Source organism: Aulonocara stuartgranti (genome assembly GCF_965226115.1).
Source record: "Aulonocara stuartgranti genome assembly, chromosome: 20".
Lineage (NCBI taxonomy): Eukaryota > Metazoa > Chordata > Actinopteri > Cichliformes > Cichlidae > Aulonocara > Aulonocara stuartgranti.
In genome coordinates, this window is record NC_138956.1 from 26,904,437 (window position 1) to 27,437,500 (window position 533,064).

The following is a 533,064-nucleotide window of genomic DNA, read 5'->3' on the forward strand; positions in this document are numbered from 1 at the left end:
TCCAGCGGTAGTGAACAAAGAAGAACCCACCTGAAAACCAAAGAAGTACTGTCATTTTAATCTTCCCATTCAGTTGCCTGAGCATCATCCAGGGCCAGTACGTCTCTTCTAGTCACATCTGTCATAATATTGCCAATAACAGTTAGCTCATTTTTAAGATCCTGCACCCTGGTGACAGTGATATGAAGCCAAAATGAATCACTCGTTTCATTCTGAAGATTTTCCTGACATCAAATTTGGGTCCAAGCCACACTATGTATTTTATTTACATTCCCAACCTGCAAGGAAAAGTTAAATAGGATTTACATTTTTCAACACAAAGATTACCCAGAATGTTTCAACAAACGTTAATATCTTGAGAATATGTGTAGAAATTAAGTGATATTCAAAGTGCTCTGAGCTCATCAGTGTGTTTGGATAATTGCTACCTCTGAGAGGTTTTATGGATATTTCCTGTGCCTCAGACAGAGTGAGATGCTGCCTACTTTGTAGCATGCTTGTGTTAAGCATTAATGTTTTCCCACCAGACTTTCAGAAGAAAACTCATACCTTTCTGTGCTTAAGCAAAGAGCATAAAAGAAGAAAATAATGTGTACATGACTTACAAATTATTGCTCTGACAGATTAATTGGTATGAGATTTAATTTATACACTCCCAAAACATTTTGGGTGCTTTAGAAAATAGCATGTAGTATGTAAATTGTAGTTTGCAGTAACTCGCCCTAAAATATACAGAAACACAAACAGAAATTTTTTAAATGTGAGTGCAACACATGAGTGAACCAGTCTGCAGCTGCAATAACAACACAGCCACTGAGGTTACTGTATAATTAACTGTGCCAAAGGCTAAATGGTTTTCTAAGACTCGAGCCCAAAACACTGACTATTAAAAACAATACACTGTAATAAATATTCTGGTTTTAAGGTTGGTGATTATTTCCCATATAATAAGCAGCCACAGGGTCTTTTTTAAATAATTTCAATAAATCATGATTGAGTGAAGTTAAATAAGCAATTAGTCACATAAGCCAAGCGACCAGTCAGCAACCCCTGGCAACCTCCAATCACCAAGGAAACATGTCTACTCTCTGACCGGTTGGCAAGTTGGTCAGCTGGTAGCAACCAAACCATATAGTGGGCACACAGCAGCTTTCATTTTTATGGAAATATAATCAGAATCCAACCTGTTGGAAACCTGTTCAGTCCAGTCCCCCACTGCAAAGGCAGATGTCCCAGACAAGCTGCACTTATTGGTGCAGACCGTCTCAGACTGATTGCACTGTCTGTGTTTATGAATTAGACAAAAATCTAAAATCGATTGAAAGCAGTAACCAGATGTTTAGGATGTTGCTCAACCACTCCACAACTACTTGCAATCCGCTGTCAAATGAAAAAACATCTATTTATACTATTACTGCTGTTTGCCATACTGCTTATACTGGTGTATAATCTTGCAATGCCATGTGTGACATATTGATACGGCATTTTTTGTGAGTTTTGACACTTCTACATACATCACCAGTGTGATGCCCCTCCCCAGATTTTTTTAATTTGTCAGAGTGATCAATAAACATGTTTTTCCGGCAATTGTTTTATGGATCAGGCTTTAAAGAGGCCATTTCTGATCTATTTTTAATAATACACACTCATGTTAAGGTCCACATTTGGAGAAGCCCCTATTGTTATTCACATGGACATTATGTAATTTCCCCCTAGTTACTGAATGACAGGGCATATTTTCCTCATGTAGACATTCAAAACTAATTTTACAAATGATGTGTGACAGTGCCAATGCCTCTAATCTACTGTATGTCTTTAATATTAATGATACATCTATAATATAGGTGTTGTAGACACTTGTCTTTGATCGGGGAAAATGATTGGTCATTAAAATGCTGTCATGTTCAGGTAGAATAAGGTAAGATTTGGAAACCAGAAGCAGGTATTTTTCATCTCTTTGGGCAGACTATTGTCAGTGCCTGCAGTTACTTATTGATGTGTGTAAATCCTCCTGATGATTATCTGCAATATTTGCATGTTTTTTGGTCGTTGTTTTTTCACTGTAAGGTGGAACAAGGAATCATTTTGCAACGATCAACAGTATTCATGCAGTTCAGAAACAGAATTTTTCTTGCAGTGGGATGATATGATTTCATAATAGCATGTCAGTGTCAGATGTGATTATCAGGACTGGACAGGCAATGCTATATAGTTGACCATCTGTCTTGTTCCATCATTCTAATCTTTAAATCCTTCTCTTAAATCGTAGCCTGTGAAATTTGTGTGGGAAAGTATGTGTGCCTCCTAAAATGCACTATAACTGATTAGTTCAAGGATGTTTAGCCCTTTATATATGAGAGATCAAGAATGTAAATATCTAGAGTACATCCATCCATCCATTCTCTTCCCTTTATCCAATTCAACATTTTCAGGGGTGGAGCCTATCCCAACAGTCATAAGGCCAGAGATCGCCAGTCTATTGCAGGGCTTACACAGAAAGACAGACAACCATTACCACTCTCATTCACACCTATGGGCAATTTAGAATCACCATTTAACGTGACCCCACTAACTACACATCTCTGGATTGTAGTGGAGATGGTAGAGTCAAACTCAGTACTGAGTGAGGTAACAGTGTTAACCACCACACCACCACCTATCTATCTATCTATCTATCTATCTATCTATCTATCTATCTATCTATCTATCTATCTATCTATCTATCTATCTATCTATCTATCTATCTATCTATCTATCTATCTATCTATCTATCTATCTATCTATCTATCTATCTATCTATTCAATTCAATTCAATTTTATTTATATAGCGCCAAATCACAACATAAGTCGCCTCAAGGCGCTTCATAGATACAGACAAAAACCCAACAATCATATGACCCCCTATGAGCAAGCACTTTGGCAACAGTGGGAAGGAAAAACTCCCTTTTAACAGGAAGAAACCTCCGGCAGAACCAGGCTCAGGGAGGGGCGGCCATCTGCTGCGACCGGTTGGGGTGAGAGAAGGAAGACAGGATAAAAGACATGCTGTGGAAGAGAGACAGAGGTTAATAACAGATATGATTCAATGCAGAGAGGTCTGTTAATACATAGTGAGCGAGAAAGGTGACTGGAAAGGAAAAACTCAATGCATCATGGGAATCCCCCGGCAGCCTATGTCTATTGCAGCATAACTAAGGGAGGATTCAGGGTCACCTGGTCCAGCCCTAACTATATGCTTTAGCAAAAAGGAAAGTTTTAAGCCTAATCTTGAAAGTAGAGATAGTGTCTATCTATCTATCTATCTATCTATCTATCTATCTATCTATCTATCTATCTATCTATCTATCTATCTATAGTACTTTTATTATAAATATGAGGCCACAGACAATAGTGATTAGAAATATAAAAACTGTAATATTAGCTGTAATGTTAACTTCAATGCAGGCAATGCCTCAAAATTTCAATATAAGTAAGTGAGTCTTTAGTAGATGCTGTGAAAAGTTTTAACACTGTGGTGGTGAATGCTGTTTTCTATGCTGTGGTCTGGTGAAGGTGGGCAATAGCTTAGTCCTGAGGGTGGAGTTCTACCCTCTGCATACAGATGTAGAGAGGTGGATGCTGTCAAAATTTGGAGATCTCAGTTCATTAACCATCCATCCTCATCCGCTTTGTCCGGGGCCGGGTCGTGGGGGCAGCAGCCTAAGCAAAGAGGCCCAGACCTCCCTCTCCCCAGCCACCTCCTCCAGCTTATCCGGGGGAATACCAAGGCGTTCCCAGGCCAGCCGAGAGATATAATCTCTCCAGCGTGTCCTGGGTCTGCCCCGGGACCTCCTCCCGGTGGGACATGCCTGGAACACCTCACCCAGGAGGCACCCAGGGGGCATCCTTGTCAGATGCCCGAACCACCTCAGCTGGCTCCTTTCGATGTGGAGCAGCAGCTGCTCTACTCTGAGCCCCTCCCGGATGGCCGAACTTCTCACCCTATCTCTAAGGGAGAGGCCAGCCACCCTTCGGAGGAAGCTCATTTCTGCCGCTTGTATCCGCGATCTCGTTCTTTCGGTCACTACCCACAGCTCGTGGCCATAGGTGAGGGTAGGGACGTAGACCGACCGGTAAATTGGGAGCTTCGCTTTTACACTCAGCTCCCTCTTCACCACGACGGACCGGTGCAGCGTCCGCATTACTGCAGCTGCAGCCCCAATCCGTCTGTCGATCTCCGCCTCCCTTCTCCCATCACTCGTGAACAAGACCCCGAGATACTTGAACTCCTCCACTTGGGGCAGGAACTCATCCCCGACCCGGAGTGGGCACTCCACCCTTTTCCGGCTGAGAACCATGGCCTCAGATTTGGAGGTGCTGATCCTCATTCCCGCTGCTTCACACTCGGCTGCGAACCGTTCCAGTGCGAGCTGGAGGCCCTCACCTGATGAAGCCAACAGAACCACATCATCTGCAAAAATCAGAGATGAGATTCTGAGGCCACCAAAGCGAAAGCCCTCCGCCACTTGGCTGCGCCTAGAAATCCTGTCCATAAAAATTATGAACAGAACCGGTGACAAAGGGCAGCCCTGGCGGAGCCCATCACCCACCGGGAACGAGTCCGACTTATTGCCGGCAATGCGAACCAAGCTCTTGCAACGGTTGTATAGGGATCGAATGGCCCGTAGCCAGTGTTGGGGAGTAACGGAATACATGTACCGCCGTTACGTATTTAGAATACAAAATATGAGTAACTGTATTCCGTTACAGTTACCGTTTAAAAAGGTGGTATTCAGAATACAGTTACTTTGTTGAAATAAATGGATTACACTGCGGTACTTTCCTGTTTCATTTTGTCGCGGGTCAGGACTGTTTGGTTTTGTTTGACAGCTACGTTCTGTTGTTCCAGGCAGCAGCGTTACGGTTGCCATGGTTACAGGGCGACGCTCTCTTTCTCTTTCTGCGACTGTGTGTTTCCTGGGTGAGAGAGCGCCTTTTCGTTGTTGTTGTTGTGCTAAGCTAACAGGCAGAATGCTACAAGCATAGCTCTAAAGAATGTAGCATCACGGGCAGTGTAGTCCGTGTTGCAGGGAGAATGGACTGCCATACACGTTATGGGTCTGTGAGCGCGAGGAGGGAGAAAAAGGAGAGTGGAAAGGTACGAGTTGTCGTCGAGGAAAAACGGGAGCTGGAAGCATGTAAATATAATAATAACCACTGCAGCCAAGAAGAGTGCCTGACGAGCCCAGTTGTAAGTAAGCTATTAATACTCGACTGTACACCGTGTTCGTGTTTTCCTCCGAAAACAATAAGTTCCGTTGGAGCAGCCTTTCAACGCCTCTCTCTGTCTCTGCTAGCAAAGTTGACCCACACAACAAAGTAAAGCTATTTTTCGGCTACGAGCCGACAGGGACCCCGCCGTATTAGTCAGAGGTCCTTTACTACAGTTCGGAGTCGCGGACCTTCAGTAATAGTAATAAATCACACAGCAATAGTACATTCACGTTGTTGTAAAAAGCACGATAATATATTAAGTAATCCAAAGTATTCAGAATACGTTACTCTCATTGAGTAACGTAACGGAATACGTTACAGAATACATTTTGGGGCATGTATTCTGTATTCTGTAACGGAATACATTTTAAAAGTAACCTTCCCAACACTGCCCGTAGCAATGGGCCAGACACCCCATATTCCCGCAACACCTCCCACAGGACACCCCGAGGGACACGGTCGAATGCCTTCTCCAAGTCCACAAAACACATGTAGACTGGTTGGGCAAACTCCCATGCACCCTCAAGTATCCTGGAGAGGATAAAGAGCTGGTCCAGTGTTCCGCGACCAGGACGGAAACCGCATTGTTCCTCCTGTATCCGAGGTTCGACTAACGGACGAACTCTCCTTTCCAGCACCCTGGCATAGACTTTCCCAGGGAGGCTGAGGAGTGTGATCCCCCTGTAGTTGGAACACACCCTCTGGTCCCCTTTCTTAAAGATGGGGACCACCACCCCGGTCTGCCAGTCCACAGGTACTGCCCCTGATCTCCACGCAACATTGCAGAGGCGAGTCAACCAGAACAGCCCTACAACGTCCAGAGCCTTCAGGAACTCGGGGCGGACCTCATCAACACCAGGGGCTCTGCCACCAAGGAGTTGTTTAACTGCCTCAGTGACCTCGCCCCCGGAAATTGGCGGGTCATTCCCCTCATCCCCAGACTCTGCTTCCTCCTCGGAAGACGTGTCAGTGGGATTAAGGAGGTCCTCGAAGTATTCCTTCCACCGCCTGACAATTTTCTCAGTCGACGTCAGCAGCGCTCCGCCAGCACTATACACAGTGCAGGTAGAGCACCGCTTTCCCCTCCTGAGACGTCTGACGGTTTGCCAGAATCTCTTCGAGGCAGTCCGAAAGTCTTTTTCCATGGCCTCTCCGAACTCCTCCCACACCCGAGTTTTTGCTTCAGCCACTGCCCGAGCCGCATTCCACTTGGCCTGTCGATACCTGTCGGTTGCCTCCGGAGTCCCACAGGCTAACCAAGCCCGATAGGACTCCTTCAGCCTAGTGGCTCCCTTCACCTCTGGTGTCCACCATTTGGTTCGGGGGTTACCACCATGGCAGGCACCAACCACCTTGCGGCCGCAGCTCAATGCAGCAGCTTCGGCAATGGAGACGCTGAACATGGTCCATTCGGACTCAATGTCCCCAGTCTCCCTCGGAATGCTGTTGAAGCTCTGCCGGAGGTGTGCGTTGAAGATCTCGCGGACTGGGGCCTCTGCTAGACGTTCCCAGCACACCCTCACTACGCGTTTAGGTGCACCAGGTCTGTCCAGCGTCTTCCCCCGCCACCTGATCCAACTCACCACCAGGTGGTGATCAGTTGACAGCTCAGCCCCTCTCTTTACCCGAGTGTCCAGAACATATGGTCGCAGGTCTGCTGATACGATTACAAAATCGATCATCGACCTACGGCCTAGAGCGTCCTGGTGCCACGTGCACTTATGGACACTCTTATGTTCGAACAGGGTGTTCGTTATGGCCAAACTGTGATTAGCACAGAAGTACAATAACAGAGCACCGCGCGGGTTCAGATCAGGGAGGCCGTTCCTCCCAATCACGCCCCTCCAGGTCTCGCTGTCGTTACCCACGTGAGCATTGAAGTCTCCCAGCAGGACAACAGAGTCTCCAGGTGGAGCACCCTCCAGCACCCCCCCCAGGGACTCTAAGAAGGCTGGGTACTCTGAACTGCCACTCGGCGCATAAGCGCAGATGACAGTCAGGACCCGTTCCCCGACCCTAAGGCGCAGGGAACAAACCCTCTCGTACCCCCAACGTACCGGCAGCAAGCCGAGGGGATATTAGGATACCCACCCCAGCCCGCCGCCTCTCACCAAGGGCAACTCCTGACTGAGACAGAGTCCAGCCCCTCTCCAGGAGACTGGTTCCAGAGCCCAAGCCATGTGTAGAGGTGAGCCCAACTATATCTAGCCGGTACCTCTCAACCTCACGCACTAACTCAGGCTCCTTCCCCACCAGAGAGGTGACATTCCATGTCCCTATTGCCAGTCTTGGCAGCCGGGGGTCAGTCCGCCAGGGCCTCCGCTCCTGGCCGCCACCCGGCACACAATGCACCCGACCCCTATGGCGCCTCCTGCGGGTGGTGGGCCTGCGGGAGGATGGGCCCATGTCTCCTCTTCGGGCTGTGCCCGGCCGGGCCCCATGGACTAAGGCCCGGCCACCAGACGCTCGCCCTCGGGCACCCTCCCCGGGCCTGGCTCCAGGGCGAGGCCCCGGTAACCCTATCCCGGGCAGGGTAAACTGTTCCCTCGGTGTCCTTTTCATAAGGGTCTTATGAATCGCTCTTTGTCTGGTCCCTCACCCAGGGCCAATTTGCCATGGGAGACCCTACCAGGGGGCAAAAGCCCCCAGACAACATAGCCCCTGGGATCCCTGTGACACACAAACCCCTCCACCACGATAAGGTAGCGATTCAAGGAGGAGCTTAACTTCCTGCTAAAGTCCTTCAACCGTCTAGTACAGTTTCTGTAACTGCAGTAGACATAATTTACTGTTGAATCCCATTACACTTTACATTCAGTTTATCTTTGAATATGATAGTAATTTACTGTTTATACTATACTATGAATAGTAATGTTCTATGAATAATGTTTCCATTTTGTTCTTTGTACAATGATTCCACTTTATTTATTACTTTTCAGTGTTTTTTGTGTAGTTTTTAAACAATACAACATTTTTACTATTAGTATTTGTATTTCAAAAAAGTAGAGGCCATTAGAAGGAACTGAAAATGATTTATTGATGTACAGAATTCAGTTTGAAGTATTTTGTGGTTAGACTCCGACGGACCTTCACAGCAGAATGGAATCCCAGCAGTGATAGGAATTAGTGCAGGACTCCCTGGAGTCATGACGTTGGTGCTGGAGATGAAGATGGAGGCTTGAATGGAGTCTGAGTGATGATGGAGATGCGGTGATGGGGAGGAGGTGGGTTGCACAAATGCGTCAGCAAGGGAGAATGACAGATCCAAAGTAAGATTTATGCAGTGTCAAGGCTGATTGGCCAGAAGAAGGTCAGCAGAAAGATGATTGGATTAGACCAATGATGTCACAATCAGCTTGACAGTGTGGGAAAGTGAAAGTCACTTCTGTAGTACGAGAAAAAGGGGTTGGTTCAACATAGACTTACAAAGGCAAAAAAACATCTATCAGTTCAATGCATTCATGTAACACACAACTGCTTTCAGGTGGCATTTTGCAAGATTTGTTCTATGAACCTGGAAAACACACGGACCTTTAGTTAGCTGTTTAAAATGTGGTGGTGATTTAACTTTCTACATGTCTAGAAAAATGAACTCACTCGACAGTATATTGTATTAAATTTCATTTTATTTAACTATTAATTAACTGAAAGTGACGGCTGCTTTTGTTTTAATGTTTCTTTTGTCTGAAAGTGTTGTCTAAATTTGTAATCCATCTTTTGCTGTAGGTGTGTTGTTTTTTTTCTGGGTGCTCTGATCATTACAGGCTTATAAAGGTATTTATAAAGGTAGCAGAAGCTCACTTTACTGAAAAACATGTAGGGGCAGTAAATGAAACTAGATTTAACTGGTTCTGGCTGAGGCAGAAGCAGGAGAAAAAGTGTGTTACTCTTTCACTGAATAATTACTTTCAACGTTTTGCTGACCTTGTACACTCAGCTGACATTCCACATGATGGATTTAACAATCTGAAAAGTACAAATTTAACTGGATTAAACATTTAAGCCTGGAGAGCATCTCAAAATAGTCTCTTAAACACTAACAGATGTGTGTATGTGTACTTCTAGGACTCCTTTTGAGGGGATACAGGTCATTTCAGGATCAAAACAGGACCTAAGCAAGTAAGTGTTTAGGGGGGTAAAGTAAATGTTCTCTCCGCCGCTGATATCTCTGTTTCATCTCTCAAACATTTCATTTGACGATGAATAAGAGCTTCTGTCAGTCTTCAGCCAAACACGTTATACTTTCTCATGATAGCATTTAGTGAAAATCTGATTACTTGATTTAATAAAGCCTCTGGACTGTGTTCAAAATCATCCCTTTATCCACTCATTCACAAATCAACAACAGTTTACTAACAAGCAGTAAATTAAGCTCTCAGTCTGACGGATTACCATCATTTTACTTCTTTGCTGTCAGTTATAAAGTCACACATGATCAGAATACTCACATAAAGTCTGTAGCAAATATGGAGTAATTTGGGACATTTTGAGGAATATTGTGTTTCTGCATAATATTCCATAAAGAGTTTTAGCTTTTATGTTCATAACTTTTTGGACATTTTTTTTATTTTAACTAAGACAATCTAGATGTGATTGATGTGCAGAGGGTTTAACAAAATATTGCATTAACTCTTGAGGAACTGGACCCAGTTCAGTCCACTGTCTTCAGAGACTTAAAATTAATTGGGCACACAAACATAATGTTAAATATAAGAATTGTTTTTCATACTTAGATTCAAATCCTTTGTAGTCAGTGACCATCTGAGGCGTAGAACAGATGGGCACAACCAAATGCTGTGTTTCCTCCTTTGAGATGCTCTGCTTTATTGCAGCCACTTCCAGTTGCTCCTTGTTTGTGGGTCTTTCTGCATTAAGTTTTGTCTTCAGTATCTGAAAAGCATGCTTGGCCGTTGAATGATATTTAATTTATTTGCCTTGAGAAACTTTTGGGCCACTTTTGCACCAAGCTTTGGGCCGTTATCATGGCCAGTGCATTCATTCATTTTTGAGAATGTACCAGATTGTTGATTGTTCTTGAGTAGGTTTATTCTGTTTTGCATTTTGTCAGATTAATGATGATGGTTTCCCTAATGTGCATCAACTGCATCATTGACTTCCAGTGAACTGCTAACAAAAAGTTCAACTCAACATCTTTTGCCTGCCTAGTTTGTCGTGGAATAAAAAGGACTCTGCTACTCATACAATACAATTTTCCTGTTACTTTTGAGCCTCTGAAAATGACTGTTTTCAAAGACAATAATGTCTGTCAAGTTTATAAAATACTTTTGTTAAACTGCTTAAAATAGAGCTGAAAGTCTGCACTTCAATCACATCTTGACTGTGTAAAAACCAATGTGGTGGATACAGTTAGCAAACAATGAATGTATTTCAAGAGTAAGTATGTTTCATCCATGCAGCATGTACTTTTTCTTCAGACTCTCCACAGGGCACTCATCACCATGGCAACCAAGAACCAAAGCTTTGAGAAAAAAGTGTCAGTCCCTGAATTTTAACTTAAACACAGATAATGAAATGTAAATCAGCTGCGTGTGGGGACTATGGTTATTTCACAAAATAATTTATGACACATCAAAATCTGAAGTCTTTAGCCTCAAGCCTCCAAATGTTAACCCTGTTCATGTACATTAACATGAATCAGGTGATACAAGTCAGACCATGTTAATGGAGGAAGTAAAGACCAGCAGAAACAATAACAACATTCACTACAGTCACAGTGAGAGAACATGTTTGTTTCTTTTTATTATTATTATTATTATTATTATTATTATTATTATTATTATTATTATTATTATTATTTATTTTAGCTTTATTATTTATTATTTATAAATTGTTATTGTTTATATGGGTTTTTTCTTGGTTAAAGAGACAAACAACACCAGATACACCTTCCATACATCCATTCAACCAATTTCAGCTCATAGTGGGGCTGGAGCATATCCCAGGTCACTTGGTCTGTCACGGTACTAACACAGAGAGCCAGACAACCATTCACGCTCACATTCACACCTACAGCCAGTTTAGACTCACCAGTTTACCCGACTAACCACATGTCTTTGGACTGTAGGAAAAAGTGCCTGGAGATAACACACACAGTCACGTGGAGGACATTCACAGCTTACAGTGCTGTCTCTTCAGAAAATAATTACACCCTGGACTGTTAAAAATCCTTTGTTCTTTGACTACTTAGACATGATAGAAAACATGATGAATAGCATTAATCCTGTTTTTAAAAATGCTTACAACTTGTGTGAAATGTTTACATCATTATGAGATCTTAGGAGATGCCCTGGGGCCAACTCTAGTTCTTGTGCAGCCCTGCATGCAGAGTCCCACAGAAATGCCTCACTCTGAGCCACCACGATGCTTGATTCAGATAATGAGCTGCTGAAGTCCCACTTGCCTAGAAAGGATTTAATACAGATACTTTGTCAGCTGTGTTATTTGAGGAGACTATAGAACATTTTATGATTTAAACTGAATGTTTTAATGTCCTCACTGTAGGCAGACATGCCTCATAAAGCACATCTGCCATTCCAGTTTCACCTAACATCCAGTCTAATTAGCTTGCATTTGCACACATGACTTAAGTGTACAATTCAGCATTATATGACAAGAAGATTGTCTTGATCATGGCTTCTTTGATTCTTTTGAGTTATAGCTTCTATTTTAAATATAGCCCATCTGCCTTTCTAAGCCACCTCCTATAAACAACATTTATATTCCCCTGACATAAAACTGATTTACTACAAATGTTACTTCACCTTGGTTATGTTTTTATTAATATAATGTACCATGTTAAATTTGGATGCTTAACATATCAGTCAGAAGTAACTAATTACTCTGTATCTCCTTGTAGAATCTTAAAAAAAAAGTAAGTGGCATGGTAATTGTTAATTTTAGGCATGCAGCATTTGATTCAGGATAAGAAAGGATTCTTTGACTAGCATGAAAAACATCTGCTGTTATTTGGAGCATAATGAAAAGTAAGCTGAATAATCTTTTTAGCAGTTCTTATTGTCAGTCAGTGGGAGCATTGTTATGCTTTTTAAATACAGAAGCTTTGCAAGATGAAGAGATGTGGTTTTTGTATGTGTGTATGTGTGTATGAAACCATTGCTGACCCTGCATCTTTGTTCACATCCGCAACTTACCGCATGTCTACACCCCGTCTGTTACTGTGACAGCACCATATGTCTCTGTTTCTGTCCCTCTCTTTTGCTCCCCATTTAATTTCACCCCGCATTCACAACCCCCGTAATGACTCATAACACTACAAGTCAATTTCTAAATGACATACTTTCACCCCGCGTGTTATGAGTCACATCCTGTTTTGATCATATTTAGGAAATCACATTTTTAACATATGGAACACAGAGTAAAATATTTATTTATGCTGCCCTTCTGCACATCCATGTTTCAGACCTGTACTTGCTGAGCTCTATTTGAACAGTTGAATATAATTCTGTTTGGTTTTTGGATGACAGAGCATTGCAGCACTTTTTCCAAAACTGAGGGCAGCTCCTCCGGTCCACATGTCAAAATGCCCCTGAACGAAATGCAGAACTCCAGAGTCTTCTGATAAATATGACAGTCCCTTGTTTGCTGTGAGTGGTTTTGGTGTGACTGTAAAGTGTTCTGAATAAAAGAGCAGTATCAGTGCTGACTATTTTCACCAGAACCTGAAACCAAGAATGGCATCTAATTTTACTGGTGTCGAACTTTGATTTTCACTGTGTTTTTCAAAAACGAGACCTTAACACAAACTGTCAACAAGCTTAGTTGTGCATGCATAATTTGAGTGTTTGCAGGTCATAAGCTGGTGTGCAGTAGCTCCCTGAAGAATGTGCAGCGATTGCAGCCCCTAGTTTATGTGGTATCCCAGAGTAACCTCTCAGATTTACTACTGCAAATCTGAAGGGAATGTACAGACTGTGCAAAAAGACAAGGAAAAAAATGTGCAAACTTTTGGTATTTGTAAAATCTGACACTATATGTCACTTGAGGTTTTTAGTCAGAGGAGTTGGTCCTCACTGAATCCAACACTGGGCTCTTGCTGAATGAAGCTAGGACAGGCACTGATGTTTCTTCATTAGTGACAGTTTTCTTACATCCACGTTTTGGCAAATCCAACACTGAACCAGTTTCACGAAACTTATCAAGCAGTTTGCTAACTGTAGCATGGGAGATGGGTGGTCTCGTAGGGGGTCTTGCATTGAAATCTGCTGCAATGACCCGGTTACTGCGTTCACCAGATATCAACACAATTTTGAACTGCTCCTCATGTGTTAACCTCTTCGACATGTCAATGGCTGTGAAGAAAGAGAAACTTGTAAATAACTCATGAAAGAATAAAGTTACGTTGAAACCAAGCACACCATTGTTTTTCTTGTGACATTACCAATAAGTTTGATGTGTCACATGGCCCTCTTCCTATTGAAAAAACAAAACTTGTATCCAAGATGGCCGACTTCTAAATGGCCACCATGGTCACCACCCATCTTGAGGAGTTTGCCCCCTCACATATACTAATGTGCCACAAACAGGACTTTAATATCACCAAGCATTCACATTTTATTACGGTGTATCCATATAAATGGCCCACCCTGTAGAATCAAAAGCATGATTATGTATTTAGTTATTTCTAATTTCTTGCACTTGCAGAAAAAAAATAAAAACGTCATAAATATATTCTGCTTGAATCTGCACAGAAGATAAAGAGCCCCATTAGAAAATATCTGGTTTCTGATAAAATATCAAAGATACAAAAAAATGCTTTGATGAAGACATTAACTATGACTTGTGTGCAGCTTTTCATTTGGAAAAAATTAAAATCTATGAGCTTAAAATGTCCAGTATGTCCAGTAACCTGGTGATGTGCAAGCTCTTCTCTCAAATACAAGTTTGGTAAAGTGGCCTGATGCAAAGACAGAGTTGCTCATGATATAAATAGAGTGAAGATTTTTCCATAACACATGTCCTTCTGACTGCCTTCATAGGGATCTTTAGAAATGATCCCCTCTTAATTATGTAACAGTGCAGTGATAAGGCTTCCAGCTGTCAGACAGAATATAACTTATCTCCCATATATGGATTTACTTTCCACTACAAGCTGCTATACAATTAACTTCTTAGTGGAGCAGTTGTGGTCCTAATCTCTCTACTCACTCATCAAGCTACAGCTTATCTTGATTTGCTTTTTACTGAACATATCTTTTTTCACGTTTGCTCAGGCAAACGTGACCCCAACAGAAGACATGAATAATGTGAAGGAGAATAAAGGGCATGGATGAGAGAAACCTCTCACACAGGAGGCAATTTACTGGAATCACTATCTGAGATAACAGACACAGTTGATAGTTTTATGAATTTTAATGCAAAATGATTAAATAATCTCATGCATCATTACAGCGGTTGCATGCTAATGTCTTAATTATTCTAACATTAACACAGTACACAGAACACCTGTTTTCTTGGTTTATTTGATTAATCTATCCAGTGTGTTTTTGTCATATTAGGATCTTAGGATCTTATATTTTTGGCCAAAGTGCTAACCCAAAAAAACCTCTGCATTCAGTCAAAACAGCCAAATTTAATCATGTTTTAGAGCATTTTTGTATGTGCTGAGTAAAGTCAAGAGTGGAACAGTGTTTAAAACAGTGAAAAGTGGGGGGCTCAACCCGGGGTAGCGGTCATGTCCGGTTAGGGGCTCTGTTGGCTCTCAAGTGACTGTTTCCTCGCGGCTGTGTGCAGCGGGGCTAGGGGAGGGTCTGTGCTGACGGACGTGGGTTACTGACCTGGTAGCCTGGCTGGCCCTGGGTGGGTCCGGGATGGGCGTGAGGTTCTGGGGGCGCTCCGTCTCTGGGCTGGGACCCGGACCGGGCCTCGGGGGCTTGGGTCCTGGTTGGTGTGTTGCCGGGGTTGTGGGCGGGTGGGTGCATGGGGGCCCAGCCCTGGAGCAGGGTGCCGCCGGTGCGTCGAGCCACCTGGGGGGCTCTTCAACTGGTGGGGGAGATTGTCACATCTTGCAGGAGCTTTCCTCTCCTCAGGAGCTCCCTCTGCAGGAGGGGGAGATACAGGAGAGGTGGAGGAAGATCTCAGCCTGGGTGTTTATTGTCTTATGTAGTCTGGAAGATGAGTGGATGGTGGGGTGGGTGCAGTTTTCTCTGTGGTGGGGTTGGGTGGACTGTACCGGGCTCTGTGGGGCCGGGCGGCGCTGCTGCACTGGGCCCGGTCTGGATGGGCCTGGGCCCCCTTTCCCTGGCGGGTCGCGGAGTATGGGGGTGCCTACTGGGGTCAGCGGGGGAGCTGGCCCCAGGGAGGGGTCACTTGCCCCTCCCTTCCTTCCCTCCCCATCTCCAGCTGCCTCCCTCTTCCCGCTCCACCACAACCACCCACACATGCAGGGCCTTGGAGTAGGGGTATGTCACCAGGGTGCAGAGGAGGCTACCCCCCCCTCTGTCCCCTTCTGGCTGCCTCTGCCTCAATTTTATCCCACAACTTAGACATTCACATTACTCACACTCTCATTACACATACATATAGGATCTTGGGGGTGGGCACGATACACGGAGTCCAAAGTACCATCAGGGTGTACACCCCACCCCTGGCATCGTTGCCCACCTCTCAATTTTAAATACACGTAGACATTGAGGGCTAGCAGGAGGGACCATGCGCTTACCTGCTGCTCTCTGGCAGGTAGCTCCATGCCCTCCTGGGTTTTAATTGCACCTTAGAACACATATGCATCAACACTACAATGAACGGGTGGAGGGAGGTTTGGAGTCTTCTCTCACCCCCGTTCTCTGCGACCTGCTGGAGCGGGGGGGGGGCTAGGACTAGGAGGAGGAGTTGGCCGTCCGACTGCGGTCTGGAGTGTGGAGCCTTCCTGCTGCTGCGGAGTCGGGGCGGTCTGCCTCCCCCCACCGCAGGGAAAAGGGAAACACCACCTGGGTCTGGGTGCAGTTCCCCCCTCCAGGGGCGGGGGCACCTAGACCCGGTTTGTAGAGTACGCTTGGGGAGTGTGATCGTGTGTACAACGTCTCTTTATGTCTGTCTCCACGTTGGTTGAGTGTGGAGTAAGTGCATATGAGAGCATGAGGGTGGGAATGGATGTTTGTATCTGTGTGTGCCTGTATGTCTGTGTCTATATGTCAGGTTGGGTGTCAGGCGCCACCTCTCTGGGGACATCTCAGGCCCTCCAAGGTTTGGAGGCCTATCTCCCCCTACCACCACTTCCCCTGCCAGTGGCGGACCCCCTCAGACATCGGTGCGTTGGTGGTTCTTTGTGTCCGGGGATGGGCGTCCAGGTACACACCGGCTCACTCCTTGGCGGCCGCTTATCGGGGCCTGGAGCCTGGGGCTCGCTCAGGCCACTTCGGAGGTGGGGTGCCCCCGGCCTCTCGGCCTGGGGCTCGGTCACTCAGGCGCAGCTGGCTGCCGGCGGAGCTCACGGGCGCGTCACTGCAACTCCCCCTGGCTTCTGCTCCGCGGCTGCTGAGTGAGCCCTCATCTGGGACTCTCCTCAGCTCTTTCCGGGACAGTGGCGCAGCTGCCCCTCTGTTGGTCTTCCTTGGTCTCTTGTGTTCTGGGGGCCTCTGGATGTCTGGAGTTTTGATCTCCTCCACACCTGCTTCATGCCCTGGAGGACGGGGCTGTGGCCCCCCCACACCCTCTAGCAGATTATTACATGAAGGAACCTTTTAAAAAAACAAAAAACAAGCGCGTCCATGCTCACAGGTGTACACACGGGTGATCACACCCACAAACTACACCCTTTTTGGCTCCTACCTCAAAGCACACTGTGTTCTGTTGATCTTATGTGCTGCACAATAATGTTTAACATTTAGTATTTACTGTCATATTCCCATATATCATTGTGATGTTGTTTATTCTATTACTCTTGTTCTCTTCTGCTTGCTTTCTTTTTTCTTTCTCAGCAGGTGATCCAGGTGATTGATATATGCATTTTTTTTTTCTCTGCCCGTTCTGTTGGTTTTTGTCTTTTGCCCTTCTCCCCCGTCCCTCTTCTCAGCTGTTTCTCTTTCCCTCTTTCTTTCTCCCCTTCTTTCCCCCAGTCAAGTCTGTCCCGTATTCAGTAAGTGAAAATAAAATAAACAATAAAAGGTGAATCAAATGGACCATTACGGCAAGGCTGGGATGGTCAGTTTGGTAAAGTAAATCCGTTGGGCATCTTTCTTTGCCTTTAGACAACAATTCTGATGGCAAAAGAGCCAAACGGGACAGGCCAAAAAAAAAAAAAAAAAAAAAAAGTGTGAACTGAAGCCACTGTCTGTTTCTTTCACACTGCATTTTTATCTGAATTTTTTCTTTGGTATTTCTTCTCTATTCCAGCAACATGCAGTTGGGATTTGACAGGACTGCACAGGAGCAGTGGTTGAAAACACCTTTCTGTAGAGAAGGCTGTGCAGAAGGAAATTGACACCGCCCAAAAAAATCATCCACTGCCCTCTGCCACCCCTGGAGACCATCACCAGATCCTCCTGTGTCTGGAAAACCAGGGCCATCACAGGTGACCCCCTGTACTCCACCCACCACCTGTTTAACCTGCTGCCCTCTGATCCTTGCCTCAGGTCAATCAGGTCCCACACCAATAGACTCACAAACAGCTTTTTCCCCAGGGCCATTCAGACTGTCAACAAACACCATCCCCTGACACCCCACCCCTGCCCACCCACCTCACTAATCTGAACCATGGTCTGTTACCTTCATCACTCTGGCCATTCACACATGAATCCAATTCAGACCAATTCTTTTCTTTCCACTTCCTCCGAGCACTTTGCAACTATTTTGTTCTCCAGTGTGTGCATTTCTCTTATTTTTGTATACATCCCTCTTGATTGTACATATTTCTCCCATTTGCTATTTATTCCTGCTGTCTACTATTTATATTTTATTCTGGCACAGTTGGTGTGGAGCGCTCACAATTTGTACATGCACAATGACAATAAAGGGCTATTCTATTCTATTCTATTTTACTCTACAATTGCAGTATCACGAATTATGTATAACCTGACTTTGATTTGTTTACCAGACAACTCCACATGGTCATCATGTTGTTCATTCAGGCAGACAACAAAGCCAAGCTCCAACATGTCAGCTGGTTTCAGCTAAGCTATCATTAGGTGATAGCTTAGCTGATATCCTCCAATATAAATCTCACTTAGAAGACACAAATGAGAAGCTTTAGGCGGCATGCATTCTACACCATAGCTCCTCCTTTCATGCTATTTCTGACTGCGTGGGCACAATAACGTAAGTACGTCAGTACTGGAGGAGAAGTATAGTAGTTACTAAATTGAATCTCTTAAAGTTTCCACTAAGGACTTTAGGTCTGTGCCACCTACTAGAAGTCACAAGGCATCAGCTGCAACTGTAATGAATGAAATCTGTTTTACTCAGTCACACACAATTTCTATTCCACAATATTACAAAGACCAGAACAACACAGGAACAGCTGGCACTAAAGTAAATTAAACTACTGAAGAACATTGCCATATGAGTTAAATAAGACTGTATGGGCCCCTCCTTGTGTTGCTGATCATGCAGCTGCTTGGTAAGCTGAAATAGTTTTTTTCTAGATAAATGCCATACTTTATTTGGGCCACCTATAGAGCAATAACAGTATAATCAATAGTATAGTAATAATGATGGAATATTTATTGATCAGGACATACATTTCACTGTGTCCTTGCAGCCAGGTTTGCCTTTATTGCACAGCTGTTGCTCCCCCCATGTGTGTGTTTAAAGTAGTCTGCTTTAAAAATTCATACATAAAACAGCTTGTAAAATGCAGAACAAGGCTGAAGGTGTTTTCTACCAAAGGGTGTTTAATAAGGAAATTTACTTTTTTTTCTGTAATAAAAGAAGCACTTACCAATATTAAAAGCACCAATGGTAAACTGTAGCCGAGGGATGAATTCTATCAAGGTATCTAGGTGTATCTAGGTTTACAAGGTTACTTATCTAGTAAGAAAACATGGAAAGTGTGAAGGCTACTGTCTAAGAAAGTCTATTAAATGTTTTCTGTCTGGTGATTGTAAAAGCCACAGTATAATATTTGCAATATTTATATACTTCAGATTTGCAAGCATCAACATTTGCCAAAGAAACATAAAAGATTATTGAGGTTTATTGAGGTTTAAGTTCTCAGCTTTCCTTTTTGTTCCTCATATTTTATCTGTATTTCTATGTTACTGTTCTTACTTTTATGAAGTGTTAGATGTCTCACAGTATTATTGTATGTGGTACAACAGCAGAATGGGTCTGATGATGATTTGGAGGAATCTAGGAAATAGTTTTTCTGTTTTCATGTTCGGTGAAAGTCTGACTTGTAGCCATCAGGTCTGTCCCTCTTCCACCCTTCTTCTCATCCAACCGTTTTATTCCTGCCTAGCCTCAATCTCTCACTCACTCTCCCTCTCCCCGTCTTGGCTTCTTCCGCTGTCACTCCTCGTCTCACTCTCTGTCAGCACATCTGTCCTTCATTGACTCCATTTCCACACATCACTCAGGCGTTTTAGCTCTTTTTGTGACTGCTTCTATTGATCTGCATCTCCTTCTTGTTCCCTGCCTCTCAGTTCTCTCACTCTCCAGCAAATTCTTCAAATTCTATTTGCTCTCTGTTGGGTTGTTATAGCCATCTTATTATGTCTCATCTCTTCATTTTTTTCAGAACGTGTCAGGGGTTTCTTACGCATCAAGAAATGCAAAATCAAGCCGTCTCTCTTGTTCTCTCTTATACGGCCTAAACTTATACTCAACAACAGATGTAAAGCCACTGTCGCGTGCACACACACACACACACACATACTTCACGTTGAACTTTCACTCTGTTGTATCCAACATACATAATGCTCCTTTGCTGCTTATATAATGCACATTACATAACAAATTGCACATTTTTACATACAGCATTGTGCAAAAGTCTTAATGCACCCCTTGTGTTTTAATATTGGTTCCAAGGAGCCAGATTTTGAAATAGTTTTATGGTCATCTTGAGCAACTTCTCCTAGACATTTGGGAAACTGGCTGCTTTTCACCCATTTTCATCCAATTCTTGTACCTGATTATTTTGAGAGGGATGGGTTATTTTTGGTTATTTATCCACTTAATACTGATCTGTGAATCACTGCTGCATAAAAAAAGAACCTCTTTAACAATTAAACAAATAAAGTTAAGGGAAAATGAGGGGAAATTCCAAGAACACAAATGTAATGCTGAAATATTGTCTTGTATTTATTTTTATTTTCATCTTTGCAGCTATATGTTTAACTATAAAACATGATTTATTATTCAGCAATCAGCCAGACACTGTATTGAATCCCTTCAGCACTGATTGGCTAACAGAAAGATCTTGACCCTCATGGGGGCCGGTTTGTTTGACTTCCTTTTCCCATATTTTTCTCACCTTTAGTGAGAAATGGTCTGTTTTTCTCTGACTGTTTTGATTTACCTTTAGGGATCTAGGAAAGCTTTCTTCATGTTAGTCTACTCAACAAAATCCCATATAAGCAATCCAAGATCGAGTATCATAACAGGGGTTATCACCTTTCTTTGTTAACACTGGCTTTCTGGGTCTGTGCATGCGTCTGTAAATGGGGACTGACAAGTTTGACACTTACTGGGGATTTATACTTCAGAGGGAAATTGTAACCACAAACCTATCTGATACCCTATGCTGTAACTTCCAGTCTAACCAACCATACACCTCTCCAGAAATGTAACTGCATGTTGGGTCGATACTGTCCACAACTACTTTGTTCAGTATCGTCAGTTCCTGCTATGCTAAAAAATGAACCTAATCTAATTCATCACTGCAGTTTTTGAATTGATCACAACAAAGGCATGCACCGCATATAAAACACTTTGGCAGGACCACAATGTTATTAATACATACAAATATTTCATAGGGGTAAACAAATTCGTCTCAAAAATTTTTCCATTTCTTTTTGTACATTCTCTTATTTCTATTCTGAGAAATTGTTTCAGCATTTCTCTCCAGGAGTTTTCTGACTTTTATGCTATTATTATTTTTTTCTTATATTTATTGTTTTTCTCCTATATTGACTCTTATATTGATTGTTATTAGCGACTGGTATTCTCTCACTGATTAATTATAAAACTGCGGCGAAAACCTGGAAATGCAAAGAAGAGGTCAATCACAAATGCATTGACCCAAAGGGTAGTGTAACCTGACATGCATTTCTAGGGAGATGCATGTCATGTTGCACCATAAGCTACTTTGTAGGGTTTGAAAGGGGTTTGTTATAATGACATATTTATAGATGTAGATTTCCTGCTGAGGCATAAATCCCCAGTAAGAGTCAATAGAAGAAGCAAAGAAGGGGGAGTATGTTGAACCAGGACCATATTGAGAAATGCAAAGTTTTTAAAACCAGTCCAACTTTTCTGCTATTTGAAATCAAGGTGCAAGTCCACTGGACAAAGAGGAAAATAGTACACATGGGAAAATCTAAAAACAGTGAGCACAAGGTGTCCATGCTCGTTAATTACATTCTGTAATAATATCTGAAACAGTAGTTTAGAACCTCAATCAGTGAACTTATATACTGTGTTTCTGACACAAAACATGCTTAATAGTGATTACATTTATTACCTGTGAAATGCTATTAAGTGAAGATTTCAAAAATATGATGTTCTGATTCCAGAACACATATTTGACACACAGTCCACGTTTGATTTCAAGTTACAGATGAAGAGACAAAAAAGAGACAGTAGAAATATCAGTGTGATTTATCCGTACTTAATGCCTTTTAATTCTTTTGTATGTAAAAGTTGAACTCAGAACTTTGTTCAACTTTTCAAAAGTATGTTTAAGAAAATGTCAATTCTTGTCGATGCTTTCTCAGGAGCCAAACGATTATGGAGTAATAAGTCTGATAAAAAAAAAAAATTGCGAGGGTCACGAAAGAGCACGTTGTAGTTTAGCCTACACAAAGCAGAGGTAATACTTGGAAATGCATCCAAAGATTTAAAAATGGATTTTCTTTCGGCCTGTCAACTTTCACAGTCGCTGAGATTCTTCACTAAGACTGTTTTTCCTTGTTTGTTTTTTTACTTAAACCCTTGGCCAGTAGGTACATGTTCAGGCATGATGATACACATAATACATGTATACTGATGTCTTAAACCACTGATATTACGTGGCTCAAGAGTTGGGAGTTCGCCTTGTAATCGGAAGGTTGCCGGTTCGAGCCACAGCTTGGACAGTCTCGGTCGTTGTGTCCTTGGGCAAGACACTTCACCTGTTGCCTACTGGTGGTGGTCAGAGGGCCTGGTGGCGCCAGTGTCCGGCAGCCTCGCCTCTGTCAGTGCACCCCAGGGTGGCTGTGGCTACAATGTAGCTGCCATCACCAGTGTGTGAATGGGTGGATGACTGGATGTGTAAAGCGCTTTGGGGTCCTTAGGGACTAGTAAAGCGCTATATAAATACAGCACATTTACGATTTACATTGCTTAGATTGGATCTGTCATATCTGTCAGTTTTCCCTTCAAACTATGAAACTACATGTATGAATACACTGGATTTGTTCTGGATAACATTTTTTTTTATTATTTATTTACTTGTTTTTTAAATGTATGTATAATTACAGAAAGTGCTACTCCCAAACTGCCACTAACTCTGTCTTTGTTTGTTTGTGTTTGCTTCTGAAATTTTACGTATTAACTTGTTGCACTGCCCATTTCATTTCTCCATGTACTGCACTGTCAACTTGAAATCAGTTTGATAAATACTGACCTAGAACTTCAAAGCAGCAGTTGTCTATCATGATTTACTGTCTGGGTGTGTCGAAACAGCTCACTGAAGTGGTGAGAGAAAAACATCTCAGAGATAGTTTTTATTATTAAATCTTATGGGATAGTATTGATGCAGTTTAACATGCAGTTTAAATACAGCGCATGAGAAAGTGCAAAGCTATTGCCAACATCTAGCCCTTGTAAATAAAACATTTATCACAATCCTTCTGTCAAATCTGAATCCACCTCTGCTGTACATCATCGCAGGTCAGTGCTTATGAAAACAAAATCACAAGTTATGCTGACAGCAAAAGTGTTAGTGTAGACATCAGACACTGGACTCTGAAGCTTGTCATTCGTGCAGAAGCATGAAATAAAAAAAAATAAAAAAGCATTAACAGTTCGACTTCAGAACTACTTTTTGACTGCTCTGGTAATTTGCAAGAGCAAGCTAATCCTATGTGTGCTCATTTAGCTATGATGCAAAAGTGTTCTGAGCAGTACAAAACTCTTCTTTTCCTTCATCTTTGGTAAGTGTTGAAAGATCAAACTGACTCCTAAAACTAAGTTACAGATATTAAAATAAAAGCTGTGCAAGCACAAAGTAGAAGAGCAGTAATTATGTGGAATAAGGGGTGAGGAGTAAAGTGACATACAAATGCACAAATCATTTGTATGTCACAAATGATACTAGGGCTGATGAACACATCAGCCCTAGTAAAGAAAGCCCAGCAGCGCCTCCATTTCTTGAGGGTTCTGAGATAGAACAGGCTGTGCTGGTGCACGCCATCCTTGGTTGCACAACAGCTGACAAGAAGAGACTACAGAGGGTCATCAGAACTGCAGAGAAGGTGATCGGCTGTCCACTCCCCTCCCTGGACTTAATTGCCAGCTCAAGATGTCTCTCCAGAGCCAGGGCAATTATAAAGGACCACCTCCATCCTAACCACCACCTCTTCAACATCCTGCCCTCTGGAAAAAGGCTCAGATCCATCAGGTGCAAAACCAACAGACTAAAGAACAACTTCTTCCCGTGGGCTGTCAGAACTCTTAATGCAAACTAAGAGTGTGTAAAGACTTCCCCAACACATCCACCCTGACACTGCTGTTGATCATCTATGTGCAATATCTCAGTCTTTCCATGTTCTGTGCAATATTTTTGGCTCATGTGCAATTATTTTGGTCCCAGTCTGTTTCAATGTTTCCTACACATACAGTACACCATGTATATAGTTCCACTCACATATGTATACATATACACTGCTTTTTATTTTATTCTATTTATTTTATTTTTTATTTTTCCCCCCCTCGTTGTGTATTGGTTTTTCTTCTTCTTACTTTAGCACCTTTGTGGTCCAGCTACCTAATTTCGCTGTGCAAGAAACTGCACAATGACAATAAAAAGCTCTAAGTCTCTCAAAGTCTAACAAATCACTCTCCAATCATGTTAGCAGCATGACACTTTGTAAGCTACTTTCTAGTCAGTACAGCTACTGCAGAAGTAAATAGTAAAACAGCTGGTCTGTTGGGCCATATTTTTTAAGGTCTTTTTAAAAAAGCTGTTAAATGCTAAAGACAAATCCAGGGCTGCCACATATAATTAGAATGGACAAAGATTGTGTCTTCTCAACAAATCAGAAAGTGATGTCCTGCAGATTTCTTTATAATTTATTGAGTAGCTCAAACAACTGGAAGTACTTCCAGGCAGCAGCACACACACACACACACACACACACACACACACAAAAGAACTTGCTTGACATCATTATCCATCTAACTGTGAATCAGTTTTACTTAAAGAAGCTACTTTTAGATTCTCCCTTATTCACAAAGTGTCGCCACAGCGGGTAGCTCCATGTGTTTGATTTGGCAGAATTTTTATGCCGAACGTCCTTCCTAACACAAAACCCCAAAAGATTTGTGTCTCGTCACAGGATCAAACCAGAGAGCTTTTGCCTATTAGGCAAATGTGTAAATCACAATACTTTCGCAGTAGTCATTAATCAGACGTGTCCAAATGCCAGACAAGATTGTGCTTGGTGACGTTCATAATTACTGCAGTTTCAATTTAAATTTAATTTGCTTCCACATCCCATTCCCACAACAATGCAAATAATAATTACAATTAAACACAATTATTATTCACCTTTCAAAATAAAGTTACAAAGAATTATGTATCGTTTAACCACAGTTTAATCACATTGTTTAATTAAAATCCAATAAAATAAAAACTTATCATATATAACAATAATATGAGTTTAAATACAGCGCATGAGAAAGTGCAAAGCTATTGCCAACATCTAGCCCTTGTAAATAAAACATTTATCACAATCCTTCTGTCAAATCTGAATCCACCTCTGCTGTACATCATCGCAGGTCAGTGCTTATGAAAACAAAATCACAAGTTATGCTGACAGCAAAAGTGTTAGTGTAGACATCAGACACTGGACTCTGAAGCTTGTCATTCGTGCAGAAGCATGAAATAAAAAAAAAATAAAAAAGCATTAACAGTTCGACTTCAGAACTACTTTTTGACTGCTCTGGTAATTTGCAAGAGCAAGCTAATCCTATGTGTGCTCATTTAGCTATGATGCAAAAGTGTTCTGAGCAGTACAAAACTCTTCTTTTCCTTCATCTTTGGTAAGTGTTGAAAGATCAAACTGACTCCTAAAGCTAAGTTACAGATATTAAAATAAAAGCTGTGCAAGCACAAAGTAGAAGAGCAGTAATTATGTGGAATAAGGGGTGAGGAGTAAAGTGACATACAAATGCACAAATCATTTGTATGTCACAAATGATACTAGGGCTGATGAACACATCAGCCCTAGTAAAGAAAGCCCAGCAGCGCCTCCATTTCTTGAGGGTTCTGAGATAGAACAGGCTGCAAACTGAACTCCTAGTGTCCTTCTACCGTGCCACTATCGAGAGTGTGCTGGTGCACGCCATCCTTGGTTGCACAACAGCTGACAAGAAGAGACTACAGAGGGTCATCAGAACTGCAGAGAAGGTGATCGGCTGTCCACTCCCCTCCCTGGACTTAATTGCCAGCTCAAGATGTCTCTCCAGAGCCAGGGCAATTATAAAGGACCACCTCCATCCTAACCACCACCTCTTCAACATCCTGCCCTCTGGAAAAAGGCTCAGATCCATCAGGTGCAAAACCAACAGACTAAAGAACAACTTCTTCCCGTGGGCTGTCAGAACTCTTAATGCAAACTAAGAGTGTGTAAAGACTTCCCCAACACATCCACCCTGACACTGCTGTTGATCATCTATGTGCAATATCTCAGTCTTTCCATGTTCTGTGCAATATTTTTGGCTCATGTGCAATTATTTTGGTCCCAGTCTGTTTCAATGTTTCCTACACATGCAGTACACCATGTATATAGTTCCACTCACATATGTATACATATACACTGCTTTTTATTTTATTCTATTTATTTTATTTTTTATTTTTTCCCCCCTCGTTGTGTATTGGTTTTTCTTCTTCTTACTTTAGCACCTTTGTGGTCCAGCTACCCAATTTCGCTGTGCAAGAAACTGCACAATGACAATAAAAAGCTCTAAGTCTCTCAAAGTCTAACAAATCACTCTCCAATCATGTTAGCAGCATGACACTTTGTAAGCTACTTTCTAGTCAGTACAGCTACTGCAGAAGTAAATAGTAAAACAGCTGGTCTGTTGGGCCATATTTTTTAAGGTCTTTTTAAAAAAGCTGTTAAATGCTAAAGACAAATCCAGGGCTGCCACATATAATTAGAATGGACAAAGATTGTGTCTTCTCAACAAATCAGAAAGTGATGTCCTGCAGATTTCTTTATAATTTATTGAGTAGCTCAAACAACTGGAAGTACTTCCAGGCAGCAGCACACACACACACACACACACACACACACACACAAAAGAACTTGCTTGACATCATTATCCATCTAACTGTGAATCAGTTTTACTTAAAGAAGCTACTTTTAGATTCTCCCTTATTCACAAAGTGTCGCCACAGCGGGTAGCTCCATGTGTTTGATTTGGCAGAATTTTTATGCCGAACGTCCTTCCTAACACAAAACCCCAAAAGATTTGTGTCTCGTCACAGGATCAAACCAGAGAGCTTTTGCCTATTAGGCAAATGTGTAAATCACAATACTTTCGCAGTAGTCATTAATCAGACGTGTCCAAATGCCAGACAAGATTGTGCTTGGTGACGTTCATAATTACTGCAGTTTCAATTTAAATTTTATTTGCTTCCACATCCCATTCCCACAACAATGCAAATAATAATTACAATTAAACACAATTATTATTCACCTTTCAAAATAAAGTTACAAAGAATTATGTATCGTTTAACCACAGTTTAATCACATTGTTTAATTAAAATCCAATAAAATAAAAACTTATCATATATAACAATAATATGAGTTTAAATACAGCGCATGAGAAAGTGCAAAGCTATTGCCAACATCTAGCCCTTGTAAATAAAACATTTATCACAATCCTTCTGTCAAATCTGAATCCACCTCTGCTGTACATCATCGCAGGTCAGTGCTTATGAAAACAAAATCACAAGTTATGCTGACAGCAAAAGTGTTAGTGTAGACATCAGACACTGGACTCTGAAGCTTGTCATTCGTGCAGAAGCATGAAATAAAAAAAAAATAAAAAAGCATTAACAGTTCGACTTCAGAACTACTTTTTGACTGCTCTGGTAATTTGCAAGAGCAAGCTAATCCTATGTGTGCTCATTTAGCTATGATGCAAAAGTGTTCTGAGCAGTACAAAACTCTTCTTTTCCTTCATCTTTGGTAAGTGTTGAAAGATCAAACTGACTCCTAAAGCTAAGTTACAGATATTAAAATAAAAGCTGTGCAAGCACAAAGTAGAAGAGCAGTAATTATGTGGAATAAGGGGTGAGGAGTAAAGTGACATACAAATGCACAAATCATTTGTATGTCACAAATGATACTAGGGCTGAGGAACACATCAGCCCTAGTAAAGAAAGCCCAGCAGCGCCTCCATTTCTTGAGGGTTCTGAGATAGAACAGGCTGCAAACTGAACTCCTAGTGTCCTTCTACCGTGCCACTATCGAGAGTGTGCTGGTGCACGCCATCCTTGGTTGCACAACAGCTGACAAGAAGAGACTACAGAGGGTCATCAGAACTGCAGAGAAGGTGATCGGCTGTCCACTCCCCTCCCTGGACTTAATTGCCAGCTCAAGATGTCTCTCCAGAGCCAGGGCAATTATAAAGGACCACCTCCATCCTAACCACCACCTCTTCAACATCCTGCCCTCTGGAAAAAGGCTCAGATCCATCAGGTGCAAAACCAACAGACTAAAGAACAACTTCTTCCCGTGGGCTGTCAGAACTCTTAATGCAAACTAAGAGTGTGTAAAGACTTCCCCAACACATCCACCCTGACACTGCTGTTGATCATCTATGTGCAATATCTCAGTCTTTCCATGTTCTGTGCAATATTTTTGGCTCATGTGCAATTATTTTGGTCCCAGTCTGTTTCAATGTTTCCTACACATGCAGTACACCATGTATATAGTTCCACTCACATATGTATACATATACACTGCTTTTTATTTTATTCTATTTATTTTATTTTTTATTTTTTCCCCCCTCGTTGTGTATTGGTTTTTCTTCTTCTTACTTTAGCACCTTTGTGGTCCAGCTACCCAATTTCGCTGTGCAAGAAACTGCACAATGACAATAAAAAGCTCTAAGTCTCTCAAAGTCTAACAAATCACTCTCCAATCATGTTAGCAGCATGACACTTTGTAAGCTACTTTCTAGTCAGTACAGCTACTGCAGAAGTAAATAGTAAAACAGCTGGTCTGTTGGGCCATATTTTTTAAGGTCTTTTTAAAAAAGCTGTTAAATGCTAAAGACAAATCCAGGGCTGCCACATATAATTAGAATGGACAAAGATTGTGTCTTCTCAACAAATCAGAAAGTGATGTCCTGCAGATTTCTTTATAATTTATTGAGTAGCTCAAACAACTGGAAGTACTTCCAGGCAGCAGCACACACACACACACACACACACACACACACACACACACACACACAAAAGAACTTGCTTGACATCATTATCCATCTAACTGTGAATCAGTTTTACTTAAAGAAGCTACTTTTAGATTCTCCCTTATTCACAAAGTGTCGCCACAGCGGGTAGCTCCATGTGTTTGATTTGGCAGAATTTTTATGCCGAACGTCCTTCCTAACACAAAACCCCAAAAGATTTGTGTCTCGTCACAGGATCAAACCAGAGAGCTTTTGCCTATTAGGCAAATGTGTAAATCACAATACTTTCGCAGTAGTCATTAATCAGACGTGTCCAAATGCCAGACAAGATTGTGCTTGGTGACGTTCATAATTACTGCAGTTTCAATTTAAATTTTATTTGCTTCCACATCCCATTCCCACAACAATGCAAATAATAATTACAATTAAACACAATTATTATTCACCTTTCAAAATAAAGTTACAAAGAATTATGTATCGTTTAACCACAGTTTAATCACATTGTTTAATTAAAATCCAATAAAATAAAAACTTATCATATATAACAATAATATGAGATTAAAATATTATTAAACATAATAATAAATCAGACAAGACAGAAATAAAACACTGATAAATGTGCATGCTTTTTCTTTTTTAAAAGATGCATTTTAAAAAGCAATTTAAACAACGTTATGCAAACCTCAGATCCAGAATGAGGGAAATCCAAAACAGTTAAGCCCCAAATACAAAAGCAGGAGATCTGAGACTATGCTTTGTCTCATTAGTGCCGCATAACTTGATAACTTGTGTTGAGCCAAAAAGTCCTAAACATCCTATATAATTTCTAAATCTATCTAAACAGTCAGAACAGTGAAGATATGACTGTGTGTTTTCTGAGCTCATTTTTTCAGCCAACTGCTGGAAATCTTAATTTATTATTATAATATTTGCAGATGTTTTTCAGATAATTTGCAGGTCATCCAGCACTTCCTGTCAGAAAAGTAAATAATTAAATTAATATTGGAAAAAAATAATAATAATTTTAAAAAAATTACCACAAGTTCCCGATGGGTCACAAACTGATGTGCTACCTTAACAGAGGTAGGTACTCTGGAACAGAGTGATCAGCTGTGCTCAGATCAAGAAGAATTCAAATCAAACCATAGCAGTTGTAACTGCTTGTTAATGGAAAAATCTAATCATATATTGGCATCTAAGTCAATTTAGACAGGTTGACATGGTGAAGATGGGTTACTGAGGTTCAAACTGAGAATCAAAATGGTGAAAAAAAATGTGATTTAAGTGACTTTAAATGTGCACCGATATTCTGAGTAATTCAGAAATTGGTGTTCTAATGGGACTTTCACACACATCAGTCTGTAGGGTTTACAGAGAATGGTCAGAGTGAGTGAGCGTTCACTGGAGCATTCTGTTGTCGATACCAAAGGTCAGATGAGAATGGCTAGACTGTTTCAAGCTGATAACAGTAACTCAAACAGCGACTCATTATAACCAAAATATACAAAAGAGCATCTCTGAATGGATAAGTCAAACGCTAAACTAGATGGGCAGAAGACCACACCAGGTGTAACTCGAGTCAGAGAAAGAAAACTGATGCTACAGTTTACACAGCCTCACAAAATTTGGAGAGGGAGAATATGGACTGAAATCGCAGAGGAGACTTCCGGTTTGGCGGGTCGTGTGATGGCTGTGTAGGATAGTTGCTCCCGACATTTTTTCTACCCCAATTTACCTAACTCGAAACATAAAAAGTTTGGATTTATCTTTGTGGGGTACTATACCAAGGAATAGAAATGCCCAGAAAATCCAAGAAAAAGGATGTAGGAGAACGTACTGAAGCGGAAGAAGATGCTTCGTCGCAAGCTAGCAGCAATATGGAAGAAGACCAGCAACCCGATGCTAACGCCACAGCGAAGGACCACCCAGCTACGATGGACATGATATTAAAAGAATTACGTGCTTTTAGAAAAGACACAAATGATCAGTTTAATGCTATAAGGGAGAAGGTCGTCGGCATTGGTATAAGACTCGACGAAGCAGAGGGACGCATAGACGTAATGGAGATTCGAATCCAGGCCTCGGAGGAGCTGCTAATTGAAATGGCAAATTTTCAGTTGCGATGCGAATCTAAGCTACTGGAATTAGAGGGACGGTCACGTCGCAAGAATCTTAGAATATATGGCGTGAGGGAAGGGGAAGAGGACAAATTTCCATCCGTTGTCAATTTTGTAGAGGTTCTATTTGAAAAGACAATGAGTCTCTCCCGCCCCACGGTGTTGGGAATTGAAAGAGCACATCGAGCCGGTGGCAAAAAACCCCCGGAAGGAGCCCCTCCACGCTCAATTGTAGTTAAACTCGCAAGTTATCGTAACAAAGAAGACATTATTAAGAAGGCCTGGCAGGCTAAGGGCTTCAACTTTATGGATTCTAGGATATATGTGGACAATGACTATGCCCCGGAGATACAAAGAAGAAGAAAGGAATATGCGACAGGTTAAATTTTGAATGCATCCAAGAAATCCGTGATAAGGAGGGGAGGCTTGTGTTAGTCAAAGGGTACCTGGAGGGTATACTGATTACTCTTATAAATGTATATGCTCCCCCAGGATCAGAGATAAAATTTTTCAAAAAGGTTTTTGAATTGATTGTTGGAGAGGCACAAGGTACTCTGATTTTGGGAGGAGATTGGAATGTTCGCCTCAACCCGTCCTTGGACTCATCAAACCCACACGCTCCGGGATTGAATAAAACAACCAAAAACATCAAATTAATCTTAAAGGACGTAGGGCTCATAGATGTATGGAGAGAACTAAACCCCAACAAGAAGGATTATACCTTTTTTTCTCACCCTCATTCATTTTATTCTAGATTGGATTATTTTTTTATGTACCAAAAAGATTTTAGCAGGGTGATCAATTGCAGGATAGGAGTGATGGATTTATCAGACCATGCCCCATTGTACCTGGAAGTAGTGCTTGGATACGAAAGAAGAGTTACATCCTGGAGATTAAATACAAGTATTCTAAGCACGATGAAAGAACAAATTAGTCAAGATATAATAGATTATATAGCGGAAAATAATAATGAAGAAGTTTCCCCAAGTATTCTATGGGACGCCCTAAAAGCAGTGATAAGAGGAAAACTCATAGGTTACAGCGCTAATTTAAAAAAGAAGAGAAATGAGCATTTAAGAAAACTCCAGACACAACTACAATATCTTGAAGATGCCCATAAAATAAGCGCAGTTACAAACTTACAATTAGAAATACAAAAGAAGAAAAACGAAATCGATGAAATTTTTTCAAGTGAAATACAAAAAAATATGGTTTTTTTAAAACAAAGATACTATGAGGTAGGAGGCAAATCTGCTAAATTACTGGCTTATAAATTAAAAAAACAACAATTAGAAAATACAATATATAAAATAAAGGACCCTCAAACAAATAACATTGTGTATAAACTTGAAGATATACAGTCAGCCTTCCTAAAATTCTACAAAGAACTATATACACAACCTAGAGTGGATATTAAAGGTATGATATCTTTTTTAGATTCATTCGACTTACCAAAGTTGAATGAAAAACAGAATATAACCCTAATCAAGGACATATCTGAATTTGAAATTAAAAAAGCTATTACAAAATTGAAACCGAATAAATGCCCAGGCCCAGATGGATTCCCATCAGACTGGTATAAAGAAATGAAAGAGGTACTGATTCCTTTGATGAGAACATCATTCAACTATATTTTAAAGACGGGAGTAATTCCCCCATCTTGGAATGAGGCTTCTATCTCTATAATAGCTAAAGAAGGAAAGGACAGGCTTGACTGTGGAAATTACCGCCCCATTAGTGTTCTTAACCAGGACTTTAAGATATTTACATACATTCTTGCCAAAAGAATTGAAAATATTCTTGTTCAGATAATTAGTTTGGATCAGACTGGTTTTATTAAGCAGAGACAAACGCAAGATAATGTTCGCCGAACACTACACGTTATTGATTATGTTAGGAAAAATAAAATTCAGATGGTCCTTATGAGCTTAGATGCAGAAAAGGCCTTCGATCGGGTTAATTGGGAATTTTTATACAAAGTCATGGATAAATTCGGATTCCATCAATCGTTTATCAGGATTATACAAGCATTATATAAATCACCAAAGGCAAGAATCAAAGTTAACGGGGCGCTTTCAAATGTTTTTAACCTACAGAGAGGGACACGTCAGGGTTGTCCTCTAAGCCCCTCACTCTTTGCTCTCTTCATAGAGGCCCTGAGTCAAAGTGTAATACAAAGCAATACTATTACTGGAGTCAAGATTAGGGGTCGAGAGCATAAGATTTCCTTGTTTGCTGACGATATTTTGATTTATTTGACAAATCCAAACACTACTTTCCCCAAGCTATTGTCACTTCTGGAGATCTTTAGTTCAATATCAGGTTATAAACTAAATATATCGAAGACTCAGATATTAACTTTTAACTATGAGCCCAATTATGAAATTAAGGCTAAAGCCAATTTGAAATGGGAAACGGAGCAGATGAAGTATCTTGGAGTAAATATTACTAAAGATCTGTCTAAGATATACAATGCAAACTTTAATCCTTTAAGTTATAAAATAAATGAGGATATTAAAAGATGGAATTTATTACCATTTTTAAATTTTGAATCACGTATAGATACAGTTAAAATGAATATCTTGCCCAGGATGCTCTACCTATTCCAAACACTCCCTGTAGAAATAACTGACAAACAATTTCGGGAATGGGACAAAATAATCTCTAGGTTTATATGGCAGGGGAAAAAACCACGGATTAAGTACCAAACTATTCAGTTGGCTAAAGACAAAGGAGGGTTGGGGTTCCCATGTTTGAAAGACTATTATATTTCTGCTCAATTGAGGACATTAGTGTGTTGGTGTAATGTAGATTATCAAGCGAGATGGAAAGAACTAGAAACAGTGACCTTAAAAGATTCTCCAATTCAGGCAATTCTAGGGGATGTGACACTTATTAAAAAACAAATTCATCAAGGAAACCAATGGATTAACCTACCTTTAAAACTCTGGTTACAATTTCTTAATAAGAATGATTGGATTGAAGAGGTTAGGATTTTAAGATGGTGCGCTTTTGACAGTGATTTTTTACCTAATGAATTAGACGTAAGATATAAAAAATGGTCTGGACAAGGTTTAACGGCATATTGTATGTTTTACGATAAGGGAATTCTTAGGGACTCCCAATCAATAAAAGATCAATACCAGTTAAGTAAAACGGACTTTTTTAGGTTCTTACAAATTAGGCATCATCTATATAATTTTATACCTAAGAGAACAGATCTTTTTTCTTTACCTGTTCTGAGTATATTTGTCAAGGCTTATCAGGCTGACACAGGCCTTAAGGTGATTTCAAGATTGTACAAGGGTATACAAGAGGTTAAGAAGTGGAATACTACCTACATCAAAAAAAAATGGGAAAATGAAACAAATATAGCAATATCAGATAACATTTGGTATGAGCAGTGCGCTTTTCAGTGGAGAATTTCTAGTTCTAATACATGGAGATGTTACGGTTGGAAGAGTATCTGTAGGTTTTTTATTACCCCTGCACAAAGTAAACATTATTTTAATCACTCTAATTGCTGGAGAAATTGTGGGGCCCAAGGAGTAAAACATTTTCATCTGTTCTGGTCTTGCCCAAGGATCAACATTTTTTGGGTATTGATCCACTCTGAGTTGCAGATTATTTTTGGTATGCAGCTTCCCTTTAATTGGGATGAACTTTTGTTTGGATATTTATACTCAGTAAATGTAGATAAAATGTCTAAGCAGTTGTATGGTATCCTGAGTTTGGCTGCCCGTAAAATTATTACCAAGAAATGGCTTAGTGTGAAAATTCCATCACTGGGTGATTGGCATGAGACTGTACATGGGATGTTTAAAATGGAAAGAATTACCTTCATTAAAAGACTCCAGTTTGATATATTTAGTGAAATTTGGGGTAAATGGAAACACTACATCCGGTTAAGGAGACCCGATCTTGTTTGAATCTCTGTAACTATATATGCCACATTTCTGAATCGTTATGTGTTTATATGTATATGTTAGTATGTATGAGACTACAAGTGAACACATATGTAAGTAGGTATGTGTATGTATGCTTAAGAATATGGGTGTGTGAGTGAATATGTGTGTGCGAGTACATACACACTAGAGGGTACACCCGTCTGTTTTTCTTATTTTTATTTATTTATTTTTTTTTTATTTACGTCTGTTCTTGATTATATGTTTATTTTGGATTATTTGTGTTTATATAGGTTGTTTAATAAAAAGAGAATAACAAAAAAAAAAGAAATCGCAGAGGAATGTTTCCAACGCCTTGTTAAATCTGTAACACAGAATTAAGTCAGTTCTGAAAGCCAAAGAGGGTCGTGGTACTAGCAAGCTGTACCTAATAAAGTTCTCCTTCAGTTTCATGAGGAAAGCAGAAAGCAATCTCATCTTTCTCCTTCACACATCACACTACTGAATATGAAAGTGTAAAAGTTGTTTACAGTGAAATGGAGCATTCATGCTGTTGCTGTCGCTCTCTAAACAAATTACTACCATTGATCACATCACCACAGGGTAGCTGTGTGGGGAAATTGATTCTGCATTGTATAAAAGGTGACATGCTACAACCTTTGTGAGGCTGACAATGACAACCGCCCAATAGCTGTCTGATGTTTTTTAGGATATGGAAATGTGATGCAATAAGAAAAGCATTAAAAAATTTTGAGGACTTCAGAGATGGAAAAGGAGAGTGGGGACAAAAGGAAAACTGATGGTTTTTGCTTACATCTCTACAAGTAATTTGGATTTCTATAATAACTGTTAACACAGATTTATTTATAAAGGGACTTGTTTAAAAAAGAAATCTCCTCACTTTTCACTGACACCTTTTTACGATGTGTATAATTTAAATAACAAAATAGTGAAGCCATCACATTCACTGTGACTGAAATGAGGCAGTAATAATTATTAATAATAATAATGATAAAAAATACAGTAATGGTGTAACACTGTAAAGGGAAATAACAAAAGAAGCTTGGAGTCCTACAACATTCCTAATGTTTATCTTTTTTTTAAATGACAATCATATATTTCTTTTAAAAAATAACATAAAATGGGACACATGTAGGTCACACGATTGCAGGTGGGCCATTTCTACCAAAAGCTTTGCCAGCACTGAGGCCTGCGCTCGATCCAAGGGCATATACTTTGTGAAATTTCCCTTCCCCCTTACTTCAAAGGACATTACTTTAGAAAATAAGTTTTTGCTTAGCTTTTGTATATACCTGATTTCAAAACATGCTTGGTGTCCTTTGTCAACCTTATACTGGGAAAATAGGTTTAATTCAGAAAACCTGTTCTTAGATAAAGTGAAGAATTTCTTTTATTCTCTGTGCTTCCCTCAGGTTTTCACAAGCATTTCATGACAATTACACCTGAAAACGCTAGAATATGCTTTTAAGATTTTTTTAAGAGTACACAGACTTCTGTGAAGACTAACTGTTGGCTCCATTTACAAAGTCACTGGCTTTTAATGAAGCAAAAGCCACTGCCCACACTTGTTTTAATGCACTTTATGTCCTCGCTCCTTAATTCAGAAATGCTTACAAGGTGTGAGCCACACAAACCTCACAAATCACCTAGCACTGGTCTATTCATTGCAATATATGTCATTTAAAAGCACAGTAACCCTACCCTTGGGTTTCATGCTCCTAGCTTCTGATATTCCCTTTTCTGTTGGAGGTGTACTTGTAATCAAGCAACGGATCTTGTGAAGTCTTTTGCTTGTGATCTAAATTTACTTTACTATCTAAAGCCTAGGAAGTGAGTTTAAGTTTATTAAATGTGCAAGATACTTTATGGCAGAAAATGTATTACCAGGAGTAGATATTTAAAAAGAGCAAGTAAAGAAAAATAATGTATTACATATTATTCATCCATCCATCTTCATCCGCTTTGTCCGGGGCCGGGTCGCGGGGGCAGCAGCCTAAGCAAAGAGGCCCAGACCTCCCTCTCCCCAGCCACCTCCTCCAGCTTATCCGGGGGAATACCAAGGCGTTCCCAGGCCAGCCGAGAGATATAATCTCTCCAGCGTGTCCTGGGTCTGCCCCGGGGCCTCCTCCCGGTGGGACATGCCTGGAACACCTCACCCAGGAGGCGCCCAGGGGGCATCCTTGTCAGATGCCCGAACCACCTCAGCTGGCTCCTTTCGATGTGGAGCAGCAGCTGCTCTACTCTGAGCCCCTCCCGGATGGCCGAACTTCTCACCCTATCTCTAAGGGAGAGGCCAGCCACCCTTCGGAGGAAGCTCATTTCTGCCGCTTGTATCCGCGATCTCGTTCTTTCGGTCACTACCCACAGCTCGTGGCCATAGGTGAGGGTAGGGACGTAGATCGACCGGTAAATTGAGAGCTTCGCTTTTACACTCAGCTCCCTCTTCACCACGACGGACCGATGCAGCGTCCGCATTACTGCAGCTGCAGCCCCAATCCGTCTGTCGATCTCTGGCTCCCTTCTCCCATCACTCGCGAACAAGACCCCGAGATACTTGAACTCCTCCACTTGTGGCAGGAACTCATCCCCGACCCGGAGTGGGCACTCCACCCTTTTCCGGCTGAGAACCATGGCCTCAGATTTGGAGGTGCTGATCCTCATTCCCGCTGCTTCACACTCGGCTGCGAACCGTTCCAGTGCGAGCTGGAGGCCCTCACCCGATGAAGCCAACAGAACCACATCATCTGCAAAAATCAGAGATGAGATTCTGAGGCCACCAAAGCGAAAGCCCTCCGCCACTTGGCTGCGCCTAGAAATCCTGTCCATAAAAATTATGAACAGAACCGGAGACAAAGGGCAGCCCTGGCGAAGCCCATCACCCACCGGGAACGAGTCCGACTTATTGCCGGCAATGCGAACCAAGCTCTTGCAACGGTTGTATAGGGATCGAATGGCCCGTAGCAATGGGCCAGACACCCCATATTCCCGCAACACCTCCCACAGGACACCCCGAGGGACACGGTCGAATGCCTTCTCCAAGTCCACAAAACACATGTAGACTGGTTGGGCAAACTCCCATGCACCCTCAAGTATCCTGGAGAGGATAAAGAGCTGGTCCAGTGTTCCGCGACCAGGACGAAAACCGCATTGTTCCTCCTGTATCCGAGGTTCGACTAACGGACGAACTCTCCTTTCCAGCACCCTGGCATAGACTTTCCCAGGGAGGCTGAGGAGTGTGATCCCCCTGTAGTTGGAACACACCCTCCAGTCCCCCTTCTTAAAGATGGGGACCACCACCCCGGTCTGCCAGTCCACAGGTACTGCCCCTGATCTCCACGCAACATTGCAGAGGCGTGTCAACCAGGACAGCCCTACAACGTCCAGAGCCTTCAGGAACTCGGGGCGGACCTCATCAACACCAGGAGCTCTGCCACCAAGGAGTTGTTTAACTGCCTCAGTGACCTCGCCCCCGGAAATTGGCGGGTCATTCCCCTCATCCCCAGACTCTGCTTCCTCCTCGGAAGACGTGTCAGTGGGATTAAGGAGGTCCTCGAAGTATTCCTTCCACCGCCTGACAATTTTCTCAGTCGACGTCAGCAGCGCTCCGCCAGCACTATACACAGTGCAGGTAGAGCACCGCTTTCCCCTCCTGAGACGTCTGACGGTTTGCCAGAATCTCTTCGAGGCAGTCCGAAAGTCTTTTTCCATGGCCTCTCCGAACTCCTCCCACACCCGAGTTTTTGCTTCAGCCACTGCCCGAGCCGCATTCCGCTTGGCCTGTCGATACCTGTCGGCTGCCTCCGGAGTCCCACAGGCTAACCAAGCCCGATAGGACTCCTTCTTCAGCCTGGTGGCTCCCTTCACCTCTGGTGTCCACCATTTGGTTCTGGGATTACCACCACGGCAGGCACCCACCACCTTGCGGCCGCAGCTCAATGCAGCAGCTTCGGCAATGGAGACTCTGAACATGGTCCATTCGGACTCAATGTCCCCAGTCTCCCTCGGAATGCTGTCGAAGCTCTGCCGGAGGTGTGCGTTGAAGATCTCGCGGACTGGGGCCTCTGCTAGACGTTCCCAGCACACCCTCACTACGCGTTTAGGTGCACCAGGTCTGTCCAGCGTCCTCCCCCGCCACCTGATCCAACTCACCACCAGGTGGTGATCAGTTGACAGCTCAGCCCCTCTCTTTACCCGAGTGTCCAGAACATATGGTCGCAGGTCTGCTGATACGATTACAAAATCGATCATCGACCTACGGCCTAGAGCGTCCTGGTGCCACGTGCACTTATGGACACTCTTATGTTCGAACAGGGTGTTCGTTATGGCCAAACTGTGGTTAGCACAGAAGTCCAATAACAGATCACCGCTCGGGTTCAGATCAGGGAGGCCGTTCCTCCCAATCACGCCCCTCCAGGTCTTGCTGTCGTTACCCACGTGAGCATTGAAGTCTCCCAGCAGGACAACAGAGTCTCCAGGTGGAGCACCCTCCAGCACCCCCCCCCCCAGGGACTCTAAGAAGGCTGGGTACTCTGAACTGCCACTCGGCGCATAAGCGCAGATGACAGTCAGGACCCGTTCCCCGACCCTAAGGCGCAGGGAACAAACCCTCTCGTCCACCGGGAAAAACCCCAACGTACCGGCAGCAAGCCGAGGGGATATTAGGATACCCACCCCAGCCCGCCGCCTCTCACCAGGGGCAACTCCAGACTGAGACAGAGTCCAGCCCCTCTCCAGGAGACTGGTTCCAGAGCCCAAGCCATGTGTAGAGGTGAGCCCGACTATATCTAGCCGGTACCTCTCAACCTCACGCACTAACTCAGGTTCCTTCCCCACCAGAGAGGTGACATTCCATGTCCCTATTGCCAGTCTTGGCAGCCGGGGGTCAGTCCGCCAGGGCCTCCGCTCCTGGCCGCCACCCGGCACACAATGCACCCGACCCCTATGGCGCCTCCTGCGGGTGGTGGGCCTGCGGGAGGATGGGCCCATGTCTCCTCTTCGGGCTGTGCCCGGCCGGACCCCATGGACTAAGGCCCGGCCACCAGACGCTCGCCCTCGGGCACCCTCCCCGGGCCTGGCTCCAGGGCGGGGCCCCGGTAACCCTATCCCGGGCAGGGTAAACTGTTCCCTCGGTGTCCTTTTCATAAGGGTCTTTACATATTATTCATTACTTTAAAAAAAAGAATGCATTAAACAAATTAGTCACTGGAGAAAGTAACTAATTTCACTGCTTTTTATTTTTGTATTACTTTGTCACATAACTATAGATGCATAGTCCTAATTACTATTTAACAGCATAAATATTGGGCTACAGTCCCACACACAACATTAATCCTAATCCTAATGAGGACACACACTCAGGATCTTTCTCCTAGTCTTAAGTGTGAACACAAAGATGACAGCAGACAGTGTTTCTATCTGTCGACTGTGCAGATAAAAGAAGAATATTTGTAATACAAGTAACTACATAATTGTAACTGTTACCTTCCTCTGATACTTTTAGCAGAGCTATAATAAAATGTTATATGATCACAGTAACAAGCTGCTTTATGAGGGTGAATTTCACCAAAGAAAATTTGTAAAAAAAAATAAAAAATAAAAATTAAATAAAAATGACAGACAGAAAGGTTTTTTTTTATTGAGGTTTTTATTTTAGTTTAATTTAGCATTTGTAAATGTGAATATCAGCTGGTTTAACTGTGATATCACTGAGTCATGAGGAGAGCTTATTAGCGGACCATGTCGCAGAAAACTTGGCAAGGGGCCCATTTAAAACAGCCAGTTAGTTTGTGAAATAAGGTGTGAAATATATTACTAGTAATGATGCTTAATTTAGTGTAAATAATGAAGGGTTCTGTTCGTGCAGAAGTGTTTGTGCAACTACAGTTTAAGGAATATTGACTTTACTAATTGTTATACTCGCATCATTCGTCCACCCATCCATTTTCTTCACTGCTCATCCAGTTCAGGGTCACTGAGGCACTGGAAACTGTGTCAGCTGATGTTGAGCGAGATGCGTGGCATACCTTGGATAAGTCACCAGTCCCTTACAGGGCTAACACAGAGTGACAGACAACCATTCACGCTCACAGTCTAACAGCCAATTTAGAATCAATAAAGAATCTTGTATATATGTCTCCTACATGTACTGTGGGAGAACCCGCAAAATTCACAGACAATGCAAACAGCACGCAGTCATAATATAGTAATACAATGCCATCTAGTGGAGGACAGAGGACAGTTTTATTTTTATCTGTTTCTTGTAAACTCTATGTACTTGATATAAATGATAAAAACCTATGTAAGTGCACTATGCCTTAAGGCAGTAAAACATAGTTACTAATTGGAGGCCTGTGAGAATTCAAAAGGAAAAAAAAAGTTTTGAGTTTGTGGGTTTTGCTTTTGTATTTGTTTCCTGGTAAGTGTGAAACCACTCAAATAATCATCAGGTATAACTAGCCTATTAAGAAACAACATGTTTGTGTGGTGGGCTCATGGACAATCAGGGGAGAGGTCAGTGGAGTTATCGGAGGAAAAACTTCAAACTTCCATGGACCTTAAGTAGGGTCTTTCTTCAGTATTAGGGGGAGACATAATTGGCCCTAAAAGCCTGATTCAGCACAGAAGATTAATCATTTGGACCAGCCAACAGCAACTGAGTCTGGCTGCAAGAAAAGAAGGAGAAGAAAGAAATTTACAATGACACAAAAGGACTGCACAACAACATAAAACAACAACAATAGATGATTATGACTAAGGCTTTCCTTTACAAGTTGAAGGGAAAGACTAGGAACATCAAACCTGTAAACCTATGGAAAAAAACGGATTTAAAAAAAGAGCGGTACAAGGGTCTGATATGGATCTTACTTTAAAGGGCTCTTACCTACATCGACAGCTATAGGCCTTTTCCACTAGCACCCAGTTGACTTGGCTAGGATTTTATAGTTTTCCATTGTGTGGTAGTACCTTGTACTTCTTCATTACCAACTCGGCTGATCAGAGTTAATCAAAAATGTGATCTCAAGAGACTGCATACCACCAATTATCTGGAAAGTGGTGTCACTCAATGAGCCATGAGAGCGACCAAACCCGAGTCAAGTCGAGTAGGTATGAGTAAAAAAAGAGCCGTAATTATCTCTTTTTCCCCAGTACCGGCACGTCAGATTAAAAAGGCTGAGATGTTGAGTCCTAAACTCTGGCCTTTTTCTTAACATTACACTGAACAAAATGACAATTTAGCAAATCCAATAGTTGCAAATTCGGATTGTCAAAAGTGCTTACAGTAGTTCAAAAACAATGAATTATGTGTACAGATTTGACAGTACAAACTCAATTTCAATCAACCAAAAACAGAGTAATAAAAAAATTCAAGATAGGAAACTTTGTTTTTCAGAACTTTATTCTTTAAATTAATTTATAAAATCTCATTTACCTTTTGCTTCATTTCATTTCTCTTTATATATTCACCAATTAACAATTTTTGGCTATTTTCCCATTCCACCCCATGTAAGCCCACATATTGATCACAAGGTCCATACCCCTTCAAATACATTGTGCGATGATCCTCAGTGCCAAGGTAGGTGGGGTGGGGTGTGGGTATGGGTATGGGCCTTGTACAGAGCATGCCAAGAGGAAGGTTAGGGAAATGGGTAGAGGCTGCCTAACTACACCAAGACTGCTAATATCAGTAAGATAACCACACAGAGGTAAAGGGGAGCATTCACTTCCACAATGACTTGAGTGTTTCAAGTGTGGGATAAACCAATCATGTTAAAATGGCTCAGTGTTCCATGACATTTGTTTTCCCAACATCAGTAAGCCCCACATTAGATATTGATCTGTCAGTTTCTCATTAAAACAGTGCCCACAAACTTAGCAGCAGCCCTGCAGACTGTTTAGCCCTTTGTAGTGACCTACACAAGTTATCAGTCCACTGTTTCAAGTGACACATCCGATGGTGTGTGAGTAGGTATCTATGTTGATGGGAGTGGGGGGGGGTGTTCTCTCTAGGCTTCTTAAAAAGGCCAACATCTACAGACACGAAGCTAAACTTTAGCAAAATCACAGATTTATGTTACATTAACTGTACATCCAGGCAAGCCACATAATTTTGTTTTCTCCTCCGGTAAGATATTTGTTCTTCATTTGGCAATATGATCACTCAACATGGCTCAATACATCTGAAAGTTGTCTTTGTTGCTGGTATGATTTGAATTGAATAACTGAAATATAGCTATGATAAATATCTAGAAAGTCTTCTTTGATGGAAACAGAAAAATTGCACACCTCCCATAAGGGCACTCAAGACTTCTTTTTTTTTTTTGATACCCAAATTAGCACAAGAACATCTTTCAAAGAACCGCTAAAACTACATCTAATTGGTATCAAAAGATCCCTTCTTTAATATGATAAAGACACAAAAGACAATTTTCAGTTTTGAAGGGAAGGAATGAAAAGAATGAAATCAGATGTCACTTTCTGAAACCAATGTGTTAAGGTAATATCTCTACGCAAACAAAATATATACCAAACCTGTTTCCAAGCAAAACATCTACAATGTTTACAGATGTACAATGTGTTCATTGCTGCATATTTATGTTAATATACATGGTAGGTATGTTCTGTATTCAACACATACTCCATACTCTTAGGTGTAATTTTAATTCACCATCAGAGAAGTGAACTTCATTTTCCAGCCTGTTAACCACATGTTAATTTTAAACCTACAGGCTGGTTAAAGACAAAACAGGGTGAGAACAACAACATCAAAAGCTTAAATACACTAGGATAAGACAGCTGAATGAGTTTAAGGCATTTAGAGGTTACTCCTGACAGAACATAAAGGCTACAACAGCCTAAGCAGTCTGTCAAAATAACCCAGACTCAGACTTTTTTGTTTAATGCAATGTGATTTAAAATTAGCCCTTGGTGACGATCAACTGTGATATAAAATATTACAATTAAGATTACAATGAAAATTAAAGTCTAATTACTAAACACTAAATGTATGGTCCTCAGTTTCAAATGTAAGCAGAATATATCTACCCCTTAAAATATGCAGTTTAATTCATCACTTTAGTTTATTAGCATAACTACCTCCCATTCTGCCCCCATACATCAAACAGATGCAGATTTAGTGTTTAAAAATGTGTTGTCAAAACTAACTAGCAAGAAATAAATCAAAAACTCCAGCCTGCAGCCACTGTGCTGTGCAGAAAGCTCTGTGAAATATAGTGCAAAAAGCAATGTGGTAAATAGTTCATCAGCAAAACTGCAATAAGTGTTTAACTGCTATGTACTCATCATAATACTGAACCGCATTAAAGTTTGCATGTGTAACATTTTTGATGTCTTTGCTGGCCTCTACCACTTGACAGGCTCAGCTGATTGTAAAAGGGTGGTGCTTTCTAGTGTACTTAAACATAAATTAGAAATGAAAGATGCAATAAACAAACAATCTTTAGATCTTAGGGCTAGTTTAAAACCACAATGTCATACTGGGTGTATAAGCTGAAGCCATTTGAGGTAGACAGAAACCATGTTAGAGTATGTACTTTCATACTGCCTAAAACCTATCCTATCAATAGTCTGACAAACTGTTCAATTGAATCATAATCCCTAGATTTCTGGCCCAGTGTGAGACTCCTATGGTCCCACCCAAGACTAATAGGGAACCACTGATCTAGTGCAGGGGCACTACAACATCATGATCCATGAAGGCTTGAGAAGTGTAATGAAAAGGAGTGGGGGGCTTGGAACTGACACAACTACCAGAAAGAAATCAATGCCGCTTGTCTTCAATGTCTCAAGTCAACAGCAGCATTTAACCTCAGTCCTACAACCAGAAACAATTGAGGATTAATTTACAAGGCATAATCTTTTAAATAGAATCTATGGCATTCGACCATTGTCTCAGTGTGTCCCCTTGAGATATCCCCACCCCATACCCACATATATAGGTTTATAGCCCAAAATTCCTAATGCCAGGCCTCATGCCCATTTAACAGTCTCACGTTGTTCTAGAGAATAGAGATCAAAAATATATACTATTGACTTATTGACTTCCAGTGTATGTTTTCTCTTTTTTCCTATATTTTTTTCAAGTTAAAAAGACCCCTTTATCACAATGCAAGCTCAGAGGTCTTTTCTACACTCACTCACGCATACATGTTCACTCATTCAGTCACACACACACACACACACACACACACATATATATATATACTGTATATTTATATATATATATATATATATATATATATTTATATATATTAGAAGATTTTTTTAGCTGAGAAATTAGGCAAAGTAGATTATGTTCATTTGGACAGAATTCATTCAAAATGAGAAGGAATTAAACTTTCTCCAGTTTCCCTTTTTGATGAGGACAAGATTTGAGGGATTTGGGAAGCGCTACAACATCACATGACTACTCAAGAGCAGGTAGCAAGGTAAAAGGAAGAAGAAATAGATAAAAGGCCTGATCTTGTACAAGGCAGAGAGATGGGCAGACGATATGGCTCTCTGTGGCATGTGCATCCAATGGCCCTACAACAGTAAGAGAAAATGTACATAGTTTAAAAGAGGGTTAGGAAAAATAAAACTAAGACCAAAAAAATAAATAAAGCACTGGACCGAGATGAAGAACATGAATGATTTAAATGGAAAGAAAGCTAAAGCAATCGTGCAAGAATATGTTGCAAGTTAAAGGAGGGGAGTGGAAGGGAAAAAGAATATTCTGTCTGCCTGATTCATCGGTACACCAGGTGAGATATGGTGCCAGTTTTGAAGTTGAGCTGATGGTTGGGCACAAAGTTGTGCTGAGGATTCTTTCGCGTGCACATATCTTTTGCATACAAGCCCATGCACGAGTCACATGACACTTTCGAACAGTTCACACAGGTGTGTGATGCACCTGGCTTGTTGCAAAACCCGCATCGCGATCCCCCCATGCTTATTCGCTCACTGCTGCCTCCCTTTGGTGTTGTCAAGGCAACAGACTTGCTGGGAAACAGCTTAGTGGACATGAGGGGCTTCTCCACCATCTGAGGGTGAGGGTGGGGATGAGAATGTGAGTGGGTCAGTGTGAGGGGGTGTGGATGGAGATGGGAGTGAGTATGAGTATTAGAGTAGACAGAGAGCTTTTCCTTGACAGGAATGTATCCATCAAGAGGTCGTGGAGATTTTAGATGGTAGTCCTGCAGGCCACAGCAAGGGGAGGGGTCCACATCATGACAGGCAGAACAGAGGATCATGTCACACCTCTGGCAGGAGGCCATTGTGGTGCAGCCCAGCCCGCAACCCTGGCACTTCACACTACCATGACCTTTGTGCAGCCACCCATCCCTTCCATCTCGAGGCTCTCTGGATAGAGGTCGAGACGGGGTCTGCCTTCCTCCTGTGCCAGCCCCACCCCTCTCTGTGTACAAGTCAATCTCATCTAAAGAGGATGGATGGTAGGATGTGTAGGGATCCGCTGGGGGAGGTGACTGAATTGGGAAGAAATCTGCAACAGGGCTATAGGAAGGTGGAGCAACCACAGAGGAAAGAGATATTGAGGTGCTGGGCCTGATGATCTCATCTTTCATATCCTCCTCTGCATCCACAAATAGAGGCTCCTTCCTCAGACTCAATGAAGCCTTCAAGACAGGCTTGCTAACCGCTGCATGCCAGTGACCAGCCCCATCTGTAACATCCACAGACTTAGATGGTCGGCTACCTCGCCTAAGGTGGTGGGCATGAGGCTTTTCTATATCCAATGGCCGCACGGACAGCCGAGCCATATCTGCCCCAAGGCTGTCACGTCTGCGGAGCGCTTCAGCACAGCCAGCTGCATCATCTCTGCAACCTCTGCGGAGCTCCAGGGCCTCCAGTTCTGACGCTGAACCACGGGCCAGAGCCACTACCTCTCCCAGAAGACGACACTCTGCCTGGGCCAGGAAGAGTTCAAATGCCAACTGCCGCAGATGATTTGCACCTCCTGGATGCTCCTGCAAATGGAACTGCGAATCATGGTCACAGGTGTAGCCAATGGTGCGCATTAAAGTTCGGAGTTCAGCATCAGAAATGGCAGACTGCAGATGGTACACATATGGGCCAGTGAAGGTCTTAAAGAGAGAAATGAGAATCAGCATAAGTGTCAGTTGTTTAAAACAGGCTGACATGAAGCCAAAAATAAAGACAAAAACATATAGAAATGCACATCTTTATATGAAAAAACAGATGATTAGCACAAATTACAACAACCTCAATGTAAAGCTGCAATGGCCACCTCTCTAATAACAAATACTTATTTTAGATATAGTTCTAGATAGAATTAGCTGATAGATTCAAGGGAAAAACAAACAAAGTGCTTTAGAAAACCACCAGAAGTGGGGACAACTATTTTTTTCCTTTTTGGGTGGCAGAAGGCTGTCTAACATGTACAGAAATTTCCCATAGACAATCAGTTAACTTGATATCTTGTGAGGGTGAACGCCATAAGATCATTCATAACGGTTTCGGCTCTGTGTGCAAGGACATTTCCCTCTCCTATTAGGTTAGAAATGTTTCACACCAAACAACTTCGTATTGAGTTGCAGTGCTTTCCCTCTAAGAAGACAAGTAGAGCTAAAGAATGCCAGCAACATAAATCCCCAAAGCAAAACAGAGGGGTCAAGAGTTACAGCTTTCCTTTTAATTTGTCACTTATTCACCGAGCAGAAGCAATCATAATAACAGGTCCTCTTTGCATGTGTGTTCACTAAAATTACAAATCTATACAAATTTTAAAAGTTTCAGAAAAATGTTCTTACTTTTAGATATTAATTTACTAAAAAACATGTCAAGCAGTTTATGAAACAGGGGATAACCACTCATGTACTTTCAGATATGCTGGTGGGATCAAACTTTTGTTTGTATACACACTTTATGATGTTAGGATTAGACAACAAGTAATTAAGGTACAACAACACAAATCTCTTAAGATTATGCAGATATCAGATATCTGCATAAAGCCTGAGAATGTGTACACAAACATAAAAGTTTCGCTTCCATAATAAAGGTCAGGAAAGATATTCATATATATTGCCTGCAAAAGACAGTCTGAAAGATATGCAAATTCACAAAAGTATTTCGGTGTACACACGCACTGCCCTGATTAATTGCCAAAGCTCAGTATCTCAAAGCTCAAGACTGGACAATAATGATTCATTCTGTTATAACAAGTGTATTAATAGTGAAATTTTGGCTATTAGAGTAAACTAATCTAAGCAAAGTATATTAAATATCCCATCAATAAAATAAAGTCACCTTTATACATCTGAATTCCTTCTTCCAAGGGAAGAGCAGGAGGTTGGTGCAGATGGTTTCCAGGGTATGGAAGGCTCTCTCCAGGCCCTTCAGGTTAACTCCTCTCTGGGAGCGGAGGGAGTTCTCCACTACCTCATAGAAACGCACCATGCGAAATCGCTGTGCCGGATCTGGCTGATAGGCTCCTAGCAGAGCTGTGGCTGTGGAAAGTAAGGCCTCACTGTCCTTGTGTTTGCTTCTTTCCCCTTCTTGCGTACTTCCAGTCCCCCTGTTATCCCCTCCTTCCTCCAGGCGCTTCTCCAGTGCTGTCACATACCTCCGGAACAGGTCCTCTTTTAACTTGGCATCCATTATTAGCAGCAGACTATTAGTCAGCTGTTATACTTTTCTGAGAGAGCCTCACACCTTTTAGCATGCCCAACCACAAAATGCCACATTCAGACACCATTTTTGGTTACCATTTTTTAAACCGTATACACTAATTGTTAATGTTGCGGAGAGATGGCAGAGGAGTCAGTCTTTGCATCCACTCAGTAGCACATCCTCTAAGCAAGAGGTGCAGTTTTCTAGTGCTTTCAGTTGGTGTAGCAAGGCTGTAGCCCATAAGGATGCCTTGGTATGAGCATCTCTGGTTTTGGCTCAAAACCTGACTTGTTTCCCAAAAAACAGGCTTCTGGCATGCAAGATAACGTCAGGGGGAGGTTTTCCTTGGCACACAGACTTGCATCTATTCCATTGCTTGGTTTCAGCATTGGTAGAGTTCAAGGTCACTCATCAAGACGACAGATTCATGATCTTGGGGTTGTTGTCAGCCATGTCCAAGCTGAAATGACACAAGCAATATCTGTTAAGATAAAAATATCATTTTCGGTTCTAGCCAAATGAAAATGCAATTTAACTGTGGTTAAGCATGTTTTGAAATATCTAGAGGTTCAGATAAGAGGGAAGATACACTAATCCAGGACCATCTCTGTAGAGATGTGAAGATGGATTCGTTTGGGTGGGTGGGTAGGTGGGTTTTTTGTCTGTCACATAGTAAAAGGGCTTTTTTTTTTATTTTGTTTGTTTTACAATGTACATAACCAAGAAAAAGGCCAGTGGAATTATAGCTTAAATAAGCAAGAGAGGAACTCATTACTGATGTATACATCCCTCTCACACGTTTGCGCCAGTGTAAGCGTTTCAGCTATTGGTACTACATGCGTGTAAACCAGAGTGGCGCTAACCCTAGCCCTAGCTTAGCTTCCAACTCAAAACTCATAAACAAACACATCGTGAAAATAGTACGAGGCTTGAACAACAGGAGAGCAAACATTTTGCTCTCAGATTCTTGCAAGCTGGCTGGCTGGCTATACCTGTTACCTGAAAATCTCTGCGAACATCCGCTCAACGAGCTAGCAACCAATGAGCCTTAGCCAGACTCATGCTTTACAACTGCGTATCTACTACAACAAATTTAGTCCACCGTGACCAATGGCAATATAAAGTAATACTCTTAGAGCGTATACATTAATTCTCCATGAATCTCAAACCCGATGCTGCCACTGCTATGGCCCCCCTACTGAATATAAGCTAAACAGTGAACGCCCATTTCAGCGTAGCTGGTTAGCTAACAATTGCTTTCGGCTAGCAGGGCGTTCCATCGCTACACAGACATTATTCGCCAGTTTAAAATAAAATATCAAGACACAGCGAGTTTTTAAGGTGACCTTCTTTTGGGACCAAGCGTTAATGCGCTCCCACTAGGGGATCAAGACGTTTTTTCAAACAGAAATACCACCATTCGCAAATCTTACCTTTAACAAGTGCTAATCATGGCTAGCTACGCCTCCTCAGCTGTTGGAAATTCCCAGTATAACAACACGCATGCGCTCAATCCTGACAGTTCATCAGCATCAGGAGCCCACGTGCTAGGGAAGACGGGATACAGACCCCCAACTACATCATCCACAGTCTTCATTCATTTTTGTTTTTGTTTTGCTTGGGGGAAAAAAATATAGGCTCGCGTGCGCGCAGAGACAGATTTCCCGGGTTCATAATGATTTGCCGAAGGTATGCATTTAGTGGTGTGGATTTCCTGCTTTTTCGTTGTATTAGTGCCTGAATAATTTTGATTTATTTGTATAACTATATATTGTAATATTTTCAATGTCTCTGGGGGGTTTCAAAATCTAGTGGGAGGGGTGTGTCACAAATTTAGTAAATATGTCGTACAATTATGTGTTACGATGTTTACTTTCGCCGGTAACCCCGCCCCCTCGCGCTTAAAAAAGAACAAGAACCCGATGACGTCGTCACGGGGACGGTTGGTGCTGGTGGTTGAACCGACTCAGTGAAGAAAAGAAATGGCGATGCTCGGAGGCTTTAGCGCAGCACCTCACAAGAAGAACGCCTCGGACGGGAGCAACGACGTGTCCGAATTCGTCTGTCCAGTTTGCCTCGAAATATTCGACAGTCCCGTGACAACACAGTGTGGACATACGTGAGTATTTTTGCCGTTTATTTTCGGTCGCCCTCCCCCTAACCCGCGTCTGCCACCAACGATACAGTGAAAAGAGGCAAAAACAATGGAGGAAAGGGCTTCACTTTAAATGTGTCGTCACACCAGAGTTGCAAAATATCGGCCTCGCGAGTGTCTTCTCGTGCTACGACCCCGTTTTTTCTGTTTTTCTCTCTCGAATATGTGACAAAAACAGTTCCAGCTTGCTAAATCAGTTTCAGTTTTGTTTACATCAAAAAGGAGGCCTCACTTGGGAGTTGTAGTTTGGATGTGTATTGCTCTAACTCTTGAAACCACTTTAAAGAACTACAAGTCCCTGGCTATTCTCGAGGTGGGGGACTTTCCATATGAGTTACAGGAAGGTCCAGTCACTAGCATAATAAAGGTTTGTTTTAGTGACAGTATTTGTTCTTTGTTTTTTCTCATGGCAAGCCATGCGTTAATGCAAACAGAGTTGTTGCATGTTTTTGTTTTGGTTTGTTTGTTTTTATTTTTATTTTTATTTATATATATATATATATATATATATATATTATTTTTTTTTTTTTTTTTTTTTTTTTTTTTAAAGCCTAAGGTAACCAGAGCTCAAATTAAAACTGACAATTTAGTTGATTTCTCTTGTGTAGCAATCACATTCTTTCACCCATCTCTTGACAGGTTTTGCCACAGTTGTTTGCAGGAATGTCTGCGTCCACAGAAGCCCGTTTGTGCTGTATGTCGAGGTGCTCCGGGCCACTGGACTAAAGCTGCTCAACTCGAGGCACTTATTCAATCTTCTGTGGCAGCTTGTAAGGGTTGTGGCACACAGGTAAGTTTCACTACAGACCAAAAGCTAAAATATCACTGAACTGACTCCCATTTATGAAGCAATCACAGAGGGTGAAGATCCAATAACTGCACATGCATAATCTTAATGTTTTGCTGTGTCTAAATTTCTGTCTTTATATTTAGATAATAGCAACAATTTTATGATGATGGTCATATACTGGAAGTTACTGATATGTGTCACTCCTCCCCCAATTAGGTTGGGCTTTCTAAGATGAGAAGCCACACAGCTGCCTGTTCAAAATACCAGGAGTACATTGAGGAGGGAGTCAGGACAACTGCCCAGAGTCAGCCTGCCATCGTCAGGTGGGGAAAGAAGCAGAACAATTATTTGCTATTCCCTACATAATAAAGCAAAATGGTTTACACTGTAGAGTCAGACTTTGCATGCAATTACTGCTGCTTGTTGGGTTGTATAAATTAAAGGTCACCTTTGGACCAACACTAATCCAAAGTGAAAAAGGAAAAGAGTGTAGCCCTGTCAGTCGTTTCAGTGAGAGGGCTTCATTAATGCAGCAGAAAGTACTGTACATAGGAAATAGAGTTCTGTTGGCCCAATCAAAGATATTCAATGATATGATTTATGGTAGATTTCACTGTAACTTAAGTGCCAAATGTAAACAGTTGACCTGTTCATTGTGACAAATGATGGAATATCTTCTCGTGATATAAAATTCCCTATGTTTATAGTATTATAAACTCTTGGCAGTACATTGTTGTTTGATAAGACTCCAAAGTCGTGACTCTATTACTGCCTTGTTTCACTGGCATGCCTAACATGTCAGTCAAATAAGAAAAGCTCTCTTGCGGTTTTACTTTATGTAGTGTATACATTTTGCACTTAAGGTAAAAAAATAAAATAAATAGAAGTTTTAGCACAAACGGGATTTCAAATTGAACCCAATCTTGGTTGCAAGAAAAATAGTATTATAAAGTATGATCAAGCATATGCTAAGCATTCTGTATTTTACCTGTCGTAATTTCTGATTGTAATTTTTCCAGAGTGTATAGAAAACAGTACAACATTCATCTTTAGAAAACATAAAACACTATTATTGTCAAGTTGTATGAAGTGGATGTGGTTTTTATCATATATGGATGTTAAGTATTTATGACAACTGTGCTTCCTGGAGAAAGTTCCGAGAAGATGGTTTGAGAAGCCGTCGCTTGTAATGAGGTTATTATGACTAATCAGGAAGTAGCCTTTTGGGGGGGGGGGCAACCCAAACAGCAGCCTTTAAAACTAAGAATCCACACATTGTGGCATGTTGTTCCAACACTGTTTAAAGTAAGAAACCGATCCCAGTATTTATTTATTTTGTTATTTAACCCTCCAGACCTTTGTGCCATGAAACAGATTCCTATTATTAAAAAGAAAAAGGAATAACTGTCACTTTTAAGTCTTTCTCAAGCTCTTTCAGCTGGTGCAAAGTTGATGTGACAAGAGATAAAGATTGGCCACTAACTGTGGTAAATGTCCACTTATTTCTTCATAAGCTGATGCCTGTTACATTTCAAGTGTAATCATGTAGTTGAGAACCAAACCTTGTGACATTTTATTATTTCTGTTTCATTGCCACAGTTCAGTGCCAAATCGCTACACCTTCACCTGCCCCTACTGCAACTGCCAGAACCTCGACCAGGATGGCCTGGTTGAACATTGCACAACCCAACATGCTCGAGATGCACGCCAAGTGGTAAAAAAAACAAAACCTATTCTGTCATAATTCTGAGTTTCCACACACTTACTGGCTTCAGCTGGGTTAATAATGTGTTTCAAAGATCGTTTTATTACCTTCATGTTTTCTTTAGGTGTGCCCCATCTGTGCCTCGATGCCTTGGGGGGATCCTAACTACAGGAGTGCTGACTTTTTCCAGCACCTGAAGATCAGACACACTTTCTCCTATGATACATTTGTTGTAAGTAAAGCACTCTCTGTTTATTTGTTGTTGGGTTTTTTTTATGTTAATAAGAATTTAAGTGATTTTTTTTTTTTCTTTTCTTCCCCTTCTCATGCTTATGACCTCCCAGGATTATTCCACAGATGAGCACACAATGATTCAGGAGGCTTTACAGCGCTCCCTTATGGACCACTGAAGTGTGAAAACAATCCACCGGTGGAGGGAATCCAGTGAAATGAAGGGATGATGGTCTTGAAAAGACAAAAACACACAGTGTCATCATTCATCTAGAATGGGGATGGTGGTACTGACTTATGGGTAATTATTTTTCATAGGGAACTGGTATCGTAACTATGAATATATAGGTTTATTATTCTGAAAATAAATTGCGCAATATGGTTAAAAAAACAAAAACATAGTGTACTGTTTGATTTAGGAGTAATACTGTGTTTCTGGTGTGATAATCACTTATCTTCCCCTCCCCCCAGCTGAGTCTGTAGACTGGATAGTTTGTTAGGTATCTGCTAAACTATGTTTAAGCTGTTTGTTTATCAATGACAAAGTGTCATCTAGCAACAAAACATCCAAACTTGCGATTTAAAAATTCTGCAGTCAATACTTGATCTTATGAGAGGGTCTAACCACTAGGTGGCTACCTATTGCCAGCAGACAACAAACTTCACTCCATGAAGTCTTCAAGTAACAGAAAAATATATTATACTAATTCTACTCGCATGTTAATGCAAAAGGGTAAAGGGACTTTTATTTCTTTTTCTTTTTTTGACCACAGTTCTTCAGCAGATGGGGGGGGGGGGGGAACTGTCTTTTCAGTGCTGTCTTTGATTGAAGCGCGTGTGTTTGTGTATTAGAGTGTGGCTGGGTGTGTTCATTCTGTTTTGACAGATCTACTGGTAAGAATAAACAATGAGGGTCAAACACAGCTAGAGATGGCATTTTTGCTTTTTTGTGATGTTTCTCCCTTATGTCTTTGTGCCTGCTGGTAGATCTTGTTTTCAACCTTCCAGAACTCATAGGGCTAACACAGTAGTTCATTCAGTGAATCTACAGATGCAAGTATTTAAAAAAAAAAAAAAAAAAAAAAATATCTGTGTGTTTGGGTTCATTTGGTCACTTTCATGTGAGAGTTTATTTGCATGTGTCTAAACCACAAGAGGGCAGTAGAGTTCTACATTTCTGTGACAACATCACAACAGCTGGTTCTTGCAGGACATAATTGAAGACAGATTTCATTCTATAAGTGTGCTTTACCCAGTGCTTTGTTCTCCACTTATTACTTTTGTTTTAATACAAAAAATCACCGGTATTTCAATATTTAGGCTTTTGGTGGGGTTATTTGTCATTGTTAAAACAAAATAACCACATTTTCGGTTTGTGCAGTTGATGAAGTGACATAACAAAAGACTTTAAATGTAACTTATTGATGTGTGTTTCTCATGCCCAGTGTCTTAGATGGTCTATACTAAAAACACTCCAGTTTCTTGTGGCTATCACTTTCTCCTTTACTTCAACAGCTTTGAAACATAAAGATCCATGGTCATTTATATGTATGCTTCCAAAAAGACGGCATGTGCAGTTAGGAAAACGAACAAAAAATCAGTACAACTTTGCTTGATCTTCTTTTTACTGGATGTCTTTGGGGGGAGTTTTTGTTTTTTGTTTTTTGGGGTGGGGGGTCTTTCTTTGCAATTGTGTTCTTTTTACATTAATGATTCTTTCAACTTAGTTGTAAGATTACCCACGTAGAACAGGCTCGTTTGTCTTCTGCCAACAGGTAAATAACAAAAATCTTAACACAGCAGATTAAGTAGCTCTAGAGCAGAACCTCAATGCCTTCTCACCTAGTCTTTGGTTCCACTTTGAACTAGATATTTTCTTTCTTTCTGTCTTGTGCAATGTGTAATAATTTTGTATGTTTTTTCTAATGTTTAATGAACTTTTTGTTTTTTTTGTTTGTTTGTTTTTTCTCTTTCTCAATATATCTCTCATTCTCTTCTGTCAGCCCTACTGTCAGCAGGTGCTAAATCCTGATGAATTAAAGCTCTTTAATTATTTAAACCCTGGCCCCAGAAATCAGGTGCAGTGATTTATACCTGTGTGTATGAGACATGCGGGGGAAGAAACAACACTCGGTGCTGATGGATGACCACTGTGTGTGTGTTTGTGTGTGAGCGGGAGGATTTAAACAGAAAGCACTGTTCACAGCACTGCGAAAACCGGACGTGCCCAGTTGTCATAATCTGGCTATGAGCAAAAGCTGTGGATGAAGGAAGGCAAGCTTTCTGCAAGCCTTTCTTTGTACATTTGAAGTCAAGCCAGGGTCGTGTTATAACGACAAAGATCTCGCAGCGTGGTTTTACATGTATGTGTAACTTCATGATGAAACTCGGGGCTCTTCAGTGTACATTGTCCTCGGAGAGAGAAAACCCTCTCATCTCTCCTCCCTTTTTTTTTTTTTTTTTTTCTTTCATCTGTAATTACTGTAGCTAAATGATATTACGGCTTTACACCTAGCTCTACTGAGAATCTCATCCACCAAACTTCTTGATGTCACCCCCCGTTCTTATCCTTTCTTCTCGTTACGTTTCCCCCAATCAGGTTTTTGCTCCTGGCAGATAGAGGAGTGATGTTAGCTGTGAGAGAACTAACGAGATACTCGAGTGCTTCTGGGCAGGAAGGAAGTCGAGCTGAAAAACATGGCAGGGAGAAGTCTTTCTTGTCTGTTTGGTGGCGCAGCTTAAAAGGGAGAGGGGGGCCAAGGTGGGGAATAGGAAAAAGGGAAGAGAAGTGAACACATTGAATAAAAATTTCATAAAGTTCAGTGTGTGGTTTCTTTGATGCGAGCAGTGGATGGTGCGTACAGTCTGCAGGCTCTGTAGAGGCAGCAATTAATGGTACATGTGCCCAAAGGCAAACTGTGAGAGGTGTGGGGACGGTGGCTCGTTTTGTGTGTCGTACCATCACTATACCCGAGACATCTCTTTGCTGTCTTTTGTTTTCATTCACTGTATTGTAAACCTTCTCTTTCACCTGAACACTGATTAAAAAGAATCGCTCCTGAACTTGTATGAAGTCCATATTGTTCATGCCTGGTAGCTGTCTAAATTGTTTTCCCCACACCAGTGACACTTGAACACGGCAAATTCAGCCATCAGTTTTGTGACATCAGTGAAATTGCACTCTTTGCAGACTTTCACGTCATCGTGAAACTGATCTGTAGAAAAAGGGGCGAAGCAAGACTTCATCTGTTTGCTTTTTAGCACGATTTAATGTTTTAACAGACTCAGAACGATGGGTTTCATCCAACCCTAAAACTGTGTGTTTTGCCCAAAAACTTTTGTTCAGAGAAAAAGAAGTGGTAGGTAAGGTTCATCACCTTGTTCTTTTGGTGGAAGATATAGCGTATAGAGTGACTACATATGTAGCGGTCACCTTTAAAAAATAGTTTTCTAACATTACATGTAATGTATTTCTGGGTGACAACAGACAGGAACTCCTGGAAAGTTCTATCTTGGTCTGTTTCCCTCTCGGTTTTGCTGAGGCAGGTATCTCTGATGAGGTGCGGGGCATGTGAGGAGAGCACTGGGAGTTTGTTCACCGAAATATTCCTCAAAGTCAGGAGAAACAGGAAGAGTGGGAATCCTGCCACCCGGGTGCTGCAGCTCAGCAGGTCGGTCCTCTCAAATGTTTGAACAGAAAGTGCCAGTGGGCTTCCCCGACATCAATACTGGTTCTACACAAACTCATCTTCCGCTTTTAAACTCTTAACAACCGACCCCCTACCCCAACCAGACACGCGCGCACACACACTTCTTGTCTTGCTAGCCTAAGAGCATCGAGTCTTAACTTTGATTTAATAACGCCTGCAACCAACTTGGCCCTGTATCAGCTTAAGTGAAACTTGCATATCTTGTCTGTGCGCATGTTCTATTTTTGCACCCTGACTTTTGCCAGTGTTATGACAGAGGTACTTAGAATTGTAAGAACAACATAGTTTATCTTTATTATTGTCTCTTAAAGACTGGGAAATGTATGGGAAATGTAATTCAATATACCACAAGGAAAGAACAGTTTTTGCATGTATTTTGTTTATTCAAGCAAACGTTTTGTAATTTTTTCTAAAGCTACTGTATGTCCTTCCCCAAATGTGGCTGCAAAAGCATCGTGGAAAAAAGCCCTTACATTAGTTTTAGGAGACCCTGTAAAAGCTTGGAAAGTTCTGAAAAATCACTGTTTCTGCAGAAATATTCTCCTGGAAGTGAAAATGAATATGAAGCATGTTGATATAACTATCAGGAGAATTGCTAATCATTGCTTCCTCATTTATTTATTTATTTGAAATTCACACAGCCGCTGTACTAATATTTGAAAGTTAAGTCCTCTACGGTGTTTTTAAAAAATAAAATAAAAAAGCGGCAGGGTGGGCGAAATCCCTGGTGTGTATGTGCGCATTGATGTCACAGTGGAGTATCAGGCCAAGTGAGGCGATCTGATCTAAATCTTACCCCCCCTCACTTTACCATTTTAGACCAACTAAGATGAGTGGAAGAGAGTGAGGCCCAAGGCTATTATTCTCCCATTAATTTTTCCATTTGAAATCAAACCTCAGCGGGCATGCAAGAGGGAATCGGGGGGGGGGGGGGGGAGGACTACAGTGGGGATAACCTTATCAGGATTGGGGGAGTGTGTGAGGGGGACAAATGTTAGTTGTAGCAGTATTAATGTCCAATAGGGGAGGCAATTTCACTTTCAAAGCAATGCTTGTTATTAAAGTGTCTGCCCACTTCTTCTTTCATGGTCCAGAATGGCCCGTGGGAAAACTGCATGACATTAAAACATTGTTTTTTAGCTCTATGGTTATGAAAACCCACAGAAACATAACTTTGATTATTTTGATTGGGTGTTTTTTGTTGTTGTTGTTGTTGTTGTTTGTTTTAAATCAGATAGTTTAATCTGTCCATCTAACTGTCACTGCTACAAAAAGAGACACATCTGTACAGTCCAGTAAATCCTCTCAATTCAATTAGGATTTCTCAGTTCTCTTCCATTTTCTTTTACATCATTAATTTCATACAGCACATTTTGTATCTTTACAATGCCTCATCACATGCCTACATCCTGGGGAGACCTGGTAACCTCCAGTCCTCCATCCTACCTACCCACACAAGCGCATACACACCTCCTCGACCTCACACTTCCTCTTCAAGCCTCTTTCAGTTCCACTCACTTACCCCCCCCCCCCCCCCCCCCCCCCCCCCTCTTTCTTTATAAAAGCGCCAGTGCTTGCTAATCTGTCAATCAGATGTTGTCCTGTTGTGGCGATGATGGGGGTCCGTGACGGTGTTCCACACACCTCCTGCAGCTCGCAGCTCGGCGAGTAGCTCGATGATTAACCAGGCAGGTACTGAGTCAAACTGCTGACAGCATAAACACACTGACAGCTGATTTGAAAGACAATGCTCCCACTCCCTCCACTTAACTTGTCATGGCAGTCAAAGCACCTTCTCACTAAACTTGTGGCATATTAGGCAAAGATGGAGGGAAACACTGATTTATAGCATCACACTCATAAATGGTCACACATAAACAAAACAAAAAAAGAAATACTTATAAGCATTTCCAAATATTCATAAGTGCTTATGTTTGCACAAAAAATCTGATCAATTATTGAAATTATAAAGAACAACTAGTGAATAGTTGATAACTGTAAAAAGAAAAATGCAGCTACCAGGGAAAGATTTTCACATTTCCTATTGTAACTGTATCTTCAAAAGTGAAGGCCAGAAACAGCAGCACAGCATTTCCTTGTCTCTCCTGGATTAATAGTCCAACACTTCCCAATTATTAACCATGTCTGTTTTGTACCATTCATATTCAAAGCTATTTGCCTCCCTACACTTCCTGTGCTTTGTATTCTGAGTCTTTACAGGAGGGAATGGACGATCCAGGCAGATCTGTCACTCAAACCGCAGCCCCCGACCACCAGTCGCTGCCCAACAAACTGTCGTCCATATACCTCCATCGGCTCCGGTACCTCCTCGGCTCAATGAGTAACTAACCTGCAGGTAGTGAATCAAACTGCTGACAAGCACATGAAGGGGACCAGAGGGGTGGGGAGAAGGAGACTGTGTAGGTGGATTGATAGAAAGATGAAAAGGGAGGGGAGGATAGAGATGACAATGGCATTATTTCATAGCCCACCTTGGTGACGTAGCCTTTAACTTTGCATAAAAAGATGAGTCCCTTTCCTGTTGGTCCAGCCACACTTTTTCCCGTTTTCGCCTCATTTCCCCCCTCTCGCTTCTCTAAGTGGCAAGCTTTGATGGGCTGTCCCTGTCTCTCATCTTGTCTTCTTAGACAGATGAGTGCTGTCAGTGCTGTCATCACTGCCCAGCTAAACATTAATGACTCTCTTGCCTGACAAGTGTTGGCGGGGCAGAGAAGAGGTGAAAGGGGGACGCCTCTGGACAAAACAAGGAATGAAAAGGAGAAGTGATGGCTTTATCTGCTTGACAGATTCTCTTTTGTCTCTCTGAACTTGTGTATATGTATGTGTGCCATCAGCAGATTCTTGGCTTGACATGACGGTTTTATTGCCCTGTTTTTCTTCCCCTCTGAGGAGATGAACCTCTTTGTATTCCCATTGCCCCTCATCCTTCCTACTGGCATTGCTGACATTCCTTTCAAGCATCTGTGTGTATGTGTGAGTGTATGTGTACATATATATATCTACACACGCAGGCTTGTGGTGTCTGTGCCAGTCGTAGTTTGGAGGGCCGTGTTTGTTTCCTTCATATCCTCGTGTGCTTTCTTGAAGAGAGCATCCTGAACTTTGATGTTGGCACCAGTGATAGTGATGACGGCAGGTCACAGTGAAAACTCAGAGGGACAGTAAGAGGAGAAAAGAATGGCCAGAGCAGACGAGGTGGAAGTTAAATGGAGGGAAGGTCTCTACCAGTAAAATGATCTGTGCAGTTTGGATGTTGGGACAACTTCATGCCACGTCATGCTTTCTCCAAAGAGATATAGTATGGATATATTTTACTTCTGTCCTTCCGCTCAGTTCTTCCTTCCTTCTGTGGTCACTATTTCCACTCTTACTTCTCTCTGTGTCTCACACTCTTCGTGTTGTCACTCAGGCCTATCACCTCTTTTTCCTGCTTTCTTTTGAATTATTAACTCTCTAGCTCACCGGGGTGAATGGGTACTGCTGACTAGACACAGCACAGAACCGGCTTCTCAAGCACCCACATTACATTGCTGGTGCCCTCACCCCTATGCACATTCACACACAACAAAATGCATGCATACACAACTAGCTGTTTATTAATATGACTAGCTGATAGTTGAAAAGAGAGATAAACACACGTGTATGTGTTTCTTCCCTGCATTCCTTTACTGTAGAGCTGTAGGCCTCCTGTGGAGCAGCCGCCCACTCGCCCTCCTTACTTCTCCCCAGGCAGCCTCTATCTCTTCTGGGTTCCCGGAGCAATGATTAACCCGGTTCTGATCAATGCTTCTGCTGACTCTGATACATCACTGGTGCCTTGCAGCTGCCATGTAAAGGAAGCGTCAAGTCTGTGCTGCTCATGACAGAGTATATCCACTCCATCACTTAGATCAGGACATGCAATCAGACACACAAATGCACACACACACTGCACTTTTTAGTCGTTCTGGTTATGTTTCACGTATGCAGTATATTTTATCTTGGTGTTTGGTTTAAGGGACTAGTGTGGGTTATTTGAGATGACACAAATGAAACCACGTTTAAAACTAGAGGAACTTTGGCCAGTGTTTATAGCTGAAAGGTAAAATCTGTTCATTATTTCAGGCCTTTAAATGGGAGTGAGTTTCTCTGCTAAACTTTGGCGTCGGGATGTTATTTTACTAAAATACTTTTTTGTGTGTGTGTAAGCATTTTATGAGGACGAACATAAAGAGCGCTTAACAAAGTGAGATAAACATAGAAACAGAGAAGAGAATAAAAAGAAGAACGAAGAGAGGGACCGTCGCTCATCACCCAGCGGTCCTTTACCTCGACAGCAGGGGGAAGACCTGATTTCCTGAAGATGACAGGAAACACAATAGCAGAGTGTTCTGTCAGCACATCCTTCTCAGAGAGCCAGGTTAATGATTCTGCAGCCACAGCTGAGCTGGAGAGAGGGCTGAACGGTGGGAGGAACGGGGAAGAGAAAGAGGTGGAGGGAGCTGGCACTCAGCTACACTTAGGCCCTCATTACAGCTGTATTAGGAATGATAGTGTGTTTTTGTCATTTTAATTACCTTTAATCTGATGTCTTCATACTCGGGCCGTTCATTAATGAGGCAGAACAAAAACTACATGTCACACGTGTTTAGCTTGTATCCGTGCTATCAGTCACACAGTTAACATGGGAAAAATGTTCAGTGACTTCATGAAGAGTGCTGCTGCTCAGCAGAAAGTTGAAATCATTGGTGAAAAACAATTATGGCACTTTTCCCCTTTATTCTCTATTGCATTTTATATATACATATATATACTCTGTATTAGATCAATTAGCATTAGACTCTGTGTTAAAAACTAAAATGATTTTTGGAAATCACTTCTCTTAAATACAGTGTTTTATTATTTAACATAATAAAAAATAAACTTAATGGAAAAGTTGCTCTACAACAGGGTTGACAAACATAAGGTCTGGGGACCAGAACTGACCCGAAAAAGATTTAAATCAAGCCCACTGGACAGCTGGAATATGGCTTTTTTTTTTTTTTTTTTAACTTTTTTCATAACAGCTAGAAGAATACCGTCAAATTTTTATACACATGCATGCATGAGCCTTAAATTTGAGTATTTTTTTAATGCTTTGTATCTGATTAGAGTTGTAATTGAAGTTTTGTTGTTTTTGATCAATTAATTGGTTTACAGTAAACAGAAATGGGAATATGTCCAAATTAACGAATACTACTGTTATAGTATATGCTAATGGGCCTGCAGTGGTCGGGGGTGAGGGGTGCCTACACCCCTCATCTCAATACCGCGACTCAGTTAAAGTATTAACCAACTGCTGCTTAACAATATTGCTGACTGGTGTACGGAAACAGGAGGGATCAAAGTTATCATGTAGAGGAGAAAGGTGCCTTTCACCAGGCCTATACAGCCTGTCCACTCCATCTTACCAGCCCATTCAGAGTGGCTACCAAGAGCATCCTCCCACTCTTCACCTTCCTCATTCTACTCTCATTTTTTATTCCTCATCCTTTATTTTTACACTTCCTCTTCCCGCTTCTCCACACTCATCACTCCTTTGTGAACATAGTATTAAATAATTATTTATTTCCATCAGAAAATCATCTGCATTTCCCTCCCTTCGCATGCTGTCCATCCATCTCTCCATCTGTCACCTGGTGGAGTAATCACATCCACATTTGATAAGGCTGGTCAGGTGGGTCATAAAAAGTTTATGCTTGTGATGCTGGAGTCTCATTTATTATCCCTGCTAATGTAGCAGTTGGGAGTGGGAGGAGGGGGTGGACAGAAAGAGTGGTTGAGAGAGCCACCGCATTAAGGGATCATTACTCCTCTATAGGCTCTGTCCATAGCTTTCAATGCTAGATAGGTACTCTTTATGCTTTATGGCCTTGATGAATCCAGTACCCTCTGTATTTAAGTGTTCAATAGCCACTAGGAGTTCGAGACGCTTACCTCACAGGAGGTAGTTACCATTCTGTAACCACAACATCACTGCCTTAAGCCCTAATGCTTGTGTGTATTTCCCCTACATTTACTTCAGCATTAACTGCACTGGCTTTTAATTCACATTGGTCAGTTAGAAGAATGATTCATTGCAGTGGACACCACTGATGGTGACTAAACAGACACTGACTTCATGAAAAGTTCTATAGTCAGTTCATTTTTAAGCCGGTTTTTGTGTGATACCACAACTTTACAAGGCTTAACATCAAACCGGCTGCATTTCCTGGGGGGCATGAAGTGTATTAAATAATATGAGAGGTGATGTTTGTTTCTTATTGTGATCAAATCCAATGAAAAATGCAAAAACTAGCAATAAAACGATCTTAAGAAAAAAGATTATTTGTGTATCCGAATTTCATCACACATCCTCCAGCTGCTGTAAATACTCAGCAACAAAACAATTACACGTTTTCTCCTTTTTCCAAAAAATCCACAATGCATTTTTTGGGGGGAAATGAAAGAAAATAGAATACAAAATGTCTGACCATCTTTTACAGACAATTAAACATCCGTGCTTTTCACAAGCTCTTGGATTTTACTGGTGCATTTGGCAAAGTTACAAAAAGAAATATGAGGGTACAAAGATATCCACAAGGAAACTCACATTCACGCTTTAAAGATGAAGTTTCTGTCACAGAGACAAGATGGACAAACACATTGTTTGCTGACAATAGGAAAAACAACAAAATCTTGTCATCCTTTTCTCATGTTAAGATTGAGATGATTCTAGATTTTAAAAAATAAAGATCAAGCAAAAGAGATAAAAGTGTATGGTTTGTTTATTTAAAAAATAAGGTGCAGATGGGACGGCGAGGGTGTGCAGGTATGTATGAGTTTGTTAGTATTGGGGGGCTGAGGCTACCCAGAGGTATAGATAGTGATAGATTGGCTTGGGAGAACTGCGATGCAGATCCACTCATCAAGATTGATGTTCTGCCATTCTGCTTTAAGTGCAATTAAATTGGCCCCTGTGTTAAAAAGCCCAGCCGATAACGTGGCTGAAGCTGAGATTACGCTACATTTCCCTTGCGCTTTCCTCCACCTGCATTCCTGCCACAGCCACTAAAACATTTGCTTTACATTTTCAGCCCCCGCTGGACAGAAATTTTCATCGGGGAACATCCTGACCCGTTCATCAGCACTGATTTACAACTTTATATACAGCCTGTGTTTTTGTTTTTTTCCATATAGCCCGCAAAGTAGTTTTTCAATCAATGCCCCCTAAAAGTTTTTAATCATTTTCTGGTTGTTGCCTTACCACAGAATTGATCAATTGTACATTAGTGCATGTTTAATGTGTAATAATGTACGCTCATTACTGAGGGGAAGGAAGTTTAATGTCTTCATGAACAATTCTAACATAACTCATCTCTCGCAGTCAAGTTGACAAGCCCGTCTATTTAGCCGTAAAGCAATATTCTGAACTAAGGACAAGGTCACTGCTTGTTTTCACTTCTGCAGCAGTGAACACTGACTACTCTCAGATACACTTTTGATCAAAACTGTGTACTCTGGAAAATCGCTCTTACTTGTCCAACAGCATGCGCGCTCAATGATGTTCTCATTTTTCCGCTAAATGGGAATATTTGCAATAATTCAAATTGAATGTCGATCACGGCCCAATCCATCTCTCTTTCCGTCCCAGCCTCCATTCTGCCACAGGCCTCACCCACCTCTGTCAGTGTCAAGTTGTTAACCCCATGTCAACAGTGGCGCAGGGCGTATTTGGACCCGGTTGATGGATGGGTCTTGGTGGACTTGTCCCACACAAACATATTCTCAGCGTCAGCTGAGAGAGGTGTAGCGCGCGTGTGTGTCAAACCCTCCACCCACACACACACATACACACGTCCTTCCCTGAATCAAGTCTCCGAACTCAGGCAGTATGGTGCCCCTCTCTGTCACCTACTGACACCCAGCATCTCCAGTTTAGACCCAGATGGGAGGAGCACTGACCCCACTGTCACAAACAAGGGAAAAGATTTTTTTCTCCTCCAAATGCTAAACTTGACCCATGTCCTTTGCATTACTACATTTTGCTTGTGAGGGTTTGACATCCTGTCCCCTTAACAAACCACTAAAATGAACATTGCCAGTCCTCCCCAAGGAAAACATGTAATAATCAAGGGGAGGACCATTACAAATTAGCACGATTATTTCTTTTGTCATCATAATAAGCATTTCTCAGATCACTTATTGCAGTTGCGATCCTTTTTTATGTGTAAATGTGTAGGTTTTTGCAGAAAATATAGTTTAAGATAAACTTCTATTGACACTTTAAGTTTTACTGATTTGTAAATGGTGTTAGAGAATTAAAAACAAAATTGTAGAAGCAGTCATCGTAAAACAAAAATTACATAATAAAAATAAGCTCAGAGAAACTCTTTAGCACATGTTTGTGTTTTTTTTTTAATCTAAAACATAAGCCTGCTATCAAATTGATATATCTCTTTCATGCAAACAAAACAGAATAAGCAGCTGCAACAGTACAACACCCTGTGCTACTGAACACATGGTTTGGGGCAGAGATGGCATCGGGACATGACTGATCACTCATCAATATCACGAGTTCATCCAGCAACATTAGTCATCTGCGCTGCATCCTGTCACTCCACACAGCTGCTTGCCGTCTCTCCCCTCCACCTCTCATTTTTCTCTTTCTGCCCAACTTTCTCTGTTCTTTTTATACCCCTCACCAAATGTGCCCAGCTTCTAAAGCATTCCTGTCATGGTTTTATGGAGGCTGAGGTTGAAAATAGGGTAAATAAAAAGGAGGAGAGCAGAGTGCTGCGGCTCGTACGTAGGCGGGCGAGTTCAGATACGTGTCATTTGTTCTCTTTTTGCTTTTTGGAGTGGGGGGTTGTCATAATGTGTTGCGTTGTCTACTATGACTGGGAGGGTCAGATTAACCAGGATTCTCTCTTTGCTTTGGTCCCCTCACAGGGCACAATGAGAGAGGCGATCCATCACTTCTGTCCCTAGCAGAGTGGGGGTCAGTGGGGGTGGAGGCCATAAGGCTGGCTCTGGCTCTGGCTGGCTGATGGAGGGTTGTGGGGAACAGGATGGGCCTGGTTAAACTTTAACCAGCTCTCATCCTACACGCTGAAGACTGCATTAAGACACCATTCTCTCCTGTGGGAGACTCTGATGTTTCGTCAGCCTGGGATCCATGACCCCCCGCCCACTGGGACCCCATCTCGCCCACTCATGGCCTGGCGCCCACCTGCTTCCATATGGATCACCAAACTTTTGGCCAAAGTGTGGGAAGTAAAGAAGAAACATGGCTCTGGGGTCCCGTCTTGATGTATATAGAGCAATTGGCTATATTAACCTAGCCCTCTGCACGCGCCATACAGCCCTCTGATATACTAACCATGACTTCATATTCAAAACAGTGTTGCCTCCTTGGCTGTGGCACTGTCACAACCAGTGTCAACACATTTTCACAGTGGATCAATAGCAGTAGTCAGGGGTTAGTCCTGCGGACACCGTGGTTACACTATGAAAAATGATGGGTGGCCTTTTGATAGTCATTTAATACACAGTTGCACACTTTGATGGAGTTTGGCAAAAGCTTCTCCCTGGCGAGTTAACAATGCGTACTGAAAATCATATTTCCATGGCGGCCCATTCAATCTTATCCCCCTGTTCCAGGAAAAATTGCAGTGACAAATGGGATGTGAGCGCACTCTGGGTGGCTGTGGGTCACATCAGGTGCAGAGCAGGTTGGAGGTGTTATAACCCAATGTGTTCCTGTTCACTGGTCCAATCATCTTCATTGATTGAGCCAATGATTGAAAGGGTCCTACCCTTATTTTATGAACAGGAGGAGTTGAAGGTTGAAGTGGATAAAGCATGAAGGAAAATGGTGACTACAGAATACAGGAGTATAATCTCCTCACTTACTGTTTTAGGCGTTTGCCTCCACATTACCATTTTTGTCACTTGTTTTTAAGTGTCATAGACATATCAATGTAGAAGTGGATTAGCCTGTATTTGTGCATTATGACCATGATAGTGTGAGTCATGTGGCAGCCTGATTAAATTAGTTCTGATGATGTGACCTGGCACTCCATGCATAGTTAATAATGCAGTAATTTCTGCCCAGTTGACAGGGAGAGAGTGAGGCAGTGACACTCTGAGGCAAAGGGACAGGGGCATGACATTTGGAAAGTGGTTGAGTGAGAGGGGGAGTAGACATTTTGAAGAAAAACATGAGGGGCAAAGAAGGTGTAAGGTGCTGCTGGATGGAAGATAGCAGAAGTGAGAGGCTTTAAGTGAGAAGGAGGGGAGCTGGGGAACTGTCCATTTGTACAAACCTAAGAATCTGTCATATGTCGGTTTGTGTTTTCTTCACTGCAACGCTGAGGTGGTTTTGACAGCCCAGACTTTCTCTCCTCCATCCATGCTGCAAATGACATTATGGAAATTGTGTTTGCAGCATTGCCTAGGCCAGGGACTCCTGGGAAACTGGCTAGGTCACAGAGGTCAGGTAGACAGGCGGGAAGAGCTTGAGAAACAGGAGCAGGTAAATAGTAAGAGGAAGAAAGCAGGTCAGAATGAACATGAGATGGACAAAATGTATAACATTAAAAAACTGAAGAAAAAAAAATCCAGATAATCAGAGAAAATACAGTTTTTAAAAACAGGTCAAACCACTATAAAGATTTTTTTAAAAGCAATTTCACAAAAAAATGTGCAGAGACCCAATTTTTTTCTTAACCAAACACTAATTCACCTGGGCTGAGATGTACAGGAATTACTCCTTCCAGCATATATACACAGCTGTGTCTAAGATTTGCTACTCTTAGTCTCTCCGGGCATGCTCAGCCCTTAAATATTTCAGTAGCAGAAATGAACTACTCTCTCAGGGGGTCAATCCTGTGCCTGATTGCCCTGGTCTGGCGTTTATTTCCTGGGTGCATCCGGGTCGACCTGGGCCAGACTATGGGCTCCACTTTGCGGGTCTATAGATCCCCAGCATTCACTAACAAGGACCAAGGGAGCAGCAGGACCAAAGCTCCTCTGTAAAGCACAATTACAAGGTAAAGGCAGGATTTTGTGCTGTTATATGTGTGATTTTCCCTTTTACAGCTCACAATCAATCTTTAATGAGCCACTGAATATTAACTGGATTTGAAGGAGCAGAGTGTCAACTCCCATGAGTGTAAGCTTGAGGCACAAGGTTTAGCGACAGTGAGGATGGAGGGGGGGCGGGGAGTGTTTGCAAGTTGGGGGTAGAATGTTTAACATGGGGTTTATATGCAAAAAGTGGATTTAGTCAATTATAATTACAATCATTCACCACAGGGAGGACAACCAGGGTAATTGTAGTCCTAGCACCCCCTTTGAAGCCACTACAGTAACAGTGCATTACAATGGTGCAAGAAGGATGGGGACAAAATATCGGCAGTACAGATTTTAGACATTTTAGAATTTAAACATCAGTAAAATCACAGATCTGTAACTTCAGTTGCTGATTAATAACATTAACTACAACAGAGCCTCTTGTCTGGTCCCTCATACAGGCCTCTTCAAGCCCAAAGCAGAGCCTAGGCCCTGAAGCAGGCCCAAGGTAACTCTCAAGACTTTAACCCCCTGCCAAGCAATCCTTTTGTCACTGCACTGCCTGCCACTGATTAATGGATGTAGTCTTGTGATCAGAAGACTGGGATGTGGCTGAGGTCCTGATCTTTCTGTGTCTGGGAGCTAAGATAGGTCTAGCGGACTGAGACAGATTAGGCCTTGATGCTGACCCCTATAGAGAGACCTCTGGGGTGGAGGAGCATGCCAGGGGGCCTGGGGATAATAGGACCCCTCTCTCACCTTTTAAAAGAGAACATGTTTATAGCTACTTAGAGGAAATTGATTTGATTGTGCCAGAAACGTATGTGTGAACACCTCTTGGCACTTTTATTGGCTATTTGTCTTTTAAGTCACAGCTGGAGAAATTTATGCCCACATAGGGGTTTAGGAGAGTGGGTGGATTGGCTGTGTGCTTGTGTGTTTAAGAAAGTAAATATTAAAATGTGTGAGCACATACATGGATGTGTACATGTGGGTGCCATACATGAAAGCAGGTCACAATAAGCGATGCACTTTAACTCTGTGTCCATCATTAAGCATCAACCCCAGTTACTAAAAGCACATAATGGAGGCACTGGTGGAAATAAAACAACAAGATTTGTTGGAACACATTAATTCTCTGAATTGATGTCTACAGACGACTACTTTTCCCTGCTCATGTTTTCATGCTCCTGTCGCTACTATTAAATGACAAATGTTGGAATACTGCCGTTCAGTTTATGGGAATGTTTTAGGATTTTTCAAGCGCTGACTCATTCAGTACATTCAATCTGCAACTTCCTTTGTCATAACAGACACGTGGCACCCTTTTTGTTTACTATACAGGGACACATACCCACTCCTGTCATCTCATCTCATTGTGTCAGTGCTCACCCCTACATATATTAGATTTTTTAAACTTTCCACTTACTTCTGTTTTACATGTAACTCATGAAATTTTTCCAAGTGGAAATATTGCAAACTCTGTTTTTATTAAGAGTGGCATGGATAGTGTTTGTTAGATGAATAATTCTCACATGTGAATGTGAACATAAATGTCTGTCTCTATGCATCAGCCTTGTGGGTGTTCAGCAGCCTGGTCAGCGTGCTTCTTGTTTAATGTAAGTTAGGGTCAGATCCACAGACCAATTACATCCTTTCAGGATGATTATATCTAGCTAAATAACTTCCTGTGTAGTTATTTATTGTGATTTTGCTCAGTTGTTTATTAAGGTTATTCAACTACTGCCATCAATACAAATTAGAAAAAGAGGTCAAACGGCCAGCAGAGGTACAATAATCCAGAGCGTTCTCACTCCCGAGGCGTAACATGTCGACGTTTTGTCACGTCCCGCGGCGTTCCTGAGGAACGCGAAAGGAGACCTTCGGCGTTCTTATGGTACGCGGCGGGTTATGGCTGGGATCCAGTGCAATGACGCTCCCGCGGTAGTAGACGTTCCAGCCCTGTATTCCGGGCCTAAACCTAACCTTATCCCTAGCCCTGACCATAACCTTATTCCTGACCTTAACCAGGACTTTAATGATGTTAAATAGCGTGTTTCTAAGCGATTTGAAGAAAAAGAGCGAACATGTGTAGGTTCAGTCCAGACGGTTCTCATATTTCCTCTTTTTCCGAGGTCGTCATTTAGGAACGTGGTGGGTAGCCGAAAACGTAATATGGTGACGATTTGTCACCTAGCGTAAAATGTTACGCTTTGGGAGTGATCAGCTCTGAATGTAAAATAATAATAACATGCACCAAGGATCTCTGTCATCAGAGCACATTGCATTTTTTTGTGAGTGATGTCATAGTAAAGTGAAAGAGCTTGTGTGGCGAGATGGTGGGATGATGGATTGAAAGAGTGCAGATGACGAGCGTGCACTCTAGGGGCAAAACACAGAAACAGAGTGGTTGCTTAAAACAGCCTAATCTATGCAAATGAAAGAATTGTATCTAATGGTAATTGAATTACTTTGATACATGCATTCACAGCTAAAGTTGTAACACGCTGATGTACAGTCCATCCACCTCAGCTGCATTAAGACAAATCAAATTCATCTGCCAAATGTTTCTTTCTCTGCTGCCATCCATCAGCCTCATTGCATCACTGCTGACAAACCCAGTATGTGTTTGTTGCAGGCTGCTTGTGTGTCCTTGCACGTGTCTGTGTGGATTTAGCGTTCACATTTGACATAATACTCATTTTAAATGTTTCCACACAAAGCCCAGATTTCAACTCACTGCACACATGAAAAGTAGTCTAACAAAAAGAGACGGAGAGCAACAAACAAACATTTGTGCTCTAATGTCTTTCATCTACTTTTATATGGATCTGTTTAGTTGCTATTTATTTGTATGCAGTATTGGCTCTATTATGTTACAGTTAAAAAGGGCTACGAGCTTGTGTTTATGTTAATGATGACATGTGTTTGTAAGTATGCCTTCACACTGCGGCTCAAATCTATTTAAGCCATAGTGTATGTTAACGTTAATGTTAGTGTGTGTGTGTGTGTGTGTGTGTGTGTGTGTGTGAGAGAGAGAGAGAGAGAGAGAGAGAGAGAGAGAGAGAGAGAGAGAGAGAAAGACAGAGAGAGAAAGACAGAGAGAGTTATTTCGCCATCCCCAGGGGGACAGGGCTTCTGCTCCTCTCTCTTAGGTAATGGAAGCAATGTGTCCATAATCCCAGCGAATGGCTAATAAAAGAGAGTAGCGCCTTGGGCCTGTTCCCTCAGCAATATTATGGCTGGGTATTAAACTGAGTGCTTGTGTAATACTGTCAAGTCACTGTTTTCTCAAACACATTTCATGTGCACTTCATTTATTCATTCTGTTCTTGCTTATCTCCTTATTTGCAAATGAAATCAGAAGTGTTCTTTATGGCTGGATATTGTTTTCATCGATGTGAAAGCTGTTTGTAAAATCTTAGATGTGTGACTCATCAAATCGCTGGCGCTGAATCCTTCGAGTCACCCGAGGCACTTGTGAACGCCGCCTTAATGGAATCCAAACGCTGGTTGAATACTAATAAGCCATGACACCTAACCCACAGCCCTCCACCCGATACCCCTGTGCTCTCTTTAAACACTCTTTAATGGCTGTGTTAGTGTTATACAAGATGCTCATTAGACTCTTTAATTGGTTTGGTTCGTCTTGACAGCATCGTTGATTGGCTGAGCCGGACTACGAAGTTAGTGTGGTGGTTTGTGGGGGTCAGTAGTAGGGTGCTGTTGACTAATTTGGTCATAGTGGACCCAGAGTCCAGGCAGAGGTGGTGATTAGGATGGGCGTTGGCTAGGGAGGTCTCCTTGTGGCAACATGAGGTCATGATGTCCTGTGACTTACTTGCGAGGTTTAGGAACATCATAGACAGGATGAACTCTCTGTGTGTAGTAAACAGCAGACAGCTGAGTTTTTAAATGAACAACCCGTGGTTTGTATTGATTGTAGCAGTCTGTGGGGATGATGTCACGTTGCCTGGATCTGTTATCATGGCTGTTATTGGTGTTTGCAGAGGTGCGGTTTTGATGATTTCTGACATCAGTGGTTTATAGATCAAAATTAAAAGGTAAGTCCAGCTTTATGTATTACAGTCTGTTGTGTTACAAGAAAATACTCTAGCATGCATGGAAAAAGGTTAGATGAAAGCCATGTTAAGGAACTGAATGTAATGTAGGATTTTGGCAAAAGACTACAAGTTCCGTTTCTTTGTTGATTTTCTTAACAACTTATCTAACAGAGACACACAGTGTGGTTGAAAGCTAACCCTGCTGTCTTAGAGCAAGAGACAGGGTAGAATCTGCACAGATTTCCAGCACAGCTAGTACAGAAAAACAGATAATTCTCACTCACATATACAATTAAAATGACCAGTTAACCAAACTTTGGGAGGAACCCATACAGGCACAGGAAGAACGGGATGTTGGAAAAGCCCCAGACCAATGCGTCAACAGATACAACAAAGCTCCTGCATGGGATGTAACATCGACAATTAGAAGAAGAGGCTGACATGAAGAAATTCTACCACTGACTAGAAGAGGCCAACTTAAAAGACAGTACAGAGGCTCTCCTCACAGACTCTGAGCACCTAAGACTGCAACTTGGTAGACTAAATTAGCTATGGTAGACTTCTCCCCCCATAAAGGCAAGAGTCAACAGGACCCAAGAAGAAGACTGTGCAAAGGTGCCCCGGAGACTACCCAACACACAGTAGCAGGATGTAAGATGCAAGCTGGGACTGATTACACTGACATGCACAGCCAAGAAGCTAAGATAGTGTATAGGATCATCTGTGCAACATATAGACTAGAAATCACCAAGTTTTTATGGTAGACACCCCCAGTGGGGTTTAAAACAATAGGGCGCCAGACAGACAAGCAGCTGCTTGCCAATCAACCAGACATAGTTGTGGTTGACAAGGAGCAGAAGACCACAGTTGTGTTTGGTGTGGCAATCCCAACACACAACAACATCAGGAAGGTGGAGCACGAGACACCAGAGAAGTTCCAGGGGCTGAAGGAACAACTGCAGCAGATGTGGAAGTGTAAAGTGGTCCCAGTGGTAACGGGAGCATTAGGAGCTGTAATCACCAAACTGAAAAAGTGGCTCCTCCAGACTCCAGGCACATCATGAAAGGTCTCTGTCAAGAAGAGTGCAGTCCGTCCTAGGAACTACACAAAACCCTCAACATCCGAGGCCTCTGGTAGAGGACCTTAGCTTGAAGAACACACAAGAACACAAATACTGTGTAAAATTCTCAATCAGCAAAGGGTTTGTGCTATTCAGGTATTCTTGCCCTTGTGGCTATTAAATCATCTGTGCTGCTGATCCTGTCCTTTGTACAGACCGGGAAAACATATGGACAGAGGCAAAATTAACATTTTTACAGAAAGCATTTTTCTTGAGTGGTTGATTTAACGATATCTGCACTTTTCAAGCTGTAACCAGTCAAAGAGTGGGCTATTAAAAAAAAGACCTATTACCAAACTGAGTACCTACGGTACAGACACAATCCAGATACTGTATTACTTTCTGTGGCTATCTGAGACACGATCCTCTTTTTACTATTCATCTTTGATCAAACTATAAAAGGAGTGAATGAAGGAGTGGGGTCCAGTCATCCCTCTGCCCATTCACTGAACTGTCCCAGCCTGTAATTATGATTGATTTGGGTCTGGGGCATATATTGCTTGGTGAGCCTATTCTTGCCATACTTCATCACCGGGCATGGCTAAATGCTTTAGAAGAATTGATTTGCTTGAATTACAACATGGAATCAGACCTCTCACCTGTCTGCAGGGTGCTCTGAGTGAGCCTGCATGTGTGTGTAAGTAAGTGAATGTGTGTCAGAGAGAGAAGGTAAAGACAGATCTCACCTCCACATATCATAACACTCGGCTACCCCCCCCCCCCCCCCCCCCCACCTCTTTTTGCCCACTCTCCGCTCCCACCATCATCTCCATCCCATCGATTTGCCCCATAAAAGGTGTTTAATTCAATCAAGGGGAAAGTGAGTGCCTGTTTTTCTGGATCCTTGTCGATAGCGGTATAATCAATTAGAGTGAACCTATACCTACCTTTCTGTCTCACACATTCACTTTCTAAATCAGTTTCTAAAAACTAGTCTAGGCTGTCTGTTTACTGGCTACTACAGATATACCAAAACATAAGAAACCCAGAAACCCACTAATGAAAATAATGAAATTCAACCTAAAAATAATGATAAAAATTCTTAATAAAATGTGAGTTAACTTAAAGTTTACATTCAGGTTTCTTTTTCATGAAATATTTCTTTTAATTAAAAAATATGCAGATTCTAATAATTAAAACAGATAACTCCTTATGGTTTCAAATTTGCAGTTTGACTCCACATCAATTATTCACCAGTATGCATAGAAGGCCTGCAGGAACATGATAGGTCAATCTTACTACCTGCACCCAAATGAAAACCAGTAAGCTCAAAGTAACAAGTATGTTGGACATATGTTGGACTACATATTAATTTTTAAATGACTTCCAGGCTGATGAATCATGTTTATACAGTTATGTGAAAAAGGACTCTAGGCAGTCCTCTGAAAAACTAAGTACAATCTTACTGCTTCTCTAGTAATTAAGGGTAAGTAGCAGCCAGGTGCTGCTAATCAAATGCACTTGATAAACTGATCATTAGCAAGTGTCAGCACCTTTATAGCAGAAGTTCGGGCAATTAGATTCAAGTGTGTCTGCTCCAGCACAGTTGCACTATTAACACAATGCAAGTGTGCTGCACAGTGTTAACACAGTCATTATCTGGACTGGACTGAAAATTTTACCTCAAGTTTAGTACAATTCTCAGAAATACTGCAAAAAAAAACCCTCAGACGCTACAGGCCTCAGTTAGCATGTTAAATGTTAAAATTCATAAAATTACAATTAGAAAAAGACTGAACAAGCATGAGTTTTTTGGAATGATAGACAGAAAAAAGCTTAATTTCTTCATATCTCACACCAACTGTCAAGCATGGCGCTGGAGGGGTGATGATTTCAGCTTGCTTTGCAGCCACAGGACCTGGGCACCTTGCAGTCATTAAGTTGGCATGAACTCTTCTGTATACTAAAGTATTATATAGTTAAATGTGAGACCATACTGTATTATTGTAGGGTCTTTACCTTACAATGTTAAGTGCTTTGAGGCAACTGCTGTTGTGATCTGGTGCTATACAAACAGCACTGAATTGAACTGAAATGTTAAAGCTAACATTTGACTGTTGCTAAAACCCAAATTGGCCGAAACTGAGTTATGTAACACCACAATGATCAAAGTGTCAAAGTCCTGACCTCAACCCTGTTGAAGTGCTGTGGTAGGACCTTAGCTCTCGTCAGAAGTCATTTTCATGTGGGAAAAGGTCAAGAGAGACTGATAAAATCACACAGAAAATAATGACTTCAGGCTAATGCTGCTAAATATGGTTCTACATGCTACTGAATCCTGGGATGTACTTTTGTACATGTAGTTTTTCACTTCACAGAGTCCCATGAAATGCTTCTTTAACGTGACATGTTCATTTAAATTATTAATTATTAATTTCTGGCTTTCTTTCACAGTGTGTCTTTTGTCCTATCTGTCATTCCCCAAACAGCATGGTTTTGCCGTCTTCCTGTTAAAAGGGAGTTTTTCTTTCCCATTGTTGCCAATTACTTGCTCATAGGAGGTCATCGGGTTTTGGAGGTTTTCTCTATTATTGTAGGGTCCTTACCTCACAGTGTAAAGCGCCTTGAACCGACTGCTGTTGTTGGCACTATATAAATAAAATAAAATTGAACTGATTTAATTTATTTAACTTAAGTCACATCAATGTCAGAAGATTAATTGACAGGCACTGAGCTATATTTCTCTTGATTAACCAATTTGGTTTTATCCTTTTGTCATACATAAGCAATATGTCCAGCCTGAATAGAAGAACAACCAAAAAACAAAAAAAACAACTATCTGGCTAACAAAGAAGCCAGACTTCTTTGCTAAGCTTTAGACACAAAGACAGCCAACATATAACCACCAAAACTATTAACAATTTCATTGTGTCAAAATTGGTGGAATTCTGGATTTTTAAATGACATTTCATTAAGGCTAAATATTCATAACTATGACAATAAATAACTCCTCCAAATCTCCTAATTCACACAGCTGGTATACTGATAACAGTACTACCATTTCCATTTCCCTTGAGGAAGGCATCTCTTGCAACATCTATTCTCTGAGCTCCATGGATCAAGTATTTCTACACATAACACACACACTTCTGCTGGTCTGTTGCAATACTGTATGTTGCAGGTCCATGGGTACCAACAGTGAATTTAACACACTCGAGCGAGGAAATACACAACACCTAACCACTAGACAATAAAGGGAATGAAGAAATAAAAGGTCCGATTCATCAAAATCACCAAAGACTCTACCACCCAGTAAATTAAACAATATTTCATAATCACTCTGACAATGAGACAAGAGACAGCAATTTGGGCTGAGAGCTTCTTCGCAGTGGAGGAGGACACACAAATACACACACACATACGCACATAATTATCAGAGCGGACATGCTCTAGAGGCCCCAGACACTCCCCTCGTACCTTCCCAATCAACTGTCCAACAACAGACACCCACCCAGCCTTCATTTATCTTGTCTGTGAGCGTATGTGTGTGTATCAAGCTAATTACCACCATGAACCATCCCACACAGAGACCTAACCCAGACATTGTGGCGCTGTCCAGGGACATGGGAGGTGGGTAATTAGCCTTCCATTATTACAACACACACACACACAAACACACACAGAAACAGACACACACTGAACATTGAGTAGAGAGGTAGTAGGAGCGTTGGGAGGTTGTGTTTTAGGACTTGTTTTGGTTCTAAGGACACTGTAGGAGGTCATAGTTGACAATCTGTAAACTGGTGAACAGCTGGGCTCTGGAATGGAGTTTCAGTTATAAGACTTGCCCATTCAACCCACCCGAGATCACGCTGAAAGAAGAAATATTGCACATTTTTTGAAAAGCTGATATTCAGTGTGTTATCTATTCTTGTATATTTTTTATTACATCCTTTTAAAATGAATTTCTCTTCAAAACTGGGCAAAAACGTTATTGCAAAATTAAGTTTTAAAACGGTTACATCAAATATAAAGATTCCAAAATGTTTTTAACTATTAGATTCTCCATTTAGATTACAAATATTTCACACTGTGAGGACGGTAACCTCAGCGAGTCTCCACACTAAAATCTTTTCTAGTCATTTAAAGGCAAAAGAAAGAAAAAAAAAAGAAAGATGTATAAGTCAATATACTATTAAATCAGCAGTGTGCATACTCCATAATTTTCTCCTTGTCACATACTGTTAGTTTTGGATTGGTTGCAGCAATAATTGTGTTTATACTATAATTGTCATAATTGTGTCCAATTACATGGTTATTGTTCTTCTGTCTGAATGGAGAGTAGATAGAGAAGGATGCAGAAAATGAGACATTAGTCATCGGCAACAGCCAACAACAACACGTACAGAACTCTGCTCTCCAAGAAAAATCCACTTTGCCAAAGCTAACGCCACCTGGGGGCCATGCACGGAGCACAGGGAAAAGGTGCAGGTGGGCTGAAGGTGTAAAAACTCTCATAATTCCAAGCTGGCCCAAAAAGCACTCCATTCCAGCACTGGTCCAGCTGTTGTCTGGGGGTGTATAATTGTGTCAAAACCTTCTATTCCCCTCCAAGAGTGCCCCTCTAAAGCAGTTAGACATCCCCCTCCCCCAAATGGTCCTGGGCATCATCATTTTCCAGCAACCATCCATCTTCGGCCTGCAATTAATTCTCTTCATTTCCAAGCACAGGCCATAAATCCTGGCACACTTAATTAATTTCACGGCCAACGCGGGGCTCCCGTAAAGCGGGGATTGTTCTCGCAAAAGCCCATATTAATTATGCTATTTTACAGCCATCTCATTGAAGGCTGTGTTTCATCTTTCATAATTACATTTTCAACAACAACAGGGGCAACAAAAGGAGTCTAATTATGGATTTGGCGGCACACTCCCTTGTAATAAGTCAATGTTAGCATCAAGCTCACATCGTGGTGCTAAGGCGCTACGACGTATGGCGTAGAGTAGGCCTGCAGAATTACTGCGAGCCTCCATGTTTTATTATGGCTAGAGTAACAATGATTTTAGCTGAGAGGACGATCATAACACTGAGCATATTGAAAGTATTTGGAGGCCTGCTGGCGCAAATCGTGTTGATGAAGTTAGAGGAGATTATTGTCATATTGAGGCTCTGCTGATCATTACTCTTGCTCTCTGCAGTGGAGCTCGTCAGCTGCTCTCCTGATGTTCAAAAAGGGGTCTAAAAGGGGCTTATGGGCCACAGAGAAATGCCACATACCGGTCAAATTAAAAGGCTAAAAATACACTGCCAGCGCCATTTGTTCATAAGATTGTGTTTGCTTATTTAAATGGTGTGACACCAGAAAAAAGATCAACAGTGTGATTTTCATCCGCAGGCCTAACCTCACGGTCCCTGCTGTTGCACCTTTCCTCTGGTCTGTGCTACAGGTCACCACCCAGTCGGGATGGGTGATGGCGCTTGTGTTAACAGCCACCTACACACTTCGTTCAGCCTTCCACCCACACGCTGCTGGAGCTGAGCAGTAATAATATACTCGAACACATTCCCTTAACACAGGACCTGCCATAAGTATGCCATGATGCATGGGCTGTCACGGCTGCCTGGTTGGTGGTGAAGTTAAAACTGCACTTGTTAAGTCAAGATGATAGGGCATCACCTCTGACAGGCTTTTATTCTTCACCATTAAGCGGCTGAAACTACTTATCAGTTTATCCTTTAGTTAAACAATAAAAAACTGCTAATATTATAATCATTTATAAAATCACAATCATTCAATTTCAGCTTCTCCTACATCACGATTTAGCTTTTGGATTACTGGTCAGACAAAACTAGCAATGTGAAGCCACTACATTAAAGAACAGGCTCATAATCTATCATGTTTGTATTAAATCTTTAGTTAAGTAGCACTGACGCAGGTTTTTAACTTAAGTAAGGACAGACTGGGGAAGAAAAAAAAGTTTTTTTTCAGTATTTTCACATTTTAGAGACAGAAATATTTAAGCTGAAAGTAAACAGAATTTTTTCATGAATAAAAATAATCATTTATTTCAGGCCAACGTGACACCCAATTCTTATTAAACACATACAGAATAGTAACAAATGTACAGTGAACATACATCAAAAATATAACTAAACATGCAGTGGCATCTTGTTCACTCCACTCTTTTTCTAGAAATGAAAAAAGGATACAAAAAGTCACACAGATCATTGTTTAGAGTTTGAGAACCCCACCGTGTGTCTGTGCACTTATCAAAAGAAAGACAAAAACACTGAATTTGTGATAGGGACGCTGGTAATAAAGGCTGCCTGGCTGACCTGAGGGTGCAGCTATGTCACCTCTGATCAGTGGTGTTACAGTCCACTGCCAGATAGTCCTTTCACTTCCTATTTGGCTCCTCACACTGAGAGTCTGTGTGCAAAGGCAAGAGCCATAAGTCCTTTGACAGCGACCTTGAGTGTGTGTGTGTGTGCTCATCCATGTGCAACAATTACCAGCATCGTTGCCTGTGTGTTTGTGTGTCTGTCTATGTGTGTGCGTGATATCCCCCTCACCCCCTTTCTTTTCCAAGGCCATTGGTGATCAGTGGAGGTTAAAAGTTACAAATCACCCCACCCCCCCCTTCTCTTCACTCCACCCCACCTCCTCCTCCTTCTCTAGTCTTCTCCACCTGTCCTCATGCTCACCCAGAAAGGGCCTCTTGGGGCCTGAGGTCTCATTCATATTTGGAACCAGGGCTCCTGTTGAGGGTCTGCAGCGGATGAGAGGCAGTGGAGGGCAATTACTCCTCTGCTTTAATTGGCATTATCATTTTAGCAGGCTGACAGAGATGGATCACCCAGCAGGACGCAGCGAGGCAAGGGAGAGGGTGTTGGCCTGGTGGACATGATAGGAGAGAGGATAAGAGGAGAAAATAGTGTAGGTGGAGAACAAGAGCAGAAAATGAAGGGTAGAAGCAAGGAAATAAATCTGATGCCAATGCCAGCTGAACTACTTGAACAAATCACCCCCATTACACTAGAAAGCTCTGTAAAGGAATTGTGTGGGCCAGTAGCTCTCTGTGTCTGTGTGAGGATGAGCTAGTCTTCGTAAATGTGTGGCTGATTTTTATGCCCGTGTGTGTAGGGTGAAAGAGCATGGGAGGGGGGAGGAGGTGTATTAGTGTAACCCAGCGTGAAGCCTGGCGCAGGCCTAACGAGCAGCATTGCTGTGGCTTCATAACTCAGCTCCTGTAAAGCTGTCAGTAGAATTAAGAGGCACCCATTATAGGTGCCCATATGAGTGCCTCAATGCAAAATACCAGTCTTCTCCCTGCGGAGCCAGCGGCGGCATATAATTTTAGATACTTAGTGAATCATCTTCAAAGACAGAGTCGAGCTTTATCTGCTCCGTTGTTACAGATTCTGCATTAAGCACACATTATTATGCAGTTTCATTTGAGCTTTTCCAACCTCGTCTTTGTTGTTTTTTTCTTTCATAACAGATTCGCAGGTCTGCCATCTCAGAATATCCCAAGATCCCAACAATCCCCAGAGGCTGAACCAGACAACATGCCACAGAAACACAGTGATGGATCGATGAAAAATTATTATGAAGCTGTCCAACCTGAATTATTGTTCTGTCTGTTGATAATCCCTTATGTGTCTCTTCTGGCATCCAACAAAATCTGTCAGTCTGACTGAAAAAAACAAAAACAAGGGACGGTTCATGGGAGATGATGAAGTGAGTGGAACGGAGGATGTGGGCCCCTCACTTCCCGCCTCTTTTAGGGAAGGAATATACTTGAAGGGAACGATGCTGCTCGCTCGCTCTCACTCTCTTTCTCTCTCTCTACCCTGATATGAAAAATGAAAACTATAAGGGAGACAATAATAAAAATAGCAGTATGAGTGGACAGGCCAGAGCAGTCCATTACTCACAGCTACTTTGGGCTGCGTGGTAAAAATGTGCTGCTCACTGCAAAAGCATGCATCACCGCCGGCCCAAAACAAATGGGCTGTCTCCAACGTATTTACCTCCAATTGTTCAAGCATTTGTAGGGAGAGCTACGGCCTGTCCAGACAACTCAGGCCTGTCCGACTGCAGGACAACAGAGTGGGTTATTGGGAGATATGATGAGAGTGCCATGCAAGAAATGTATATAAAAGATCAGGGTCGCGGGGGGCGCTGGAGCCTATCCCAGCTGTCATAGGGCGAGAGGCGGGGTACACCCTGGACAGGTCGCCAGTCTGTCGCAGGGCCAACACACAGGGACAGACAACCATTCACACTCACATTCACTCGCACGTTCACACCTAATGGGAATTTGGATTATCCAATTAACCTATCCCCACAAGCTGCATGTCTTTGGACGGTGGGAGGAAGCCGGAGTACCCGGAGAGAACCCACGCAAACACGGGGAGAACATGCAAACTCCACACAGAAAGACCCCGGCCTGATGTTGGAATTGAACTCAGGACCTTCTTGCTGTGCGGCAACAGTGCTAACCACCGTGCCACCGTGCTGCAAAACGATCTAATGATACTTAAACTAAATAAACTTGTTAGTCTTTTTTGCTGAGCTCTTCCATTACTACTTGTAAGTCATTTATTTCAGCCAAAATATCAGATGTTTGCTTCTGCTAGGTTTATTGCTAGTGTAAGTAGATTCCTGGTTATCAAAATCTTGTGATCGAAATGAGGGAAGTAAATGATGCAAATGCGATCGTTGCTGGAAAAAGCTTGGGCCTTATCCAGATCTACAAGTGGTTATTAACTCTTCCAACTAAAACATGTAAAACAGTAAATGTGTCCTTCAGTCACTGGGAATTAGGGGAAGAGAATGACAGTGAACATGTTTTGAAATCTGTCAACATGATGATATTACTTCCTATATACATTTGTCTAAACAGCAAGATTATTGACCTGGAAAGACAAGCAGATCCTTCTCAGAGTTGCTGTTATTTTGTCTTTTTATCATTGCAGAGGAGTATTAGTCTCATGGCTACAGATCTGTTTGTTTTCTCTCTGAAGCCACTGATGATTTTGGAAAGTGAGACGAGAAAAAGGAGGGGAGGGGGCATAAACAGAGCAAAGGAGACAGAAGGGACGAGGGAGTAGGATTCACATAAACTACAAATTCAACCCCCGACCCCCACCCCCCTACACTATTGACTGAAGTTTGAGTGTCCCTGGGAGGCTTTGACTGGAGCCAGTCAATGGTGGATAATAATTTCATTTGGCCGGTTGTTTTAGACACTTATCTTTCTATTCTTGATCATTTTGGATTTAAAGGGGCAATCAGAACAACACAGGACCCCCGCAGAGCTTGGGGCTGGGATCTGAGCCAGCTTCAGCGTGCAGCTTTACAGCTCGGCATTTCCCATATCCTGGTGTGATACAGCTGTGCTTAATGACAGAGCCCCACTTTTAAACAGCTCTCCCGATTAAGATGGCTCTCCACGTCGCTACTGTTTATCTCCAGTGCAGTCGTTAGCTGGGATGGGCCCGCTAATGATGAGTAGTTTACAATATGGCACTCTGGCATAATCGGCCTCCTGTCATCGTTCCATGACAGAAAGGATCCTAGCAAGCTCAAGCCTATAGCTTTTTTACAGAAGGCAGCAGATTTAGAGAGCGTCACAGTGATAAACAGGAATGAGTAAACCTATTTTCACTTCATGATGATCTGTCCTTAAGTATGTCAAGGCACTGCCTGATGATAAGTAAGTCAAATAATGTGCTGGAAGGCAACCCGGCAGTCACTGAAAAACCCCTTTACTGTTTCTAACCCATTCCAGGGAAATCTGAGATTGAGATGTATGTAACAGCTGAATTATTATTACCACACAACATCAGCTCTAACTGCTGTTGGTTTGATGTGTGGGTGTGTGTTTTGCGAAACAAGGTAAAACTTCCAAAATGTAATAAAACTAATAAAGCTAAAACGAGTCATGAAAGGGGAACTGGAGAGCACGGAGGTACAGAGAGAAAAAGTGAAAAGTAGAAGAGAGGGGGAGAGGCAGAGGAAGAGAGAGAGAGAGAGCTGGTTATTTAATTTATATGGGGAGTGGGAGAGAGTGGCAGTGATACATGGGTTTGTTAGTCAATTGATAAAGGAGAGGAAATTTCTAAAAAACATTCATCACCAAGAGATATGGCCACCATACATCACCTATTTGCAAACAACAAGGACTAATATTTATCCCTGTGAGGGACAGAATGACCCTCACACACACACACACACACACACACACGCATACACACACGCATACACACCATATCGTCATGACCTAATTAAGCCTAAAGAATAGACGTTAATTGGAAAAAGAAAACTGTACTCTACAAAACAACAAAAACATCTTATCCCTTTATTGCAAACATGAACGCCTTTATGCTGTTGTTGTGTGGTTTTTTGCTTCTTTTTTTTTCAGATATACAATGCCCCACGTACGAGCTTTTAGCTGTGCAGCAGTCGTAGTAATGGGGTGTTTGGCAGAAGAGGGCCAGATAAGGAAAGTGAAGAAGAATCTGGTGGGCCTACATGGTTAGTTGGATGTACTTAGTATAGCCTATATGTCAGGAAAAGACAGTACAGAGTACCTCTGCACATGCATCATGCATATAAGCTAAAAACAGTACACCCTTGTGCTGTAACACACACACATACACGCATACTTTCTCCCTGTAATGTATTAGATGCTGAATCCTTCTGATACATCGCTGCAGGCGGAATCTTTCATCTTTCCCTCTTTCCTCATTCAGTCGACTTCGTGTGCAGAGACTTTTAAATTGTCAAGGCTGAAATTTAATTATTGAATCCCTCGTGATCGATCATTAGTTAAAACACTCGATCTACAAACCCTGCAAGCCCCCCCCCCATACACCCACTCTTCATCACTACCCCTCCAAACCACCCATTAAGATCAAGACAGCACTTTACAGATAGGGGGAGGGGAGGAACACTTTTCATTCACAAAAAACAATAAACACATTTTCAATTCCACACAAGCAGTTTCCATTTAATTCAAAAAAACAAACAAACAAATAAATAAATGTGTAAATAAACATTGCTGCTGTGTGGGATGAGTGTTGGGTGTAAGTGTGGGCGTGTGTATGTGTGTGTGTGTTAGCGATGTATTGGGGGCGTCTTTGTTGCAACTCATAGTCCAGATGGATGACTTGTACAGGGGAGTGTATTTATTTTGCGGTGAGGGGACATCAGGAGATTTGTTATTCCCTGGCGTTGCCGAGTTTTTCACATTGCTCCACATCCCGGGGACCATATTTCATCCCCACACCCACAATCCCCAAACAGATTTATTTACAGGCTCTCTTCCTGTACATATACACCCCCCCCCCCCCCCCCCCCCCCAACACATGCATACTTACTGCTACACACACACACACATACTCTTGCATATATGCTACAAACACCAAACCTACTCAAGCACTGGAAACCACAAACACACCTTATCTGATATCAAATGTATGAGCACACACGATACACTTTTTCTTTTTTTTTCTTCTTTTGTTTTTTTATTTTTTACAGCAGTATTCTTACTGTGAGCTTTGAATCAGGCTGTTTAACAATATTGCCATTTTACCATTCAGCATAGGTCCACAGTCTCTTCATGATGGGGGTGTAATTGCTCCCATATATTCAACAAAGTGAGGGATCTTTCTCCACCTGAGGAAGAGACAGAATAAGCAACCAGATAAGATGCATCTTGGGAAGATTAGTTATAAATACAAAAGAATTATTATAATAAATATGCCTAATAAACTAGGCCAGAAACTAGCTTAGTAAATGCATCGACTTCATAAGAGGTTCTCTAAAGTAAAGTTTAGCATTGTAGCAACCAGCTTGTGCATCTAATTCTAATGTGGCAGCGTAGTGCTCATTATTAATTATGCCTATTAAAGTGAATCTCCACCAGCACAGCCAGACTTAAGTACCAGAGTAAAGGTTCACTGGCTTTGTAGGGGAATCCCAATGCTCAAAATCAGTGGGAATTCTGCACCTTTACAACTCTAGAGGCCAGTATCTGCTGCTACTGATTTACATCTGGAGTCTCAAAATGCAGGTAAAAACCCATACTGTAAATTAGCAGCAACTTTTTTTTTTCCATCCTTGCCTTTGGTCGTCTAAAAACAAGTAGCCATTGGGGCTGGGGGCTGACAGCTTCCCTTAAAGAGAAAAAGAGAAAACGAGACAGAGAAAAAGGGAGAAAGCAATGACAATGAAAGATTAAGAGAAATGAAGAGGTAAGAAACAAAGAGCACAAGCAGAGAATATAAGGCTCAAACGGAAACCATTCCTCACCCCCCCTGCAAAAGGGAACCCAATGCTTCTGTCTCTTAATAAAGGGGGTTTGTTGGGGTGGAGGGGGGCGGATATGGTGAAATGCCAGGCACTCTGCGTACAAATGAATAACCTGGGGATATGTGAAAGCCAGAGTGTGTCTATGTATGTGTGTGTGTGTGTGTGTGTGTGTGTGTGTGTGTGTGTGTGTGTGTGTGTGTGTGTGTGTGTCAGTGCAGGAAGGTGGAGGATGTTAGGGGTTCCTCGGCCCTGGGTCTCTCCCTATCTCTGTGAGTAATGATTCAGACTGCCAGTGTGATGGTGTAGTCCCATCTATAACCACTTCCACACAACGACACATATAAAACAAACACACATACACACGCATGCATGCATGCATGCACGCACGCACGCACACAAAAAAGAACATTAGTCAGACAGGAAACGGGGCAGGTGGATGGACACAGCAGCAGGCTGGGTCCATCCATTCAGTCCTGAAACAGACATGCTGTAAACACACAGAGAGAGTTTTAGGTGAAAGCAGACACTGACCCACCGGCAGCCGCGCTGACAGCTTCGCTAGGCTAACGCGTGAACATTATATTATTTTTTTACATATACACTACATGCACACACAGTTTGTTTCTTTCACTGCTCAGCCAACACATCCTGATAAGAACCTAAGAACAGCTGAGCTGATTAGGAACTATCTACATGGATGTAACTGTACTTTAACGCAAAAATAAAAGTGCAGTGCTGAGAGCCTAAATATTATCCTTTAATATCTGGTCAGCACAAAAAAAAGTTAGACGTCACTGTAGAGATCCTTTCCTAACATGTCTCCACTCTAAGTGATTATGGAGAACAGCCACAGTCATTTTTTTTTAACCTAATCATATATTCTGAAGTACAGCTTAATGTAAGTCCAGCTCTCTTCTTGCTTCCCCAGACAGTCTTTTCTTGCTGAGAGTCAAAGGAAGCATACAGCATAGGGGAAGTTTGCTTTGTTTAATTCAGACAACCGAAGCCTGAACTCGTTTTGACAGAGAGGCAGGTGTAAGATATGAATGGCAAAATGCACATTTTATCATTCCTATCTAAAATCGAATGCATTAAGACTGTATCTCCCATCTTAGCCAGGAGAGAAACATATAATGTTTCAGTTTACATAAAGCATAATCTTATTTAGAAGCTGCTGAATATGAAAATAAAGACAAGAAATATATGCTTTTTTAGCATCCGACTAGATAAAGATGTTAGTGTGGGCTGTCTTTCTGCAAACAGTTCAGCCAGTAAATAAAACAACCATTACATTACGTGATGGAAGCGAACGTGGCTGTCCTGCGGGTTTAGAGTAGGTGGGGTGTGGTCCAGTGGTCAGGGAAATGGCCGGATGACCTGAAGTGTGCTGAGTCATGTCCCAGGTGAGGGATAGAGCTGCCTCCACTGGGCTCCAGGACATGCACTTAACCTGCAGTAATTACTGGAAACAACACTGAGAACATGGCAACATGGAAGTCGTGGAAGTGGCTCTAAGATTTCAAATTACTCTGAGCCTCCTGAGGAATGCTGCGGGGAGACCTAGCAGGACTGTAATGTGGATACTTGAGCTGGTTTTCTTAACATGCCTGGGCTATATCAGACAAGAGTTCATGACTCTCAAACAAAGAACAATAAGGAGCTTTTTTCAATTCTCATTTTTATGCATAAAATCTCTAAATCAAAGCCATTTATAACATTGTGACTTCCATTAGCAGTGAACACAACTGTATGAATAGTGGCCTTGAAAACTAAACAGACAAAAACGATCAATGCTGATTGGAACTGCAGTAAAAAGGAGGAGGAGACGACTGAATCAGTAAACAAAAAGTAAAACAGATATGGATGGGGATACAGGAGAGTAGAAGAAGTAGGTAAAAGAAATAAGAGCAGAACGAGTGGGGGGAAAGAGGAAAAGTGGAAGAGAGACAGAAAGAGAGAAGGACCCTGTGAATGAGACCCAAATGGCTGCTAAAAATCATTAATCTTGTGAGGATCTGTGTCAGCGAACGGCGGCGACACAAAGAGCACTCGGAGCAGCAAGGAGAGCAGCTCAGTGACCCGAGCCCAATTGGCTGAGAAAGGCCCACCAGGCTTTAATAGACTTTTGCTGATCCAACACTTGTTTGCTGGGAGCCACAAAGAGGCGATTGCAGGGGCTGACGGGGGCTTGCAGGCCCGGGGGCTCCCCTTCTGGTCCATGATAAATGACCCAGGGTGGGCAGGGCCAGGGCCAGAGGAGAGGGGTGAGAGAGCTGAGAGGTAAGGAGGTCACCCGGCCAGGGAGGGTGGACAGAGAAGGAGAGAAGAAGACTAAAAGGGTATACGAAGGAGTATAAAGTATAGATGTTTGATAAGAGCAGCGTCTTTCGACAATGTGACTGAACATTACTACAAACAGGGACAGTGCTGTGCAAGAACATCCTGATGGGAGGTGAGAGAGAAAAAACAGAACAGATGAATGGTTGGGTTAGAGGAGGAGTCTGTGGCACTGAGAAAAATAAAAATGCCAGTTCGGCTCTAATCCCTAAAACTGCCTGGTGTGGCGCCCACCCACCTCCAGATCAATCATGCCCACACACTCAAACATGGCCAAAACAATATGACCAAGGGTCTGCTAGCTCCTGTGTGCAGCTTTCATGTGCAGACAATCAGAACAAACTAAGTCTGCTCATAAACATTTATGCTTTACACACTTGACAGGAAGATAAAGTCTTCTAAGATATTATAAAGAGACGTTTGAGGGCTATTAAATCTCTCTCTTTACTCTTAGCTTAATAACATGCCGGTGTTGTGTATAAGTCTCTGCTACATGACGCATATTTTCCAGAATATATGAAGTGGAGGTTTAATGTAAGTCAGTGATAAGCTCTGACAGCTCCATATGCAGACAATTAGAAAAGGCTAAAGAAGCCAGTGGATGTTCCTCAGCACTGACATGTTAAAGTCTGACATTCAGGAACAACACAAAAGTTTAAAAAAAAGAAAAAAAAGAAACTGCTTCTAGGTGCTTGTACAGCTAGAAGCATACATCAATTAATTCTAAGAAAAATATTTAACTTTTTACTCAGAATTACTGTAATTATGTTTTCAGTACATGCGGGTATCTTTAGAATTACAGTAGCCAGTTATTGGCTAAGAAAATACAGATGTAAATTGCAGTTATGACCTGAGAATATGGTCTTTAATTATGTCCTGCCTGCACTATGATATTTGGTTCTTGTGGTGTCGCCTACATTCTGTGGTCACACAGCCACCAGTTTATGACAAAACCCAATATCATGCATATGCCTCAGCAATAAGCCAACTGGAAGGAAGCCAAACTATTGTACATAGCATTGCAATTTACATTAATGAAATGACCACAGCAAAAGGCAGATTTATTGTTCTTTTTCTTCTGGGATTAAGCCAGTACAGTGCGCACTGACATTTATTTGTCGTTATATTTACTACATGTCAATCAGAGACATCTAATCTCAGAAAAGGCCTACAATTATGTCTTGGCCTCCCCATCATATTTTTATATCCTCTCTGTTGCTCTGCCATATCCAAAAAAGCAAAGCAAATAACTTCAGTTTTGAAGTTGGAGCTGTCTGCATGGGGTTAGTGCCAAAAAGAGACTGCATGTCACTGATGATACACGTCAGACTATTAGCAATGAGTAAATGCGCCACCAGAGGCGCCCTGTCACAAGAAATAAACCTTAATTTCCCTCGCAAACACAACTACCCTTTTAACGTGCAAATAGCGAGAGTGCAAGCGTTGTGATAATACTCCTGAAGAATGGTGGACTTTTAAAGACAACATTTGATGTCCACCGTTAAATCGATACTATTTCATATTAATGAGACTGCATGAATTTGCACTTATCTCACCTCTTGCCGTTTCCCCGAAAGTCTCTTCAGTCAATTATCCCTGATGGGAATGTTACTCTTCTTCAGAGGCTGGCCTCTGCCTGTTTACATAGACGACACGTCTTAATAATACATGTTTTTACGGAGATAATCGATCAGTCTGGAGTAAACAAGAATGCCTGAGTAACTCTCACCTTGTAAACGGAAGATGTAGATTACTGATTCAAAAAGGACGACTGAGTGTATAATCGAACTTAAATTTTAGAGACGGATTTGCTGGTGTTATTACTATTTTATGCCGAAACCCATCACGTTAATGATGGGAACACCTGTTTATACTGCGATTCCGCCTGTTAAATACATTATGCACTTTTAGTGATGAAGTGCATTTCAAATGTTTCAGCTATAAAATATTGACAATTAATCATGAATCAGTTAATTCGTTGCACAAAAACGAACATGCATTCTTGTCAAACTCACAGCGACTCTTTTTCTGATATTGATTCTGCAAAACTACAAAAATACAACTTCAATTAAACGCGGGGTGATTGTTGCATTGACAAAAAGCTACTAAGTTTGTTTTACATTTGCGTATATTACATCTGAAAAAACATTTTAAATCAGTTACTGCGCAATGAAGGCGTGTTTCAGAGGATGGAGCCGGGTCTGCCCGTCTGCTCTGCGTCTCTTTTCTTCCTCCTGCATCAAAACGCATCAAAGCAGCACTTCCGAAAGCACCGTCTCCCCATCTCCATCCCTCACCCTCCCCGTCGCGGGCCTTCCAGCTCGGCTACCTCCCTTTTTTCTGTAACATTTCCAGCAACTTTCGAGAAAACCGTTAAAGTTTACGCGCGCCAGATAGCAAAAATATTCTGAAATAGAACCAAATATTTACCTTAGAGTTAAACAGAGAAGCTGATTCTGTTTCTAAAAGAAGGGGGGAAAGGTGTTCCTTGTAATCACTCTGTCTTTCCATACAGATCGGGTTTGAGTTGAGATCCAACGGGTTTTGGCAGTGCAGCTTGGCCACCGGAGCGCAGATGCGCATGCATGGATAGGTCCTGAAGTAGAATAGAAATCCATATTTGTGAGGCGAATCATGTATCTTCCTATGGACAGACCACGGGCCTCCTGTGTGAAACCAGCGGGCCTGCTGCAGGTGTGAGATGTGAGCTGTGGGAAGCTGTGCAGCCTCTGCAGCCTCCATGCGTCAACTGTTAAATGTAACATTTTAAAGGTGATTTTATTTCTGTTATTCATTCCTAAAATCCGTAGGATGGGACTCTCATTAGGGGAGAATAAGCAAGCATCAACACTTTTTTTTCGCTGTCCATAAGCACACGGATCACTTAATAGATCATTAACCACCGATATGCTGCTGACATGGACGGTTTTTTACATCTCGTCTCTCCATTACAGCCCGTTATTACCGAAGGGGGAAAGCCGCCGCCAGGCCTGCCTGGATCTATTAGACGGTGGACTCGGGTTATATTTGAGAGCATTACAACCTAATGGGGCTGCCGCCGGGTCGGCCTCGCTGGAAAGAAGTTTTAAGTCGGCTGTGCTCGGCATGGCACGACTCGCTCAGGGCGCTGTTCAAGTTGGAGCTCAGGATTTAGAAGCTCGCCTGCAGGTGCAGGGAATTAACAGAGCACGATTGTAACTGGAATACTACCTGTATGTTTTTATATCCTGTGCTCGGGAAAGGGAATGCCTAGAATTTGAAGTTGACTACAGCAGTATGTGGTTATCAGGCGCTTTGAGCCTGAAAATAAAAAGTGGGTAGCGTGTGAGTTGGCTTGAGATGTTATAAAGATTCCGGATAATTGTGCATTATCGCTCGATAAAAGCTAAAAAAAAAAAAAAAGAAGAAGAAAAAAAAGGAATAAACGGGATCCAGAGTCGCGGTAAAGTGCACTGCAAAGTGCATTTTTCTTGGATCAATACATCCCGTTATTAGAATGTGCCTTTTGTCCAAAATAATAAAGACATAAGCCTGTGGTGACTGATAATAATAATAATAATAATAATAATAATAATAATAATAATAATAATAATTCGCGTGTTTGGCTAAAAGCTTCATCTTTTATCATCAGTTCTTCTGGGGACTATATCAATTTAACTTTTAGCCTTAAGTCCAATACTATTTTCAAAGACATAATAAAACAAACATAAACTACATCACATCGAGTTATTATGGGTTGTTAAATATGAGGGTGATTTATGACAGAAGTTTGAGTCACAGTTCATCTATTGATACACTGCTACAGCTCAAAACTGATTAAGAATTTAAACTAAACAAATAAGCCCTTCATTATCGGATCTCATCTTTGGCAGCCTCCTCTTACATTGAGTCTGATCAATACGCTATGGTCGCGGCTGTGCTCAACCGTGGATATGAGGTGGAAACGAAATGATAATCCAATCGATCCTACAAACGGACTCATTTACAAGCAGTTTCTTTTTGCAGGGAAGCGAGACATTTGCTCACACTCCCTTTTCCCCCTTCTTTCTTTCTCTGTTTTTAGCAGACAATTAAAATAAAGACCAGATCAATGACGCTTGCATACTTCCAGGGAAGATCTGACCCTATTTTGGCCAAACTACCTGTTAGAAAGTGAGTGTTAAAAATACACGCGTGACAGCGAGCTTGTCGGAGACTCGTGTGACAGAAATGAATTGCTGTCAGTCACAATTGCATGATGTGACCTTTGAAAGCAGCAATTAGCGCGGAGATGACGATCCAAACGCAAATTAAAGGGGAATGTATAGCAGAAGCGTCATCCACAGCTTCGTCGGTTCGTGCGTTGCCCACGCAGGGGCAGCCTTGAGCCTGTTTTCTGGCGAATCCGCTGTTTTGATACTGCCAGGAGTAAGACAAACGGTGCGAGCCAAAAGCAGCCTGATGTGTGAGTAACAGAGTCTGAACAAAGTGAACTTTGCTTTTACCGGACAAAAATATATTTAATCCACGAATTTCATTATATAGAATACTGCAGTGGTCTGTTTTTTATTTGTTTAAACAATAAATTGGGATTTAAAAAATCCATAAATTAAAGTGGACCAGTATTGTCGCCAGTGAGAAGCAGATCTACATGTAAACCTTGAGACTTTATTGTGGTTCTTCGCTACAGTGAACATTAAAATGACGTATTTGTAGCTACAGCCTTAATATAGTTATTATACATTAAAGCGCCTGTGTGTGAAATTGTGTGTGGCAGAAAAATAGTCACGATTTAACTTTTAAGGTCGCTTAGAAACTGTGTTCTGACCTTGTGTTATCACCATGCTGCGTAATACAGGCTTGTATGTGACTGGTTATCTTTTGGGTTTTTGAAAGTTATAGACATGCAGCAAATAAACATAAACAAGACAACATAAGAAAATGATTCTTCTTGATCTCATTTTCAAGACAAATGAAGTTGTGTCTTGAACTATAATGCAGGAGCAGTGCCTGTAGTAAGTCCAATTTGTATTGTGCATCTGGAAACATCTGGAACAACTGTTAGGACTACCTCAGAAATCTGCCTGAAATTCAACGTTTGGTGTCATTCTAAGAGTGTTGGACCATAAAGTGGCAGTTCTTTCACGTTTCTCTCATTTCAGACACGACTGAATACGAGGAGCAGCGCTTTACATCGAAGGCATTTCACTCCGCCACTTTCCACCGTTCTTCTACTTTTAGGGAAGTCGGTCAGCTGACTGTAGCTGTCAAGACTGGAGCGCCCTCCTCTCCTTCGTCCCTCTCCTCTTTCTCTTCCTCTATTTGAGCGCAAAGTCCTGTTCCCATTGGAGAACCGAGTGCTACCGAGCTCGACGTCACCAGGCGATATTAGTATAAAGCGCAAGGCTGGCTTCAAGCGCAGTCTGCTGGATACCAGAGAGTGGAGAGAGTGAGAGAGGCGAGCCTTTAAATCTCTGCGGTGCAGAGCTGGAAAAGCTGCTTCTCAGCGAAAATCAGACGCCCTATTTACACCGCTTACTCGCTCCTTTTATTTTCCTGGGGAAAAAAGGGACTTACAACCAAGAAATTGCAACGAGGACTGGTGCCCGTCTCAGCGAATTAACGTGGTATTTCTTTTGTTATTATTATTTATGTTTTTTCTTGTAAATGCACTTCTGCTGAAGGGACTCGGGTTTTACTTTTGCACTGAGACGCGCAGCTTTCTACCTCCCGCCTGGTCTCTCTGCCAGATTATCCCAGCAGAAGTAGGCTATATGACGCAAACCGTGTGCAGTGCATTAGTCTGAAAGTTTTCCTCCACGACTTTTTTTTTCTTTTTTTCCTTTTTTTCCACCAACCACGCGCTGTTTCATGCTACAGCAAGTCAGTGCACAGCGGTGGAGGAGCCAAAAGAACTATTGCATGAAACAAGAAAGGAGAGAAGAGACGCTGATTAATAAGTCAGTTTTTGCGACGCTCGCCAACACTTTTGCATATCTGCAAAAGAGTCGCGACAACAACATGAGCGCAGAGCTGAGCATGGGGCCGGAGCTGCCCAGCAGCCCTCTGGCTCTGGAATATGTGAACGATTTTGACCTGATGAAGTTTGACGTGAAGAAGGAAGGCCTGGCCGGGCTGGATCGCAACGGGGTGCGCCAGTGTAACCGTCTCCAACCCCAAGGCTCTGTGTCTTCCACCCCTATCAGTACACCCTGCAGCTCGGTGCCCTCGTCGCCCAGCTTCAGCCCCACGGAGCAGAAAAGCCACCTGGAGGAGCTGTACTGGATGCCGAACAACGGGTACCACCAGCAGATAGACCCGCAGACGCTAAGCCTGACCCCGGAGGACGCAGTGGAGGCCCTGATTGGAGCGACAGCTCACGGCCACCCTCCGCCTCCGCATGTCCAACAGCAGCTGCAGCAGCAAGGCGCTTTCGAGGGCTACAGGGGCCCGCATCACCACCACAGCCATCACGGCCACAGCCAGCAGCATCATCACCCCTATGCGGGGGGCATCCCGCACCACGCCGAGGAACTTTCTGGGCACCCGGGCGGACACAGCCACCCACATAGCCAGCATCATCATCACCACAGCCAAGACCCCGACAGCCCATCTCCGGTGTCCCCAGAGTCCCACCAGCCGCTGCACCATCACCGCCACCATCATCACCACCATCCGCACGGCCACCTGAGCCAGTCAGCGGCGCACCACAGCTCCGGGGGCGGACTCAACGTGGAGGACCGTTTCTCCGACGACCAGCTCGTATCCATGTCGGTGAGGGAGCTCAACAGACACCTACGGGGCTTCAGCAAGGACGAGGTGATCCGCCTCAAGCAGAAGAGGAGGACCCTGAAGAACCGGGGCTACGCTCAGTCCTGCCGGTTCAAGCGGGTGCAGCAGAAGCACGTGCTGGAGAACGAGAAGACGCAGCTGATGAACCAGGTGGAGCAGCTGAAGGCGGAGATCACCCGGCTGGCGAGGGAGAGGGACGCCTACAAACTCAAGTGTGAGAAACTGACGGGGTCGGGGGCCAATAACGGGTTCCGCGAGGCTGGCTCAACCAGTGACAACCCTTCATCACCAGAGTTTTTCATGTGAGTTGCCATAGCCTTTTTCTTGTGAACCCTCCAACTTACTCAACAAACAACCCCCACCCCCACTCCACCACCCCCCGACACCTTTACTTTCTGACTGACTTTGCTGATGCGCAAACGATAATAATCCACACCTCCCATACTGTTTGATTATATTAATAACGGTAACAATTATATTCATATTAGACGAGTAATCCATCAGATAGTATTCTCATATATAATCATCTCACCATCCACGTGTCAACTGAGATACAAAGAGCAATGTAGAGTGTCCGATCAGTCGCAGCATCTTTGTAGATTAGTTGCTTGTAGTGAAGAGACTTTTGTTTTTCTTCTTCAAAGAAGAGGAGCGACTGATGAACTTTTTTTGTTTGTTCGTTTGTCTCTCACTTGAGGCTCCAGCTTTTAAATCACCTGTAAGTAACGTGGGACGGCGTAAGGCAGTTGTATTTTTGCTGACATTCTTATGAACCAACAAGCAGGCCCGATCTCACAGCCTGCAACTCACCAGACTCACATTCGACAAGTGGACCCGAAATCTGAAGAAAAAATTAACAAATGAATCTTAAAAAAAAAAACATAAAAAAAACGGGACACCACTTTATGCAAATTTATCTTCCGTCTACTAACCCGTCACGGGAGGGGACATTTTATGCAACATCTCATTGATTTATTGCCTGCTTGGTTATATTCGAATATATATTGAAAACAAAACAAAAAAATCTGCATTAAATATTAATCCTGCATGCTGGACATGTACGGTAATAATTTCTATTTTGTACCTTCATCTTCTCGTGTATATTAAGAGCATGTTGTTGATCTGCGCTTTTTTGGGGGGTGGGGGTGGGGGGTTAGAGAAATGCAGCGGGGACAGAACAGCAGGACTGGCGGTGCAGTATCATGGTGTGGGCTTCTTTTTCTTTTTTGGGGGGGGGGGGGGGCTTGTAAATATTATGCAACCGCGAAAACTGCACAACAAGATTGAGGAGGCTGGTTTGTACTTCTTTCTGTGTGTTGTGTTTTTATTTCATTTGTTATGATTTTTTTTTTTATCGTGTTGGGTATTGTTTGAAAGAGGAGTGCATTTGTTTTCCCAGTTGCATTTAAATACAGCAAAACTGTGTCAAGTGCACTTTTTTGGATAATGATTTGCGAGTTTTTCATTTTGAATTTTGTGCAGACCCCCCTCCAGGAAAGACATACTATGATGTAATACTGCAATAATATTAAAGGCAGGCCTCAGTGCGAACTTTTAAGAGTAGTATTTAGGACGCATGTTGTGTGAGGCAGAGGAGACAAGCATGTGACCACGACATTATTCAAACCAGATTACGCAGAGTTTATACTCCATTGGACCGAAGGCTGGATACCGCGTGTATTAACACTCTGCTATTTTCACACTCGGTGTAGCTTTTATGGCACATATTCAGTGGGGCGAGGTGTTATCTGCATTTCTAAACAAATTAGAACCAAACAAGTCCAAATATTTCTCATCATAATTGGCAGCCACCTGTAGCCCCCCCAACTCCATTCGACCAGATGTTGATCATTTATATTTTACGCAATATTTAGAAAATTCGCAGTTACGATTTAGATAACACGAATGTTTTTGATAGAAAGTTTGAATATTAATGTTCTATGTTTTTCCTGATTTTTTTCTGCCGGTCAGTAAAAAAAGGGGATCCAGGTTGTGCAAAGTCTCAAAATGAAAACAATGTGTATGTTATGTAATACTTTTTTTCTTTGTTTTATTATTATTTGATGATTCTGGTTCTGCTGGCCAGATGCATAGTTAAAAGTTTTTATTTTAATGATTTAAATTAAACTGTCAGATCATATCGATTAAAGCATGGTGCTTGCATTGAAACTGTTGTTGAAAAGTCATGCATTTAACAATCTTTGGTTTGTTACTGATTCAACTGTGTTGAAATCGAACTGAAACTGCAGCAGCGGGTTGTTGTTTTGTTTTCACAAATTTCATGTACTTGGCGATGATGGGGATCAACTTTCAATCCTGTTTATATAAATAATAGTAACACTTAAATTTGAACTGTTCCATTCAGGCTGGTTTCTGTTTTGTCTCTTTTTGTTGTTTTTTGGAAGAAATTGTTTCCTATTTTGCTTATTAAAGTCATTGAAATGGCAATAATTACCTCTCAGACTTTATTATTTTTTTCGTTTTCACATTTAAGGATCTGTGACAAAATCATTCTGTCATATAAACAACAGCATACTAGCGGTAATTAAAGCTGCCACGCAGTGTAACGACAGTAACAATATGAATCTTTAAAAAGTTTGCTAATGCCCTGAAAAACATTTAAAATTATTTTTTCCCTTTAAGAGCTAATTTGCACTAATCAAGCAGTTTCCGTTTCATTTGCACTTTGCCTTCATTTTTATTTTCAGACTTAAAAACAAAGTGCAAACTTTGGATTAAAGCCCACTGGCCTGCAGTGATTAGATCACCGGGTATGGTAGTTTATGTGCCGCTGCAGGGAGATTCCTATACACGCTGCTCTGCTGGCATGCTGACTTCTGCAGAAACCCCGCGCCGTAAAAGGAGATCTTTGACCTTGCAATATACCGGAGAAGAGATGAAAACCTCAAATTTACATTAAGTGTTACAATAATTTTCATTCTCACCGTGCATGGCTTTGAATACACTTAAAGGCTAAATCTAACTGGTTCTTACAAAATTAGAATCTTAAAAAAAGTCCGACCCTGTCGCCTAACGCGCGGAGCAAGGCCTCAGTTTCAAAATAATCCCGTGTGCGCCCGCGGGTGTGATATTTTTACGGTTAACGGTAATGGAATCTATTATTGCCATGTGTCAACACACTTGCTATACCTCGGAAGTCTGTCTTCACTTCTGATTATTGCTGCATGCAAACACTTGAGCAAAGTATACAATTCTGGTATTTTGTTGATTTGCCTTAAAACAAACTAAATAAATGAAAACACACTCTTGATTTTTAGGCGCAGTATATATACACATCAAAAGCACCGTCACTCTTCAATGTGCATGTCCTGACAGTACGATGATAGAAGCAGAGAAGAAGAAGGGAGTAAGTGTTGATCTGGTCCCGGTCTAGAGTTTCTGGTGTCAGAACATTATCTGCCCCATGTCTGCACATTCTCAAGGACAAAACCGCTAGGAAGGAATCAACCAATGAGACTCAAGGAAGGCAAGTCTAGTTTACATTCTCCCCTCTCTCTCCCTCTCTCTCTTTGGACAGCCACCAGCAGCCTGGGGCCATGAGTGCAACTGGGGTCAACCAGGAGAAAGAGGCCTTTAATATGTGATTTTAATTGAACATAACAAAAACAACTGAATAGGCTTATCTTTATCCCGATTCTTTTCTTCAGATTTTTCATAAACGTCACTTCATGAGTGAATCAGATCTAAACAGGTTATGTAAAGAATCATATTATGACTTCAGCACTCAAAATGTGCATGAAACTCAGCTGGATGCATGGAAAAGAAAAGGGGAAAGAGTCTGGAAGCGCTCGCTGAGACACACAGAGGGAAATAATCCAGCATTAATATCAAATACATGACGAAGTTTACCAATTTCATCGCAGAGGCTTAAATTCTATTTCCGCCACATGTATGATAAACCTCTGAAAAGCAACGCATCAACATTGGACAGCATAAAAAAAGCTGATCCTAAAAAATATTACGGCAATCTGATTTATGTCTAAAAAAATCTGAAAACCTGAGTACATTATTACACTATTTTTTGCTCACATGATTCCTGACTGCATTTTATGTGCATTATTAACAAGCTGCAGCGATAACATCTCAAAGGGAACTTTTTGTCATATTCTTGCCTACAGAGAGTGATTTAAAATTTTGCGAAGAAGAGCGTCTTTCATTGGGGACTGTGTGTATTTCACAGAAATGTGTGATGATAAATTGGGGAAAGGATAAAAAAATATGAGCGAAAAAGGCAGAGGTTGAAACTACGAGAGCGCATCAGCATCAACCTCAGCTCAGCGGAAGAGCCAAGGACACAGGGACCTGGCGTACTGTAATGATTTTAGTCTCCAATCACACATTCATGCCCCCCCACAGAGATCCTATCTGCATTCAGCCCGCTCTGCCAGCCTCCACCTTCAGCTCCTTGTATCTGCAGCGGCAGCATCAAGCAGTCCGGGACAGCAGCCTCAATCATGGCATGCTTCTGTTCATCGCCCGGACCTCATGACATTTTTATGCTCCAGTCAGCTTCAGCAGGTCAGCTCCTTTTATAAGCTCTCCAAGCATTAGCCTCAACCCAGCTGCACGCATTTTAGAGCCTCTGAAGAGTGTGTGCTCACTGCTGCTTCCTCTATGCAGACTTGAACTCAAACCATGAACTCATTTGCATCTTTCATCATTTAGGAAAAAAAAGAGGGGATCTTTTTTTTGTGCTAATTTTACCACACGCTGCTCAACTGAGAGAACCACATTTAGTTATTTTTAATTACCACCAGCATAGCTTGAGCTTTGTATGTATTATCATGTTCATTAATTTAAACGTGGAATAAATCCCATTCAGATATATTGCTCACACACAGAGACACACATGTGCACAAGCAGTCTAGCCCACTTCCACACTAGCAGTCCATTCACTGTAATTGGAAGTTACTTTGCTGCTACTCTAAATCACAGTGATTTCCTGGGAAATTACAGCAGGCTATTTTCAAGGGACACACACACACACACACACACACACACACACACACACACACACACACACACACACACACACACACACACACACAAAAGAGCATTAACCAGTTACTGAGACTGTTTTTGGATGTGTTAGTATTTACCTACCAATACAAACACATTGAGAATAGAAGATGAAATAAATATGTTGTTTCATCTCTCTATTTTCTGCTTTCCTCTTTAGGGTTGAGTGCTGTCAGATTCTTCTTGGCACTGGAAATGTTTGCTTTCTTCCCAAATATGCTGAGGGGATCTCCCAGTTACATTAGTACACTGGACGCGAGTCAGTGGCAATCAGTCTTCAGCATCTTCTCCTCATCTCTCCCTCATCTCCCTCGTCATCCTTCCCTTCATCTACTCCCCCTTCAGTCCTCGGACGAGGCCAGCCAAGTCTGGAGTTCAGATAGCGACAGCGTCACAGCATCTGTTATTCATCTTCAGCATGTTACGCATCATGCACGCAAACACAAAAACACACACGGATGCACATTCTTAAATAATAACATACACACACATTACATCATTCCTCTGGTAGATATCACACAGATTGGTGCAGGTAGTATAAATATATTTCCTTATGTCATGTGATCCGGCACATGCACACACAGACACATAGACAGACACTTGACACAAAATATAGGCTTTCCAAATGCTTCCACATTCACACTGTGCTGTTATTACACCAACTTAAATGATAATACGTCAAAAGGCTTAACTTTCACCTGACTGTAGATGGGAAAGAGCTACTTTTTTCCCACTGACCTCGTCAACCACACTCTCTCGTTGTGATGAATTTGTGCCTTCATGGTCACAACCAGTCAATGGTCTGTATGATGGATACCTATAGCCATGGCCGCAGTGAGTCGATGAAAGTGACCCATGTGTACATCTCTGCTTCCGGGATGTGAAACCCAATTCCGGGTGGGATTGATCCATGTCTGGCCACTGCGGGGATAAGGCCAGAGGGAGAAGATAAGAGCAGACACAGAGCAGTCAATGATACGTTTGACCATCAACCTCTACTGCAAACAGGATGCTGTAGTAACTTTTAAAGGTATACAGACCGCATGTCACCAGGTCATGTAAAAGGAACTTGCTGCTGTTTAAGTGCTGTGGCTGAAAAGCACTGGTGGAGGAAGCATTCAAGCTTCTCCACGTAAGCCGTACATGCCACTTATTTGAGCATATTAGTAAAAAACAAAACACATAAGTATAAAACTTGTATGGATTCCTAATGCTATAACTCTTGTACTTGTTTTGTGCTTAAATACTGATTATTCACAATATTGATTACTGAGTTTTAAACCAGTGATTAGACAAAGTAAGCTATTTAAAAACATCATCTTGGGCCCCAGGAAGCTGATTTCTACCAATCAATAGAACAAGCAAAAGAAAAAATCAAAAACAATCCTTTGAGAAATGGGTAGCAGTCAGCTAATTCTACAGAGAACACGCTCTGTGTCTGTGTGTTGTGCATGTCGACTGTATCATCTCCACCTTATGTACTGCGCTCTGGCCTGTTGTCGCCCCAAGATGTGAGGTAAATAATTGAATGGATCCATTAATAAATAAAGTGCAGGGGGTGGTGGGGAGGGGGGATGAGGGCGAGAAGCGAGACGGGAGAGACAGGTCACTCATTTTTACAATCACTGTTCGGGGGAGTGACATGGCTGCACACGCGCTGCCACTTCTCCCTCTCTCTCTGTGCTCTCTTTCTCTCTAGCAGGTGTCTGGACGTAGCGAATACTAGCGATACTGAACTGTGACCCAAAAGCTGTGAGCAGGATGTAGCATTTCAGCACATTTCCTCTCCGATCCACCAGGACAAGCCTACTTCCTGTAAAACAGGTGGAGGGAGGTAACATGGAGCCGCCCCCACAGATCAAACCAAGCCTATTTGAGCCCAGCCAACCTATTTTCCAGTATGCACCGGTAAATTCCAGCTGGTACTGGTTATTTATATATGTTATAAAACACTATTTAATGTAAAAACCTGCCAAGGGAGCAGCAACTGGAAAGGTGAATATGAAGCTGTGGTTTTGAGCCATATAGAATTTTAAGGGTATAATTATCAGCTACTGAGAGGCTGTAGTAGTTTGTTGAAAGTGTATGTTTCCTGTTACAGTAGCTGCCTTTTTTGGCAATATTTCTATCGTAACCTAGTCCTGCTCTGTAAGTATACCACCATTGTGCCACAGTTTTGTGTTTGTTACTACCTCTGCTTGTCTGTTGTGTGGGAAATAAAGATGTTTACAAAGATGCAAACCAGAGCAAACTGTCCAAGCTCTGCAGAAACCAGTCATTAAAAATAACATCACATTTCATACTTGCCCAGTAAGTTTTTTTTTCTGTCTTTACTAATTCCACACTAATGCCTTCTACTTTCTCTCTAACCCATTCACCTCATTCTCGCATTTGCTTTCTTGCTTTTACCCTTGTTTTCTCTTTCGCTTGGCCTTCTTTTTTATTTTACAGCCTGATCTCTATTTAGATTTCCTCGTTTGGAGTTGCCACAACGCTCCCCGCTGCCAACATCTGTAAGTGGTTTGCAGGCAAGAGACACTATGGAAAAACATCAAAAAACTAAAAAAAAAAGGGCATAATGGGTCTCCTCTACTAGGGTTAGAGAGAATGGAGGCTGTGAGAAGGATACAAACTGCACTGGGATCATGCACAGAAGAAGGCGGCCGGCTGTGCTCTGTCTTGCTGAGGGTATGTATGAAGACAGCTGTGGAGCGACATGTCTGAATCACTGTGAAGCACTATGTAATATTCTGCACAGTGCCGGCAATAAATGCATACCTGCTCATAGAGTACTGTAGCTTATACTGGGTGGAAGTTCTTGGGACCCCACAGTTGAGGTTTTACTGCGGATTGACCTCAATCACGTGTCAGGTTTTAGGCAGATTGGACTTAAGCTGCAGCACTTTTAAAGAGATTATGTTATTGTAAGCGATTAGGGGAAGTAGATACATTGAAGGGAGCTAATGAGGGGTTTCTCCCCTCCCCAGCTGCCAGCCTAATTCAGTGCTCACTGTCCTGTTGATAATACACACTACAATAGTATTACTGTGGCATTAGAGGCTTTACAATGTTGTGGCACTGAGAGCTACTCTGTTGACAGTGTGGTAAGTGTTCAGAGCGTTGTTTATCGCATTGCTATAACAGTCTATAGTGTTTTTCATGAGCATGTGGCTGCTCTTTATACATATGTGTTTGGGGGGAGGGGGCGGGGGGAGGCTTTGTGTGTACAGTAGGGTCTCATTAGGTAATGAGGATGATTACGCTGCATTAGGTGGTGGAGAAGAGAGGCAACAGCCACAGGGTGGGAGGGGAGAAGGAACATGTGTCTGTGATTTGCGGCATAAGCACATACCATTTAATTGACACAAGCTCTCTGTGTCTGCTGTGTCCTCTCCATGTCTGCTTGGTCCTCTCTGTCCTTGACTCGGAGGGCAGAGAGACAGATGTGGTGTGAAAGGGGCGGAGTAGGGGAATTCAGTGAATGTGGAAAGGTACCGGGCTGAAAGTCGGCTGCAGTTAGAGGTAGAGTGGAATATTGGATGTGTCTCACTGCTCTGTAGGGCAATCTGCTGCAACTATGAAAGGCAACTTCAGAAGTCCCTGTGATATTGCGTAATTAATGCTATATAACTCCTCTAAAGGAAGAAGCAGAGAGACTACCAGAGTATTTCCCCAATACTAAGGGGGCATTTGGCTGAATGTGTGAAGACAGGCTTCCCTCACTACTCCCCTTCTATAAGTAGGCAGGTATTTTTACCCTGGATAAAGTGCTGACCCAGTCTCAGGTAATTACACCCCTATTGGGCTTTGGCACAGACAAGTCAGGGCGGTGCTGAGTGCACCTTACACCCCGGCGACGGGTAAACCACACTTATCTCACTATTTACAAGCAAGTATAGAGCCTTGCTCCACATGAGAGACAGAGAGGAGGGCATACCTTGGCAAAGACAGGAAACCTTTCCCCTGGAAGCAGTCGACTGACATCCCATCCCCCATTAAACAACACAAAAAGGGACACAAAAGCAATGAAACTATATTCCATATTTATGCAGAGGGTGTAATCAGAGTAACAACAGAAGAAACACGTATATTGCCTAACTGAGGGATCCTGGCAATATTGTGCCAGTGTGTGGCACATTTCCTGGCAAAGATTCAATCCAGTAATCCCTAAGAGGGTTAGGCATGCTCTAATCACTTCTAACATAATAAAGCCGAATGTTCATGAATGATGGATATCTTTCTTGGAAGCAGCAGAACAACAAAAGGAAAAAAACAATGCTTCTATTAACGTGTCAGGGTGTGATGATATCTCTAAATGTCACGAGGAGCATGATACTGGCTGTTTTTTTAGACGGAGCTGTTAATAACATCAAGTATGAAGGAAGTTCAGGTCTGCAGCCTGGCACAATGCCAACAGAACCTGGAGGCATTTGGACCAAATTCAGGCTCATCTTTATGCTGAACTACAAATAATAATCCTTAATAACCAGGGTTGTAATTAAATATGAAAACTATAATAGGGTGCGCACTGATATATTTTTGTCCTTGTTTTGGCACATTAACAGGTTGCAACTTGCTCATTTGATAAGTTGGCTTTGTACAGACAGTTGCAGAGACCTAAAAGAATCAGAAAGGTTAAGCTTACATTCACAAGCTTCTACAGTTTCCAGGTAAATCTGCATTATATAACAACTCTGAACTTCTTTCTTTGTTTTGCAGTCATGCATTCTCAAAACAAGGCAACCTTTGCAGTCAACTTGTAAATTGATAAAATGGGGAAAAAAACATTTAAAACACCGGCATCAGGATGAGAAAGATTCGTTTTTTTCTTATGCCTCAAAGGTTATGGTCTTAATCAGACTACGTAAAACTTTCAAGCAACTGTTTTACACTAGCATAAAAGCTAAACTAAAATGATGACGGTACAAAAAGACTAAGCAGCACAGGATAAAGTAATTATGTTGGATGATTCACTGATGGCAAACATACCTTGTCTTGTCTGAAACATTGTTCAGAAGATCATATTCGTAAATTCTTAACCTTTATTTTATGCATAGCAATCAACATACCTCCAAGAGAAGATCTGCATCAGAACCAGTGAACATGTGCTCTTCAGAGTGTCTTTGAATAAAACGGGGGATCTTTACAAGACACTTTTCTCTAGTATCTTTAATATATCTTCTCTCCAATTAAATGCAAGTTCTATGGAAACTATGTGCTGTGTGCTGCTAGGCAAGGAAGAGACTAAGGGAAATGGCTGTGGTCAGACCATAGTCCTTGAAAGAGGAGGGAAGTGCCAAGCAAGGAGAAGAAGACGGAGAGGAAGAAAAGAAAAACGAAAAAGAGCTTTCTGAATTTGAATGATTTACCTATAAATGCACACATATGGGCATGCTCATGCACACACAAAACGCACGCACAGAGACATGCACATGCACAAACACATGCATGCACTCTGGCAGCTGAGGTGCTGTGTGTAATAATACACTGATGGGAATGTGCCACTGCATGTTAATTCTCCCTTCACGCTTGCGTTGAGGAACACAGAGCCTCTAATTGATGCTAAAACAAACTGCTGACCCAAACTCAGGATGAAGGTCTGTCACTGATGCACACAGAGAAACACACACTCCTGCCTGCACAAACTATGAAGTGTACTATTTGCACCCCAATTTCACAAAAACTGAACATGCACAACTCCAATGGAACAAATCTGAGGTTTCCTAAACTGTCACACACTTTTGCGTTCTATAAGAGGCTTATAGGTTCAGAGCTTGAAAGTCATCCACCACATGAACAAGAATAAGATGCCTAGGTGGCAATCTGCAATGTCCTTGGATTTCTGGAGGCACATCTGGGAGTCCGTGTGCACGCTTGCATTAGGAGTACCTTCTGGAGGGTGGTTGGGGGGCCTTGAGAAAGTAAACTCTACTCATCCTTTTCACATTCAAATACAGTCATACACACATACACACATGACGCCCCTAAAGGAAGCTCCAGAGAGGCACAACGAAGCCTTTGTGCGGGCCAGATTTCTCATGTCTCCCCGCTCCAGCACACAGATAGATCATCTCAGTATAGCCCTCTGTCTGAAGGGCAAGTGCATGCACGCCTCAGAGACAGAAAGAGGGAGGGAGAAAGACAGTGGAAGAGTGCGAAAAAAAGTTACAACCCAAATCACTTCTTTCCTTTCTCTTTTAATACTTTCCCCCCTTGTCTCTTGTCTCCCACATCTTTCCCCCTCTTTCTCCCACTCCCTCCATACCCTCCCTCTCTCTCCGCAGAGGAATCCAGTCTCTCCACTGGGATTGGAGCTCTTTGAAGGTGATCCAGAACTGTACTGCTTGCTGCCTCTGCTCTCCTCCCTCTCTGCCCTACCTCCCTCACCCTCCACCCTCCGCTGCCACCCCTCAGCCCTCAGGGGGCCTGGATCCTGCTCAACCAAGAGCAGCCGTGCTCCAAATCCAGGCCCGGGCTTAGCACTCCTGCCGCAGGCCTTGCTCGCTGTCCCGCTGCACCACAGAGAAACAGAGAGGTGGGAGGCCTGAGGAAACAGGACCATGGGTGGGTGGGAGAAGGGGGAAAGTAGGCGTTGGGAGAAGCAAGGCACGTGTGTTTGGTCACATTCACATTTGGCATTTTGGAGAAAGAGATTAGGAAGGAGATGTAATTGCAACTCTCCCTCCTTCCCAAATATCTCTCTTTTTTCCTCTTCTCCTTCACATAACTGTTTATTTTCCTTTTCATTTCATCCTTACGCTCCCTCCCTTTTTCCATCCCACTTCCCCTGTTCCCTCCATCCCAAGGGCAAGCTCTTCACACACTCGTCAGACTGGTTTCTTTGGCACACCTCGCGCACACAAACACACACTTTTGGGTGCCAACATACGCTCAGACACATAGCTCTTCACTTTAACAGAGGGTCCGTTACTCAATTTCTCAGAACTGAGAAGGAAAAGACAGAGAATGACAAACAGACAGAAAAAAAGAAAAAGAAAAGGGAGGCCGATAAAGAGAGGGAGTGAACTGGAGGGATGTGCATTCCTTTGGCTTGCCTGGCTTGGGAGCACAGGAGACGTGTTGCTGGCTGTTCAGTTTATTATCCCCAAGCCATATGGGTTGGCAAGCTTTTGGGGTGTGGTGGGATTCATGTGTGTTTGTGTGTGAGCAGGGTAAGGCAGCAAGTGTGATTATACCTACAGTATGTCTTTTATCACCTGCAGTATGCATCTGTGTGTAGTCTAGGCCACAATAACCTAAGGAACCACATTTTCAGATTAGAGCTTTCACTAAAACATTGAGAGTTTCCAGCACATTTCAGCCTACATAACAATACACCACACATGCACACATGAGTAAATTTACACAAGCTGATTATTTCAGTCATTTGTGGTTTAAATTGTAACTTAATGATAATCACATGATGGTATGGTATCATGCAGTGTGTTTTAATACTGCTTCCTTTAAGATTCAAGTATATTTAGATTTATTGCAACTGGAATCGCTGTAAAATGTTAGGAGAAATTGGGTCATCGTCCTTTCTCGCAATTAGCTAGTCTGCTTGGTTTAGGTGAAAGTTCTGCCTGGATGGAGCTTACACATGCTCACTGTGAATCCACCGTACAACTACCTACACTATCCTCACATGCATGCAATCAGACATTACATGGACTTCAGAGCTGGCTTCAAGATTGAAGCTGATTTGTAAAACTAATTCCTACAAAGAGCAGTTTAGGGATTCATTTTACTGATCATCTTTGTTTACTTTAAACGTCTAGGTGGGTTGAAGCATTTAAGAGATCAGTATGATCAACTGACTGCCCGTGCTGAAGTTCTAGCTTTGACTTTCTGTGCTTTGGATACAATCTGGAAATCCATCAGCTAGTTTGTTGACTCGGTTCGATTTCAGAAAACACAACCCCTCTTTCACTCTTCATATGGACTCTTTGCCTTCATGCAACCAGAGCCTACTCAAACATAACCGGTCAACAGATCTCAAACTACAAGCAGACTACAAAGGAAAGCTTCCCTTAGATATAAAAAAGTTCACTGTCATTTTCTTTGCTGTTCTGTTTTTGTAGCCATTTGACTGAAAATGACCAGTCTTGTTTTGCAGCAGGTCATGGTTAGTCAAAACACAAATACACTGTGTTGCCTATGGCTGCTTCAGAAGAAAAGGCAATTGAGGCTTATATCAATTATTTCAATATCTCACTGATGTTTCAAGTACAATATCATGTACATTTAAAACCAGAACACTAACAATAAAAAATCATGGTTTGACATCTGCAAATTTGACTGCACATAGAAGGAATGGCTAAGACCAGAGTAGGCTAGAGTGAACCAGTGCAACGTCACAAGAGTCAGCAGCATGTGTGTGTGTGTGTGTGTGTTTGTGTGTGTGTATACGTGTGTGAAGAAGGCACAAGCTATCTATAGCCTGTGTATCCCTGGGGATTTGAGTCTTAAACTCCATATTCATGACACATCACTGTGGGGATTAGAAGGGCATCATCAGATAGAGGGGCTTACGTCAGCGGACACACACACACACGCTCACACTCAGAAAATAACAGACACACTCTCAGCATCAGTCTCACCCAGGAAAGCACAGCATATACACTGTCCAGGAAGCTCTTTACTTATTTCTGAAGGAAGTGCCTTTCTTTCACACGTGCACATTATAAACCATTGATAAAACAGAGAGGACTCTTCTCTACATCTACAGCTCGCTGCGTATGGCAGAGTCACCAGAATGACTAACCCAAATAGTTCGCTGATAACTTGAGCAGCGATTATTTGCCTATTTGAAACTAAAAGCATCCAGTGTCCGACTAGCGATGCCAATTTAAACACTCTGAGTTGGACCGGGGAGTGCAAATTGTTGAGAAGAGAACAAACTAAAATGTGTGAGAGGAGACGGAGGTGGGGCCGTGCAGGGGAGTTGATTAAGGCCAAACCACGTGGAAGTCGATCTGCAGGGGAGGCGGAGAGGGAGGGGGCGTTAGCGCAGGCAGCACGGGTCTGTGTTGTGATTGTTTGTTCGTGGCGGTGTGTGCATCCATGTGTGTGTGTTCTTATCTCTTCTGGTCCACAGCAGCAGGAGCATCAGAGGAAGCGTGGCCTTTCCTTCCTGTGCCTTTCACACTGTCACAACACACATGAGCCATAAAACTCTGTGGCTCCATCCAACATATAGAGAGGAAGACAGCAAGAGAGGCAGACGGGTTAGCCAGCGAGTGTAGAACATGTGTGCAGGATTTATGGTGTGCAGCACATGTCATTTAATTGACACAATGGCCCTTTTCTGTTTCTGAGAAGAAATACAGAGACATTTGAGGGCAGGATTTAAGAAAGAGCTGAGGTGAATGAGGAGGAAAAGTGGCAGTTGCAGCAGTAGAGGGTACTGGGGCAGTGGATGTTCAGTATGGGCTGGTTCACTCCACAGGGGAGCTGAGGAAGGACACCTCTCTACCCTATATTCTGCACCTGGCATTCGACTCTGGCAGCCAGCCATTCGCCCATTCCCCCATTTCACCCTGTGCTACTACCCATCCATTTCTCAGCAAACATCTAAGTCATCCTTCTCAGTCAGTTACACAGTGGTGGATAGCACTATCACTCACTGACTGCAATGCACACTGAAGCCAGGGAGGCTGAAAAATCAAATAACTGAGCTGATATTTGCATGTTTAAATGATCATTTCATGGTAATTATCCCATGTTTGACCTAATTATGTATTATTTATTACTCTTTGAATGAATAACATCATCATCATCGAGAGAAACAGTGTGGTTGCTTGTACCTGACTGCAGTGTATGGTAATTCAACATGCATTTGTAGTCAGTCTGAACTGGTGAGGATGTTTTTCCTAACAGATTTTTGTTGGAAAAAATGATCTAAAGGATGAAAAGGTTGTCTCACCTCCAATTATGACATTCACCTTTTTTGCACTAATCTAATGTCGAGCTACACACAGGAAAGGCTTGCAAATTACATATAACGTCTCCCCCAATCACACCAATACGTTTGATTTTAAAAGGCCTACACTTTGTAATCTACTGTCTTTAAACTATCAAATCAACAGCTCCAGGCTTAAAAGTGGGCAGGCCTGAAGCCTGAAGATGGCTCTTCTGTGTAGAACAACAGCTGTGCCCTGAATTAACATAACCCTGAGAAGGGACACGAAAATAAATAAGTGCAGAAACCACTGTGTAGAAACTTCTCCAACTGTCTGTTGAGGCAAAGTCCATCTGTTAACTCCATATCTATTTAGGTCTTGCATCAACCATAAATTGCAAAAAGTAGTACTTCTGAGTCACAAGTTCACAAAATCGGTGATGTTCTGTGCAGTTAGTTTGGTACAACGCTCACAGGTGAGGCTTGGCACTGACTATGGGTTCTTAAAAGATGTTTTATTGTATGCTTTCATTTGAAACACAGCAATGAAAAGAAAGTCAACTTTAAGTCTAAATGTCACAAAATCTTTATATCTGTATTGTTATCGCGTTCATTGAAAGGAGGCCATGTAAGAACATCCAACAAAGTTGTATTCACACATCCATAATGTGAAAGCAATGGTGTGTTAGTGGAGCACCAATGAATCCCATGAGAGTGAAGAAATACTGCTCTGACCCATGTGAAATGTACTCACTTTATTAAACTTTAGTATACCTCGCTAATACTAGGTTGGAACCAACTTCTGGCTTCAGAACTGAATCTTCATGATTCAACAAGGTGCTGGAAAGATTGATGCAACAGGCATTATACAGTTGCTGAAGATTTTCCTGCAACACGTCCATTATGTGTATCTCCTGTTCCACCAAATCCCAAAGGTGCTCTACTGGATTAAGTAGAGGGAACTCCTTCTCATGTTCAAGACACCAGTTTGAGATCATCTGAGCTCTGTGACATGCTGTCCAAAAGTCAACAAAAGATGGGCAACTGTGATCATAATGTAATGGACACCACACCACCAACGCCCGCCTGAAACATTGTTACAAGGTAGGGTGGATCCATGCTTTCAAGTTGTTCACACCCTACCACCCAAATGTCACAGCAAGAATCAAGACTAATCAGATCAAACAATGTTTTTCCAGGCTTCTGTTGCCCCATTTTGGTGAGCCTGTGGAAACTGTAGACTCAGTTTCCTGTTCTTAGACGACAGCAGTGGAAGCCAGTGTGGCTTTCTGGTGCGTTCACAGACGCTCTTCTGCATACCTTGGCTGTAATGACTGGTTCTTTGGGTTCCTGTTGCCTTTCTATTAACTAGAAGCAATCTGGCCGTTCTCCTCTGATCTCTGGAATCAACAAGTTCATTTCCCCATGAGAAGTGCCCCTAACTGGATATTTTTTTCTTTTTCAGATCATTCTCCGTAAACAGTAAAATGGTTGTGTGGGAAAATCCCAGCAGATCTCTGAAATATACACACCAGCCCATCTGACATCATCTGACAGGTTGGGTCGCCTTGGCTACATACCTAAATGGATTGCTGCCATATGATTGGCCGATCAGACATCTGTATTAGTGAGCAGCTGAACACGTGGACCTAATAAAGTGGCAAGTGAATGTACAGTCATTGTTTTTACTGAATATGCTTCCATAAGAAAATCCCAGCACAGAACATATAAAACAGTGGGAAATGAGGGCAAAATGTGTACTCAGGTGGTGTTTTGCTGTGCGCGCACACACACACACACACACACAAACACTCTCTTTCCATAGAGTAGTGAGGTGGGAATGGTGCCAAACCAACACTTCATTTCAATTTCAAATCCGAGGCCTGACTTTGACCTTTCAGCACAAAACTAGTTATAGACTCACTCTCGGCTTCTTTCTCTCCTCCCACCCGTTATGCTGCTTTTTCAACACACACACGCTTCTTTCCTTCATCTTGCTCACAATTTTAATCTGTAACTCCTTCTCCTTCTCTCCTTTTCTTTTTTATATTCGCTCATGATTTCTCACCTCATCTTCTGACTACTTCCCATGTCTCCTCATGAGTAACCGTAAGTGACTATTGTAGCTCATCCCCACTTGCTTCCTGCTTCCTGTGGCCTTTGAGCAGCACTTCCTGTCCTCTGTCTGTGAGCTTTCTGGAATGCCACCTTTCATCATTATGAAACACTGACACATCTATCAATGAAAAATGCGAGTGCATTTCTCTCTGGTGTTAAACTGTCGACAATGTTGATTGTTTGAAAAGAAAAAAGAAACAAGGTGGGAGGGAAAGTAAGAGAAGCAAGAAAACAGGGTGTGTGGAGAGGAATGAGTACACAACCAGTAAGGACATGTTTTATAAATATATGGAGCCAAGGTCGAATTTATCATTTGACTTTATAGGAAACAATTAGGAAAAGTTTATTTCAGGAAGCGAAAGTGACATAACCAGTGACATAATACCATCAGTAGTATTACAGAATGGGATTTACAATGATTTCTCACTTCGTCTACCAAATGTTAAGTTTTTTGATCACCAAATGGCAGTTACACAACACTAGTTACAGGGAGGGAGAGTGTTGCTCTAAGCCAGAGGAAGGGCGTGAGTGTAAAATAACACTAGAAACTACACTAAAAGAAGAAATGAGATGGAGAGAAAGAGTAGGAGGAAAGTGGGAGATGGAGAGGGGGTACCCAGGCGGGTGTTCCAGAAACCTGTCAAGGTATTTCCTTCTCCAAACACAAACTTTGCGCAACTGCACAGTACAGACAAGCAGATACACACACACACACACACACATATAATCCAACGTTTTATGTTAAAAATACCCAACAGTGGTCAACAGCACAACTTTGATTTAAAGCATTCTTTGATTGGGTAGGTCTCAGGCCAACTCCCGATTTCCTGTGCGGCACTGTATGTCGTCTACAGCTGTATGAACATGCACACGCACACACATACACCAGCTTAATGAGGCATTCAGTACCCCCACGGGCTCCATACTTTGTGAGTCTCTTCTCCAGTCTCCAAGTGATTCAATATCTCGTTCCTGCTCCACATACATTTTGGTCAATGTCTCGTCACTCCCAATTCTACCACACTTATGCCTGCATGCGTTCACATAAATATGTACACACCTACGCAAACACAGACACACACACACACCATGTCCCACTGCTCTCCTTCTATGCCAGCTGTAGTCCGCCCAATCTGTTTACATAGCCTGCTGAACCTAGAAGAGAGGAGAGGGAGAGAGAGAGTGTGTTGGATGGGCAGACCATAGCTGTTTGTCTGAAGGGGCTTTCCTGTTCTCACAGGAAATGACAGAGAAAAAAAAGAGGGAGAAACCAGGAACAGGGGAGGAAAATGCAAGATGAAAATAAATGAGACAACAAAGTGAACAACATGAACAGCAGAAGAGCGACAGTAGCAAAGAAAAGGTCGTGAACGCTCATGGAAACATCTGTCCTGCTGTTCAGATAAGCCAAAAGACAGCGAGTGCAGGACTGGAATCCAGATCTCCTCTCCTCCTCTCCCCACTGCTGGGCAGATCACAGATTAGACTGTTATGCAAACCTGCAACAACAGTGTTGCTTTTTGATTTTTGACTTTGCCACCTGTACTTGCTGACTCACAAGCTAAACCTCAGTGCGGCTTGTGGTTTATTCACGGCAAACACATCGCACATTTCCACAAAGGATATCTAATTAACACGTAGCTTTAAAAGGATGCAGACGATTTACCTATAGTGTGCCTCCTTCTATAAGCGTCACATCTGTGGGGACTGAGTTGATGTGTGGGGCGTTGCTTGTGCCTTCTGGCCATGTACGGGGGTTAACACTGTGTCTGTCTTGACCAGCTGTCCAGACCCGATGACTCCACGTGCATGTTTGATGATGGTGGTGATGGCTGAGGGGAGTAAACAGCCACCAATCACTAAATATTGATTTAAAGCTGCTAATTACTCCTCTGTATCTCCAGGTAAAGAAAGTAAGAAAAACAACTTTTCCAAGTCATTCAAGCCCACTTGGTCTCTCTCATTTTGTTAAATTTGTCCCCTATCATTCAGATTTTCCACAGTTTATGTTAGGCTGGCCTCTTATTTGTACTTTCCACCAAATAAATGACAAAAAAATGACACGTAATTCAGTCATTATGTGGGATGAAACATTATGAAACACATGGGTTAAATGATGTCCAGTCATTTTTGCACATTTAGTTCCTGCTGATGACAAGGCATCAGAGCACACTTTACATTTTTGCAACAGTTTTTATCTTGCATATATATTAGGTTAAAAATGCTCAGTTTACTTGATGGATAAAGATTAAACTAATTTGGCATGAGGTACAGAAAATATGAAATAGACACTAAAATAAAAGAGTAACGTTTTATTTTATTACCCATCCATTTCATAGCGGCTGGAGAGTATCCCAGCTGACATACAGCAAAAGGTGAGGTACAACCCGGCAGGTCACCAGTCCATCATTAATTAAGGTAATGATGTTTTATATCAGCTGTGTGCTACAAAACATTTGCTTAGTTCGAGTCTGTGTATCTTAGATCCCAGATGAAGTGCAAAGTGTCTGCATGAATCACACAGAGTGCTTTTCTCCTCTCAGAACAGTGAAATCCCTTCTTCCCACACTTTTCCAATGATGCACGTTGTGAGGGGGATGCCCATCCAACAATTTTTGCAACTTCTGAAAGCCAACAAACAACAGTTATTCATATGAAAGTGAGAAAATAAGGACACTTTTTTTCCAAAACGCTCTGTTTAAGTCCTCTGTAGATTATCTTTGTGAGCTGTACTTCAGAGTGGGAGAATGTCACAAAAGAGTGTTTTCTGTTTTTCCCATTCTTTAAAATTAAACTCTTTTTTTTTTTAGAAATACTACTCCTATCAGACAATGTTCATATAACAAATAAACCCGTTTATTTCAAGCATTTCGTGATCATATGTATTTTTGGGTCACAACAGCATGTGTACAGATATTTAAAGATGATGTCAGTTCAGAAAGCACTCTGGTTTGGGTACTGTGATAAAGGTCACTTACAAGTTTGAAAACTGCATCCAATTAAAGATTTTTGACCACTCCACTTCTTTCTCTGCCTCTACCTCTCTGTTCTGTCTGTAGTCATTTCCTTTGTGGTGTTGTGAAGGAGCTGTCCACCTCTTACTGGAAGGCACACCTCCTACTCCCATGTCCTCCCTCCTCCTACAGCCCCTGCTGCATTCCTTTATCTTTAACCATTATAACATTTTCTTCCCCACATCTGGCAGTTTTTCTGTTGTCCTGCTTCTGCTCCCTGTATGTTTAGCAAAGGCAAAAGGCTCTGAGAAGCTTGTTTGTGTCTGTGGTTGTTCTGTTCTTGAGCTCGCTGAGTAACGAGTGTAAACGTACACAGCACGAACATGCGGGAATCAGGCAAAACCAGTGAGAGTTGGTGAGAGACAGAGAGACAGGGATGCGACATGTAATTGTGCTCTAATGAAAGATAAACAGTGCAGTCTGAGGGAGTGTGTCTGGGCAGGGCCCTCGGCTGGCCTAAAGGCTCTGCTCTCCTAGGCTCTTAATTAATGTCTGAGGAGGTCAGTCAGCCTCTTATAACCTGTCACCAAATACTCTAAGTAGCGTAAATGTGTTTTTGTTTGTGTGTTTGCGTGTTTCGCTGCAAGTCTGTATGTTTATGTGTGCGAAATGCGTCAGAGAAAAATATAGAGAATGCCCACTTTGCGGGAACTAACTGCTCCAAATGTTCTCTCAACTGCTCTCATTCCACCCTGCACGATGATCAACCTAACTGCAGGTGTCCACCTGTCTTTTTTATTGTTTTTTCTTCTTTTGCGCCTGGTGGTGGTCACATTCACTTGGAGCACTGTCTCTTTTTATAACCACATACTTTTTGTTTCTCTCAGTCCCGGCAGGAAAAGCTCAGCTGTCGTATACCCTGTTTCAGGGGCCAGTTTGTTTCCTGGCATGTCTTTTACTGGACCTTCCACTGATAATCAAGATACACTGTATCTGGTTATTATAAAAAATGAAACAGCTTAAAAATGCAAAAGTTATCATTTTGATCTGTAATTTTGTTGTGCCAAAGTTGATCTGAAGCAGGTGTGCGTCCACACACTGTGTGCATGTGGGAACGTCACTTGTGGCCAAGCAAGGTTTAACTAAAAGAAGGGTATTCCCAGCCAAAAGTCTGGCCACAAAACCCAGACTAAGTAACCTCAGAGTCTGGGTGGCTGGTCTGAACCTCGCCGTCAAAGTCCTAATCAGCCTGCACATTACACACTATTATGGTTAGAGCGTGGGGAGGGAGAAGGTGAGAGTGGTAAAAAACATAAACACAAGAAAGTGAGACACTTCAGTTGCTATAACTGTTGCAACGTTATTGTTGGGTTTTTTCTCGCCATTCGGTTTTTGCATAAAATCCAAACTGAAAGAAATACATGGAGAGAAAAAGACAGTGACAGCTGTTTGCCTTTTTGACTTCGCTTTTCTCACTACCATTTATGTTGTTCGCTTTCCCTACGAACAGACAGGTGAGAGTGGAAGAGCTAACCAGGAGGCCCTGACCCTTGACCTCTCCCCTCTAACTCAGTTCATCAGTTGGTCTGACCTGACCTCAGCCCTAACAGTGACTCAGGGTCACTGCCAGTTGTTAAAGGCACACAACAAGCCTGGGAAAAAAGAAAAAGGAAAGAATCACAACTTTAACTTAAGAAAAATTACCAATACATGAATGTAAATTGGGAGAAAAAAGTATTTAAACATGATGTAATGAGTAATATCAAAGACATTTATTTAAATTAAACCCAAAAGTACACTTATCCCTCTGTTAGATTTTAAAACACCAAAAAATTGGGGGATGTGACACAAGCAGAAATATTTCTAATTCATTTCTAATTTTTCAGATAAGAAATCAGAAGCCATTTGGGATAGCAAACAAAAAAAATGCATATTTTTATCATTCTATATTGTTCTGTAAAATCCCAATCTGAAAAGTATGCTGTATACACTGGGGTCAAACAGTTTTTATAGCATAAAAATACAACAGCACACTCGGATTTACTGTTCTAGGCCCTGATGTATTAAAACATTTAAAGTTATAAAAAACTTGAGTACTCGAGTACATGTGCTTAGACACTTGCCAGGAGAGGACGAGAGGCGAGGTAAACAAGCTTCCATAGCCCGTGAGCTGAAAAAGTGTGCAAACTGCCTCCTCTACATCTCTAATTGCATGTTTTCTCCCCACATACCTGTAATTACACTCTGCCTACCACTCATCTTTCGCTCTCTGAGGCAACACTCGTGCTAAACCATAATGAAGCCAGGCTCTAATGATTTACAACTGCTTAGCATTAGCACATACACTAACAGCTTCAGACATTACCAGCGACAGTAAAATTACATCTTTATCAAACCAATCCAAATTACATGAGATTAAGAAAAATATAGATTTAAAGAGTGGCAATTTAGCCAATCCTTTTTGTCTTCCATTTAAATGTGTTTAGCTCGACGATTTTGAATATATGAAGAGCTCAACAGTATTGGGCAATTGAGTTATACGCCTGCACAGGTATAACTTAAAAAGGCCCACTTCAAGTTCTGTTCACCTCAGACTGACAAATATGAAATGGAAAAGTGTTTGTCCTTTGATTTATTTACATTTGTCCTGACTGACTGACTGCATGTGCCTCCCAAGGACAGAACTTTCAGGAGAGAAAGTGTGCATATGTGGAGTCATTTGCATAAGTAGGCCATTGGTTCCTAATGGAGGCGTTTTGTTCAGGCGTTAACAAGGTGTCTCGCTGGGGCTCTCGTTCATTCGCTCCTTCCTGTCGTCCGCTGACTCTGACGTCCAGGCAATCAGCGCTGCATTTGGGCTCTCTCTTTGTGTGATTTACGAGCTCCCAGATTCATTTAAAAGCCATTGTTCTCCTCTGACGGATACCATGGCCCCCTCCGCTTCCACACTCTTGCTCAGGGACCGCACGCACACGCACACACACACACATTTTTACACGGCCGCCGCTTACTTTATCTCTCACTCACTCACCCACTTGCTCAATCACTCAACACATACACACACTGTGCCCATCTATCATGAAGCGATGCAGGAGGAGATTGTTATCCCGGTAACCGTATTAACCCACAGATCTCCAGCACTGGCTGATCCAGCAGTGTATTAAGGCGCAGGACAGAGAGCGGTAGACGAAGGGAAGAGAAGAGAAGAGGCTAAAGAAAAGAAAATCAATAGCTAAATTTATTATCATTCACATTCATCCTCAAACAACACTTCTGTCCGCAAAGCACAGAAGATAGGAAAGATGGCAAAACATCTCCAGCCTCGTCCCCTCTCTCGTTTGCTGAAGATTGTCTGTCAGCGAGGCGTCTGTAAATGCATCAAGACACACCTGCGCTTGATTAAGTGTGTTTAGACTGCAGATGGAAGGATGGGGGCAGGGTGTGTTTGGGGGCAATTTAGAGAGCAGAGGTTTTATGAGAGTAATCATCTCCAATAAGGCCTTCCTGGGAATCATAAGCCCCCGCCCTGCACACACACTGTGCCTAATGTGCGCCACACACACAAGCAGAAAGGCACACTTTTGCACCTCCGAACCCTCTCACACCCGCACACAGAGATCCCTTATGCCTCTCTGTTCATTTTGAGCTTTAATAAGAGCCAACTACATTTTAATCTCATTCCTCATAAGTGGACAACTTGTATTTAATTCTCCGAGATGAGAACAAGTTGGCCTCCCACAAAGCAGGCTGTATTGAGTTACAGCCTCTGCTCTGCGTTTATGTGGGAGATTAACTTCTCCCTCCGAGTTCATATTTTGATCTGGGCCAGGCTGTGGCAGAAGGGACGTTGTTGGAGGGAAAAAAAGTACAGAGAGAGAAAGAAGAGGCCAGGCTTGGAAAAGACATAATGTTGTTACATTGTTTAATGACATTAACGTATGTGCACGCCAGTGAGTACACATCTACTGGAAGTAGACAGCATTAAGACCCCTTACAGCCATTAGGTTTCTTAACGTGCAAAGTAAAAGATGTTGTCCAACAGTTATGCATTTCATGCTCGCACAAACCTCCATCCTCAAGTGGATGAACTTGAGGATGTTCATCCACTGTTCATGAAGTGGATGAACAGGCAGTCGCTAGAAGATGATTTTGAATTCCGGCTTTGAGATTTACTCTGTCAAGCGGCACCGCCTAAAGTAAATTATAATAAGCTTTGAAAGTAAAGAGTATTAAATTGCCAGTGCTATGTTCTATTGATAATATGACTGATCATTTTATTTTGGGGTTCTACTGCATTCAGTGTGGAGTTTGCATGTCCTGCTTGTGCCTGTGTGGGTTCACTCCAGGTACTCTGGCTTCCATCCACAGTCCAAAGACATGCACATTAGGTTAACTGGTGTTTCTGAATTAGCCTTAGGTATGAATGAGAACATAACTTATTGTCTGTCTCTCTGGGTTAGCTCTATAATAAACTAGTGACCAGTCCACGGTGTACCCTGCCTCTCACCCTGTAACAGCTGAGATAAGCTCCAGCCCAATCAAAACACTGAACTGAATAAGCAGAAGAATGCATGGCTAGATAGCTGGCTGGCTGGATGGATGGATGGACGGACGGATAGATGGATGGATAGATGGTTAGTCTACTAAAGCAGTTTCATGTGCTTTAATGCCTAAAAGAAAATCACATTAATGTCTAATACTCTAAACTGCTGCTGTAAATCTCCTTTCTCTTTAAGCTCCAAAAAGCCCAGACTGCGCTGACTGGGCTGGCAAAACCAAGTGTTGGCTTTGTAATGTAACTGCTGCTGGCTACCTGGGGCTTCAGCACCTCGGGAGTCTTGTGTTCATCGTGTGCAGTCATGCACTGCTTCTGACTGAGATATTTTTGAGACAATAGCAAACTGAGAGCCCACTCTTCATTCGTTTGATGATGTACACACTAGCCAGTAGGTGCTTCTAGAAAGATGATTCTGTTCATCTGGACAAACAAAATCAACTTTCTCGCATCTCCTTACCTAGATGACTGAGCATGCAACAAGAAAAAACACAGCATAATATGAGCACTTGAATTTCCTCCAAATAGGCCTATTTAGCATTCAAGGTAATCGGGAACTAAATCCGGTTCCTTTTTTTTTTTTTTTTGTTAAGGGGGCTATTAGCTATAAATTAATACTTCATTCTTATCTTTAGTCTGACTGATAACAATTTCCTCACACTGCTCTCTCCATAATCACTAAATCTTTTATCAAGAAATTCTGCTTACTCTGAACAGCACCGGCTCCACTGCTCAAAATGATCTTTCATGAGAACAGTGGTGCAAACTATGTTTTTATGTTTTCCACTGGAAAAAAAAAAAAGAGGTTGCGTGTCACTCCAGCAGCTGTAACAGTGTGTGTCAGCTGAAGTGTGTCGGGAAGACTGCAAAGATCCCGTAAGCACAGGGCACAGTGGCACTGGGTTTAGGGTAAGTGGGATGTTGACAGCTTTTTGGACAGCTCGCGCTCTGCTCCGACAGGCCAAGAGTTATTATCCAACCTGAGAAAGCCCAGTGGCAATGCTCAAACCTTCAAACGTTCTCAGTTTCAACTGTGTGTGTGTGTGTGTTTGAAGGCAGGCTGAGGAGGGCAGAGAGTCATCCAGTAGATTTACTGTGTCAGTAAGCAGCTGTGTTTGTCAGTGCAGGCCCGAGGCTTTTCAGTGTCATCCAGTCGGTGTGATTATACACCGTACGCTCCTCCCATTTTCTGCCCTTCTCATCCACCTCTTTTTACAAAGGCCCACTGAAAGCCCGGGTCAGCTTACCTGGAGCACAATATCGGTAAGAGAACGAATTTCCAAAAGAAATGTGTTAACACTGAAACAAAAACAGGTATGCACAATAATTATATTCATATTTATATCTCATTCCCACACACAAACACATATGGATGGTCAGATGGATGGATGCATGCACATGGCAATCCATGAGTAGCTATTGTTTAAAACCGTGACCTCAAACAGCCCTTACTGTGAAGTAGATTGGCCAGAAATGATGTTGAGATTTGTAATTTTTGAAAAGAGATCCTGCACTGGCCTGAGAAAACGTATAAGCTGTGCTCCATTAGGAGAGTCTGTGACGTCTAAACCGGCCTGTATGACTTTTCAGCAAGAGCACTTGCTGTTGCTTTTACTGCAGGTGTTCAAAGTTGATTTGGTTTGAAAGGATTACAGGGTGGAGGAATTCCAGTAAGTACAGTTTTCTTTTTTGTGTCTGGCTTTGTGTGCATGCCTGCATGTGTGCATGTGTGCATCTGAAAGAGAAAGAGGGACATCATTAGACTGCTTATTTCATGATGGAATAAGACGGTGTTCCCACCTCATCTGTCACTCTTCACCTCATCCTGTCTCAAACTAAAACATTCATCCCTTTCTTGCAGCAGAAACCCATCAAACCTTCTCGGTGCTCCCTGAAACTGCTTCTAACTTCTCGCTCAGCTTCTTTTATTTGTGCTATGTTAAATACAGCTAAAACTTTTATAGTAATGTTTTGTGCATCATTTGGGGGAGTTATGTCACTGTGACCGTGGAAGAGTATCAGCCACAGTATCAGTCTGAGTGGTTTAAACTATCTGTGTAGAGCAGCTGTGGTGTGGGTAGCTGGGTTGTGTAAGTTTATTCTACTGTGGGCAATCATTCTGAGTCACTCTGCAATCAGCCACCAGCTTCTGTAAACAATGTTTACATGCATGAAAAAGATGTTAAACATCACTGAGCACACCAGCAAGTCAAAATATCTAATAAATAAATATGCATAAAATTCATTTAAATGAACGACTTCATGCTCACCTTTCATAACTTTTTTATAAGCTTTCATAAAACCGGATTTTAAAAAAATAAAATGACTCTTCAGACTTCATAGCATACATACATTGCTGATATACAGCGGAAGCATTTGAGTTAAGTGCTACATATTTCCCTTGAGAGTTGATAGAGACTGAAAAACAGAGCTAAAAGTGAATCAATATGGGATATATGACTAGAAATAAACTGTAGTGGTTTCATAACTGCTGGATTTATGAATAGTCAACTTTTTTCCTAATAAGATCGGCTCAAAAGGTGCTTAAGTTTAAGTAAATATTTTCATACCTTGTACCCAAACAAATTTCAAAAGGTCTGTGTGTAACGTGCTGTCTTTAAACTACAAACAACACGATCTAATAATCACACCTTCCAGTGCACGCTGTGATCAGCATTACTCTTACAGATTTATAAAAACGCTAAACCGCCCTGAAAATGTTTTTTTCAGAAAAAAACATACCCCTTAGTCAAAATACGAGACAAACAGTTCAAATACTGTGTTTAAAATTTCACTAAAAGCCATGTGTCCCTCTCAGTTCACCCTGCCCTGGGCTAATGGTTAAGTAAACAGCCTGGTGTCTGGCCTGCTGTGGGAACAATCTGGGACTATGTGTGTCGCTCTGCACACCTCTGCACTAATGCTGGTCAGAGTGTCGCGGCTCGCAGGCTGCATGACTCCATTGTGGGCTGATAGACACAGACAGGCAGGCAGAGATAGACAGTAAGGGAGAGGAGAGAGTTCACCAGAGCTCACCACTATGAGAGTCATTAACCGTTTCTTACTCAGCTTCCTATTTAACCGAGTCAAGGAACTGACAGCAAGTTCTCACCTCCTGAAGTTCCTCCTTCACTTTTGGAATGGCAAATTTGTCTTCCCTTGTATTTTGTTTAATACTAAATGCAAAATTTACATGCAATTGGAGCACGATCAGAGCCGGCTGACCTGCCTGATTCTCAGCAGATAAAAAAGGAAAGCTGTAGGCCTTAGTTACTACATAAAAAGTGAGTCTATTTTTAATTAAACAAGAAGTCCAATAATTAGTTTGATTAATAGTAAGCTATTTCTGTTATAAGAACAGATTGATTTGCACACCAAAAAATACCATATATGGATTTCATTAGCTGTGTAACGGTTCAAACACAAGGTCTTCCTGAGACTTCTGGTAAATTCAGCAAGTAGCTTTTAATCTGAAGCAGTAACCACAGGAAAGGTTTCGCAGTAGCTTTTGCAAGCTAATAGGCAGCAGCTATGGCAAGAGATAATGAGATCAGTGTGTAAAGATCAATTAGCTTTTCTTACAGAAGCAACACAAGCTCTGGAAGTTGAACTCAGTGAACAGCGAGAGTTTTAATTTGGATAACAATGCGTTAGTAATTTCTCTCTAATTTTCTGACCATACTGGTTCAGGAAGATGACTCAGTTGAGGGTGGAGTCGGTTGCTCTTAAGCAACCGACTCCACCATATTATATTATTATTATATATAGTTATTATATTTATACTAAAAACTAAAAGAATTACAGCTGATATGTATAATAACAGTAGAGTGCTTTTACAAAAACGAATTAAATTGAAATAAAAATATAGAGGAAAAAGTCCTTAGCTTTAGTCTTTGTTAGCACAGCCTAACCCCAACAAGATATAGGGTGTCTACATGACTCTGAGTAAACTGCCCTCTCAAAGTGTCTCCTCCTAACAAGGAACTCCCACATCGCAGTGATTGCAAAGACTAAAATGAATGCCGAAACTAAAAAGAACCAACAAATCCACTTTGGGAAGGAATGAAACGAAACTCATTTTAAAGCAGAAACTCAAAATGAAATAGAAATTAAAAACTCATCAGAAAACACAAAACTCTAATAATAACTGTGGTGCTGCAAAACCAGAATACTGCACATCAGTAGCGGCTATCCCCTGCTACTGACGTGCAACAGAAATGCATATGATTACAGTCTGGCCCAGCTAAAGTGTGCTATACTGGTCTAGTGGAAGAGGTCTATAATAGTCCTGTTAGTTCCCAGCAGTTAAATATAAGGAGTGTCTGCACTAATAACCACCTACACTGAATATAGACCTTCAGACATTGGAAGATGTTTATCTATTTTTCAGTGTTTGCCTACTTGAACGGTCATTTATCGAGTTGACGTTACCTCTGTGAAGTTAGTTTGTTTGGATTTAACTTTCACTGCTTTCTGAGACACAGGGAGTGAAAGACAGAAAGAGAGCGAGAGGGAGAAGTAGGCCATGACTCTGAATGGTGGCAGTGTCATGTCTTTGATGTCAGTTTGTGTCCAGATCTCACACGCCTGATTGGACAGCTCCAAACAAACCGGCAGGAGCCCAGTTCAACACTTCGAGCACGCAATGACAGAGAAAACCTCAAAGGGACAAGCGGGTGGGTGGGATCTGAAGTCATTTTAAGAAAGTCTGGACTGAAAATGTTGACTTTTAACCCTTTTAAAGAAAATCCAGTTTCTTCAAAACCTAACTAGACTGCTAATTTCTTCTTTTCAGCTGCAGAAAAATCAAACACGATGCATTATTTTTAATATATTTGTTTATTCTCCAAACATTTAGCTCAAAGACAGACAAAAGACACACTATTTCCCCATAAACACGTGCAAATATGTGACTTCAATATGTTGTTAAAGTCGGGGAAAAAAACAAACTCAGTGAAATTACCTCTTGAGACTTCATGTTTAAATTTGTGCACACAAACATACGATGCGGGCCTCTCCAGGCATGTTTACAAATGTGGCTCCCCAGTGACTGGGCTAACTGGGGTAAAGAGACCTCAAAAAACAGCGGTCTACAGGGATATTCCACAGAACAAACATATGTATGCACGTACACACCAATGTGGATACACACTTGGAAGATACCCCATGCACACATGCATGGTGAACACCCACTGAACCAAGCAGAACCCACCTAATGAAGAACATTTTTAAAATCTTTTATATACCTACGAGATAGGCCAATGAAGGTCTTCCATTTACAAAATAAAAAACAAACAAATGGAAAACTGCTGCTTTATGTGAGACTGCAAGCTTTTGCAAATCAGTTCTTGTATATATCATCAGGTTTTTGATTAAACATATCTTACCAACTACTGGATGTTTTCCAGTATTTATCATATCATTGATAAAAGGATTGCCTCTGTGTTTTTTTACTCTCAGATTTGTCAGAGCTCTCCTTTCTTGTGTCCTCAAGATGTTCTTAAGGAACTGAAGAATGTCCGTGATCCTAGCAGAGAAATAATTTAAGGAACTATAGCAGAGCTGACACAACAAAGTACAAGCATTGCTTTCGTTATAAGCATTGGACCCCACCTGTCCCCAATGGCAGCTGGATAGACTCGAGCTCTGCAGCAACTGTGACTTCAAATTCAACCCTAAAGTGTAAATTCACAACTATCCCTCTGACCTTCAGATATAAACCAGTGGCGAGTGATTCTTACCTATGATGCCTCTTTAGCTCAATGGGATAAGTCATCATTTGTGCTGGTAATGAGAAGGCCGTGACCTTATGTGGCGTATGACCTACTACATGTTTTACAGTAGCATGTGTAACTTAAATTTTAGACATCTGCATAAATTTTACGTTGGAAATAGAGCACACGGAGATAACCACTCACACCTACAGCCAACGTAGCGAGAATGGAGAGAACCCATACATGCAAATCCCACACAGAAAGGTCCCCTGAGGCACAATCGCTGCGCCAAAACTTCTCCATGGTACAAATTTGTAGCCTCAATCTGTGGCTCAATTAAGTCGAGTCAATCAAAAGACAGATGAAGGAGAAAAGGAAAACATCTTGCCAGAATTCACTGTTTAGCAATGATATCTGGAATTCTGAAGGGGAGGTTGATCGGTAGTTCAGCAGGCAGCTTCGGCATAAATCTGCCAGCAGGGTAGGGTTTGAACTTCTCCCTCAAGCTGATTTTAATTCTTTACAGAACTAGTTTTTGTCTTGGTTCTTGTGTACAAATGAGTGGAACATTTGTTAATGCTTTCCAGCAGAGACTGCCTGAAAATATGCATCAGTATCGCACTGTGTGAATTATTATTGTGTCATGCCTCTCTCATTAAGCTTTTCACCACACCTTCAAGTGTGGTTACAAGAACTACTCGTTGCAAGCATGCTCTGGCCATAAATGGTATTGCGCACTGATAAATTATGCGATTTAGAAGTTTTGGGAATTATTTCAATCATGGCAATTTATTATCCTCATATCATATACTGATATCATCCTAACGTGACCGAAAGACAGTAATATCACACCAGTGAAACAGCAAAGACAGTTTTCCTCTTGGTGACATCAACAAGATAAAAGCACAGAAATGCAAAACTGTGGATTTCTTTCGTCTATCATGTGACTCTAGCGGCTAAGCTAGCCACATCGCAAATATACTGTACACACACACACACACACACACACACACACACACACACACACACACACACACAGGGTTATACAACCCAAAATCAATACTTCATGTGCCCTGTGTCTTTTTGTGCTGAGAAGACATCTTGCGAGAAGACAAGATGTATAAATGGCAAAGTTACCTTTGTAGTGTTGATTGAAATCACTGCTGGGGCGGATGTTTCTATACGATACAGGCATGTGCTCTTACTGCTGCGTCTGTGTGCATGCATGTAATTGACATGAGCACACCCACAGGTACACGTGGGAGCAGTGTGCCAGCTACATACATGCTAGTTAGGGAGAGTGCTTAGGCAGCACAGCGCAGCACATTCTCTGTGTCAGTTGTCCTGATGAAATAAGGTTTATAGAGGGGTGTGGTACAACAAGGTAAGGCCCAGAACAATGATTGTTTGTTTGTTGTTGTTTTATTGGCAGTGATAATTGCTCCCCCTCCTCTTAAGGATGCTTCCTTACCGCCATGCCGCCACACACATGCACACACTTACGCGGCCACAGGAATGCGTCCACACTCCGTGCCGCCGGCACATGTATCCCTGTTCTTGTTTTAGAAAAATTTCAACATGTGCAATTCTGGAGATCTGATCTAAAACAAACTCTAAAAGACATGCAACAGAATGAGCTGTCCCTAAACTGAGTTTTCTAATTTTTGGAAAATCAAAACTGAAAACAGTGTTTCTGCACTGTCATGTTACACAAAACCTTCAACTTTCCCTTTTGTTTTCATGTAAACTATGAGAGAAAGCAACCGATGGCTTTTTTTCCTTATTACTCCATACTCTAGACTTCAAGTGAATGTACATCAATTTTAAAACAATTAAAAAGTATGTTGTGTCGGTGTACTGGAATATAGTTCAAGATTATTTTGAGGACTGGCAGCCATTAAGTCAGTATATGATTGAGTGCTGAACAGTAAAACACCCAAATCCAATGATTTTGTTTTCTAATGTCTCTGCTCAGAGTATGGGACTTTTACTGATCAGCTCTTAGCTCTGCTTGTTTGATTTCTTTTTACTTTAACCCCTTTTTTTAGCCCTTCCTGGTACAATCCTCAAGGGATTTGCATCTCCTCCCAGAATCAAACTGGTGATCTTTTCATTGTTAGGTGAGTGTTTAAAGCATTCCGCTATGGAAACACAAGTTCTCAACTATGATGGATAAAAGGGAAAAGTTGAAATTGAAAAGAAACGCTCCCGTGGTTTCTTTCTGCTGTATGACATGAACTGTGGCTGAGTGAAATCCATGGTAGTGCATTCCTTTCTTGTTGCACTTTGTGAACCCTGATGAATGAAGCCTTAATTCACATGAATTCTCCCGTGCTGAAAATCACATCATGATCTCTATTAATCGCTTTCTGTGACACACGTGCAGAGAGGCTGTTTTTCTGTGAGGCGTAGGTAAAGACAGGCAGGCTCCAGAGCATAATTGAACATGTAGCTACACCACCACAGGGAGTTGGCAGCGCCCGGGGAGAAGACTTGGCTCCCCCAGAGAGGCCTGGAGCATAACCAGACCAAGCTGTGCCAGGCACTGAAACAAACACACAGTGCCCCATCTCCTTTAACCACCACCCCTTTCTCTGCTATCCCACTCCTTTAAACACCCCTCTGCTGATTTCCTCTCCTTTCATGCATAACTTTTTAGCTCTTGCTTGTTTCTTAAATCCTGGACTTGAAATCTTGTTTTGTCATTTAAAAAAGTGTTCGGGGTCAACACTCAATTCAGTTAGTTAAAGGAATTTTCAAATGTTTCCCAAGAAAATTTCCTCAGGCCTTCTGCCAGGTCCAAGTCACTTAGTTGGGAGTGAGAACCATGTTCTATCTTGTCTGATCAGCAGTGCTGTCAAACCTTCTCTTTCACTGCCACATAACACTGTTTGCTGTCATAAAGTGGTAGAGACAAAAAATTAAATAAAGACTTAAAAACATTTGTCTAGTCTGGCAATATAGTTTACACTTGGCCTTATGTATATAAATACACTCATACATGTTCACATGTTGTATAAACCAAACAACCCCCACACACACATTCACACACGTACCCGCATGTACGTACACACATACACAAAAGCAGCAGCAACAGATATGCAAGGATACATTTACACAGAAAGCACTGGCAGGGTTTTTCTGTCAAGCTTTGGTCAGTGGGGGAAAAGGAGGTTTAGTCTAATTTGGGATACAGTGTCTAACCATAACAGCATCATATCTACACCAGAAACCTCTAGGTTTCTAGGAATTTAGAGTTCATGACTGGATTTTAAAGGCAGACGCACATTGTGACCATGTCATCATCCACGAGTGGCTTTCCCAATGCCAGACGACTCTGCGTTAAGACATTTTCAATATATATGAAGATGTTTGTATGATTTTGTGCAGCCCATATGTAATTGATGTATAGTGAGGCCGTGTGGTATGCCAGCAACAGCTATATATTTACACTTCCTTTCCCCAGTACAGTGTGCTCGTTCTCTGGCTTGCTTTGAAGAGCTACATAAGTGGGCATAGACCCAGCCTAGCCCGGCCCTGACCACACTAGAGGCCATGGGTCGAAATGGAAAGCGTGTATAAATATATGTGCACATATGGGAGTGACGTTTTGAGGATCATATCTGAATGTGTGATGAAATGAGCAGCACCTACTGGCACTGTTGCTGTCAGTGGAAAGAACTGAGAACAAAGAGCTGTCAGTTTGAACACATAACACTGCGAGGCCAGGACAGGACATGGCATGCACCGCGCTCAACTGTGCCACCTGAACACTCCCCGACACACAAGTTAAGTCAACACCTGCTGTGTAAACGCTAAATGTTGTCCCTCCTTACATCTCAGCTTTCCCTCTTTGTTTTGATTGGTCTAGTATTTCTCCCTCTATTCTGCAAGGCTGTTTAATGAGGCCCAGTTTGTAATTGGGCCAGTCGTGTTATTTTAGGGTTGGAGCACAAAGTAATTACCCATCCGCGGCTGTACTGTACTCTCAGAAAGACAAAGAGAAGGAGAGAGCAAAAGAGGGAGAGCAAAATAGATTAACGGGAAAAGAGAGAACACGAAATACTTTGTAACTCAAAACTATAATATTACTACATTCTTGAGAGTTTAACTTTTGTCCTTTGCAGCTGAATTGCGCTCATATGGGAAGTTCTCGAGCAGCTCAAACATATCGAAGTTGTGAAACTGCCCTTGACTTCTCCATCAGCTGCATCCTGTTGATGAACTCCAAAATCAACGTGACTATGACTTGGGCTCGCTTGAGCTCAAAATAACATAAAGAAGGGGAAAACTAGAAATGTAACTCTGAACATTGGATTGATTCAGCACATTGAAAGCATTACACAGTGGAAAAGCTATTGTACACGTGCACTCACTCAGATCATGACTAGGCTAAAGTCGTTATCTGAGAATGAAGCTCAGCATGAAGAAAGGGCTTTAAGACATTAAGTGTTGTTTCAAAAGGACATTTTTTGCACCTTGAGAAGTACAATTATAGTTTTATTGGAGTCGTGATAGTGAATATATCCGGTTAAAAGCTTCACAAGGTAGAAACAATCTTCAACATTATATTAGGATTACTGCATCTATAATTTATTAATTATTAGGTCTTTTTTAGCTAACTTCCATAACATTTTCCATAACATATACATGTCTGAGATGCTTTATGTGAGCTAATATCATTTAGAAATCTTTGGATAATAATCTCTTAAAAGAGCACACTAGCAACCAGAACTGCAATAAATAAGAATAAATAAATCTAAATTAATGCAGAAGAATATGAATTATTTTCTATTCTATTCTATTTTAATGGAAATTACAACAAATCTGTCAAATTCTTACTACAAAATCTTTTGGTTCAACAAATAAAGAAAAACATGTATTAAAACATGTCTTAGATATGGATACTCAGACTCTTCTAGTGTGTCTGTGGGCTTTATGCTAGCCTATATACTTGCAGCAGTGGTAACTTTGAATAATAAGAGAGCCACTGAGGTAATGATTTACCATGCCAACCCTTCCAGTCCCTCTGGTGATGAGAGGTGATGTCATCACAGATATTAGTGCAGCACACACGCAGACACTTGCAAGTCTTTTACAAGTAGTCGTACAGGCTGCAGTGTATATGAGCGTGTCAAGGAGACTAATCCTTCAACTGATAAGATTAAACTGTGCCAAACATGTGGTCACAAAGATGTGAGCACACATATATATATAGATACAGACACGCTTGCAAAGCATGTGTTCAAAAAGCATAAACACGGTTGCTGTAAATGTTCCTGTTCAGCTATTAAAAATTAAGTACCATTTTTAGATGGAGCATTTTCCAATAACCATACAAAAACCCGGTGCAGTTGGCGTTTACAGTTTAATTTAACATTAACATTTAATCTCCTAGTTAAACAATAAATGTAATATTTCACATTATATTAAATTTTCTTTTCCTACAGTTGTGTTTCATATGCATTCTACCATGAAACCAATCACTCTCTAACCTGCAACCTGCATATTAAGTGGCCATTTATCGGAACTGGAGGAAGGGAAGACGCATCTGCTGCCTCAATTCGTTTTCTTTTTCAGTTCTTCCTCATTCTGACCTGACTCACTTTGAGACGAAGGGACAGTTAACGCATGTTACAACATCGAAACTTGATGCTGGTGGCCCTCACCTCATAGTTTCAGTGGAAAATTTTAGAGAAATTAACTCAGCACTTTTGTTTCAGCCTGCTCTCAAAGGACACAAGAGGGTAAGCAGTCACGTTGTCAGAACCAGAACAGGGGAAAAAAAGCGTGTGAACTAATGGAAAGAATGACCAAGCATTAATAGCGACATGAGTGAAGGGGCAAAGAGGAAAAGAAAGCTGTAGGACAGGTCAGGAGATGGACCAGATTATAAATAAACAGCAGGAAGAGGATGGCTTGGCGCAATCTGGACCCAACCAGATCTAAAAGCTTTTTTTTTTGTTTGTTTTTTGTTTTTTTAATTGCTATACTCACATAAAATTAAATACACCACCACTGTTAGTCCACAACATGAGCAGCATGTAGCCTACATGATTAGAAAGAATTCTGCTGATGCGAACTATGCAGTGTAAAGTAAACAAATGGGAATACGAGCACATTAGAAATAGCACAAACAAAGGAGAAGAAATACTACACGGAGACAACCCTGCTGTGATATTAACACCTCCTTTGTTCTTGCGGCTTCTACAAGATAGAAGTGTCAGCTAGAGATCCTTTCATATTGCAGAAAAGAAGAATAAGAGATGTACAATACAATACAATGCAATATTTACAAAATCTCCGTCCACGGCTGTCTAATTTATAGTAATATTGTACTTCGCATGTCCAGTGGCACAGGAGCCCCATCAATAACCACTGATTCAAGGTGTGCAACTGAGATTAGTGATCAACTCAGTGTGTGATCAAACGGGGAATATTGTGAGTCATGGTGCGGAATAATGGCCAGAAAAGTCTCCTAGCAGAACATTATAGTGACACAGACCTATGACCTTTTGTATTTTCTTTACCATTTTTTGGTATTAGATGAATGGATGATTTCTTTTTTATAATAAGCTAATGAATTTCCTGTTTTTTCATGAATACATTTTAACTGCCAAAACCCTAATTATTTCATTCTTGGCTGAATATTTATGCCACATTTTAAAGAGCAAATCCCTCCCTGGGACATTTACTAATCACTGCATTTTATTAAATGCTTATCCAATTAGGGGTCACAGGGGTTAGGGAAAGGCTGCCATAAGGCAAGAGGTAGTGTACACTCAGGATAGGTCACGGGTCTATCGCAGGGTAACAAAGAGAGACAGACAACTATTCATGCTCGTATGGAGGGGCCCCACAGTTGGAGCCAATAGCCTTCTTGCTATGAAGCGACAGTGCTAATCACCATCATCATCATTATCACCATCATTACATCAGATCATAAAAAGTGTCAGCACAAAGGCAGATGTATACAGATGGCCATTTTAACGTGAGAGTCTATTGGGACTGACTGGGTTTTAGAGCCGGCCTCAAGTGGCCATTTGTAGAATTGCAATGGCACCGTTGCCTTGGCTTCAACAGTCACCCCTGGAGATTGCCTCTTGCTTAAGATCAGTCTGCTGAGATAATATTTTGACGTGAAAATTTGAAGATTTTTAGGCAGAAACTCAAGAAGTTTTAAGATAATTTGTCTTCTCTTTTTACAGGACATAAACCGCATTTCTTTGCATGCACACACACATTAACATGCACACACGGTTCCTGGTAAAGAAAGAAGAGAAGAGTAGATGAGGAAGGCCTTCTTTCAGTTCCCTCAAATAAACAAGGTTTTTATAATGTGCATGTGTGTGCGTGCGTGTGTTAGTGTACAAGTTAGTCTGCGAGGGGTTATTAGGGTGGGGGTTCGTGAATGATGATGACTGTGGTTTTTCAAGGAATTTTAGACTGTGCCTGGCCGCAAATAAACGCGAATGCACATATATCTCTGAGAGGGAGACAGATAAAAGGCAGACAGACACAGAGCGAGAGAGAAGACACAGGGAGATGTACTGTGATTCACGGTTCCTCCTCCTAAACCGAAGCCTCACCCGCAGCTGATGTTGCAAGCCCTTGTCATAGCCGTGTGAGGATGACAGAGGATGGAAGTGGCAACCAGCTCCAGATTCAACCAGCCAGACCTGGTTCCAAACTGTGACCTCATGACTGCCTGCAAAGTCAAAAAAGTCAAGTAAACAGACAAGTTGTCTTAGAGAGCCCTGATCCTCTTAATGGGCGATAATGAGGGGGGTCAAAATGTTTTACTAGCAGGCTCCAGGCACGAACGACTCAGTGGCTCCATAACTTTGAGGGCTTCAGCTTACTCCTTTCTTACTGTCATTCACTCACCTCCTTCTCTTTTGGCTTATAAATACATTAATTACATCAGACCCATGATCTAGCCTCCCTGAACTCACAGCTGGAAAATATATAAACAGAAATGTAGTTTCGCTGTTTCAAAGAAAGCGGTAATGAATTACACTCCCTGTTCTGTGGACAAAGGAAAAAATAATGTTTTTCTAACAGATTTGGCAAATCCATTTAGAATCTTTCACTTTTTTGTTTGTAATGTATCATCATGGGATATAACATATCCAGTTGTCCTCCAAAATTCTGTATATTTTCAAGTTATCGGCTCTCATACAGTTGGAATAAATAAAAACAGAGCAGGAGCAGCTTGTATTTTTTAAAAATCAGTACCGTTACTATAACAGTCTAACAGATGAGAAAAAACAGGGACACTGGTGAAAGGTGAAAAAAGGAATCTCAAAAAGAGCAAAATAATAGCCAATGTAATTAAGATGTTATAAGAAAGAAGAAACATGAGTAAAACTGAATTTAAGGTCCATTCCTGTTATTTTAACCAGAACTGCTCTTTGCTGTAAACTGAAAAGCGCTGCCTTTTTCGTGAGCAAATGAAAAAGTCCATTAAAAAGAATGGCAGCGTGACAATAGAAAGCAGAGAAATTGAAATGGTACAATGTGATAGAGCAGATCTACATTTATGAAGGCACTCTGTAGCCGTGCACCTTTGCCTGTTGGCATTTGCATTTGTATGAGCCCAGACACGAGGAGACGCAGCGAGTCTCGAAGTCTCCGCTTTAATCCAAGTGAGAGTCAAGTGGACAAGAAGTGGGGATGCTGTTGCCGCAAGTTCCCCAATGGAGGACTTTTGAGCTTAAGAACACGGGAAACAGAGACGATGCAGACAGGAAATGCAGGCAGACGGAGGGTATGCAAAGTGTGTTTAAAGGAGACAGGACCCTATGTGGCAATAACAAAGTTAGGGGTCAGTGACACAACTGATGAGAGGCCATATGGATGATGTGTGCAATGAAGGCTAAAAAAAGCTCTTGAATGGCCAGTGGACACTTACACACATGTTGTGGGCTCTTTAGCAGCTGGGTTAAGGTTAAATTAAAAGAATTAAAAGTGCACTTATTCACACTGATTAGCTGGACCATGCAGAAGTGAAAGAAGACTAACAGATTCTGCTATCAGTGATGAAAAGTAATAAAGTAAACTTAACCTGGGGAGGTAGCCTCTGATTTAGCTTCTGATTTAAATCCAGACTGGGAAGCCCTAGTGTTTAATCCAGGTGCCCATATTGGTTTTAAATGCATTTCCAAGATGTCCAAACACCTCAGGGGATTTCTTAAGCATTCAAAATAAATTCGAATGGTCACGCCATGGCCAGTGTGTCGTGAGATTAGCACATCCTTGAGGAGGCAACGTGTGTGTCTGTGTGTGTGGGTAAACTTGGTCATCTCTGCACTGGCTGCCATTTAGTAGAACAGAATTAGGCGTGAGGACGTCTGTCCGGTACCAAAAAATGACATCAGCCAGTTGGCAGAGGAGGTGTCAGAGCAGGTGCTATATGGGAACGAGGGAGGGATGGAGACATGCGGGGAGGGGGTGGAAATGGGGAAGGACAGGGAGAGGATAGAGGGAGGATGGAGGTGTGGGACAGCAGAGCAGAGGGTGGTGCAGGAGGATGGGGCAAGAGCCAAGAAGAGTGTCCAAGTGAAGCTATTTATAGCTCTCCATCATGGGCCATTCTACCAGGCCCTGATCACCACCAGTATTATCCCTTTATTTCCCCTCTGCTCATATTCAGCTCATAACCAAGAGGAGGCAGGAATACATTTACCTCTGAATCATGTCACGTCTCTCTATTCTTAGGCAGGAGTGCTTAATATTTTTGGCAGTTATGTCAAAAAATATGAAAGATAGTAGTTTTGTCATGATGCTTTTCGTGTGAAACGCTGCATGCTTCAAGGAGTTCGTTTTAGGCTATATTGTAATACCCATACACACTTTTAAGCAGGAGTGAGTGTATTTCTTAAGCACTATACCCCAAACAAACACGTGAAGGTACTTTAAAAGTGTCAGATTCATACTATTTTATTGTATACATGTCTTCTACTAGGGATCGTATGGAAATATTGTACCGTACCACATTTATTTGACAACTTTGCAGATTTTAGATATGACATATAAAATGACTATTGCAGGTAATTCATGAATTAACTGAGCAGAAAAGTAGAAATTAAATTTTACAGCAATCGAGAATAAAACTACATGGAGTGTGATAGACTTACATAGCACTTGCACATGCATAATGCTAAAGTAATGCGCAGTAAACACCACTGCAACCATCCTAGCTCTTTCTGTCAACTGTTTTGTTTTTAACAGAAACCCTACAGACAGTTGAGAAACAAAAGGAAAGGATGAGCCACTAATTAACCCAACTGTACTATTTGCAGTGTAAACGCAGTCTTTTGACCTGTGCTTGACATTAGGTGACCCAGCTACAAGAGATCCATTACTGTCCGTTGCTTCAGCAAGGTTATCATGGGAATAGTCAAAGCATCCATATCACAGGGCATCAAATGCCGCTGTTTTTTTTTTCAGGAGCCACTCAAAACACAAAGATATGCACAAGATGTCCCTTGGTGTTACGGCCAAAGTCTGTATAAGGAAGGAGAATGAGTGATGGTGGTGTAAATCACAATCATGTCAACCAAGGCAATGTGGTTTGTGTCCTGTTTTGGAAGCTTAGCATTTCACAATTTGTTTTGCTTTTAATTTTTTTAACTTGGTGTTTACAACTAATTTTACTTGCAGTTTAGATTCACTATTTTTAGGAAGATATTGTGGTTTTGGTTAACATATGTTGCTTTAAAAGATTATCCCAGTGGTGTAAAGGGGGGCCAAAACCAGCTTCTATACAGTACTGGTTTGGACAGACACAGCAAAAGACATCCTGTGAGTATTTGTGAGACACTTTGACAAAACTGCAAAATCTGACGCTTAGGGAGAAAAAGCAGTTGGCAAGCAAGTGGATCATAATGAAAGAGTAAGTTATGTAACCGATTAAAAACAGAACTGCTTCTCGATTTTTAGTGCACGTTGTTCCTTGTTAAACTTAATGCTTACATTATCCACAAGGCAGTTTAAATTCTGGCTTTAATCAGAGATACATGGATACTATGCTAGTAGCAGCTATTTTAGCTATGAGCCACTATCTAGTAGCAGAAATGAAAAGCATGCTACAGAGATCTATTCTTCATGTAGACAAAAGGCCATTTTGTTAGGTACACCTGTTCAGTTGTACATTAACACAAATATCTAGTCAGCAGATCACATTGCAGCAACTCAGTGGATTCAGGCATAAATCCGGAGAGTAACCGTGCTCAAGACAACCTGCTGAAGTTCAAATCGGGCATGAGAATGGCAAAAAAAAGAAGATTTAAGTGACTTTGAATGTGCCATGGTTGTTGATGCCAGACGGGCTCGTCTGAGTAATTCAGAAACTGCTGATCTACTGGGATTTTCTCACCTCGCCATCCCTTGAATTTACAGGGAATGGTCATAAAAAGAGAAAAAAAATATCCAGTGAGTTGCAGTTCTCTGGAGAAAATACCTGGCTGCTGTCAGGAGCAGAATGGGAAGTTAAAAGAAACTCAAATAACCAAGTTAGAGCAAAGTTATGCAGAAGAGCATCTCTGAACTCACGACACATCAAACCTTGAAGCAGATGGGCTCCAACAGCAAAAGACCACACTAGGTGCCACTCCTGTCAGCTAAGAGCAGCAAACTGAGGCTACAAGCGCACCAAAAATAGAAAACTGGAAAACTGACGCCAGGTCTGACAGTCAGACAGCAGGGTCAGAATTTAGAGCAAACAGCGTGAGGGCAAGGATCCATTCTGTCTTTAATAAACAGTTACTGGTTACTGTATGGTGGTGGTGATGGTATAATGACTTGGGGAATATTTTCTTGGTAGACTGTGGGCTTCTTAGCATTATTTACACACCACAGCCTACCTGAGTATTATTGCGGGCCATGTCCATCTAATTATGACCGCAGCGTACAGATGTTCCAACAGGCTAATGCACCAGATCTCAATCTAATAGAGCACCTTTGGGATCTCAATGAACAGGATATTCACATCATGGATATGCAGCTGACAAATCTGCAAAACTGTGTGATACTATGATGACAACATGGAACAAAATTTCTGAGCAATGTTTCCAGCACCTTGCTGAATCTATGTATAAAGAAGTCTGTCAGGTCTGAAGGCAAAAGGGGGGTTCAAGCTGACTTCCCACCAAATATCTTCACTGTATGTTTGCTCAAGTAACGCAAGTACAAACAGACTTTAAAATCTGGCAAGTTTACCTTCAAATTAGAAAACTAAAATGTTAAAAGTACAGCTTTGTGCATGGCAACATCAGTATGTCTACAACTGGTGTGGACAACAGAACCCAAAAAGTTGGCCTCATAACCAGAAAAAATACATCCAAAAAATCTTGAAAAGCATTCCCATAAATCACACGGTGACAGATTAGCTGGAGTTAAACAAAGTTACTGTGCATGGATCTGCAACTAGACCTTATCCAGGCCCACTCCTACAGCGGCCTGCAGCACTAAGCCATTGTGATGAGTTGTAATGTCTCTGGGCCACGTGTAACACTATAATAGTGTCTTTGTCTTCCACTTATCTGGCTGCAGCTCAGACTGTGGAGCAGTGTTTCAACAGCTACTGTCTAACTATCAGACCTAAGGACACAATCTAGCTCTCTGTGTGAAGGCTTAATGTCAACCAGTCTGCATTGACAAAATAATCATCTGAGTTGAGACAGATAAGTAGATTTTTTTTATTTATGTTTTTTTGCACGCCCACACTGACGCCTTTATAGGAAGCTGGAGCTGGCAGAGGTTAGGCACTTTTCTTCCTCTGCATGCCACAAGCAGACATGCAAATCTATCTCCAGTAAACACATACTGTAAACACTACTAAGCATTATAATATAGGAGTACATGCTAAAACACTTTTCTCAGTTTTCTTGAATAAATGCACACACATGTAGCACAGATGACCAGACGCTGTAGTGTATGGTGCAAGCTCCAACTTAGGAAATGTCCTTGGCTTTTCGCTTGTTTTCACGGTGAATCCCAGAGTCCACCCACACAGGCAAGCCCTGCAGAGACCTTCTGTTCCTCAACACAGGACACAAACATGCACAAAACACACACGCACGCACACACACGTATATTTAGAGAGAGACAGCCACCCAGAGAAAACAACAATAGAGAATTGAGGAAAGATTTTATTGTGACTCTGTGAAGCATTTCTATTTGTCATTTTGTGGTTTGCTCCAACTTGGACATTTATTATAGACTTGTTGACTAAATAATGTGCAGATGGTGACATCTGGAAGGAGAGATTTCATTGTTCAAAAAGTGCACACATTACATCTGAATCTTTACGCACCCTTTCGCTAACTTTTGCTTGACTTAGTCGATGCTCCGTGGACAAGAATGAGTTAAATTAGGCTTAACAGCACACATTGACACCAGCAAACAGCATAAACAGTTGGGCCTGTGTGTTTTATGGAGCCAGCAGAGAGTGGAGTACATATGGATGCCTCACATTATGGCACATATCACTATAATGTGTGTGGTAATGGCCGTGAAACCACATGTCACTGTGGATGGAAGAGAGACTCCAGAACAGAGGCAAGGCCCAGAGCCAGAACGGTATTGCAATTCACCTTCAATCGCTCTCCATCTCTGTTTTGCTCTGTCTGTTTATGTCATCTCTCTTTTTTTCTTCCTGATCTCTAGCCCTTACTTTCCGATTCCACTCCAGGTCTCTCACCACTTTTCAAATATCTCATGTTTCCTTCTCGTGCTCTGTCAGTGTCTTTCTCATTTTTCCAGACTTCTCTTCTTTAACCTGAGGGTTACTGCCTCTGAAAGAATGTCCTGCACAGGCCAAAGCAATATTGTGGTTATTCTTTGAAAGAGTCAATTTCATGCTACTCTATAATATCAAATCAAGGTTAAACCAATGACAATCCCGGGAGCAAGACTTCTGCTTATATTTTTGATTGCTTTAAGCATCAACTGGGTGTTTTTTTGTTTTGTTTTAGGAGTACTTAAAATGCACTTTAATGGCCCGTTTTCATTTCGCTGCCGTATGTGAAGCAGCCTGTGAACGTAGACGTCATTGAAAAAAAAACTTGGCTCAGGTTCAGTCAGCATGGTGGTTTAATGCGAATAGCTTCAGACTATAAAGGTGATCCGCTCTTATCACATCCTCTCCTTCTGTCCATTTTACTCCCTCTTATCCCCCAGCAGTGACGCTGGCAGCACTGCATGTGCCCCACCTTTGCCATTTTTCAGTATGACACTGCATGAGAGTGAGAGTGTGACTTTAAAGCATGCAGGCAGGCTTTGCTCTAATGTTTGTCTCCAAGTGGAAGTCGCCTGGCAAAGTCCAGAGAGGCTATTGACAGTGGACTTTGGAGGGTGGAGAGATGAAGGCACGCTGCGCCAACACGCTGAAACACACGCACACGTCCCAACTCACACTTGGATCATAGGCTGGTACAGCCCCAGGCTATTGCAGGGTAATAAAACGATCCAGTGAAAATGCAGGAGGAAATGACAGGGAGAAATCTGTTAGTGTCCTACAGCTGCTGCTCTAATCAGATGCACGTTGTGTTTAACGTGGGCCTTGTTTGACTGAAATTCATCCACTGAACACAGGTTTCAGGTATACATGTGCTGTTGTCAATAAAAAGAACCACAGCGCTTGGATGTATTTTTCAGTAAATTGTGTCAAACAAGCCTGTTGTAGGTTAACGACCCTTGGGTGGGCTCTTGCTGATTCCCCACCTTCTGCCACTGTGGTTTTACCTCTCTGGAAACTCTGGCTCTACTGCTGGCACAAAATGGCTACCAGATGCAACACGCTGGCATAGGTGAAAGTCGGCCACAGAAAAACCTCTTTATAATAGTTTCTTCAAAGCTTTTAAAAATCCAGCTACATCAATAAAGATCTTTTGTTTATCCCTTTTTAAAGATATTCACACCGATTTAGATGCGTAACACTTTTACACACAACCACTGCACTCAGTGGTTTTAAGATTCACGAGGACGTCCGATATCGTTCAGTCTGTGCTAACCTCGTACCTACACCACAACCCCTCATTTAGCCGTCAACGTATGCAAACGTATCATGGAAAATCACTAAGACATAAAGAGGCATATACATCAATACACAATCTCAAGTACGCACACACATGCACGCACACACACAGACTACTTATCTTGAGATCATCTGCCCAGAGAGAGAGATGTTATTATAGGACCCTCCCAGACATGATGTCAGTCAGCTCCTAAGAGCTGTCTTTAAACCTGACACAAGCTCAGGCTTGTGACGTAGGACTTTTTCATTATCTACTGTATATAGAACTGTGCTATAAATTTATATGAAAGTCTTTTGTTTTTCAAATTAGGGTCAGTCTCTTCTGCTGTCTGTTAATGCTCGAATAGCAGGCTTAAGTAAGACGTTTTCTGCTTTTTGTTTTGTGTTTTTTTCTAGCAGAAAAATACATATTCTCAAGAAGTAGCTAAAGCAAGAGCCTTCTCATAGAGCAATGGAGATGTATAATTATGGGTTGTGTGTGCGTGTGTGTGTGTGTGTGTGTGTGTGTGTGTGTGTGTGTGTGTGTGTGTGTGTGTGCGAGAGAGAGAGAGAGAGAGAGAGAGAGAAAGAGCATGTGTGCAAGTGCGGTTTGGGGAAGAGGACTGGGGGGAAAGAGAGAAAAAAAATGTTGTAATTTTTACAGTGAATTCCAGCTTGATAACCAGAACCAGCTGGCTTTGTCTCTTAAACACACACACCAATCCTGAGCAATTGTTCTTGCTTTGACATTTAAATAAAAACCTATTAAGTAAGTTCAGCAGTTATTCAAAAATAATACTAAGAGACATGCAACTAAAACAGCTAGCGCTGCATGCCCGCTTGCAATAGTGATTAATGATTGTAATCATTACAATAATAAACTTGTTTACCATTTTTGTAACTCTGTGTCTGACTATGAAGACAAAAAAAGAAGCCTACGTGCAAATTTCCTGCAACCATTTATTGGTTGGGTTACAATATTAATAAAATCATTTCAAATTTAACATCATTATGATTCACTTTGTGGAAAAGTTTAAAAGATAACTAATGACCAGTCCCGCTGCCTGCTTTTTACTGGTCGCTTCAGAAGTTGCGTTCACTTCTTGTGTGTATATCTGAATCGTTCCATCATCTCAAAGGAGCAAAGTTACCAGACAACACATGCAAAAACAACATCACCTATCAGTGACACGAGATAAAGCAGAGATGAGTGATCCGTGTTTACACTCAATGCAAATGAAGGATAAACTGCTGGAATATCTACCACATTCCTTTATCAGTATTACAGTAGTTTTCAGCCCTGTGCACTTCAACCTCCAACATGCACAGAGACTGCTCGGCAGTTGACATCTCTACTAAGCTGCCTCCTTGACCCCAGCTGCCCCGGGCAACCCCTTGTTGTTGCAGTGTTTAAAAAGATGTGAGGTGTATAGCCTCCCACCAGGACAACTCTGCGAGCGAACACAGATTAAAGGCTGCTCATCTCCGAATGCGAGCCCTTAAGGATACACACAGCACAGCAGAGCAATTGCATGTGTGTGTGTGTGTGTGTGTCAGTGTGCTTGCGTGTGTCAGTCAACACATGAGCTCACAGTTTTTGCGATTTAACTTCTGTGCATATGTGTGTGTTTGTAGAAGATGCCGCATGTGTGTGTGTGTGTGTGTGTCTGTGTATATTCCTACTTCAATCTTACATCTCCAATGTGTAAAGCCTTTAATTTTGAATGGAGACAAATGCTGCGCAGGGCCATACTGAGGCAATGAAAAGAACCATTTCTCTCTACCTACAGATCAATGGGTTCCCATTCAATTAGAAAGTCTGAAACCATTAGCACCCAGCTAATGACTCCATTCTGGGGAGCTGGGGAGCTTTGGCCTCAGGGTAGGATGGTGGCGTGTGGGGGAGCCAGAACAGCATCCAGACTGGGTGGGGGATTTCTTTAACTGCATGCATTATGAGCACATTACACTTCTTTAGTGTCTTATAGGGCAAGTAGTACACTTTCCAGATAGCATATTGCAGCAGGGTGTTGACTACTTTGTCCTCTGGTCTTGTTTCAAAATTGCTAAAGCCTTGCACCTATTATTATTACTTTGGAAGGGTTTCCACATTCTCACCTCCATTATTCTCTCTGTTTGGCTTTTAAAATAAATAAATAGTTGCATGTATAAATAGCTTTGTATAACTCATAGTGCAGCATTTACCAGCTCACCTATTTGCAATCCAATTCCACAAAGCTCTCAGATGAGTGAGGGGTTAACCTGCAGGTCCGCCTACTATTGCTGTAATGATGACAGCTATTCATTAGAGTCTGATGGAGCTGATGGAGGCAGTACTCCTCCACACCCAGTATTGCTATGCCATTTTCAGCACAGTCCTGTCACAACCATTAATTCAGCCCATCTCGTCAAATATATTATCAACTGGTCTAGAAAGAAACTTACAAGAAGAAAGTAGGCATGCAGCCAGGCAGACAGAAAAATGGTTGCATATAATAAGGTTTACAGGTAGGAACCATGTGGCTACAGGCAGAGGTAGGATGCCATGGTCAGAGTCCATATCCTGTGTCTTAATGATGTGTGTTGTGGCCTCAGGGGAATGGCAGCTTTAATGGGGAGGCAGTCTGCCACTGGTAAACACATGCTGTAGCGCAATGAAAACACTGCCGGCGAGGAATTAGGTCATTTGTGATAAGCATAAGAGCAGCATCGCCTTGAAATCATTTTTGGCTGCGTGCGTGTGTTTGTGTGTTATGTGGAAACACTCCCCCATTAAACATTTGTTTAGCTTGACATTAGTTTACTTCAAAAGTCTGCTAACCTAGACAAGTCGAACTCAAACTCTTTTTCTGTTTATTGCAGAGTAACTTGAAATCGCTTCAGTCTCGGAACTAATTCATCACAAACAGGCTGTTACATTCAGTGTGTGTGTGTGTGGGGGGGGGGGGGGGGGGGGGGGGGGGCTTCCCACACTCAGGCCCCCACTTACTCATGCTGCCGATTTAGACCCCGAGTCCAATGTAGAGCTATCATGGATATAATGATATTACATTTCACCGAGACATTTGTACGCAGTGAATGAGCCATGACACCAGCCACATGAGGTAAGGAGTTGGCCCAGTATGGAGGTTGCTGAGGTTAAACGGAAAAGCAGGGGATGTGTCATTACTCTGAAAAAAAATAATAAAAAAAAAACACTGGTCATGATTCAGCTCACTCTGTAGTAAAGATCAAGTGTTAACATAATCACTTCTCCAGATTTTAAAGAAACTTGTCATTATTAGAAGCAGAGTGTTTGATGGGCGGTACATGTGTAGGTAAAGGGTAACAAACAAGAGGAGCAGAGGAGGAGGGAGGAGAGGAGAGTCCCATTCAGCCCTCCAATTGTTTCAAGTTTGATTGCTTTGGTCTGGCCGCTCCAGTACAGGAAGAGCCGGGAAAGTAATCGGCCTTATTCGTGCTCGACAAGCAGGGCCTGTTTTACTCTCCTCCTGGGATGCCCAGTGTGGTGGTGTAGTAATGGGAGATGGGTGAGAGGCGTTGGAGGGGATCACAAGGGACAGTGAGGGAGGGGGAGAGGTTAGGTGTGGAAGGATGCGATGCAGGATAGAGGGGAGGGTGCATGGTTCTCTCCCTAAGAAGTGCTAACTTGGACAGTGGGAGGAATTTTCTGTGGTTTATCCAACGAGAGCTGCTCCATCTGTATAAACTGAAGCCTGCCAAAATGTAGGCTCTCTCTCTCTCTCTCCACACACACACACACACACACACACACACACACACACACACACACTAAAGGCTGCCAGAATGTCGACTCCCTCTGTCCAAAGAGGAGCAGAGAAACTTAACTCCCTCATTACTTGCTCAGATAAAAAAAAGCAGTAAAAATCTCCTTTACAATTTACATTTCATTCACGGAAGATGCTAGCCTCAACATCAAGAGCAATTTTTTGGGCTTCAGTAGCTTACCCAAGGACACTTCGACATATAAGCACAACCCACTCTAACTCTGAGGAGCAGATGTTATAAGAAACACAAATGAGCACACGCAGAGCAGAACTCACACACATGCAAGTGCTCGTACGCAGGCAAGCATGCACACACGCACGCAATCGGTTGAGAAGGTGAGTCGTGAGGCTCTCCTGGCAACAGAGTACTTAAAAGAATTGTTTTCGCCCCTTCTGCCGAGCTGCTCTAATGACAGTGGTGTGGAGACAGAGGTTATGTAAGTGTGAGCTGCAATCGCACTCCACGCCATTTAGACGTGACTCAGCTGGCCTGGTGCCTGTTGCGTGAGTGTGTAAGGACAGAAGGCGAGGAAGACAAAGTGAACGTGTGCTAAATGAGAAAGACTGGACAGTCAAATTTAGAGAGAAGAAAGGGGAAAAAAAAGTTTAACGAAAGGTTGAGTGCAGATGCATGTAACTCATTTCAGTTGTCTTTTTTATTTTGTTGGTTGCTAATGCAATAAGATGACAAGGTGACATAACATTAAATATGTTTTTACTTACTTATTAACAGTTTTGCATGGTTGTTTGAGTTAATTCCACTAGAATTTCAAATTCAAATGTCTGTGTTTGAGTGTGCATGTGTATTATAGTATGACACACAGTGGCCTCTTAGTTTCCCAGTAGGGCTTGTGGTAGAGGACTGACATCTTTCCACAGGATATGAGAACTGTGTGATCATCCATCAGCGCTTCAAGCAAAGTGGAAAAACATACGCTCTACAGCGCCTCCTTTTGTGCCTCGGTCTGAATGACTCTCTCTTTCTCTCTCCGAAGATGGCTCGTGTCTCTTTAAAACTTTGCTCTTCTCTTGCCAAAGGGGCAGGGTTGTACTCTGTGAGTCACTGGGCTGTCCCTGGCACAGGCAGACACACTCACATAAATGTACACACATACACATACACACATATACACATACACACACTTGAACCTCTCCATGTTTATGAGTGGAGCTGGCCCTATGCCCAGCTTTAGGGCTGCACGGCCCCAGCAGTGTATTGCTTAACCCTTCAGGAGCTCATATTGTTCCCATTTAACCCCAAAAGTGGGGAAAAGAGGGGCATCAGCTTGTCAACACTTAACTGTTCAGGTCAAGCACCCTTACAGTATGTTATCCAAATATCTGCAAGAAAATGCCACATACAATAATCCTAATAAAGGTCAGAACTGACAAGCTACATTTCAAGGAAGCTGGTCCTTTAACAGTTACTTCAGATGGTTGTTTAACTCTTAAGGAGGTCTCTCCAAGCAATGCTACTGCAAAACTCAACAAAGGAGGAGATTTTTTATTACTGGTGTTTAAAATCACAGTTTGCTCTTCAATCTGTTGTGGCTTCACATAACCCTTAGCAAGGTTTCATTCCTCTAGTTTTTGTGGGAGGATGTGCTTAACTGCTGGCCTTGAAAGTTCATTTCCGATACCCACTAACACCAGTGACATTTGATCCTAGAACCTGGTGTATTGTGTCCACGGCATTGTACTAGTATTTCAATCGTTATTTGTTTTTAATTTGTAATTTATACCCTTTTCACACACACATACATTCATTTACCCATGCAGATCTCCGCTTTGTGACCATGCAGGGTAGCAGACAGTCAATATTTGTACTATGCCAGTGCATGCAGTGGTAGCATGCTTTGAGCAAGTGAGCAAATAGTAAAAACCTGCAATCTGAGCATGTGTACACACAGGGACACACATTTGGCACATTTTCATAGTAAGGACTGAACAGCAGAATGGGACATAGCACGTAAGGCCATGGGGAGTTGGTACGAAGTGTTAAGTATGACAGGTGTAGTGACAGATAATTTGACCTCATCGACATCAGCTGTGGGATCTCACTATAAAAGACAGACCCCCTCTCTTCTCTGCTCTGTGTAAGATGGATCCCCATGGTGCTATCTCTGCTCCAATAACCATGTCAGCTCAGAGGCAGAGCTATTGCCCTCCCACCTTTACCAGAGGGTAACCTCTGGAGTAATCCCTGGAGGGTACCGACTAATAAGAGTATATGGATATGATCCTATAGAAAAGACAGTCCAGCACAGAATTAAACGGCAGTCAAATGTATGTTAAACACTGGATGCTTATATGTGGTGGTACTAATGCAGTGTGAATAGATGTAAAACATATGGGGTTTGTAACACTGTTTTAACTGCAAGGATTGGCAACACCTGAACATACAGCGGTCAGGTCAAAGAAACACAAGACACACAAGAGGGCACATATACAGTCACACACACACACATACACAGAGAGTAGTGAGGAGGGTTGCTGAGGAGTGTTCTGTAACTCTAGTGTGTGTTAATGACTCTCCCAGGCGCACTGGAGAATACGTTAAAAACTCTGGTTGTGATTTACTGTGGAGTGAAGCAGGCTGGGACATGACCCAGAGATTCACACAAGCATGCGCACACACACATATACACAGCGCTCAGCAAGGTATTATTTAAATTTTTTAAAAAATGAAAGGAGAATGGGGCTAAAATAAGCAAATAAATATGTTTTTATGCGAGCCAAATAACAAAGCTGCACTTTCTACACTAAATAAATAATTCAGCCAATTAAGTCATTATCAGTCCTTGCATTTGCATGTCCATTGTAGTTTTACGAGCAACTCTATTGTATTGTTTTTGAATCAAACACTATAAAGTATATTCCAAATCTCTTTATACGGGCCATTGACTGGCATTACAGTCACACATCAATCACGGGCCAAGTCACTAAGCACCCATTAAATTGTAACAGCGTTTGTGTATACAGCTTTGCTCTGACCAAAAACAAAAACATATGTCCTCATTTACCCGCCGCAATCTCATCACGGCCATACAAACAAGTCATTTTTAATCCACCAATTACAGATGAGAAAAAGGAAGAAGCGATCAGCTAGACGATCCATCACAAGTTTGTGGCCAACGATTGCTGTAAAGTGCATCACCACAATGTTGCACTGGACGATTTGCGGTCTTCCAATTGACTTCTGATGAACTGAAAGCAAAAGAAGGAGCACAAAGATCGACGGGTCTATAACCGCTGTAAAACAATAAGAAGACAATAACAAGGTTTTGTTTCATAATAAGTTTGTAGATTTTTTCTTCGCCCAAAGCTAGACACTTGCCCTTGGGTGGCTCTTTCATCGCTGGCATGCACGGGCCTTAACCTAAGTGACCTGTATTTACCTTGGATTTACTGAACATCTACAATACAGTGGTGTGAACTGTATGACAGGATATACAGCAACGTGGATTGTGACATGGGTTAAGTTCACCTCTGGTCAGGTTAAGAAAAGATTGGTAGAAGACTGATGAGGTTTGTTTTGGAGAAATCTACCCCCCCTCCCCTCTCTTGGAAAAGGTTTGCTAAGTCCTTTTCCCACAGAGCACGGCTCCATGCCCTACTTCTGTCCTCTACCAAGAATAACATGTACCTGGACAACACTGACCATTTAGACAGCTGCAGAAAAGTGGAGTTAGAGGGGCCTTGAAGTGAAGGAGGAGGTACAAGAAAGAGAAATGAAGGACTGAAGGTAATAATGTGGCACGCAACGAGTAAAAGAAAGAGGGAGAAAGAAGAATCAGGAGAGAGAGAAGACGAGTAGGAGGTTCCCACAAAGTTATGGTGAATGAAAGAGACAGAGAGATATGCCCCGATCCTTTTAAAAGTTAGTTGAATCTCTGGAGTTTTAATTGAATTTGAAATGAGATGGGAGCTAGAAAGTTAGCAGAAGCTGTGGAAGGCTTAGCAATGGAGATGAAGAGCCCCGCTGAATGACAGGGGAGAAGACAGAGAGGAGAGGACTCCATAACAGTCGCATACAGAAGAGCCCTGTGTGGGGGGAAAAGATTCGGCCACGCGCAGGTAAATTGATCTCACGGGAGAGTGAGTAATAGTGAAGTAAAAGCTTCGAAGGAAGGTATGGCTTGGAAACAGGAAAACTGAACAAAGCACAGAGACAAGGAGAAATGAGAGAGTCATAACAGCTACAGGCAGGGGAAAAAGAAAGAGATGAGCAGTGAAGTTGGAGAGAAGTGGACTGAGGCAGAGCTTTCAAATGAACAGAAAGAGAGGTTTGGGGTGGGCGTAGGCTGAGGTTGTAAGCCGTGGGGCTCTCTCCAGAGCAAACAGAGGCCAACAGAGGGGTGGTTGTCTGGGTCAGGGTGGGCCAGAGGAGGGGACACAAACACCAGGATGTAAAATGTGACAGATCTATTTTAGGGCTTCAGCCTAGGAGCCCTCCTCTGCTCTGAGCCAGGTGTCAGGGGTAGGGGCCAAGGGCAGGACAGCAGAATCTAAAGAATTATTTTAAGTGGATTAGCTTAACCGGAGAAGGTCGTCTAATTTAATTTTTAAGAGCTGTGTGCAATTCAACCGCAATTCCACCAGACGAGTCAAGCGAGGAAAAGGAGCTTTGGGATTTCCTGCGAATTACTGCTCACGGACTGAATGGAAAATGTCACAATATATAAGAAACGTAAGTCACTGTGGAGATAACTTAAAGCAAGCGGCTAAAAGGAGAAAACAAATGAACACATTCTAATGCACATATGCACGTTTCTGTTTCTCTTTTTTCTTCTGCTCTTTCACATAATCGTTTCTTCCGTTGTCCAAGAGCCCGCTTCATAACATCACAATGTTTGTGATATTATTTTCCTGGTTTCTCAATATTCCGGTATTTTACAGTGCTCGGCTGGTTTTTCTACAGAAAAACCGATCACACGAACACACTTCCTCTTCCTCTGTTCGTCTTAAAATGACCAACAGCAACAGGGAAGCTTGAGGATACATACTGTGTGGGTGGTTTATTTCCCAGTATCTCTCGTAAGTCATCCGCTGTGATTCCAGTGGGGTGGTAAGAAATACCTTTTTACAATTTGCCAGCATCACACTTCCTCCATACATGCTCCTATTTCACCAGTCCCTCACAGTCTCTCACCTATGCACCACCCCGCCACCTTACATTTGCTACCCCACTCTCAATCCTCACGCGCATCTTTGAAGCAAGCCCATTCTCCAATTGTGCAGCCACCCACCACCTGCTTCCTCCAACCTCACCCCACCCCCAACCTGATCTCTAGTCCGGGCCTATCAGGATCCAGGCAGAGCAGCTGATTATGCAGGCAGCTGTCAGCCCTTTCAGGTGAGGCCCCCCAGGCGACAGTTTAACTGCTTCAGACTGAGGCTGTGCCACTGAGCCTGACAGTAGCACGAACAACACAGAGAAAAGAATGCTAATGGATCAAATCAGATGAGTGCTGAGATGAGAGGAGGGAGCGCGGAGAAGAGGAGGGTGCTGGCAGGAACTCCTGATCAGCTGTCATTCAGGCGAGGCCTCGTGTGCGCGGTAACGTGTATTTGTTGTGCATGTTTGAGCGAGAAGCACTGGCCGCCCAGGATTACGCCCCCAGTTACTGACATGTTTCCCTCCACAGAGCCTTGAAGTTCAAAAGATGAAGGAAGGGTGTGAGCAGAGGGAGGGAGGGGCTGGCAAAGGCGATAGATGGATAGATGTGGGAGGCTATATACAGTACACTGCTCTGTTCCTTTCTTCTTCCATCTAAGATGCCTTTCCCACCTTCCATCTACCCAGCATAACTCCACCTCTGTCTTTGACTGTCTGTCTGCCTTGGAGCCATACCTCATCTGCAGAAAAGGCAACATATCAAAACTTAACGGCATTTCCTTTTCTGAATAATGCTGAGTTCAATATTATTTTGTTTTGAACTTCACTCGTGCGCTTACTTCTTCCTCCTCCAGGGCAACCCCTTTATGAGGAGAGACGAGAAGCTTTAGCACCATCACTTACGGGCAGTCAAACAGCCTCATGTGTGGTGGGAGCTCGCGATTGAAACATACCACACCGAAGACTTCAGTTCCCCTTCTTTCCAATCTCTGAATGTCTGATTCCATTCGCCTGCGCAGGACTAGAGACAGAAAGTTAAAGCCTACATGTGCATGTGTTCATGCCATGAATGAATAATGCACTCTGACAGCAGAGACAGATGGATATATGATCACCAGCTAAAGAGGATTGCTGTGACACTGAACCAGGAAGTGCTTGTCAAGTCATGTTACAACTCCCTGCAATGAACTCACTGTAGATGTCTTTCAGTGTTGGCAGAATCGTCACCCGTAATCAGAGTGCTGCAGGAAAGTTTAACATTTCAGCTAAGCACAAAATTACCTAAAATAGCAAACTGACATCTTCCTGAAAATCAAGCTGAATGTCTTCAAACACAAGCAGCTTGACGTGGCTCCCTCTACTCCACTGCTCAGTCTCCCCTTTAAACCCATCCTCACCCAATTCCTGGCAGATGGCTTTAATTAATATAGACGTGATAACAAGATTCCCGGTGATTAATACATAGAGGAGTTATGGATTTCATTCTAGGGATTCCAGATAACATGATTAACAGCATTTGGAGTTGGGGCATCTGGCAACTGATTTGAAATGAAGGAGGGCATAAGCAATTGTAAGATGTGCGTGTGTGTGTGTGTGCGTGTGTGTCTGCATTGTGCACGCCATATTTTGTTAGGTATTTAAGTGTGCATCTGTCATTCAGAAAGATGGATACTATAAGAATGCTGGGGGCCTTTTTATCCTCTTGTTATTGTGTAGCCAGCTGTCCTTAGTGCAATAACAACACACAATAGAAAGACAATGTATTGAAATGCATTGTTTGCACATATTAAACATTAAAGCAACTTTCATTTATACCACGAAAAAAAAGCCAGCTGATGGATTAAAGAGGTTTCTTCTGAAATAAAACCTGACTTGTGTGTCAAACAGAAAAATTCAAGATTTTATAGGATATGGTTGTAGTTTTAAGAGACTGCATAAAAATTGTAGCTGATAGAGGAAATCGATAAAAAAATAATAGTAAAGACACTGGTTTCTGAAGTGAGAACGACTTTCCGCTAAAGCCAAATCATAAAGTATGTGAGAGTGATGCAAACAAGTACATCTGGGACAACTCCCAGGTCCTCTTTCTATATTCACCACTAGAACTTTCTTTTCATTTGATTAGACAATTCCTGAAGACACAACTCAAAATACAAAGAAAAAGCACCAAATACAGTGGATAAGGGCATTTTAGGGAAGTTGAGAAGCTATTTTAATGGTTCCTCTTTGAAGAAAGTGTTCCCTCCTTCAAATTTGTGGTTAATTTTGTTTTTGCTCACATTCAGTTCTCCTGTATTTTTGCCTGTATGGAGACACTAAGTCTGACAAACTAAAGCCATATGGAGCACTGCAGAGTCTTCTGACCTAACCTTTTATCAGCTGTTTACGTCGATGGTTACTTGGATATCTTTGTTGGCATTTCGAAATGTGTCATCACAAAGGAGACTAGCTCAAACAAACAACAGAGTACACAACTGATCTGCCTTCTGGGGTTAACGGTTAAGGGTTATCGTGTCAATCTCTAGCTTGTTCGAACTTCATGGCGTGCGTCTCCACGTATCAGTCACACTCCAGAGGATCTGTCCAGCTTACACACAGATACACACTGAAACAAAATAAGATGAACCCTACAGATATACTCAAAAGGAGGCCTGAGGGGAGAGTTGTGCTTGGAAGGCTATTCAAGCCCATTTGTATGCATGCATCTCAAGTTTAATTTTGTGACAACTAATAATCATAATGACAACAATGCATTACTCCAGCGATGACAATTTCATTATAGTGTAAACTTCAGAATCTCCTTTTTGTGCAGTGAGAAGTGAAAATCAGACTTGTGAGAGAAACTAAGACTAAACAGATAACAGTTTTTGTTGGAGATACCTCACAATAATGTTTAATTAATGTTCCAAGGATATCCCTGTCAGATATCAGTGAACAGAGCTAAAGTAAGAGATGACAGAGACATTCAGATAATAAGGGGGAAAAAACCTTTAAAAAGTCAATAATCTTTCTAAGATGTGTGAAGTTCTGATTATTTTTGTTTGTTTGTATTATTCTGCACTTACAGGCAGCTGAATATGACAAATAAAAGAGGTCACCTCCTGTCATGGGGATTTAATACAGCTACTTTTTCTTATCTTACTTTCTTTCATTAAACACTTAACTAAGTTGTTAAAATGACTCATATCATACAGTAGTACCCTACATCACACTCTGATAGTATGAATAGTGAAAGTCACAGAGGAACAAATGTTCTAGAGTAACATGTGCTGACTATGAATTTGATTATTTATTTTCCAAGTCATGCTTTCTTTACATGATTAGGAAATCACTACGAACTTACATGAAGTCTAAAGCAAATTGTTTATTGCTTCCACCCCGATCTGATAAGAGATAAATCTAAATAATTAAAGTAATGGTTTATTTATTGAGGGAGAAGTTTAAGCTGAAGCCCAGTTTCTAATAATATCGGTTGAGCAACATGCTCTGTGATTCATTGCTCAAAATTTAACTCAGCAGCAACTTTTAATTAAAAGCACAACAACATAAAATTCAAAATACAAACTTTTACAATTCTTCTGTTTATTTATTCTGTTCATTTACGTCAGAAGGGCTCCACCATAATCCGTTTTGCTGTAGTTTAGTATTAAAGCAGAAAACCTTAAAATAAATCCAGTTTACCATTTAGTTGCTACATCCCCTCGCAATTAGTTGCCCTCATAATTTTCCCTGCCTTGCCTTCGCCTTCATAGTTTCTCTTTTGCAGTCAAGCAGACACAGTAAAGAGATTGGGAGAGAGTCATCTGACAAAGAAAGGGTAAAAGTTGGCACTGAAAGTGAATCAAGGGAGCAAAAGCAAACAGAGGAAGGAAGGAGTGGGAAGGGGGAGAAATGGAGGATGGAACTTGGCGGGGGAAGGAAAGGGAATGAGAGAAGAGACGAGGGGGTGAAACTGTAAGCAGAGTGCGGATGAACTCCAATGAAAACAGAGGGTCAAATGTACCATTTTTATGCAGAATGGGGATAGACTCATTACCACTTCTTCAGAGCAATAGGGCACTCTGTCCACGACCTCAACTTGTACAAAGCCAGAACAAGACCATAGAACAAAGGCAGAAGGAGATCGACTGGCATTCAAAGATCAATCAAAGAAACATATTGAGAACTGCCTGCAAGGTACTTACAGAAGGACAAAAAGAACAGTGACCTATTTTTGCATTTCTCCCTACATAGACATAAATACACCACACAAACCTCACATACGCAAAGATTATCTAACACACTGCCCACAAATGCATCAGTCCACATCCAGGGTCACGTTGACTGCAGCCGCTGGGACAGAAGTGCAAGACAACCATCCCTGCTTCCTGTTTTTCTGGAAATGAAACTATGTCAAAGGCATTAATGTTGGAAGAGCGAAACACAAGCTTTTAAAAACGGATCCCTAAAGCTCATGCAAATCTAAACCTGTGTGCACATAAAAACACAGAAACTTTTAAAAACCCACAATCCACAGTTAAAACAAGAGGCAGGACACAACATGGTTCTGCAAGACGCCGTGCGTTTAATTAGAGATCTGATCACTGGCAGTAAAAACAACCAAAACAGGCAAATAGTGATTTTATCTCTAAATTTTCACTCTTTCAAACCTGCTACTGGTTGCTACTGCAGTTTAGCAACAGCCTGCCATCCCCCGCTTTAGCATCTTGTCAAGGCAGCACTGGCGCTGTAACAGAGAAGGTTTGGAAGAAAACATATATAGTTGTGGAAACGGCACTCCTGGGCGCCAAGCTTGTGTCTGAAGATAGATGTTACACCTCTGAGGGGGAAAAAATGGTGAGACAGCTAAATCATTGCAAGACATATGTCAAAGGAAGGGAGTTGAAAGAGAGCTTACAAAAATATATTCACAGAAAATGATAAATAGAGATTCATTCATATGTTCATTCATTCTGCAAAGTAAAAATACATGCTTACATGCTGTTGCTATCAAACAGATATTAAATGGACTGGTGCCTTTCTATTCTATTTAAGCATTCAAACTGCTTTCTTACGACAAGCGTCATTCATACACATATTCACAGATCCATGCAAGAGCTATTTTCTGGGCCTAATGTTATTATTTAACATTTACCTTCTCAAACTACAATGGATGGGGCAGCTCAATATCTTCTGATTACCAAGTTTATCCTGTAACAGTGAGCAAAATATACTTTTTTAATAATGTCATCTTGGACTCTGTAAACAGGTCTGGACAATTTCAGACAAGAGAAAGTGGGAAAGCCATTTTGCACAGCTGAAGTATAAAATGCATTTGATGTATGTCTGTTTGAGAGGGTAAATGAGTAAGTCAAACAGTTGCTGAACTCTAACCCTAAACTTTATTTATGCCTCAGGTGCAGTCAGATGTGCAGAGAAGAAAGGTGTGTTGCTATGGACATCTGTTTTTTGTCCAAACTTTTACTCAACTCTCACACGCAGAGTCAAAGATATTCTTGCAAGAATTTCCGCTGGCAAAAAAACGGACATGTACAATGTTGTTGGAGCTATTCTACTTAATATCTACTTCTGTATGCACTCTTCATGTCAGGCAGAAGTGTTAAGTTGGATGTTATTTCTACTGATGTTTCCCATAAGCCCTCACATGAACATTTCCAGCCACCATTCAATTCTAAGACCCCCATGGGGCTCACTCTGTTTTGGCCCCTAGTAGCCCTTAGCTCGCTGACCCCTACACGTTTCTCTTGCCCTATAGGCAGTGAGGGATTGTACAGGAGGCAGGGTCTGAAGATTAGGGGGGGGGGGGGGGGGGGGATAGAGAGGAGCACTTATTCAGGAAAAGCATTAAAGAGGCAGGTATTGATTTGGGATTTTAAATGTTTTTCACAGTGATATATCCAATTAGCCCCTGAACCCTTCATGGGTGTATAGCGGGCTCCCCTGAGGCTGAAGAGAGATCCAATATTACACTTCACCTCATGGTTCCCTGAAATGATAAAAAATAGTACCTGTAAAAGTCCATAATTCTTATTCCACTTATTATTCATTGCAGGATTATGGTTGCGAAACTAAACTCTTTTTCCATGCGGGTCCACCAAAGTTCTTTTTTGACTTGCATCTGTTTTTATCATGTCCTCTCTCTGCCGTGTGTGTGACATGCCGACTTGTTCAGGCAGTGTGGACAGCTCCTGGATATTGGTAAGCTTTAATTCTCTCTGCACATCCACATCTTCCTCCTCCTCCTCTTCTTCTTACTCCTCCACCTCCTCCGTCCCCCGCTCAATCGATGGTAAGTTATTTAGCAGATAAAAGAGTTGGATCAATCCACCAGCACATATCAGAGTGCCAGCAACTTGTGTATATTATCTGATACGTGTGCATGTGCGTGTGCACGCCAACAGAAATAGAAAGTGTCAATGGCATAAGCATATGTGTCCATACCCGGATATCTGAGCATGTGTGTGCCTAAAAATACAGTCCCTTTCCGTGTGTGTGTGTGTGTGTGTGTGTGTGTGTGTGTGTGTGTGTGTGTGTGTGTGTGTGTGTGCATGCTTTCTAGTGTGTACATACCCACATGTTACTGCCACTATGTCAGAACCACAGAGATACAGAGAGGAGAAGACGAGAACGTGTCCTTGGCTGTTGAACGACAGTCACCTTTTATTCTTTGTACATGATGTGCAGACTACTTGCTGGGGTGTTCTTCCTATTATAAATATTTAATTTAATTCAATTTGTCATTACGCACATGAATTGAGGACACTGAATTGAATAAGTGAAAATGGCTAAGACATGTGTAAGAATACGCCTCCCACTTACAGACAGGCAAAGTGCTGCTTATAATAGAAAAGGAATGTGAGAGGGGGAGACAAGAGTTTGTTTTGAGCAAAGTGAAGAGCATAAATTCAAGCCAAAGTGGGACGGAAACATGGAATGATCCTAAAGACGGCGTGAGGGATAAGATGTTAATTTGAATGTTACGAAAGCAAGACAAAAAAATGTTGTTTTATGCCAAAGAAGAAATTGCTTTCAATACCAAGATAACTCAAAGCAAATGTATGAGGCTAGATCAGAGGACGAGCAGAGGGTTTTTTATTATAGCCAAAGAGGAGACAAAAGTCTTTAAGGGCTTGTGAGGGCAAGACAATGTTAATAAGGTCATGGGGGAACAGCTGTAAATGTCAAAGGTCACCACGAGACGCACAGACCAGCACCACATATACAAATGTGCTCAAGCACACAAAAACCCTAGATTTACTTCAAGAGGCTGGCTTGTTTCCAGCGCTAACAAAGCATTTATTAAAAAGAAGACTTGTTAAAAAGTTACCACGTGCGTGTATCTGTGTCCTAATTGCCTAAAACAAAAGCAAAAATAGAATACCTGAAGCAAGCACATCTACACACACACACAAACCATCTTTATACACACAGTAGACATCCACAATACACCTGCATAATAGTACGAGTGTAATTACACTTCTTGCACCAGTGCACGCTCACACTCACAGAGATGTGTACACCACACACAGCCAAACACTTGAAATTAAGAGTGAGTCACTGCGTTGCAAAGCAGAGCCTGGGGAGCTGGGGATTTCCACACAGAGAAAAACAGGTGACATCTGCCCAGCTCCCATACAAATCTATGTACAGTACACCTACGTACAGCTGCTCTGAGTGCAGTAAAACCTGCAAATGTGGGACAGGTAAAAAGATCCTTTATTCTTGTGAGAGAGAAACAGAGGAGAGCTTGGGAAAAACCAGGGTGAACAAAGTCAGAGGCCGCGCGAGCAGTCAAAGGGTTCTTGCCGCAAACTAAATTGTGAAACACACATGCTTATGTGATTTTACACACACACACACACACACACACACACACACACACACACACACACATTTACACGGTTCCCACCCCTGAAGATTCACCCAAGTGCTTACCCATATACACAGTTGAAATGGCCATGCATGGCCTGTTTTCACCTCAAATAAAGTTCACAGAGACCGTACACAAATCAATAAACAACCTTCTAGCTTAGCACCAAACATAACTTGGCCCCTCTTTCTCCACCACTGCTTGGGTTTTAAACACAGCACGCTTCGCTCTTCCTTTAAAGTGAAGTCAAGTCCCCTCTGCCAGTCAGTTGTTTTTTTTTTCCTGTTTTCAAGTAAATTAGGAGGCAGATATACTGCAGGAATGCCAGGCTGTACACCACCATAATTGGCAACATTTGGAAGTCTGACTGATGACTTACATGGGAAATCCCCACATCTAAACCCTGGTCAGATGTGCTGGTAAGATTTCATCATTGTTTAGTGTATTCTTTGCAAATTAACCACCTTGAACTAAAGCTGCAGGAATGATATCAAGCAGATGTGAAGATCATAGGCAGCATAAAAATTAGGTTATGGTGAGGTGAAGTGAGCCAGATATATTTTAATGATTCAGCACAAGCTACAGCTGAGCTAATCTTAACTGTGGTCTACTGGGTTATGTTTAAATGCTCATATACAATTAAAACAAATGGTGCCTTTTAGACAATTCAAAAACTTTTTAATGAGAACTTTAAGCCCTTAAATGGAGCAGAGATATGGAAATCCTGCATTAACTAAATACCTGCAATAATTTAATGTCTGTGATTTAACATAGGAATGTTAGTTTGCTTTTTTATTATCAGCATGTTTTAATAGATGTTACACAACACTACTACAACTTCCTGTAATTAAATGAAACAATTTCAGTAAAACATCAGTAGCCAGTCAGCAGGATAGTCTTTGTCTTTGTGTTTAATGATGACAAGTGTGATATTTGTTTCTTCACATTTGTCAGTGTGTGTGGTAAATTGTGTCTTTTGTTCTGTCTCTCTTCCATCACCCCTAACCAGTCACAACAGATGGCTATCCCTCCTGGCACGATCTGATATCGTCGTGTTGGTGTTGTTCCCAGACCAACATAGTAAAAGTTGTTCCAGGATCAACATTGCAAGTGACCAATCAGAATGTTGTGACGTCATACTTTTGCGACTTTGGGAAAAAACGCTGTAAAACTAAAAACTGTACTTAAGCTGCGAGAAACCGCCTCTGTCCGCCGATCAACGGACCCTAACCCTTTAATAAACGCTACGCAGAATTGCTATTGTCCTTGCAAAATTGGAATTTCGTAAATGCACGAATGGTTTGGCGCGTCAAAGAATAACGTCACAACAATGTGATTGGTCACTTGCAATGTTGATCCTGGAACAACATTTACTACGATATCAGATCATCCATCCCTCCTGAGCCTGGCCAGAGGTTTCTTCCTGTTAATAGGAAGTTTTTTCTTCCCACTGTGACCAGATCCTCGCTGAAAAAGCACTATATGATTGGTAGATGGGTCTCCACCATAAAATATAAAGCGCCTTGAGGGGACCGATGCTGTGATTTAGTGCTATATGAACAACATTTAATTGAAAATTGCAATGAATTGGAAGGCAATTATAGCTGTTTGGCTATACACAGACTCTGTCTGTCTAGATGCCTAAAACTCCTCTCATGTCTTTCCACCTACCTGTGTACCGGTTTTCCTTTCACTCTGTTTGTCCATTCAGACACTTGTGGCCAGGCAGGAGCACAAAGGCTGAGCATCGATTTGTGCCTCTGTGGTTGGCAGAGAGATGTGCAGTGTGGGAACAGCTATTGGGGAGTCTTTGACACAGGCCAATATTATTCATCCAGGACAATATCCTAAAATGGCTAATTATACGGACCAATTAGAGGGCTAATTAGACAATTATCTAAGCAGACAATTTATTGGCTGAAGAAAATCGATACAGGGGAGAGATAGCGGCAGAGATTGGGATTTGCTTTATATTACCTCACCTGCACAAGTGAACTTCACACAAAGAGACAAAGAGACACTGTGTAGGTTATAATCCGATCTCTGTATCACTTAGGCCATGAGCCCAAAATCAAAATAGATCCATTTCTAACTGTTCCTGTTTTCTGGGGAGATGTTGGGTTGTAATTTGAATGTTTCCTCTGGGCATGTGTGGGTAGAAGCATTCAGGTGACCGGTGACCGTAGATTTGTTAAAAGAGTGAAAGAGTGAGAGCTGCCGTTCCCACAGGACAGGCAATGTGAGTTAGGTCCCACTGTAGATCTTATCTGATCATCGTGTCATCACGATAGACCTCTCCTTTAAGTGCCCTCCTCCTTTCTCTGTTTACTCTCCAACTCTCACTCTCTTTACTCTACAGCAGAATCACACAAAGGGTTCATCTTTCTATGTCGGTTATGTCCCTGACTCAAGCGTAGCGCTACACACCCACACAGACACACAAAGCTCATCTTCACTGTGCACAACACTGGCATCCAGTCAAAGTGGCGTTAAATTGTATTAAAATAGTGCAGTGCTCGTCGCAAATTTACATGGGAATTAGGGAGAGTAGAAGTAATTACTCCGGGCCAGTGCCGCTAATTGAATAAAGGTGCAGCCTTTTCTCTTCTCTCTCCTCCTCTGCTCTTTCATTCTATATGTACAACGCTTCTCTTCAATGTCAGTGTGCCACTGCGTTGCCCTCGTCAAGGGCCCACATCATAAGCAAAAGAAATCAGTGGAGGGTGCTTTGCATGCACCTGTGTTTCTGTGGGCATTTGTGGATATTTGTTTTCCCGAGTTGTCTATGTATTGTGTGAAGCAAAAATGTGAACGTGAGTGATCAACACCGTGCATACATGTATGCATTCCCAAGCCTTTTGGGAAATTAGAAGGATAAAATCTATGCATGTCAAGATGTAGCTGTTCTGTTAGGTGCGCAGCGTTATTCCCGTGGGAGACAAATCAGAAGCCGAGTGAACAATACGAGCAGATATGCAGACATGACCAGAGCACAAACAGACAGCCTAGGGCTGTGTTTGTAGTAGGAGTCCAAGTAGGCCTTTTAGGTGTGGCAAATATGAGTGTAACTGTCACACACACACACACACACACACACACACACACACACACACACTATTTTCCCATTAGAACATTTGCATTGGCAAAGTGTATCCTGGCTCATTCTCAGGTTTGATTAATTCTGTAAAGACAGTTAATGTTGCAATAAAAAAACGCCACTGTATTAACAGATCCCTGCAACATCATCACCACTGTTTCAATATCTGTTTGTGCATTCCTGTGGAAAACATTTCAAAAAATATTTCAGTGTCTTTTTTTTTATATTTCAAAACATTCTACAAAGAGAGACATAAATCTTATTTCTTTCTGTGGGTCTGTGTGAAGAGGAGAAGTTGGCTGCTCTCAGGAATATCAACCTGTGGCTGTCAGCCTTATCAGATCTAACCCACTCAGGAAGAACTAAACACACTCTCCCTCTGAGCCACTCTTTCTCACACATACGCTCAAAAAGGCATACATGAAAACACACTTGCTACACACACACACACACACACACACTTGACTGTTTATTTACAAACTCAAAATCCATGCTTGAGACAATGCTAACAATAAACTCATATTTGACCATTTGAGTTGATTTTTCACATTATTGTTATTCGGCATGACAGAAATGGCACAAATGGATGTGCTCAAAGTGAATGACAATGTTTTAATATTTAGTATTTTCGTACAAATATGGATATAATATATAAAGAAACATTAAAAAGTACATAAAAGTTATGTTTTTTTGCAGCTATTATCCTTGGAAAGGATTTAAAAAAATAGCTAGACAGCGTGTGGTTAAGTTCTCAGCCAATAAATAGGTCAACACTTATCCTCTCATGAAACTACAGCTTTTCATTTACACTGTGCAGTCTGTAAGGATTAAATGATAAGATGTGACACGTTAATGAGTAAGCTTTAGAGGTGGTGCTGGTGGGTGCATTTTGCTTCGTGGGACAGAACTACTCTTACTGTTCAGTTTTGTTACTGCTGCTGGCTTCAAACTTAACACATAAGAGAAAATCTTCCAAAATGTTAAAATCTGTTAAAGACAGATACATTAGACATTTGCCTTCTAAAAATATGTCGTTTACCAATATGCAATACACTGCTAAGCCTCCTAGAATTAGGCCAATCACACAAACAAACAAAAAAACACACATTTAATCTATAAAGATTTTGCAAACATAACAAATAATAACAAATCTGTCGGAAAGAGTAGAAAATCAAGGGATTTACAATCACATAAAAGAAAAAAATAAAAGAACAAAATGGTGCTAGGTCATGTTCATCTGTGCACGCCACTGTGTGGGCATGTGCCTCTTCCCTGGTGGCAATATTATGAGTGAAAATACCTGGTGATGCACGACAGCCAGGCTCAGAGGTCAAATACTTCAGAGCTTGCTTTCATTGATTTATTGCCCCAGGTAGAGAGGATGTATCCAAGTGTGTGTGTGTGTGTTAGTGTGTGAGAGAGCGAGAGAGAGCTAGAGAAAGAGACAGACATAAAGTGTGTGTGTCTGCATCTACATCCAAATGTCTCTCTGTGTTAGCATGTCTGTCTGCACCCAATGCTTGTGCCTCAAACAGAGCTTCAGGCCAGCCTCCGTTTTGTGGCTAGGGGCAGAGCCTCTACTTTTAGGTGTTAACAAGAGGGATACTGAATGAAAGAACAAAAGATGTGCCTGAGGCTAAAGTTGAAATGCCTTTGAGACACAGAGGACATCTCCATGGGGGTAAGGCGTAGCGAGGGAATACAAGTAAGCAACAGAGACACCATGAGAGCACTAAAGATGATATAACAAGTGACATGCAGAAATTGGACACCTTTAAAACAAGGCCAGATTTGTCTCATTTCCTTCTCACGCACATTAAAAAAAGAATAAGCCATGTCTTGAATGCACTTTACAGTAAACAGATTCCCCAGAGTTTCCCCATTTAACTAACCCTGAAACTGAGAGAGAGTAAGAAACAAGAAATGGAAAACGAAAAACACAAACGGTCACTGACAGTCACTGACAGTCACTGACGTGGATTTGTCGAACACAACTGTGCGTTTATGTTTGCGGTTTAATGGCTTTAAAGTCTCTGTGTTCAGCAATCACCTTGTCTGTACCATTAGTCCAAGATAATCCAGCTCACTCAAGAAGCAGTGAAGAAGACCTGTTCAGAAATGTTTGTGATGTAGATCCAGATGCAGGACTTTTGAGCACCCACATACGCACACAGCTGTGATCTTTGCACATATCAATAAGCCCTTGAAATGAAGAACCGCAAACAAAAATATTAGTCTGGTACATAATGTTTACATTCCCCTGCTCATTTTTCAGGGCCCTATGAAACTCCTCCTTTTCTCGTATGCCATCTATCTGTTTAGAATGAAGCCAGATATTTTTCGCTGAAATGTGAAAGTAAACACTGCTGTGGAAGTCCCTCCATTTCCTGCTGACTTCCTGTCATGGGGATTTATGCACATACAAACACACACATACACATACACACACACGGCGTACAAGGAGGGGAGTGCTCTTTCACCATTTCCCAGCAAAGCCAAGCCTGTCAGCACTAGTTTTTCTACACTGACCTGTCATAACCGCAACACAAACAGGTGGATCAGGGGTGAAGCTCAAGTCAAAAGAAAAATGCAGAAATATCTAACTCTGAAATGCCTGCAACTGTGGATAAGGTGGTTAAGAAAACTGATGCATGGATGGTTGACTGCAACAAATAAACCCTAAAGTGGTGAGAATTCAATTCAAAGCTATAACGATAAACATGCTTAGAGTTTCATTTAGCCTCTCATTTCCCATCACTGCTCTTATGCCAAACCTCAAGCAGATTGTACATCTTTTACTCATTAAAGAAATTCCCTCAAACTTCTGCCAGCTTTTAAATTAATCGCAGGTCCTCAGTTATCAGTTTGTGTATTCTCACCATAAATCCAGTAAATTCATTATTGTAATAACAACCAAAGCTAAACGTAAAGCTAGCTGGCTGTATCCTGTGACACTTTACAGAGGAAAGGTACCTAACACCTAAGCATTTGACAACAGCAGACACTGGAAATAAATAACCCAAATTCACAATTATTAACCGGGACTAAAGACCAGACCTAATGAAACATTGGTGCATTTTTGTCCCTTTTCTCTCATTTGCAGATTTACTTATACTGACTATTCAGTATTAGAGAAACCGTGGAACAATGATGAACACAAAAGGGCTTCTGATAACAACAGGAGAGTAAGCTGTGTGATATGCTTTGAATTATGATTTGATCAGAGGGGACATGAAATATTCATCTGTGGTCTCCTGCAGGGATGGCATACTGTTAAAAAGGCATTGATTTGACAAGCCAAACAAACGCTGATGAGGCCTGATAATCAATGGCAGCATTGATGATAGTGTGTGGTGGCCCTGGGCTCCGAGCTATTGGATGGGCTCACTGTGAATAATGAATGAGGAGATTCCTGATTGATCAGTGAGGTTGTCTCTCTTTCAGACACTCAGCTGGTATTTCAATGGGGCCTCCAGCAGCGGAGACAACATGCCAACAACAAGCCAACACCAACCTTCCTGAAGACTAGTCGCTTCACTGCTTCCCAACCAGATGAAGGACAAGATGTGAATCGATGAGTTCACTCATGATGGGGGGGAGAAAAAATGGTTTTTGAACATATAAATGAGAAGAGAATTATGTAAAAACGCTGTCAGTAAAAGTACAAGACAATAGGAACACGGCCTACAAGAAGAACAGTGAGAAAACCTTCAGGTCCTTGGTGAGTTTGTCCTTGAGAACAAAATGTCTGGACTGTTTGTCTGGTACCCAAGGGTGTACATACATAAACACACACACACCCAAACACAGGCATAAAAACACCCACACACAAGTGACAGCAGTGGCAGGGTGTGCTGCGTTTTGTCATTTGCCTGGCTTCCCCACACCAGTGCTGAATGTCAACTCTTTTATTCTTTTGTACTTGGAAGAGGTGGGGGAATGATGAGGGGAACAAAAACACCAAACTACAAAAAAGGTCCCCAACAATGCCGCTATCTTCGCAGCATCTACCGCCGCTGTCTCCTTCTCCTCACCCTCCTCTTCTTCTCTCTCTCTCCCTTTATGCCCCCCCTTTCACATTCACACTCCCGCATAGAATATCACTTAGCTCTGCCCTTGAATCCTCCTCCGTAAGTGCACACGCTGAGCTGCACTGTGAAAAGACTTGAAGAAACAAAGTGGGTAGGATGTCTCCGCAGCAGTGACGCTGACCGAATGTAGTTCATTGTTGTCTCAAGGTAACCGGCAGCAAGTTTCATGATATTCTCCGACATGCTTTTGTGTAACAGTTTGCGGGTTGTAATGAAGATGAAGATACTAATACTGCTACATCGCTGACAGTGCTAGGTTGGCCCTTCATTATTTTCCTGCACATAGCTTTCTGCTTCTCCAGTGTTCCACCTCTCTCTCTTTGTGAACTCTGGGTTTCTCTCCCACTGTGAGTATTTATTCTGATGATGAGAATGATTATGCAAATGAGAGAAAAGTGCATCAATCTGTCTAGCCAATGAGAAACACCTCCATGATTGGCCTCAACTAATCATCCAATTCATTTGAGGGTTTTTTTCTAACCTCTACTTTTTTTCTTCTCCTCACACTGAAATGTGTCTTTCTCACATGCCACATCCCTCTCTAAGCTCTACTGCTTTTCTTTTTTATGTCAATATATTCTCCTATACTCATCACCTGAACATACATCCCCATTTACCTCGCCAGCATCACTGCATATGAATGCAGATACAGACATATTGATCCACACAAGAGAAATCATAGGGATAATAACTGAACCTCTACTCCACACCTAACCAGGTCCAGAGGACTGAGGAACTATTTCGTTCCACTGAACTATGTTCACATCTTGTAACAGTGTCCTGAGAGAGGGTTTCTTGCTGTGGTACATGCATGTTTGCTTGTCCTCATCGACAGGGTTTGTGGATGCGACTCACTGCTCATGACAGTGTTTAACTAATCAGGTTATGATTTCTGGAAGAAGACATTATTCAAAGGCCTGTTGAGCATTACGAAGCAAGCAACACTTATTATACAGAGGCAGATATCTTCAAAACTGCACAGCTTGCACCAAAACAATCTAGATGGTTGGACAGCGCTATGGGAAGAATGTCTAGCATCGTGACACATTTCCCAAACAATTCTAGTTTTCTTTTCAGTGTCTGAGCTCCAAAGGTGCTCTTCTCAATGAGCTAACATTGCTTTGGATACACGCCAAACCACACTTCACCATATGGGGATATCATTGCAGACGAAGAGCCTAAAAGCAAACCAGTCGCAACTGTATACAAGTCAGGATCACAATATGTCACCGTGAGATGATGTGGGATAATGTGTTGCCCTGGTCCATCATATGCCCAGGAGTTAACAGCTTTTGGCAAAATCCCAGTTTCCTCCTCTCTGCTCCCAGGAACCAACCTTTTCAGAATTCTGGATTTCTGCCAAATGAATCCTCCCTCCATGGACTTGTGAAAAAAAAAACTAAGCAGTCTTTGCTGTAACAAAGAGCACAAGAGAGCAGCGGAGAGTGAGAATAGCTAATACCAATGTTTGTTCCTCTCAATTACAGTTTTAAATGGAAATCGATGTTGCAGAGGGAATGAGCAGAGCCCTTAACATTGGGGTGATAATCACATTAAGACGGGGCTTAAATCAACACCAGACCTTAGCCTCTGGAGGGAGAAGAACAACACAGAAAGAGTGGAGACTATTCAATTTTCTTTCTCTCTCTCTCTCGTAATCTATCTATCACTCCCATACAACAGTTGTCTCCAACTCCCAAACCGCTGTCTGGTTGCCAGGATACCACCCATAAGTTTCACCATAGTAACATCTGGAATAAAGGTGGGTGGGAAGGCTGCCAGGACAGGCCTGGAGTTTCACTGTGGCCATAAAAACAACAAAAATAAATCTTATTTTCAACTGCTCTTTCCAGCATGACACAACAACATGGACACCAATGCACGCACACACAGTGTCTCATATATCTTGACCAACTCAAACTAAGTTAATTGTTTCTCAGGTCCAATAATAGACAAACAGTAAGGAGTTGTTATTTCCCTGCTTTTACTTTAGAACAAACCAAGCAATGAAAACAGAGCAAAAATGGTGCAGATTAAGTAAGGCATTTCATATAGTTCCAGCAGCTGAGTCTATTACTGTGTGGGTACTGACAAAGTAGCTTTCTCTGGATGCATGGTAATGTTTGCACTCAGCTAAAGAGGTGCGATGGTGGGAGCGTCACTAACAAGCCAGTTAGGTACTACTATTCTGTCAAGTCAAAACTGCAGCGCATCAAAAAAGTTCTGCCAGGTTCAGTTTCAGTGTATTCTGTCAGCAAGTTTGGGGATCATAATTACAGTTTTATTTTATTATAGTAATAATACAACAAGGCACCATGAAGCGGATTTTCTGATTATTGCCAACATTCATACTCTACAGCAGTCTTCACTTATCTCCCATTGTAGATATATGAAGGTGACAGATACAGTCTGCACCTTCATACCTGTTCACTCATTTGAGTAACACATACTGTCACACTGTGATTATGCTTGCCAGAACTCATTAAATGTCAAACATCTATGTAAATGTGCTGTGATCTACAGACTGCCAGGTCGAGCAGACATTTTCAGAAAACCCTGGACTTGAAGATCATGACAAATTGGACAATGATGGAAATGTTAACAGCAGACAGGTTGGCTCTTAAACTGAAAGGACCAAAAAAAACCATTCCTCTGCTCAGTCAATCACTTACAACCTAATAAAAACATCAGAAACAGTCATACAGGCCAGAGCCATCACTATGTAAACCAAAAGGCAGGAAAAGAAACACTCCCACCAGCAAGTAGCTCCTACCAGCATTCATTAAATTAAGCTAACTAAGCTTCTCGATATGTAAACAAATATTGGTATTTGGGTACACTGTTTGTTTACCCATAACAAAAAGGTAAAAATATGAAAAAATAATCTTTTTGTGCTCAGGACAGGCTCAGTCCATTACTACACACCTCTGGCAAAGTTGAATATTCCCTTCATTCAATGCATTTCCAATGCAATCCGTGGATCTAGCATGAGATCTGGTTTCAATCTGATATGTATTTGTCAGAATATGATACAAAATATCCAATTTTGCTTTTTCTCTGAGTGGCCATGATTCATATTGACTCCAATAGTTAATAACAAGAAAGATATTAAAAAAAACAAGTCACATAATAAATCTTTTCAAAACTTCTTCTATAGTGCTGTTAACAAATATTCACAAAAACAAATATAGAGACAAAATAAACCAATTGCCTCATATAATGACTGAAAAACACATTTCATCCAAGAGTTTAATTCTGCATTTCTGTAACTTTCAAGACAATCTGCCCTGAAGGTCAGTCTTCTCTAAATAAGCATTATGTTACCTCTTTGTTAAAATCAAAGTGAAGTTGTCTTCCTTTCCTCTCTCCTGAAGTTGGCTCACCATGAAGTACGGTCTCATTTGGCAGTTCTCGCCTACTACTCAAGGACACTGAGTTTTCACGTGTTCTTTTTCCAATATATATTCCAGAAGCTCTTAACCATTGCAGTCAGCTTTTCCTGTATTTTACTACATAGTTGAGTCAGTGCCATCTGTTTTTTACCAAGGAAAAAACTGACTTATAGTTGATAGGTTATTTCACCTGCTTGTCAGACAGTTAGTCTTTCCTAACATCCCTATTTTTCACCTCTTGGTGACACTCAGCGAAACCTCAATGTTCCGCTTTTGCACCTTTGCTACATGACCTCACCGTCCTCCTCTTTCTGTGTCTCTAATTCACGTTGTCACAATCCCAACTTCTCTTTGCCCATCCAGTGTAGCAGAATACAATACCATGACACTGGAAGGCAGAAAACACACACACACACAAATACACATGTCCCCCTCCTGTGCACATCCTCTATGGTTGCAGGGTGAAGATATGCAAAGCGTCACCATCATCAAAACAAAAACTGCAAGGGAATATAGGGCAATTGAGTAAATTAAAATGCATCCCTAGAGACATGTCTTTCTTTCTTATCTGCTTGCTCTCTTCCCCTGTTGTTCCCACTGAAGAAAATGGCCTTTTTTGCTCTTTAGTTTAAATTGTTCTGGACAGATGCTTGACAAACATCTGTAGTTGTTTTAGGACTTGAAAATTAAAAACAGTTTTTTACTGACTCTAACAAATATTTTGACAGGATATCAGTTCAACTGAGGACACGCAACGTATAAACCACGCATGTAATAAAACTGGATGAAAAAGCACACTAAGAGTGTTCAAGACCAAGAACATGGGACAATCTTACCACAATTAAACTTAATTTGCACAGCACATGTGAGTGAAAAAAGGAAATATAAAATTAAATGAATCACGGTAACACAAACAACTGGAAGTGACATGCATTTTCTAGTCACAGCTCTCCAAAATACTTTGCTGGCTCACAATACTGATAAGTAATACTTTGCTCTGGTGTATATACATCGTAAATTCCTTCATTAAATTAAATAAATCCTGATGTAGCACAAGATATTTAAAAAATATATATAAATAACAAGCATATAAAGGTTAGCTAGCTACAGCAACTATGTCACAACAATCCTGTCATGAATACTGTCATTATTTAAAAAAAAAAGGTTAGTTGCTTGACACACAAGTAAATAATGTGTTACATCAGTCATCTTAGTTCTCTGGTTGTTCCTGCTCATTGGGCCATTTCAAAACAATATGAAGTCCATGACTGCACAGTGAGAAACTATTTACAAGTGGAAAACAATGAAGACAAGGTCAGACACTGGAATATTCAGAGGAATCACTAAAAAAAAACAAGAGCTACATCTCAGACTGTATACGCCTCATTTAGCATGTTAAATGCAAAGGTTTATGACAGTATAATTAGTAAAAGACTGAACAAGTAGGGCTTGTTTGGAAGGGTTGCCAGGAGAAATTCACTCTGAACAAACCACAAGACTTCTGGAACAATGTCCTTAGACAGATGAGACCAAACGGAGATGTTTGGCCATAATGAACATCAACATATTGTATCAGCACAAACACCTCATACCAGCTGTAAAGCATGGTGGTGCGTTGACTATGAACTCTTCTGTATAACAAAGTATTCTAGAGTCAAATGTGAGGTCATCTAACATCTAAAGCTTGGCTGAAACTGAGTCATGTAACAGGGCGAAGAGCCAAAGCACAGCAGCAAATATACAACAAAATGGCTGAAAAAGAAGAGTCAAGGTGTTGCAATGATCCAGTCAAACCTGGACCTCAACCTGAGTCAAATGCTATCATAGGAACCTTAAGAGAACTGTATGTAGATTAACTGAAGCAACACTGTAAAGAAGAGTAGGACAACATGAAGTCATACAGAAAATGATTGCTTTAGGTTATTGGTGGCATAGGCAGTTCGACAAGTCATTAAATCATTCACTTTTCACAAAGCTTTTATTGCTTTACAAGTGAATAAAAACGTGCTGACAATATGACCTAATAAACAGTCTCCTCCTACATTTTTACCACAGAGGATCACTATTAGTTAAAAGGTTGTTTGCATCCATACAAATGTTAAATAATCAAAATAGCAAGATTTGGGTTTTCTTACAAAAACAAAGTCAGAATGATTATGTTGGCCACAGGTAACTAAAACTGCGAAATGATGAGTCCTACTTACCTTAGCATTAACCCCTGATTTGCTAGCTAGCCATATGTACAAATATTGACAACCGCCAGTGCTACCACAGTGTCTACACTGTATCAATTTCAAAATCCTACATTTTTTCTCAAGTTATCACATTCACGAGATTTTCAGAAAACTTGACCTCTGACCTTTGACTTTGAGGTCGAGGTCACTGAGATTCAAACTCAGATTCTTAATAGATAGATCTATTGTATCAATTTGAAACCCCTACGTCACATCGTTCTCAAGTTAACACATCGACAAACGTAAGTATCCATGCCACCCACTGTCTGCCTGCCCAGCGTGGTGATGGCAACTACAGTGGGGACCAAATAATGTGTAAGGACATAAGAAAAGTGGCACTATGTACATACTGTCCATATGTACATAGCGCTGCAGAACTGTTTACACTGAGTAGGAGATGCTCTGTATCTCATTGTACAACTGTATAGTGACAATAAAGGCATTCTATTCTATTCTATTCTATTCTACTAAAATGCCCTCAGAGGTGGCTTTTTATGATTTATATGTCATGTCATTTGTTGGCTTTTTGGTTCATTAGACTTTACGTCAACAGAAACAGATAAGGCAGTCCTGTAAACTAACTGTTTCACAAATTGCATTGAGATGGGGTTGAATGGCAGGGATAGCTCAGTAGGTAGAGTGGTGGCCCCATGATCGGAAGGTTGGGGGTTCGACTCCACTGAACGGCTACCCTGAGGTACCCCTGAGCAAGGTACCGTCCCTACACACTGCTCCCCGGGCGCTGCACTCGTGGCTGCCCACTGCTTCACTGGGTGAATGGGTTAAATGCAGAGGAACTATTTCCCTATGGGGACTAAGACGCACACTTTACTTTACTTTATGGACAAATGAGTGCACGTCATGTAGGCACATTAAAACCAGAGAGATGGGCATACTGAGGAATGGATGACGGCAAACAAAACAGATGAAGTGCGGTGAAAAAAGGCGACGGTAAGAGGCGTTTGTCCAACCAATGTCCAGACAGACAGTAGTCAATAAATCAATGAAGGGGTCAAACATGCAGGTGGTTAGAGTAGCTATTGAGAGCTACCCTTCATGCGATCAGCTTGATTAGCATCAGGCTAAAAGAACAGCACTCTCCATGTTTTCTCTGCCTACCTCTGTTCTAACCAAAAAAAAAACACCCTGTAAAGCACGAACAACACAAAACATTTCTGAAATTGAGCATTTGTTGAAATACATTAAAATAAATGTTGCATTAAAAAAATACTCAACAGAGATTTCAAATGTGTTTTACCGTGGTTGGGTGTGAATAAAGATAGGATTCCCCAAGACACTAGAGATGTTTTTGAAGTAAATCGCTACTGTAAATGTTTTCGTTTCAGCTATAATAGTGCCTTGATTCATCTTCACTGGGGAGAAAGAACAACCAACCACCCGCATGTTCTGCTTTAATCCATACTACTTAATCTTTGTGGAAAAGGCTCCTCTTATCGTGTCTCCCGCATGTAAGTCTGTTTTTATCTTCTCTCTTCCTTAGACAAACCCGCATACACATATGTGAGCTCATGAAAACACTCACACGTACAGATACGCAAAGACACACACAGTATGTAAAGCAAGCGCATGTAATTACCTCAGTACAATGGCGCTACAAAATGCCAGACAGCGTTTGCATCAGCGTGTATGTGTTTAGAGTTTTGTAATTAGCAGAATACATTTAAATACATTTGGCTGAAACACTCCTGGGAGAGTTCCTGTGTGCTGTGTCTGCCTCAATCTCTTGCTCCCTTTATTCTCCCTGCTTGCATCTCACAATCCCTGCAGTACTAATTTTCTTTTAAATTTACCGATCAAACTCTTGCCTTCATGCACAGGTTTTTTTGTTCTCTTTCTTCATGTTGTACCTCACCAGCAACCACTCGATCAATGGTTCCAATGACCCTGCTGTGTAATTTGCATAATGGTATGACCACTATGGCAGAAAAGCAACCACCACATTGTACAGGACAGGCTCTGAACCCACTACCACAGGACAACTTAACTTGCCCGAGGACAAAATAATCAAATTCTGGACGTTCATGAGGTCTAAAACACGATATCTGTGTAAAAGTCCACTTGCACTCTTCTGTCCTCCAAACCCAATTAATCAAAACACAAGCACAAATTTATTTACTCGTGTCAAAGTAGCACATTAGATCATCACTGGACACACTTATCTAATAAGGAGTTGCACTGAACTCTCCCCCCGAGCCCCTTCCTGCTCATCAAACCAGTCTTAATTATTCAGCAGGCAGCCACGTGTCTTTCATCTCTCTGTTAATTGCTACAGACGACTTTTCCTTGAACCACAGTGCTCAGTGAAAGCCACCACTTGTATTGTATCATACCACCAGAGGTTAAATTAAAATATGAGTGATTAGACTTAGAGCTTACAGTTTAATCACAGTGGATCCTAAAACCTGAATTCATAAAGCTCCAGCTTTGGGTTTAAACGTTGCAGAAAGCCGTGACAACACTTTAAGTTTGTATCCCAAAAATCTTGTTCACCAATCCCAGCACACCCCATACAGTTAATGACTGTGACTATTAGAACTGAGTAGTAGATAATATCCTATAATCGATTAAGCAACACCGGTAAATGTTATACCTCTCTGCAATCCCTACTTGTCTTGCAGTAGCAAGTCAATGGGTCTTACATGGCCTTGTCAGGTCTGGACAAAGGTATGCCTGGGGTGGCTTGCTGCACAAATAGTCTTCTCTCACTTGTATTTGCCACAAAAATGTTAACTTCCATTTAAAGCTGCTTCTAGTAAAAGCTGGGTCTCATCATGCATGTCTCTCAAGCCACCTTGTAAACTTAACAATTAAGCTCGAGCAGCATCCAGCAGCTCCTGCACTTCTACTGCATAGAGGGTATAACACGGAATAACTCACTGCTGTATGACTAATAATAAGAAAAAGTTAGACGAACAAGACATCTAAAGATCCCTGATGAACATTTTTGCTTTGAGGTAGCCTGTGATGTTTCCAAGATATTCTTAAAGGCCAAATGATTAAAAAAATAGATACTATAATCAGTACATAAAATACCAATTAGTTACAACCTTGGTATACTCTACAGAAAGAAAGACAATGTGATTTTTTTCTGTTGCGTGATAAATTAGAGTTTAATCAGAGTATATAAGGCAGAAAAAGAATGTTTGAACAAGGGTCAAAAGAGAATCCCCCAGTTAGATTAATCCATCTGTGGTTTTCTTAAGCTAACACTCAATGGCCACGTTGCTTGGTACACTTGTTCAACTCCTTGTTAACGCAAATATCTAAATAGCAATCAGATGCATTTAGGCATGTTGACATGGTCTAGTTGACCTGCTGAAGTTCAAAGTGTGAATCAGAATGTGAAAGAGGGGTGAGTGACTTCGAAAATGGCATCATTGTTGGTGCCAGATGGATTGGTCTCAGTATTTCAGAAACTGATGATCTACTGGAATTTCGCCACAGGTTTACAGAAGATGGTCTAAAAAAGTTATTTAGGCTAAAGTGCTTTGTTGATGTCAGAACCGCCAGAATCCTCTTTACAACCAAGGTATGCAGAAGAGCATCTCCAAATGCACAACACATTGAACCTTAAAGCAGATGGGCTACAGCAGCAGGAGTCTACACTAGGTGCCACATTTGTCAGCTAAGAAAAGGAAACTTAGGATACAATTCACACACGCTCACCAAGACTGGATAATAAAAAATTAGGAAAAATGTTGTGTAGTCCAAAGAGTCGTGATTTCTGCTTTAACATTCGGATGGTAGGCTCAGAATTTGGTGTAAATAATATGAAAATGTGGATCCATCCTCCCTTGTATTAAAAGTTCAGGCTGGTGCTGGTGGTATAATGGTGTTGGGATTATTTTTGACAACTCTGGGCTCCTTCCAATGAATGAAGCATCCTTTAAACTCGCAAGCCTACCTGATTGTTATTATTATTTGCTCTGTCCATCCCTTTATCACCACAGTGTACCCATCTACTGATGGTTATTTCCAGCAGGATAACACACCCTGTCACAAAGCTCAAATCATCTCAAACTGGTTTCTTGAACACAACAAAATTCATCTCTGTCTATTGGAGCACCTTTGGGATATTGTGGAGATTCACATCATGGATGTGCAGTAAACAAATCTGCAGAAACAGTGTGATGCTATAATGTCAACCTGGACCAAAATTTAAGGAATGTTTCCAGCACGCTGTTAAACTTTAAGGCAGCATTTGGGGTCAAACCTATTGAAGTGTCCAGTGAGTTTATGTTTGTTTGCCTCCCTGTATTTTTTTAAATTTATATATTAAAATGACTACAGATAAATCTAATCTCTGACATAAACAAACAAGAACAACCTTAAGACATTCATTTAGAGTTAAGAGTTAAAGAGGCTTAGGGTTAGTCCTACAGTTAGGTAAGTTTTGTCATATCTTTTTAAAAGATATGATGTGTAAAAATGAGCAGAAAGGGAAGAAGGAAAACCATAGCTTGCTTTGTATTTAGCAAATAAATTCACTCAGCTCCATAATCAGCAGACAGACATACTGGCGCAAGAGCACACAGAGCAAAAGTGGGAGTGATGGGGTGAAAAGCGATGGATAAAGAGAGAGAACTGGTGGGGAGCCTTGGCAACTTTAAGAGGCTGAATGGGTTATACCTTTGGTCTAAGATACACAGTTTAAAAGAAGGCAGATATATGAAACATGACTGCCCTGGAGGAATGCGGGAGAAGAAGGCATAAAAGGAAACAAAAAAACTAAATCAAAAGTGTGTTAATTCAAAAAAGTCAGAGACACAAGAAGAGAAAGAAGGGAAGAAATAATAAGGAAAGCAAAAGATTGTAAAACAGAAGTGTAGGGAAAGGAGAACTGCAGAGAGTTACTGCTGTACGAGAGAATCATGACAAGAATCTATCATGTTTTTCCACCACTTCACTCCTGAGACCATGCATTTTAGTGGACGTTTGCAGCATCACACGCTTGCACACGTGGACACACACACACACACAGCTACTGCAACATACATCAGTGCCGTGGAAACAGCGCATGATAAATTCTGAACACAATACATTTTGTCGAAAAGATTTAACATCTAATTCAGGTCTGACAGCTCTCTCCATCTCATAGCCAGACCGGTAACATTGATCTCCACAGCACACGAAGGCGGCCTTGGATTTCCCAGATGATCTCAAACACACATTCACAGAGAAAGAAGACTAGTACACAAACCCAGCAGCTTTGGACCGCTTCATAGATCTACACAGCCAGCCAGCACTTTTAAGTACAGAGTCAGGACAGGAATTCCAACTTTAAACTGTCATGACTGTGCTATATCTTAGCAAAGCAAACAAATTACTTAATTACATTTTGGACAACAGGTTTATCAGTTTGCACTGAGTTGCTTAATTCGCTCCATCCTGGCAATTCCTCTCTTAACTACTTAAAGACCCCCTTTTGCTCCCAAGAGACTCTTCTGGTCTCCTTTCCCTGGTAGACCATTTGGAAGAGATGAGAGGAGCAATCAGTGTAATGTTGGTGCGTATTTGTGTTGACATCTGTTGTATTCAGAAGTGTTTTGGGGGGGGGGGGACAGCACACAACACACAAAAGAGGAGTGTGCAGGTACACTACTCATGTGTTTCATGAACAAAAACACATGAATAGCGACATGAAGCTGAGTGTGACTGCTAGTGATGTGTGTTTGGTGTAGTGGTTCAGAGTCCTTGATGAAATGAGCCAGAAATGTGAACTTTGACCACCGATTCTGATACAGAGACAGACTGAGTTCCAGTTGTGAGTATAAGGGAAATGGGGATGCAACTGTCTCTGGGGTCCATATGCATGCAGAATCTGTTGTCACTTCGCTTTTTCAAGCTAATGTGTTAGATTATGAGTTGGCTGGATGCCCTGTTGACAGTTCAGCTAGAGTTTCAGGAGGAATTACAGGGAGCACACTAGAGTCTTAGCTCCCTAGACTCACAGCTCTGGGACTGGAGCCCAGTGGTGCAGAGGCCACGGCAAACAGTGACATCATTAACCGAACACTGAGTGGCACAGGCTAAAGAAGTGTGCGCAAGTGTGCATATATGTGCGTTTACATGTTAGCTAAGAAAATCAAGTACATACACAAAAATATGTAGTTGTTGTAAGAACAACAAAATATCAAACCTTACTCCTCAATATTGCTTATATCTCATAAAATTTTATTTCCATAAAAAGATATTTGCACATGAATATGCAGAACATGCAAAGGGTCAAAAAGCTGTCTAGTTTCTGTTTATAGTTGCAGATCTGTTGACAAATCATGTTCTAGCAGGCTTTGGTTTGGTTTGCTGAAATGCAAATCTTGAAGCCATTGGCAACCGTCTGGCAACAACTGGGCTTTTACTGGCTTTTTAAGGAGTATCTCAATTCATGCAAATGATACAAACAGTGATGTTCCAGGTATGAACATTGGGATCCCTGAAAAACTGGCTGTTAGGGCCAAGGGCTAAATCTGCCAAAAGGTTTCTAGAGACCGTTGCTACCAAAGACTTGTTTTCCAGAAAGTGGAAAACTCTGAATGAGTGACTCAGTTGGTGCAAGACGAGTAAGAAAGGGAGTTGTTGCAAACATATAAAACCACATCAACGAAAAAAGGTTAAAAAATGATGTCAGTAATATATTCCCATTTTCTTAGGTTAACCCCAAGTCACTAGTCATTTACATAAATGTAGAAAAAAAAGTAAATGTAATTTGAAAACCAATTTCTAATAGCAGCCGTTGAAGTCAAAACAGGCTGGTACAACCAGTTCAGACCTCCAATATAAGGAATACTAATGGGCATAAGCATCTAAAAATTTAATCTACAACCAGTCCAAATGATAGGTGTGCAGTACATGCAAGCATGTGTGTAGATGTAGACAAATACACAAAAATACACACATGCACACACAGACACTACTTCTCAGGTCTTGGGGGGCCATGTCAGAACATATTAGTGACAGCACCCCACACTCAACTCCAGCAAGGTAACACCAGCCCAATTTGTTTCCCTAATAGATGGTATATTATTCACCCAGTCACTCATTCACCCACGCACAAATACACACACGCTAGGTTTATTATTATACAAGAATACCCTTGAACAGGCCTCAAGTTCATCTGCTGGGGGTGCAGAGAGAGCCTGGCTGATATTAGGAGAGAGGTCACATTGTACTGTAAACACGCTTTGTCTGCTTATTCATTTATTTACTACACTCTACCATCACACCACTCAGCTTGTCAGCAATAGGAGGCTGGAGGTACTCTAGGGTTGATGGGGTGGACTGGGTGTGAGCAGTGTTTGTGTTGGCAGTTTGGAAACACTTTTGGTGATGGATAACTCACGGCTGACTTCATTTATCAGGGAAAAATATTCATTACCAAAGTCAATTACTTTGTTTGAATACCAGTTTATATTTCAGATCCGTAAAGGTTCAAAAGCAAAATATTTTTCGATTCACCCACCAAAGCACATTTTTACCGTAGTGTCCCTGCGTTGACTGTAGCAGCCCTGTCCCTGCTATCGACCCCCTGCTGTTTAATATTCATAAAGTCTATTTCAGCAGCTTCAGTCGCAGTTGTGCTGCGACGCACCCGCCCTCTCTCTAAATCCATTCTCATTGATCACCATTGGCTTTCCCAAATGCGCATCGATCGCGTTCAAACTCATGCTCAAGGTCCCCTCAAAACACATTCACTTCACAATTCACTTACAAATGAAGTCCTTCCCCCCTCTGGCATTTCATCCAACAGATTATTTTTTATTTTTTTACCGTTGTGCAATTACAGTTCTCGCTGAAACCAATAAAAGTCGAGTCCAGACGTGATATGAGATGTGTCACTCTTTGATATTAGTTTTACCATGAGAACTCAGAGATGAACTTGCTAAGAATGGTCAGAAGATAGATCTTTTGTTTGCTTTATCTCGTCTTAGTATTCTCATATTTATGATGTCTATTTTTCAGATCTGCGCTTGAAGTAAGACTAACAGTGTGCATTTTACCGAGCTGCAATACTTATCTCTATTACGACATGTCTGTGTTCTACATTGTGGAGTTTGTGCACATGTGTATGTAAGTAAGACAACAGTGGTGTGTTTGTGTGGATGTGTGCATGTGTGTGTGTGTGTGTACTAAAGGTTATGACACCGAGCTGTCTCTAGGCAGGCATAAAGTGATTTAAAGCAGAGCTTTAAAATGATCTGGAGACTGTAGAGAGATCCAGTCTGAGTACAGTAGCAGACAGTAGAAACAAAAAGACATATTTTTTCCCTTTTTAATTTTCTTCTCTTCATCCCTACTCTGCCTCTTTAGGGAGCCTGTGGCCACTGGTCTGCACGGCTAATCATACCATTGTTTTAATTATCACTTCTCAGTTAGCCCCAAGGAAAGATATACACAACATCATATATGTGCACACACACACACTCAGTTTCTCTTTTTCTTATTCACTGACTGCATCCTCCTTGGCTGTTAAAAAACCTCAGATTTATTTTGTGTGGGGGAGAAACGATTCCCTTTACTAAACTTGAACACACACTTACGTCTTACCTTACTGAGCAAGCTATGTACACCTGAACCCAGCATTATGAAAAAACACACACACACACACACACACACACATGCATGCACCCTCCCCACACACACACACAAAAGACACTGACTGCATTATTCATTCGCCCAAATTGGGAACACCAGTTGTGTGCTCACACACAATAAACAGAGATGAATTCATCAGAAATCTCCCAAGCACAGAAAATATGAAAAATTTAATCATTCCACAGAATAAAAATTCATAAGGAAATGTACAAAATCAATATTTTATGCTACTTACTGTACCTATTCTTTATTACAAACCTATTCAGGAACATGCATTAAAAATTAAAGCTGGCAGAAAAGACAGGAGGGAGGAGAAACGATGGGTAGAAAGGGAGAGGGAGGAGGGTACTGCAAGGGACCTGCGAGTTCAAAAGCAATACAGTTTCATTCATGTTTAAAGGCACTTTTTGTTTCTCTATGAGCCACTGAAGCAGTTTTGAAACAGGCAGAAAAGCTTTGATAGATTGAGGGTTCTAAGCAGCCAAGGTGCTGTCAACATAAATAGCGATATAAAAAAGTGGGAGAAATGTTTTCAACTGGAGTTTTCAAGGTTATGGCCCATGGCAATGATTTGAAGGCACTACTTGCTCCACTGCACCACTGGTTATGCATGGACAGTTGTGTGTCTGTCTACAGCGTGTTAACAGACACGGTCAAATGTGCGTGTACACACAGCAGTACTGTATATTTTTCTGAAACCTTTGTTTAATGCATTAGCACTTCCAGTGAAACATTCAGGCACACTTAATACACACTCTCTGCTCTGCAGTCTTTCTTTACTCTTACATTGCACTCCACTTCTGCCCTTAACCATCTTAAGCATCTTTATTTTACTTCTTATTGTGTAATATTGGCTTATTAAATTCTTTATCCTTTACTGCCATTATTCATATTCACATTCATTACTCAGAATCTTTATTTTGGTTTGGTTTATAGATGATCTGTACGGTCATGTAATTAGAACTTACATGTCCACACAGATCAATAGAGATGAGCTACACTGTAAGAGTATTTCAAAGGATTAGCATTGCCATATGGTATAAGCACTGCTTCATTGTGACAACTGCCCAGTCCTAGATATTGAAACCCTTGGACTTGTAGATTTTATGATGGCAATTCTTTTGACTTGTTAAATTGACTTGTGCAACTGGCTTGAAGTTGGCCTCTGGTGTTGTTCCCCACATCCACACTAAAATCTTAAAGAAGGCTTTTGGGATCCTGCTGATTTTGTACAGTTCTAAGCATTGCAGAATCCATGTGCTACAAAGGCTTTCTTGGAAATCCAGGTGATGTACAGGTTGGTCAGTCTGGTCTTACAGTCTCGAGTGACTGTTCTACTAATAGTTGGTGTTTTGCTGCTCTGGTGTTCCTGCGAATTCCCGTCTAGGCCCCGATTATGTATACACACACATGTGGCCTTTCATCTTAGTCACTATGATACCTAACAGTAGCTACCATGAAGTGGAAAGGCAAGGATGAGACCTGTACCTTCTGGGGATCCTTGCATGTCTGTCATTGTGAATGTTACTGGATCCTGTTTAGGGAGGTTACTGTATTCTGCTCTTTGACCAACTAGCTACTGAGCATTGTTGTTCTTTGTTGCATCCTTCTCCCTTATGCCAGTATTAATCTGTCTCCAGCCTTGGTGGGGCAGTTGTCATATTGTTCCCCTGCTACTGAGTGGACACCTTGGATGGTTCATTGGAGAACATCTGGTTTATTCTCCTAGCTTCTAACTCTCTGGTATACCTCTGCAAGTGGCTGGCCAAGGATTTGAGTCTTTGCTTGGCAGTTTCTAAGTCTTCATGTATGGACATCTTATTGTACTTCTTAGGCATCTTCTTTATCACACCTTTCTGCAGTTCTAATAGTTGGCTAACGTTCCTCCGTGCTGTCTTAAACTTTCTTTCCTCTCTAGCCTCTAGTTTCTTCTTCATGGAGGGTACTGCTCCTTGTGGTTGTTTAACTTACAGCCAAGCATCTCAAGGATCACTGCTGCTGTAGTGTAGATCAGCTGGTTGGTATCAGTAATGGTTGCAGCAGGGATTGTCTGTAATGCTGCATTCACATCTTCTAGGAGACTAATTGGCTAAGGTTGGCCCATGTTTCTATCTTAGCCATGGTCTTCTTTTTAAAGTTAGATACTCTGGCATTAAACTTATACCTACAGAACCACATGGAGTAGTCCAGGTAAGAGTCTTTTGTTCTACTAAAGCAGCTCTGAACTATAAGTCCAGAGGTAGTCATGTAGGTTCCGAAGCAGGGTCTTCATGGATCAGGCTTGTTCAAGCACTTCCCATATCCACCCAGTAACACTGGGATCTGGCAGGTTCTGAGTGTTTATTGTGTTCCTCGAGCAGCTTTTCCAGTGGTTTGCCACAATGTTTAGACGTATTGTGTCAAAGTAATTTCCATGTGAATGTCAGATGCTAAAATCTTTAAGCAGAGGGTTGCATTGTCATGAAATGATCACTAAACCTGTCAGTGGTTTTCATTTTGTGGCAGTTATTTCTGTGCTATTTTAAGACTTGCTATGTGGTGATACTGGATGTTCAGTCCATTTGCTCTCCTGCCTCTTAATCATCACATTTGTCAAACAGAAAAAAGGTTTTAAATTATACACACAAATGACTTTTCGTTTGCCAGCAAAGCAAAATGATCTTATCCAACACCTCACCTGATGACAGGCTCTCTCTTCAACTAAACTGCCAAGTTTAGAGTTTTATGCTTTCTTAATGTGGGCTGTATATTTGTGAAGTAAGAAGAAACTAAATTTAACTATTTAACAGGCATTTTAAACATCACTTAAGTAACTGCCCTGATGTTTATAACATATAAAATAAGTAAATCTTGAAAGAATGCTGTTATTTGGATTCATAATTTTTTTTGTTTTAGTAAAACCTGAACATCAGTTATATTTTTACATCTCTGCCTCTTTTCTTGTTATTTTGTTTCTTTAATTTGATATTATATTATGTTTTATATGCAAAAGTTTCCATCACATATGCTAAAAGTATATTTGAACTAATGATGTGAACTAATGATGGTGTTAAAGGTCATTTTATCTTCAGTGGAAAAGTCTGATTGAGTTATTGATTGCTACTTTGCTTGGTTTAACTGTTTATTTGATCTCTTGATCGCTACAAAGTAAGGTTTTACCACGTCAGCATTTATGTAGCATTCAGGTTTTTCTATTTTCTTTTTGGAAAACTTCTTAATATCTGTGGCAGCACTGAGATCAATCTAATCATAACACAAAAAAACATCACAATAACAGACATTGGTGGTGATGTGTTAAGTGTATGCAATCAAAGCACCATATAGCAAAAGTGGCGCACACCTCATATAATCTAAATTTCTTTAACAGTTTAAGATATCCAGGCACAAAAATCTATTAACCTATGACACCATACTTTTATTGACCTGCAAATATTTACAACTGAGTTTTTTCATATTAACCAGAGACAGCATGAAAATACAAGAATGATCAAAAGTTTAACTGGTATAATTTTCAAGCATGAATCAAAACCAAATTAAGCAGCTCAATAGTGTAGTGGGTTGCACATTTGCCTACATGTTAAAGGTTCCGGGTTTGACACCAGAAGAAGACAAATATCCCTTTGGTGTTGGATCAGGAAGGGCACTCACCATTAAGAAAAAAAAAAAGCACTGCCAAATCAAACATGCAAAGCTGCTGTGGCGACGCCATGTGAATACAGAAACAGCTGAAAGTACTTTCTTTGGGGGGGGGGGTTCCCACTCAAAAACAAATTAAATGAAAGTCACCATACTCTCATGAAAGTTTTTACTTTAGGTTAATGTTTGTAGAAGCACAAACAAGTGTGCAGCTGGGATTGTGGCTGTTGGTTTCCCAGTGCTAGTGTTTTACATGATTGTTCAGTGTTGGTTACATGGGGAACAACAACTTTAACAATGGACACACACACACACACACAGAAAGAGACAGAGATGAATACTTGTTTTAAAAAACCAGAAGCAGAGATAAATCCTGTCTCTTAGTGGGCTTTAATGGAAGAAAGATGTTTTGTTCCACAGAGATCTTTTCCAGACTGTTAACTCATAACGATGACTGTCTCTCCGAGTGGATAAAGCTCAGTCTGGATTCATCATAGATCAATAAACCATTAATAATGACACATGATATGAATAAGGAATAATTAAACTAGAAGACAAATGTTACTGGTCAGCATCTTTGTTTTTCTGTCTTATTGATGGGCAAACTTGGCATGAAGACAGTTTTATTAAGCAGTCCAGTGGTAAGTGTTAACAGGAAAAAGTTTAGATGACCAAAAATCAAAGTGTTCCTGTCCCTCAGACACAGACATTCAGACCTGTGCCCCTCCTCTTGTCCCTGTAGTACCCTCATCTCTTCCTCCTCTCCTCCCCTCTTTGTCTCCCTCTCTCCCAGTGGAAGTGTAGTACCGGGCCTAGGGCCCCTGCCTCTAATTGCTAGTGAATGGAGTGTTTTCATGGGGTGTTAGGCAAGGCCCTCCCCTGGATTAGCATGCTTACATACACACGCAGACACACACACAACATGTAGTCAGATACACAAATGGATTAGTGTGTTCACTCATGGGGAGAGGAGGTTGATTTGAGCCGACAGCAGCAGCCCTTTGGAGAAAGCCCCGGCAAGCCTGGTGGATTTTCAAGCATTTACACACATGCACACACACGTGTGCACACACACACAAAAATAGAGAAAAGACACATCAAAGTTGCACTCACTCATGTGAACACACACACATGCACGTATACGCAATCCCTGCTCCCCAGTGGAGGCCTGATGCTGTAGAAGACATATGGGGTGAATCATGTGTTAACGGGGAGTACTGATTAACACATCTGGAGGGAGCCGGTGGGGAGTGAGGGGCAAGGGAGGGGTTGAGGGTGAAATAAGGGGGAGACTGATAAAACAGGAGGAAATAGAACAAAAGTAGTAGTAGAAGGTTTCTTTGAGCCTGATCAACCCTAACAGAGACAGAAAACCAAACAAGAAACAGCAAACCTGGAAAGTATAAACTCTGGGTGGAATCAGGGACTCTCCACTTAACTCCCCCAGGCGCCGTCATTTGTGTCATGTCAGAGGCAGTCAGCTGTGCCACAGCACCATGTTCCCCATATGCCCATCAGTCAGTCTGTCTGCCCCAAACACAAAAAAACATGAACAAAACTCAGCTAAACACAGTTATGTCCCTTCTGTGTGTCACAGAGCTCAGTTTGTCAGATTTTGTGGCTTTTGACATACATCTGATGTGGTTCTCATTTTTTAACATGAATCTACTACTTTTCATTTTTCTTCAAAATCAAATATTAACTAGCATTAAACAAAAATATAAAAGCCTTTGCTTTGTCACAGATAAATGAAACACCATCCATCCATCCATCCATCCATCTTCATCCACTTTATCCGAAACCGGGTCGCAGGGGCAGCAGCCTAAGCAAAGAGGCCCAGACCTCCCTCTCCCCAGCCACCTCCTCCAGCTTATCCGGGGGAACACCAAGGCGTTCCCAGGCCAGCCAAGAGATATAATCTCTCCAGCGTGTCCTGGGTCTGCCCCGGGGCCTCCTCCCGGTGGGACATGCCTGGAACACCTCACCCAGGAGGCGCCCAGGGGGCATCCTTGTCAGATGCCCGAACCACCTCAGCTGGCTCCTTTCGATGTGGAGCAGCAGCTGCTCTACTCTGAGCCCCTCCCGGATGGCCGAACTTCTCACCCTATCTCTAAGGGAGAGGCCAGCCACCCTTCGGAGGAAGCTCATTTCTGCCGCTTGTATCCGCGATCTCGTTCTTTCGGTCACTACCCACAGCTCGTGGCCATAGGTGAGGGTAGGGACGTAGATCGACCGGTAAATTGAGAGCTTCGCTTTTGCACTCAGCTCCCTCTTCACCACGACGGACCGGTACAGCGTCTGCATTACTGCAGCTGCAGCCCCAATCCGTCTGTCGATCTCCGGCTGACCCCGAGATACTTGAACTCCTCCACCTGGGGCAGGAACTCATCCCTGACCCGGAGTGGGCACTCCACCCTTTTCCGGCTGAGAACCATGGCCTCAGATTTGGAGGTGCTGATCCTCATTCCCGCTGCTTCACACTCGGCTGCGAACCGTTCCAGTGCGAGCTGGAGGCCATCACCCGATGAAGCCAACAGAACCACATCATCCGCAAAAATCAGAGATGAGATTCTGAGGCCACCAAAGCGAAAGCCCTCCGCCACTTGGCTGCGCCTAGAAATCCTGTCCATAAAAATTATGAACAGAACCGGAGACAAAGGGCAGCCCTGGCGGAGCCCATCACCCACCGGGAACGAGTCCGACTTATTGCCGGCAATGCGAACCAAGCTCTTACAACGGTTGTATAGGGATCGAATGGTCCGTAGCAATGGGCCAGACACCCCATACTCCCGCAACACCTCCCACAGGACACCCCGAGGGACACAGTCGAATGCCTTCTCCAAGTCCACAAAACACATGTAGACTGGTTGGGCAGTCAGTCAGTCCAATTATATTAAACTACTAGCTAAAAGAATTCATGCAAAGATCTTTTTCCCAAAACCAGAACAAATTTCTGGAGTAGAAAATGAATTAAAACTAAATTCAAGCAAGACTAAACTTAATTCTAATACTTTACTGTGCATTGGAAAACTAGAGTGTTCACAACTTCTCACCCTTGACCTTCCTCTATCTTTGTTGTGGCAGCGAAATAGTCATGACCTACTGTAGGGTTGGGCAGACGGTTATGTGCTGCTCCATGCTGATTCCTATCTATTAATTTTCCATGACTACAAATTCTTTGAAAACACTGCATTTGCACAGTGAAACCTAAATGAGGGACCCCCATTGAATTGTATTATGTTTCTGTGTGACTGCAAAGGGCAAATAATCTTATACCAACCATTATCTCTGCTTTGTGTCTGCATCCATCTGTGGTTTCATGACTATCTTTGTAGCATAGCTGTGTTTAAAGCTCTGTGATGCAATTTAAACAGTGACATACCTGTGTTCATTGCAGCTTTATAAAAGAATAAAGCAATCACAATGGCACTGAGCCAAGTGCCAACATGCAAATTTAGCACTGCCAACATACACAAAAACATATGCGATGTGTTTATTAGCACCTGTTTAGAGCAATACATTCACATTGTTGTGGATGATGCCATTGTTATATTACACATAAATAAGGTGTGCAGACACAGCTGTCACCATGTGAAAAAAAACCCATAAAAATACCTCAATTTCAAATGAGACTGAGATCTACAGCTGTGTTTTAAACCATTAAACCTATTAAATCAAATATAGCTTTGAAAGATACTTCTTTTTCTTTTTTTTTCTTCTTGTTCATATTCTAATAAAGTGGTACATTGGTTAGCACGGCACTTCACAGCAAAGCGATCCTGAGTTTAAATCCAGTCTGAGGCCTTTCTGTGTGGATGATCTGTCTGCGTCTGCATGGGTTCTCTGGCTTCCTCCCACAATCCAAAGACATACTTGGGTTAATTGGTCATGGTCTAAATTGGCCATAGAGGTAAATGTGAGCTCGAATGGTTGTCACTGTGTTAGCTCTCTGATAGGTTGGCGACCTGTCCACGGTGTACTCCGCTTCTCGCCTAATATGTATTGGTGGGTTATATGTATTGTGCACTTTTAACTTACATTGTGTATTCAGAGCCCAACAATGTTCACTGGCAATCATTTTCTGATGTGTTCCGGGGTCATGTATTGATTTCCAAAAAAGAAACGTGTCTGTTTTTAATGCAGGACTGGCTGAAGATCACTGCTATTCAATATAGCTATTTGACTTTGTCTCTGGGTTTCACAGATTTATCTAGATTCTTTCAGTCTTTTTAGTGTGCATATGTTAAAATGCCCAAAGTCTTCACAATCTTTCACTGATAAAAATATTTTCTTAAATTGCTAATCTACACTCATAGTCTTTCTTTTTATACACAGTCATGTTATTAACCAAATTAGCCAAACACATCTTTTCCAAAAACATGCTGCTGGCACCAAAATCAAAGTTCTCAGTTAGAATATCTGTAAGCCTGCACTGTCTTTGTGCTATTTTTAATGAAATATACAGGTGAACCTATTTACAAACCACTTAAACAGCTGTAATAAACTTGTTTTTTTCACAGGTTTAGTATAAATATTTTATGAGCGCAGGCTCAGTCTGTGAGTTAATCTTTCATATGAATAAACACTCAGAAATTCTCATACAAACCCAAGAAACATCACTTCTGATGACAGCGTGAAGGTTGCCAACATCTGCAGTACGTCTAGTTGTTTTAACTTAAACATCCCTTCCAACATAACAGATGCAGCCTGTTGCGTACAGAGTGTCTCAGATGATTTTTCTCAGTTTGTGTTGATGTGTACCAGAGTTAGTGAGAAGCCAAACTCTATAAACAGATATCTCCTTATGAATACGCACTTACTGCATTTGGGAGTCCAGTTCCTAAAATGCTGATTGTATTTTCTCAGGGTTTTTTATTGTAATTTTATTTCTTTAAAAACATAATTTCATTTGTGTTTCATTCCATGTCAGAAAGAAAGACATATTTATAAATATTGAGGTGGTATCAAAACAAACGTGACATTTAAAAATAATTTATTTGAAATTGAGAAAACTATACGGTGCATGTTTAATCAACATAATATGTTATATGTTATAAATGTAAATGTATTCACGCTTAGGTTCATTAGAAAACTTGAGTGTTCTCAAAGGTTTTTTGTATGATGATGTACTGTGTGCACATTTAGCTCCATAGGTTTGCTGTGCTGTGTTATTCACAATTGTGTAGGTCAAAACAACTGTTGACATGACTGTGGCTTGATTGTAGATGCAAAACATGTATTTAAACCTGTGTGGTAAAGCGCTGCCATTTTTACATACCTGTTTGTACTGTGCAAAGCTGCTGCAGAAAGGCATGTCACCAAAACTGTCCAGTTAACGAGTTAACTCATTTAACAGTCGGACTTTTTGTTTACAACTCTTGATTATTTTCAAATAAATCAGCGTGAAAATCTGAACCATAGGAACCAAACCAAATTTAGTTACACTCTACTTCACCTGACTAATCTTTCAAGTAAGCAACAGTCAAAACTCATTTCAACAACCTCTTCTGGAGGCAACCACTTCCAGCATCTTGCCATAGATGTCAAACCAAAATAAAATCTGTAATATTTTCAGCAGTATCTGATCCTATATCTCTAAAACACATTCTAATCTAAATTTTAATCTACAGCATTGCACAAAAGTAGTTGAGCCCCCATTACTTCTTTATATTTTGTTTCCAATGAGCCAGTCTTTATTGTAATTTTTAAAATTCTCTTCTCAACTCTTTTTGAAGGGCTTTCAATTTTTTTCTTGGGACACTGGCTGCTTTTTCACTCAGTTGCAATCCTGTTCTTGTACCTGACCATTTTCTGAGGTATATATTTTTTGTTTATTTGTTTGTTTAACCACTTGACTCTAACCTGTGAATCATTCATACACAAAAAAACAGTGAACACCAGGAATAAACTGTATTTTTAGATACTTACTGGCATCTATTTTTTTTATAGAGGCAGCAAAAAATTGTATTTTTGCACCAATGAGGTAATTTCCAAAGAGCTATTAGCTGAAAACTTGGCATACCTCAGCATGCTGTGCAGTGCTTCCTTAAAAAATACTAAGGTAACTGGACAAGTGGAGGACAAAAGAAGATGTGACAGGCCTAAAAAATTATACACACATAAAGATACGAGGGGGGACTTGAGACATTTGCACAGTGCTATATTGGAGCATGTATTCCTCTCCCGCATTCCTCTAATGTGCTTCTGACAGATATTCAGTGGTTTATATCACCCTCACGTCTGCCGCAGCACTGATTTAGACACAGCTATCATCCCTTCTCCCACCCAACCAAGCCAGTCAATACACCTACATTATTCAAACTCCTCCCCACTTAATTAGATATTTAATTGACTACCTGTAGACAGATGACTGACCCGCCTGCTGGCATAAATTAATGCAAATGACACGCCGCATGACCTGCCCTGAGGTAGATCTAGTGGTACAATCTGGTAAGGACAGAGTTCAACTAGAGGCTGCAGGGATCGAGTCTAGTCACTGATCACTGGGCTGTGACCTGATCGGTGAATATTACACTTTTCTCTTATATTCAAGCAGGGTTATGAGTCATAGATAGAGATCGTGGGTTAAGTTTACCTGGTTATTACCTGAAAATATCTGTAAACCGAGTCAAAATTAGACAGTACACGTGTATCAGTCTACATTAAAGTAAATGTGCGCAGGGAGCAAGCAGGCTAAAGAAAGCCACTAGTTGATTCTATGCCTCCAACCTCATGACTCCCTGTGCTGCTCCCCATGAAGAAAGCAATAAGGCACACGAAATCCCATCGCAGGTGTCTGGGCCCACTGTATGGTAATAGGGAAGGATCAGACGCTCTTCTCACATAATGGGGTTTGACAAAGTGAAAATTAACACAACCCCACTCCTGCTGTTGCTGTTAGAGGGGGTGGTTGATATGGCTTTGTCTCAGACTACACTACACTACACACACACACACACACACACACACACAAACACACCTTCCGACAGATACCACACCAGCCGTCGTTCTCATTCTCACCCAGACATATACGTTGTAGGCTCCCCTCCGCATCCCTTCCTCGCACTCCCCCTCCTCCAGCACCGCTACCCCTATCTAGGTGTTTGTGTCCTCGGCATAAACATCCCTACATCCCTCCTCCTTCCCTCTTTTTCTTCTTCTCCAGCGACTCTGTTTGCTTCAATGGACTTTCATGACAACTCATTCCGTAAGGGTCCTTTTTTCTCTCCCTCTCCCTCTCTTTCTCCTTCACTCTCCCCAGGTGAAATATTGATGGATTTTTTATGAATAGCTATGAAAAATTCATTCAAATTCCAAAATGAAAAAGCGTAAACATTCCGCATCTGCCTATGCCTCCCGCATTCATTATCCTTCACAACATCCCCCCGTCCTCCCTCCCAACTCTCCTTCGTTTTCCCCACTCGTACCCCTTCTTCTCCTCTTCATCCTCACTCAGCGCCCCTCCTCACCCTCCGTCTACCTGAAAAAGACATGCTCTGTCTCTTTTTCCGCCACTTGGCCTAATTGCTTAATTTGACCTGCTCTCTCATCAATTAAAAGTCTGTCAGTGGTAGACAGATGGAGGATGGATCAGAGGGCCAGTCGATGGACAGATCAATGACAGAACAGCTCAATAAGTAAATGGAGATGGCCAGTGATGGAAAAAGGAAATGAAGGAGGGAAAGAAGTAGAAGAAGAAGAGAACAAATTGAACAGGCTGTTGTGGCAAAGACGGTGCAGCACCAATGTGCCTCACTTGGATGCTCTGACTCACTTTTCTCACTATCTCTGTCTAACCCCAAACCTCAAAACCCAACCCCGTTCATTCTGTTGTTTACTGTAATACAGATATATGAATGTAAAGCTGACCCAATAGAGCGTGTACACATATCAAGTTACAAATACAAGAGCAAAAAGATAATAAATGAGAAGAATAAAGCCATTAGGTCTTTAAATCATAACAAAGGAAACTGAGAAGTCATATGAGCAGAAACTGAGAAGAGACAAAATTGAGGTGAGGAGGAGACTGGAGGGGCTCAGAGCTGAAACAGTAAAGACGGACCTCGCGTATGATTAGACGCACCGAGAAAATGCAACTCCAAAAAAAACAAAACAAGCGCACTTCAATCAGCTGCAGCAGGTCTGCTTTTCTCGACTCATTCACACAATCACAAACATTCATTTGCATGCAATGCATTTATGGAAACAAACAGTAGAGGATGGAGCAAATATAATGCTCAATCACACTTTTCCTTATAAACACATAAAGACTCACTCACAAGAAAACCTCAAGTCACATCTCTGTAAACAAATGTGACTTTGGTGAAACACGGCTTCACATGAATATACACAGATATTAGCATGAGCATGCACACACACACACACACACACACACACACACACACACACACACACACACACACACACACAACCACAATTATTTTGTTATTTTCCCCTTCAACACCTTGTTTTAATTAGCTTTCTCATGAGACTGCTACTAAGACCAATTAGGGAAGATTATCAAAGAAGGTCTAGAGTAGGGTGCATGCCCACTATGACTCTTGTCCCCAGGGATAGGCCAGGATGAAAGAGACCAGCACCACAGACACACATACACTTGCATGCACACAGAGAGCCAAACAGAAACGTGCACTACTCTTAAAGCAAAAATATGAAATCCACACAGGTCTGTGCAAGACGGAGTCATCTTGTGCCTTTTCAAGAATCAGTCCTCCATAACAGAGATCATTCTGTATTGACCAGCTGGAGATGGATCACTGAAGAGATACACAATGGGGTGCTTTCACTCTTTTCCCTCAAGGGGAACTAAAACCAGTCTGTTGATCCAACCACTAATGGAGACACTTCAGAAAATTGAGAGAGACTCAGAATTAGGCTATAAAAACACACATTAGGTGTTTAGGATGAACACAGGAATGAAAGGAATTATATCTGAGATCCCAACACATGCACTCTCTTACCTTATGACAAATCAATGGGGGATCTTTTGGAGTTATGTTCTGCTGGGCGATACTGATGTATGATCAAGAGCATTAACCCCAAGAAAAGTGCACCTGTATAATTGCTAAGGTGCCACCATTTATCTCTCTCTCCCTCAGCCTTTGTTTCTCCTCCAAATCAGGAGAAATATCTACCCAACTGCAGCCTCAACACTGTGTTTATTTTTATCTTTGTGTGACACGTCAATTAGAGATGGCACGATACCACTTTTTTATGTCCGATACCGATATCATAAATTTGGATATCTGCCGATACCGATATGAATCCGATATAGTGTTTTTTAATCAACAAAACTGTTTTTTAAATATCTTGCTGCATTTTGTATAAGTTCATACTCAAGTTTAAAACAACAACTACACTAAAGCTATTCTGTTATACCTGTATGCAAAAAAAAATATTTCATAGTTCAGCAATACTGATCAATCTAATAAACTTAGACCTACACCATCCTCCCTATTCTGGTATTTTAAAGAGTACTTAGCATAAATATTAAGCAACCTAACTAATAGGGTTCCAACTCCCAGCAACAACAAAAATAAATAAATAAAAAATAGGGAACCACCCCTCACGCTCCACCTCATGATGCTTAATCGCCGTAATCAACCTTAATTTGATGCAGTGTGAAAAAAAATGCACAGAAATCAATTATTTTTCAAGAAATATTAAATAGATTCAACATCTTTCTTCAACAAAATTGCAGACTGCACAGATGGTACCTTCCCAAAGGAAAAAGTACTATAGCTTACTAGGGTATATATATTAGACTTAATAGTTACTATATACAATAATGGACTTCTATTCATTTTGCATCAAATTAAAACTTTGGGTGTCAGATAATTATTTATTAAAAGCTAGACATTTTAAATGAGAATAAGAAAGAAAAGTATGTCTTTGTGCCCCCTTTTCCCTGTTAATGCCCTATCGGCCCCCCTGGCTAAACTTTGCTAGATCCGCCCCTGCACAGTTACCAGCCGTCAGCTACGTAGAAAAAGATCCTCGAGTAGAAAGTAATATTAAATACATTCTAACAACAGCTTATCAAGCTTAAACGTGCTGCTGTTGTTCAGCCGCTGGTTTCCTCTTTCTGGTGCAAAGTGGGCCAAAAGCAAACTAGAGACACGACTGGCGACAGAAAAGCCGATCAGCTGATCGTTAAGCAGTTTCATGATTGAAGTAGCAGCAAGAAGAGGCAGTCGTTTGTTAAGCTTAACGCAGGAATGCTTTACAAACATTCAGAGATGGACTTACACAATTGCTTTACTTCTCTCGGGATAACTTTGTCGGAGATGAAATGGCGGGTTGCTAGCGAAGCTCCAAATGCTATCCAGACCACCTACAGGTCCCGAATGCCACAGCCGCTCTATCACGTGATGCATACTGCTCCACGTGCTAACGTTCTGAGGTGAGTTACGGCGTGTTGCAAGTTTTGTGAGGTGCTTTCGTGATATTTAATGGATCGGATTACATTTTTTATTTTTCTCCGATATCCGATCCAGTAATTTAGGTCAGTATCGGACCGATACCGATACGTAATATCGGATCGGTCCATCTCTAACGTCAATACAAAACAGTGTGTGAGTGTGTGTGTGTTGTCACAAGTTAGTCCATAACCTGATGGTAAGTTAATAGCACTCAGAGGTATTAGGTGTAACAGTGATTAGATTGGGAGAGGCTGATAGCGCATACTGGCTAGACCCCTAAGGGGCATCTAGAAGAGTCAGAGATCAGAGGTCAATCACCAAGGGATCAATGTCACTCAAAAGAGCCGTGTTACATTCAGAGTCATACTATACAGCACACATAGTGAAGGTGTAAATAGAAATTTTTATAGGTTGATGCTTAAGAAAAAGGATCCCTGACCAACTCGCTAACCCTCCCAGCCACAGAGCACCATGTGAAGCAGGATGTACAAAGCAAAGTGTGGAGTGGAGAGACATCCAAAGGGAAAGTGACTTCCCTGGGACTTCATTAAGCTAATCTGGCTACCGATACTAACCAAGTTTAAAAGAGGAGGTGAGGAGAAAGCTCAGAAATGAGATGAACACTTATTAGATCAGACCGAGGGAATTGTCTTTAGACGCTCATAGCTCGATTCACGCACACACACACACACACACACACACATGCACGCACACACACACACGCACACACACACACACACGCACACACACACACACATGCACACACACACACACACGCACACACATGCACGCACACACACACACGCACACACACACACACACGCACACACACACACACATGCACACACACACACACACAGTTAAACAGACTGAGACAAAGAGATACACATAACATGGAATTGTCAAAAAAGAAGCACAAGCATAATATGCATGTATTCAAAACATTGCCACACATGCATGCTTAAAGGACACATAGACTTAATAAAAGTCATATTCACAACATTACATGTAAAAACATTGAATCACAACTTTCCTAAAGATTGCTCACATTACCACCAAGTGGTGGTGGAGGATATTGGCAGTTATTAGCTGAAACTAGTCGGTGTCTTCCACGCATACTATGGGCGACTGTGTCAATCTGCTAACAACCAAAGCAATAATCAGGATGTTTTTAATGCTGCAACCTCTTTATGATTTCACCCAGCATCCCAGCAACCTCCAAGAACCAGAGAATATATATTTTTCCCTAGCAACCCGAGGTTGCCTGGGGGTCAATAACTGGTCTCTAGACGTGTGTGACTGAGGCCTAAGGTCAAAAGAGGTAAGAATTACACTGTTTTAAATCACAGGAGCTTCTGTTTTTCTTACGATTTTACACACAAGACAAAAAGACGATATTAAGGAGAGGTAACCCCACCTTTAGTTAAAACTGCTAGTAAGTAGTCACCTCATGTATCAGCCTTTCAATTTATGGTCTTGCAATGGTCTCTGTTTGCGCACAAATTTCTATATGTGCAGAAAACCCACTGCAAAGTTGCTCCCGTGCAGACCTACAAAATCCCAAATGTATGTTATCGGACGCGGGTGTTGCTCTACGTCACTGAATGCTGATTAATCGCTGAAAGGTCAGAAAAGGGAAGGGAGCAATATTCAAGTTTACCAGGAATGGAAGAAGCACAAAGAAACTATCAAAGATCAAAAATTACAGCATGAAACCCAGAGGCAGTAGCTGCAGTTCACAATTTTCATTGTTTTAACACTCAGTATAACTTCACCACCTTGTAAGTTTAGCCCTGATGAACCTACAACAAATCAGCACAAATAAGAGTACCCCACATATCAGTTGTACCACATACTTTGTACGCTGCCTCCTTTGACAACAGATGCTCTCTGCAGGTAAACCGGCTGTCCACAGACTGCCAGCTCACTGCGAGCGCGCTACTCCCACAGAAGCATAATTCCAGTTTAAGAGAAGCGCTTGTTTTCTCCATGTTATGCCGATAAGATGTTGAGAAGTAAAAAGTTAATAGTCAGTTTCAACAAATCATCTCCAACATGTATTAATGAAATTAAATGATGTTATCAACGGGCAACTGCAAACAGAGGTGCTGAAGCAGTCTTCTCAGTACATTCTGCATCCCAGCAATGCACATATTCTGTCCTTATTATCAAATCCTGACTAAGGATAATGATGTTAAACTCCTAGTTTCAGTAAGAGCCAGCTTGGATCCTCTGTCCCCACAGAAATGAATTTCATGCACATCACATCAAGCCAGGTTTGTTATTTCACCAGACAAAGGAGAATGCAAGCGGTAGATTCATTTCATCCCATGTCAGTATGAGTTGTAGGTCCAGTACCAGACCTGCTGCTACCAAGAAAGTGAGGTAAGGCAATTTGAGAAGATTGCTGGCTGGCAAAAGGCTCCTACTGACAACCATTTTCTAATGGTCCTGGGTTCTGACAGTAGTGCATTTAATAAAACAGCCCTGTAACTGTGGGTCAACTGTAGCCAGGGTAAGAAGAGCAGAAACTGGCATGATTTTCTGATAAAGCAATTGGAGGCTTTGAGTAACATAAGCCTTTAGTTACTGATGATAATGAGGTTTAATAGAAGCAGGCCCCACACATAAAGTGGGCTCATGAAAGTTTTGTTATGAAAGGCACACAAATGAGTAAAGATGAGCTGCTGAGAGTCATTAGAGGACAAATTCTGTGAGAAATACAACCGTATACTTACAGACAACAAGAGCAAAGAGCAATGAAGGAGGGGGAACAGGATAGAAAGAGAGGGACAGAGGGTAGACGAAGTAAGGCAGGGAGTGCCATGTCGTTCTTAATCTAGTTTGTCTGTCGTAATCGTGTCAATGTCACTCTCAATCAGGCAGCCACAACTAGGGCTATACAACTTCAGCTTGATTGGCCCGAACCTTGTCTTTAAAATGACCTCTACGGGGAAGGTGTGTGTGTAGGTGTGTGTGTGTGTCTGTGTGTGTGTAGACAGAGACACAGAGTAGGAAAAAGAAAAAAACAGAAGAGGGGGTAAGATGAAGGGAGGAGATTCTTCTAGAGACAATATGAAAAAGGAGAGAGTGAACACAAATTAACTTTAAACCTGTTACTCCCCCACCTATCTGTCAATTTCACTTTGGTCTCTTTCTTTGTTCTGATTTTTTACAGTGACAGTATTGATTGTCCTTATTACACAAGAGAATACACATATATCTGTGTGGCTGAGTTGTGCAGAGGTGCTTGGGTAAAGTTCAGTTATTTTTCCTGCCAACATTGCAGGGTTGTGTTTATAGATAGATAGATAGATAGATAGATAGATAGATAGATAGATAGATAGATAGATAGATAGATAGATAGATAGATAGATATGTGCCATGTTGCTTTTTATATTAACTTAGCATGTGATAATATACAGCAGCGACATTCACAGCCGTTAACCACAACAGGGTGGATTTAGCTAAATTTGCACATGTCAGCAGATCCACTTCCCTAAAACTGTGTATAAACAACCACAATCTGTGATCATGAATTACAGTCATGCTCAGTAAATATAGATTATTATATCATTTATAAAAAACAAAAAAATACATCTTTAAAAATACATTTACAAACTAGTTTTAACTTATTTTTTTTGATGTGTGACAGGCTGGGAATCTGTCCACGGTGTACCCCGCCACTTGGGGCAGCCTGCAAGACACCAGGCACCTGTGACTCTGATAAGGCAAAGCAGTAGAAAATGGGTGGATGGCTGGTATATTTGTTATTATAACACACAGCATTATCCCACTAATCACTGCAGGGCATGCAGTTTTGTCAGTCTTGTATTCTTTCTGATTCTTATTTAAACCTCTGTTTCAGCCACGATTTAAAATCATATTTACTGCAACTCACTAACGCCGCTGTGGCGTCAAGTTGATTTTATTGTACTTGAATCTGTGTTTGAACATATTATATCAGGCCAGGGCAACTTAGTGAGAATATGTTTTCCATTTACTGCTGGTTCTGTGGATCTTTTGTGTTCTAAGACTCACTTTAGAGTCCAAATAACGTAGTGTGGATTTTGATTGAGTAAATGTTATTGGACTGACATCAGTACTTACTCTTAAATTTCAATTAGTCTGTTGTTTTGTACATGGCAGTGCATGTCCTGATGCTTGATTTAGATTGCTTAACATGGAAGGGGGGATTTTACCAGGCAAGACTGAAACACAGACAGTCACAACACAACAATAAGAAGGCAGTCACACAGTACAACTACACTGTAATGGGGAACTGAACAAGTTATTACAAATGCGGGTCGACAGTGAGCTAGCACCGCAAATTTTTACAATCGCTGCTTGGCAATCATATGAAAAACTATTTTTGCATAGTGTATGTTGAAACTGCAAAAAATACCACCTTCATTTATTATTCTGAAAGTTAAATCACAGTGGCAGAATAGAGTATGATCATGGATGGCCATGTTTCCACTCTTCAAGGAAACATCTCCATTGGCTAAAGCATTACACAGGGCCTAGAGAGCCAATAACAAAGCAGAGCACTGGAGAAAGACAAAGATACAGGCTTACTGCCAGTGAGAAGCAGTAAGACAAAAACTTTTTAGGCATAGGCCCAATTTGGCAACTAACTAACCAGGCCACTGGTCCAACTGAACCTCCAACTGGCCCTTTGCCACTGGGCAATCCTTATTATTGAACTCTGCAACAGTGCTGTCTGTTGTGGCCTACTGCTGCATAACATATGGTCCTAGGGTTTTCATCTCTCCAGGGATGAAACACCCACACAAACACATGCACAAACTCATTCACACACTATGGAGGAAAAGAGAGAGGGGAGAAGGGGAAAGAGGGAGAGAGAGAAAGAGAGGGAGACAGAAATGCAGACAGAAACACCAAAATAGCAACAAAACACACACGCACATGTTGGTCTTCAGAAGAAACATTAAACAAAAACCAAAACAAGCCACTCCAAGTGGCACACTGGATGAATAAAACATGTTTTTGGGGGGGAAGCCTTCCTGGGCAAGTCCCACTCCTCAGATATATTTTCCACCAAGAAATAATCCCATGTGGCAAGAGCAACAGGGTGCATGTGACGGATGACCAGCTGAGCTTTGCTTTGGTAAGTAAAGCTGTTTGTTGGAGCTTTGCCTTGACTGTTTCTAAGGGTGAAGAAGCAAATACTGGACATTTTATTATCCTAAATTCTGCTCCTTTGTGAAGTCCCCCTGATTACAGTTCATTTAAATATCATGCAGAATGTATTCATCTGCAGTAAAATGACAAAAATCAATTCACACAAGTGTATGCAATGGAGCAAACCTCAAAGCATGCACAAAAACCAACAAAAGTCAGACACTATGTGTGTTAGAAACACAAACACGCATATGGCCATATCCACACTCAGTTCCACTGCTCTAAATCCCGGCACCGCCGGGCTAATGCACAGATCCATACTGCTCTGGGTGAATTAACGTTAGTAATAAGATATCATGGCTCTGATTGATCCTCTGCTTCCATGTCCGCACCATAAAATGACCCAAGCACAGTCGCAGCAAGCCATTACTCTAATACTGCATTGATTCCACTCTGAAGTTAGGCTACAGAAGGGGGCATGAAGTGGAGTGGGCATGGGACTGAAGGAACAATAACTGTAGATTCAAACTAGAGGTGAGAGAAAGACCTTGGCTCAAACTGCATGAGAATTTTTGAGTCTGGTCGTCTTTACTGTAGCCAATACTACTCCATTGAAGCAACGATTAGCTACAGGACTGATTATATTATAAATATGAACGTTGTGATCGTTTTGTCACGTTTCATTTTATAATACAATAATTTTCACACCTCTAAAACTTCATTCATTTGTTTAAATAAAATCTACACACTTACACACAATACAGCATGGTGGTCAAAATGATACACAGTGGCCTTATAATTTATTAAGTGACAAATTGCTAATGATGGGATTAATCTGTAGGATTAAATAAAAAATCCAAAATGTAAACCATAAGAGTAACAATAAAGTAAAGGTCATAAATTGTCTTCTTACCAACTGGAAAAAGATGTGCAATATCCTGCGAGGAAATGTGAGTCAGCACCACAGATTTCTAATGCTGCAAAACAACACCATATTACTAACTTCAGACAGTTATCATCACTGAATTATGAAATTCTGAAAGGAAGAACAGACATATAGAGAGCTCTGACACCATCTAGCATGTGAGCACATGTTGAAATAGCAAGCTACATCAGACGCACCTTCACTATTCACTGGGTCTTGGCTATGATCCCCATCCACCTCCGTTTTAAAATGCCTAGCTTTACACCAGAGATAGATGCAAATCACACATGTTTATTAAGTATATGGCTTATAAGTATGAAAACACATAAATTTCACAAGTACTTTCCTGCTGTCAATTGAACTTAAATACAATTAAACTTAAATACAGAATGCATTCACCCAAATAAATATATATATATGTTTGTCAAAGTTCCAGAAAAGCAAGTTGTTAAAATCATCTTGGAGAACTTGCTACAGTTGTCTGGATTTGCATCATCTCCATTGCTTCTATCTTGCATGAAATCCCAGATTAGCTAACGACTCTGAGATCAGATCTTTGGAGACCAAACCATCTGTTGCAGACTACATGTTCTTTTTTTCACTTAAGAAAGATACTGTATTAAAATTCTTGCTGTATAATTTGGGGTTGTTTCCATTGAGAATTTTGCACAGTTGAGAAAAGAAAGTATCAGTCCTCTCCTGCTCTGCATCATCTGTAATGCATATTAACATACATAAGCATTGTGAAGCCACTCTCATTGACAGTTAGGCACAAAAGTTAACACACCGTGATACGTTTATCGGGGGCTTCAGCTAAAGATGCCAGATTGTGCAATGCTGACGAAAAAGACACAGACGGTATCCTCAGCTTTGCCTCTTCTGCTGTGAAGGCTTCTATATTTCTTCAAATATCGAAGTGGCCCAATATTTGTAATTTTTGTAATTTTGTAAAGTAAAATAAATAGATGTGGCTGAAGTGCAGACTTTCAGCTTTAACTCAAGGAATTTTACAGAAAATCTGCATTAACTGATTAACAATTAAAGCTGTTTTTACACATAGCCCCTCAAGACAAACTAACATAATTTTAAATAAAAGGATGTTTTGGACTAGGATTTAAAAAAAAAACACAACTTTGCAGTCAATGAACCGTCTGAAGTCTAGAAATCATGGATGTCGCCCAGTGTTTGTTTCTTCCTTTGAGATTTTTTGCCAGACCTTCACCTCTTTAGCAGCGAGTATAGCCAAACTATACACAATCCTGCTACTTTCATCAGCAGTCACATCATCAGTGAACACATTTTTTTACATTTTTAACAAAACAATTCAACCTTCTATTCACTACATCCATCCTTTAGAGATCACTAGAATGTTCTCTACAATCTGAGAAAATAAATCATTTTTAAATTGTGATGTTATATAAAAAAGTATTTCCAGCTATTGAGCAATTAGTTAAGTAACCCATTAATCTTTAAAGTACTTATAACCATATTAAATTTGTATGACTGTTGTGAGCCTGAGGGTTTTTTTTTTTTTTTTTAAACAAACAGCTAAGATTGAGACTAGAGATTGGTGCTGGTGCCCATGTTGGCGGCGTGTTTGATTAACAATCTACAGCTATGATCTGTCTATCAAGCACTAATGAGCTCCCTTAACTGCCAGTTTATACCAAATACAACAACATGGAGCCAAAATGAAAGACACACAGACCCATATTATATTGTCCAAGCAGCCTCGGGGTGAAGGATTCACCCAATACCGATACACGCCAACCTGCATGATCACAAAGCAGAAGTCATTGAAACCATGTGAGGTTATTTAGGGGGAAAAGATTATTCCAGGAAACTGGTAGTCACAGTCGGAGTTTTGGTCTGAGTTTGAAAACCTGTGATTGATTTGAAAACTACCAGAGGGCCAGTCACAATCACGCCAGTACCCAGCGGACGACGACACTCTTAAGACTGTCTGGACACAGACCAAACTGCCAAATGCAAATGCGCACACATAAATAGACATACACACACTGATGCACACGCAGAATCATCCAAACACATTCCCATCTGCCTGAATTACATGCTGGACAAAGTCCCACGGTCATTAAAACCAGACTGCATTGAAGACACAGTCACCACGCAAGCACACACACACACACACACACACACACACACACACACACACACACACACACACACACACACACACACAGACACATGTGCACAAGTACCTATTGCTTAAAGGCAAAATGCCTGTTTCCACTGTATAGTCTGTCTGTCTGTTCACATGGAACACAGACTTATCAGACAAGTCAACTCGCTGTTGTAAGTATACAGGAAAAACAAAGCAATTGGCAGATGTGACAGACAGAGATACAGACAGACACAAACACAGACAGACACGTTCACATGGCAGCAGACATGAAGTGAGTAATACAAAATAATATCAAACAGGTGAAAGACTAAATCAAAACTGGTGGGAACTGTGCTGTATAAGCAACTTATAGTCGAACAGACTAAAGTATAATATGAAGCATACACACATACAAATTCATAAATATGGCAGAGCTTCTTTGATACTAACCCAGGTGTAATCTCTCACCCATCCCTCTCGCTTGCTCTCTCTCTCTCTCACACACACACACACACACACACACACACACACACACACACACACACACACACACACGGAAAGACATTTCTGCCTATACTTACAGACAATAGCATGCAGAACAAAAGGCATCACCATGTTCACATTAGTGAGCCAACAGGACTATTTTTATATTTTACTGAGTCACAAAGAGTCTTCTCCCAGCAGCATGTCACTATTCTCATATCAAAGCTGTGTTTATAGCCGACAAAGCTTTGAAAGTGGGCCATGGCTCATAAAATGCCTTTATGTCCCTCGCCGGTACACTAAAAAAACCCAGAAACAATGCATTTTAAGTCTGCAATTGGAGTAGTGTGTGTTACTGATCTTATTATACGTGTTTAAAGAGTGTGAGTATCCAGTGTGTGTTCATGTTTGTGCGGGCGCCTATGTGTTTGCACACATGCGTCTGTGATTGTGTGTGCGGGTACACCCCACTTCCCCCACAGTTGTGTGTTTAAGTGCGTGTAGGTGTTGTTGATTTAATTCCCTCCACTGATATTGTTCTTTTCCGATCTTTTTCATGGCTCACAGAATGTGCAGCCTTAACACTCAGCTAACAACCCTGGCTTCCTGAATCGCATGTAACCTAATCACTAACACCATCTGTTAATTATGTTAATACAAAAATGCCTTGGCTGCTATTCACATCCATTCTCTGAATTAGCACCCCACTTCCCCACCGAGCACCCTCTCTCCGTGCCTGCTCCTCATTCTCTTGTCCAATCCTTTCCATCATCTCAGGCTCCCATTTTTCTTTATTTCAAATCTTGTCTGTCTTATCCTTTCTAATTCTATCTCCTGACTTCCCTTGTGTGTTTTTATCATCCTTGCTAATCCTTCATATCCTTGCTTTTCTCTGTCATCTATTTCCTTATTCACACCATCAACCTCCCGCCAAATGCCTCCATAGCTCTCCCTTTTTCCAAGTCTTCCTTGTACCACTTTGTAAAAAATCTCAAACTCCTAAATCCTCTTCCTCACAATCCCATCCTTTACACCTCTCTGGTATCCCCTTAGTGGCTTTTGTTGCTCCCTTCAGTGAGTCAGAGGCTAAGCTGGCTGGAAATCCCCAGAGGCTCCGTCTGAATCCAACTTATTTTGAGTGATATCGATCCACCCTTCCTCTTAATTGTTATTCACTATGCTAATCTGTATTTGTAAATCTAAGTTTTTATTGATCCATAGGAAGCATAATAAACTTTGTATTGCATTCATGCACAGAATAAGCATTATTGTAATTCGGGGAAAACATCATTTAATAGTCGTATACAGCACTGGTCATTAGATTAACACAATCGAACGGCTGGCCCAGCAACGCATAATCAGAGGTATAAGTAGGCCTGATGGTACTGTGACTATCCCCAGAGAGACCCTGTTCAAGCCTGGGGATGAAGTGGGAAGTTTACCCTGGAGAAGAAATGTATGCAAAGGAACAAAGCCCAGAGTTAACCATCTGCTTGACTTGATTAAAGCAAAAGAAAAGTGGACAGGAAATGTCTATACCAAACCGATTTGTGCCTGGGTGATAATAGTTTCAGGTTATCAGATAATAAGGGTTGCAATCTCAGGGTCAACTAGTCAATTTTCTTTTGTCAGATCAAATTCTTATTAAACAAACAGTTACCTGTGTTACTTTCATAAAGCAATGTCCTGAAACAGCTTTATTAGGAAGACGGGTCTACCCGGCTTTGACTGTAAATTTGCCCAAACCCAAAATGTGATTGCTAGTTTAATTAGTGTTTACATTTACAACATTTACTGAGTATCGACTCCAAACTAACTGACACCGTGTCAAAGAAGGCTCCGTGTTGTTCGACAGATGGCCAAAAAGTCAGGTGTAAACTTTTTTAATTTGAATCGCACAGTTCAACTGCGAAACAAGCTACCTCATCTTGAACAAGTAAGCTAACTTGCTTGTTAGAGTGTTTTGCCAACTTTCCTGTTGAACGATGAATTGGCCTGTTTAATCAGAATTGGCATATTTAAACATGTTTGGTCTAAAAATAGTTTAATGATGACATTGGAAGCTCCAGTATCTGTCAGTAGCTGCAGTGATTCACAGACACAGGCTTAGAGAGTAGTCAGTGACTCCCTGGCAACCTCTAGTCTCTAGGGAAAAATGTGTACTCCCTGACCAGTTGGCGAGTGGCTGCTGGAAGTGGCTATCACTGAGTGAAAACAGTCACAAAGAGAGTAATTCACCAAAAAGACTCCTTGTGATCATTTTTGGTTGCTAGTACGATTGTTAGCTCACATATACCTCTTTGTGACCACGTATGCTTAGAAACTACAAACAACATCCAGCAACTACTTGCCAAAAACTCAACGAACACACTTTTTTCCCTAGTGACAGGAGGTTACCAGGAGGCCTCTGTGACTTGATCAATCAATTTTCAGCTAGCTGGTTAAATTTAATCCATACACAGTGTCAGCTTTTTGTCTAGATATACTGCACATACCAACCCAGTGTTTCTCATTTCTCTAGAAATAATGGGCTGGTATCAGCATCAGTCAACAACTATTTAACTGCTTGAAGAGCAGGTACACTTACTTTGGGTTTCTTCAGTTTCTTTTGGTTTGAAGTATTACCCCAGTATTTTTCTTCTGATGTGTCAATAGCAAACGTCTGAGCCTGCTGCTCTGTGCAAATAAATTGCCAGATGTTCCAGTAATAAAAACTGTGGACACTGTTTGGACTACGGCAACTAAATTCAACATATCATTGGCAATCTTAAATGCATGGTTGGAACTGTCATTTGTAAACAGTTTACACACAATTTTATCAATGCACAGCAGCAGAAGTAAAAACAAAGCATAATTAAAGCCAGCGGAAAAGTAATATGTCTCAAGAAGTGGTGTTATAAATGCTATCTTCTGAGGACCGTAAATGTGTTTCCATGGTAATCCATCTGAATAAGTTGACACTGCATTAATTTACATATTGTGGCTACAACACAAGTTTAGTTTCAAAAATCAGTACCAGCTTATTTTAAGTGTACTACTTAGAATGTACTGTAAGAGGTGAGATCGGCTAAAATATTCATAAGACTTAAAAGTCAATGATTTTCACACCAGCAACTTGATCATAGCAAAACATACAAATATCACCAGGGTTATTCAGTCTCTCCAGTTCTCAGTATTAAACTCAACATATACACACCAAAAACATACATGAAGAAAGACTGCTTTCACACACCCACACATACAAGCAGCCCTCCCAAACTAGCAACCACACATGCAAACACTCACCGCAGCACACCCCGATGCCCTGGCCTCCCACAGCTGGTTGAGTGAGGCCACAGTTTGGGTAAAGCGCTGAGTTCCTTACACTTGGTCGTGAGTGTTATTTATTCTGAGTGCTATGTAGCGAGAGATTCGTGACAGGAGGTCAGAGCAGGACCACAGAGCAGAACAAGGGTACTGACATGGCAGAAAAGGCCTAAAGATACTTCTGCTGTCTTATTCTCATTTATAGATGTTTTCTGTGTGTACTCACGCACACACAGAAAACTTACACACGCACACTTTGTCCGCCATGCCCTTTACTTTGAACACCGCAGTGTTTCTCTGTGAAGTGAGAGCATGTCCTTCGCTGCACCACTGCTGAACGTATCCTGAAGGCGAGGAAGTTGGGCACATTAGTGTTATCATTGAAAAGCGGTTCAACATGGGAGTCTGATCCCTGTACTGCTCCCTCAGGAGTGAGGTGAAAGGAGGCCGGGTCAAGAAGGGGTTGACTCCTAAAAACAGCTGCCAGCCTGTTGGATGCCGATGCCGCAGTGCCCCCATGGGCTTGACAAAGTGGGCAGGAAACTGGCAGAGAGAGGGCCAAGGTTAGTGCCCACATAAGGAGAATCTAGTGTCGCCTTCACCACTGGGCCTCCATCTGTTTGTCCCTCAGTCTGAATTAAATCATTGATCTCAACTTAAACTAAATAAATAAAAGTACATGCAGAAAGTAAAAGAACAGATAAATCTTCTAATTATCCAATCAATGAATCCACCAATTAGCTTTTCTGTTACACTGTTGGACTTCTAATGATAGAAAATTAATGAGAAAGGGTCAAAGTACATAATTTACCTCTTCTTTTTGCTTCTTAATTCCTTTTTCATGATAGATTTTTTTTTAAAGACCCCCCACCCATATTTTTCCATTACAGGTATATTATTGAAAGGTAATCATGACTAACAGTGTTTCAAGGAGCTTTACTTAGTCATTTACACAGCTCATGCAAGAGTATCCAAGAGCTTTAGTCAGCTCGGTTTTCATATATGCATTGCACTGCCCAAAATATGTAAACAGACATTTACAGTAGTTATAAAATCAGTTCCCTTTTAAGGCAAATAAAACACAATTTTCCAATTTTGAGATTTTTGGTGTTTTCAACTGGACACCTTTTCTGCTTCGGGCAAAAAAAACCTCCAACAAGTATTTAAAGACAATGCATCAAGGTTTTCAGATACACTATTGGCAATTAAGTTTTTGGGTTTTTTTTAATAACTGCAAAAAAATAATAAAATTAGTTAACAACAGCACTTTCGAATCCCAGACAATTATGCTTGGAAGCACAACAATAACCTTATGAGCCAAACTTTACTGCAACGTATGCATTAAATTGCAAGTTCTCTTATACATACAGAAATACTGCGAGCAATATGGATGTGGAATATTCTGTTATTCCTCTGCAGCAGAAGGATATATGATATGTTGTGGCTCATGCAGTCTTGGAAACAGTAGTTACCCTCGTTAGAAGTGAGCATATGTTACAGGTGGTGTGGAAAGCAGTAGAAAGTTGGCATGGCGGAGTGTGTGGAATCTGCTGCCAGGGTGAGAGCATTGGTGCCAAGGTGAAACCTGAGTGGGCCATACAGCTGAGCTGAGCTCTTCAGCTCTACATACATAATGCAGACCCGTGGAGTATGACTGACAGATCACATGTGCACACGATGGAAAAAATATATATAAATGAAAAACAAACAAAACAGGACAGATTTTGGCACGCACAATCTGAGTCACTCATAATTACAGTATATAACCGGAACAGCAAAAAAAACCAGATTCACACAGATTTACTGTAATCTGCCATCTCGTGAGAAAAATATCTATTAGGTTATAAATATCTTTGAGTGTGTTCAGAGAGTGGGCTAATGTGGACCATACTTATGTGTGTGAGTGTGTGTGATGTGGTTATATGACAGCTGTATTCTCTCGTGTGCGGTGGTGGTGGAGTTTGCGTGTGGATGTGTGTGTGTAGGTTTTCGTGCCTGTAAGATAAATGGCAACCAGACATTGGGTTAAGAGGCAGGGCGGCCCAGATGGACTACTGTTAGTTCCCATTTTTTTGTCAACACATAACACATAACCTTACAGATAAGACACATAATCCTTCACAAGGGAACGCATTTTGTTTGCCACACAACCCAGTCTACCTTTAATTCATTCACCTTAACAGCCAGTGGTAATTTATTGCACTGTGACGTGTTTTTAGCAAATACAAACTAACTGGAAATCAACCCTCTTTCTGTCTGCTTCAGTTACAATTCCTATTGGGGGCTTTTTAGCCTTTTATGTGCCCCACAAACCTCACTTTCCCAATCCTCTGAACACTTTCCTTCCATCATTTTCATCCTGCTTCCCCTCATCTGTTGCCCTGGCTTTTACTGGAAGGGTAATTTTCCTGCTCTCTGTACCTCTTAAGACTGGCTGTCGGGTGAGGTAGTGTGTAGATGTGGGTGGTAGGGGGTATTGGAGATTTTTTTAAAGGGTGAGCTGAGGGGTGTCTTCTGTCTACCACATCCTCCTTCCTGATCCAGGAAAACATACACAATTCCAGGACTCCAGCCCACCCCCCCCAGCCTGCCAGCCCCATCATCAGCCAGGGACTTTCCAGAAGTGCCCTGCCCAGCCTAAGAGAGCAGTAGTCAGCCACGGTCAGGCTTCTTTGCCTTGTGTGGGGCTCACAGCATCATACCGTGAAATAGCAAGTAAGTTAAGTCATATGGCCATGAAATTAAGTCTTTAATCATTTCTTTGAAAGAAAGTTCAAATGAAAGCACACCGGAGACTAAAAGAAGTTTTTTTTTAAAGTAGTAAATAACTAATGAGTCAACAAGTGAATAATCAGTAAATACACCACCTCGAAACAATTTACTGGATCAAAAGGGTTGTGTTACCATTTGAACTGGAGCACTAATAAGACTCTGTTAAAGGTGGGTGGGATTTAGCAGGTGTGATCACAGACTGATACATCTGTGTGTGAAACACTGGGACCTTTCTTAATAAATGCCCACCCTAAAAACATTATTCGAAAAAGTCGAGATTACATCTGACCTTTTCCTATATTTTGGGGTGATTTCACTCTTATTCTGAGTGAATAAGAGTGAAATCAAAAATCAAATCCCTATTACAAGTGGTAAAATATCTCCACTTAATAAATACATATGAATTAAAAGGATCACATAAAATTTCCTTTTATTTAATATAAAGAATTTCCTCAATTTGTGTATGTTTCTCTTATAATACTCAATTTGATTCACGTCAGGAATAAACACTGCAGGTCACGCACAACAGAAATTCTTCTCACCAAAATTCACACTAAAAAGCCATTTGACAGCATTCAATACACACAAAGGCGTTACCACCTTTAAGGCTTTAAAACATTTTTATGGACCACACATCAGCCACCCAGTGATGTTTAGTACCTGATGCAAGAAACAGTGACATGGGAAAGTACCTTTTTCTTAAGGGAGCTATGACTAAAATGAAGTTGGCCACAATGTAAACACATGTCAGAACGATGACTGACCATTTCCCTTTATAACTCTCTGTCCACTCATCCTGGTAGTGCTAATTCTTGTCCTTGCTACTCCCAGAAAGTAAGCGAGATTAGCTTGTCTGAATATAGCACAATAAGCTCAAACATAAGCCACAGACCATGGGCTTCCCGCTCAGGAGCAGGTGAAAGGGGCACCTCGAGTTTCCCGGCCCGGGTGAGGGGGCCTGACACCAGGGAAGATGTGCAGTCAGCCTGCCTCGCTTTGCCCTTGATAAGCAGAGATGTGGGGAGGTTTTGTTTACAAAAACAGCCAAGAACATTCAGCCCCCAGGCAACACTTGCGCCTCACTTTTATCTAAGAAAGTTCACAACACTTACTGGTAGACACCTGACAATCGCTCAAAATAAATACATGCACAATACCTAAGACAGCACAGCAAGAACAAGAATGAATTGACCACTCTTATGTTCAGTGCATGGCACTGGACAAAGGGATCGTGGGGAGAAAACGGCCACGTAGAGGAGGACTGTGCTGAACGTATGATTACAGCACTTCCAGTAGTGTGTGACAGGACAGCGGGGAGGTCAGCATGATAGCAGCATCCTGGAAGGACCCAACCAACATACCACAATGAAGGACATGAGCTGTAAACAGCAGACACCCACACTGGTATATAAGCTATCCGTGGGCTCTTGTCGCACACTTTCTCTTGAGCATCCCCCCTCGTTTCTTTCACACCGTCTCACACACAAACACACACAAGCCACATTATACAATTGACTATGAAAGGACATCAGGCTCATAACTCTGTTCCCCTGGGGCAGAAGAGACCCAGTCACTGTCAGGCGAAAAACAAAACAAAGAGATGGAAAAATAGAGCAAAATAAACGCAGGAGAGCAGACAGCCGCTGTGTGATTAGAATAAACGGGGGAGAGATGAAGGGAAGCTAGGACAGAGGCTACTACCTCTCCTTTAATATAGCTGGGAAATCTTCCCCCCTTTTTCCATGACTGAGGGGACGATGGGTTTGGGTGATTTTCTAATATTCTGCGGCCTGAGGTTATTGTGTTCCTGTGCTGTATGTGGTTATATGTGCTTTATGTGTGTATGTGCCTGTGTGGCATCTGGACAGAAAGTATACAGTCCCAGGTAATGGCAAAGATATATTGTAAGAGCAGAAACAGATAAGGAGGTGCTGATCTGGATTGAAACTGAGTTTTGGAGGTCCATCAGAGAGCACTGAAATGGTTGGGTTTTAATGTCCAGCTCAGCACAAGTCTTCAAGATTCTTTTAAAAGAGACAATAAAAGATTCCTTTAATCCAAAAATTATCCCTTATTTACAAGGGCTCAACACAGTGGGTAGCTCGGTATGTTTGACAGATTTTTGACAGAGTTTTACATTCGGTGCCCTTCTTGGTGCAAACCCATGTCTTCTTCCAGAGTCAAGCTGGTGATCTTTTCACTTATCAGGTAAATATTTAAATCACAATACTATGGAGCCACCAGTTGGGCTGTATTATATGAATATACTATAATATACAAAACCTCTGTCTGTGGAACACAGGCACATCTCAGTCCCTTGAAGTTTCGTATCTATATCAGTTATTATGACATCATCATGTAGAAACCATCTGGCAATGGACTAAAATAATTAAAGTTTATGCACCTATAAGACCTTATAAAAGCATCTTGTCCTTCTGATTTCATGTCAACAACATTTAATTTATAAGGGTAAAAGTTTAATTAGGCTTGATATATTATGACACAATCACGCTGCCTAGCAACCATCTAGCAATGGGATAAAGTTACCCATTTTTAGCATATATACAACATCTTCCTCCCTTGTTTTTTTTTTTACTTTTCTCAGTGTGATTAAGTATGTCATATTGCCCACAGCATAAGCGGGCCAAATAATACTGTTGTATGGGAATATACTACTACACAGCAATTAAATTTCAGACTCTAGCCTCCTTTAATATGAACTGAAACTGGGACACTGTTTTATTCTTTTATTTATTGTACTTTATGTTCATTGTCATTTGCCCTGACATGACTGAAAATATTACTAAAATTAAATTACTCATGAGATTTGCATGTTTCAGTTTCAAAGACTGCAAACTTGAACAGTAAAAAATACTTTCTGAACCAGCAGTGCACTTTGCAGCACAGATATCAGCTTTTGGATTGCTTTCTTCCTTCACAATATTACAACATTTAGTCTGACCCAAAACAAAAGGTCTCAGTTGTATTCATCTGCCGACGTCAGGTCAAACCACAGCTCCTGTGTGCGCTTGCCTGTTTGTGTGTTCAGGAATGATGTGTAGCATCTGAAAAACCCAGCATTATGAGGCGAAACCCACATAGCAGAAGCATAAACACTCGCACACATGTACACATGGTTATACGTGTTTGTGTATATTATGGACATGCACCAGAAGGCCAATAAAAAGACCACAGCAAAAAGAGTGAAGTCTGTGATCTCTGAGAATCAAATGGCTCAAGTGCAGAGTGTGTGGTTCAATAAGTGAAGTAACCATGAGTGTGTGTATGTGTGGATCTTATTGCACTCTTGTGGATTTTTCACACACACAGACACACAAATAGTGTGAAACCATATGGTCAGATGATGAACATAATGAGAAACACTTCTGAGGGGGTCTGAAAGACAGAAGGGGAACAAATTAGTTCAAGTTAGACGTGGAGGCGAAGATGTGTATCAGTCTGGGAGAGAAAGGAGTTTGCCAAATGAGTGCAAAGTAAACACATAAACTGCGTCCCTAAAGAGGATGCAATTTCTCACACTTACTTCTCTTACTCCATATGTGAAAAACATGACTCTGCACTTGCTGTCAGCCTAAGATTAATTTCAAAAGCCTGATGTCACACATAAGGAAGAATCAGACTCAGCACAATAGTGTACAGAGAATACTGCCGCTGAGATGAGAAAACCTTCAGGAAAAACACTTACAAACGAGCAGACACATTTCTCCTGAAACTGTGCGATAAACTGTGCAAAACAGATGTTACAATTTAATCATCTGTCCTCTGAATCACTTCAGGGTCACTGTGTCATTGGAGGCTCATAACAAGACAACAACGTAACATGCAAGTAAATCAACTTTTACAGTCATTATGTTTCATCCCTGACTATAAACCTAAAAATACACTTGCTTGTCCTTACCACTACTTTGCAAAGTGCATTACATACAATTTACAGTGTAACGCAATGTAACAAATAATATTTCCTGCCCACACGTCTCTAGCATGGCCTGGAGCTATATGAATGTGCTCTCAGCTGCGCTGGATGTTTTGTCTGGGCGCTGAAAAATAAAGTTTGTTTATGGAAAATGCCACAGCAGAGGGGAAATTTCAAGTGGTGTAACATGTTTTGCCCACATTCAGTGGTAAGTGAAAAGACCCCCGTCAACACACACACACACACACACACACACACACACACACACACACACACACACACACACACACACACACACACTCCCTCCTAGTTTCTCCACCTTTCCCAACTGCTTCTTTTTCTCTCTCTTAAACACAAACATGTACACGCACATTATCTGCAGAGAATTACAACATAGCTACCACAATCCTTGCACTCCTTTACTGGAATGTGGACTCGGAAAGACCCCAAACTGGGACTGGGTGGACCAAATCATGCCTCACTATGTTTAGGCTGACTAGCGATACACAGTAAATATCTCTGTATTTTTCTACGAAAGCAACATATGACATGTATTAGGCAATTTTGTGAATGTAATGCTTAGCATGGATCAATAAAATGCCAAAACAAATTTCATAGGTCATATATAAAAGTAGTTTATTCCTCAGACAGGTGCTGTGGAAATTTTCAGGATATAGTAAAACCATTTAGACATAAACTATATCGACAAATTGGGCCACACGTCTTCATTTTTGAATTTCAGGTGTTTAAATTCCTATTGCCATTGGTGCCTAAAATCAAGCACCTACCCATGTGGTCTGTCTTTACAAACATTTGTGAAAGAATGCAGAGAAGACCTCTCTGCATTCAAACTCGGTACTGTAATAGGATGCAATCAATCTGTTAAATTTATTCCCTTCTAGCTATTCCAGTCAACTGTAAGTGGTATTATTGAAAAGTGGAAGTGTTTAGGAACAAAGTGACTCAACCATGATGTTATGGAGCAGGATTAGTAGGTGGTGAGGCACAAAGTCACCAACACTTTGCGTTATAAGTGCAGAGTTCCAAACTTCAACTGGCTTTAACATCAGCACTGTGTGCCAGGAGCTGGATGGCATGGGTTTCTACAGCTAACCAGCTCCTGCAGGTGTAAGGTAGCCTAGTACCTTTGTCTATGTAGTGTAGTTTAGTTTCTTTCTAGGTTGAATGAGGTTATAAACCAGAGTCGTGTGTTAGCGACAGTGAATGGCAGTAGGAATAATCCTACGCAGAAAGGAGCACTGACTGGCACAGAAGCTAGAGCCATGTCCTGTTGTAGACACAGTCAGCAACCACAACAGACAAATACCTACAAGAAATCAGTTTAAGTGTGCTCTATAATTCTTCCACTTTACCTTCTCTCTGCACTCTACCTGCATTCTTTCCAAGGACAGTGAATTACTGTCTCAGAATCAGAATCACCAGAATCAGAATACTTTATTAATCCCTGAGGAAATTATGTAAAAGTGTTCAGTGTTTCCACCCGGTCTCCCAGATTCCACTGCCAAAGACAGTCATTGTACCACATACAATCAAGGAAGCTATTTGTCTGCTGTTGCCTCAATGGAATCGTTATTGTGTGTTAAAAATATTCTAAAAAGCAGACCAGCAACTCCCATTTTTTGCAAGGTTTTTTAAAAATCACTATTTCCCTCAACAGATTCTGGCTGTTTTAAAAATGAGCAAACTCTTTATTAGTGTATTGTTTTAACAGTTCTCCTAACTTTGTCAACTGAATGTTCACAGTCCGACTGTCTTTCACTTGTAGGAGCAAGGCTGGGATTGTGTGTGAGGGGAAATCTGCAAGCACTGGATAAACTGAATATACAATATCGGTAATGCAACAAAAAAATTACATCAATATAAATCACACTGTGTTAAACTCAGTCTCGTTTCAAAATATCTAGATATGCATTTTTTAAATTAATATCACAAGGTCTTACCATAATCACAGTGAAAGTAACAAAAAATGTGCTGGCTATGGCCAAGCCCCTGCTAAGTGAAACCCAGATGTGATTGCTTTAAGCCGTGATCACATGGAACAACTTCCCAGCCTGCAGAGAACGCCAACTCAGCTGGACGCTGTAGCACCTATTGACTCACACCGATGACATCACCATGACTATTCTGGTCACATTCAACCAGACAACAAAGCTCAGAGAACGAGAAAGAAAGCGAGTTAGCAGTTTGACTTGTAGAGAAACTCAGAAAGGTGAGAGAGAACAGTCATGGCGATGGAGCTGAGGGCATCAGATGACCATTAGATCATTGCCTGCGGATCCACTGGGACAAGGCCCACAGCCCGGTCAGCAGATCCTACACCTGTGTGAGTGAAATGTATTGCTGAGTAGCATAACACATGACTCAGTCATGGTGCCTGAGAATTAACTCCACTGGCATGGGGAACTGTGGCCTTTCTGGAGAATGAGCAATTCCAAAGACAAGAGAAAAACGGAAAAAGAGTTGTGACAAGTTGTGCTGAGTGTGTTCGTATGAGTAAACCTCTATAGTACACTATGTAATCAAGACAGAATAGTGTGTGTGTGTGTGTGTGTGTGTGTGTGTGTGTGTGTGTGTGTGTGTGTGTTATATGAAGATCATAACCAGAACTAAGTGCTGCTGAGTCAGATGTATCTGTTCATTTCCTCAGTAAAACCTGTAAGCACCACTGATGTGGTCACAACTGGCTAGTACAGACAAAAACCAAGTTCAAACCATACCAAACAGACCAGGAAAAACACAGGGACCGGCAGCTGCCTCCCGCCAACTCAGACCGGCATGCATGAGTCTGTTGGTCCAATCAAAACTCCCACTTAGGGGAAGACAGTGGCTTTCCAGGCAGAGCCACAGCCCAGTCCAGGAAGCAGCTTTCTGCACTTGGATTCGGATTTGAGGGTTAACAGGAATGTATGGTTAATCTTACTGTATGACTGAATATAGACAAGCACACAGTCGTACTACAGACTGGCTGATCAGAGTCGACACACACCCTCATGTCAGTACATTTTATTTTACATAACAATGAGATGAGGCTAAGGCTGACAATATAAACACACTGTGAGTAAAAGGTGAGTGGTCCCAATGTTACACGACTGATGCCAGTGATTCACCCTCCAGTGTTTCATCCTTTCATCGAAGTGGTGATCCACATTAGTACTCAGAAGCAAAGATGCATTCATATGCTTCTAATTTTGACTCAATGAGTTTCATCAAGACGATCTTTTTGAAACTACACCCACACATATTAACCCCCACACTGACATACACAGACACAGATGCACACATAGAGCGAAACATTAAGTGTTTGATCTCTACACTGTGCTTACATCTGTGGAGTTTTTTTATTGCTTCCAAGAATCAGCTGTACACCCACGACTGAAGTGTCTGAAGGCACCTGCAGCCTCTTTTGCGTTTTCACCGTTTTGCTCCTGGTCAAAAAGCCACTACAACCACATCTATCTCTTTAATAACAGCTCTGAATTATTCAACATTATTCACAGTTTAGGATCATACTTACAAACCCAAAAACACAGAGCTCCAAATTATTTTGTACTGGACAATATCTGCCATTGTCTTAACATTTGCCAGAAAAGGAAATAAGTTTTTATTTAGCATTTTTAATTTATCAACCAAGCTGTGGCTGTGCTTTCATTTTAGTACAGTGCCAGTATGACACCTTGATTATGAACAGTCAGCAGACAAAATAAAAAGTGGGAATTTTAAAATATACATCAAGAAAATAAACCCTTGTTATAATTACTTTAAGGCAGAACTGGACTTTAGTATATAAATAAAATAAAAGGAGAAGAATAAAAAAATAAGCATCCTAAGATGATGTGCCCAGCTTTATGTGTAAATGAGCCATATTCTTTTTGCTGCTGTCTGCATTGAGAATGAGAGTCACCAACACAAGAGCAGAAGCAGTATAGAGTGAAGTAATGGAGGTAGTAAGATGCAGTCTTTGATGTTGGCGCGTCTTTGTCCATATCTTCCTCTGGTGCATCCTGTCACATGCCCTCACTTTATCCATCCCCTCATTTGTGATTAGGGAGTAAATCCCTGCATCTCATATCCTAGTTGTCCCACCCTTCTTCCCTTTTCTTCCTACTGCTCTGCCCTTAACTCTCTCTAATTGCCTATTTTACCCTCTAGCTTGCCCCTGTCCCAAAGAATGCTAGATCCAGCAGCTCTCTGTAGACTGCTGGGAATCCGTGTGGACAGGATACGAAAGCTCATAATGTATCCGCCACAGGTCCCCAATGTGTTAAGGCTAGTGGGCCACAGTTCCTCAATGGCAGAATATCCCTGGGACATCAGACACCTCCAAACTGAAAAGATTAATCACAGAGGAGCAGGGAGGCTGAAGAGAGGTAGCCACTTAGGAATTTACTTTGCATAGAATTGCACTTGGGTGATGACGATTGCTTGCAAGGAACAAGGTTAAGACAAGAAGCTGAAGAATGTACATGGCGGGCCATTTATATGGACACACCGTAATAACATGGGAATGGTTGGTGATATTAAAGTCCTGTTTGTGGCACATTAGTATATGTGAGGGGGCAAACTCCTGAAGATCAGTGGTGACCATGGTGGCCATTCAGAAGTCGGGCATCTTGGATACAACTTTTGTTTTTTCAATAGGAAGAGGGCCATGTGACACATTAAACTTATTGGTAATGTCACAAGAAAAACAATGGTGTGCTTGATTTTAACGTAACTTTATTCTTTCATGAGTTATTTACAAGTTTCTCTTTCTTCACAGCCATTGACATGTCGAAGAGGTTAACACATGAGGAGCAGTTCAAAATTGTGTTGATATCTGGTGAACGCAGTAACCGGGTCATTGCAGCAGATTTCAATGCAAGACACCTTACGAGACCACCCATCTCCCATGCTACAGTTAGCAAACTGCTTGATAAGTTTCGTGAAACTGGTTCAGTGTTGGATTTGCCAAAACGTGGATGTAAGAAAACTGTCACTAATGAAGAAACATCAGTGGCTGTCCTAGCTTCATTCAGCAAGAGCCCACATCGTAGCACTCGCCGCATGTCACTGGAGAGTGGCATTAGTCGAACTTCCCTTCGGTGGATATTAGCTACTCACAAATGGCACCCTTACAAACTCCAGCTACTGCAGCATCTCAACGAGGATGACCCAGATCGGCGCACAGAATTTGCAGAATGGGCAAAACAAAAATTTGAACAGGACCTTCAGTGCACGCAGAAGATTTTGTTCAGTGATGAGGCAAACTTTTATGTGAATGGTGAAGTTAACAAACAAAACCACCGCTATTGGTCTGACACTAACCCACACTGGATGGATCCCTCCAAGACTGTTGAAACAACAAAAGTGATGGTTCGGTGTGGTATATGGAGGTACAACGATAGTGGGTCAATTCTTCATCAATGGAAACCTCAAGGCCACTGGATATTTGAAATTGCTACATGATGATGTGTTTCCCTCTTTATGCACTGAAGCTGGCACGTTCCCTGAGTTTTTCCAGCAAGATGGTGCACCACCACATTATGGGTGCCAGGTCCGAGCATTCCTAGATGAACAGTTTCCTGGAAAGTGGATTGGTCGTCGTGGGCCAGTTGAATGGCCCCCAAGGTCTCCCGATCTGACCCCCTTAGACTTTTATCTTTGGGGTCATCTGAAGGCAATTGTCTATGGTGTGAAGATACGAGATGTGCAGCACCTGAAACTACGGATACTGGATGCCTGTGCTGGCATTTCTCCTGCGGTGTTGCTATCAGTGTGTGAAGAGTGGGAGAAGAGGGTTGCATTGACAATCCAACACAACTGGCAGCACATTGAACACATTTTATAAGTGGTCAGAAACTTGTAAATAACATGAAAGAATAAAGTTACGTTGAAACCAAGCACACCATTGTTTTTCTTGTGACATTACCAATAAGTTTGATGTGTCATATGGCCCTCTTCCTATTGAAAAAGTCAAAAGTTGTATCCAGGATGCCCGACTTCTAAATGGCCACCATGGTCACCACCCATCTTGAGAAGTTTGCCCCCTCACATATACTAATGTGCCACAAACAGGACTTTAATATCACCAACCATTCCCATGTTATTACGGTGTATCCATATAAATGGCCCACCCTGTAGAACAGCGGTCCCCAACCTTTTTTGCGCCACGGACCGGTTTATGCCCAACAATATTGTCACGGACCGGCCTTTAAGGTGTCGTGGATAAATACAACAAAATAAAACTAGTACCGGTACCGAAAAAAAGAAAATTTATTCATAGCACACATGAAAAGACCCAGGAAAACCGAGTAAACGATAAAAACGATAACAAAATAATGCTGAAAACCGATAAAAACCCTGAAAACTATACATTTCACACCTGAGCCTCAACTCTCGCAGCCCGGTACCAAACGACTCACGGACCGGTACCGGTCTGAGGCCCGGGGGTTGGGGACCGCTGCTGTAGAACATTGCCAAAAGTCTGAAAATTACGGTGGCCCCTAGAGACAAAGCACATACAAACTCCAAAACACTTGCAAACTCCAAAACACATGCAAATTCCAAAACACATGCAAACTCCAAAACACATGCAAACTCCAAAACACTTGCAAACTAAAAAACACATGCAAACTCCAAAACACGTACAAACTCCAAAACACTTGCAAAATCCAAAACACTTGCAAACTCCAAAACACATGTAAATTCCAAAACATGCCTTAAAGGCCGCATTTTAAGGCCGATTACGTCACAGCGACAAGAGAAGGCTGTCCCAATTCAAAGGCTGCTCTACATGCGGCCCTCAAATGCGTCCTTAATTTCCCTGAATTTTAAGGATGGGTCGGTGTAGCCTTCATGGCCCAACATATCCCAGACTTCATAGTGCGGTGGTGGTGTGGATAATTTTGCCGAAAAAAAAACGGTGGAAGCGGAGCGGAGGAAGAGTAAACTTTCAGAAGTAAGTACTGAATATTATGTCACTTATTTATGCGCAAATAATTTTTTAATGAAGAACATTAAACCATTATTGTTGGCCACATGTCGGGAAAGTTATGTGACATTAGCGATGTCTGTACTTTCAGAATTAACTTGGTTTTAAAGCCTTTACTTTAAAAAATATATATATAGTCGACCTTAATCTTACAGAGATTGTGATGATTTTGTGGATAATTAAAGTCAGTCATATATCCACAAACACAACAAGCTGAAAGTCAGTGATGCTGCTCGGTTTGCAGTCCTGAATATCACGGCACAAGCAGGATTCACTGCAATGTTAATGTTAGCTATGTTATATTGCTGCCTCTGTTCGGTGGTGTCGAGCCAAACGGACTTTAACGTGTGTTTGAACGAGCTGACGGTTCACTCGTTAAGCTGAAAGAAAGATGCTTTAATCGCAGGAGTCACACATGTGTCCACTGTACCATCTGGGAACTCTTCTTGTTTCGTAATAACACAAACACTAAATCCTCCTTCTTTTGTGCTGTTTTGTAGCAGTGTATACACCTGAGACTTTCACCTGTCTGTCTGTCCTGCACTCGCTCTCTGTTTCTTTCTCTCTGATTGTGTAATAAAAGTATGAACATGTGGTTATAAGTCACACTTGTGTTTGAATCCTTCAGCTTATCACACATTTGATTTCCATGTGTGACAACTGCAAGTGTCCAGAGTGAGGACAGACTGAGGGACCCACTGCTGCACATCATCTGTGAGGCTTTGCACCCCTGATGATCCACCGGGACAAACTCAACAGTGTGTGAGGAAGAGGAGGAGGAAGAGCCAGCAGCAGCTGACAGATGGAGAGAATAGACAGACTGTTCCCTGTTTGTGAAGGACTGCTAGAAAAGTTGAAAATAACTAATTGTCTGTCCTGAATCAGTCTTATTAGGTAATGTTCAAATCATTTTATCATTCCAGTGTTTTCAGTGTGGGAGAAAGTACTCAGGGCCTTCAAGTTACACACTATGAAAGGCAGCAACAAGTGTAATATTCAGAAACCTAAAGTATGTATCAGCAGCAGAATGGAGCTAAAAATTAATGTTTGTTTCATTTCTATGAAGCTTTGAGTATTTTGGATTAGTAGCACTGCTGTGTTTGTTGCATCATATTGCTGTAATTGTTTATAAGCTTTATATATTCTGAGGTAAGTTGATCTATAGTGTTACATCATATTCTATAAGGATGTTATGCATTTGTATACTTTCTGCCCAGTTTGACCCATTTAGCAGAAGTCAGCCTGTTTAAAGCTCTGATATCTATTCTGTATGACTTAAAGCAGTTATGACATGGTCTGATTTTCTCACCCAATAAAGGAATATTTCATATATCAGTCTACTCTTCATTTTATCAGAAACAGTTATCACAGCTTGTACATTTTCTTTTTATAAATATATGTAAGCAATGAGCCAAATTTAGTAATGCCAACATACTGAAGGAACAACATATATATATATGATACACCTATATATGCACTGTCAAAGATACTTGTCTTTGAGTGAAGATTTAAGGTGATAAGACATATAAATAACTGCAACTTGAAGTGTTTTGGAGTTTGTACATGTTTTGGAGTTTGCATGTGTTTTTTAGTTTGCAAGTGTTTTGGATTTTGCAAGTGTTTTGGAGTTTGTACGTGTTTTGGAGTTTATACGTGCTTTGTCTCTAGGGGCCACCGTAGAAAATAAAATATTTTTTCTTTGTTTCTATGGTACTAAAAGTATAAAAAATTACCATATAGATATTTTTACAGGAGATACTGACTAAGGCACCATGTGCAATGGCAGTGGCAAGTACAGGTGCATCAGTAACCCAAAGACCAAAATGTAAAAACTTGTGCAAGCGCCTCAAAGACAGGCATCAAAATCTGTTACAAAGAATTCAGGCTGACATGTTTTCTGCTCCTAATCATATATTGACATGTTCATTTTGGAACATAATACCACAGTTGTTCTATGTATTGTCAGCTTCATGCGTTGCTGGCAAACTCCACACGCATCACCCACAAAGCCTATTATCATCTTAACATGACCATAAATTGAATGAATTTGTTCTGCCCCTTTTGTGAGAACATTTGGACTTGAAGTACAGTGAAACGGTGGGCTTTAATGTGGGAGAGCAGCCACATGTTTTATCTTTTTATTCAGCAAAAGTTTAAATAGATTCATGCTGAATTATTTTTTTTAAAAGACCACAACCCAGGGCTGATATGTGCCAGTGGAACAGGCCAACACAGGTGATGGCCAGTTACAGATGCCTTACAGCAAAGCCAACTGTTATTGCTAGTGTGTAAGCATTTAAAGAAATTCCATTATACTGCTAAAAAACAGACAACCAAGCTACTTAGGTGCTTGTAAATGAACTAACTGTGAATAAAGGCTGGTTAAATAGGCTGGGAGCATCCAGGCGCTATCTGCAACAGGTGCAGATGGTGAGAGAGCAGTTATGGGGTGTGTGATCTGCTTGCTGGGCAAAAACAGACCTGCTGTTTGCCCTCCCCTCAGGCCTCTTTGTGTGTCTCTTACCCTCTCCCTCTCTCATTTTATCACCCTCCCCCCCTCATCTTAGCAACAGTAGCAACAGCCTGTGTGTTGTCTGTACATTTCTCTATGTGTTTGTTTGTTTGTCTGTGTTTACTTCGCAACAGCTGGATGTGGTTTGTTGTCTTAAACCAGACTATGGGAATCGTCATTGCTGTGAAGACGCACACAGACAGAGAGCATAAAAGAGAGGTGTTGGCACCGTATTTTGCACTTTAGCAAACAGGGAGCATAAGGTGAACATGAGCACACATACTGTTCTGTTATCAACAGCAGTGCAAATTCTGTTCTCTGGTCCCCCAGGACAGGAACCTGTGCCGGCAAAAAGCAGAACATCAGAACCAGAAGTGTTCTGCTTTTATAGGTCTGTGTGTGACTGTGGTAGAGCGACAGAGAGAGAAAAAGAGGGAGAGGGAGAAAGAGAGACAGCACAGCATACTGTGATCCTTAATAAGTGCACTCAGTGTATGATACAAATTCCTACAAGGTGGAGATAAATACACAGCTGTCCCCGCCCTCCCTCCACATCCTTCGTTCTTTCTTTCTCCTGTCCTCCTACACATCCTGGCTCTTTCATGTGCAAAGCAGATGGAGTCAATTGACATGCTAATGAGACAAGGGCTGCTTCACAGCAGTCCTGGAGCCACAACACCACACGCGCACGTTTATATACAGTGACTTGGATATCGGCGTGCACTTTTGAGGGGTTCCCCCCCCACCGCACACACACAAACATACACGCACACAAAGACGCATGACTACCTGACTACTTATCCGCACAAAAACAAGCAGGCGTATGCGTCATTAAAAAAAAAATGTATATCACTTTTGAATAAATTGAGATACAACAGTCTTTGTTGGTGGGCTTGGACCCCACTGAAGCGTGTGTCTTTGTGAGGGGTAAGGTCTGTGTAATCACAGCAACCTGCAAATTTTACTCTGTGTGCAGAATGACTGTGATTAGTATGAAATTAATATAAAACAAATCTGGAAACAAAACAAGAAACATTTGATGCTAAAGTGGACATCACGAGAACCATGACTCTTCCCAGTTGGCTTTTTACAGTGCTGGGGCTGCAGGGAGAGCACAAGAGAGCAAGGATAGGAGAGAGATACATGTGTGGTGATGATCAGACAAGTAAACTTCCAGCATACAGTACTGTTGTGTGGTTGTAATCTCCTACACATCTCCTTCCCTTTAAAGATAACTATGTTTATTTACCTCTAACGTGTATGTATGTATGTGTGTGTGGTGGTGTCGTTATCATCCTGTAATTGCAGTAGCCACCCAAGGACTCCTTGTAACTGACAGTAGTTTGCACTACCGCCTAATGTCAAAAGGTTCTTGGGGTTGAATCACTGGATGGCTGGGGCCTTTCTTTGTGGGGTTTTCATGTTCTCACTGTTTCTTAAAACTCTGGCTCTGTCCAAATACATGCATGTTAGAATAATTGGTCATTCTAAATCGACTGTAGGTGTGAATGCTGGTATGGCTTTCTCTCTCAGCCAATACTAATAGGAGATTTTTTGGAGCACTTACACAGGATTTATACTTCTGTTTTAAATATACACGTCGTAACTGCAAACCACCTCGAAGCCCTACCATATAACCTGTGCTGTAACCTGACATGTACGTTTGTGGAAATTTAACTGTACGATGGCATCAACACAGCCCTAAATGTTTGTTTATGGCCACCTAAGTAGTGTTTGATTCCTTCTGCGCATTTCCAGCTACTTTTTAGCAACAGTTTTAGGATGGATCAGTGAGCCAAGATCATCTGCCCAATACAAGGACTCACATAGGTCAGCAAATTCCTGGCAGGAGATTGCAGAAACTAGCAGAATGGACATGAGGAGGAATTTACAGAAGAAGTGGAAAATTTTAAGGGACCAGGATGCTTGCCTATTTAAAAATGACCACAACAAAGGGCAGGTACCCAGAAGGGGAAAAAATTCCCAGCATTTTATTTGCAAAACGTGTCCCAGCAAAACGTGTCATGGCTAGCACCGTGTATAAAACACTGGGACATTACCACAAGCTAATTAACAAATAAAAGAACACGCAAATGCACGAATGCTGGTAACTGTGTCAGCACAGATACACCACAGAAGTCTAAATCAGACATTACTTTCTGCAATGCTTGATCATTACCGTTGCACTTTGATAAGGCAAATAGTAACTCAATCTATCGCTTACTAATGTGGCAACATAGTAAGAGTCTCCAGCAACAGTAATGCTAAGAGAAAACCAGAGGTCTGATCTTTGTATTTTATCACTTGCACGACAATTAGCACTGTGTGTGAATATATAAGTATATAATGTAGTACTGACTCTGTGTCTTCAGTAGAACATGTTATACCAATGTTACTGGGTCAATGCACTGAGTAGCACTTGAAGCCAGATTAACAGGTGACATTTATGAGGGTGGGAGTGTGCACGCTAGACTGGCAGAGGCGGGAACTGAATGATTTAGAGCAGACAGGAGTCAACTGCTCCCACTACTCCCCACCAGAAAGGGCAGGCTTTATAGCCAGATCCTGATATATGCCTTTGCACGCAGCAACTCTTATTTAGGAGCCCCCTGTTGAACCCCCACCCCTTGCCCAGTCTTCACCAGCTCACTGTTTATGAACTTATTAAAAGACTGATTTAGTTGTTATTCACAGGTTAGTTACATTTTATTGGAAATCTAATGAACTAACTATATCTGCCCTGTTCCCACATTCTCTCATTGATATGTTGTTTTTAGACTGGTAGTCTGTTTATTCACACAGTAATCTGATTTTGATTTGAAATTCGATAGTGAAAGGCATGTCTCAGTTGGAATTAAGTAAATGACTATGACTAATATTTTCTCAACATAAAATCACACCAGAACCAAAAGATAATTAGTTTACAATAACATGATATGTAAAAGAAAAGAAACTTTAAAGAAAGGCAGCACCTGTGAATAATAATTTTTTTGTTGATCAATATACTTAATCATTTTTATCAGCTGTTAGTAAAATTGCATCACCATATAAATCAATTAAAATACAAATTTTCTTTTTTGAAAAAACACTCATGTGAACTAATAGCAGGAAACTGAGACTATAATTCACATGGATTCACCAACATTGGACAACAGAAGATTGGAAAAAGCTTTCTCTAATCTGATGACTCTCGATTTCTGTTGCGACATAAAAATAATAGGGATGTAAACATGAAAGCAAGGATCCATCCCGCTACAACAGGCTACGGTTGGACTTGGACTTTATTTTCTCTGCACATTCTGGGTCCCTTAGTACCAGCTAAGCATCACTTAAACGCCACAGCCTTCTTAAGTATTGCTGACCATGTCCATCCGTTCATGATCACAGTATACCCATCTTCTGATGGCTGCTTCCAACAGGAAAATGCAATAATATCAAAGAGCTCAAATAATCTCAAACTCTTTTCTTCAGTATGAATTCCCTGTACTCAAATGGCCTAAACAGTCACCAGATCTGATCCAATAGAGCATCTTTGGGATCTGGTGGAAAGAAAGAATCACTTCATGGATTTGCAGCACTTGTGTGATGCTGTAGTGACAATATGGACCAAAATGTCTGAGGAATATTTCCAGCTTACTGAATCTATGCAAGAGATTGGCCATTGAGTGTTTATGAACTAACAAGATGTGGGCAGCACAGTGGTGTGGTGGCAGTGCTATTGCCCTACAGCAAGAAGATCCTGTGTCTGTGTGGGTTCTCTCACACTCCACAGACATGCATGTTAACTAAACTGCCTGTAAGTGTAAATGCGAATGGTTGTCTGTCTCTCTGTGTCAGCCCTGTGACGAAATGGAGAAGTGGAAAAAAACAGATGGATGGAAAATGTGTGATTTACTTCCTTCTTTTCTATATGTCACGGTTCTGGGTCCGTGGGACCCAGTATTTTGAGTTTATTATGTTTTGGTGCAATTTTGCATCAGGGATTGTTTTCTTGTTCTCTTGTTGTGTTAATGATGATGATGATGATTATGATGTCTATTATTAGAGTTCCATGTTTCTGTTTATCTGGGTTTAAGATGTGGGTTTAGTTTCATATGTCATTTCCTGTCTGTCTCTCGATGTCGAGCCTGCATGTGATGTTTTATTGTGAAGGTCTGCGTCTCATGTGAGTGTGTTCAGTTTTACCTCTGTCTCGTCTTACTGATTGTTCCCAGCTGTGTCCACCACCTGTGTGTAATTCCCGTGTTTCTCTGTGTGTATTTAAGTCGTGTCCTCCGTCATTGTAGTTGCTGGTCCGTCTGTGTAACCACCGTGTCTCGCTCGTGTGTTCACCCTGCTGTCTATCATCGTCTGCCTCTGCTCGCCCTGCTTCATGTTCATGTTCTGGTTTCTGCGCTATAGTTTAGTTGTTTCCCAGTATAATTTAGTTCGAGCTCCATTTGCTGTTTGTCCTTATTTTGTGCTCAATAAACCACCCGCTTTTTATTTGTTTTTGTTTCTAATGTCTCTGTAAAGCACTTTGAATCACCTTGTTGTTGAATTGTGCTATACAAATAAACTTGCCTTGCCTCACTTCAATGTCTTTCTTAATATTTCTTACACACTTTAATCTGCATCTTTAAAAATTCATTCAACATACTGGTGGCACCAGGTAGTGATTGCTGGGCTCTTGCTGTTAGGAGAGACTATCTTTATTTATTTATTTTATTTTTTTAATCCCACAGGACATAGGAGAGGCCTAATGTGTTGCATACTCTCTCAACAACCGCACAGACATCAAAGGTATTTTACTTCAGCCCTCCATGCTTCTGATGTTTTTCTTTTTTAGCCAATATCTGTAGTTGTACCATCGTCTTCACCAATTCCAGTGTCACACCTGTTTCCAATTCTTTACACCCATTGGTCTCTTTGAACTAATTCATTTCATACACTTTCCCTGCTAAATCAAAAAGATCCTAGAATGACTAAAGCCAAATGAATCATAGTGCATGTTTGTGTGTGTGCGTGTCCGTGTGCGTGTGTGTGTGTGTGTGTGTGTGTGTGTGTGTGTGTGTGTGTGTGTGTGTGTGTGTGGAGGGAGGGAGGGATGGTGTGTGTAGCTAGTGATTGGATGAGCCAGATGACAATACAGAAAGGCGTAGGTGGAGGGCAGAGGAGTGTTAATTTATGACTAACACTTAGACATAGGATCAATTGCCAGTAAATGTCTATAGGCTCAGAGCGGAGAAGACTTTAAAGCAGGGAATGCTTCAGGCATAAATGGCTTAGAGATACTTCGAATAATCCCATCCTCTGCCATTATAGACAATGCATTTATATTTTTGGTTTTCATTTCCCTTTTATATTGCGGCATCTTAGTTTTACAGTTTATGACATGCCCCCAAATAACTGCGCTGCTTGTTTAAATTGAAAGGTTATTAAAACAACTGTAATGTGAAATGAGCTTTGGAAAAGTATAAGATAAAAAATGTTTATTATCAACCTGTCTCACTCCCAGTGCTGTTCTTAAAAACTAAGTGGATATCAGCTGTTTTCTGAGTCATCTTTTTTTGCTATGATCAAACAGACCCCGGTGTGCAGATTGTTGACTCTGAACAAAACCTTTGGGAATGTGGATTTGAAACATTATCCAGCACTGGACCGGGCAATGAGCACATTATCCAGGCTTTCTATCAGCACTCATTAGCTTCATCATCAATTTAATCCATGCCTTGGACACCACACAAAGGTGGAAAAAAATGACAAGAGTAAAACATTAAAAAAGAATATTAAAGAGCAACACATCTTTGTCCAGGAAATGAACACTTCTCTCTAACTCATCTGTAGATAAAACTACTCCCTCCAACTGACTCACACACACACACACGCAGCAAGAGACAAGCACTGCAGTTATACTTAACAACTGGGGTACTTTAAGAGTTGGCAGCAGTTTGCAGGGGTAGCAATTGCATTACGGGTACTTACTGTAATAATACTGCATTGTATGGTAATAGTCATTGTAAAAATTGGTAATCTCTCAGGTCTACCATAACACATCAGATAATTTGAATAGCAAGTCTAAGAGTATATTTACTGCACTGATTTCCATTATGGGCTAAAACATTGTAGCACTATAAACATTTCATTATTTAAAACATACCAGTACATACAGCCTAGTCTCTCTTTTTTTTAAAGGCTACTCCCATTGAAATTTTTAACTATACACCTAAACTAAGCTAATTTGAAACTCATCTAATGATTTAAAAACTAGGCCTTTCTTGTAGCTGGCAGATGCAACTGACTGTTTTTTAACATGGTATGTCCCACATTTTCACTAAATCAGTGATTAAGGATATCTTTATTATCTCCAAACGCCAATTTGTCCTGAAATCACAGCAATCAGACAACAAAATCAGCGAAACACAAAACAAAATTATTTTAAAGACCTGTAGCAGCGGGGACAGATGAGTTTTTGAGTCCGTCTGTCCTGTACTGATACTGTGTCTACAGCAGGATGGAAGCAACTTGAACTCTTCTGAGGAGGGGAGGCTCGGATCAGCCAGGATAGACTGGGCCTCCTAACCTTATACAGGTGAGGAAGGTCAGAGTTACACCTACAATTTTTGTATGTTTGACCCACACTGTGACTACACTTCTCTTGTTATTCCTTAGGGTCAATGACCCAAAACCAGCATACAAAAAAAAGTAAGAACAGATTCAATAAAACAGGAATTAAAATGATCATAAAAGTGCTGTCAACATGAAAACCACGAAGCTTGTGGTAGAAATACACACACTGGTGAGCTTTTCTACGGACAAAATCCACCTGAAGCTCAAAGGTCAGTTTGTTATCGATTATAGAGCCAAGGTATTTAAACTGCTGCACAAACTCAACAGCCTGGTCCTTTATCACCACAGGCTGTGGGATTCTTTGTAAAATCCATGTCTGTCTCTCTAGTTTTTGATGCATTCATGTCCAAAAAGAACAGCTTGCACTACTCTGTGAAAAATAATACCTGTACAAAGGAGACTACAATGGTTAGTTACTTGATAAACCTATGATATACACTGTACTGCATGTTTAAAAGAGAAAAATAATTGCGCTATATCAGCCATCCTATGGTTAATGGTTTAGCTTATGGTACTGCTTTTGTGATGTGACTGCTCAGCAGCTCATATAAAGACTTGAAGGATTTTGTGGGACAATAAGAGCTGCTGGCAAGCACACTGTTTCCGTTTGTACTTGTGCTCTGTGTTGAATGCCCTAAACCCAGTAGAGTACACTATATCACAAAGTGTCAGCAACAGTGTTGGATGCTCACATGTATCATTCATCACCGGTGAATGAACCAAGGCCACCGAGAGAAAACCAGTTAACTTAGGGCATCTGTTAACACAGTTTACATTTTCAGCGAGCTCACATTTGAAGTCCTGTTATGGTCACCTGTGCAATCACACAGCTTCCCAGGCAGCAGTGGCACAACTTCTCTCAGGCTGCAAAATTTCCCTGAGCTGAATAAGCTCAGCATCTCCCTGGGAAAGAGCTTTTTTTTCTGTCCCCTGGGCTCTGTGAGAGCTCAGAGATTTCCAAACCATACAAACTAGAGGGTAAATGTAGGCAGTCATGGTCACATGTGTGTATGAATGTGTGTCTGAGTGTTTACATGCCTCCCAGAGGGGTGGAGGTCTGTGTTTTGACAGTATTAGGTGTACAGACTTTGATCTCCCCTCTTTAACGCTCTCTCAGAGTCATGCATTCAAATGAAAATATCGCAGCGAGACAACAAGAGATAATAAAGAATAACCTGTGAGTTTCCAAAAATGAAGAACCCTGCCCTTAGCATAAATAATCTCTCTTAGATATGTGTGTCACATGTAACTAATGCATGCTACTGTAAACAATCACACAATAGGCTCATAAAACTTCAAGCAAGAGGCAGATGGAGTGCAGATTAAGCAAATATTTAAAATATGTGTCTGAGTTTGTGTTAACTTTGGCAACTTTTATGCAGATATAATCTCAGTCTCTTGTATATGTATGTCTGTTTCAACTGCATTTTAGTGCTTTTTGTTAGCTAAAGTCAAAAGGTTTATTAGTTATCAGTTAAACAAATATCAAATGTTTATCATGCTTTTTGTTTTTCTTAATATTTTAAGGAAATAACTGTTGACATTTTTTTTTGCAGATACCATGGTTAGAGTTGTTCTTGTTTTTGCCGAGATGAATGAAAAGGCACCTCTAACACTGTCTAATGTCCAACTGCAGATGCAACAGATTGGCTCACTTTAGTAAATCCAGCTCATTTTTCAAAATCTATTTGTCTCTGTCGTCATCTCTGGGTTTTGGACCTAGGGTTTTCAGTTTTACTTTACTTACTGATTCCCCTTTGTGTTTCAGTTCTGTTTCTCCTCCTGTCTTGTCACTGTCTTTTCTCATCCTTATTAAAACTAACTTTTAAGGCACATTACATATGTGGGTGGTCTCTGGCCACATAGAATAAATGTGATTTGGTGGAACAGCGAAGTCCATCCCAGCCACTGTAATCAGCATGGTGGGACGCAGTAGCAGCTTTTAGAACCTGCCGCCCACACATATATATTTTTAATGGATTAATTCAAAGTTAATGAGAATACGTCAATTTGATGGAAGACATAATTACACTCTAATAAATATATATTTATGAGTACTACATTCTTTTTCATATTAAATAACCTTAAAGACTCATATTGTTGTGTATATGTTGTTATTAATGTAATGTGTGAAGTACAGAAAGAACGTGATACATTTTCTTGTATTGCGCAGCATGTCATAGCACTTACCACATCACTGAGATTAGCATTATGGTGATTTAAAGTGAGAGTCAACCAATAGGACCCCTCCTATGATCTTGACCAATAGGGTCATGGTCATCACCATCTAATAGGAAAGAAGTGGTGGTATGAAACTTGTTTGGCAAGGCATCATTTACTATTTCATTGTTCAGTAAGTTCTTCCTTCATTATTTTATGTAAAATGTATTAACATTGAGAATCTCCAGTTAACAACAATAGTCTAAATTGAATATTGTTTAGTACATCAGGAGTGAGAATTTGGTGAAATTGTAAGTAGTTTACATGAAGGTTATGCTGTGAAAAAGGAAAAGTGGCCTTAGAACTTCTTAGGACTTATTAGGTGATCACTAAAATAAAACTAACACTAAAATGTGACCCACAGTAAACTGTGGACAGACTACTCACCAACACAGAGGGTCATCATTCCTTTGCCTGACTGAGGTAAAAACAGGTTTATGTATTAACACTGATTAATATCATTTGGTTGACAGAATAAATAAAAACCATATACCAGAGTAAGGCTGCTTTTATACGTTTTATTTATTTTGGACTTCTGCTGCTAAACCAAAGAGCTGCTAAACTTTGTTTCATGGTTCCTGCAAAAATGACAATAAAGATCTTATTTTATCGTTTTAATGAACAACTATATGAATACTATGCACTAGCCTATCAGCAAACACGTTCTCAAAGCTTTCAAGAACTCTGGTGGAAATCAAATTCACTGTTCCTGTAAAGCAATTTGTTTAACAATGGCTTTACTTAGCTCCAACATTACACCAAGAACTGCTGGAGATATAGATATTTTTTTATTTGAAAAAAGATTTAGCTTATTTAATTTTCATTTAGAGCTCGTCAACAAAGTAGTACGGTGTGCACTGAAGTTTTGCAGAGAAAATGAGCACTGGTGTGAACAGAAAACTGATACGATAGCGAGCACCGTGAACACGATCACAGGACTGAAAACATCAGTCAGCCTTGCCCTTCAGGCCACCTCTGACCTAGGCTCTTTAGGGGTCAGGAGTCTTAGTAGATACTTAAACCTTTCTGCAGGATTTTGACCTGTCCTTCCCTTCTGGTCTGCCATTCCCCAGCCTCACTTCACCCTCCCCACTCCATACTATGCAGCCCACCAATAATCCTCAGCCAATCAATAGTAACTGTTCTCTCGATAATTCATAACATTAACATACACTCAATGGCCTAGCGGATGGATGGGGAAGACATAGGAGGGCCATCATTCCAGTATCGATCCCCCTTAGAGGGAGTCGATATGTTGGGAGGTGATGGAGTTATAGCCTCCTGCCTGTTGGAGGTAGAGCCACAGCAGAGCCATAGCCTCAAATAAACAGACAACACATTGTGACTGCTATCTTCACATGCTCACAGACATGAAGACAGATAACTGAGACAAGCTTTCACTGTGTAGGATGTAGACATGTATGCGTGGACATAGAGTGGTGTGTCTGAGTGTCACAAACAGAGATAAGAAGAAAGCCATTTAATTACCCCCCAGAGCAGGGACCTGCTTTTTCTTTTTTTATCACCACTACGTCTCTGCTGTTTCACTGATCTGACTCCCTCCTCCTCCGGTCTCCACATCTTTCCATCTTTTTTTTTGCCTTTACTCAGTTCTGCCGCTCCACAGGGCCTCTGTCCCCTTAGAGTTCTTAAATATCACTTTCCCCTTTTGATTTCATGTCCCTATTGCTCCATGCCTTCCCATCTCTCTCACACACTACATATCCCCCTGCGCCTGTTTTTACCTACCCTCCTCTCAGAGAATAAGCTAGCAGCAAAATCTCAAATCACTTTTCCCCAGCTGTAGCAAAGTAATCTCAAAGTAACTCAGAATATATGAATAAAACATTTGAGTGATGCTTGCTGCTGATGACAGTTGTGTGAGCTTTCTTAATATTAATATACTTTGATTATTACACAGAAAGACTATTTAAAAAAATCGCAAAAACATACTTTACAGTCACTGAGGTCCGTCTCAAATTAGAGCAAGTGGTGGAAACATCTTCACACATTTTCTGTCATTTTCACTGAAAGGATCTGACAGAATTTTGTTAGTTTTTATCTATAATTGGCTTGGTCTCATAAAATTTCACACCAGTTATAACACAATAATATAAGTAAATTATTATCCTGTGTATAATGAAACAATAGTAAATAATTTTTAGACAGTCATATTAATAAAATAACTAATTTAGGTAATTCAATTATATGTATGTCTGTAACCCACCAAGCTAAGCAGAATCATATACACCAGAACTGTGTCAGGCCCACAGTTTTCCTCCTGTCGCTGAGCCTTTGACCCAAAGTGGCTGTGCCAGCTCTTTCATTCCACTCAGACAAATAGCAGAGCCAGTAGACTTGCCACTCTTCCCTCCTCTGTTTCCATCTCCCTTGTGGGACATAAAGCACCCTTCACCCATTTCCTCCAGCTTCCCATCCTCACTTCTACACTTTCCCCAAAGCCCCACAAAGGCTCTACGCACAGCACCCTGAAATATAGACCAGCGTAATGGCCCACTAAATTAACTCCTTGTAAGCGTGGTTTAAAAATGGGTGTAATTAGCATATAATAGGTGAGGGAGAGGAGGTAAAGGGCCAGGCCTGCCCTGGGGGCGTCGAGGCTGGGGCTGCGGCCCTCTCTCGTCTCTTTCTCTAATAGCACCGCAAAGTTCAGCCTTATAAACATGTCAGTGAGACGCGTGATTAAACGGTACGGTCATTAGATAATGGATCCTGTACCTGTGGGCTGCCTGTCACTCCCTGTCAGGCCAGCTCAGCGCTACCTTGGCTCAGTTTGTCGCTTTCAAACACACACAGAAGCACACATGACTTCACTTTATCTTCTCTTATTCGGTTAACCGCCCCCCACCATCAAAAAAAAGAAAGAAAGGTGGATGCGGGTTAGAGTAAGTGAGAGTGAGAAGAAAGAACAGCAGCACCCTGACTGATGTAGTTCCAATAATTGTAGGGCCCGGCTTCCTCATCCAAGTGCCTTTTACTTATTTAAACTGTTTGCTTTAAGCGCCACTGAAGCCAATTAGGGAAGGCATAATTCAATGGGGCAGGGAATGAAGTAGGTAGGAAGGCTGGGGGAACAAGGAGGAGAGAGAAAAGAAGACAGGACGCTGCTTTTCAGCTGGCCCTTAATCATTTTGCTGCCTCGTCCTCTCACTTGCTCTTTTACCCAGACAACCAGATTAACAAAGCCTTTTGCATCTTGATTCTGATCATCCTGGAGTTGTGCACCTTATTTACAAAACACGGGTAACAGCCTGAAGCACAGTTTCCCTGTCAACTCAGCTTGACAAAGGGTGTGTTTCTCTCCTTTATGTACATGTATAAGGTGGGCAATTATGAGCAGATGGACTATTATGCTTTTGCTAAATGTATTAAGATGTAGATTGCACACAACATAGCATGAGGTATTTAGGTCAGGTAGCAGTGTGTGGAAATTATCACAAGAGAATAATTAGACAAAAATAACAATGCAGGTGTTTAAGAAAGTGCAAAGGGACAAACTAACTTCAAATGCTATTTTAAGAAATATTATGACATTAACTACATATGAACTGATATGGCAGTGAACTACTTTCAGCCCCTCTGCAGTATCCTTTTCATTTAATCAGGTCTTCTACTCTGATCTCCCTCTCTCTTCATTTTTGAAAGAGACTTGGCTGTGAACTCCTAAGCTTTTTTTTTTCTTGTTAAAGCACTTAAAGACCTGCTGCAGAAACTACAGGGCTTTACAAATGGCAATAAAAATGATGGTATTTTCACATGTTAATGAGCTGTCAGTTATACATTTAGAAATGCAAAGGCTTATATCCTTACTGAGTGAACTCAAAAGTTACGATGAACATTTCAGAGTGAACATCTATTACAAACTCAATTTTCTTTATATAGCTCCAAAACACCACAACAGTTACCTCAATGTGATGTATATTGTAAGTTAAAAACGCTGCAAAAATAGAGAGAAACCCCAAACAATCAGATGACTCCTTATGAGCAGGCACTTGGGGAGAGTGGGAAAGAAAAACTCTTTAAACAGGAAGAAACCTCCTGGAGAACCAGGCTCAGGGAAGGCCAGCAATCTGAGCGGCTGGAGGTAGAAGGAGGGAGACAGGACAAAAGACACACTGTGGAAGAGAGACAGAGATTTATAATAACTAATGATTAAATGATTAATGATTCAAAACAAACACTCAGTGCATCATGGCAAGTCCCCAGCAGCCTAGGCATATTGCAGTCTAACTAAGGGAGGTTTGAAGGTGATCCAGCCCTTTATCTAAAAAGAAAGTTTTAAGTGTAATAAAGGAAAAAAACACAAGCAAACACAGTTTGAGTTCACCCAGTTTACAAACGTCTAGATAAAGTTGTTACAATGCATTAGTGAGGTGTAGGTGAGACAGAGAGTGAGAAACACTTCTAATAATTCTCTTGCATACTTTACCCACTTCATAGCGATCCACTTCAGACACTTATCTATTCTTTGGTGCCTTTAGATTAATAAGCACCAGAGCTGGTGGAGGAACGTGGGCTGGCCCACACCTTCAGTCATTCTAACAGCTGTTTAATAAATGTGATTGCAAATGGAACTTGTCACTTGCACTGGGGAGAGCTGGCCAGTCAATACCTTAGCTGGCAGGTGCCTGGGGTCACATATAAGTCAGCAAGTGATGGATATGTATCCAATAATTGATGTAGGGCAGCTGTTATTGTCAGTTTGGCTCCTGCCTATATTGCTTATTAAAAGCTGTTGGCCTTAAGTACCAGCCAGCCAATTACTGAGGAAGCGAGGTGACTGTTTAGGAGCCTAGACCCTTAGGCTCTCTGTAGAGAAAAGAAATGAACGACGCTATTGTTTTAGTGCATGCGTTTTTCTCTGTACGTGTGCATACATGTGTGTGTGTGTGTGTGTTTCATTTGAAATCCTAAGCGGTTATTTTTTCAGTGAACTTCCTCTATTTTTTTGTGAGTCCCTGCTTCATTGTTCTACCAAAGTGGTTTCCTCAAACGTACACTTACCGCAATGTAGCGCACATTAATCTGATGTGTGAACTGCTGCCTCTCATCAGGTCAGAACAGAGCCAATCTCCCTCTCTATTGTTGTCGTTGACCTTGCAGGTTATGGTAAACCTGAGAAAAGTAGAACGGAGCAAACACCACTGCTCTGTGCTGACCTTGCCTTGCACGGCTTAGTAATTAATGAATTGGGAAGTTTCAGCATTTCCTCTATCTTGCTCCAAGGATAACTCATCCAAAGATAAACTTGTTTATACTTTTGTATTCAAAGCAGAGTGGGAATATCCACAGTGGGTGCCCTTTGTGGGCGACAGTGTCAAAGCAGCACAGGCCAGCCCCAGGTGCACCTATGCTACCACAGCCAGCTTACCACAGCAGTGCATCTCCTTAACACAATCTCCCCATTGAATGCTCAGGAGGGAGAAAGCAGAATGAGCTGTAATAACGCTTATTGCCGCAGGCTATAACCCTAAGACTGTGGGGAGAGAGGAAGGGGAAACTTTGGATGTGACCGTGGCGTGTAGTAATTGTAAAACTCAGAAAGAGCTGCTGAAGCAGAATTCTGACATGTAGCGCTGCTTTTCAGTTCTGATCAAAGGGCCCACCAGAGCAGCAGCTGATAACCCAATCAATTCACTCCTTTTGTTTTTCGCTGAATGATGCACGTTTAGCACTAACCTCCAGGCAAAGTGTGAGGGAAAGAAAAGGAGGTGAGTGGGGGAAGAAGGGAGGAAAAAGGAGTGGTGAGGAATGAAGGTACAAAAACAGAGAAGAGGAGAAGAAGAGGAGACTGAGGTAAGAGGAAGAAGATGTAGAAATCTGCATTTGAATTCCAGTAAATGCCCCCCCAAAAAAGAACATGGAAGAGAGGGGGTAAAAAATTAAATAATCTTAGATTGTTGGTGAGTTTGATGGATCTATAGAATAGTATTAAGAGGTGCTGCGGGGGATGTGACGCACATAGGAGCCGATTAGAATATGAAATGTTTTACCAGTGAATGGACTAAAAAGGCAGGGAGATTGAGGGGAGATTAAAAGATTACCTGTCTAGTGCTGTCTTCCTTCAGGAGCCAAGCGACTCTGTAGCAGACAGAGAGGCCAATGCATACCGAAGACAATCAGTAGGAGACGGAGAAGTAAAGTAAAAGATTTTTATGTAGGCAAGAAAAAGAAAATTTGGATGATATTGTACAGGCAGGTGGTCTGACAAGGATGGGACGGCAGACTCAGAGACACTAATCATTGCAGTTTGCAATAAAAAAACACTCTTCTTTGACACCAATCAATCAGACAATCAATCGGTCTCTATTTAGCAGGCATCATGTCCATATAGACAGGCTGGCAGAGAAAGGGGAGAGAGAGAGTTAAAAGACAAACAGCCAGCTTCTGGGACATATAGACTTATTGGATGCTGGTAGAAATAAATCAAACAGCAATACGAAGACGCATCCCAAAGCACCTGGTGGTGTGAACCATTTTAAGAGTAGACTGCTGCCAAATTTGGATTGAGCAGTCTTTGCAAGCCATTTTTTTCAGCTCTTGTTTGGAATTCTCTGGGCAGCTTTTTGTAATGGAAACATTCCCAAAAACATATTTTAATATTGGATGTAATTTTAAAAGTGGTTTTATATTAAATTGTCACCATGTAAATTGTGAAAGGAACCACTGATGTATGATATATACAAAAATAAATTATAATAAAAAAGTGTCTTATTTCGGGCTTTCAAAAACTAAAAAAGTGAAATTTCCATTTTAGAAAGAATGATTATAAACAGTATGTATAACCAAAAAGTAAATATGATCCCAAGATTAGATAATTTAATTATTTCTAAACAGCTAAAAGGTTTCCCTTTAGTATGGATCATTTTTCTATAATCCAGTAAGTTTAGAGTCAGGTAGAAACAAGGTCTTAGTATTATTATTATTATTATTATTATCTGTCCAGGTAAAGGTGTCATTGAGATTAAAATCTCTTTTTAAGGGAGACCTCACCAAGAGGACAGCAGAAGTTGCAACAAATGCAGCACATCATAAAATATAGCAAGTAAAGAAACAAGTACAACTCACACTCAGTACAGACAACACACACATGTTATAATACACTACTGTAGTTTGATTCCACACTTTGAGTCCAGTCAGTTGCATGAATACAAAAAAAGGAAGTGTGTGTGTCCACATCCCTCCACTTTCCAGAAAAGCCTCCTGCATTTTTCTATATTCCTATATTATCTTGCATAGTGCTGGCTTGCCCTGACGGATGGGGATTAAAAGACGCTAATGTACGTGTGGGGGCGACTGACCTTCCATGGAGATTGACTTTACACCAGTGGGAAAGGAAGCCAGTAATTCAGCAGGCTGCTGTGGCACTCATCCCAACGCATCACTCCCTCTGACACTGTCAGCCCAGACAGGAGCACATTAATCACAAACACAGGCCCCAACTCTGTGCTGTAGGTACAGCAGAGTCCCATCCATTTATCCATTTAGCACCGACTTTATGGAGACAACCCATACAGAAATGATGAGATGAAAGCAAAGACTAACAACTTCACACGAACATGTTAATCAAGACACAATGCTTAATACACAGTTCATTAAAAGTAAGACACAGTCTCTTTTTAAAAAAAAAAAAAATTTAATCCATTTACTACATTTACACTACATTTTAATCAAAACAATTTGCTTTCAGTGTGTTTTAATTGGAAACAAGGGGTTGCATCTGTTAGTTTGTGATGTTTTGTTTTTAATCTGTGTGCAGAGACCAGTCTTTTGTTTGTATTTTCTGGCAGCCAGGCTCAGTAAGGGAAGAGAAACATCTGTGATAAATTTCACCTCGCACCAAATGAGCTCTGGCACAGCAGAGGGCCCATGACAAACTTCCTGCATGTGCTAATGCGAGGATGGATTTTCAAGCCAGTCAATGGCAAGCTGGCGCGCACTTACGCACATTCTGACACCCAAACGCATATGGGCACATGCACATGGATGTGCTTATTGTGAGAGATCTGCAATAAGGCTGTATCAAAGGAGTGAGAAAAATACACTCTGACATAAAGAGAAAAATAAACAGAAAAAGTCAAACGGATGCTCTGAGCAGTGTTAGGAGGATTATCAGCAGTGGAGTGGTTTCATGGTGGTAAAGCTGATAGAACTCATTCTGTTGGATTGACCTGTAAACAGTCCCACAGAGACTGGAGTCCCTTTATGGACTGACCCTCAGCATTTGGACATACACAGGCCAGAGGCTAGTGAGGGCCAAGGGGGCATTAACCCTCCCTCAGGTCAGGGCTCTGACACACCACAGCCTGCCAAAAGTCACTTCCAAGCCCAAGTGTGGCCCACTCCACTCAATACCCTTTTAATTGCATTGGGATGGTTTGCGACCTATCGATTAATAGATGTATTTATGTCATCCCGGACTCGGAGGCTACATTGTATTTCTGTGTGGCATATTCATTTATTTACCTATCTGTCCCGCCCCTCATGCATCATCCATATATCTATCCATCTCTCCTCCGAGAGCACTTCAATTCAAGGGCTCCCATAATTACTGCAGCCCTATAATTGAGTGCTTTGATTTAGGATTTTTCTGTTCCCTCTCCCTTGCCACTGCCATCACTCGCTCCACGCCTCTCCCAATGAAAAGACAGAGGGATGAGATATGGAAATAGAAAAATGGGAGATGGAGAGTAGAAGATACCCCCACCCTTACAGACACACACACTCTCCCCCTCTGTCTTATCAGAATCTGCTGTTTCTGTCATCCATAAGGGGAGGGGTAAGTTGATAATTACTGAAGGAGATTCATGCAAATCGATGCCAAATTAAAGCATTATAAAGGCTTTTATCAGCTTTTCTTTCCCAAATTGAAGACGATAAAAACCCATTTGAGAGGCGGGAGAAATAGCCCCAGTCCCTTCATTTAAAAAAAGAGAGAATTGTAATTATGTTAACACCAATAGAATCCAAAAGCCCCTTTCTTAACGCACTTACTCATTCATAATTAATTAATTTCTCACAAAACTGGGCACGAAGAACAATGCCGGCCAGCATCTCCTCTACCTCTCCCCCTTCTCTATTTTCAGGAGAATGAGACGGAGTGCAGGAGATATTGTTGAATACTGTGACAGAGGGCTCATTTCCATACCTAGCCTTACATTAGGATTCTCTGTTTCCTTAGCTTAGCTCGATCTGCCTTGGGGCAGCAATAAAAAGTGGCTCTGTTTAGAAACAAAGGTGGGTGGACAAGGACGAGGTGGTGCTTCTGGAGCTATGTGAGGCCTACAGAGACAAAGAGAGCAAGACAGAGAGAAAGGAAAACTGCAAAAAGCAGACAGACAAAATTAGTCAAAATGTCCTTGAACACAGATATTTCCTCACACCGATGGAACACAGAGAAAAGATGAATGTTATTTTTTCCATTTACACAGCCAGCAGTCCTTAACTTGACGTTTGTTATCAAAACAAGGAGTTCCCCGCGCGTGCACGCCATGGCCAGTTTGTCCGTACCCCGTCTGTACTTCAAGGTTGTAAGTTTAAAGAGAAACAGTGAGTTAGAGGAAGAGATAGCAACGACACAGACATAACAGAGAGCGCCACTGAGAGAACGACTGCTTGGCAGACAGTGGCCTTAGGGCTGTCTCGTCTGATCTATTAGACACTCAACACTTCAGTTAGAGTACGCTCATCGGCAACTACTCCGCTTCTGCTCACCTCCCCCACCTGAACACTGTGACGGGACCAAACACACACGTGGAGGTGTCAGCTGGATGAGAAGACAGGGTGGGGTCCTGCGTAGTGACAGATAACCTGTCACTCTGCAGGGTCTTTACACTTAACACATGGTCGGCACATATACATACGTCAACCTTTGCACAAGGCTGATGTGTCTGAGGTCTTAACTACTGAACCCCGTCACACACACACCAAACACACGATTTGTAAACTGTTCACAAGTAAGCATAAAAAAATACACAGTAAAATTATATGAAATTGTAAAGTGTATGCATTTATCAAGCAGTTCTTATAATACTTTAACTCAGTCAGACCCACACACGCATACACAACAGCAGAAGTTGGCCAAGCAGCTTCTGCTATTTTTGCTGTTTATGACCTGTAGCCTAAGACTGGAGGGGTCAACAGCATCAGCCAGAAGTCACTACAGTGCTAATCCGGGCTAATGTGCTGTCGACAGGCCAATTACAAAGAACTCCTGTTGAGAGGGGAGAGCGGAAAAAAAACGAAGGGTGACAAACAAGGGTAGGAGCAAAAACGGTGGAGCAGAAGGGGCCCAAAGAACAAAAAAATAAGAAAGAGTACAGGAGAGCACATGAGAGAAAGGTGAGAGAAAAAAGCAATACAACAAACATTTAAAATACAAGCAAGAGGAGTTTCTTTGTGTGTGTGTGTGTCTGTGCATGTGTGCTTTAGCTTGCTGGGTCAAGAGACAGAGGAAGACTCGGTGAGGCAGCGCAGAGCTGCAGGGAGCCTCATTACACCCAGCAGGAGCCTCACACAGCCTCATCACTTCAGGCTGTATTGGGAACAACGACTGCTTACTACTGCACACACACACAAACACACACACACCACAGTACCAGATGCTATAAGCACAGAGAGGCTGACCATCTCCCAGCTGAGCATCAGTTATGCAAACAGCTTTATGACTGACAAAGACATTTTCCTAAATTATAACTCCTGGTTATCTGGATGAACCTTCGTCACAGATTACGATAAATATATAAAAGATACAGGAGCACATGACTGTACCACGCTGAGCTCTAAACGGGATTCAGACGGCTTCAGACGCAAGAGGTTACGTCAATAAAGAGCCAAACGTTTTTGTGAAGTAGCTGGAGGGGTTTTATTGTTGTTGTTGTTGTTTTGTTATTTTCTGCTCAGAATGATGAGAAAGAATCAACATCATTCACTCACATCAAGTCTGTTAAATACAGATTAGCATAAAAGAAGGAAAAAATGGGAAACAGGCAATTTGGCTCTATCCAGTGGTCATAAAATCAACCTCCAAACACCTCTTAAGCTGACAAACCAACACATCTTTAAAGTGAATTCCATTTGAAGTCAGAATTTCTCATTTTCTGGAATTTGAAACTGGGATTCCCTGTCACGTCGGACTCCCAGCTCCGAAAGTCAGAGCATTCCCACCATCTTTGATTGTTAAGTATGAGTTGGTGGGAATGCACATAAACATTAGTAAAACTCTAAAACTTGTAATCTCCTGTGATAGATAATAAGCCATAGGCAGAGGACTGACCATGCTCTGTCCTTGAACGTGCTACAGTGGTGATTTCTGAGTGCAAAAGATTAAGCATTGCGCTTTATTTCTAGTGATGGAGGAATGACTCTACCTCGCTAAGGAGCAAATACCTACGCAAACGGACACAAACACAGTACCCATATCCTGCATCAAAACATCACAGTGCATTTTTGCAAGGGGTGTATCTAGTGGACTATTTCTTGGCCAGGTACAGCGACTTTACAGGGTTATAAATTACTTCCTAGCAGCGCCAGAGTGACAGCGAGCATCCAGCAAGTTATTGTCTTCAGCCTGAATGATGATTTTCAAAGTCAGCTAGTAGTCATTATGTAATTACTATCTAATAATCATATGCACTGGCCAGGAAAACAAAAATTTCTGACAGAGTAATAGAGGACCGACTAAAAAAAAAACTTGGTCAGATTACAGTTTAACATTTGGCTGACTATTAGGGGTAGTGCTACTAAAATTGCCTCCCGTAAAACCCCATCTTTACACTTTAACATGGTGGTAAAACAGGCTTTCATATTTTCCAAAATATTGTATGTTTAAAGTGAAAATTATGTGAATCAGAGTGCATGACCCTCACGTTTTTGCAACATACTACACGTTGACCAAGGTCAGATAATGGTAAATGAAATCTGCATGTACAGTATTAACAATGCTCTCTAATCACACTGACTACACAACTCAATCCTACTTAATAAACAGCCCAAATGACACATAAAACCCAATGCATTTCAACAAACTCAAACATGCCTACAAGAGTAGACACTCATGCACACACGCACACAAAACTCAAAACAAAGCTCATCAGCCCACCAACAACAACTCTCTTCAGGGCCACAAATCCAGGAACATAAATCAGGACTGGCAGGAAAATGAGGCTTGAGGAAATGAAGCGAATGAAAGGCAGAGGAGGCAGGATGGGAAAGAGGGGAAGACAGTGTAAAAAAGAAAGATAGCAGCGAGAAAACGGGCAAGAAACACAAAAAGGAAGTAGAACAAAGCATCAGGAAGGAATGAAGAGGTGAAAGGATGGAGCAGTGAAACTGAGGTAAGGGCAGGGAGGAGCAAGTGAGCATCTGAGTGAGAGAAAGAATTAAATAAAAATGCAATAAAGCAGCCGGTGTGAAATCAATCTGCTTAGAGTTTTGTTTAATAAAAATTCATGAAGGGCTGGTGGCCGAGAGCTCATGAGAAATATTGGTGGCAATGTGGGGGACGGCGGTGTGGGGATTGGTGGGTAGGGGGTAAAAGTAGAGGGGTGGGTCGCTCATGTCTCCGCCGATCATGTGCACGAGTGTGGGGGGGGGAAGCGGTGTTTGCTTTTGGCTGTTTATCAGTGTGTTTGTTTTGACATCAGTGTGAGTTACAGGGCTGCAGTGAGTCCATGAGAGAGGGGACAAAGAAGAAATGGATTGAAGGTCTTCATAACAACAGCATTCCTACAGTGCAGAGAAGAAAAGAACTGGGCTGTAAGTCACGGTGTCTGTGCGTGTTCGTACATCAGCACACATCTTTGTCTCGGTCGCGCGCTCTCTCATCAAGGCCTCAGAGAGTGAGGTATGGCAGGGTTATAGTAACGTGGCGTAAATCTCTATCAGAGTCCATCTGCTGGCTGACCCTAGGATGGTAACGCTGAGGCTCAAGCTGTAGTTTTCCATTCATCACAAACAACTCAATAGGCATGCTGCCAATAAAACGTTTATATTGGAAGCTAATCGTATTTATTCAATCTTCTACATAAACACACATAATTTTCCGAAGCCCAACGTGCCGTTTTCAAATTTCTCGTTTTGTTTTGCATTGAATGACAAACTAACGAAGAAAGTCCTCAACTTCCACAGGATTCGATCATTTAATCTTATCTTTGTATAACAATGCAACCCTTTTTGTCATTCTTAGATCGCGTAAACACCTAATGGGTCAGTGCTAGTCAATTTTGTCACCACTGAACTGCGGCTGCAGCTAAGAATGTATTTATTAGTGAATAAACTGCAGATTGCATTTCTGATTCATACAGTAACGTCTTGGTCTAAACTTTGTCCCACAAGAGCTAAAGATGTACAATGTTCAAAAAGCTCAAGATGACATAAACAAATAGCTTATTTTACTTAGTCAACAGGTCAAAACTGTTTTTACAAAGGAAAGCAGCCAACTGTTACATCTGAGAAGATCTGACCAGCAAGCGTTTTGAACTTTTGCTAAAGAAAATTGGAAAAACAATTCTTCAGATTATCCCCAATCAGTTAATTTAAGATTTATTTTGGTTAAAGTGAGGCCAGCAGGATCAAGGATCAGGATGTTTTACATATTTTTACTAAGGGTGTTTCCTATAGTCATATTATTATCACAACGCATTATACCGATAGCAAGTATACATATTTTCCAACATGTATTTTTACATATGTAGACCCAATTTATACTGTGAAAATTTAGCCAGTGGCTGTGACTTTAAAAAAAATTGATTGAGACTTCTTTTCCCAGAAATCCAGAATAAATAGTTATGAAATAACTTAATAGCGCTGCGAAGTGTGCCAGAGGTCATGAGGGAAGAATATTTCTGAAAAGCACTATAGACAGGATCCAGCTGCAGGGAAGCTCTTGATGGCCCTGTCCTCTAAAGGCCTTTATCAACGAACCAAACACACACAGAGTTAATGCTGTGTTTCATACCTTCCAGCATCACTTTATGATTGAGCTAAAACTACTGTGTAACTACTGCTACTGTGTACTGTAATCTAAACTGCTTTTAATAATAAATGTCAAAATCACTGCTATCTAATCTAATTTAAGATATATTTTTCTGCATCATTTATGAGCAGGGGCTGAAACAGGCAGTCGGGTCATAGGTCACGCTACATTTTTGATTTAGTATCCGCAGTCAGAGAGACAAAAGGGTCAGGGCCAAGACAATTGAGATAAGAAATCTTTATCTTGGTCCCCTTCCTTCCTTCCCTTTTTCCTTCTTTCTTTCTCTTTTCAAGCACGGAAGATAAAAGCCAGAGGTTACAACGTAACAGCCATTTCTCAAACTTCCTGTTCTAAACCAGGGCTTTTCAGCAAGGCATCCCAAATACCATGCTTTAAACATACCAGCTCCATTAAAGATTATGCTAAACTGCAGGTTTCTCTCGTTATTTTTTTAATAATTTTTTGCTCATTTAGCAGTACAGACAACCTGAGCTGTTGACACTCCTAACTCTGCACGGTGAATCATATTACTTACAACGTGATGGTAATCAGATGCCTAAGATAGCATCAAACTACCTCCAAAGAGAAAGTCAAAGCTTTGTAGTGCATAATGAAGTCAAGCTAAATGACGCAACCTTTGTCTTAGAGAGAAGCTCAAGGTCAAAAGCAGGAGCTGACTAAAGAGATTTCAGTTCTGGAAACAACACCAAGGTTTTCTCTCTGTTATTTGATTTTCAGGGCAAATGTGAAAAAAAAAACCCTAAAACACACACATGACCCCACCAACCCTGAAAATGAAAAGTGTCAAAAAGAATTGGAGAGAGAACTCACAAACAAACACTAAAGCTTATCTCTAAAACATAGTTACTTAATGCCTAATAAGCTTTGGACAATTTAAAAAAAAAAACAGCTTTGGAAAGTAGTGAAAGGAGGAAAAAACAAAATACGCAGTGCATATGTTGGGACCTGATCCAAGGTTGCTGGGGCTGAAGTCGAGCACTTCCATCCACCTCTCCACATCCATGTCACAATTTTCCACTAGACTTCTACAGTGTTAGCACGGTTCCTGTGTCTGTCTAAAGCCACGACCGCACACAATTCATTCAAGGTAGGAAAACACATTTTAACGTGTTGCAGAGTCTTAACTAACAAAAAGAAGAATTAGGAGCGTATAACATGTGCGTAGAGTGTTTGTCTCTAATCACACAGTGCTTTGTTACTGCCTGGTCCTTTCACATTATATGCACTAGACTCTGTGTGCTGGATGTGCGTGTCGGCTTTATTAGCTTTATTAGCTTAGGTGCTTCTCGTCCTCTTTTCTCCTTACATTGCCTTTGCCACACACACAAACACACGTGCGAATCTCTGCCCAGTCTCTTGTTACTGCCTGGCCCATTCCTGCAGCCTGCACACTCCTTCCTTCCTGCCCTATTGTCAGAAAAGGTTGGGGGAATCCCTGCACTCGGATATGAGGCCCGTTGGATCCTCATGATCTCTAATGTCCTCACCTCTCCTGACCCTGTCCAACATTCATACAGCTAAGAAGCCTGCAGGTGAAGGATAGGACACGCTTTCCTGCCCCCTTTAGACAATAAATTCAGTGGTGCGTGCACACGCGCATATGCACGATCACACGCAGATACTCAATAGATGTGAGGCAAAGAAGAAAGAAGACTCGGGACAAACTACAGTTGAGAAAAAAGAAGGTGAAAACACCAAAACATAGCATAAACATAAAAAGACAGGAAAGACAAAATTAAGGTGTAGAAAAATAATAAATGAAGAGGGTTGACAAGGCCTAATGAGGGCAAGAGCTTGCTCCTAGACAGCAGTAATGAATAACACTCAATAGTTTTAATTGGTGCAATTGCTGTTCAATTAAGAAAATCACTAGCAGAGCTACATGAGAGTGGAGCGGAGCATCACAGTAACATTTAACTGTACACATTGCTGCACGTTTACTCTCACTAGTCCCCTTTTCTTCATTGCATCCTTTACTTCAGTAGACCTGCCTGTCAGTGCACTGTTCCCTTCTTTTTGTTTCACTCTCAACCAACCCAAAACTCTCACTTTCCTCATCATTAACCAACTCTTGGTCCTCCCCATCTAATTCCACAGCTGTTCAGGCGAGAGTGGAGACCACTGGTAGCAAAGGCAGGAGGCTAATTGCCTCAAACTGTAATGTGTAGAGGTTTGATATTGAACAGGACGTTTCCTCTTCTCCTGCTGCTTCTGAACTCCACCTCAGACAGCGATCAAAGCCACATGTTCTTCCAATCATAATATCAAAAGTGAAAGGATGGATGAAAACAATGCAACGATTATTTTAGCTTTAATTGTTTCACTTAAAAGATTCTCACAAACACAGCTCTGGATTAAACTCATTTTGTCAAGCCTAACTTTAAGAGCATAAGGAAAAAGGGAAAAAAAGACCCCCTCCTTCCACCTGTGCAATTAAAGTGAAAGCCAATTAAAATGAACGTAATAGTCCCTGCTGGGTGAGTTGTTAAACAAGATGGGGTTATTGTCCTTGGAGGAAATGGTCCAGAACTCAAGACATCTTTGCTTCTTAGTTCCATACACCTGCCCCTCCTGCTTTGTGTTTCTGCTGTGAAAACTCTGCTGCTCTCTTTTTAAAAAAACAAAAAAGAAAGACAAATATTTCTAAATCCTGCACGTGTGAAACTAACAAGATCCAGAAAAATAAACTAGTTTTAGAAGCTGAATCACCTCAAATACAAGCCAAATGCACCCATGTGTGAGTGTCATTGAGATTACAGGAAGGCCCATCCCAGCTTCCTCTGCTGCCCAGTTCCATTTCTGCAACCAGCTCCTGCTTAATGACCCTTATGTAAGCAGGAATTATGGGAAACACATCTGCAATGCAAGACCTGCTTTATTGTAGAGGCCTGAAGGTGACAGAGAACAGAAGAAGGATATAACAATAACAAGCAAAAAGCGAGCAAAAACAAACAAACAAAAAAACTCTTCATCATAGATAGAGCGCTACGGCTGTTTTGCAGCAAGCATGGCACGGCTGTGGCAGATGAGTCTTTCCTGGCTACGTGTGACACTCTGCGAGCATGTGTGAATACATCACTTCCATGCTTTAATGTCTCAATCTCAGGAGATTAAGGGCCTAATCAAGCCAGCGTCTGCCCTAATGGGAGGAAATTGAAAGATAGATATGGTACTTTACACAGCTGATTAACCAGCAGGCTGTGTGTGTGTGTGTGTGGGGGGGGGGGGGGGGGGGGGGGGGGGGGTGCATGTGTATGTGTGGTTAACATTGCAAGAGTATTTGCTTGGTAAGCTCATCAAGCTTTGTATTTTTGCCATGCACACAACAAAATAATAAGCTCTTCTTTGACCGTGCACATGAATATAGACATCTGCACATATTGTCAGAAAGTGTTAAATGGTAGTTAGATATGTAGATTTGCAAAAAACTGTTTCTGCAAGCTTGTTTGAAGAGCTGTACATACAGAGTAGGTAAATTAAGATATATCTATGCAGCATTGCAATACACAATACAATGTTGCATAAAAGAGTGCATAAGTGTTTATTTTTCAGTGCAATGAGACAGTGAAAGAAAATGTTTTCCAAGATCATTTTAAGAAGTGCTTATAAAAACAACCTTTTGGATCATTAAAGTAAAGAAGACATGAAAACATTAGGTAATATATCCTCTTCTGATTTTTTTTCCACAGTTAAGGTTATGGATATCAAAATTAATTAACTATAAAATTATGTGGAGGGTTTTTTTTTACATTAACACATTACAAAAGGCATGTTCATGGTTAAGCATTCAGAACTTATCCACTTACAGCAGGGTTGGTAGTTCAGTCTCTGCTCCTTCCTGCCAGGGTGTTCAGTATAGCCCAGTTGAAGACTTCCTGTTCTGTGTGCTGATCATTTATATAATGATAATAATAATAATAATACACTTCAAAAAACAGACAAACAAAAGCATTCTCAGACTATAGCTGATTGTTTCGAAACTACATTTGCATATGCAGCCCCATTTTTGCTCTCCACAAGTACTGCTCATGTAAGGGCAGCCAAATCATACTGCATGACTGATAGAACTGGGACTACAAATAGACCCATGGAACAACTGCAAAAATGTTCTCTTCACTGTAAAAATTCTGCAAATTCATACAGTATTACAGAGATCCCCTCGACCTCTAGGTTGGGGGATGGGCAATGAGATACCAATGACATCCTTATCCAATGGAAATAAAAAGAAATATTAACATTGCATAATCAAGCAATCTTGATAGATATCAGTAGATTAAGTGTGGCCCCTGAATGAGGTGTTGTGTCATTAAAAGTAGCTTATCAATGCTCTCTGGTGGACAAACTATATGAGACACTGTGACTATAAACCAAGGTTGTCATTTGTCGTCTTCAATTTCTTCTAACTCATAGCTTACAGTCTCTCGTAGTCGTTTTTTTATTAAATATAACATGTTGAGGAAGTTTTCTGTCCAAGATTACTGTCACAGACTTTTCTAAGTGAATTCAACAGTTTACTTCATAGCACGGCATATACAATCACATCTGGAAGCTCTCTTGCAACATGAATTTAATGTTGATTGATGGGAATGAACTCCAAAATTGTGTCATGATAGAGCGATAACTGCTGTGTCAATAACAAGTGTTTGATAGATTGCTAATAAGTGCTACTGAGCCAGTAACAAGTGAGCACTGGCTGCGTTCGTGTCTCCGCAGGGACCTGTCAACCCATCAGCCTTATCGGCTGGGTGAGAGGTCCGCATGGCGTCGCTGAATATCTCTTCACCTCGCACGCAAGCACAGTGGTGTCACAATGTATCTGCTCACCAGGGAATGGTGAGGGGGCTGCAATCTTTATGAGGCGAAAGAAGGAAACATATGGAAAGAGGACAAGCGACGAAAGTGTGTAAGTGTGCATATGTCAGGGTGTTGGGGAGGGCGAGTGAGAAAGTTGCAGATTGCGCACATAGGTGTGGGACAGTGCAAGAAGAAAGTGTTTGTGTCAATAGGTTCTGGAAATGTGGTGAGCAGAGCAGGATAGCAGGGGAACAAGTGAAAGAAATAAAAAGCTGCTGTGAGTGTATGACTGTGTTTGTGTCGATGTGACTGTGTGGAAGAGACACACAGAGAGCAGCGGCCTATGCAGTGTGGTGGAACTTCTCTCATCTCAGCGCATTTGGTTTGCTCCCATTCTTCATTAACTCCATTAACAGATGAGCAGCGGCGATTAGCGGAGCTACCCGCTGATTCAGCTCTCACACCCTCCCCCATCTCTCTTCTCTAACCCTCTGTCGTTCTGTCGCTACCTCGATCCAACACTCCTCCTCCTCTGCCTCACATCTGAGGGGCTGTTAAGTCACAAGTTGAAGTGCGCAGTACATCCGTGTATAAACAAATATGCAAATTAAAAAAAAAAAAACCTTGCACAATCACATTCTAAGACGTTTCATAATTTGCTACTTAAGCCACAAAAATGTAAACACCCCAAAGTGCACAGAGGGCCATAAAGCCAGTCTATCCCTCCCCCGCAGTGGCTTTTTATTCAGCTAACAGTTTTTACTGCTCTGTGCCATCTTAAAGCCCTCTACTCCTCCAGTGGGTAGTGCCAAGGGGGCAGTCTGCCTACCACACACTGTGCCATTAGCCACGGCTGGCTCTTTAGCCAAGAGGAAAAGGGAAAAAAGGCAGTGACTGCCAAAAGGTACTTTAGACGAGGGAAAGGGGACAGTAGAAATAAACAGAGAGAGAGAGAGAGAGATGGGTAATGGAGACTTTCCTTTAATTCCCCCTGCATCTGTTCTATAATAGTCCCAATTAGAAGTTTAATTAGTCACATTCCTCTGTTATCCCACCTCTCTGCCTACTACCCTCTATCACTGTACCTTTACTCACAAGTAGCTAAAAAAAATGAGGCCGTATTATGCTGTTATTGACCTTCTTTCCTCTCCCAGCAGCAATTTGATTCTTCCTAATGAGTCTTTCAGGTGCCCGGATGTACAGATGTGTCAGATAAGAAGACAAACGTCTCTGGCAGAAAAATGGCAGCATTTGTCCACCCGAGACTCACAAACGACCAGGGCTTCAGTTCTGACTTTTGATAGGTAATAAATCATACAACAAAGAGGCTGCCACTCAGAAAACTCTCTTTCGCTTCCTTCTGAGATCTAAGAGGTCGGTTTTGGCGCTTTGGAAGCAACAACAATAACAACCAGAGCAACAAAAAGATTTTAGAATACATGAACGCAGGTTTCTTGAGGGTTTGGTGGAAGCTGCTTACATGGATCAGGGCCTGCACAGTTACACATGACACTTTTTTTTCTCCTCTCCATCTTCATCGCTTGCGTTCTGGTTCTGCATCATGAAATTAATGACCTGCCAGTTGACTAAACTGAGGCTGTTTTTTGTTGTTGTTGTGCATGTTTTGGCTTTGTGTCTGTATAACTGTGCACAAGGGTGGGTATATGTGTGTGTGTGCGTGTGCAAACGCTCATTTACATATGCCTTTTGTTGTCGTCTGCATGTGTGTGCATGTCTATAGAGTGCACGTTTTTGTGTTAACGAGAGCCTGTGCTCTAAACATGGCAGTGGCCTTAGGATCCCAGGATAGAGCTCTTTTTGCCCTTCTGACACAAGGCGCTTCCTATAAATTATTGACACTCCCACATCTTCTCATTTCTCTCCCATCTATCTCCCCTCCCACACACACACACACTGAACCCCACCGCCACCACAACACACAAATACTTAAAAGAAATCGAGCCATGTTTCCTTCTGCAGAGCCATGTGTGAAGCAGAAAAACAGTAGGGAGGAAAGGAGGAGGCCTGCTGATCGCACCCTTTCCCGTTACTCGTGTCTGTCTTGTTGCTCTTTCTGCGCGTCACACCTGTAACTCTGAACACCTAACAGGGAAAGCTCATAACAAACGTACTCCCGACAAATTAATTTCACCCCTCTCCAAACCTCCATCACTCTTCACACTGAAGACGAGGAGCCTTGGCATCTGGCTGTGTGTCAAAATAATTTCATTTAATATGTTACATCATTAAATAGCTTCTTTTCACTGGGAACCCTTCGCTGCTGTATTTTAAGGCTCTGAAATCTCTCGCTACGTTTTATAAACTGCGCTATGAGTTCTCTTTGTGCCGTCGTCCACGACAAAAGCAATCGCTCTCTGCCTTCCTCCTCTTTGTCTCACTCTGACTGTCTTGTCTCGGGCTATTTCCAGGCACAGGCAATCTAACCTTTTCTTTTCACACAACTTCACATTATTAGGATCCTAAATACAACAAAAGACCCAAACAATAGAGGGAGAGATGCATTGGACAGTGTTAGGGAATGGAGCAGGCTTCCATTCTTCCAGTGACTCTTGCCTGTCTCTTACATGAATAAGAGGCATGGCTAAACGTGCTGCATAATTTGTACTTTTAATGGCAGAGCCTTCCATTCCTGTGACATGACTTAATCAATAACCCGGCCTGTCGCAGTCTCAGCCCAGACTCGGCTGGCATTTTATTAATTTTGAACAGGCACACTAACTAGGCGTCTGCTAGCAAGAGGCATTTCACACGGGATAATAGGCACCCTGGATTGATAGGTTCATTCCATGTACGCTCAAACCCTCATCCCTCTCTTTTTCCCCTCTCTATCTATCTACCCCCTTTATCTCTCTCTTTCTCTCCGTCTCCCCATTCTTTCCCTCTTTCTGTCAAAGAGTGATTTAGGGAGGACTCTGCACGTCTGCGTGTGTGTCAGCTGAGGGAGGAGGGAGAGATGGATAAATAGGAAGGGAAGAAGGGATAAATAAGAAGTGAAAAGAAAGATCGAGACACAGGTTGTGACAGACAGCCTTTGTCTAAATAATAGAGAGTCATGACCTATGAGTGTCCGAAGTATCGATACATCTGTCTCGCTGTTTGATCAGAAACACACACACTGAGACATACATCTCAGGGGTCAAGATGGAATAAAATGCACTTCACATTCAGATGCATGCGTTCACGGACATATGTGAAAAATGTACACATAGAACACATTAGCCAGACAGACATCCACATCTGTTACCATCTGACTCCAATCCATTCAACTGTGTGAACGCCCAGAATGACATCACTTAAAAAGAGCAAAGCACAAACAGGAAGGTGCACCAAAGAGCCAAACATGCAACAACAGAGATAAAAAAAAAAAAACTGGGAAAGCAGACTTTAGATATTTGAATAAAAGAATCATGTCATAATACCTGATAATCAAATAGGTAAGTGGTGTGGAGCTAGATCAGAGGCACAAAGCTGAACATCTGAAAAAAACAAAAGTGACGAGTGTGTACGAAGGCTTAAACTGAACCAGTTCACCAGTGAGACTTCTTGTTCATCGGATGGAAATGTGGCCTAATTTGTCCAGAATGAGTGATGAAAAGGATTCCCCTTGTATTACTGAAAACAAAAAACTAAATATGGCTCAAAATGTATGTAGTACCTGTTTGTTAGGGGTGCAACGATATTCGTATCGATATTGAACCGTTCGATACAGTGCTTTCGGTTCGGTACGCATATGTATCGAACAATACAAAATTTGTAATTTATTTTATCAACTTTCCTTCTGACGATGCTGTCTGTGTTGAGCGCTCAGTGAATCTGCGTTCGACTACTCCGCCTAGGCTCGACAGTGCAGCCTAGGCGGAGTAGTCGAGCACAGATTCACTGAGCGCTCAACACAGACAGCATCGTCAGAAGGAAGAGCGCAGGGCAAGCTAGCGAGACAGAAGTTAAGCTCTCCTTGCAACATGGACCTCCCCCACCCTCATTCAGATCTGGCGTTTGGAATTATTTTGGTTTTCATGTGACGTATGACCCTGAAGGTAAGCGAGTCATGGACTAAAGTAAAACAGTATGTTGGATGTGCCATGCAATGCTCAATTACATGGTTGGGAACTAGTGTGTTAGTTAGCTCGTTAACGTGTTGGCCGTCTAGCCCCACGCACGGGGCGATCGGCGGTAGCTCGTTAACGGAGATTTGCCGTGTTGTGGCGTTAAGGTCATTTCAACGAGATTAACCTGAAAGCACTAGTGGGAACACAACGAATATGACTGCACATTTACGCCGACATCATCCTAGTGCAAAGACAAGTGGAAGCAGAAAAAAAACAAGCAAGCATGCTACTAACTTTAGCCGAGTCATTTAGACAGCTGTTAGCACATGATTCTCCTTATGCTGCTGAGAATATAGCCCAGAAGAAGCAGATAGTATAGCTTTTATTTTGGAAAGAGACATTTCTCTGTAATAAACTCTCTTTTCCAAAGATGAGTGATTCCTCAATCAGATACAGGGCTCGCAATATCGCTAGCCCAACGTCGCTAGCGATTTTTTTCAGTCGGGCTACCAAAATCTATCTCTGCCCTGCCCGTCGGGCTATTGTAGGAAGGAAAAATATATGTCAATGCTTTTGCATTCTTTCAGAAATGTAGCTGGGTAATTATGTCACTGGCATCGGTGAGCCACTGTCAATATGTGACATATTGCAATCGCGTTTGAATTTGCGCTTGTTTTTTTGCTTTCACTTTGCAATCGCGCGAACTGTGTATAGAGAGCGACAGCACTGATCTGTGAGTGATGATAATTTGTGCACCAATTCCTCTGACATCGTCTTATCAATCGTTAGCTTACTATGCAAACATGACAAGTGAAATCTCACGCAGCAAGCTTAAACATGTGAGAGGTTGATCGCGCAGAGAATCGCTGAGCTTATGTGAGTGCGTGTGTAAAAGCAGCAGGATTTATATTTGACTACGATGACCTGGATGACTGAGAACCTTCACAGACAGATATATATTTTAGTTCTGCTGAGCCAAATAAGACAGGTCAGGGTGAAGAAGTGACAGCCAAAGAAAAGCTTACCACAAAACGGAGAAGTTATGACAAATCAGACTATCAGGCAAAAAGAAAGTGCAGCTTTATGGTTTCATGGACAAAAGAATTTCTGTGGCTGCAATATGACGAGCTAAATAACCAGGGCTGCACATAAGTGGTCCGCAGGTGCGCATTCGCTGTCAAAATAAAAAACACGCACAAGGGTTAGGGTTAAATTTAAAAACTGTACTTTTGAGTTAAAATATATATTTATAATTTTAATAAATGACAAATTAAAAAGGCATGAACATTTTTTTTGTATCGAAAAAATATCGAACCGTGACACCAAAGTATCGAACCGAACCGAACCGTGAATTTTGTGTATCGTTGCACCCCTACTGTTTGTATACATTTGTTTTATTCTGTTTTGTTTTACTGACTACAGGCAGCTCAATTCATGAGCCCAACATTAACATGAATAAACATTTTACTTGTTAATGAACTTTTAATATTTATTTACATTATTTGTAATATCCAGCAGTTACAAAGCAAGATTTAGGTTTTTAGCAAGGTAAGTTCAGGTATTTAACACTGGGCCAGTGTTACGAAGGTAGGTCACTTCTTACTGAGGTACACTATATGGACAAAAGTATTGGTTACTGGTACTGGAAAGTAAAAGTATTGTTATTATTTTATTTCTATGGCTTTTTCAAAAGAAACAAGATGAAATCTTAAATCGATAAAATAAAACAATAAAATTTAAATTAAAAACAAACAAATACAATAAATTTGACCAAAAACAAACTAAAACAAAAAGACACCACAAAATAAAAAACCTGATGGACTCATACTGAACTTGAATCAAAAGCAAAGGTAAAAAAAAAAAAAAAAAGAAGCAAACAAAGTATTAAGATATGAGTGAAAATAATGTATAGAAACTGCAGTACGAAAATCAAGTGGAAGGTTATTCCAGAGTCTAGGGGTTGCAACTATCAAAGCTCGATCACCTCTATGATTGCCTATACTGCAGCTTTGGGCCACACTTCTTAATCTTTGAATTCAGGTGTTTTCAGTTTCAATGCCACGGGTGTATAAAAATAAAGCAGCTAGCCATGCAGTCTCCCTTTACAGAAAGGTTTGAAAGCATGGGTCGTTCTAAAGACCTCACTGACTTTGGACATGGTACTGTAATAGGATGCCACCGTTACATCAAGTGACTTCCTGAAATTTCTTCCCTCCTGGATATTCCATGAACTGTACGTGGCATTATTGCAAAGTCAAAGAGTTCAAGAACCACAGCAACTCAGCCACGAAGTTGCAGACTATGCAAAAATTACAGAGCTAGGTTGCAGGTGAGGCATACAGTGTGTAAAAGTTGCCAACGCTCTGCTGACTCAGTAACTGCAGAGTTAAGAACCTCCTCAGAAATTAACATCAGCACAAAGAGTGTGCGCTAGGAGCTTCATGACCTGAGCTTCAATGGCTAAGCAGCTTCTGTAGGTGTAAAGTGTATGTGGCTCAGTACTTTTATCCATATAGATGGATGGTAACTAATGCTGAACAGCTGCTCTGCACCAGACCGGGATGTGTTTGCAATAAGAAGTCAAGATATGCAAAACCTACACCTACTCGCCAATCAGTTGTCTGGAAAAGAGCATTACCAGTTTTGGAAAATCCTGTGGACCTGTAAATATAAGACGTCTTTGACCTTATATAAAATTTGCGAATCAGCCTACTAGTTGGTTTGAATTCTGTTTATCTTTCTTCTTTACTTCTTTTCAGAACATTTAACTTAAAGAGATGCCGTCTCTTGTTTACCCCACCAGTGCCACAAAGAATACGGCTAAAATGTCTCAGGCACCACAGGAATACATCAGACACATTCATTTATAAATGGATGTGCAAGTTATAAGAGAATGCACACTTGTAATTATAGTCAGGGCTTCCTCTGCATTAATGGCAGGGTTGTGATGCTGATAAGTCTATTAACTGACACAGGCATCCCATTTTTGCCAGCATTCCTTGCTGGCTTGAAATAGACTATATTTATTCAGCATTGTTCCAGTATTACTAACCACTTAAAGTGATTTACATTGCAAGCCACAGTCAAGCATTAATAAGCCATTTTTTCATCCAACACATACTGCATTTATCGCACACACAGCTGCATTAGCTGCAGCAAATATATTTCTTTTAGCTTGAATTGTATGTTTAAGTTCTTCATATTCTCTAATATTGTAGTTTTCACTTTATTTGTAAAGCATGTTGTCCTGCTGCCAGCAGACTCATCCAATGTATGTGATTGGTCAAATAATACCAACTTAACTTACACACAGGCCTAGAGGCCTATCATTAACCTTCTGGCAACTACCGACTACAAGAAAAAAATATGTATTCCAGTTGCAACTGGTTGCTAGAGTCGCTGTTAAATTGATTGCCAAGCCCCATAGATGCAGGTCAGTGACATCCAATAGTTGTGAGAAATAATTGTGTATTCTCCAGATGACTGGTGAGTGATAGCTTAGTGTGAAATTGGTCAAAAAGAAGCACACAGTACTTCACTTAAAACCTCCCTGCAAATGCTTTGGTCTGCAGCAATGAATTACTGGAGTAGTAAAACTGAAGAGTGTGAGCTTGCCACTAAATCAAACATATTTCAAAAAGTGTAACGTGTACTTTTACAGGCAAACATCCTCCATTTCCTGTTTGTGCTGCACCTTTTCCAATTTTCATGACAGCTTGGACAGTAAAAGGGAGGCATCTGCAACCACCACTGGCAACCACAACAATCTGTTAGCAACCAGAGCAATTACAAGGAGGTTTTTGGTGCATTGCAGCAACTGGTTTAAACCCAGCAATACCCAGCAACCTCTTCCAATCATTTGCCAAATGACATTTTGCTTAGAGACCAGAGGTTTCCAGGGGTTACTGATCGGCCTCTAGGCCTGTGTGAGTTCTCATGAATTTGATAACCACCTCTGTGTGAACCTATCAATCCAGGCTGAATATCTCTATAAAAGCCAGATAAGGAAAAGATCTCAAACTTTCTACACATTACATGTTCCTGGTGAACCTCATCATTTTATCACATGAACCCCAGACAGCGTCAAAGAATGACACAGGATAGCCCCTGTCAGATGTGTTCTTCACTTATTAGAAATAAGTGGTGCATTTTTAGTGTTCAAGAGGCAAGACACATGAGATTCACTCACTCGCTGTAAATTCTCTGGACAAAAACTTGCTCGATTCACAAAAACTTGGGCTCAGAGGGACATTATGGAGATGTCATAGTAGCAAGCTGGCAGAGTAAAGTCTGTTTAACGTCCAAGCAGACTGATTCAGACATTTGTGTTGTCACATACAGCTCCTTTGGGTAATGTCGAGATAAGTTAAAGTCTTCACTAAACCCGAGGGAAATAGCTGACTCTTTAGCTGCTAAATTCTCAACTGTTTTCAGCAGTTAGTCACTTGCAGGATCCGTATGCCATTTAGTGCTGAGCAGGAGGTGTTCAGTGGTGTTTCAGAGCTTTTTAGTGAAACTAGCTATATGCTGTGCCCATGAGAAAAGTGACAGTGAACGAAAGACTATCAACAGAAACTCAGCACAGGAGCTTCCACTTTAGGTTCTAATTCTCTGTAGTTTATCACTCAAAGTGACCCTGTTTATATTTTTGTTTGATACACTGGCATCATAGAAATGTTGATTACAGCCAAATTTGACATTTTTTAGCACCCATGCAGAAAATAAACCTTGCATGAACCACAAAGCCATTTGACCAGAATCTTAATCATCCATCTGGTTTTTTTTAAGACTCACAAACACAAACTTGTCTTTAATATTGTGGAGCAGATGTTTGACAGATAACTCTACCCTCATTTCCCGCTAAATGTCACTTGATTCCCCTTATCTCTTCATGTGGCCTTGAGGATCATCAAATTCAGAATAAGCACAACATGTCTCCCCTGTGTTGTTGACACTGTGTTTATCTCTGACCAAATACAGCACAAGAGTGCTTGCAATGAGGGTGGAAAGTTCTGGCATCATCATGTTTAACCAGTTTGGATCTCTCTTTGCCGTGCATTTGTACTCGGAGAGCTGAAAACAGAGGACTAAACATTTAGCCCCTGACACGGACAGTCCTGTGACTCATCATGCTGATAGGCCCAGGGACAGAGAGAAAGACGGACAGATGGAAAACAGCAAGAAGGCTGGCGAGGGAGGGAGTGATGGTGGGTCCAAAAGATACTGTAGGTTTTAGTAGGAGGGAGTAAGAAGGATCATGTGCTTCCCGGAGGCCAGAGAAAGAAGGAATGTATCTAAAGATGAGTCATTATTGTTGACAGACTCCTCTTTCTCCTCTTTCTATCAACACCACACAATGGAAGGCTTATCATACTTAACAATAACCACACATAATCAGTCAATAAGCCTTACCTCTTACCTCCACGCGCATATTACTGGAAGCATTACAGGCTGTACCCTGCTGCTCTTTTACGCTTGTGTAACTTACACCTGAGGAGAAGTCTTGGAAAGATGACCATTATGAAAGTGCATTAGTTCACTACCAGAATTCCTATCATTCCTCTGCTCATCTGAGATGTTTGGGACCTTTGTGCTCTGGTATGTATCACACAAACACCCACAAACTTGCCAGTACCCACAACTGCACACAAAATGGACATCTGGACTCGGGTTGTTTTGTGCTGGAACAAGTTACATGCAGCTTGTTCTCCTGAGTCTCCGCCCTCTTTGGAATACGGCGTCCTGAGTTTGACAAAGCACTTTTTTTAGTTTCTGCACTTTTTTTGGTTTAACAGAACAGTCTGTTTTTGTTACTAGTGGAGGTTTGAAGCTTTCTGTCGTACTGACATCTATCTACCTCATTAAAAGATTATTTAAAGTGGTAATCTACCCCAGCAGGGCAGATTGCCTCAGTCCTAATTCTGTAGCATAGAGCTCATTGATATGGTTAAAAATATTATCACAATTTGTTTTCTAGGTAATCAATATTTATAATTGTTGCAATATGTATTCCATACTATTAATAAGGCAGGAAATACATTCAACCAATTTACAACACTTCAGTATCTTTATTTACAAGAAAACTCTTTTGCCACATATTTTGGCTCGAGCACAGTGCTCCTATCAGCTGTATTTACTTCTATGTGTCACATAATAACACATGAAAATTCAAACTGGAGGTAATTTTGGATGTTCCCTTATTTCCCAAGGTGTCGCTCCAATGGATGGGTTTGTATGTTTGATTTTGCACAGATTTTACATCCGATCCTCTTCTTGACACCAAACGTTTATTATCCGAGCAGCACTAGATTACACTAGCTTGTGACCCCCTGAGGCTAGGTTTGGCTCTCCTCATGAATTTATTTGAGTTTTGTCAGAAAAAAAGACTCACTTAGACTCATTTATATTGGCCGGTACTAGCGATCTATTGGTCTTGGTATTTGCAACGAGTGATGAATGAAATTTTAAAAAGTAAAGACGAGACGTTGAGTAAAGAAAAATCCTAAAATGGTAGGGCAGCAAATATTACACTATTTTTTATGTTTATTCAGGTTTTTCCCACATCTCAAATGTTGTGTGAACTATCACCGCCACAATTTTTTCTATCTGTGTGCTTTATCCTCGTTTTCAGCCCAAATGTGTGTCATTCAGAAATCTCTGAAGACTAGCAGGATGATCATGTAGATGATCATGTACTTGGAGAAAGAATTCAAAGACTAAACTGCAGTACTGAATAAGTTTGAAAATCAACAGGTTAATAAAAGTAAAAAAGTAAAGGTCATATTTTAGCTTGCAGCCCTGCTTTTGAGAACTCTTTGTATTTCTACTGTAATGAGGTAGAAAAATAAATCTCAGGGGATAGTAAAAAAAACTGAAGGCATTACCACAAAGATAAATATGTTTCTTTGTCATTTGCATGAACCTTTCAGATTACCCATTTCATTTTGAGGTCTATATTCACAATAAATGCTTTGGCTTGTGTCTTCATTACTGCCTAAAGTTTTGAAGCATATGAACCCTGCTGTCGTCTCCCAGCAGCACTGAGACTTTGTGTCTTTATTTAAGCTCCATCTGGCCTTTGCTAAAAAAATCACAACCCTCCTGTTCACACTGGGCTCTTCCTCCCTTCACTGGCCCAAACCTTTTGATCTGTCCCTAAGCAAAACTTTCCCTCTCCATCTCCTTCTCTCCCACCATCAATATTTCATAAGCGTACAGTGACAAATTTATTTGAATGCCGCCTCAGACGCAGACGCAAAGATGGATGGGCCGATCGGCGTGGTGGTGGGCTTGTGAGCGGCATGGTAGCGAGCAGCTTTACCGCATACATTAGTCACACGTTCGCAGACTGCTGGTGAAAAGGTGGGGGCCTAGCAGAGGTGGTATATGGAGCTTTGGGGGAGTGAGGGGAGGGGGCATTGTATGTGAAATGCATGCATGTCTATAGGAATGTGTTAGTGAGAGAGACAGAAAGAGAGGGAGAGAGGAGGGGTTACTCCGAGAATTGAAGGAGTAAATTTATCATAGTTATGGCTTTCTCAGGCATCCATTTTCCTATGGTCTGTTGACAGCCAGTAGTGTCTGCATACCAGCCCCCCTCTTCCCCCACCACCCCGTGTGATTGACAGCACTGGGCTTCAGCTTAGCAGGCCTGGTTACACACTCCAGCACTGGACACAAACACACAGAAGAGAGAGATTTTCACTTACTCCTATAATTCGGGAATCAAACTGATTCCTTCACTTTAAGCACTTGTTCTGAAGAACCTGTTTGAAGGAAGAAAATTTGTATGGCTGTTGGCAGTCTTTACATGTAAAATGTATTCCTATAGTTATGAATTCAATGTCGTTGTAAAAGGTAATAATATCAACAGGCACCAGATGCGGTTGTTTAAACCCAGTGATGAGGTTAAGCAGATGTTCTGCATCAACCAGCTGGTCCACGTGCTCAAAGTTGTTTTGTGATTGTGGCAGCACAGGAGTCTCACAGCCAGAGGGTCCTGGGTTTGAATCCACCTGCTTTGTGGAATTTGCATGTTCTCCCTATGCTTGCGTGGGTTCTTTCTGGGTCCTCTGGCTTTCTCTCACAGTCCAAAAACATGCAGGGGTTTAGGTTAACAGGCAATTTTAAATTGGGTGTAGGTGCTGCATTAGCCCTGGGATAAACTGGTAAGCTGTCCGGGCCTTTTAACAGCTGGGATAGCCTCCAGTCCTCCATGCAACCCTTAACTGGATACATGGAAGAAAATGGCAACATAAGTGAATGACCACGGCAGACCCAGTGACATCAACATGCTTTGCAGCATTCTTTATTAGCACGCAAGGTTGCTGTTAACAATGCACACAGAGCCGCAGCTCTCCCGCTGCCAGCTCAACATTACCACAACAACCCCAACCACACGACCCAGCACAATATTTAAGTCGGCGGTGCCGTGCAGGGAAGGCAGAGGCACCTGCACGGCATCCACAATCACGCCCCGCCACAGTGTCCCATACCCAAGAAAGCTGTCAAAGGTTCATTACTGCATCTTCAAGCCAAAGAGTAGAAGACCTCCATCTACTTGGCAAACAATAAACGGCAACATTTAACCAATATCTTTCTTTAAAAATGTTTTAATGACTCCTAATTTACACTTTTTAGTTTTGCAGGATATAAATCTAAAAGGTGAAATTGTTGACATGTCAAACCTACAGCATCTTTACTGGTGCACTGCCATGAATTTATGCTGGCTCCTGTGCTGGGACATGTACACACGTCACGCCTACAGCACCAGGCCTCTGTCTTAGTATAAGAGGTTTTAATGATCATTTTTGTCTCACTGTGTGTTCACACTCAAACAATTTTTTGCACAGAACAAGTACAAGCATGTGAGGCCTACTGCTGTAACTATAAATTTTTACACAGGATTTCAGGTTATTAGGTTAGTCTCTCTATCTTGAATATTTTTTCAAAAGCTACATGAAAAGTCTCAGGTTTCACTAAGAACAACAAATATCAACATCATGGTAGCAACAGGGGAAAACCACAGGATAAAAAACACCCGACAGGGTTCATCTTCAAAGCAACTGCCATTTATCCGATTTTATTCTCTATATTTTCAACCGATCTGCCGTCCATCCGGTAAAGAAAGCTTAAGCCCTCAATCTGACTTCTCAAATATCACAGAAATGAGAAACCTGTTCTCTCCTGCTGTTTGGAGGGCATCAAATTCTTGATCATGAATACATGCAAGGTGTTGGGCTTTATACATGTTCACAAGCACGTAACAAATCTCACAGAAAGGTGCTTTTTAAATAATGAATGCATCTAAAGTGAGACAAAAACTGAAACTCACTGAGTGTAGAAGTTTAAGTCTTTTCCACCCCTGAACTTTATTCAGTTGGTAAAATTCAGGCACTTAAACTTTCACAGTTCACAGTAAACAGTTCTGGTTTCTTGTAAATATAGTGTTTGTCACAATGTTGAAGGAGTAGTTGAACCTTTTAGGCCCACATCGTTAGCCTGGCTATGCCCTATGGTCACAAAACCCACCAGCATCTGTAAGGCTCACTTATTAACTGCCCACAGCCTGTGAGCATAGGTGCTTTGAAGTGGGTTAAATGCTCAGTTATTTCTAAACATGTGCAATGGGATGTGATGGTGCAGAGAAATACCAGGCTCTTAGGATAGATTAGGGCTGAACGTGGCAAAAACTGTAGTCCCAGCATCAGTGGACAGTTCACAGTGGCAGAGGGAAGGCAGCTAATTGTTATAATAATTACCAAGACTACATGGAGAAGATAGAGAAAAGAATCTGATTATACCCAAAGAGAAGAGAGGGAGAGAGAGAGAGATTATCTGTCTGTGAGTAGACTGTCATTAACCTCACTTTCCCACCTTCACACACTCTCCATCTTCCGCTGTCTCTTGTCCAGTGGAGTGCCAATCTATATCCCATTGTTCCCCTCATCTCTCCTGAACCGCACTAATTGAAGGCAATCTGAACATGCTTCCAGCAGACTCTTATCTCACCTCTCCCTCATGCCGAACACGCACCCACACAGACGCATCAGAACTTTCTACGTAAATACACACACACACACACACACACACGTGTGCAACATTCTCAAGAATATATGCAAGCCTTTATATATATAGCAAAGTGCTGATTTAGTGTACAAGCTCTAGACATGCATTTTCAAATATGTCAGTTTGCCAAAATTATAATAATAATAATATCAGTGCCTGGGGTCTCATAGGGGCTAGTTAATACATTACCATAAAGGCACAATAAAGGTTTGGTGTGATCACAATAGTGGTAATGTTATCACAGTTTGAGACTAACAACTGATGCCTGACGTCTGAGTGAGCAGAAAAACATGCTTTGAATATACAGACGTATGATTCAGAGTCATGATGAGTGAAATCTAGTGAACTATGGGGAAGGGGTGACTCATGCCAAGTCACGCACAGTTCGTCTGTTATAAAGGACTGCACAACAAGTATAACCCAGTTCTCTGGCAACTTGATATCCATAAACATAACATGTGGCACGAATACCCACAAACACAACCTTTTCTTTATCATCACACCAAGTGTTTCATGGCCAAAGACATGGCAACACTAGATTACATACAAGCGGTATAACTGAGGAGAGAAATAAAAAGATGAATGCACAATAAATAACTTTCACTTCAACTATAGTGAAGTTGCTACAAGTTGGATTAAAAACAACCTGGCTTTAAAAGGGACGGTAACAGGGTTTGTTGGCTACCTGGGATGAGCAGTTGACTTATATGCTGTAACCATAATGCAGAGGCCTCGGCTGAAATCCATCCTGAGGTCGTTTATTGTGTTTTTGTCTTTTTCACTTGACTCTTCCTATCCAAATAGTAAAGCTATTTTTGCCTACCCACAAGGGGTCGCCACAGCTGGTTGCGCCACATCTTTGATTTGAGTTTTACGCTGGATGCACTTCCTGACCCATCCAAAAGGGAATCCACTGTCCTATCCAAATAAAGACTAAAAAGCTATCTGCTTTAAGAAAAAATGCGATAGGATAGGATATTAAAACTTATCACAGAGAGTACTGAAAAGATAAGAAAAGTTGTGCGTGCCTGATTTTAAAAAGAATACACAAAAAAAACTTTCTGCCCTTTAAGCCAGTGCCAATTATTAATAAAACAAGGTGTTGATTTAATAAGAACTCCAATGAGGGTAATACAGAAACTGAAAACTGAAAATGAGCCAAATGTATCACCTTGACTGTCTACATTTTTAAATAATCCTATGATCCCAAAAGGTTATTTCCCAGTGAAGTCATTAAAACATGTGCTTGCAACTCCATGATAAAAACACACAATAGAAACACTGTTTATACTAAGAAATCTCCTGTATATATCACAGCTAAAGAGAACATCTTATCCAGCTCTCTAAATAATGTGATTTTATTTATGTAAAAGGATAATTCACTCATAAAAACATCAAAAGTCAATTAAATGAACTGCAGTTCTTCAAATACAGCTGCAGACATTATGTGATTTTATGAACCTCCAGTTATTGTTTACTTGGTAAATTTCCGGAGAAGCACTTGAAGGAGGTGCTCAACATATATACACAAAGGCCACAATCATGCCCAAACAATCACATAACCCAACAGATCACTCGCATATTCTTCTTAAATATATCATTTGGAGAAAGAAAGAATGATACATAGAGAGCAGCAAGAAGCAGACAAAGAAAGAGGTAGTCTGTTTGCCTTAGTGTAATTAGAGCACACGGAAACAACCAGTGTGCTGGTAAATGAACTAAATGATGAGACACAAACACACACACACAGGCACACACAGTGGTTGCACCACTGAGGATAGATCGCCCTCTACTGACGGACCAGAAAGGGTCGGTGTCTATGCAAGCAAGTCTTTTCCAGACCCCAAAGTACAAACAGAATGAAGCTTAAGAGAAATAGACAACAAATGTTTTTTTTAAAAAACTACTTTGTAAGTGCAATCAGTGTGACAATAATGTTTTAAATCTTACTCACTGAGAAATAAATAGACTTCTCTTCTGTAAACATCATAGGCATGAAAATACACTTGGCTTAAAATTGTGCAACTCAACTTCAAAAGTCTGGATTTTAGTTTTAGCACCTAAGACCAAAATGTCACCTAGTTTTGTTTAATATGTCTCCACTTATTATAGCTAAACTATAAAATAACAATAAAAAAGGAGTGGACCTCTAAAGGAATAGTCAGAACTTCTGGCAAACTAACAGTGGCAAATAGGATTTGAATAAATTCATGACTTTTCCCATGTATTCCAAAGTGATTCAATATTTTCTCCAGTCATCACCTTGTTAAGTACCTATTTGTCATGCTTAAAGTGGCTGCGTCACTTATTTTTACTGTCAAATAGCCTGACTGTGAGACAAAGCAGGGAGAGCCAAGAGGCACAGACTGCTAACTGTTGACTGTGAGAGTAAGACTGAAAGGATGGACATATGTGTTCTTCCTGGACTTACTGTTGCATCCCCTCACACCTCTGCTTGTCATGATGAGGTGATAGTGTGACTGTTCTGGCACCAGAAGATGCAGAGAGCCCTGGGAATATCGTGTGGTGCTGGAACAGTTGCGTCAGATCTCAAGAGGAAAAGCATACCGAGAAATTCAAGGGCAAGATGTGTGGGTGAGAAACAGACCTCATGTAAAGCGTTAAAACTGGCACATGGTCCTTTAGCATAAGGACATACTATAAGTGAGTGTGCGTGTGTGTGTGTGTGTGTGTGTGTGTGTGTGTGTGTGTGTGTGTGTGTGTGTGTTTGTTTCTGCCCTACTGGGGATAGTGCCAGCACTGGTAAAGATCCAACAGCAGTGCCCTGGAGAGTGTGTGTGTGTGCAAGTGTGTGTGCAGACATGCATGTGTCACGTTTGAGCCCGTTCGCATGTGCACATCGGTATGAGGCGTCATCGCGGGTTCTCTGCTAGTCTGAGAAAATCACACGTCGTGCTCGCTTCCAACCCCCTGGCAGGGACAAGACCTGCTGACAGCACCTCATTGTTATTTCTTCATGTTTGTCAAACGTGGCATCTCAATGCACACGCACAAATACACACAGATGTTGTCAGCAGTTCCCATCTTTTCAGACACCTCTCACTCCCGAGTGAGACGGAGTTTGTCAACTCGTTGCAGACGACCCGCGTGGAATACGCACACTCTGTTTCACAGTCCCATCTCAAAACCATCAACTTCCTTTCCAATTAATTTCCTAAAACGACTCTTTACTCCACTGAACTTTTTTTTTTATTATTTGTTTGAGAGTGAGGGTTTTCTAGCAGCATTAGCAAAATCTCAAACTCAACAGCCTTAAAATAAGGAGTGTTTTGGATCACAGCAGGAGCTCTTTTAGCACAAAAGCTTCACAGGTACATGCACCTCAACACATACGCAAACTCAAGGAACGAAGGTGTACCGTCAGTCCACCTGCATTCGCACAGACCTCCTGTTCCTCCCGCCTGCAGCGGGCTGGCCTACTGCTTGTGTCTCAGTCTGCAAGCAGCCCCCTTTTCCAGCTCAGCAGCTGAGAAAGTGCCAATCCCACAGTTTAAGGGCCCCACTGGCCCTGCCAGCATGATAGATAGTTTAGAAATGAGGACGCGTGTTTAAAAGAGAGAAGAAGAGGGGGAAGAGAGGGAGGGAGAGGAAAAAAAAGGCACGCAGCAGCAGCTGTCAGCCAACACAGAACCCAAGCTTCCATGACCAGGCTCTTAACAGAGAGAGAGAAAAATAAAACCAAGGGTCTTCTGAGAGGTGAAGTCTAAGCTCAGAGCTAGAGAAAAGGAGGGAACTCAAACAGATAAGAAGATAAAGACATGCAAATGCAAACTACTAAACAAACTACTAAATAGATTAGATTAGTGAGCACATAAAAGAGATTGGAGCTCTTGAAGTTCTCTAGAACCAGTACATCTGCATGCACCCAGCAGCCTGACTGCTACACTTTAAAATAGACTGAGCTACAGCAACAGTTAACCCAACACTCATTTTTGAAGATTCAATCTTGTCACTTTCAATTGACCTGTTATCATTTAAATGATAATGTTAATATTTTTATGACATAAAAGTGTTTACATGACATATGTGTTGACTGTACTGCATTCATGAACTCAGACTGAAATCAGCGCTTGGCATGATTAATTTAACATCTGCAGTATGTGGATATTTGCTGGTTGTTTGAGATGTCAGCTCTGCCTGGGTAATCCTGACAGACTGTCAGTTTGACTCTTAATGTTCACAGCTCTGGCACCTTCAACCCCTCCCAGCAGCTATCATGCAAACACATGCACAGATTCAACAGGTGGGGCCAATTTTTGTCATGGTTGATCCATGCTAGTTGACACAGTAATGCAGTACTTTAATACATACATATGCAACTGCTAATCATCAATATTGATTAATGTTTCGGCGTGTGAAATGGTAAAAAGGTGATGTTTTTAAATCTCTTGTTCTGTCTGTCGTCCAAAGTCCAAAATGCAACAATAATCATATTTTCATGTGACAAAAGGTGCTATTTGACCACAATGAAGAAAAAGAAAAAAACCCAAGAAAATTACCTAAATATTACCCAAGTAAAGGAACTGTTTATTTATCAAATATATATTTTCCTCAATGGACTGAGTCAGCCGCAACAAATACAAAATTCTTTCCACATAATAACTCCCTGTGCATCATGAGCGCTGCTTTCTGTTGGTGATCACTGCAAATGTAGTAAAATGCAGTCGATTTTGGCTCCATTTGCAGATATGTATATAAGCCATCTTTTTCCCCATTGCTCTGAGAGTGCCCTGCCTAACACTTATTAAACAGATCATAGGAACATCTCCATTCATCATTGCCACCTCGTTTATGCATCAATGCCTGTGTGTGTGTCTGTGCGCACAGTCCCGAGAGGCTTGCTGTCGGTTCAGAAGAGGGGGTGATGTGGGAAGATTAATATTGGTGTGACGGCAGAACCATGCCAGGGAGGAAGGGTCACTCATTACCCATCTGACCAGCCATCTCTAACCTAAACACATAAAGGAAAGCACACGCACGAAAACACAGACTGCAATAAGAAGCTTCTGTAAACTCTTCCCAGTCTTAATTCACCACTCCCTTTCCCCGAATTTGTTAACTTTGTCCACACTCCCCCTCATCCTCCTTTTCCTGTTTGTCTTTTTTTTTGCCTCACAGATTTTATCATGCCCGATTAAATATATCGCATTAATCTAGTTGGTAGGGGAAATGCCCAGTGTATAAAATGAATTGACTGTCTCAGACCCGTCGTTATGGTCAGAGTGTGGAGGATGTATGGACAGAGAGAAGATGGGATGTGGTGGAGACAGGAGAGGGGTCAAATACTGCAATTACCACCCAATTGATTTCCATTGGTTGACAGAGAGAATAAGTGTTACTCCGTCAATGTTCACTCAACCTTGCAGTGAATCCTCTACTGAGAGAAAGGGAGAATCCTTTCAGTCCATTCATTCATTCTGTCATTAATTAGTAAGCTCATTTAATTTTGTGCAAATGTTTATTCACTCATTGAAGCAGTTGATGATCTAATATAAACTGTAATAACTTTAAAAATGGTCATATTTCTTCTTTAGCAATATTCAAAATCACCTCTCAATTCAGCCTAAAACCACAGACAGAAAATGTCCAGCCGAACATATAATTTCGTGCTATTTGTTAAATCCATAAATGCGTTTAAATAATAATGCTTATATGCTGATCAGTGTTCTAGCAAGAAAATTACACTAGCATTGGAAATGGGGTAAAATGATCTCACCCTATTGGCAGTGGCAAAATGCAATTTTGGGACAGAGAGGAAAAAGGGAGGAGTAGGAGTGGACGGCTCCTGTGCTATCAAGTGAGGATCATCCTCTTTCTGAGGTTTTACAGAAGGTGCACATACAGACTCATATGAAGTGAGTATATGTGTGAGCGGCTCCCATCCCGTAGCTTGTTAAAAGACAGCGAGAGAGAAACTCAGAAACGTACACGAGTCCTCCTTTCTTGGCTCATATATTCTCCTATCCCATATCTCTTTTTCTCTTCTCTCTGTCTTTTCTCATTTTGTCTTTTCATTCTCTCATCTGTCTCCCTCTCTTCTCTTCTTTCCTCCCCACCACACACACACACACACACACACACACACACACACACACACACACACACACACACACACACACACACACACACACACACACCCACCTCTGGTCTCCTCTCTTTAGGGCCAGACTGTGGTTTGTCGATAGAATCAGTGGAAAACTGTTTGGAAACCCAAACCTCAGTGAAATTATTTGATTACAACCTCTCATTACTTGCTGGTTTGGATGCATTAAAAACTTGCTGAGAAGTAATGATTTCCATTTAGTGTTTCAGTTGTATTTGCTGCGGTTTCTTTCCAAGGACAGCACATAGCAGTTGCTTAATTTCTCAGTTGTTTTGACATTTTTTAAATGATGGAAGAACACAGATAGAACTGAACGGATGAAAGAAGAAGAAAAAGACAACTGCAGTTCTGCTGAACAAAAATGGAAAACTTGGGTAATTTACCAAACCTAAATTCTCCCACTCACCACTGGAGGATATTTCTCATCCTATAGGGGGAAAGTAGGTGTTACGTCTGCAGCAGTTGACTAATTAGCCAAAAGTCACAGAAATATGACCCTCCAGTACAACAGGAGATAGACAAGGACTAATTAAGGCTACCTTGTCTCTCACCGGCAATTAAAAAAACAACAAAGCTCTGCAAATTTTCCCCCCAAATTGCTCTGTCTCTTTGTCTTTTCCACTCAAACTATCTCGACCTAATTTATCCTTTTCAATTATCTCCTGAAAAATGTCCTCCTTCAAACCGCAGTGTCACAGCGGAGATGACTGTAATGCGAAAGAGTCACATGAAAGGACTGAGCAAGAGCTGTTAAAAGAGCAGCCGATGAGGGGACGCTGATGACTTAGTTCATCTGGTGGCGGCGAGGGGATATTTATGGAAGGTTGTGTTTGAACACGTGCATATACAGCAACATTTGTGTGCTGAATTAAATGCATTTGGATATATGTGTGTGTGTGTGTGTGTGTGTGTGTGTGTGTGTGTGTGTGTGTGTGTGTGTGTGTGTGTTTGGGGGGTAAGCGCATGCAAGTGTGCATATGAGCGCATGTGATTGGGTTGTTTGGCAGGTAGAAGGCTGTGAGTGCAGCCTGTCACAGCCCAGCCCTGATTACTCTGCACCATTCATCAAAGTGTCACCTCCCTGACAGCCGCTAATAAATATACTGCCACAGACCCCCACTCGCACCTGGGAGCGCACCACACTCACACACACTGTAAGTACACACTATACCACCCTCACCCCCCCGAGACGCGCACACACTCATTCCGCCACCCCCAGCAGCCCGATGCGGCACCAAAACGCAGCTCGAGCAGCAACACATCCTAGAGCTCATTTGCTAATTGCTGCGTTTCCCGTGAATTCTGCTTCTGTCTTGTTCAATGTCAACAAGAGAAGATTTAAATAAATTATTGAATTAAATAAATAATCAGAGGGGAAACATGTAGCAATACTTCCTTACGTGTCTTTTTGCACGGTGCTTTTCATTGTCATGCTATGACATGACATATCTTCACCCATTTATATTTGTGAGCACACATATAAATACAAAAAAAAAAAAAACTCGTCAAACAACAATAACAAACTTCTTTCTAGCTAGACTTAATCATGTGAAATGAAAGCATATTTGTCTCTATCCACACATTCCCAAGTATGACAACACTGTTTTTGCCCTCATATTTCTCTATCTATGTACCTTTTTTTTAAGCTACCAAACATCTGAAGCACTTTTGCAGCACACGGTAATGTAATGTTTTAGGAGGCCGCAAAAATTTCCCATAGACTGCTACCTCAAAAATGTGCATTTGCATGTAATTGCTAGTTTGCGTTCCTTTATTTTACTTCATTTGTAGTCGGTGTGGAACACACACCCATGTGGTCATCTCTCTTCTGTTTGTCTATGATTAGGCACTATGTGCCTGCTGCAATGATCTGCTCTCTTACTGTAAGTGCAGCCGGTCTGACTCCCGTCTTAGCTCCAGCAGATGCTCCCCGGCTCCCCCTGTTGGGAGACGGATGAAGCGTGTGACTCAACAGAGCTGTGCTAGTGTGCGCGTGTGTGTGTGTTACACAATGCGTGGGACTATGGTGATATGGTGGCGGAAGCGTGGATACTGGTGTATCCTGCGCTGGAAGGTGTCCTTGCCAAGCTTGTATTTGTGTGCGTGTGTTCGTGTAAGTCTGTGGGCAAGTGTGCATGGACACGTGGCTGTGGGCATGCTGCGCTGGCAGATGGCATTACTGCAATGCCGGGCCACCCTGGCTAACAGGGGGCGGACAGGGAGAAGGTGGGAAAGGAGGAGGAAATCGGATGTGAGTCAAAGACGGTGTGTGTGAGGTCTGTTGTAAAAATGAAAGGGGAGGAGGTGAGGAAAGGGGTGAACAGCTGAGTTATTATAAGGAAGATAGGACTGGTAACATCATGAATGAATGGGCGAGAAAGACAAGCAGGCAACGGGTAGAAAGTGTCCAGCAAAGGAATTTTACCTCATCTTTTACATTTTACAACAATATTTAAAACAAAACTTTAATGTTAAGCAGCATTATTCAATTCTTATTGTATTATACACCAATTTTGCTTACTAAAGCCCAATTCAGTGGTGGTCAGTTGCCAGCTGCGCTCCAGTTTGTACCGTGTGCATATATGCGTTTGAGGGTTGGCGTGAGCTGCATGCCTGCTGGGCAGCAGGGCTGGGCCAGGTGTGGAGTGGGAGCAGTGGGAAGACTGGGAACAGTGGGCCTGTTAATTAGAGAGGGGTGATTAATGGGACAGCAGAGAAGAAGCACTGTGTTAGGGAGGAGATATGAAGGAAGGAGGAAAGGTTTAGGCGAGCAGGCAGGTGGGGGTGTGGAGTTAAACTGTTCGAGAGAGAGGATTGTGTCATGTACGAATTAAGAAAATTAGGGGAAAAAATATGTATAAGCCCAAAAGTCAGTGCAATAAATGCAGTCCAGCACGTGTTACCTGCTTGAGATTGTGTCAGTGCAGATGCAAGTGAGCTGGTGTGCGTCTTTCATGACATCTGCCTCGGGAGTGTGTGCGTTATTGAGATGTAAGAAGTGGCGTTGTGACAAACACTCCTCGGGGGATGTGGCGTGTAAACACCAATCATTTGGCAGATGCGCTGTGAGCAAATTGGCAGTGTATTCCCCGCGGCCAAGCCACACGCCATTATCAGGATTGAGACTAATCGTGTGCCGTCTCCCATATGAGGAACAATTAATTCACACTGAATCAAACTGAAAGAGCCGAGAAGAAAAAGTAGAGATGATCGGGCAGCAGAAATGGCTCCTGATGAAGAAGGAAGAAGTTTTTAGCGAATGAGAAAGGAAACATCTTGCTTGTAGTTTGAAGTTTTTTTGCGGAGATCAAAACTTTAAAAAATAAATATTGCTTTTAGCTTTGAGCTCAGAGCGGGTCCAAATTTTCAATTCTCTTTTAAGTCATACAAACTCTGGACAAATGCTCTCAGAGAAGAGAATAAATGACAAATGAGGAAGGTGGGATGTAGATCTGGAGGGTAAAAGCAGAAGAAAATTGACTCGAGAGAGTGCTCTGAGAAGCAGTCCAACATTTATAAATGTATTTCCACCAAGGTTTGACAGCACGATAGTTTTACACTATCTGTATTTCTAGAAAGATGACACTTACAAGGAGTCATTAATATGAGGTTTCCCCATTCTCACCTCAGTCCAGTCTTGAAGCATTGTAGTCGAGGGCCTGCACAGCCAGACGCCGAGCCATTATTTCCTGTCTGATTGCTCTGCGGCCAGCGCGATTAAGGAGAAGACTAAAAGGTAATTTTTCACTATGATGGACAGAAGGAGAAAGAAAAGTAGAGCTGGTCTCGGTTTAATCTCCTGCAGACGGAGCAAGTGAGGGAGGGACAGAAGCAAGAGAAGAAGGAAGAGGAAGCCATCACTTGGAGGGATACAGCACCTTAATTAATCGCCCAGCCTGATGGTCTTTTGGATAAGATAAGTGGCATTATAAGAAAGAAGGTCATATAAAAAATAGAGACACAGCTGACAAGCCAAGGGAAGCAGTAAAAGCACACATTTACACACGCGTACACACTGTAAAGATCAGTAATTTAACCTTATTATTAAAGTGAAAATAAGGTTACCCCTTTCGCAGGACAGTTTGTCTTTCTCTGTAAAAAAGACAGACAGACAAATGAGAGAAAATTAAGACGCTGTGAGAAAAATACCAGCAAGGGACAACAGAAAAACGCTTCTCTGAGCCAGCGAGAGACAGAAAGAGTCAGGGCAAAAGAGATGTTTTCTAAGCTCTTACAATTCATCACTTTGTCACAGGAAAGCCAGGTTGTGTATGTAATTCTGAGTGGTGATCACCACTTTACAGAGATGTAGAGGGGGGAAAAGTAACACTTCCCACTGCGCAAGAGCAGTGTGTTTGTCAATTTGAGGAAAGATTTATTTCAGATATGATAAACTGCAAGAGAAGATCTGCTCAGCTGAAAAGAAAGATGACAAGCAGCTCATCATGTCAGTCAAAAGAAATCTAAAGTGCTGCTGTGCATTGGCAGGTTTCACACTGATTGTGGTTTTACATCGAGGTATATGAAGACATCATCATTGTGTGTATTTATTCTGACGCTGTGTGAGGGGAAGAAGTTGTTGGATGGCACCAGAAAGTTTTAAACAGGATGTTTTAGAAGCAGTAATGTAGTCAGGACAGGTAGGGAAGAAAAAGACATTTAATAAAAAGTCTTAGAAAAAAAATCCAACAAAATAAAAACAGCAAGAATGAAAATTAAAGCTGAATCCCTAGACTTTGTCTTTTGAGCCTTGGCCCCACCTGCCTATCACCTGCCCTGGTTCTACTTATTCTATCGATTATATATACTGTATGATGCCCATATTAAGCAAGGCCAAAGTTTTTTCTTCTCTTTTCCCTGTGTTTGATCAACCTTTGCGTACAACTCTGCCTGTGAGCACAGCAGCACCACCTACGTGGTGTGAGAGTGAATGAATAATGATATTGTACAGTTTGAGGTTCTCGAAAAGCGCTATATAAATGCAATCCATTATTATTATTACGTTCTGTTTACAGTTTTTGTTTGCAAGAGTCAGCCAATCAGAGTGGTTAGTCAATCAACAGTGGCTACCAGGGATGAACTTTGCGGTCGCATGCAGGCAGTGTGGGGTGTAACATATTCCAAAGTAACATCTTACTATAATCACATTAAATCTTTCAGTAGTGCAGTAACGGGACGTTGTTACTGTACTAAATTCAGTAATTACAATTCAGTTACAATAATGCTGAACTTGACTCTTAATAAATAAGGCATTAAATAAATGAATGTATTAAATAATAATACATTTTATTGCATACACCTGTTCAATTGTTCATTAAGACAAATACCTGATCAGCCATGGTAAAAACATGGTCAAGACTTTGAACCTCCTGAAGTTCGAACCAAGCACCAGAATTGGGATAACGGTGATTTAAGTGACTTTGAATGTTCATGGTTGTTGGTGACAGACAGGCTGGTCTGAGTATTTTAGACACTACTGATCTACTGGGATTTTTTCAGAGAATGGTCCAAAAGAGAGAAAGTATCCAATGAGCATCATTTCTGTGGAACAAAATGCTTTGTTGATGTTAGAGATCTGATAAGGAAGGCAAAAGTAGCTCAAATAACAACTCGTTACAACCAAAGTATGCAGAAGAGCATCTATGAACACACAATATGCCAAACCATCAAGAAGATGGGTAACAGCACCATAAGACCACAGACCACACTGATGCCACTCCTGTCAACGAAAAACAAGAAACTGAGGCTCACCAAAATTGGACAAAATAGGATTGAAAAGAAATTAGCTGATCTTTTGGGTCTCAATTCCTGCCACAATACTTGGATGCAAGGATATCTCCAAGTCATAAAGCTCTAATCATCTCAAGCTGGTTTAGTGAACATGACATTGAGTGCAATGTACTTAAATGATCTCCACAGTCACCAGAACTTAACCTGACAGAGCATCTGTTGTATGTGGTGAAATACAAGGCACACATCATTAACATGCAGCCAACAAATCCCCAAAAACTATATGATGCTAAAATGTCAGTATGGATCAAAATATCTGAGAAATGTTTTCAAACATCTGTTTAAATCTATGTAACAAAGAATGAAGGCAGTTCTGAAGACGAAAGAGGTCAAATCCTCTTCTGCCTTCAGAATAAGGTGGTCAGTGAATGTACAGGGTGGGCCATTTATATGGATACACCGTAATAACATGGGAATGGTTGGTGATATTAAAGTCCTGTCTGTGGCACATTAGTATTTGTGAGGGGGCAAACTCCTCAAGATGGGTGGTGACCATGGTGGCCATTTAGAAGTCGGCCATCTTGGATACAACTTTTGTTTTTTCAATAGGAAGAGGGCCATGTGACACATCAAACTTATTGGTAATGTCACAAGAAAAACAATGGTGTGCTTGGTTTCAACGTAACTTTATTCTTTCATGAGTTATTTACAAGTTTCTGACGACTTATAAAATGTGTTCAATGTGCTGCCAGTTGTGTTGGATTGTCAATGCAACCCTCTTCTCCCACTCTTCACACACTGATAGCAACACCGCAGGAGAAATGCCAGCACAGGCATCCAGTATCCGTAGTTTCAGGTGCTGCACATCTCGTATCTTCACACCATAGACAATTGCCTTCAGATGACCCCAAAGATAAAAGTCTAAGGGGGTCAGATCGGGAGACCTTGGGGGCCATTCAACTGGCCCACGACGACCAATCCACTTTCCAGGAAACTGTTCATCTAGGAATGCTCGGACCTGGCACCCATAATGTGGTGGTGCACCATCTTGCTGGAAAAACTCAGGGAACGTGTCAGCTTCAGTGTATAAAGAGGGAAACACATCATCATGTAGCAATTTCAAATATCCAGTGGCCTTGAGGTTTCCATTGATGAAGAATTGACCCACTATCGTTGTACCCCATATACCACACCAAACCATCACTTTTGTTGTTCCAACAGTCTTGGAGGGATCCATCAAATGTGGGTTAGTGTCAGACCAATAGACCACAATTTTGAACTGCTCCTCGCGTGTTAACCTCTTCGACATGTCAATGGCTGTGAAGAAAGAGAAACTTGTAAATAACTCATGAAAGAACAAAGTTACGTTGAAACCAAGCACACCATTGTTTTTCTTGTGACATTACCAATAAGTTTGATGTGTCACATGGCCCTCTTCCTATTGAAAAAACAAAAGTTGTATCCAAGATGGCCGACTTCCAAATGGCCACCATGGTCACCACCCATCTTGAGGAGTTTGCCCCCTCACATATACTAATGTGCCACAAACAGGACTTTAATATCACCAACCATTCCCATGTTATTACGGTGTATCCATATAAATGGCCCACCCTGTACATTTAATGAATGTCAATGGCTACAGAAAATAACAAAATAAATAGAAAATTACCTGGACAATAATCACAAATATTACTAATGATATAATAAACACACACACACACACACACACACACACACACACACACACACATATATATATATATATATATATATATATATATATAAATACATATATATATACAAGTATTATAAATAGAGGAAAGTGAAAAGTCAGTCAGTCTCGTTCTCAAGTTAGCACTTTCACAAAGTTGGGTGTCCACACTGCTAGCCCACCCGGCACGGTGACAATACCCCATCAGCCTTTCACGGCTGAGGGGTAAAAGTGAAAATATCTACTATGATATCCCAAAAGCTAATGCTGTGTTTTTGCAGGTCTCGCTTTTTAACAGAAAAAAATAGAAACTGTTAATTCCATAATGGTCATTTTTCTTTTTACTAAAATTTAAATTGGCCTCTTTTTATTGATTAAAAATTGTGGTGCTTCAGGCAGAAATTTTTCTTGGAGTAGGAAAACTGGAAAAAGTTTGAGAACCACTCTTCTAATGCAACCTGAAATTGTACTGTTTTTGTGGAAGAATGAAAAATATTTTAAAAGGCCACAAAATCTCCCATTTGAGAAGCTGTAATGAATATTTATCTAATTTGATTTGATTTGTTTTATCAGTTGACTAATCAGCTGCTTGATCTCATAAATGAACTCTGCATATGCTGTCGTGCAATCCTTACTTATTAGTGGCTTAAAGCTGATCTACTTCTCGGTGTAGTAAGTTGAATCCATTGAGTTATTTTTTTAAATGAGTTTGTGATTGATCACAAGCATGATCATCAGTATGTGTTGTTCTCAGCATTCCCTATGGATGAAATCAACTTTGTTTTGTTAGTACATTAATATCTTTCATCACCAACAGATACCAACACCTTTCCTCTCAGTGCTGTCCTGGCAACTTAACGGGAGAAAGAGGTTTATCAGCTTGTTACGTCAATCTCCATACCCCCTGCTTTGAGGTTTTTTAGCCTGTATGTGTGTGTGTGTGTGTGTGGTAGTAGTAGTGCATGTGTGCGTTTGTTTGAGCAACTGTGCGTATCAGCATACTCGTGAACAGAGTCAGTCGGCTCGCTCGCAGTCCCAGTTTCGCTCCCATTGAGTGATTGTGAGCGTTCGTTTCCTGCAGAGCAAACATGTTAGTTCGTCTGTTCTCACAGTGGGCAAACAGTGAAGGGGGCTCATGAGTGATGTTAATGGAGAGAAGATGGAGCGGGCTAAAGGGTAGATTGCGGAGGTGCAACGGAATATGATAGAGGGAATAGGGGTTTATAATCTAATGTGGAGCAAGAGTTGCGTCAGTATTTAATGCAAGTGATCACTCGCGTGTGTGTGTGTCTGTGTGTGTGTATAGGTGTGTGTAAGGGGCCACAGGGCAACCTTGGAGAGACTTCACTAATTGCGACCACTGGGTTTTACCTGAGGGTCTACTCTGGCTAATATCATTAGCTAATCTGCTGTGTGTTGTCCCCTTTGCCCTCTTCATCAGAGCAACCCACTCTAGTAACACAGCCAGCAGCATCCACATCCTTCCCCCCATCCCCCCCGCCTTACACCCCATGCCTACTTCCCAGAGCCCAGTGCAGACTGCTGAGTCCGGGCTTGTGCTGCTAGAAGGGCCCTGCATCTGGGCTCCACTGACAAAGAAGATTAATACCTCAGACACACACAGACACACAAGCGAGGGCATACTCACACACATTTCGCGCCCACGCAGCAAGGTACCCTCGTAGATCGTCACCAAATGCACACAAACACTCCAACCTCAATCTGAACTCAAAACAAAAGAGGGGTTCGGCCCAGGGTTCTCCTAACTTCCCACCACCCATACTCTCTCCTTCATCCCACCTACCTTTCTCCAGGCTGCGGACCACTCCACACTCCAAGACTATCTCCAAATTTCCCCCTCCTTAGCACCCGCTACCCCTAGACCCCACTTTAAATAGAGTCTCCGGGCCACAGAACAACAACTTTCTGCTGATGCGACTACTCCTTCATCCTTCCCATCTTTCCCCTCTTCCTCCCACTCTTATCACACACCTATGGATATGAATATTAGCTTTGAGCTTTGTTGCAAACATTATACCCATGTGGCTTTCAGCATGCTCCCGATGCCATCGGGGGCATCCATTTCCATTCAAAACCAACAACATCCAGATTGTTCAGTGAATGAAAAGAGTAGCACAACTAGTGAAAATAACTGGAAGCTCCAAAAATAATTAAGACATTTTATAAAATAAAGAAATCTGTGATCACAGTAGGATAAATAACTAGATTTTTTTTAATGCCAATTTTAAAGCACTGATGTTGTATTAGAATAAAAAGGAAGGTTATGTTACTTACTGATATGAATATCTCGTTTAAATCCGAAGCTTCTGTTGTTTTATGTTTTGCTTCTATCCACTTCCCTCTTCATCCTGTTTTGCCTTCCTCTGATAACGAGTGTTCTCCTTTGCTCAGGTAAAGTTTCATTGTGCCGTCTCATTGTCTTTTTACATGAGCAATGTAAAAACATAAATCAGTGCTGTTGTCTTCCTGTTTTGGTTGTGCAATCGAGCCCTACTTTTCTGAGGTTTGGTAGCTGGTGGCAGATAAACCTGCATAGGTTAAAAAATAAAATAAAAAAACTTCTAAACAAGAAATCCAAACATTGATGGTGTCACTATTCTATTAACAGTCACTGTTTAATGCTAGGTTGAAGCAAAAGGAAAAAATTAGCATGTCAACTCTTAAATTCCCGCAATGTGGAGATGATGATCTCAGGGAGTAGTAAATGTGAAACTACTGACACCTATGTTAGCTAGAAAAGGTCAAAAAGGCAAAAGGGAAGTGGCGAAGTCTTAAGGAAACAGAGGAGAGGGTTATTTCCAGATGTGAATTATTTCTATACCTCATCTCTGTTCAAAGTGGAAACTCCCTGGCAATCCCCTGCCTCCTGCCAAATGTGTGGTTTGACCCATAAGAGAGTGGAGAGACGGGTGTCAAGGGGGCTAGAGGTGTTGACATAACCTTCTTCACCCACATTCACCTGTGGCAGCCTGCGGGACTCAAGCACCACACCTGCCACTGGAGTCCAGGTGTATATGTATATGTATACAGTATGTGCGACTTGGAGTTGTAGGAGGAGGAATAAAGAAAATGGGATCGAGAGAGAAAAGGAAAAAAAGAGCTAAGTGAGTGGAAAAATATTTGACCGTAACATCAGAGCTAAGGATCAGATAAAAGAGTAATCACTTAGACAAGGACGACTCTGGCACATCGCTGCACGCTTAAACGCTTCCCGGTGTCAGCACATTGGCTGCTTGTCAAAGCACAGAAAGAGAGCAACAGAGAGACTGAGATGGAAACACCGACCGAATCTACCACTGAAGCCAAAACTGTTTGGGGAAAAACACGGACAGGAAAAGGGTGAAGCGTCTCTCCTGGTGACGGTGTAAGCGCTCACTCAGCCACAGAAGGTGGTTTAAGGGGTGAGCGAAATTGAAACAACCAGCAGACACTTCCAACAGAAATTCAAACTCCTGGAGAGGAACAACAAGAAGGCTTTTAGATTAATTAAAAATGAAAAGAACTCCAAAGAGAGACGAGCTGTTTAAAGCACATGAAGCGAGGTGCTAAAAACCACATCCACCCTGGCCTGTGTATTAGGGAAGTTACAAAAAAATAACACTGCACTGTATTCCTCTTAAAATAGCTCTGACACTTTAACACAGAAAAAGCTTCATCTTCGTCTCTTTGTCACACTGTTTGTTTCTTCTTAAAATTTTGTCAGATCATCAAAAATCCTACCTTATAAATTTACATCCTTAACAACAGAGCTTTGATTTAGTGTACGAAACAATGAAACCGTAAAGTAGAAAAACAACCCGCCTGATGTTTTGCGAGTTATCAATAAGGGATTCAGTCTTTCCCTATATGTGTATCATAGTGTGATGCACTATACGATTCATGCACCAGAGAGAGGTGACACGAAAATAGCAACAAAAGTGGGTTTTAACTGATTTGATATCTGGCTTTATAGCATCCGTGAAAATATATCAAACTGTCTTTTAGACCGCGCGTGTGGGTGAGGCGGTGAAAGCAGAGGTAATATTATTCGAACAAAAATAATAAACCACTTTTACCATGTAATTTTACCATGAGCTATATTTCAATATCAGAATAAAAGGGGAACATTTGTGAACATTATAAAAATGAATAACTACAGTATGTGTCATGATCAAAGTTGTAATGTTATTTGGGATATATTGTTGGTGTATTCTTCCAGTCTCTGCACCCTGTCGGACCGGCTTTCCATGTCCTTATAAATAATTCATTTTTTAATCTGATTTACCAGAGCGATTCTCAGTGTGTTAGTCACATATTCAATAATGGCGTACCGTGAATAATCTGGCTGTGTATTTCTGTGATTTTCCCCCGTTTTCAGCGTAGGGGTGGGGAGGTCTGTCGGAGTCTGAAAGTAACTGGAAGAGGAGAGGAGAGGATCAGGTGCATCATCAGTCAACATCCCTACAAGATGACAATGAACAGATGCATGCCGTTTTTCTCCACATCCATGTTTAGGATTACTTGTCTCTCTCATCTGGAGCTTGAACATCAGTGCTGTCGCTCCTAACGCTTTCTCGTCGCCACACATCTGGAGGGCCTGGGATGGCTTTTTCAATGATTAAACAATTTCTCATCTGACAGTGAGAGGTAGGAAATTATCAAGTAAAAAAAATGAGGTTGTGTTTAAATACTATAAAACTTCTGCATGTATAGAGTGTTTTTTAAGGATCTGCATAAAAGCAGAAAATAAACACATTAACAATACAAATCAAAATCTGAAACACACATGAGACATTTTCATTCATTTCTGGTTCTGGAATTTTTTCCAGTGTTTCGTCACAAAAGCAAAACCATGGCAAACAAGACAAATGATTTATAGTGGAATAAATTGTATTGGGGAAATGGCTTCAACAATGTAAGACAAACACATGCTAAAAATCTTCTTTTTTTTTTGTGCTTCTTGAAGCAGCGCAAACTTAAAGAGTGTGACACAAACATTTTGCCCAGGGTGCTGTATCCTTCACCAACACTGTCTGGCCGCAAACATTCAAATGCAGTTAACCAAAACCTCGAAACACTGCAGAAACTGATTTTAATAAGTTTCCATATTGTAGCTATGTCTTTCAAAAAATATGTATCTAATTTACAATCATGCCAGGATTATATTTTTTTCAGCCACAGACAAGTGAGTCCCACAACAATAGAGCTGGAGGTCAATGAAAGGGTTCATACTGTGTCAGTACAAATGAAAGACAGTGCACGAGATGCCACAAAGCTGGAAAAATACGCAAAAAGAAATACTGCGTTGAAACAATGGGGCCGCAATGTTGTGCTTCTATAAGGACAGCTTAATCATAGAGCATTTCCCCTAAAGGCCGCATGATTGAATTACTGAGTTTATAGGTTTGAAGAGATACACACACACACACACACACACTTACTTGTTTTAGTACTTCACTGTACTGAAACTGAGAAGACACATCTCAAACGTCGTGAATTAGTGCGTTAGTGTATGTGCACAAAAAAAAAGAAAGGGCAAAAAGTACATAATTAAGGACAGAATTAGCGAGTCCTTCCAATTCGGAAAATGCATAAACAAGACTAACAGTATATCTTTCAAATACCCAATTAGAGCACTCACTCTTTGTTCACTCAGCAAGTTTTATTCATATTCAGTGGTATTAGGTAACTAAATATGAAGCTGCGGACCAACTCCTGGAAAAGCCGTCATCTATTAACTCTTTTCTCACACAATAATTTGTAACTTAGAAGCTTAACCTCTGACCGTTCGCGGACATACACAGGGACACAGGGTTAATCATAAATATGTCTTGTGGAAGGATGTGGTGTGACAGGACTGGACAGCCAGTCCTTTCACATCTGCATGCACACCAACATTCTGAACATACAGCTCCAACTGTAAGCAGCGTGAAGCCTCAACAGTTGGCTTGACAAACCTAGAGCACCCCCTAGTGTCACTTTTCCATAATCCACAATCTCAACAAAATGCGTTTTTGATGACGGTGTTCATAACAACCATCAAATTCTGCGAGCCAAAGTGCAGCAACATAAGGATTAAGCATAAGCATTATTATAATAAGACATTTATTTTCTAAAAACTAAGAACAAAATTAATTATAAAAGAAAAACTACTCAGATCGCCACTGTCTGAGAGCAGAGCTGTGACTGGCCCACACAATATCATTTTAGATATGTGAATGAACAAACCTTTAAACTCATTTTCCCTGTATTTAATCCTAAGAGGTCAGATTGGAATGATTTTTAACATGCACTTTAACACAGCCCAACTTCTTTTTGGGCAGTAACATTTGAATAAATGAGTAGTTTTACAACACCCAAGTTGAAGCCTGACCTAAGATCTTTCTCTCAGGCTAGAAGGCAAAGATCCCACTTAGATTTTGGAGGGCTGAGTGCGATCTGAGACCTGGCTCGGCATCCAAAGAAAATCCTTGGCTAAAGCCTAATGTGCGTTTCCATCCAGACTCGTCTAAATGTTAGTGATTAAAAAGGGAGATATGAGAGCCGAGGCGTTTCTGCAATCTTGCACATCCTAATTTGGTACTAGGGGAGTTAACGCACCTGCCAGCTTCCTGCTGACGAGGGTGATTTCTCAACTGTTGTTGTTCGTGCCGTCAGTTTAAGGAAAGGTGAAGACAGTGAGATAGGGAGAGAAGTCTAGGCTGGGCAAGACAGAGCAAACACACACGCACACACAAACGGATCTCTGGCTGCTGCCAATGAGAGCCAATCCTAACATGTGAAAATGTTGACTGCTTGATGATTGATGGTAGTTATTTGTGGCTTTCTAACCCTCCTCCTTTGCCTCCACTCCCCTCCTCTTCCTCCTCTTTCTTCGTCCTCCCCCTCCTCATCATCCCCTCTCCTCCTCCTCATCTTTGCAACCCCCCCCCCCCCCCCAATTCCGAAAATGTGAAGATGATTAATAATATGTAATGTTGCATAAACAGCCTTCTGTCCATCACTCCTGCATTGTCTGACATTTTTTTAAAACCAGAACAGAGTTAATACTTTGTGTACTCTCTGTGTTAACCATATGTAGGTAAAATATAAACTTGCAACAAACATCCCTGAAGATATTAATAATAATCCATCAGAGTGTTATAAACATTTTTGTTCAGAAAATAAAACTTCTAGAAGCCTTCTGTGAGAAAATTTTGATTTTTCTCATTATGTACATCGATATTTAGATGTGCAAAAGACATAAAGACATGGAAATGAAAACAAATCAATGAGCAACAGAGCTGTTCTATTACTGCCACACTGCCATCTCTCCATCCATCATTGGCTAACACTGTGCATTGAAGTCAGCGTGTGTCTGAAGGAGGAAGAGGAGGAGGATAAGGAGGGAGGAAGACGAGAGGACATCGGAGGCCACAGTGCAAGCTCCTCATCCATCATCCTGTAAGACCAAACTTTAGAAGCAAAGGAAAAGGGCGAGGGGAGAGGATGAGAAGAGATGTTTTCTCAGAATGATTCTTTGCTTCCTTCCACTTTTCCTCAAGTAATCAATGAGGCAAAACCATGCCCTCGATGTTCCAACAGCACAGGAATTCCTCCGTTTCTGTGACTCACCCTCTACAACTAACAGTCGCTGCCCCTTCTGGCCGGCCCGCTACAACGTCCTTCCTCTGGCTGGTCTACAGACAAACGGGGGAAGGGTCACAGAGAGAGAGAGAGCGAGCGAAGGAGGAGGGAGGGAGAGAGGGGGAGACAAGACAGGACAGGGCCTTTAGTCTAGAGATCATTACCTTTACATTATTAATGTATGGCCAAACCACAAAGGACATTCGCAGACAATGAGGAACAGAGTGACTGCTTCTCTGCTCTTTACACCAGAACCCATAGAGAAGGTAGATTTTAAGATTAAAGTAGGTCGTGTGCCACCCTAAATGACTTCAAAAGGCCACTCATAAACAAGTTATTCAGTGAATTTCTTTGCTACAAAATTAATTTCTTCCAAATTTTATAATCAGGGCTGACTATCAAACTTCTTCTAAACCAGAATCTGTGCATATCTTTAAATGTATATATCCAAAGGGAAATACGCTTAAGAAAACAACAATTAAAATCAAAGAATTTTTTTCCCCAAATGCAAATAAATGCATGAAAAAAACCCGCCTGTGTGTTTTTGTATGTATATGCAAGGCATAAACGCAGGTTTGGCAGACAATTTGGTGAAGCAGTGAGCATAATTAAGGAGTGTGCTGTGTGTTTCATTAAATGCTCAATATATCTTGTGTTTTCTGGATCATTTAAGCCCCATTACAGAACAGTGGCACTGCTTTAATTTCTAAAGTGCCTTTGAAAGGCATCACCTCAGGCGCTTATTTCTGCTCCGTCACACACACGTATGCACGTGCACACTTCTATATGTATACATCATGTGCACACACTTTTGCTAGCGTGCAAGAAATGGCCCTGCCCACACACCTGCATTTTTACTCACACATACAACAATTTAAAGAAAAAAATCAGACCCTTCTTATAGTTTAAAACTTTATTTGTCTCCTCTCTGCTCATTATCTGCAACCGTCCCACTGTGTATCATGCTGCATAACAGATGACAGCAGCCTTGCAGTGGCTGAGGCCACTGTCTTGGCTGCCAGAAGCATTTGACTTGCCAGCTTGGCCGGAGGATGAACTCCCGGACTAACTGCTGCCAAGGTCAGATTCTCCCCGAGTGTGTTTGTGTGAACACAGGAATACTTGTCCATTTAGCTCGAGGTGTTAATGCTGATGAAGTTTGGTTTGGTTACTGTATATGCACCGTTGTTAACATTACAGGAGAGAGAAAAAAATCCTTTTGCGCTACTGCAAATTTGAGCTCGAGTCGCTGCACGTGAAGGTATGTGAGAAGTGTCTGCTGAGCCAGCTGCAGATTGAAGGGAGGTGGAGGTAAGAGGAGTGTTGTTCAGAGCAATTGATACATTGTGAATAGAGTGGGCTTCCTGTCCGTGTTTTGTGGCTAAGGTGCTAAATGCTTCAGGAAACCAGATACACTTGCACATCCTCTAAACAGACAGAGGTCCAGGGTGGAAAGTTGGAGGGGTAAATGGAGTAAGAGCAAAAGTAGAGAAGGAGCCAGTCACTCTGAGGTTTCACTGTAGCCCTCCTGCTTCTTCTGTTAGCGCAAGATTATTCAAACTGTTGGCACTACAGCAGCCGCGATGGCAGCTTGAAGTCAAAGAAGGGTTCATTTCTCGGCGAATGCCTTTGTTGTTTGTTCTCCTTCTCCTCTCTAATGAGATGGAATGTGGCTAAATTAGCAGCTGAGAGGCAAAGCTTCATTTACAAGACAATCAAATGATCCTTTACAAAACACACTCAATATGCATTAGATGTCGGCTTTGTGAATATAGGATGGCCTCTTTATGCACTCAAATGAGGAGGGGGGGAGTATTTGGATGGTGCGCGGTGGTGAAAAATGCCAAACTGAAATCATCCATCACCATGCAATATAAAGGCCTGCAGCGCTCTGAGTGGGTGAGAGGAGTGAGATGTTTGTAGTGGCCCACTGGGTTTCCCCTCTGTGAAGGAGGGAATGCGTAAATGAACGTGTGAATGTTAAAAAATGTTCTTTTTATTAGACGAATTGCATCATTAAATCACATTATAAAAACAAAAAATGCACCATTAATTTCCTTCCCAAACAGCCGTAAGTACACGTCTCTCTGTCCCAGTGCCCATCTCTGTGTACCCCCATGGGGCGTCAATCTCAAAGCTATTTCATTCCATTATACTGATCAGTCCAGTAGGGCAGATCTATGAACACATGTTCGGGAATAGAGTTAGAAGTGAAGACAAAAGGGGGGAAAAATCAACTTTTTTAACTAATTGTGTGTAGGCTTCTTCCTCTGAAACAGACATGCCAGCAAACAGGTAGTATCTCCTTTCCACTTTTTGCCCTTCCTCCATCAGGACATGAAAGGTGGCATGAATAATAGATGAGGGAGGTGATGAGATCAATCAGAGGCTATCAGTCCAGGAGATAGGAGTGGACAGAGTAGGATGTAGATCTGCTGCGGACTAGAACAGCAGGGCTGCTGTCAGTGATAGCAGGAAGAGGCACAGATAAGCTCTGATCTGTAAAACACCAGGATGTCTTGACTAGAGAGTCCAAATATATGTGCAGAGCGGAATGAGAAACATCTCATCACGAGCCGGCATCCACACCCATCCCCGCATGCATTGACCTCCTGCACCTCTGCATCTCACATCTGTGACAATGCCACCGCTGCATGACAAATGCAAACAAAAGGTTCACCTATTCATCACTGTAGAGAGGAGGGTGGGGCTAATTATACAGCTGTGAAAATTATGACATTCTGCTGTTTGTTTGTCCTCTAAGAGATTACAATGCTGAGGATGAAGGTGTAGAGGGGAAAAAATAGCCCTACAGCTTCTCCTCCTTCATGAAGGAGGAGAGACACACAAAAAAGACAGACTCGCTAACACACACACACAAAATACAGTTTGCATCCGTACCACCTTGTCTTCGCTTGCGGGCGTGATTAATCCAGTGCAGCGTGAGAAGATTTTGACCCTAAACAGAAAAGTCCTGTTGAGGCTGCAAGAGGCACTGATTTATGTTGGTACCACTCCATCCACATTAATTATCCCCATGCAGGTGCAGGCCCAAATTCTTCATCCCCCCAGCTGTACCCGTATGCTGGGATGCACTGAAATACACATACACACACACACATATGAAGACTCAAATAAATAAATAAGGCAAGCGCATGCAGCCTGCCCTCATTGTGGTGCCAGGCTGTACTTATGGTGTCTGGGTGGCACAGAGAACACTGGCCGTCACAGCCGTGAAGGATTGTGCACCCAGATTTAGCACAAACGCAAATAACAAACCAACTGCAAACACGAATAGACGCACACAGAGTTTGTCCTGAAACGTGGTTTTCCTGACTCCACTTCTTCTCTGAGAAGCTTACCATGCTCCAAGAAGGCTCCACTGCAAGCTTTAAAGCGCTAAAACTGACCTTTAGCAAGTCCAATTTCCAAAGCAACAAAGTTTGTTTGAATTTATCAGTTGTGTAACTATATTCTATTGTATGGTCATGATTCTAATAGTGTGCATGGTCCAAATGGTGCTCTATAATACTACTTAGTTACAGTTATTACAGTACTCAAATTATGGAAATAATAGTGCAGCTTCAGAAACATACTAGTCACCTCTGCCACCTATTTCAGCATTATCCACTACAACGCATCTGTGATCCTCCACTCCTTTATTTCTTTCCCTTATATTGGTTTTGTTCTGAAGTTATTGTCCCAGGTGTCACCAGGCTCGCAGTTACACCTGCATTTGTGTCTGCATGTGTGTCTGTGTGGTACTAGCAGCTCTACCACTGTGCTTCCCACCACTGTGTTAACAGAGCTAGTGGTGTGTGATGTGTCACTGAGAGCTCAACTCATTATGGCCTACATTAGCACCCTACCTCGCCCTGATTACTCCCCTGCTGAGCTCAAATCCACAGTACAAATGTGTTTGCGTGTGTGTGAAATCAAGACGAGGCAAAGGAAGCGAAAACGGAACACAGGGAGAAAGAGAGAGAGACCTTTTTTCACTTTAGGATGAACACTGTCTCTTCATCCCTGTGACAGCTTCCTCATTTTTCTAATACAAATGGCTGCCAGTGCTGGTCGGCATGCATCAGGAGCTTGGGAGTGGGCCCCATCACTGCTGCTCTGTCGCTCTCATTTATTACCCAGTTTGTTTGCACTCTTATCCGCGGCCTTGCCCTGCCGGCCCATCCATCAACACGCAGACACACTCAGGCACACATGTATACATGTCTACCCACCGACTGTCAGCACATAGTATTCCTGGGTAAGAAAAACACAGACGTATATGTGTACGTAATGCTTTCACATTTACATAAGCTTTTATATACTTATCGCCACACCAATGTGATTGTAAGGGAATATTACACCACACACTTACATGGCTAGATCAAATGGCGAATTCTCCCACATTTCTTTTTCCAGTAATACCACTTCATCACTGCCATCTGTTCTTTAGCTCGTTTTCTTTCCCCGCTCTCATTTTCAATACGTAAAGACTGTCTCCCAATCACAAATTCCCAAGAGAATAAGTTATGTGAAAGAGCATGGCGCTGGTCAAATCCTCTTTTATCAATATCAGTCAATACACATAATCTTACAGATTCATCAATCAATAGCTTCAAGAAAGCCCAGACACAGATCACGCTATCCCTCGGGGGATCTTTGAACATGTTTGCACAGAGGACAAGTGTGTAAATCCAACCAATCACAACAGCAACACCTTTATAATGACTGGGAGAGTGGTGGGGGCTATCTTTGTGGAAACAGAGATTTGAAGATGGCAACCCTCGTGCAAAGAAAGTGACAAGTGCGATTTAAGCATTGTTTTTTTTTAAATATGTAAAATTTACAGCTTTAAAATACTAAATAATTTTTAATCAAGCATATTTAAGGACCTTTTAAGTTTCTTCTTTCATACAATTAATCAGAAAAACATTGTCTGTGAAATTGGGAACATTTTATAAAATATTATCTTAATCTGTATATTTTTGCTCAGTTATTTGTGAAAATAAGATGCACTAAAAAACCTCTGACCAAATAAGAAACATAGTGAAGGCTTCGAAAAGTTTTATCCATTCTGAATCCATTATTTAAATCAGAAATTTAGTGTGGTCCCTCCAAACCTGATTTAATCTAATTTGTTGACTTTTAAAAGTTTCCAGAGTAAATTTTGAAATGCTAACAACCAGACAATCCAGCTAAAATTTGTAGGCCTTGAGGAGATTAAGTCCACTTCACACTTCTAGCTATAACCTCAAAGTTGAACAGCTTCACATACAGCGTCAAAGAAATATGTTTGCAAAGGTGCTCAATATATTGCATAGTGTAAATACAGACAACGTATAATGTTCCACACTTTAATTTCCAGTGTACTGAAAATACCTAAAGTCATGATCGATCACATGACCTCCCATTGATTACAAAGCTGAGAGACGTTTATTTGGGGCACAAATAGTACACCCATACTTTATGTTAAAAAAATGTAAATAATTTTAAATAATTAAAATCGGCTTAATTTTGGCCTGTCATGAAGTTAAATTATTAAATGATTACTAAGATAAAACCTGTTGTTAGTCATTTTAACCATCAACCCAATGCATGAAGTTGCTCCCGCCTTTCACATATAAGTTGCTTGCGATGTTTGTGCTGTAGAGCCCCAGTGTATTTCACAGACTGTAGATTATTGGGTCATTTAAACACTTTGTATGAGCTATAGCTCAAATAGAAAACCCCTAAAAGAGGGAGGACTAGATCATCTGATGCGTTATTAAACAAGTATTACAAATTAAATTTTACCGAAAACCTTAAATGCACCTCCTGTTCAGGGCACTAGACAGCACTGAGACCAAAGCATAGATTTCTCATACTGTCTCAAGGTCACACCACTGCACAAAAACCCATCACCTTCCTGTTAAGTGCTACTTCACTAAAGCCATATTTTTCTTTTCCAGGGACGGATTAGCCAGAGACAATCAATAACATTAATTATGTCTAGTGGAGGTCTTACCTAAATAGACAGTTCAAGTGGGAAATGTTAAAAAAAAATAAAGGTTGATTCTTTACACTGAGTATATAAAAGATTCACAGTACAAATCCTTATAAAACTTTGTGGTTTACATAACCCATTTATAACAGTGAAGTATTCGTCTTTCATATGCAAATTAAGCACAAGGGGGACTTGATGAAAAATACTGATATGCTTCATCATTAAGATATTCTCACATTCAAACCAATCACTGTGTGACCACACATACACAGTCCCCCCCTCACAGACACACACATACAGAGCATGTTTTGGGGGCCAACTGCCAGCAAATGAAGGATCTCCTTCCCAATTCACTTGTTATTGTGCTGTCTGGGTGACAAGTATACCTATAGAGTGAGTATTTATTTCCGGAATGTTTTGTTCCGTTTTCCTGCAATGATGAATGTTTCTTTTATAAATCCATCGCCAGGCCTTTTAAACCATAAACAATATTTCTCGAGCCCAGATTCCTTGTGCAGCAGTCTTGGGGAACCTTGAGATTTCCAGGCTCTGATTTAATGGCTCGTAATTCTTGAAAGGCAATCCTTCTTCACCCTCTGACGCGCAGATGCACCATCGTTCGGGCAGCCCACCATGCTTGCCCTGTGCTCCTCTCCAGATCCCCAGGCCAGGCCAACGCCAGATAAAACTATTCAGCTGGAAACAGCACCAGGTCCCTTCCATCAGTGGCACTGGATGATCTGCTGGGGGCTGACAGGGCAGGGCTTCCCGGTAAGGTTTTTTTGCAGACTGTGTGAGGAATGCTGCTTGTGAATCTGAGACGTCTACTGTGTGCTAACGGATCGGTGAGAACAGGAAGATGAGTAGTACGGCACATGGCTAATTAAACAATATTATAAAAGGTGTCTTTTAACCCCTTGAAATCCTACTAGTGGTAACCCTTGAAGCCCTTCTCACAAACGTAGGATTTCTATCATATTCCAGACCCGATCATAGGAAAAATAGTCAGCTGTCGGAAGTCAATGAGGGTGCCTGTCGATGCAGCTAGCCTCGGAAAAATCTGGAAACTATTCTAATGGTCATTAAATCACGTCTTTATTAATATACCCTGAGGTGTCAAAACCTATCATTAAAGGTACAGAGGAGGTCGTGAAACATTGTCTTTAAGGCAGGACAGAGTTCAGACTAATAGGCTTTGCTAACCGTGTGCTTATGATGACTGAAGAAACCTCTAAATTAGAATCCAAGCTCAGACGCTCTAAATAATGGACTCCTGTTTACACTAGGACACAGTGATTGCCTATATTTAGCCAATAAACACTGAAATACTTTGTGCACCAAACAGATAATGTTGAAAATGGGCAGACGACACATGACTGAGGAAACAAAAACGTGTACTTGATTAATTCAAAAGCAATGTTGAAATTAAGTTTTAAGAATTGATTGAGCAAGTACTGCACAATAAAAGGACACCAGTGGATCAAAGGGGACCGGCGCATATGCTGCAGGCCCGGATGCGCTGTCTACACTGGCTGTCTCTCACCTTTTACCCATCCCTGTTGCTTGTCATGTGTTTCTATGGTGGATTAAGAGTTTTCATGTGCTATGCGCTGAGGTGTTTTTTTTCTGTTCAAACTGATCTCCCTGTTGGAGCTCAGTCTGGGGGGAGTTCTTTTTTCTCCTTGTCCTTCCTGATGTTGTGCATTTTTCCATTGTTCGGTTCCAGGTCGCTGCTCGTGCAGCTGACCGGCCAGCTACCTAGCCTGACCTGTCTCCCCAATGTGATGTTTGTGTATTGTATGTATGGTCGACAAGGTCAGTCTCTTAATTGCCCCTTGGGGATAAATAAAGTCTTCTGAATCTGAAACCAGGGTGGATTAAATATTAGACTGTTCGGAAGGGAAGTTGGGCAATCAGAGGGCACAAAACGGAAAAAATCATTAAAGCTTTCTTTCGCATCTGGATATAACATGAGACAATTAAGCACCAACATACAGAGAGAATATAATTTGGTGCTTCATGCTGTTTAACAAGCTTATAGCAATAATAACTAAACAAGGATCCTTGATAATGCCTGCAGACATGCAGCTCAGCTCGTCTCCACAAGTCTGTGCAGTATTTAAAAACAATAATCAATTGGTGGTTTTTAATGGCATAGGCTGTTAAAACATTAGTGAATTTCACATGACACTGAACTTTACCTTACCACTTCTCTAGACGCCTTTCATCGTGGTGGCACGTGGCAGAGGTTACGCTGATTTGAAAATATGCAATAAAAGCACCCCAGCAAGTCAACTAAGTACAAGAGGAAAAACAACAGCAAGTTAAAAAAGCAATCATTAAGCTGGTATCACTAATTGTGTTCCTTCCTCTCCTTGTGTATAATCTCTGGTTCCTTGCTTTGCCTTCATTAACAATGGATGAATTAATTAGAAACCTTCACAGGATTTCTGCACAGTGAACCCAGGAGATAAAAACATCCTATTCCTCAGACCTGCTCCTTTCCTTCTTTCTTCTTTTCCGCACTCTCTCCTCCCTCTGCTCTTAATTGTATTGTTTGCTTGTTGTGTCGATAGCAGGATTAATTTCACTATAGATCAGGATTATTGACCTTCTCGTCAATGTTATTTCATTTCTGTAAGGTGCTAATTATAGAGAACAGGGAGAAGCAAATTGCACTGTAACTTGCCTCACTTGCTTTCCAATAAAACAGAAAGAAAACAACATTAATTTCCTCTTAGCTGCTTTCCTTGGCGAGGTAAATTCAAACATTATCGCCCTATCTATGACAAATAGAGGGGACGCTGTTAGCGACTGTTTTACTTGATTGGTCAACTTTATATTCACAGCACTGTTGATTACTCTGACCTATTCCTCTCAGACAAATGCCATTCTTGTCACACTGCTCCCTTCTTGGTTCCCTCACTTCATTTCAGAGAAGGGGAGGGCACAGTTCATAAACAATTAACCGGCTGGATAAGTGATACACTCAAGCGCTAACAGACCTGAAAAACATTGTGTTAAATTCTGGTAATTGACTGGAGGGAGGTGAGCACCAGGCCACCGAGACTGAGCAGGCAGTATCTTAGAGCTGGTGCTTTGGGGGGGGGGGGGGGGACACTTTTGAACCATCATAATCTCATGAAAGGTGACAAAGGACCACACTTTTTTCAAAGGGAACGTGAAAGGCAACAGTATAAATGTCTTTAAATAGGCAATTACAGCCAACAAATCAAAAAAAGATCTCCAAGTCCAGTAATTTGCCACCATTATGGTCGTTTTGTGATTGAATCTACTTCCAAAGGTCTACCCAAGTACAATGAGCCCTAAGACCCTCTTATCCACCCTTTTCTTCCCCTCTCCACCCCTCCCTTCTCCAGCAGTCCTCTAATGAACTGAAAGGTCAGAGCACTAATAAAACTATTAGCAGAAATGAATCTCTCAGATGTGTTAATGCACTTTTAATTCCTGTTAGCAAATTTCATCCCCCAGCAGTTTGCTGCCCGCTAATGAGAAATAAAACGCCCCGCTCTAGGGAAGGGGGATGGGGGAATGGGTCGATGCTCCGGCTACTCCATAGCAGACTCCATACGCACACACACAAGTCATATACACTAACACTGCACCTTACAACACCCTGGATGTGCTGGATGTTATTCACGGACCGAGGCCTGTTTTCAGCCCTGTGATTCCGCAGGGTTAATTAAAGAGCACATCTCCATCTGTTCTCATTCAGCCTCAGCTCAGTCTCTTCCCATCAAGCACGCAAGACAGTCTCACACACACACACCCAAACACACACAACTGAATCGCGTTTTGACTCTGCTGGCGCTCTTCGGCACAAAGACAAGAAACTTGACAGTACGGTGTTCACAGGGACACAGGTAAACATGCTGGGTCTTAAAGACATGATCTGAGCTCTCAGCCTTTCCTGACCTGACTAATGAGGTACAGACAGAAGATGTGACCCTGATGTCAACCGCTAACAGAGCTGGAGAATATACAGCCATTGTAGACAAGATGTTCCCTGTGTTTGTGTCAATGTGTCTGTCAGCTCAGCTGCCACGTGTGACCTTTCCCAGGAAATCAAGTGGGCTTTTTTTAACAACTTTTTTCCACTTACAAGGTGCATATGCTAGTGGAAGAAATCAATTTGAGCAACTAAGTCCATTAGTAAATAATTAATGTATCACTACAACTGGAAGCAGACAAAATGTGTTAGGAAGTTGGATTTACTGAGTCAGAATGAATGAAATATATATCTGAAATATGACTACAGCACTGTACAACAGTCTTGAACCACACTCTGTCAATATTCTGTGTGACCACCTTTATTCTTCAGCAAAACTATAGTAGCAAAACTTGGTTGCACTTTCTTGTTTCTCTTGTAATAGTTTTCATGAATAGTTCTCCAGGCTTCACAAGAGTCACAAGACAAAACCTGAACTTTTTATAAGTCCCATTACACGTGGCATAAAACCATCAAAACATTTCATAAAAAGAACATCATACCAGTAGAATTAATTGAATCATAAATTCTGCTCTCTACCAAAAAATCCTGCAGGAGAATGTCGGGCCATCAGTTGAGCACACCTAGATTATGCAGCAGGACAATGAAAGACACATATGAATCTTTTCAGAATGAAATCAGCATTTAAAAACTGCATTTTATATCAACTTGATTGATCTTTGTCTAATATTAAAATATCACTGATGATCTAAAACATGTAAGTGTAACGAATATGCAAAAACTAAGAAATCAGGAAGGGGGCAAATACTTTTTCACTGCATTTGACAACAAGTAAAGTGCTTTTGGTCCCATCCCTGGCTGCTGGGGTGGCACAGTTGTTTTTTTAATTGCATAGATAAAATGAAACACATAAATTTGCAAAACAGACAATTAATTCACAAAGTGATAATTATCCTGTAACAGAGGTCAAAAACTGACCTTTCAATTTGACTGGCTGACAACTTGATTTGGTTTGTTGAAAAACTTAAAATTAAATATATCTTTTTTTTCACAACCACAGAGGGGTAACTGATAAAACTGAGAGCACAAAAATGAAACGAAGAGCCCAGGGGGGAGGGGCAGAGAATTCTATTATCAAACTAAGCCTTTTAATCAATAAAGAGATAAAAGATATTTTAATCAAAGACATATTTCCTTGTTTGTATAATGCTTCTGCCGCCAACGTGCACATAATCTTTAAATGCTGAAAAGGATGCATAATGCTCTCCCAGAGAGCCACTCATCCATATAAACACAAAATAGGAGCAGTCAGCAGAAATACACACCAGCCCGGCCCGGCTCACAGACACTCCATAGACGCCAAATTACATTAGGATGGGCATATTAAGGGGAATTGCATCCTGTAAACTAGAATATTATTTCTACACACAAACATGCTGTGTATCCATACACACGCACACAAATAATTTTTCAACATCATACTCTCCCGTCCTGTGCTCACTATTAAGTAACAGATCCATATTGTTATATGTGTGTGCCTGAACATACACACGTAAACCATAAACACAAAGCATGGTGCTATTAGTGTGAGGGCTGTTTGTCGGACATGCAGGCATCCGCTGGCCGTGGCTAAAGCGTTTCAATGAGATTAGAGGGGTAACCGGAACCCTTCCAGGCCCACTGAACTGAGCTCACACCAGGATAACAAGTCCAGAGGTGGTGAGCAGGCTGGATCAGGTTCCAGGAGCTAATGGGTCAAATACCAACTGACACTTAATTGCGTGATAAAGTGTGCACATTTAGTTTTGTGTGTGTGTGTGTGTGTGTGTGTGTGGGAAGGGGGGTGTTTTCCTGTTTAATTCTCCTTTAGATTCCTGTATATGAATACTATTCTTGGTACAAACAATCTGTCTGTGTGTGAGTGTGTGTGGTCAAGAACAGTACACTCCTTGCAGTGCATCAGAGTTTGCACTTCTCCACTGGGGAAGCAAACAGCAGCTCCAGTAATGGTGATTCATGCTTTCCGTCAGGCCCCCTGACAGGCTGGGTTCGATCCCCTGCTCAGCGCGCTGTAGCGGCAGTAACAGCAGCCGAGCCAAGCGCAGGACCACGGACATCATCATAACTGCTGAGGGTGTGCTGGGCTGCTGACATATTGATCGACCCTCAGTTAGAAGATTTGATAGATTGACCCGAGACTCTTGACTTTAAACAGTAAATCGAGGAGGACAAATCAAAAAGTCTGAGAAAACAACTGAGGGAAAAGGTTAAAAGTAACAGATATAATTCAATTCATGCGTTTAAGAATGCAACTGCAAATTAACCTTTAGCCTGTTAAAAAAAGAAGAAGAAAGAAACTATATTGGTTTATAAGAGCCCAAAGTCACCTTGACACAATTTCTAACTGCTTACTGATGACCAGTCAAAAAGTTTTCAAAAAGTACTTATACAAGCAGATAAATAAAACACTCTAAATCAGACTTCATGACTACACTACAATAATCTGCATATAGAACCACACCAGCAGTCTGCAGGCCCAATAACATATCAGACAGCCAGGCAAAGCTTAAGCCCTTTCCTCCTGTGGGTCCTGTGGGGCTCAGGGGCCAGGAAGGACCAGAGAGGCTACGAACTCACACTAACGATGGAGGAAACCGTGTCCAGTCGGCTGGAGCCTGAGATGGAACAGAAGACCCTGCACCATTGTTCTGCCAACACACTGACAGTCGGTGATTTAGGACCAGGGCTGCCCAGGAGCGTTAGGGGAGGGACAGGAGCAAGGGAGGTCAGAGAGAGGCTCCACAGGCACCCTTCAACAATCTTACCCGAATGCCTCCATCCATGAGATGGCAGAATTAATCATGGCTGACCTAGTGCGAGGCTTGGACCTGGCTCCTCTCCACCACCCCTATCCCCTCCATCGACCCCCTCTTCTCCCTGGACAAACATGACAAATCTTGTGTTTATTTACTTAAAAAGACCAGGAGAAAAAGCAAAAGGGGGGCAGATAAAAAACTGTATAAAATCAATACAGAGTTAGTAGTTCCTGCCCTGCTGCTGCTCTTTCTTGTCTGAGCAGCAGAAGAAACCTAAGCTCGGGATAATAAGGACTCCAGGAGGAAAGGGACGCAGGTGCCTTCAGCTACCTCCACATAACTGGAGGGAAATGTGTTAAAAAAAAAATTTAAAAAAAAGCCAGCAGAGAATGAGAGCCTGGTACAAAATCCACCTAAAAATTACTTTACTACAAACATACCTAATTACCACCAAATAGGAATTTTAAAAAGCACTATTTAATTTCTCTGGATCATCTTAAAAAATATGTAAGACAAGGCCTATGGTGTGCGCAATGTGTGTGCATAGTCAGGCATGTTGTGGTACAGCTAGTTTCTAAGTTTGAGTGCAGGCAGCAGAGGATTGAATCCACAGAGCCTCTGCTCTCGCCACATGACAGGGAGAAAACAGATAAGGCTTGCTCTCAGGGGAGAGGGAGGGTGGCCATCAAGCTAAACCCCTAAAAAGAAATAGCAGCAGTGAGTTGTCAAGGTTTCTGTCATATCCTACATCACGTCAGCCGCCCATTCCATCCCATCTCCTGGCAAACCATGCAGACTGCTACGGCCAAGGATGAAAGTGCTTGAAAATGGGAGTCATTGTAAACCATTTTCTGCCCTGGAGCCCCACCACCAACACCGCCCCCTCACCCTCACCATCCCCTCCATCTCCACCCCTCTTCTTCCCGACTGCTCTTGAAGACAAATGGGTCCAGGGCAATGACAGAGTGCCTGATCCACAAATCACCAGCGGCCGGTCTGCTCGTCCACTGCTTCCTCTTCCCCCACTGCCTCCTCCCTGCACCCAGCCTCACCCCCTCCCCGTTCCCAGCCCCTCCATTAGTCATGTGCACACGGGCAGCAGCCAGCAGCCATAATTAGACAAGGACAAATAGCCAGCCGCGGACACGGACGAGTCCGGCCGCTAAATAAGGGCCTGTTTCCATACTGAAAGGTGGGCGGCAAGTAGGGCCAAGGAGAGGACTGGGGTGTCAGAGAGGGAAGCAGAAAGGAGCTGGTACTGTCCAATACACCCTGTGACCATCTTGCCCTGGCCTGGCAACTCATTTATTTTCCTACAGGCCTATGAGTTGAACCTACACAGCTAACCACATACCCCAAAACTAAACCCCCGCTCCAACGCCACTGCACACCTCAACTCCATTTACAATTCAAACTGAGTTGTATTCATGGTCTTGGTTACTCTTCTCAAATGATGGTTAGTTTGGAAGGCTATCCTATAAACAGATTCATTTCATGACTGTTAAACTTTTTTCAAAGTGTTGAAAGTGTAAAATTCAAGATCAAATTGTTTTCTATACAAAACCCGAACACACCGATTCATCTGTCAAGGCAAGGGCAAGACATAAACCTCATACAACTCTCCATCACATTCCTGTCAATGCACCACCACTACGTCACTTGTTTTTGTGGGTGGTCAAACCAACTCTAAATAAATAAATTGAGTAAGTAAAGCAATGCTGGAGCAATAAAGCGCAATAAAGAGGTTTCAGGGTACATTAGTTGTAACATTAGAAGGGTGGAATTAGCAAAAATGAGAACTCACAGAATCTGATTACACACGGCCGAAGAAACCGGCAGTCAACAAAATATAAATTACAGCCATATGAGCGTAGGGCAGGCTGAATCCACAGAGGAGTATCAGTAACAATTGCTTTGGCCAGGTCAGAGCTGCAACACACTTACTGGGCAGAAGGGGGTCGACAAAAAATGACCGCCACGCATACACACACACATGCGCACACGTACACATGCACACAGCATGCTCCACCAGAGCAAACCTTATTGATCTACCTCCTAATTTCCTAATTAGTTTTTATTGGATTTCATAATCGTCATCAGGACACATCAAAAGAAACTCAAAACCCCAGCAAGATTTTCTGCCCTCCTCAACATAATTTTTTTAAGCTGTGAAAATGAAGCCATGTATTCAATTCCAAGTCCCCAGCTGTGAGAGCGATCCTGTTTTTTTTTCCCCCCACTTTGCTACCAGAACTCCTTGGACAGCAAACACTGCACAAACACACATTTTCTCCCATGTGTAGTAACCGATGTTTAGCATTGCACATTTTCTGCATGATCTGCTGCTATTTGTCACACTGCGCTCCTCTGGTTGCCTCTCACTTGTAGGATTTGTTAAACATAGAGCTGAAAGAGGAGAAGAAAAATGTGTTCCTCACTAACACTGATAGTGGTCACTGTTCATTCAGCAGCTTGGCTTTCTTAAGTCTTTTACAGCTCATGTAACCTCACAAAACTTTTGTCATACCCCCTGGTGACTCTAAATTATTATTGGAATTTATCCCCATCACAGGAAATTTCTTTCTGCATTATAAATAACGTGAATACCACAGCTGCATGTACAAGAAAATACTAAAAGACTTCATTTTGAGCAGTGAACAGAGCAGCTGGCCAATAGTTTCTACACATTTTAATGTGCCAGACGTTATACTGAGTAGAGAAAGCAAACGGGGTTCAGAACATAAAAACATGTGGTCCTCATTCACATTTGGAACACTTGGATTCACTAGTGTCTGCTTATGAAGAACTAAACAGACACAAAGGCTTCCATGGGCTTCAACTTAACTGCATCTTTGCTACCCTATCCTCTCCAGATGATCCTTGGTCTGCAAAAATTGAAGACCAAGAGCATGAAAAAGAGGGAGTAAGAAACTATGTTCCATATAGCGCTGTTCTCTCTATTTGCAACACCCCTCTAATGCCAAAGTGTGCCAAAGTAAGAAACTGTAATAATACTAAAAACCCTCCTTTTCCAGGCTTTGCTGCACTTGCTAAATGTTCACACCCAGATGTTAAACAGCCACAACAACTGATTTTTTCTTTTTTTTTCCTCTTTGTTATGGCCCCATTTTGAGACAAAACCTCTGGCATGATGACACAGCTGCTTTGAAATGAGGGTGATGAAGATAAAGACAAGAAGAGAATGAAAGATGTTGCAGGATTGTCATTGTTATTGACAGCAGAGCACCAATAAGAGCTGATGAGGCAAACCTAAAAAGTAATCTTTGTGAAGTATATAAAGCTTTGTGTGTTGGCTCTTTTTGTGTTTGATTAAAAACAAGTCTGCTATTACTCAATGATCCCAGAATGACAAATTATTTTTTAATATTCACGATACTTTGAAACACATATTAGGGTTAGCTATTTTTTAAATCTGTGTAAATTAAACAGTTTAAACAGGGATAAATGATTTACAGTCCATAGAAAGGGCTAAGTTGAATAGTCCAGGTTGTGTTGAAATGTATCCTGTCGGATCATTCTTAAGATCTTGATGTACACTTGTAGGTAATTAAAATTAATCATTAAAAATAAAGACGTGTGTCTCATCAGATAGAGTTAAACCAGGTATCAAAGCCAGCGACATCCTGCTGGCTACATCTACCTTCTACATAGCGTTTGGTGAGGTCAAGAGAGACGTTCTCTCCCTTCTTCTGTCTAGTTGTCTCAAATAATCGACACCTTCACTCCACTCTGTACTACAATTTCTTACTGAATAGGTGAGCCCCGTCTGAAGAGCCTCTTAGTGACCCCACCGCTTCTATCACATCATCCTTTGCTCACACTGAGGTGTATAACGGGGGCACAAGAGAGCAGAACGAGCTTAAATCCCAGTGAAGATGTTTTTGGCCTTGATCACCAAGCCCATCGATCCCTGGCTGATTCCCACTCAGATACGTCTTATTTTATTAGTGGCTTCGGCCTTCTGCCGCCCCATTCCGCTGTGATCAATACCAGCTTGGGGATGGCCCTTATTTTTCACTTTTAGTGCCTTAACGCTGTTTAACCGTGTCACCTGATAAACGACAGGCCTTCCCCAAACACTGATTTCCTATTGATTTCTCCCTCATTCAGCCATCCCTTCCTTCGTCACTCTCCTATTGTTTTTATCTTCAGTTATCTTCTCCCCCCAACCTCCATACCTTTAGTTGAAACGGGTCAGCTAACCACCTTTAGACTATTTCAGCCACAGAAACCCATTTTGTTAAGAGTTAGCTGAGGTTCAAGAGGGTGGATCATCTCCTTTAGAGAGCTTGTAAAAGCGTACATCATTATATCATTATGTAAGATCACAGTAATTTCAAACCATTTCTATGTGGTGCTGAAAGGTAGGTTTGTGTTTCTCATTTTACATCATTACCCACCAAACGGCCCACACACAAACAGTGGTAGAGGTCTATCTGTGTGCATGCAAGCATTAACCATGCAGGATACAGTGAGCACCATGCAACAGATGCTAAGACAACCTGGAGGGAGACAGCTCCATCCATCATCCACTGAAGTCCTGATGATCGAAGCAGGGCTTGGACGATGGAGGAGAAATCTCTGGGAGTTCCAGTAGGGCAACATAAAATCCACTTACTGGGTTTCTATTGGCTATAACTCTATAAACAGATTACATGTGTGTACAGCAGAAGGTGAAATTAATTCAGAAACAGATGAACAGCACTGATGAACAAACAAGATAAAATGAAATAAACTGCACCTGAATACTGGAGGAGACATATCATAAAAATGGAGGACTGACCCACAATCTGGCTGTCCAACCTCTATTGCCCTCTCTCTTCTCACACTGTACATTATTTATGCAAAATTAAACCTGCTCCTATTCCTGCTTAGTCTGGCTTATCCACTCAGTTACCTCTTTATTGATCTCTCATCTAAGGCACTTCTGTAAATCCAGTCCACTCCTTCCAGCCTTGCTGCCATTAATGCCATTAAATATGGGTCTCTTATCACCAGATACTTTGAAGATATCTATCTTGTTGTCTCCAGATTATAATTCTGGGTTCATTTTCTAATTCAAAGGATAATAAAATAATCTTATCTTAGTAAAACTATGTTTATTTAAAGTTTGTGTCCTGTAAAAACACATTCTTGTGATTACCTGAGTTGTTTACTACTTTACACATTTACAAACTGTTCCTTATAACAAAAGAGAAATAAGCTGAGGTTGATTGGACTTACAAACATAATGACTTTTGAAAATTACAAAATTCATGTTACTCAAATACAGGGTTGGATATGTGATCACAGATTTTGGATACACAATCATTAGATACACAAACAGGATGAATGATCTCTTTATTATTCAAGGTGATATTTAAAATGCAATAAACAGTGCAAGCAGAACACCACCAATTTGGTAACATCATGAACTTAAAATAACTGTGTAGCAGTTGGATGCCAACCACACCGTGCACAGCTTTGAAGCGAAGGTGAAAACAGGTAGGAGGCGCAAAGTGGCATTTTGGTGCAAAATGTGTCTTGGACTTTAACCAGAAGCTAATCCCCATCTCACATTAATCTGCAGGTGCTTTGGTGATTTCTAACAAAATAAATCCATCCACTTTCTTCAGCTTATCCAATTCAAGGTCCCAGAGCCACTTGAGTCTCTCCCAGCTGCCCACAGGGCAAGAGGCAGGGTAGACCCTGTCCAGGTCGCTAGCCTGTCACAGGGCCAACACAGAGAGACAGACAACCGGTCACACTCACACTTATGGCCAATTCAGGATAACCTAAACCCACAAACTGCATGTTTTTGGACTGTGGGAGGAAGTTGGAGTACCTTGTAGAAAACCCACAAAGACACAGGGAAAACATGCAAACTCCACATAGAAAGGCCCCGGCCAGGTAATGGATTACAATTCAGGACCTTCTAGCTGGGAAAAAACAGTGCCACAAACGATTATTTTGATAGTCGACTAGTCACCGATTATTTTTGCGATTAGTCGACTAATCAGATCATCCATTGAACACAAAAACGTACAGCTTATTGCACCAGCAGCATCTGCTCTTATATAACTATCATTAGCTTACAGCTTTAAGTGTTTAAGGTATGTGCTAACTAAAAATAAAGACAAGATGATAGTTTATTAAATTTTAATGAAGTTTGCAGATTGTTTCGGTGAAGTTTAATAAACTCAGCTGTCTGCTCCTTGCTATCTAAAATATAACAGGACACCGGAGTATATTCTGGAGCATCTCACACTTCTGATAATCAGCTGTCTGCTTGATGTTTATTCAGCTGTGTAAAAACTATAACTTTAATCTCAGCCAAACCGATTTACTCAGGAACAAATAAAATACTGAAAAAAGCCAAACGATAACATTTTTAAGTTATCTAAGTGACTTATATATGTTTAACCTGAGTAGCGAAAAATGGCGGTGGGTTTGAAAACTATTTGCCGGGAGTCCGGTGTTCTCACGGGCTCTAGTGAGCCTTGCCCCCGGCTAGCTAACAAGCTAGTGGGTAACAGACGTCTCCGAAAACGTCGGAGCGCTTTTGAAAATATGTGTTCTTGATAAACTGAGCAGATATTTGAAGTTTACACAGCTACATTCTCGCCTGAAAATATGTTAAACGTTTATTTTGTGACCCAGAAAGAATAATAAGAGTAACATTAAAACTAACTAGCTCAGCCATGGGTTTCCATGGCTGAGCAGCTCCTGTAATGTGCCGCTGTCCCAGTACTTTTGTTGATGCAGAGTATAGTGTTAAATCTGCATCCTCTGATTTGAGAAGTGCAGTGCCATAATTAACTACTACCCACTGTGTTTTATCTCACAGTGGACAGTCATGTGCAAATACCACATAAATCAGACCAGATGATGCTGAAAAACTTTCTGATGAGTTGTTGTTGTGTCGCTTTGTACTTTTCAGGCAATTTCCAAGGAGATGCTTCTTATCGTTTGTTGAACTATCACGATGCCTCATACTCAACTTCTTGAGCCAAAAAAAACAGGTGTGCTTGAAAACATCCAGAGGATGCGTGTGCTCGGGAAATACTGCTTTGGGTGTGTCATGAAGTTTGTGCCTTTAAATTAGGGCTCTACTTGCTTTGGAATTGAATATGCATAACATAAAATTAACAATTTAATTTGAACCTTGGCTGTTACCATTACAAGCTAAAGAAATGTTCAAAGTCAAATGTTGCACTGTAAAAAAAAGTGGTCCCATTTCACATCCATGCATGAAGTTTGAATAAGTAAGCTTACAGCATCTGTTAAGGTGTCTGCTAACATCACCTGGCATCTTTCATTAGTTCCCCCCACCTTTTCACAGAAGGTTAAGTGATAAACTGGCATTTATAGCATGGCCTGCCAAGTAACACGGGTTAGAGAGCACACTGAGAAACTGACCGTGAAGTAATAACAAGCGAGCGTAGGCAAGAGATTTTCTATTAACACAAGGGGAGATGAGTTAAAAGGGTTGCTGGCTATGTGAAGACCAGTTTCTTCAACAAAACTGCCCCGCTTTAACAGCCTCCCCCCACCCCTACAGTACCACTGTGCAAACTTATCAGACTACAGCCATGAAGGAGCTTGAGCACCAGCTAGTGGTAAAGCCGTTTCACTGCCAAGACAGTCCTCACCAAACACATTAATCATGACCAGGGGAGTGTAAAATTCAATCGGCTCCTTCCATCCATTTCATGTGAAGCAGACTGAAGGCCGGCCTTGTAGTGCCTGAGAAAGGAAGGATGAAAAAAGGAGGAAAAAAGAAAAAGGAGCTCCCTGCACTTCATCAGAACCCCTACTTCATAACAAATGGAGTGTCTCTCTGGCGGAGGAGTGCCATCAGAAACACGCGTTCTCTCTATCCATTTAATTCCGGCAGTGGAGGAAGGGTCAGGGAGGGAGCAGTGGGTGCGTGTTCTGCTCTCCGCTCGCCGCTTCGCCAGTCACACAGTAAACTACCTTTTAGGAATTGTTTCTCAATAAGAAATGATCAGTCCATTTATCTGCACCAGGCGGGCCTGTCTCCTCACCCAGACCTCCAATATTTTTCGTTTGACCTGATCAGGGCTATAAACTAGACCGAGACACTTTCAATTTGTCACCCGAGGAGGCCTCTGCAAGTCCCACGCTACTGATTGCATCCTCCCTCCCAAATGTAAAAATTCCTCCTGTGCTTGAAGGCTTCTTTTTTTCGCCCATGCATACAGCTGCTTGGAAATAAAGCCTCTGATGCTATAAAAAATATTCAGAGAGATAATCGCATACATATATCCCAGAACATGTTATTTCTTCTAATGAATATGGTCAGATAAAATAGGTGCTAGTAGTTTAACAGATTATTCTTCAAGATTTTGCACGTGATTGCAAAAATTCCTATCTCTCTGCACAAGTACACTAATTACCATCTTATGTTGCACTCTTTTTAAATGCACCAACTATAGAAGCGTTCCCTTTTTTAAATAGCCTTATTATCAAGGTAATGACAGCAATGAGCATCAACCTCTAAGCGGATTAAACTTTTTAACTGTGTAAGTATCATGAAATTGTTAATGTTTAAGAACATTTACTGAGAAAAATCTTAACAGACTCAAATAACAAACAAGAATGTATTTCCCAATTTTTGGTCAAGCCACACAGTAAATAGGTAAAATAGTAACATCATCACATTTCTAATCATAAACCTAATCTTAGTACACTGCGAACCCCTCTGACAAACAAAATCTTGCAAAAGCTGTAAAAAAGCACTCATTACCAATTAAGTGGGGAAATATTAACCACAATGTTTTCTTTCAAAACACGTCTAAACTTTGAACAGGGGGTAATTACAAGTCACACATGGCTTGCTTTCCCATCAAGCGCTTTAAAACAGTTAAACATTCTTTGAATTGGATGGAACATGTCAATGATTTTTTGACAGTGCTGAAATATGGCGAGGAACGCTCAACCACATACGCACAACCTGTTCAAAACTGCTGCCTCGTCCGAGTCACATGCATGCTATTAATCACTGATACCTCCGGCTGTCAGCTAACATGTATGTGGTTATACAACACTAATGGGCAACTGAGTGGAACTGAAAAACACGTGTAGTAATGTAGCCTTTCATCTCTTACTTGTTTTTGTCCTCCACGAAGATGTCAGGTTGAGAAATTCATCATTCCCGTCAGCTGACAGTGAGACAGAAACACCATAGCTTAATGCGCCGTACCACCGAAGATCCTTAAAACAAAGAGCACACCAAATGCATAAGATGCATCAGCAGTGCCTTTGTGACAATGCGACTGAGCAAACTATGTTATAGGTGCATTGCATTGCAGTGCATTTAGTGTTTTAAAAGACACTCAAATGACCACATAACCTGGCATCACTAGATAACAACAGAAATGGCTATGAAAGAGCACAGGTGGGTTAACAGAGGCAAGAAAAACAAATAAAAGCAATCTGAATTTTAAAAAATGAATAACAGGAGGTAATGGAAATCATACAGTTGCAGTAATTTATGGAAATATTTGGTCGAATGGTCAACTAAGGGCTAAAATTCTGGCCTTTCTTCCAGCTTCTAACAATGATTAATAAATCATATTGATCATATTAAATCCCTCTTATACTAGGGAATTTAACCTTACAATGTAAAGTGGCTTGAAATGACTGTTGTTGTGCACTGGCGTTATATAACTAAGGTAAAATTGATCCATTTATAGACTGAGAAAGTATTCGCTTTAAAAAGACATGTGCAGTGTAAATGCTGGCCATCTCTGTGGAGACTGAGACATCATATGCATTATTTGAAATTCTCATTTAAAATATTGTCTTATTGTGATTATCTACACCATGGAAAGATATGTGTCTGCACCAACCCCCCCTCTTTATTTAGGCTGGCTACTGGCTGCTACAGCAAGTATGTAAGCTTTCTTCCTTGCTTTCATTTCTACTGTAAACTCCAACTCTTTCTCAGCATGCTTCATTTTGTTATCAAACCACAACCACCTGCATTAACTAATAATAAATGTGCAGCACAGGTTAGCCTCAAGACTTTAAGCAAAAAATCAGGCTTTCAACCCCAACCGAACTCACAGAAAGGTAAAAAAGAAAAGAAACTTTTACTCCTCAGGCCTGTAATTTTGGGACTCTTGTTATTGTTTGTTTAATTAGGACTCCTTCATAAAGTTTGCCCTGGCACAAGCTACCGCCTGAAAGTTAACATTATCGTCTCATCTTAAATCCGTCAGTTAACATCAGCAGCATCAGACTAAAAGCATCACTTTATGTAAGCATTGCCATAAATCTAGCCAGCTACATTACTAGCTAACAGCTTAAAGGCAAAATAGTTCAATGAGCAATAAAGCGTCCATGCTGTACACAACATCTTAACTTTATACCTTGTCTGTGTTGGGGCACAGTCTGGGGAAGCACTCAGTAGATATTCAGTAGATAATTGATGCAGTGAGTTTGGTAGAAATGCACGTAAAGATGGCGCCTGCTGCTCAGCCTGCATGTCAGGTGTGTGCCGTACACTGAAGCACCTGTAAAACGCTCACCTGCCATTCAGCTAGCCTTTGTATGCGAGACCTGGCTACCTTAAACCCATATCCCTCTTGTTCCAAGTAGCTTTCAAAAGACATACAATTATTGGTGTTAGAAGTTTGTTCTTCAAATAATTCACATTATTTGAACCCCTGGACCTTTCCACCCTCACTAGGAACTCCAAAGAGTTTTGTTATTTTTGTTTGATTGGTTTGTTGTTTGTGTGTATTGTAAAATTTTGTATGCAACACATATATCAAAAAATAAGGTTGCGACATGCTGTTTGGATTGTTTTGTAGTATCTAGTAACATGTGGCCCAAAGAGCATTTGCTGCACACTCCTAGAAGTTGGAGGAAAGCTTAAAGAAAAAAAGAGCATTTAAAAAATAAATAAATAAACCAAACAGAAAAGTCTCAGTTAAACAAAACTTACATCTGTGCCAAATGCGCTTAAATATACTCGTGCAGTGTCTACATTTCCGATTGTGTACACAGATTACTGCAGCTAGGGCCCAGGCGCTCATCAGACCGCACCTCCAAATGATCCACAAAGCAAGTTGTCACAGCAAAAGCAGCCGCTTACAGCACACGCACGTACCACAAGCGGAACAAATACACATACAGACACTGATAAATGCCTCTGCACTTACTGATGAGCTTCTGAATAATTGTGCCTCGGCGGCACTGTTTGCGGTGCAATGGTGACACCCCCCGGCGGACACATGTACTGCAAGAACACCAGTTAACCTTCTAAAGCCTGAAACATTAAATAATTTATAAAATTCAAATTTTCTGAAAATAGTATTTATTGAAACTTCTGTTGAAATTTAAAAGTCTATATAAAGACATTAATTTACATATATGCTACATCAGGCTATTTTGGGGGTAATTTATTCCTTATAAATTTAATGTGACATTTATTTTGGTTTTTCGGGAAGGGACAAAAAAAATAAAAAACCCAATATGCTGATGATGTAAAAGTCTCAAAAAAAATTATATATCAAATATAATGCACTTGGCTTTAAAGAGTTAAGTGAGCACAGCAAATGACACTCAGCACTTAAGTGTATGACAGTAAGGCTTTATTTGATGATGGGAGGAAGAGATGGCAGGTGGCAGGTTGTATCTCAGAGGTAAGCTGTTACACGGGTCTACAGATTACTGCTTTGGCTGCATACATACTCAGTGTCTGCACAAAATAAGAGAGAACAAGTCACCTCAAATATTTTCATCTGCAACAAGTCTACGAGGTGATCTTAAATGTACAGGTCTACATCAGAGCACAACTTAGCATGCAGAGATACTTTTAATCGTAGTCATCTAATTTGAATTTGTTTGCCTACCTACTGTTTGGTGTTTTGTTTGCATCTACAGTTATAACCTAAAAAAAGAAGAAGAAAAAACAGGCATGTAGATGTAAAATTTGGTGGCAGGAGTAACTGTACTGGTTTGATGCCAGCAGAGTATAATATCAAAACCTTTATTATACAGCTCACGGAAGCTTTCAGGGCCAAACACCTCTGAAGGAAAACAAAAAGACAAACTCATGAATCCATACATGTGGAATGTAAAAACCCTTTTACTAAACAGCTGCTTAGACAATACTCATGGACACAAAAACAAACAAATGAACTTGTTAAAACTATGAAACCATAAGAAGAAGTCAGATGTTTGCTACAGTGTCTTTTGAGGCTTTGGATGCACTTTACATCATCACAGGAACAAATGGCACTTCATTTGTTTTAGTTTCACAGCTTTTTGTTTACAATGTTTGGGTGTAATTTTCCCCCCCCTTACATCTACAATTACATTTCAAAATGAAATGCAAAACACACTGTCAAAATAAACTGGCACAAAGTGGTGACAAGGCCACTATGTCTGAGCTATACTGTAGTCGAGCGGTAAGAGTGTAAAACAAGGATCCAAAAGTAATGCTATCCCTTCACAGTATCATTATTGGAGGATCTCAGGTTGACTGAACAAAATCATGAGTTTTGGTATGCTGTAGATGTGTTGGAAATATATACCACTACATTCTGTATGAAGGAAAAGAAATTTATAAGACATCGAAATTAAATCTGAGGTTAAGTAAACTAATTTAAACATAAAAGGCACCCAGTTTGTGGGGAAAGCAAAATAACTACAAACAAACAAAAACCATGCTCTTAAAGGACACGCCCTCACAGACCAGGGTCTATCATCCATCGGCAACAGGAAACAAAATATAGCACTTTTAAAAAAAAAATGCAGCCTGGGACCAGGTGTGGACAGGCCTGTGGCACCGAAGCCCTTCCCTGGACCTGAGCCTGCTATGATTATATATATATACACACACACATATATATGAATGAACTACATGACCGTCCCAGAATGGACACTGGGTCAGGCACAGCCTAGACTCATTTCACATTCATTAGCATTTACTCTCATAGACTGAATATACACTACAGCACAGCCAAAACCGAGACACACTCAAATGGAGCAAGTTTAAATGTTTACATCAACATTTAAATTATACCGCTGAATCCCAGTGTAGCATGGCGACATAGTGTAGATGGGGTTGTGCAGGTGGACAATAAATATACATATATATATTACATCTTTATATACAGTGAAATGGAGAAGGGGCACAGTGGTAAATTATTCTTCCTCTTTTATCGTGGTGAAGTGATGAGGAGATTTAGAGGACCCTGGATCTCTTGCTGGCCAGCGAGCCATGCTAAAAGACACAAAAAAATAAAAATAATAATAATAAAACAAAATCAAAAAATACAGAAGCTGTGAGCTTGTTCACAGACTGTCTCCATACAACCCCAAATTCCAAATAAGTTGTTAAACTATGTAAAATGTAAATAAAAACAAAATGCAGTGATTTTCACATCTTTCTTCAAATCAGATGGAACGTAGAAATAAAAATAAAACGTTTTTTTCTTAAGAAAAAAAAAGGGTTGTTTTGAATGTCATAGCACCAACATGTCTGAGAAAAGTTAGAAAGAGCCCACATTTACCACTGCGTGGCATCCCCGCTGCTTTTAACAGTATGTAACCATCTATGAGCTGAGGAGACCAGCTGATGGACTTTGGATGGATTGTTGAGTAATACGATTGTCATAGGGGAGTCATATGATTGTTGGGTTGTAGGATCTATCTTACAATATAAACTGCCTGTTGTTGTGATTTGGCGCTGTACAAATAAAATTGAATAGAACTGAATTGAATAGAAGTCAATTAGATGAGAGACTAAATGTTTCTCCCACTGAAAATGCTACGTCAAGATTAACAGTTGTGTTCTACAGAATCGTTTGTTCTATGGATGATGATGAATCAAATTATTTGCAATTTTATGTTGAAGACCATTATTCTGAAACTCTACAATCTGTAGGCGCAGTCCCAGTTCACTTAATTACTTGCAAAATATTCCACCAGCCATTTCTTTTCAATACCCCCTTACTTTTCCAGCTTTTTGTTACGCCATCCCAGTTTTTTGAGACACGTTACTGCCAACAAATTCAAAATGAGCCACTGTTTAAACATTTGATACTTCCTATGTTCTCTTGTGAATAAAATATGGGTTTGCGAGATTTGCGCATCATTTTTATTTACATTTTTACACAGCATCGCAACTCTTTTGGAACTGAGATTAAAAACAAAACACAACAATTATTGCACAATATATATTTGAGATTAATAACAAATAATAAGCTGGTCAGCTTTAATTGTTTGACATACCTTGGCTTGCTTGTAAAAGTGAGGGGCCAACTCAACCAGCCAAGACGACTCAACAGCAGTCACGTCACGCATGTAGTATTTTGATGTCTGCACCACTTCATTGAAGACAACCCTGAAAGAATGCAACACAGAAATGTTTACAGCATGTTTCTCTCAAACATGTCCAAATAAAAGATGCTTTTAGAAACAGTTAGGCATTTCAGTTCTCTGCAAAGCCTTAAGATCATTACTGACACTTCAGCAGCTCAAAGAATGAACACTGACCACTTTGGAGGTTTCTCTCCGTACAGCACAGAGTTTGGGTGGATGTGAAGCTCACGATCGTCTCGTAAAGTCCTGGCAAAGGAAAAAGAATGACGGAGTGCACCAAGTGGTTTTTGTAAAAAACAAAACAAAACATGAAAACTGTTAAAACCCCTCAGGTGGGAAAACTGAGACATCTAATAAAGTGACAGACGTTTGTCCTTACCGGTAGGAACCAGAATGGTGAATGCGAGCTGCATTAGCAAAAAATCCAGAGACAATGCACTTCAAGATCACATCTGGATCACCTGTGCGAGACACACATCAAGAAGATTACGGTGAAACAGCTTAAAAACAGGAGACTTCGTGCCTAACAAGTCAGAATGTGTCTTGGACTGAATGTGTGTACTCGGCTGGTACAAGCCCAGAAAGAAAACGCATACCTTCACTGGATGTTCGCGGCACTTTAAACTTGTTCATGAGGCGCCGGAGCTGCTCTCGTACAGTCACAGCTCGCAGCAGACCCTTGTAGTTGAGAAAATGCTCCTGACACCACTGGGAGCTCTTCTGGTGCTGCCGGAAAGAAGTAAAAACACAAGGTCAGAGTTGACTTTACTCCAGGCTTTGGCAAAGTTCGTGGTCACAGTCTGAGGAATGTGCATACGTGCGCTCACAACTATACCTTAATGAATGCTTCATACACATTCAGCATGGTGAGGTGGTCTCCTTCTGCAACTGCAAACTTCCTGTGCTCGCGGGCCTGCAGGCAGAGATAACAAAAATAAATAAATAAATAGGATAATTATTTTGCTGACTTAGCATTTCTGCTAAAAATACAACATGCTCCGTCTGAGGGCCGGTTTCCACTTACAGCAGCTTTCTTCTGATTGGGTGGCACGACAAATATATTCTGAATCTGCATCATTGCTGCTATGGTAACAATCTCTTTGGAGCACCCAAAGTTTCCCGACTCTAGGAGCATCTTAGCAAACATGGGGCTGAGGGGAAACTCTGCCATCCGCACACCCATGGGATCAGTCAAACGGCCGTAATGATCCAAACCTGCCAAGAGACACAAAATTAGCGACGAGTCTGCATTTTGCACGAGGACATTTTACCTCGAAGAAGCTTGTGAGTGCAGGATTTTGAAAGCTAGTCCTATAGTTGAAGGACAAACTTTGCTTTTCCACTATTTCACATAATTTTTAAGGACCTTGTTTCTTACCTCCCAGAGCGTAGAGAAGCTCCAGTGCCTGAACCATAGTCTGAGCTGGAGGAGGCTAATAAATCATAATAAAAATAAAGGCAATTTTAAGCACAATATTTACTCTAAACGACACAATGGAGTGGTAATTAGCACTCTTAGGAGGCCATGACATCTTTAAAAACACAAACTGCATTCATTTTATAGTTGCTATGCACATTTCTCTTTCTAATAAAAATATAAACTACGATTCCTTTCACAGTGGCTGAACACATCACAGCTACTCTGTGGATTCAAAGCGAGCCACTCACAGAGAGAAAGCTGAACCGCAGCACGTTGTCAATGCCCAACGCTTTGAGCTGCAGGATGACAGGGGCCAAATTGGAGCGCTGCATCTCTGGCACAGTGGAAGCCGGCAGTTTCTCAAAGTCCTCCTCTGACAAAGGAACAGCAGCGATAAAGTGGACAGGGAGACATGCAGACAAGAAAAGACAGGGAAAGGGAGTTATAATGAACAAAAATGTAAATAAAAATATGTTCATTGCGTGTATCATATGGCTGGAGGTTCACACATACCCGTGTACAGTCGAAAGCATTTCCCAGGTCGGTTGCGTCCAGCTCTCCCCGCCCTCTGACTGGCTGAAGCCTTGGAGATGGGCGTGACCACCAGCGATTCAATGGCAGTGCAAGGATTATAGGCTCGCAGCTTCACAAACGCACAGTCAATGACAAATACAATTCCATTTATAGTGATGGAGGTCTCAGCTATATTAGTGGCCACCACAACCTGGAAGAAAAATTAAATGATATTGTGTTAATAAAGGTTTATTTGCTTGTGCTGGCTCATACGTCACCAGTCTGTACCATTTCTATCATTACAAGAAATTCATCATAACAGTAAAAGATTGTTAATATATGCCAAAAATGGCAGTTATTTCATCCATTAACTAAAAATGTTGATATGATTATCCAGCCTGACTTGCATCTTGGATTGTCCATATAAACACACAAAAACAAGATTTTTACCTTGCGAACAGAAGAGGGCACCCGCTCAAAGACCTTCATCTGATCGGCGTAAGGAAGACCAGAATACATGGGCAAAATTCTCAGGTGCTTCTTCATGCCGTACCGTGACAGAGTCCTGGCCTGATCCTGCAGCAGGGACACCACCTTCTCCACCTCCTCCTAAGGTGAAAAAGAAAACAATCGAAACCATTAAGAAACCTGGTATATGGGATGATTTGGTTTTTACTGTTTTCACACTGATGTCGAATAAAAGCTAGGTCAGTAAATGATATGGCTGCTAACCTGCCCAGTGAGAAAAGCCAGGACATCTCCATCATCCTCAGTCTCGTGAATCTTGAGCACAGTCTCCACCGTAGCTTTCACATAATCTGGGACAGGACTGAAAGCAAACCAAACATACCTCAGGAAAAACAACAACAACAACAAAAAGGAATATGCAAAAATAACAGACTATTTGCTCAGTTTGGATTCTGTGTGTTGCCTACCTGACGGTGTAGAAGATATCCACCGGGTAAGAGCGTCCCTCTACTGTCAGAATTCCACAGGTGTCTTTGCTCGGATCGCCGGACTCATTCAGGTTGAAGAAGTCATGGAATTTCTTCACATAATATTCGTATTTCAATTAATAAAATGGACATTAATAAAGCATTTAACCACTAGTTGATTTGTCTCACGTTTGAATGGAGGCATTATAATTGCATTAACATTAAAGAAGCCAACTACACTGCTTCCACAGCTGGCAGGCTTGGCAAAGATTTAACACATTAAACATTTAAAACTGAATTTAATGTGTGATTCACTTTAACCAAACCAAAGAAACAGTTGGTGCCCTCACTCTGACATTTGAGAAAGTTCACAACTTCCAGTGCCGTTTAGCTGAAAAACATGGCACGTGTAGATAAAAGCCTTTTTAAACTGAACGTACAGAACACATCTGATATGACATTTCAGCTGACTCGGGTAATGCTTAGCACAATCGTGGCCTGATTGTGTCTTTCTATCATCAGGGTATCGCAGATGTCAGTACAACGTGATCTGACCTGACATCAGCTTTCCCTCTGTCGGTCTTTTGTTTATCTTTTCTGTCTAATCAAGCAAATCTGCTCATCTTAATGATTCAGTCACCTTGGCATCAAGAGTGGCAGAGGCCACAATCAGCCTCAGGTCTCGTCGCTTCTTCTGAATCTGCCGAAAAATCGGAGAGAAACGGATGAAAGTCAGAGGAATGAGCCACAACTTTCTCTCCTACTTAAACAGCTGTAAATTAATGAGTGACATTAACGTAAAATTTAGATTCGTTTCAGCGGGCATTACCTTCTTTAGCAGACCAATCGCTATGTCTGTATAGAGGGTCCTCTCATGCGCCTCGTCTAGCATCAACACACTTTGGGTGAGGGTACAATGAAGAACATTAGTTGCAAAAAAGTAAACATTAATTAATACTTTATAACAAAAACAACTTTACATGTAAGAGTTAGGATTTTTAGCAGATATCTCAGTGTGAAGATCACAGGCCAGCATCATGACAACTCTGTGTCCTGGTTTTGTACATGCGGCCTCCCTAGTAACGTATTTGCCATGCAGAGAAAAGGGACTGCTTAATGGCTCTATTGCAATCATGTACCTGTACTTTTTCAGAAGTGGATCAGACATCATCTCTCGCACCAGCATGCCATCTGTTAGAAACTGAAGCACACAGGTGCAGTTAAGCACTGAAGGACATTTACAGAGAGATTCAATGAAATTTCTGCCCATGGGTTACAAAGATCCAGTGATCACAGCCACACACTTTCCTGAAAACAAGGTTTCTTATCTTTAGATTATGAGATATTTTCCCCCAAATAATGACATATTAGTGTTAGGACTTCCCCCCAAATATCAGTATTGCTGAGGCTGATCCCCAATTAGCCTCTTAAAATATTGAGAAACATTCACAATTCACATCCGATGATAAGTCTGAGTTGTTTTTCTCAAATACGACCTCTAAAACATTTTTTCCCCCCCACACAAACAGAACTGGGCTTTCCTACAACCACACATGTAAAACGCTTATCGCTGAGGCCACAAACACAACTGACAAGCAAATACCTTGATCCTCGTAGCGTGGGGATCAGAACAGTCATCGAATCTAATAGTGTAGCCCACCTCATGGCCCAGCAGGGCCCCTCTCTCCTCTGCCACACGGTTAGCTACCTATCAGCAGGAAACAAAGAGGGGCGAAAATACAGAGTTTAAGGAATGTGTGTGACCTTCGGTGTGAGCTGAACTGCTGTGAAGGGAATGACATTGGCAAACAGCGAAGGAGCCGCGCAATAAGAGGAGATCAGTGGGGTTCTTACAGAGATAGCAGCCACACGTCGAGGCTGTGTCACTCCAATCACCTTCCCCTCCGCTGCCCAGCCAGCCTCCAGCAGGTACTGATGAAAATCACATGAAAAAAGAGAAGGTAGATCCAAAAAAGGAGGGAAGTACAAAGCATGAAAAGTGGACTGTGCATAAATTACATTCTAGCTGATGTGGTCCAAACACTTGCTTTCAAAAGAGGCTCCAAAAAGCACCAAAAAACAAGGTCATGTTAAACCGCTGTGGGAGTTAATCCACATGAAAAGGTGTGAGTCACTGCAGCATGACTTTGAAGGTACCCCACCACCCCCCCTTTTTTTTCCCTGACTGCTATCATAAATGCAAGAAAACGGTTTTTTGTCATTCATCTTTTATGCCATAAATGTTGCATGGAGTAAATCACACTAACCTGAGGTATCTGTGTCGTCTTCCCACATCCAGTCTCACCAACTATGATTACAGTCTGGAAGCTCTCAACCAAGTACAATATGTTGTTTCTGTGCTGGAGGGGCAGCAGTAACGAGAAGCACTTAATGAACAATTAAACAACAAGCACAGGGGATCACAAAATAACCCTGTAACATTAGAGCAGGTGCAAAAGCGGTTTAAAAACCTTAAAAACGGGGAGTTTCTGTCGCTGCTTCTCTATGGAGAGTGCGGTGTGGGGGTTGAAGATGATGGGGGAGCCGGTGGTCTCTGAGTTCAGCTCCCGCTCCTCTGAGATCCCCGGTGCCTCAGAGCCTGAAGCAGAGCAGATGGTGAAGGAGGAGAAGATAAGATATTTTATTTAAACGCAGGCAGGCTGAGGAAAAAGGGACTTAGGAGGATTTGATTTGGTGCAATGAACATGTCATGGCAGAGCGATAAAAGAAAGGTTTCGGCGCACACAAACTCCATCATGTGTGTTATTGTACCCTGCTCCACAGTGCGTGTGTCTGTTTTCCTCTGGAAGGTTATAGTTTGATTCCGCGCAGTTAAACCGAGCTGATCTGCGCCGGCTGCAGAAATCACGCAGCTGCCGTGAACGCCGCTGCAGCCGCACCGAGACTCGCTGGTCGACGTTAGCAGCTCACGCTAACAAATACAAACCCAAACAAACCACCAACAAGCTAATCTATCCTCTTTTATTCCTACTTACCCGGCTTCCAAAATTTCATCGTGGAGAGGGGAGCCGCCATCTTGGCTTCTACGTCACATATCCCCCCCTTTGCATAGCCGGGGGATGACGTCACAAGCTCTGTTTCCTTCGTTTTTATGAACGATGTCAGCTCGTTCAAAAACAGGTGCAAGGGGAAGTTTACGCTGACTTTTCAAGCTGTTAATTACATACGTCATAAATACTACATTTCAATATATACGCACACTGGACATTTTATTAGGTACATCTCGGTAGCACCAATTTGGAGCCCTTTTGGCTTCTGACCCGCCTTCATGGCACGGGTTCAACAAGATGGGAAGGGTTGTTTAAAAACTTTGTGCTTTTTATGCTGATGCCACCATTGTTAACTTGGAAATCTAGTGTCACTTTGTGTCATTGTGAAGTCATATAATATTGTATTGAGATATTGTTTTAAAAGCTCAAACAAAGAAAGTGCTCATGTAAAGTTCGGAGATGATCCAATAGAAACTAAAGTTTTTTCCTAGCCATATGATTGGAGCAGAACTGATGATGCAGACAGCATGTTAACACAGAATTCATGCAGCGTGTGATTTTGTGAAACTTTATGGTATCATTGTGACATCGTAGGGCGTGTGATATAAAGCTCAGTTGTTCAGTTTACTTTTTGAAATTTTTTAGCTTTAGTTTAGTTTTTATTAGTTTCAGTGTTAGTTCTAGTCTTTTTATTTATTAATGTATGTCCGGGGTGGGGAACTCAAGGCCTCAAGGGCATATTTGCACCGCACAAGACACTAAATAATGTGAATTGCACAACACTGGTCATTATATTCTTCATTTCCAGTTAATACTTGTACAGCTGCTGTTATTGTGTATATATATATATATTTATATTTCTTCATACATTCTTATATAGTTCTATACTGTGTACTGTGTATTTTGTTGTGCAGTTATTTTATTTTTTAACTTTAATTTATATATTTTATCTTATTCCTTCCTAGTTAAATTTACCCTTTTTAATTTTCATATTTATTTCCTATCTTATTCATAGCCTTTTCTTTTTAGGTCACGAGCAGTTGTCTAAGAAATTCACTGCATATCGTACTGTGTATGACTGTGTACATGACAAATAAAATTTGAATTTGAAATCAACACTGTGGCATAGCAACATTTGCACTGTCTGGGAATGATCAAGGAAAAGCTGCTGGTGACCTTTTACCACTCCACAATAGACCGTGTGTTAACATGGTGCCTCACAGTGTGAGATGCTGACTGCTCAGTAGCTCTACAGAAGGTCACCCCCAGACCGGCCCAAAAATTAATAAATCAAAAAAAAAAAAATCACTGGCGGCCTCTTTAACATTAAACACACGCTACCGTTACACAGAGCCCAAACATTGTAAAAGACTGCTCCCACCCTGCCTACCTGCTGTTCGACCTCCTGCAGACACCGCAGGTAAATAAAAATTTGTGGCCATTACCTCTCGCAACTATACATACAAAACAGTCACAGTAAAACACTCACAAATATTCTTCCAATGACAGTTTCAGTTTTCATTCAATCACTTTTTAAATTTAGATTCAATAAACAAGAGACCACCTCTTTGAAAATGGAGGCCAAATAAAGCCCATGTTTAATGATTCCCAAAATTTTGATCAGAAAATACAAACCTTTCAAACACCAGCTGCATATCTAATATAACAGTACCATTGCATTAACTTTGCATGAACTGCTTTTTTTTTTTTTGAAGTTCTTCATGATAAAATACTGAAAAATGTTTAATCAAACAAGGCATAAATACAAATAAATCTGCATAATACAAGCTGGATTTAAGAAAGGGGACAATGCAGACATTTTTCAGACAAGTTTAAATTAATTTCAACACAAGAACTAAGACTTTCTCATACGTAGCTTCCAGATCAAAGACATTAAATTAAAATAATTCTAACAGATCAGGTTTGACTTAAATCTGTTAATTGCATATGACCACAACATGCAAGTTTCCTCACTTTTTCCACTGAGGAACATGTATGGAGAGATAAATTTGATAGTTATCTGTTCCTGCAGCACATTGACACTAGTGACACTGAGATAGGATATTAGCCAATACACGCTCTTACAACCAGCATTTATTTCAATATTAAAAGTTAGACTCCAGCTACAATTTTCACATTCGTTAAATTTGACAGCAGATCTTTAGAAATACTAAGAAATTGAAGGTTTATATCCACTTGAGGGGGGGGATGGAGTTCTATTTCACAAGAAAACATAACTCCAGCCTTCAAAATACAGACATACATATACTGTAGCTGGTAACCATAACAGTAAGCTGTAATATGCTGTACTTTAAGGCAGCTAAGATCTTAAAAAAAAAAAAAGAAAGAGACAAATATACATAAGGTAGATTGGGGGATTAACAGTGAAGCCACAGATTGAATCTTTTACTAGTACTTCTGTTCATCCGGTATGGTGGATTTTTGTCCCTGAAATAAAAGGAGACATTTAACATTCAACCGTGGACTGATTGAACCCTCTCGACTAAATGATGACACGCTGTTTTTACTGTCCTGCACCTGTCACCTGACTGGCCAGCCCGTGAGCAATAACCCGCGAGAACAGTGGCCATGCTCGCTATTCGTTTCCGCTTCACCCCGAAATCGATGTTCATGTCGCTCATCAAGCTACTGTTTATAAAAATTTATACCGATTCAACCAAATGGTTTCCTGTGCCTTTAGTGTTTTAACAGACAAGTGTTGAAGGAAATGAATGAATCAAATATGCCTTCAATAGAAACTCAAAGAAAAAAAAAAAAAAAAAAATAAGACAGTATTTGAACATTTTCATTGCGGTGTTCTTCCTGGATCTTCCAAAGACAATTCCCATGATGCACTGCACACTGAGAAGCCATACTTTATGTAGTAGCACTGATAATCCCATACCACTGAGTTCTTGTATCTTGACAATTTACTTTAGCAGAAATGTTCAATGTTTTTAGTGTCTTACAGATTCCTCCTCAGTCAAAATGTAGAGCTGTGTAAAAGATTATCCACACCACCTGATCAAGAGAGAGAGAAAAAGATGTGATTACACTGACAATCAAAGCGTGGGCCTCAGACCTGACAAATTTCAAACTGAGCTGAAGAAAACCATCAGATAGCCTTAAAAACACTGATGTAATACAGAACTTTTGGTACCTTCACACTGTATCATATTCATCTCTCACAAGAACATGTATTTATGTTGTAAGGTAGACCCTACAATAATACAGAGAAAAACCCAGCAATCACATGACCCCCTATGAGCAAGCACTTTGGCAACAAACCAAAATTTTCTGGTAATGGTTCTCAGCACATATGCTCTCTTTTTTTCCAAAACAAACTTCCTGCTGGGCTGTGAAGCTTAATACACAGAATTAAAACATAACCATCACAAATTTGGATTGAATTTTAACAGAAACTTGCTATTTGTAAACACGTTTGGATTTACTGCATATCTGGGGGAATATCACAATGAAGTTGGATGAGAATCTTTGTTTCCATATTGAAACTATTATATATGTGATGCAGTCACCTGATTTGGACCATTTGAAAGAATGTCATGTGCTTGGCATATGAGAAACTATAAATAGCACATCATTGCCCTGCCTGCAAAACTGTGGTTTCTACACACACGTATGAATCTGCTGTCAGATGTCGGACAGGCAAATATTTTAGAGAATTCAAACAACCATCAACATCAAGCTACACTCCTGAGTGTCTGTACTCAGAGCCACAGTGCCAGATATTTAATCTAAAAAGGACCTAGTTCAATGAGGTGGTATTTTTTCTTTGTTTGTTTGGGGTTTTTGCTCTTCAAAAACAGAAAAAATACTACTATAGAACCAAGTCCACCAGAGCTTATATTATTTTTTTTACATGCTGTAGTGCCATTTGTGGGAGCATTTCAAGTTGCTATACATCAATACAACTGTTATAGCCCATATTTTAATAATATGTATGCATTAAATCCATAGTAATTACATAAATTGCAAAAAAGTGCAATAAACTACAAAAAAAATTGAAAATCGCTTTTGTTTTGTTTACATATATTTCTACTTGGAGAAATTTAAGAGGTTTATCCCTCAAAACTTTAAATACAATAAAGTTGCAAAAAATAGTTTCCCACCACAGGAAATTTATTTTGAGTGTCTTCATAGTTTTATTTTGGAGATACAGCAATTTTTATATACTGCAGGAAAAACAAAAAACAATCCTATGATGCAAATTTGCAAAGAAAACAGCATGTGCATCATTTCACTGTGGGAAGTGTTACGAACAGCTGATAGGAACGGCAAAGCGTGTTTCTGGAATATTATGTTTTTGTTCCTGCAAGCGCTTTTTATGCAATTTTTGCAAAGCTATATGTGGAACGAAACCGTGACCGAGGACAAGCTGATGGCATCAGATGTAAGTACAACTCCTCCGGTTTCATATGCAAAACAAATTATTGCGCTAGCTTACACGGTTCAGGTTCTACAGGGATTTAACAATAGTTACGCAAAACGGAGCGTGCTGCTCTGACCGGCTTTAAAGGGTTAACAATGACTTTAAAAAAATAATATAAAATAGTGTGCAACACCACTGAAGTTTTTTTTTTTTTTTTAAACTCTCTTTTCAACCAACGGCAGTCACTCTCCAAATATCTTCTGCTTAGCTTTCCGAGCTTCCCTCGGGTCCTCTTAATCAGCGGTCTCCAACCTTTTTTGCGCCACGGACCGGTTTATGCCCGACAATATTTTCACGGACCGGCCTTTAAGGTGTCGCGGATAAATGAGGGAGGGGCTAATAATCGGCTCAGTCATTTTTAATGATTGTTGAAAGCCCAGATCGTAATCGTGATTAAAATTCAATTAATTGAGCAGCCCTAATTTTTATTATATTTATCATATCACTGTTTATAGCAAGATGACAAAGAACATCAAACTATTCACTAATGAATACATATTTATTGCTCGTCTTTGCAAGCTACATATTAATCATATAAGATAAAGTCATTAACTGCAGGCACTGTTAGTGTAATTGCTTGATGAACACTTATTTACAATAATGCATTTCAACAAATTCCAGCGACACCAAAGTGCCACTGCACTAAAGATTTAATCTTTCATCCTATTTGTAACAGTTTTGCATTTTAGTGTTACGTTCATTGGGAATGGAAGAAACACAAAAAAATTTTCAAAGATCAATAAAAACGGCACGAAAAGCCCAGACAGTGGATGCTTTTCATTGCTTTTAACACTCCGTTTCACTTCAGCTCTTTGTATGTTTGAATTTCATGAATTTCTGTGGCTGGCTGACGGATCAACAGCAGCACATACTTTGTACACTGCCTCCACTGACACAGCTCTCTAGAGGTAAATGGGCCATCCTTGAACTGCTAACATACTACAAATGTGCTACCCTTGCTTAACCCAATGTGACATCTAACATGAATTTACATGCATGTACACCAGGAACCAAAATAGCCTATTTTGAAAGTCTAAGAAGTTTTGTTATACTTCAACAGTTTATACATTTTGAAAGACATTACTAAACCCACCAGAAACAGGGCAAAAGATGTCATGAAGCCTTCTTTGGTGAGTTCCCACGTGCCCCCATACTCTTCCTCATCGATCTGCTGAAAGCTGCTGAAGTATACATACAGGACGCCAGCATTGATAATGCAGAATCTAAAAAGCGCACACAAACACACAAAGATGTTAGCTTTTCAGTGTTTCCTTTGGTACAACAGGATATGTAAAGGGTCAGTGAAAGATGTAAGGTTTAGACAAGCTGTACACAATACTTACATGGCTATTCCCAGAAACCCTTTTAGTGGTGCTACACCCCACATCACACCAAGGACAATTGCAATAATTTGTCGGAGCCAATAAATCACATCTAAGAACTCGTCCTGTGGAATAAAACAAACATTTTATTTAACAGGTCCTAAAACAGCAAAACAGCCCAAGACCATCACACCACCACCACCATGTTTGACTGTTGGTATGATGTTTATAAGAAATGCCCTGTCAGTTTTATGCCAGTTGTAACAGATTTTGTGGGGAAAAAGAAAAAAAAAAATCAACTTTTGTCTAATCAGTTCAGAGAATATTTTCCCACAAGTCATGAAGATCATCACGATGCTTTTTGGCAGATGTGAGACAAGCCTTTGTGTTCTTTTTAATCAGCAGCTCTCCAATAGATGCAATTTTTGACCAGTCTTTTGTTGCGGAATCATGAACATTGTGCTTAACTGAGGCAAGCGAGGCCAGAAGCTCTTTAGATGTTGTTCTGGGTTCTTTTGTGTCCACCTGGATGAGTCGACAAAGCACTCTTGGAATAGTTGTGTCCAGCACTCCTGGGAAAGCTCACCACTGGGCCACCACAGGTTCTCTCCATTTGTGGATAACGGCTCTCACTGTGGTCCACTGGCATCCCGAAGCCTTATAAATGGCTTTGTAAACCTTTCCAGACTGTCAAGATTCTTATTAGGTATGTAGCCGGGGGGGGGGGGGGGGGGGGGGGATTATTTTTTCCACTTTAATAAATGAACTCATCTTTTAAAACCTGCATTTTGTATTTACTCGGGTTACCTTTGTCTATACAGCACTGTATGTTGACATACTCAGCTACATGTTCTGCATCCAGTACTGAGTATACCACTAAAATAAATACATTTTAGTGGTATAAATAAATTCTCTTATAGGGGCATGTCAGTGATATTATCGACCAACCAATATATCAGTCAGACTTTGAAAGGCTTGCAATATTTATTAGGCAATGAAATTCGTTATGAATAACCACAAACAAGAGCAATATCTGAAAGTAGGGCTAAATCACCAAGACGATTAACTCTACTCCCTTTAGATCTGACAGCTAGCCCAGATTAATCCTTCGCAGCCATACCTCCATGACTGCCACATTACACGCTTTCACAACTTTGAGGCGACTAACAACAAGAGCACTAACATAACAAAAAAGGACAAACTGACTGACCTTCTCTTCCCAAACAGCGTTACTGTTGAAGGCTTTGCTCCATGTGGACTGCTTTACACCTCCATTCACTAGATGACTTTCTTCTTTCCGCTTTGAAATGCTCGTCATTCTTTGCGCTTTCTTTCAGCGACACACGTGGAAAAGTTACACTCCAAGCTCGGTGACACCTACAGGTAGATTTCACTATTCTTCTCCGACCGGAGGCAGAAAGTGCTGGGAAATATTTGAAGGTATTAAGAAAATCTACGCTTCGCTGAGCTGACAGGTTTCAGAAGCTAACCGTAAAAGGGAGTCTGAGCATGCGTAATATCGTTTGAACCCAGCCAGCGACGGCCAATCAGAGAGTGCGACGTTTCTGCGCCGCTATTCCTCAGAATCGCTATAAATTCCACAGCGACCTCTGATGGTGAAACTCAGAAACTGACACATATATTGGCATCTATTATATTTAGTCAGCTTCTCCATTTCTATTACAGTTAAATCTGCCATCTATATTGATAAGCTATCCAGAACTGTATATGTAATTATCTTATTATTACCTTTTGTTTATCCAAGTAAAAGTCTCACTGATTAGACGTTGGAGCACAAGAAGTATTAACTAACTTAAGCTATTATTCTGGGCTGATTCTTTCAACCATTTATTTATTATCTCCTTTGGTTTTTGAGATCTGGTTTTAGTGACTTGGTTTAGTCATTTTTATTTTCAAAGTAAATCAGAAAAGAAATCTAAATGGTAAATGGCCTGTATTTGTATAGCACTTTACTTAGTCCCTAAGGACCCCAAAGCGCTTTACACTACATTCAGTCATTCACACACTGGTGATGGCAAGCTCCATTGTAGCCACAGCTGCCTTGGGGCGCACTGACAGAGGCGAGGCTGCTGGACACTGGCGCCACCGGGCCCTCTGACCACCACCAGTAGGCAACAGGTGAAGTGTCGGAGCTGGGCGACCAGCAACCTTCCGATTACAAGATGAACTGCCAACTCTTGAGTCACGATCACCCCAGAGAGATTATAGTCCTCGTCTGACCTGGGAAAGCCTTGGAAGCCACCAGGAGGAATGGAAAATTGTAGCTGGAATACCCTGTGTAGGATACTTCAGATACGCAGAAGAAAATGGGTGGATGGATCTTTGAAACTGCAGAAGTACCCCCAGAGTACAAATACGCCTCCTTGAAAATCACTGTTGTAATGTTGACAAAAAGTCAAAAAATTCAGAGTATATAAATTACTGGCATGCAGCTATGAAGACCAAAAAGGTGTATTTTTATGTAAGCTGCATAAAAAAGGTTCCATGGTTATTTTCTTTAACCCTATGATTATTCAGAGATCTCCACATCAGAGACTTCCACAAATAGCACATGTTAGCTCATGGAGCGGCACCTAATGACTAATCAACTGATCTGTTGATCTCAATAAGCCAACCTTTCATTTGGTCTGTGAGACCGCTGCTTTTTCTTGTTTGCTGAAGAACTGTGGCAGCTCTGAAGTATATTGCAAAACTAAGGGATAGTAATAAGGACAGTGTTCTGCATGTCTTGTGGTGAGAAAACATCAAAAGCGCTTCAGTGGATGTGAGCATGTATAAAAACAGAGAAAGGTGTTTCCCTGCATGCTGTGTCAGGACTTCTCCAAGGTATCAAAATAATTACAAGAGGGGGTTTTTGGTCTTTTTTTTTTCATGTGAAATCCTGGATTTTTTTCTTCTCTAGCACCAGCTTGTTATATAAATAATACATCATAAAAAATGGTCATTAAATAAAAAGTTTGGGATCTATAGTTATATATAGCCTATGCAGAGATTTCCTAAAATAGCATTTACCACAAGCAAGCTGCAAGATTTATATGTTTTGATTAAAAAATGAAATCACAGAAATAATGTGTGACTTAACGAGCTTGCAAAGAAAAGCATCTGGACTTCTTTAGTTCTCCTGTGCATAAAGAAGTCCAGACGCTTTTCTTTGCAAGCTCCTTTGACTACGATGACCTGGATGACTGAGAACCTTCACAGACGTGTGACTTAACTGTAATAACTGATGTAATATGAGTTTTTTAGCTGACAAATTGATGAATGGATGCTTGCTTACTTCTCTCACTGGCTGCTCTGACAGTCATAGAGGTACTTCTCTATACTGTCCAGCAGAGGGCTTCATTTGTTTTGATTGAGCTTCACCCCATTGAGTTCAAGTCATATCTCATAGCAACCCCAACGTATACCATGATAACTACAGTAATCGTGATTGTTTAACCTAAACTGACTTATTCGATTAATAAATTAATCAGTGTAAAATAGTTTATTCCTCTTCTTGTTCTTTTGGCTGCTCCTTTTGCCTGCATTTCACCCTATCTCTACCGTCCTTAGGCAACACCCACACATCTTTGTGGTCTTACTCTTTTCTTCGAGCCTGGAACTCCACATCCTGCATCCTATATCCACTCTTTCTAATCAGGAAATGTCCAAGCCTTCTCCAACTTTGTCTCCGAACAGCTCAACCTGAGCTGTCCCTCTGACATATTCATCATGTCCAACCCCATTCCCTTCTCACCCCCACCTCCATCTCTTCTTCCTGCCTTGTTGTCAGTGCCACTATCTTCAAACCTACACCAAAGCAGGTCTCACTAACATACTATAAACCTTCTCTTTCACTCTTGCTGCAAACCTTCTGTCACAAATCACCCCTAGTCTTGTCTCCACCCACTCCACCCTGCCTGCACTCTCTTCTTCACCTCTCCTGTGCACTGTGTATTAGTTTGGGTGGTTGTATTTAAACTCCTTCACTTTCACTACCTCTGATCCTTGCATCATTACTGTTACACCCACCTTTATCTCATTAGCACAAGTATTCTATCTTGTTTGAATTTCATTCCTCTTTTTTCCAGAGCATACCTCCACCTCTCCAGGCTCTCCTCCACCTGCTCCTTACTCTCGCTACAGATCACAATGTTGTCTGTGAACATTATAGCAGTGTCTCACTGTCCCCATACGTGTGCTGCACCATCCTCACGTATTTCTCAGCCAGTTCTGACTCCCTCATTCAGTACCACAGCCCCTCTCTCAGCACCCTATCTTATGTTTTGTCTACATCCACAAAGGTGGTGCAGCTCCTTCTGACTTTCTCTGTACTTCCCCATCAGCACTCTCAAAGCAAGCATTGTACCTGTGGAGCTCTTTCTCAGAATGAAACCATACTGCTGCTCACTGATCACCTTCTTAACCTAGCTTCAGCAACTCTTTACCATTTCTTCATGTTGTGGCTCATCAGCTCTGTAGTTACTACAGCTCTGCACATCACCCTTATTCTTGAAAATCTGTCTCATCACACGTCTTCTCATGCACTCCGGCATCCTCTCACACTCCAAGATTGTGTTAAACAATGTGGTCAACAAGTGCACTGCCCTCTCTCCTAAACATCTCCTCTATACGTATGTCAGCTGAACAACTAATGTAGTCACTGCAAATAAAGCAGTTTGGCAAAATAATTGATTAATGTGTCTGACTAGTGACTCCAATATATTATTAATGGGTCTCTAATGTTAGCTACAGTTTATTTGTTGCACTATTGAAAACCATTAAGAGAATTTCACTTTGACTCTTTTAAGTTGACCCACTGAGCAGTGACTCATTCAGAAAGATGTGGGGGATGTGACATCGTGTTTAATTTGAAGCTTACTGAACATACATATAACAAACAGGGCCCAATGGAAAATCAGTAACACTAGAATACTATATGATGTGTTTTATCTGCTTTATCAGCTACAAATGAGTTTACACGAATGTCTTTAAAGTGATGCTCCCATGCAGCTGCTTTTTGCCGACTGGCTTTGCACTGTGGTCCATTTTGTGAGCATTTCTGACTTTGCTGGGTTTTGGTTGTCTTTCTACTTTAGTCAGTTTAGGGATTTGTGATGCGAGTTCACCAACGTGCATGGAAAGCTCTCAGGTTTAACAAAATACCCGTTACAATGCAACAGGCAGCAAAACTAAATTCTTTTAAAGTTGCCTCAAGTGCTGGGCCAGCTGAGGATGTGGTTTATGTTGCAGTTGAATTGTAACACCAATGTAGAGGATATGCTGGTCTCTGTCCTTTTATATAACAAATGTTTTCAATCCCTTGCACCAACCTCCAAACCTATGGGAACAGAGCCTTCAGTATGCTTTGCAGCACCTCATCACTTCACCAAAGCCTTTAATTTCTAGCCTTTCTGTTAATTTATATACTTTTGTTTATTTGGACTCTTTTTTTTTAAAGCTATAAAGAGTTATTATTATTAAACTTTATTGTTAAAGTCAAAGCTGGTGGCAAAGTCAAAGTCATTATTATTATAGTCATTGTTGTGAACAAAGGAAGACTATACAGCAGCCTGACGAAAAGAAATTAGCTTTTACCTCACCTGTACTTAATAAACTGTCATTTGAGTGGTCACCCGGCAAATTTAAATATTTGTCCACTCAGCTTCAAAGCTCGCCACTCTCACAGCACAGATAACTGCCCGCTCAGTGAAATCCATAAATTGCAGGCTATGTAAACTGAGATTTGCGTAATTACAGCTAGAAGGTCACGTGGACTAAAACACGTCTAACTGTAGTGGGTGTTTAATATGTTTGAATGGAGCTTTAAGAGCAGATTCATATTTATTGTGCGTCTTTATTAACCTTTTGCCACGCACCCGTTTGGCTCTATCTCTTTAAGAGCGGCTAGCCCACCTGGGAGGGGAGAGGAGAGGGGGGGGTGGACAGGTGTGATGTGTTGTAACCGTTACCGTGCACGGTTAACGGTGCTGTGACCCTTTCAAAACCTCAAACACGGACCCCCCACCTGTGTAGATAGGATGGGATGGGGTGATGGTGTTGCTGGGTGAGGAAGGGGGCGTAGGGGGTCAAAGTCAGTACGGGATACGTGAGTCACTTCATACTCTGTGCTCGGCGGAGCTCGAGCTCTCACGCCAATTCCACCGTCAGTGACGTCGGCGTCACGTGTCTGCCTCTTCCCTCGGTACGTCCGTCGTATTTTCCTCCCCTTTCACTGCCTGCTGTAACACAGAGCCACTCGAAATAAACAAGCGCAAAAAAATAAGAGAGGGGCCGTTGTTGTTGTGAGAGGGAGGGGGGACCGGTCCGGCTCCAGTCACGTTTATTATTATCAGCGGCCGATTGTCAGAGGGGTCCTTACACCTATAAGTTACCATCAGAGAAGCCCAAAGCCGACCCCGTCCGTGTCTGGCTCCACTGAACCCGCACCAGTGTAAACTTTTTAATACCTGCGATGCATACGCTGAGCTCCGACAAAGCGAGGTGAGTGTGCTTCACTGATACGCATTTACTCAAGTGTTCACCTTTCCTAAACTTGTGCGCGAGCTGTCTTACCTTTACGGGCTTGTGGCTCAGCGGCGCTGGCCAGCTGCATGTCGCCTGCTTAAAATGGCGACAGCCAACCTGGGGGGGTGGTAGAGAGAGTAGTTTTTTTAAAAGCTTGGAGGGGGGCACGGCTTACCTTTTTTCCTCTCTCTCCGGTATGAATTGGTCGTAGTGTTCAAACCTATAATGCAGACAAGCCCTTTAAGTTGGGGCTCACTCCGCCTAACTTGAGCGGAAGATGAACACGCATCATTTTTCGGAAATATCTGACGCTGCTGCGCTCAGGGACCGAAACATTGCAGCGCAGACTCTTATTGTACCTCCCATTTTCGCGGAATATCGCCGATTAATCACCAAATTAGCGCCAATTAGATGTTGTCAGGGTGCACTGTAGCCCCCACCCGCTTACCCGGAAAAAATCCTGTAATATGTCCTGTAAACAATGCGCTGAATTTCCAAAATTTCTTCCAATCCGTCAATCCGTGCTATGAATGAAGTTTGGGAGTCATTTTTAAAAGTCCCAGTCACTTCCATCATATATCTACCATCTATTTAAATTTTTTTTTAAATTTAGCTTGAAAAATCTGTGTGTGGACCTTGGTTTTAAATGAAAATCACACCTTTTTCTTTTCTTCCACCAGCTGAGTTTGTTGTTGTTGTTCTCTAGCAGCCACTTGTCTTATTTGTTATTTCACTGTTGTCATGAGTGAGTTTGACTGCAGGGATTAGAGCAAAGATTTCCCACACCGCTAATTTGTGTCTGATGTCCACGTGAGTCCCAGGCACGGACACTTAGCTTAATCCAGCTCACCTTTTTACACTTTTAGAAACGGGCCAGGTTTTCCACACTGCTGCTCAGATCACACGTGGATCAGCTGTGAGGGGAGCTGTAGGTGATGATTAGTATTGTTATTGTTGTTACTATCTTGCTGTATTTCTTTGTGCTGGTGTGCTGATGGCTGTAGATTTCAGTCAATAGTACACTCTACCCCCCTCCTCTTCTGCCATCATCATCACTACCACCTCCACCTCCTGGGCCCTGTTTCCCTCCCTCCTTTCTCCTCCCTTTCTCTTCCTCAGATTTAGGTTAGTAGCTGACACAGGTTGAGTGGCTTTGTGTGGAAGGATTAATCAGTACGTCGCTTATTTAAAATCCATGGTGCCTTTGCATATTTTAGACAACTTTTTAAATGCTTTACTGGCAACCCTTGTTAAGTATTAAATGTTGTGCTGATGATTTAATAAAGCTGAACAATTCTTGGAGGGTGTCAGTCTGTAGGTAATGACTTCCCATCACATCTGTGCCTGCAGACCCATGTAAGACAGTTTATTTACAGATCTCTACCAAGTATGGCCACACAAAAAAAATCAAAAACAGGAGTCATCTGCTACTGAAGAGCCTTTTCACGTTGTTGGGGAAGAGCAGAGTAAGCCACTCGCACAGCCACAGCATTCAGGTCTGGGTCAGCAGCGGCAGCAGCCTCTTGGCTCTGCTTGGCTGGTTAACAGCTTGTGATGTCAGCCATTTTAGGTTGGACAGCACAGAGGCATGGTGCTCCGCCATTTTTCTCTCCCTCCCCTCTCAGCAACCCAATTTTAACGCATGCACCGGCAGCGGCCACAGCAATGCGGCCGTGCACAACCCACACAGCCACACGCTCCCTTGACCTGAGACTCAGGATCACATGAAAATGACACTGCGCTGTCACTGAGGCTCAGAGGCGCTCTGATTGTTGCCTGCATTGTGTGCGAGCCGAAGAGGGAGTGGAAAGAAGTTGGGCTGCAGAGAACCTGTGAGCATTTCTAGTGGTGGGTTGTTCGAGAGCAGGGGTGTATGAGCGAACAAGACCCTGAAAATGATTGATGAGAGAAGGTTAGCAGCTTAAGTCGTTTTTTGTTTGTTTGTTTTGAGGCAGAACAAAACAGCGTAGGATTTTTATTTTTTTTTTGAGGGTGGGCTTGGGGAAAACGCACAGGGGCGAGAGGTTGTCATCTCCTGAAAGGATAGCATCTGGCAGATAGGCCAGGCCTGTTTATGCGCTCATGGCTGCATTGCCTACAGTGACTACAGGAGCCCTGCGTGACTTTAGGGCCCTGTAGGCTGAAACACAGGAGCCCCCAGAGCAGTAGCCCGGGCAGATGCCTGAACCAAGACTCACAGACACTGAGTTAACAGGAAGAGACGCCATCAGCTTTGGAGAGTAGTGTGCCTTGGCGACGGCGACCACACCTACCAGGGAGACATGAACACTGCGTGAGGGAGGCACTGAAATAGGAGCAGGGCAGGGACTCTCCAAATACCACTGACAGGGGCGTGTGGAACAAACAAGCCCCACTAGAGCCAGAGACTGGATGGCATAGGAGACGTGTGCGTGTTTACCCACATGCGTGTACTTCAGAGAAATGAGCTGGTAGGAGAGAGAAAGAGGGGGTAGGAGGTGGTTGCCATGGGGACAGTAACACACCAGTGGCGCTGCCGACCTGTCTCCCTGGGCCAAACTTGCTCTGAGAGGAGGAAGTGGAGGGAGGGGAAGCAGAGGGTGCAGAGGCTGTTGGAGAAAGGGAGGGGGAGTGAGGGTGAAGAAGACGAGGAAGAGCGAGGAAACTAGGAGAAAGCTGCCTGTGCTGTACACCTTTTCGTCATCCTACTGGGAGAACATTTGTTACACGCACACATCAGTGTTACACCTGCATTCTCAGCGAGGTGACGAGATGACTAGTTTAGTTTGTGTGAAGCTATACAAAGGTGTGCGTGCGAGAGAGAGCTATTATTGGTCTGTGCTCAGAGGATCCATCCCCAGCCTAGAGGAGAGTCAGGCCACCGGATGAAAGGAGGTCACGCCTTGCTGAGCCAATGATGACATTAAGAATAATACAGGTTATGAACCGTGAGGTCAAAAATAATGTCTTTGTGTGTCACTGGGAGAGCTCTCTGACTCTCACACACAGGAAAAATTGCAGCCTGACTACCTCGATAAACAAGCCTCACACAGAGGCATTTAGCCAGCCTCCCCCACACGCCACACATACACACACTCACCAAGAGCTCACACGCACCCCACTCCTACCCCCCACCCCCTTTACTCTCAATCTCACAGGAAACCAACACATGCAAATGCTGACACACACATATAACAGACACGAACCCACGGTCCCCTGCATGGTCAGTCAACGCATGTGCGGCATTCAAATGAAAAGTTTTCAGCTGATGCGTGAGTCAACAGAGAGCTCATCTGATCCTGGCATGAGCTGCCCATTTCGACTCGCCAATTATAGCTCGGGCTTGTGCTGTTTTGATGCTCACCTGTGTGCGGCTGTATGTGTGTGTGAAAGAGAGTGAGAGAGGCCTCTGCGTCTCTGCTGGTTGCTTTCGCATTCGCTGAGGCCCAGGGCTTATCTGGAGTTGTGTTCGCACAGATGTGGTTTTTGATTTTTCACAGGCCCATCACAGTGTGATGTGTAAAGTTGGTAGTTGCTGTCTGTCAGTCAGTGTTTGCAGCTTTTGATCAGTCGTGGAAATAGGATTACATACTTAGCAGCTCTGACATTGTGTTTTGCTGGGTGTCTTAGTGTTAGTGATTATTTTGCACATGCCTGCTGACTGCCCGGGTGTGCACGCCACATGCAGGCGCTGAAGCAGGACTCCAGGTTATGTCCGCTGGCTGAATGTTCTGGGCTTTTGCAGTGCAGCAGGGAGGGAGGAGAGGGAAGGACTGTGATTATAGTTTGGAGCTAGAAGGGGGCTTTGAAGCGCGGGGGAAGGCAGGGTTGGGCAGGCTAGTTGGAGGGGGGTATCGGGTAGGAAAATTCCTCACTGAAACACCTCAGTGCTTCCTCAACGATAGTTAACAACTCTCCTCACCCCATACCGACTCGCCCATCCCCCACCGTCCTTTCCCATTCGCTGTCCCTCTCCTCTCGCCTGCCATCCGCACCCAGCAGAACCACGTGATTGATGGTTGAGACTGCCCACCCATAAGCCTTTGTGTCGGTCATGTGACCAGCCAGCCTTGGCAGAGTGGTGCCCCCTGATGCAGAACCCAATGGCAGGGGGAGTCGAAGGGGTGCACAACAGCCCAAGTTGGTGCACGCGGGGTGGGGGACAAGGGGCATCACGTTCCTTCCACAGTAGCAAACTTAATTTGCCTGTTAACCCCTCACATTCAGATCCAAAGAGAGGGGAGCAGTCTTACTGTTCAAAAAAATAAAATACAATAAACAAAGAAGATACTATTTGTTTTGAGTCCAGCAATGTTTTCAGAGACTGCTCAGAAAACATTTTACTATTAGCAGTACTAAGGCAGACAGCAGATGATGGGAACTTTAACTTGCTTTTGCCGCCTCTGTCTGGGTTGTCATAGGCTTCTGAGTGCAGGAGAGTCAACTCTGCATACCTGTGCTCGGTCACAGTTGGAGCCCTCGTCCTGCAATAGTTAACTGGGTTTTGAATTAGTGTACTGTGATCTTTTCTATGGCAAATCGAAGATCTGCTAATGTGTCTGTGGGCACTTTAGAAAGAGGACATTCATCATTAGCGGATTTGTCGAATGGAGACATCGAGCTTGCTGCTCACCTTGTCATAAGTGAACAGCCTCGTGCACAATGAGGCTAAGCATCTGAAGGTATACCACCCCCTCACCCCCCAGCCAAGTTTAATATGAGCATGGAGTTGTTCTGCTTGCATGCACGAAAGGGTTTAAGCTTTTGAGCGCTGAAATGTGAAAACTGGATGTGTTTGTGAAGTATCTGGGGTGGACTGGGTGAGATTTTAAGCATTTTCCTGTTGTGTTTCTCTAAGCCGCTGAACTTTGTTGAGCTTTTGCTGCTCTGCGCATGAGGTGTCATGTCAGGGCAGAGTGACTGGGAGAGTAATTGCCCTAGAGCTGTCCTCTAGTACTGCATCACTACCTCTCTGTGCAAAGGAAGGAAGGAGAGGGAAAAGACGAAGCTTTTTTTTTCTTAATGGAGACAAAGAATCTAAGAGGTGTTGTGAAGGTTTTAAGATTTGAATTCTTATATAGGTGTGATTCCTGTCTGTACAGTGTGTACCATTGTTAGGATGGAGCCATTTTTCCGCAGAACATCTGTTCATCTGAACTGCTCAACTGCCCAGATGTTACGTGCACTATATTGCTGTAGGAATTTAAATAAAGATATTCAGTTAAACTACAGAGGCCCTGTATTAAAAAAAAAAAACCCAGAATGTGCCCTCTCTGTTGGGGGTGTGTCTGAAAGAGGGGAAGTGAGACCGAGTTGTGTGGGGGGAGGGGAAAGAAGGGGGTAGGACAGGAGCTCTCTCTACAAGCCATCAGTGAAGATGCAGAGTGAGCTTGTGTGTAGGCCTTCATAAGAGAGACAGCCCTGGGTTTCTCTGATCAGAGGTTTTGAGCAGCAAGATCTGTGGATTTTAAAGCGCTCGAGCTCAATCTTTCCACGAGGTGTCCTTTATTACCTGTGCTGTTGACATTTTACCTGGAAACGGTGTCAGCAATGATGTGTTTTCCTCTGCTGAGATGGACCTGGGTTTTGCTGCGCTGAGTAAGATATTTCATTTGCTCTCAGTCGCCCAACTCATTTGCACTTAAAATGTAAATTTTCTCTCTTTTGTGTGTTTGTAACTCACCAAACCACTTGACTAAACTGTTGGCTGGTGATTGACAAACTAATCAGTGTTTCACTCTCTTTTTGCAGGATTTCCCGAAAAACTCAAGTGATAACCACAAGTGGACCCACGGACAAGACCCGCCACCCCCCTTCCCCCATGCCTGGTCTATAGTCAACGAGAAACCCATATTCTTTTTCACACCTCACTCTCAGCCATTTGACCACTCCTCCCACCCCCAGCCCCATTTTTTTTTTCACACCATGGCCAGCAAAAGGAAGTCGTCCACTCCCTGTATGATACCTAGCAAGATTATTCGCCCCTTAGAGGAGGTTGAGCAGGACTCTCCTGCTCTCCGTCAGCCAAGGGTTTCTGGCAGTGACACACAGAGCCCCTTAGACCCTGGAGAGTCTTCCAAACCAGAGGCGGGGGATGCAGTCAAAGATGGTGCAGGCAGTTACACATGTAAGCCTTGTAATTTCGAAACGCATGACCTTAACTTATTTTTGGATCACGTCTACTCCGGGCACCCAGACTTCCGTGCTGACCCCAGCTTCTTTTGTGTCAGCTGTGGGGTTTCAGCACCCAAGTTTGAGGGCCTAGCATTGCACAACGCCAGGGTTCACCCCAGCACATTGAACACCACTCTGCGGCTGAGAAAGAGAGACAGGAGGCTGGTGGTGGAGCAACATCTGGTGGCTGGGCCAGAGAGCGGGAAGGACAGTGAGATTTCTATCACTAAAACCCCAATTATGCGGATGCTGAAGGGCAGATCGGAGCCTAAACGGATTGTGGTGTCTCACCCAGTCTCCGATGAGGCGTCCTCAGACCCACACACTATCTCTGCATCTAGAGAGACTGAGAGAAAAGAAACTGCCTCAGTAACAGTCGCCCATGTTCCTACGATTGTCCACAATGGAACAACTAAGGTCACACTTCCTTCAGCAATCCAGATAGTGAATGGCTCAGGAGCATTACCCATGTTAAAGACACCAATCACACAGGTAAATGTCAGTTTTTATTTCTCCTGGGTTTTTCTTTAGATGAAACATGTTTTTTAAAAAAAAAATAATTTTTTTATTGGAGTCACTTGTTCTGATTCTTGAATGTTTTTTTTTTCCAGGTGGTTTCAGTAGTTCAAAACAGAAACCTTCATCATTCTGCGCCAGTCACCGCCTCCTCAAATATTTCCTCCAGTTCCTCAACTTCCTCCTCAGAAAATCTCCCAAAGGTAATTCTTTCTATCCAAATCTTATGAATTTTAAAATGTAAAATCAGTGGCTGATATTCAACCTTTCTCTCTCAGGTAATGATTCCTTTGAGCAGCATCCCTACCTACAGTGCCTCCATGGATTCCTCTTCCTTCCTGAAGACCTCCTTCAGCAAATTTCCGTACCCCACGAAAGCTGAGCTCTGCTACCTGACTGTGGTCACAAAGTTCCCAGAAGAGCAGATCAAGATCTGGTTCACAGCCCAGAGACTGAAGCAAGGCATCAGCTGGTCTCCTGAAGAGATAGAGGAGGCCAGGAGGAAGATGTTCAACACCATAATTCAAACGGCACCTTCCAACTCTCACAACCAGCCACAGAGTCACCACAGCCCAGCCCAGCAAACCATCACAGTCCTGCCTGCATCGCTTGGGGCCACAGGGATCCCTCACATCCTGCAGGGGTCTCTCGTCGGCCAAGGAGGGGTAATCGTCACACAGCCGGTCATGGCAAACGGTATCCAGGTTAACAGTACTCCTGTTGCCCTAGCTGTCACACCTAAGCCCCAGGCAGCAGCGCGGCCTATGATGCAGGCCCGACCTGCAGCGGCCCTGGTGGCAGACAAAGGCGTGAGCATGGTGGTGGGGTCAGTGGGAAGCAGCACAGGAACGAATATCATTAGCAGCTGTAATAGTAGTAGGAGTGGGGGAGGGGGCACTAGCAGTGCTCTTAGCAGCAGTCAAACTAGCGTGATCAACCTCAGCTTGGGAAGCAGTAGTCATAGTAATGCTAAGGCGAGCAGTGTCAATGGTAAAGACAGCAGCGGTAATGTTGACTCCAGCGATAAGGGCAACGGTGATGCAACTGGGCATGTAAATGCCAAGAACACAGATGTCAGCAATGCCAACAACACCAGCGTGCTGCAGAGTGACAACAAAGTAACCACAGAAAGCAAAAACATCACAGACATCAAAACCGTCAATGGCAACAGTTTACCGAAGAGCAAAGATGCTAATGGGAGCAGCAGCAAAAATAGTGAGACAAGCGCAGATGACGTCGACCCCTCTGCCAGTGACTCCCCACCCATGAAGATGGAGGAGGCTTCTTCCCCTGCCTCCAAGTCTTCTTCCCCATCCCCTGCATCTGCTTCGAGCAGCACGCTGGGATCCAGGACGCCCGTCAACCCCTTCCTGGATCCCAGCTTTTACAAAGGCAAAAAGTCTCAGGAGCAGCTCAATGCCCTAAAGGACAGTTTTCAGGTGTGCCAGTTTCCCGACCAGGAGGAGGTGGACCGGCTCATTGCGTTGACGGGGCTCACAGTGCGAGAAGTTCGCAAGTGGTTTAGTGACCGGCGCTACCACTTTCGCAACCTGAAAGGTACACGTGCCGGCTCAGGACCGCAGACTAAACCCGCCACCACACCCGGAACGGGCAGCAGTCCGAGTACGCCAGGAACAAGCGCCGCTGGCAGTGCCAACCCCATCGATCTGTCAGAAAGTAGCAACAACTCTGGTGCGAAAACTCCCCAACACAGCGCTGCACCCCTGAGCCCATCTGCATCATCACAGACACCCACCTCTCCCACCACACCTTCCCGCCGACTCCCCAGGCCACCGTCACCTGATTTCACAGCCATCCGCTACAAGGAGAGAGAACCCCACCAGGTGAGGCCTTACTACGCAAGCTTCCTGTGTAATATAAGTGTAATAAGCTTAGCAGGTGGCCAGGTTTCCTCACTGTTTTTTGTCGTGATTACTCAGTTCTGTGGATTTCCACATCAAAGTCTGTTTATAAATGCAGGGGAGATCAGCTTTCTATTTGTAAGAGTTTACTTTTGTGGCTCCAGATGGAGCTGCACAAAATTAGATAAATAGTGTGTCTCCGGGGGTGTAGACTTCATCTACATTAGCTGCTACTACCACAACAATCTTGAATGTGCAAGTGAAATGTAAACAGTAAAGTTCAAACCTAAAAGAGGATATGTTTTATTTTCTTTCCATGCACAGCTTATAAGATGAATAAGTGAATTAGTTTTTGGTCTTGGAAGGCTTGAAAAATTGTAAAATGAGGTATTCAGAGTTTTGTTTTGTTTTTTAAACTACAAAGATGATGTCTTTAAATATCTCACTCTGTCTGAACTGTTACAGATGCTAGTTTTATTTTTAACTTGAATAACAAAATCATTAATCAAATATCTCACACATGCCAGTTCTTTGTCTTCATTGAAAAAAAGACGATACTAATAATTAACTTGCGTTTATTATGTTAGGTTAAAGCCCTAGAGGGCAGCTTTTCCCAGAACTCAGACCCATCAGGCGAGGAAGTGGATAGACTGCGGTCTGAGACCAAGATGACCAGAAGAGAAATCCACGGCTGGTTTGCTGAGAGGAGGAAGAGAGTGGCAGCTGAGAAAAAGAAAGAGGAGGCTGAGCGGGCAATGCGAGAGGAGGAGGAGGGTGAGGATATCGGGGTTGATGGAGAAGAGAGGCAGAGAGATGAAAGTTCAGGGGAACCAAAAGTCAACCCTATTAAAATAAATCTGAAGATGCTGAAGGTGACAGAGGCCAATGGGAAAACTGAGAGCGAAGGGCTGGATAGTACGGCCGCATCCTCCCTGGGTCCTGCCTCATCTGCCACCCCCAAAACATCGCAGACCTCCACGCCAACACCCAAACCAGCTCACTCCCCCAAACCCACAGGCGTCCGAGGTAAGAAGACAGCGGACCAGCTGCATCTGCTGAAACAAGTTTACGCTCGGACCCAGTGGCCCAGCGCCACTCAGTACGATGAACTCATCTCAAGCACTGGGCTGCCCAGGCCTGAAGTGGTGCGCTGGTTCGGAGATTGCCGTTATGTGCAGAAGAATGGGCAGCTGAAGTGGCTGGAGTCGTACCAGAACATGGCTCTGGAGGAAGACCTACAGAAGGGGAACGTGCACGTCCTCCAGGCTCACCTTGACGTCCACGGAAGGCTGGAAGACTCACAGGTATCAACAGCACCAAACATTTTTTTTATAGCTCAGTAGCTGAGAAACACAGGAACCTGAGAATCAAACGATTTCTCTGTACTATTGCTTTTATAAAAGCTGACAGCATACCCTCTAATTATACAGGCATGTCACTCCTGAAAGTCACACTAGGCTTTTAGAGTTCCACTTTCAAAATGCTTCTGTTGCATTAGATAGATATTTTGGGGATTTTAGGTGTAAATAACTGAAACCTCATATGTGATAGAAAAACCCTGACTCACTTCCTGTTATATCAATGTTAGGGGCATTCGCTATTTTAGCAAATCATCTCCTCTGGTTGGTGTGTGTGGTTTACTCATGATTAAAGTGTTATTTTCCCATCAATTCTTTCAGTGTTGACCTGCGAAGGCAAAAGTATTGCTTTATATATTTTAATTTACATGTTTTTCTGGCAACACACTTCAAACAAAATTAACCCCACTCATTTTTCTATACACTCCTGTATATAATCCAGGAAGTGGATATGGGATTATGTGCTTGATTGGAGATGTTGTGAGGTCATAAGGAAGGTTTTGGGTTGCAAACAGTGAAAATGTTGGATGCATTCAAGGGTCTGTTGGAATTTGATTGGTAGAACTGGGGTCATACCTCAGGAGGGTTCGAGCTTGTGCTTTTTAGAAGAAAAAAACATGTTGGCTAATTGATGCTTTTGTTTATTTGTTTCGTGGTCATTTTACTTTTACATGAAGTAAAATGCATTTATTCCAAACCAAGAAAAGGAAATGCAGGATACAACGGTATCATGTGATGTAATTCTGGATACAGTTCACCAACAAAGCAGTGTGTAGATTATATCTTATTTTATAAGTAAATATATGTAAATGTCTCTGAAGCCACTCTGACACATGCATTCCTTTCTATTAATCTGTCAGTGTGTCACCTAGTAGCATTTGCAAATCGATTTCAATCCACGTACGTTTTAGTGAACAACTAATCCAGCCTGTTTCTAAATTGCAATAAAAATTTATTTATTCATTCATTTTTTTAATGCATTCTTCATGTCCTGTCTGGACAGGAGTGAGACCTCTCGATCTCTCTCAGAACTCGTTCTTGGTGTCAGGAGGAACTAAAACAAAGTCATAGCTACAAGTGCACCAATTTTTTATTTTTTATTTTTTTATTTTTGCACATGTGGCTAAAATTTGATCGTGTTGCTCTCTCCATCTCTGTAAGTAGCTTTAAAGAGCTTTGACAAAAAAGTGAAAGAGATGAAAAAAATGGCATTGTGTGAACAGAAGCAAGCAGTGCTACTTGAAGAGTTTCATTATTACAACATAACATTTTTGTTCAAATTTACACTTGTGTTCACGAGTCACGTAAACTGAGCTGCAGGCTCCTGTGAACATCAGGATCTTTGATGAACATTTTCAAATTGCAAAAAATCTTCAAATTTGATCCTTTTTTTTTTTTTTTGGCCTTAATATAATTGTTGCCATTTAGCATCAGCATCTGTCTTCAGATTTTCATTGATTCCTAAATAAATATGAACTAAATATGTACATGTATATGCAACTATGATATAAAAATGATATTAAAACTTTAGAGTTCATTGAAAATCAAATAAGACGTTTTAGACTAGTGTAAGATGTAATATTATTGCAATATATTGAGGGTATTTTCAATAACATGTCATTAAAGGAAAACTGTCTAAATTCTAAAAAGAACTGGGTTGCAAACAGGTATGAGTATGAAAAGGTGAAATGTGTCATCTAAGTGTCCACTTTGCACCTCAAATAACCGTGAACCTTCCTCTTGATTCCCCTTCTGTATGCACAGTTGCAGGAACTTGCTCAGAGTAGCAGTTTGACAACAGACTTGGTGCGACACTGGTTTACCACTAAGGCGTCTTTGCAACAAACTGCCGCCGCCAGTGCCGCTGCTCATACAACAGGAACGCGACCGGTTGCACCGGGTGTGGCTGCAGAGCCACCTACAACAGGATCCTCCCCTCCGGAGTCGCAGGCAGGAGGTGGGATGGAGGAGAAAACGGAGGCATCGGTGTGCAGTGTCGCATCAGAAGCAGAGGACGCAAACGCTGACGAGACTGTGAATGCTACTAAAGGTAATCTTCATCAGCGTGAGCGTAAGCTCTCCCTGCAGGGTCTGACCAAATATCCTGATTTGAGCAATTAAACACCTAAAGAAAAGCTGCAGAACTTCTAAAAGCAGAAGCAGAAGGTGTTTCATTATGAAAATATTATTTGCGCCTCCGTAACAATTAATTTTATTCGTGGCAGGGTTTAGGTGTTAAAAGGTGATAATTAAACACCTAAATGTTTATGATCGTCACTCAGGTGATACAGAAGCGCTAAGATAGAATATACAAACACACACATTCATCATAATTATGAGTAATGAGGCATGCTGTGGCAGGTTTGTGTTTCAAACCAGTGCGTGTGTAACTCCAGCACACTGTGTAGCAATGAAGGAAATTCAGACGTGTTTTCTGGAGCGTGTTGTCAGGGTGACAGATTTTTAATTTCTTTTTCCGCTTTTTTTTTTTTTTATTCTTTCTTCTTCTTTTTTTAATTGCAACAGGAACTGATTGAAGAGGCCTTTTTGTGCGAGGATGGAGTTGACATCGCAGGTGGTCTTTGTTCCGGGAGCCTGACTAAAAGACGGCAGATGCGTTTGTAACAAGATCACTGGAAGGAAATGGATCTTGGAGCCACCTCCACCCACCCCTCCTTACTCCCCCCCCACCCATCTCTCCCTCTCTCTGTCTCTCCTTACCGCTTACACCCCTCGAGGTGGGCATGACACCCCACATCCCCCAAACCGCCTACATGAGATGGACGCTATAGCAGCCCCCCCGCCCCCGCCAAAATCCACCCACCCAGCCGCCCACTCCCTTCTCTCCTTCTCCAGTTTTGTCTAGATCTCCACTACAACTCTCCACTATTCTCCCCTCCGCCATTTTCCCTTCAGGAGAAAGTAGACACTGAGGTGCAGGAGTGGAGGTGGCAGTGTAGGCGTTCAGGCTGACAGCGTTTTGCTGCCATGTTTTTTCCAACTGCCTGCTGTGATGGGGGTAAAGGAAGGGGTGGGAAGGAAAAAAAGAGAGGGGTGGATGTGTGGAAGCAGAAGAAGAGGGAGAAAAAAGTGTGTTTGAGACTGCAAACTTGGCAGATGTTGATCAGGTGGGGGTTGGGTTTGGACTCTTATCGACTAAGCTGAGACACGATTCAGTGAAGCGTTGAGACTGTTCATTGTTTGTTTTTTTTGGGGTACGAAAAACTGCAGTTTTGCTGCAGGGTGCTTGCCTAGGCCTTAATCGTAAATCAAATCAACCTTATTTTCCCATTGTGCTGTCTTCATGCTGCTTTTTTTTTTCCTGCATCACAAACTCTGACTTCATGCTTGCAGTTTATTTTAGAAATGTGCTAGCTGCCCTGTTCACAGCAACAAATGTGAAAAGCAGCACTGACGCTCATTCAACCCGAGGTTATTTTGGAACATGTTTTTGTTCACACTTTTCGTATCTGTACATACTTTTCATTTAACATGAAATTGCTCAGCGTGGGACGACATCGGGGATTGTTTCATCCAAAGAGGGCAAGCACCCTTTAGGGTCTAAAACAAACAAACAAACAAACAAAAAAGTGACACAGTATATTAGACTACATGACATACGGTTTGTGTTGTAGCATCAAGTGCTTCTTTACCTATCGGATATGTACGTATATTTGTTTTTATGAGACTTTGTTATGAAATAAATCACACTGTAAACAAACTGTGAACTACCAGAGTTCCATAGGCTTGATGTATAATTTTTACAGATGGCATTTCAGAATAAAAGCAATGTCAGAAAGCTGTGGCTCAGTGTGTCTGTTCATAAGTAAAGTTTTCTACATGGCTGACAGCACTGAGGCAAATTAAGAGGACTAAACCTCAAATAAGAACACTGAGGCCTTATGATGAAAGATTTACCTCATAAGTAATTTTAAGTCCCTGTCGAGCTAGCTTTGTTGCAAACACTCAGCCACTTTTTTTAGGTACTGTTGTAATTGCTCATTAACACAAATCTTTAATCAGTCAATGTAAACATGGTCAAGATGACATGCTTGGGTTCAAACTGACTTTAAGTGACTTTAAAAGTAGTGTGTTGTATGGGCTAGTTTAGGGGTGTCCAACTCCAGTCCTCAAGAGCTACTGTCCTGCAGCTTTTAGATGCATCCCTACTCCAACACAGTTGAATCAAATGGTTGGATTACCTCTTCAGCATGCCATCACGTTTGGCAAAGGCCCGATAAACAATCCATTTATTTGATTCAGGTGTGTCTTAGTAGGGATGCATCTAAAAGCTCCAGGACCGTAGCTCTTGAGGACTGGAGTTGCCCATATGGAAAAGAAATAGTAAAAACTTATATGTGATTACTCCTGAAAGTGGCCACTTTCAGGAGTAAATCATATAAGGATTACATGATTTACTCCTGAAAGTGGCCACTTTCTCATTACTTTCATACATTGTTTTAGTAAGTATCCAAAACATACAACTTTCATTATATAATTTTTCAAGGGATCTTATATGTGTTTTCACTCTTGTATGCTTTTCATACAAGTTTCACACAAGACAGATACAAACTTTATAAGATTTATATATATCTTTTCCATATGGGTGGACACCCGCTGGCTAGTCTGAGTATATGAAAAACTGCTGATTTACTGTGATTTTTTTTTCTTTCTCCGTACAACCATGTCTAGGGTCAGAAAAAGAATATCCAGAGCAGCAGTTGGGTGAAAATGCCTTTTGGTGCCAGAGGAGAATGGTTCGACTGCTTTGAGTGGGAGGCAACAGCCACAAAAGTAACCACTTGTTACAACGAGGGTATGGGGAAGAGCATCTTTGGGCGGCAGAAGACCACACTGGGTGCCAATCCTCTGAGCTAAGATTAGGAAACTGGGGCTACAATACGCACATGACTCCATCCTCCCTTTTATCAAAGGTTCAGGTTGGGAGTGATGATGTAATGAATGGTGTGAGGGATGTAGTCTTGTCACACTTTGGGTCCGTTATTACCGAGTTCAGTGCCACAGCCCAAGTATTGCTGCGGTCTATCCCAGATCTTCCAATGGCTTCTGATGGCTGATAATGCGCCATATCACAAAGCTTCTTGAACATGACAATGACTTCAGTGTACTGAAATCAGGCGCCAGCTCTCAACCCAATAATTTTCCCACAAAGAATTACACCAGTTTAGCAAGAACGCAAGTCTAACTCAATACGAGTAATAATGGATTGGATTTATATAGCGCTTTTCAAGGCACCCAAAGCGCTTTACAATACCACTATTCATTCACTCTCACATTTACACACTGGTGGAGGCAAGCTACAGTTGTAGCCACAGCTGCCCTGGGGCAGACTGACAGAAGCGAGGCTGCCATATCGCCCCTCTGGCCAACACCAGTAGGCAAGTAGGGTAAAGTGTCTTGCCCAAGGACACAACGACCAGAACAGAGAGCCCAGGGATCGAATCGGCGACCTTCCGGTTACAGATGCGATTCCCAACCCCCTGAGCCACGGTCGCCCCCCTGGTGTATCTACCACAACGTGGCCTTTTGCCCTGTTTTCCAATAATGTACTTATGTTTCTTTTACAGTAGAATTGCCTTCAGATCGTTGGGTTTAAGGTATTGATAATAAACTTTCAGCACAGCAACACTTTGGTCACTTTCAGGCTGCTGTTCACACATTCTCATATTGAAACTACAGTACAGATTTCCTGTGGCGTAGTGTAGTTAGTGACACCTGTTGCAGTTACATTTTGGTCTTGGAACTGAAAAGAATTAACCTCACTGAGTCACACCAGCACATTTAAAAAAAGAAAGGCTAACAAAGATGTATAAGTAATAAGTATTTTATTTACTTTTCAGGCTTGAATATGTTTCATATGAAAGGCAAAATTAAGATGAATACTCTTCCTCTCCATATTTAGGCACATTACAGAAAGGCGGTTGTAAATGGAGCTGTCACTAACTAAACAGACAAGACTGGAGAAAAACAAAAATGCAAAACTCAAATTACAGTTAAGGGCTCTGTGCACCCACACAGGTGTTCTCGGTTATTCTGGCAGATTAGAGCTCATTACAGGTTGGCGGGAGTACGTTTTGTCTCGACAGAAGTGAACAGTACAGTCGGGGGCATGTCAGTCAAACGTGGTCTGCAGAGGCTCACACGGTGCAGAGAAGCAAAGTGACAGCACCTGTGTGGGTGTACCATGGCTGTGCAGGTGATTTATGCCCAGCGGGGCAGGTGAAAGACGTGGCTTCAATGTGATGTGTACACAGATCGAGGCACATAGACATTAGCAGACAGTTCAGCAATGAGAGCAATGCAGCATTGGAGGGTGAGCTCTTATCCATCGGAGAAATAAATGTTACACGGAGGAGCTTTGGGATTAGTATGGGGGTGCAAATGCAACATTTGTCTTTTTCTTTGAGACCTCAAGTATTCACTCCTGACCCTGCCTTTACCTCTAATCATAGCATATGGCTTAGGTGTGCCCCAGTGACTGAACACTGAGCAAGAATATTGAGCTTACATCATATAGTCACCACGTACAAGCAAAGAAAACACTGTTTCGAGTACAAACCTAGAAAGATAACACCATAAGTGCTCCTTCTGGGTTCAATGAAGGCGCAGATTACCTTTGTCATCCATGACTAAGCTACAGAAAAAAACAAAGAAAAATTCAAGCTTTAACTCTGCCTGTTCATGTCAATCTTGCTCTTACCCCAGAATCACAGGAAAGAACATCTCCCTGAACTTAATGCACAAGGGAGGTCCTGATCCACCAGCTGGACAAACGTTCACAATAATGAAATGTAGCATTCTGCATTCGCTTCGATCCATCAGTCAGTGTTTTGCACAAAGCCTCCATTTCTTTCCCTCTTGTTTTGTTTGCACATTTCATTACAAATAAAACCAAGGGCAGTGGCAATTTAATTACCTCTTAGGCAGTGTAATCCTCACTGGATTCTGGAAGCAGCATGTAGCTATGACAAAGCTGCCCAAAAATACCACAACAGCACAAACACGAACGGTCCTTTATGTCGCTGTGGCCCAGTGATGGGTACCAGATGGCACGATTACTTTATTCCCAACACTGGCAACTCAACCCTTCTCACTCAACCACTGCTGGTCAATACAGATTTCCTTTTTAACTAAAAAACAAAACAAAACAAGAAACAAAGAATATCTAAAACTGTTTGGTTACAGTAAAACACTTTCTTAGAACCATTTGAATACATATTTGTTGTAATCAAAACACACTTTCTTTAATATGAACTGTCCCCGATCTGTGGCCATTACGCCAAGAGATAATGTGAACAAATTAAAATGCTCAGAATAAAGTGGCCAGACATAGTTTTACGACGTGAAATCTGAGTTCAAAGGAGTATCCACTGCTTCATAAATCCTGGCAACAAAGGGCTGCATAGTTAAAAGGGTAACTATTACAATCATCATAATTACAGTAATCATGGCGCACTGACAAATTTAAAACATTTACAGTGTTCCCTGTAAATTAATCTAATTAGATTATTTTTATAGTAGTTTGAGGCACACATTCATGTCCCTCATATGAAGTCTGACTGCGACTGTAAATAATAACCACTGCTGAGGGGAGTGAACAGGATAATGTTTTGGCTGTAACCCACAGCCCTGTGACTCGTCCCTCTGAGTGACAGGACATCTGTAAATATGGCCTGTAACACATTGGTAGTACAAGTAAGAAGTGGAAGGAAAAAAAAAATAAAAAGCACATTTCTCACAATAAGACCTTTTTTTTTTTTGGCTTAACGTTTATCCCTGGTCCTGCTTCATCACACAGTGAGGTGTTGGATTCCCAGGACATGTCTCAATGTGTCACACTGGCTTGTAAATGCGTGTGAAACGCAGCAAACACGGAATGATGTGCACTTTTTGTTTTTCCTGGAATGTAGGTTAGAAATAAGTGTGTATATGTGCAGGCATAACATATGATCTGCTCTCTCACTGCTCCAAACACAAACAGGAAAAAAAAAAAAAACATAAAATAAAAATTTAATATCACTCCAAGTTTAGGGTAGGAGATATGCTGGAGGCACACTATTTCCTCTGCAAAAAACCCCCGAAAAAACCCCCCAAAACAAAAGAAGAGAATTTTTTTTAAAGCAGTGAGAGCCCTCATGTTTTACACATGTACATAAAAAAAGAAATCACATTATGAATGTTTAAAGGTTTAAATAATCGTAATAATTAAAAACATAGAGACAGGAGCTCTTTGAGAGCAGGTGAGCTGGTGCTGTTCTCTGGCCAACAGCACAGCAGGAATAAATATATATGTGTATATATACATATACATATATATATATATTCATATTCGCCAAATAGAGAAGAGCAAAGAAACTTAACTGGAAACAGTTTCAAACTGATACCTTCTATAACTGTCCCCTTTCTTCATCTTAGCCTTCAAACTAAGCAGCTGTGCACACTGAAAACACGAGAGATTACAAACAGTCAGGCCAGAGCTGGAACTTTTTCAGTCTTGCTTTTTGTTCTACTGTGAATGTCGTTTCTTCTTCTTGCCCACAGCGGTCAGCTTCCTCTTAGTGACCCCCCCTCGCCCCTCTAATGTCCGAGTATGCTCCCTTCACCTTCTCGTCTGGCAAGTGGTGAAGAGAGGCTGGGCAGCAGGCAGGGAGGGGCAGAGACAGAAAGACAGTGTGGGAGAGAGAGAGAGAGAGAGAGGGGGGGGGGGGGGTTGGGCGAATGGAGGGAGAGAGAGCTGCCTGAAATGTAGGCCAAAGCGGTGGTGGGCGTTTCCATGGAAACTGTTCACAGCAGTCAGTGACATCATCGGTACGGGGGAGAGGCGACTGGGTGGTGGGGATGGGGAGGAGGAAGGGGGGGTTGCAACAGAAATGCGTCCTGATTGGCTTGGACTTAGACACGGTTCTCCACTCTGGTCCTCCGCGGGATCCTGAAGTGAAGACAAAGACAGGATAATGTCTGTAATCTTCTACACGTCCAAAACACTCTGGACAGGCATCTAACACCACAAAGAGAGACACACCACACACACACACACACACCTTCTGTTTTGCGCGTCCATGTCCAGCAGTGTCTCCTGGGACACCCTGAAGTCATCTATGGGGGACTGGTAGCGGGATTCAAAAGAGCCTTCCCTCCCTCTGTAGGCCATGGCCTGGGCTGGAGACTGAGGCAAAGGAGACATGCTGGAGGACGTTGAGGAGACTGAGCTCAGCTCCCCAAAACGCTCCCGCACTGACTGAGCTGTTGCCGACACTGATGAGGCCCCGACTGCAGCGAATGGGCTGAGAACCTCACCGTTTTCATCCTGAAATAAAAAACAAAACAAAGGAGTAAACACTAGTGGTTCTCTGTATAATCAAAGATGAGCTTAAAGTCTTGCATTTATAATTTTGTCAGGTCATTCAAGAACATAAGATGAACTATAAAGGCAAAAGTAAATGGGAAGAAAAGCTGGGGAGGGATTAAGAAATAATTTGAGGGAGGCAGCTACAGACAAAGAACATACAAGCACTTAACTCAGACAAGCAGAAGTGTTTTTTAAAAGGACTCATTTTTCCAAATCTGTGCTTTATATTGATGCTCGAGATAAAAGCAGTAGAGTCCCCTGCAACAATGTCCACTAATAGCAAATTCTGGGACCGCTAATGAAGCATTAGCTTTAAACAAAAATAATTGCGTTCACCTTTCGTACACAGAAACATCAGTCCACTGTACTGAGAGGCCCAAGGGAGATATTTTTTCATACATGGAAGCCTTTTATGGCCCATTTGGGTGTTTTGCACCATTCACTATCTGACGAATCTCATTGCAGACCTGCCGGCTAATGTGTGACTATACATTTGGTGGTTTGTTTTTGTTTTTTTGTTTGTGGCTGCTCGTATTTCAATTGTGCGATCCCACCCGAAGCTCAGTCAGCCTGGGGTGGTGGGCTGAGTTAAACGAAGGGTTATGTTTGTATACACACGGTGTGATGGGGTCGGGGCTCATGGTTTAAGTGTTAAAATAGTGATGCATTTCTTCTTCTTTTAATGTCACTGCCCTTACATTTTTGCACCAGCTAGTAGCTAATTGTTTTTCATACAAATCATGTAATTCAGAAACATGTACAGTATACTATCACTACTAAGACATGAGGTACACTCACCCCTGCTTTTAAAGTAAGAATCAAAAAAAGAGGCTGTCCTGTGGTATTATTAACATACAGGAAATTAAACACGATGGAAATTAAAACCTAGGTTAGATGCAAAAAGTAAAAGCACTCTCATGTTTGTTCAGTAACTGTACAGCTACATGTTCACCTAGCTTTACATAAAGTCATGAAACAGGGTAGGAGTACGTTTACCTCGATCCAAAGGTAACGAAATCTGTGTAAAGCTCATTTGACTATTTGTTCTTCCATAAAAAAAATTTAAATTTTTTAAAAAGCAGAAAATAAATAAAATAAAAAAATCAAGATCTGGCTTTCACAGCACTCATTACTAATTTGTCAGCAATATGTCTGCTTGGCCTTCTTCAAGTTGTGTCTGCATGTTTTTGAGTGGTTTGTTGACAGTACAAACATTGTGGAGCTCACCCTTCCTCTGGTTATGTCCATGTGGACTAACAGAGAAGCTAACTCCAGGTCCTCGTTGTAGCTGTTCGTCAGAGGTACTGACCGGTAACCTATAAAGACAGAAGCAAAAGATTTATTTATTTATTTTTTATTAGTGGTCTGCAAAAAGATCCATCCATCCATTTTTTGCCAATTGGGGAGGCAGTCACACACACACCACCTCCTCCAGGTCTTCTGGGGAGATACCCTAACTAGTCAGATATGTGAAACTCCTCAGCTGGCTCCTTTGAATATGAAAGAGTAGCGGCCTTCTCTATGGAAGATATCTGCCACACTACAGGGAGTGCAGAATTATTAGGCAAGTTGTATTTTTGAGGAATAATTTTATTATTGAACAACAACCATGTTCTCAATGAACCCAAAAATCTCATTAATATCAAAGCTGAATGTTTTTGGAAGTAGTTTTTAGTTTTAGCTATTTTAGGGGGATATCTGTGTGTGCAGGTGACTATTACTGTGCATAATTATTAGGCAACTTAACAAAAAACAAATATATACCCATTTCAATTATTTATTTTTACCAGTGAAACCAATATAACATCTCCACATTCACAAATATACATTTCTGACATTCAAAAACAAAACAAAAACAAATCAGCGACCAATATAGCCACCTTTCTTTGCAAGGACACTCAAAAGCCTGCCATCCATGGATTCTGTCAGTGTTTTGATCTGTTCACCATCAACATTGCGTGCAGCAGCAACCACAGCCTCCCAGACACTGTTCAGAGAGGTGTACTGTTTTCCCTCCTTGTAAATCTCACATTTGATGATGGACCACAGGTTCTCAATGGGGTTCAGATCAGGTGAACAAGGTGGCCATGTCATTAGTTTTTCTTCTTTTATACCCTTTCTTGCCAGCCACGCTGTGGAGTACTTGGACGCGTGTGATGGAGCATTGTCCTGCATGAAGATCATGTTTTTCTTGAAGGATGCAGACTTCTTCCTGTACCACTGCTTGAAGAAGGTGTCTTCCAGAAACTGGCAGTAGGACTGGGAGTTGAGCTTGACTCCATCCTCAACCCGAAAAGGCCCCACAAGCTCATCTTTGATGATACCAGCCCAAACCAGTACTCTACCTCCACCTTGCTGGCGTCCGAGTCGGACTGGAGCTCTCTGCCCTTTACCAATCCAGCCACGGGCCCATCCATCTGGCCCATCAAGACTCACTCTCATTTCATCAGTCCATAAAACCTTAGGAAAACCAGTCTTGAGATATTTCTTGGCCCAGTCTTGACGTTTCAGCTTGTGTGTCTTGTTCAGTGGTGGTCGTCTTTCAGCCTTTCTTACCTTGGCCATGTCTCTGAGTATTGCACACCTTGTGCTTTTGGGCACTCCAGTGATGTTGCAGCTCTGAAATATGGCCAAACTGGTGGCAAGTGGCATCTTGGCGGCTGCACGCTTGACTTTTCTCAGTTCATGGGCAGTTATTTTGCGCCTTGGTTTTTCCACACGCTTCTTGCGACCCTGTTGACTATTTTGAATGAAACGCTTGATTGTTCGATGATCACGCTTCAGAAGCTTTGCAATTTTGAGACTGCTGCATCCCTCTGCAAGATATCTCACTATTTTTGACTTTTCTGAGCCTGTCAAGTCCTTCTTTTGACCCATTTTGCCAAAGGAAAGGACGTTGCCTAATAATTATCAGGGCTCTAGAGTGCGACCAATTTGGTCGCAAATGCGACCAAATTTTTCAGTGGTGCGGCTAAAAAAAATTAATTTGGTTGCACCTGTGCGACCAACTGTTCGGGTAGCAAAAAAAAAAAAAAAAAAAAAATATCTGCAACCTTCCCTGTGGTCAACAACAGACACACATTATGCCCCTATCGTGGACTAAACCAATCAGAGATAGTAAGGGGCGGGACCTCTCTGATTGGCCGTGGTCCAGTTGAAAGTGCAGGTGGATAGATGGAGGTGAGTAGCTTGAATAAAGCGATATCAATTAATTAAATCCTGAATCGACTTTTAAATATAACTGTGTTTTGTCATAAACGCCAGATTCTCAGATTAAAGCTCACAAAACCATTTCAACAACAACCAAACAGCAGATGAGAGCAGGTACACGCACTCCACACACAGACGTAAACACAGAATGGACCGACGCATCAGAATCAACTTTGTCTTTCTCGGCTTTCTCACCTGACGGCCCGTAGACGGACACGCTGTCGGAGCTTAGCGATCCTGATGCGTCCGGTCCGCGCTGTGTTTACGTCTTTTTGCGCTGAACCAAAATTCACCGAGCCAGCAGCAAAAGAAGCAGCAAACTGCGCTTCACATTTGGTCAGTGTCATCATGAATTTTGCTGTTTTGCTTCCACGACTATTAAAATCACACTTCATGCACAGCTAGCTCTCTCTCTATCTCTCTCTGTACTTCAAGAACAGTTTCCCGTCTCCAATCTCTGTTTTCTGTTTTATTCATTCGCTTATTGCCCACCAGTCTACCGTTGTTTACAGCGCTGTCGGCTGCTGTCTTTTTCTTTTCTTTTTTTCACTTAAATGACCTCGGACAAGAAAGCCTATTTTTTCTGTTGTTCAATACTGAAGAAATTTAAACTTTATATGCAGAACATTGTAGAATATTTTTAAGGTTATCTGCTATAAAAAGCCAGACCAGGAAAATCTCCTTCATGTTTTTCTGTGTTTTATTCTCAGTTTCACACAAAGGCATCTGCTGTGATGTTCACAATTCTGATGAAGTCAGTACTGATAAATGATCAGAATTATAATATTTCTGACTGTCTGAGGCTAAGTTGAATCGAATCGGGACTTTGAAAACCGGAATTGAAGGGATTATAGAAATCAGTGATGATACCCAGCCCTAGTGAGCAGCCTAGGCACGACAGAAGTGGATGTAGCTGTAATAGGAAAAGAACTATTGCTAACTTTTCTGTTAAGGCCTGATCCTTCTGAAATTCATAGCCAGTGCTCTGACACGGTGTCATCAATCTTTGAATGCTGAAAAAGCACAGTGTATCCAGAAAAACACATTATATTATATCAATTATTATAAAATTTGTGTGCGCCTAACTTTTGTGCCGGCACGCCTAACTTTTTAAAGTTAGGCGTGCCGGCACGCCCATGGCAAAAAGTTAGTCTAGAGCCCGGATTATGCACACCTGATATAGGGTGTTGATGTCATTAGACCACACCCCTTCTGATTACAGAGATGCACATCACCTAATATGCTTAATTGGTAGTAGGCTTTCGAGTCTATACAGCTTGGAGTAAGACAACATGCATGAAGAGGATGATGTGGACAAAATACTCATTTGCCTAATAATTCTGCACTCCCTGTATAGAAGAAGCTAATTTCCAGTGCTTGCATTGGTCACTACCAAAGCTCATGCCTGTAAGTGAGCAGATAAATGTAGATCGACTGGTAAAACTCACTTTTACACTCAATCCCCCGCTCTACTCACCCCTCACCTCAAACAAGACCCCGAGATACTTAAAGTCAGCAACAAAACATGTAAAAACTATTTACAGACATGTTGAAGGCGTACCTGTCTTTAGCCCGTGAATGGGGAACGTAGCCTGAGCCAGGAAGTTTTGGTCGTTGAACATGTCGATCTCATACACCACAAAACGCAGAAAGGCAAAAGCAGAGTTGCACACGGTGAACTGGAATGTCTTTCTCGGCCAAGTGGGATTGAGACCATTATCAGCTACAGAAGAAAAGAAATATTGAAAATGTAAAGGGTGTATTCTCAATTCTCTAACATTTGTGCAATTATATTTCCCTTGTAACAGCAGTATAAAGACTTCTGTAATTAGCTGCTAGATAAAGGTTGCACCTCTACATTACACGGAAATAAAACCCTTTCCAGGACAAAAAAAAAAAAAAAGAGAGTATGTCATTAACAGAAAATTATTTTTCCTTGGCTCGCTGCCCTTTCTGTAGAACCAGAGAGCAGTGAGGAAAAAACAGCAGAAGGAAATGCCAAATGTGTTAAAATTTTGAGTTTATGTTTATGTATTTATATTTAAAAGATAAATATGAGCTGGGCTTACATCAGAATCTGCCATCTAAAGTAACAGAAGTTATCTGATGACCTAGTTTTGAATAAGTGCCAAATTCAAAGGGGTGATGAACTTCACTGATAAAATGATTGACATTTAAAAAGTGTGTGTACAACCAGTACAGGCAAATAAGTATAAATGGGAACAAATGCTGCTAGAGCCCACAGTACAATATGCCGATATACCACTTTTTAGTAATATACTGAAAAAAAAGTCGTTATAAGTATAGATTACATTTCTTAAATTTGTACTAAAGTAAATCCTGTCCTTACTCACTGATGGGAATTTTAGAGAATAAAGTATAGGTTGCAGTAAAATTTCCCAGTATCCACATCAAAGTATGTAGCAAACAAAATCTATGCATTAAACCATCAAAACATTAAAAAAAAAAAAAAGTGTTTCTTCTGTCATAACGACCTGATGAGAGCTGTGCGAGTTTCAATGTTTTCCCTTTGTATTCCCACACATGGCACAGTTGTTTGTATAACTTCCTGTTTTTCCTCAGACCATACAGGAAATTACACGAGGAAAATATATCCAGTAAACAGCAACTGCTTTTTTTTTTTCTTCCTCCCCAGTTTTGGCAGGGCCTGTCTTTACTGGCAGAGGAACTCGTGTTTAAATAAGAGCAGCTTCACCTTCAGAGTCTGTTTTTTGCTTGGCGCTGTCGTACTCCGCTCCGCACACCTCGATCTCAATCAGAGGGCAAACGATGCCACGTCCATGCTTGGGCAGATGCCGGGAGCCCAAGACCTTCAGAGGACAAAAAGCGATTACGTCTTTGGAATTTTTGTTTACATTAACATGTTGCTACACACAAACACACAATGCTTTTCCATCAGTGACATCTTATAATGTGTTTTTCTGCTCAATTGCTAACTGAGTGTTTGAACTACAGGTTGAACTCCTCCTTTAAACATGTGTAATTAAAAGCATGACTATGAGCAGTGTTTGCAGTACACCATTGGAAGCAGTCAGTGAGTCTCACAGTGAAGAAACAACAATGAGCTTCCTGACTTGATTTCTAAACAAGTTCATGAATGTTTATTCATAATTTATGAAAAGTGAGTTACCTTTAATCAAAAAATATTATTACATCTGCAACTAAAGGGGAATGTATTTATATGTAAATTGCAGCAATTGGTTGCTAGGTTTTGTAAAGTACCTCGGTTACCTCTCCGAGCTGTGTTACAATCACTGCTGCTGCTCCAGTGGGCAACTACAATCACACTGTTAACAAAACACCACCTGTCAGTTTCAGCTTGTCTGTCTCCATAACCACCACCCGCTTCATTTATCCCAAAGAGATGAAGGGCAGACTCGTTTCTGCACATCTGCATCACACCCGAAAGCAGAAAAATCCAGTCCTCAGTCTACTGTACCTCAATCTCTAGACTGACTTGCTCCACACCCCGTAGTGTTTGTCTGTCAAAGGGATCAAAGTTGTCGTCCCTCATGATGGGCGGCTGAAGGACGTAGCCACTTCTTCCGTTCAGCATGAACAGGGCCTGGTTCATCTGCATGGGCTTGTCTGCAGGGAGGGAAAGAGGAAGGAATAGAAGGAAAAAAATGTAAAAAACACGTAAACAAATGAAATGTACTGTCTGTCTTCCAGCTTTGCTCTCAGAAGGGAAGAGAAGATACCTCCTGTCTGGAAGTTAAGTGCTACCAGCTGAGATCCGCAGAGCCACATGGGGAGCGGGTCATAGTTAGAAGAGTCTAATCTCTGGCCTCTGGGGTAGATCCTGGACAGCTGCAGCCGATTGTACTGCAGGAACTTCTTCCCCTTGATTTTGTTGACGTATTTCTCTGCCTTGGTTTCAGGGAAGGATGACATATCCCGGAAACAGGCTCGCTCTGTGCCAATCTCTAAAAAAAAAAAAGCGACGACAAAAGAGAAATGTGACCCCATCTGCATTTGGTGTTTTTCTTTTTATTATGTGTGCAGGTGAGTGAGTGCACATAGTTCTTACTTTCTTCATCAAATGGCACAGGCCTACAGTAGATGACAAGGTCAGATAATTCCAGTGCAATCTTCTTCCTCCTTTCCATCATCTTCCCCTCTTCTATCTGGCCACAGACATGGCACAAGTATAAATATAGTAGTACCAACAGTGAGGCACATCACTGCTCAGCTTAAACCCAAAGTGTGAGTGCATTTCATGTGAAGCATATTATTTCTGTATATTTACCTTGGCCTCTGAGGTCAAGGTGACCTCACGGATCTTGAACACCCATTCCTTGAGCTCTTCTTGCGTGTTTGCAGCGATGTCGAGCGGTATGCCTATCCGCACAGGGGTATTCTGTGTCAGGGTGAAAACATAAGGCCTGCTGCCTTTCCCTTCGGTACGAACATCTGAAGAGAAAAAAAAAGAAAAAAGTTAGAAAAAGGGAACCAATAAATGGAAGTAATGACGGTTTTAAAAAAGTAAATAAATGAGGCTGGTGCTGAAATCATGGACATACTAGACTAACAGACCATAAGCAAAGGAAGAAAACATGGTGGAGAAGAACCACCTGAGAAGAGCCCAAGATGACAAATCCATAGCAATTATTGTAAACCATCTGTATCATCCAGTATTAGACAATAAGTGATAACATTCAGCAAGGAGTTATTTTTAAAGAATGAAAGGATTATATAAAACCAAATAATCCCTTTTAGAATATAGTTGGGTTTTTTTTTAATTAAAACATTCATGTTTTTGTAAATGAATGCAATTACTTTCTGAGCATTTTTAGCTCATCTTTCATACTACCACTAGATGGTGCCAACGAGCCACCCAGATGGACAAACGGACTCAGGTTAACAATGCAAGGCAGCATGTGCCAGACCTAATAGGGGTGTACTGACAAGGCTGCAGGATGTCAATAACATATCAAATGCAAATCGGAGAGAAAAGCAACAGTAATAATAAAAACAGAGAAGACTTATTAAACTAAGAGGCTGATAATGGAGAAAAATAACAATAAAGAGAGTGATGACTAGGGCCGGGGTGACGTGTCGACGTAATCGATTACGCCGACGCGTCGTCACTTTCAAAACAGACATGGCGGCAGTGAGTAGCGGCAACACGAGTGAGGCAGCCGCAGTCGACTTAAATCATTCCACCCGAACACGCAGTTCTACAGTATGGGGATATTTTAACAGAAAAGGAAGCACGACGGCTATGCACTTTGCACATTTCATTTCTTGTTAAATGCTATCTCTAATATAAGATTGTACTACTACAACTTTATTTTGCAATTTTTTTATTAAAAGGTGTTGAAATGAAGAAATTTGTGTTTTCATTGAGATACATAAATTAGTAAATGTGAAATTGCTATACAAGTCAAATAATGCGGAAATAATCGATAATCAAATCCAATCAAAACAGAATCGGATTGAAAAATTAATCGGTAGATTCATCGATTAGGAAAATAATCATTTTGCCCAGCCCTAGTGATGACTGTGTCCTACAATTAAATTTATTTTTAAAAGCAGTTAGTAGGGGTTTACTGCTCTCAAGGTGACTTGCTACAGGAAGCGAAGGTGCTACTTACTAATCTGACAGGCAGACACATCAAGACTTCCTCTCAGCATATCTCCAAGAGGACTGTTTTCTGTCATCTCCTGTTGACAGAAAACAGAGCACATATGTATCTTTGTAAATGAAGACATGAATGACCTCACTGTGGTGGGAGAAGGTGTACTCATTTCTCTTTAAATAAATACAAAAAAATGTGCTTGAGTAAGCATCTCGTTTTAAGGGTTTGATCCTCACAGTTCTATCAGGCTCGGCTGCTGACGGACTGATCTCCTCCACGTAGTTTGCCGGAAACCACATCTGCTTCTTTCCTCCACAGTCACCCTTCCACCTGAAAGAAGAAGAGGCGGGAGGGGTAAAGAGACAAGGGATGTGGTTTGTAAATATTTAGAAGCCTTTCATATTTAGAAAATGATCCCAGGACAGCTAAGAGAATTTTAAATGTGTCATTCACAAATTTACCGTAGTTCTCTAATGCTAAGCACGTATTTGCAGTCTAAATTAATAATTAAGAGCTACTTCCTGAATGGATTTGATGCCACTCACTTACCATCCCCCTTCCTGTTTTTCCACATTAGAGATGATAGCATTCTTAGTGAAGGAAAGCTCATCGTCTCTCTGGGCTTTATACTCATACATGGCTCGCACCGTGCACTGAAAGACAGCACACAAGGTTACGTCATGTTTACATGTCCAAGTGTTGATGTTGCAGATCTCAGCTAACTGTCGATTTCTCCATCCTGCACTCTTACCTTAAATGTTGGCATTTGATTAGCCTCCACATAAAAGCCTGGATTCCTTCCCTCATACAGTGACCCGTAGTCTGGCTCCTATTGGGCAATACATTATGAGTTTGTTTTTCTTTTTGCTAGGCTGGTGGTGATTTCACCACAGAATGAAACTAGCATAATGCCATGAAACAATACAGCATTTTTCACTGGCCAGACGTTTCCTTTGTAGACTGTATAATGTGGTACTTACAGCAGTGCCTATCTTCTCCAGTGTGTCCTCGTTGATGGGATAGCGTAGTTTCATTTTACGGTACAAAGGGTGCTTCTCATAGTAGCTAATAAGATCTACAAGGCTGTCAAACTCTGAGGTGCCCAGCACCACGGTCTGACCCTCCTGCTGCACACGACAGTGCTTTATTTTACCCTCGGCTCTGTGAAGAAACCCAAAGAGAGAACTCTGCTAAATAACAATGATACAAGGCATTTATGTGCATGTACACTCAATATGCTGATCATCTAAGATTTAAACTGGCAACTAAGTTACCTGAATGAAATGGCAAAGGAGTTGGGCTCTGCCCTTTTCCTGACTAGAAAAGCCCCATCGCGAGGAACCCTCATCAACATGTTCTCTGCATGGCTCCTGGAGAGGTTGGCGTGGTACCACCTGCGACAAACAAAAACAAAAATATGATGCACATCACGTAATAAATTCAGCACTTTCTCAGTAATCTTTGAAAATGCATATGTGTACTCACTCTTTGCTCTCGTGAGCATTGGTCTGAGGTACCGGCTCAGTCAGCTTCATCTCAAATTCGTTACAGCGCAGCGCCACCTGCTGGTAGTGGGTAATCAGAGCAAAGAGCGTGTCAAATACCAGGTTGTCAGTCAGGTAGAACTTTGGGCTGCCTGCCTCCTGACGAGAGTGGATGCGACAGTGCTGCACCCGCCCCGAGCGCCTGTTGCAGAGATGGGAGGCATGGAGAGAGAGAGAGAGAGAGAGAGAGAGATAGAGAGAGATACAATGAAAGGTCAGTTTTTCTTCCAGTTTGATAAACAAGTTAAGAACACGTGAACTCTTGTTCATCTTTAACAAACTGCCTTGTGATACCATCTCTACATTGTTCCCATAGCTTGCAGGTAAATAACAGAGACTGATCTGTCCTGCCCTCCTTTCACAAAGAGCTCATAATATCAGACAGATCACACGCCACACTGTGACTGATCTGCCAGTGCAACACTTAAATTTGGTTATATTTTAGTGGCACGTGCTAGTTTTCTACATACAAGTTAAAGTTTCCTATACTTAAAAGTGATTTCCCCTAAATTACCGTTTCCACCCTGAAATCCAATAGATGTTTTTTTAAATACAAAATATGTGTACTTACCAGAAAGACAAGGTGTAGTCTCCGACAAAAGTCTCGCTCTCCCGAACTAGGAAGGAGCCATCAGGAGCTCCAGTCTCCAGGCAGTACTCAGACAGCAGCCTCTCGGCTATCTGCCGTCCATCCCGCCCAGCACCAAGCTTTCCATGAAACCATTTCTCTGTCACATGTTGATCCATACCATAGGACACCTGGGAAGATTCAAGATGTGTTCACTTTATGTGTATCTACATACTTTATCTCTAAATAAGAGCCTCCCACAGACCTCTAAATATTAAAATTGCATCAAATTCCGAACAATGCGAACAAATGTTCACGCTCAAAAATTATTTCTGTACTTCAGCAGCAGGTCAGACCTACTAACCTCTCTGTGCTCCTCCTCATCATCGTTTCCCGGGTTACTGGAGGTCTCTTCTGAGTAGTAGATCTTACTGCTGGTCAGAACAAAAAAATGAGGGTACCACTCCTGGGATGAAGGGAGAGAAATGAGACAGATTGTTAGTTCAAATAGCTGGATCAAATATTTACAAGATCCATGTGTTACAGTGCAAAGTGGCACAAGATGATACAGAATAAGAACTTGATATCCCAAGGAAAAAATGCTGATAAAGCATGTCTGAGTTATAATTGTAAGTGTAAGAGATGATAAAGGAAGACTGCAACATAATTTGTCTTAACTTGATTTTTCATGTTTTTACTGATAAACACCACATAAAGCATATGTGATACAGAAGCTAGTTTTTCTTTTCTGACCATTTCTGCCCAAAAATTCTTTCTCGTGCAGGATTCAGAAACTATTTATACACTGAACATGCTTACATGGTTAATGGGATCTTCCAGGTACAGGATGCCATTTTTAATGGAGTTGCTGATATCATTCTCTGAGTAGGGAGTGGTGGTGGACACCTCCTCATAGGCACTGCCTTCTGCGAGCTTCTTATGCTGCATCAGATAAGAGGAGAAGGACAGACAGAGTAAGGTTACTAATCCCCACCCCCCAAAAATCAAAAGATTTCTCATGACTCCAAGAGGCTCTGACCTTGATGAGGATCTTCCTCTTGAGCTGATTGGGTGAGGGCAGCCCATCTGCTGCGATATCCACTGCCTTGGTTAGAAGCATGTCTCCAAACACCTTCTTAAAGTGAGTGGCCATATTCCTCTGCTGCACAATACTACAGTGGTCCTCTATGGACAGGATGATGGGATATCTGTAAAAGGGACCACCGATTCAACCTCAGAGGAGTGGCAAATCCAAGGAAACCCCTTGTTTAACTTTGTTCTGATGTGACTTTTATTTTCTCACAGTGATGTCACTGTGGCCTGCCTACAGTGTTTCTACATTAGTGTGTGCCCGTCATCTCTTTATCTTCACCATCTCTTAGCTTGTTAATCACCACATCCCCACTGACAGTCATAAAAAGAGAAGAAAACAAAACAAAACAAGAATAGCGCGTTGTCATGCACACTCACTCAGATGTGACAAAGGCGTGCTCTTTGATGGTGGTCAAGACATCAGAAAACTTGATTTTGGTTGTAAGGGTGTGCCCATGGTAGATGACTGGCATTCCCTCAGGGCCATCCCAGCAGTCCACTGAAGAAAAAAAAAAAAAACATAGACACATGCATGTAACATCATTTTATCTTTTATCCTTTAAGGATAAAGAAAATCAACAGATGTGTGTGAGTGACGAGACAATTGCAGGATCTGTATGTTTCAAGGCAAACAAGATCTACAACAAACAAGTCTTATTTATAGAAACCTGCCTGACAAGGGTTTGCTGAAAAGCAATATCGGGAACGGTTGCATAAGTATTTGCATGTGAGGACCTGGTTAAGGGTGTATTAGCTGGGCTTAAAAGTCGAGCTGTGAAGGATAAGAAAGTGGGTAAAAGTTAATTAGTTGGTTAAAAGTCAAGCAGTGGTGATTTACTACTCGTGGGTAAACCGTACACCTTCCAGTGTGTGTGTGTGTGTGTGTGTGTGTGTGTGTGTGTGTGTGTGTGTGTGTGTGTGTGTGTGTGTGTGTTCCTACATTCAATACAGCGACAGCCCATCCTCAGACAGCGTGCGTATGCCTCCAAGGACGATTCACTGGAAAACTGGTCTCCTGTCAGGTAGCTAAAAATAAGCACACATTGTCAAGTACGTACACAAAACACACAGCCACACAGGATTAACATGTCAGGGAGTGTCTTAACACACGAACACACTTTTTATGGTGATTACATAAATAAATCAATACAGTCATATCAAAAGGGCTCGTTCTCCTCTGTTGACCGGATAAATACTTCTTACTCATTCAGTCAGTCAATTCAAGCCTAATCAAAGCAACATGGGAAACTTTCATTCCGTTGCTCCAATGAGCATTGTTTCACATTTAGTACAGAATTACTTGCGCCGACTTTCACACACTTTTCAATGGGAGGAAAAATACATTTTCCTGCAAAATAAACGCCTGATCTCATTCGGGAAAGAGATTGTTAAATAATACACTTTTATCTGATGTGTGAAGCCAGTTCAAAAGACCTCTTTTTGGGCAGAGGTTTCAAGAACTCCAGCATTCCCAGGGCCCAATTAAAGCAGGCAAACCAGACACATGCATAAATGCCCTTCATGCTTACGTGTTGTGCGAAGAGGAGATCCAGTAGTGAGACAGGGGGTTGTTCATATTCTCAGGACACACTTGGTCCAGGGAGGAATCCCAGATGGTGTTCTCTTTGGAGAACAGGTATGTGAGGAACTACACAAGAGAGAATGAGGAGCAGTGAAAAGTGGGAAGAATTGCAGACCCTAGCAATATACCGACGTGGCACTGAAATGATAATGATCAGATTCTTAAAAACATCTGACCTAAATACTCAGGAATCAGGGCACCGTTGCTTAAGGCATTTAAGAAGTGGCTCAACACCTGTTTGTATGCACAGGCATGCACTAGAGCCCCCAAGGAGAGGCGAACTGCCAAGTTCTGATCCAGCCTTTGGACTGTGAGAACTGTTGAGTTTGTGTTTCCACCAAAATTATTGTTATTTTTATGTTACTGGTGAAAAGGTCTATCTTGGTTTCAATATAATTCTAAATTCCAAGATATAAAGTAAAAAAACAAAACAAATACAAAACCTAAACATTTCACTGCACGATCCCATCTATCCTGTAAGCAGGTACACCTTGCAAATATACATTTTTCTGGCACATTTCCTAATGCTTAAACAACACAAATGCTCTAAACCAACGGTCTCCAACCTTTTTTGCGCCACGGACCGGTTTATGCCCGACAATATTTTCACGGACCGGCCTTTAAGGTGTCGCGGATAAATACAACAAAATAAAAGTAGTACCGGTACCGAAAACAAAGAAGATTTATTCATAACACACGTGAAAAGACCCAGGAAAACCGAGTTAACGATAAAAACGATAACAAAAAACCCTGAAAACTATACATTTCACACCTGAGCCTCTACTCTCGCGGCCCGGTACCAAACGACTCACGGACCGGTACCGGTCCGAGGCCCGGGGGTTGGGGACCGCTGCTCTAAACCACAGGGCAGTCAACTTGTACACATGCTAACAAGTAGGAAAAGTACAAGATAAAGTACTAAGATAAATGTTTCATGTCAAAATAATATGAATGCTTCTAAAAAAAAACACTGACCATGCACAACTGCCAACATGAATAAATTACAAAAACTAAGAAAAACTGAGATGGAACATCTGGGGAACATGTGGGGTTCAAAATGTCATAATTATTGTCATAATTGCTTAATCCAGATTCTTAGATTTAACTTGTGTATTAAACACATAATGACATTGGATTCCATAATCAGCAAATAAAAACATCACATTAGAGTAGGATTTGTACATATCAGATTCCCATTAAACTTCAACTATAATAATTTCCATGTAGTGATAATATTTAAAATAAAGTATCTATTTTTTTTAACTATTCATGGGCTTTTCTTTGCACATAATCAAGGCCTGGGCACCAGTGACCTAACATCCTCTGGCACGAAGACACAGCATCACCTCCTGCAGGCTCGCTTGTCCCACTTTCCTCTTTTATTCATGATTTACGGTGACCACAAAAATCATCCTTCGCTTTCTGCAGAACTGTCATGCCGCACTACACTCAACCTTTTATATCTGTGTAGGAGGAGGTGCTTCAGGGCCAAGATCATGGCCAGTCATGTTAATTTCTGAGCATCTCCCTCCCACACTAACAACACAGGGGGGAAATCGGAAAACATAACCTATGAAAACATGGTACATTTTTCCGTTAGTGAGCGAAGACCCAGAAAAAAAACACAAGAACACAAGTGAGAAAAGGGGGGAAAAGAAAGAGTGAGGCATCGAGGTGCGCATACCTCGTCTTGCTGGAAATAAGGCTGCTCCACTTCCCTCAGGGGGTCTTTCAGGTAGCCGAACATAAACTCTTGCACTTTGTTGTTATCTGTGGCCCACATCTCCTGCAACAGCAAACACAAACATGCATTAGAGCATGGAAAGAAAACAAATCGGCAATAAAGTATGTAAATGTCCAACAACCGAGAGAATACCTTTTGAGACTCCAAGAGGAAGCTCTTGAAGTCCTCCAGGGAAATCCTCTGTTCTGGTCTATCAATGAACCTGATAGAAAAAGTACTGGTTAATTTCAGCAAACAACCGTGATGCAAGAGAAAACATCACTGTATGTGTGTGCGTTTTGTATGCCTACCTTTGAAGAAATGGGATTTCCATCTAAAAGATAGTAAAGAGACAAAAAACATTTAAAGTAATTAATCAAAGCGCTGCACTTTCAGTGTTAGACATCCTGTGAGGTGGGGGAGGGCACTGAGGTTATCCATTTTATCTGACCCCTGCTTGCCTGCCTTCTTATCTGTGTGTGTGTGTGTGTGTTTGTGTGTCCTAATGGCTTCCACCAGAGAGGTTTGGTGGGTTTTTAGCTGGTGCATATTGATCTTGAAGCCATTTGAGGACGGACAGATGGGAGATGAAGTGAGCCTTGGCAGAGCATCAGATGGGGTGCTAGGGGGATGAAAGCACAGGGACTATCTGTGGATACATAAAAAGACTGCACTTACGTTTTTCTGGGCATCAAACATGAGACTACGATAAAGCTGCGCAAACTGGCTGAAGGACACGTCTCCATTCCTCATCTCCGAGTCCTATAAAAGAAGCAGAGAATCAGAAAGAAAACTGAAATGACTGTTAACGGCAAATCATAAATCTTTAGCCTCAAACAACATCATCGTGAAAGGGAAGTTGGCGGGGAGATGGAGTGGGAAGGAGGTTTGTGATAAGAAAAGTAAGCAGCAAGAGGTTACCGGAAGTTTCTCTCGGAGGAACCTCATGTTGGGCACCCTGTAGTTGACCTGGCTCAGCATGCTCTTCAGATCCTTACAGGATATCCTAAACACGTTTTGTTGAAAAATAAAACAAACACGGATAAGCATGTGCAACATGTGCAAACACTTCTACTTGTAGATACTATTGTGAGGCAGAAATGCCATTTTGAGTTTACAGATGGGCTGAAACCTTGTAAACAGACACCCTGCATGTTCTGTTGAGTGGTTTGGGCTTCACTTCTGCTACACAGCTTGGAATTTTGGCCAGAAACGACAATACACGGCGCACACACAGTAACAAAGGCCTGTCAGGGATGTAACAGACAAACATCTCTGTACATCTCCTCTCCATTCTCTGCAGTCTGTTTCCTGCTGCAGGAAGAGTTGTTGGTGTGCGGCTGAGGGGTTAGTTCCCTTACTACACCTCAACTGAGCTCTCTCAAAGACACCTACCAGCCAGTTGCAGCAAGTCTATGTGCTCTTAGATGAAAGGGCACACAACTGGTGTAGCAAACAATTGAGTTACATCTTATAACATCCATTTCTTGTGAGGGCGATCTGATTAACTCTGCAGCTGATATCCTTTGACCGAGTTTAGTTACCTGTCTTCTCTGTTGCGATCGACTGCGTAGAACTGCTTACGTAACCACCTTAAAATTAAGGAAAAGAAAGAAAGACTTAAGCGATTTCTTGCATACAGAAAACAGATAATGCCGTCTATTTACACAAACTTTGAGTTCAGATTTACCGCTCGATCTGAAGAGGTGTTGGAGACTTCAATGTGTCAGTCACAAGCGAGGTTAACCCTTGCACCCACATGGTCATCTCTTCATCAGATGTTGCTGTAGCAAAAACAGCTGACCTAAATAACTCAATTCTGTCACAGGCTAAAAATACAAGAAGCCTAGCAACAAACAAAATGTGAAGATTTGATTTATCAATGGTACTAATGATCTTATTGAGGTACAATGGTAACAGGCTACTTCTTGTCAATGTGTAAGCAGTCCTTCTCTGAGCATACCTGCCAGGCTGAGTGATTTAAGGCGAAACTCTGTGCCGTACAGAATAACAAAGCAGTGGGCCTGATCGAGCCGTGCTGCAGAGTCCTCCACATAGCGATCAAAGTCCCGAGATTTCTGTCCAGAACGGATCTCCTTGATTTCTCGAATATCAACTGTAGATACAGACAGATATGTAATAGTTAGCAAAACACAAAGCTGCAGGTTCCCAACACATGACACGGTAATATTCTGGTGTGAATATGGTGCGCAAAACTTATATGCAATGATATGTTAATAATCAAAATAACAGTATCTGGCACAAAACTGCAGACTTAGCTCCAAGCTCTCCTTGTTTTCTAATTCCATTTCATGTAGGAAACATGAAACACTTCAGTACTAACCCTAACAGTCTAACATACAAAAAATAAAAACATTGTGCAAGTACCTGCAGCCCCTCTGACCACATAAAACAATGAAGCTGAGGCGGTGACCCAAACCACATTCAAGTATAGATCAAAAACCACCAATTAGTAAGCAATGGGGAGAGGGCAGTTTTTTTGTTGTTGTTTGGGTTGTTTTTTTTAGAAGCTACTGGTCAGGTCTAAATGATTGAGATTTCAAATATAAATATACATGACAAATATATCACAGTATGTACCTACCTGTGCTCGTAAGTGCAGGCTGTTAAGTGTGCGTGTTTAAACATTTAAACAATATATGATCGGAACTATGATCATGCTAACGTTTTCACACAACGGCTTCACGGTTTATCTGTAGACATGACAAATGAGGGAAAAAAAAAAAAAAAAAGACCAGATATAATTTTATCTCAACTCCATAAACAATCATTGAGAAACTTTACAAGTGTGTGGGCTGCAAAGTAGCACAGCGGGTTCCTATCAGTGTTACATTAACTGCAGTTCAAGACCTACAGCAGGGACTCTCTTACTAAGCACACACACACACACACACAGACACACACTTCTTTCAGCTCCTGCTCCTCTTCCTGCCCCTGAACCACACATCCTGTGCCTTTGTCGCCTACACACCACATCTGTGCTTGCGTATAGGTGAGCATGTGCATGTTCTTTTCTCAAGCATAAAAATGTCTTCTCACAGAATTTCACCAAACTGTGCTCTAATCATATATCATATCTCCGTTTACTTAACCCGCCACACGGGCCAGCAGACTTCCGTTTAGACTGAAGCACTTCTGACAGGCTGATCTGTTAGACAACACTTTTAGTCATTTGTGTCAAAATATTTGGAGCTTGCCTCAGACAGATGCAGGAAAGAAAGAGATAGCCAGAGGTGTAACCTTACCAAAAGAGATGAGAGGAGGTATCCTGCAAAACACTACCACACTTCCTTCTGTGCTGTGCCCTGTCTTCCAACATTTTTCATACCCAAGCAAAAGTATTGTCAGTAAAAATATGACAGCCTGATGTTTAAACTTTGGCCAATGTAAAGTTTATCCCCTTCCCCCAATTTCCTTTTTGTTTGTTGTTGTTGTTGTTTTACTTTAAATAAGCCAATGTTATGATATTGTGAAAAAGCAAACGATCAAAAAGAACATTTCTGTTTTTCATCTAAAATGTCAAACTTCTACTGTTTCACACACAATGTCAGGATGTTCTTCTTTTCCATTTTTATACAACTGAAAATACTGTGAACCAAAAATAAAATATAGGAAGAAGGCCCAACTTTCTGACATTTCACATACATTTACTAAGAAAATTAAAAGAAAGAATATCACAAATAAAACAAATCAAAAGTAACTGTCAGCTTTAGTGTTGCTATAAAGCCTAAAATATTGGATTGGATGGGTAAAGACATAAGCATGATTATTACTGAACTGCATTCAACCAGCGACTCAAAATCTTGAGATTAAGAATCGCTTCTGTGACAGTGTCCTTTTCCCAGGTAGCCCATATTTTTCAACTCTGCATGGGTTCAAATTGCACACCTTCTTGCAGTGTTTACAACTGAACCACGGTGGTGTCAAAAGTCAATACGTTCACAATTCGCTTAGAATTTCATGGCAACTGAAAACGTCACACTCGGCCACGCAGACTTAAGAGTTTTGACTGATAATCATGTTCACAATGTCAGCAAAGGACCATTGAGCAATTATTTTGCTAAATATTCTAAGTGAGAAAATATAAAGATGACTATAGAATAAATAAAAACATATGGGTATGCAATATGAACTTGACACTGTAGGATCTTTCTTGCATATGGGGCACATCCACAAATTACCTGGACTGCATATTTTATATTTTTAACCTTAAATAGCCAGAAATAAATCTGTGAGGTAAGCCCCAGATTCATCTTTTTAACTATTAAGCAGATCAATCGTGTTTATATGCACCATCCATTCTAAAGCAAGAAAAAAAACCCTGAACATTTCCAAGTGACTATGCGGCCTATGTTGTGACAATGTTTCACTGCACACTTCCACATCAGCTGATCCATGTGAGCTTCACTGACAGCATATGGGATCAACTTCAGCAGAAGACTTTTCCTCTGACAAACATCTGACAAGCCGCTAAAAGGGTTCAGTTCCCCTTTCCAACAATCTCTAAATGGAACGAGTCTGCTGTTGAGTTCTGCTTGTTTTCCAGCAACAGCCTGCTCTTTACAACGTTTTCATACAGACAATCAATCTGAAAGCAGTTTCTGATTAAGTAACAGCGTTGCTGCCTGAGGGCTAATGTCTCAGTATTTTGTTGAAAATGTTCTTACATATAAACTACGGCCAGATCCAAACGAGTAACACAAACACACACAAAAAAAGGTGGGTCAGTTAGAAATGACATCACGTCTGAGGTGTTACAGTGTATGCACGTCCTTTGCGGGAGGTATGGAAAAAGCACATCAGAAGGACGACAGTTTTCACACGTGTGTGCAAGTTAATTCCACCCGCTGGTTATGTAACTTAACATAAACAACCCAAAGACTTCTTCATTCTCAAAAAAGGATTTCCAGGCTACAGGTGAGAACATTTATTGGTACTGCTGCTGAAAAGGAACTCCTCCAATGTCGTGGTGCGTGTTAAAACAGTATGTGGTTTGAATTATTGTCAAAACTGCTCACCGACGTATCATAACAACAACGACGACAACACAGTTCTAAATCCTGTCTACACCTGAACACGCCTCACATTCCTGCACCATTCAAATTAAAAGGTTGTCAATGAATCCTTTCATTGTAGATGAATCTGCCAATTATTGCCCCAATGACAGTGTAAAATCTCAGGGCAGCAGTGGAAAATACCCATCCTAGTTTCCCCAGAGTCCAAATTTCAATATCTAATTTTGTCACGATCAGAGTCCACAGCCCAAAGATATTGAGTTAGCAGTCATATTAAGCAAACAACAATGTTTACAGTAGAAAAATCTATAAACATATTTGAGGAATTTTTGTTAAAAGACATAAATTTTTAAAAGACATAAAAAAGACATTTTTTTTTATTTTTTTTTTATTCCTATTTATTCTATTTATCCCCTTCGTATATTTTATTTATATTGTCTCTGTATTTATATATATGTGTGTGTGTATAACTCTGTAACTTCTGTCGGTGCTGTGCTTTTTTGGAAATCGAATTTCCCAGAGGAACCCACCCGAGGGATTAATAAAGTTCTATCTTATCTTATCTCTCTTATCTTATCTTACTATCAAAATAGATGTGGCTTCTTTTCTTGTGCTCATCTAGAATTACAGCTCTTATTCAAATGCCATGAATTTGACCGTTTCTGCATTTATGTGAACTGCCCCTCTGTGACTGAGCAGATCAATGCAACAGTAGATGTAGAAAGTAACTCGTGTCATTACAATGCAACAGTTCAGTGATATCCAGTAGAGTGCAAAACAAATCTGTGAAAAATATCCCTAAAAGACCAAAAAACTCGAGTTATCCATGTATTCAGTGCACTGTATTGTCAGTGAGTATTATCACAATTTTTCAACTTTTGAATAGTCTGTAAATTCACTCAGTTAGCTCTCCGATTCTCTTGCAGTCTGCCATCGTCGCTTTCCGAGCTGCTTCTTCCTCAACGCAAGCCGGTTAACAACATTCATTTTAACCTCTTTTATTTGCTCAATGTCAACATGAAGAGTCAAGAAATTGTGGCTCTAGCTAAGGAATCCATTTAGATTGGCAGGATGCGCAAGAAGTTTAATTCGCATAGCCATTTTAGCGTTGCTGTAAGCTTTGGAGAAAAACTAAAGGACAGACGCTTGTCAGTTTTTAAAGGTTAAAAAGAATGAAACAATAAAAAATAAAATCACATACTCTGATAATATAGGCTTAGGGGTCAGAGTACTGACTGAGGCCTCACAGGGTTAAATAAAAAAAATTGATTCTGTTGCTAGTGTATTGATAACACCATAGGAGGAAGCGGATGTGGTATACTGCAGCATCGATTTTATCCCAAACCTAGGAGCAGTTGCAGCACGGCATCATTATGTAGTGTTTATAAAGGGGAAAAAAGTCTCATATTCAAACTCACGATGTGTCAGTCATTACTTAGCAAGTTTATATGCATTTGTCCTGGAATTAATATTACACTGCAGCTTGCATTTCTACAAGACTTTGCCCACGAGTTGAATTTCATGCTTACTGCTGACCATTTATCCTTGCGTGGTTCACACTACATGTGAGAAGTGTTTAATAAAATATGTAATGTTTATATTTAATTTTATCAGTGTCTGAGCTGTGATGTGAGATAGATATATATATAGAGACACACACACATTTACATATTCTAAACCAAAAATCTGGGGGGGCTTTTCTGTAATGTTTGCAATAAACTGTTCATTATTGTCCATAATATACATAAAAACTTAATGTCCAACTATACACTTACAGATTTAGAGAAGATTTTCTCAACATTCAACTGAGCAAAAGTGGAAAGGATGTAGAACTTCTAATGAACACCACACCAGGCTTATCAAGATGCAACAAATTTACCCACAGTGGTTTTCTTCAACCAGAGATAAACTGGATGACAGAAACATTTCTACAGTATGTTATTAAATATAACCTGCTAAACAGTGCAGCTAGCCTGTGACGCTGTGTTTGAAGATGAGCAATTTAATGTTGCCCAACGCCACGGCAAAAAGGAAGGACATTAAAGATTTTTCATATCAGGACATAATAAATTACTATTTAGTCTTTACCAGGTCTTACAATTAGGTAAATAGAACTTCAGATGAATAACAAAATAAATAAACCACAATTCAGTAAGAAACTGTGAAATTAACTACATCACATGATTCAAATGCATATAGAGCTGCCTATAGCAGCAATAGCTTGTAGTAATTATTTTCTGTATGCCTTCATGAGTTTCCCATATTGTTGTGGAGGTATTTCGTCCCACGCTTCTTTACAGCGTTGCAGGCATTCATTTATGCACAGCTCTCTTAAGGTCCCACCACAGCATATCACTCAGGCTGATGTCTGGACTTTGCCTTGTCCACTATTCTGTTGTAGATTTGCTGCTTTGTTGCATGACCCAGTTTCAGCCTAGCTTTAGCTGTAGACAGATGGCTTCACTCTAGAATACTTATGGTTCATGGTTGACTCAATGACTGCAAGGTGCCCAGCTCCTGTGGCTGCAAAACAAACCCAACCCATCACCTCTCCACCACCATGCTTGACAACTGGTATGGGGTGTTTGTGCTGACATGCTGTGTTTAGTTTTCACTAGTGGTGGTGCTTTGCATTATTACCAAACATCTCCAGTTTGGTCTTACCTGTTCAAATAACATTGCCTCGGAAGTCTTGTGATTTGCTCACATGCATTTTTGCCTAAGCGGTGCTGTCATGTTCTTTTTATTAAGAAGAGGCTTCCAAACAAGCCATACTTGTTCCATCTTGTTCTTTTTTTACTGTCACAAACTTTAACACTTAAAATGCTAACTGAGGCCTGTACAGTCCGAGATGTTGCTTTTAGGTTTTTTGCAGTTTTCTGAGGATTGCAAGGTCTGCAATGAATTTGTTAGGAGATCCACACTTAAAGACTGATGGACTTTAATTTTTTTGGAAATGGCCTCATATACTTCCCTGATGTCTTTTCTCTTTGCCACTGTGTTAACACACCTGAATTCCCCAGAGCAGTAAATTCCTGAAACATCTGCTTTTGCAGAGATGCTCACACTCACTGATGATCAATTTCAGACTCACGAACAGCTAAGGCCACCACCACCATGTCTTCCATACATACACCTGCCCACCACCCCACTAATGTGAGCCATTGTCTACGTAGCACCTCATCTTTCAGGCTACTTACATACAGACTATATATACGGACCAAGTCCTTTGCAATTTGCCCTTTTAATGAGTGACTTCATCTTGCTTTGTTATTTATTACTGTTGTCCTATTGTCTATTTATATTTCCTTCACAGTTTCGATGTACATGTACAATGACAATAAAGACGTACTCTCTTCTATTCCAAATAAGTGCATCTGATTGGCAGCATTAGTCTTTCACACACTGCTTCTGCATTTTGGCTTCATTTTTGTTAAATAATGTGCTTTTATGCCTTTTTTTGCCAATTGTATTTCAGTTTCTTCAACCAGAGCTTGTAAACATAACAGGGTATGACTATGAGGTTACAAGAACTAAGTTGTTTTGGGGTTTTTTCAAACCAGGACACAAAACTCAAATAAATGGTTGAGAGTATAAAAGTATTCATTCATAAAACTCTAGAAGCGGCTCAGAGTTCATCAAAGCTTGCCAGCGAACTCACTTTCCATCTCCGTAGCTCTCTGATATTAAAATGAGTTGATGGTGCCTAATGACTCAAACATGATTTCGATTCATGTACATGTCACCTGGTATCTGTCACACACTAAACGAGGGGGTTAGAAAATGATTCGCATGATACTGCTGAGTTTTACTGAGGATGCTGTGCAGGACGTGTTGCAGCAGTCTCTTTGAAAACAAACTGTACACTCATGTAGTGACTAACAGAACTGGAGCAAACTTTTTCACTTAAAAAGACAGACTGTGAAGCCCAGGTATCCAAGCTGCATATTTATGACACGCTCAGAAGGCACGTCTGTCTACTGACAATCATTCTGCAAGACCACATCCTGCTATGTCAAGCCGCACATACATCATAGTGTGCTGTAGAGTAATATACAAGTGTGCGAGCCACAAATGAGTGCAGCCAATTATCTGATTGGAAACACGGGGCAAAAACTGAAAGGCAAATCACGTGGAGTGGTGAAAAAAAATGCACAAAATACACTTTAAGAGAGGATGGAACAAATGGGTCCACTTCTCAGCACTTTATATTTAGAAGCATACGAGACTGCCGTTTCCACAGTTAATGGACATCATTCTTTCATTGCCATTGATAGGGGGTAAATACACGGGGCCAAATCGTTCCTGAACGATTACACACTTCCAGTAAAAACCCTGGTATTCTATTTCTGAACATTAATGAGCAGCTCAGGCCAATTTCACCTCTCCAGGAGTATCAAATGGCAGCTATGAGCTCATGGGCGTATGAAACCCTTCACTAAGAAGATGATACTGATTTTACCAAAAAAAAAAAAAAAAACATCAAAACAAAAAACAAAAAAAGAAAAGAACACCACTAAGCCTACCCTCCTTTGTGTATGTGTGTGTGTGCTCTTTTTGTTGCATCCGGAGCAGAGTGCAGCTGTGCACAAGGCATCCTGCTACCCAAGAGACAGATGACATTACGACTCACTAAAGGCCTGTGCGTCCTCAGTTAGACACGCTGCTTTGTTGAAGATTAACCTGAATGCCAGCTTCCTGGTACTATACAGAATATTCCTATTAAAAAGGAACAAAAGAGCGCAAGGAAGCAGTGTTTCTTCTCTGCGTCGACCCTACAACTATTTGTACCTGACACGTGATTTAATTTCTTCTTCCTCTGATATTCATACCTGCTTTTTCCAAGAGAAATAAATATATTATATTGCAAGAAAATAATCCCAAACAACTGAACATTTAAGCAACCTGTGGTTCAGTAAAGAAGCACTTTAAACACTGATATTACGACACACAGGCGGGGTTGTATGTTTTCTTTCTATCATACAACTTTAGCTATCAGATTGATTTATGCGCTTAAAAAGCAGCCGGTTCAGTTTTACTTCTACCGTACTGATCCCAGTTTCTCCAAACTGTCTTTAGTGTAAAAACCTTGTAAAACCAACCAACCTCTTAAACTACTCATGTATTTGCTCAGTAACTTTAATTTTTAATCCTGGCAGTACAACTTACATTTTTCACAACACAAAGGTTTTGGCATCTTTAAAGGTTAATCAGTTGCCTTGGGTTCCAATGTAGACATCAACTAAAATATCTTACACCAATAGCGACTAGTTACTTGATGCTTAAAGCACTTTTAGCTGTAATGTATAAAAAATAAAATAAAATCCCACATCTACAATATCACTGCACTACCAGTCTCTTATTGATCAGTGGAATCAGTGGAGATTTCACTGCGTCTTTGCTGTATGAATTCAATTATTTGGGGCTTTTAGATGTGACATCACATCCTAACTGACAACACTATCCAACTGTTCACAATACCATCATGTCGGCCCATCGTGCAAGTCTTTTGTGAGGCATTCAAGCATCTTAAAAAAAACGCTGCACCCATCATATTTCTGACTGTATGCCAACCAACCAGTTCTGGCACATATACCTTACAAATTTACCAGTCATCAGGAGCGCTGATATTTGTATGAGCATGTTTGCACTGACAGAATACTCACTCTCGCCCTCTATTTTATCCGTGCCCCGAGTCCAGATAATAGTCCTGGTCTCCAGCTTTACTTGAAATGTCCTTCTCTCTGGCCGCTGGGACTTCTTAGAATAAAATAGTGTCAGTACTGTCCCCAGCTCCAGGTCTCGGTACAGGTTGTTCATCTCTGTGGCGTTGTCCATCCACGGCACAGGTCCATTGGAAAAGAAGCCAGAGGTCCCAGCCATGTTCACTTCCCCTGTTTGTTATCCGTTTCCTCTCAGAACAATCTGCTCAGTACAGGCTTAGACAGGGATACCTACAGGAGGAGAAGAAGGGAGGGGAAGCCCGTGAAACAACAATTCCTCTGGGACTTCATGTGTGTCAGTGCTGCATGCACATTATAAGGCACCAAAGAGTTTGATGCTGTCAAGAGCCATGCTTTAAACGATATTGCATGAAGTGTAAATGTTTCTATCATCCAATCTTTATAAATAAATGCACACTGTAAGACACTGCTACCCATATGTTGAGATACATGTCAAATATGAACGTAGGCAGTAATAATGCTTTATAATGACCATTTATAAAATTATATTTCTAAAAACTCTTCTTTAATGTTCAGCCCCGAAACCACAAATGACTCATGTCATGTCATACACACACAAATATATATATATATATATATATATATATATAGATATAGATATTTTACGTTGTACGTCTTGATTACAAACATTCAACTTCTCAGATCATCTTATCTTCCGTACTTACAAGCTAAACAAAAAATGTGGGCAAAGAATATATTTCAAAACATACCTTTGACCTTATTAACTTAAGGGTACAAGTACTGAGAGCAACGATTAGGCTACAACCTTTCAATCCCATCAGAGTGCATTATGTATCATTAAGAGTGGTGTGAATAAATGAGAGCTGCATCAGAAACCCATCGTGCAACGAGAAATCATGTTGATGTAGATAAATACAACAGAAAGGAGAAACGGGGTTTAATGTTATTTAGACTGCTTTTTCAATTAAAAAAAGAAAAAGACCAACAGGCCTGTAACTCCCTACAGGAAAAAAAGTTTCCTGTTAAAACAGTTTTAGGAATACAACTGGTGGCGAATGGCAGAAGAGTGGGGTTAACGCTGTAACAAGAACCGTCTGGCTATTTTCACGGCGTGGAAACGGGGCCGGTGTGTGCTAGCATTTCGCTGGGCGAAAACAACAAACATACCCTGCTAGACCCGTAAAAAAAAACAGGGGGCTGAGGTAGCAGTAGCTGTTCTATTCATTCCTACTCCTCCTTTTCCTTTTCCGTGCGAAGAAAAATTAACTGGGAAAACAACACGTCGGAGAGGGGCTGCCGTGCTGGAACTACCTACCGCCGCAATCTCGGCCCGACCGCACATCTCCAACGGCTGGCTGCTCCTCTCTCCTCGCGTCTTTTCTCCTTCTTTTTTTTCCCACCCACACTCAGGTTTTCCGTGATTAAATCATCGCCGGGCTCTCATAAGGCGCTGCGGTCCGGACAACAACAATTCCCGTTTCCTCTTCTCGCCTCTGGCCGTCCATAGAGAGAGAGAGGCAGACAGACACCGAAGCCCGTGGTAAGACTACGCAAGTTTGTCTGCTCTCGGATCAAGCCAGCGCAGGCCCTCTCTGGCACGTCAAGCGACCCGGAGTCTGTCACGAGGCTTCCGTCGCGGCTTTTCACAATAAAAGAAGTAATCGCGTCGCGTAAAGAGGTTGAGAATGTAGTTTAAAAAAAGATTAATTTCGTGTAACGCGCCCGTTTCTTAATTAGGGCGACCTGATGTCCCTCTTTATGTGGGACAGCGAGTTTAATTTATTCGTTTTTTGTTTTTGTTTTTTGTTTTATTCCTTGCCCCACTGTCCTACATCTTGAGACAATGTTACACATTTTGACTGGTTCATGCACATTTCTGGCTTTTGCAAAAACTTTTTAATATAGTCAGAAAAAGGTTATCCTAATGCCAGTTCAATCCACTTTTATTTATATAGTGCCAGATCACAAAAACAGTTACCTCAAGGTGCTTTGTATTGTAAAGTAATGACTACATTAATATAGCGAAAACCTCAACAATAACTCGACCTCCTTATGAGCTAGCATTTCGCACAAACTGTGTTTAGTCTGCATTTATTTTATAGCGATCTGGTCGCCCTATTCACAACAGCTGTATGAAAAACAGATACATAACACTTCACATATCTTTCACACATTTAACATATGCATGTTTATTATCATTATCAATGTTTATTATCAAAGTAGTTGTGCTTTATTTCAAATAAACAGAGGCATCACCATGAGTGTTGGCGAGCGTGTGTACTTTTGGTGTTCTGTTTATGCAGTTGCTTTATCATCTGTGGTGACGGTGAAGCATGTTGTAATACTGGTTTTAAATAGGAAGCAACATCCACAGTTGAATGAGGAAGCAGAAAAAACTGCCGCTCCTTGAGGTTCCTTGAAGGAAATGGTGACCCTGTCATATTTTCAAGATATGACAGGGCTCATAGGGGAGAGCCTCTGATTGTTGGGGAGCGTTTCTAATGTTGTAGGGCCTTTACTCTCCTATACAAAACAACATGAGGTGGCTGATGTTGTGAATTGGTGCAACATAATTAAAATTAAAAAACAAGTAGTTGTCACTTGAAGATGGCTCCTAAATGGAGTCCGATTCCATACACTCTTATGGTAAAATGTTCAGCGTCACAACACAAAAAGTATATTTACAAAATAACGTTTGCAAAATACAATTTGGACAGTTTCTGTCTGTTTGGACAGTTTCAGCCCTCATAACAAACTTCAGTAGGGCAATTTATTTTTTTTAGTTAAAATCCAAAATTCCAAAGCCAAGGTTGATGTCATAGTGGTTATGTCCATCTTTGTATACAGTCTATAGTTTTAAACAGGTATTTATCACTTGTATGTTAAGTTTACATCCAAGCCATTTATTACTGATACCATCTAATTATATGCTTGTAATTTTTCTTACTGCATCATTTTGAAACATTCTTTCTTCTTGTTGTTTACCTTGGATTTCTTTGTATGTAGATGTGGAGAAGCAGAGACATCAGACAGTTTGTTTCTCTGATAGTCACACTTATTAGTGGGAAAAAGTGACTAAATAAAACCAATAACTACACTTTAAGGTCACTTACATTTCAGGTAGATAACTTAATCAGACTGATTTATGTCCTTCAAAGAAACCACTGACGCCTGTTTCCCTAATTATTCTTCAGTGTACAGTATTATCAACACCCCGATATTTTTTGTATTTGCTCAACAGAATTGTGACATTAAATTTCTCCCGCTGCCTTTAATGTCCATGTTTTATAAACCCAAGGACTAAGGGTTGTTGTTTTGACCTGATTTGCCATCTCTAAAAGTCAGTCAGTAGCCCTGTATTACAATATTCAGCTAAAATATGTGTATATGGCTGCTAATTGCTGCGAGGTAAAGCATCGTTACCTGATTTGCGTTCTAAATCCAACATCTGCAAAACTCTTTTTGAGGGCAAACGTTTTGACAAAGACATGCACTTAATTTGTAGTCAATCATGGCACTTCCGGTTTGACCCTGCTGTTCTGACTGCAAATAACGGCACAACGAGCAGTTGAAGCGGAATGGTATCGGCCTCTTAAAGACCCAGACCTTTCCTGAACACAGAGCTTACTGTGTCTCCTAAACATAGCCTTAAATAAACTTTTATTTTTTTTTAGTTATTTTTTCCATTATAATTGTACATTTTAAAACATAAGTTGTTGACTGATTCCTGTTGATTCCCTCCACATCAGGAATCAGACAATGATTACACAGACATGTGTAATCAGACAATGAGCTTATTTTTAATGCCCACTTGAAAACTAATCAAAGCTGGCAACAAAAAGACGAAAAAGACAAGTCTGATGTTTTATTCTGAAACCTACAAAGCTCAAAACAAGCATTCAACTAACCAGGATTGCGATTGTGTGGTACAAGATCATATAGCAAGAAATATTAATGACAAAAGTTAGAATATCCATTCACATTTGCAAATGAATTCAAAGACACGTTCTGCTTTATCAGAGCAATACAAAAACAGCACGTTACAATGACAGACTTTTGAGATCTTATTTGGCAAAAATCCACCCCCCTTTTGTCAGGAGGAGCTATCCTGTATTTATTTTTTATTTTTTTTAGCTCTGGCATACAGTACATACACTGCCTTTCAGCTGCTTCAAGTAACCAAGATCCATATTACACAGAGTTCATCGTAAAACTGAGGAAACGAACACGCAAAAGTTGCATTTGAGCAATGAAAAGCCTTCTGTTATAATGCTTACAGCACACATTTTAAAAAATACTGAATCAGTCACTAAAAGAACAAAACAAAACAAAAAACAGACAAAAGTATATGTACATCCCTGAAAGAAACAGCAAACTCAGAGAGGTGATGGAAAAAAGGACGACATTCTGTGCGCTAATAGTTGTGCGAGCATAGTGCTGGGGGTTTTCTGATCTTCACACTGTCACCAGTCTGTCATTTCATTTCATCTTTCACACTAAAATTACACAAATGAAAAGTCATCACATCACCTCTCTCTCGTGTTGCGTCTCACAGTCTCCCATACAAACATTTGTTTAATTCATTATTCTATGACAATATAGATTTATTTCTCAATAAATCTGATGGCTTACAAATTTCAATACATTTGATCTCACAAAAGATAATACTAATGCGTCCGTCGCTGCTGGGTCACAGGCAGATAGCTGCAGCTACATACGCAATACTGTAGTTTTGTAAGAGAGAGATGCCCTTCGGCAGCTTGGTCAAATGGTTAAGGAGTTATTTTCCTATACATAGCTAATCCTTATGTACAGCACAATTATTCACCTGCGATCGGCTCTCGAGCAGAGGCTTACCTTCCTCCTTCACTGCCCTGCAGCAGCAACACAGTGGAAACATTTTGACATCTCCTGCAAACCATTTTCATATCAAAGGCATGGGTATAAAAGGTAAAACATTAAATAGGTTTAAAACTCATAGTCTTTATCGGCCATGTCGATCGCCCAGGCGAACTTCTCTCTCTGGGTTTTGTTGTAGATTTTCTCAATGGGAATACCGAACTTCTTGCACCTGGGATTGGAGGAAAGACAAGACAGAATGAAAAAAGAAATACTGTGTGAAATGCAACAGTGGCAGTTCGACAAATAGGTTGATAAAAGAGTGGTTTTGTTTCAGCTGATGGCTGCTGTCAGGTCTTGCGAGCTTCCGTTAACTGCAGTTTTCTTACGCTTCTGTATAATTACGGTTTCAGATCCCCTCGCTCTCTCTTTTGCTTTTTGAGTGTTTCATTTGACAAAAACAATAAAACACAATATGAACGATTTCAAGATTAAGAGATTTGACTTAATTTTTCATATATTCTCTACATATTGTTATAACTTGGCCACAAAAAGCATGCAGTGAAAGTCTGCTGTCACGTCAATACTATACTGGATTTTATTTTTTGTTACAGTACTGGTAAATTTGCAGCAGTTTGTTGGATATCAGTAGGACATCACATCGTCTTTGGCTTGGAGACTGACTGGGCCGTTTGTCCTTGGTTTGCAGGCAATCTAAACAATGTGGCATGAAAGTGTCCATGTGACTCACTGAACAGGAAAGTCTAAGAAGAATATTAGAGAGCAAATCAGCTGCAAACAGAAAATTAGTTTCTGTTTTCTAAGAAAGGTTTTATGCACACATTCACAGAACACTGAACTACTGGTGATGGTAAAAAAATGATTCACTCTGGTTACACGGCCCTCGTGTAGGCTTCTTTTTCTACCACAAACTTATCAGTAGAAACACCTTATACCAACTGTCAAGCACGGTGGTGGAGGGGTGATGATTTGGGCTTGTTTTGACCTGGGAACTCAAGTATTCTTGAGGGAGATGTCAGGCCATCTGTCCAACAGCTAAAGCTCAGCACAAGTATGGGCAATCGCAATTCCAAGCACAGCAGCAAATCTACAAAAAATAAGAGTCGAGGTGTTGCAACAGGCCAGTCAAAGTCCAGACCTCGACCCGAATGAAATGTGGTAGGCCCTTAAGAGAGCTGTGCAGATGCCCACAAACCTCAATGAACTAAAGCAAAACTAAAGCTGTAAAGAAATGTGTGACAAAGTTTCTTCACAACAATGTGAACGAGTCTTACAGAGAACAATTACTTTAAGTTATTGCTGCTAAAAGCGGTTGTTGGGGTCGAGTTTTTGAAAGCTTTCTTTTTCACATCATTGTGATCTGAGACGTCTGGAACAAAGGTACTTAATTGACACACAAGATTTTACAAGCCTGCTGCCTGTGGCAGGACATAAAACATATTTATCCATCCTTTTTTAAATCTGTTTATTCAATTCAGGGTCGCAGGGAGGCTGGAGTCTATCTGTGTTGGGGTGAAAGGTACACAGTGGACAGTTTGACAGTCAATCGTTATGCTCTCATATTATTTCTAATACATAAAAACAAACACACAGCTTCTGATTTTGTAGTTTTTACATAAAAAACAATTACGGTTTATAATTGAAGGTTAAACCTTAACATGTGGATCCAATACTCTAACAAACTAACAATCACACTTCACACAGCTTTATGTGACTGTTGAGGGCAAAGTTAAAAGCATAAAATGTGGCAAGAATGGAGTAGAAGAAGAATAAAGACAGAATGAAACACTTTTGATTAGACAGCTTTGACAAAGATTACTTAATAAATATTACGATGTATATTAAGTATTTATACTTCTTCTGCAGCGCGGTACTGTTTATGTTATGGTCTCAAGGGTCTTGTGTATTATTTGGACCCTCAGTTAACATTAGTGAAAGTCAGTTTCTGTTTAATTGCTGCTGCTGCTTTTAATGTTTAAAGTTTTTGATCTTTGTGCTCAACTTCTGAGTCCTTGCTTCAGATTTATCATTTTGTTGACAGTTAATTTTGAAATTTGTAGATAAAGACTCAATAAAGACTTTCCTGGTTAAGTCATCCAAAAGCTAAAGCTGTTACTGAGATATAATAAAATGAGAGAAACCATGATTAACTAGCTAAAATTTTAATTTCCTAGCCGTTAAGCCAGTGTACCTTCACCATACCATTACTCACAAATACCATAGTTTACACCATGTTCCCATGCACCACCCTTTATTAGGATCCCCATCCCTTACGCCCTACAACCAAGAAAATCACGGAGGATTCCTGTATCCATTGTGCTTGAGGAGGAGGTTCTCCATAAATAGCTGTGGGGCATCGGTTAAGGAGGGCGGACCGCCATGTTCCCCCTCTCTATGGCCAAGTCCCTCCATTCACCCACAGACAGCACCTCATTGCCTTCCCACATGGAGGAAGGAGGGCTGTTTTGCAACGCTCCCTAGCTTTCAGAAACAAACCCCATTGTTCCTCACGCTCACACGCTTTTCTTCCTCTTATTTTCCTTTTGCAGCAGTTAGCTTTTTTGCTTGAGCTGCTCCTTTTCCTACAATGCAAAAGCATTTCCTGCCTTTCTGTCACCAAGGGTAGGTATGGACTGCACATACCCACCCACCCAGAGGCTGCCTGCCTATTTATCAGTAGGGGGGTTGCTCATAAAGTCATAGTATAAAACAACAAACAAACAAACAAAAAAAAAAGATGCTCTGATTAAATAATAATTAACAGCTAATAAACGCAGATACAGAATGTCTTCTGTGCACAATAAATACCATGCCACAGAGATGCGTGGATCCAGGTAATTAAGCTTGGAGGTTCCCAGAGCAATTTGTTTGTTCTCCTCTCTGTCTGTGGCTTGCACCTGGAGTTTCATCAGCTGCTCCTCTATCCTCTGTACAGCTTTACGCTTCATCTCCACAGCCCTTACAAAGAAAAACAAACACAGGGCAGAGAGAAGGAAGAAGACAGATACACAAGATGCAAAGGAAAACAAAGACGGGGGTGTACGAAGGCGGGGAGACAGAGAGAGACGAGGAATTATAACGACAGACTTTAAATGCCCTGGACACCATTTAAACTTCGTTGCTGAGGAGCAAAGATGTTTAAGTAATTAAGTAATTGATCAAACTCTCTTGTACTCATTAGCGGTGCTAATGTTTTCTTACTTTTTGCTCTTGTCATCATGGGAAGCCTTGTGATCAGCTTTGGCAGCCTTCAGCTGCTTCCTGGCTGCTGATAGTTGATTTTGTTTCTCATCGATCTACAATCACAACAAATGCACACAGAGTGAAGTCTAAAAGCCGCACCACCAAAAGAGTGGATAGCTTTACCTTTAATGGGTACAAAAAAAAATGCCTGTTTACTGAGAACAAATTCTAATGGAGGAATAACAAAACCAGAAACAATCGTAACACAGACGTTTACCTTGTTCTGAAGATTTTGCATGGACTTCTCAAATGTTTTGGGCGGAGCTCTCTGGTGGTTGCAAAGAATGGCCACGGCCCGGTTGGCTCGGTTGTACGATAGGATCTTTGCTGGGATGCTGTCATCAGCTGTTGATCCAAAAACAACATAAGAGGAAAAGTTTAGAATGATTTAAATTTAAAATGACCCAAACTTTGCTGTGTAAAGGGTTTAGCCAATTTGCTAAATTGCTGCTAACCTGCTGTTACTATAATTCTATCACATAATGTAATAAAGTAGTTATTTTTGAATGGAAAGGCCCAAAAAGGCATTAAGTGTACAATGCTCATGTGAACAGTTATTATTAGTCATTCCTTCTTCCTTTTTCACCTTTCCTCTGCGCTGTTGCTCTCCCAGGTTTAATGAACAGACACGCGTATAATGACATCTGTCTGTACAGTACAAGTAGACTGGTATACAGCTTAAAAGTACAGGCTTAAAGTTACCTGTGTGAGAGGAGCAGGAGTCAGTACTTTTGTTTACATGGTGGAAACAATACTTTAATACCTGCACTGTCATGAATATAAACTCCAGAGTCCAGGTGTCACAAACAGTGACTGTAGAAAACAAAATCACTTCTACAGTCACTGGTCACAACACAGCACAGAAGCCACCAGTTACAGCTTCACATACACTCCCAGGTCACTTTATTATGCAAACTTGTTCAGCTGCTTGCAAATATCTAATAAGCCATGGCAGCAGCTCAGTACATTTAGGAATGCAGACACGGTCAAGTTCAAAGTGAGCGTCAGAACGAGAAAGAAAAGTGATTTAAATGTCTTTGAACCTGGCGTGCTGGTTGGTGCCAGGCTGGTCTGAGTATCTGAGAAACAGCTGATTTGCTGGGATTTTCCCATACAACTATCTCTAATGGTACAGAGAACTGTATAAAAAAGAAAAAATATCCAGTGAGCAGCACTTCTCTAGGAAAAAATGCCTTGTTCATGTCAGAAATCAGAGAAGAATAATCTGAATGCTTCGAGCTGACAGGAAGGAAACAGTAAAAGTTAAAGAACCAATTGTTATACCCAAGGTATGCAGAAGAGCACCTCTAAAAGCACAACACATTTAACACTGAAGAAGACGGGCTACAGCAGCAGAAGATGACACCGGTGCCACATCAGTCAGCAAAGAACACGAACATGAGTCTACAATTTGCACGAGCTCACCCAAACTGCACAACAGAAGATTGGCTCATCTGATGAGATTTGAGTTCATTCTGTAGAGTCAGAATTTGATGTACATGAAAACACTGATTCATCCTGTCTTATAATAGTTCAGACTGCTGCTGCTGGTGTAATGTTGTGGGATATGCTTTCTTGGCAGACTTCGGGCCCCTTAATACCAGCTGAGCCTGCCTGAGTATTGTTGCTGAATCCATCTAACCCCGCTCCTGTCAGGATAAAACACCATGTCACAAAGCTCAGATCATCTCAGTCTGGTTTCTTGAACATAACAAGAAGTTCACTGTACTCAAACAACCTCCACAGTCACCAGATCTCAAACCAATAGAGAAACTTTGGAATGAGGTAGAATGGGAGATTTGAGTTATGGATGTGTGGCTGACAAATCTGCAACAACTGATGCCGTCATATGAATGTGGACCAAAATCTCTGAGGAATGTTTCCAGCACCTTGTTGAATCTATATCATGAAGAATTAAGGCAGTTGTGAAGGCCAAACCTGAGAGTAGCAAAGAGTACCTAATGAATTGAGACTAGCACTAACTTATTTAATGATGACAATGAGTTGCTATAAGACTACATGAAACCATTTTCACTCACAACAGGTCAGCTCCTTGAGCTGCTGTTGCAGGGTGATGGAGGCGTTATAGGTACGGAAAACTTTGGCTGTAAGTCCATCCATCAGCTCCTGTAGGTGCTTATTTAGAATAGATGTCTGCAGGAAACACAGAAAAGAAGAGGGAACAACAGTTAAGGAGGGCAGGTGAATCAGAATTATACAAAGTAGTTAAAGTAAACATTTAACGTGAAGGCAGGTATTCTTGTGTGTTTCTCACATTCAGTCTGTCAAAGAGGTCGTCTTCAGGCTGTTTGTTTTCCAGGAACAACTGGAGGTTTTTAAAGACCTGACAGGAAACAAGAACGAAGATGTACTCAGCCTCAAATCAGTCACTTACATTTAACTCTTAAAACTGTGGCCATGGATGCACTGACACATTGTTACCAGCAGAGGGTGTGGGTTTATTTGTGCCCATGATGACAAGTGCAGGTGGTTTATAGACTGCAGGTTAGTGTGCTTTGTGTGAGTGCTTTTTAACTGGTACTTCAGAGGAAATGCAGCCAAATAGACAGGACCCAGACGTGCTGAAGAATTTGCAATTAAAAACGCGTGTGTGTGTGTGTGTGTGTGTGTGTGTGTGTGTGTGTGTCGTTTGTACACTCTGTTAATGGCAGGAAACAGACCACCCTGTGAGGCAGAGCTGACGGAAAACTATTTCTTTCTGATCACCTGCCTGTACAAACATCCTCCATAGATTAGAACATTTTTATCTCATCAACACTAAATTCCACATCTGTCATTACACAACCAATATCTGCCACAGCACCTCTTTCTTCCCTCATTAACTCCTCCCCTTCTCATTTCCTTCCTTACCCTCTTCTCCACGGGTATTTTGTTGTAGTAGCGGATGGAGTCTTTTCCTAAAAAGTCAAACTCCACAACGTACTCCTGGTCGTCCAGCTTGGGGTACAGTTTGATGTGTTCCACTCGCAGCGAGCAGCAGCCAACGGTGTCCGCCGTCTCGCCTTCCTCCTTTTCGTTACCTGCCCTCAGAGCCAGCTATGAGAAAAACACCAAACATCACAAACATAAGCAAAACTTCAGAGCAGAACATTTGGTCAGGATTTATGTAGGCCCTGTGATGAACTGCTGAGCTGTTCGGCATGTAACCCGCCCCCGGCCCAGTGACAGTTGGGATAAACTCCATGTCACCCATGTGACTCTGAACAGCATGACTTGTTAAGAAATCTTAGACTTAGTTTACCAGTGGAACTAAAGAAGGACCTATGATTTGTGTGACAGTAAATGTCATTTGCTGACACAGACTGGGTAATGTGTTAGAAATTAAAGGATACCACATTGTTTGATGGAAATTAACATTTTCAGCCTACAGAGGGCTGAATTTAAAGACATCCCAAAAACCACAAAGATGCTGGTCTTCTATGGCAAATGCCAATCAGGCTCCACAGTTTCATGCAGTGAGCACAGAGCCCAGCTCACCCTGCCCCTTGCACAAAGGAGCAGATACTGGTCCTACTGATGGGTTAAGGACTTTCTACGGTCAGCAAACCTTCTGGTAATGACACGTATTGATGTGCCATCCTGGAGGAGCTGGACTACCTGTGAAACCTCTGTAGGGTGCAGGTGTTGCCTCATGCTACCAGTAGTGACACTGACCCCAGCCAAAGAGGGAGGAAGAAGAGGGGAAGCCGTCTAAGATAAGATTTAATTGCTGGGATTTTTATAGATGGAGATGATATGACGTATGATAGGGAACTAGCCAAAGAAGCAATGTTGAAAAAGTGAAAAGTAGATTGAAGTTGGAAGGAAATTCATTCTAATTTGGTGGGGTTTATATCTCAAGCACAGACATCAGGACTGCCTCTGCACGTGGGCCCACGGCCCTGGATGTCTGGAGTGAGAGATGAGACGAGGAGTCAGCAATGGCCTTATGGTGGCCTGGAATATGTTCAGCTCGGAATAGGAACTGGTGAGTGACTGACAGCTGTGGAGGACAACACATTAAAGGGATGATGGACGAAAATGAGAACGTAGTGCTTGGAGGCATAGGGAATGCACGAGATGTGAAAATTCAGCTGAATTATCTACAATAGTTCACGTCACTTTACAGCGATTTCCCTTTTCAACCTACTACTTCCACTAGTTCTACTTCTACTACTTAAATCAAAGCTGCTGTACGTTCTTGTCTATAATCTACTTTATCTATTTTATCACTTGGTGCAGTCACCATAATTTTATTGTATTCTTATTTACCTTGTCTATGAAGTACAGCGCCACAGCTCTCTGTCTGATCCTCATCTCTTTTGACTTCCAGTCCTCTCTGTACTGAGCACGGATGCGATCCACACACTTCTTTAAACGCCGGGCAGTTTCATATTTCTGCCAGTCCTTCTCCCCCTGCACACACACACACACACACACACACGTACGTCCCATCATTGGGAAAATGGTAGAAAAAAAAGGTTACTGGGGGAAAAGGCGGCGAAAGCGCAGGTACCTTGATCCTGGAGCTCGGGTTTAACATGATGTACTTGATGGAGCCCTGGATGTTCTCTGTCCAAGATGCTAACCAGGTTACTTTGTTGTCATGTCGAACCTCCTTCCATTTTGTCCCTGGGGGAGGTTTGGGGTGCTTGGAGTCCCTACATAAAAAGAGCCAGAGTTACCAAACAGGTGCAAAACATGCTGGCACATTTCCACTGATCTATGTTTGGAGCTGTTCCCACGGTGGAGCTTTGTGCTGATTTAAAAGCGTTCCTCAGAGGTACCAAAAATTAAATAACTGATCTTTTTTCTGCAGTGTAAACACCACAGCTATGAGACAATAGTGCAAAGAGAACATAAAATCCCACCTTCCAGTATGCGGGGGTGAACATGTCCTCCCTGGCTTGTGTTATTGTTTGCACGGATACAGTTTACACTGACAGGAAGACCACCTTTGACATGGTGCCAGAAGCGCATGTGTGTGTCAGTGATACATCTGCCATACTGTATATGCGACAGGCAGCACGTACAATCTTTTACCCAGTGTTTTTTCTTTGATGGCAACTGACCGCTACAATTTAGCTTTCCCATAAACTCTCCCACACATCCCGCCTCCAAAGCAAAAACAACATCATTTCCACAGTCTGTAAATAAATACGGTAATCACAAAATCAAAAGACAGAAGCACAGATTAACAGAAAACAAGGCAGACAGGTGGTAAAACAAGGTGATCGGTGTGGGGTAAATGCCTGTGACCTCCTGACCAAACACTTCATCAATACTCAAAGCCTCATCAGTTGCTGCTTATTATATCCTTTCACATGCACACATCCTCTTATTTTATCCCTTTAACAACAACAGTCTCATCATCTTTCACATGTCCTCACCTAAAATGGTTTTACAGGGCCACCTTGTGGTAAATCTCATAACCAAACACGATAACAACAACTTGTGTCCAGATTTTATGTTTCTGCTATGCTTCGCCTCTGAAACAGGAACGGTTAAAGATGAGGGCAGCTGAGGTGGCGATAACGGTGACAAAGAGATTTCCTACTTGCTACAGTTAATAATGATGTCTTCGGGTCTGATGCGCCGCTTCAGCATGCCCATCTTTGGATGGTCCCCCCGTCCTCGGAAAAGGCCCGGCGGCTCGATGCGGAAATTTCCGATCCTCTCCTTGTGGTTGTCCATGATGCAGAAACCATACTCCTGAAGGAGCCGTTCATTTTCCTCTTTGATTTTCTACAAGATGTATGAAGATATATTGAGAAATCCCAGAGTTCTCGAGGTTGGAAGAGTGCACCTAACTGCAATACCTGTTTCTCCTCTTTAGACATCTGTTTCCGAGCTTCTGACTGGGCCTTGAAGTACTCGCTCATCTCACTGAAGTCACATTTATTCAGGTCAGTAATCACAGACTTCTCCTCTGATGTCATTTCCTAAAATAAAACAGAAGACATGTGAAGCCCCATTTAAATACTTGGAAATTCACACTATCTGCAGAGCCATGTCCATTTTCCTCACCTTCCTCCAGTCTTTAAAGAAGTTCTTCCTAAAGATGTCCTTCGTGGTATACTCATGATCCAACATTTTGGCAAAAAATGTTGCAACCTCTTCAGCAGGAGCACTCAGCTTCATAGGCTTACCTACAAATACAGGAAATTACATTATTTTAATAAAAGATAATAATAAGTACACAAAAATAAGTTTTCTTTAATACAAACTGACTCACCACCATAGTAAAATTTAACTTTGCCTGGCAAGGGTTCGTATGGAGGCGCAAACACTGGACCTTTATGTTCCAGGAAGCGCCATTTGGAGCCGTCGGTATATCTTTCCTCCTCCCACCTAATCATGACAAACAACAACACAACACAACCGATGAGAGAGAAAAAACTGCACTTTATCTAAATAAGTGGTTTGTAATTTCCTGAGGAAAAGATCAATTTGTGTCTATAATTAACTCACCATTTCCACTTCTCTTCTTCTTCTTTTTTCACTTTCTTCCCGTCTGTTCCTTTTTTGTCTTTTATCTTCTTTTTGTGCTTTATACCCTAAAAAATGGATTCAATTAAATAGATCTACAAGGAGATACACAGCAGATGCCCCAACCCGGAAAATATTTTTGTCATTACAGTGTATTAACATGTAATAAACCTCATCTTCCTCGTCTTCGTCGTACTCATGTTTCCTCTTTTTGGCCTTTTTGTCGTGTTCCAACTTGACTTTTTTGGGCTTGTATTCATATCTGTAGAAAATTACACCACTACATGAACAACCAAAGCTGAACTGCAACTACAAGCGTATTGGATTCATTTGAATGACACCTACTCTTCATCATCATACTCTTGTCTGGAGCTCTTGTTGTGTTGGGGTGAGGGGTAGAAGCCATTGTCTTCCTCAGGTTCACTCTTAATGCCAGCAGGGCTCCTGTCTCTAATTGGCACGTCAAAGACATTGAACAGCATTTTAGTAAATGACAACAAAGCAATAACTGCTCTTTAGTATAATTATTTTAAAAGCAAATAACGGCTGATTCATGAGTACTTTTACTGCATGATAACTGCAAAGGTCTTTAGCCATCTGTCATTTCTTGTTATTTTGCTAGAAAAACAGGAAATGGGTGCAGTGATGGACTGAAACGTGCAGGCACAAATGACACTGCAGACTATAAGTCAAAAACAGAGTTTGTGCAATTCTAAAATGAAAGTCAATATTTGGTATGACCACATTTATAAAGTCTCTTAGGCAAGCCTGTAATTTCTTTAAATCTTCAGGAATCGTTCTCCAGGCTTCTAGAAGGACATTCAAAGCTCTTCGTTGGATGTTGGCTAATCCATGACTGACCGTGTTTCTTTCTGCATTTTCTATTTTTTTTCTTTCAACTATATTAGTAGTGTGTTTTGGAATAAATAGCAAGCTGAAAAATAAAGGATTTGCCAGACACTTTTCAAATGATATTCCAGGTTCAATCAAAATCTGTCACGTTACTGTGTTCATAATTTTATCAATTTTGGCAAGTGCCATTTTTATGCTTGAATCATGCATACATCAGTGTTAAGTGTCTTAAAAAAACAAACAAAAAAAACATTCCTCTGAAAATGGTCAGGTACAAGGACTGGACTGAAAATAAGTAAAAACACAAAACAAAAACAAAAAAATCAGCCAATGTTCAAAGTAAAACTTTGAAAAACCTTCGGATATAATGGAGAACTGTTGTTCAAGAGCATTTTACCACTAGAAGTAATAGATAAAGAAATGAAATGTGCTTCAGGACTTGTGCAGAGTCTGTAGCTGCAACAAAGCGATCATGTTTACCTCACATATCCATTTTCCTTCTCCCTTTTAGGCTTCTCTAAATGAGATGATTGAATCTGAGAAATGAGAAAATATAGAAAACCATGTTAAAACGTATGCCACACCTTTGCCAACTTTAAAAACTAATTTTAAACTTTAGCATATAGTCAGAGTTAACTGAAAACCAGAGGGGCTCTGGTTGCTTGTCAGTGTTTGTTTCTAATGAGGCCAATCTCTCTGGAGGATTTTAGAAACGTTAAAAAAAACAGGACCAAAAACAATTTGTCACAAAAAATAACGACTCACAATCTTTACTCCAAACACATATAAAGCTTTTCATTTAAAAGCATACCGACGACCCATAAACAAACCTTCTCTTCTCTCCTCTTGTCTTTGTCCCTGTCTTTGTGTTTTTGTCTGTGTTTGTCTGAGCTGCTGTCGCTGTGCTTCAGTCGCTCTTTGTCTTTGTCTCTGTGTTTCTTCTCAGAGTGCTCCTTATGCTCACTAGAACACAGAAGACACAAAAGGCAGAGATCAAGCGTAAAAGGTCAGACGAGGTCTGGATGTGCAGACACAGAAGATGCCATCACAAAAAAAACCAAAAAAACAACCACCGGCAACGTACGCTTATCGTTTTTAATCACACAAAGACAGAGACGCGGGCTGTCAACAATAACGGACAAAGTAATGACAGCTACTTATGACACACAAAAAGAAACCATAACAAATCCACAATGGTTCCAAGATTGAAAGATTTCATTAAGAAACTTAATTTGACGTTGCTGTATTTATTTTAGTTAAATCAGCAGTCACTTATTGAGTCTTTCATATTACTGTGTTTGATACTGACAAAATGAAATTTGGATTTTGTCAGGATCCTCCTCATTTAAAATGTTCCCATAACACCGCAAAAGTGAATACATACCATTACAAAGACTTAACTCTGAAAACCGATTATTTCAAGAGAGTAAGGGAACAGCCAAACATAAAGGCAGGTGTGAATGATGTTTAGCAGATCACCAAATAACTGAGACAAAGAAACAGACATCTTACCTGTTGCTGTGCTTGAATTTCTCTCGCTCCTTGTCTTTTTTGTGATCTTTGTGTCTGTGTTCCTTGTCTTTGTGCTTGTCTTTATGTTTGTGTGTGTCTACAGTACAAGGGAGAAATCAACTTGTTGAGAAGCATTTAAAGATATCAGAACAAAAACTTTTTAAATGATTCTTTCACAATTAGCTGTTTGCAATTTGCATGATTTGTCAGGATGTGTCACCTCCAAGGCAACATTCACTTACCAACACTTTATTAGGTACACTTATTCAATTGCTTGTTAATGCAAATATCCAATCAGCCATTCACATGAAAGCATTTATTATGTATTCAGGCAGCATCAAAAAGGTGAGGAAAGGTGAAGTGATTTTTGATGTGGTGTGGTTGATGGTGCCAGATATCCCAGACATTTCAGAAACTGCTGATTTACTGGGATCTTCCCATACAACCATCTCTAGGTTTACAGAGAATGGTCCAAAAATATTTACAGAGAGCGGCAGTTATCTGGGAGAAATCGTCTTGTTGATGCCACAGATCAGAGTAGAATGGCCAAAGTGCCTATAGGAAAGGAACAGTAAGTCAAATAACCAATTGTTACAACCAAAATGTGCAGAAGAGCATCTCTCAGCAGCAGAAGACCACACTGGGTGCCACTCCTGTCAGCTAAGAACAGGCTAAAATTTGCACAGGCTCACCACAATCACCAGATCACAAGTCAAAAGAGCACACTATGGGATGCATGGCTGGATGGATATGCAACTTACAAATCTCCAGCATCTATGATGCCATCATGTCGACATGGGCCAAACTCTCTGAGGAACGTTTCCAGCACGTCGTTGAATCTATACCACTAGAAATTAAAGTAGCTCTGAAGGCAGGCCACAGCCTGCGCAAAGTGTACCTAATAAAGCGGCAGCCTTGGTAAAGCTGCAACAAATCTACTGAGAAGTGACATCTTAAGGACGAACTGTGCAACAAACGTCCGTTCCCTTACTTCTGGTTCCAAATCTCGGAGAAACACTTTGTCAACAAACATGCAAACACACAAAACAAAAATCTCTTAATGCATGCAGAGATAATTGCAATGAGACAATAAGAGACACAAATCTCCAAAAGAAGAACTTGGCTGGTGAGGACTGGGGGGGGGGCTAAGTATGTTTCATACCCACCCAGCAAAACATCATTCCTCCACGGGTATTTTCCACATAGATCAATTTTGTTTTCATACACTCCTGCTGCCAGCCAAACGACTAGCCCGTAATGATTCTGCATGTTCTCCTAATATTAAAATGCTTCCTGCTGAGTAAAATCCCCCCAAAGGTAGACCTGAAACAGTCTGATCATCACCTTGTGACTCTCTGTTGTCATGGCAGTTTAATAACCACATAATCAGCTTTTGTAATATATACCACATTTTAATAAGAAACTAATTTCCCTCAGACAGCTTTGCTTTGCATCAAATAAAGCATTTAAACAAAAAAGGCTGCTCCCAACTTAAGTGTAATTTAAGTATAATTTGTGCCAAAAAAAATAAAAAAATGTGGATGTTTTTAATAATGCCGTGCAACTTTTTTCAGTGTGTGAGAGGGCTTGAAGTTTGGTGTGAGTATTCCTCGTTAACAGTGCAGATAAATATCTCTTAAAGAAGGATGGAGGCAGAGCACAGGTGGTGGTGAGATAGGGGCAGGGAGAGGCGATAAGCTCCCAGCTCTCGCCTCCATATCACGGCAGACAGTTGGCTCTGTGCTCGGCGCCCTGCCTGCTTCATACAGAAAAAGAAAATGGCGCAGAGACTAAGTCCTCAGCCCCAATTCGGCCACTTTCGGCTCCAAAATTCGCTGCGATTCCACGCACGTATCGCCAGTCTAAAGCATGCAAAATTTACACGACGCCAGGCCCTTTCGGAATACCCCGTCAGATTAAAAAAACGAGACTGGCAAGGGTGCATTTCAGACCCTCTTTTTGAACAATAGCCGCAAGAGAGTGGAGGAGAAGGGACTTAGTCTCTGGGACGCCATTTCTGTCCTTTAAAAAAACTAACAGTAGACAGATTCCAGCTGGAAATCAAGAGTCAGAATGAACAAGAAAATCCTCATTAGAGGTCCTACCGCTTCCTTTAGATCCGGAATTGACCTGAAAATTGTGAAAAAAATGTTTTTAATATTTCAATTTTAAAAACGCCGGTAAGCTCGCTTATTCAAGTTTCAATAGGAATATACGCTGAGCCTAGGAATGTGCGTATTTCTGCACAACAAAGACCCGAGAGAGCACAAAAATGTAAAAGTTTTCTCCTAAAATAAACAGAGCAGCCTAACTTGCAGCGACAGCTAACGTTAATTTGCGCTCATTTCATATCCTGATGGTTAATACTTGTGTTATGTCTGTTATTGCTGAGAGAATTGATCCAAAACTGTACAGAAGACACTAATTATCGGCCAAAAGCTACCTGGGAGTCTCCGCGTCCGTGGTCTCCGCTCATGGTCAAGTTGTTTTTGTTTGTTACGCAGGTAAAGTTAAGAGTAGACAGCTGTTAAAGGATGCAGCCGCACAGGATGCGAGGCTCGGGGAACCCTCACTGACAGCCTGGAATGGAGTCCCGATGTTTACCGACTGCGCATGCGCAACCCAACCTGGAAGAAGGCTGTGCATGGTCCTTACCTGAACCGCTATCATAACACCATTTTTACCGGGTTGGTGAGGACACTGGACATAAAAGATCGGAAAACTGGAAATTGTGTTGGAGCCCAAAGATTTTGAACTTTTAGCTGTTTCACAAGTTTTTACAGCTTTTCCTGTTGGGCTTCAATTTGATAAATATGTGTGTAAACTTACGGAAAAAAGTTATGTTAGCTCAGTGTGAACATTTGTTGTTATTTTATAGCATATTTCTATAGTACATATTGGAAAAACCAAACCAAAACAACAACAAAAAACCCCACACTTTGTTATGTTAAGTCCAAAATTGATGTCATGTCCAGTGGCCACATTGAAGTCTTTTGATCCTCGGGCCCCATGTTTGACATCTATGAACAAACATTGAAAATGTGACGTCATTCAGGGGTAAAAGCGCAAAGGATTCTGGGAACGAGTGGCAAGTGGTACTAGCGCACGCAGGCTTTCACATGAAAACAGTCACACAGCGATAAAAAGAAACACAAAAAATGGCAAGAATTTGTTGTATTATTAACTGCAATAGCCGGTCGCATGACAGCCACGGGAAGCCGACGGTAAAGAGATCGGTTTTTATCGGATTACGTCGTGGAAGAGAAATTGTTTAACCCTTGTATGGTGTTCGGGTCTGTGAGACCCGTTTTCAGTTTTTTTCAAAAGAAAAATTAAACAATTAATTATTTTTTCAACCTGAAATTCATTGGCTTTGGCTTATTTTCTGTGAAGAACATAAATCTGGACTAATTTTCAATGACCTCATACTGTACCTCCCCCCACGCATTTACATTACATACAAGGTGTTCGGGTCCACTGGACCCAGGTCTAATAAAAGTGTTGAAAGTGCAGGTCCTGTGTTCCCACACTCTGTCCTCCTCCTTTCTGGTGCTGCTGATAGTGTTTTCTTCCCCTCCTGCTCCCGCACAAAGTTGCAACATTGTTGAAAATTCAACTATCAACACCGTCTGCTCTGACATTCCCACACATTTTACCCTCTTTCTTGAGGGATCCAAATTTTATTTTCTCATACCCTGTCCCACCTGCAAATTAGGGGCATAATACTATAAATAAGACTTTGCCAGTGTGGTTCTTTATCACAACTGATCAAGATGGCAAAAGATTATCTGCTGCGAGGGCCATCCAATTGATTTTGGAAAAGAGAGAGGCTTCGGATGATGATGTTGACAAAGAGGTTTCAGAATATTTCACATTTCTGAAAATTCAGAGTCTGACAGTGACTTTGAAGAAGAGGACGAGGTTGATCACCATTTAGTAACAAAACGAAGACGAGCACCCCATCTGCAGCCAGCTCCAGGACCAGAACAAGCCCACCAGACAGCAAGTGAAGAAATATGGATGTCAATAACTGGTGAAATTGAATGGTCTTCTTGCCCAAGAAATGAGCCACCCTGCAGAGCTGTTACTGTGATAAGCCAGGGCCAACACGGCTGACAGTTACTCATGTGCAGGACATCAAGTCTTCATTTGAGCTTTTCATCCCAGATCCCATCCAGAAAATTATTCTGGATTGCAGTAATCTAGAAGGAAGGTGTTTTTTTGGAGAGAGGTGGAAGGAGATGGACCAAATTCATCTAAGAACCCCAAAGGCCTACTTTGGGGTTCTTATCCTTGCAGGAGTTTTCAGGTCCAAAGGGGAATCCACCGAATCCCTGTGGGATTCAGAAACCGGCACGAACCTTTCCGTGCATCAATGTCTCTGGAAAACTTCCACAAAATTTCCAGGATTATCTGTTTTTAACCGAGACGACAGACCAGCTCGACGGCAGAGAGACAAGCTAGCTGCCATCAGGACAGTGTGGGATAAGTGTGTGCATCACCTCTCCCTGTTTTACAAACCTGGGCCTAATGTCACCATTGATGAGCAGCTGATCCCATTTAGTTGTGAAACATATTGCTTCACGTGTAAATGTGTTGTGTCTTTCCACTCACTCCACTTGATTATAACTGATTTATTTTTTTTATAACATTTTATAAAAAGAAACAAAAAACGAGAAGCACATTAATTCATAAATGTGATCTAACAAAGGTAAAGGGAAAAAAATAACCATGTTTGCTGTTCATATGGCTTGTAATTGGGATGAAGTAAACATCTGTTGAGTAATTTAACATAAAATTGTTTGATAGAGTTAATTTGGAAAGCCAAAACTCTGGCGGGTCCACCAGACCCATGAACACTGGCTGAGTAACAAAACTATGAACACCACACAAGGGTTAAGCCATGTTTCCGAAGTAACAAAGAGCCGACGGATGGCCTGGATTGCAGAGCAAATATAACGTTTCAGAACACTCCAGCTCACATGTTAGTCTGCTCCAAGCATTTCCACAAAGGTACGTCTTCTGTTGTAGTTGTGATTGTGTAATTTATCTTAATATAATTGTTGATGTAGGTTACAAAGAAGTCTTATATTGATTTGAACTGAATTTGTTGCGCTATGCTGCTTTGTTCACTGTGGCTTTGCGGGCTAATGTTTGTTGTGTTTTGTAGGAAAACCAGCCTACAAAATGCTGGAATGCGATCCACCCTCTGTCAACCGGGGTCATACCGATTGGAAAGCTGCTACCACAGCGGGATTTGATCGGTTAAGACAGAGAGCGATATCAAAACAGCCACGAAGCGTCCCGCATATATGTGCCCAAGTGTTGTATTGAAGCAATCAAGTGATGAATAACGATTTTCCAGTATGTTGTTTTGCAATAGTTTTGTTTTTGTTTTTTTACCGAAGCAGCTAATAAAGCATAATGGAATACAATTTTGCCTCTTTCTTGTAAGATTCTATAATAGAATGAAACAATAATGCCAGTTATAAATAAAAACAATAAATTGAATGAATTACGAAACACTCATTTTATTTATATTAGATCTGAAAATGTTGTGTAATACTACAACCTGAAAAGATGTTGGCCTGTACAGGAGATAAAGGGGAAAAAAACAGCAGCTGTTAAATGGAATAGTCCAAATCACAAAAGTAAACTGGACCTGGGCTTGTTGCAGGGATCTGAAGTTACTAAACATATTGTGAGTGTATGCACTCACACTTAGGACCATATAATAATAAATAGGTGCGTGATGAAAGTTGGGCACCACGCTAACGTCCTTACTCCACTCTGTATGCTCGTATGGGTCTGACCATTTCACTCCTTTGATTTTTTTCCTCGTCCTTTTTTTGCCATTTCGTCAAGTCTGTCTTTGTTTGGACCTGCCGTGTTCTCCGTCGTTTTGTACATAACTGTTTTTGGGGCGAATAAAATGCAAGTAGGGATTAAAACCGCAGAATTAATGATTACCGATGCTGGAAATACTAGCGCTTGATGCAGTGTTTTTTTAAAATTTCTGCCACAGGTACCCACAAAACAATGCGCGAAAGTTACGTGGTCTGTCAATCTCTATATAGTTTTACTGGTCTGGCCCGCTTAAACTCAAAGTCTGACATTCCTGTTTAAAGCAACTAAAGAGTGAATTAAGGGCAACACACAGATCAAATGACTCATTTCCACAGAAAAAAAGCGGTAGAAAATTTTATTTGTTTTACATTATACCGTCATGACAAGCTGCACCATCTATCTTCACATGATTAATCCAGCATTTCATATAAAAAGCACATTCACACAAACTGTATGCACACCTAACTACAATCTCACGTGGACACGACAATAGCATGATTCCTTTTAAAACAATCTGTACACAGGTCTCTTCCTCTAGTAAAAATTTATAATCCTGCTCAGAGAAACCATTATCAAGTGATTCACAGCGGGGAAACAAAAACATTTACAGTACATTTCACAGGTAAACACAACTGTAGTCGTGCCTACTTAGACTTCCTTCTCTTGGCCTGCGTGGGGCTCGCTCCAGCTTCTGTCAAAGAGAAGACATGCATTTGTGTCGGGGAAATGGTAGCAGGCACAGCTTGGATATAGTGATTGATACGGTGTCTTTTTTAATTACCTTTCACAGCAGCACTGGTTGCAGGCCTGGCCGATCTCTTCCTAAGGCTGCTGTCTGCTACTGGCTCCTCCTCCACCTCTTTCTCAGCCCGGGAGCTGCGCCTGCTTGGCCCTTTGGGCTTCTCCACAGCAGCTCTGGGAGAACAAGATAGAAAAGGGGAAAAAATGGAAAAGAAAAGGAGACAACACAAGAAAGTGTTACCAAACAGACAACGGTGTGAGTTAACTCTGCTCTAGTCAGAGAAAGATATAATACCAATCAGGACTCTGCTGTTTTTCCTCGTCTACCACAGATACTGTCCATCTTCATCCCGACAGCATCCACTACGCTGACATGATCACTGCTTGTGTCTTTTCAGCACAAACGTGTTAAAATACATACCTTGAGACTAAGTTGATGGGCGCCTTTCTTTTCTTTGCCCATCTGTGATAGAAGTGGAAAAACAGCGGTAAACTATACACTGTGCTGAACAAAACATGGCTTCACTTCCCCCCACCACAACACGACAATCCCCAGGAAAAGAAACATGGCCATAAAGGTCAGTGGGAGAGCTGCAACTTGTTCTGTGATGGGCTGCTCATTGTTCAACCTTTTGACATGCATTAATATAATTATATTGTTGCATGCTTATCATACGTACCCATTGCTGGGGCCATATGGCTCATTGATTTCACCATGTATCCCTCCGTGGCCAAGCAAATGAACTCCCTGAGTTTCAGTGAAGCTTGAAATGTCTAAGCATTTCTTCTTCAAAAGCATCAATCTTAAGATTAGGCCAGCTTTTTCAAAGATCAGCAGTAAGGGACACCTTAAAAACCCTAGCCCGTGACACATTACACAGCAATTAACAAACCATAACAAAGAACATGATCTTACCCCTGTTCAGAACCGGTCGAAGCCTCTTCACCTGAACAAAACAAAAACAGGAATTATTCACGTGCAATTTAAATTCCAATTGCTTATATTCTATTTTAGAGAGAAGTATTTTAACAGCTCAAAAACAAGGATGACAACACTAACCGGTCTTCTCGGTAGCAGTAGGTTCCTGTGACTGTGGAGCTTCTTGTTGAATAGGTGCTGGGAGGTGAAAGAATAAAACAGTTCAATTGACATATCTAAATAAATAACACATTAAAATACACACCACTAACTGTTCACATATGGGCACATATGATATAGCTATGTAATTGTATATAGGGAGCTAAGCAGTGGATTCTTCCCACTATGGGAATCAGTTGCCAGAATATTTGCACAGAGAAACAGCCTTTTTCTATCGAAAAAGACATAAACATTAAACAATACTTCATACATAAGCTAGCATTATACACGTTTTTTGTAACATACAATAAGTGGACCTAAGCACAAGACTGACATGTAGTGCATTAAGGTGCTCATCAGCTTCAAAAATTAATGTAGCTCACGGCTGCACGTTTACCTGCTGTGGTCTGAGTGGTTTCAGCAGCTGCTCCAGCTGTTGGGATGGAGGGCTCCACAGCTGTTGCAGGGTCAGACTGGCCTGCTGGAACTCCGCTTGGGTTAGCAGCTGGAGAGGATGTGGTCTGGGAACCCTCGCGAACAGGTCCAGGTGTGGCAAGGGTTGGAATAATGGACGGTACTGGACTTTGCACAAGAGGAACTGTGGAGAGCACAGCTGAAGAAGAAACACCAGTGGGAGTACCAACTACAGCCACAACAGGAGCTTGAGATGTTACAGCTTGCATTGGGGTTGAGACTGAAGCTGGTGCATGTGCTTGAGTCTGGCTTATAATCTGAGTAGGAGCAGTGACTTGACCAGGAACTGGGACTGGAGATGAAACTGCAGATATAGCAAGGGTGTTTTGGGAAACAGCAGTAGTATGGGGGGCTTGTGCTTCAATCTGAATGGCTGGACTAGCAGGAGGATGAAAGACCTGTGGTGGCACAGCCCCTGTGTGCCCCTGTGCAGGCCTTTCCACAGGACTTTGCTGGGAGTCCGCTGTAACAGAAACAGCTACAGCAACCTGTGCAGGCTTACTTCTTAACTGGGCAGTTGGAGATGAAGAAACAGGGCTTTTCCGGACGGTGTTAACAGCCCCAGGACTAGAGCAGGGAAGAGGAGAAGCCAGAGGTGGCTGAAAGGGAGATGCTGAAGGGTTGGGATGAGGAGATGGCTGTGGAACTGGGTGAGATTTTGGAGTAGAAATAGCCTCACCGGGGCTTTCTGTTTTGTTAGCTGCTGGGTTACTTTGAAGACCTAGGGGAGGTGCTGGGGCCGGTGATGACATACTAGTGGCAATCTGAAGCTGTCCAACAGCATTTCTAGTGGGCTGACTGCTGGTCATGTTAGTCCCTGAGGACTGGGTAGAGCTTGGAGCAGCAGAAAGCTGGATATTTGCATTTGACACTTGGATAGACCCCACCATGGTGACTGACTGAGATACCACTGTAGTATTGGGAGCCACAGATGAACTTGGGACCTGGAAAATTGGGTTGATAAATACAGGGGTGGTTGTGATGAACTGAGGAGGTCGGGATGCTGAGCTCTGCTGCCGGATGTCCTGAGGTCTAATGTTCCTGTGAGGGACAGCCACCATAGTTGAAACCATAGATGTGGGCGGCTGTGAAGCAGGGGCAGAAGTGATAGGGTTTGAGGCCACAAACACAGTGATCTGGTTGGGGGAAATGGTGCTAGAAGAGGCAGGGATCTGTATGACTGAGTGTACACTTGTCACAGTTTTAGGACTAGGGCTTGGTTTAGTAGCCGAACCAATTGGGTTTACAGCAGAGCTAGAGTTCGAACTACTACTAACTGTGGACGCAGAACTAATCTGACTGGAAGCAATTGTACTGGGGTTTACACTTGTGGTGGCATTAGTGTTGGTACTGACTGTGTGTGTAGGTGTTGCATTTACATTTGAACTAGGAATGACACCAAGACTGGAAACTGGGTTTTGATTAAGGCTGGGAGTGCTATTGGAGTTCATGCTATTGGGAGGATGTGAACCAGGAACTGAAACAGGCAGTAAGTTAGGACTGCTGGTAGGGACTGGGACAGCAGGTTTGAGTTTAGCTTCGGTTTCTGCAGTATTAGCAACAGACACTGCCACATCTGTGCTTTGGGAATTACTGTGAAGTGGTCTTTCTGGATCAAAAGCAGACTTAGGACTGTCCTTTCCCATTACATCCCTAACAGTACTACTCTGTACGGTTCTCAGGGACATATTTGGAACACCTGTGTTATCCAGTAACTGGTTTAGGGAAGTCGGGGCTGCTCTGATAGCAGGTGAGACCTCGGACTCCTGTACAGGCGCTGAATGCGTCAGCTGCCTATCAACAGTGCAAGCCTGCAGTTCCAAGTCAGTTTTAGGCTGCTGAGGTGCAGGCAGACGAGGGCTAGTCATTCTGGGTGCTGATAACTCCCTTAAAGGCTGTGGCTGTGACTGAGACTGTGGTATCTGTCGCTGCTCTGCTGTTATCATTCCCTGACTATCCCTGACTCCATCAGCAGGGTTACCTTGAATTCCATGAAGGTTGCTCTGGGTCTGCTGCGCCTCCATGGAACCGGTCACTTGTGAAGCCATAGATACTGGACTTGGAGGTACTGAGGTAGGGCTTAGCATCATTGTTTGCCCCTGAGGACTGACCAACTGCTGCTGGTGTGGAGGGCCAGTGACAGCCATTTTTGCCCCTTTCTGTCTTCCTGGACTCGGGGTGGCTGACTTACGACTAGAGGCTGGGCTTGACCTCCTACTATTGCTGGGACTTGCCCTCTTACCCTGCACTCCAGCTGGTTTGTCCTGTTTAGCACCTACCATCCCAGTACCAGAACCAGCAGAAAATGCCTGCTGATTGTTGTTAGTGTTATTTCCACCAGCACTGCCATTGTTGTTTCCTGGTAAAGTTAGGTTAGGAGGTGCCTGTCCAATGGCTTTCAGAGTTGTTGGATTAAGACCTTGCTGATCAAATCCCCTGTTTAGGTTTGGCTGCCTTGGAGGCAAAGGAATGTTAATTTTGGGAGGAAAAAGCCCTGCAATAGAGGCATTTAGCCTCTCGGGTGAAAGGTTAATTTCTGAGGGTTCAGTACTGGGTGGACGATTGGTTGGGGTGAGGGGATGGTGGTATGGTCTGGGGCTGGCTCTGTTGGGGGTTTTAGGTCTTGAACTCTGTGAGGTTGTGGGGACATTGGGGAAATGAAGACCAGGCATGGGACCTCCTTGTTGAGGTTGAGTGGGTAACTGCTGCTGAGGACTAGCTCCAGTATGCTGGGGCATTTGCGCTGAACCAGGGACTTGCTTCATCATGTGAGTGTTGGAGGCCTGATTGCCCACAATCTGTTGAGTGCCATTTCCTGGTTGTCCCCCCATTTCTGGGCCACCAGGTCTGTCCTGCTTTGAGTGGGCACCTGAAGGGGCTTCTTCAGATCCAGTTCCTTGGGGAGCCTGTCCTGCATCAGAATGGGACATTCGTCGTGCAGCCCCTGCAAGCTAAAAAGTAGAGAGGAAAAACAAAGGCAAATTGTTCATATTACATCTTTGCACTCCAAACTTAAATGCTAAAAAAAAAAAATAGATGAGAATTTCAGCACTATGTTAATGTATGTCCCAACAGGGCCCTCACCTGTGGGTTCACTATCAGGGGCATTCCTCTGGCTTTGTCAGGTGATGGTGGCACCCCTCCAGGTCCTTGAAGGCTGATCATCACAGGCATGTTGCCTTGCTGTGAGACAGGATGTCTTTGCACCTCAGTTTGATTGCCCATTCCTCGGGGAGGTAGCTGCCCTCCTGGAGGGATGGGCATACGATTCTTCGCCTGCTCCTGCTGCATCTTCAGCATCATCATCATCTGCTGTTGTTGCTAGAAAGAAACATGAGGCTCACTGCTAAGTATGAACTGACATATTGTTATGCTAATACCAAAAATTATCACCAATGTACATAACTTTATTACCTGCTGTTGCAGGTGTGGTTGCTGTTGTGGTTGCTGCTGTAGCTGATGAGGGTGCATTTGGGGCTGGCCTTGACCTGTAGTCTGCTGTCCTGTCATTCCCTGCTGTCCTTGTGCATTCTGGAGACCTTGTATCTGTTGCATGTGTTGCATCTGCTGCTGCTGCAACTGTTGCTGCTGCTGCAACTGTTGCTGCTGTTGCTGTAACTGTTGCTGCTGCTGCAACTGTTGCTGCTGTTGCTGTATTTGCTGTTGCATTTGCTGCTGCTGATGCTGCATTTGTTGTTGCTGCATCTGCTGTTGTTGTATGTGCTGCATCTGTTGTTGTTGTTGCTGTGATGGTGGTTGTTGTTGCTGCTGCTGCATCTGCTGTTGTTGTTGCTGTGATGGTGGTTGTTGTTGCTGCTGCTGCTGTTGTTGTTGCTGCGATGGTGGTTGTTGTTGTTGCTGCTGCATAAATTGCATGGGTACTTGCTGCAATACTCTTTGATCTCCAGGCTGGCCAGGAAAGCCTAAGTAAAAGCATAAAAAGATTCACAAACAAACAAACATATATACATACATATATATATACATATATATACATACATATACATACATACATATACATACATACACATATATATATATATATATACATACATATACATACATACATATATACATACATACATACATATATATATACATACATACATACATACACACACACACACACACACACACATATACATATATATATATATATATATATATATATATATATATATATATATATATATATATACATACATATACATATACATACATATACATATATATATACATACATATACATATATATATATATATATATATATATATATATATATATATATATATATATTTTTTTTTTTTAAAGATGCAGTAAAAAAGTTTACTGCAAATAAATAAAGTTAGGGTATTTACCCTGGACTGAATGCAACTTAAATGTGCACAAAATAACTAGAAATGTATGTTGCTATTTACCTCCAGGCCTGTTAGCAAATTCAGGGTGTTTCTGGCCTGCGTTGTCTAAGCCCATACCATGTTCACCACCAAGATTTGGCAGTTCAGCATCCTCCATGCCAGCAGCCACTTCAAGACTACTAAGAAGAGAAAGAAATTGTTGAACAATTAGACAATTAACCAATGAGTGATGAAAATAAATTGCATCCCATGGCAAAAACTGTTACAAGTACAAATTATTACCCAAGTCCCTCTACTTGCTGTTGACCTTCTCCCTCTTTGGGCTTCTTCTTGCGTGCTGGCTTCTTCTTTTTGGGTTTGGCTGGATTTCCCCCACCTGCTCCTTGTTTTCCTCCTGGTCCAAATTGGCTGGCTGAAATATCACTCTGCAGCAGATTGACCAGCAGTGGGCTAGTCAGTGTAACATCTTTGCTAACAGGAAAGCCACCTGGCTGTCCACAAGGTCCTGCAATCTGCATCTGACCTGGAAACTGTGAGTTGAAATTCATGCCATGACCTGGAAAGTGCCCATTTCCCATCTGCATGTGCTGGGGGCCTCCCATCATGCTTTGCTGTTGCTGTGCCTGCATATCAGGAACCATTTGTTGTACTCCCAAATCTCCTGTCCCACTGTTTGGATCCCCCATGGCATGTGGATGTTGCTGAGCTGCCTGTTGTTGTTGTTGCTGCTGCTGCTGTTGCATCATGGCTTGTTGTTGCTTCTGCTGCTGTTGTAACTGCTGCTGTTGCAACTGTTGTTGAATGAGAGGGTGCCCTGAAGGCAGTCTCATCTGTTGCCCATGCATGCCCATAACTTGATTAGGATTTCCAGCAACAGGAACCTGCTGAGACTGTTGCTGATTCATCTGCTGGTGCTGCTGTTGCTGTTGCAGCTGCTGTTGCAGCTGGTGTTGTTGCATTTGCTGCTGCTGAAGTTGAGCCATTTGTTGTTGTTGCTGTGGAGTCATCTGCTGTGGGCCAACCTGACCCTGGAACTGAGCCATGTTACCTGGTACATTTGGAGAAGGGCCACGCATCATCTGCCCAGGCATAACCCCGGCTGGCATCTTGCCCCCGAAAGCCTGCTTGTTGCCTTGCATCTGGTTGGCAACCATTTGTTCCATCATTGAGTTTTGTTGCTGCTGTTGTTGTTGCTGCTGCTGCTGCAGGAGCATGGCCTGGTGCCCTTGGCCTCCAACCATCTGACCCTGCCCATGCATCACCCCCTGGCCTTGCTGAGGCATCATCTGCTTGGGTGGGGTCATCCCTCCTCTCTGCCCTTGATTGATGGGCCTTGAGAGGACAGTCTGACCTGCACCCTGGCCTTGAACCATCTGGCTGGGGGAGGAGGACACAGGCTGGGCCTGATGCTGGAGGCCCATCATCTGGGTCTGGAGGCCAGGCTGTTGCTGGCCCATACTAGGCCCAGCAGTTGTACCAGGTGCTGAACCTGCCATGCTACTTTGAACACCCATAACATTAGGTGGAGCATGGGGTGGTCCCTGCATTGAGTTTGGTGTAGAGGATGATGGTTGAGCTCCTAATGCAAAATGGGTTGGGGAGGGACATAAAGACAATAACTTAATGGATTTCATGTGAGGTAATCAGCTATTATGCCTTCTGCTAACTGCACACAGAGCCATGCTTTGTTAAATTAGATTATAAAGTGTCCAGAGATAAGTTACTATTAGTCTACTATAAGTCACCTACTATTATGTGAAAGGTGTAGTTAATTTGTTTGACATGAAGTTCACACAAAAACTACCATATCTTTCATCTGAATTGCTGGAGAAGTGAAACATGTCCAAAGGAAGAGTCGATTAAATTTTGGTGTGAATTCTCATCACTTTCTTTAAAGCCCCAGTTGCCGATTCGGTCTGCGACGAATCGGCAACCACTGATTACTAGGGAAAATGTGTTATCGCTTATGCCAACCACCTAGGTTGCTGAGTTGCTACGGGCTTGCTGATGGGTCTCTAGGCCTGCTTGACAAAATGGAGCACTGGCTTTTTGCAGAGTTAAGATCGTGCTCTTATTCAATGTGTCAGTCTTATGCATGTTGCACTGACACTGACAAATACATTCTCATCTTTATCAGAAACGGCACAGGTGGATCCATAGCATAAATAATTTAAAATACATTACTCTAATATTTTAATGAAAAACTTGATAAAAAAAAAAGCCAAATTGTGACTTGGTCTTAACAAGGGTAAACAGAATACATTACTCTTAACAAAAAGGAAAATAGATTAAGCTACTTACTGATGCCATTTTTTTAATGAACCCTTTTATTTTAGTACAAATGGCACTGTATGGCCTGCCGACCGCTATTAAGTTTGTCAAAATCAAAGTTAAGGCCTATAATGAATTTATTGCTATTTATTATACATTATTGCATTATTATACATTATTAACTATTTTAAGCTGTTTCTCAGTGATCTAATAATGCTAAACTACAAACTCTGCAACTATACGCTCTAACAATACAAATATATTTATTAAATGTAAAAAATTCTGATTGTCTTAACAGTTTAATGGCCAAAAGAAAATAAATAACTATATAAAAGACGCCCATGTATTAGAAAAGCAGATAACTGTGTTGCACCTAAGACATAAATCCCACATGTGTGCAGTGTTGTAGACATTTTACCTGTGTGAGCCATTGCTTGGCTGCTCTGTAGCTGCTGGCCGGGGCCTCCAACAGGGGTTCCTGGAGTGCTAGCACTCACCTGACCTTGAACAAAGTTTGGGGTTGGAAAGCCTATGGGTCGCTTTGGCATACCTGCATATATAAAACATTTTGATATTTTAGACATCTTAGAACCAAATACGTAATGTTTTTCTGATAACCAAAAACGTGTTTTTAGTGTGACAATAAATAATTATGAAGCATCTCACCTGGGTGAACTTGGGCCCCAGGCTGTCCATGCTGGGGCATTCCCATGAATGCCTGTTGCATGTTACCCTGTTGACTGAGGGCTGCCCTTCCTGGTGAACCTATACCCTGGGGGAAGCCCTGTGGAGTTGTAGGTCTCTGAGCCATCATAGGTGGTGTCCCTGGTGAACCCTGCTGAAAAGGAGATGAGGACGAACCAGGGGATTTGGCAGTGAGGTTACCCTGTGGTCCAGTAGTTGGTGGTAGGGGTGGAGGGGGTCTTGGTGGCCCTGCAACACCAGTGGCAGGCTGTTGACCTTTAGGCTGGGGAGCAGCAAACTGACCCATTCCAGCCTGTTGTTGTTGTTGCTGTAATTGTCCCTGTCCCATCGCACCGAATACCTGCCCAGCCTGCTGGCTGCCAACTGGGTAGGGGGGCGGAGGATGACTGGGGGTCTGAACTGTAGCAAGGGAAGGCGGGCGTTGAACCATCTGTGCTTGGGGTGGGGGCTTTCTCCAGGCAGGGCCTCCTTGGGCTGTGGGTGGTTGGAGGACACCAGGAGGCAACTGATTCCAGCCAGAGGGCGCAGCCATCTGGCCTGATTGGTTGAATGGAGGTCTAGGTCCAAGTTGGGAGAGCTGAGCCTGTTGCTGCTGGTGATGCTGATGTTGTAGCTGCTGCAGTGCAGCAGGATTGAGCGGTCTCCCAGCCTGTAGAGCCTGCATGTGATGTGCAGCTTGAGGAGGCATGGGGCCTGAGCCATGGGGACCAGCCTGTTGGTGCTGAAGCTGTTGCTGCTGTTGGACTGACATCATTGGATCCATCGCATCTGTGAGTCAGGAAGGTGCAATTTTTCCTGATACAGTACAGTATAAAATGCAACATATCCTAAAATGCAACATGTAGAGAAATAAGAAACCTGAACCTGTTTGTGAAGGTGGTCTCTGAAGTCGAGGGTGGATCTGTCCACTACTACTTGGTAACATAGTCTGACCTACCATGCCAGGCCCTGGAGGAACCATTGATGGATTAGCCATTCGAACCCCTCCTAGAGGAAATATAAGCATATTTATTCATTATGAAATACAAAAATAAAAATAATACAAAAATGTGTAAATACTTCTTTGAAAACAAAACAAATTCACAATTACTAACAAGACCACATTAGGGATAACAAGAACCAAAAACGAAGTATCCAATACAAATTGTAATTTATTCAAAAAACTAGTAAAAGAAATATTAAACAAATTTTCAAGAACTTCCTATGGCTACTCTGTGTGTTAATTTGAGTAAAGTAATACCTGGACCAGGCTGACCAGGAAAACCAGCATCCATTCTTATCTGACCAGGTGCACCCATTGGTCCATTCACCCTGACTTCTTGTCCTCGATTTGGTCCCATAGCCACATTGATGGCACCTTCCCCTGAACATCAATGGACAGAAACAATAAGTAACTTAATCTGTACAGAAAGTCCTGTTTGCATGCTTTATATTGAAGTGCCATCGACAAAAATGGTCTCATGCATCCTGCTTTGACGTGCAGTGAACCGTGAGGACTGTGCCGTTACCTTCTATCTGGACAGAGAGAATCCCCAGGTCTCTGAGCTGCTGCTGGTTGTTCTGGGCCAACAGACGGAGACGCTCAGCAGCATCCCGAGGAATGTTGAAGGTAACCCGCACACTGTTCCACGGCTCCACATGCTGTGGTTGAAGCCGCTCAGGGCCTAGAGGAGCAATAATTAATGAGGTGGTCTTGCAATTACAGTGCACAGAAGGGAATTTTTTTTCTGGTTATTGGGGGGGAAAGACCAGGACACAAATGGTAACATGTCTGCATTTGCAATCCTTGTAAAACTTGTTTTACAAGACAGAATCAAAGTCAGTGTACCATAGATCGTTAAAGATTCATCACATTAGAATGCCATTTTATATTGTCAAGTGTCAACAGACCCCTAAGAGTCAACATTACAATCAGAAACATGGAAAGATCCAAGTGGATTCTGCTCAAGACTGATATAAATGCAGACATCAGTAGAAACAACTTTCAGTAGCACTTGAAAGTTTGCATTTGCTCATCTATTAATGAGCAGCTTTTTAAAATGCAAATTGTCAAACACAAATAACTTTTTCAAAATAAAAGCATTAAAGGAAATAGAACTAACCCATATCAAGCACGTTTGGTATCCCTCTGAGGATTGTCTCAAGTTTCTGAATGAAGTCTTCATCATCCATATTTCCTTGAAAGGCAACAAAGACTGTAAAATCTTCTCCCTCCCCACTTTTTCCTTCCCCGCCATCGTGGTTCTCAAGTTTCTCTTCTGTTACTGTGCTTTCATGGCAACTGTCAGCATCCTCTCCTGCATCATCCCCAACACCAGAGTCCCTGTCGGATTCATTATCAGCCTCTAGGTATTCCGTCCTCTGGGATGTCTCAGGTGGGGTGCGGTGGTGTGCCATCCTCCCTTCTTAGTAGGAGTGGCGTATGAGCTGTTTTATGCTGCAATCACACATTAGACATAGATTAAGAGTATAATAGGGTAGGCCTGACACAAAGTTTATGTTAAGCCACATGATGCCTGATAGACAGTATACAGCCAATTATTTTATTTTACATTTTACCTATTTTAACTGATATGCGACCTCTGTTGAAACCCAAACCAAACTAACTACACTGGTTCAGAAAAAAGATTAAATACATAAATAATCCCAAATTCATTTTATAATCCAAAATGTCTCAGTTGAAAAAATAAAATAAACTGGACAGCATCAGTGTTTGTGACAAATAACTGAAAATGTGAGTTATAATTGAATTTTTTTAAATATGTATTATATATTAGTATAATATATATGCTTGATGGCTCAGCTGTAGGTGGTAGGCACCAATCTTAAAGGGAAACAAGGTAAGGACACAAAGTTCTATGAAAAAGAGTTGCGTGACCCCTCATTTGTTTATATTTTCTTTGGAAACACTACACAAAAAGGCCCTGGCCTGATGGTAGATTTAAACTCAGGCCCTTCTTGCTGTGAGGTAACAAATGCTAACCGCTGTCACATTGAGCAGTTTCTGAGTGGAGTTTACATGTTCTCCCCACATCTGTGTGAGTTCTTTCTGGGTACTCTGGCTTCCCCCTACAGTCCAAAGACATGCAGTTAGGTTTGGTTAACTAGTAATATGGTAATTCTAAATTGTCCATAGTGTGAATTTGAGTGTGAATGATTGTCTGTCTCTCTGTCTGTCCTGCGACAGACTGGCAACCTATCCAAGGCGTACTCAGTCTGTAGCCCTATCGCAGGTTGGGATAGGCTCCAGAACCCCCAACAACCCTGCTAAGTGGACGAAAATAGAAGGATGGAGCTACACTTGCTTTTATTTTTTTTAAGTGGTCTCCAGCAATAGTTCTCCAGGCTTTCTGAAGGTCTTTCAAAGATTTTCACTGGTCTTTGGCTTTTTCATTCACTGTCCATGACCATTTCAGAAGAATGTGGTTTTATTTGTGAAGTCAATTAACACTGACCTATGAATCATTCAAACATAAAAAGGCACCTAACTAAAGGAATGACCCGTGTTGTGTCTACACATAACAAACAGCAAAGAACCTGTCTAAAATGTATCTTAAGGCACTTTGTTGCAAGCAGCCTGTTGCAAAAACATAATTTGTTCCCAGGAGACATCTTGTTTTGTTTGAGGTGAAACAAAAAAACTGTCCTTAAAAATCTGGGGTACAACAGAAGTGACAGGGCTAAACTGAACTACATATTGCAAAAAAACAGTACCATTCTTAAGGAAAGGGAAAAGAGGAAAAAAGGCAGTGGTATGCCAAATTACGCCTGAAATGGACCAAAAATTAGAGTGATGAACTTACAGATTGATGAACCGAAATTTGAAAGTTCTGCAGGGCTCTAGAGTGCAACCAATTTGGTCGCACATGCGACCTAATTTCTTAATGGTGTGACTAAAAAAAAATTGGGTTAGGCTAGGTTGCACCAGTGCGACCAACCATTCGAGTAAATAAAAAAAAGTCTCTGCATGGTCAGCAACAGACACACATTATGCCCATATCGTGGTCTAAACCAATCAGAGATAGTCAAGGGTGCAGGACCTCTCTGATTGGCCGTGGTCCAGATATTCCTGTAGGCCTACGTGTGTGTGTGTACATTTGAAAGTGCAGGTGGATAGAAAGGGGTAAGTAGCCTAGGCCCGATAGAAGTGGATGTAGCTGTGGGTAATGAGAAAAGATGAAAAGAACGCTTGATAACTTCTTCGTTAAGTTAAGGCCCGATCCGTCCGAAATTCATAGCCAGTGTTCTGACACGGACCCATCATCCTCTCAGGTTATGTCTAATACTGGTCTGGAGACGGCATCAGATAATGAGCCACATACGATCAACTCCGGGCCAGAGCCTACTGAAAGTAAAAGGGGGAAAGTGTATACATTTCGAAGAGAGTGGCTTGACCAGTTTCCCTGATAAGATACAGTAAAGCTAACAACATGATGCACTGCAATGGAGGATAGTCCATAAGCTATCAAGCTGTTCTTTTGTGCTGATCCACCTAAAAAAAAAAAAGTTAGACGCACCAGTGCAACCTGGCAAAAGGCTAGTCTACAGCCCTGTTCTGTGTCAAATGGCAGATAATGTATGGGAGAAGTCAGGAGAGAAAAAAGTATCTACAACCATCTGTCAAACACGGTGGACCACTCTGTCTTGGTTTAGGGCTGCATTGAGGAAAAGCACCGTCAGATTTTGATCCACTATACAATAGCATGGTGGCATGGTTGTTAGCTCTGTTCCATAGACCTATTCCTAAAGGCTACTTAAGGAAATTACTTGCCTAAAAGAAAGCTTGCCTAAGAGTTCAGGCTGTGTTGAAGAATAAACGTGGTCATATCAGATGTTGACTTTCAAGCTTTTTAGAATTGTACAAACTCTGCTTTCACCTCATATACTGTATTTTTCCACATGTTTAACTAAATCTCTGCACCATTTCTCAAGCAAACTGAACAGAAATGAGTAGTGGCTCAAGACAATAGCACAGTACAGCAAAGACCTATAAATTCCCGTCAAGTATGTAAATGGCCATCATTGCAAATCATACGTTAACACACCTGTAATACAATGACGTCACTTTGACCGGTGATGGTGAAGTTATTATCGAAGACATGTCAAATAACAGAAGATTGTTCTGTAAGAGGTACAGTTATTTGAAGTATAGGTTAATTTCCATCACTGCCAATTAAAGTGTTACAACACATAAATTTACTGCCATGAACCGTAACTTGCTTTACATCAACGGCCCAGCCGTGGCACAGGCCTTAGCGCAAACATACCGTAAGCTAACGTAAAGCGATCAAAATCCGCAGGGCGACCACAGATTGCCCATATCCTATGCTGCTATGCATTTTCTTGGCCTCTTGAGCACATTTAATAGCCGAAAGTAACACGGCTTTCACCACACTGTGAAAGACGTCAAAATTAACGTCAAGGCTGTTCCCCCTGGCTTCTCCATAGGCTCCAGTTAGCGATCGTTAGCTACGTTAGCTGGTTAGCACAGAAGGTAATTCAGCATGAATGCATTGAAACGCAATGCATTAGCTTTCCAATTCCCTAAGTTTAGCTAACAACATATGATAAGTAAAATAGGCGTAAGAAAAGCAAAAACCTTACCACATATATTCATCTGAAAATAAGTTGAAGCAGTCGGCATCTGCTTGCTAGATTAGCTAACAAAACATGAATCAAATACAGTGTAAATTTACAGCAAGTTACAACTTCCGGCGATGATTTCCAAAATAAAAACAGAGGAAGTAACAACGTTTTTTTGTAATAAAGGTAACTGAAGTAAATAAAAATAATTTACATCATTCTAAAATTGTAATAATAATAATAAATATTATTATTTTATAATTCGGTTTTGTAAAATACCAGCTGAATAATTTTAAATGGGCATTTTCTGTCAAATAGAGTAGTGGGGTTGTCACTACTTGTTACTACCACATTAGAAAGCACTATGGAATTCTGTCAGTATCACACATTTGCACTTGTATCTTGTAATTTTAATTGGTGCGACTATTTTTTGTTTTGTTTTGGTATTAAAAGATCCCATAATATTAGTAATTAAAAATAGACACTTATTAAAAAGCTCAAAGCAGTAGCTTTGCTTTGAAACAGTTTTTCACAAGCCGTGGTGGTAGAAAAGTTAAAATGTTTAACAAGAGGTCAGTTGGGGATGGTTGTCTCACTGGTCTTAGGGTTGGTTCTCACAGGTATGACAAATCTTTTTGTTTGTTGGTTGGCAGAATGGTTTGTGTTAAGTCATGCACAAATAGCCAGACCAATTTGTTGTCTGAAAAAAATAATCTCACAAATATTGTACCAGTCCAGGGGTGTACATTTGTCATAATTGACCTGGGTAAGTTACAGGGTTGCTAGATCTTTAGAACTTTAAAATACATCTCTTTCCTTACATGTATAACTGAGCATCCATCCAGACTTTCATTCTTCTTCTGACATGTTTACACTGACTTGTTTACTATTGCGTAGATTACCTGTGGTAAAAATCCTGCACAAAAAGATTTTAAAAAGATTCTGGCTGTTTTAATGATATCAGTGATACAAAACTTCAGAATACACTCATGAATGTGGAATCTGTTCTCATTTGTTTTTGTGGCTTTAATAAAGGTTACATTGTCAAAACACTGCAAATTCCTAATTTTAACTGCTCATATGTAGAATAAGTCACAATAATTATCACTGCTTCAAATTCACAGTTTAAATACACAGAACACTAGGTGGTGTTCAAACTTATTGATGGCTCTATCTGAAAGGCAGAAAACCCCCTCACAACATTACACATTCTTTTTTTAATCACAATTTTTATTGAAACCCAATTAATAACTATAGGTACAACCAAACCTGCTATGGGGTTGGTTGTCACAAAGTGTCAGTGCTGGTGATGGTTAATTACGTTTTGTTGCAATTAATTGCAAAAATGAGAAGGACACACATTTTGATTGAACAAAGGAATGGTTACTGAAGGAGTACTGAAAGAGCAGTTTGTGCAAGAGAAAAGCATGTGACAACCAACCCTGGTCTACCAGGGTCTACCTTATTCCTTCAGTTTTTGGTCAAATACAGTACAGTACAGTACAAAAGCCTTGACCCACCCCTCATTTCTTTATACTTTGCTTGGAAAATGTTTGCTTTCATGCATCCATATAACTCTTTGCCACTGATTTTCAGTTCAGGTCTTGCATAATTTGACATCCCTCAGCATTTTCTCCCCATTTCCCTTCTCAATGATTCCTTGATGACACCCTTCCACTAAGATCATTTGCGATCAGGCTTCAGTAGATGTATTAACTGCAGGGATTTTTTTTCTTTTTCCACCCATCCATCCATTCACTTCCGCTCATCCTTTTCAGGGTCGCGGGGGGCGCTGGAGCCTATCCCAGCTGTCATAGGGCGAGAGGCGGGGTACACCCTGGACAGGTTGCCAGTCTGTCGCAGGGCTAACACACAGGGACACAAAATTTTATGCCAATTAAACTTCTATATTTTGCATTTTTCATAGTCATGTAAAGATACAATTAAAAATCCTTTGCTAAGGTTTTTGTTGTTTGAATGATTGAGAGGTCAGTGTCAAATGGTTTAACTGACAAAAACAGATTCCTCAGTTAAACAGATAGGAATGAAAATGAGTGGTAACGTCCAGAGAAACACTTTGAAAAGTCTCCAAAAAGCCTGGAGAGCTACTGCTCAAGACCAATTTGTAAAAATTACAAGAAAATCTGCTGGAAATAGGTGGTGGCTCAAATGTTTTGCTCAGTGTATGAAGACTCAAAAAACAGATAAACAATCATTACTGTTTAGGATGTGTGCAAGCTTTTTATTTGTTGGGTCTGAACAGTGCCGATCTTTGTTAAAATCAGCAACAAATGCAAACATAAAAAAACAAACAAACAAAAAACCAGACAGGTGCAACATCAGACTGTGCAAATGTGTGCCTTAAGGCATGGCACTCTACAGTACAGGAAACAAGTATCAACAGTCATATTGCACTGGTGAGGGAGAAAACAAGGTGAAAACCCCAATTTGATTAGTCAGCACTGGCCGTTCTGGACGCAAAGATCAAACCCATTTTGTGTACAAGTGCAATGCTTTACAAAAGTTGCTGGCTTCTCAAATATTCTGGCTAATATAACAACAAAAGTAGGCAAAAAGTAAACAGAACATCCCTTCCTAAATATGTGCCGAGTGAATGTATTGCTCCAACAGTAAAAATAATGTGTACAGCACAACAAATGTTCATATAAAAATAGTCATTACATTCATTCCATCTCTAAAGAATTTGATCAATCCAAATTTACGAACAAGTGCACCCAGCTCTAGAAAAAAAAAAGCCTTCACAGGTTCAAAGTGAGAACAAAATGATGCAACAACTCAAATTTCTTAAATTATGTATTTAAATACGTTCACTCTACTGATATTTAAAACCCTTTAAACTTAATCAAATCCACTTGATGAAGGAAATCGATTGAGATAGGACGGTCTCATCACATTTGTGTACAACATATAATGCTAGTCTTAAAAATGGTCCAGAGAGCCACTGATTGTTTGCAACAGTTAAAGCTGCAGCAGCTGTACCAAACAACATCAAATCACAGTTACACACCATATAACGAACAGGAAAGTAAAAGCTTTAGCCTCTGTGTTTCAGTTCAGGACAGCCTTGTTCATGCGTGACAATACACGTCTTAATCACTTTCACCACTCCACTTGATCTCACGCGCAATCTGGTTTAATGGTGAAATGTAGTGCAAAGGATGAAAAGCAATCCGATGGCTCATATGCACTTTGCACCATGCATGTGTCGTTTAAATGGTGTGGCATCATTTCTTTCATTAATTTATATAAAACCGCTCACTCAGGTCTCAACTAGCTGCTACTCCCAATAATTTCTAACCTTTAAAAATTACTGTTTTCATCACCGACCTCGAGTGTGTTGGATAATAATTAATGAGCACACCTAACATTTCTTTACCCTGCTGTGCATAATGCAGGCTGCAGACTGATGCCACTAAGGGTAAAGGTACTGAACACACATTTTCAACACTATGTACACCGTGACTGGACGTTATGTGAGGATGTGGCAGAGTGACTGATATGCAAGATGGTGACCAGTTTAGTATTCTTGTGAGCAAAACAAATTAGTATCAGAGGATCCCTTTCAGAATCTTTTGCCTATCTACTTTTATCTGATCAGCAGCCTTCTTACTCCCTCTTTAGGCATCATACAGAGTAAGTCTTACTATCTTGGCATTATATGTTTGTAAAATTGGACGGATGCACTAAGGCATATTGGACATAGTAAGGGCAGAGGCATCTGCACTACGGGGGTCCTTCACTCCAATGATGAGGTCATTAGTTCTCCGTGTGCCCTCCACCAATGACAAAATATCTCTTTTCTGAACTTTGTGACCTTTAGCTTCCAGCCCCTCCACATCCTCTTCTAAAAACTTGGCTGCAAGAGAGAAAGAGAAAGTGTGAGACAGAAGACGGTACTAACATAATGTTGAGCTAATAAACACAGTAGCTGTGGGATCACAATTAGGTTAAACTCTAATTCTACAAGGACCTAGTATATCATGTTTGTAACCAAGCACGTGTTTTTTGGCTTTTGACTTATGAATGGATTCAAGGGCAAGATTAAGACAAGTGAGAAGTTAGCAGAGGCTCTGATTGAGCCAATGATCATCACTCTGCTGCTCATATACCAGTCAATAAGCTCTGGTAGGTGAGAGATGGACTATTGCCCCTGATCCATGGGCGACCGTGGCTCAGGGGGTTGGGAACCGTATCTGTAACCGGAAGGTCGCCGGTTCGATCCCTGGGCTCTCTGTCCTGGTCGTTGTGTCCTTGGGCAAGACACTTTACCCTACCACCTACTGGTGTTGGCCAGGAGGCTGGCACAATATGGCAGCCTCGCTTCTGTCAGTCTGCCCCAGGGCAGCTGTGGCTACAACCGTAGCTGCCTCCACCAGTGTGTGAATGAATAGTGGCATTGTAAAGCCCTTTGGGTGCCTTGAAAAGTGCTATATAAATCCAATCCATTATTAATTCAACCAAGATGATAATTCGTGATTCTACATTAGGATCCCTTTGAATTAATACCAATAGATTCAGGCTACCTAGATTAGCTGGTCACATTTTTCTTTTGTTCTTTAGTGAACTGATTGGAGCCAAATGCTGTAGATTGGTTAGATCTATCTAGAAGCTTTCAGTTAGTAGTTTGTCCCTCTTGCTATAAAAATGGAGCCAGAGGACAAGAATTAAAGTGTATAAACCAGATAATTTTTTTTTGTAACACAGTATTCATCCTCACAATTTTCCCAGGCAATAATAGATATCAAACTGCCAAGCTTCATTCTTTTTTAAGAGCCCGTGCACCAAGTTGCTAGATTACGTGGACATGTTAACTGTGGGTTCATTATTAGCCAGATCAATGGCTGGCTTCAGTTAGCAGCCATCAGAAGGTGTGTACACTTTGGTCATAACAGTTACCAACAATACTCAGTTAAGCTGTGACATTTAAATGAGGCTTAATTCTTACTAAGTGGCCCAAAGTGTGGCAAGAAAATATCATCCCCATCATTACACCACCAGCAACAGCCTGAACTGTTGAGGAAAGTCAGGCTGGATCCATGTCTTCATGTTGCCAAAGTATGAATCTAAATGCTGCAGCGCAAATCAAGACCCATCAGAGCAGGCAATGCTTTTCTTCTGTAGTCCAATATCGGTTAGTCTATGTATAACTAATGAATTGGCTACTGATTCTATATTATTATTCATAAACAAAATTCTCATGGAATTTCCACATATGACCTTAAGATTTAGGGGGTGGGTGTGGCTCAGGTCGTCCACTGATTGGAAGGTTGGTGGTTTGATCATCGGCCAAGTTGCTCTCGATGGATCAGTCTGAGTATGAGGGTGTGTGCGAATGTAAGACATAGTGCTTTAAGGTATAGAATGGAAGCGCTGTGTGAATGTGTGTGACTGAAAGAATTAGGCTTGTAGTAAAAACCACTTTGAGTGCTCAGTCAGAGAAGTGCTATACAAAGTACCACTCCAGTCCATTTATGCTACATCCTACTAAAACTACAGAAGACTGATCTTTTAATCAAGACACTTCGCTGTTCCATGGAAACACTAAACCTCAGCATCTGCTTCCCATTACAGCAGAAGTACCTGCTGCTTTTCCTGCTCCTCCTCTACTTTGCATAGTGTACACAGAAAACACAACCTAAAGACAACGTAAGCAGAGGTGTATGGCGTTATTTTTGTGCCACTATTCTGAGTGCACGTAAAAAAAAAGTTTGCAGGTGCAAGTGTTGTATTTTGAGGAGAAATTTATTTTGAGCAAAGAAAAGCTGAATTAGAGCGAACAAAATTCATTGCTGTGTGCAAAAAATGTATTTCAGTGTTTGCTATTATCCACACACACACACACACAGTAGCAGCCCCTCTCGCTCAGTTTTTGCATTTGCACTTGCTCGCAATGTTTTGCTCGCGCTCTCAACATTTCTGCCCGTGCGCGCTCAGCTCTTTCTGTACACCGTTATATTTGTGCCACAAAACCAGCCAATCACAGACTTGGATGCAAAAAAATCTGATTGGCTGTTCTGGTCTCCAATCAGCTCGAAATGACGAAATGCAATATCCCAAAATCCATTTCGTCCAAAACTCAAACGAGGCAGTGGCGGAGTTTGAAATATTACTCTTACTGGGTCACAAAATAAACTTTTAAGATATTTTCATGCGAGAATGGTGCTGTGTAAACTTCAAATACCTGCTCGATTTATCAAGGCATCACATATTTGCACAAGTGCTCTCAAAATATAAGTTTATTTTTTTGCATCCAAGTCTGTGATTGGCTGGTTTTGTGGCACAAATATAACGGAAAGAATTGAGCGCGCACAGGCAGAAATGTTGAGAGCGCGAGCAACACAATGTGAGCAAGCGCAAATGCAAAAACTGAGCGAGAGGGGCTGCTATTGTGTGTGTGTGGATAATAGCAAACACAGAAATACATTTTTTGCAAGCAGCAATGAATTTTGTTCACTCAAATTCAGCTTTTCTTCACTCAAAATAAATTTCTCCTCAAAATGCAACACTTGCACCTGCAAACTTTTTTTTACGTGTGCTCAAATTTTTTTTGCGTGCGCTCAGAAGAGTGGAACAAAAATAACGCCATAGAGGTGCAAGGGTACTACAGGACTCTCTGCATGGTGTATACTGCATGTCATAGCAGTAATGGTGAGCCAACACTGTTATGCTTGGATCAAACCTGATAAAAGAGGTTATCAGTAAGAAAAACTCACAGTCCACTAGGAGGGTGTTGGGCTGCAGCTGTGGGTGGAGTCTTCCATATGCTAAACTGTCACTCATGTTTTTACGTGAAGACAAAACATTCATCAGCACCTACGAAGGATCAGAATAACATCAAAGTAAACTTCTGTCAACGTGTATTTCCACATTTATAAGAATAACTATGAATGTTACAAATTCCTCCAGAAATCAAGCAACCTGTGTTATGCCGCTGAGAGCCTTCTCTCCATTGGATGATCCAACAGCCACATATGTGCCACATAACCCCACGGCTGGCCTCACTGCTGTGGGCATCAAGAAGGACATGGGTCTTTTCCCAGGGTGGAGGTTGTTATGCTACAGCCAACCAAAAGAAAACAAAATCCATAAGAAATGCTGCAAATGTGTTAAGAACAAATCCGTTAACACTGAAAGAAAAAAGTCGTAGTTACTGGGTTGGGTGATGAGCTCTGTGTTTTATTAGTCCATGAGAAGTCCAGAATCTGGCTATTCAAAAGGATTCCTGAAGGAGTCACAATCCCACTGCCAAAGGGCTTGTTTAGCGAGCTAAAACAAGCAGAAGTGAGGAAAAAAAGTCTTAACTTGTATTATTCATGAATTTTAATCAACGCTTAAACATCTTTGGGATTGTTTAAATCCCCTACAGTCCTTTTAAAGGGTTGCATACCTCATTACAGACACAATGAGGTCGTCTGGGCCCATGACCATGACTTGGGCCGCTGCTGCACCATCCTCCAAGGTAAAGGTTGTTGTGTAATGCTGGACAGGGAATGCCTGAGAGTCACTGATCATCTCGCGAAGTTGGGAAGCCTGGGATTTACTTGAAGGTTGCAAAAGAAAGGGCAGGGTTCAAATAAAATATCTTACTTAATTAGGCTGTATTTATAAAATATAAAAGGCAGTGGGAGCTGATATCTACCTCAGCATCTTATCAACAATCTCTGGAACGGTGGAGTCATACATGGGATCTCCCAGCTTACTAGCCAGGCCCAGAGATATTTTCACAGCCTGGAAGATTAACGCATAATTAACATATTTTTTTTAATCCTGTCAATTAATTTACTTTACACACATTTAATAGGCTTTGTAAATTGTGCTAAACTGTTTTGCATTACCTCTGCAATCCAGTGGTAGGTAGTGGTCCTCGGCATCTGGCTGGTGATGTTGTACCCTTCAAGGATGTTGAGTGCAGTGATCAAAGCAACGCCTGCATGTGGGGCTGGGGCTGCCATCACGTGGTGTCCTTCAGAAACACCAACAGATCATTAGACAGAATAGATATACATCGGAAATGTGTTCGCCAAGGGCACCAACTCTCATTTCTGCCATGGACTTCTTCACTCTATACACCTGATCTGATCAAAAAACAGGCCAAAGTCTGGTCAGGGGCTGGATTTTATCTAGCTGCAAAACAGAGCCTGAAGCCCGGAGGCGGTGCAGTTCATTTACAGATCGGTTAAATAACAATATGCTGAAAGGCTGTTACGGATTTCGGTCTGATGATACCAAAAACATGTTGCCCAACCCAGCTTTAACCCTTTAACCTTGTCAACTTCAAATGTAACTGGCTGTTACTAAATAAATACTGGAAGGACAAGCTGTGTTCACAGAACTGCTTCAGATCAGTGCTGTGTTCTTGAAAATAGCTGAACTGGTATTTACCCTGATAGGTGATTTCTGCTGGCTTCTGTATGATTGAGCTGTAGTTTCGAATGTCATCCTCTGTGAGCACTCCGCCTCTCGCTTTCACCTATTAAAAAATGAAAGGATAAACTGAAATTTAGAGGCGAGTATTCTTTATCCTGTGTGTTACTGTTACTAACTGGACATTTTAAGAGTCAGGAACATTTCATTTACCTTACTCTTATGCTTATTTAGTAGGGCTGTGCGATATGAAGAAATATATTGGATGACGAAATGAAAACATCTATCTTTTGAAATTATACGCTATCGTTGTTTCATGTTGTCGCAAAATACACTGTTAATACCAGCATAGCCCGTGAAGATGAGGCAGAACCAGATAGCTCCAAACAGAGAGATCAGTCAAAACAAATCGAGGACATTATTCCTAAACAAGAGGCTACCTCTGTAGCATGGACATGGTTTGGTTATGAAAAGTCTGACACGGACCAGAAAACTATGCAAATTATGCCACAAACCGATCCCAACACGGACTCAAACACGACAAACCTCGTCAACCACCTATGCAAGAATCACATGAAAGAGAATGGAGAGAGTTTACGGATAAGAAACAAAAAAGAGGCATCAGGTGCTCAAAATAAACCCTAGACTCAAACGTTAGAACAGGCTTTCCTCTGCAGCACGCCATGTAATAAATACTCACAAAGAAAATGGTAGCTGTTACAACTTATGTCTAAAAATATATCACTTCATGCATCGGTCAAAACACTCGACTCCAGGTACATGACGCCCAGCTGAAAACACTTCACATAAGTCGATTTGCCAGAGATTCACAGAATTTACAGAAAAAGCACTATTATATATATATATATATATATATATATATATATATATATATATATATATATATATATCGTTATTGGGATGAGAAATATCTTATATTTGGTAATATCGCACAGCCCTATTATTTAGAATCTCAGGATTAATTTAAGATTGTGTAATTTATGATTTTGTTTACAGAAAAAAGTAAAAAAAACAAACAAACATTTGAAGACTGAAAATATCAGGTCTGGTATAACCTGCTGTGATGCCTGCTACCCCACATGTTAAAAAAACAAACAAAAAAAACCCCCAACAACTTATGCTTAATTAGAGAACTCATATTCAAATTTCATTGCAATGAATTATTTTATTAAGCTAGTGCTGCTTGGAATATCATTAAATCTACACCAGTCACTGTCACAATAATTGCGTGTAATGATTTTCTGTTGTGAGATCTGTAATTTTTAGCCCAGTCTCAGAGCAAAATGTGAAACAATCACAAAAAAGCAATTTCTGTCATCATCCATCTTTGTTGACCTGAATCATGACATCACTTATATTGTTCAGACAAAGTGGGGATGGATCACCTTGGCAACCAAGAAATCTGCGCTGTAAAAGAAGTAGCAACTGTTGCATCTTATTTTTGTTAAACCTAATCCACTAGTTTTTAATCCCCAGCTCTAAACAAGTTCTTTAAAATGTCTAATCCAGTTCATGTTGATTTTGTGTAGATTTACACACACCAAAAAGTACTCTTTTACACAATGTTCATTATTTTACTGAAATGTAATGCAGTATTTTACTCACACAGTTACTCACCGGAGAAAGTAATTTGTTACACTACTTGTTGCATTGCTTTCTAGTTATTATTAATGAGGACACACCTATTACTACCTACCAGATGCTTGCAAAGAGCAAATGCTGTGGTTTGCATTTTGCTCTTCTCAGAAAAAAACGTGCAGTAAAGATAAAAGTCGTCTCAACATCTCCACTCCTCAAAGAGTGGAGACCGCTCCATCATTTCCCTTCTGACAAACTGAAATCAGCTGATTGCAGCGCAAGTGTACAGGAAGAAAAAGGCATATATTTTTTGTAATTACTTACAGTTATTAGCGCAGCGATACCTGTAAGTAATTACTGGACTAACTGTACAAATAACTGTAATGTTATTACTGAACCTAGACCTTTACTGAAAACTGTTACACCCAACAGTGATGGACACGTTTCAGGACATATGAGGCAAGACTAATGAAAAATTATGTTCAGGGGCCTAAAAGTAATAGAAATTATTGCCCAGGAACAGGAAGAAGTAGATTAGAGGTCATGGCTATCTCATGAACTGCTATGAATATTGAATACTGCACTAAATATTTTTGTATTTATGTAAGCTTTTTCTTATATGTTTTAATTTTGTAGACATGAAAGTACTTCCAAAAAGAAGCAATACTTCTAGTTTATAAAATGTGTTTATTTTAATCTGAAGATAGGTAGTTGAGAGTCACAGTGAAGTTGAATTTCTCTGAAGCCTTATTTCCCCGAGTCGTACAGGGAACAAGAGGGCAAGTATAACAGTGACTTAGCATAGGAGAGGGAAAACGACTCGCCACTGAGACTATGCAGGATTCATGACCACTTACATAATCACATCTGTAGCTTGGTGAAAAAAATGTTTATCCTTACTGCAGATGCCATTTTCTGAGCCACATTTCCACTATAGAACTCTGATATCCCTTTAACAGCGACAGCATCGAGAACAGCTGCTAAATCGAGGCGTCTGGTGAACTGTCCGGTGAGGGGAACCTGGTCTTTGGGTAGGAATAAATCCCGAAATGCAGCCGACATGTTTTGGCTCTTAACATTTGCCAAAGCTTCAGCTGTGGAGAGAACAAAAGGGAGGCGGATGAGATAAAAAAAAAAAACACCCCCACTGATTTCACACCAAGCAATTTGTTCTATATATTACCCTATACTTACCAAAGTCATGAGTAACGTTAAATCCATTTCTGGCCACATCTGCTGCCATGGCAACGACATCTTTCCAGGGGATCCTGTTGAAATCAAAGGTCATACAAGTCTGCCTTCTTTTACAAATATGATATGTTTCATACAGACACTCCTCATTTTCAAAGAGTATATTTTGCCAAATTGAGAAGCCACATTTTCTCCCTAAACGGATCAAACAGGTTAGCTCTTAACAGCCGAGGCCTCTGGATCAGGATAATTACACAGCATTAGAGTAACTGCGGCTTAACAATCTGACAAAAATAAGCTACTGGCTTTTCTTTAAACACAGCTGGTGTACATTCACAATGAGTCACTGCTTAAGTTCTGAACAATGAGAGAAGCACAGTCATTGTCAACAGCTCAAAATATCAGTTTTTGCTATTCTTGCCTTAAAAGAACAATGAAAGAAAATGATTTGTTTCATTGAGGAGTGTCACAAACAAAGTGAATTAAACAATAACCAAGAAGAAAGGAATGCAGATAATCCAGAAAGCCGCAACTATTTATGGCATAAGAAGAAAGGACTGCATGATATGCTGTTTACCTGCCATAGAGCTGGTGTGCCTGATGCAGCCCACTGAGCATGCCAGGAACCCCTACCAGCAAGCCATTCTGAAATGCCAATGCAAAGTAAACAGTGCATAAATAATCAAAAGAGTGACAAGGCTCTCTGAGCAACCCCATATAGGTATAATAAAGAGTCCTCCAGAGTAATTCCTTACATTATCTTGAAGGTCTGTCAGCAGCATCTTCTCGTCGATTGCCGATGGTGCTGTCTCTCTGAAGTCAATGACCCTTGTCTCATTCTTACGGATGTCGTGCACCAACATAACGCCTCCACTGATCATCAAAAGAGCAAAAAGTGGTCTTCAAATTCATACTTAATGGTGGTTCTGCTTAGCAGAGATTGATCTGTTCCTATAACTCACCCTCCAATACCAGACGTGTGAGGGTGCACAATTCCCAAACAGAGAGCAGCGGTGATGGCGGCGTCAACGCTGGAGCCCTGCTTTTCAAGAACGTCAAAGCCCAGAGATGTACACTGAGCCACATCTGTCACCACTGCTCCTTGGTTAAAGACCTTGCAGTAGACAAAGCAGAAAGGGAGAGAGGCAGTTAAAAAACATTCAGAATGACAGAGGCTTGCATGTAAGGAGGCTAAGAAGCATGTGGAGTCACCCATAATCCTATAATAACCCATACTTATTTGAGTGAAGCAACAGCATTGCAACACGACTACAGAAAAATGACATGCAACCCTACCTGTGGATCTCCAAAGTAGATCTGCATGATGAGAGCCACAGTGACTCCTGTAGCAAAGGTGAGACAGGCCGTGATGATGACTGTCAAGCCATCTCGCTGGCAGGCACATTCTTCTGTAAAAGGGTCTCTGTTGGTCTCCTGCAGCGACACAGCATCATGGCTAGCTAGGTCTGAAGCCGAGGAGGGGAGGCGCTGGAGGCGAGCCGACTTCAGAAACAGATCTGGGTCTGAGACACAGCACCACCATACCAAATGCTATTAGTCAGCAAATCACAAAAAAAGCTCCCTTGTAACCATGACTGTGTGTGAGATAAACGATTTTCTTTGATAACTTCTGTCTGACCTGTATCTTGCTCACTCAGGACGTTGTCATCATCCTTGCGGGATTTCAGGGTATTTTCCCCAGACACGTCATCTTCTGGCAACCTGGGGAAGCTGGTGATGCTCATGTAGTCCACTGGAGAGTAAGCGCTCCCCAAGGTTGTCTCTGGATTGGCATCTTTATCCACCACGCTTCCACTCGGGTATCCGGCCACAATTTCTGGAGCAGCGTTGTGCATGACTTCTACGTACTGTATCTTTATCTTTGAGGACCTAATGCAGGATATCCATATTCACTGTCCCACTTGTTCCTTGTCTGGGATAGTAAGCCACACACATGCTACTATTATCCACACTAAAACACAAATAAATCACTAAAATATACCTTTATGGACCGCTAGTGTTGCTGTGGCGCTGGAGAATGACCTCATCTGCTTTATCTTTAATGTCCCAATAAATCACAGTTTTCTTACCGTGATCTGTAAATCTCTAGTGTGACATTGGCACCCTTACAAAAAGATCACAGCAGCCTCATTTGTCCTCCTTAGGGGAATGTTATTAATAGGCCAAGACGCGGATGTGTAGCTCCAGTGATGGTGCATTTTCTACAACCTGCAAAGACGAGAAACCACGCAGAATAACTAGTTTTTGAGGATGAATTTCCTTAAAGACGCACATGTTCATAACCATGCTTATTATGTATCTAAACCCTCGCGAAATATGGCTTAATCTAAATATTTTCATGCTTGCCTATAACACACACAGACACATAAACTATTACTATTGCAGAATAACAGCGTTATTGCCGGTTAAACACGGACCTTCCTCCCTCCGCGGCGCCTCCACCACCGCGATGCCACAAGCTAGCACATCTCCTTTTTTAAATTCAGCTACAAAGCGCTCGGAGCTCGGCTAACGTCACTTACCGTCGTTGTAAGGTACCTCCAGTCAAATAATACCAGTGATACTAAAATAAAAAGTCGTTCCCGACTGGGTTGTTTTGGATTTTTAAAAGCAGCAGGTGAGCTGAGGTGAACGCAGCTCCGTCGCCAAAGCTGAATCACCACCGCGCAGCTCTGGGAAGCTAGCTTCGTGTTACAGCCCACACCAAAGCCCCACAGCTCAGGATAACCGGCTGGACTTGTTCGGGATAAGGGTGTTTTAAATATACATGTGAGTGCGAACTAATAACCGAGGGAAGCTAATAATTTAAATAAATTATACTGTAAATAAACATTATTAAACAATTATTAAATTATTCGTCGACAGTCCCCCTACCAATATTAAACTTACTTAGATAGCGTTGGGGCCTCGAACAGCTGAAGACCATTAATCCAGTTCTGTTTTCACAAGGGTCGACCATAGCACACCGTCCACCTCCACCCTGTGTGTTTGTGAGCTGGACAAACAGGTCACAGCAGGTGCACAAAAACCTGTTCTACTCACAAAACTTCGGTCCCTCCCATGAAGCCTTATTCTATTCTTGTTCCTCCGTCTGTGAAATAGGAGGCAAGAGACATGAAATTACTTCAGTGATAGAGTTGCAATAGTGGCCTGCTTATGCCATCTCTTAAGGGGAAATTCCTCTGTTTATTTCTTTCAAAGCAAAGCGTCTGGGGCTAGATTGACTGTGATTGGGGGGGGGGGGATCTTATGCTTCATATTAAAAACAACAACAATAAGCCTGATTAAAAGAAAAGTAGTCCAATTAAGGGCTAAAATAATCCATATTTAATACATATGTTAAAACAAGGACACTAAGGATATGAATCAGTGTTGAAATTGTGTAAAAAAAAACATTTATAACGCAGTTTATGGATGAGGTATGTGTTATATGTTTCTACTTTTGTACTGTGCATTACAAAATTGATATTTACATATAATGATTTATTTTAAAAAGCAATACTTTTGCATAAGTGTAGTTAAATAGTTATAGATCAATGTGTAAAGATCTATGTATCAACATAGCATGAATCAGTGTGTTAAATGGGCATATTTAAAAGTGGTACTGTTATTAACTGAAACCAGTATAGAAGATGAGCTAGACAGGGGTATGAATTAAAAAGGATTTGCTTCCTCCTGCTTCTTTTGAACTGGAAATGGTCAACATTTTCTTTTTCATGTGAATATGATGCTTTCAGTTATTATTTTATATGTATGAACATTTGTTACTTATATGTTTGAAATAAAGTTTTGGTTGACTGATTGAAGAACCAAAGTTTTACTGTGGTAGATCAGTAGGAATATACCAAATCCAATAGTGGTAGAGGCAAAGGGGTAAAGAACTTACCTTGAAAAATCTGACAGATTTCAGAAACAAGGTGCAGAGGAAAACAAACAAAACCAAATAAATTATATTCACCAAGCATGTAAGCTGCACGCCAGGAGATTATGGAGGTCAGGTCGCTACTTCAGTTTATTCCTCTTAGTCTGTGGTGTAAGTCTGTGTGTTTTTGCGTCATTTCCTGATGATAAATGAATCCCATGACCACAAATGAAATGGGATTTTGTGTAGCTGCTACTCTGGGACTACCATTGCTTATAAAGTGTTGCCTTGAAACCTGATATTTAAAAAAAAAAAGAAAAAAACAGTGTCAAATGTAAAGCACTCATTATACCATCACGCCCCTAGCTTCAGGCTTCACAACAGAGAATCCATATGCATGTACAATCAGTGCACATTCTCTGTGCCCAGCAAACACATACATTTAAAGTCATCCTGACCTAATTTTCCACTAACTGAAGTCCCCTTTCTCGAGTTACATTTTATCTGTGTTCACTTGTCTCATTCAGCCTTGTAGTTTCTAGTCTGAAGATCTGGTTCATGCAGCTTCCTGCTGAGATATGTATCTGAACTGTGAAGTGTTGACGTATTGTATATATGATCTAATCTCATACAGTACATCTTCTAACGTTCAGATTAAGATGCTTGGGGCATGCTTTGCAAATTCAAGAATCACTGTATATTCTCTGTGAATGGAGGAATGATATATTAAAAATCACCACATAGTTTAATTTCTGTTCTCTATATCGAAGCATAATGTCGTGTTTTATTTGCATTATGTGAACCCTGAGCTTTGCATTTTTTTGTTTCCCTATACTTCAAAAACCATTAGTTTGACTTTTTTAACTGTCAGTCCCCAGTGTCTAATGAATACATCCTCTGTAGTGATTAATCTTACTTTCTTGCACTCAAAGACATTTTTAAAGTTCCTGAAAACTTCTTGCACCAACTAAAGGGCTGGACTGTGGAGAAGTAGTAACTAACTTGATAAGAGTCTTGTTAGCACGATTTAAGCAGGAAAAAGTAAACAAAGAAGTGTTTGCAAATGTTATCATGGTGACCTTTATGTCTCTACATTCTAACTTGGATCCTCTTTTGTTGTTAATGATTAAAAATATTTGGAGGAAGCTTTGGGGGGCAGGCTCTAACTTGCCATATCATAGAGCTGAGTAATAGCGGAGAACTGTAAAGTCAACAGATGTATGAGTAAGGCACACACATTAAGAGAAATGCGCTCCATACATGTCATAAACAGTGAATGACCGCGAGAAAGAAACCGGAAGTACTCCTGGCCGCTAGGGGGGAGTAATGGGCCCGATGTTGACTGGCAGCAAACCCCTCAGAGGTTAAAACATTGCAGGCGCTGTCCTTGTTAGAACATTCAGGGTCATTGGGTTAGGTTTTGAAACAAGAACATTTTAAGGTACGTGAGGCGCTATCCAAATTAAGCTTCATTTAGATTCTTTTGTTCACTTGTATTTTGCACATTAGTTTGCATTTTTACCAGACAGCAGCAGTCTGTGCTGGATCAGGACAAACACTAGTGGCAGCTTTGAGAAATCCAAATAATAAAAAGTATTTTGGTTTGTTTAAAACAATGAAAAACCCTGCTGTGTGACATAATTATTTTATTTTATTTTTTAAATCCTCGTCAGCCTTTTAAGTTTCCTGCTCAGCTTGGACTAATGTACTCAAAGCTAAGCATAACAGGACTCCACCCAGTTTCAGTCCACAGACAGTACTCTCTTTAACCACACCTGTCTATTTGCTTGTTCCCTTTTTGCAAACAGTTACATCTGCCTACAAAAAAAACCCTACTTTCATCAGCAGTTAAGACACTTAAAGAACTGCCTATATTCAAATAGGTGTACTTAAAGGTACTTGCTACTTGGTAGCCAGGTCTCAGCAAACTAATGCAAAACAAACACTGTGTTTTTGGTGGGCAGAGAGGAAAACATCATCAATGCCACCAATGAAATTTTCACGTCTAGCTTGCAAATAGAAATTTGATAAAATGTGTATGGTTTTATATTGTTAACAGCAAGCACATGCCAAATATATCCCCTGCTCTCTCTCCAAACAAATACAATGTGTCCATGCTCTCATACGACAATCTTTATAAATTCCACTTTATATATTAAGTGTTATTTCAGCTGCTCTTCTCTATGCTAACACGTTCTTACTTTCAGTTCATATTTATCACTAGATTAGCATACCTTTTTGAGTGTCACTGCCACTGCATGAAACAGAAAAATATACTTAAGGGAAAAAAAGACAAAATCATTAAACAGGCATTAAACAAACTGACCCTCTGTGTTTTGAATATCATAAAAAGTCTTCCCTTCACACACGTCTGGTAAAAGAAAGACTTTAGAAGGAGTGTAGAACAAGTCAAAATGTGGGACATTGTCTCCAGATGTGGGACAGGGGGACAAGGAATAAACATGCTAAAGAGGGACATCTGGTCACCTTAACACTACACTGTACAATTATTTGGTTAAATACTTCAGCTATAAAATTTTATAATCCAACCAATTTGGATATTTATAATGCCAAGTCATAAGCCATATAGCGGGTGGCTGTAGCTCAGGTGGCAGAACAGGTCAGCCACTAATCAGAAGGCTGCCTCCTGGCTGCATGCCAAATATGGCATTGGGCAAGATATTAACCCCATGTTTGCCTACTGGTGGTGGTCAGAGGGCCAGTGTCCGGCAGCCTCGCCTCTGTCAGTGTGTCAGTGCGCCCCAGGGCAGCTGCTACAATGTAGCTTGCCATTGCCAGTGTGTGAATGTGTGTGTGAATGGGTGAATGACTGAATGTAGTGTAAAGCGCTTTGGGGGTCCTTAGGGACTGAGTAAAAGCGCTATACAAATGCAGGCCATTTACCATATATAGTTTAATATTCACAATTATTGCGCTTTCAACCAGGTGCTTATGCATTATTCTAAATGTTAGGCTATAAAATAATAACACTGAGTGTTATAATAATAAGTACTACGGCCTTTTTAAGCTTTCCTATATAAGACTGCATTCCAACACCTCTTTTTGCGGTCCCACATGAAAATAATGACACGAGATTCAGGTGTTAACCTGAGCATTTATTGTTGTTATTGTCGTGGGGGGTCTTTTTGGCGGGTACCTGTGTTTTCTGAATGGATGTTGGACAACCCATCCGTTGATTTTTGCATAGGTCTTGCCTGTCAGTGGACAACTGTCCGCTTTGGGTGTGGAAAAAAAAAAATCAGTACATCACAAAAACCATGCAGAAATAGTGAAAGGCACAATCACCATAGATATCAGATACATCAAATTTTATATGTCTATATCTTTCATTTTCATGGAGGGGAGGGAGGGTGTACTAACTGAGATGTAACATGGGGGGGAAACCCCAAGTGTTTTGAAGCTGCCGTCATATTAGGGCACGACGTAAAACATGTGAAACTCCCCAGACATTCAACGCTTTCATTTAAAAGATTATATTGTCGAACAACTCTTCTAATAACTATATGGGAAAATACAAGCATGTTCTATTGTATTTTTATAGTACATTTCTTTTTTTTTAAAATATATAAACTATATGTCTACTGCCTCATTTTGTCACTATCCACATCCCACATCTGCTATAGGCTCAACACAGTGGGTGCCCACTCCCTCCCCTGCAAGTTTTGAATGACCTTGCCTCCTAAAACCACACATTGCAATAATCACACACAACATACCTAAACATGTTTCCTTTTTACATTTCATTGCTGATAAAGGACAGAAAATAAAAGTAAATGAAATTTGCAGCATCAGAGGTATCTGCGGCGATTTGGCATGCACCCATAATCCACCTGTGATCTCTCATCATTAACCTGTTTTTACTGTTTTCCCCTCAAACAAGATGCTTCCTCTGAGGCACAGTGAGAATAGTAAAAGCCCCTTGGAGAGAGTGTGAAAGCCTAAACAGAGATATCTTGATGTGTATGTGTGCAGGCTCATCACCTCAGATACACCCGCTGCACTTGAGAGACTGACAGGATACATTATAGCCACCCTTAAAGCAGAAACATTTGTAATTTAATAAAATTAAGTAATTTGTAGGATTATTGACAGAAAAAAAGGTTTAGCATGTGACTCAAGAACCACACAGGACATCTATTTTCTCGATGTATCTCAGTCTGTCCTTTTAACACTTCAGTACGGTCATAAGACTGGACCCTCAACAGCATTTACACAGCAGCTGGTGCTGTGTCGAGTGGGCCCTCTGGAGGGCAGTGTTTGCCTATGGCACGTCAACTCTGAGCCTATATCTTTTTTTTCTTTTTTAAATGGTGCATCTCAACAAGGTGACACTGAAAATGGAGCAATGACACCACTTGTGGCCCTCCTGGTTTAAAAAGCGAGCACAGAGATGCGGCAGAGACTGGATTCTCATCAGTCCCGTTGGACACGAGTTCTGAGAGGCTATGACATCTAGCAAAGCATTATAAATTGTTCTGTAATATTTACAAGAAGAAAAAGATGACAGATATTTGTGTCTTTTTCGTAGGATTCAACGGATCGGGACACCTCGCACACAGTCCGGGTCAAAATGAAAAGAAGAAAAAAAAATGATCACAAAAGGAAAAAACAAAACAAAACAAGCACACGGCACACCGCTAAAACTTTTTGACTCACAAAATGTATGACAGTGCAAACGTACATCCATTTCTCAAATAATTTACAAACATCAGTATACACTTCAGCACCATTGTTTACTATTGTTGTTGAATACATATCAGTAAGCTAGATTTTTAAGTGGACACTGTTAGAGCTGCATGTGCTAATATGAAATATGAGAACCATGAAGGAGATATCAGCAATGCGCTGCGCGTCCATGAGGAAGATGATATTTGTTGAAAGTGTTGAATCTGGGGTGAAGATGCTTGTGTTAGGCTTTAAAAAAAAAAAAAAAAAAAAAAGTCCCGTGAAGACAGACGTAAAAATGCTCTCTGTGTTGGTGTTCACATGGATAACATAAGATCACAGCACACACTGTGTAAAAGAATGACTGATGTGTGTGCTGGGCACATTGCTTTAGTTTACAGAGGACACAAATAATGATAATCGTGCTGTTTTATGATCTGCGGGGGGAGAAACGATTATAATGTGTTGACTTTAAAAAGCCCAAATGTCTACTTTCTGTTTATCTGGCAGGGAACAGTTTAGATTTTCTCTCCGGTTGGAATCATGCAAACAGAAACAGTCCAATAAAATTACTGTTTACGAGACAAAGTAAGCAGAAAAACACATGACAAAACAAAATAATGAGTTACCACCGATACCGCTCTGCACTTACTATGACCTGCCATACCCTGTAACCCAAAGGCTAGCCTTGGATATTTCCACTGCATTTATAATCCTCACCTTTAATGACTATAGAAGTGCCAACGACAACTATTTGAATATGCAAAAGCAGCAGCTGTACTCTAAAAGCTCTCCAATAAAATGTGATGTTACATTTTAAGGACTCAGGCTGCTCAGAGGGTTACGTTACACTTTCCTGTGAACCTTTCTCGTTAAACCACCTCAGTCTTCATTCAGTTATGTTCCAATTAATCATGTCTTTTTGCTTTACTCTTTAATCTGTTTTGCTCTCGCCATCATCAACTTGCTGTTATCCTTCACAAAGTAAGAAGAGAGAAAATCTCACAACATTTGGTTTCCTCTGATGAAATCGGTTGCTTCATGTTTCCTGGGCTTTGTCGTGTACTTTGCTCATTAGCGCACCAAATTGGAGAGAAACAAATGTCTAGTGAATTTCCTCTCCCCCTCGTCACACACGGTATATCCTTCCACCTCTTCTGAACTATTAAAAAAAAAATCATATTTTGATTGAATTCTTTTATCTCTTTAACATAAAGCTTTGAAGACATGATGACTTGTTTTTGGTGTTATAAAGACAAAATCTGTCTTGCATTGTTTCCACTGGAAAAGTCAGAAAACTGTTATTCCAGCCAGAGAAAAATAAACTTCAATTTGAATTTATTGTCTCCAAAATAATTAAATACATTTAACGGAGGTGTATTAGCTGAATTAATCTCTCTAAAATAAAATGCACTGCGGAGGAATGAACTTGGGGAGGCAAGATTGGACAGAAACTTTATAGAAATCAAGTTTTTCGTGCTTTTCAAGCAGTATTATTACTACGAATAGCTTCTTTTAAGATTTTAAAGACTTTTTTTGTGGTTTGGATACTGCGTCGGACAATAAGTAGTAAAAAGGTCAACAATATCTACTCAGAGGGTTCGGTTTCATAACACCAGAATGGGAATTGAGCTACCAGGTGAAGTCAGATTATGTCTAAACAACAAAACACTACTGTTATCTTAAGTGCAACAGAAATTAAAAATGCTGTGGTTGACTGCGTTTATTCATGTGTGACTACTAATGCCCTCAGAGTAAACAATGCCCCATGTGCGCTGGGGAGTTTAGTGGCAGAAGTTACGCTTGCTGGGCTGGTGAAGGAAGGTGTTTCTGCTGTGGGCTGCGTGGCGAGGGATCTGCTCCCTGGTGCGGTTTTGGCGTTGGATGCGGTTGCGCCCCAGATGGCGGCGTTCCACTCGGGCTTTGCTACGCTGGACCCTGGCCACTTGGGTGACCTTGACCAGAGCACCGGCCTGGGCAGCTGCTCCACGGCTCACCCTGGTGGGCATAGTGCCGTGAGTGGCGGGGACCGAAGCTGGTTCAGCCGCTCTGATGGAAAAGAGAGAAAAGATAACATAGTTATGCTGATGCTGGGGAAAAAAGTGGATAAAGGGCAGGTATATTTTTAGCCAATCGCTCTCACCTCACGCTGCCCCCCAGGCTAACCATGCTTTCCTCTGCCACTGCAGACAGGTTGCTGTTGGACACCATGGACAGGTTGCTCGGGGAGACGTACACAGACATGCTGGGGTGCTCTATGAGCAAGTCTTCCATCGGGCTGGCCTCTGCAGTGGCTCCCTCTGCAGTGAAACAGGGGGGAGGGGTGACAAACCAGCTCTCATCCATGCAGCCTCTCTCTGAGCCTGCCCTACTGCTACACCCACTGCCCCCACACTCACTCCCAGAGCCTGGGGACATTGACGGCGTGGAGGAGGGCGTGGACAGTCTGACCCGTCTTGGCAGGGTTACGGGTGTAGTAGCACCCATGTCTGATGGGCTGGGGCTGGGACAGGACACAGGGTCTACTAATGCTACTGCACCTTGTGGCCGGCCTTTATGTGTCCTACGACGCTTGTGAGGGGGGTGGGGGACAGGGGCCGGGCATTCAGTCCTTGTACGTGCGTCTTGACGATTTGACAAGTTATTCTCTGGGAATGATTGTGCGATCAGTGGGATTCCTGACTCATCATCAACCTGCATCATGCAGTCAGACTCTTCTGAGCACATGGCAGCGATGAGATGGTTCAGATGAGAGGGGGGTCAGGGTGGGGGAAGATGTTGCACAAGTTATGCAAATGTGGCAGATTTTTCAAAAAGCCATGCAGGTCAAAGAAGGGATCACATACGCACGCACACACATACCAGTGTGAGGAATGTAAGGGTATTTAAAAAAATTGGAGGAAAGGAAGAGGGGGGAGGAGGGGTAAGGAAACATAAAAGAGTCACATCATTAGTTGTGTTGACCCTCTAAAGCTGTGATTATGTCATTGACATAATTTCTGCCTTGACTCTGCTGAGAGGTACTTTTATGTTATGTTGTTTGCTTGGCTTCTTCTGAGCAGGCATTAAAGCACATTCTCATACTTTAAAATAGTCTTTGTCATGATCAAGATCATAAACAAAGTGGAAGGAGATGCATGTTCACAGGTAGCTATGTGTTTCCGCCATTTGACGGACAACACAACCTTTGGCATGGCAGCCATATGGATGAGCGGCAGTGTAGCTGAGCCACGCCCTTATCATAATACTTCACCCCATCTCATCATCCCACTGTTGTTATCACTACACTTCATATATTAGTCAGTATCATAAACATGCACAGCAGCACACAAAGCATAATTTGACTATTTCCTCACTTTTGATGTAGCTTTTAAAATAACCATCCCTTCAACACAAGCCCAGCACAATGCTCTCTCTGACTCACCAGGCAGATTGACAATCATCCATCCCTCCTCGTCGGCCTCAGTCACACATGGGTTGGGTCCCTTCAGCTCAGCTACCACCTCTTCCACCTCCCCAAACAGCAGGTTGCTAAGACGCTGAAACATTGTCAAGTGTTGACGACTCTGGTGCTTTTGTTGTGGTGCACAAAGAAAAAGCTGTAGCTGCCTTTTTGAATTTCTTGTCGGTTGCTATTTTACGCTGTTCTTTGATTTTTTTTTTCCCCAACTTGAAGCCTCTTGCTGGACCTTGTTTTGACAAACAGGTGTGGACAGGCTTCTGTAGTGCAAATATAAGGTTTCACTTGGTTTGGAGCAAAGGCCTGAGGGAGAGGGAGAGAGGAAAAAGGGGATAATTAGTTGCAATGAAAAGATGAAACATACATTAGATAAAGAGAGTAAGAAACAAAAGAGGTCAGGATTATTTAAAAATGCAATGCAGTCATTGTTTTTAGCGTGAACTCAAACCTTAGTGGCATTAAAAGTGTTGCTCTTTTTAAAAAAATTACTATTATTATTTTGAACATTAACGTGTTAATTAGAAGAGGTGGGAATCTTATAATGAGTTTATAAAACAACAGGGCTTTTTTGAAAAAACAAACAAACTTCAACACCACTCACTTTAAACACTTTATATCTTAATACTTCTGAAAGGTCACAGAAAACTGAAAAAAAATGTTTTGACCACTTGGGGGCTGCACATCAACACTGTGCCTGTCATTCATTTGGCATCTTACTTCTGGCTGCTGTGTTTTTGGTTGCCATGCACCCCTGAGGGAATATTTGGCCTTAGCAGCTAAACATCTCCTCATATTTCCAAGATAGTTGCTAATTTTGCCTGCCTGTCCAGGTAAATGTGGTAAGGAATGCGTTTTTTTTTAACAGTTACTGCAGTAATAGTAGATGAAACTAAACAAAAGGACAAATACTTGAAAGATGCTGAAATATTTTTTAGAGCTGAGAACGATCGAATAATAATTACAGGTTTGTTACTACAAGCAATCTCGTGCAGTGATTTCCAAAATGTGGGTCGGGCCCCCCTAGTGGACTGTGAAGGTACTGCGAAGTTACATAAGAAACAGGAGTTAATGAGTTAATCAGCAAGCCAGTGTGTAATAACTACACTGCCCTCCCCTATTAGGTCAAGAAAACCAATCAACTCTCAGTTTCTAGACAGATGGGCAGAGCACAGAAGAAGAAGAAGAAGAAGAAGATTTTGGTATTCATCTAATACCAAGTAAATATAGGGCCAGTATTACTGATATCAGTATCAATACTGATACTTTTAACCTATAAAGGCAGCTTATGTAGGGGAGAGCAGTGTGTCATGGTTTGTGAGTTGAATCAACATTCATTTGCATTTCTGTGCAAATTTGAATGAAGACTTTTCATTGTAATTTATTGTGGTTGTGATTAATTATTAGCTAATAAAACAAAACACACCTTTCGGCTTTTCGTGTATTTAGAAATTATTAATTTTGAAATAATTCATTATTTAACACAATTAAGAAGGCAACATAGTGAAACAAAGTATCTGTCCAGTGTTGGTATCCACCTCTAGAAAAAGGTAGGCAAAACTAAAAAAAGGTATATTTACAAAGAGCCACACTCTTACAAAACCAAGTAATGTGTGTGCACACATGTGAAAGATGCAAAGAAAACCAGAAACATTGTGACAGCAGGTGCTGAGGCCAAAGGACGAGGATGTGAACTACACGTGAACACACTGGTGTAATGTTAACCTGAAGTTTAGCTTATGTGACAACGCTCTGCATGTTCGAAGGTTGAGTTTTATTTAAACTGAGTATATAAGGCAAAGAGACCCAAGAGATCACAGAGTTCAATACGCTCTGCAACTGTCTGACACAGTTATTTTTGTTTGTGAATTCAAGGTTAGTGTTTATTTACTAAAGGAGAGGTTCGATATCAGGCCATAACCTATTTAAGTAATCATCACATTCAACCACAGTCTCATTTGCCCCAGAAATCTCATTGACTATAATGTAAAGTGTATGAAGCTGAACTTTCTCACTAAATAAATGAGAAGGTTAGTAAAGATAAGGTGAAAGACAAGGATTTATAGAGCAAAGAGTCATGGGAGCAGATATGCATGGATGCATGATGGGTTTCTGTCCTTATTTGGAGAATCACCATGATAACGGAGCAAAAAAGGGAAGACACATCCTAATTGCAGTCATACAGAGCATGCTTGTGGGATTGCTGATGTCAGGTGCTTGAAGTGATACGATAAGATATGAGATAAATCAAGTGAAGCAGTAACTGGTGCAAAAAGAAAAAAAGCTAAACCTTATAAGCCTTTTCTTTAAATGATGAAAGCTATTTAACTTGTTATATATATAATTAAGTTACTGTCATACACTCATTCTCTTTTAAATTTATTCAGTTAAGTTATTGTCTTGTGTTGTGTTGTCTTATTTGTGTTGTGTTTTGTTGTGCATAGTGCCGATGCAGGACAGTTTCCAATGTTGTTGTACTATTGTACTAGGTATGACTGTGCAATGACAATAAAGACTTATCTTTCTTATCTCTTATCTCTTAATTAAAAAAAGATCTGGGTTGCATGACCTGTTTTTTAGATCTTGTGAGAAAAAAAACATTCAGTCACTAAACAATGACTATGAAATGTTTTTGAGGAACTGTCTTTCAGCTGATGCGGTGCAGTGCATACCTCAGCACAAAGATTAATGCATTCCTTGACTAATAAAGCATTAAGTCATGGGACTATGACAAGTAAATTCTGATAAACAATGTTTTTCAGGCCTCAGTGCTGCTTTGCATAAGGTGGAGAGGAGATCCGCACAATAAACACCCAACATGGACTCGTAAGAAGCACTTCCCTGACCATTTTGTTAGCTTGCCAACTGAGAGCTACTGATTGGCCTTATAGGTACTGACACTGCCAAAAGGGCCCAAAGAAACAATGATAGCTAATGACCAGATGATGTATGTTTTGTGGAAACCTTGTCAAATCCACCCATTAACACAATGACAAAGATTCATGATGCTGACTGTTTTGTAAAAAAGCAGAAAGATATGCGTTATCTGAAAGTTAAAAGCAATAAAAGTGACTCTCACTCATTACATTTTCCCTTTCTTTTTCTTTATTATCACTGCTTGTAGCTGAGCATATGTACAGTACAGTAGGAAATAGAGCTGATTGAATATTTCTTGTGAGGTAAATAATATTTTCATAACACATTTTGTTTTTTCTATTTTAGGATACCTTATCTGGCCAGGGACAGCAGGTGACATTTGGCCCTCTAGGGTAACTGTAGCCCATTTATAGTTTATATGATCACTGATGCTGTTAGATAATAAGGAGACCTTACAGGTCAAAAGGAACAATATATATATATATATATATATATATATATATATATATATATATATATATATATATATATATATATATATATATATATTTATTTATTTATTTATTGGCATGAATAATGCAGAAGAAAGCCTTCTTACATGTTGAACAAGAAGTTTTGTGGATTTGTTAAAATGTGGCAGTAACACAACAGTATATATTTAATATGTTCCGGATGTATAGGCAGCTCTATTGATTGAGGTTTTTTATTTTATTTATTTCATAAGAGGAGTGGGCGGGGCTCCCGAGAAGTTAAAAACAAGCTGCGTCTGACGTCACGCCACTGACACTGACGGAGAGGCTCCAGCCTATTTTGCGACCGGAGGAAAAAAGAAAATCGGTCAGAATAACAAACAGGGGAAAAATATCAAGATTTTCTGATCGCGTGTTTGCAGTCGACATGGTTTTCGTGTTTGATCTGCATTTTGCAACACGGTACCGAAAAACCATCCGTGTGAGAGCGGCTGCTGTTGTCGACGGCTGTCGTCTGGACTTGAAACGCTTATGAAAAAAATATGCAGCGGTGTTTACGTTTCCAACACAAAGAATAGGCTCTTCATGTAAAATAAAACATCGACCTCGATGCCAGAGCATCGACGAGCCCAGAGAAGACGCGACTTTCTGCGCAGGGTATCCAGGTTAAACATGAATTATCCGTATAAGCTCTGGCTACAGCTGAGGGGTCAAAGCAATGACAGTTGTGGCTCAGCAACACTGCACGAAAGACAGGAGAAAAGAGGCTCCTGAATACACAGCGAGTCGGTTATTTGACAGAGCAGCTCAGGTTAGGCCTGGTGTATTTTTAGTGGAAATCAAAACCTAAAAAGGTCGACCTGCAACAAATACATCAACATCCGCCATCGACTCCACACCAGCATTTGGTGCAGTTTGCAAAACAACAACTGCTGGCGTCCTATAGGATTAATCTATATGCAGGCTGGTGTCATTTCTGCAGATGCAGGACGTCGAATCGACCCAACTAAGGCTGTTTATTTGGGCCTATAACATACTGCTTCCCCATCTATTCATGTCCTATTAACAGGTCATTTCATAGTATAAGGAAAAACACACACTCAAAGGCAGGCCAAGACAAAGGGATGCAATTCAATAATAAGAATCTCTATGATTCACGACAGCTGATATGTAATGGGTATTTTTTTTATGAATAACCTTAAAAGGAAAGCAGCAGGTTCAATTGCAAAGATGTAGGTTAGTCTGATGCCTCTTTATAAGCACAGTTAGACACAAAACACACCGAGCGTTTAATCTGGAAAAAGAAATAGAGATAAAAAAATACAGAAAATGAAATAGCTTACCTGCCCTTGCAGTGTTATTCAAGTTGTAAACGAGATCTCACACACAGTAGAAACGACAACTCTTAAAGCATAGCTTTAGATAGCCTTTATGTGAGGTAGTTAGAACACCATTATATAAAAATAAAAGGCTTTCTTCTTAGAAGAAGGGCTTCGTGTAAAAATGTTTACACGGACGTTTTCAGATCATAACATCTGCAGCTTTCCCCTCCTTTCCTCTAGTTTTTACGCTGCAGATTTTCCTGTTTATTGCTGCCTCCAGCTGATCCTCGGATCAGAATGTAGAGCGTACAAAACAGCTGATTGTGAGATCACTCAGAGCCACGCCTATCACCCCGCCCACGCCAAAGAAAGCGGCCAATCAGAATATTACACCCGATGCAAGCCGGTCTACTTGGTGACAGGGTGGGGGCTGGGCAAGATGAGCCGTAAACCTGCACCCAGATGGAAAGGGTGACTTCACTGGGAATCTGAACTCTAATCAGCTTCCACGAACAGCATCCGTGGTTTTTGAAAGCTTGGCTGGGGGGAGGTAAACTGACTCTGGGTCTGTTTTCACACGTCTTTAATATAGGACTAGGAAAAAGTAGGATGTAGAAATGAAAGTATTTAAACTATCAAGAGAATGAGAAAGAGGAATCTGATGCAACAAACCGGTTATGTCACCATCTGAATGGAATTTGAACCACAGACACAACATGTTTGCAATAACTTTGTGTGATCCAGTTTTAGTGAGGCCTTTGCAGTTAATTTTTAACATATTAGGGGCCCAAATGTGATATGAGGTGAAATCCTATAAACAAGATATTTAAAATATGAAACAGTATCATTTCCGGTGTAGTTTTTACTTCTACTCATATGCTGGATGCTGGACAACACTGACAACAGCAATCTCATTTGCATGTTTTCCCCTGAGGGTGACTTATTTACTAAAACCTCAAATATTCAAATCATTTAATAGCCGCAGTTTACATCATGTTAATTTTTTCTTGTCAGGTGATGCTGGTGGTTTTACTTTACATTTCAATAGTAAATAAACCTCATTCTCTTCCCCTTCACCTTTTTTTTTTTTTCATTCCACTGGTGGGGACGACTTTTGCTTTTCAGCCTATATCGGCCAATCATATTTGCTATTTTGAATGCAGCTTTTGTGTAACCAATGGGATTTTTAGATGTTTGAAATACCCCTTGTGGTCACTTTTGTACCCAGCAGTTTGTAAAGCAATGAGATTATCCACTGCTCTTTGTGTTAGCACATTGTGACTGTTGCCATTACTGTGTGTGTTTTATACATGTGTGTTTCTTTAGGTGTTGTGTTTTTTATAAAATACATATTGTATAATGATTAATAGAAATGGTTCTTGTTCGCAACACGCATGTTTATGTCTCCATGGGTGTGTACCTGCATGCTTCGCAGTCACCATTCAGGGTGAAACATACCTCTGTTCTTCTAGCTGAAACTCAGCCAAACACATAATGACTTATTTAAATTTTATAACATGGATGCAATAAATTTGGGAATTATTCAGTAGCAGCTGGTCCTCTTTAAATAAGTGGATAACTGTATGTATTCACACCTTATCAGATGCAACTTGCTAGTACTGGATTGGAGCTCCTTTTGCCCCCAGAGCTGCTTTAATAGTTCATGGCACTGATCCAACAAGGTGCTAAAGGTTCCACACAGTCCATATTAAAATGATACCATGCTGCAGATTTGTCAGCTGTACATCTAAGATCAATCTTCGGTTCCACCACATCCCAAAAGTCGTCTATTTGATTGAGGTTCTGCGACTGTGCAGACCACCTGAATACATCAAACTCATTGCCATGTTCAAAAGACTACTTTGAGTTCATCTGAGCTTTGTGACATGGTGTGTTAACAAAATGATGGGTGTGCTGTAGTCATAAAGTGTTAGGCCTGGTTAGCAAGAATAGTCAGGTAGGCTATGGCATTTAAACAAGGCTTCACTGGTGCTAAGGGAACCAAAGTGTGCCAAGAAAATATCCCCACACAATTAAACTACCAGCAGCAGCCCAAACCGTTGATAAAAAACAGGACAGATTCAAGCTTTCATGTTGTTTACAACAAATCCAACAGACTAGTGTCTGATTTTCCACAGCAGAAATCGAGACTCAGACCAGCCAACGTAGGTGAGGCCACGCAGTCTGCTGCTATATCTGATTCAAGGTTTGCTGTTTTGTGCAGCTGCTTTTCTGCTTACCTTAGATAAATATGTGGTTATTATTTGAGTTACTAGCTCAAAGCAGTCTCGCCATTCTCCTCTGACCTCTAACATCAATAAGGTATTTTCACCCAGAGAACTGCTGCTCACTGGATATTTTCCCTTTTTTGGGCCATTCTCTGTAAAACTCCAGAGATAGCTGACACTGACACTTGCTTTCAATTTCTGATGCTTAGTTTGAACTTCAGGAGCTCTTCTAGACCAAAATGTAGATATGCACTGAGCTGCTGCTATGTGATCGCTGACTAGATATTTGCACTAAAAAGCTGGCGAACAGGCATACCGGCAGCTGAGTGTGAGAGTTTTTAATTGTAAATCTGTTGGTGTATTTCTTAAGAATAGATTATAATAAACATGTTATTAAAGGCCTATGCTTATGTTTTTAAGTTAAGAAGCTTTTACACAATGACAAGAGCATGATCTTGAAATTTCTCCATAGTTGATTTAGCTGGAAATGCTGTCTTATATTTTGAAGCATCTTTGACTGGATGTCTCAAATGCAAACAAACAAATGTGCCACACCTCTCATGTTTCACACACATTCTTTGAGAGCTAGTTTTTTCTGCTTTAGACATTTGGTATGTAATTGCTGCCTGGTCACAGACAATGAGTTCAGCACGAGCTTTCTAACGTCACGTTGATAAGGTATCGGCCTATATGGTTACCAGGTGCTTGGCAACTCTTGAAGACACAGACTCATTCACCCTGCAGTGATGATGATATCTCAACCCCAGTAACACAGTGAACACAAACATTCAGGAAGAGCTATCTGTGCTTGTGTTTGTGTAATGTCTGTGTTCTCAAACTAATCAGTACATGTCACTGGCTCGCTCCTGTGTACGTCCTTGTAAAACACTTTGTCAGTCGCTATGACGTGCTTCAGATGCTTTTTAAGGTGTTAGCAATATGCTGCAATGAATAGCAGCACAGCCACACCAGCTTGCTCACAGAGAAGAGAGGCTCCGGTTTTCCATTTTCTGCCTAAGGCTATAGAGCTTTTTCCTGCATTCGTGGATTCCCACAGTTTCCACTACCAGCTGGAAAAAATATAGGCGAAAGGTCAGGGCAGTATTTCCCTCACTAGCTCCCTTATTCCCCCTCCCTGTTTGGGTTCACGTTCATGGTCATGTTCCTATTTCACAGCAAACCTGTTCTTTTCCTGGCCAACACAGCTAACCCAGGTTCCCAGCAAGAGAAGGATAACACTGTGGTGAAACACCGAGGCGCAGCAATGATTCAGCTCACTCGGAAGTCCAGCTTGTTGCCTGTTGAAGCTTGAATCAGACAATAAAGTGAGTTCCTGACTGGAACAAAACAAATACTGATGGGACTTGCTGGGAGGAGGAGAGACGATTAGGACTTAGTGTTAACAGAAATTTGTGTCACGGTTTGCCGGGGCAAGCCGTGTGGAGTTGAAGAAAGGACCCAAAAGACGGCAGCTCTGGTGCAGGTGGGTATTTATTTACAAGGGTGGGTACAAACAGCAATGGTGGGAAAACATGAAACCGGAAACCTAAACTGGGTAAACTAACAACACAAACCAGAAACGAAGATGCAGGGAGATCCGGGGAAATACACATGGAGAGATGCAGGGAGACCGAGGGGAAACAACACAGACGAACCAGCAACTACCATGACAGAAGACACAACTTAAATACACTCAGAGAACACAGGGAGATTACACACAGGTGGGGAACACAGCTGGGAGTGATTAACGTGACGAGACTAGGGAGGCAAACTGAAAACACTCACATAAGACGCAGACCTTCACAATAAAACAGGAAACACATACACGCAATGACATAACCCACCAACGTAACACAGACTGGGGGACACAGAACATAGGAACATGAACCATGAAACAGAGGAGTACAAACACCCAAGGCAACCAAAACCACAGAATACTAATAAACTAAACATAAACACGGAGTCGCAGACTCCAGACCATGACAATTTGTGTTTTACTTCTAAACAACATTTTCAGTTTGATCTTCAGAGAATTTATTTTCTTCGTGGTTTGCATAAAATCTTTTTGTATTTTGGCTCATAAATCAAATCGACTGATCTGACATACTTTCAAAAGTATGTCACTTTGTTTTGAGTCGACTCCCAGCATTACCTTATTCACCTCTTCTTCACCCTGTTATGAAGGCTTTATTTTTGGTGCCCCTCTCTTCTTTCGGGCCTTTCTGCTTCTGCTGGCTGTCAGCTGATGATAAGACAGCAGCCCCAGGAGATAGGAGGTCAGACAACTTAACAGTACCAGAAGTAAAGTAAATGACACACATTACAAGGGGTGGAGAACTTAAAGGACTAGTTGGATAATCTGCGAGTTTCTTCTGATATTTGTATAAAAAAGGTGTTAATGGCGTTATATGTTGAAACAATTCATTACTTCCTACTTCCTCGAACACCTTTAGGTAAAACAAACACAGGCAGAGGTACAAAACTGGCTGCACATCTCTATCCAGAAAAACAAAAGAAAACCCACAAAAATCTATAAGTGGTATCATCGTGCCAAAGAAGCTCGAGGCAGGTGACTGTAATGTTTAGTGTGATTCATCCGTGTCCTATGCAGTCGAAGAGCTGTCGTAAGTAAGTGAATTTCATAGTAGCTTGTAGCCCTGTTTTCATGAGTTGTTGAATATGTGGCGTTATGAATACTTTGTCTACATCAGTTTGATCATATGGGGGAGAAAAAGGTTGCATAATCCTGCCTCAATGAGGTTTGCAATGCAGCCAGTGGAGGGTAGTAATGACACCCAGATGCAAAACCACAATTTGATTGTGAAGAGAAGACTTGCTAATAAATGTATTTATTTTTAAGGCTTTTAAGTATATTTTTGAAATCTGGTAAGAGCTAGACTTACTGATCAGCTCTGTTTTACTTGGATATGGTAGCTCTACCACCAAAGCTCATGCACAGGTCATCTAACTTTGCAAGTGTTAAGACTACAAGAACATTGTCAAAACATAAATATCAGACCATTCTTTTAAAAATCCACACTATAACTAATCCACACTAACTTGAAACTCCAAAGTTGGGGTCTTCCTCTTTGACACTGTCCAGTGTAACGTCTGGAGGTCTGTGGCCTTAGATAAAGAATTCCTTTTTGGATCTCATATTGCATACAGCCTGTCTGTACATGCAGCACTCTACAGTCCCCAGATAACCCTCACCACATAACGGTTGTCAGCCTTTCCTTATTACTCAGCACAGACTCAGCATGGTGGCGTTCTGTCACCAGTCCAAATTTACACAATTTACACAATAACAGCATCAGTGGGTGCCCATCCCTCCTCATCCTGGGAGAGCCCTGTGTAGACAAAGGCTCTCACCCTTTCTCTTCTCCTTCCTTCAGCCCTCCTTCAACCCTCAGGCCATGCGTGCATCCCATGGGTCGGGTCTGTCCCTACATGGGCAGAGCAAACAGGGCCTGTAAGTGGTGTCCTTGGCAAGGGTGTGCAGATAAACACAGAATGAGTGAGGACAGACTGTGCTCTCCAGAGGGGGCCGACAGCCCCTCGCTCGTGCTCCCCTGGAGAATATTATGAAACTTAATGAGGGGAGCTATTTTAAATTCTCTGAAGGATTAGGGTACCTAGGATGGTGAGAAGGACCTGCTTTTCAGCCACTCGTGTCAAACTCACTTCATTTCAGAATTATTATAATCAGGCTTTGTGCCTGTGTCTTTCAGTATAGTTTTAGCCCTCATCACCACCATCAGTTTATCTGCTTTACAGATAGCATGGAAAATGAGGAGCAGATTGCTCAGATGTGCAGGCTAAAAATAGCACAAAACAAGGATACAAAAAAGCAGATACATTTCCCATTCATCCATCCTGACGTCAGTTGAGTTCCTGTGTTTACAAAACCACTACTAAAAAAAAAAAAACCCTTTGAGCTGGAGTACCTCGGGACTTTTCTTCATCCATTCAAAAAGGTAACTTACAGTAATGTACTTGTACCCAGAGAAATACTGCAAGGGTCAAAGGCTAAAGCTGTGATCTGAAATTATATAACCTGGTCTCAAGGAGAGCAAAAATAACCTGCTCAACGTCGACTCATTTTACAGAAGGAATATCAACTTCCGGTTCATGAATGCGTACTGTTATATACGTAATAATGCGCCATGTTTTCCAACAGGGGATGTAGCTCAGTGGTAGAGCGCATGCTTTGCATGTATGAGGCCCCGGGTTCAATCCCCGGCATCTCCACTTGTTTTACCAGGGTTTATATTTTGTGTGTGTTGTGAGTGGTGGAAGGCGAGCAAATACTGCGATACCTTCTCTTTTCACGAAGCTATTATTGAACGATAACGTTTATTTTAGCAGTGATCTGATTTGGATCTAGCACTCAGGTTAAATCAGGTTGAGATAAACTGTTAGCTTTTATCTGAATTTATTTTCTGAGTAGAAGCCTAGCAGCTAATCAAATGTACGCCTGTTTATTTTGCTTACATTGATTAAATCGCGTTTGCTTTACTTAGAATTTCAAGAGGAGGGTGTATGTGTGTGTTTTTCTTTTTTTGGTGTGTGTGTGTGTGTGTGTGTGGGGGGGGGGGGGGGGGGGGTTGTGCATTTATATTAAAAAACACGCGGCCTTTAGCAACCTAAGATCAACAGTAAAACATAATTAAATAAAATGTTGTTATAAAAATTAAACGATACACTTTTAGCGTGTTTTTGATTGGCAGGCCCTTCTTTCAACCGCCAGGAGGCGCTGAATCACATTTTATTCTTCAGCCTAACAAAGAATGTTACTGTATCTAGTCACTAAAACGTTGAGATTTATGAAAAATGGAGCAGAGGAGCAAAACTTTAACATACGGAGTAATGAAATATAGGGTACTTTATTTTTTGTACAAATAAAAACTTGACAAGTCTGTGCTCTACGCCATTAAACGTGAATATTGGCTATTTGATATAAGCTTAAGTTTTAATTGCTATTTTAATTCATTAGATAACCTTATAAAATATGCTTACATGCTGTGCTCTAATTTATGCACCTGTATTTATATCTTTATATTACACAGTAATGTTTTGCTAATCCAGATTATTACATTCTTCACACCATCATCAGGTTCTGCACGTCTACATCTTTATGTTTTACTTAATGTCCTTTACATTTTTGTATTGAGGGGTCTTGAACTTAATCTTATTATCTTGTTTGTAGTTTTTATTCAGTTTGAGGAAAGGGTGAACCCAGGGACGTGAGCACCAGAGCCTCTTTGTTACATTTGTGTGTTAACAATCATTATGCAAAATACTTCCAAGACATTTTTCTGAGAAACTGAAGGGCCGGTTTGGACAGTCAGGTCCATCTTTTCAGATGCCTTTAACTATAAATGAATAAATATAAAGGTGTGGTACACATGGTGATTTTCATGTACATGAGTAAGTTGTGCTGAGTTTTCAGACAAAAGCGCAACAGCCACACCTAATCACCTGCATTTTCTCGCAGTATGTCATCAGGTCGTGTTTGTCTCTTAGTTCTTGCAAGTCTTAATTATTAAGAGGCATAGAGTCTACAGTTCTCTTACCTAAGAGAAAACTTTGTACGTTAATCTAACGTAGCTTAATCATTAAAAACAACCAAACAAAAAACTATGTTTATTTTACACCCACTGCAAACACAGATATTTACATATGATTTCTATTGGTGTATATTTGTCTTATTTTTTACAATTTTGAAGCAACACTTTAAAAATGACCTATATTCCTTTCAAAATGCTTCCTAGAAAATAATCTAGATCCAGCCTGACCCACATAATACAGCACATTACGAACTGAAAATGTTGTATCACAAGAACCTTTACATTTCCAAAGTGTGATACATGCATACAAAGTGTCATGCAAATATTGCTGAAGGTGGGAAAGGAGGAGAAACGTCAGTCACTTTTAACACCCCAGCTGCCTGCTGCACCACGTGTTTGTCCCATTTGAAATGCACGTTTAGACGCGTGCAAAAAGTGTACCTTTAAAAAAAACACACAACAAAAACAAAAAACAGAAACGCAGGAGCCACAAGCTCATCAGCGAAACAAGTTAATAAAGGATTTGTAGAGGAACCATATTGCCTACAGAGATCAGAATCTTATCAAAAACGTCTTATCAAAAAGGTCAGTGTTTTATTTATCAAAGTGTTACATAACATGTTTTCTACAGAACGCATGCAAGTGTCGGTTTGCATAAAGATTTTCATTGATAACCACTAAAGAAAAAAACAACAACCCACCAACAGTGTGTTTGGTGTGTGTTTCTGGGCAGGTAGGATTCTTGTACTTCACCCTGTCATCAGCTTAAGTGCTGTTATGATCCAACCTGTTTTCTCACCTACTAATCACACATAACAGATTAATGCGGAGCAGCCAGATTATTGGCCAGATTATTTGGTTGTTTCTGACCTGATAATTGATTCGTGAACAGCAGTGTTATTTCTGGTCTACAGTCGCCCCCCTGTGATTAATCCTAGAATATCCCTTCTGTATATCAGTTCAGTTTATGAAGAGTAGGGGGCGCCAATTCCTCTCCTGAAAAATCACTAAATTAAAGTGGAAAGAGATATCAGAGAATTAGTGATTGTGAAGGCTGTGTATGGGGAAGGTATATTTATCAAGACTCAAAAAATGTATTGTCTTAAACACTGTGAAACACACTGGTTACCCTGGGGAACGAAATTATTATGTTGCGTGTGAAAATAATGGTCAGAATATAATGTGCATTGAGTTATGCATGTTAAAACATTCAGAGTGTATGAGTGTTATATAAAACTGTTTAATGTTTATAACAATGATTAATATATTGTGTGCACAGTTGCAAAGGTACAGGTTAGTATTGCCAGTGTAAACTATTTGTAGGGTATTATTTATAGAGTTCGTGTAGATATCAGACCGTATGATCAAAACAGATGTTTAAAATGTGAATATGAAGGTTTTCCCAGGTTTCATGTTCCGTTTTTTATGCTTATCAATGCTTGTCACTTACATGTTTTAAATAAAAATTGTATTGAATTTTTTATTGATTTAATCCCCCAAATTTGCACATGTTTTTATAAAGTTGTTAACTTTCTTTCTTTCTTTCTTTCTTTCTTTCTTTCTTTCTTTCTTTCTTTCTTTCTTTCTTTCTTTCTTTCTTTCTTTCTTTCTAATTAACACATTTTCTGCAAACATATTTAACAAAGCTTTACGTGAGACATGAGCTTTGGATGAAAAGAAAAATAAAAGGCTTTCAAAGGAGTAATTTAGATTAGATCACACTATGCTGTAAAAACAAAGCAAAAAAGAAAAAAAAAAGCATGCACTTTCCTTATGTGCTCTTTGCAAGAGCTTTAATTTTGCCTAGAAAAAAACTGGCCATCAACTGACCTTTGCTTGTAGCATATATTACATCAAAGGTTGCCTGTGATTGGACTGTGGTGTCTGCATGTTATCCAGATAAGGGTAGAACAGAAGCTTGCAAACAGACGCACAGAAACAGACGCTTGAATGCATCTGGGCAAATTCCATCTCTGTCAGCATCTGGAGATGGGAATTGATCCGAGTTTTAGGATTGAAGGAAAGAAAAGCAAATGTAAAGGCACAGAAACTAACTCTGTGCTTCAAATTTCCAGAAGTTGTTTTAAACAAACATCAGCCTTCATCGCCTCATTTAAAGAAAGAAAATGTTTCCATCTATGTGTTTTCTCATTACCAAGTCTGTTGTCTTGTCAAATGTTTGTTTAGACGACCGCCGTGCAGCAGCAGAAGTCTATTATCACCAGAGTTATTATCTGGTGGTGACAGGTGTATGAAAACTGTACATAATGCAATACGCTTGTGCAGCATACACACATTGATGAGAATAAGAATAGCGATGATACTTATTATTCAGCATTTTAGTAGTTCCCGAAAATCGGTGTTTAATATAATAGTAAAGAGTAAACAATCTCACTTTTATTTGTTCATCTGACCAACTTAGCTCTTCATATTTAACATAAAAACACTGTTAATTTGTATTTTCATGGTAATCACTGACAGTTTGTCAAATTATTATTTCAACTCTTTAGACTTCTGCTACGTGCTGATTGTAAAGAAACAACTGTCATTATGATATCTGGCATTCAGCACAACAAACTCCACATTTGTAGCATATAAAACACAGTAAATGAATTATAACTGATGAGAAAATCAAAGTCAAATCTGACCGCCTGATTTGGCCACTTCAGTTCGACATCGTCATTTTTGTGCTGTAGCATTAATAGTTTATTTAAAGTTATGTTATGCAAATCCTATGTTATTAGTATTTATCCTGACATGAAGTGTAAATTGTGTTATGATGATGTGTTTTTTGTTTGCATGTATGTTTTGTTTTCTTATCCTGTATATGTCTGTATGTTTCATAGTGCACTGTCAAAATGTAATATAAGGAACACAAAGCATCAAATCCAAGAAAAACTGCCTTTATAAAGTAGCAGCTTATCTTCCTATCATATTTTCATGGCAGGGGTGGAGTTCAGAAAGACATTGCAAGTTTAGGATGGAGATGGCACACGTGAGATTTGAACAGTCTGAGTCTGGTAGAAAAGCACAAAAAGATTTTAGAACCAAAATGTAGTTATTGTCTCTGTTTAAGACAAAACCCGTGGTTAAAGCATACAGAGGATACAATGTCAGTATCACAATAAATAAAGGTGACATAAAAAAAATGAAATAAAGTCTAGTAACCCTTTCACTACAGATGTTTAACCATTTAAATGAGCTAATTCCCGAAGCTCAGGCTTTATTTATCATGATGCATGTGTCGCATGGTTTATTGTAAGACTCGTAGGTTTTGTATAAAGTTGTAGCTGAAGTAATGCAACTTTTAGTTACATTTAGTTGAGTACAAAGTACAATATTTACCACTAAAGTAAAGCACAAAATGTCTTTAAATATGTAACTTGACCTTATCCTTACTATAAATCTAACGACGCTTTTGCTCCACAGTTTCAGTGGCAGACTGTTATTGTGAACTGGCGCCATTTAAATGAAAACTAATTGAACCGAGCCTTTGAAATTGTTAGTGATGATTGAAAGAGCCACTGTAAATGTAAGTGAGTGTGCAATTCACTTGGCTGATTACAAAAACAGACAATATCCAGTCGATTGCATAAACTCCTGGTAGACCAGCTTTAATCTGCATGATATGTCGGTTTGCCTCCCCACATCAAAATGTGCTTGAATGGGCCGGAGTTTAACCACCAGTGATTGTGTCTTGGAGAAAGAGACTGGAACAGAAACATGTGCAATCCACAGAACATATGTGTCGGAGTCCACCTCTGCATTCCTCTGGGATAATCTTATCTCCCTGCTGATGAGCTTAAAGACCTCTGAACTGTAGGGCAACACTCTCACATGCACAAGCACAAACAAAGCAAACTTGTGGTGGTGAAAGGATGGAGCATTTTGTTCAAGGAACAAATATTTTCCATCCTGTGAGTTGAAGATATAACTGCTCAGTTTAATATGTGAAAATGCATCACTTAGTAAATTAAAGACTTATCACCTTTCTTCCAGATTAAATTAGAGGCACACCAGGAGGGCTACAGTATTCCTGCCTATCATCAATTGTTGTTCAAAGAAGACTTGACCTGTTTTCAGCCTGGAAGTCAATATGCATAAACAAATGCTAATGTGCTTGAGTGGCTGTTACCTGCTGCTTGAATAGACTGAATGGTAACAATGCACCTGGCTGACCAAAGGTGATCAAGGTGGTTTTAAAATGCAAAAAAAGGGTTTTAAGCTGCACTTGAGCAAAAGAAACAAATGTCCAAGCAAGTGTTTGGATGTTGATCTGATGTGTGATGTCAAGATAATGAAATGGTGACTTGCTCAGAAAACAAAAAAAACAAAACATATCAAAACATTCTAAATAAATATGCTCAGCTCCAGTAAAAGTTGGCTAAATAAAAGATTTAGGAGCTTATAATGTTTATCCTTATTGTATTATGAGATGGGATGTGTGCCTTTATTTTGAACATGTTGAAAATAATAAAACAACAACAACACAGACCCCCCCCCCCCCCCCCCAGGGTAAAATGACAAATCTTAATAAATAACTTTACAACTGTTTAAAATGAGTACGAGGAGACAATCTTATTTATTCCCTCTACTTTGAAACTATTTAGTAACTTATAACCACAAGTTTCCCCCTGTTTTTGCCCTGTCCTATCATAAATCCTTTCTTATAATTTGTTACATGAATTAGGTTTTATAACCTCAGTAACATGAAAAGAGATTTAGATATTTACAGATGTATATATACACATAAATGTACACACACATACATGTATAAACACACATAGTGTTTAAATAGTGCACACTCTGTACAGCTTCACTCCTTTTTTATGTCGTACGGATACATGAATGTTTTAAATGTAACTTATTCTCTAGAAAACAATTTGAGCATACTGTGAGTAAGTAGATTGTTTAAAGCTTCGTACATAATTTGTGCTCCTTTAAGATTTATATCCAGTATTAAGGAGCCCCCCCCCCCCCCCCCCCCACACACACACCCTTCTTCTCTGCAATATGGAACATTTATAAGCACTAATGAAACCCTCTGCACAGTAATTTGAATACAGTGATATCAGTCAGCAGTAGAGAATGTGAAGTGATTTGAGATCCAGTATATGTTTTGCTTTAGTTAATACTGTATGTTTTATATGAGATTTACAGCTTATTTTATCATTTATTATCACACCAACAAACCTATTTTCATGAACTTCTTCCATGTCGAGCCCATCTATATGCACTTGTTAATTTCTTTTAAAATTCCCAAATGACCTTATTTAACTTTCTTTAGATTTAATGACAGTTTGTTCCTGTCAAGCTTCTTTTTTTTTATTTTGCACATTTATGAAGTGATCACAGTGGCTCCTTTAGATTAGCCCCAGAGAAAAAAAAATATTTGTGTGATTTGCAATAAATACTGATTTAAAAATATCACATACCTGACATATATCACTTATATAAATAATGAATAATTTTTGACCCTGTACAAAACTCTGGAGCTTCAATTTCAGGATTAAGTGCTCAAAAAATGAATCCCGAAGTAAAGGCAGTCTGACATTAGAACAGACTGCTAATAATTTCTTGAGAAGAACAGGGGATAAAGGTGCAGAAAAGCCACAATGTGATGTCCCCACACAAGGACACAGAATCGAATGAGAATGAAATGGGGGCGGTCAGCAGTGGTCAGCAGCTACAGAGGTTTAAAATGTCAGTTTGACTCCCACTGATTTTATATTGTATCACTTTCACAACTCACGTTTATAATACTTGATATATGCTTTGTTTACATGCAGCTGCACAGGTAAGGCTTGCTTTGAAATGTTCCATTCAATGCCAGAAAAAAGTTATACTTTATAAATGAATGAATGCATTCATTTATGTGTGCATACAAGAAACACATTTTATCTACAGTACACTGGTGATGAAATATTTACTAGTTTAGCAATGTACAATTCAATGAAATGACCTATTCCTGTCATTATAAAACGGTCTATCCTCATACAGAAGACAATTTATGATGCTTTATAATGTCATAGAAAAACAGTAAGTTGTTCTTTGTACTCTGAGTTTATTGATAAACGCCCAGAGTTTAGTTTTTGTAACCTGCTCTGTACTACAGTTTATCCTGGACTGTGTGACACCTTTTCTTTTACCCTTTGGTTTCATCCATATCTTTATTCAGTTTTCTAAAGAACCCAGTTAACGTTAGACAGACAGCGTCTCGTTTTAGTTTTGTGGTTCTCCACCAGTAAAGCCCTTCTAAGATGATTCTGAATTAAAACTCGTCCTCCACAACAGTTTCCTTTTGAGGAGGCTTTGAGAACACTGGCTGCTTTATTCTGGAGGCCAGAAAAAAGAATAACATCTGTTCCAAGCAGAAAACTTTTCATGTCTTCGTGTCCCCACTGTGTCATGAGGTCACTCCAACCCTGTTGTGTCACAAATTGTCCGCAGACACACTGCTCTGCACGGAGGGGCAGATTCAGCAGTGTATAATCAGCTGTTTTCACTCTTACTTCTTCAAAAGAGAAAATCTTATGAAAGTGTGTCAGGGTTAGACACACACGTAATCATATCACTGCGCATACCTTTAATGTCAATTATTTCAACTGACTTTTAAGAGTCAGGTTAAACATGCACAGAAGCACCGCTCAGATCACTTTCACGTGTGTCTTTGCTATTTGCTTTTGTTTTTACTGCCGACCTGCCCTCATGACCCTCCAGCCTACGTGGCGTCGGAGTCAAGGAGCGCTCTAACGATGTGTGAACTATCGGGCCTGCCATGACAATGGCGCCTTGAGACAGGTGTATATACACCCTTCACACACTCTCTTTTGCAGTGCTAAATAGGACCAGTGAAGACTGTGATGGTCTTGTCTAGTGAATGGCATTCACGTGATATTCACACTTAGAGGGTGCACGGTGACTGCTGGCATTTGCAAAAGAAAAAAAAAGATTGTGGGTTTTTAACATTTTGTAGATAACCCGTCGACATAGAGTCTTTTAAATATACATCTGTCATTTCAGGAGGATGCTTCAAAACAGTTTTTGGCAAGGTGACTTTTATCCTTTATTTATCCAGGTAAAAAGTGTCACTGCGATATCTGGTCAAGAGAGCAGCAGAAACAGCAACAAATAGAACACAACAGTACCATAAAGGTATTTTATCTGTCCATAAATTACACTTCTTTTGGGATTGATTATTACGTAAAACACAGAATGGGTACAAGTAATAAGGATATTTACAAAGAGAGGTAATTTCTTTTTTATATATATACATAAATCTTTAAGACTAGACAATATTTACCACTATAACCAATCTAAGCAAGGATATTAGAGAAAAATACAGCTTTCTAAAGTGATCAAGGTAAAATAACTTTCTGGTATGTAATAAAAAAATATAATAATAATAATAACAACAATAAACCTTTGCCTGCTGATCTTTCCAACGGTCCCTGTAACCCATGCTCACTTTAGTCACAAACACAACGGAGACAAAGACATGACTTTTGATTGGAAAACCTTGGGGTGAAGTCTAAAACATCATGTGATGCTCATTCGAGAGAAGCGCCTAAAGTGGATTTAATAGGTCTCAGTTTACATCATCATGTGCTCCTGTCGGCTCTGTTAATTTTTTACCTTATATCACGCTGTGAGCAATCTGGAGAACAGCGGCGCCTTTATTCAAACGGACGTGTCCCCCGCAGAGAGAGAATGAGAGGGGTAGTCAGTGAGGACAAAACCTCAGCTTATTCTCATTTGCTTGTAAAAGTCATGTAGTGTCACTTGTTTTGCAATGCAATGATAATGGTGAAATTCTCAAACTGCTTATGCGATTACTTCTGACATTTTTGCACATTATTGTGCGGGTTGTACGTAGAAATAACAATATTTTGTGCAAATCAGTGCCACAAATCTTATTTTTTAACACTGCTTTTCGGGTATTTGTGAATATATATATTGTGCAAAACATATTCTTCCACCACAAACCACTGACTGCATTGCAGTATGGACCAACAGAGGACGCTCAAGTTATTGCTGGCCCTTTTTTTTTTAAAGGGCTGCGACTTTTTGGTAAGGTGTATGATTTATTTCTTTGCAAAATTATTGCAAAAATGGGAAATGCTTTGGTTTTGGTGCTTTTCCTGCAGGACGCCCCGTTAGGATTAACGTGGACATATTTGAACTCATATCAGGATCTTCGACTGAACACAATATAAAAGTAATTTTTTGGCCCTGAAGGCAAACTTCTCCCCCTCCGTCTGTTTTACATATTCACTTCTCCCTCCGGGTCTTCCTCACAATGAAAAGCATTGATATGCACATTTCAGTTCAGGTAGGCTATGAAAACAGTTCGGCACATTGAATTGAACACTCGGCCGTTCACATGACAATACGCGTATGCCCGATGTTTGAAAGTCAGCCATTAGAGGCGTGAAATGCATAATTAGATCAGGGCGCTGCAACAGCTTTTGGCACATTGGTCACCTGTGATGAATGGAGCCGGTGGCGCCCAGCCCGGACACACGGGGGTGTGTATGTGGGCGGAGACGTGCCCACCCACTCCGCTGCTTCTCTCCTCTGCTTACTATATGAGGAGGCAAGTTTGGGATCCCCCAGACAGATTCAACTTTGGTAGTCGTCTTGTCAATCTTCCAAGAGTTTTCTCTCCACCCCGACAGGAATCTGCTGTTTGCTCAAGCTGTGATTAGAGCGCACAACGCCTTGGACTGTATTTTTCCCCCCGTTTTTTATTTTGTATTGTTATTCCATCGGTGAAGCTAGAGCTCAAGATGCCTCGGTCGTTCCTTGTCAAGAAGTATTTTCCCTACAAGAAGCAGCATAATAGGGAAAGCTACCCGGAGAGCCACACAGGTAAGTTTGCTATTGTCCGTGATTGTATGCAAGATATTTGCGAGTGCATTAGACACATAGGGAATCACAGTCATGAGCTCCCCATCAAGTTACCTGCAGACACATAACAGTCATGTGGCAGACGTGATAAGGTGTATACCTGTCATGTAGCAGCTTGGGCATTCCTAATTCTTGTCCCTGTCACCTGGAAAAACTCATGATAAGAAAGCTTGTGATTAAAATAGGCTGTAACGTGAACCCGAAGAATGAAAACAGGTTTAGTGGTTTATTAGATCGTCTGTCCCATTTAACTAACCTGACCTCATTTCCTTTGCATCTCCAGCTTTTGTGCCAGAAAATTTTCCACTGGCTGAGCTTCCATCAGAGAACAGCTCTGCACTGACCTGCCAACCCGCCACGCTAATATTCAGCGTGGACATCCTGCCTCGACCTCACCCCCTGATTTCCCCAGAATCTCTCCCCCCTTCACCCATGGGCCCTTTGGACCTCAGCAGCTCTCCCTCCTGCAGCAGCGGTGAGGAAGAGGAGGACGGCGGACGTACTTCAGATCCACCAAGCCCAGATACAATTCAGCCAATCTATCACTGTTTGCACTGCACCAAGAGCTACACCAGCCTCTCTGCATTTTCCCAGCATCAGATGTCCCACCAGCTCCCCCCCTGTGCTCCCGAGACTCCTATGACCACAGAGGCTTCAGCACGCCCGGTCTTCCACTGCAAACACTGCCCCAAGGAGTACAACAGCCTGGGTGCCCTGAAAATGCACATTCGATCACACACGTTGCCCTGCGTGTGCACCACGTGTGGCAAGGCTTTCTCCAGACCGTGGCTCCTCAGAGGACACATTCGCACACACACAGGTATGTCAGACAATTGATTTTTCCAAGATCTGTAGGCTTGTTAACTTAACAGCTGGTTGCACCTTGTTCTCATTGATATTCATTGATGTTTCCTGATGTGTGAGCAAATGCTGGGGGGGGGGGACATAATCTAATCTTCCTCACAGGTGCTTTGCATGTTAAAAGGCACTCTGCATTAATGAAGTTAGTGTGTCCTACCACTGTTTTCTGTTATCTCTAGAGTATCTGAAAAAACAATGACTCGGGGGTAAACTTTTGTTAATGTGTTGGGAATGTTGGGCTGGCACTGATTGTCTCTCTCTTTCTTTCTTTTCTTTTTAACCAGGTGAGCGCCCCTTTGCTTGTCAGCACTGTAGCCGGGCCTTTGCCGATCGCTCCAATCTGCGCGCCCACATGCAGACCCACTCTGAGGTGAAGAAGTACCAGTGTGGCTCCTGCTCCAGGACCTTCAGTCGCATGTCTCTTCTGAACAAACACAGCGCCTCCGGATGCTGTCCTTCCTCGTAAAAGTCACATTCCTCCTGTTGTCCTTTCAGTTGAAGCTACCTGTTGTGATGGGAGCCAATGCTATTAGCTGCGCACACACACACACACACACACACACACACATGAAAAAAAAAATGCAGTTATACTTTTATGAAATGTGCCTTAATCAATTAGAGGATCAGATTGAGGTCCTATCTGTGGCACAATTTTGTCTCATCCATTGTGATTTGAGAGCAGGTGGACATTCAATTAATTCCCAGGGGAGCCCATTGGTGCCTGCCAGTCCGGGACTTTGGCAATGTTGCAGCTGCTTGTGTTTGTGTGTGTGTGTGTGTATGTGGGGATGTCCTTCCTCACTATACTATGCATACATGACATGTGTGTATCTGAGCAAATGTGAGTGTTGAGACAGCTGTCTGCATGGTGCACTGTGGAGGCAGGGTGCCGAGGGATGTGTTAGCTGTGACCTCGACAACAGGTGACACCCCCCGCCTGGTGTGCCTCTCTGCAAGCCAGAAACACTTTCAATAGGCACTCCAATATATGTGTGTTATAGGACCAAAAATACACCTTGCCTTTTTACAAATGTCTCATTTGAAAAGAAAAAAGTTGTCATTTTTAAGTGGAGAGTCACAGGAAATAGTGGAAATATACAACAGACACTCATGACGTGCAACAAATGGTTCAGTCAGCCAGGAATTGAACCAGGGACTAACTGCTCAGGGCTATTTTACAATCTAAATGACATTTGTATTTAGGATAAGTGTTGACATACAGTTTTTATGAAACATTGAACTGAATGTGCCTTTTTTAAAGGTTGTGAATTTTTCTGTCATTTGTAAATAAAAGCATTGTTTTAAAATAACAGCTCGTTCTCGTCTGCTTCTTGTTCTTTAAAGAAGTGTGTCAGCAAGCTTCTTATTTAAATACAAATGAGTTCATCAGGACAGACATGACAGTTTCTGAATGGGAAGATAGAGCTGTGCGTTGTTGTATATGGGTTCATGTGTGTTAAGGGGGAGCGGTGATGGGTTTGTGTGATGCTGAGTGATGAGGGGAACACCTGCGCACACCTGCCAGGCTGTCAGCATGCACAGATGGAGGACACATGCCCAAGAGGCGGGGAACACTGCGGTTGCAGGTGCGGGGGAAAAAGGCAGGCAAGTAAACTGGCGTCAAAGAAGATGGTAAGGATGTGATTTTATTTTTCAGAAGAAAATTTGTGTGAAATCAGCTGAGAAGAGTCCCACTGACCCACGTCCAGCTTTGGGAGAGGAAGGAGCGCTCTGGGGTCAAGATGAGCAAATGCAGAAATAACTTGCAGCTTGTGCAGGAATGGTTAATCTCTGGGTTACCTGGTAGGAAGTTCTGGTGAAAGTGCAGTCTTCCACAACCTGAATGTGAACATTCAGGGTGAACACATGGCAGCAATGTGTCTCCAATCCCTACTGCCCTCCTGACCCACACACACTGACGCCAGCATGTCTTAGTGAGGTAACAAAGTGTTTCCTCCAATAGCTCACGGTGTTGAGAGGTGGATGCATGTGTGTGTGTGTGACAGGGGTTTGCGGGGGCACTCAAAAAGCTTGAGATCAGATTGCATGACTTAGCTTGTCCAATGTAAACAGCACCCGAAAGACTACACACGTGTGTGCACACATTCAAACACACACCGGCTGAATAAAGAGGTGATCAAGGGGGATTTTTTTTTAAACATTTGTCTGTCCTGGGCTCCTGTTAATTGTGAGGTGAGAGTCATTTAGTCATTGCACACCTACGCAGGCAGTGAGTCAGAAAAGCAGAGAAGCACGCCACAAGGGACTGAACTGAGCTTGAACTTGTCACTTTTATGTGTTAGATAGATGCAAAACATGTCAAATAATGCAAAAAAGAAAAAAGAAAGATAGAAAAGAAAGATATTGCATTTTCTCCTTGGGACATTGAAGCTCGGCCAAACCAAATTTATCCAAAACAATGCCACCAAACAGACTGTCATTTCTTATGTGTTTCGGCCGTTTTGAAATTTAACTCTGACATCTTGCTCAGGGGGCATTTTTCCTGGTTTGCAGTGTGTGGGAGGCAGTCTATCACTCTGTAGCTTTGAGGCAATGAGATCACTGGACCTGTCACCTTTCTTTTTCGGTGTGTGTGTAATATCATATTGGTCTCCTCAAAGTGCTTTAATGTTCACATCGTCACGCATGTAGCCCCTGACTAATTTAACATTCCTGAGCCATTAGTGACAGACATACAATACCACAGCCTAACACAGAGAGGGCTGCTCTGTCTACTGTCATTGCAGTTTGCTCCTGAATTAAAGTAATAATTAGATTTCCCAGTAACAGGAAATAATGTAATGCTGAGATGATTACGAAGAAAAGGGGATTGCCGATCATTTAAATATACCACATGTGTTACTGTCATGGAAAGAATGTCTGAAGTGTTATTAGTTTGCTCCAACAAATGAAACAGTGAAAATGTATTCACTGATAACTCTGTGATTTTAAAAGCTGGACGGTGTCCAGTGAAGAGCAAACCCTGCTTTTGGTTTTGTGTATGCAAAAGCTGATGTTTGACAATACGCAGCGGGATGAGTTTTATTTTGTTAGGATGGCGTCATCCTGGAAACACAAAATATATGGCTTTCTCTAAACAATCACCCTGACTCATAAGTGGGGCTTTGCATGAGTGTAAAAGAACAGATCACAAGGCTGGATTAAGCCGGGTCTCTGGATTTGAGAAATGGTAAGCAGCAGAGGATATCAACAATGAAATAAACTTTTTTCAAATGTGTAGCATGAACATTTTTGGGACCCGATATGTTGAAAGGTTTCGGGTAATGTTTAGGACACGGGAAGTGGCCTGTCGGTCTTGTACAAACACAGCCTGCCCCAAAAAGTGCTGATATAAAGCATCTGGGTGCGGCTACGGCTGTTTCTGTGCACATACTGCATGAGAGCATTTGTGAGTCTCTGTGAGGGGCTGATGTGTCTCTGCTGGGATTTTACAGTGGTCCATATTGAAGAAGGTATGTTGCTGAAATCAGAATTGGCAGGGGTTGCAAAACCAATTCACTAGAGGATCAGATTCAAGCCAGGAGGGTTAAGTCACTGGGTTAAAGTTTCAAACTTTTTTTTTTGCAAATGGCTCTTACACAATGCCACCGCTCTTCTCCTGGAGCTGTCCCAATGGACTCTTGTCTACCTTTGTCCTTAAAAAGCCATTAAAAAAGCTCAATTTTTTCAGAGGGCTGACAAATCTCCACCTCTCTACTCCAGAAAATAATGCAGGATGGGGAAAGTAATGGCTTGAGGTTTGCATGGGAGGGTGAAGTAAGGATAAGAAGATAATAACGGGAGGAGGAACAGAACGAGGGAGAGGAGACTGGACACTGGAGGAGCGTGGGGGTGGGGTGGCTTGGTGGGTGTCTGGAGAAGAATGACTGTTTCTGTTTGTGGGCCATTAATCAAATCACTAGGGAGTAGAATTTACAGAGGAATGCTACATGTTGCAATGCAGACTTGATCAATGACATGCTGTGTGAGATATGCTGACTATGGAAGGTTTTCAAGTGAGAGTTTCCCACAAACACACAATCAATGTGCAAATCACGTGCAGATCTTTTTTTTTAATTTATTTTTTATTCCTGTGCCGAGTCCAAAGAAATTATTTCTTGTTCCAACTCTGTTTGTTTTAAATTCTTGTTTTTCATTACCTCTCCGAAGACATCCACATTCAACTATGTGAGACACGCGCACGCAGAGCTCAGATCTCTGCACAAATAAACCAGTTTTACCCAAGGACAGGATATGGCCTGCAGGAGGGGGTACACGCCATTTCCTGCCCACCTCCGCACTCCTGCTGTCCCCTTTCAGTGGTGTGTGTGTGTGTGAGTGTGTGAGTGTATCAGTGTTATGTGGCCAGTGCTTTCCTCCTAAACACAGACACTCTGTCCCACAGGGTCAGAGGGTAGAGGATGAGCCATAAAGAAACAGGAGCGTAAACAAATGAGATACTTTGTGCTTAACAGAAGTTTCCAACTTTGTGTCCTGCAGAGCTCTCTACATGAATGTTTCTACTGCTCATAAACAGTTAAAGAACTACTAATCTTTAGTTACATGGGAATATGGGGCAAGAGAATACAGGGGTAGTATGGATGCAAATATCTCTCGTCAGAATAAACAAAAATAAATAGATGATTATGTAATTGTTAAAACATACCAATATGTTAGGACAAAATTCCTTTAGATTCAACTTAGATTCAAGTTAGATTTAGATTCAAACAGGTCTGTTAATGAGCCACAACATGGCTGGTGAAATGAGAGACATTCTTCATCTCATCACAGTGCAATGATCTGCAGTGATCTTCAGAATTCACGTGTACGTGACATGTACCACCCACGTTAACATTGTTAAAGACCGCCATGCAAAACCCTGTAGTCAACAGCAGGACAAGACTCCCTGCCACACATAAAGAGTGCTCAAGAACAGCTGGAGGGGGGAAAAAAAGAGCCCAGACTCCCCACATCAAAATCTGATCAACAATCCCTCAAGATGGTGGAATATTCCCGATTCACGGAGGCTCTATCCCAAAGAGCTTGCTGCCAACATCCCAGTGCAACCACAGGAAACCCCCTGAGATCCTGTGTCTTTGCCCCAGTGGATCAGAGTAGTTTTGGCTGCAGATGCTCAGTGTCTACCAACAGATATTCATGTTGAAGTTGTCTTATGTGCACCTTTATTTGACGTTATTTTATCTGTTAACCTTTTGCAACTGCACACTACCTGTAGGTATTGTAATGCATGTGCAAAGGGAGCAGCATGGTTTAGGAAATGGTGGAGGAGAGGTTTTGCATACAGTATGCTTCATGAAGTTCTTACTTGGGCAAAGAGCAGAAGCACTGATGAAGTATTGCCAGAGGTGAAGCGACTGCGTATTCTATTAAAAGTTGCTTTACTTTTTCAGTATCATGACCTCACATACATTTGCCGTGCGGTGGAAAAGTGATTACGGTTTCATCAGCGGTAATGTGACTGAGGCTTAGCACACTTCACTTCACTGATTAGCACGCCTTCGCCCAGAGACAGGAGGAGGGAATGAAAGGAGAGGCTGTGAAGCTTCAATTTGGTGAGAAAAGTTGTTCGAAGCTCAACAGTTAAATCACCAATCTGCTGCTCTGCCAGTGGCATTGGTGTGTATTTCAGCTGTGAGCCAGTTAGAACTAACTGTGATGCAAGAAAAGGAGTGTAAGGGTTGATTGTGAGCAAACCACACGCAGGACAAGCTAGGCAGGGGCCAGCAAGTCGTGACATGAGGGAATAAAGGAGTACTGGAGGAAGAGCAGGATCAAACACTTTCTGGGTGAGATATTGCCAAGAAAGCAGGTATCAAAATGGATATAATATATAAGCATGAGCAACATAATGACTAATGAGGGGGAGGATATTAAAACTGCAATACCTCTCTTGTGTTTTGCTTGGATCTCTCCAGGAGTCTGTGTTTCATTTGGCAGCTGAGAGTGAAAATTATCTTGCGCTGAGTATTATTTTGTTTTTGTTTTTTAAAAATTCATCCTTCTCCCCTCTCTCTCCTCATGTTGTTTCATTCTTTCTTGCCCGCCTGTCTCCTTTTCTTTACCTCAGGTATTCAGATATTCGCCCCCAGGGTGCTGCTGGTAGTGCTGAGAAGTGCAAGGTGCACTTTTGTCCTCTTGTCAGGGCCTGTGTGGGCCCGGCGTGGAGTGGGTGGGCACCAGCCGAAGGACCAGGACAGTTCTATTGTCCAAGCACATTCCAGTCAATGAAGGATATGGTGGGGAGCGAAGGAAGGAGGGGCTCTGGGCAGGGAGGACAAGATGGGTGGGGGACAGCCTTTGAGTGAGGATCTGGGGTTTGTGTGTGTTACTGCAGATTGCCTCCCCTCTTCTCCTCCTCCTCCTCTTCGTTTTGTCCCGTCCTGTCCTGTCCCTTGAGGAGCCGCAGGGCAGGCACATGCACCTGCCTGAAATCCACACCCCAGGGCCAGACGCCTATCTCCCCATCTCCAAGGTTTTACAGAAATGCCGCATGTGCCACACACACTGGTGTCCACTTACACTCTTTTAAATGGAAAGCACAGAGGGACATGTAGCAACGGTGCACCTTAAGGGTCCAAAATCTGGAATTGAAGTCTGTTTACAGCTTTTAAGGATGACAATAGTGTATGTAAAAAGAAGCTGTATAACACATTTAATGGCTCCAGGGGAAGCTGAGTGAAATCCAATAAATTGCTTCAACTTTGTAACTTGAGTCAGCGTACATTTCAGCTTAAGATGACAAGTCTGCAAAAGCAAAAAAAAAAAAATCACAAGGGCTTGAGGCTACATTAGCTCTCAGACGAACTCAGAGGAGAATAAATCAGCCTCTGCTGTGATGATATTCTTAGTTAGTCAAGTACTAGCCGTTAAACATTTTGGATGTAGGGCGTTAACCTCCTCATTTCACTGGTTTGCCATCTTCCTAAGTTCATCAACAGAGTCAACACTGATTTTCTGAGCCACATTACACAGGGGAACTTAAGCCACAGTATATTTGGAAAAATTATCTATCACATCCAGACAAACTTTCTATAAGCTGTCTCTCTCTCTTTGTCATGCACATTTTTCATGGTAACCAAATATCCACGCAAAGCTTTGTGTAACATATCTACTGCTTTCTATGGCGCACCAGGTTTGTCATCAATCCCAGATGGCATCAGCGGGTAGATGGTCTAATGGTGCATGTCAGAACACATGGTCTGGCTGATGTGAGTCGTCTGCATGCGAGTCAGCGTGTATTTGTGTGTAACTAGACCCGCCTGTGCAAGGGGGGACAGGTGTGTCACCACCTGACCACACCCCCGGGCCACACGGCACCTCCTGTCCCTAACACCTGTCCCCTTCGTCGGGGCAAAGACCTCCTTTTTGCCTGTGTCACACACACACACACACACACACACACACACACACACACACACACACACACACACACACCGGCTGTGGCTTGTCTATGAGGAAGGCAGGTTGCTGGGCTGTGACGGAGTGAGAGGAATCAGGTCAGACGGTCTGGTGTCCAGTTTGACCTGGGCACTGAAGCAGCTGTCCCACTGAAACTAGAACTCCACCGACGCATCGACCTCAAGCTCCCTTTCTGCCCTACAACATGTTACATGTTGTCATGTCTACCCACATGGTGACATTACTGCAACCTATTCCTTAAGATGCTTCAGCCCCTGTGAACAATAGAGAAGGGAAAAGGAATGATAGCACTGTTAAGTTCATATAAACTGTAAATAATCGTCAGCATCAAAAGAGAAAAGACAGGCAATTTAATGAAATGATTACCCAGATTGTTAATTGATATTACAGCTTCAATACAAGTGCATATTATTATATTTTTAAAGGATAATTAGAGTTTACCCTGAGAGCTAACATTTGGTTTGCTGCCAGATAAATGAGATAATGTTTCTAATATTTTTTTATTTTTCGAACGAATGTGTTGTTTGGCCTAATTTGAAGTTGGTGAAATAAATGTTTTAATAATTGATAAACTGAAAAAGGGTGCAGGTTGATATTTTCTTCTGTTATTTTTATGTGTGTTTGTGTGTGTGAGAGAAAGAGTCAGCAAGAGAAAGGCAGGGACAGGTCAAAGCAGCCTGAAGGCCATTGTAAATTCCTCGTTGGCTCAACCAAAGACATTCTTCTGTGGTGTTTTTCTTTCTAATCTCTATGCTCAGATTACCAGCTAGAGGGGCCAAACAGATGACAGGAGCACAGGGTGGCATGCATGCACGCACATGTGCCCGAACACACACATACAGCACATCATCTGACACGCACCGTCGGTTTATCGATTGAACACGCCACATTGCCGGATGCCGCAGCACTTTAATGGAAGATTTGCACCTGATACGTTGCACTGAATGAGGCAGAACTTTTGGTAGCACAAAGAAAAAAAAACCCACGCTGAAATCATTACCCGAGAGCTTGTTTTTTTGAAACCCAAAGAAAACAACACCCCTGTGGAGAATGCTGAAAGGATTCACACATGACAGCCTCCCAGTGCCACCCAAACACACACAAAATGCAGCATTTGAAACTAGAGGCTCCACACAAAGCCTTTCCAGATGTGACCAAGTCAGTTTTCACTGCAATGACGCCACTTTAACATCCACCGTTAGATTTAACACAGTTATTTAATCAGTGAAACAAATACTAGGTGCAGTTATTTTTCTCACCTGTAGAAGAAAATCAGCGCAGAAAGCATAAATGTCAATTTGGTTGTAGAGTTACAGTAAACATATTTATTTCAAACGGTTTCTACAAACTTAAATTACACATTGTCTCATCTGAATCGCCATATTGTAAAAATTAACTTATAACTTATAGTTGAATGTGCAGTTACATTCAGGTATTATTATAGAAACTGAAACTTTTCATTATATGCAAAAAGTTGTTGTATTTAGCCCTCAGTAGTGTGAGTTCGTGTTTCATTTAATGATTGACTTTGGGTGACTTGTGGTTGGATAATTTGATTTTATTTGTAAAGCTTTATTTCAGTGTACAATATGTAATTTGCTCCGCTGTGAGTCCATGCAGCACAATAAACACGTCCTGGTACCACATTATTTAGCTCCCACATACTGGTTAGCTGCAGTCTTCAGGCTGCAGAACTCATTGGTTTTAAACATTAGTACTGCCGAAGCATCCTTAAGGAAATCATTCTTAAAATAAAAGTATAAAACTGATAGCACTGTCAATATTTTATTTCATGTATTCACGATTAGTCATCAAGTATAAATACATACCTTCTTTTTCCATCACAATCATTTCCTGAAGAGTGGCCATATTAATATAGAGACATTAAAAGTGAGTGATATTGTCACACTAAGTCTTCTAACTTCTAATTTAACTGTGCTATTTACTTACAGCAACAACGTCAGCTTCCACCTGATTTCACTGGTCTGTTCAAGCCAGCGTGAAGGAAAACAATGAGAACATTTGCAAGGAAACTGCAAGGGAAAAAACAAAACAATGCAAAATGGTTGTGTCTGCAGGAAATGTCTAATTTATAATCAAATAAGAGGTCGCTGAAATAAATGTCCATGGTCATCCAATAAACAATGTGCGTAGCACAGTCAACGAGAGTCAACGGGGTAGATAATGTGCTCACCTTGGTCTTTATTGTCATCTTGTGTGACAATAAAGATGTTCTCGTTTTCTAAGCTGAGAACCAGAGGTGTGCAATTTAATTAAAATGTGTGTCACACGTCACTTGATGATTATAGAAAATGAAAACAAAAACAACCTTAATAATTTTTCTTCCCATTTAATTTTTCTTTATTCTTTTGTTGTTCATTTGGTTCAGGGCAAAGCTTTGATATCAGGTTCAGACTGCAGAAAACTCTGCAGACAGATGTATTGTCAGTGAAAATTAGACACATTTAGACTAAACCTTCTGTCAAAGTTCACTTGTATTTTTCTGTCTGAGCTGAATCTTTTGTCTTGTCAAAGTCTTTACCTTTCCTGACCTCTTTCTCTAACACATCCACGGGTTACACTTGCAGGTACGAAAACCAGCTGCTGATCTCCAGACACTCTAATGAACAGGTGTGTACATCATACACATATGTTACACAAAAAAAGTTATCGTGCATCTCTTGTACTCTTCTTGGACCTTCTTTGTTTGGTGAGGGCTGCTGATCATTTATTTATGTGGTGTTATCTTATTCTTCTTTAACAGATCTCCTCACACACGCTCCTGATAAAAACCCCAATAATCTCAAGACATTTATATAGTTTTCAGCAGACAGTAGTGTTCATCAGTTGGGCTTTGCACCTAGAGTCAACTTTCATTTGTCAAGCATAACCACAGATCCCAAACAGCTGGGTAAATCTTGATCCCCTGTTGTGGGACAACAGACAGAAGCCAGAGGGCTTTCTGTGGGCCCCATAAGGTGCTCCACCTGAGAGACCCCCCCCCCGCCACTGCCTCTGGAGACATCAGTCACATTACAATCAAATCACTGAAGGTCTCTGCTGCCACTTTGGTTTCTACTGCAGTAAGAGTGCACAGTGCTGAGCTCTGAGCAGATGGCACAGGTGTAACGTAACAGGTTGCGTTCTGTTTCGTTCTTATCCATGTAACCTTTCTTACTTATTGGGGGTTTCCCATTTGCACTCTCACAAACATGTTGCCCCATCCCTCCCCCTTTTTGGCATGACCTGCTAAAAGACACACAACTCATCAGCCCAGAAGTAACACCTGATATAAAATGTGGGAATTAGGTAGGAAGACAAGGGGGGAGGAGGCAGAGGAGATAAAACATACTAGTTAAGTAATTACCCACAGACTCCCACTGTTTTTGGCATAGCTTTGCTTGGCTGAAGCTGCTTGGATAAAACAGCATGATTCTTCACACTTCAACAGGTGTGGAGAGAAGAAAGAAGGAAAGAGAACGAATGATGAAAAGAAAGGAGAGAAAAAAAAGAAAAAGGGAACATGAGCACCTGTTTTGGACTCCCGTGCCTTCCCTCTGCAGGCTGGGGCTCGCTCTGCCCCGCCCTTAACAACACATTTACGTCTCAGTGCCTGCTCAGCAATGTGAAGTAATGCCGGGGTCAATTTTCAAGGGGTTAGAGGAAAACACAAATGGGAAAATAGTCAAGTAAGACCGGCAATTATGGTCAGTAATCACCAATGTTGAGGCAGTACACAAAACAGCAGACTTCATTCTGTTGAGCAGCCTAATGGTGAGGCAACGTGAACAGGGGAGAAGACAAACGGCAAACTGCAGGTCTGTTTTATTTTAGCTTGAAAACCAAACAGGTGCATTTTGTGGCTCTGAAAAAGGTTCAACCATCTGCAGGTGAAAAAAGAGTGATCTGTGCACACACTGCAGGTGTGATAACACTGCCATACTTACCATTGTGCTCTCATCAGGAAATGATTTCACTTTCTATATGACTGGTTTGGAACATGTTTGTGTCAAAAGATATGAGAAAAAGCCTTTTACTTTAAACTGGCAGCACAAAAGAGAAAAAAATGATTTGAGTTTTTTTATACTTTTTATTTCTAATGCTTGTTAACCATGCATACTCCATGTGTTCAAGTCCAATGATGGCCAAAATGCTGATGAAAAACAAATTAGAAGATGGTGATTATTGATTGCAGTGACACATACAGCAGCTTACAGACAACAAATACAACTAAATGGGCGATACGAGAATGCGATACGAGAATGCGATACGAGAATGCGATACGAGAATGCGATACGAGAATGCGATACTTCGGATGGCGCCGCCACGGGGAGCAGGTGCTACTTTAGCTGTTTGGAAATGATTCTAGCATCCTGCTTCACAACCAAACATATGCAACCCGGTCATGTGATCTAACCACTGCAAACTATGGAGGGTCTTTGCAGCTCAAATCTAACAACACAGACACCCACAGCTACACACAATAACAGCATAGTTTAGGAGCTCACTGAGGCTCATTAACCTCCTGGCGGGGGGTTTGGGGGTCAGGGGCATCAAAGTGGCAGGATCACCGCAGACTCACCCAGCAATCCTACCATGGGGGTCTGGAGCCGCAGCGTCTCACCCCCTAATGAGAGGCCATGACATGCACACATCCTCGCACAGTTTGACCCCTCACGACCAGCTGGAAAAGAGAGTCTGACATGTCTGTTCCTACTGCCCTCTCCTCACCCTCCTTCCTCCACTTGCCTCTTCCATTCCTCTGCCAAAAATCCACACATTCCAGACCCAGTGCAGCAGTTCGCCGTCACCAGTGGGCCAGTTACATCTCACCTCCCTAACATACCTCAATCCAGTGGATATCTATCAAACAGGAAGGATTACTTTAACTGGAGTTTTGTTTGCCAAAACTTTGTAAATAAAGTGACTGTTTCATGTGAAGTTGTCAAAAAGTAAAGAAAAATCTTTACATCTTCATAAGAAAAAGTTACTTCTGATTATGTTTTGCATAGTCCTCAGAAATGTCCAGAAATTAAAAGTAATTATTTAGTTATCATTTAATCAAAGAATTGCCAAAACCTTAAAAAATAATCTAAATGATTGTTTTTAAAATATGTGCTTAAAAATGAACTTAAATTACTTGTTATTAAAAAAAGCTACAGATTATATTTAATGTCTGTACAGTGTTGCTGTTTGTGTGCTAGCCTTTTCACCAATTTAAACTTAAACTGGGCTGAAATTAGTCAAAATCAAAGAGAAGCTGGAGGTTATAGATCCACCTTGCAGATGAGCCTCAGAAAAGTTTGCTTTGAGAGATCAGTAAAGTCTGCCGTGACTCTAAACGGCTATTACAATGTGTGGATTGAATGTCTTCTCTTAAATTTTTAAAAAATCTGTTTCGGGATTCAACTTCAGCTAAAAAAAACAACAACATTTTTTTCCTTGAGAGGCATCATCAATGAGAGAAGACAAAAACAAAAGAGCAGAACAAAAACAAAATCACACCAATTTATCAATCAGCACAACAACTGATAGTAAACACACTCGGAGGCATGTGGGGGGGGGGGTAGGAGGAGGGTGAGTAAGGCAAGAGAAAGGAAAGGGAGGGGAGGAGGGCTTTGGAATAGCTTTAAGTCAGAAAGGCAAGTGCAGCAGCAGCAGCAGGGTGAGGGAAGGGTATAGGGTCAAGAGAAGAGGCACCTTGCAACAGCTGTTCTCAATTATACATGGAGTGACTGCTGAGTGTACAGGAGCATGTGTGTGTATGTGTGTGCATGTGTGTAAAGCTGAGGCATCACAGGGGGAGGGCTGAGACCAGTGGCGCCAGGAGGGGTGCAACAGGTCAGAGAGGATGAAGATTATAAAAATACTAGCAGGCAGTTGGCCTTGGTCCTGCCGGTGCACAGTGTGAGTGTGTGTGGCAGATACTCTTTGCCTGCCGCAGTGCCACAGGATGTGGAAGAGTGCCCATGGTGCATCAGGGCGGGTGTTTCTGCATACATCCTGTGAGATAACCTTCCTGGTTGAGTAACAGGGGCTCATCCCTTGTTGTTGTTTTTTAATCAATTACTGTTGCACCAGTTGTTCAGGTAGTTAAAAAAAGAAAAAGATTACAAAAATGATGTTTTAGTCAATCACAGTCAGACCCCAGACTGACTATGACTGAAATGATATTTAGTGAATCAGTAAAGTTTTGAATTCAAATCAATCGTTTACTTTTTTCTGGCACAAAGAACAAAAGTGCTTCTTTCCTACATGAAATACAAATATTTAGAGACATTTAGTCCCCATATTTCTAAAATGTGAAAAACAAACAAACACAGAGTTTTGGTAAGTGTTGTGTATTTTGTATCAAATGATTATTGTTTATATTGAAAGAAGTTCAGCAGCATTTCCTGATCAGCCGCCAAAGATGAGTGTATGATTCCCTCTTGTGTTCAACACAGTTTAATACAAGTGGATGCAGTGAGGATTGAACCGAAAGGTTGTGCAAAGACAAATGGGAGAAACTGTCTGAAATTAGGTTTGCTAAGCTTATAAATATGTTATATTTTTGCTTTTTACTTTTAATAAATTTGCAAGAATTTTTTTTCCTCAGTTATTGTCAGACAACTTATTTCATAAACCCTTTTCAGAACTCTTTAATAAATCCAAGTCTTTCTCCATGCTTAACATCTTATTTAGCAGCTGATATTAGTAGCTGTTATTTCATGAGGAGGACTGGGCTTCCTGGTTAAAATCTTACAAAATATTTATTTACCTAAACCAGTTTAATTCTAATAAATATCCACTACAAAGTCATTTACCAAACCCCAGTGACAATAGATTAAACAATAGACTCCACAGTGTATTATTAATAGTTTCCTTCCTGCTATAACTTAAGGCAAAGAGGTATATCTGTACAGATTGATCAGAAGATTACACTGACTGAAACCTAAACTAATCCTGACTCATAAGGTAGATTTATCAGTTTAAATACATCCATTATTGCAGCGGTCCCCAACCCCCGGGCCTCGGACCGGTACCTGTCCGTGAGTCGTTTGGTACCGGGCCGCGAGAGTTGAGGCTCAGGTGTGAAATGTATGATTTTCAGGGTTTTTATCGGTTTTCAGCACCATTTTGTTATCGTTTTTATCGTTAACTCGGTTTTCCTGGGTCTTTTCACGTGTGTTATGAATAAATCTTCTTTTTTTCGGTACCGGTACTAGTTTTATTTTGTTGTATTTATCCGCAACACCTTAAAGGCCGGTCCGTGAAAATATTGTTGGGCATAAACCGGTCCGTGGTGCAAAAAAGGTTGGGGACTGCTGCATTATTGGCACTAACTGTACCATAGCAAACAAAAATTATTTAAGAAACAAAACAACTGATCAAATTCCAAAATTATCATATGAAGAACAAAATGTCAATCTAAAGAGATAAAAAAGAAAGACAGAAGATTTTGAACTTCATATTTGACAGCACGCAAAGAAAGACTTTTCATGATTGATTCATTCTTTTGCAGATATATTTTTCCTCAATAATAAATCAGTCACTTTGTTTTAGAATATAATGAATACCTCAATTCATTCACTTCTCTATTTCGATTACTCTCAACAGCAGATGGGTCCATAAACAACCCACCAGATGGCGCTATAATACTTCTCTTCTTTTTAAAGAGAATCTTTCACAGAAACTAATGACACGTCAAAACAACTACTTTAATTTAATTTTAAATAATTTTCAGATTCATTATTTTAAAAAGAATTCTTATGAAAACAACTGAAACATGACTATTATAAATACAACAATAAACCTGGAACATTCTTTGTTACATCAGTGAAAAACTTTTGTTACATCAAAAAACGTTTGGATAACTCAGACGATGAACCATTCTTAAATTTGGGTCAAAACAGTCACCTGCTTAAAGGCGGATAATCTTAGATTATCTCGTGATTTATAGAAGACGGCGATAAAATGGGTTCATCTTGAAGCCGCAAATATCACAACCCATGATATGCTGCCGACCCTGAGGCCACCACAAAGATCATATGACTGCAATATTATTGGCTGTGTAATCAAAACAGTCAGTGACCCGTTACTGAATGCACGAGTCAAGCACTTTTCTTCTTCTATTTTTACTATTATTCTTCGGAGGACCATGGACGGGATATGATCCGCTATCAGAAAGAAATAAAACGACTCAGTGGATTAAAAAAACCCTAAAACAACCCACACTATAACATTAAATGTACATTTTTGACAAGACTCAGATAAACTTTGCAAAAAATCCATTTAAAACGTTTGTAAATACATTTTAGAACTATGTGCCAATAATTTTCAAGAATCATGTTTAAACTTGTTGGATGTATACATCATTTATTTTGAGAAAGTCCACTTTTTCACTATTCAGCAAAGTATTAAGTTGGTCTATCTAGCTATCTATTGATACAGCTGTCTTACCATGTTTGTTTTATTCAGAACAAAATCTGTTTAGCGACACTGAAAAACTGCAGACCTTGCTGTGCTTGCAATGAAATATCTGAAAAACTATAATTCTGTAAATGAATGAAAAATTCTGTCATATTTGGTCTACTGTATAATTTAAAATACAAAAACAAAAACACAGGTGTGTACTGATCTTGGGAGTACTGATGATGTCTAAAGTGTTTGTAGCGTGCTCCTCACAAAGGTGTTCTACATGTATAAAGTTCCTCCTTAAGTTACCATGCTTACACTGCTTTAGACTACTAAATTTATGTATAAAAGACATTTTTTTTTAAATTATTGTGAGATAGGAAGATATGACAGCAAACAAAACCTAGTTTAGTTATGGGAACATTAGACTTCCTTAAACATTTATTCTGCTTTTATTGGTAAATATTAACTTGTTACTCTTGGCTTAAAATGTTTTGCAGTTTGGGCTAAGTTTTAAAAAAAAAAACAAAAAAAAAAAACAACACACCTGACATTTACATATGTATTGCAAAACAATTTTTGCCACATCCACAAGTCAGCACTCAATTCAATACAATATAAAGCTTCTATGTGTATGGAAATATAATTATTATTTCTTTAATTTTAGTCAATAAACAGACGGGTGTGGATAGAGAGAGAAGTTGAACCCAGGTGCTGCACTCCAGCCATCTGACATGTGATTTGCATGCTCATACACTGAGCTGGATCCATCACACCACAAAATTGCCATTTACTTATTAAACTCCTTGCCTTGCCATGACTGGGAGCATGCTGCCCTCTACTGTTCAATAAAAATTTCATACAGAAGGACATGGTTGAATGAAAGTATTTATTCTGACAGGATTATCTCCATCATTTTGATTGTTTTAAAAATACATGTATTTTTAAACACAGCAAAAATCTGATGTTGATGCCCCATATCGTGGCAAGAGAAGAATCATTTTAAAAGGCGTCCCAAACACATTACCAATAAAATGTCTCACTGAACTTTGAGGTGAAGATGACAGTGAGCAATCTGAGATACAATAAGGAGAATAAATAAAACACCACAAAACAAAAGTCAAACCAACTCTCCAAACCACCCCAAGAGTAAAAGCAAATGCTCACTTTAAATATCATCACAGATTCATATGTAACATTTTGTGCGTGAAAGCCTGAGTTCTGAAAACAGCCTCAAACTTTAGCTGAAGCTGAATAAAATACCTAAATCCCAGCTATAAGATATACTGCCCTGAAATGTAGTCTGTGTAACATTTGAACTGACCTGATTCATCATTTGGTATCTAATGACATGATAAGACATTTCCCCCCCAGAGAAGTCTAAATTAAAACCATATTCACAAACAAACAAAAAACCCTGAGAAGTTCTGAAAGACATCTATGCTTCTTCTCTTTTTGAATATTTTAAACCTTTTTGATATAAAACAACTTGCTGTGTTCATCAGCACACTCCTCACAGAAAAATATAGCACACTGTTTCATCTGATCTTTCTCCATATGTAAAATCTCCCTCTCTCACTAGAAAAGCTTCGCTTTGGCCGTCTTTTTTCCATTTAAATTGACACAGTTTGCTTCTGTGGATGCGCCCTCTTCACTATCCTCGTTGATGTTCGACCAGCTGGGTTTCAGAGGAGTCAGCTCTGGGGCTATTATGTCTCCATCCTGCGTGAGAACAGAAACAAAAGATACTGATGTTGAGACAAGTGGTGGAAATAAACAAGTGATTGCAGGAATTGAAGGATCTGGAAGACAATTCTTCCTTTCTAGGACATTGACTTATAGTCTTTAAGCAAAAGACAGGAGCAGCAAGCAACTTATGCCTTTTTAAATTATGCAAAAATGTTAAAGTAACAAGGCCTCAGAGCATGTTCTATATGATTAGTACTGATACTAGATGTAAAGTAAAACTAAAATATCTCGATCTGTCACTTCCTTTAATGCACAGAGAAAATGTCTCTCTGCTGTTAGCCGGTGGAAGTGCTGTCAAACAGTTGCTTTCTCTTCAGCAACAAAAGATTAGTGTTTACCCTCTGCCCTTTCTAATATGGAGAGATGCCATTACACTACGGTACTGCAAATTACAAGTGTATAAATAGATACATGGAAAAATATTGCCTGGTTGTTCAGGGTCTGAGCCAGCTGTGAGCACCTTTTATTTACTTCAGCCTGCTGCTTAGAAAACAGCTGATTACTAAATCATCTAGCAGTCACAGAGCAGTTTTATAGATCCTCTATAGTGCAGTTTCTGGCCACGTGGCAAGTGTAAACTCAGTATTTACATTTCTACTCGATTTTTTTTGTCTGTATATTTGGCTTTTTAGCTGCTAAATCCAAGCTCTTCATCATTTCGTCACCAGGTTTAGCCTTATTTACATGTTCGTTACTTCTTCTATACAAACTGCACCACAAATTCCCAACCATATAACTCACAGATGGCATCTCAGCTATTTGTGCTCTTTGTTTTCCCTCCACAAGGTTTCAGGTTGTCTTTATCACCATTTTGAGTATACTGAATAACAAAATTAGGGAGTTTGTTTTAGAATATATTGGTTTTTGGAAAATATTCAGGATGCAAATTGAGGTTTTGGTCCTTTCAAAGCATGGAGACTTTTTTTGTTTTTGTTTTTTTACAGGAATCACAAGCTCAAATATGTGACAAAACATTTCTAAGTCACATGACCAACCCTGGAAATAATAATTCTTTGTGAAAAGGCTTTTGTTTGCTATTGGTACAGTGTATGAAGAGCTGCCAGCTGCAGTGGAAAGAACGATATGCAAGTCACGAGAGGGAGTTCGACTGTTAAGTGATGCTACTTATTCCGGATTTAACAGCATATCGGTTTCAAATTCATACACAATACTTCGTAAACACGAATGCTAATGAGCTGTATGTTCATTATGTTAAAAAACAGAAGTGGCATTATATCTAACCTACAAGCAAACCACACAGTCTTTTAAAAGTTCTGTGTACAATTTTATTTTTTTAATTGGCTCCTTTTGTCATGGAGGAGTAGAGAAGCAGCTCTCTGACTTCCATCCTGAGGCCACCACACTGGAAAGCTTTCCAGTGTTTTATGGACACACTTTCTAGGCACTGCCAAGAAATTCTGTCCATAAGAGCGATGAACAGAATATGTGACAAAAAGAAGGTCTGACAGAGTTCTACGCCCTCAGTGAACAAGTCTTGTGCCCTTATGGGCCCGATATACACTCCCACAGGGCACACTGTGGGAGGATACACCAAGCCTTTTCCAAGTCCACAAAGAACATGCCTCTCCAAGTTTCCTGGAGAGGGTGCAGAGCTGGATCAGTGTCCCAAAGCCAGAAAACAAAAAGCACACTGTTGCAGCTAAACAGTTATGTGGGACGTATAAAGCTCTGTGAATGTAAACACTTGATACAAATGTTAAAAACATCTATTATAGCTTGACTGAATCAGCTAATAATCTAACATAACTTACCTGCACACTCTGCAGATATAACATGCTACTAATGGCCTCTTTTTAGAATTTAAAGCACCAGATAATTGCAGCCGAAACTTGGAGATAAATTGCATAACTGCCGCAAGGAGAGGACAACTGTTACACATGCCTTTATCCACACATAATAACATATGGATAAAAGCAATTAGCACTTAAGCCCATGCAATCCACATAGACTCTTGCATTACCGCTGCAAGGCTGGAAGGCGTGGCAGAGAGGTAACAACACAGACCTATTCATTATGTGACTCCATTCAATATTTTAACCACTGTCGCTGCATTCAACTGCAATTCTTTACAGTGCAGCAGATAAACAGTACCTGAGGCTTTGAGAAGTTCCTGTCCATGCACCACTGAACAAAGTGCTTCTTGGCAGCCTCCAAAGTCTTATCATCTGTCTTCTTACAGTAGACCCTGATCAGCTGCTCAACAAAGTGCTCTGGAAGAAGTTTAGACACCTGACAAGAACAACAGCAGCCACAAATTACAGAGGCGGAGGGAAAGAGACACTCTTTTTTTAAAAGAAGAATAAATGAAAAACCAAAGGAAACGTGCTCATATATTCAAAAATTGAATTTTTCGCATCTCGCTTTACTTCTGACCTGATTCTTGCGTATCTGGATGGCTTTAGTCACATCGTTCTTGCAATAGAAACGCACATTGTTGATGGGGTTCTTCTCCTTCATCCCATAATCCATGACAATAACCTAAAACAGACAAAGTATTACATCGAGAAGAGCCTAAAGCCCCAAAAGTACAGGCAACACCCTTAACTCCAAATATAACTAAATCCAATGACAAGCAACAAAAGCATATCCATATTAAAAAGAATCTCCCGGTTTTAAGGCCATGAGCAAATTATATGATAAATATTAACATTAATTAAAAACTCACACTAACTACGAAGTCCTCTGGCTGTAGATTGACGTCCTGGGTGCCGCTCTGAGGGATGGATCGGGCCAGGTCAGCTTCCAAGCTCTTGATCGTCTCCTTGTAAACAGCAAGAAATTGCAGAGTTAACAGATATATCATTGTATCATATTTTTTTTGTTACATATTATAAATAACTGAAATTCTATATATAGCATGTAAATAAAATAAAAAAACACTAACAAACACAGAACCACAGAATGAGCAATTTCTCATATCAAATCCATTTGGCAAAACAGCAGAAACATAACAGGCAGAGTTTTCCATTTCTTTTTTTAATTAGCGAACTGCAAAATGTCAACATTTGGCTGAAACTTCAGTACTGATCATTTTCTTTTCTGTATGCGTCGGCGAACAGAGAATCTCTCTGTGTTTTGTTGTTTTGTTTTATTTCTTGATTGCACAAAACAAGCAACCGGGAAAGCTCGGACTGCAACTCACGTTATCAGCTGTCAGATTACGTTCATTTCAGTATTAACTGAAACATTATGTCTTTACTTTCAGGACACATAATGTCCCCTCATCACCACCATCATCATCATCTCAAAGTGCAAAGATAATTAGGAAGTTAAATTAGGAGGAGTTCATGCTTTCTCCCTGCATGCTGCAGTGATAAGACAGAAAGACGGCTGCTGTTAGTCTGCAAAGTAGGAAGATTGTTACAAACTGCATACACTGTTGTTGTTTTAGTGTCTTCTTACATCATTTGTGCTGTTGCTTTGCAGAACATGCTCATTATCAATGGAAACAAGTGAAAAGATCACCTTCATCAGACCTGCTGATGGTTCCAACACCATCATTAAGTTTGCAGATGACACCACGGTGATTGGCCTCATCAGTGACAACGATGAGGCCGCCTACAGGGAGGAGGTGGATCGTCTGGCTGAGTGGTGCGACACAAACAACCTGCTGCTTAACACCGAGAAGACCAAGGAGCTCATCGTGGACTACAGGAGGAATGCTGACCCACATCCACCCATCCACATTAAGGGGACGGCTGTGGAGCGTGTGAGCAGCTTCAAGTTCCTGGGAGTCCACATCTCCGAGGATCTCACCTGGACGACCAACTGCTCCAAGCTGGTCAAGAAGGCTCACCAGCGCCTCTTCTTCTTGAGGACTCTGAGGAAGAACCACCTGTCCTCAGACATCCTGGTGAACTTCTATCGCTGCACCATCGAGAGCATCCTGACCAACTGTATAACAGTCTGGTACGGGAACTGCTCTGCCTCGGACCGGAAGGCGTTGCAGAGGGTCGTGAAAACTGCCCAGCGCATCGCCGGAGCACCACTTCCTGCCATAAAAGACATCTACAGGAAGCGGTGTCTGAAAAGGGCGGGGAAAATCACATGGACTCTTCACCCTCCTGCCCTCTGGGAGGCGCCACAGGAGCCTCCGGACTAAGACCACCAGGTACCGGAACAGCTTCTTCCCCACAGCTGTCAGACTCCTGAACTCTGCCTCCTGACATCTGACCCACGTTAAACTCATGGACTGAACATACACACACCCACAATGGACAACTGTACCCTCAAACACAATAATAACATGGACTGAACCACCACTCACAACCACTAGCACTTTATATAGCCTCTGTAGAAACTATCTACACCCTCACTTATCTTAACTGCACTACTGTATAGCTCTGTGTAAATAATCATTCTGTACATTCGATAATCTTTAATCCTACAACTGTTTACAACTTGCATAGTTCCCATTTCTGTATAGCTGTATATCTCAGATGTCTGTAAAGTTATTTATTTCATATTCTGTATAGTTTTTCATATTTATATCCTGTCCATATCCTGTACATAGCTTGTACTCACTACAGCCTGTACATACTTATAGTTATAGAATATTCACAACATACTTCATACCGTGTACATTATAACATAATAGACCCATTTCTGTAATATACTCACATATCTATATTATTGCTAATATATATTGTAATATATCTATATCACTAAAGCACTTCTGGATGGATGCAAACTGCATTTCGTTGCCCTGTACCTGTGCATGTGCAATGACAATAAAGTTGAATTCTATTCTATTCTATTCTATTCCTCCACATTTAAGCTCAGTCTGAACTTAAAATTAAGTCTTCTGGCTTTTTTAACCACAAGGAGTTTAATTAATTACTAACTTCAGCTCATCTTTTACTTCACTTGGATGCAGCCTCTTTTCATCCCTCTGCGTGTGTGTAGAGTAGAGGCTGGAGCTCAATCACAAATAACACTGAAAGCAAGTGCGTCATTTTCAATATTTTTTTCTATTATAAAATTTGTTTGTTGAGAGAAAACAAAGGTGGGAGAACCTTGTCGGGCCAATAAACGTGGTAAACCTGCTCCTTTTTACTGGGATTCTGATTTACTCAAACACCCCTGCCATCTTTTGCATTTTACTTTCAATTTTGAAGGCAATTTTTTAACCTTTCTGAGCTATTTTGTTATGTATTATTTTATTGAGCAAAGTTGTTTTAATTTTTTGCATGCTTTGTTGCTAATTCTTTTGCTTTTATAAGAAATCCTCTAAGAAAAAAAAAATACCTGGGTGACAAGTATGGAAGTTTCTGAGGTAGTTTGGCCCAGACACTTGTAGAGGCGCCGGCAGACGATGTTGTGCAGGATCTGTTTCGCCTCTGCAAGCTCGGGGGAGGAGGAGTTGAGTATTTGTTCAAACACATTATCTACCAGGCAAACAAAGAGGGTACAGGTAAATAAAGAACCAAAAATGTCAGTATTTAAAAAGATCCTTCAATAAAAATGTGGCTTTACGGTTCAATCTCTCATGCACACGATTATCACAGAAACACAAATTAGTCTTTTTCTACTCATCTGAGTTACTTGACAAGCACAACACAAACTGTATTTTAGTGCATAAGTGGCTGGAGTTTATTAGTTAGTTAATTAGTTGATTAGAAATTGTACCTTAACACCAATCATAATGTTTCTTTTTTTCTCCATATATTAAAAGCGAGGTTCTTTAAACCAAACTGGTATTTCCACAAGTTCACCATTAATCACAGAGGCAGTTAACACAGTGCACAAACAGATCAAGGTTGTCTGAGAGAATAAAAATATTTACTGAGGGTTTGCCAAAACTCGGTAGTCACTAAACCTGCAGGTGCACACTTAAAAGAAGCCAGCTAGTTCTGCAGATTATTAACAAGTAATGACAAGCACAAGTAATAAATACTGATCATGTTTAATTTAGCAGAATTTTCTTGGATTATCAATATCGATAAACACCTTTACTATACTGTCACTTGAAACACAAGTTTGAAAGTTACAGGTTTTGACTGAAAAAGAAATTAAATTTTCTTTTATACAGATAGTTTTTGATGGGATGAAGTCTTGACCTCGCCTCGTTTTTTGTCCTGATGCACTACAAATATAAGCTAACAACACCCCTTCATACACACCTGTCAGCTTGGTGTAGGCCACCATGTCATCAATGGCTGTGGAGAGCGTGAACATCTTCCCATCTGTACCTTCAAACTGAAGGTGTGGGTCTGCTTTTAAAAAAGCCTCTGTGATCCTGGAGAAACATGTCCAACAGATTTTTACATGTGAGGACATTTTGCTGTGTACAGTTAGAGAATATAAAGCATGAAGCAAAGCAAAACTATTAGAGGGATCAGCTACTCACATAGTCTCTATGATGTTGCACACTTTGTGCTGGTAGGCTCTTCTGTGAAGACAGTTCCTGGTGTGGAACATGTCATATAGATTTCCCACTTCCTGTTGAAGGGAGTGGATGTATTTTAGTGACCAAATATCTTTTAAAACTCAAACTGCTGCTTAAAGTAAGCAAACAGATGCAACAAAATCTAGCACCTTGTCTCGAGTGCAGATGTGCTTCTGCCCGTCCACCTCACACACCCTGGCAAAGTTTAGGAAGCGGCTATAATCAAAGTTGTTATTGATGCCCAGGTGGTAACAGTCCCTGAGTTAAGATGGAGAAAGAGAAACATAAGGGAGATAGGTAATTAAATCTAATAGAAAATATACAAACTAAGAAATCATTTTAAAACAAAACACTAACTCAATAAGCCCCACCTTGCAAAATAGTCCCACTTATCTACGTCAATGCCATTCCTTTTGTTGGCCACGATTTCGTAGAGGAAGGACTTGTCTTTTTGACGGCCTTTATACGGCCACTGTGGAGATGATTGATAATATCAGAAGTGTGATTAAACAGGGCAGTTATCTGCCTCAATTTCCAGCTGCTGGGTTTTTATAGTGTCAAAAACAAATGCAAAAAAATATACAAGCAGACAAAAAAAACAACAAACAACCAAAGGAAAACATTAGGGGAAAGAAAACAACCACACACACACACACACACACACACACACACACACACACACACACACACACACACACACACAGAGTATAAAAGTTGTTTAAGTTCACAATTAATGTGATGGCACCAAATCAGGTTAATGGTTAACCTAATAAACTTGCACTTTATGCTAAAGGAGACTTTCCAATTGTCTTTCAATAATTACATTTTCAAAGTAAATTCATCTAAAGAATCTAAGAAAAAAAAGTTAAGGTTAAATATAAAAAACTAAACTTCAACAAGGTTTTTTTGAACCTGAAGATTTTGGATTAGTCTAAACCTTCAGCCTACACTGTAGCCTGATGTGCCCAATATAGAGAAACTCTAACAGAAGTCTCAACATAAAGACACAGTTTCACCTGTGATGGTATAACAATGCATTGCAGACACACACACCAGCGTGTAAATATACATACAGACTAAAGTGTAGATTTAAAGCAGGGCTCTAAATCCTGGTTTACTTCATACAGAAATCACATATCCGACAGTGGAGCGTTGAAGTTACTGACATGTTCCATTCAGGAATAACTGATAGGTACCTTTTTGCCCTTAGCTGCTGTTTTGTCTAATGGTCCAGCAATCTGCTCCTTAATGAAGTCCAGGTCCTCAGGCAGCACCAGCCCGTGCTCCTCCATCACAGGCCTCAGCCCGTTGGCCTCCACCAGGTAGTCAAACATGGAGAGAGAGGCAGTCTCATGCTGGGAGATACACAGTAGATTGAACTATCAGTGACTTGAAAGTGCTGACTTCAGAATAAACATGACAGGAAACAACCGTGAAAGCTCGTCTTATCTCTCACGTTTGCCAGACAGCATGCCTGTGGTCATAACGTACACAATGACCGTGTGCTTAGTGTTCTTATCAGCTCTCCTTATCAGTCTGAACACTACAATCGCTATCTTTGCCATTAACTGAGAAAGTTTCAAATCAAATAATGCTTTGTGCTTAGGTCTTGACCCGCAGTTGTTATAATTGCCAATAAAGAGCTTCTGTAAACAAAAATCGCCAGCAACTGCTGCAAATTGATCTTCACTGTAAAGTCAAGTGGAAATAATTTTCAGAACTATGATTTGATTTTAAAAAACAGTTTCAACTATCGATAGAATGAAGGGAGTTGAGCAGGTAGGCATTTTAAAAGCCTACATCACCAATTAAATGTTAACATTAGCTGGATGTCTTTAGGTAGCAGTGAAATTATTTACACAATAGCACTCAAGCTTCATTATCCTCCAAAGTGAGATGACTTAGACAACTCGAGGCTTTTCCTGTAACTTCCCAAAAGAGCCACAACAAAGATTGCCTGTTTTCCAGACAGTAGTCATCATCTGTCTGGAAAAAGTCAGATCCAGTGTGGTTTTATTTTTAAAAACATCTTGTTAAAGCAGTAACTTCCTAATTTTAAACAACTCAGAAACAGAAACATTATTTCCTTTAGAAATTATAACTAGCTTCAGGACTTCAGGTCAAGTATGATGGCTTTTGAAAAAAAAAGTATTTTTTCTTGCATGCTTAAATGCAAGTTCTGGCAAGTAGGTTGTAGATGTGACTCACTGGTGCTGATTCTCATTTCTTTGTTTGCCAAATAGTTTTATTAAGACTCACTGCAGCAGCTAAAACCTCAAGAAAACAACATGTCAACAATGCAAGAGTAGTTTCAGGGAAAATGAAACTGAGGACATTGAGAGGCTCCACGCTGCTACTGAGAAAAAGTGGAGCTACAAAAATATGTAATTATATATTTTTATTTTGGGTTACTCAGAATAAAGTGGTGCTGAACTACTGCGACTCCCTGTGTGGCTGATACTGCCCTGTATGCGACCTTGTGTGTTCTCCTTAACTGCTGTTTTCATTTAACATTTGTGCCACAGAGTTCAGTACCTTCCAGGTTATACCAGGACGTGCTTTGGGGATGAACACACCATCGAACATGTGGGAAAATGGTCCATGTCCTAGGAAGGGAAAAGTACATAATGTGTTTGTGTTAACTTTGCTCCACTGCGGTCTGGTAAACAGATGATAAGAATAAAATAACACAGCTTCACTTTTATTTTAACTTGTGCTGAGACCCAGTAAGTAATCACGGTAAACGCAGCATTGGTTGAGCAAATTGCCTTTAGTCCATTTTAATTTACATCAGTATCATGTGACACGTTTTAATAAGTTTCTTTTATAACACCACTTACCCAGGTCGTGGCACAGCCCAGCGATCTGCACGCACAAGATATCTCTGCGAGAGATAAGGAGCTCCGGCTGCCTCTCGTTTAGAGCTTTTACAAGCCGTCCAGCCAAGTAACCCACACTGTGCCAGGACAAAACAAAATCGCTAATTTCAAACAAGATACACAGTGAAACTTGATTATGTGATAAATTTCACTTTTAGTTTAGCAATTTCAGGTGTTTCAAGCAATGAGTTTATCTGAAAAAAAAAAAAAAAAAAGGTTGGCAAGGTTTAAAAATGTGCAACACATCTATGTTTAACAGTCATTGAAATGTTGACTTTGTGTGTTGTTATTCCACTTATTTTCTGCCACACCCATATTTGCCAGTATAACAGAAAGCTGTTATTAGCCATGAGGCAGGCAGGGATGAATAGGTTGTTTGTCACTGTAAAATAAACTTGGAGCTAATTTTTCTGTGTGACCTGTGATAAAACTCTAATACTATTATATTAGAGAGAAGGATATGCTCTTCGGTATGATTTTACAGCTTTATGTGTAGTTAACAGCAAAACAAGATCAGTTTAACACTTCTCAATAAACAGTCTGTTGAACTAAAAACATACCCAAGCGAATGTTCGAATCGGTTGTGGGACGCTCCGGGAAAGACAAAGTAGGTCCCTCCTAGCTGCTTGATGTTTCGCAATCTTTGGAACTGAGGTGTGTCGATGATTTTGATGAGAAGCGGGTGTAACGCCACATGCCCGTGGATAGGATCGTTAAACACCTGGAAGCACAAACAATAACAAACAGTATGAGTATACCACCACAAAAGACATTTATGTGGCCGTACATACAGTATATTCAACACAGTGTGCAAATATGCTCAGTTTACACTTCAGTGGAAATGTTGGCAAACATTTCTATGGCTACGTTCACACTGCAGGCGAAAGCGCATCAAATCTGACTTTTTTGACCCTATGCGACCCATATCCGATCATGGTATGACAGTGTGAACAGCACACATCCGATATTTTCAAATCCGATCTGGGTCACTTTTGTATGTGGTGCTGAATCTGATACATATCTGATGTTTTAGAAAGCGACTGCTGTTTGAATGGTCATGTCCCATTAAATCCGTCTTTTACGTCACTGACACAAGACAGATGCCAATTATCAGCGCTGGAGAAGACATCGTGAACGCTTCCTGGCCATCCAGTGTAGATGTTAGTGAAACTGTTGGGAAGACAACGTTGGAGAAACGTGAACATTGTATTTGTACTGTATAATCTGCAGATTCTGACAGAAATCTGCAACTATCCTTTGAAGCACCGCTCCTCTAAAACAGCAATAAGGATGATTATTAGGCCATATGTAAATAACAAAATAACTTTATAACTTAAAGCAAAATTGGGAAACGTAAAGTCTGAAACAAGTCTTTATATTAAGGGCCATCAGTCAAACAATACTGTTGGTCTGGGTGTAAACAGAACACGTTGTGTGTGACGTCTTCTTTTGCGCATGCGGGCCGCTTTGAGGGTCGTGAACGGTTCACACTAGAGCGCGTTTGCTGTCACATTTTATTTGTAGCGTGAACAATCAGACAAAAAAACCTTATGATTACCAATGGATATATTTATATAGTCCAAATGTAGATGACTTCCAGAACCAAAAAGACTTTCTGAAACCCTGTTTTCAGCACACATCTTCAATTTTAATCTTTTATGGTTTGACTAAAATACAGCAATTAATTCTTGACATTTCCTGCCTGAAAAAATGGCAAAAGAGGTGTTATCAATATGGCTGCAGAGTGACAGGAATTTGGTTAATTTAAAAAGTTCTAAATTTTTCTTAGGTATCAGGTAGGTCCTTCTGCCAGTGAGGACAGAGAATGTCTTTCATTCAGAGACTGTGGTGGTGTTATGCCAGATTTCCTAACAGCTTATCCAAATCAGGGTTGCAGTGCTCCACGTTTCCGTTTCCCAAATTGTGCGTTACTTATCTCCACAGCGATGAAAGCGCACAAAACAGTGAAACAACTGTTACCTTGCTTGGCTCAGTTTCAATCTGCCACAGCTTCCTGAGGCTGTTTAGGATCCGCAGACGGTCACCCAGACACCTTGGAAGAATAAAATAGAAAAAGAAGAGGTAGAAATAAAAGTGAAAAAGTTGCAGGAATATCTGGTGAGATGCATAAAATGTCTTGCGTAATATTGATAAAATTAGAAACGTCCTGTGTTAGAGTGATGCTGAAAAACTAGTCCACCAGGTTGCTGTGAAAACAGAAGCAGAACGGGAGGCTAGGAATTCAGTTTTTGAGTTCTCACCCGTGGAACCAGTTCCACTTTGGGTTCAGGAAACAGACACTCTTCTCAGTCTCTTCTTTTAAGATGAGACTTGATAAAGCTCATAGTTTGGCCTGGATCAGGTGATCCTGAATCCTACCTTAGTTATACCGCAGCAAATGGCTGCTCCTCCCTGAGCCTGGCTCTGGTGTTTTTTTTTTATGGGTGCTGTACATACACACCAAATTGCCCTTCTTTGACACTACAGGTGTGCAGTGCTCTCTTTAATGGGTTAACCACCTGTGACACAAACTGATTGCTGATGTTTCTATGCATTTGTTTTAGGTCCAATAACTTTGACTATATTGATAAATAGCCTGTAGTAAGAAGATTTACGAAGGGTTATATGAAAATGTTGAAATTACCATTTTTGCAAGTTTTGTTATGACTGCATTATTGTACCTACTTTAAGTTCCACACGGTAATCCAACCCAGTACTTTTAAATATATTAATATACGTGCTTTGTTTTATTTCTTGCAATTTATACAGCCCTGTCAGCCAGATCGCTTTTGAAAGAGACATTTTAAATCTCAATGACATGAAAGATATGTAAAAGTCAGCTTGTACCCTGTGACAGGGATGCTCTCTCTGAATCAAAATGTATGTATGTACGTATGTATGTGACAGCTTACAGTTCAGCGTGTCGTTTACAGTGGTTTAAATATTGGTAATCGTTTTCTGGCAAAGAAACCGGAAATTGCTTTTTGGCAGGACACCAGACTTCCCCCAGTCCACACGCCCAACCCATGTTTTACAGAGGACGCACTTACTTTACGCCAATCTTCTCCAGGTCAGCATCCCTGAGATCCCGAAGCCCGACACCTGTGATTTTTTGTGCTGTACAACACAACAGTTTCAATGTTAGCTTAGATGTTACAATAAAAACAGAAGTCCGCAGATTAGCGCTAATAACATTTAGCTTCGAGCGCCTAATTTAAGATGGCAAAAGCAGAAAACCAACCCTTGAATGTATCCACCCATTCTCCAAGACCTTCTCTTCGCAGGTACCGGCACATTTCCTCCACTCCCCACTGCGTGTAGTCCGAATCCGACACCCGGACCACTGACACTTTCTTTTCCGGCGTTTTGAAGCTATCGTCTGGGCTTGAAACCGCTGCTAATGGTCGCTTTCGGTTCTCCATGGTGAGCTAACAAACTGGCACCTTTTCGCTTTAGATGCGCAAGTTAAGGCACGACAAATTATAGCCGATAGCCGTTCTCCCGTCGACTACTGCAGCTGATCTGACAACTGTGCAGAGAAGACACGAGAGAAGTGAAAAATGCCGGGGTTTTGACTTTCCCCAGGGAGCCACAAAACATAGCGAAACACTAACAGCGCTTCCGGGGATTCCTTTCAAAATAAGACTGTTTTTTTTCACATGGCTGACCGACCAAGACGTTATGACTCATTGTTTTCTTTTAAAGATAAATTATATTATGCTCAGCTATAGGGATTTTTTAATTGCTCTTCATGTGAAAACAACATTTGTGTGTCCAAATAATGTTTTCAGTATGCCATTTTAATGGGACATTGCAGCATAAAACCCATCTTAACGCCCTGCTTTTTGGGTGGCATAACCAAAAGCAAAGATCCCCCCAAAAACTATTATCGTTCCACATTTCCATCCCCCATCTAATCTGGGCTATTTTTTTTTTATTACTGACTGATCAGTAATGGCACTGCTAAATTGTTATTTGGGCTAAAAGTCTATGGTGTTCTCCACATGAGGCCCAGAAGTTATGAACTGGGTTTGGTATATGTGATGACAAGTGCCATCTGGGTCTGCTATAACCAAATGTTAGAAGGTCTTGATGCATGCTCAGTCATCCACGTAAGTAAATCTCCAAAAGTTGATTCTGTTCATCTGGACGTAGCGTTTCATCACTCATCCAAGTGACTTCTTCAGCTGACTGCAGGTTTCCCCAATCTTCTAAACAGTACATTTGCATAATGACTGAAACCAGCCCACTGAAGGAACAATGGGCTGGGAGGTCAGTTCCTTAATCTTAATTATGCAAATTCTCATGACCATTGATCAACAACCACTGAGATTGGGGAAACCTGCAGTCAGCTGAGACTGAAGAAGTCACTTGGATGAGTGACGAAACGTTTCTCCCACAAAACGCTACGTCCAGATGAACAGAATCAACTTTTGGAGACAAATGTTATAAAACACCTGATATCTCTGACATCTGGCTTGTACTGTACGGCAGACTTGTAGCTGACCTAATATTGACCCGAATCGAGAATATCACTCAGGGTCAGGTTTGACTTATAGGAATGGCACATTTGGGCCACTTTTGAGCCTGACATATCTGTGTTTACCTCAAAAAGTATTTCCATAAAGTTCTGGGTCTTTATGACAGCAGACTCTGAATACAAAACAAAACCAGAAGCCCGTAACTCAGACACTTATACACCAAAGATTATGATGTTGAATTATAAAAGTATCCAATGACTAAAGATGACTGAAAAAACAACAATTTTATTCCTGTTTTTCTGATACTCTCACTAATTCCCTGTTAAATTTTATAGATCAATAATCCCTTATAAAGAGTACTGCTAAAGTATTGGTTAATAATTAAATAAATGAAGAAGATCTTCTTGATACATATTTAAAAAATATGCAACACATTCTGCTTCCGGTCTATAACTCGCTACTTGCAGACAGCTTGATGCACGTGCCAAGTACTTGGATGACAAGTAGGGGGCGGAGCAAATTGCGATGAAGCGAATGAAGCCTCGAATTACATAAAGCATGGCTATTCAACTACGAAGTTAGTTGGGCCAGATTTTCAAACCGAGGAATTTATCTGGGCCAGATATTTTTTTTTGAAGCCAGTAAGCAGCAGATCATGATCAATTTCAAACCCACACAACTGTATTGAAAAACAAGTAATTTTTTTATTCCTTTTCCCCTGTAAATCTGGTGACCTCTCACAAATGCACACCAAAAGGTCCATTTAAAAAAAGGGGGCCATAACTAAACTATTTTTTGCACATTTGAAATAATAATAATAATAACAAAAAACATTTTGATAATTGCCTTTCAAATTAAAATAAATATTTCGCTGACCACTCACTTTTCCTGCCATGGATGGAGCCCCATCCGTCACAAGTATACAGGCACGCTTCATATCCAAACCATTTTCCTCAAAAAGAGCTGAAATCTTCTCAAACATTATTTCGCCAGCTCTGTGTCCCTCTAACGGTAGTAAGCCGAGCAATTTCCCATCCAAAAAACGGACATATACGCACAACTGTGCATTATCAGTTCTGTCTGTGATCATTACATCAGTTTTCTTCAGGTCATCTAACAGCATTTCAAACTCGTCTGACGCCAGAACTTCAACTCTACGAATATTTGAACTGTCCTACAGGGGTACGTTTTTAATAGCAGATGTCACACTTACTTTAATTTATTCATCACTTTTCACCGCATCCACCACGGCCAGCATGCAGTATTTCACCGTTTCAGAATCTGTGAAAGGCCTTTTCTTCTTCGCCAAGAAGCAGGAAGGGAAGATGCTGCAGCTCTCTCTTGGGCTATACAGGACCCTCACCATGGTAGTACAACTCCGGTTGTAAGATTATTAAACTCGGTAAAATGAATAAGTAGTGGAGACCGGGGATAGTTGTAACGTGGGTCAGTTGTAACACTTCCAATTTCTCCAATCAGGGCTAAGTTTCAAATGATGTGACTCATCCTGTGCATGCCCAATTCAGTTCTGATATCACATGTGAAAAATCAGCACATTTTGTCAAACACAGACAATTTAACATGAAAAAAAGTAATTTGTATGCCAAAAAGTAAGTTTTTCTACTTTATTTCAATTTGTAATAGCATTATCTGCTTTGCAGTTAAACTCATCAAACTTAAATTATGTTATTTGTATGTCTATGGGGATATATTCTGTGTAGGTCTTTAGTGCTAATGTTTTAGCCGTTGGCTGTAATGTTAGCTAGTTCATGGCTATAGGAGTCTGGGTCAGTTGTAACAGCAACAGTCTGGGTTAGTTGTAACAATAATGCAGATGTTACAACTTACCACACTATTACTTTAACTTATATTAAACAAGTTGGGGCAACGACATCAGCAGAGAGAGGTTCACTGGTCGCATTTGTATATGCGGTTAATGCCATTGGCAACACAATTCCTCCACTGTTTGTGTTCCCACACATACATTATGCAGACCACTGTGTCAGAGATGGACCAGTAAGAAGTACTGGTAGTGGAAATAAATCAGGATGGGTGCAAGAAACAGATTTCCTCATCTTTCTGAAGCACTTTGCAAACCACACAAAGGTAAGCCATGATAAAAAGTAATGGAATTGCGATGCTGGTGAACAACTACATTTTTTCAGCTTCATTGTTATGTTCAAAATTGGTGCAAGAGTTGTAGGTTATAATGCCCACTGAGCCAATGAGGCCAAACTCAAGGAAGACCAACCAAAATTAATGAAATATTCAGCTGCAGAAAATTCCATAATTTGTCTTTTTTGAGGGGTTGGAATATGTTCAAAAGTTAGATTTCTGCATTCTGTCACACACACACACACACACACACACACACACACACACACACACAGCTACATAAATGGCTCTAAGTGCATTCATGTGTTGAATAAACAAAGATTACACATTAATGTTTTGTTAGTACCCTTATTTCATTGTGTTACATTTCACCCCAGGATATGTTACAACTAACCCAGACAATGGGGTTAATTGTAACATTTCACTCTTCGTGTTTGAGGCCATACCATGCAATGGGTAATTGTGCTGCAGAGAAAATAGCTGCATTATTTAATAGCAGAGACATGTAAATACTTTGCATTACATTTTGAATCCACTACCTTAAAAGAGCTCCAATTTACAGACAGAAATGTCAAAAATGTTACAACTATCCCCGGTCTCCCCTATTTGTCAGTCCAGGCAGGGTTAAACCGACAGTTTTCATTGTCAGTTTCATTTTGCGCTTTAGGAGTGAGAAAGACATGCTGTTGTCGCATCATATATTACAATGATTGTTTAATATGTTTACATCACAGTGCATTGTGGGTTAAATATTGCTAGGCTACTAGGAGTATTGCATTCACAGTCTACACTACGCTGTAGGAATTTTTAATTTTTTTAAAATTAATTAATGAATTAATTTTTTGCGTTTTCTCTGTGTTTCTGCCAGGACAACAGGCAGGGCCACTCGCAGGTTGCTTCTGGGCCACATTTGGCCCGCGGGCCGCCATTTGAATAGGCTTGACATAAAGTAACTCGGTGACGTAAACGCGTAAAAAAGGCGGTGTTATGTACAGTAACTTCATATCGATTAAAAACGTCGGAGCTGTCAAGGAGAGACGGTCATTATCATGGACGCTATGCACACGGATCAAACAACACTGTATAGTAGTCTGCTCTGTTCTTTAAATATTTAAAATACAAGTGTAGCAATTTTATTCTATTTACTTTGATTAATTAATTGAATGGTTTATAAAACAAGTAAAATAAATATTTGCATAGTTATAATTTTTTTCTCTAATTTCTTATAACTATATCTAATGATACTAATGTACTAATGATAACCCCATTTGAATCAATTCTACCGTCAGTTTTGGTGCTTACAATTCACTCTAATAAATGTAAACTGTAAACCTGCTGCTGGATTTTTAGTCATCCATTATACCTTGAACTTGTTCCTATTCACCATCAGTAATTTGATTTAGTGTTATTTTCTCAAAAATCATAAATATAAACCACATGCTTGGACATGTCTTAAAGCTCTACCTCAGTTTTCTAGTATCTGGCTGTGCACTCTGTCCCTCACCCTTTACTTCCTGTATGTTCTGCCTGTAGATGCTTGTTTGCAGTAGTAAGGTGTGGACCTTCAAGTCACCAGCTGTTGTTAATCAGCTGTTGTCATAAATACCTGGTGCCCACTCCAACACCCTGCCACATTGTAGACTGATGTTAAAACACTTAGCTGAATATGTAGCTGTTAAGAATAGGTGCATTTCTAGCCTGATAGCATCAGTGCTTCTTCCCCAGCCTAATTCCTGCAACCTCCCTCCTTTGGCTCAGCCTTGGATGATCTTTTTAATACCAGTTTATCATCTGTTATTGATAGGAGAAAATGCCCCATAAAATGGGAAATAAATGGCCTTTAAATTAGGAAAGTAAGGTAAACTAAAATGTTTACCTTTTTTCCATCGTTGTATGTATGGGAAGTCAATATATACTTTTATAAATATAGCATTATATCAAAATTTCTTCTTTTGGTGTAACTTCAAAATGATACAACAGAAAGAGAAAAGGAGCTTTTATTTTGAATAGACCAGAAATCAACAAACACATCTAAACAGTAAAACAGCTAAAAGTTTCAATTAACCTTTGGTAGGTTTTCATTTAGAGACCCATTACATATGTAATAAAGAATACATTTTCACACAGTCAAAACTCACAAGAATACCAATGCTTGTCTTAACCATATATTGATCAGAGCTGAGCTATATGATATAATATAATAGTGAAAATTGCGTGATATATAGTTTATTCAATACATGACTTGTTTTAGATTTTAGGTTCTTACTTCACATTGATACATATTGAAGAAAGTAAAAAAGCCTTGCCAACCACAAAACCATATCAACCGGAGATGTGGAAGATTTACAAATCATTCAGTATGTAAATATATTGGTTATATTTAATGTCCAAACTAAACCACTTAGTTAAAATAAAAGACAAAAAACAAAGAGAAGATATTGTAAAATAGACAAAGTACTTAACTTTTATGATTTAAATTCCTGTTTCAGAATCTCTGCAGTACCATTAAAACTTAGTGTCTGAATGTTTAACATTTTCAGATTCACTGGGCGTCTCCTGGTGTTGCTTTTTTGACGTCACTCTAATTCTCCTCCACCGCCTGTATTTATATAAAGTTCATTAGTACAACCAAAAAGGCAAAGTTATAAATCTGTAATTTGTAATTAGGACTCTAATATTAATACCTTTTTCACAGCCTCGAAGCACTTCTTTACATCTTCCAGACGCTTATCATTGCGTCTCTTCCAGTAAACCCTAATATGCTTCTCAGAAAAGCATTCTGGGCGAAGATTGGATACCTGACAACAAGGACAGTGACATAAAAATGACAAAATGTGCAGCAGGAAGTTGCCCTATATATGCACTGTGATTCTGACCTCTTCTGGCTTGATCTTGAATCCAATGGTAGGGTTAAACTTGCTGTAGAAATATGTATAGTTACTGATCGGGTCTTCATTTTCCTTTCCATAGTCATATTTGGCAACCTAAAAGAGAAGTGTGACAGAGAAGCTGGTGTTTATATTCACATGTAAATAATGGCTCATTGGAGGTTCGCAACGTCTTTTGAAACAAATGATTATTAACAAAATCCAAGATATTAAGAAAAGACTTATTGAAGGCAATTAAATTAAAAACTCACTTTAACTTCAAAGTTGTCGTTTTCATCCTGTTTTCCATCCTTAGGAATGAATTGAGTCAGTTCTGTTTTTAAACGTTTAGTCACGTCCTGAAGTAAGGAAGAGAGAACCTGAGCCCTTATCTTATTATTGATTTGTTAATCTTGTTTTATAATGAATCCTCATTCTTACCTCTGCTTTCTCTTGGTCTTTTTTCTTGAGCTGAGAAAGTCAGAAAAATTGGAGTGAGAAGACAGAGATTTGTTCAGTATTGGTAACAGTAAGAGAACCTTTACATTACACTCCTTCCATGTGTTTCTCAATTTTTTTTCTGTTTGAAACTGGACTTTTCTTAGATTCCTAAATTCAAGACTTTCTTAGGTCTTCCAAGACTTTAAAATATTTAAATCTACAGCTTGGTGTTTTAGTTCACACATAGAAAAAATACTCAGAAAGTAGTAGTAGTGTATACCTGTCTAGCTCCTGTTAGGGCATGTGTGAAAAGGCAATGTCAGAAAAGTCAGTCACATATCACGTGCTGACACCAGGCTTTATATTACGGTAGGTTGATTTTATTAACAACAACAACAGGGAATAAACATGGAGATTAAACTGGGCTAATAAGAGAGGTTTACTGAATAACTATTAAAGACTATGTATTGAAATCCCTTTCATCAAGCAACATTAGCAACAAAAATTTATTGTTGCTAAACGTTTTTTGCAGCCATGCACATGAAAAACTTGTTCCATTGTCAAAACTGCATATTCATAATGTCAGGTTTAGAAATTGTAGATAAGAAAACATCTTCAGCTGTCAATAGTGAACTTGTAATACAAACACATGAAAATCTAACGGCAGACCTTTATTTCACCCACAAGCTGGTACAAATCTCAACACATTATCCTCTGTATAATCTGTGCTGCCTCCTCCAGAGAGGAAGAGGTGGATTCATTTGAACAAGCACAAGCACCATGGTGGAGTATTTGTTCAATCACTTCATCTACAGAGCAAGCAGAACAAATAAAATGCGTGTATAGACAACTTCAGATGTTTTAAAAGTTAAATGAGTAGTTAATTTTAAACACCACACTTCAAATCCTCTACCTGTCAGCTTGGTGTATGCCTCCTTGTGCTTTTTAGCTTCGGAGAGACAGCACGTCTTCCCTTCTGAGGATTTAATTTGGAAGTGTGGATCCTGATCTGCTTTTAAGAGAGCGTCTTTAATCCTGAATAAAAATGGCCAACATGTCAGTTTTAGGTGAGACAGTAGACAAATTAAATGTTGTGTAGTACTGACACCTGAACTACAGGTACTCACATAATCTCTACTGCCATTTTTACTCTGTGCTGGTAGGCTCTTCTGTGGAGAGAGTTTCTTGTGTGGAACATGTCATACAGATTTGCCATTTCCTGTTGAAAGCATGCCTATAGTTTAGTCACAGATAATGAGATAAATAGCTCGCTCTTTTCAAAATTAATAAAAAAAAAAACAGGTCAGCACCTTGTCTCTAGAACAAATGTGCAACTGCCCGTCCACATTACACACTCTGGCAAATACGATAAAGCGTCGATGGTCAAAGTTGTTCAGGTGGTGGCAATCCCTGAAATAGGAGTGAGAAGATGTGGATTTCAAAAAACAACCATTCCCCCCACAAAGAGGTTCAAAGTATTCCTGAGATTCTTCATATCGTGTAGTAAAACAAACATTATTGAATATTGTTGATGCTCAACAGGAACTGATACAGAGAAATTTAGCAATACAAGTTAAAAGAGGACAGTTTTACTGGATAGCAAGCTTCACCTTGCAAAGTAGTCAAACTTGTCCACATCTATTCCATTTTGTTTGTTTGCCACAATTTCATAGAGAAAGGATTTTTCATTGTTTCGACCTTTATACAACTGCTGTGGAGACGAAGCCAGAATAATAACATTAGGCACAGTTTTTTCCAGGAATAATCCTGACTGATTTCAAAACATTCACACAAAAAAACGATTGATACCTCATTCAGAGGTGAATTGTTCTTCACAGATCCTTTAATCATCTCCTTGATAAACACCAGGTCATTCTCATTGTCACCTTCTGTTATCAGTCCGTACTCATTCATCACTGGCGTCAGTTTATTGTCATCCACTAGGTGATCAAACATTAATATAGAGGCATCCTCATGCTGCAAGAACACAAAGACAAGCATTTTAATGATCACAGATTCAAAGTGGACCCCCCCTCCACCCCCCCAAAACAAATAAACAAAAACACAGGTTAACTTCTCAGGTAATAAGTAATCAAACAACATTTATATGCATTTCAAATTTCAAATGTAACAGTCACAATTCCTTTTACAAAGCCAACAGGTCTGACCTAACCTGTGAAATGCATGTTCATTGTTAATTTACCATTTAGTGGAACTGCTGTAGCTAATGTTACTTGGCAAATTTATTAATTAAATTTTATTTAAACAAATAAAAGCCCCATCATAATAGATGCAAAATATTGACAGCAGTAACAAAAGGAGAGATTTACTGTTCTTCTTTTCACCACCTGCCTGCACCAATATGATTTTGTTTTTTGCTTTTACATCCATCTAAATTAGTATTCTTCAGTTTCTTTTACAGAGGCTCAGATTTTCCTAACTTTGGACAGAGACAGTTTGTTTTAAGTTTTCAGTCTTCAGTCACAGTGGAGCTAACTCAGTGAACCTGTATTTATTCTGTATGGACTTTGGATTTCCTCCAGGTACTTCTCACATGATCCAAAGATGTGCATATTCTGTTAATATGTATTTGTCAATGGGCCATGTAAAGTAGAGAAAGTGCTCAAAGTGTGTGGAAATAAAGTTTTGTAGTGCTTCAAGTAGTCAATGAGATCAGAGAAACAGCGAAATAATTGCCGGTCCATTTCCATTTTTTTTCTGTATTTTTATATATGTTTCAGTTTTTGGAATGACTGCTACGAACCATTTCACACAAACTGAAACTAATATTTTTCTTTCTTACCTCCCATTTTTCACCATTTGGGTCTGCTTGAGGGTTGAACATTCCATCAAAGACATGAGAAAAGGGCCCGTGACCTTGAATTGAAGGGGGAAAAAAAGTTGAATGTGTGAACTTCAGATTGGGTGACTTGTGATAAATTCCTGTCAGGCACTGACAAAAATCAAATAAAAATCTATTTGATTATATTTGGTTATTAATACTTTTGTAAATTTCCAGGAAAAAACAGTCTCCTCCAACTTTCAAACAGAACAACTTGTTTGAAGGAGGGGTGTATGGACTACATGATGGAGCCACCTCACATCTTCAATATAATGCATGTAATACTGAAAAACTGTGTATGATTTACCCAGGTCATGGCAAAGGCCTGCAATCTGCACACAAAGGACATCTCAGTCATTGATGAGGGATTCTGAGTTCAGTGACGGCTCCTCTAACTGTTTTGCCCTCAAAGCTTTTACAAGCTCTCCTGCCAAATGCCCCACTCTGTATCACAAAACACACAGTTCACCATGAAACAAACTGAAAAAACAAACAATTTATCAAAAAATGTGTAACTCCAAACATGTTGACATACCCAACTGAGTGCTCAAAGCGGTTGTGTGACGCTCCTGGAAAAACATAATAACCGCCCCCAAGTTGCTTGATTTTTCGTAGTCTCTGAAACTGGGGTGTGTCTATGATCTTGACAAGAAGTGGAGGTAACTCTGTTATGCCCCCAAAAATGTGTTCTTTGTGTTCTCTTTATCTTGCTATCGTAGCTTAGAGCGATGTGTGTATTTTCGTAACCATGACAACATGAGAGCAGTGTACGCTGGGAGTCAGGAAGTGAATCTACTGTGTGACTCGGGATATTAGCGTGTGGGCTCATGCAGCCGCCAGCTCTGCCGTTACAGGGTTAATCATTTTCTCTTCGCTAAGGCATAGTCTGTGAGTATAATCTATTTTGTATACCTAAGCGGTGAAGTGTTTTGAACTGTTGTCTGTTATTCGGCTAGCGTTATTGTGTCCTATATTGTGTCCTATATAGGGGCGATCGTGGCTCAAGAGTTGGGAGTTCGCCTTGTAATTGGAAGGTTGCCGGTTCGAGCCCCGGCTTGGACAGTCTCGGTCGTTGTGTCCTTGGGCAAGACACTTCACCCGTTGCCTACTGGTGGTAGTCAGAGGGCCCGGTGGCGCCAGTGTCCGGCAGCCTCGCCTCTGTCAGTGCGCCCCAGGGTGGCTGTGGCTACAATGTAGCTTGCCATCACCAGTGTGTGAATGTATGGGTGGATGACTGGATATGTAAAGCGCTTTGGGGTCCTTAGGGACTAGTAAAGCGCTATATAAATACAGGCCATTTACCTATATAAGCTACTCGGCTAGGCTGTCAAGCTACGATAATTAGCCAGATGTTTTGAGCTTATTTTACCTATAATACGTCTCATGTATTTCATTGTATTGTGTTACAGTTTCACAAAAAGTGCCCAGTAAAAACTCCTGGAATCCAATCGTCTGAGTCCTGGAGATATTTTGGGAGTGTTTAAGCTGAATGGAAAATTAGCCCATTATAGTGAAAAGACTGCAACGCAGCTAATAGGGATACGAGGATCGCCGCTGTACGGAACTACTCATTACCAAGAGATAAGCAGCCTCCAGTATAGCCTCGGAAAACTTCGCCACAGCCTACATCTCCCGATACCGGAGACCCAACGGCACGCAATGTCACAACGTAGCAATGCTGACAAAGGAATTGGAGACAGCCAGTCAGAATGTGCGCGCTCAGGGAGCAGTCGCTCATCCGGCACGTCGTCTGGCTCAAAAATTAGCATAGCCATTGCCATGGCAAAAGCAAAGGCTGAAGCCGCGCAAGCTAGAGCGGCACATTCAAAGAGGGAAATCGAGCTTAAAGTGGAGCAAGCACGTATTCAAGCCAGCCTTGACGCACTAATCGATGAAAAGGAAAGGGATGCCGCCGTTGCTGAGGCGAACTCCCTAGTAGCTGGTCTGCAGGATATGGGTCTCGAAGTACGCAGCGAAGTTAACAGCCTGGTCCGCCAGTCTGTCAAAGACCAGCGCGTAGCCGCCTTTGTCTCCGAACAGGCCAGCCTGAGCGCCAAAGGTCTATCGGCTACAGAAAATAACCTTCCCCCTTCTCAGCCAGTCACTCAACCGCATAACGCGGCTCAGACCCAAGCTGCCGCTCCTGCTGCTATTACGCCACACCAAGCTCTTCAGGGCCCTTGGAGAAGCGACGCACCAACACGACAGAGCTCCAAGTCACCCTTCTACCCCCCTCCAACTCCACTCCTACAGCAGAACCCCAAATGAGATTCTACGTTTCCCACGCATCAGCCCGTCCACGGGACACTCTATGGAGGTGATTACGACCATTCTACAACCACTGACCTCATCAAATATCTCGCTCGTAACCACTTGGTGACTTCAGGTCTCACCGCATATGACGACCAGCCAATAAACTATTGGGCCTGGAAAACATCGTTCCAGAACGCCATTGCCAATCTAGACCTGTCTGCTGCAGAAGAACTCGACCTCCTAACCAGACACCTGGGAAAGGAGTCAACAGAGCAGGTAAGAAGAATAAAAACGGTCAACATCAGGAATCCAACTATTGGACTGTGCTCAGCATGGGGGCGCCTCGACGAACTATATGGCTCCCCAGAAGCCGTCGAACAAACTCTGTTCAGCAAACTAGAAAGCTTCCCAAAGCTCACGCCAAAAGATCCACAGAGACTCCGGGATCTAGCTGACCTGTTGTCAGAGCTACAAGCCGCTAAAGAAGATGGCTACCTCGCGGGCATGTTGTACTTGGATACCTCCACAGGAATTAAGCCCATCATCGAGAAACTTCCATACAGCATACAAGAAAAGTGGCTATACCACGGGACGAGATACAAACAAGAGCATTTCGTCAGCTTCCCACCTTTCTCCGTGCTGGCGAACTTTATCCGCACCGAGGCGAAAGCACGTACCGACCCAAGTTTCAACCTCTTCACGCCAAGCCCCCCAACCGAGAGAACGAATAAATGGGAAAGGCCCACGAAGACGTCCGTTCACACCCACAAAACACAAGTCTCAGGCACTGCCAAGTTCGAGTCTAAGGAAAGCAGGGAACGCATTGACCCGAATAAACATTGCCCCCTGCACAAAAACCCCATCCTCTGAGGAAATGCAGAGGTTTCCGTGAGAAGAGCTTAGACGATCGCAAACAGCTTCTGAAAGAACACTACGTCTGCTTTCGCTGTTGCTCGTCAACGGAACACTTTGCAAAGAACTGCACAGCCAAGATAACATGCACCGAGTGTGGTAGCGCTGCCCATGTGACAGCCCTCCACCCTCATCCACCTACCTGGAAATCTAAATCGTTCCCCTCCATCTCAGAGGATAGCGGGGGGGAGGACAAAGCTGATAACCAGGAGGTCAACGCAACGTGCACACAGGTATGTGGGGAAGGTCTGAGTGCTAGAGCGTGTGCTAAGATCTGTCTCGTCAGGGTGTTCCCAAACGGACGAAGAGAGGAAGCCAAGAGAATGTACGCTATATTGGATGAGCAGAGTAATCGCTCCCTCGCGCGGTAGAGTTCTTCGAAGCCTTCAAGATCTCCGGGCGCTCGTACTCATACACACTAAAGACCTGCGCGGGACGTACGGAGACATCAGGAAGGAGAGCCAGCGGCTACACCGTAGAGCCATTGGACGAGAAACTGAGTATCTCTCTGCCTACACTCCTCGAGTGTAACCAAATTCCCAACATCCGCGCGGAGATTCCCACCCCCGGTGCGGCCTATCATCATACCCACCTAAAACGCATCGCTGACAAGATACCACCTCCGGACCCAGACGCCAGCATTCTTCTCTTACTGGGCAGAGATATCTTACGGGTCCACAAGGTCCGAGAGCAAATAAGCGGCCCAGGAGATGCTCCCTTCGCCCAAAGGCTTGACCTGGGATGGGTCATCGTTGGGGACGTGTGCCTCGGAGGTGCTCACAGACCACCGGAGGTGAGAAGCTACAAAACGGCCGTTCTAGGGAACGGTCGTACAAGCCATTTCCAGCCATGTAACAACCAGATCAAAGTGACAGAGGTGTTCGAACAAGCACATGACTATCAACATCATCCAGCGCGAACCCCGACGACGCTAATCGGAGACAATTTGGGGCAAACCGTCTTCGCTCGCACTCCCAACGACCACAAACTTGCTCCATCCAGGGAAGATTTGGAGTTTCTAAGGATAATGGAAGCCGAGTGTTGCCAAGACAGCTCCAACAGTTGGGTCGCACCTTTGCTGTTTAGGTCACCGAGGCAGCGACTCCCTAACAACAGGAAACAGGCTCTCGAATGCCTCGTCTCACTTTGGCACTCACTGGAAAAACGACCACGGATGAAAGCCGACTTCCTAGAGTTTATGGAGAAGATGCTCAAGAAGGCGCACGCAGAAGCTGCCCCTCCCTTGCAACCCGGTCAGGAGCGTTGGTACTTGCCCCTGTTCGGCGTGTACCACCCCCGGAAGCCGGACAAGATCTGCGTGGTCTTCGACAGCAGTGCATCCTATGAGGGAGTATCGCTCAACGACGTCTTACTCAGTGGTCCCGATCTTAATAACAGCCTACTAGGTGTTCTTATGAGGTTTAGGAAGGAACAGGTTGCGATCACCGCCGACATCGAGCACATGTTCCAGTGCTTCATCGTGAAAGAAGACCACCGGGATTTTCTCCGCTTCCTGTGGTATAGAGACAATGACCCTACCTGTGACGTCGTGGATTACAGGATGCGGGTGCATCTCTTTGGTAACAGCCCCTCGCCTGTGTCATGGTCCTGGGCCATGTTGGCCCAGTGTTCTTAGTTTTCTTGTATGTTTGTATTTTGTTCCTTATTTAGGCCATGTTTTCTGAGTTGCCCTGTTGTGTTGTTCCCTAAGTGTTTTCCCTTCATGGCTTTTACCCCCTGTGTGCCCCTCTGTGTATCTGTGAGCCCTCGTCTCTCCTTATGTTTTATTCCATGTTTCCCCTGCCCATTATGTCTAAGTTCTCCCCGTGCTCTCTCTCCCCCCTGTGTGCCCTCTGTGTATTTATGAGCCCTCGTCTCCCTTTGTGGTTGTTTCATGTTTCCCCAGCCTGTTATGTCTGTGTTTTCCCCGTGCTCTCTCTCCTCCTGTCTGAACCTCTGTGCACTTCCTGTTTACTTTGTGACTCTCACGCCTGTACATGTCATGTTCAGTTCACCCCGCCCTGTCTCGTTATGATTATCAGTGTCACCTGTGTTCCCCGTGTGTTCCCACTTTCCTCGTTAACCCTCTGTGTATTTCTGTCTGCGTCTCCCTCTGTTCGGCGTCGCGTTCTCCCTCATGTTGTGTGTTATTCTCCCCGTGGTTCGGTTCCTTGTACATCTCATGCTTTAGTTTTCCCAGTTTTAGTTTATTTTGTATTGCTTCTCGTGGCCAGCAATAAAGCTGTGTTTTTTGAGTTTATTCCCGTGTCTGTGAATCTGCATCTTGGGTCCTTCTCCTGCCTGCCACACAACGAATCATGACAGCCTGCTGTCGCAGTGTATTGCCTGCGGCGGGCGGCTTAGGCAGCAGAGGCCGACTACGGCAGCGATGCTAGGAGATTCATCGACCGCGATTTCTACGTCGACGATGCCTTAAAGTCTTTCAGCACAGAGGAAGAAGGCATCGCAGTTCTCCAGCGAGCACAGAAGATGCTCGTGGCTTCCAACCTCAGGCTGCACAAGGTTGCATCAAATCGTTCCGCGGTCATCAGAGCATTCCCCTCCCAGGATCGCTCTCAGGACTTCAATGGCCTGGATCTCTCCATCGATGATCTGCCTATCCAGCGTAGCCTGGGACTGTTCTGGAACATGCGCACGGACACTTTCACGTTCCAGATCGAGAACGATCAGAAGCCGTTCACCCGCAGAGGGGTACTCTCGACCGTGAACTGTCTATACGACCCCCTAGGGTTTCTAGCACCCATCACAGTTGATGGAAGACGGATCCTAAGAGAACTCACCTTACAAGCGGAAGATTGGGACGCACCCCTTCCCAAAGACATGGAGACCGAGTGGACTAGATGGAAACAGTCTCTTCAAGACCTGGAGGGGCTCCAAATACCACGGCCTTATACGTCCCTCTCCACCACAGGCGCCCTAAGGAGAGAACTCTGCGTCTTCGCCGACGCATCGGTCAGAGCAATAGCGGCCGTAGCCTACATCAGGGTAACTGGCAAGCAGGGACAAACTGAGATTGGGTTTGTCTTTGGGAAATCGAAGTTGGCTCCCCAACCTAGCCTAACTGTCCCTAGACTTGAACTTTGTGCTGCTGTGCTCGCCGTCGAGATCGCCGAGATGATAGTCGCAGAGATGGACACAACGTATGACAACATCACCTACTACACAGACAGTAAGGTCGTACTGGGATACATCCATAACCAGTCAAGGAGATTTTATGTCTATGTACACAATAGGGTCCAATGTATCCTTCAGTCACCCTGTCCCGGCCAGTGGAAGTACATTCCAACGCATCTTAACCCAGCTGACGTTGGGTCAAGAGCTGTAGCATCAGCCCTGCTCAGCAGCACGCCATGGCTCAAAGGACCAGCCTTTCTTTGCGACGCATCAGGGCATCCATCTGAGCTTCAAGAGACGTACAATCTTGTCGACCCCGACATCAACGCCGAAGTGCGTCCACAGGTGACGACGAAACTCACCACTCTCCAAGTTCAGCACACTCCGTGCAGCCATCGCACATTTGATCCACGTAGCTAGCTCCTTCGCTCGCTCGACGCAGAGCGAATGTCGAGGTTGGCACATTTGTCGTCCTACAGAAGAGGAGCTGCTGAAAGCCGAAGTGTGCATCGTAAATAGTGTCCAGGGTGAGTGCTACGCGGAAGAGCTCAAGTGTATCGGCTCTGGAGTCGACATACCATCTTCCAGCAGCTTGTGGAGATTGCATCCCATTATGGACCAGGATCGACTACTCAGGGTAGGAGGTCGGATCGAGCAGACAGGCTTAGGCATGAACGAGACTCATCCCATCATCATTCCTGGCCGGCATCACCTCGCAACTCTGCTTGTGTCCCACTATCACGAAGCAGTAAAACACCAGGGGAGACATCTTACTGAGGGTGCCGTTCGGGCCGCAGGTTTTTGGCTCGTGGGAGCCAAACGCTGTATCAGCAGTCTGCTCTACTGATGCATCACTTGTAGGAAGCTGCGAGGGAAGGCCGAACATCAACGGATGGCAGCCCTGCCGGCAGAACGGTTACAAGTAGCACCTCCCTTCACCTACATAGGTGTCGATGTCTTTGGACCGTGGGGCATCGTTTCACGCCGCACAAGAGGAGGAGTTTCGAACTCCAAGCGATGGGCGGTGATGTTCTCGTGTATGTGTTCCAGGGCAGTGCACATTGAGGTGATCGAAGCCATGAGTGCCAGCAGCTTTATTAACGCCTTGAGGAGATTCTTTGCGGTCAGGGGTCCCGCGAAGCAGATACGCTCGGACTGCGGAACTAACTTCGTCGGCGCTTCCCGTGAGCTGGGGATGGACAAGGAAAACTCAGGGTTCGACAGGGTGGAGAAGTATCTCAGTAAACAGAGCTGCACCTGGGTGTTTAACCCACCCCATGCATCCCATATGGGTGGCGCATGGGAGAGGATGATCGGCATTGCCCGCCGTATCTTGGACTGCATGCTGCTTGAAGAGAGAAAGTCTCGCCTGACGCACGAGGTTCTGACCACGCTTATGGCCGAGGTAGCAGCAATTATGAACGCAAGGCCGATCATTCCAGTGTCATCCGACCCCGAGTCGCCCTGCATCCTCACACCAGCCATGCTCCTGACTCTCAAAACAGGCTCCGCGCCTCCTTTGCCGTCAGGCAAGTTCGAGGAAGCAGATCTCTTCAGGGAGGAGTGGAAACAAGTTCAGGGCCTGGCAGACATGTTTTGGAACAGATGGAGGCGTGAATACCTCAAATCACTGCAACTTCGGCACAAGTGCCATTTACCATTTAAAGGATGATCGGGCAGAGAGAAATGAGTGGCCCATGGGCATCATCACGAAAGCCTTTCCAGGGAAGGACGGTCTGGTCCGGAGAGTCGAAGTGGAGGTCGTTAAAGATGCAAATAGAAGAGGATTCTCTCGTCCCATTACAGAAGTAGTTCTGCTTCTTTCTCCAAAGTCTGACTCTGCCAATTGATGTGGGCTCTTAAAGACCCCAAGCGGGGAGTGTTATGCCCCCAGAAATGTGTTCTTTGTGTTCTCTTTATCTTGCTATCGTAGCTTAGAGCGATGTGTGTATTTTCGTAACCATGACAACATGAGAGCAGTGTACGCTGGGAGTCAGGAAGTGAATCTACTGTGTGACTCGGGATATTAGCGTGTGGGCTCATGCAGCCGCCAGCTCCACCTTTACAGGGTTAATCCTTTTCTCTTCGCTAAGGCATAGTCTGTGAGTATAATCTATTTTGTATACCTAAGCGGTGAAGTGTTTAGAACTGTTGTCTGTTATTTGGCTAGCGTTATTGTGTCCTATATAAGCTACTCGGCTAGGCTGTCAAGCTACGATAATTAGCCAGATGTTTTGAGCTTATTGTACCTATAATACGTCTCATGTATTTCATTGTATTGTGTTACAGTTTCACAAAAAGTGCCCAGTAAAAACTCCTGGAATCCAATCGTCTGAGTCCTGGAGATTTTTTGGGAGTGTTTAAGCTGAATGGAAACTTAGCCCATTACAAACTCGATGTGGCCATGGATGGAATCATTAAACACCTGAGTGAAAAAAAGAAAGAAATTTTTTTGATAAACTGTGTCTATCTAAAGACGAGTAGTAGCGCTGAGTCTTTTTTTTTTTTTTTATTCTCCCTTAATTTGATTTGTTACTATATTTCACTTCTTATTTGTCATAGACTGCCAACAGGCTCAATATACCATAACCATTAAAAAGGTACATGTGGATGGATTAATAACAGCTGTTGAAAAACCAAAAGGTAACAGTAAAGCATGTAATGCTGTGTGCTGCTCAGGACTGCACCCACACACCCATTTATTTTCCAAAGCAAGAATTAAACAAATAATGTTAAGGAATTAAACATGAACAACATAAAATATTTCCTAAAAACCATAACCTACAACTTACCTTTTTTCTGTGTTTAACATCTTATAATCAGACATTTCCCGGCTTGAGTGAACGCTGGCGTGTCTGGTTGCCGCTACTCACCGGTACATTTTTCGATTATTTGGATTTATTTGGATTATTTGGATTCAGATTTGAATGAACAGGAACATTTTCACTCAGGAGCAGATCGATCTCTGCCAGGGATTGATTTGCAACGCTTGTCCTCAACTTCTGTTATTTCAGCTGAATGTGTTCTCACGTCTTCTTCTCAGTGAGCTGCACTAGCTTAACTGTTTGAGCTATTTTAGCCTACCTGTTCGTTGCTCCGGCCGGTGTTGTGCCAAAAAGTGATTGTCTGCCAAAAACTGATTTCCGGTATTTGCCAAAAACTGATTGCTCGTATTTAAACTGCTATAAGTAACTTGTTGGCCTTTAATATGTGAAACATATGTCAAATGCATCCCTCATGGATGACACAAAGTCATATTGAGCTACAAACAACATTCGTGTAACAAGCAGTGTTGGGTAAGTTACTTTAAAATAGTAACTTAGTTTCATTACTAGTTACTTCTCTCAAAAGTAACTCAGTTACTTCAAGTTACTCGTTACTTTCAAAGTAACTAGTTACTAGGGAAAGTAACTTTGGTTTTACTCAGAATTCTCTTGTTAACCCTTTAAGACCTACCATAGAACCAAGTCCGCCAGAGCTTATATTATATTTTTACCTGCTGTGGAGCCATTTTTGGGAGCATTTCAAGTTGCTATGCATCAATACAAACATTATAGCCCAGATTTTAATAATATGTATTCATTAAGTGCATAGTAATTACATAAATTGCAAAAAAGTGCAATAAACTACAAAAAAATTGAAAATCGTTTTTGGTTTTTTAACATATATTTGTAGTTAGAGAAATTTAAGAGGCTTATCCCTCAAAACTGTAAATACAAAAAAGTTGCACAAAATAGTTTCCCACCACAGGAAATTTATTTTGAGTGTCTTCATAATTTTATTTTTGAAATACACCAATTTTTATACACTGCAGGAAAAACGAAAATAAATATTATACTGCAAATTTGCAAAAAAGCAGCATATGCATCAAAATAAACTATTTCCAGCAGTGCAATATGAGTCCTAAGCATCCCAGAAACGACACAGAAAGGCATAAAGTCAAAGATAACTTTTAAAAAGACCAGTATATGCCCTGAGGCCCTGATCATAAAAAAGACTACATTTCTGCGAAAATGACGTCACTTCCGGTTTCGGGCAGGTAATGGCGGAAATGCAAAAGTTCGCGCTGACGTCTATTCCAACGTAGGAAGTGTTATGAACAGCTGATCGGATTGGCAAAGCGTGTTTCTGGAATATTATGTTTTTGTTCCTGCAAGCGCTTTTTATGCAGTTTTTTCAAAGCTTTATGTGGAAGGAAACCGTGACCTAGGACAAGCTGATGGCATGAGATGTAAGTACAACTCCTCCGGTTTCATATGCAAAAAAATTTTTTGCGCTAGCTTACGTGGTTGCAGTGCTACTGGGATTTAAAAATAGTTACGCAAAACAGAGCTTGTCCGCTCCGATCGGCTCTAAAGGGTTAATGTGTTTCTTCCATAACTTTGCCAGTCTTCTAGCTTGCTTACTTGCCACAAGTGCACTGTGCCACCTACCAATAGAAAGGAAAAGATAATGTGCATATTTCCACGAGAGAAATCCCACGCCTGGACCGCCATTGACTGCTGCCATGATTCTAGCCTACGTCACAGCGTCATGTGCGCCTTTTACATCCAACACAAAAACTGCAGTCGTGGTGCTTTTGATTGTACTCAGAACTCGGAAATTCTGCCTTCTGAATAGGAAGATGTAGGCAACACCAGACTGCAGATGAGCTGCATACAGGGCTGGTGTCATGGTGAATGGATTAAAGGACTCAGGTGCGAGACTCCTTGCAGAATGACAGTGGATTTATTTACAGTGAAAAAGGTGAGTTAACAGTTCAAGTCTATAATCCAAAAAGGGCAGTGCAGTGATTTGGCGATCTCTCCTCACAGTGACAGTGCAATAATAATCCACAACAACTCCTGGTGCCGGCTCCTCCTCCAATCCCTGAATCCTGGAGGCAGATGAGAAAAAACACACGCACAATAACGAAAACGTTCTCTCCTTCACAAACCGAGTATGCTGATCACGACTACGCTACCCGGTTTAGTTCAACGTTCCAGCGTTGGTTGTAACTCAACCGCCCCGTTAAATAGGTCTGAGCTGGAAAGGTGATTCCGCACAGGTGCGATGATTCTAGCTCAGAACACTCCCCTCCGGTCGACTGCCGTTCCGTGCCACGGCTTCCGGAAGTACATGTTCCAGCAGAAACACACATACACAGGATGGAGAGGAGAACACGACACAGTACACACAAACACTACAAAAAATTGGCAAGACGATTGGTGAGGACCGTCTAGCCATGACAGCTGGACTGGGACAGAAAATTGGCCCGGGCATTTTGACTAGAGACTGTCCCACCATTATAGGAAAAATCATAAAGCCTTTGAATGAAAATAAACAGTTGTGACAGTGATGTACACTGTTTTGATGGTATATATGCATCAATCTATCAATCGTTTGTTGTAAGATTCAGATAATTATTTTTTAAAAGCGAGACATTTTAAATGAGAATAAGAAAGAAAAGTATTTCTTTGTGCCCCCCCTTTCCCTTTTAATGCCCTACATGCCCCCCTGGCAACACTTTGCTAGATCCGCACCTGCACAGTTACCAGCTGTCAGCTACCTAAAAAGGATCCTGGTGTTATTTGTCTCTCAGAAACAGTTCATAACTTCCCTTCAACTCATTCATGTCACCTAAAAGGTAAACCTGTTTCTCCATCACCTGTTCAGCTCTGATGATCCAGTAAGGACATCTCCTGGTTTCATCTTCATGTTTCCCTCTCACCGGATAACCAAACCATATCATGACCAGCAGCTTTTTTGCAGCTGTGGCTCCAGCAAACATCAGCTGATACTAGAAATTAATATTAAATAAATTCTAACAATAGCTGATCAAGCTTAAACGTGCTGCTGTTGTTTAGCGCGACATCCGCTGGTTTCCTCTTTCGGCGCAAAGTGGGCGATAAACAAACAAGAGAGAAAAGACGATCAGCTGATCATTGATCAGTTTTCATGATTGAAGTAGAAACGGGAGAGGGAGGGGGGAGAATGAAAGAAGAGGCAGCTGTGCAGCGTAAAGACACAGAATAACTCCAGCTTTGTGTCTTTTTCATTGTAGCTGAATTACGGGACAAACTCTGTTCCTTTTCACCTCAATAAGAAACGCGTAATATTTCCTCTGAATACCAGACGGGACGGTTGGCAACTCTAATAACTTATGAACAAAATAAAGTTCAACATCATTAACTTCATAGCACCCACCCAGCTGTATAGAAACTCCGTCATGCTAGCTAGCACGCAGTACGGAAAAAGTCCGAATAGCGAAAATAAACTCCACCTAAACTTGGTTTATATCTGACCCAGAGAGACTGCAGGTCATAACTTCTTACCTGAAGTTCAGTTCACACTTGGACCGGGGGCCGCCTCGGGTCTCTTTTCCTTCTGCGTCCCTTTTCCTTCATCCACCTGCTGGCCTCCACCACTTGCTAATGTTACTGAATCTGTGGAAGCTCCGCGACAGCCACCACACGAAGTAACGAGTAACGACCCTATCTAAATCCCAGTAACAACTAACGCGTTCCTGATTTTGGCATAATAACTAGTTACTGTGCTCGTTACCAGAATAATAACGTAGTTACTGTAACGCGTTACTTAATAACGCGTTAGTCCCAAGACTGGTAACAAGGTAGAAGCCGCAATCAGTTTTTGGCAGCGACTTTTATAGAACCTTTATTTATGCAGTTTTAAAAAAATCTCATTAACATTAAAAATGTCTTTTGTAAGAGTAAGACAGCGGAAATGGCAGCAAATATTACAATAGTTCTGTAAAAATATTGTAAGTGGGGAAAAAGGACCGGATTGGTTATAATGTGAGTACAATAACACAGAGTTATAAAGATACTTGAAAAAACAGATAATCTTTTAATTCTATATATAACCCCTTTGTAAACGCTGTTCACCGAAGTCTATTTACCAACATACGTAAAGATATTACACATAAAAAATACATGGAAACATTGGAAATCAGTTTTTGGCAGGCAATCACTTTTTGGCACAACACCGGCTCGGCTCCTTTTCCTCCACATAATCGAAGATGTGGACCAAGATGTTCCTGAGCTGGTAAGCACTATTTTGGATTCTCCTGACGCTCGTCTACCATCCTACGGCTGGACTGCTCCGCTATACAGCCGCTGAGCTCCTGCGCCTTCGCGGGCAGCTATCGCTCCCGTCGCCGGCGGAGCCCCACTACCACCCGGGCATCACTTTCCAGCCTCGCCGGAGATACATCCATCGCGGGTCCCGCAGGATTTTCCATAACTCCAATGGAACTAAATCGTTCTGGTCTGCTACTCACCGCCCTCGCAGGAACCCTGATTGGGCTGTCAACCATCGATCTCTAGCCCACCTGCCCAGGGCGCCCACCGCGATTAGCAAAAAAGAAGATACTCCACTAACTTCGGTCTTCTAAACATTCGTTCATTGACAAGTAAGGGACCTCTCATCCAAGACCTCCTATCTGACCGTAAGTTTGACTTTTTCTGCTTAACTGAAACCTGGCAACAACCTGATGACTTTTCTCAGCTAAACGAATCTGCTCCTCTGGGGTTTGTTTACTTTTCTAAACCCCGCTGCTCAGGTCGTGGGGGTGGTCTCACGATCCTTTTTCGCCAGCACTTGAAAGTCCTGCCAGTTAATGTTGATACCTTTAGTTCTCTAGAGGTCCTTGCATGTGAGCTGACTGGACCCATTCCCACCATCATAGCTACTGTATACCGCCCCCCCCCCCCCCGCCCCCCAAACCTAACCCTGTCTTCCTCAGTGACTTTGCTAATCTACTAACCCATCTTTCATCTCTCTCCCCAAATGTGATCTTGGTGGGAGATTTCAACATTCACATGGACAATAATGACCTTCTGCTCACCAGAGACTTTTCCTCCTGTCTCGAAGGCTCTGAATTTAAACAATTTATCGACTTTCCCACTCACTCTAAAGGACACACCCTGGACTTGGTCTGCTGTTCTGGTCTTACTCCCTTGAATCTTTCTGCTACTGAAATCCCCATAACTGACCACTTCCTCCTCTCATTTAACCTCACTCTCTGCTGCTCTTCTACCAAGCCAACCCGTCTCATCTCGTTCCGCAACATCAAGAACATTGATATGGACATTCTCACTACCAGTTTGGACAACGTTCAGATTCCGGACTTCTATTCTACTCCTGATGATTTGTTGTTAAAATATAATAATTGTCTACGCACTGTCCTTGATTCTCTGGCTCCCGTAAAAACCCACTCTGTTTCCTTCGCTCGCTCTGCTCCCTGGTTTACCTCTGACCTCCGAGCTCTGAAGGCCAAAGCTCGGCTGCTAGAGCGTAAATATAAGAAATCTGGTTTAACTGTTGATTCAGAAATCTATAAATACCACGTACTTCAGTATAAAGACTCCATCAACAAGGCCAAACAAAGCTTCTACTCTGGTATTATCAGTTCTTATGAGAGTAATGCAAGGACTCTGTTTTCAGTTCTCAACAAACTAATTCAACCCCCCAACGCTTTACCACCGCACTTCTATTCCTCTGAAACCTGCAACTCCTTGATGCTGTTCTGGACTACGAAAATCAATAACATCCACCAGCAACTCAGATCAAATGTTGTGTCTACGCCCTCTCCAGAACCTCTTCTCCTTTTTGAGCCGTTTTCCACTTTTCATCTTCCTGATTTATCTGATATTTCCAAGTTAATATGTAAATCAAAGCCTGCCACATGTCATCTTGACCCCATGCCCACGGGGCTTGTGAAATCCGTCCTCTCTTCTTTACTCCCACTCATTTCTGCTATCATTCACTCTTCTCTCACCACCGGTATCGTTCCCTCCTTATTGAAGACTGCTCTAGTCACTCCTATACTGAAAAAACCTTCTTTAGATCCTAACAACTTTAACAACCTCCGTCCGATTTCCAATCTACTCTTCATTTCTAAGATACTCGAAAAAGTGGTTGCAGCTCAACTTCATTTACACCTGGTTAATAATAATATCTACGAGAGATTTCAATCTGGTTTTTGCTCATGTCACAGTACCAAAACTGCTCTACTTAAAGTCACTAACGATCTTCTAATCGGAGCTGACTCTGGTCTTCTCACCATTCTCATCCTTTTAGATCTGAGCTCAGCCTTTGACACCATTTCTCACTCTGTCCTTCTAAGCAGACTTTCTTCTCTCGGCATCTCTGACACACCCCTCGCCTGGTTTCAATCATATCTCCTCGACCGTTCCCAGTTTATTCAACTAAGATCATTCCGCTCTCGTCTATTCCCCGTCACCTCTGGTGTACCCCAAGGCTCAGTTTTAGGCCCTCTTCTCTTTATAATATACATCCTCCCTTTAGGTACCATCTTCCGCAAATTTGATGTTCAGTTTCACTGTTTTGCTGATGACACCCAGTTATATCTCTCTTGCAAACCTGATTCCTCCCTCCCTCCCTCCCTCCCTCCCACCTTCTTCCCTTACAGAATGTCTATCCGAGTTAAAATCCTTGTTTAGCTCTAATTTTCTAAAGCTCAATGAGGATAAAACTGAGATCCTCCTTATTGGCACCAAATCCAACCTTTTGAAGGCAAACCATTTCTCACTCACCATCAATAACTCCACAGTTTTCCCCTCTCCTCAGGTTAAGAGCCTTGGTGTCATCCTAGACAGTTCACTTTCCTATAAATCTCACATCAATAATCTCACCCGTTCTGCCTACTTCCATCTACATAACATTAACAGATTGCTTCCTTCTCTTTCCACCCAGTCTACGTCCATTCTTGTACATAGTCTTGTTACCTCCCGTATTGACTACTGCAATTCTCTTTTGCATGGTCTCCCCCAAAAATCCCTCCATAAACTTCAACTGGTTCAGAACTCTGCTGCTCGCATTATCACCAGAACCCCCTCCTACCAGCACATCACCCCTGTTCTTCAGGAACTTCACTGGCTCCCTGTGAAATTCCGGATAATTTTCAAACTTCTTCTGCTCACCTTCAAGGCCATTCATAACCTCGCTCCTTCTTACCTTTCTGACCTGTTAACCACCACTTGTTCTGCCCGTTCACTTCGTTCTTCTTCTTCTATCCAGCTTACTGTACCTTCCTTCCGCCTCACTACCATGGGAAGCAGAGCTTTCAGCTGCTCTGCTCCCAGGCCGTGGAACTCTCTGCCCCCAGAAATAAGAAATATTGGTTCTCTCCCCCAGTTTAAATCCCAACTCAAAACTCATCTGTTCAAATCTGCATATTCACTGTGAATCCACTGTTTGTTCATTTTATCTTGTGCTTTTATTTTATTGTTCTTATTCTGTCATTGTTTTACTAAGTGTTTTATCCTATTGTAAAGTGTCCTTGGGTGACTTGAAAGGCGCTCATAAATAAAATTTATTATTATTATTATTATTATTATTATTATTATTATTATTATTATTATTATTATTATTATTATTATTACTGCAAGATGCTACCAAACAAACACTTTAAGCATATGTGATGCAAGAAAGCCCATAGAGACAAAAAAATTGGTCAAAGCTGTGATGTGATATTTAGGTGTACATTTACTAGTGCTTTGCACAAGGGGCAGTCACTTCTGTTGGATTTTACTAAAGAGGAACAGTGCCAGTATTTTGGGGGGCATTTAGCCTGATGACACATTTGCAAATATGTAAACATGGGAGTGGAAAGTTCTTTACTGTTCTACTAACAATTAGGGGAAATAGGTATTTTATTTCACCTACTTAGGACTTCAAACAAACTATTGGGGCGACTGTGGCTCAGGGGGGTTGGGAAGTGTATCTGTAACCGGAAGGTCGCCGGTTCGATCCCCGGGCTCTCTGTCCTGGTCGTTGTGTCCTTGGGCAAGACACTTTACCCTACCGCCTACTGGTGTTGGCCAGAGGGGCCGATGGCGCGATATGGCAGCCTCGCTTCTGTCAGTCTGCCCCAGGGCAGCTGTGGCTACAACCGTAGCTTGCCTCCACCAGTGTGTGAGAGTGAATGAATAGTGGCATTGTAAAGCGCTTTGGGTGCCTTGAAAAGCACTATATAAATCCAATCCATTATTATTATTATTGAAGGAATAGCATCACATTCACAACAAAAACTGTATTTTGTGGGCTAGATGTTATAATTGCCATTCTAGCATGTTGTGGGATATATGTAGTCCTCTAGAGGGCATCGGTTATCCTGTGAAAATCATTATCCTATGTGAGTGAAGGGCCAACTTCACTCACATAACCGCACATTTTGTTACTGCACTAACATAATGTAATGAATGCCATACTTGCTAGGGGGAGCATTCCGTTTTATGAGATAATTCTGTGGTTTATTTAATGTGCTTTTGTGTCAAAGCAAACAACTGACTTTCCTGTTTCTCTTTAGAGATATTTCAATTAATTAATATGTTAAATTTACAGATTTGTGTCCATACAATCTATATCTTCAAATTATCTTGTATGAAAGAGTACTGACCCTTATGTAAGTGACTCCGGATTGATCTTGGCCTCGCATAGAGTAGGTTCCCATCTTTGTCTCTTTTTTTCCATTTTACTGTTGGTTCAGGTGGCTTCACTGGTACTGGAGCTTCCTCTTGCTTCAGCTCACCAAGCATGTCATCGAGGTGTTGGAGCTCATCAATTTGTTCCTGCTTATCAGTCAGATTATCTAGGACCCTTAAAGGATCTGGAATTTCGGAGTCACTCATGGCAGAAAGCAGAACAAACAACAAACAAAAAACAAACAAACAAACAAACACGCACACACGCACACACACAAACAGGATAATCACACAAGACAGAGACCAACAGAGAGAGGCAGAAACAAAGAGAGTTTTTCAAAAAGCAGATGTAGGAAGCAATAACAGGCTGATTGATGAAGAACCTGTTTAGAAAAAAAAGTATTCAGAAGCACCTTATAAATAAATATATACATTAAATCCTTTTGTAACGATTTAGATAAACCCTGTTTACTGTCCATTTGTATTTCATTTGCATTTGCAGCATAGATGATCGGTCTGCTATTTAATGAATATGTAATGCTGTTATTACGTTTTTCATCGAGAACGAGAGAGAGAGAGAGAGCCAGAAAGACACAGCTAGATTGATGGATAACGTTTGGCAATACTGACCCTTATTAGAACCCTCAAACTTTACAAAGTGGCAACAACAGCAAACCTCAGCACACACTTCTCTATCACTGTACCCTGGATGATGATATATGATAAGCTTGACTTGATTGGCTAACAGATACTAATTTAGCTAGCTTACAGCACATGTGGTGTGGCAACATATATGCAATTAAATGTTAAAATCAAATCAAATCAAAATTTATTTATATAGCACATATTAAAACAACAGTGTTGACCATAGTGCTTCACAGTCAATAAAAAACATGAGACAGATAAAACAAACAAGTCATTCGCTGTTCCACAAAATTCTTAACCCATAGAACTGCTACAAGCAACTTTGTGAGCTGACTGTTTCGTTCTTTTTTTTAGTTATAAATAAGAAAAATATTTTTAAAAAAAACTACAGATTCAGATTCTTACTTACCTGTGGTACGATCGAGTACGGTATGAGCAGGCATGGAGGAGATCCAGGCCCCAGACATCCAGAGGCCCCAGAGTGCGAGAGCCCAAGGAGGACCACCGGAGGGGCATCCGTGCCACCCTCATGGGAAGGGCTGAGGATCCCCAGACGAGGCGTCACCCAGTAGCCACCGAGCAGAAGCTAGAGGGGGCTGCACCGGCGTGCCCGCCGGCTCTGCCGGCAGCCAGCTGTGCCAGAGTTAACCGAGCCGCAGGCCCAGAGGCCGGAGGTCCAAGGGCCCCCCGCACCCCGGAGGAGGCCTGACCGAGCAACAGGCGCCAGGCCCCGCCAGGTAGCCACCGGGAGTGAGCTGGTACATACCTGAGCGCCCAGCCCCAGACACCAAGAACCACCAATGCACCGACCCCTGAGGGCATCAGTCACCGGCAGGGAGTGTGGTGAGGGGAGATAGGCCTTGGAGGGCCTGGGAGTTCCCAGAGAGGTGGAGTCTAAGACCCGACCTGACATATAGACACAGACAAACAGGCACACACAGACACAAACATGCATTCCCACCCTCATGCACACATATACAAACACTCAGCACTCACCCAACGTAAGGGTTGACATAAATGGACATGTACACACAATCACACTCCCCAAACATACTCTATACCCCGGGTCCAGATTGGTAGGGATAGAAAGGGGGACACAAAACCATAGGCTGTCCTTATATGCTGACGAGCTCCTCCTTTTCCTGTCAAACCCTGCCATTAGTATCCCGGTGGCCCTTGGTATTGTCAAAGATTTTGGGAGGGTGTCGGGCTATAAAATTAATTTAGACAAAAGTGTTCTTTTCCCCATTAATAAACAGGCGAGGAAACTTTCTTTCCGGGCCTATCCCTTTGCAATACATAAGGATAGATTCACATATTTAGGTGTTAATGTAACTAGTAAGTATAAAGATTTACTGGACTATAACTTTAAAGTTGCACTGGACAAAGCAAAATTAGATATGGAAAGGTGGGCATCGCTCCCCTTATCATTAGCAGGGAAGGTAAATTCTGTTAAAATGAATATAATGCCACGGCTCCTCTATTTATTTCAGACGATACCGATTTTCATTCCTAAATCACTTTTTAAGGAATTGAACAAATGTACGTCTGCCTTTATTTGGAAAAAAACTGTCCCCAGAATAAGACGGGAGTTTCTTGAGAGACAGAAAGAAGAGGGAGGCCTGGCTCTGCCGAACTATATGCACTATTATTTTGCTGCTAATATACATAAGTTGTTATTTTGGGTCAAAGAGTTAGATGAGGATGAAACCCCAATATGGGTTAATATGGAAAGGTATGTCTCTAGCCCAGTGTCCCTGCGCTCCCTGGTCTGCGCTCCTCTACCCTTGAGCAAACATCTTTACACAAACAACCCGGTGGTATCTAATTCTTTGAAAATTTGGACTCAATTGAGATCACATTTTAAAAACAGAAACGTCCTCCTATCTGCTCCCATCTATGGAAATCACTTGTTTCCCCCAGCCCTCGGGGGAACAGCCTTTAGGGAATGGCATAGAGCTGGGGTGGAATGTGTCAAACATCTTTTTAAAAATGGTACTTTTATGTCTGCTGCTCAACTGGAAAAGGACTATGGAATCTCCTCCAAGACTAATTACTTTAGATATTTCCAGGTTCGGGACTTTGTGAAAAAGTCATTCAGCCCCTCCCTCGAACTTCCACAAAGCGGATGGATAGACGAGTTGATGGACACAGATCCGACTGCTAAGGGGACAATTGATAGGTTTGTAGCATAAACCTATTCGCTGGAACGTTGAAGACAATATAATTACACCGCAAAGCAAGACACGAAGTAGGCAAGTTCTTCATGTTACTCGTATACGGGAGAGAACCGGACAAAGCGCCGTCCCTTCGCTTGACCCCAGTTGCTCTCGTCCGTTCTCCCGTACCACTGTCCTTTTATTGAGGTTACATGAATATGCATAGGTTCATTAACATATGACGTCTACATTCACACAAAGAGTACCTTGCCTGTGTATGAGGGGGTGTGTGTGTATGTAGGTGTGTGTGTGTGTGTGTGTATGTAGGTGTGTGTTTGTTTTTCGTTTTAGGAGGACAATTTTCAAGACAAATCAAAGAGCTATGAGGACCCTCTGTTACAGGAGGACATTTTGCTGTCCTCATAAAATTGACCTTTTAAAATGGTTTCTGGGCATGTTTTAATACCCAAAAAGTGTTTTTCTCAAAAGTCTTTGTAAACCAAAAACTTGACATATGTTGTATATTTGTGTGTCCGCCACTGCCCCCTGTCGGTTGGAGTTGTCCCTGCATGCCGCACACACAAGCGCGGGAAATTATACACATGGCGCGAAATTGGAAGCTGCGCATGCGCATTTTAACATTACCCATTTAGACCATTGATATTTACATCAATGATTTAGACTGACTGATTGGGCGCTTCTTATTCATCCATCAATTTTGGCAGAGTTTTGACACGCTTTGGAGAAAAGGTAAGAAGGTAATTATAAAACTTTTAAAAGACGGGCGTTCTGACAGACACAGTGCTTCAGAGTAGGCACAGCCGTGGTGAGGCGGCAGGTGAGGGAACGACGAGGTACGGTGGAAAGCATACGGCGGAGAGCGCACCGCGGGGACCGGACCACAACGAGGTGAGGACGGCGGAGCGGGCCGGAGCACGCGGAACGGTTCACGGAGGTCACAGCAACACGCGGGGCGGGGATTCCCGGACTGTCCCAGGGTTATTTTTACCCTGGCCTAATCTCATCACTTGTTTCAAGGTAAGAAATTACACAAGTGTGTGATGTTTCACTGAGTTTGAAAGAAGGCCTTTTTCACGACAAGATCACTTGTTTAATGTAAAATGGCTGCTACTGCTATTAGATGATCTTTGCCCAAATACCAAGGAAACATTGGAAGGCAAATACAAATAAACTCTTGTAGATTTATGAAATTAAATTGAGACAGTATTGGTGTCACTCTGCACACATTTGTTTATAAAATATTGTAAAAAAAAAAACATTTGTTTTGCTCTTATAGTTGTGTTGATGAAGCACATGATTCCTGAGAGATCTAAAGCTTAGTTTGACAGACAGGTTTAGGCTAAGTCAGAGTTAGGCTTTAGTTAAATTAGGACATTTAAGTATCTTTAATATCTGCAAGTGCATGCTTTCTGTTAAAACAACTCAGACATCAGCCTTGTCTGTGTCTGTTATGTGAATGTAATGAAAGCATAGAACTCAATTGAAACAGTTTCAGTATCCATGCTATTAGTGAAATAAGAAAAATTGGGTGGAGCATGTCAGAAACTTGACTTAATCAACACAGGTGGAACACAGTCAAGTTAATCTGCACAAATACAGCCTCGCCCCCATCCATTTATCTGTTAATCAGAATCCCTCCAGCACTCATCACCAAACTAAAATAACCTTAAACTAATAATACGCTAACATGGGGGGGGGGGGGGGGGGGGGTGCTTCTCATTCAGCTTTACTAATGCCCTTGTAAGCATAAAGGCTTGAAGTTTTGATGTTGTTTACATTTTTATCTTGATTTCCTTAGCAAATCATGTCACGGAGAACCACTCCCCTTCAGGATGCCATTAATCACATCCTTGCAAGAAGAGACAAGAATTCAATGTTAGAAATCAAATTTATTAATTCAGTTAAAGGTGAGTGACTTTGACACACTGCAGGCTAGACTGAGGGGTTACGCATCACCAGTGGTGACCTGTACAAACATCAATATAAATTAAAATTAAAGGTATTTTAATAATAATTTAGTTATTAGCGAGCCTGGCTATTTATGTTTTCTGCACTTGGACATGTTTTCTTTATTATATATGTAGAATTGAAAAAAAGCACAACATTGCATACTTGCAATTTACAGATATACATATTTAATGAATTGATTATTTGCAGTGCTGCCACGCCTGTGTCTCTAATATGGTTGTGTCTTCAGGTCGTGGCATCTTCACTTTAGCCAATTTCAAACAAGGAGACTTCGTGGTCGAGTATAGAGGGGAGCTTATTGATGCAACTGAAGCTGAACACAGACGTAACCTGTACCCCAGCGCATGTTCAGTCTTCATGTTTGAATTCATATGGAAGCAGAAGACTTTGTGGTAAATTCAAAATGACTGAATGTTTACATTTCTATTGCAAGGTCAGGATTTCTGAAGCAAACATCTCATATTGCTCTTTAACGAGTCCTTACCTCTAGTACCCGGCCCCGTCAGTCCCCAGAATCTATAGAAGGGGGAGTGACGGACCCGTGGAATAGCAGGATCTCATTCTTACTGAGGCTCCGTCATTTCCCGGTGACCCTGTGGTCCCCGGGAACTCGCAGTACTGGGGACTGACGGGACTCCCACATATGCTGAGGGCCCGTTAGTCCCCGTATTCAGCCTGTGTGTGCCTTCTCTAATACACACTCACGGGCGTAATGTACGGGGTTAGAGGGGTAATAATATAAGCCTACATTTTACAGCTAAGACAGTGTGCTCACGCTGCTGTGAAGATTTAAAATATAATATAGAGATAGAGAAAATAATAAGAGAAAATAATAAGAGAAAATTCAAATGGCCAGGGCTGAATGAGCGGCCCTGTGTCTGTGCGCATTTGGCACATGTGGACACGGAGACTCGTGCACTGTTATACTGTGTCCAAAATTACTGTATAATATGTACAATGCCAAAATAGTACATGTCAAGTGTTCTGTCTGTGAGGTAGGTAGATGGATGGCTTGATGGATAGGTGAAAAACCTTTCAACACAAAAAATAAAGAACATTTCATTAATCATTCAGATAAATTAAATGCATTATACAGAAGACAAATGAAATAACAAAAATATACACTTCAGTAAAGCCACTTTTGTCTAAACTATCATTTATCCTAGTTTTAGTTTTACATTCATTAGTTTTTGAATCAGAGGTGAGTAATTTCAAACAACAAAGATGAAATAAACTGGTCTACCTTGCATTTTTTACACTTTCTGTAACAATTACATTTTTAAAGTATACATTTTAGAGTTTACAAATATTTTAATAAAGACTTTAACCAAGGATTTTCTTTTACAAAGAATTATTTTCCTTAAATTAAACCAAACATATTTACACTAGTTTTAAGATTTAACCAAGGATTTGGGGTAATTGCTTTTAGTATTAATTAACATAAGTGTGGGAAACACTATCTACATAAACAGTTTATTCAAACTTAAACATTTATTTTAATATCAATATAATTTTTTAAACTTAAATGCAGTAACTATTTCCCAAAGCATAAATACATTTCCACAATTGAGCTTCCATAGTTCCCAAACATAAGCAGCAAATATGAGTCCAAGCTTACCGATAGCCCGTCTAACTCAAAGTCTTCCTCAAAGTGGATTGTGCTTGGTTTGCTGTCCTCTCAGCATGTCACGCTCGGGTCAAATGACTGCTGCATGCATTTTAAGTCTACTAGGCACGCCCGCCCTTGATTGCTCTAATTCAACTCACCTGGCGGAGCAGTGCGCACCAGGCTGCGCTTAGCTGTAGATTGCACAAGGTCTAATCAGCGGCCACGCGCAAGCAGCAGCACAGAGCAGGTAGTGGGCAAGAGGAGGAAGAGAAGAGTAACAGCCACAGCCACACCTACACCTACAAGGTCAGCGCGACAGTACAACAAAACCACGTTTAAGCTCTAAGCACAAGTAGAAGCGCAAACACTTATCTCAGTCAGAAAGCAACGCGTCCTTGACTGATGGACCCTCTTTAACTTATCAACTATGCATTTAACAACTAAACTTGTATTGGATGTTGTGTTTGTGTTGGTGCTTAAAAATTATAGTATAGTTCATAGGCGTGTCACTATAAATGTTTGTTTAATGTATGTTTCCAAATTTGCAGTATTGATGGAGCACTTGAAGATGGGTCATTTGGGCGACTAGTAAACGATGAACACAGGACACCAAATTGCAGAATGAAGTTGATTGAAGCAGAAGGGAAGCCACATCTCTGCCTTTTTGCACTGAAGGAAATTGCGGCAGGAAGTGAAATTACTTATGACTATGGTGGGAAAGAATGGCCCTGGCGGAAAAAGGTGGGTCATTTAAAAAAAAATTTCCCCCTATGAATTGTTGTTTAAAACCTACATATCTAGATGTCACAATTAGGGCTGCAACTAACGATTATTTCAATAATCGATTAGTTGTCGATTAATCGATTAGTTGTTTCAGCCCTAGTTACAATATTTAAATGTCCTCTTGGTGGTATTCAATCTGGTTTAACTAAATCTTGAATTTGTATGACTTTCCCAAGTGATGATTGCAAGCTTATCTGTTTTGTGTCCCCTCCACAAGTGTGTTTTACTGAGTGGCCACACACTGGAGGTGAAACAGTGAAAGCATCAGTTTGAGCTCAGATGTCATTATGAGGCTGATGGCCAGTGTCCTTGTAAACCTTGGGTTTTTCTGTGTCAGACATATACATGCACCTTTTACTCACAGTCACTTTAGCTTCTTAGTATTGTCTTACTTTGGCTTCACTTAACTAGGTAAGGGTTAATCACTCTGTTTCCTTGCAGTTAGGGTGAGAGTTAGAACTGTATTTAACTGAAGGTGAAACAGAAAATGCTTAACTATGTGTGTGTGTCTGACACAGACAAACTCAAGGTATGTGAGAACACTGTCCTGACATCTGAGCTCAAACTGAGTCTTTCATTGTTTCATCTCCAGTGTTTGGCATACTCAGAAAAACACACGGGTTGAGGGGACACTGGTTAGAAAAGACCACTTGTAGTGGATTAAATACATTTCCACTGTAGCTGCCAGATGTTTACAATATTTGTTCTACTTTTCATACCCAGCTAAAGATCGCAAGCATCCCTTCTGGTCAACAGTGTGTTGCAGAGCCTATTGCCCATGACGTGGAGCACCATGTGATCTCTACAGACTCATTCACAGGTGAGTCCCTGCTTGAGTAAGCACTACCTGTTAAACCCTGGGGTCTTGCAAAGCACTATGTCTCCATGTCTTGTGTTCTCTTCTACAGACAGAGAATTAAGAGCAGAGTGTCAGTCATCTAGACCTACAGCAGACAACTCTGAGCATGAGGTTAGCATGGATTCATCTGTTTACTAAAGATTGTATCAATGTGTAGTTTGGTAAATAGTGTGGTTTGTAAAGATCATGTTTATCAATTGATTACAATTATACTGCATGTGCAGTCTTTAAATCATTGTAAGTACAGGTAGTCATCATTTAACATTGCATTTCCCTCTCAACATCATTTGGGTGTTTTAAGGTTTGACTGAGAGTGTCCCTCTTGATCAGATGGACACTGTACCATTGATGCTTGTTCATCTTTGCATCTTTTTAGGTGCATTCTGTTGGAGGTCAGCGTGGCACTTCTTCTCTGAAAGAGTTAATTGGTGAAGTTGGTGTCCAGTATCAGGAGTTGTCACCCCAAGCGTTCTCAGAAGAACTTACCAGTGGTCAGTTTTGAGTAAATGTTGTTAACTTCTGGCAATGCATGACATGCCTGAAGGTTTGCTGCATGAAAAATGTGCCAGTATTGGGACATTTCTGATGATTCTATAGTGTCTTGATGGATATTTTGAGTAGAATTGTAACAGTCAAGGATGTGAATTGATTGCGTTATGCGTAGATGTGTTTTTTTTGACTTAACGAAAGTCAAGCACTGAATCTCCTTGTGTTCCCTTGTACAGAGAGCAAATCGAAAGAGGTGCCACAATCATCCAGAGCTGTGCCTAACGACTCTGCTTGTGAGGTGAGTTGAAATTGACCTTTGTTTTAAAATTGACCAATGGTTAGAAGTGTTATGGTGTTTACATGAAACTCCATTTTGAGTATTTTAGCAAACATCTGGCAGCGGTGGTGGAAATGTCCTCTATTTAGAACAGGAGGTCTTTTCTAACCACAGTGTCCCCTTAACAAGTGTGTTTTACTGAGTGGCCACACACTGGAGGTGAAACAGTGAAAGCATCAGTTTGAGCTCGGATGTCATTATGAGGCTGATGGCCAGTGTCCTTGTAAACCTTGGGTTTTTCTGTGTCAGACATATACATGCACCTTTTACTCACAGTCACTTTAGCTTCTTAGTATTGTCTTACTTTGGCTTCACTTAACTAGGTAAGGGTTAATCACTCTGTTTCCTTGCAGTTAGGGTGAGAGTTAGAACTGTATTTAACTGAAGGTGAAACAGAAAATGCTTAACTATGTGTGTGTGTCTGACACAGACAAACTCAAGGTATGTGAGAACACTGTCCTGACATCTGAGCTCAAACTGAGTCTTTCATTGTTTCATCTCCAGTGTTTGGCATACTCAGAAAAACACACGGGTTGAGGGGACACTGGTTAGAAAAGACCACTTGTAGTGGATTAAATACATTTCCACTGTAGCTGCCAGATGTTTACAATATTTGTTCTACTTTTCATACCCAGCTAAAGATCGCAAGCATCCCTTCTGGTCAACAGTGTGTTGCAGAGCCTATTGCCCATGACGTGGAGCACCATGTGATCTCTACAGACTCATTCACAGGTGAGTCCCTGCTTGAGTAAGCACTACCTGTTAAACCCTGGGGTCTTGCAAAGCACTATGCCTCCATGTCTTGTGTTCTCTTCTACAGACAGAGAATTAAGAGCAGAGTGTCAGTCATCTAGACCTACAGCAGACAACTCTGAGCATGAGGTTAGCATGGATTCATCTGTTTACTAAAGATTGTATCAATGTGTAGTTTGGTAAATAGTGTGGTTTGTAAAGATCATGTTTATCAATTGATTACAATTATACTGCATGTACAGTCTTTAAACCATTGTAAGTACAGGTAGTCATCATTTAACATTGCATTTCCCTCTCAACATCATTTGGGTGTTTTAAGGTTTGACTGAGAGTGTCCCTCTTGATCAGATGGACACTGTACCATTGATGCTTGTTCATCTTTGCATCTTTTTAGGTGCATTCTGTTGGAGGTCAGCGTGGCACTTCTTCTCTGAAAGAGTTAATTGGTGAAGTTGGTGTCCAGTATCAGGAGTTGTCACCCCAAGCGTTCTCAGAAGAACTTACCAGTGGTCAGTTTTGAGTAAATGTTGTTAACTTCTGGCAATGCATGACATGCCTGAAGGTTTGCTGCATGAAAAATGTGCCAGTATTGGGACATTTCTGATGATTCTATAGTGTCTTGATGGATATTTTGAGTAGAATTGTAACAGTCAGGGATGTGAATTGATTGCGTTATGCGTAGATGTGTTTTTTTTGACTTAACGAAAGTCAAGCACTGAATCTCCTTGTGTTCCCTTGTACAGAGAGCAAATCGAAAGAGGTGCCACAATCATCCAGAGCTGTGCCTAACGACTCTGCTTGTGAGGTGAGTTGAAATTGACCTTTGTTTTAAAATTGACCAATGGTTAGAAGTGTTATGGTGTTTACATGAAACTCCATTTTGAGTATTTTAGCAAACATCTGGCAGCGGTGGTGGAAATGTCCTCTATTTAGAACAGGAGGTCTTTTCTAACCACAGTGTCCCCTTAACAAGTGTGTTTTACTGAGTGGCCACACACTGGAGGTGAAACAGTGAAAGCATCAGTTTGAGCTCGGATGTCATTATGAGGCTGATGGCCAGTGTCCTTGTAAACCTTGGGTTTTTCTGTGTCAGACATATACATGCACCTTTTACTCACAGTCACTTTAGCTTCTTAGTATTGTCTTACTTTGGCTTCACTTAACTAGGTAAGGGTTAATCACTCTGTTTCCTTGCAGTTAGGGTGAGAGTTAGAACTGTATTTAACTGAAGGTGAAACAGAAAATGCTTAACTATGTGTGTGTGTCTGACACAGACAAACTCAAGGTATGTGAGAACACTGTCCTGACATCTGAGCTCAAACTGAGTCTTTCATTGTTTCATCTCCAGTGTTTGGCATACTCAGAAAAACACACGGGTTGAGGGGACACTGGTTAGAAAAGACCACTTGTAGTGGATTAAATACATTTCCACTGTAGCTGCCAGATGTTTACAATATTTGTTCTACTTTTCATACCCAGCTAAAGATCGCAAGCATCCCTTCTGGTCAACAGTGTGTTGCAGAGCCTATTGCCCATGACGTGGAGCACCATGTGATCTCTACAGACTCATTCACAGGTGAGTCCCTGCTTGAGTAAGCACTACCTGTTAAACCCTGGGGTCTTGCAAAGCACTATGCCTCCATGTCTTGTGTTCTCTTCTACAGACAGAGAATTAAGAGCAGAGTGTCAGTCATCTAGACCTACAGCAGACAACTCTGAGCATGAGGTTAGCATGGATTCATCTGTTTACTAAAGATTGTATCAATGTGTAGTTTGGTAAATAGTGTGGTTTGTAAAGATCATGTTTATCAATTGATTACAATTATACTGCATGTACAGTCTTTAAACCATTGTAAGTACAGGTAGTCATCATTTAACATTGCATTTCCCTCTCAACATCATTTGGGTGTTTTAAGGTTTGACTGAGAGTGTCCCTCTTGATCAGATGGACACTGTACCATTGATGCTTGTTCATCTTTGCATCTTTTTAGGTGCATTCTGTTGGAGGTCAGCGTGGCACTTCTTCTCTGAAAGAGTTAATTGGTGAAGTTGGTGTCCAGTATCAGGAGTTGTCACCCCAAGCGTTCTCAGAAGAACTTACCAGTGGTCAGTTTTGAGTAAATGTTGTTAACTTCTGGCAATGCATGACATGCCTGAAGGTTTGCTGCATGAAAAATGTGCCAGTATTGGGACATTTCTGATGATTCTATAGTGTCTTGATGGATATTTTGAGTAGAATTGTAACAGTCAGGGATGTGAATTGATTGCGTTATGCGTAGATGTGTTTTTTTTGACTTAACGAAAGTCAAGCACTGAATCTCCTTGTGTTCCCTTGTACAGAGAGCAAATCGAAAGAGGTGCCACAATCATCCAGAGCTGTGCCTAACGACTCTGCTTGTGAGGTGAGTTGAAATTGACCTTTGTTTTAAAATTGACCAATGGTTAGAAGTGTTATGGTGTTTACATGAAACTCCATTTTGAGTATTTTAGCAAACATCTGGCAGCGGTGGTGGAAATGTCCTCTATTTAGAACAGGAGGTCTTTTCTAACCACAGTGTCCCCTTAACAAGTGTGTTTTACTGAGTGGCCACACACTGGAGGTGAAACAGTGAAAGCATCAGTTTGAGCTCGGATGTCATTATGAGGCTGATGGCCAGTGTCCTTGTAAACCTTGGGTTTTTCTGTGTCAGACATATACATGCACCTTTTACTCACAGTCACTTTAGCTTCTTAGTATTGTCTTACTTTGGCTTCACTTAACTAGGTAAGGGTTAATCACTCTGTTTCCTTGCAGTTAGGGTGAGAGTTAGAACTGTATTTAACTGAAGGTGAAACAGAAAATGCTTAACTATGTGTGTGTGTCTGACACAGACAAACTCAAGGTATGTGAGAACACTGTCCTGACATCTGAGCTCAAACTGAGTCTTTCATTGTTTCATCTCCAGTGTTTGGCATACTCAGAAAAACACACGGGTTGAGGGGACACTGGTTAGAAAAGACCACTTGTAGTGGATTAAATACATTTCCACTGTAGCTGCCAGATGTTTACAATATTTGTTCTACTTTTCATACCCAGCTAAAGATCGCAAGCATCCCTTCTGGTCAACAGTGTGTTGCAGAGCCTATTGCCCATGACGTGGAGCACCATGTGATCTCTACAGACTCATTCACAGGTGAGTCCCTGCTTGAGTAAGCACTACCTGTTAAACCCTGGGGTCTTGCAAAGCACTATGTCTCCATGTCTTGTGTTCTCTTCTACAGACAGAGAATTAAGAGCAGAGTGTCAGTCATCTAGACCTACAGCAGACAACTCTGAGCATGAGGTTAGCATGGATTCATCTGTTTACTAAAGATTGTATCAATGTGTAGTTTGGTAAATAGTGTGGTTTGTAAAGATCATGTTTATCAATTGATTACAATTATACTGCATGTGCAGTCTTTAAATCATTGTAAGTACAGGTAGTCATCATTTAACATTGCATTTCCCTCTCAACATCATTTGGGTGTTTTAAGGTTTGACTGAGAGTGTCCCTCTTGATCAGATGGACACTGTACCATTGATGCTTGTTCATCTTTGCATCTTTTTAGGTGCATTCTGTTGGAGGTCAGCGTGGCACTTCTTCTCTGAAAGAGTTAATTGGTGAAGTTGGTGTCCAGTATCAGGAGTTGTCACCCCAAGCGTTCTCAGAAGAACTTACCAGTGGTCAGTTTTGAGTAAATGTTGTTAACTTCTGGCAATGCATGACATGCCTGAAGGTTTGCTGCATGAAAAATGTGCCAGTATTGGGACATTTCTGATGATTCTATAGTGTCTTGATGGATATTTTGAGTAGAATTGTAACAGTCAGGGATGTGAATTGATTGCGTTATGCGTAGATGTGTTTTTTTTGACTTAACGAAAGTCAAGCACTGAATCTCCTTATGTTCCCTTGTACAGAGAGCAAATCGAAAGAGGTGCCACAATCATCCAGAGCTGTGCCTAACGACTCTGCTTGTGAGGTGAGTTGAAATTGACCTTTGTTTTAAAATTGACCAATGGTTAGAAGTGTTATGGTGTTTACATGAAACTCCATTTTGAGTATTTTAGCAAACATCTGGCAGCGGTGGTGGAAATGTCCTCTATTTAGAACAGGAGGTCTTTTCTAACCACAGTGTCCCCTTAACAAGTGTGTTTTACTGAGTGGCCACACACTGGAGGTGAAACAGTGAAAGCATCAGTTTGAGCTCGGATGTCATTATGAGGCTGATGGCCAGTGTCCTTGTAAACCTTGGGTTTTTCTGTGTCAGACATATACATGCACCTTTTACTCACAGTCACTTTAGCTTCTTAGTATTTTACTTTTGCTTCATCTAAATAGATTCCCCTCTCTCTAACTCACAAATCTCAGGAATTGAATAGATATGCTTCACTATTTTATCTAAAAAGTAACTCCTATCTCCCTTTCAATCTCTCCTGAAGGATTGGTAGAAAATATGTAAAATGGTCAAACATTATTTTTAATTCGTCATAAAATATTTGGGTAACAATGTTTTATGTTTCATTTCATGTTTTTAATTTTTTCCAGTGTACAATTCATAGGCTGGTATTTGAATCGGTGAAACTTGACAAATGCGGGATATGCCATTCACCTTTGACAGCTATCAGATGGCACGGTCTAAGATGCAAGCGTAAGTGTATTATTTATCTTGTGTTAATTAATGCATTTTTTCACTATACCATAAGTTACCATGAGTCAGGTCTACATTTTCATATGTAAAGAATAAAAAAAATCACTTCAAAGTTTTATCAATTCAAACCATTGCAATGATACACAGTGTAATGGCAGATACTATCACATATCATGCATTTGAGTTTGTCTGCTTAGTGTGGCAGAGAACAGAGAACATACTGTAATAATGTATATTGCCCTCTTACTCTTTGTTGATTAGACTGTTGAACTTTACAACTTTAAATCTTTGTTTCACTCTTTCAACATCAAGCTCATATAAGCTAAATAAGCATCTCACCGCGCGCAAGGCATGCCGGTCCGGGTCAAGGGTCACGACTACCCAGCGTGCATCGTAAACAGTAAACACTGCCGCGTGTGATAGCGATATTGAATATTTTGAGCGTCCTAAAGTCAATGTTTTAAAAGAATTTGGTACGAAACGGGGATACAGTGCTGCTGGGAAGAGAAAGAAAGAATTCGTGGCCCTCGCTTGGGCGTTTTCACTACAAAAAGCCCCTATAGTTTTAACAAAACAGCAGGAGTGGGAGGCTATGCTACCTTGGATATAAGTCTCTGCTCGAGATCGAGACTGACAGTTGTCAGATGACAATTCCAGATCCCTTAGAGCTGAGGGAAGGTTGGTACAATGAATCAACAGCTGCAAATAAACTTTCACTTTCAAAGCCTCATATTCGGAGCCATCAGCCTCTGTGGTGCCCGGAGACGCTCGTGCGGGGTTTGGCCACTGACGTCTGGCAACCCTGGCACAGCACTTCCCCGTAGGCCTATATCCATGGATGTATTAAAAGAACCAAGCCTATATCTGACGGAGAAGTATAATTCAGCCTTTACATCGTGGGTAGTGGTGTACTCTGACCCGGCCGCGTCGTGCATGCGTACTGACAATGCTGATTTAGCTTATTTGTGATGTTACAATGCAAAAACCACAGTTCCTGATTTGATCTGTTATATAAAGATAAAGCAAAATGCACAAATGTTTAATTATATTTAAGAGAGTATCAACATGTATGAAGTAAACTGCCCTCAAGTCTGTTTGTCATTCTGTAATTACACATATACACACAAACTTGGAAGATGATGTTTGATGATAATAAACCCTTTGAGTAAACATTGCATCAAACTTGCAAACTTCTTACAATGTCAATATAGGAAGCCCAATAAGGTACTGGGTCTGATTAATCCAGACCTATTCCAATAGATCAATCAGGCAATTTGCAATACAAATGCTTGATGGTGTCTCTACACATTTTCAATGACTTTTTAGTAGAAGTCCTTTTCATCTCAATCCTTATTAATTAATGTAGGATAAACATTTTAGCTTTTCTGTTTCTCATTAGATCGTATGTATGTATGTATGTCTGTCTGTCTGTCTGTCTGTCTGTCAATTAGTCTGTTTTTAAAATAACAATGTTTTATATCTCAAATCTGATGAAAAAATTTATTATTAGGATGATTCAGTATATCATATTCATAAGTTTAAAATGTGTCTTAAACTTAAAAAAAAAATCTGCTTTTTATTCTGAATTATGCGTTGGTTTTAAATTCACTTTATGCTTGTTTATATTTAGTGGTCTTAGTGAATATAATTTGTGACGTGTGGGATCGCTACTTTTTAAATTATAACTTAATGAATCATCGGTTGTTGTCTAATGCTGTGGTTTCTTTGTATTTGTAGAATGCCGTTGTGTGTGGCATAAGATCTGCCTCCAGACATCTTCAGAAGACTGGGATATGTCCGACGTAAGTGTACAGTGAAATTCAACCTGGAAAGACTCAGATACGGAGAAAGAATTAGACATGCTTTATTGAACATTAAATATTTGGCGGTCAGACCCCGGCGGGAAAACTGTTGATAAAAGCATTGCTGATTGAAGTAGGAGGTCTTCCCCTGGGGTCTGGACACTGGTGGTGGTATGGAGGCAGGGGGCAAGCATGGGGGTGCAGGGGTGGTGGAGGGATGCGAAAACGCTGAGAGGCCGAGCTATGGGTGAAAGAGCTTAAATGCCCGGATGCTGAATGGAGGCATAGGTGCGAGGGAGCTCCGGATTGGCTGCGCCAGAGTGAGCAGCTGAAGGGAGTTGAGATGATGATGATGATGATGGAGATGATGTGCAGGTGTTTCTCCCAGGTTGAATTTACGCAGGCTTCATTATAATATAGTTAATATTGACGTAGATGCAGTTCGTGAAGATTGCCACATGTTGCTTGCTCTTCCTTTTTCTTTCATCACAAAATTATAAGGATAATCAGTTTTGTAAGTGTTGTCTCAGATAGAGAATTGAAAGCAGAGAGATTTTGGACTGGATAGAGTGTAGAAGTTATGTGAGAGAGGCCAGAAATAAACACATTGTAAAAATATTACTTAGATTTTATTATAATCCTTTGTAAAAAAAACAAACAAAAAAAAAAACAGTTTCATACAATCTAGTCTCAAAGGTTTTACAAATTTTGATCTGTGGGGGTCATTGTGGGAGGGGCTCCGGGACCAGGTTAGGGCTGGTGTCTTAGTTTTTTTTGTTTTGTGTTTGTTTTTTTTGTTAATGTCATTGTTCAAAAAATATAAATTGGATATTAGAAATGGGACAAATATCAAAAAAGTACTGAATCGATCACAGATTGCAAATTGATCAAGCAGAATCAAAATACTTGCACAAAATACATATCTGCTGCACATTTTCTTCTTTAAATCAGGAGGTATTTCTTAGTACTTTTAAGACATCTAGAGACTTTGGTTTACGTCCCGAGCTCTGTGACGTGAACAATTTAGCATTTATCCTTCCCATGTTTATTTCTGTTATTTAATCTATGCTGTATCTACGAACAGGGTGATGTCTCATCTGATGAAGAATACATCCCAAATTCTGCATCAGATTCAGAAAGCTCAGGAACAGAGTTGTCTATTGAGTTACCTGGACCATCAAAAAACTCCCATGCTGCTAGCATGCCTGATTTATGCGTTACTTTTGCTGAAAAAGAACAGACCATGGATGTTAAGAACAACTTTGAGCACATTTTGAATGATCTTGAAACTACTGATGATCTTCATCCCGACCAAGAACCAGACAGCTCAGAGTCATGCCAGCAGAAAACAAAAGATGCATGTAGCGAAAAGAGTACTGTGGATATTAGCCAAAATGAATCCCCAACCAAGTCAACAAAATTAATCAAAAGCACAGTCAATTTTTGTTTTGTGTGTGGAAAACCTCAAACAAAATTTGCACGTCATCTGGAGACGCATGTAAATGAAAATGCTGAAGTCGCCCAGGTGCTTCAGTTACCCAAATCATCAAAGGACAGAAAAGTTCATCTTGAAAGGTTACGAAACCTTGGTAACTTCAAGCACAACTCTGCTGTTAAAACCACAGGATCAGGTTGTCTTAAAGTGAAAAGGATCTCAAAAAAGAGCAGCAGCAGCGCTGAGACATACGAGTACTGCTTATACTGTAAGGGTATGATATCCAGAAAAGAAGTTTCTCGGCATATGAAAAGATGTGCTTTAAGACCAGAG

At 41.4% G+C, this 533,064-nt stretch overlaps 16 protein-coding genes and 1 long non-coding RNA gene across 41 annotated transcripts in view; 6 read left to right on the top strand and 11 right to left on the bottom strand.

Annotated features, from left to right (window-relative positions):
- Nucleotides 1–42,497: 42,497 nt before the first annotated feature.
- On the bottom strand, nt 42,498–50,286 carry spata2 (spermatogenesis associated 2). Its single transcript, XM_082518337.1, has 3 exons — nt 50,200–50,286; nt 48,404–49,226; nt 42,498–47,220 (listed from the first exon to the last, which is right to left on the bottom strand). The coding sequence occupies exons 2-3, from the start codon at nt 48,752–48,754 to the stop codon at nt 45,865–45,867; spliced, it is 1,707 nt and encodes a 568-aa protein (XP_082374463.1). The 5' UTR covers nt 48,755–49,226; nt 50,200–50,286; the 3' UTR covers nt 42,498–45,864.
- Nucleotides 50,287–50,336: 50 nt separating this feature from the next.
- On the top strand, nt 50,337–56,710 carry rnf114 (ring finger protein 114). Of its 2 annotated transcripts, XM_082518338.1 has the most exons (7): nt 50,337–50,455; nt 50,677–50,885; nt 51,561–51,711; nt 51,928–52,034; nt 53,311–53,425; nt 53,541–53,648; nt 53,761–56,710. In XM_082518338.1, the coding sequence occupies exons 2-7, from the start codon at nt 50,749–50,751 to the stop codon at nt 53,824–53,826; spliced, it is 684 nt and encodes a 227-aa protein (XP_082374464.1). In that variant the 5' UTR covers nt 50,337–50,455; nt 50,677–50,748; the 3' UTR covers nt 53,827–56,710. The 2 variants fall into 2 exon arrangements, with proteins under 2 accessions (XP_082374464.1, XP_082374465.1); XM_082518339.1 differs by lacking the exon at nt 50,337–50,455 and having other exon boundaries at nt 50,660–50,885.
- Nucleotides 56,711–93,636: 36,926 nt separating this feature from the next.
- Nucleotides 93,637–97,458, top strand: mafba (MAF bZIP transcription factor Ba). The gene has a single exon (XM_082519536.1). The coding sequence runs from the start codon at nt 94,087–94,089 to the stop codon at nt 95,311–95,313; it is 1,227 nt and encodes a 408-aa protein (XP_082375662.1). The 5' UTR covers nt 93,637–94,086; the 3' UTR covers nt 95,314–97,458.
- A 295-nt stretch (nt 97,459–97,753) lies between these two features.
- Nucleotides 97,754–102,345, top strand: LOC309697275. Its single transcript, XR_014273784.1, has 2 exons — nt 97,754–99,546; nt 100,208–102,345. It is a non-coding gene; the product is annotated as an uncharacterized lncRNA (long non-coding RNA).
- On the bottom strand, nt 100,315–307,387 carry LOC309697274 (uncharacterized protein). 5 transcript variants are annotated; one of them, XM_082519068.1, is made up of 7 exons: nt 306,919–307,387; nt 305,653–305,758; nt 283,741–283,805; nt 132,879–132,997; nt 113,155–113,221; nt 100,865–100,968; nt 100,315–100,415 (listed from the first exon to the last, which is right to left on the bottom strand). In XM_082519068.1, exons 4-7 carry the CDS (start codon nt 132,989–132,991, stop codon nt 100,325–100,327), a joined length of 375 nt encoding a protein of 124 aa, XP_082375194.1. In that variant the 5' UTR covers nt 132,992–132,997; nt 283,741–283,805; nt 305,653–305,758; nt 306,919–307,387; the 3' UTR covers nt 100,315–100,324. The 5 variants fall into 5 exon arrangements, 1 of the variants encoding a protein (XP_082375194.1); XR_014273780.1 differs by having other exon boundaries at nt 100,335–100,415; nt 100,786–100,968; XR_014273781.1 differs by lacking the exons at nt 100,315–100,415; nt 283,741–283,805 and having other exon boundaries at nt 100,886–100,968.
- A 741-nt stretch (nt 307,388–308,128) lies between these two features.
- On the bottom strand, nt 308,129–317,019 carry dhx35 (DEAH-box helicase 35). 2 transcript variants are annotated; one of them, XR_014273683.1, is made up of 22 exons: nt 316,747–317,019; nt 316,222–316,349; nt 316,018–316,110; nt 315,605–315,682; nt 315,354–315,458; nt 314,890–314,951; nt 314,580–314,649; nt 314,391–314,450; nt 313,751–313,863; nt 313,548–313,644; nt 313,266–313,424; nt 312,816–313,026; nt 312,551–312,675; nt 312,261–312,315; nt 311,907–312,097; nt 311,718–311,795; nt 311,479–311,608; nt 311,262–311,343; nt 311,057–311,128; nt 310,793–310,904; nt 308,407–309,782; nt 308,129–308,252 (listed from the first exon to the last, which is right to left on the bottom strand). XR_014273683.1 is itself a non-coding variant. In XM_082518340.1 (21 exons), exons 1-21 carry the CDS (start codon nt 316,784–316,786, stop codon nt 309,744–309,746), a joined length of 2,100 nt encoding a protein of 699 aa, XP_082374466.1. In that variant the 5' UTR covers nt 316,787–317,019; the 3' UTR covers nt 308,129–309,743. The 2 variants fall into 2 exon arrangements, 1 of the variants encoding a protein (XP_082374466.1); XM_082518340.1 differs by having other exon boundaries at nt 308,129–309,782.
- Nucleotides 317,020–318,326: 1,307 nt separating this feature from the next.
- rab5if (RAB5 interacting factor) lies at nt 318,327–324,072 on the bottom strand. The gene is made up of 4 exons (XM_082517494.1): nt 323,744–324,072; nt 322,555–322,658; nt 322,305–322,434; nt 318,327–319,782 (listed from the first exon to the last, which is right to left on the bottom strand). Exons 1-4 carry the CDS (start codon nt 323,849–323,851, stop codon nt 319,741–319,743), a joined length of 384 nt encoding a protein of 127 aa, XP_082373620.1. The 5' UTR covers nt 323,852–324,072; the 3' UTR covers nt 318,327–319,740.
- Nucleotides 324,073–328,448: 4,376 nt separating this feature from the next.
- zhx3b (zinc fingers and homeoboxes 3b) lies at nt 328,449–342,749 on the top strand. Of its 2 annotated transcripts, none has more exons than XM_082517492.1 (7): nt 328,449–329,037; nt 334,792–335,706; nt 335,826–335,933; nt 336,009–337,574; nt 338,180–338,896; nt 340,715–341,000; nt 341,477–342,749. In XM_082517492.1, the coding sequence occupies exons 2-7, from the start codon at nt 334,966–334,968 to the stop codon at nt 341,485–341,487; spliced, it is 3,429 nt and encodes a 1,142-aa protein (XP_082373618.1). In that variant the 5' UTR covers nt 328,449–329,037; nt 334,792–334,965; the 3' UTR covers nt 341,488–342,749. The 2 variants fall into 2 exon arrangements, with proteins under 2 accessions (XP_082373618.1, XP_082373619.1); XM_082517493.1 differs by having other exon boundaries at nt 328,627–328,738.
- A 2,030-nt stretch (nt 342,750–344,779) lies between these two features.
- Nucleotides 344,780–375,995, bottom strand: plcg1 (phospholipase C, gamma 1). The gene is made up of 33 exons (XM_082518341.1): nt 375,699–375,995; nt 374,345–374,632; nt 365,606–365,758; nt 365,333–365,426; nt 365,187–365,234; nt 364,564–364,648; nt 364,321–364,404; nt 363,954–363,976; nt 363,796–363,865; nt 363,604–363,705; nt 361,867–361,985; nt 361,278–361,363; nt 360,716–360,836; nt 360,285–360,453; nt 360,065–360,187; nt 359,610–359,711; nt 359,249–359,436; nt 358,619–358,819; nt 358,408–358,527; nt 358,114–358,294; nt 357,885–357,962; nt 357,683–357,786; nt 357,370–357,463; nt 357,149–357,218; nt 355,801–355,964; nt 355,582–355,678; nt 355,253–355,477; nt 354,991–355,139; nt 354,247–354,361; nt 353,092–353,253; nt 349,548–349,636; nt 348,013–348,278; nt 344,780–347,900 (listed from the first exon to the last, which is right to left on the bottom strand). Exons 2-33 carry the CDS (start codon nt 374,559–374,561, stop codon nt 347,864–347,866), a joined length of 3,936 nt encoding a protein of 1,311 aa, XP_082374467.1. The 5' UTR covers nt 374,562–374,632; nt 375,699–375,995; the 3' UTR covers nt 344,780–347,863.
- A 2,244-nt stretch (nt 375,996–378,239) lies between these two features.
- On the bottom strand, nt 378,240–393,960 carry top1b (DNA topoisomerase Ib). The gene is made up of 21 exons (XM_082519413.1): nt 393,783–393,960; nt 393,445–393,469; nt 391,340–391,436; nt 390,658–390,790; nt 390,308–390,363; nt 389,321–389,425; nt 389,147–389,237; nt 388,958–389,043; nt 388,722–388,837; nt 388,514–388,635; nt 388,306–388,428; nt 388,044–388,231; nt 387,003–387,147; nt 386,759–386,902; nt 385,358–385,543; nt 384,762–384,830; nt 384,526–384,640; nt 382,704–382,831; nt 382,445–382,539; nt 382,052–382,201; nt 378,240–379,454 (listed from the first exon to the last, which is right to left on the bottom strand). The coding sequence occupies exons 1-21, from the start codon at nt 393,813–393,815 to the stop codon at nt 379,352–379,354; spliced, it is 2,310 nt and encodes a 769-aa protein (XP_082375539.1). The 5' UTR covers nt 393,816–393,960; the 3' UTR covers nt 378,240–379,351.
- A 3,566-nt stretch (nt 393,961–397,526) lies between these two features.
- Nucleotides 397,527–412,524, bottom strand: ncoa6 (nuclear receptor coactivator 6). 4 transcript variants are annotated; one of them, XM_082517680.1, is made up of 17 exons: nt 412,419–412,524; nt 408,917–409,251; nt 408,323–408,478; nt 408,055–408,177; nt 407,679–407,801; nt 406,776–407,582; nt 406,528–406,659; nt 404,121–405,417; nt 403,899–404,014; nt 402,894–403,402; nt 402,564–402,800; nt 399,403–402,430; nt 398,988–399,044; nt 398,844–398,874; nt 398,349–398,390; nt 397,968–398,101; nt 397,527–397,877 (listed from the first exon to the last, which is right to left on the bottom strand). In XM_082517680.1, exons 2-17 carry the CDS (start codon nt 409,209–409,211, stop codon nt 397,831–397,833), a joined length of 7,134 nt encoding a protein of 2,377 aa, XP_082373806.1. In that variant the 5' UTR covers nt 409,212–409,251; nt 412,419–412,524; the 3' UTR covers nt 397,527–397,830. The 4 variants fall into 4 exon arrangements, with proteins under 4 accessions (XP_082373806.1, XP_082373804.1, XP_082373805.1 ...); XM_082517678.1 differs by having other exon boundaries at nt 403,899–404,017; XM_082517679.1 differs by lacking the exon at nt 412,419–412,524 and adding an exon at nt 411,860–411,936 and having other exon boundaries at nt 403,899–404,017.
- A 2,088-nt stretch (nt 412,525–414,612) lies between these two features.
- On the bottom strand, nt 414,613–426,810 carry ggt7 (gamma-glutamyltransferase 7). Of its 7 annotated transcripts, none has more exons than XM_082518131.1 (17): nt 426,483–426,810; nt 425,663–425,801; nt 425,212–425,462; nt 424,869–425,095; nt 424,535–424,686; nt 424,328–424,445; nt 424,150–424,217; nt 423,576–423,649; nt 423,282–423,475; nt 420,801–420,888; nt 420,254–420,381; nt 420,058–420,146; nt 419,806–419,958; nt 419,570–419,684; nt 419,337–419,474; nt 419,132–419,231; nt 414,613–416,274 (listed from the first exon to the last, which is right to left on the bottom strand). In XM_082518131.1, exons 3-17 carry the CDS (start codon nt 425,426–425,428, stop codon nt 416,102–416,104), a joined length of 2,034 nt encoding a protein of 677 aa, XP_082374257.1. In that variant the 5' UTR covers nt 425,429–425,462; nt 425,663–425,801; nt 426,483–426,810; the 3' UTR covers nt 414,613–416,101. The 7 variants fall into 7 exon arrangements, with proteins under 7 accessions (XP_082374257.1, XP_082374256.1, XP_082374255.1 ...); XM_082518130.1 differs by having other exon boundaries at nt 425,212–425,505; XM_082518129.1 differs by having other exon boundaries at nt 425,575–425,801.
- A 3,748-nt stretch (nt 426,811–430,558) lies between these two features.
- Nucleotides 430,559–440,582, bottom strand: tp53inp2b (tumor protein p53 inducible nuclear protein 2b). 4 transcript variants are annotated; one of them, XM_082519975.1, is made up of 5 exons: nt 440,289–440,582; nt 435,566–435,904; nt 434,682–434,858; nt 434,285–434,441; nt 430,559–434,190 (listed from the first exon to the last, which is right to left on the bottom strand). In XM_082519975.1, the coding sequence occupies exons 2-5, from the start codon at nt 435,687–435,689 to the stop codon at nt 433,926–433,928; spliced, it is 723 nt and encodes a 240-aa protein (XP_082376101.1). In that variant the 5' UTR covers nt 435,690–435,904; nt 440,289–440,582; the 3' UTR covers nt 430,559–433,925. The 4 variants fall into 4 exon arrangements, with proteins under 4 accessions (XP_082376101.1, XP_082376100.1, XP_082376099.1 ...); XM_082519974.1 differs by having other exon boundaries at nt 434,285–434,855; XM_082519973.1 differs by having other exon boundaries at nt 434,285–434,858.
- Nucleotides 440,583–456,587: 16,005 nt separating this feature from the next.
- Nucleotides 456,588–458,398, top strand: snai1b (snail family zinc finger 1b). The gene is made up of 3 exons (XM_082517410.1): nt 456,588–456,936; nt 457,259–457,795; nt 458,121–458,398. The coding sequence occupies exons 1-3, from the start codon at nt 456,855–456,857 to the stop codon at nt 458,300–458,302; spliced, it is 801 nt and encodes a 266-aa protein (XP_082373536.1). The 5' UTR covers nt 456,588–456,854; the 3' UTR covers nt 458,303–458,398.
- Nucleotides 458,399–474,548: 16,150 nt separating this feature from the next.
- Nucleotides 474,549–490,488, bottom strand: LOC309697367 (deoxynucleoside triphosphate triphosphohydrolase SAMHD1-like). Of its 2 annotated transcripts, XM_082519239.1 has the most exons (17): nt 490,405–490,488; nt 487,952–488,239; nt 487,761–487,827; nt 486,691–486,763; nt 485,271–485,431; nt 484,672–484,787; nt 484,367–484,437; nt 483,028–483,186; nt 482,203–482,303; nt 481,981–482,089; nt 481,793–481,884; nt 481,566–481,681; nt 480,691–480,830; nt 478,109–478,204; nt 477,817–477,921; nt 477,535–477,672; nt 474,549–475,395 (listed from the first exon to the last, which is right to left on the bottom strand). In XM_082519239.1, the coding sequence occupies exons 2-17, from the start codon at nt 488,130–488,132 to the stop codon at nt 475,252–475,254; spliced, it is 1,869 nt and encodes a 622-aa protein (XP_082375365.1). In that variant the 5' UTR covers nt 488,133–488,239; nt 490,405–490,488; the 3' UTR covers nt 474,549–475,251. The 2 variants fall into 2 exon arrangements, with proteins under 2 accessions (XP_082375365.1, XP_082375364.1); XM_082519238.1 differs by lacking the exon at nt 490,405–490,488 and having other exon boundaries at nt 487,952–488,315.
- A 2,801-nt stretch (nt 490,489–493,289) lies between these two features.
- LOC309697374 (deoxynucleoside triphosphate triphosphohydrolase SAMHD1-like) lies at nt 493,290–498,116 on the bottom strand. The gene is made up of 14 exons (XM_082519247.1): nt 497,992–498,116; nt 497,764–497,900; nt 497,418–497,491; nt 496,424–496,591; nt 496,225–496,325; nt 495,925–496,024; nt 495,742–495,833; nt 495,528–495,649; nt 495,284–495,423; nt 494,615–494,644; nt 494,446–494,532; nt 494,183–494,290; nt 493,991–494,104; nt 493,290–493,905 (listed from the first exon to the last, which is right to left on the bottom strand). Exons 3-9 carry the CDS (start codon nt 497,457–497,459, stop codon nt 495,314–495,316), a joined length of 735 nt encoding a protein of 244 aa, XP_082375373.1. The 5' UTR covers nt 497,460–497,491; nt 497,764–497,900; nt 497,992–498,116; the 3' UTR covers nt 493,290–493,905; nt 493,991–494,104; nt 494,183–494,290; nt 494,446–494,532; nt 494,615–494,644; nt 495,284–495,313.
- Nucleotides 498,117–518,590: 20,474 nt separating this feature from the next.
- Nucleotides 518,591–533,064, top strand: part of LOC309697365 (uncharacterized protein) — a 21,070-nt gene continuing 6,596 nt past the window's right edge. For 2 of the 5 annotated variants that reach the window (XM_082519231.1, XM_082519232.1), the window contains exons 1-23: nt 518,591–519,045; nt 519,827–519,935; nt 520,226–520,388; nt 522,154–522,346; nt 523,112–523,208; nt 523,297–523,358; nt 523,624–523,738; nt 523,973–524,034; nt 524,709–524,805; nt 524,894–524,955; nt 525,221–525,335; nt 525,570–525,631; nt 526,306–526,402; nt 526,491–526,552; nt 526,818–526,932; nt 527,167–527,228; nt 527,903–527,999; nt 528,088–528,149; nt 528,415–528,529; nt 528,764–528,825; nt 529,392–529,494; nt 531,232–531,296; nt 532,381–533,064. The exon at nt 532,381–533,064 is cut by the window's right edge and continues 1,303 nt beyond it. In XM_082519231.1, the coding sequence (XP_082375357.1) occupies nt 519,833–519,935; nt 520,226–520,388; nt 522,154–522,346; nt 523,112–523,208; nt 523,297–523,358; nt 523,624–523,738; nt 523,973–524,034; nt 524,709–524,805; nt 524,894–524,955; nt 525,221–525,335; nt 525,570–525,631; nt 526,306–526,402; nt 526,491–526,552; nt 526,818–526,932; nt 527,167–527,228; nt 527,903–527,999; nt 528,088–528,149; nt 528,415–528,529; nt 528,764–528,825; nt 529,392–529,494; nt 531,232–531,296; nt 532,381–533,064 (2,655 nt within the window). In that variant the 5' untranslated portion in view covers nt 518,591–519,045; nt 519,827–519,832. Of the gene's footprint in view, nt 519,046–519,826; nt 519,936–520,225; nt 520,389–522,153; nt 522,347–523,111; nt 523,209–523,296; nt 523,359–523,623; nt 523,739–523,972; nt 524,035–524,708; nt 524,806–524,893; nt 524,956–525,220; nt 525,336–525,569; nt 525,632–526,305; nt 526,403–526,490; nt 526,553–526,817; nt 526,933–527,166; nt 527,229–527,902; nt 528,000–528,087; nt 528,150–528,414; nt 528,530–528,763; nt 528,826–528,927; nt 529,238–529,391; nt 529,495–531,231; nt 531,297–532,380 lie in introns of those variants that run through there. The other 3 variants (XM_082519233.1, XM_082519234.1, XM_082519235.1) reach the window with 2 other exon arrangements.

Bases quoted from the DNA above. Each gene is read 5' to 3' on its own strand.
- rnf114 (XM_082518338.1), top strand. From the start codon at position 50,749: ATGGCGATGCTCGGAGGCTTTAGCGCAGCACCTCACAAGAAGAACGCC. The intron at 52,035-53,310 runs GTGGGGAAAGAA...TCATTGCCACAG, and splicing joins AGTCAGCCTGCCATCGTCAG to TTCAGTGCCAAATCGCTACA. The intron at 53,426-53,540 runs GTAAAAAAAACA...TGTTTTCTTTAG, and splicing joins CTCGAGATGCACGCCAAGTG to GTGTGCCCCATCTGTGCCTC.
- zhx3b (XM_082517492.1), top strand. From the start codon at position 334,966: ATGGCCAGCAAAAGGAAGTCGTCCACTCCCTGTATGATACCTAGCAAG. The intron at 335,934-336,008 runs GTAATTCTTTCT...TTTCTCTCTCAG, and splicing joins CCTCAGAAAATCTCCCAAAG to GTAATGATTCCTTTGAGCAG. The intron at 338,897-340,714 runs GTATCAACAGCA...CTGTATGCACAG, and splicing joins GAAGGCTGGAAGACTCACAG to TTGCAGGAACTTGCTCAGAG.
- ggt7 (XM_082518133.1), bottom strand. From the start codon at position 425,428: ATGCACAACGCTGCTCCAGAAATTGTGGCCGGATACCCGAGTGGAAGC. The intron at 420,382-420,800 runs GTAAATACCAGT...GTGTTTCTGAAG, and splicing joins AGCAGAAATCACCTATCAGG to GACACCACGTGATGGCAGCC. The intron at 419,959-420,057 runs GTAGATATCAGC...GCAACCTTCAAG, and splicing joins ATTGTTGATAAGATGCTGAG to TAAATCCCAGGCTTCCCAAC.
- spata2 (XM_082518337.1), bottom strand. From the start codon at position 48,754: ATGGATGCCAAGTTAAAAGAGGACCTGTTCCGGAGGTATGTGACAGCA. The intron at 47,221-48,403 runs GTGACTTTATTT...TCTCTCTTTAAG, and splicing joins AGGAATTCAGATGTATAAAG to ACCTTCACTGGCCCATATGT.
- LOC309697274 (XM_082519068.1), bottom strand. From the start codon at position 132,991: ATGAGGTCACAGTTTGGAACCAGGTCTGGCTGGTTGAATCTGGAGCTG. The intron at 113,222-132,878 runs GTGAGGCTTCGG...CCTCTCTTCTAG, and splicing joins GCTTGCAACATCAGCTGCGG to GTTCAGCAGGCTATGTAAAC. The intron at 100,969-113,154 runs GTGTGTGTGTGT...TTATCCCCGCAG, and splicing joins AAGGAGAGCAGTGGGACATG to TGGCCAGACATGGATCAATC.
- dhx35 (XM_082518340.1), bottom strand. From the start codon at position 316,786: ATGGCGGCTCCCCTCTCCACGATGAAATTTTGGAAGCCGG. The intron at 313,864-314,390 runs GTGACTGAATCA...TATTATGTGAAG, and splicing joins CTGCCACTCTTGATGCCAAG to AAATTCCATGACTTCTTCAA. The intron at 311,344-311,478 runs GTATGCGTTTTC...TGTCTCGCACAG, and splicing joins GCCGCGAACATCCAGTGAAG to GTGATCCAGATGTGATCTTG.
- mafba (XM_082519536.1), top strand. From the start codon at position 94,087: ATGCTACAGCAAGTCAGTGCACAGCGGTGGAGGAGCCAAAAGAACTAT.
- top1b (XM_082519413.1), bottom strand. From the start codon at position 393,815: ATGAGCGGAGACCACGGACGCGGAGACTCCCAG. The intron at 385,544-386,758 runs GTAAATAAGAAT...TTTTTCTCATAG, and splicing joins CGCTGTACTTCATAGACAAG to CTGGCTCTGAGGGCAGGTAA. The intron at 384,641-384,761 runs GTGAGAAACACA...TGTTTCCTGCAG, and splicing joins ACCTCTTTGACAGACTGAAT to ACATCTATTCTAAATAAGCA.
- tp53inp2b (XM_082519973.1), bottom strand. From the start codon at position 435,689: ATGTTTCAGCGTCTTAGCAACCTGCTGTTTGGGGAGGTGGAAGAGGTG. The intron at 434,859-435,565 runs GTGAGTCAGAGA...CCATGTGCTCAG, and splicing joins GATGATTGTCAATCTGCCTG to AAGAGTCTGACTGCATGATG. The intron at 434,191-434,284 runs GTGAGAGCGATT...CTTTTCCATCAG, and splicing joins AGCCTGGGGGGCAGCGTGAG to AGCGGCTGAACCAGCTTCGG.
- snai1b (XM_082517410.1), top strand. From the start codon at position 456,855: ATGCCTCGGTCGTTCCTTGTCAAGAAGTATTTTCCCTACAAGAAGCAG. The intron at 456,937-457,258 runs GTAAGTTTGCTA...TTGCATCTCCAG, and splicing joins CTACCCGGAGAGCCACACAG to CTTTTGTGCCAGAAAATTTT. The intron at 457,796-458,120 runs GTATGTCAGACA...CTTTTTAACCAG, and splicing joins ACACATTCGCACACACACAG to GTGAGCGCCCCTTTGCTTGT.
- plcg1 (XM_082518341.1), bottom strand. From the start codon at position 374,561: ATGGCTGGGACCTCTGGCTTCTTTTCCAATGGACCTGTGCCGTGGATG. The intron at 359,712-360,064 runs GTAAGCATGTTC...CCTTCATCCCAG, and splicing joins TGGAAGATCCCATTAACCAT to GAGTGGTACCCTCATTTTTT. The intron at 357,787-357,884 runs GTAAGAGTGCAG...GCTGTCTTTCAG, and splicing joins ATCAAATGCCAACATTTAAG to TGCACGGTGCGAGCCATGTA.
- LOC309697367 (XM_082519239.1), bottom strand. From the start codon at position 488,132: ATGGAGAACCGAAAGCGACCATTAGCAGCGGTTTCAAGCCCAGACGAT. The intron at 485,432-486,690 runs GTAACAGTTGTT...TTGTGCTTCCAG, and splicing joins TTGAAACTGAGCCAAGCAAG to GTGTTTAACGATCCTATCCA. The intron at 484,788-485,270 runs GTATGTTTTTAG...GTCCTGGCACAG, and splicing joins CGATTCGAACATTCGCTTGG to TGTGGGTTACTTGGCTGGAC.
- rab5if (XM_082517494.1), bottom strand. From the start codon at position 323,851: ATGACGAGCATTTCAAAGCGGAAAGAAGAAAGTCATCTAGTGAATGGA. The intron at 322,435-322,554 runs GTAAGTATTGTG...TGCGCTTTTTAG, and splicing joins GGGTTTCTGGGAATAGCCAT to ATTCTGCATTATCAATGCTG. The intron at 319,783-322,304 runs GTGGGTTTAGTA...TCTCTTGATCAG, and splicing joins CATCTTTTGCCCTGTTTCTG to GTGGTGTGGATAATCTTTTA.
- ncoa6 (XM_082517678.1), bottom strand. From the start codon at position 409,211: ATGGCACACCACCGCACCCCACCTGAGACATCCCAGAGGACGGAATAC. The intron at 407,802-408,054 runs GTATTACTTTAC...TATTTCCTCTAG, and splicing joins TCCTGGTCAGCCTGGTCCAG to GAGGGGTTCGAATGGCTAAT. The intron at 402,431-402,563 runs GTGAGGGCCCTG...TCTACTTTTTAG, and splicing joins CCCTGATAGTGAACCCACAG to CTTGCAGGGGCTGCACGACG.
- LOC309697374 (XM_082519247.1), bottom strand. From the start codon at position 497,459: ATGTTCAACCCTCAAGCAGACCCAAATGGTGAAAAATGGGAG. The intron at 496,025-496,224 runs GTGAAGCTTGCT...CTCCTATTTCAG, and splicing joins AAGTTTGACTACTTTGCAAG to GGATTGCCACCACCTGAACA. The intron at 495,424-495,527 runs GTAGAGGATTTG...CTTGCTCTGTAG, and splicing joins GGCATACACCAAGCTGACAG to ATGAAGTGATTGAACAAATA.